Below are 576,716 nucleotides of genomic sequence, written 5' to 3' on the forward strand. Positions count from 1 at the left end.
CACATCATATTTAGGGGGGCTCACAGATAGGGGGCTACCTACCAGTCCAGCTATATGTGGCTGGCTTTTCAATGGCTGCAGGGCTAGGGCTTGCTTAGGGAAGGGGGAGAAGTGGCCTCAGGCAAGGGAAGAGGCTGCAGGACGAGGGCTGTACCGGGGAGGGAGGGTAAGCCAGGTTGTGTGTTTGGAGGCACAAGTTGATCTGGGCCTCAAGATGGTGAGGGCTGAGGATGCAGTCTCCAGAGGAGATGAGGCCAGATGGACATGTGAGGGCATGTGTGAGAGAATGAGTGGTGATGTCCCTTGAGCCGGCAGTGACTGAGATGCCAGTGAATATGTGATGGGCTTGAGTGTGTGAGTTTAGAGTGATGAGATGTTTGCCATACTCTGGCTGCACGGATGAGATCATTCATCCTGTATCTGCATTGGATGGCCAACTGCTTCTGTGCAGCATTGACGCTGATCACCACTGCCACTGCCTGCAATGCTGGATTGCTGCCTGTCCTGCGGCTAGAGCGAGGTAGAGGGCCTCCATGGCGTCCAAATGGCATTCCAGTAAAGCGGCATTAAACCTGGGGCTGCACTCTTTTTGCCTTTTGTGGACATCTTCCCTGCTGCAGTCATGGGCTGGAATCACTGAGATGTGTGCACGCGGCTGGACTTTAAATGTGGTGCCCAGCGTGATGAAGCAGTGAGGTGATGGCATGGTGGGCGAATGGGAGCCCACCATCAAAACAGTGTGTTTCTCAGAAATGCATAAGTAATGCGGCGGGTTTGGAATAATATGGCGTGAAAACCCGCCATTGCGACCACAGGTAAAATGTTGTTTTACCCGCCTGCTACCGCACTTAGTGCAAATCTGGGACGATTCCGCCCATTGTTAAGGTAACTTGAGTTTTATGAGAGGTGATAATGTGACTGTATCTACCACTAACTTTCTGTCATCTGTAGGAGGTGGTAATTCTACTTCCTGTGGCACCTGGACGTGCATGCTGCATTATCCTGTATTCTAAATAACTCTATAAAATTCAGTTACAGGACTGGGGTTTTTGTTTGGAAATTGTACCGATAGATGTGAAGTGGCAGACATTTTTGCCTCCCCATGAGATGCTTTCCAAGGCCCAGCTGTTGTGGCAAAAAATGTAATGGCCTGTGGGTTACCTGTCAAAAACATTTGAAAAAAGTTAAAGAGAATCCCTCACTTACCTGACGGGGCTCTGAAGGCCTGCACTTTTAGAGAGCTCATAGGATTCATTTCCCCCACTGCTGATTTCTGATTGCCAGAGCTCAACAGAAGGCTTTGCACCCATTTGTTCTCACAGCACAAATCTCAGAGAACAGTCAAAGGCTGTTTCCCTCATTTTTTTGGAATGCGCCAACACACTTTTATGGGTGACAACAGGCTCACAGGGAAGCACCAATAGAGTCCAGCACTTCCCCAATATCTATTCTACTTCTAGCAATCCCATATTCACCATAACAATCGTGGCAGTGGAAAGCCTGGCCCATTGAGTTTTATATGAGAAATTCATATTATTTCCATTCTAGTTATTTGTTTCCCTATCACAATATCTTGCAAAGTTCCTTGATGTTGGTCACCGTCAAAACTGAGCAGTAGGGGGAAAGAAAAGCTAAGTGGAGTGACAGCAATGCTAGATTTAATACATGTGGATTTTAGAAAGAAAGAAACAGAGGGCTGGAATTTCATCAAGGAGATGGGGGTTGGGAGTTGGGAATGTTCCTGGTCCTGAGATCCCGCCTCTGACCTGGAGGAACCCGCCCAACCTATTCTTGTGTTGGGCAGGTGTGCACGGGCTGGAGATGGACCTGCTGCCTCCAGAGGCAGGCCTGACAGGCAATAGAGGCAGGTGGATTGCAAGGCCAGCAAGTTAGATAGCCTGCCTCTGTTTACTGGAACATCGGCCCAGCAGTATTCATGGTTGTTTTGATCTAGTCCTCAAACCTCATCTCACCCTCATCTCACCATCCATGCCCATGCCCCCTCCATGCCCCCTTACATACCCATTTCCACTGCATGCCCTCTCATATCTCTTATGCCTCTTCCATGTCAATTCACCAAGTATGCACTAAGTAGGCAACCCATGAACCATATAATAACACTGGCAACTATTTGAAATGCTCATGAAATTTAAAAAAAAATCTAAAAATCTCTTTAAAAAACCTTGCCCCTCTTACCTTCTCATAAAGCTGTCAATCAAACACAGGCAATGAGAGTCCCATTTAAGAAACCTTTAATCAACTTCACACCTCTTAACCTTGTCTAAATAAACACATAGGCATTGAAAAACCACTTCAAAGAAAGATCAAGTTATTAAAAGGTAATAGAGCTGTCAATCAAGCAAAGCTAGCAATCTCCTTTGCAACTGTATAACAGACCCCTGCCAGGCTTATTCCATTAGTGATTCTTGGAGCTTTGCCAAACATTTATAATGAAGTCAACTGGCAACTGGATCAACAGAAGCAGACTGAACAGATGGACAGATGGCCAGACATCAAAGGGAATGTTGAATACCTGATTATTTTTTGGTTCCTGACTCCAAACTTGAGTTCCCCCATTGTTCACGACTCTCCTCAGAAGCTGTGAATCACGTCTTCTGCAAAACCCGGCCTGACTCCATCAAAATTGTGGGGGGGTCTGAAATGCCCACCCTCATAATGGAGCTGGCAAGGTCAAGAGTGGTGTGTGCAGGCTTGCTACTGGCACCCTTAGCCTGCATCAGCAAAAATTACCAGAAACAGGAATGGAGGTGGGAATCCTGGAATTGGGTCCCATCAACAATTTTTAAAGCCCTTCCATCTCTGTTCCAGAGGCATAAAAATCTGGACCAGAGGGCAATAAGGCATTTCCACAGTTTTGAGGTCTTAGAATAAAGGTCTGAGCACTATTAATATTTAGTATTAAAATATGTTTATACAATCGCAATGTACAATGGGATGGCAAAAATACACAAAGATGAAGAAAAGCTAAAATAAGTGATAAAGTTCCATTGCAGCTTTAATATGTGTATGGTCCAAGATCAGCCATGATCGTATTGAATGGTGGAGCAGGCTCAATGGGTCATATGGTCTACTCCTGCTCCTATTTCTTGTGTTCTTGTGAGTAATGACTTAATGTGCATTCATACGAACATACGATTTAGGAGCAGGTGTAGGCCATTCAGCTCCTTGAGCCTGCTCCGTCACTTGATAAGATCACGGCTGATCTGATTGTGACCTCAATTGTACTTTCTTGTCTATCCTCATAATCTTTGACTCCCTTGTAAATCAAGAATCTATCTAATTCAGCCTTAAAAATATTCAACGGCTAGCTGCCTCCAGTGGTCTCTATGGAAGGAAATTCCATAGACTAAAGACCCTCTGAGATTAAAAAAAATCTTCTTATTGCCATCTTAAATAGGAAACCCCTAATGTTTAAACTATGTCCTCTAGTTCTAGTCTCTCCCACAAAGGGAAACATCTTTTCAGCATCCACCCTGTCAAGTACCCTGTTATGGAGTATCTAAAAGACACAGTGTCGACTATAGGTAGATTCAAGCAGCAGTTCTTTATTTAGTACAAGTGTACACACATGGGAAATGCTCTTTTGGAATGCTATAAAAGGCAGTTGGAAGTTTCTGTTGGTTACATATCCCATTTTTGGGATAACTCATCATTAACTCACAAAGTTCTTATCTTGTATGTCTAATTTGTTACATCCTTAATTGCAAATGAGTTTACAACATAAACATGGAATGACTTGTTCATCACCTCTGCAGTTATGAAGGAATTTGTAAATCAATCACGGAATGATCTGACCTTTAGCACTAACAATGTTCACAGTTCATTCCAAAACACAAACTTTGCTTGGCTACCTTGGCTACCCTGATATTTTGCTCTTCACAGAATCACAGAATCACAGTGCAGAAGAGGCCCTTCGGCCCATCGAGTCTGCACCGACATGTGAGAAACACCTGACCTACCTACCTAATCCCATTTACCAGCACTTGGCCCATAGCCTTGAATGTTATGACGTGCCAAGTGCTCATCCAGGTACTTTTTAAAGGATGTGAGGCAACCCGCCTCCACCATCCTCCCAGGCAGCGCATTCCAGACCGTCACCACCCTCTGGGTAAAAAAGTTTTTCCTTACATCCCCCCTAAACCTCCTGCTCCTCACCTTGAACTTATGTCCCTTTGTGACTGACCCTTCAGCTAAGGGGAACAGCTGTTCCCTATCCACTCTGTCCATGCCCCTCATAATCTTGTACACCTCGATCAGGTCGCCCCTCAGTCTTCTCTGCTCCAATGAAAACAACCTAAGTCTATCCAACCTCTCTTCATAACTTAAATGTTTCATTCCAGGCAACATCCTGATGAATCTCCTCTGCACCCCCTCTAGTGCAATTACATCCTTCCTATAATACATAGTCACCAAGTCACCTACATATCTGAGCTTGACCCTGAGGTTAAACAATCCAGTCTGTATTACAATACAATTCACAGACCATTTAGCAACTTATTTTATCTTGACCCAAAGACCACATTCTTTTAACTTTATCATGGACTGACCCATGGACTAGTCATTAACTTCCGGGCCTAGCCAAAAGGTCATATTCATTCTAGTTTTTCTTTAACTGCAGACACTTTTGAAATTTATATCTGCAACTTGGCCAAGCCAGGGTAATTGTATGATGCATCCTGATATGCCTCTTCATCCCCTCAGGATTTGATATGTTTCAGTAAGATCATTTTTCTAAACTCAAATGGATACAGGCCCAACCTGTACGACCTTTCCTCATAAGATAAGCCCTTCATCCCAGAATTCAGTCAAGTGAATCTTCTCTGAACTGCTTCTAATGCAATTATATCCTCTCTTAAGTAAGGAGACCAAAACTGTACACCATACTCAGTACTCAAACTTCAGAATTAATTTCAAAACTATAAATGGTTTAATAACACGTGGTTTTCCACTTTGGCATCATAGTTGATTTAATATGCTGATCAATATGAAACTGATTAGGCATAATCAACTAACAATCGTTAGTATTACCACAGAAATAAATGTTTTTAACTATCAGTCTGTTAATATGTCAAAAACATTTAATGGAAACATTCCAGTGAATCATTCCCCTCATCGCTCATCTTATCAAACAAATTCAACATGTCAGAATTAATGCATGCCAGAGAAGTGCTCCTTTAAATAGATGTGTAAGATTTTGGATTTGGGAGCCACAGATACTTGAGATGGAAAGTCCACTCTTCATAAGAAATTTTACGATAGTTTATTAAATTTATTAAGAAGCAGCAGTTTAGATATGATGCATTAATTAATTAGACAGAAAGAGTATCCAACCCATGACAGTTGAGAGCGGTTTGCCAATTCTAGAGGACGAACGGATGGTTGGCACAAAGTGTGTTGATCTCAGTGGCTTGTAATAGCAGCATTCTGCTCTCCAGTCGAAGTGTTAGGGACCTTTTCCCTTAGTATTCCTCCTCCTTTTCTGGTCTATCTTCCATCTGAAGAAGGAGGTTGCCTGACGAGCACTGCCACCTGACAAGGGCTGCCCCCTGTCCCCGAGCACTTTAAATCCTTGTGACCAATGGATACAAGACAGGTACCCAAAATATCAGGGTGGTCACCTACTCTCCCCCATTCTCCCACCATTCGTCACCTTGCTTGAGGTCAGCTTTTTAGGGTATGTCATGCTGAGGGTCATTTCTTGCTCCTTTCTAAACACTTTCAAAGATAAAGGAGTATGCAAGATGCCATCTACCAACTTGGGAATGTCAACATGGAATCCTAAACCAAGTGACCCTGAAGTTTCCAAGGACTGCTTAGAATTGTTTCCCACTTAGAAATTATTTTTTCCAGAAAGAGAGAATCAATGAGACAATCTCTCATGAGAGTTCTATACTATGCAGGAAATACCAGTTTATTAAAGGCCCTAATTTCTCACAGATATGATCAATAAATTCATTAATACTTCACTGCTTTAAACATTTGTAACAGCATCTTTTACAGCTTTCAGGATGTCCCGGTTATTTCACTGAGAGAATTAACAAGGTTGCTGTACCTTTCAACTTCAATTTGATAATGGCTGATCTGTGCCTTATCTTCATCAACCTGCCTTGGTTCTGTAACAATTATTACTCTTGCTAAGAAAAGTATATCATAGAATTTGGGTAAGCTGGGGAGTGAGTGAGATTTTCTTTAGATAGAACTGGTGTAGGTGCTGCTACAGTAATCCTCAATGAAGCATTTTTATGACTAGGTGTCCCAAAGTAAATGGGGCACTTGAAAGGCTTATGGGTACAATCTGGTGTTATATTTTCAAACCAGAAAAATGATTCTAATTTAATTAAGGCATTAATTTAACACCTAAAACAGGGTGGTCAGAGGTTAAGATTTAAACAAATCTCAAACCTGACCCCCAACCCACGCACTTGTGTGTTTAGCGGAGAAAGAACAAGGCAGGGTGACCAACCTGCTCCCAGGAGTGGTGTTGACATTCTAAATATTTTAATGAGGCTGGCAGGCTCTTATTTAACTGTGGCCCGCCAAGTTTCACAGGCCTCAGGAAATACAGCAGCTCAGGGCAGACGAGGACAGATTCAGAAAGTAAGTATCTTTATAGTGCTTTCCCCGGCATAATAATCTCCCCACCATCAAATGCAAAGAAAAAGCGTATAATTCCACAAAGATGAGTGGTAGATCAAAAGATTGGACAGAATATAAGGAACAGCAAAGAATGACTGAAAGATTAATAAGGAGGAAGAAATTAGAGTACGAGAGAAATCTAGCTAGAAATATAAAAACTGATAGTAAGAGTCTCTACAGGTATTTAAAAAGGAAGCGAGTAAGTAAAGTGAACATTGGTCTTATAGAGAGTGAGAACGGGGAATTAATAATACAAAATAAGGAGATACCAGATGAACTGTACAGATATTTTGTGTCTGTATTCCCTGTAGAGCTTACAGAAAACATTCCAGAAATACTTGTGAATCAGGAGGTGAAATGGAGGAAGGAACTTAAAACAATTACAATCACCAGGGAAAGAGTACTGAGAAGATTATTAGAACTAAAAGCTGACAAGTCCTCATGTCCTGATGGAATTCATCCGAGGGTCTTCAAAGAGGTGGCTGTTGAGATCGTAGATGCATTGGTTTTAATTTTCCAAACTTCCCTAGATTCTGGAAAGGTCCCATCAGATTGGAAAATAGTGAATGTGACTCCTCTATTCAAGAAAGGAAAAAGACAGAAAGCAAGCAATTACTTAACATCTATCTTAGGGAAATTGCTGGAATCTATTATTAAGGAGGTTATAGCAGGGTACTTAGAAAATCTCAATGCAATCAAACAGAGTCAACATGGTTTTGTGGAAGGGAAATCATGTTTGACTAATTTATTGGAGTTCTTTGAGGGAGTAACAAGCAACGTGGATAAAGGGGAACCTGTGGATGTGTTGTGCTTAGATTTCCAGAAGGCATTTGACAAGGTGCCACATCAAAGGTTACTATGCAAAATAAGAGCTCATGGTGTAGGTGGTAATATGCATAATGGATTGGTTATCTCACAGGAAACAGAAGGTAGAAATGAATGGGTCTTTTTTGAATTAGCAAGATGTGACGAGTGGAGTGCCACATGGATCAGTGCTGGTTCCTCAACTATTTACAATTTATCTCAATGACTTGGATGAAAGGACTGAATGTATGGTTTCTAAATTTGCTGATGACACAAAGTTAGGTAGGAAAGTAAGTTGTGAAGAAGAAATAAGGAGTCTTCAAAGGGACATAGACAGGTTAAGAGAGTGGGCAAAAATTTGGCAGTTGGAGTGTAATGTGGGAAAATGGGAACTTGTCCATGCAGAATTCTCAGGTACAGAGAGATCTGGGTGTCCTGATACATGAATCACAAGAAGTTAGTATGCAGTTACAGGAAGTGATTAGGAAGGCAAATGGAGTGTTGTCACTTATTGCAAGAGGAATGGAATATAAAAGTAAGGATGCTTTGCTACAGTTGTACAGGGTGTTGGTGGGACTACACCTTGAGTACTGTGTACAGTTTTGGTCTCCTAAGAAAGAATATAAATGCATTAGAAGCAATTCAAAGAAGGTTCACTCGACTGATACCTGATCTGGGAGGCCTATCTTATGAGGAAAGGCTAAATAGGCTGGGCCTATATCGATTGGAGTTTTGAAGACTGAGAGGCGATCTTATTGAAACATATAAGATTCTGAGGGGATTTGACAGGGTGGATGTTCCCCCTTGTGGGAGAGACTAGAAATAGGGGACTTACCTTGTTCTGCAGCCTGATCTGGAGTCCTCCCCACCTGACTGTAAACTGGACCCGTCAATCAGGCTGACTTCCAGATGAAGACTCCGTCAAAGACCAAAAGATCACATTGTGGAATTAAAAACAAGGCTTCTGAGTTTCCACCCTCCTGTCTGCATAACCCATCCTTGTAATACCCAGGCCACTATCTGTAATTAAACAGTCAACCTGTCACTAATTTTTATTCTTAGATATTTACATAAGTTATGGAATCTCATATATACATAAATTATCTTTATAATTTGGGACAATAACAGTTTAAAATCAGTGCTAAACTTATATCAAGTACCCTTTTGTTTAGTGAATCTAAATCATTTATATTGTAATGGCAATATTTAACTGTATTTCTTCAACAGCAATCATTAGTTCTGTAGTGATGATATTATTAAGTATCATAAGTAGACAGAAACTTTTTCCATTGGTTGGACCATCCAGAAGAAGGGGACATAACCTTAAAGTTAGAGCTAGGCTGTTCAGGAGTTATACCAGAAAGCACTTATTCACACAAAGGGGAGCAGAAATCTGGAACTCTCTCCCCAGAAATGGTTTAGGCTACGTCAGTTGAAAATTTCAAATCCGAGCTTGATAGATTTTTGTCAGGTATGGACGTTAAGGGTTACTGAATGAAGACCATAAGACAAAGGAGCAGAAATTAGGCCATTCGGCCCATCAAGTCTGCTCCGCCATTCAATCATGGCTGATAAGTTTCTCAACCCCATTCTCCCGCCTACTCCCCGTAACCTTTGATCCCCTTACCAATCAAGAATCTATCTATCTCGGTCTTAAATACATTCAATGACCTGGCCTCCACAGCCTTCTGTGGCAATGACTTCCATAGATTCTCTCTGACTAAAGAAGTTTCTCCTCATCTCTGTTCTAAAAGGTCTTCCCTTTACTCTGAGGCTGTACCCCCGGGTCCTGGTCTCTCCTACTAATGGAAACATCTTCCCCACGTCCACTCTATCCAGGCCTTTCAGTATTCTGTAAGTTTCAATCAGACCCCCCCTCATCCTTCTAAACTCCATCGAGTATAGACCCAGAGTCCTCAAACGTTCCTCATATGTTAAGCCTTTCATTCCTGGGATCGTTCTCATGAACCTCCTCTGGATCCTCACCAGGGCCAGCACATCCTTCCTGAGATACGGGGCCCAAAATTGCTCACAATATTCTAAATGTGGTCTGACCAGAGCCTCATAAAGCCTCAGCAGCACATCCCGGCTTTTATATTCTAGTCCTCTCGAAATAAATGCCAACATTGCCTTCCTAACTACCGACTCAACCTGCAAGTTAACCTTAATCCTGGACTAGGACTTCCAAGTCCCTTTGCACTCCAGATTTCTGAATTCTCTCCCCATTTAGAAAATAGTCCATGCCTCTATTCTTCCTACCAAAGTGCATGACCTCACACTTCCCCACATTGTATTCCATCTGCCACTTCTTTGCCCATTCTCCTAACCTGTCCAAATCCTTCTGCAGCCTCCCCACCTCCTCAATACTACCTGTCCCTCCACCTATCTTTGTATCATCTGCAAACTTAGCCAGGATGCCCTCAGTTCCTTCATCTAGATCATTAATGTATAAAGTGAAAAGTTGTGGTCCCAACACTGACCCCTGCGGAACTCCATTAGTCACCAGACCCCCTCTGCCTCCTGCCAGACAGCCAATTTTCTATCCATGCTAGTACCTTGCCTCTAACACCATGGGCTCTTATCTTACTGAGCAGCCTCCTGTGCGGCACCGTGGCAAAGGCCTTCTGGAAGTCCAAGTAGATAACATCCATTGGCTCTCCTTTGTCTAACCTACTCGTTACCTCCTCAAAGAATTCTAACAGATTTCTCAGGCATGACCGCCCCTTGATGAAACCATGCTGACTTTGCCTTATTTTACCTTGCACTTCCAAGTATTCTGAAATCTCATCCTTAATAATGGACTCTAAAATCTTACCAACGACCGAGGTCAGGCTAATCAGCCTGTAATTTCCCGTCTTTTGCCTCACTCCCTTCTTAAACAGGGGGGTTAGATTAGCGATTTTCCAGTCTGGGACCCTCCCTGACTCCAGTGATTCCTGAAAGATCACCACTAACGCCTCCACTATCTCTTCAGCTATCTCCTTCAGAACTCTGGGGTGTAATCCATTTGGTCCAGGTGATTTATCCACCTTCAGACCTTTCAGTTTTCCTAGCACCTTCTCCTTGGTAATGGCCACCATACTCACCTCTGCCCCCCGACTCTCTTGAACTTTGGGGATGTTACTCATGTCTTCCACCATGAAGACTGACGCAAAGTACCTATTCAGTTCCTCCGCCATTTCTTTGTTCCCCACTACTACTTCTCCAGCATCATTTTCCAGCGGCCCAATGTCCACTTTTACTCTCTCTTACCCTTTATATATCTAAAAAAAAATCTTGCAATCTTCTTTTATATTACTGGGTAGTTTACCTTCATATTTAATCTTCTCCCTCCTTATTTCTTTTTTAGTTGTCCTCTGTTGGTCTTTGTAGGCTTCCCAATCCCCTGGTTTCCCACTGCTCTTCGCCGCATTGTATGCTTTCTCTTTAGCTTTATGCTGTCCCTGACTTCCCTTGTCAGCCATGGTTGCCTCGTCCTCCCTTTAGCATGCTTCTTCTTCCTAGGGATGAATTTTTGCTGTGTCTCCCAAATTACTCCCAGAAACTCCTGCCATTGCTGTTCCACTGTCTTTCCTGCTAGGCTCATCTCCCAGTCAATTCTGGCCAGCAACTCCCTCATGCCTCTGTAGTTGCCTTTATTCAACTGTAATACCGTTACATTGATTCCAGCTTTTTCCTCTCAAATTGCAGGGTAAATTCTATCATATTATGGTCACTTCCTCCTAAAGGTTCCTTCACCTTAAGCTCCCTTATCAAATTTGCCTCATTACACATCACTAAATCTAGAATTGCCTGTTCCCTAGTGGGCTCCACCACAAGCTGCTCCAAAAAGCCATCTCGTAGACATTCTACAAATTCCTTTTCTTGGGATCCACTACCAACCTGATTTTCCCAGTCTACCTGCATATTGAAATCCCCCATGATCACTGTAACCTTGCCTTTCTTACACGCCTTTTCTATCTCCTGGTGTATCTTGTGCCCCACATCCTGACTACTGTTCGGAGGCCTGTACATAACTCCCATTATGGTTTTTTTTACCTTTGCGATTCCTCAACTCTACCCACACAGATTCTACATCATCTGACCCTACGTCATTTCTTGCTATCGATTTAATTTCATTTCTTACTAACAAAGCAACCCCAACCCCTCTGCCAACCTGCCTATCTTTTTGATAGGATGTATATCCTCGGATATTTAGCTCCCAGTCCTGATCCTCCTGCAGCCATGTCTCCGTGATGCCCACATCATACCTGCCAATTTAAATCTGCGCCACAAGCTCATTTACCTTATTTCGTATACTGCGTGCATTCAGATACAACACCTTCAATCGGATGGGTAGCTGGAATTAAGATACAAATTAGTCATGATCAAATTGAATGGCTGAATGACCTTGTTTCAAATATGAGGTTTATGAGATCATTATGTTTTGGGACTGTGTCTTTGAACTTAGGGTAAAATGATGGGCATCATGTGACTTGTTCTGAAGCCTGCCTGGCAACAGATCTGGCAGATGTGGCTGTTAAAGATTAAATTGTTTTGCTGGGAAGAGGCAATAGAAGCAGCATCTATGCTTGCAATTGTTTAGTTGGTAGTCTCCAAGGATCCAGGAAAGCATTGAGAATGTCAGGTTGTAAATATTTATGGTTTAAACTGTCTGCTTAGATCTAAGGTGAAAGAGAGTTGAGTTCTAAAGGATACCTAATTAGCATTTCTACCTGGATACAAGATCTATGTGACTCACAGTGTCATGGAGATGGGCTTTGAGAGGGGAAGGATTTCGAAGATATCCCTGAAACTCACAGACACAGCTATTCTTCCAAGATCTGGGAGAGAGGGAGCAACTTGAGGCCGAAAGTCTTCATGGTTCACCGTGCAAGTAGTAGCTCGTGCTTGGATTGAAAAGACCAAATTCAGGAGGATTTAGAACAAGGCTAGAATATTCAGTTACCCTTAACTAGTGGGAAAATCTCCAAGGAAAAGCTTCACCATGATGGACAGTTCTGGGGTTGAAAGTTAAAAAAGGAAAGAAAAAAAATGGAAGTAAACTCTTGGGAGCTGAGAATTACTTTAGACTGGTGTGGGGGAATTGAATGTCTATGTGAAGTGTAAAGTATACCCGTGAAATGGATTTTCTGGTTGTGCTACAAGTAAAAGGGGAGGTCTGTTGTATAGTTTGAAGTATAAGCTGTTTACAAAAGAAGTGTTTAGTCAATAGTGTTTTTAGTTTCTTTGTTACAATAAAAATCTTAACGTGTGAAACCTTGTGTCATCTTTTCAGCTGTTAATTAGAAGTGTGAATTCCTTTTTAAAAGTTAATGCTCTCTGGAGGTTAAAACAATCTACTTGTGTACCTGTGTATGTTTGTGCATTCCCCACTTGCTTCACCCCACCATTGGCAGCTGCTTTTAGCCATCAAGGCCCTAAACTCAGAAATGTTCTCCCAAAACATCTCCAACATTCCCCCTCTCTCTTCTCTGTTAAGATGCTCTTTAAAGCCTACTTCTTTGGCCAAACCTCTCGTGAACTGTTTCAATATTTCCTTTAGCTCAGTGTTACGTTTCGTCTGATTATGTTCCTGTGAAATGCCTTGAGGTATTTTATCACATAAAAGACACTAAACAAATTTAACCAGGGTTATTGTATTGTGAGCTATTTACAGAAGTACAAACCCAGTTTTACTTTTTTATTTTAAATTTATACAAGTAGAATGTAGCCCAGCCCATTAATTAAGTTTTAGAATTATAGGTGTAAAGATGATTTCACAGAGTGAAATTCACAGGTGAATTCACAGAGTCAACACATAACTTTATAAAACTTCATTCAGCAACATAGCTCAACAGGTATGGGGTGCCTGTTTATGCTTTGGAAAACACAGAATGAAAAACAGCAGACAGAGTTGCACATAATATTTTAAGCTTAGTTGAATGTTTAGGTCACTGTAGGTAGGGTTAGAGAGTTCAGTTTCTAATGTCATTACTATATGTTCAATCGTCAGGTGCATTGATGTCTAATATACTAGAAATGAAAAATGTGGGTGGTGAGATTCTTACCCTATTACTGTACAGAGATAATGCTGTTAACATCTTTTTTTATCTGAAAGAAATGTTCAGGTTTTCAAACAACAGTAAATCCAATCTATTACAACATTTGAATGAGTACATTACATTTAGTAGTATTATACCTTGGCTCAATGGTAACCAAGTGTTCACACCCCGCTCCAATGCTTGAGCACTCAACTAAGGCTGACAATTCAATGCAGTATTGAGGGAGCACTGCACTGTTAGAGGTGCTGCCTTTTCAATAAGATGTTAAACTGAAGCCATGTCTTCCCTCTCTGTTAGCCACCCTTATGCAGGGATAGATACATCTCATTGGCCACACACCCATTTTTGCTATGCAGCAAAGATGTACAGTTGGTTATTTATTACTGCATCACTAAACTTCCTGAGATTGTGTGAAAACCGGCTGCAATCCACTCCCCCCTCTCCCACCAATGTCTTCTGCCATCTTGCTCAGCCAGTAGTTTTTGTTTTTTCCAATGATTTCTAATAGGTTCAGCAGTCTTAAATCAAGCATTGTTTTAAATTCCTTATTAGTTGTTTTTTAACTTTAGATTTGCTTTTTGCTTGTCCAATGATTTCTGCACAGGCTGTCTTTTAGTTTTAAATTCATAATGCCTCAGGGTTGTTAATCATTCCCTTCACATGGCACTACTGAAGAAGAAGAGGGATGTTTTTGGTGTCCTGGCCAACATATATCCATTACCCGATACCACCAAAACAGATTATTTGGTTAGTTATCTTATTGCTGTTTGTGGGGCCTTGCTGTGGATAAATTGGTTGTTGTGTTTTAGCAAAGGTCTTGTTCCTGTGTTCCGCCTAGGTTCTTCCATAACATATTGTTAAAAAAGTGCTGACTTGGCTGACCCTCTGGTGGGCTGAACTTAATGGCAGTGGCGGTGGCCCCAAGCATTGGCTTTCCACCCTGTCATGGCCATTTCCGGGAGACCAGATGAGAATAAATGCCAATCAGGCAGTTAATTATCTGTCATCAGGGCTCCTATGCCTTTAAAAGTGAAGATTCACCCTCCAAGAGCTGCCAATCAGAGGGCTGATAGCTCCTGAGTCTCAGCACTGCCACCAGGAGCGGTGCTCACTGCTGGGTCTGCAGCAGTCATCAAAGAATCCCCAGAGGACAGGTGAGTGTGGCAGGCTCAAAGGGCCAGTCAGGCAGGCCATGGAGGGTGGGTAGTGGAGTGGTTGTTGTGGAGGGCAGAAGGTGCATTCAGTGGATTTGCCCTTTGCCGCCATGGGAGCATCCTGTGGGGCACAGGGTGCCTGATTGGGAGGACCCACCCTCCAAGCCTGGCCAACTTTTATTAGGCAGCCTCTCCACGTGACACCCCCCTCTCCTGCTGCTGTTAAAATATAAGCAGTGGTGGGATGAGTCCCTTAAGTGGCCATTAATTAGAAATAATCACACTTTAGACTCAAAGTGCTGGAGTTTCATCAAGTGTCTTTCTTACTACTCTGTGTGCGGCTGGTATGCTGATAGACTGATACATTGTTACTTAGCGTGTGACTGCAGTGCAGCAGTGAAATGTGACACACTGGGATATTTATTCACAGAACGTTAGTTTATAGTTCTTTACAAATAATATAACAATAGATCTCTCTTTTTAAAAAAAACATAATGGGCAGAATTTTGCTCTTGCCAGGCAGGCTCGGTGGGGGCGTGTGGGGGCAGTCGGGAAGCTGACAGCCGCCCGCGATTGGTACCGCACTGCGATTTCACGCTGGCGGGCCAATTAAGGCCTGCCCAGCGTGATATGCGATTGGCAGCGCTGAGTGCTGGCTGTGCGGGTGGGGGGAGGAGGGCGAGCAGGCCGAGTGCGAACTTCACACATGCGCGTAAAAGAGCGCTGAATAATCTCCCTGAGGCATGGAACTGCCTCAGGGAGATGAAGAATATATTGAAAAAATTATTAAACAGCACAAAAAAATTAATGAAACATGTCCTCCCATGTGACTCTGTTACATGAGCAGGGACATGTTTTTAATTAAAAATTAAAGTTTTTATTTCATTTGTATTTGCTTTTGGAAACCTCACTCCGACCGTGGATGAGGTTTCCAAAAAAATGCAAAGGCCGCTTAGCTTTTTCGTCTGGCCACCAACTGTTAGGTTGAACGGGCAGTGAAAAATTCAGGACAATTGATAACTTAATGACCTTAACAGGTCTTTTAATTATCGGTGGGCACGCTGCCGGCTCTGGCACGCACCCGCCGACTGAACTATTGCGCGACTGCACATTGACGTAGGCACGCTCAGCCGATGTCAAAGCGCAACATTTCGCGCTTGGCCAGGTAGGGTGCTTGTCCACCCGCCGAGCTAAAATTTCTGGCCAATGCTTCTATGTCAATATAGTTGTTCCTATCATTAACTATTTTTCTAAAGTAAAAAAGATTAACAATTAACTTTTATAAATAATGGACTAGTATTCCAGAGACCCAGCCTAGTGCTCTGGGGATCTGGGTTTAAATCCCACTATGGCAGATGGTGCAATTTGAATTCAATAAAAATCTGGAATTAAAAGTCTGATGATGACCATGAAACCATTGCTGATTGTTGTTAAAAAAAAAACCCACCTGGTTCACTAATGTCCTTTAGGGAAGGAAATCTGCTGGCCTACATGTGACTCCAGACTGACAGCAATGTGATTGACTCTTAACAAATAATTATTTTGCATCACACCCTTCTGGTAGGTCTCCATCCATTTATCTTACTGTTAGGGGAAAATTAAAAATGCTAAAAGAGAACACTGTAAGAATTTACTGAAGAACACTTAAAATCTCCAGGTAGACATGGCTGCTAAGCATATTAAGAGTTGATGATTACCAGAAGAACATTGCACAGCCTTGAGAGTCAGGCTGAAGACACAAGGAGGACATAAAATAGATTACGTGTACTCCCCTCTCACATAGGGAAGGGGCAGATGGTTTTAGCTTACATATGGGAAGACATACAATGGACAAAGAGGGGTCTTTGATGAAACACAAGCAGTCTTGAGTTGTGAGAACCAAGATCTTTGCGTACGTGTTTTAATTTTGATTGGATAATATAATTGTGTATACATCCTTTAGAATAATTGGTTAGCAAAATCACATGTTTATGTACTCAATAGGATAGTTTTAACATGGGACCAGTGTGTCGGTTGCTGATTGGATGTATTCAAATGTACTCAGATGTATTAAAATAGGAAAAAGTACAAAGGTAATGAAATGTAATCAATCTGGGAGCTGGGTCTTCATTCTTAGGAATGATTGTGGCTCCCTTGCATATGCTTGAATAAAACCGGTTAAAGGAAGCCCGAGTCTCTGTGGTCTCTGTGTGATTGGAGAGTGTAACTTCTCCTCTTCAACTGGCCTAGGTGGTAGCTGCGGGATAGGAGGGTGTGCCCCTCTTCAATAGATTTTCAGCCTTGTGATGTTTTTAATTATCATTATAATAGCTATCAATTGCTCAGAAGAGGCTTTCAGTTGTAATATCTCTCTTTTCCACCTAACAGCTCCTCTTCCCTTTGCAATTACCCTAACAAGACCTGCAGAATGGAAAAGTGGCAGTGCAGAAAGCATGTGCACTATGTGTACACTTTGGCATACCATAGTGTTGTTCCTTTGAGCATCATGTGCTATGGAAGGAAAAGATGCTGGGATGAACTGCAAGGTCTGCAAAGTAACTTCTTGAAATTCTGCTGGCTAGGTAGCTTGACACACATTTGCTCTTGTGGACCAGCAATTGCAGAAGACATATTTTGTGCTGATGCCTAGCAGCCTAATGTGGATTGTGACCTTCAGTATAGCCACTTGTTCATAGTCATATGTATTACCAGTGCTGACATGATCTGATTTTGTGGTGCTACATGCTGCTATTTGAGGGTGAATCCTCAGAGTAAACATAGAGCTATGGAAGCACAGACCAATATAGTTCCTAGCACACTAACATACACATTAATGGCTATCTGTAATTATGTTTCAAGAATGCCAAAGCTGACATCTATAATTTTTTGGATTGTTGTCCACAAGACATCAATGTTGACATCCATGCAAAATGTGCCTTCTATTCATATGTGTACCCAGATGGTCCATTGCAATTATCACTGACACCATTAAATTGGTCAAGGCCAATTGTAGGCCAGTTACATGCTTCATGATGGTAGCCATTAGAATATTCTTGGTGATGTTGAGATGTGTGCATGCATGTGTGCATGTGTCTTACTCCAATACTTTACGAATATTACCCTTCAGCAGGTCACACGGAGCCAAGTGATTCAAAACTCTGTTGCTGCAGACACAGCATCCTTCTTTTCGAAGCAGCTCAGCAATCAGACAGGCCCACGGCCATAAAATTCAACTGTTTTCTCTCTCTCTTCCTCATCCATGCTCCATATATCATCTTGTGATACCTCCTTTGTATCACTGACTTGGTCCTTCTTTGTGAGTGTGGCTGGAATGATTCTTCAGTTGGATGCATTATGTGCCCTGTTTGAAGGAGGCTCTGGCTTTCTTCCCTCTGATGCCTCTTGGAAAAGAAAGAATCAATTTTATGAGTTCACATGCCATCTTCCCTAAAAGGCTTAAGGACTGCTTGGCAGCTGTGGGATGCTGCAGTTACTGTTTAAGTGCTACCAAAGGGCCTTCCCAGCAGATTCAGACTATTACACCTGCCTCAGCATCAGTTGTATCCTCTAAGGTCTTTGAAACTAATACATTGGCAATTATCTCTTCAAGCATGGTTAGCACGCTTATCTGCTAATTCTACTTCCAATTGCCTGCAGCTCTTTTTTTTAACTAAATGCCGGCTTATTCTGTAAAAGGAAAAATATAGAAATTGGTTCAGTGAGTTCTCTATACAATAATATTTAAACAATGTGGTTAATAATATTATGGTTAATAGTATGGAAACAGCTGCAGTGCTAGTTGGATGAGCTGTCACTCTTCATCTGGACAAGTTATGATGTTACTTCCGATAGAGGGTTCTTTGTGAAGTATTATGATGCAGCCGTTGGTAAAGGCTGAGCTGTTTAAATCCCAGAGGGAAACTTCAAACAACTGTCATAACCCATTTTTGCAATTTGTAATTTCGAGATGCAGACTTTGAATTCGGCAGGAATAAGACCATAGGGTCTCGTGGTTTTTAAATAAAACTAAATCAAATATGTATTAATTTAGCAACAAATTCAACACATATACATGGCTATAAATTACTACTATGATAACTTTTTAACAAATCCCCTAATTAATCGCCCCCCAGGTAAATCTCCACTAAGGCAACAGTAACCCATAGGCCTGAATTTTTCAGCCGGCGAGTGGGCTCGCCCGCGATCGGCTCTGCGCCGCCATTTAAGACCCACTCACCGTAAGATGCGAGTGGCAGTGTTCAGCACTACTTGTGCAGGTGGGGGGAGGAGAGAGAGTCAGGGCCAGCGCTCTTTCATGCATGCGCGCATATGAGCACATCAGTCTCCCTGAGGCACAGAGCTGCCTCAGGGAGATTGAAGTGCTTTTGAAATAAATAAATAAATGGCTTAAAAATTTAATGAAACATGTCCCCTCATGTGACTGTGTCACATGAGATGGGACATGTTTTTATGTTTGAGAAATTTAAAAAATTTAATTAATAAAAGCTTTAGGAAACCTCATCCCGCTCGTGGGTGAGGTTTCCTAAAAAACGTAAAGGCCGCTTGGCCTTTTCACTTGCCCGCCAACGGTAAGGTTGGACGGCCAGTGTAAAATTGACCTTAATTACTTCCTTAATGGCCTTAATAGGCCATTTAAATATCAGCAGGCATGCAGCCTACTCCAGTGCGTGCCCGCTGAATGAAACATCGCGACAGCGCGAAGACATCGGGATGCACGCCCGATGTCATCACGCGTCATTTTATGCGCCGGCATGTCAGGCCCGCCCACGCATGCCGACGGAAAAATTCAGGCCATAGACTTTAAATAGACTCCAGGCAAAGCACATTTGACCTTACGAATTCCAAATGAGGTTCCTTTGCAAGTTGGTTGGAGGCATTCAGGCTGATTAGGTCTTAAATGCCTCTACCTTACCTTACAATTTTCCATTGTATCACTAGGTCTTTTGAACTTCAGCTCTTTTAACAATAAAACCCCTTTCATAGCACCAATTTTATTAGTAAGCTGAAAAATAAACACAGAGATAAAAACAACAAACTACGGATGCTGGAAATCCAAAACAAAAACAGAAATACCTGGAAAAACTCAGCAGGTCTGGCAGCATCGGCGGAGAAGAGTACAGTTGACGTTTCGAGTCCTCATGACCCTTCAACAGAACTAAGTAGAAATAGGATTTAGTAGAAATAGGATTTCTATTTCTACTTAGTTCTGTTGAAGGGTCATGAGGACTCGAAACGTCAACTGTACTCTTCTCCACCGACGCTGCCAGACCTGCTGAGTTTTTCCAGGTATTTCTGTTTCTGTTTTGAAAAATAAACACATTGTTTGGCTTCTTCTAGATAGGTGCAAGATTTTACCCGTTATCTTGAATGGTTTATTCAACAAATGCAAATGAACACTTTATCTTACTGTTCTGCTTCCTGTTTACCCAATTAACATCTCAAAACTACTATACATCAAAGCACCCAGAATAACTGGCTTTAATCCAATTACACCCAATCACAGACCCCCACTAGAATTCTATTTTAAAAAATAACTTCCAATAACATTATACACATTAATTCCTTCATGACATGAAGTATGTCTTTCATGGAATTCATGAAAAACCATTAGGTCCAAATAAGGGCAACTGTGACCTCAGCTAAGAACAACTTTGCTTTGCTCTTCATGTCTTTCATCTTTTTTTGCACTTTTCATCAACTGTGATGCACAGCAGACGTTGCATCGGCCATGTCAGCTATGTGTTGCTATATTTGCATGGAGTGTTGTAAGCTGTTATACCCTCCAACAGTATTGCTTTGCAATTACCCTTCCATAAAAATATAGGGGCTATTATTAGTGAATCTATCATCTAGGACATTCCATTACATGCTGGAGTTGCACACTATTCACACAGGATCAAAATATTTAAAAGTTGAATTTCCTCTTCCCATTCCAGTTTACCTCAAATAATGTGTTGTTGAAAACTACCTAAATTGTAGGTACACAGCACACAGGTCTGGATAGTAATGAGAATTGTGAATCCCTAATACAAATTCCTTAAATGTGACCACCAGCCAGAGTTGCAGTCTGAGCATTAATTGAGTTACCTGAATTCGTTCAAGACCTATGGCATTATGGGCTCTGCTGCAGGTTTTTCTTGATTTGCTACACATTCCAGGTAGCGGTCTGTAGTGCACTTATTCACCCATGGCTTTACAGACCCAGGTGGTGAACTCCCCAATATTCTTAGCTAGATTTCACAGGTTATTTGAACTCGTGATTCCTGTAGATGATTCTGCTCAGCCAGCGATCTCCTTTTACAGGCATGTCGCCTGAAGCTGGGATCTCTAGAAACTGTAGCAAAGGCATAAAATATCAGTCACATAAAGTGAACTGCAACTCTTGTTGCAGTGTCAGTTTTAAATGGCACATTAAAAGCAGGGGGATTTCTCCAGCAAAATGTAATGAATGAAGGTTAATTACACAAGACAAATTGATTATTTCTCCAGCAAATTGTAGTGAGGATGAAGATAATTAAGTTTACAAGTGATTGGACGTGGCACTGGTATTGACCCTGAGTAAAGATTATCAGTTGGACTTCAGAAAATGATTTTCATGTGCTTTACTCACTTCAAGTCAGCTGTAATATGGTAGAGAAGTGCCTGACTGCTATCTCGAGTATCTGGATTCTAAATCGATAGATATTCAAATTGAGTAGAGCTCAAATCTTACCTCAGTGGCACAGAGGGAGCTTGCCAAAATCACTTTGGATAAATTATAGTTATGACTTTTGAGCTATATTTTTAATAGGAACACATTGAGATATAGTCATTTTCAGATAATGTACCCATGGTATATAATTGGAGAAGGTAAACTTCTTAGTAGAATAAAAGCAAAATACTGCGGATGCTGGAAATCTAGAACAAAATCAAGAATACCTGGAAAAACTCAGCAGGTCTGACAGCATCTGACGTTTCAAGTCTGTATGACCCTTCATCAGAACTAAGACATATAGAAATGAGATCAAATATAAGCTGGTAGAAGGTGGTGGGACAGGAGAGCTCAATAGGGAGCCAGTGATAGGTGGAGGCCAAGAAGAGACTGCCAAAGATGTCATAGACAAAATGACAAAGGGGTGTTGACGGTAGTGATATTATCTAAAGGATGTGCTAATGGAGACATTAAGGGAAGCAAGCAGGACAAGCTAGTGGCAGATGGCCCTAGTGCGAGTGGGGTGGGGGGAGGGGATCGAAATGTGCTAAAAGGTGGAGGTGAAACAATAGATCGAAATAAATTTAAAAATAGGATGGAAAAGAAAAAAAAATAGTGTAAAAAATGATAAATTATTGGAAAAAGAGGGTATCGGAAAGAGGGTGGGGATGGAGGAGAGAGTTCATGATCTGAAATTGTTGAACTCAATATTCAGTCCGGAAGGCTGTAAAGTACCTAGTTGGAAGATGAGGTGCTGTTCCTCCAGTTTGCATTGAGCTTCACTGGAACATTGCAGCAGGCCAAGGATGGACATGTGGGCATGAGAGCAGGGTGGAGTGTTGAAATGGCAAGCGACAGGGAGGTCTGGGTCATGCTTGTGGACAGGCTGAAGGTGTTCCGTAAAGTTGTCATCCAGCCTGCGTTTGGTCTCTCCAATGTAGAGGAAACCGCATTGGGAGCAGCGAATGCAGTAGACTAAATTGAGGGGAGTGCAAGTGAAATGCTGCTTCACTTGAAAGGAGTGTTTGGGTCCTTAGACGGTGAGGAGGGGGGAAGTAAAGGGGCAGGTGTTGCACCTTCTGCGATTGCATGGGAAGGTGCTGTGGGAGGGGGTTGATGTTTAGGGGGTGATGGAGGAGTGGACCAGGGTGTCCCGGAGGGAACAATTCCTGTGGAAAGCCGCCGGGGGGGTGAAGGGAAGATGTGTTTGGTGGTGGCATCATGCTGGAGTTGGCGGAAATGGCACACAGTGATCCTTTGAATGCGGAGGCTGGTGGGGTGATAAGTGAGGATTGTGCGACCCTATTATTGTTCTAGGAGGGAGAGGAAGGTGTGAGGGCGGATGCGCCGGAGATGGGCCAGACACAGTTGAGGGCCCTGTCAACCACCATGGGTGGAAAACCTCGTTTAAGGAAGAAGGAAGACATGTCAGAGGAACTGTTTTGGAACGTGACATCATCAGAACAGATGCGACGGAGGCGAAGGAACTGAGAGAATGGGATGGAGTCCTTACAGGAAGCGGAGTGTGAGGAGCTGTAGTCGAGGTAACTGTGGGAGTCGGTAGGCTTGTAATAAATGTTGCTGGACAGTCTATTACCAGAAATTGAGACTGAGAGGTCAAGGAAGGGCAGGGAAGTGTCAGTGATGGACCACATGAAAACGATGGAGGGGTGGAAATTGGAAGCAAAATTAATAAGTTTTTCCAGATCCAGACGAGAGCATGAAGCGGCTCCAAAGCAGTCATCGATGTACCGGAGAAAGAGTTGTGGGAGGGGGCCTGAGTAGGACTGGAACAAGGAATGTTCCACATACCCCATAAAGAGACAGGCATAGCTGGGGCCCATGCGGGTACCCATAGCCACACCTTTTATTTGGAGGAAGTGCGACGAGTTTAAGGAGAAATTGTTCAGTGAGAGAACAAGTTCGGCCAGACGGAGGAGAGTGGTGGTGGATGGAGATTTTTCGGGCCTCTGTTCGAGGAAGAAGTGGAGAGCCCTCAGATCATCCCGGTGGGGGATGGAGGTGTAGAGGGGTTGGACATTCATGGTGAAGAGTAGGTGGTTGGGGCCAGAGAACTGGGAATTGTTGATATGATGTAGGGCGTGAGAGGAATTGCGGATATAGGTGGGAAGAAACTGGACAAGGGGAGAGAGAATGGAGTCAAGATAGCAAGAAATGAGTTCCGTGGAGCAGGAACAGGTTGACACTATCGGTCTGCCGGAACAGTCCTGTTTGTGGATTTTGGGTCTACTCAGGCCCCCTCCCACAACTCTTTCTCCGGTACATTGATGACTGCTTCGGTGCCGCTTCATGCTCTCGTCTGGATCTGGAAAAATTTATTAATTTTGTTTCCAATTTCCAACCCTCCATCGTTTTCATGTGGTCCATCACTGACATTTCCCTGCCCTTCTTGACCTCTCAGTCTCAATTTCTGGTGATAGACTGTCCACCAATATTCATTACAAGCCTTTCGACTCCCACAGTTACCTCGACTACAGCTCCTCACACCCTGCTTCCTGTAAGGACTCCATCCCATTCTCTCAGTTCCTTCACCTCCGTCACATCTGTTCTGATGATGCCACTTTCAAAAACAGTTCCTCTGACATGTCCTCCTTCTTCCTTAACCGACGTTTTCCACCCACAGTGGTTGACAGGGCCCTCAACCGTGTCCGTCCCATCTCCCACGCATCCGCCCTCACACCTTCCTCTCCTTCCCAGAACCATGATAGGGCCCCCCTTGTTCTCACTTATCACCCCACCAGCCTTCGCGTTCAAAGGATCATCCCCCGCCATTTCTGCCAACTCCAGCATGATGCCACCACCAAACACATCTTCCCTTCACCCCTCCTCGCAGCTTTCCACAGGGATCGTTCCCTCCGGAACACCCTGGTTCACTCCTCCATCACCCCTACACCTCAACCCCCTCCCACGGCACCTTCCCATGCAACCGCAGAAGGTGCAACACCTGCCCCTTTACTTCCCCCCTCCTCACCGTCTAAGGACCCAAACACTCCTTTCAAGTGAAGCAGCGCTTCACTTGCACTTCCCTCAATTTAGTCTACTGCATTCGCTGCTCCCAATGCGGGCTCCTCTACATTGGAGAGACCAAACGCAGACTGGGTGACCACTTTGCAGAACACCTTCAGCCTGTCCGCAAGCATGACCCAGATCTCCCTGTCGCTTGCCATTTCAACACTCCACCCTGCTCTCATGCCCACATGTCCGTCCTTGGCCTGCTGCAATATTCCAGTGAAGCTCAACGCAAACTGGAGGAACAGCAGCTCATCTTCCAACTAGGCACTTTGCAGCCTTCCGGACTTAACATTGAGTTCAACAATTTCAGATCATGAACTCTCTCCTCCATCCCCACCCCCTTTCCGATCCCCCCCTTTTCCAATAATTTATCATTTTTTTACAACTATATTTTTTTCTTTTCCCTCCTATTTTAAAATTTATTTTGATCTATTGTTTCATCTCCATCTTTTAGCCCGCTTTGATCCCTTCCCCCCACCCCACCCGCACTAGGGCCATCTGCCACTAGCTTTTCCTGCTTGCTTTCCTTAATGTCCCCATTAGCACATCCTTTAGATAATATCACCACCGTCAACACCCCTTTGTCCTTTTGTCTATGACATCTTTGGCAGTCTCTTCTTGGCCTCCACCTATCACTGGCCTCTTGTCGAGCTCTCCTGTCTCACCCCCTTCTACCAGCTTATATTTCATCTCATTTCTATATGTCTTAGTTCTGATGAAGGGTCATACAGACTCGAAACGTCAACTGTAAACTTCTTAGTAGTTTCAGTTGATGGGAAGATAAATAATTTGTCCTTTTCATTCTTTGTAAGTAAACAATAATTGAGTATTGCTGAAAAAAGAGATTTTTGTTGCAAGAAAATACCAATGTCAGGGGAAATGGCATATTTATACTGTACGAGAAGGGAATACTCAAATTCACCTTTGAAATGGAGCAGTCAAATGAACTCCCCTTCCTGGACCTACTAGTTGAGAAATCTGCCAGGGGTTCTCTACTGCAGTCTACCGCAAGCCTACCTTCACTACTCAATATACCTGTTGGTACCCTTACAGTCCCATGCACTATAAGACCTTATCAGTAGCCTCAGGTGGAATCACCCCAGATTTGTACAAAGTGCAGTAGCAGGCAGGAAAATAGACGTTTTACCTGTCGGACACAATGGTGGGTTTTCATGCCATATTGCCCCATTCCTGCATTATTAATTATACAGCCACAGAAACACTCTGTCTTGCTGGTGGGCAGCCTCTGATTTGCCCGCCACGCTGTTACCTTGCTGCTTCCTCATGCAGGGCGCCATATTTAACCAGCAGCCGCGTGTATACTTCTCAATGCTTGCAGCCCAGGACTGCTCCAGTGAAGACATGGCCCCAAAAGCCAAGAAAAGTGCAGTCACCTAATTCAGTGATGCATCCCTGGGACACCTTCTGGACGTCATGGAGGCCTGCCATAATGTCCCCTACCCCCCTCCAATCTGAACACAGGAGGCCCATCAGTCTCAGCACTCCAGCTTGAGTGGCGGTGGCAGAAGAGGTAATTGCCAAAGCTGCACACAATAGGTTGGCCATCCAGTGCAGAAAACGGATGAATGATCTCATCCATGCCACCAGGCTAAGGCAACCATCTTATCACTCTAAACTCACACACTCATTACGCCATCTCACATTCACTGGCATCTCATTCATTGTCAGCTCAAGGGACTTCACCACTCTATCAACACACCCTCATGTCTCCATCTGGCCTCATCTCCTCTGGAGACTGCCTCCTCAGCCCTCAACATCTTGAGGCCACTTGCACAGATCAACATGTGCCCCCACACACCCTGGGGTTCCCCCCTTCCCCAGTACAGCCCTCGTCCTGCAGCTTCTTCCCTTGCCTGAGGGCAATTCCCCACCTTCCCAAGCAAGACCTAGCCCTGCAGCCATTGAAAAGCCACCCCCGTCTTATAGATAGAAACATGTCCATGAGCACCCCCTAAATGTGGTGGTGCTGCCTGCGAAGCCTGGTGCCAACGACCACAAGTGCAACAAGGTAGGCAAACAAACCTCGAAGCCCCAAGCGAAATGCAGTTCACCAGGTGCACATCGCTTATGTACAGTTGTGAAACACTTTGGCATGCAATCATGTTATTGCACGCCGACGTACCCGGATGATCCATTGTGGAGATTCCAGGGAGTAGGGCTTATAACGAGATGCTAAAGTATTGAAATTAGGTTCCCGACGTGCAGTGGAAGAAAGTGCGGCCGGCCATTGACGGCTGGAGCGGACAATCACAAACTGGTTTCATAATGGCGTGAAACCGATTTTTGGCCTTCTCACCATATTGTACCTCCCCATCCACCATGACGTCCAATGCCAATAGGGCTGAAAAATCCCACCACTCGTTAATACGGCCTAAGCCATTTTCTCACCATGCAAGCTCGATGTTGAAATAGGGTGCATCAAAGGCATCCTGCGAGATAATGGCGACCCTGGTCAGATCATTTCATGATGTATATCGCGTAAACTCATGAACGGGCCCAAGTCCATCACTTTCGGCCCTGAAAAGTGCCTAGTCCACCTCAGGTTATCCTGGGGTAAGGTATTTCAGAAATTTGAGCAAGAGGTGAAGCTAGCTGTTTCACGCTGCCACTATGCAGTAGCAACATGAGGGGTATTCACCACTAACAGGATGCTGCCATCAAGCCAAAAAAATGTCTGCTTATCACACAAAGCAGTAATGTGGTGTATGAATTTCAGTGCCAGTGTGATGCTGGGTATGTAGACTGTACGTCCCAAAGACTGGTGGATTGTATCAAACAGCTTGTCTCTTCTGCAGTTTGCAACAGCAAGGTATGGACTGCACCCAACCAGCCCGTGCTTGCAAAACTCAAAACACAGTGTCCAACATTAGATGTGATTCCGTGATTGGATAACATTTGCTAAATAATCCTCAATGTGCTAAGAATTACGCTGACAACCAATTTAAGCTTGTCAGTCGGGCTCACAGTGAGGTGTATATGTGTGTATTGGAAACTGACATACATTAGTTCATAGGGCCCTGTTCTTTGCAGACAGAAAGAACATGTACACACATTGTGCCTGTTTCAACTAAACAAAATAAGTGACAGCCGTTTGCTGGTTCATTCCCCAGGGCAATCTCTTGACCAATCAGAATCAAGCTGCCTGGTTTAAATTGCAAACAATGCTTGACAGTTAACTGTCAGTCACCATAAACTGGTGTATTCCTTATGGCAACGCCTCACCAATCAGAGTCCACTTGCCAACTAATCAGCACTTTCCTCTCAAACAGTATAAATATGTTGTTTCCTCTGACATTGGTATTTTCTTGCGAACTATCCTGAGGAGTGGAAGAAGAAAAACTTCAATGAAAAATATATATTTTCAGTAATACTCAAGTTCTGTACTACCAAACAACTGTTAAACAGTAATTGTTTATGGTACACCTTGCAAACATCAATGATAGGCTTTAGAATTGGTAATGCATACAGCATAGCTTAACTAAACACAGATTCAACGCTTCGCAGCAGAAATTTTAAGCAATGTTAATTTCAGTGGCAAGTGTTTAGCCACTTAATGTGGTAAAGTGATAAATATATGTTTTGCTAAATTAAACCTTGCTTTATCGAAGAAGTGAAGACACCTCATATTTTATGCTTGCTGGCGTTTATGAGAGTTTTTTCTGTGAATTATTCCCTCCATTTTGTGGTATGCTAACTCCTTCTGGTGTGTGATTCCACAAGTGCTGTCACACTCTAATGCTTTAGCCATCCTTGCATATGTAAGCCTAGACAGTGAATTTATTTGACAGTGAAGGACACCACACCTGAGAATTTTATCCAACATTTGCACACAGTGCACATTCTAGCGGGAGAAAGAAAGCAATCAGCAATGGTAACATGGCTATAGTTTTTTACTTTGCTGACCTGAGGTGCAGAGTTAATTTTAATGCCCCAATTGCTGTGCTATCTGAGATCAGCTAGCTCAGCACAGGCTGGAAATCAAACCTGAACCTTTTGGCCTGGATAATTTAGTGCTACGCAGAGTGGTTTCATATGCACTACGCTATTAGTGTGATCGTAATAGTAAATCTTGTGTTATTATAATGATCACAGCTGAATTACCTTTCCACTATCATATTTTTACCTATCTATCAAGGTAAGTGCTTAGGCCGCTCCAAGCTGCTATCATAAATGTGCTGTCTACTGTAATTGCAACATAAAGGAGTTTGTGATCTCTTCCGGGCTGTTGCAGGAGGAGGGAAGGGAAACACAGGGAAATGAAGAAAGCCATAGAGTGAGCTGACTTATGTTATTTTTCAGCAGTCTGCTGAGCAGTGATATCAGGGAAAATGTTAATCGCCTCTTGATGAGGGAAATATGTGTGGTGTGCAGTAGACATTAAAAGCTGGGGAGAAGAACATTGTGCATGTTTAAAATCAGTTAAGTATTTTAACATCAAATTTTCATGGCCATTGACAGGAAAGTTATAAAAGAAAACAATGGGCAGTTGTAATTTGATTATAGACTACAATTTCTGATAAAAAATCATTGCCTTTTACATTGTAGCTTTTTTAATTTGAAGGAAAATTTTTATTTTGATCTTTCATTATGAAAAAGTTATTTTGTTCAATAGACACAACATTATTGATACATGGTAATTACTGTAGTCTTGAGCACAGATCCGTTGAGCAGAAAATCTAAGCTGACATTCCCAGTGCAATACTGAGAGAGTGCTGCACTGTCAGAGATGTCGGGCCAAATTTTCACTCCCGAGGCAGGTAGCTCGAAGCGGGAAATTTCCCATCTCAGCACACCTACTTTTGGAAAAAGTGCTCCAAATGGTGCAATTTTCACTCTGGCGGGTGGATGCAGGATGCCCGCTGCCTCTGGATGCAGATTGGAGGCGGCAACAGCTGGGGGCTGCCGAGTGCCATGGAGAACTGTTTAAAAGGCTTCATCCCAGTTGTTTTCTTATACAGTAGGCCCTCTAGCCCTCACCCCTCACACCTCCTCACCCTACACACTCCCCATGCTCATACATGCCAACTCAAGCCAACCAATGCCCACACCCACCCCCAATGGTCCCTCATATCCTTCATGCCAACCCATACTCCCCACCCACCACCCTTTGCCCCGACACCCTCCATGCCAACTCACCCAGTATCCACCACAGGCAGACCTCAGGAACCATGCTGAGATTAAATAAAGTTCTAAATATCTATTACAGAGGTGACTATATAAAAAAGTCCCATTCATGAAAGCCCATGCCTGTTGAATGTAATGCTGGCAAGACACCATCTTTGTGCATTTACATGATTTCTGCATGCAGCCAATTCTAAACACACTGTCCATGGTTTGCATGCATTAGCGGGGTGCAAAATTGATACTTGCTAGCATGATTAAAAGCTAGCCAGAATCACTTAAAGCTAACCTGCACCCCTTCAAGGGAGGAGCACTGGCTGGGAGTCTTATGGGAGCTGAAATTGACCTGGGAAATTCAGAAGAATGGCTGAACATAGGAGAGGCCAGGTTTTCCAACACTGCAATGGAAGCCTTGATGAAGGAATTGGAAAGGAGGAGCAAAATCCAGTGACCCCAGGGGGACAGGGGGTTTTCTTAACACATGGTGAAAAGGCAATGGCAGCTGATAGCTGTGGAGGTCAATGTCAGGAGTCTAATCTCAAGGAAATGGTTGCAATGCCTCAAGCAATTTAATGATGAGTGGTCAAGGCCAGTGAAAGTACCTTCAAATGCCATATCTTACCAACTGCATCACTAGCCTCATACACTGCTCAAATGAAAACACCCCTACTCTTACCTACCAGAAATCTCAACAATCTCTATCAAGAAGAAATGCATATGCTTCCCTTCACCCTCACAAACTAGCAATGCTACATGCCTTACACCCACTTTTATTAATTAATTAATTTTTATTCATGGGATGTGGGCTTCGCTGGCTAGGCCAGTATTTATTGCCCATCCCACGTTGCCCTTGAGAAGGTGGTGATGAGCTGCCTTCCTGAACCACTGCAGTCCAAGTGGTGTAGGTACACCCACAGTGCTGCTAGGGAGGGAGTTCCAGGATTTTGACCCAGCGACTGTGAAGAAACGGCGATATATTTCCAAATCAGATGGTGAGTGACTTGGAGGGGAATTTCCAAGTGGTGGTGTTCCCATTTATCTGCTGCCCTTGTCCTTCTAGATGGTTGTGATAGTGGGTTTGGAAGGCACTGTCTAAGGAGTCTTGGTGAATTCCCGCATCTTGTAGATGGTACACACTGCTGCTACGGTGGTGGAGGGAGAGAATGTTTGTGGATGTGGTGCAAGTGGGGAGTATTCCATCACACACCTGACATGTGCCTTGTGGTTGATAGACAAGCTTTGGGGAGTCGGGGGTGAGTTACTCAACACAGAATTCCCAACCTCTCATCGGCTCTTGTAGCCACAGTATTCATATGGCTAGTCCAGTTCAGTTTCTGGTCAATAGTACCCCCAGGATGTTGATAGTGGAGGATTCAGTGATGGTAATGCCACTGAACATCAAGGGTTAGATACTCTCTTGTTGAAGATGGTCATTGCCTGGCAATTGTTGTGGTACAAATGTTGCTTGCCACTTGCCAGCCCAAGCCTGGATATTGTTCAGGCCTTGCTGCAATTGGACATGGATTGCTTCAGTATCTGAGGAGTTGTGAATATTGCTGAACATTGTGCAATCATCAGCGAACATCCCCACTTCTGACCTTATGATGGAAGGAAGGTCATTGATGAAACAGCTGAAGATGGTTGGGTCGAGGGCACTACCCTGAGGAACTCCTGCAGTGATGGCCTGGAGCTGAGATGATTGACTCCAACAACCACAACCATCTTTCTTTGTGCTAGGTATGACTCCAACTAATGGAGAGCTTTCCCCCTGATTCCCATTGACTCTAGTTTTGCTAGGGCTCCTTGATGCCACATTCAGTCAAATGCTCCCTTGACATCAAAGGCAGTCACTCTCACCTCACCTTGGGAGTTCAGCTCTTTTGTCCAGTTTGAATCAAGGCTGTAATGAGGTCAGGAGCTGAGTGACCCTGATGGAACCCAAACGGCACGTCAGCGAGCAGATTATTGCTAAGCAAGTGCTGCTTGATGGCACTGTTGGTGACCCCTTCCATTACTTTACTGATAATGGAGAGTGGACTGATGGGACAGTAATTGGCCGGGTTGGATTTGTCCTGCATTTTGTGTGCAGGAAATACCTGGGCAATTTTCCACATAGCCAGGTAGATGCCAGTGTCGAAGCTGTACTGGAATACCTTGGCTAGGGGCACAGTGAGTTCTGGAGCACAAGTCTTCAATACTATGGCTGGAATATAGTCAGGGCCCATAGCCTTTGCAGTATCCAATGCCTTCAGCCGTTTCTTGATATCACGTGGAGTGAACCGAATTGGATGAAGACTGGCATCTGCGATGCTGGGGACCTCCAGAGGAGGCCAAGATGGATCATCCACTCGGCACTTCTGGCTGAAGATTGTAGCAAATGCCTCAGCCTTATCTTTTGCACTGATGTGCTGGGCTAACCCATCGTTGAGGATGGGGATATTGTGGAACCTCCTCCTCCAGTGAGTTGTTTAATTGTCCACCACCATTCATGACTAGATGTGGCAGGACTGCAGAGCTTAGATCTGATCCATTGGTTGTGGAATCACTTAGCTCTGTCTATCACTTGCTGCTTATGCTGCTTGGCCACCAAATAATCCTGTTTTATAGCTTCACCAGGTTGACACCTCATTTTTAGGTATGCCTGGTGCTGCTCCTGGCATGCCCGCCTGCACTCTTCATTGAACCAGGGTTGATCCCCTGGCTTGATGGTAATGGTAGAGTGGGGGATATGCCAGGACATGAGGTTACAGATTGTGTTCGAGTATAATTCTGCTGTTGCCAATGGCCCACAGTGCCTCATGGCTGGCACACGCTGCCAGCTATTCAACCTCATGACAGCCGCATTACCTCACTCACTCACTGCTCTCTCTTGCAGGCAGAAGTGATGCACAGCCAAAGTCAGCAGGAACTAACCAGAGTGGGAGGGGAGCATTTGCATGCACTAATCCCAATGCAGGAGGTGGTGCATCAGAACTGCCATTGCCAGCAGCAGGTCTGAAACCATTAAAGATGACGGTACCCTCATTTTTCCTCCTCCTTCTCCTATCCCGGTGGTGGGAGGGGACACCCTGCTTGGGCTGTGGAATGCCTGGGCCCTCCCACCAAGCCCTCAGGGAGGCCACCACGATACACCAGGCATCCTTCCCATGTGGCGGTGGAGCGGAGGGCCGTCCTGCCACTGGTAAAATGCAGGGAAGGTGGGAAAAGGTCCTTTACTGACTACATAAGTGGCTCGATTGGCCTCCAGGCAGGAGGGCCATCCTCCACCTGGTAACTGCAATGGCAGTGGGAAGATGATGGGCACTCCACCCCCTTCCATCTTCCTTCACTGTTTTAAGGTCTTCACCACCATCACCCTCTTACCTCCCACTCCACCCCACTGCATCCCAGCCTGTACCCAGAGGGCAGGTAAATTCTAATCCACTAACTCTACACATATCTTAGAAGATAAATTAGAAGCGGGATCTGCACATAGTGAGACAGCAAGCATAAAAACACTGCTGCCAGGCAATGATAGCGCAGGTGCCAGGACTCTGGAGGTTGAGGTATCACTTCAGCACTGCTGCAGGGGGCTCAGGGAGGATTTCAATGGGCCAGGCTACATAAGAGGGAAGATGGGTATGCACAACAAAATGCATGATGCCTTAGTGCATTGCCAGAAACCCTGCAGTCAATGTCAAGGAACATGGAGGACTCCAGCATCAACTTGGTATGGGACTTTATGCAGAGTTTGGAAACCATCTTTTCCAGTGTGGAAGTGGTGGCCAACTCCATTAGCACACCTGTGGACCCAACCATGGTACAGTGACTGATGGCCGATGTCTCAACTTCCATTGCAGAACAAGCAGCTTACACCAAAAGTCTGAGCCCAGCAGTGGAAGTTCAGACTGAAATCATGCAAGGTCAGCTTGCTGCCATGCAAGCCCAGTCTGTGGCCATCGTGGCTGTGGAGTATTTAAAGGGGCTTGCAGGGCATCACAACGCTCCAGCAATCTGTCCTCCAGCAGACTTGCTGAGGCACTGCCCTGGGAGAGTAGCAGTGGCCCCATGGGGAACAAGCCTGCTGCCCGCTCTCAGGATGGCAACATTCGTCATAACATCCCTGACATTCCACCAGTGCTCCTGTCGTTGCCTATCTGCCAGCTCTCCTCGACTGCTGCTGCCTATGCCCAGGTGGTTCTGCCTGAAGCTGGGCCTTCTGGACCCTGAGCAGGTTGAGTTTGTCCTCCAAGGCCACCGGCAATCTCCTCCACTGAAAGTCCGCAGCCTTCCACTAGTTATGTTGTAGCCATTGAGGCAGCACTGTGTAGGAGCAGCAGCAAAGATAAGGACATCTGGAAGACGGACGTTAAGTGAAGGCATGAGGGTGACTGTTAGAATTTTGTATGGAACATGACATGACTTCATTCATTATTTTGGTTTGGAGTGTTAACTTTTGTGGAGGCTTTTATTTTTGCATTGTGGATGAGACAGTGACAGAGGGAAGGTGAGGAGTATGGGACTGTTCGCAAATGATGAATGGAGAATTGGGGTTGTGTTTACTGGAATCACAATCAAATGGGTTCTTTACATACCGCAAAATAAAAAGGGATCATCTTGGTAGCCACCTCTCTTCCTGTCCCTCCTTTTCCTCCTTTTCCATTCTGCTGCCCAGCTTCTCACCAGATAGCGGGAGGCAAGGGTTATTCCCTCATGATGGCGAAGTTGTGCAGCATGGAGCAGACCAGCATGAATCTTGAGCCCTGCTCAGCCAAGAACTACAGGGCTGCACTAGAGTGACCCAAGCAGCAGAGTGCTCCAATGGTCTGCTCTATCATATTTCTTGTGGCAGCATGGTTCTCATTGTGTGCCATGATTTGCCATGGTGGCTCAAATGCAGCTGGCACAGCAGACATTTGCAGAATGAAGGCATGGTAACTTTTGCCATAATACCAGGCATTGCCCTGCATGATGTGCTGCCTATGGTCACACACCATCTGGATGTTGAGGAAGTGAAATCCCTTTTGATTCCGGTATATTGCAGAGTTGGCATGTGACACCTGGAAAACAAAACGCGTATAATCCATAGCACCTGTACCTTGAGGAAGCCTGTTATCCTTTCAAACTCTTGTTCTCACTCCACCTGCATGTCCCTGGTAAATGAGAATGAAATGAATTTAGCTCTCTTTGAGTAGAGAACCTCAATGATCTTCATTCTGCAAATTGTGAGATGTCATACAGTTGTCGAGTAATTTCGGCACAGAAGGATGCCATTGCTTGATTGAGTCCATGCTGGACCCAATTGCTAATATCTCTAGCTCCAGCAGGACACAGAAAAATCCATCACCACAGTCACCTTCACAGTCACTGGCAATGCGGCCTTGCCTTGAGGTTGCAGTTGTGGCTGCAGTTGTTGGCAGATTTCAGTGGAATGCAGACATCCCACATATCGTTCCTCGCTGAGGTTGAGGTGAGACAGTTGTCCCCTGAACCCCTGGGTAACATGGCCCCCTGCTGAGAGACCTTCTCCTCCTCCTCCCCCACTCCTCCTCCCTCTTCAAGTAGCTTGTTCTGCTCCATGAGACCTTTTCTCATTCTCTGTTGTCATCTCTTCCAAGAGGAAGGCATACTAGTGCACATATGTCTGGGAAGAACTGTTGTGTGAAAGTCTTGAAGTCAACAAACTGTACTTTAGCATCCGCCATACCATTTCCTTGTCGACTTTTGCAACCTCAAACAAATGTGGAAAGCGTCAAAAGCTTGTAGAATTGTAGCAGCAATCAGAAGAATTAGATCAGAATCTAATCTGTGAGTACTTGATGATTCCTTTAAACAGATCTGGTGGTGGTGTTGGGGGTGTGGTGGTGATGGGGATCCTTCTTGTTTAATGCATGTTCATCTCTGCAAGCTAGGTTAAGAGAGGGTCTCGCCTGGAGCATTGAGCTCCAAACTGGTAAGGCTGGCATCAAATCAAAATTGCATACGAATTGACAGAATGATCTGCTTGTTCTGCACATTTCTAGTGGGCATTAAATGCCTTTGCATTAATGCTATCACCAAGATGGCATCTGCAGCATGCTTCCCATCAAATGTGTGCATGCATGCCACAAATGTCATTTTGGATCCCTAACAGCACTTTTAGCCTCAAAAATGGGCATTACCATGTCCAATTTCCCACCAGGATTATCTGTTCATTATCTCATTCTTATTTGTGGGAGCTTGCTGTGTGTAAATTGGCTGCCATATTTTCTACATTACAAAAGTGAATGCACTTCAAACAGCACTTCAATGAAGCACTTTGGGAGGTTCTGAGATAATAAAAGATGGTATATAAATGCAGGTTCTTTCTGAATTCTTACTCAGTAGGAAGAGTCGATAAAAAAAAACCAAACCAACAAAGTATAGAAAGGGAGCCATGGTTGGGATATTATGGCATTCCTGACGTGACTATCAGATCACCCTTTTGTGAAACAGAAATTGTACTTAATTAATTTATTACACTTTTTTGAGGAAGCAACAAGCAAAGTGGATAAAGGGGAGCCTGCAGATGTGGTGTACTTGAATTTCCAAAAGGCAATTGATAAGGTGCCTCATCAAAGATTGCTACACAAGTTCAGTGAACATGGTGTAAAGGGTAACATATTAGCATGGTGTAGTAATTATTGTTCTGGGAAATGTAGGACTGTAGCTTTAAGAATAATTCTATGTTGTAAGATCACATGATCTGCGTAAATATGTTAACTGGCAGGAAAACTCTACAGGAGAGTTCTTCTTTAGTTATGGAGTTTGATGCACATATGTAGTTGCTGCTGCTGTCTGATAAATAAAGTTAAATGTGTCCACCAAGAAAAGTTGCCTGGAAAACCAACTCTACAACAAACTGACAATGAAGATAAATCAGATTCGGTGCTGTACCTCGCCCAGCAATTGTATCTAAGTTCTTTAAATTAAAAGAAGATATATTCATCCAAAGTGCCACAGTCTGGCAGAATCGATCCCTTTGAGCCAGCCACAGATGATTGGCCTCAATATATAGAACTTCTTGCATTCTTCTTTCAAGCAAATGAAATCACGGGGGAGGAAAAGAGAGCGATTCTCCTGAATATTTGTGGGAGCAAGACCTACAGTTTAATTCGAAGCTTGACAGCCCCCAGTGCCCCAGATTCAAAGACTTTCAGTGAATTAGTAAACCTCGTTAAGGGAGATTCCCAACCCAAGCTCTCAGTCACAGTGCAGAGCTTCATGTTCAATTCACAGGATAGAGCCCCAGGCGAGATCATTGCTACCTACGTGATGAAATTAAAACAACTAACGGAATATTGTAATTTCAGTGAAACCCTGAATGACATGCTCAGAGATCGTTTAGTATGTGGCATACAGGAAGACACTGTTCAGTGAAGATTGCTGGCTGAAATGACTCTTGATTTTAAGAAAGCGTTAGAAATAGCGCTGGCGATGGAAAGCACTTAAGGGATTCACAAGCAATTCAAGGGGTGCAAAATGGTGCCGTTCTCCAAATCGGGCGGGAACAGTCAGCCGAAAGGCGTGAAAAGCTGGGACTCTGCTGCGAAGCAGGAAACAACCCCCACTAACCGAAAAAAGGGACGAAACAGCTTAGCAATTAAATCGAAAAATAATTTTCACCGACGTGGAAACAATTAGTCTCCTAGCGATTGGAAATTTTAAAAAGTAGAATGTTATTTTTGTCACAGAAGTGGACACACAATGGGACAGTGAAAAGCAAGATTTAAACAGGCTTCCAAACAACAAATGAAGTCCAATGAAGTCTATAGTGTAGAAGAGCCAGAAATAACCAATTCTGACATTTATTCATTATTCATCATGAAAGTTGGGAAGACAGAGCCAATATTTGTTACAGTGCAAGTGAATGGTAAACCTTTAAAAATGGAAGTAGACACGGGTGCTTCTACCACTGTAATAGGAGAACACACTTTCAGATATTTAAATAAAGGTGATCAACAATTAAATTTGGAACAAATATCTGCCAAGTTGAAAACATGCAACAGGCAAAGAAATCCAGGTAAAATGTGTCGCCAGAACAAGTGTTTATTATAGGCACCAACTGGCACGGCTACCAATGATGGTATTAGAAGGCAGAAGACCAAGCCTTCTAGGTTGAGATTGGTTGAAGGAAATTAACCTTGATTGGCCAGTGAGATTTCAAAAGGAAGTTGGAAGAGTTCCTAAGTTGGAAAAGGAACAAGGCAAGGTACTTCAGAAAGAGCCTGGAGAGTCCAAGGACCGCAACAGGATGAAAAAGGAGCGTGTAGACATTCAGCAACCAGAAGAAATGAAGACTGTGTTAAACAATGACATGGAAGAACAGCAGAAGAAACCCAAGGGGACACTGCTGAATGACAGAGTTCAAGATGAAGTGAATGAGCTTCATAATGAAAAGGAAAACCTGTTGAAAGACTTTCAAACACTATAAGATTCCCCCAGATCAAAGATTGTGCCTCTGAAAAATTACGAAGAGAAACAGAAAAAATTTAACACCTCTCTGAACAAGCCATTTAGCAGAGAAGATGCAGCAGTGTTCAAGTTTCCAGGAGGAAGCCAACAGATAGAAGCCAACAGACAGAAGAACTGAAGAATCAGCTGAATGAAGCTAAAGGAGCTTTTAAAGCAAAAGTCAAAGAACTTTTCAAGATGTGAGTAGATAATGAAGTCATGGGTAGTTCAACTACTGAACTAAGACAAGTTGAGATTGCATCTGAGAGATGTTTGGCTGACAGTGAAGTTAAAAATAAGGCCGAGACTAAATTCTGTGGTAAAAAGGAGAAGACATGTAGAAAGATGCAGAGTTACTAATGAGGTGCCATCTTCGTACAAAACTAAGCCTGATACTTCCCAATTTGGAGGGGAAGGTGGAGAAAAGTCGAGGGAACCAAGGAGCAGCTCATGATTTGTATAGTCGTGAGCGACAATCTACTGTTGGAGAAGCAGCATATGTAAATAATTTTGGAGGCGGCCTGAAGTGGTTACCTGGTAAAGTGAGTTCTGTGACCGGACCATTGTCATGGAAGTGGAGGGCTGGATCACCCGTAAGCAAGTGGATCATTTAAGAAAAAGAGAGATACCCCAACAAAATGATGTTCCACCTGTAAGCATTACTGAACCTATGGTTCCTGTTGAAGTTGCTCAACCAACGACAGACATGTCTGATGTCTCTGTCAGAGTGGAAGACACTGAACTGCAAGTGCCTAATGAACTGTTAATGCAGTTCCAGAGAATGCAGTTCCTATGGAAGAATCTGAAGTCATGGAGCTATGATGTTCCACATGGATCAGGAAACCACCTGAAAGACTAAGCTTGTAATTTTATGACCTGTGTAAATATGTCATTAGATAAATAACCTTGTAAATAAAAAAATGTACAGAAAAGTTAAAGGGAGGGGAATGTAATAATTATAGTTTTGGGAACTGTAAGACTGTAGCTTTAAGAATAATCCTGTGTTGTAAGATCACATGATCTGTGTAAACCAATGTGTTAACTGGTGGGGAACCTCTACAAGAGAGTTCTTTAGTTATGGAGTTTGATGCACGTGTGTAGTTGCTGCTGCTGTCTTGTAAATAAAGTTAGATGTGTCCACCAAGAAAAATTGCCTGGAAAATCAACTCTATAACACATGAATAAAGGATTGATTAGCCAACAGAAAGCAGAGAGTAGGGATAAATGGAACTTTTGGATTGGCAAGTTGTAGAGTGCCACAGGGATCAGTGCTGGGGCCTCAACTATTTACAATCTATATCAATGACTTGGATAAAGGGATCGAATGTATGGTAGCTAAATTTGCCAATCACACCAAAATAGGTAGGAAAGTAAGTTGTCAAGAAGAGGTAGGGAGTCTGCAAAGGGATATAGACAGGTTAAGTAAGTGGGCAAAATTTGGCAGATGGAGTATAACATGGGAAAATGTGAACTTGTCTACCTTGGCAGGGAGAATAGAAAAGCAGGATACTGTTTAAATGGAGAAAGATTGCAGAACTCGATGGTACGGAGGGATCTGGGTGTCCTGGTACATGAGTCACGAAAAGTTAGTATGCAGATACAGCAAGTGATTAGGAAGGCAAATAGGATGTTGTTGTTTATTGCAAAGGGAAAGTAATATAAGAGTACAGATGTTTTACTGCAGCTGTACAGAGCCTTGGTGAGACCACAGCTGGGATACTGTGTACAGTTTTGGTCTCCTTATTTGATAAAAGATATGATTGCATTAGAAGCAGTTCAGAGAAGGGCCACTTGAATCATTCCAGGAGTGAAGAGCTTATCTTATGAAGAAAGGTTAAACAGGTTGGGCCTATACCCATTGGAGTTTAGAACACGGAAAGGTGATTCTATTAAACATATAAGATCATGAGGGGATCGGGTGCTACTGGGAGCATGTTTCCTCTTGGGGGATACTACAACTAGGGGACACAGTTTAAGAATAAGAGGACTCCCTTTTAAGACTGAGATGAGGATAATTTCTTTTCTCTCAGAGGGCCGTTAGTATGTGGAATTCTCTTCCCCAGAAAGGAGTGGAAGCTGAGTCATTGAATTTATTGGTTAGACAGAATTTTGATAGACAAGGGAGTCAAGAATTATGGTGCGCAGACAGGAAGGATGAGTTGAGACCACCACCGGATCAGCCATGATCTTATCGAATGAAGGAGGTGTTCACAGAACTCTGCCACCATTGTGTTCTCTTTGAACAGATTGAAGAAAGTGGAGTATACACATGGCTCAAAGGGCTGAATGGCCTACTGATGCTCCTAAGTCCTATGTTCCAAAGTTCTTATCATGGGAGGAGAAGCCATTTTACCAGATATGCTGCCTATGTTTGGAACAAGTTGGGACAGGAGTGGAACCATACAAGGGTGGTACAATGGAGTTGAAACATATACTAGAAAGAGGGTGGATTTGTTGACAATGACAAAAAGCATAGAGAGGCTGAGAAGGACAAGGGAAGGATAATGCGCATTAGTTTCAGTTACAGAAGATAACTTGGAACTGGGCAGTCATGGTGTTGAGGATAGATGGAAACCTACTAAAGGAATTAACCAAGGATTTGTGGAAGGGGAGGAGCTTGGAGTTAACCTGATGACAGTTCTATTTCCAGGTCTGAAGATTCTTCCTGTTCTGAAGCCCCGAATCATGGCATTAATAATGGTCTTAAGTCACTAGCCACCATATTAGAATGACAATGATATGTCAGCAAGTATCACCTTGACTGTGGGGATTGAGGGAGATAAGTAGGTCAAAAGAGATTGTTTTGAGAGAGGGGAGGGGGAGAAAAGAGTATACGGATTATTTTTAATTAGAAAAATATCATTAGCACTTTTATCAATAATATTAAGTAAGAATCGCTGCTTTATCTGTATATCGGGATACTTTGATTTGGATCCAATTTCAGAGAGCCAAATTACACAGAAATTGCATTTAGGAAAAGGAAATAGCCATGGGCGGGACTTTCCAGCCATGCCCACAGTTGGGATAGTCTTGACCCGCCAAAAGTCAATGAAATTTTGGCTGGGATGCCAAATCTCCCTCAACGGGTCCCACCTTGATGGGGCTGAAAATCCCGACCATGTTTTTCTCCATTTTGTTTCATTGTAATCTATATGTGGGGCTTGAACCCAACATTCTGCTCAGGTCTTTCTACTGCATTTTAAAAAAAATAATAAAATATTATTTGATGAGGATTTTGCAGCTCAATGGCTGCAGACCGCTTGATTCAAGCTCTGTAGGTTTTTGCTGTGAAGAAATATCCTCTAACTGCTCTCTATTTCAGAGTAACCAGCAGCGAATCCCTGAGACACTCCTTTGATGCAAATGCTAATGCTCGTGTTACACTCCGTTTAGGGACCAGTAACTTCTTGTTTAAAGCAAAGTTTGAAATCCCAGTTATCCTCTAACAGAATAAAGTCACAAGATTCCATGCTTTTAAACAAACAAAATAAACTTTACTATACAAAGTCAGCAAAGTAAAACAATCTGCAATATTTACCTTATACTCCAACATTCAGAAGTAACATGAGGTAAATATGAATTAACAGGCAAATTGTGGTCAAATACACCACACTGCAAATTAAATGGTAGATGCAACCATGAAAGATCCCACAGATTTCTCAGCAATCCACCCAGATGTCAGTGACCACCGTGTGTCACAAAATCTTGTTAAAACTCTGTCTACCTGACAAGGGATTTCAATTCTTCACTTTCAAAGATCTAGCCTCTGAATTTTCTCAAAAGCTTCTTTGACTCAGACTGCCTCAATGACTGCTCCCTCCCGATGGTTCAATCTTTTCTCCTGAGACTATGTTCCACACAATTCACAAAGCTGCACTCCCACCTCTGCTTACTGGCACAATCCCAGCTTCACTAAGCAGGCACTGACCCTGGGTTTCTTCGAACTCTAGTCTCCCAGCTGCATCGAGCTATAAATGGTCCCAGGGCTTCTCTGAGCCCTATCTGCCTGGCACAGAACCAGTGATGTTCCACCACCTTCTTAGCTCTCCAGGACTTCTCTGAGCCCTAACAGCCTGGAGCCTGCTAACAACTCCCAAGGATTCTCTGTGAGCTGCAAACCACGCAAGGTCCAAACTGCAGCCAACTACCTGTCCCAGCAAACACACAGATAAATTGAAAGCAGAGAACCTTCTTAAGCTCCACCCAACTTCATGACAATGTAGCCTTTCAGGGTTTGCTTTTAAACTAATTTAGCTCTAACTCTCAAAAACAAAACATCTCTATGGACTGCACTTTTTTACAAGCAGTATGGACATTATGTCTTCAGCTCTCTAGCTAAGTAAGCGCGCCTGCTGTTCTAGAATCTTAACTTTCTAGCTTTTAACCCCTTAAGTCAATATGGCCTCAACCTTTTAATAGACTGCAAGCTGCTTTATTTGCAAATATCCTATTCCTTACAGTTAAACTTTAATCTTTCCAAAACTATGTATTACCTCTAAAATATTAACATGAACCATGAACTAGGCATTTGTCACACTTAGAAAGTAGTTTCAGATTACTTTCATTTATTTTAACTAGGAGTTTGAAAAAGTGATAACTAAGCTTTACTCACTCCTTTATTACTGCAGTTTCATTTCAGGAAAATTCTTATATTTTACTTGTCAAATATAATAGATGGGCTGCAAAATTGGGCTTCATGACACTTGTAGTTTCAATTCTGCAGGCGTCATTTTGCTACCAAAATGGCTTTCATACCACATATGCACACTTCCAACACAGCCTGTGCCCAACACCAGCTTGGTGGAGGCGTTAATATAATGGTCATTAGGAGCATATACCGGAGGTATGGTAAGTCTAATGCCCATTTGATGCCACCTCTGCTATTTTTGACCTCACTGATCTAGCTAATACCCTCTCTTAACCACAGACAGCATGAATGTTCAACAGCATGAAGGACCCTGCCCCACCCTCTCATCCCTGACAAACATGATGCAAGGGGGTCATCAAGATTAGTTACTGATTAATTTCTATTGGTTCTGTTTGAGTTTATGCAAGTGCTTGGTGCTTTAAACAGTTGGTTGAAGTTTGTGAAGTTGACAGGGAGTGGTGCTACATGTAGGGAAGGTCTTGGTTGTGACTTTCAGGGTTTTAATCAGACCACTTGTTCTCAGCCATGGGTGATGTAGCTGTCATCATCCTTGGGCTTCAGCATGAGAGGCAGATGGAGCAGCACAGCAAAGAAGAGGGCAAGGTACTTGCAGAGTTGGGGAGGGAAATGGTGAGAAGGGCATTCACCAGTATGTTTTATCCGTCTAGGGTCTCCTGGGAAAACTTCTCTTACATCCAACTAAGTCAGGAGCAGAGTGCACATCACCTGCACTTTATGAAGGAGGTGCTCACAAAACTCTGCCACCAATGTGTTCTCCTTGAACAGAGAGAAAGAAGTGGAGTACACACGTGGCTTTGCCAGGATAACAGGCTTTCCCATGGTACATAGTTCCAGTAACTTCTCACACATGACTTTGTGGGCACCCCATCTCAATGCTGGGATGTACAGTAACGGCTAAGGTTATCATTTGCTGAATGTGCAGTTGGTGCACAACCATGCTCAGCACATCATGCCAGAGGATGCCCAATATCCTGACAGCAGTCATGATATTTTCATTCAGTGGTAGACTCTTGTTCCCTCAGCCTTTCAGCCACCATATCAATCCAGAGTGTGGCTGCTCAGCAACATAGGCTATCCATTTAATACTGACTCATGACTCCACTCTCAAACCTAACCACAGGTGGCCAGTATGTGGACAATGGTACCCTGGTGCCACATGAAACATCATAGAGCAAACTATTGGGGTACTAAAGCAATGGTTCCACTGCTTGGACCACATGGAGCAGCCTGTCAATTCTTGTCGGAGTATGTTTCCTGATTTGTGATCGTTTTCTGTATCCTCCACAACCTGGCTATCATGAGGGTACAGCCATTGCCACCAAGGGTATTGCAAGCAGCTCAGGAGAAAGAGGAGGAGGAAGAGGTGGAGCAGGAGGAGGAGAAAGGGAGAAGGCAGTTATTTCGAATGGGGTGTGATCACCTACTTTGACTACAGTTTCTATGAACACAAACCCAAATCCCCAAAGTACCACAGTCTTTCATATTACTACCCCTCTGTTGTGGGTCATTACAGTGTCCTCTTGGCCACAATGCTGAAATAAAAGCCACCACAAAATCAACCATTTCATTCCACCTTTATCCAACAAACCACTCATTATTCTATACAAAAGTCAACTAATCACCATTGTGCATTCCCTTACTGTCTGTCTTGTTGGTGCCTTTCCCTGTACCACCACTCCAATGTAGTGTGACCCCAGTGGCTGCAGCATGGCTGCTGATTTTCAGTAGGGGAGACTGCAGATGACCTTGCAGGATACCTTCAAGCAGTTCTGAACTTGGAACTTTGGACAGTACCACCTTAGCGTGAGCAGCAGTAATGTGGGCTGGCTGGTTGACAGGCAACAACAAGAGCACTGGTTGAGTGGCAGCGATGGGTGCATGAATATTGTCACCCTGAAAGAAGATAGTTGCTACAACACAGAGTGAATGCCACTCTCTGGGACAGGACCTCAGCAATCTTAGTCACCTGTTGGGAGGACAGATTGCTTGACTGTCCTAAGGCCCTGAAAACCCCTTTGAGCACTGGTATCCACAACCTTGTTGGCAGCAGGCTGAGCTTGCACAGCAAAAAGCTGAGATTTTATGACAGAAGTCTGACCTTCCACTGCAGCACTTGGATCTTGGCTGGCTTCTGCTTGTTACATAGGATTACATAGGACATGCAGCACAGAAACAGGGCACTCAGCTCAACCAGTCCAAACTGACATAGCTGCTCCACTCCAGCCTCGTCCCTAACTGTATCAGCATATCCCTCTATTCCCTTCTCCCTCTATACTTATCTAGACTCCCCTTAAATGCATCTACGCTATTCATCTCAGCCAATCTCTGTGGTAGCAAGTTCCACCTTCTCTCTACTTCTTGGAAAAATAAGTTTATCCTGAATTCCCTATTTAGTTTCTTGCTGACTATCTGGATGGCCTGTAGTTTTGTTCTTCCTCACACATGAAAACATTCTGTAACTACTCTATCAATATATTTCATAATTTTAAAGATCTCTTTTAGGTCACCCCTCAGCCTTTTCAAGAGAAAAGATACCCAGCTTGTTCACGGAGATGGTCACCACTTGCATGCTGGGAAGGGTGGGCTCCAAGCTCTGCAAAATGCGCTGTGTCAAGTTGGAGCTGCTTGACAGTGAAAGCAGGCTTTCTGGCACACCTGTCAATGCACCAAACATTTCATTTTGCATGTACATCAGCCTTTATCTGTACACCATTCCATCAAAGTCCTCATCTAAATCCTCTGCAGCAGAACCTGTGTGTATCATGGCTGGTACCGCACTATCTTTCCCCCTCTGCTCTGGCTGTAATTCTGCCTGGTCACTCACTACATGCAGATCCAGCAATCTATACTACTGTCTGAAGTTTGCGCAGTGCTAGTTTCTGAGCCAGTGGCGGCGAGTAAGTGATTGGGTCATGGTGTTTCTTCTTTAGCAGTCTGTTGTTTCTCTTGGACGTCGTCTCCAGTTCTTGACCAAGTTAAAGTTCTTGGGTATCTGAAAAGATAAAGCACAAGGGTAGGATTGGAGTAAGGGAAGGGGACTGGGGTGGGGGGAGTAAGATTGGCATGCTTCCATTATCTGCAACTTGTAAATCAGAAGACGTGGGATAAAGGGAAAGGGGATGCGAGAAGGTGAATTAGTTAGGACCATACAGTTATCCTTTGCCAGTGGCCATGATCTCAGTCGTGGCTGCACCAATGATTGCCAGTGTTATCTCCTGTATAAGGGTGAGTCGTGCCTGTCCTCCACCGGTTAGATGCTGTTGCCTCCAATTATGGGTCACATTGTCCTGCAAGAGAGAGGGTCTGTGCAAGTGAGTACAGTGCAATATGTTAGGGTGATGTGTCCACCATAGTTGAATAGCTAACAGTGTGTGCAAGCTGTGAATGTGAGGCTTACAACAGTGCTAAATATGTAAGGATTAGGCGAAGCCATGAATGCTGGTTATGATTCATCCTTAATTGAGATTGTTGGTAGGTGGGTGAAGGTGGAAGGGTTGGGGTTGGTGAACGGAGCACTGTATAATTCATTTGTTAGAACATAGCAGGTGAAGATGCATTCATTAACCTTGATCACATGTGAGGTCATTGAACACTTTGCGGCACTGCATCCAGGTCCTCGAAACTAGACTGCTGGCATTGACCACGATGACCATCTTTTCCCATTGCCTTCATAATGTTTGTCCGGAGGGCCTCTTGGCCCCCTGAGGGAACAGGACATCTCCTCCTGTTCACCTCCTGCACCAAAGCCTCCAGTGCTGTATCATAACGTAGAGGCACACTCTCTAGTCTGTTGTAGCATTTCCGCTCCTCTTTCTGCTCTGGTTTTAACTAGTGCAGGCTAGCTTTAAGTATCAGAACAAAAACAAAAATACCTGGAAAAACTCAGCAGGTCTGACAGCATCTGCAGAGAGGGATACAGCTTTAAGTACCAACCTGGATCCCCTGCTGAGGCATTCAGCCTGTCAGTTGCACGCTCAGCAGGGGGCTGCATGCCACTATCCTAAATTAGCAGGCAACATGAAATTTGTGCACTGCCTGTTTACCTACGAGCGGACAGGGGTTAATTGTGCATTGCAATCCGAATTATCAGAGCCTATATCCAATTTTACCCTCATGGTTACATTTCATGCTTTTCATGGACCTAATAAAGTCAGCTGCCATAGGCGAGCTCTCTCACTCCCTACAAACTGAAGCATGGCCTAGTGCACAAAGTAATATAATATCACATCCCTGGACAAACAATGCACTCATTTATCATTATTTTCTCTAGATTTATGCTTGGATTTCAACTGTACATCCACATCACCTCGCAAGATGATTACTATCAGTCACACCAGGCACTTTTATATTAAATTGAATTACTGAACACATTCATTCACCGATAGACTTTTATACAGAACAATAAATACGGCCAGTTTGTCAAAGTCAGCTCAAAGACCACAGTAGATTTGAAGCAGTTCATGAAAGAATGGTACATTTTTGAAACGTGTAGATGAGCAGAGAGATGATGGAGTTCATATACACAAATCCTTTAAAGTGGCAAAGCAAGCTGATAAAGTGGTTCAAAAAGCAAATGGGTTACTTGGGTTTATAAAGAGGCATACAGCAAAGAGATCAGGTTAGAATTTATTTATAAATCACTGGTTAGGCCTCAGCTAGAGGACGTGGACAATTCTGAGCACCACACTTCAGCTAAGACATAAAGGCCTTAGAAAGGGTACAGAGGAGGTTTAGCCCTTCGTGATCACTGAGCCCCCCACCTCCATCGTGATCACCGACATCCCCAATGATCAGCAACCCATCAAGCCCTCATCTCTGCACTCAATCTTTCACCAAGCCCCGTGATCACCTCCTGTCCCTAGAAGCCAGAATGTACTGCCCTCCACTCCCCCTACGATATGTACCTGAACAGCACAAACTTACTTGCTCCTAGGCTACAGTCTCTTCTGAAGTGTTTCCCAGCCAACAAGGAGTCAAGCCTGTCAATCAGGCTGGCTTCTGAGCAGGCATCTGTTGAAAAGAAACACACATAGTATGGAGTCGAAACTCCACAGTGTTTGGAGAAACCTCCCAAGCAGATCTCTTCCCTCCAACTTGGAATTCCTAGGTTGTAATCAGGGCCTAAGAGTTGAAATGGAGTCAAGGAGCAAATGGATTTCGTGATGCATATCTAAAGATTATTAAAGTAACAGTGCAAGTTGACAAGGCCATAAAAAATGTAGAGGAAGCACTAAAGTTCATTTCTAGGGCAATAGAATTGAGAAGCAGAGAAATTATGTTTAACTTGTGTAGAACCTTATTTAGACCACACTTGGAGCACTGTGAACAGTTCTGATCACCATATTACATAAAGGATAGAGGGGCAATGGAGGAACTGCAAAAAATGGTTTGCAAGAATTATGCCAGAACTGAGAGATTATAGCCATCAGGAAAAACTGAACAGGCTGAAACTCTGCTCTAGAAAATAGAAAACTGAGAGGTGACTTAATAGAGAATTTTAAATTTATGAAGGGATTTAATAGGGTTAACATAGGAAAGGTGTTCCTCCTTGTGGGGGAGTCCAAAACCGAAGGCCAAAAATAAAAGGTAGGCATTAATAAATCCAACAAAGGATTCAAGAGAAACTTCTTGACCCAGAGAGTGATTAGCATTGGGATTTGCTACACATGGAGTAGTTGAAGTGATTAGGATAGATTCCTTTCAGGGAAAGCTAGATGGAGAAAGAAATAGAAGGCTATGCAGACAGAGTCATATGAAGTAGGATGCGAGGAGGCCCTTATGGAGTGGGTTGGGCTATCAGTTGGGCCAAATATTCTGCCTCAATGCTGTAACTTCTATATAAACATCTCCCTGGCATTCAGTTTCGGTCAAGTTTTGCCAATATAGCTGCCACATATATTTTACATAGTATAACATTGTATTTACAGCACTGAAACAGGCCATTTGGCCCAACCGGTCCATGCCAGTGTTTATGCTGTACACAAACCTTCTCCCACCCTACTTATTACATAATATTTACAGCATAAAATACTTTGGTTTAGAGTTTCCACATTAAGTGCTGTGTTTACATATATAGATAGATGGCTGGAAGTGCTTGCAAGTTGTAATTCTATTGAGCGGTTCTGAGTAAATCAGTTTTAAGCTTATGATATAGTTCATAGCGCTCACAAATATATTCAGTCCACCAACTTTTCTGGTGGCTCCAATTCTCATTTTGCATTTTGTAGCAAAGCAAAATTACTAATGTTCTTTCATTTATGCCAACTTTTTTGCAGTTATATTTTCTCATACTGCTGATCATATACTACCCATTTTCATTTCTTCTGTTTTTATTACTTAATTGGATATAAGTTCAGTAAGTGGTGTAGTTATCTTTGTTCCTCATTACTTTCCTTTACTACAAACCAAGTTACCTTTAAGTACAGTGTTGGCCACTGTCTCGAATGGTAATAAGCTCTCTTTGCTTTCAAATATTTAGCTTGTTAATCTTGTCGAGCTATGCTAAGAATAACAAGATGGTTTCAAAGGCTGGAGGAAGAGATGAGTTGCCATAAAAAAACCTAGGTGTATTTGCTTTTGTCAGCAATTTCAATAAAAATGTTACTTTAAATGCTACTGATGGAATATTGTAGGCCTGTTTGGCAAGCGGCTGAGATAATCTGCCCCTTGCTCCTAATTCATAATGGCACAATGTTATGCAGAAGAGCACAGCAAATGAGGATGACCTCAGGAAAGGATGTACTGGGGCTGTCAAAAGTTGTGATTGTAGCAGGGTCACAGGAATTGCCAGTGAAGTCAAATCCAGCCTGGACAGAGGGGTTGAAAATCTTCTTTATATCTTGATTCTTAACGGTTTATGTGAACATATTTGACCCAGTTTCCAATGGACCCAGAGTACAGAATTATTCAAAATTTTATACAGTTCCTGAACAATGTCCCAGATATTCCGGTCAGTGTCAATGCTGCATGAATTGACACCACCCGTGAAGATTTCTGTGACCCCACCTTTCTGCAATTTTTCAGCCGGCACTTCTGATCCCAGCTGAAGCAGCGATGGTTTAGCACAGCCTTACATAGGGAAGACCGACAGGCACAGGAAAAGACAGCTGAAGAGAGACACGTCCCCTTTTCACAACATTAGCCATTGAATTCAGCTATGCTTTAAAGGTCTCAAATCTTCCACTGGGTTTGTGAGTGGATGAGTGAATGAGTGGGTGAATGGGTGAGTGAGTGAGTGGATGGGTGTGAGTGGGTGTCTGAGTGGGTTGGTGAGCAGGTAGGTGAGTGAGTGGATGAGTGGGTAATCGGTTGGGGGGGTTAGTCAGGTCGGGCTGGGTGGGAGTTGAGTTAGGTGGTAGTCGGATCGGATCAGGTTGGTAGTTGGGTGGGGTTGTAGTCAGGTTGGGTTGGGGGGTAGTCGGGTGGGGGGCTTGGATGGATTGAGTTGGGGGTGTAGTTATGTCAGGTCAGGGGCTAGTTAGGTGTGGTAGTTGGTTAAAGTTGTGGGGTAGTCGGGTGGGGGCTTAGACTGGTCAGGCTTGTAGGTAGTTGGGAGGGTGGTCAGGTTGGTTGGGGAGTAGTCAGGTGGGAGGGGCACTCAGGTTGGGTTGAAGGGGCAGATGGGTTGCGGGGTAGTTGGTTCAGGGGTAATCGGGTCGGGTCAGGGAGATAGTTGATGGGGTGTAGTTGGGTTGAGTCAGGAGCTAGTCGGATGGGTGGGTAGTTGGGTCAGGGGCTAGTCGCGTGGGGGGGTAGCCAGATTGGTAGTGGTGGATAGTCAGGTCGTGGGAGTTGTAGTCAGTTCGGGTGAGGGGGTGGTGATTGGGGGAGTCGGTTTTGGTGTTCAGTTCAGTTACACTGGTTAATTACTTAGTTAGACCAGGTATTAACCAGTGTAACGTTTCCTGGGTGTGTATCTGGGTCTGCCCCATGTATCTGTCCCAAGTGTCTGACACTGAGCTCAGTGTCGGAGACTTTCACGGAGGGTCCTGGGCAGCAGAAATCAGTCCATCGGAAGTTTAAACATTCCGGGCAATTTCAGTGTATGTGTGTGCATCAGGACTTCCACAGAGTCCTGAAGTGCATCACCTGACTAAAGTTCAATCTCCGACGATCTGGATACTGGAAGATTTGGGCCATTGTTTATTTAAGCATGCAGGTGAAAGCAAAGGGAAAAACTGGGCAAGCACAGCGGATAAAAGTGGGGGAACAAGAGACAGTCAGTGAGGGCAGAGATAAATCAAGGTCAGAGTGCATGCTGAACACAGAAATCTAAAAAAGAAATTGAAAGTGATGTCACATTGGCACTGCCATGGAGCAAGTGGATTCGTGGATAACAGGCAAATGTTAGTTTGTTTGATTAAATTATTAATTTTTCACTGTTGAAATTCACTTGATTGTAGTTTCTATTGTGTTTTATTTAGACTGATAGGTATATTTTCCAATGCCTTTTGTTAGTTTTTTATTATTTTAGTATCTCAGTTTTTTTAGAGGTTAGCTTCTTAGAATTTCATAGGCCAATGTCTCAGAAGTCAGTTTCTTCAACATTTAGGGTTCAGTGTCAAGTGCTTTAGTTATCAGCATCTCAGTTATTTAAAGGTTATTGGATTGACTAACATGGCAGGACAGCTGGGACCCACTGAATGCACATCCTGTTCTGTATGCTGGATACTCACATAAACTGCAAATGTTGCAAGTTGCTCCAGCTTTTTTTTCATTCGTTCATGGGATGTGGCATCACTGGCTAGGCCAACATTTATTGACCATCCCTAACTGCCCTTGAGGAGGAGGTGGTGGTGAGCTACCTTCTTGAACCTCTTCAGTCCATGTGGTGTAGGTACACCCACAGTTCTGTTAGGGAGGGAGTTCCAAGATTTTGACCCAACGACAGTGAAGGAACGATGATATATTTCCAAGTTAGGATGGTGAGTGGCTTGGAGAGGAACTTCCAGGTGGTGGTGTTCTTATGTATCTGCTGCCCTTGTCCTTCTAGATGGTGATGGTCGTGGGTTTGGAAGGTGCTGTCTAAAGAGCCTTGGTGAGTTCCTGCAGTGCATCTTGTAGATGGTGCGCACTGCTGCTGCTGTGCGTCAGTGGTGGAGGGAGGGAATGTTTGTGGATGGGGTGCCAATTAAGTGGGCTGCTTTGTCCTGGATGATGTCAAGCTTCTTTAGTGTTGTTGGAGCTGCACTCATCCAGAGCTCAAGCTCTGAGTTGTGGAGCTTGAGGAGCGACTGGATTCATTTCAGTACATCTGCTGATTGGGAATTGTTTTGGACATATATTCCAGGATGTGGTCAACACACAATTACAGAGGGTGCAGGAGGTGAGGGAATGGGTAGCCATCAGATAGGGTAGGAGGCAGACACAGGTAGTACAGGAATTCCACAAGGGTGGTGATTGTAGGTATAATCTTTCCTACTGCCTCTAGGGGTCATGTGATTGTTTTGACGAATGAGCCCTAAGCGCGGGTAAATCCTAGGGGTGGAGTTTTTTAGTCATGGACCTGGTACAAGCATGTAGCTTCTATAAGAGCTCTGTAATTAGGTTATCTGTTTCAAGTTGAAACCTGTCTGTTAGGTCAAGTTCATTACATTTGGCGACGAGGTGAAAATAGCTCGGACGCTGCACCTCACCTTGTGATTGTGAGTACATCAGTTCTTAAGAAGAAAAGAAAAGTATACTCATCAGTCCTGCCACTCTTCGGCAGAATCGACCCTTATGATGCGTCCGTGGAAGACTGGAGCCAGTACATAGAGCACTGAGGTTTTTATTTCGTGGTAAATGAAATAAGAGCGGAGGACAAGCAGAAAGTTAGTCATTTGAGTGTCTGTGGTAGCAAGACATATAACCTCATCCGCAGTCTGACGGCCTGAATGCACCCAATTCTAAACCTTTTAATGAATTAGTAGACCTTGTGAAAACGCATTTTCAGCTGAAGCCATTAGTAATAATGCAGAGATTTAAGTTTAACTCCAGAGTAAGGGCAACTTATGTTGCGAAGTAGAAGCAGTTGACTGAGCACTGCAACTTTGGAGACACACTCAATGACATGTTGTGGGACTGGTTTGTGGCGTTCATGACAATGCCATTCAGCACCGTTTACTTGTAGAAGTTAATATTGATTTGAAGCGTGCCATGGAAATAGAGCTGACAATGGAAAGTGCTGAGAGGGACTTGTAGGCTTTACAGAGTGTGCAACATGGCACTGTTCTTCAGTTGGGGTGGGAACCTACCACCAGGCATGGCTCGAAAACCAGAGAGACGGCAGCAAAGTGGAAGACAGTCTCATGCTCAAAAAATGAAAAGGCCTAATGGAAACATTTCAGCAGCAATTCAGAAGTCAATCAGTTATAGGTGTGGTGGTAACCATGTACCAGAAACCTGTGGATTCAAGAGAGAAGAATGCCATTACTGCCACAAAAAAGGGTACATCATGAAGCAATGCAGGGCAAAATCGAGACAGCCCATCAGACAGCAGGCCAAGATGTGGAAGTGAATAATATAACAGAACCAGTAGCTGCCGATACTGATATCTATTCCCTATACAATGTCAAAGCTATAAAAATAGAACCAATAACTGTCACCCTTCAAGTGAATGGGAAGCCTCTAGTCAGGGAGGTAGACGCAGGAGCCTCGACCACAGTGGTGGGAGAGCACACATTTAAATACCTAAAAAAATGCACCCAGCCACTGAATCTGGAGCAAACCACGGCTCAACTGAAGATATACACTGGAGAGTCAATACAGGTAAAGGGCACCATCACAGTACCTGTCCTATAGGCAACAGACAGCCCAGCTCTCAGTGATCATAGTGACAGGTGAAGGACCTAGTCTTCTGGGCTGCGATTGATTACAAAAAATTAAGCTCAGCTGGTCAGAAGTATTTCAAGTGAGAACAGGTGGAATTCCTGAGCTGTTAAGGAAGTACAAAAGCGTATTTTGTTACAAACTGGGAAAGATAAAAGGCCTACAAGCAAAAATATACGTAGATTCGGAAGCAATATCCTGGTTCTTTAAGGCCAAACCTGTGCCTTATGTCCTAAAGGAGAAGGTGGATGTAGAATTGTGCCGCTTAGAGAAGCTGGGCATCATCCAGCCAGTCCGGCTTTCAGAATGGGCAATGCCCTAGTCCCTATGATGAAACCTGATCAAACTATTTGCATTTGTGGAGACTACAAATTAACTGTGAACAAGGCAGCTAAACTAGTTAAATATCCTATCCCGAGGATAGAAGATCTGTACGCTAAGCTAGCTGGAGGCAAATCCTACACCAAACTGGATATGAGCCATGCATACCAACAGCTAGAGCTTGACGGCATGTCTAGAGGGTATGTAACCATCAACGCACACAAAGGCCTGTGCCAATATACTCGTCTACCCTTTGGAGTAGCATCTGCATGTGCAATCTTCCAAAGGGCCATGGAAAGCCTATTGCAAGTACTTCCCCGAGTTGTAGTGTACCTGGATGACATCCTGATCACAGGATCAATGGAAGCCGAACATTTGGTCAACCTTGAAGAGGTTTTAAGGAGATTTTTGGAAGCTGATGTACGATTGAAGAAAGAGAAATATACATTACAAGCGACAGAACTCACTTTCTTGAGTCAGGGGTTGCATCCAGTAGAGGAGAAAGCCAGGGCAATCGAAGAGGTGCCCTCTCCTACCAGTGTCACTGAACTCAAGGGCAGAATTTTGCCCTCACTGGGCCGTCTTGGTGGGGGTGGGTGGGAGTGGTCAGGAAGCCGACCGCCGCCCACGATTGGGGCCTGACCGCTATTTAACGCTGAGGGGCCAAATAAGGCCGGCCCAGCGTGAACACCGGCTGGAGAACATCCGAGAGGGGGTGGGGGTGGGGGCCTGCTGTCCGCTGGGTCCAATGGTGACCCGGTGGCCTGTTCAAAAGCAGCGCAGGCAGCCCCAGGGAGGCTGCCCATGTTGGAGTTGCAACAGTGACATGGCTGCAAACGAGGATTCAGATACCAGGCGGGAGGTGAGGTCGGCTGGGCACTCGGCCCCCTGTTTTTCTGACGAGTGCCTCACTGCCTTCCTGGAGGAGGTGGCTGCCAAAAGGGGCACCCTTGTCTCCAGAGATGGGGGGAGGAGGCTACTACATCTCACAAAGAAGGCATAGGAGGGGGTGGCAGTCCAGATGAGCAGCCATGATGCAGTGCAGAGCACGTGGGTGCAGTTCCGGAAGCGCTTCAATGACCTGCTGCGCTCAGGAAGGGTGAGTGCCGTGTTGGCATGTGTCAGTGTGTTGAATTGTTTTGGGCTGGCCATCCCCCCGTGGAGCTCAGGGGTGTTAGAGTCTGAGTGCCAACTGTCAATCACACCGGAGCTAACCAAAGGGCTGAGCCCTGGCTGCTTTGACTGAGTGCCTTGCACTTCAGGGGCCACGACTCGGATCTGCCCTGCCAGGTGCCCCTCAGCTGGGGTTGGGCAGGCTGCAATGGCACTGTAGGTGGAGAATGGATCAATTCTCATCTGTCCTTTCAGAAGACATCCCATAACAATATTGAGAGGTTGCGGACTGGTGGAGGACCCCTAAACCTCCTCATCCTCTCCAGATATGAGCAGGAGGCCTTGGAGCTCAAGTCAACCGGCCACGGAGAGGCTGGAGTGTCAGATGAAGGTAAGAGTGCAGTGCACTGAGGTGAGAGTTTTGGTTGGTTCAAACATTCTTGTGCAGTCTCATCATTGATGGAAGCCTCCAGACTGATTGATCATTGAAAGACGATGACACCACGATGCAGATCTCCATTGTCTCACCAGGGTGCTTGGCATGCACAGTGACAGTGTGATAACTTAAAAAAATGACATGTTCTTCTTCTCCCTTAGGTCTGCCACCAAGCAGCGAAGCGCAGGGCCTCCAGGAGCTACCCCTGACCCCGGAGGACCACCATGCTCACCAAGCACCTGCAGCACACCCACTGTCTGAACCAGGCACCAGCGGATATACCAGCAACTCGGTGGGCATTAGTTTGGCAGCTAGTATCTCGGTGCACATTGGTGAGGGCAATCCACACTCGCTTGAGGTGCAGGCAGAGGCAGAGAGTGCTCAGGGCGCCGGCAGTCGGAGGGCTGCTGGAGACCAGGACAATGCTCAGTCGAAGGTGACGATGGGCCTCTGGAGTCGTCTATTAGGCATCAGATGCTGGATGTCCATCGGGGTCTACGGGAGGATCTGGCAGAGATCCAAGGAGGGCTCCATTGTGGAGGAGTCCCTGCGGAGCGTGAGCACTGCACTGACCTTCATGGCTGAGCACACTGCCTCCTCCATTCAGAGAGTGGTGACCATCATGGAGAGGCAGCTCCAGGAACAGAATCAGGTGTTGCTGGGGTTGCGCTTGGACCTGCAAGCCCTCACACAGGCATTGACCTCCGGTAGTCAGTGCCACTGTGGGAGATGGATGGGGCACCCAGTAGCCCAGCTAGGTGCCCATCCATCAATAGCGAGCAGGGAGGTACAGAGCAACCTCACGTTGGTGCATGAGCTGTATGTCATCTCTGCGGGCTCCTGTCAGGGTGCTCTGGATGATGGCAGCAGCTCCTCCACCCCTCCATCAGTGACCGTGGCATCTGATGAGGCTGTGATGACTGGGGGGATGCCAACTGTGGCATTGGCTGCTCCCTCCCAGGCGGGGCCAGCACAGGCTCCATGGGCCAGAGGACGACCGACAAGGTCATCAAGGCCAACAAGGCACCAGAGTCGGCAGACTGTCTCCAATGCCGCTGCCAGCGAGGACGGAGCACCCGTAATCATAAGTTTAAAGCACCTTAAGCACAAGAGGGACTGATAATGGGGGATCTTTTGTTCCCCCACTTTGTTTTTCTTATTTTAATGGTGTGACCACCAACATCGGATATTGTTCTGGTTCAATGCTATGTGAGTTCCAACATTAAATTACATTTGCTTTTGTGTTATTGGCTTGAGTATGCTTCATTTGTTTTGTAGGTGCAGGATAGGCCATTATGCAATGCTGGACATGGGTGGCTCAAACCTTTATTGTACAGGCATTGAGTGTATCTTGGGGGCTAAGGAAAGGGTCATTTCTGTGATCCAGAATGGAGGCGCAAGCCCTGGCATGAGGTGGTAGTGCTTATTTGGCAGCCTACCTGAAGGACCGTTGGATCAAAGCATCCCTGGTATCGCTGCCTCCCTAGAGGTTACTGAGGTCTGCCTCCATGCCCTCAACATTCTCCTCACCGTGCTCCTCTTCTGACTCACTACTAGATTCACCCCCTGTGGCCTGAGCAGCTGTGTCAAGATCCTCTTCTTCCAGTGAGTCCCCCTTGCCAGTGCCAGTTTGTGGAGAGCGCAGCAGCAAGCCACTATCAGTGACACCCGCTCTGGGGGGTATTGCTGTGCGTTCTCTTAACGGTCCAGGCATCGGAAGTGCATCTTGAGAAGACCAAGGGTTCTCTCTACCACTGCCCTTGTGGAGGCATGGCTCCTGTTGTACCGCTGTTCCGCTTCTCTTCTTGGGTGGTGGAGAGATGTCATGAGCCACCTTTTCAAGGATAGCCCTTGTCACCCAGCAGCCATCCATCCAGTCGGGCTGGAGCACTCAACAGCCTTGGCATCTGGGAGTGTCTCAGGATATAAGCATCATGGGAGCTGCCAGGATACCTTGCACAGGCTTTCAGAATCTGCATTCTGTGGTCAGACACTATCTGCACGTTCATTGAGTGGAACCCCTTCCTGTTGATAAAGGCACCTGGCTGACCCGCTGGCACCTTGATGGCCACATGTGTGCAGTTGATGGCACCCTGAACGCGGGGGAACCCAGCAATCACTGCAAAGCCTCTAGCTCGCTCTGTCTGGCTGGCCTCGTCCTTATGGAAATGAATGAAAGTCAATACCTGCCTGAACAGAGCTCCTGTCACCAGCATGACACAACTGTGGACCGCTGATTTGGAGACTCCACAGATTCCCCACTGACCCTTGGAAAGAGCCGGAGGCATAGAAGTGGAGAGCCACTGTGACCTTCACAGCCACTGGCATGGGGTGTCCACCCACACAGCCAGAGCTGATGTTGGGCCTGATCATCTGACAAATGAAGGTCACGGTCTCCCTGGAGAGGCAGAGCCTCCTTTGGCATTGCACCTCGGGCATATTGAGGTAGCTGCATTGCCGCCTGAAAACCCTGGCAGCAGGATAGTGGCATCTTCTGCAAACCCTTCCACCTTGGACTACCTGCTGACCCTGCACCCCTTGTGCCTGCGCCTCTCCTCCCACAGGTGGCTTCCTTGAAAGCTGCATTCGGAACCCTGGTCTCCTCTGCTTTCTGCCCCTCTCTTCCTCTTCAGAGGAGGTGCCTCCAGCGGAGACCACAGTCCCCATTACCAGTTTAATGTAAGGCTGTCTGATACCTGAAAGAGTCCACATGGTCCGAATCCTCAGGAGGCCTGGAAGACGCCAATGAGTCCTGAAATGACGTGTGGAAATGCTAAGAAGGAAGCCCCGATCAGAGATTAAGCTGACAAGTCTCAATAAGTTACCAGCAGCAAGCTATCTCCAAAACTCTTCACTACTCACACTGGCAATGCTGCTGACCCTTCTTATCCCACCTGTGAATGAGCTTTTGCAAATTGTGGGCTGCCCGCCTGCTTGTTTTGCCTGCGCAACAAGCGAAAAATCGCATGGGCAACATTAAAGCACTGTCCATTGGGTTGTCAAGGGCCTTAACTGGCCTCTTAATTAATGGCGGCTGCGGCTCCGACTCCAGCGTGTGCCCGCCGAGCGAAAGATCGCGCGAGTGTGCAATGACGTCGAGACTCTTGCTACGCAGGATGGAAGATGGTTCTGAAAGGCTGATCGGCTATGTTGCCAGAACTTTCTCTGTAGCCGAGAAACACTATTCACAACTTGAAAAGGAAGGTTTATCATAATATAAAGGCATCGTGGTACTGTCGCTGAACTACTAATCCAGCGGCCTAGGGTAATGCTCTGGGGACCTGGGTTCGAATCCTGCTGAGGCAGATGGTGGGATTTGAATTCAATAAAAATCTGCAATTAAAAGTCCAATGGTGACCATGAAACCATTGTCGATTGTTGTAAAAACCCATCCGGTTCACTAACCCAGTCTGCTGTCCTTACTTGGTCTAGTCTACATTTGACTCCTTGATCCACAGCAATGTGGTTGACTGTGCACAAGTGGCCTAGCAGCCACTAAGTTGTAACAAACTGCTACAAGGTCACAAAAAAGGAATCACCTAGGCATCAGAAACGACAACGGCAATCTCAGCCCTGTCGACACCGCAAAGTCCTCCTTACTAACATCTGGGGGCTGATTGGGAGAGCTGTCTCACAGACTTGTCAAGCAACAGCCTGACATAGTCATCCTCACAGAATCATACCTTACAGATAATGTCCCAGAATCCACCATCAGCATCCCTGGGTATGTCCTGTCCCACCGGCAGGACAGACCCAGCAGAGGTGGCAGCCCAGTGGTTTACAGTTGGGAGGGAATTGCCCTCGGAGTCCTCAACATCAACTCCTGGCATCAGGTCAAACATGGGCAAGGAAACCTCCTGCTGATTACCACGTACCTCCCTCCCTCAACTGATGAATCAGTGCTCCTCTATGTTGAACATCGCTTGGAGAAAGCACTGAGGGTGGCAAGGGTGCAGAATGTTCTCTGGGTGAGGGACTTCAATATCCATCACCAAGGGTGGCTCGGTAGCATCAGTACTGACCGAGCTGGCCGAGTCCTAAATCACATAGCTGCTAGACTGGGTCTGCGACAGGTGGTGAGGGAACCAACAAAAGGGAAAAACTTACTTGACCTCATCCTCATCAACCTGCCTGCTGCAGGTGCATCTGTCCATTACAGTACCAGTAAGAATGACCACCACACAGTCATTGAGATGACGAAGTCGGGCCTTCACATTTAGGATACCCTCCATCGTGTTGTGTGGCACTACCACTGTGCTAAATATGATAGATTTCCAACAGATCTAGCAACTCAAGACTGAGCATCCATGAGGCGCTGTGGACGATCAGCAGCAGAATTGTACTCGAACACAATCTGTAACCTCATGGCCCGGCATATCCCCCACTCTACCATTACCATCAAGCCAGGGGATCAATTCTGGTTCAATGAAGAGTGCAGGAAGGCATGCCAGGAGCAGCACCAGATATGCCTAAAAATGAGGTGTCAACCTGATGAAGCTATAAAACAGGACTACTTGTGTGCCAAACAGCATAAGCAGGAAGTGATAGACAGAGCTAAGTGATCCCACAACCAACGGATCAAATCTAAGCTCTGCAGTCCTGCCACATCCAGTCGTGAATGGTGGTGGACAATTAAACAACTGACTGGAGGAGGAGGCTCCACAAATATCCCCATCCTCAATGATGGAGGAGCCCAGCACAGCAGTGCAAAAGATAAGGCTGAAGCATTTGCAACAATCTTCAGCCAGAAGTGCTGAGTAGATGATCCATCTCAGCCTCCTCCAGATGTCCCCAGCATCACAGATGCCAGTCTTCAGCCAATTCAATTCACTCCACGTGATATCAAGAAACAGCTGAAGGCACTGGATACTGCAAAGGCTATGGGCCCTGACAACATTCTGGCAATAGTACTGAACATTTGTGCTCCAGAACTTGCTGCGACCTTAGCCAAGCTGTTCCAGTACAACTACAACACTGGCATCTACCCGGCTATGTGGAAAATTGCCCAGGTATGTCCTTTACACAAAATGCAGGACAAATCCAACCTAGCCAATTACCGCCCCATCAATCTACTCTCCATCATCAGTAAAGTATTGGAAGAGGTCATAAACAGTGCTGTCAAGCGGCACTTGCTTAGCAATAACCTGCTCACTGATGCCCAGTTTGGGTTCTGCCAGGGCCATTCAGCTCCTGACCTCATTACAGCCTTGGTTCAAACATGGAAAAAAGAGCTGAACTCCCGAGGTGAGATGACAGTGACTGCCTTTGACCGAGTGTGGCATCAAGGAGCCCTAGCAAAACTGGAGTCAATGGGGATCAGGGGGAAAACTGGAGTCAATGGGGATCAGGGGGAAAAGTCTCTGCTGGTTGGAGTCATACCTAACACAAAGGAAGATGTGGTTGTTGGAGGTCAGTCATCTCAGCTCCAGGACATCACTGCAGGAGTTCCTCAGGGTAGTGTCCTAGGCCCAACCATCTTCAGCTGCTTCATCAATGACCTTCCTTCCATCATAAGGTCAGAAGTGGGGATGTTCGCTGATGATTGCATGCTGTTCAGCACCATTCGCGACTCCTCAGATACTGAAGCAGTCCATGTCCAAATGCAGCAAATGGCTGACAAATGGCAAGTAACATTCATGCCACACAAGTGCCAGGCAATGACCACCTCCAACAAGAGAGAATCCAACCAACGCCCCTTGATGTTCAATGGCATTACCATCATTGGATCCCCCACTATCAACATCCTGGGAGTTATCATTGACCATAAACTGAACTGGACTAGCCATATAAATACTGTGGCTACAAGAGCAGGTCAGAGGCTAGGAATCGTGCGACAAATAACTTGCCTCCTGACTCCCCAAAGCTGGTCCACCATCTACAAAGCACAAGTCAGGAATGTGATAGAATGCTCCCCAGTTGCCTCGATGAGTGCAGCTCCTACAGCACTGAAGAAGCTGGACACCGTCTAGGACAAAGCAGTCCGCTTGATTGGCACCACATCCACAACCATTCACTCCCTCCACCACAGATGCACAGTAGCAGCAGTGTGTACCATCTACAAGATGCACTGCAGGAATTCACCAAGGCTCCTTAGACAGCACCTTCCAAACCTGCGACCAGTACCACCTAGAAGGACAAGGGCAGCAGATAGATGGGAACACCACCACCTGGAAGTTCCCCTTCAAGTCACTCACTGTCCTGACTTGGAAATATATCACTGTTCCTTCACTGTCACTGGGTCAAAATCCTGGAACTCCCTTCCTACCAGCACTGTGGGTGTATCTTCGCCACGTGGACTGCAGCGGTTCAAGAAGGCAGCTCACCACCACCTTCTCAAGGGCAACTATGGGATAGGTAATAAATACTGGCTTGGCCAGTGAAGCCCACATCCCGTGAATGAATAAAAAAAAATTATATAATGGAGGAGCCAGAAGAAACAGTCAGATATTTACTCCCTACATAATTTAAAAATGGGTAAAACAGAGCCAATCTACGTGACAGTAGAAGTCAACAGAAAACCCATTTGAGTGGAGGTGAATACAGGTGCATCCACGACAGTCAGAGGAGAACACATGTTTAAGTGTCGGAACAGACGATGCCACTCACTAAAGCCGGAAAACTCAGATGCCAGACTATATACATATACTGGAGAAAACATACAAATGAAAGGTTTATGAAAGGTTTCAGTACAATATGGAGACCAGTTTACTAAGCTACGTCTAATAGTGGTAGCAGGGGAGGGTCCAACTCTACTTGGTTGGAACTGGCTTAAGGAAATAAAGTTGGAGTGGACTGAGATTTTTCAATCAGAATGAAAGATCTGCAAGAATTATTACAGAAATGTGCACCTGTGTTCAGGAAAGACCTCGGGAAGTTTCAGGGGCTGCAAACTAAAATCCACATGGATCCTGGAGCACACCGCTGATATTTGAAGGCGAGGCCTGTCCCCTATGCATTACGAGAAAAAGTCGATATTGAATTAGACAGGCTGGAAAGGTTGGGAGTCTTACAACCTGTACAATTTTCTGAATGGGCAGCGCCCATATTTCCAGTACTAAAGCCTGACCAGAATATATGGGGACTACAAGTTGACTGTTAACAAAGTGGCCAGACTAGACAGGCACTCTGTACCGAAAATTGATGAATTGTACTCAAGGCTGGCAGGGGGAACCACATATACGAAGCTTGACATGAGCCATGCTTACCAGCAAGTCGAGCTAGAAAAGGCCGCTCGGGATTTTGGAACTATCAACACACATAGGGGGTTATATCAGTATACCAGGTTACCCTTCAGAGTCTCATTGGCTTGTGCCATTTTCCAACAGACTATGGAAAATTTGCTCCAAGGTCTACCCCATGTGGTGGTTTATCGCGAAGATGTCGTAGTAACAGGAATAAATGATGAAGAACATCTGACTAACTTGGAAGAGGTATTGAAGCAATTCTCACAAGCCAGAGTATGTTTGAAAAGGGAAAAGTGTATCTTCCAAGCAAAAGAAGTGATTTACCTGGGTCATAGGGTCGACTTGCAGGGCCTTCATCCAGTAGAACACAAGGTGAGAGCTATTCGTGATGTGCCTGCTCCAAAAAATGCCACAGAACTCAAGTCCTTCCTGGAGATGGTTAACTACTACGGTTATTTTCTCCCAATAGCTGTGTAGCACAGGCTACCATGTTAATTTTAGTCTGGAGTAGGGTCTGCCTGGAGAAACACTCATCATGTTAATGCTCTGTTGTTTGTGTAAATAAATAGTGTGTGCTTCATTTCATATTGGTCTCAGTGTCTGCCGTATACTGTAATCAACTTGCCTGCCGACAGATAAGTGTGCAACTGGCTCGCAAGTAAAGCGACCCCATACTAAAACATAACATTAAACCAAGAAAGAAAATGTGCCAGCTAAAAGAATAAAAACTTACACAAAAGCAAGGAGAAGTAGAAATCCAGCCGACTGGTCAAGCTATAAAGTTATGGAGAAAATAATGATTAAGGGACATAAAGAAGAGTGCAAGGGCTATCAAAGTTAACGGTAAAAGTTTTTGACAAATATATTAAGAGAAAGAATGGTAAAGGGGAATGTGGGTCCATTAAATACAGATGTAGATGAAACTACAATGTACAATAAGGGAATGCCAGACATGTTAAGTTAACATTTTAGCTCAGATTTTGCAGTAGAGGTAACTGACAGGCTATCAGCACTCACCATTAGTGAAGAGTGGTTGGACAACAACTTTCAGCAGATAAAGGCAGAAATCAGGAAACTGCTGTCGAGTTGCCTTGCTTCTCAGAAGCTTCTTTATAACAGTACCTTGCTGAAAAATTTTGCATTGGACACAAGAGACATGGCACAAACAAGAGGCAGAATTTAATGCCCTCCCCCGTCGGGGGGTTTGGCAGTGGAGGAGCATTTAATCAGGTGGAAAGGGTATGGGTAGGGACCTCTCCGGCTTCCCGCCTCCTCCCTAATTCAGTCCCGAGTGGGAAGGCCCATGGACAGCCTTCCTGCCCTGCTGCTTATTAGGACTGTAAGTAATTAACGTCCACTTACGGGCCTCATCTTGCTGCTGATGGTATTAACCCAGTGGCAGGGGGTGGAGGGGGCTCACCATGTGGGGACCATGACAACAACACCTGTGCGGGGTTGCCTGTGGGCTCCCAGAGAAGGTCCCTCATTCAAAGCCACTCACTGCCTGATCGAGGGACTCAGCATCAGGAAGAAGGTCAGCTGAGAACCATCACCCTGCCCTTACTGCCGACCCCCCTCCCCCGTTTGACTCCCATCTTGCATCCCCCCATCACTCACCTGTGATCTGGGATCCAGGACGATCCTAGGCCTCGGGTGGATGTTGTACCAATAGCAGCTACCGGCGTCCCAGTGGCATTGCCATTCAATAGAGCTGTCTGCCTCTGATTGGCCGGCAGCTTTCAGCGAGTGTAGATTCCCTTCCCGGAGTCCTGGATTCCAGGAAAGGCCTGCCGCTGTCCAGCTAAGTGTCCAATTAACACGTAATTTGGCAGGCCTTTTATAAAATAGCCGATACGGGGCTTTCGCTGGCTCCTCAGTAGGTGGGTGAGACTTTTGTTGTCTCCATTAAATACCACCCAAGGAATAGGCTCTCAGAATTCCTGGTTACCAAGTATTCAGGAATGAAGCGAAGGGAAAAGAGGAGGGGCATTGCAGTATTGACTTAGAAAGATTTTACAGTTCTAACTAAAAACGGTTTAATAGATGATTGTCCGACTGAACAGATTTGGCTTGAGGTGAGAAACCAAGCAGGAACTGTTACTTTTTGAGATGTTTTTAATCGAGCTTCAAACAGGGAGAAAAAGAAAGTTGTGAGCAAATTTGTCAGCAAATTTCAAATGTGTCTAACAAAAGTAAAGCAGTAATATTAGGAGACTTTAAATACCCAACTACAAACTGGGAAAAATATAGTACTAAGAGTAGGAAAGGAAGAGAATTTCTGATATGTGAACAGGAGAACTTTGTCAATCAATATGTCCTCAAACCAACAGGGAGGAAGATTTGTGCTCCAGAACTAGTCATGCCCCTTGGCAAGCTGTTCCAGTACAACACTGGCATCTACCCACAATGTAGAAAATTGCCCAGGTATGTCCAGTCTACAAAAAGTAGGACTAATTCAACCCGGCCAATTACCGCCCCATCAGTCTACTCTTGATCATCAGCAAATGAAGTACTGTCATCGATAGTGCAATCAAGCAGCACTTACTCAGCAATTACTGACACTCATTTTAGGTTCTGCCAGGGCCACTCAGCTCCTGACCTTATTACAGCCTTAGTCCAAACATGGACAAAAGTGCTGAACTCAAGACATGAGGTGAGAATGACTTGGTCTTGACGTCAGGGCAACATTGGACCGAGTTTGGCAACAAGGAGCCCCCGCAAAACTAGAGTCAATGGGAATCAGGGGGAAAACCCTCCACTGGCTGGAGTCATACCTAGCATAAAGATTGTGGTTGTTGGAGGTCAATCATCTCAGTCCCAGGACATCACTTCAGGCGTTCCTCAGATAAGTGTCCTTGACCCAACCATCTTCAGCTGCTTCATCAATGACCTTCCTTCCATCATTAGGTCAGAAGTGGGGATATTCGCTGATGATTGCACAATGTTCGGCACCATTTGTGACTCCTCAGATGCTGAAGCAGTCCATGTCCAAATGTAGCAAGACCTGGACAACATTCGAGCTTCGGCTGACAATTGGCAAGTTACATTTGCACTATACAAGTGCCAGGCAATGACCAACAAGAGAGAGTCCAACCATCTCCCCTTTACATTCAATGGCATTACCATCGCTGAATCCCTCACTATCAACATCCTGGAGGTTGCCTTTGACCAGAAGATGAATTGGACCAGCCATATAAATACTTTGGCTACAAGAGCAGACCAGAGGCTAGGAATTCTGTGGCGAGTAATTCACCTTATGAGTCTCCAAAGCCTGCCCAGCATCTTCAAGGCACAAGTCAGGAGTGCGATGGAGTACTCTCTGTTTGCCTGGATGAGTGCGGCTCCAGCAACACTCAAGAAGCTCGACACCATCCAGGACAAAGCAGGCTGCCTGATTGGCACTCCATCCACCAGCTTCAACATTGACTCCCTCCACCACCAATGCACAGTAGCAGCAGTGTGTGCCATCTACAAAGATTCACTGCAGCAACTCGCCAAGGCTCCTTCAACAGGATCTTCCAAACCCACAACCTCTGTAACATTCAAGTGTTCAGGGCTGAAAGGATTAATGTGTGGGACTGTCAAAACAGTACTGCCCACATGATGATGTAAGAGACACATGACACCAAGAGTCAAGAGGGAGAAAGCTCATGGGTAACACCTGTAGTCTGTATATCTTTATATAATTATATTCATACAATAAACCAGTTATTGTTCAGACATATCTATGCCTCTGCAATCTTTCCTTAGCCAGTCAGAACCAACATGCAACATGGTGTAACATTTCAGAGGTGGGATCTTACAACATAGTGGCAGCAGTGAAGGATTCTGAAATGTCTGAAAATCAACTTTAAAAAAGCAGCTGTTAAAGACACCAAAATCTACGAAAATCAGCTTTACAACAGTTTGCAAGTCCAACCTGAGAAAAGGTGCCAAAACTGAAGGCTTCAGTAAAACAGTTGAAACTTTCCAAAAAAAGCCCCATAGAAAACGTGGAGGCCGAGAGGCAGAGAAAAAAAGTTAACTGTGCTGCTTACTAAGGGCTCCACGTTAGCATGTAGTGGTCCATGAGAAATCCCAACCCAGCAGCAGTGTCAACGAACCTAGCGACAATTGAGGAAGGATGAGCAAACCTTGAAAAAGGGTCAAAATCTTCAAGTTAAAGGTGCAGTAAGCAGGCACAGGGAAAATTCCAATTTTAGCGAGCATGGGTTTCATGCACCCAGCAGTCATGGTCTAAGGTTGAATCAATTACACACGGTGACCGTGAGGCAGCAATTGAAAAAAAAATGCGGCTGCTTAAACATGATTCTCCACGGGAGGAAAGCAGCAGAGCTTAATAGTAACTTCCACTGATTAGTTTAAAAATTCTATGGAGTTTAGAGACGTTTACGAAAAAAAAGGATCAGTGACCAGATAGAGTATCAGTGAAAGGCTGATCAGCATGGGAAAACTCCATTATTGCAACGGTAGTTTAAAAAAATCAAAGCAAACCTCCTAAGAGTTTAAAACAGGTATGGATTCCAAATTTACCTTGCCAGAATGATTTGGGCACATGGAAAGGCCAGGTCAAGCACAGTATTGGGCACTATGGAGGAAGGAAGTTTTAAGATTCAGAATTGTATCTAGGTTGGACAATAAGTCCAATGTTGAACAAGTCAATACATTATTGTGCTCTGTTGGAGCAATTGCTGATGATGTGATAGCAAGACAAGGCATTAATGAAACATCAGACACATCTGAAGAGGCCTTAAAAACCTTTGATAGTTATTTTAATTTGCAGAGTAACAAGATATTAGAAAAAGCCAAGTTTAACAAAAGGGTCCAGAAACCTGGTGAACCAGTATGTACCTTTATCAATGACCTGTGTTGGCTGAAGGTTGCAAATATGGTGATCTTAAAACTGATCTGAAATGAGACCACATGATAGTTGGTGTTACCAATAACACCTATCTGACCTACTGCAATCCAAAGAAGTTTTAACTTTGGAGAAGGTGATACAGTTTGTCAGACAGTCAAAGGTCCAGAGGAGGAGGTGATGGCGTAGTGGTATTGTCATTGGATTAGTAATCTCTAGGGACCTGGGTTCAAATCCTGCAAAGGCAGATGGTGGAATTTGAATTCAATAACAATCTGGAATTGAAAGTCTAATGATGGCCATGAAACCATTGTCGATTGTTGTAAAAACCCATCTAGTTCACTAATGCCCTTTAGGGAAGGAAATCTGCCTACATGTGACTCCAGACCCACAGCAATGTGGTTGACTCTTAATTGCCCCTGAACAAGGGCAACTAGGGATGGGCAATAAATGTTGGCCCAGCCAGCGACACCCACATCCTGTGAATGATTAAAAAAAAATACAGCCATGCTCAGAGGAGAAGACAAACCATGGTTCAGAAAACCCCCAGTGACAGTACTATTTATTAAATAAAAGAATGTCAAAGACGCTCCAGGAAAGAAGACATCTTATGGAGCATAAGTTCAAGATGCCATTAAACCATGCCAGTGTTGTGGCACCAAAAAAGCCACACAGGCATGAACAGAAACCTTTGCACACAAAACCATTGATGAAATAGAGGAATCTCAGCAAGAATAGGATCAACATTCTCTAGGTGAGATCAAAGACTGGAATGCAAATATTTCTGTCAATGGACAAATCACTCATTTCAAATTGGATACATGAGCAAGTGTGACAAAGTCTTGTCTGACAAAGAACCATGGCTAGTAAACCAATGCCTGAAGCCATCTACAAATCCATTATATGGCCCAGAAGGGATCAAGCTGAAGGTCAAAATTATATTGCAAGCAACACTCCAATACAAGAACAAACAGATACTGGAAACATTATACGTGCTTCACAACCAGGAATTCTCTCTTCTGAGTCGAAAAGCTTATGTCGACCTTAATCTCATCCAAAAGATTGAGGAAATCAATCTGCAAGGATCTGGGTATGACTTCAAAAAGGATTTTCCAAAGCTATTCACTGGGCCAGGGCATCTGAAGACTGAATACAGCATAACACTGAGGAAAGATGCTAAACCTGTGTGTCTTTTCACACCGAGAAAAGTACCGCATCCACTCATGAAACTGGTCCAACTGCAACTTGACAAGATGACCAAGATGGGAATCATCTCTCCTGTCACTAAGCGACAGAATCTGGAATGGTTCCGGTTCCTAAACCAAATGGGTCCCTTTGCATCTGTGTCGACCTGACTCAACTCAACAAGGCTGCGGCAAGGGAAATCCAGCCAATGTCCTTGGTAGACGACAGCCTGGCCAAGCTCTCCAAGGGTACAATGTTCTTGAAACTCGATGCCAACAGTGGCTTTTAGCAGGTACTGTTAGACGAAAAATCTAAATTATTGGCAAGCTTTATTATCCTATTCAGCAGATTTTGCTTTAATCATTTGCTGTTTGGCATAATCTTGGCACCCGAAACTTTTCAGCGAACAATGTCTACCATTTTGCAAAGCTTTAAAGCCGTAATATTCCACATGGATGGCATCCTTGTCCATGGAGCAACTGCCAAAGAACACAACCTGAGACTTAAAGCTGTTTTGAATCGTTTGCAGGAGGAAGGACTGATACTTAACGATAAGAGTGAATTCTCCAAAATGTTCATTTGAGTTTTAGGCCACATTGTGAGCAGGCATAATGGCGGACCCACAAAAAACAAGGGTCGTCACTGAATTTCCGACCCTGTCATCCATTCCAGATCTTCAACGATTCTTTGGTATGGCAAAATTCCTGCCCAACCTGGTGCACGTCACGGAGCCCTTGAGGTACCAGCTGAAGAAGGCTCAAGCGTGGTGGTGTGATGCATACCAAGAGCAAGCATTCTGCCAGATTAAAGACATGATCCTCTCACCAGATATCCTGGCTCACCACGACCCATCCCTACTCACCCCAATCGTAGCTGATGCCTCATCTGCAGGGCTAGGAGCAGCCCTGTTTCAAGACCAACTTAATGGGTGCCGTAGACTAGCTTATCACGCACCTTGGGTGCTATTTGACACAGAAATGAAGTATGCAGTTATAGAGAAGGAGGTTGTCACAGTCGTGTGGGTTTGTGAGAAATTCTCCGACTGTATCCTCAGGCTAAAAGTAGTCATCAAGATGGACCACAAGCCATTTGTCTCATCACTGGGTAAAAAGTAACTCGCCAAAATGCCCCTGAAAATCTAGAGATTCCGCTTGTGACTAATGCGCTTCGCTTACGAGACAGTCTACGTCCAGGGCAAGTTCCAAATGATTGTAGACACATTGTCCAGGGTCACAGTCGACGATCTGGCAACACAGGTTATTAATCTACTCAACGAGGACGAGTCCTATTCCCAGCTCGTGGCAACACAATTGCCAGTGAGTTCCAAAAAGCTACAATAAATACCAAGAGCAGGTACAGGACGAGGACTGCATCCACATGCATCAATACTGAATGCAAGGTTGGCTACAGCAGCGTCCCAGTGGAATGGTAATAAAAATATACTTTGAACAACGGAAACACTTTACCATAATTGATGACCTGCTAGTGTACGATGAGCGGTTGGAAATTCCCGTCTCACTCCAAGCAGAGATTTTGGAAGGAATCCACCAGGGCTACATGGGCATCACAAAATGCAGAACACGAGCCCAGGCTGGTGTATGGTGGCTTGAAATATCGAGATCGATAGAAGAGCTGGTTTCACAGTGCCAGGCGTGTGCAGTGCACAAACCAGTCCAGAGGGAGCTCCTTATCCCCACTCAGTTCCCTACCAGACCATGGTAACACCTGGGAATGGAACTATTTATGTACAACAGGAAATCACTATACCTACTTACTCCTTTGGCTGCTTTTAATGCATTGCTAAGTTGCATAAAGGGAGTGTTGATTCTCAGTGGTCTAATCAAATTTAAACAAAAAGTATAATACAAAAGGATGTATTAAAAATGTTGACAATGGTGCAATTTGTTTGTTGCTTTTATAATGACTTTTCTCCTCTTCTCATCTCCTTACTGAATTGTTCAACAGGCATCTACATTTTTATGGTCAGCTGTTTTCATATTGTAGGATTACAATAATATACTAACTAGGATTTTATATTAATTGGGACTAACCTTTTTGCGATCTCATACTAACCACACTTTAAATTTACTAACTGAAGTCCTTGCCTGCCGAGAGAGTAGGTAATTAAACAGTTAAAGACTGTGCTGCTGGCAACTGCAGCTGCGAGACAGTTTAAAAACAATTCAAGGCTATCAGTACTGTGTGAAGAACTGTCTTGATGATAGGAGTGAGCTTGCCTGCTTGTTTAGAATGCTTACAGTACTCTTTTGTTTTAAAGACACACTCAAGGCCTCTTAATAAATCTCAGCATGAATTCCTCCCTATAGTCTCAAGGGCTAGTTCCAACACATATGCCTTTTAATTAGAATAGTTTCTAAAATATTGATCATTTAAGTGTTATCATTAGAGTAAGATATTGAAGATATCATCTTTGCTGTTTTTCCCATTTCACCACATTTAGAAGTGCAGCTGCCTTCAGTCCGATGCAATTTTCGTCACCCAGGAATCTGAAATATAACTTGTGGGCTTGACACTTTTCAGGAGAAAGTCTAAACTTACCAGAGTTCTTTGGAGAGACAGGGGAACCCTTTTGAAGCGGGAAGAGGCCCTTTGGGATAGCATTAAAAAGTTGCACCAACTGACACAGAAGTTCAAAAAATTCAATCGCACATGGATTTTTCCAAGGTCACCAGCATAACCCTCCAACTCCCTTGGCTGACACCCAAGGGCTGTGCTGGTGGCCTTGGATAGGAAAAAATGTTTGCCCCTCGCGACTCGGGTAACCCAGGTGGCTGGAAGGAGAGTGTATCAGAGAAGGGTATTGTACCAAAGAAGAGGCAAAATGGGGATGGCACCTTCACACAATCGTGCCATAGAGGCAAGTGGTAATGGCCAGCATGAGGCCAGAGGGAGGGCACCAGGCTAGGAAATAGGGGCAGTGGAGCGTGCAGCAAGAGGAGGAGGAGGAGGAGGACGATGACCAGGTTTTACCCTGAGGGAAGGGTCTACTGACTGCAGAGGACAGGTCTCAACATGACTCAGAACCAATGCAGCAGTGGCTCAGGTCAACCTGGGAATTGGTCATCGACATGTGTGGCATGGTCCAGCAACATCTCAGACCACAGCCTGCCAGCTGATCCTCATGCCAGAGACTCTCTAGTTCACCATGGCTCTGAATTTTTATGCAGCTGTTTTTTCCCAGGGCTCAGCAGGAGACCTCTGCAGAATCTCACAGTCAGCCACACACAGCTGCATCAAGGCAGTCACTATATCCTCTTTTCTTTGGTGGGGAAGCACACTCACTTCCCAAAGAATATGGTGTCTCAGGTGCAGGGGGCCACGGCTCTGCAGAATTAGGCTTCCCTCAGGTACAGAGGGTTATCAAATGCACTCATGTCACCTTAAGGGCACTGACTCATCAACCTGCCATTTTTGTGAACATTCCATTCCCTGAATGTGCAGGTGGTGCATGACCACACCAAGGCTTTCCTCAATGTCTGGAAGCTGCCATGACTCATTCATCCTGAGGAATTCCCAACTGCCTCAGCTTCATCACCCACATAGAACTGTGGTTGGCTTCTGGGGGCAAGGTGTTACCGTTAAGGCTAATAACCCCCTTTAGGTGGCGACAAACATAACCCGAATGGCACTATAACAACAGCCATGTGGTGACGTGTAGTATTGGCATTTAGGAAATGTACTTCAGGTGTCTTGACCGTTCAGGAGGAGCTCCACAGTGTACCCCTGCAAGGGTCTCCCGAGTAGTAGTAATGTGCTGCATGCTCCACAATATGGCACAGCAAGGGGGCCTACAAGTAGAAGGGGAAGAAGCTGAGACCATAGATACATATCTGAGCAGGAGAATGATGAGGAACAGGAGGAGGAGGAGGCCATATCCAGTCTCATGAATCTGACACAAAGGAGGAGAAAGGAGAAGGTGACTAGCTGAGGGGCAGACCCATGTAGTCATGGCTGATTCTTTGCAAGAGGGGGATATAACCAGAAGCCTGATAATCCAGATTCGATTCACCTGGGTTCTTGAAAGCTTACAATTAACATCAGCCAATCCCTGGTGAGCATAATTAAATTTTCACATGGAAGCCACACAGCCTCAGGGAAATGCCCTTCTCCAACAAGGGAGAAAGCCAAAAATCACAGAATTAAAGTCATTGCCATAAAGATGGCTGAAATCATGACCATCATAACCCTTGGCCTCAACTGCACAAACACAACTTGAGAAGTCCTTCACAACCTGGACCATTCATATATCTAGTCATGGCTACCAATGAGCCAGCAAAGATGCCATCCTGTGCATACTCAAACCATGCCCAGTATGCTGAGAGTAGCAGTAGGAAGCAGGTCCTCACAGCCAATGCCTACAGATGTGTTTGCATGTGCTAACAGTACAGCATCTAATGCACATTGTGCAGTATGAGGCCACACCTGTGTTAGACTAACTCCTTTCATTAACTTCCTCATTATCCATGCACCACCAGGGTCAAGTTTCAGAAGTCTGCGACATCTACAACATGTAATGCTGCCAGAAACTTCGGCTCCCTTACAAACCACAGCCTCTATTGCCTGGAAGACAAAGCCTTCAATGTAAATAGTCATTTGAGTATTGCTAAAAAAAGAGACATACTATTAAAGCTTTTCATCTTGTACTCATCAGGATAGCTTGCAAGAAATTACCAACTGTAATGAGGGAACAACAATTTATACTGAGATAAAAGCAAAATACTGCAGATGCTGGAAATCTAGAACAGAAACAAAAATCATTAGCACATCCTTTAGATAATATCACCACTGTCAACACCCCTTTGTCCTTTTGTCTATGCCATCTTTGGCAGTCTCTTCTTGGCCTCCACCTATCACTGGCCCGCTATTGAGCTCTCCTGTCCCACCCCCTTCTACCAGCTTATATTTCATCTCATTTCTATATGTCTTAGTTCTGATGAAGGGTCATATGGACTCGAAACATCAACTGTGTCCCTCTCCGCAGATGCTGTCAGACCTGCTGAGTTTTACCAGGTATTTTTGTTTTTGTTCAACAATTTATACTGCATGAGCAGAGAGTGCTGGTTGGTTGACAAGTGGACTCTGATTGGTGGAGGCGTTATCAGAGTCGACCTGCCAAGTTTGAATTTGAACAAAGCTGAACAGTTAACTGTTCCATGCTGCATTCTCCATGGCAATGCCTTCCCCAATCAGAGTCCACTTACCAACCAATCAGTATTCTCTGCTGATGCAGTATAAATTACTGTTCCCCCGTTACAGATGGTAACTTCTGCGAGCTATCTTGATGAGTGCAAGACGAAAAGCTTTGATAGCATGTCACTTTTTTCAGCTTCCAATGTAGTGGGGAGAGCACACAATTATTCTTCCCTGGAGCATACATGGCATCTTGACACGAGAAGCACCTACTTAGGTGACGCACTTGCGGATATCTGCCTTCAATCCAACACTCATGCTTGAAGTGCACCTTGATAAACTCCATCTGACCATTGAGTCTGATCATTGACCCCCCCCTTAAAGTCAATCATTGATGGACAAGAAATGCAGCAAGGATCATCTTAATCTGCAACTCTTGCTGTACTACTACCTTATCTGAAAGTCTGGAGAAGGAAACTGCCTTCCACTGCCAGACGTACATGGTCACATGTTTGCTCCTTTTTTTTCATTCTTGGAATGTGGGATTCGCTGGCTGGGCCAGCATTTATTTCCCATCACTAACTGCCCTTGAGAAGGTGATGGTGAGCTGCCTTCTTGAACTGCTGAGGTCCATGTGGTGTAGGTACACCCACAGTGCGGTTAGGGAGGGAGTTCCAGGATTTTGATCCACTGACAGTGAAGGAACGGTGATATATTTCCAAGTCAGAATGGTGAGTGGCATCAATGAGTGATAGACCTCAGCATCCAGTCCACAGTGCCACTGGTAAGGATGCCTTCATTCTGTAAACATTCTCATTGAGGATATTAGTGTACAAAAGCAGACTGAAACATTTTTGACGATGATGATATCTATTTACAAAGTTCTTAACTGTGATATGTAAAAAGTGATTGTGTAACTACAGTGACCTCATTAGTGATCAAAGTGGGATGGTGCCCCGCACTCCTGAAAGCTTTTATAAAGTTGCCCCTTTGTTATCTCAGAGGAGGTGGAGGCAGGCTGCTCACCTCCCATTCTATATGGCATTGAGGAGCATTGTGTCCAGCCTCATCATGCAGGGACCCGTTCAGGACTTACTTCAGATGCGGTCTCTGCATTTCTGCATGGGCAGCAGTTACCACTGACGAGGGCTCTGGTGGAGGGCCTGGGGAGTTGGAAGAAGACAATGGTGCCGAGATGCTCTCAGTACCCTCATCCTCCTCAGAGACCTCCACAGCCCTAGGTTGGCCTTCAGGTAGGGTTAACGGGACTGAGTGCTGGTGTGCAGCAGTCATCCAATCCAGCAACCGCTTGGCCAACAGTATGACCGTCCTATTGCAGCCCCTCATGTATTCCATGGTTATTAGCACTCATACTCTGAGCGGACTGCTCCAGGTAACGGAGTGAGCCTTGCATCCTTTGCAGGTGGTGATGCTGTTCTTGCATCCACTCCAAATGATGCTGCATGTGTCATCGCTCCAACAGATTGGCCATTCTCTCATGGTTGGAGCTCATGCAGTCGAGCATTGCCTCAGGGAACTCCACCAGATATCAACCCTTCTACATCTGATTATCCAAATACTGTGCCCCAAAAAGTGACTCCCGAGGCCCCACATGCTTGCCAACTGAAGCATCATTGTGACTTTCCTCCCTCCTCTGAGGGTGAATGTGCACAGGTGTCTCTGATTTAGACACCTCTTCCTACACTCACTATGGTGCCCTTCACCCCTTGCCTCCAACTCTGCATGCGGGCTTCATCCCTCTGACATGCTAGTCTCTGTGTTGATGGAGGGTGGGCTAGTAAGATGTGATGCTGCTTCTTCGGACATATCTTCCTTCTCCTGATGCCCGAGTGATGAGATGGCCAGGGGTAGGGTTAGCGAGCAGTGCTGGGACCTGTGTGAGACACAAAAGGAGTTATTTACATATAGTACTTCACATTGTGAAAGCACACTCTGATGCAAGCCATTGCCTTTCAACATAATCACACTTCTCTAATCATGCAACCCATCCTCACACTCCGTCTCATGCCAACATCCCCTTGTGCTCAGTAAACTAACAGAACCACCTCCACCATTACCACCATGTTGCAAAGTGCCTTTACCATCACTTTTCTCACCTACTACAGGTGATTCTCCACCCTCACAGCCAGCTGGGTGGGCAAACTGTATCTCTGCCACATTCCTAATCTCCCGAATCCTAGAAGCTCCAATCCTAGTGCAGGCCACCTCCCTGGCATTATGGACTCTCTTCACCTGCAAATACAACATTGTATTCCGAAGAGCAGTCACATTGGACTCAAAACATGAACTCTGTTTCTATCTCCGCAGATGCTGCCAGACCTCCTGAGTTTTTCCAACACTTTCTATTTGTATAAAGTAATGTTAGCCTAATGTATTGTGTTGCCAGGGAGAAATCTCTTGAATGTGAGTTCACGTCTCTACTGTGTGCACCTTCGGGGCCTTCTTGGACATACAAGCCTGGATGCTATAGGAAAGGTATGTGTCAGATCTCCCACCATAGGTCCAGCATCCATATGTGAACCATCACTGAATAATGCACCTTGCCAGAGCACAGCAAGTTGTGACCTCTTTATAAATTGTATCCATATTCTCCTTTTGAACCCATGCCACGCCCTCTTTGTGGTTGCAGACGGGTTCCAGCAACCAATTGGGTACAATATTTCTCACCATCTCTGGAACTCCTCTACCAGGATCTGGAGGTCCTGATCGCTGAAGTGGGGCGCAGCCCCTTCCACTCTTTCTCCACCCTCTCCTCAGTGAGGCATTCTGGCTTGAGAAATGTAAAACGATTCAGCTTCGAATGGTCTCACACATATATGTCTGCTTACATACACCAACCAAGTTCTCCATCCCATCAATGAATAATGTTGCGGGAGTGGGGAACTGGCTCTGGATGAATGGATGTTAACCTGGATTTTGTTGCTGTCACTCCCAGATGGCAATGCTCCTGACAACTAATTACCCTGCTGACCTTCTCCTTCTGAGTCACACTAGTCTGCCATGACATTGTGAAGCTGTGAGCGCCCCAGTCAAGGGTCAATTGAATGGGTGCACCCTGAGAAATGGGTAGAAAGAGGGTAGGTAGATGGGCAAAGAATCATGGCAAATGTGGTTTGTATTAGACATCACTGAGGCATCATAGTATTCTGACTTAATACAGAATATCTGTATCTGAGCATCTGATGGTGCCAAGATGCTGCCATCTCCATGGCTGTGTCTTGTGAAGCTTTTCCAGCCTTAATTTGGTAGAGTGAGCTCCTTCATAACAATGTGAATAGGCAGCAGCAATGCATATATTTTTCCTATGGAAAGCCCACGATGGGCCATCTGTTCCAGTGTAAGCAATCAGTTGGACAAGTATTACAGTTTGCACTCACCTGACTGCTCCCTGCCGTCTCCTCCAAGCCACAGCAGCACCACCATCCACTTCCCGCCACACACTGGACCTCCTCACCCTCCCACTTTTTATACCGAGGTGCGCAGGCAACACTCACCCCATTTCTGCCTCTCCACTACTTCCAGGGTCTGAGGGCCCAACTTAATTTAGACCCCAATCGCTGGTACCAAAATCAAACCTTCTGGGGCCATTTCTGCCGCATCATGTTAGCGACGTCGGCAATGCTCCCAACTCGGCGCTCCCGAGTCACGAGCGAAAATCTGGCCTCCAGTGATGTAGAACATCAGTGCTTGTTATAATTGCATGATGTATTGTAGCAAGATATGCAAAAGAAGAGACAATAGAGGACAATAGAGCAAGGCAAAGCACGTAGGCAATCATTAAACTAACTGGTGACACTATGGTAACTTGGGGAAATATTTAAGCGTTAAGGGCTAGGGTTTCCATGGCGGGTTCCCCTGACTTCTGTTGTGGCTTCTGTGAAAGATCCATGAAAACTGCAGAAAAATGATAGACACAATTTTCGATTGCCTGAGGAGGCAGATGGACCTGCAGTTTCCCGCCACAGGCAGGTATGCTGGCCTAACTGGTATATTACTGCTCCCAGGCCATTTTGGAACCAATTAGACATATTAGAAGGTCTATAATATGTCTACCGTTGTCAACTGGAATTTTCCAATTGGCAGGCAGAGTCCCCACGGTGGCCAGAACCCAGAAATTGTCCCAGCATCTCAGTCCTAACCCCAGAACAAGAATCTGGCAGGATAGGAACATTGTTTTTCTAGAATTTCCTCAGATCTTCCACTGAAGTTACAACTGCCAATCAGGGAAACCCCTGTGGAATTGAATGACAAAAGTCTTTGGCACATCAAAAGGATATGCTTGACACACAAATATTTGAGCTTTACCATTCTATTTCTGGAATAATGTCTGGAAACATCAGACCCCAGGTGGTGAGGCAATCTCAGATCTAAGCAATCCATGGACCTTTATTTTCTTGCCCACTAGAAATTGTAGAGTTGCCATCAGCAATGGCTATCAAAAAGGACACAAACAACCAAATTCAGCTGCTAAAATGGCCACAGTGTATTTATTCAGTGATTTTGGTACCTTGTGCTGCAGTAAAATAAAAAGTGTACAAAAATTTTGAGATACAGTATACAAAATTTCAAGTATTCCAATTCTTTACTTATACAAGAAAAAAAATTAACTAATATTTATTTGAAATATTACCTTAAATTTCCATCACTATAATGATTCAACTCACTTTACAATTAAGATAGCAAATACACAATACAGATTCTGACACTTTTATGTTCACTACAGCTTGTTCTATTGCTGAAAAGCATTACATTAGCAGTCACTAGCCAATACAGTCTTTGCAATCTGTACTATTAAAGGAATGTTCGACAGAAAGGGATCACGTTATTTTCGAGCAGTTTTTGATTATTCACAGTAAGATCGTTTCTTCCCATATTATTCAGGTATATTTTAAGAGATTACTAAAAGCACATTTGTTTTTCTACTGCGTGTTTCACTACTGTACTTGAACTGACCTAAGTGTTCATCCTACTATTGTCTAACCAGAAGCATAATTTTTTATTTTCTCACTAGGTATTTAAGATTGATCAGTAGATATATTACCTGAAAAATGAAAAAGCACTTTCAGAATCAAGTATAGTAAGCACATTTTAGACCAATAAATAACTCACTGAGATCAGAATATTAATATTTGGCAAGTGACAATATATTTTGAGATATAAATCCCTTCCATACAGCTGACACGATTAGGATTTGAAGAGTGTATATTCCGACATTAAAGGAAACATTAGTTACATTTATATGGTAAGGAATGCAACATTTGATGAAATATATAAAAAAAGGTAGAATCTTCATATAATGGCATATATAGTAGGCAATACGACATCTGTTGATTTCTACTTACTATGTGAACCTAATTAAAATAGTGAAAGGGAACACATAGGTGTAAATTTACTGGAGGGCATAAAACTGACATTGTGGATCAGCTACCCATTACAGAAACTGCCCATTTTCAAATCAGGAAGTTCCTATCATGGTTGGCTGATTCCTAATGCCAGCTTTATTTTAGGGCAGAAAATTGAAAATCCACCCCATTGACATGTACCTGCACACTACTCAATGCTGCATAAAAGAAAATGCTTACATTGAAAATCTCAACAGAACAGACAAATAAAATATTATCAGAGATTGATACCGTTCTTCGATGAATTACCACAAAGTGAATCTCCAAACTGTATGCATAAATAACAGTTGAGGTAGTTACAATGTACGATATATTACACAAAAAATCATTCTGCTGCAGCACAAAAAATACAGAACAAAACTGGCACATTCACCTTGAGTTTAGTTTTCATGGCAAATAACATCATATTTATTTGAATTTATTATCGACCGTTTTCAGAATCAAAGTTTGTTCTTAACCTATGCCTTTAGATATAACAAGTAAAGTCTGAAGTAAAAAAATGCAGGTTCCCTTTTGATTGGCATATTCCTATGAATACTGTATATTTTACATATGTATTCATCAATCTCATGTGGTACTGTGCATGGGGAGTTAAGAACAAGTGCAGCCTTCAGGTGTATTGGGTTTTGAGAGTACGGGGATAATTGGACCAGGGACCATAGATGCAGTTCAGTCCACATATTTATTTTTATACTTCCTATGTTTACAAAGGAAATTGCTGCAAGTGTCACTGCTGGTGAAGGATGCAATCACATTGTGACAAGTTTACGTAGTCAGTTTCAATCATCTTATGTGGACATCAGAATTTCTAATGGAAATATAAAAATAAGGACTGAAAGTGTGTCTTTAAAATAGGGACTGAATTATATTGTGAGTCTTGTTCCAAGAAGTTCCTCCCAAACCTGCTTCACTTGGGGTTGCATTTTACGGGATAGCTCACCACCCACCCAACCCGCCCCGCAGAAGAAAGTTGGCTGCTCGCTAACACGCTGTAAAGAAGCCCATCCTCAGCCATGACATGCTGAGAGTGGATTAAATTAGCTGAGAGTGGGACTTGTGCTCCTCAGTGGAAGGAAGTCTCGCCCTTGAGATATGTTGGCCAATCTGAGTGGCCTGCAGCTCTAGCAGTCCCAGTAGTGCTAGTGTTTAGTAGTGGGTGGTGCTAGGACTCAGGAAGGAGCATAAAGAAAGCGATGGATACCGCAGAAAGTTAAGTCCTAGGCTTTTAGGCTGGGGAAGGATCCGAGAGCCCAACGAGGAGGGAGAAGGGGTTGGAGAGGTCGGGTTTTGGAGAGCAGGCAGCGAGGATGGAAGGTGGGGTTTGACTTCTTGGTGGGGGTGGGGGTTGGGAGATGGGGTGGGGGCATGGCCACCAGTGCACACAGGGCACTCCCCAGATGGCGTGCCCCCCTTCCCTCCTGCCACTTTTCATCCAGTCCACACACACCTACCTGCCTATGCCAACTGTGTCAAGGCACGGCAGCATATTATCCCTGTCAACAGGCTTGCTAACAAGTCTAACTGACCTTTAATCATTCATTTAAATATGGCAGGTGAGTTGCTGATTTCGGTGCCTGCCCACCTAATGTATTATGGGGGTCAACTCAGGGGTGGGCGGGAAGGTGGTGGACTAGCCACCTGACATAATTTGCGTGCTCCCTCCCCACCTAAAACATGCCCAGCACAGAGGTGGGGGGGGGCATAAAATCCAGACCTTGGTCTTGACTTCAAGCTCTTGGAAGATCAATAAGTGTGCATATATATAAATATCTGTGTGTGTGTGCATGCAGGTGAAACTATATATAAGATTGTATTCAATCTCCATTTAGTCCTATCACTTACAGACTTTTATAATGCAAATGTTGTATCACCTAATCATCTCTTCTAGTCTTTGCATCAATGATGCTAACCTTCTCTAGCAGCCTCGCCCAACGGCCAGGTTTCTTGATTTTAAATAAGTAATTGAATTTACCATTCTTTGCATTTCCTTCCTTTGTTTATCCTTCATTTATGCTTCCTCAATTTTGCTTTTAATGACCAATGTTTTGTCGCATTTTAACACAACAAAAATGTATATTGATTTTAGATTGATTTTTCACCAATTTTTGCATTTTTCATTTTAGAATGAAATAATTCCATCCCTATAATCAGTATTAGTATAGGTGCATAGCTTAAGGCACTGTCTTCATGAAAAAATGCTTGGTAAGCCTTGTTTTTTGCTTAGTTTGGGGAAAAATGCAGGCAGGCCTTGCAGCATTTCATCCAGATGCTGTTATGCACCAAATGAGGCAGTGTTTTATACATTTTGAATTTGCAAACAAATGCAGGAAAATGTTTACCAAACATTTTTTCACATAGGTACTGCCCCTTATAAATATTGGAAAGGATTGGATTTAGAATCTTAGCATTGGAACTCATAAGAATATCTAAAAAGATTGTTGAAAACTAAACTATCCAGTTAATGTCTTACAGCCAATATTGTTACAGAATTAGAAAAACAGTGATTTTAACTTCATATGTGAGATGAATACTGTATTTGAGATTACTTTTTTAATAATGTATATTAATGATATTTTATTATACTGCAATTTGAGAATGATAAAGAACAAATCCTTGTACAACTAACAATACAATATAAATCACAAAAATGTCTCTAACATTTTATTTTTATTCATAGTCTGACCTGGTAATAAACATGACCAGGAAATATTTAAGGCTCAAAGGTTTCCAAAATAATTTGATAACTACAACATTAGGAGAAAGATAAAAGTGTCTCAGAAGACTATAATTCTAAGTAGATGTACTTAAATAATGGAGTTTCGAGTTTTTGATTTTGATACATATAAAGATGCGGCTCAAATACAGATTCTGCTTTCATACCAGTACAGGTAAATATGATGCAGGGCCAGCAGTACTGAACTATAGTTCAGACTCTGCATCTCTCCCTTCCCTGAAAATCAAAACTCTGTATGTGAATATGTATGTGCAGAATTTCATTCACAGGCATCCAAATGTCAGTTCAATTTCAATGCTAGTGTGGAGCTAATGGAATAGTTATCAAATAGTCGCTTGGTAGTACAGAGCGTGTATACTGCTGAAAAAAAAGACATGCTGTTAAAATTTTCTGTCTTGCACTCATCAGGACAGAAATGCAAGAATAACAAATCTCAAAGTGAACAACAATTTATACTGCATGAGAAAAGAGTGCTGATAGGTTGGCAAGTCAACTCTGATTGGCTGAGGCATTGCCATGGAGAATGCACCAGAGAACAATTGTCCCGCATGTGTTTGTTTAATTCAGAAAAGAAGCAATGCCTGGGCATGTTTCTTTTGCCTGCAGAGGACAGATCCCTGCGTATAAATATATGTAGCTTCTAGGAAGCTTAAGTGAGCCACATTGGGAGACCAACAGATAATCTTAAATTGGTTGTTAGTGTGATTCTTAGCACGTTCAGGGGTTTAGTCAGCAAGTGCTGTCCAATTGCAGAATCACATCTGAGTTTTGCAAGCACGGGATGGTTGAGTATGGTCAGTACTCTGCCTCTTGCAAACAGCTGAAGGGACGTGCTGTTTGATATGATCCACCAGTCACTGGAGGTATAGCCACTTTTGGACCTGAAAAGTGCCCAGTCTACTTCAAATTACCCTGGAAAGGTAAGGTGTCTCAGAACTTTGAGCAACAGGTGAATCTAACCATTTCATGCTTCTACTATGTAGTAGCAACATGAGTGATATTTTCCACTAATGGGATGCTACTATCAAGCCAAAAGGACATTCTGCCTACCACACAAATGAGTAATGTGGTATAGGAATTTCAGTGCTGGTCCAATGCCAGATACATAGGTCATATATCCCAACAACTGGCGGATCATATCAAACAGCATGTCCCTTCAGCTGTTTGCAATAGGTGGAGTGCTGACCATATTCAACCTGTCTGTGCTTGCAAAACTCAAAACATAATGTCTAACATTAGATATGATTCCACAATGGACATCACTTCTTGAATAATCCCGAGTGTGCTAAAAATTACACTAACAACCAATTTAAGATTATCAGTCAGGCTCGCAATATGGCTCACTTATGCTTGCTAGAAGCTACGTATATTCATATGCAAGGGCATGTTCTCTGAAGGCAACAGGGACATGTCCAAGCTTTGTGCTTTTTAAAAATTGAACAAAAACATGAAGGACAATAGTTCTCTGGTGCATTCTCCATGGTAACGCCTCAACCAATCAGTCCACTTGCCAACCAATCAGCTGTCTTTTCTCATGCAGTATCAATTGTTGTTCTTTTTGAAATTTGGCATTCTTGTGCCTGCCCTGATGAGTGCAAGATAAAAAGCTTTGACAGCATTCTCTTTTCTCAGTAATAGAATAGCCCGCTTTGTGCTAACATTAAAAAGGTGAAAAATGATAGTTAATATTCATTGAATGGAGGAACTGGTTTGAGGGGCTAAATGCCCTACTCCTGTTCCTTTTTTCTTATGTAAAATGTACACTATAACTCACCTAAGCAATACAACATGCACTATACATTTCACATCAGAGTGAGTATACATTATTTAGCATGAATTCATTTCTTTTTCCTCTGAAGAAGAGTCAAATTTGACTTGAAACATTAACTCTGTTTCTCTCTCCACAGATGGTGCCAGACCTGCTGAGTGTTTCTAGTACTTTCTGTTTTTATTTGAATTCATTGTTAATATGGACTTCTGATGCATTAAATTAAAAAGGCCTCCCACTTGCAATTAGTTACGAAATTTGATGACTGATTTGATTAGAATTTAGAGCAATTGAGAAGGGGAAGGTCAGGCAAGTTCAACTTCTTGATTTGCTAACATGCAATCAGATTCATATAAAGAGACAATCTTCAAAGTAAACTAATCACAACAGCTGCAATAAAAAAACACCCAAAACAAGTATTTCGCCACCGGCACAAATCATTGAAATATAATGGTATAGGTTAACACTTTTAATTGTTGAATGTCTTTTGGAACTTGCATGTTTGTTAACTGCCAAAAATGATTTCCCTTCATGTGAGACAATGTACTTAAGTTTCTCACGCTATGCAATACATTTATACTTCTTAGGTTATAACATTACCAAAGAAGGTATTGTAAAATCGGTGGCAAAATCTTTGACAGTAAAAGAAAAAAAAAGCATACGTCTACAACAGCATGTGGGTCAATAAAAAGGGAATTCACATCTAGATACCCTTCAGTTTTATCATTTTCCTGTTTTGCATAGCTGATAATGGGATTAACTTTTCAAGGTGAAAAATGCATATTTATACAAAACTAAAAACCCGAAAATCAAAGATGTATATTTACAAGTGATATACAATGCATTATGAAAACTGAAAAAGCACAAAAACAGATTCACAAATGAAATAAAACAACGTGACTCAATCTGTTATTAAAGGTATCATACATATTTTTAAGTGCTTACATTTACATTCACAGCACAAAATGGACCACCATTTAAACAGACAATACAGAGGTTAATTTGAAGTGCAACCATGGACATAATTAGCTACTAGTACAACCATGTCAAAACTCTTGAATATCACAAAATTCTTTATGAATATTTTTACATGAAAAGCATTTTACACAAAAGACAATGACAGTACACACTTAATTATTTTGACTGTGCCCATTATAGCATTATTTCTGTTGGTTAAAACCTCATTGCTTATAATGCAAATAGTTTTAATGGCGGCCACTCCAATGCTGAAGATGGCAATGATAATGAAAATCATGATTTGTCTTTCTTTAAACCAATATACTAATACAACAGAATGAAAATGCCTGTACAAATGCTTCACAGGGCAGCATAAGCTGTCACTTTAATAGTGTTCTTTCATGTTTGCATGTGCATTTTAAAAAAATTTGGGTTTTCAAATTTTCTCCCATCTCCTGAACTGCTGAGCTCTGCTGGGGTAGGTGTCTCCAGTGGAGGCAACCTTTTGGTAACTCATTCAGGTGACCATGTGTCAACTTGTATAGTGAGTATCAACAGCCTTTTCAAACTGTGGAAGCATCACAGCTGAACCTGATCCCAATCTTACCTCGTGTCTACACATGTGCACTTTCTGGTAAGTGTCATGGAACAGCAAGCAGAGTGGGAATTCTGGATGATTCTTCTTGAGCCCATTGATACTGAGGTCAATGATGGCTCCCCTCCTGCTTATCTGTGGGGTTTTTTTTTAAGGTATGCTTCAGACTCTTATTAAAACCATGCATAGCAGAGGAATAATTTAAATCAGGTAAAGGACAGTGGTTTGTAAATTAAAACAATTATTTTGTGACCACATTTTACATGCATTCTATAAGTTCTTTCATAGCAAAACAAGTGGGATGAAATTGGGGATAACATGATGAGTCCATGCTGCGGAAGGCGAACCAGGCCCACTGAGACCACATATTGGAAATTTGGGAGTCAAAATGGTTGAAGAGCTAGGATAATGTGTGCCCAAATATCCAATATGGATTTCTGGCAAACAAAGCTCCCATTGACATTATGGACCCCAAATTTTTCCGTATTCCTACTTGGGCCTGCCTGAATTTTATCTTTGGCGGGCACGCGCCATCGGCGGGCCCAGGAGTGTCTGGGAAACGGACCGCCGACCGTGGTTGGCCCCCGACCACGATTTCACACTGGCAGGCTAATTAACGGGCAGCCAGAGCGAAACGCACGCTGAGAAGCTCAGCACTGCCGAAGTGGGCAGGCGATGACATCACTGCAGGCGCGGGTGAGCACTGCGAGAGAGCTCCCTGAAGGCAGAGAGCTGCCTCAGGGAGCTGCAGGCCTTCAAATGATGAAATAAAGGTTTAAAAAGCTGCAAAAAAATGTCCATGCATCAAAATAAAGCACCTAAAAATATACCTCATAAAAATGCTGTTCACAGATATTTATTTTTATTTTATTTCATAACGGAGAATTCATCCTGCCCTTGGATGAGGTTTGATGAAAAACGTAAAGCCTGTCTGGCCGATTCGCGCGTCTGCCAACCATAAGGTTGGACGGGCCACGAAAAATCGGAGACAATTGTGCCATTAATGGGCTTAATTGCCCTCTTAATTGTCGGTGGGCGTGCTTCCGACTGTTGCACGTGCCCGCCGAGTGAATATCGTGCGAGTGCACAATGACGTCGGGTGCTGCCCGGCGCCATCTTGTGTGATTTTACGCCCGAATGGGTCGGGCGCACGCCCGCCCATGGGATGTAAAATTCTGCCCTTGTTATCCTTCAATGTTGTCACATTATATTATCACATGACTGAAAATAGCAGCTTCATATTCAGTAGCTTTGTCTGTACAAGAGGAGTAAAATTTTAGAAACATTCTAATTACATTTGGTCACATTGACCTGGAAGAGAGGGCAAATTTTGAAGTAAAAAATACTAAAACTGACCACTATTTACAATTAGAGTGTTATGAGTCATATGACTAAGAAGTCTTGTGCTTCTTAGTTTCTACTATAGCAGTCTTATGGTATACACTGAAAAACAGGCATGCAAATTGTAACAATAGTCTTTCAATTGGCTAAACTGGATTTATTAAAATTCTATAAATGAATCGTAGTAAAAAATGATTACAGTACAATTTACAGAGAGAACAAAACTGCTGGTACAATAGAGCTAAAATGCAAATTAAATGTGACTCATTGCAGCTCCTAATATTTTAATGTATTTTGTGAATTTAAATAATAAAATGTAAACTAAAGTCAGTCTGCAAGCTTTGAATCTCCACAGCAAAAAGCAACTCACATTTATGAGATCATTTTATGACTGGACATTTTACATGATGGTAGGTTTGATTATGTTCAAATTGTATATCTATTTATTCATTGCTGCTGGGTCAAAATTCAGGAATTCCTTACATAGCAGCATTCGGGAAAAAACTTCATCATGTGGACTGCATTCCTTCAAAAAGGTGATCCACACCACCTCCTCAGGGCAAATAAGGATGGGCAATAAGTGTTGACCTTGCCAGCAATGTCCAGATCCCAAGAATGAATATAAATAAAAATGTAAATGTTGACACAAATATAGTTTAATTATTCAAGTTGTGTAAAACTGATCCTGCCACTTGACACAATACAATAATGGACTCTGCTCTTGTATTGTTGTATAGCTTCTTCCTGCCCATCTAAAGAATTATGATGACCTATAAGTAATCAGTTGGTAATTTGAGGGGAAAAGGTTTGGGAGGGCAGAAATTTTAATGGTGTACTGAGTTACGCGTGGTGTTAATCTGCTCAATTTTTTCAATTGCACTTTATCATTAAGTGATCTCTTGATATGTTTCAATAACAAGAAATCAAACAACATTGTGAGAACACTTGTAATGTTGAACAAGTTTAAAAGTCAAATTAGTGTCATTAATAAACAAATACATACATCCACTGGATGCTGGAAGCAAATAATGGTTGAGTGATAATTTTCCAACTGTGTGCTTCTGACAAGGGACCTCACTTGTCAATGGTACACATAAAATTTGGGCATGTTCAGTGCACGACTTTCTGATCATTCAAATTAGGGGTGGGGAACCTTTTTCTTATCATGGGCCATAGGCATAGGATTCATGTGACAAATCAGATGGTCTTTTGGGAGGTCTTTGCTAGGGAAGCCCAAGAACTCCTCAAACTCACCTGTTGTGGAAAGGATGAACAGAAAATCTTCCCTTTCCCCACCCACCAGAATTTTCCTCTTTTCCACAGGGCAGAATCCTTAACAAATAAAGTCACGCCCCTTTTGTGCTCCTGTCTGGCAGCCACATCAGCAATGAACCCAGGATCTAGGTGGACTTTGGGCCCAAGATTTCTACTTTTCTAGAACCAAATTTTGGATATAATACAAAAGGCATTTGTACTATATCTCCAGTTGAATCACCAATTAAATACATTGAAAGTCAAGGCTAATGTTGAATTCACAATGTTTTCCACTATTCCACCTCACATGGACAAATTTTCATTTTCAGCATGACTGATCTAAAAGTTTTGTTCTTTACGGCAGTGATCAGAGAAATACTTTGTGATAATGTAATTTTCTGCAGGTACAACTTACATTTGCTTCAGACAAATAACTGAATGTTATTTGGTCAATGAAACAGCTTACAAGTTTTGCTTTCATGAAGATTGTACAGTCTTTAATGTTCTTCTTCATTTTTAATTTCATACAAACTATATCTTCATATATCCTATTGGTTTAGCTTTATGAACATCTGACAGTAAACTCAAGCTGTAGCACACAGGCTTTATTGGTGAATCTGTATTGTTGCCCCTGAGTGGTAACTATTGGATGGTTTCTTTCCTCTTAAGACAATGAGAGAAGTATTTTGTTTGAGAAACCAATTGAACGGCGAAGGCCAATGATATAGGCCAAAAGCAAGGGTGAAAATATCCAATAGGAAGATAAGGTAAACCTAGTGATTAGACAATGAAAAGTTTGGGTTTTGAAAGTCTGTAAGTTCTAGGAGTGAGGAAAAAGGGAGGTCAGGAGCTTTACAGTTTTGAGGACCTGGCAAATAATGTGTTTGGATTAAATAGAGAACAAGAACCAGTTGTGATAGAGAGAGGAAAATTGGAGATTGGGAGTGAGAGATCACCAATTAGAAGACCAGCACCCTGAAATCCTGGAGTAGTATAAAAGGTCCAGTGACAGACCAAGAGATTCTGTAGTATGTGCTGAGATCTAATAGGGAGGAGTTTCAGGTTGATCTTCATGCTGCCCTACCTACACCAACGTGGGCACTTTGGGCGAGTTTCTGGGCCTCACATACAAGCAGAGAGCTACTGCGAGTCCCACTGGGGTCTTACGCTCCAAACCATCATTAGGGAAATGTGGTCATTCTCAACAAAGCTCGACCCTCCATTGGGAACAGAAGACCCATTTTAAAACCTTCCATAAAACCCACCTCTTTGGCGCAGCTTTTGGTCACCCTCCTGGATAGTCTCACTGAGTTTCCTTTCAGCTGTTAGAGCAGCACAATGTTAACCTAACATTCTAGCTGTTAGTTTGGATCAGGTTCTACTAATGCCATGGAAATGACCCCTTTGCCAGGGTTCGAAATGAGATCCCTGACTTTAGGCAAGGGTGAACAGAGGTTCTTCCTATTATAAACATGTCAATTGAATGGGCCCCAAGAAAATTTGGAATCAAAGGTTTTTTTCGTACCTTGTCAAGCAAAATGGGAGAGCTGGCAGAAGAGCCTCCACAGATTTGGGAACAGTAATCAAATCATGTTAAAGGAAAAAAAAAATCCTTGGTAAAGATAAAGGAATAACTTTTCAGGTATTTTAATGTCATTTGCGCAGTGATAAACTGACTTGATCAGTTTGGGCACCATTTCAAAATCCACCCAAAATTACTTTCCACTGAAATAATGAGCCAATCTGAACCTACCAGTTTCCCTCTGGGTGAAATAGGCAAACTACCTGTGCAATTTTAACAACGGTGAAGATATGGGAGTTCCATTTGAAATCAGTGGAGTTAGTTCAACTAGGATTGCTGGTACACAGAGAATGTGTAAGAGTGCAGCAAACAGAGGCAGGTGGTGGTAACCATTAAGGTAACCTGTAAGAGACATCCAGAAACTATTCCTCAGATTTTGTGGTGTGTCATAAGCCCTAGTAGAAGTGTAACAACCCAGGAATGGCACACACCCAACATCATTGGCACTGGTGGCAATGCAATTTCTGAGGTCATACAATTAGAACAATGCAGATAAACTTCAGGCATTTTAGGTGCTGACTTGGAAACACAACATAGTATGTTGCTGCAGGATTTAAAGGCCTCTATTAGCTTAAAGCACCTGGTATCCTCAAAATCATTTTGGCTGCAGGAAAGTTTATCATCGGTATACAAGTGTTGGAGAATTCACTTGCAGGGTATGGAGCCTCCCCACCATGTTCCACCTTCCTTCACCAGCTGTGCAGACTCTGATGCTGGAGTGGCGCTTAAGGAGGTTAGGCTGAAGAGAGGTATTTTTGGAACCAACAAATTGATGGCTTCAAGGAGAGGCACAACAGGTCTTTCATGGAGATGACCAGAGCTTTAAGTGCCAATTCAACCACCCCAAGCATGGGATCTCAGTGTCAGCCCCACCAATGACTGCAAAAATGGCAGAAAGAAAACTGTGTTCAGATGTCCATACAACAACACAAGAGGTGTAGCATGTAGCAGGTGTGCTTCAGGATTTAGTCAATATTGACATATAGCTGCTACCCACCTCATACACTCCAGCCACTTTGGTAGTACCCTAGGAGAAGTACTAGATTAGTGTTAGGAATTCATACTTCACACAGTGACACTAAGGGGAAGCAATATCATAAAAATACGAGGTATTCCCGCACATGGTATGCGTTGACAGTAAATTTATGACAGTACTAAAGTTTACGTGTGCAGGATTTGTTTTTGGAGAGTTATGGAACTTGCTTTCATTGATTTGTTGATTAGGAGCTAAATGAATTGTTCAGCAGAGTGGGCTGAAGATAATATCATGGCTGTAGAAGGGACTGTTCATACAATGGCCTGATTTAGCAGTCAAGAAGTTCCTGTATGAAACTTCTCCACTGTAATTAGTTTGGGGTTTTCTTCTGAAATCTCTTAAGATTGTTGCTGTTCTTCTGGCTAGTTTGCTTGCGTGCCTTCCTCTTATTTAGCCTCCATGATGGATGGGGAGGGAAGATGGTAGCCAGATCGTGGCAAGCGACATAAAGGCAGGTGGAAAAGTAGCTGGTTAAAAATAACAAGGGAAAAAAGAACAACAAAATTGATTCAGAAAAAAGTTTGGGTTTTACACTATTTCTCTGAGGCTTCCACAGATGGTCCACCACAATTACAATGGACAAACAGGAGAATTTCCACAGAAATTCAACCCCAAGATTTCTGGGAATCCTAACAATTTAGCTACTGGCTCCTGAAATTAATTCCTGCCTTTTCTCTCGTGCCTAAAAACCTTGGACATGCATTTTTTACAGGTTAAAGCATCAGTGGCAGCAATTGGGGTAAAGATTATGAAAAATGCAATTTATGACATTATCACATCATTACTGTCTCACTTGAACATATGTGCAAGCTTCCTTGGCCAATGGAAATTACATTTTAAAATAGGCCAGGTGCAAAATATTCTAATTGGATATTCCAAAGCGTGGAACTCATGCCTATTGCCCACAAACAGCTACCTAATTTACCCCACGACGGTGGATGGCTTTTTTTGCTTGTTGCCAGCTACAATTAAGGTAGCACTACCTATACCTATAATGGTATGGATTTCATGTGCTTTTAGCATAACTTGACCAGCTCGCATCCCTGCGTTGTTCGGTCCCTTCTCCAATAAAGCAAAGATGACAGGGGAAGAAGTGAAAGAAATAAGATTTTCATTCATCCATTGAAGATCATGGAAAAGGCCATAGTGAATTAAATCAGCCTCTATGTCAAGAGAACTTGAGGTAACAAAAGCTGAAGGTGTGTGACCTGAAGGATGTTAGTGAACATTGAGGAAAATTATTAGCAAAAGAGTGGTCAGGGCTGGATAATGAGAGAGGACGACCCAGGAAACAAGCCCTGAATTGATGCAGGCAGAACCATAGATAAGCAATCAACCAAGCACATACAGAGCATATTGAGAGAAAACCTGCTAATTATGAACTAGTTTTGGTGGGATGCTACATGACAGTAGCTTTTTCAGAAGTTGTCAGTACAAATGCTTCGGTAATATTGAAAGCAATGATGAATGTTTCACTGCAGTGTTCAAGAGCCAAATTTCCAGAAGTGTATAACTGTTGTCACTGGTAAAATGATCATTGACCCTTAGAAAGGGAATACTTGCTGGGCAATGGGGAAAGAGCAGGGGAGTAGGATTAATTGAATCTTTTACAGCTGGCATATGTACAATGGGCTGAATGACCTCCTTCTGTACTGCATGATTCGACCCCATTTTCTCCCATCTATTTATTTACTTCCCTTTTGAAATCATCGAAGTTATTTGCCTCAGCCAATCCCATCCTAGCAAGTTCCTCCTTTTGAAAGTTGATAAAGGATCACAGAGTTTTGGCAATCAACAGAATATTTATAAAAATGCTCAGCTGTAAATGTTCAATATAGATAGTAATTTAAATTTACTTCCAGCTACGATGCCCTGAGTGCAGAATTTCAGGGAAGAGTGATGCCCTCAGTTTTTAAACCTTGTTTGTTGGTCTTTTACTAGTATTTGGCATTCACATAAAAAGATTCCCCCTTAATACATGACTTTGATGCAAAATCCCTTGGAGGAATTGGTTAATTAAGTCAGAGATTGAGGCCACAGTCTAGTGAAAGACCTTTTGTTGTTACAATCTAAGGCCATCTTGGGCAGAACCTCAGTGTATATTTACAAGCGAATGTAAACCTTCCCCAGTGACATAACAGAATATTTCTAAATTACATTCTACATAAATAAAAATTAAATATTTAGTTGCTAATTCATAACTTTATGTATTATTTATGTATGTATTTATGGACAAAGAATAGAAGTCATAGGATTTTTACTGTAATTTGTATCAGTGTAAAGATTGCCAAACTACTTAAATTAGTGAAAATGTCAGATATATATTTGTATGATGTAAATATCAAATCATCAAATGGTGCAATATGAACCAATTTATTCCCTTAACCTAAATTCTCTGCTCTACAAATCATACTCCATGGATTTCTGATAGCTGTCAATCTGTCTGTAGTATGCTATGTATTTGAAATATTGACCAACATTTCAGCTTCAATATTTGCCAGAGAACTAGAAATACAGGATTGACAATAACCTATTTGGCATAGAGCTCATTTAATATCTGCACATTAGGTTATCCATGGCTGACATACTGTACAACTGAAACATTGATACAAATTATGGAAAATGGGAGGAATTGTATCTTACACTAAATTAACAAATGTAAAACATCTTTTAACATGTAAAATATACATTGTATCAGGTTAATCAAAAAAGCAAAATCCCGAAACAAGTTTTTTTTTCCCTTTTAAAAAAGTCTTCTTAATAACAACGGAAAGATCCTTTTTTGAAAATTCAAAGCAATTTCTCTAAACCTATACTTTGCATATTCCCTTTGAATTTAGATTCTTCGGACAAAAGCTCTTGCATCGGTAAAACTATTAATAACGTAAACTTAAATATTGTACAATAAGTAAAAACAGCTTCCACTGACAAGCAAGCTCAATCTTGTCCAATGCAATATATTTGGAAACTTCCCTCTACCACAGTGGCACCCATATGTTCATCACTGATTTATACAATTATATTGCCACAGAATGCAATGCTATTGTACAGTCAAAGAAGAAACAACTTTGCCGATTTTCCCTTGCAACAGTCTGCAAAAAGTTACACAATTAATTAGCCTACTGCATCCCTCACTATCCTGTCTATAGCGTGCACATTCTGAATGCACGAGCTGTGACTACAGTGTGGAATTCTAGCCTAAACAGAACTTACAATACTGAGGGAGGTATCATAGTCAGTTAGTAAAACTGGCTTCAACTAGAGCTCTGTCCAATAGCTGACAATCTGTTTGGCAGTCTGTGCTTATTTTCTATGTAGGTAAGTATCACCCACTGTACTAATAGTGTGTGCCTGAATTTGCAGAGATTGAAACTAACTTAAATCTTGACCGTCTTAGTAAATTCACAACCTTTTCTTGGCTTCCATACTGAGATCATCACGACCCTATTTGACATCAAAAATCAAGGGTTATATGCTCCGTCAAATTACTAAATAGCCACAAAGTGCAGGCTTGTGTTTTGGTGCAGACACCTTTACTTAAACTTTATACATATATCTAGATACTTAAAATTCTATTTCCGCTCTCACCATGATTCAATCCAGAATGGAAAGCTGCCAAGATTGTTTTCAATATCTGCATAAAATTTAGTTCACAATATCACGATTATCCATTTAAAAAGTTACCTTCAACTATAGTTCACAATATATATAAAAAAAATCACATTTTAACTCTTGATTACACAAATCAAAGAGACACATTTTGCAAATGGTGTTCATTTTTAGATACTAGAAAATGTGCATGTTCATACTGCCAGCAAATAATGCATTTGAATTCTTGACAGCTTAGAGAAGCCCAATTTTGGTAAATTATGTTGGCAGATGAATTAGCACCATATTATTAAAGTTATAAGAAAATGATAATCATAGTAATATTTGTCTGCCTCACCAAGTTCATAAACATTGATGCTCATGACAACACATACATTAAAGTACTGTGTGCATCAAAATCATAGACTGCTTTGTAAAGAACATGTTTACAATCTCACGAGATGCAGCAGACAGAGGAAATCTTCCACCCATTGCTATCACCATAACCCTACTTTTAACCTCTGGTTTGGCAACTGGTTTTCTTGACAAAACAACTTATTAACGTATCACAGAGTTGTTTCATACTCCAGCCGTTCTTCAATGAGGGCTTCATCCTTGTATTGAAGTTGAGGTGGCGAGGATGCACATTCAAAAGCAAGGATGGCCTTTCGTAGACTTCTGTCCAAAACATGTCTGTCCCATGCTGGATACTTGTTTCTCAAAAGGTCTATTTTGATCACAGTTTCTTCTATCCGTGGCGGGCGAGAAGATGGTGTGGAAGGTGCAGTAGGTCTGACCTGAAAAACAGGCATGCAACCATCCCTTTCTGTGAATTTCTGTTCCCTGTTTTGGGACACAGCCTTCAAAGCATTTGCTGCTGCCTCTGCAGGCAAATTGAAAGTGGCCACAGGCTCCTTGCAAGCACAACTTGGTGACTGGCCAAACCTTGGTCCATTTGGATGAAAAAAGGCATAGTACATCAACATAAAAACGATTCCAGTCAAAAAACTACTAAAGACAACACAAAGCGCTGGTATGGCGAAAGCATCTGTTATTTGAGGCACTCGGTACAAGTACCACAGCGCACTCAAGGCAGTGTTTTCCAAAAGGATTACAAAGTAGTAGATGAATAGCCGACACCGAGTTCTTCCTTCCTTAACATTGAACCAACTGAAAATGTAGATTATTCCCACAACCATGTCAAATACAATCTCCTCCCACTTTGTTATGCAGAACTCTGTTTCACAATGAACAATCCAGAAGGTCATGATGCACCAGTGCAAGACAATGAAGATCCCAAAATAAAGCTGGAAAACTGATGCAAACAAGGCAAAAGTGATGACTCTGGCTGCAATTGTGAAGAAATGCCAACAGAATTGAATGATAACAGCCATATAGCTGATGGGTTTTTTATCATTTCTAGAGTCACGAAGAGCCTTCTGGTAGGAAGCCAAGGCCCAGGCCAAGGACACAAGGGATGCTGCAGCTGTAAGGCCTGTAGAAAAGATAAAAATACATAAATATTGAGTGATTTTAGATCATCAATGTTAGACCAGAAACTTTGAACAAAAGTATTCCTGTAAAGTAAGACGTGACAAATTTGAGTTGAAACCTTTCCTGAAAGATTTTTCCAAAACGTATCTCAACAATTAAATAACATTAATTTTAAAAATAACTCCTTTCGCATAATTGCTTATTCAAATACAATTCATAAAATATAATGTCTTAAATCCATGCTAGCCTGTATTATATTACTGTCCATCAGTATTGCTGAAAAAATGAGACATGTCTAAATGTTATGACCGATGCAGTTGGTAAAGCAGGGTTATTTAAAAATCCCAGAGGGAAACTTTAAACAACTGTCATAACCTATAATTTTAAGTGTTATGTTTGAGATGCGACTCTAAATTAAGGAATCAGACCACCAGTTCTCGAGGTTTTACATTAAACAAAATGAAATATTTTATTAATTTACATAAGTTAAAATATATATACGCATGGCTTCAAATTAATACTATCATAACTTTTAACAAGTTCCCACACTAATCTCCATTAAGGAAACAGCAACTCGTAGACTTAATCAAACACAGGCAAAGTATTTTCACCTTACAAATTCAAAATGAGGTTCTTTTCACTTTGGTTCCTGTGGAGACGGTTAGAGGCTGACAGCTGCCTTTTGATCTCACATTGCCTCTGCTCTGCACACCTGAAAACTGATGAAGCACCTAGTACCGCTCATTGAATGTAAATCCTCATTGTTTCACCAGCCTCTTCTAACAATAAAACCCCTTTCATAGTACCAATTTTATTAATAATATAAAAATATTGCTTGGTATCCGCTAGATAGGTGTCAGTTTTCACCCCACTTCTTGAATGCTCTATTCAAAAAATGCAAATACACTATGGGCTGAATTTTGTCGTCGGCGAGCAGGGGGTGGGGCCCACTTGCCGACACGTAAAATGACACGGGATGACGTCAGGGGGAACCCCTGACGTCATCCCGCCCCATTTAAATTTTCAGGAAGGTGGGGGCTCAGCCAAATCAGCTGTGCGCCCACCGACCTGTCAATGGCCAATTGAGGCCATTGACAGGATCATTAAAACAATTAAAGGACCTGTCCATCCAACCTTAAGGTTGGTGGGCAGGCCAGGAGCCCCGGCGGGCAATAGAAAAACATGAAACCTCATGCACCGGCAGGATGAGGTTTCACGTAGGGATTTAAAAAGTTTAATAAACTTATAATGTAAATTATGAACATGTCTGATCTCATGTGACATTGTCACACGAGGGGGACATGTTAGGGAATTTTTTTTCTAATTTTTATATTTTTAAAAGTGTAAGCAATCTCCCTGAGGCAGCACTTAGCCTCAGGGAGATGTGCGCATGCGCAAAAGAGTGCACTCTCGCTTTTGGGGAATCCCAACCCGCCCGCACAGGAAGTGCATAGCGCTTCCCGCCAGACGTCACGCTGGGCAGGCCTTAATTGGCCCATCCACGTAAAGTGGCGGCGGGGCCTGCTTCTCCGGCCCTATCTCTCTTACGTATCAAAACTAGTAGACATCAAAGCACCCAGGCTAGCTGGCTTTAATCCAATTAAGGCACATCCACAGACTAAACCTCTATTTTAAAAGAAAAATATTTTCCAATAATATTACATGCATTAATAGCTTCATGACACTAAGCTTTTCGTCTTGCACTCATCAGGACATTCGCAAGAATACCAATATAAGGGGGAAACAATAATTTATACTGTATGTGAAGAGAGTGCTAATTTGGTTGATAAGTGGCATTGCCATGGAGAATGTACCACTGATGGTGAATGACAGTTAACTGCCTAGCATTGTTTGAAATTTAAACCAGGCAGCTTGACCCTGATTGGTCAAAGCATTGCCCTGAGGGATGAGTCAGTGAATGGCTATCACTTATTTGTTTAGCTGAAACAGGTGCAATGTTCTTTCATGTTCTTTCTGACTGCAAAGAACAGGGTCCTGTGTATTAATATATGTAGTATGAGGGACAGCACAAAAGTGATGTACCTCTACACCCCATCTTACCTATGACTGGTTCTGCACAACATGAATTAGCCAAATGGTTAGGTGAATTGTTACAACCACTTTTGACCAGGTTTTCCACATACATGGTGAAAGACTCCTTCACATTTGTGAAGGCCATACAGGATTTGCATATTGATAGCAATGCTGTGCCCATGTGCTCATTTGCTATTGCTTACCTATTCACCAATGTTCCACTTAAGGAAGCCATAGATATGTGCGCTGCAGCACTATGTCATGGCAATCTAGAACATCCACCATTGCATGAATCAGTATTAATTGAACTTCTGAACTCAGCAACTCATGCAGTTGAGTTCAGTTTTAATGACAACATGTATTCTCAAATAGATGGTGTTGACATGGGATCCTCTATAAGGCCAGCATTTGCAAAGATCTTCGTTGGGTTCCATGGTAAACATGCCTTCAATGGAATGACACCTAACCTCTTACCCCTCGCATATTTCTGATACGTGGATGATACATTTGCTATACTTAAATGCGCAGCAGCATGTCACAATTTCCTTACACATCTTAATGGGCTCTATCCTGCGCTTAAATTCACCTATGAAATGCAGCAGTCAAATTAACTCCCCTTCCTTGACATACTAATTGAGAAATCTGCCAATATACTGTATCAAATAAAATGTCCAAATGCAGCAACACCTGGAAAATATCCAGGCTTGGGCTGACAAGTGGCAAGTAACATTCGCGCCAGACAAGTGTCAGGCAATGACCATCTCCAACGAGAGAGAATCCAACCATCGCCCCTTGATGTTCAATGGCATTACCATCACTGAATCCCCATCTATCAACATCCTGGGGGTTACCATTGACCAGAAACTGAACTGGACTAGCCATATAAATACTGTGGCTAGAAGGACAGGTCAGAGGCTAGGAATCATGCGACGAGTAACTCGCCTCCTGACTCCCCAAAGCCTGTCCACCATCTACAAGGCACAAGTCAGGAATGTGTTGGAATACTCCCCATTTGCCTGGATGAGTGCAGCTCCTACACCACTGAAAAAGCTGGACTACGTCCAGGACAAAGCAGTCCGCTTGATTTGCACCACATCCACAAACATTCACTCCCTCCACCATAGACGCACAGTAGCAGCAGTGTGTACCATCTACAAGATGCACTGCAGGAATTCACCAAGGCTCCTTAGACAGCATCTTCCAAACCCACGACTGCTACCACCTAGAAGGACAAGGACAGCAAATAGATGGGAACATCACCACCTGGAAGTTCCCATCCAAGTCACTCACCATCCTGACTTGGAAATATATTGCTGTTCCTTCACTGTCGCTCGTTGAAAAGTGCCTAACAGCACTTTGGGTGTACCTACACCACATGGACTGCAGCAGTTCAAGGAAGCAGCTCACCACCACCTTCTTAAGGGCAACTAGGAAAGGGCAATAAATGCTGGCCCAGCCAGCGAAGCCCACACCCGTGAATGAATAAAAAAAAGTATATTTTTTATTTCTGTTGGAATGTTGTAAAGAACATATCTTTTTATTTTCTGTTGGACTATGGTAAAATTACAATGGCTGCAGGTTGAAAGACATGTCTACTGGAATAGAATGAGAGATGTATACAATGTTGCAGTCCTGGAACAGAGTGTGCCATGAAAGACAGGATGGTACCAGAAAAGAGCCCTGGACCAAGGGAGCTGCCTGACAACAGCATTTTAATTGGCTCCTGACTAGGTGACCAAGGTTTTGCGTGAAGAGCAAGGCAACAGAAAGCTACTGGCCTGCAAATAGAAAACATCTAAAATCTCTTCCTCATATCTTTATAACCTGCTCTCTCTCTCTCTGAGGAAAGCTCTGTAAAAAAGAAAAGGGGAAAACCACTGTTAGAGACATTGAAAAGCAAGTTCTCAACCAGCGAACTAAATACCGAAAGTGCTGGAAGACCACCTTGTGTCACCAACAAGAACTGAAAGGAATTTGGAAGACACCGATCAAAGTCAACCCATCAAATCCTGTACTCCAGATTGGTGCTATTGAACTATTTTATCCCACCCTTATGTCTGTCTTATGTGTCATGTGTGTTTGTGTGTGTGTGTTTGTGTGTGTGTGCGCATAGGGATTTAAGAAGGGTGTTCGAAGCTAGTAGTCCATGTTTCTTTCTTTTGCCACTAATTAAAGACAATTTAAGGAGAGAGGAAGTGAAGGGGCAGCATGATGCCACCACCAAACACATCTTCCCTTCACCCCCCCTGGCGGCATTCCATAGGGATCGTTCCCTCCGGGACACCCTGGTCCACTCCTCCATCACCCCCTACTCCTCAACCCCCACCTATGGCACCTCCCCATGCCCACGCAGAAGATGCAACAGCTGCCCCTTCACTTCCTCTCTCCTCACCGTCTAAGGGCCCAAACACTCCTTTCAAGTGAAGCAGCATTTCACTTGCATTTCCCCTAACTTAGTCTACTGCATTCGTTGCTCCCAATGCAGTCTCCTCTACATTGTTGAGACCAAACGCAAACTGGGCGACCGCTTTGCAGAACACCCGCGGTCTGTCCGCAAGAAAGACCCAAACCTCCCTGTCGCTTGCCATTTTAACACTCCACCCTGTTCTCTTGCCCACATGTCTGTCCTTGGCTTGCTGCATTGTTCCAGTGAAGCCCAACGCAAACTGGAGGAACAGCACCTCATCTTCCGACTAGGCACTTTACAGCCTTCCGGACTGAATATTGAATTCAACAACTTTAGATCTTAAACTCCCCCTCCCCCCATCCCCACCCCGTTTCTCCCCCTCCCCCTTTTTTTTTTCAATAATTTATATAGATTCTTCTTTTCCCACCTATTTCCATTATTTTTAAATCTAAAACTAAAACTTTGTTAGTCTTTCCACCCCACCCCCACTAGAGCTGTACCTTGAGTATCCTGCCTTCCATTCTTAATTAGCACTTTTCTTAGATAACATCACCACCTTCAACACCTCTTTGATCCTTTTGTCTGTGACATCTTTTGATTATATGCTCCTATCACTGCTTGCTTATCCCCACAATCACCCCACCCTCAACTTCTCTCTCCCCCCGCCCCCGACCTTAGACCAGCTTATATTTCACCTCTCTCCTAACTATACTCAGTTCTGCCGAAGGGTCGTGAGGACTCGAAACATCAACTGATTTCTTCTCCACCGATGCTGCCAGACCTGCTGAGTTTTTCCAGGTAATTCTGTTTTTGTTGTGGTCGGGAAGCCGTCTGCCATCAGCACCGCACGACGATTTCATGCTGGTGGGCCAATTAAGCCACTGAGCGCTGCCTATGTGAGGTGGGGGGAGTGCAAGCGGGCCGAGTGCAAGCTTTGCGCATGTGCACGATTGAGCGCTGCATAATAATCTCCCTGAGGCAGCTTCGTGCCTCAGGGAGATGAAGAGATATTAAAAAAAAGAGAAAATAAACATATAATAAAACATGTCACCTCATGTGACACTGTCACATGAGCAGGGACATGTTGTTAATGAAAAATTAAAGTTTTTATTTTATTTTTATTTGCTTTTGAAAATCTCATCCCGCCCATGGATGAGGTTTCCAAAAAAATGCAAAGGCCACTTGGCCTTCTCGCCTGCCTGCCAACTGTTAGGTTGGACGGCAGCAAAAATTTTACGCTAACTGATTACTTAATGGCCTTAACAGGCCTTTTAATTGTCGGTGGGCGTGCGACCAGCTCTGGCACATTGACGCTGGCGCGCTCAGCCGACGTCAACGTGTGTCATTTCACGCTCGAGCGGGTCGGGTGTGCATCCGCCCGCTGAGCAAAAACTTTTGCCCGTTGTTTTTTTGTACAGGAGAAACAATTTTCCTGTGCCTTCCTGACTCCATGGCATTTTCATGTGGCCTTTTTGAGGGTCAGGTAGGTCTTGGGTGCAAAATGCACACACACCTCTTATGAGTCAAGGTCACCATTGTGAGGACCACAAGAAAATTGTATTTTCTCTTGCAAACTATTTTTGTGTGCTGGTGTGAGTTTTAGAAGCCCAAAACAAAAGTACCTCCCTGAAGAGTTTCTGACCACTCGGGAATTCTTCTGAGCAGTCAGGAACACTCGGACAGGTAAGTGTAAAATGTTGCGCCATCTTCAAATGCCACTATTAGATGCTGTATTGTAATGCAGTGATTCATCATAGGGCTCTGACCTATAAAGGTAAGTTGACTGTTACATTGACCAGCATTGTATAAGTTTTTATGTGCATTACAGTACTTTTCCAAATGGCGAAAGTGCCATATTGCATTAAAAACTATAGAAAAATATGCTGGGAAGTTCACCTGTTATGCTTTGGAATGAAATTTAAATATCCAGATATATTTTATTTTGAAAAAAAAAAAGACCCTGCTGTTGGGCAATAAAAAAATCTAGGTACATTCTCCCCTTTGTTAGTTGACAGGTAATTGCTTTGAAATGGAAATGTAACACCAGCTGTTTATGTTTCAAATTCAGGGTCTTGCAGCTATAATGGTATGTTTTGATAACTGTGGCTATTATGAATGCTTGGCTGAGATCCAAAATATTAGAATGGCCTGAGCTCAGCAGATGGCCTATTGACACAGCTGATCAGTGGAATGATTGACAGTTTAAAGCGTTTTAATAATATAATCTGCCTTTGATGTGGTTTCTGACTACATGGTTGTTTACACAACATAATGACCTCTTAAGGGATTAAACTTTTGCTCTAAGGGAGAAAAATGTTTTTTCAGTATCAATGACAGAGGCTTGAATGATAGTTTTATTATATTGTCAAGGGTTTACTATTTTAATACCTGAATTTATAAGAATTCACACTGAATGGCTCTGAGGATTGTACATTGTGGATACTGGGTCAATGGCTATGGAGCATACATAGGGAGCATGAGGGATCTGATGGGGAATGGAAGGGGGGTGGGGGATCTCAGAGGCCATAGAGGATCTGAGGGGCTGGAAAGGACTTGGGGATTTGAGAGGGAGAGGTATGGAGAGGGCATAGAGGTTGGTGGACGGGTGAGCGGTGACATTTAGGGAGCCCTTAAAAGATGTTGGGAGATGGATTTGCACTAAGTGTGGTAGTGGGTGGATGGCCACAAAGGCAGCTTTTCACATTGTATTGTCCCAAACCCACCGCATTAATTATGCATTCCCGGGAACATGTCGTTTCCATGGCGGGCGGACTTTAGTTCACCCATCATACCATCACCTCGCCGCTTCATCATGTCAGGCGCCATATTTAAAGTTCAGCCGCATGCACACCTCTCAATGTTTCCAGCCCATGACTGCTGCATGGATGACATGGCTCCGAAAGGCAAAAAGACCGCAGACACCAGGTTTAATAATGCACCCGTTGTGCTTTTTGGACGCTATGGAGGCCCACTATAATGTCCTCTACCCCCCACTCTGGTCACAGGATGGACAGCAACATCACAATCCGGCTCGGGAGGCAGTGGCAGTGGTGGTCAACGCCAACACCTTGCAAAAGAGGACAGCCACCCAGTGCCGCAAGAGGATGAATGATCTCCTCCATGCTGCCAGGGTAAGTCACTCTTCTCATCACTCTCAATTCAGATACTCACAAACCCATCATACATCCACAGGGCCCTCGCTAACTGCCAGTTCAAGGGACATCACAATTCACTCTGACACACATCCTCATTGTTCTCATCCTGTCCATGGGACCACACACCACCCACACATGTCAGGCATACTTATCATCTGGCCTGGCAGGCATCCTGCTCACACTCTCTCCATCTCTATTCGTTAAGGACAAGCTGGCACACAACAAGAAGGAGAGGTCACAAACTGGTGGATTAATGCCTGAAATCAAGGTCCTCATGGACTTTGAAAACAGAGCCATCCAGCTGGGCGGTGAGGATCTGGACTGTTCCTGTGCTTGTTACTCACAATAAGAGGTTGTGGTGGAAGAATTAATCCAGGCAGGTCTCTTGGTTAAAGCTGGTTATTTCCAAGACAACTCCTCAGTGCTACTAACTTCCTAGTAGCTTCCACACAAAGTGTTCCAGCTGTAACTTTGTTACTCTATTCAGTTGGGATAATTAATGCCCATCACCTGTTTAACTACTAATTGGTTTAAACAAGACGATAGCCATATTAACAGATTCCCCTCTTTTCGTTTTTAAATTAAAGCTAAGAAAAACTTGAACATTTTTTTTAAACAAACAGAAAGAAATAATGCCACGTACTTCCACGTCCATAATTCCCGCACACACACAATTTTTTTTCATTGCATCATTATATGACAACCCTCTTCCAACACATTTAATAATTTTTTAGAGCAGGCACTTCTTTTTGTGAAACAGTCTGACAGTTGGTGACTTGCGTCAACCCATTTTATCTTAGAGATCTCTTTTCTTTCTAACATCTCCTTTATGCTGGCTAGGTCTATTCGTAGTCTTTTTTCTGTGACACTTTTCGTGGAATGAATGTTGTCCCAAAGGGACCGGTTATCAATATAACATTCTATGGGCAAACTTTTCCCACATTGCCCCTTATATATTTCTGTCAATATTTGGACAAGTAAACCCCCATATCTATGCCTCTACTAAGGCTAATGTTTCAGCAGCTAAGATGCTTTTCACTACCCTTTTTATTTTCTTGGCTTCCCAAGCCAGTGGCCAACATTTATCGTTCTTTCCCACCAAGGATATGATGAACCCTGCTGTGCTAGAGTACCCATCTGGGAGATTGGCATGTGAAGCATCACTAAGAATGACCAACCTCATATCTTCTGGATCACCAAAGGCTGGAAACTTGAGCACACATCTCTCAGAATTTAATTTGCTCTCAGAACTTGCTCAACTGTTACATCATGGTACTCAGCTCCAACACATCATAACTAGCGTCAGGGCTAGTCTGAGTGCACAACCAGTTCAACTGCCCAATCAAATTTCTCAACTGTTCCATTTCTTCCTTGGTAGTAAGATCCTCTTTTTGTGAGGATCTACCATGAAATATTGGGATATAATTAACATTTTCTAGATAAGATTGTTGATTCAATGTCACTGCTAACTTGCTCTGCTTAATGTCTAAACCTATGTATCAGACCCAGAAGTCTGACTTCCAACTTGGAATTCCTTCTTTATCTTCTCGAATGCCCATTGTTCAAATTCTACAGATCCTCCCCACAGGAAATCAGCAGCATGCATGATAAAGATCCCAGCTAGTTTCTCCTTGTGGTACCAGTAGAACATTGTGGGGTCTGCCTTTAACTGAACACAACCTATTTTCAGCAAGACAGATCTCTCAGAAAAATACCATACCCTTGATGCCAAAATAGCGAAAAAAAATCTTTAAACTCACTCCGCGCAGTAGGCGAGTCCACTCTGACATCCTGATCTCCTAGTCTCTCTTCAAAGCCTCGGGCTACTAATCTCGCTTTGGCCTTATATGTGCCATCCGGGAGTACCTTTTCCATACAGATCAATCTGTGAGATAAAGCTGGCTGTCCTCTGTCAGGTATTTCAGAATATATACCAAATTCCTTCCAACTTTCTAACATTTTCCTTTTGGCTTCCTTTATCAGCTTATTTTCCAATTTATTAGCAGCTACTAGAATCTCTGTCTTAAGGACTTCTACTTCTATTGAGATTGCTAGCTTGCTCTCTAGTCTTCCTTGATAAGCTACGGCCTCTACTCACATTCCTCTCCCTTTCTGGGCTGCTACTATATGATCGTCCTCCCATGCGAGCAGAGCTCAGTTTGCAAGTCCGTGATCTTTTTCTAGGGCCACGGTCATTTTCTGGTCCACTCTCAGAACTCATACTGCGCTTTCTGGGTTTCCACATCTTTATCTCGGTTTGCCAATCGATAGGCCTTGTCTCCGGTCCTTCATCCTGCACATTTAGCCAATGTTTGTATTTACCAGCGACCTTTCCTGCTCTTCCTATGATGGTGGCATCCCTCCACACACTGGTCCCTTCTGGCATGTATGTTACCTTTGTCCCTACTTTGGGTAATTGCCCTTTTGGACGAATAGTGTTGTCCTGTACCTCAGTATTACTTTGTTCATCGTCAGTCGACCCTGTATCAGCCTTCGTCTGCTCCTCATAATTACGCATTGTATGTGTATGTGAAGTGCATGGTGCCTCCTCACGTTCTATGCCCTGTTCAGAACCTGTAAAGGTATAGTCAGTACCAATTAACCATGAAGAATGTACCCTAACAGTTTGATTACCCGTGTTGCACAATTACTACTTTCCCATTACTCCCTATAACCTTGCCAGGTCCTTTCCACTCTTTCTGGCCTTCCCTTTTATAATATACCATGCCTTCTTGTCTAAACTGTATTCCTGAAGGTCTTATGTGGTGCCGTAGGGCCTACTGAATTTTCTCAGAAACCTCAGCTTTAAAGAAAGGTTTTCTGCCCGCATGCAAAGAGTTCAGATGAGCAGAAAAAGTGGAGCTAATGCCAGTCCCTTCTGGAGCAGGGGGAGCATCTGACAACACCGAAGGTAACTTCGTATTTCTTCTGTACACCAACTGATATGGACTGTACCCCCTAACCATTTGCAGAAAGTTCTTTGCATGCACCACCCATGCTAGCACTGTTTGCAGTTTACGAGTTGATCAACTAATATTTTATGTAACATGTCATCTGTTACCACATGGTTTCTTTCACAAAGACCATTACTAACCAAGCTCTCAGCTGCAGTGTGCATAACTATGATGTTTAAATTTTTGTACACATCTCGAAATTCCTCATTGGCGAATTCCCCACTATTATCTGAGAGAAACTTCTTTGGTTTTCCTAATCCTGTTCCTACCCATTTCTCCATGGCCTTATCGACAATGGTCCTTTTGTCTTTACTATGTATCACAGTGGATAGACTAAATCTGGTTGCCTTATCTATGAAGTGTAGTAAAAAATACCCCCATCCTTGTCCCAAACTTTCAAGTCCATTGCCACTGCATCGTTAAATTCCCTGGCTAGTGGCAAGCTCACAACAGGTCGTGGCAGTGTCTTGCAATATTTAAGGCAAATTTCACACTGAGCAGTGACTCGTTCAATAAGATCATCATATCCTTTATCGACCACTCCCGCACCTCAAAGCAGGGTCTTCAGTTTCTGTGGCGCCAGATGTGCAAACTATAATTTCCAAATGATCTTCTTTTTGTTCACCAAATTCTCATTCTCAGCAGTTAACAAAACTTCATGAACTTTTTGATGAGAAATTTCTGGCTTCCTTAGTGGCAAGCAGTAATGGCCTGACCGAGTAAAATGGAGATCCGCATTTTTCCCAAATACGACTGCTCTATCATTCTTCATAACTGAGCCTTCTTCATCACAGATTGACTCAACAATAGCAGTATCTCGCTAGAAACCACATCAGTACTGATAAACAGATTGATCCCTGCTATCTTACAAGGGAAAGCCACCCGTTTGGAGGATGTTAATGTATTGTCATCTCTGAACATGAAGCAGGTAGAGCTTTCATACTCCTTGACCTTCCACCGGTCTGCCGCATCAAGAGACTCCAGATATCAGTTAAGCCAGCCCATGCCGCACACTGTAGGAGTGCAACCACTGTCCAGAACTGCACAGTTGAAGGAATTTACCATCAAGATACTCATCACCGGATTCAAACTCTGATCAATACAATTCCATCATGGCAGTCACCATCATCTTTTTCAGTTTCAGATGAATCCATCTCATGGGTCACTTCAAAAACATGATTCCTTCACTGTGAGCAGTTCATTGCATAATGGTACTGGGAATCACACCGAAAACACCAATTAACCATTCCCCGTGCATTTTTTGGGTTTAAACATCTACGGTCACCATCCCAGACACACATTTTGTCCTGACTCTCAAATTGGTTAGGGTTACGACCATTTTCAGACCTCTTGTCATTAACCCCATCTTTGTATTGGAATCTTCGTCTAATATTTGGTCGACCGCAAAATTTGGTCACTATTATCCTTTGTTTTACAGCATAGTTGTTCGCATTTGCTAAAAAAATGGTAGGGAACGACTGTTCCCCCAGAAAACATTTTAGGGCAGCAGCCATTTGATCCAAGAGAGGTTCTTTCCCCCGGAACTGAACCCCTGTAAGTACTAAAAGACTATTAACATGGGAAATGTGAGCACATTCCAGTAATTTAAATGCCAATACCGATTCTGGAATTTCAAGTTCAAATCGCTGTAGTCTCCTGTACCATTTATCAAAATCCATGATATATGCTTCCATGGACTGATCATCTGATTTCCTAAACCTATCAAAGATCGTCCAATCTTCATACACTTCCAATAACTCATCCTTTTTGTAGAACTTATCCAAAAATTGTATCAGATGGTTTAATCCCTCTTCATGATCCAAATCATCCACTTTCCACTCTGAAAATATTTTACTCCTTATTTTACTTTTGGCTGGTAATGATAACACCAAAGCCATACCTTGCTTCTTCCAGGGTATTGCAGTAACCCAGCTCCACATATCAACTTCAGCTTTCCATTGCTGTTAAGGTTCAGAGTCAGAAAAAATTGGTGAAAAGTCAAAGCTTGTGTTTTTGCACCATCCTTCTGCCATTCCGTAACTTAAATTGTCAGCAACAGTACACTTCCCTCAGAGGACTGAGACAGGAAGCTTCATATACAGCAATCAATCAGCAAAGCCTAAAGTTCATCCTCTGCTACCATGTTATTCACAATAAGAGGTTGTGGTGGAAGAATTAATCCAGGTAGGTCTCTTGGTTAAAGCTAGGTTATTTCCAAGACAACTCCTCAGTGCTACTAACTTCCTAGTAGCTTCCACACAAAATGCTCCAGCTGTACCTTTTTATTCTATTCAGTTGAGATAATTAATGTCCATCACCTGTTTAACTACCAATTGGTTTTGAACAAGATGATTGCCATTTTAACAGTGCTGACGGTGAGGTCAGCGGTGATCTATCAAATGAGGATCCAGCAGTGCAACACCCACCAGACAACTGTGCTGTGAGTGATGTGTCCTGTTTCACAGGCCATTGCCATGCACTAATTATCTCCCCTTTCTTCCGTAGGTACATCTGCCAAACAGCCAAGTCAATCTACGATCCAGGGCCTCCAATGAAGCCCCAAAGAAACCTCTGAAGAGGAATTAGAAGGCACCCTCCCTGAAGTCCTGTCACAATGATCACCCACACCCTCCACCAGAGATACACCCCCTCGGTGGGACCTAGATTTAGTGTAATCTCGGGATCACAATCTAGTGAGCACATTGCACATTTCTGATCCACAACAGGTGGCGGCAGTGACTTCCCAGGTGTCCGGCACTCAGAGCACTGCTGGAGGCCAGAGATTTGCAGAGTCCGAGTCAGATGACAGGCCTCTGGACTTGGTCATGTCACAGTTGCTGGAGCTGCAAAGGTAAACTTGGGAACATCAGGAAGGGATGTCCGCTGCACTCCTCAGATTGCAAGGCACAATGGAGGAGTCCCTCGCCTTCAGGCCGAGGTGATAGCGTCGGCATGCCAACATATCGAGGTCAACACTGATAGGATGGGGGCTGCCATGGAGACCTTGGTCCAGGACATCACTCCTGCACTACTGTGTGAGCTGAACTCCATTGCTGACACCACAGTTGGCCTCCAATAATGTGTACACGAGACAGGTGCAGGGCAGCCCAATCTCACTCCAGCTACCCCTTCTCCTCAAGCATTCAGCCAGGGGCCCTTGGATACCCATAGGGAGGAGGATCAGCAGGTGTACCCCCCCGGAGCTATCCATCCTGGTGACTCTGGAAGTATCCGGCCCATCCAAATCTCCCCATCCTGTGACCTCAGCAGCTCCAGCTCCACAGGCCAAGGAGGGTGCCACTGCCATGCAGCAGGACCCTAAAAGCAGGCCGGGGCCCTCCCAGGTCTCAGCCCTCCAGAGGATTTCCATCAAAGTCATCGCAGACAGGGCGTAGCAGTCAGCAGGCTGCCTCCACCTCTGTTGTGGATGTCAGGGGAGCACCAAGATGTAGCAGCAGAGTTAGGAAGGTTTAGAAGATGTAGTTACACAGCCTGGGCATTGGTATTAATCTCTTGTACATAATGTTCACTATTGTCAATAAACTCCTAAGATTGTCTCTCTGCCTATGGCTCCTTGTTCTGATGAGCAGTGTTCGTGTCACTCAGATGTGAAACCTTTCTGCACAAGATAAAGGCAGGTGTCTCAGTCCAGGGCCTTTTCTCTGTGCTCCGTGCAGCCTTCAGACCAAAGTGATGGTCTGGCCTCACACTCACTGGACACATTAGTGATGCCTGCACCTCGGCGGTGCTTGTCATTGCTGCCAGAATGTCGTGGGCAGGCGTCACAGAGTTCCATCATTCTCTCTGTGTGCTCTCAGTACCTTTAAGATGGGGCTGGCCTGTTCCAACTGTTTTGCAGTCCACTAAAACACTCATTATTTTGCAGTCTGTGCCTGAGGGGTGAAAACCTCTGGAGGACTTGGTGGCACTTTCATGTCTCTGCGTTGCTTGACTGGGCAGATAAGCTAGAGACCTGACTCCAATCATATCAATGTGGCTGCGCCTGAACCGTCTCAGCTGCAGAGGAATGGTCACTTTATTCAAGGTGCCTAATGTGTGGTTGCTTCCCTCGCCCAGCCCCCCGCAACACCCTGCATGTGCTTGTACGCTACCTTCAAACGCAGGGCAGCCTTTGTCCCCGACCCCATAAAGTATCCTCAACCGCAGGGCAGCCTTTGCACCTCCCTCCAACCCAAAGTCACCTCAGCCACAGGGCAGCCTTTGCACCCTCTGCTCCAAAATCACCTGAACCGCAGGGCAGCCCCCCCTCCCAAGTCACCTCAACCTTGAAGTCCAAAAGGCGTCCTTCGTGAGCACTCTGCAACGTTACTGTGCACTCACCTCTGAGTTCCCCTAAAAGTGCAGCCCGCCAAGTGCACATCTTTTATATGCTGTTCTGAAACATGTCGGCGTGCAATCACGCTGACGTGAGTGGACAACCCAGAATGGGGGATGACTCTGACAGGCTGGTATTATAAAGCTATGCTGATGTATTACAATGAGGTTCCTAACATCTGATGGCGAGAAACGTGGCCCGCCATCGACCGGCTGATTGGACAATTGAAAACTGGTTTCACGGCGTCGTGAAACTGATTTTTGGCCTGCTCACCATATTGTCTGCTCACGCCACCAAACACACCTGAAGCCAGCGGGCACGGATGATTCCGCCCATGTTGTCAGTATGCACAGGTCATTTACTTAAATAGCCTGGCACAGCTAATTGCATTTTCATCCCTTGGCCTGAAGATTGTGGGTTTGAGTCCCAGAATTTTAAAGCCATAATCTAGACTGACACTCCAATGCAGTGCCTATGCATTTTGGATGCGTTATCCTTCAGCTGAAATGTTAAACCTGTCTGTTCTTAGAGTACACGTGGTTGTTAAAAATCTCATGGTGCTATTTCAAGAAGAGCAGTGGGTTTTCCTCTCCCTAACATTTTGGTTGAAAAGAAATTAAGTAGTCATTCACCTTGTTGCTTTCTGTGGGACATTGCTGATGCTGAATGACAGTTGTGTTCCCTTCGTAATAGTGAATTGCATGACAAAAGTAATTCATTATGTGAAACACTTTCAGATAATCATTATAACTACAAGGTTATGATAAAGGCGCAATAACATTTCTAAGCACAAACATTTACTTAGGTAAACCTTTGTCTGTGTGACCATAACTATTCTAAATATGGCATAGAAAGTGAAGAAGAAATTGATGGGGAGGATGTGGGTGGAATTTTCTCAAGCCCTTGGTGGTAATTTTGGAGGGTGGGAGGTTGGGAAAATTAGAAAAAGAGTGCTGATGGGCGAAATTTTCCATGCCCGCTGGCGTCGGGCGTGTTCAGCGAGTGGACAATATGGCGAGAAGGCCAAAAATCGGTTTCGCGACAAGCGAGTTTGCAATTGTCTGCTCTGCCCATCAATGGCGGACCGCGTTTCCCTACGTTGGGAACATCATTGTAATACATCTGCATATCATTATAAGCCCAGCCCACTGGAATCATCCCCCACGCTGATTGCACACCGACGTGTTTCACAACAGCAGATATGAGGCGTGTCCTTGGCAGGCTGCACTTTGGGGGGAACTCGGAGGTGGGGTTGTGTTGTTGTTGCACAGTAAGGTTGCGCAGCGCTCGCCAGGATCGCCTGTTGTACTTCAAGGTTGAGGTGACTTGGAGGGAGGGCAAGGGCTGCACTGCAGTCGAGGCGAGTTTGGGAGGGGGCGGGTGCAAGGGCTGCACTGTGGTCGAGGCGAGTTTGGCAATGTGGCAAGGACTGCACTGCATGATGGTAATGCACAAGCACATGTGGGGGTGGGGGGGAAGGAAGCAGCCATGCATTAGGGAAACCTTAGGGAAACTGATTCACAGTTCACTGATTGGAGTACAGACCAATTGCACTATTCTTCTTGCCAAAGTGGATGTTCACATTTTCCCACATTAAACTCCATCTGCCAATTTTTTGCACTCACTTAACCTGTCTATATCGCTTTGTAGGCTGTTTTCATCCTCTTGACAACATGCTTTCCTATCTATCTTGCTGCCATTGGCAAACTTAGCTACCATACATTCACCCGCCGAACTGAAAATTCAGGCCTTTGTGATATTTGGCATGGTGTTTACTGGTGTCATTTGACGTGTCATTTGCTGCTAATATTCACCATGATGATTGCCAGTAGCAAGAAAAATAGAGACAACATTAAAAAAAAGTATGGTTCATGATGACTTGTGTACCTCAATTACATTGCAACAGCATAATCCTCTCCCAGTTATATATTGCTTGAAGAAATTAGATGGCAGATTGCACTGACTAGTCTGACTAATGATTTTTAAACACAGAGAAAATGAGTGAATGGCCTAAATATTTGTCAGTGTTATTTTATGAATCTACCAACACCTCCTGTAACAGAGCAGGTATAAGAACTCTCACACTCACCAATGCTTCCAACTCTCATTTGGACAAGAGATCCTGAAGATTGATGAAATTACCACATATTCCTTTGTGAATTGTTCATTCTGTGCATGGGTAAAAAGTGTTCACATGCACAGAGAAGCACAACTGACAACAAGGCAGCTTCAGTAGCATTTAAAATGTCAGAGAATCAGTGGGTTTTTGAGTCCTGGGCAAATAACGTGAATGGAGGCCAGAAACATCTACAGTTTGTGTAACACACAGAGAATGGGCAACTATGACATACATAAAACCAGTAGCAGGAGTTAGTACTAGAGTGGAAGAGCTTCTATTTAAATTTGGAAGAACACATGATGGGATTTTATAGTTAAAATCAAAAAATTACAGCAAATCTAGACCTTCCTCTGCACCCCCTCGATGATCATCCATAGCAGACCATGGCCAAGGCACTGATGTACCAAAGCAGATCCCAGACATCAACAGTGACCTTCCACCTTCCATGAGCTGCTTCGTGGTGGAGCCACGTCCATGAGAATCCACTCAGCATGCGGTGCATATGTTCCTCCAGGATCCGGTAGCTGTAGGGCTCCAGCATCTTCTGTTCCTCAGATGTCCGCGATGTGAGCAAGGCCCTAATGGTAACTCCTGACTTCTGCACATCACGCTTGTCAAGACATGTTCTGGGCTGGCATGTTTTCCTGCTGACGTGGGTGGTGCATTTGACTTGGGGCTTGATTCTGGCGAGCAGGGCTTGTAATTAGATGTATTAAAATTATGTTTCCGATGTAGCCATGGCCAAGACATTGATATCCCGATGCAGACCCCAGACATCAATGGTGACCTTCCACTTTCCGCGAGTTACTTCACAGTGAAGCCATGTCCATATAAATCCAGTCATCTAGTTACAGCACTGAAGGAGGCCATTTGGCCTGTCATGTCTCTGCTGGTCCACTGAAGGAGCAATTCACCTAGTGACTCCCCTACCTTTTTCCTGTAGCCCTGCAAACATTTCCTTTTCAGATAATGATCCGATTTCCTTTGGAAAGTCTCAGTTGACCCTGCCTCCATCATACTCTCAGGCAAAAAAAATGTGAAAGAACACCAATTTGTGAATACCAGCCAACATGAAGGTGGTAATTTTGCAAGATATAGTATTGTTCTTTGGTACGAGAGCTATGGGTTTTTCTACATGTATTTTTAAACTGTGTTGCCTTGTATGCATACATATATGGTAATCAACCACCATGGCTAGCACTTAAGTAGAATACCATCTCAGGGTGTGAAAGTAATTCTTAGATGTCTTATATTTCACATGCTAAGAGGATCAATGACTTACATGTGTGAATAGAAAGATTTATATGGTTCCATTCACCACTAATAACTGGTAGATCCCCCCTGGATTTTCTGCTCCAATAGTTTCATGACAAAACAAATAAAAACATAGGAAGATTGGGTGTACACTTGACTTATTTTCCTGTGTGATGAAAATTCTGCAAGAAATTGCTTTACTGGTAGAAACTAAGGCTATGGGCTAATATGTATGCAACATGGTTGGTGTATTGAACTTCTTCACTACAATATGCCTTAAACTGTTCACTTCCACTTCAAACAATTTTGCTGTGTCTGTAAACACAGCCTAGCCTCCCTGGGGGTAATTCCAGTTTTTCCACTGCTTTGTTTTTGGTGGATTAAAGATCAGAATCACAATGAGAAACTGACGTCGACTGAGGGAGGCTTGAAGAAAGCGAGAGAAGAAGCAAGATGATGCCAACAGCCTCATTAAGGCTATGGTGACAATGAACGAACTATATATATATAGAAATATATATATATATTATAATATATATAGATATACTATGTATAATGTAGCTAGGTCCTCAGTGCTATTTTGAACTGAAAACTTGTGCAACTTGGGCAGCTGTACCTATGTCCCCTAAAGGCTCAGAAAAGGCCAAAATTCAGGTTTGTGAAGGATTTTTTGCAGGGATAAGTGAGCATAATCCTTCTAGCCTCTGCCCAACATTCCACTGTTGTCTCTCCTCTTTGCCCACCCCCCCGGTGGTGTGGCCTGTCTCTTTAAGAGCCAGCTCTGCTGTACAGGTGGGGCACTGGATTTTCTACCCCTCTGTACTCCGATCAGTGAACTGTGAATCAGTGTTGGAACTGCACAGGCAGCTTCCCTGTAGTCCTACTGACAGTAGGAAGGTGGATTTTTTGTGAAGCCCATTCCACATATGGATTGCTTCTAATGCAAAGTGAAATGTTTTTGACATCAGTCATAAATTTGTCTTTCACCAGTTTGAAGCTCTGCCTCTATCCAACTATTGTAAGTTGAAATAATATTTTACTGCATTGAATTTTATTTTTCATTGGTCAAAAATCGGACATGCTTTATCAAATGTATTTCCCTCTTTTGATAAGACTGTCTAACCCCAATTAAGTACTGTCTGCAATTCTAATTAGTTTGTATTGAGATCCTGAATCCAGGGGCTGAATTTTGCGACATTGTTGAAGATTCCAATGAAGGCCAGCCACATGCCAGCTTATGGAGGCCCAAAGGCCGTCCAATTGCACTGCAGATGCAGGAAGTGAGGCAGTGGAGGTGACATCAGGTGACACTGTGGCAGGTGCTGCCACCATATTTAAAGGGCAGTTAGCCTTGCATTCACCGTGGACTGGTTTCAGGGAGTCTCAGCCTGCCTGCCTGCCTTCAAGCAGCTCAATGGCAACCTGTAGCCACAATGTCACACAGAAGATCCCAGGTGGCCCTATGGCTCAACAATGCCTCCCTGCAGATTCTCCTCTAGGTTCAAGGACAAGGTGGGAGGTCTTCTTCCAGATGGGTACGCTCGGTGAAGAGGGGATGACAATGGGGTCAGGCAGAAGCACATCTTCCTAGAGGCCTGGAGACATTGTGCTCATGCATCCACCACCTGGAGCTTTACACAAGGAGTCACTGAGATGTTGCAATAGGAAGCCCTTAAACCCCTCAATCTGTTTGCTCATGAAGGTTCGGGTCATGCCAAAGCGCAGACAGCTGGAGAGACCGGGAACCAGCCGCCTGTCTCTGAGGAGGAGGAGAGTTTCTCAGAGAGTGTACCATCACGTCATTCACTCACACCATCCACCAGCACAAAGACTCTCACATCAGTGGGTGTCTATTTATATTTAGATTCGGGCACACAACCTGAGCACATCACAGACATGCCCGAGCAGCTAATGGAGGCTGTGACATTTGCTGCCACTGATAGGCAGAGGATAGTGGGAGGCCAGGCTCATGCTGAGCCCCAGGATGATGACATGTTTCTGGAGTCATCGGCAACATGGCAAATGCTGCAGCTGCAGAGTTCCATGAGGGAACATCTGGCTGAACTTCTGGAGACTATGCGCACACATGCATGGAGGAATCCATCCAGACCATGTGTGCTGGCATGTCTCTGGCGTGTGCATCCATGTCTTCGTCTATGGAGAGATTGGCAATCCTCATGGAGACCCAGATCCAGCAGACCAGTTAGTGGTTGTGCACAGACCTGCATACAATCACCTTGTCTATGAGCTCTGTGCAACAGTGGCAAAGCGAGAGGTGGGCCAGGTGCCTGGAGTCTCCATCAGGTCCTTGCATTTCTTTAGTCAGCAGGGAGGTATAAGTGTGCCTCACAAGGGAGGAAGATTGGCTGACCTGCCTCTGGGAGTTCCTGTCAGGCTGCTCCTGGTGTGGACAGTGGCTCCTCAGCCCCTGTGTCAGTGACACCAGCGCCTCGAATAGCCTTGAAGGCAGAGAAGGGTGCAGGAGCCCCTCAGCATGCCAGGGCACTGCAGGCCTCAGGCAGCCTGGGGACGGCCGCTAAAGTCATCCCAGGCCATTGGGCAACTCTATCAGCAGCCTCCCTTCACCTCAGCTGCAAGTGTAAGGGGAGCATCTTGTAAGCGCCGATGCAAAAGGCTTAAGAAGAGTACCTAGCTGCACTTGGGGTTAAGGGGTGAAAACAGTATGTAGATGTTAAGCCTTGTGTTTGTCATGTTATTGAATAAAGGGTTCATGTAATGTTATTGCTTCTGCTTCCAATTCTTGCTGCCCATTGAGACCTCATGAACAGCCTGGCTCCCTCATTGGGCTGGAGGTGATTGACTAAGCTGTGTTCAGTCAGCACCTCAGCCTAGCCAATGTGCACCGGGCACTGGCAACGGACTGCAAAATGAATGAGGTGACAGCAGGGCTGAGTAAAGATAAAGTTTTATTGGAATGTTTCTGTAAGGATAATAAGGGTCATATGAAACATCCATGTATTAACATCTCCCAAGCCTCCCTTGCGTGTATTGCATTGTGCCTTCTGTGGTCCCTGGGGTCCTTCATCATATATCGCCTAGTCAGCAGCCTTCTCCGCAACCACATTGTGTGAAGAGGCATCGGGATTGATAAAGTCCTTGTTGTCCAATGCCTCCTCCCTTTGCAGCACCAGGTTGTGCAGAGCACAGCAGACCATCACAATACACGGAGCATACCAAAGGGCTCCAGTGGATCAATCTAGGCACCTGAATTGCATCTTCAGAAGGCCTATTATGGTCCACACTATGAACACTCATGTTGCCCAGTGGCAGCTGTTGAACTTTTCCACTGCATTCATGCCTGGGATCCTCACAGTAGCCTTTCTTTAATGTCTGGGTCTCCCAAATTCCATTCCTAAAGGTGCAAAGGGGTGCTGGAAAAGTTGTGGGAACTGGGACTGCTGAACTGTGTAGGGTGTAGGTGTTGTTGCTGCTTCCCAGGAGCCATGCATTCATCTGAAGGATCTGCTTTTGGTGGTCACAGACCAGTTGAACGTTGAGTGGTAGAGCTCTTTTCGTTGCTCTGCGTGAGTCTTGATGTCCACATGCATGCAGTCGATGATGCCATGCACCTGGGGGAATCCAGTGATGTCTCCAAACCCAATGGACCTATCTGACTAACTGTTTGAATCAGTGTAGTAGCGTACATAGCCGCTGGCCCTCTTGAGCAGAGCTTTGGTCACCTCCTTGATGCATGGATGCGCCACAGGCTGTGAGATCTTACAAGCCTCCAGTGGAGCACTGGAAAGAGCCGGAGACGTAGAAGCTAAGAGCCAGGGTGAGCTTCAGCGCCAAACACCATGGTTCCCAGCTTATCCTGCAGGATGGCACAAAGATCAGTGGCTGCCTCCCTGAAGAGCCAGAGTTCAATGACACCGCCACGCGGATACCTGGAGATAGTTCAGCCTCAAGTAGTAGACTCTCTCTTGAGGATAGCCTCTTCTGTGCACAGGAGGCGGCTCGCATGTCCCTTTATGCTCTTCTCTGCCATGCAAACACCAAGTTTGGCCCTTTTGCTGGTCCTGAGGTTCCTGATGTGTCCTTGCCAGAGCCTGGAACTAAGCCCTCTGAACTGCCCCTGCACCTCAATGGGGTCCCTGAGGTCTGGGTGGATGAGGGCCATGCTAGTTGCCTCTTCTCAATGTGAAAGGCCTTCTATCCAGAAGATGGCCCTCACCTTCCCCTGATTTATTTTTTTGAAGCAAGTGGCCCTGCCCCGATGGTACCCAGGCAACACATCCCTACAGTTGTGGTGCCTTTGTTTCTTCTGCTAACTTCTGGCAATGCCCTCTGTGCACCACCCACCCTGGCACCAGACGCTGGCTTCTCTCTATAGCTGCCTGAGAGGGTCAGCACTGAACTCTTGCTTGCTTGCAACCTCCTTTAACCAGGTGATGCTATGAAGCCCCTGTGTGTTATTGTTAAAATCCAAAATGTGCTGTAAAATTCCAATTAATTGGCTTTTAAATATCTAGTTGCTCCCCCATCATGTTAATTGCATGAAGTCCACTCTCCATGACAGCTACCGCCATTAGAACCAGAAAGGAATGTAAAGGTGTTGGATTTCCAGTCTGACAGCTTCTGTCCCAATTATACACACACCCGTCTCTGAACCCATTCCAAGCTGCTCAGTAAAATTTTGGCCCAGGTATTAATGTAAATTAATGTGCCATAGAGCATGCCATTTCCCTTCATTCTGTTCCTCTGGACAATGCTGTGGGGTGTTGGTTACATCTCAGTAGGTTTGATGAAGTCTTCATAGTCCTTAGCAGGTTAACTGTGTCTTTGTTAACTACTAGAACTATTTACAAATATCCAGTAAAAGATACAAGCTAGGTCTGCATGTGGCTCTGACCAACACCACACTAATCCCTAGGTGTGGGTCATGTGCTCTCTTACGTAATTGTGTGGGTAGTATTGTACTCAGTCCCACATTAACCCTATATGTGCCAGGCCCTTATACTACACCTCCCCCAAGTTTTTATCCAATGTGTTTTTTGATTATAGCTTACCTTATGTCTTACATTGTTATCACTATCATACATTTACATTGTCATTACTACATTATCATGACCCCATTTCCCTCCTTCAGGTTCTTGAATTCAACAGTTCAGGAGGTCTGGTGGCCTTTTCACCCTTCCATATCTTGTTCGCACTTCTACTGGAGGGGTGATAGGCTCTGGTTGATGGTTCATCCTGTTGATTTAGAGGGTTGGCCTGGCATCTGGGTATGTTCTCATCCTTTTCTTCAATTCTTTCATGTTGAACCATACTTGGTCGGTCCGGCTGTTGCGTTGATCGGTGGTTGCTGTTACTCTAACTCGTTTCTTGAGGGGTGGGTGAACTTTATACTTGTCTCCTTGCTGGTTCTTTTGCTTCTTCCGTCATTGTGTGGGTCACTTTGATGCCCTCTGTGGCAGAAGAAGGGTAATGCTGCGAACAGGAAGTTGGTCATAGCTACAATTTTAAAGGTCCCTGCTCTACAAATCTCTCTTTATTGTTTATTGAAGGCTCAAAAGAGCCAAGAAATTGCTGCCACCTTCACAGCAGAATCTGCTGCTACATTCAGCAATTGTCCTGGCAGGAGGCCTTTTCCCCCAACCTTGTGTCGCTTTGTCATAGCTGCTGTAAAACACTCCCAAATATTTTCACATTTGAAGCCTGAAAGATGCAGCAGCCAAGGAACAATTACAGACAATTGAGTCAATAATAAGCTCAATAGTGCCCACTCTGTAATTCGGGAGACTGGCAGGATGACATTGTATTGCCGATCCAATGTCATCTCACTCTATTTTGCCCACCCGATTTGCAGCCATAAAATCCAGCTCATGGTTTCAGAATTCTTAAAGACTACTCAGTGATGTCTCTGAACATTGAATTAGACTTAAAAACAGAAAATGCTGGGAAAACTCAGCAGGTCTGACAGCATCTGTGGAGAGAGTTAACATTTCGAGTCTGTATGACTCTTCTTCAGAGTTGATGAGAGGTAGAAATGTGATGGATTTTATACTGTTTAAGAGGGGCTGGAGCAGGTGGAGCAAAATAGAAGGTCAGGGATAGGTGGGAGCTCAGCAGAGATTGACGAAGATGTTATGGACACAAGACAAAGGGAGTGTTAATGATAGTGTTAAAGACTAAAAAGGGTGCCAATAGTGGCATAAAGGTAAGATAGCAGAACATGTTAATAGCAGAACAAGGGTCAGCGTTCTGTGAAAGCACAACATGAGAACAAATGACAGATCGCCCTGTGGTGGGACGGGTTGGGGAAAAAATTGGATTAAAAATGGGGTCAAGATGGAGGAGAGATTTCATGGTCTAAAGTTGTTGAACTCAGTGTTAATTCCAGAAGGCTGTAAAGTGCCTAATCGGAAGATGTTTTTATTGAATTAGGCCTGCTGTTGTTATTTTCAGCATTGCCCTTGGGAAAACGCATGGGAGCTATCGGCCATGACTGCAGAGGTGGTTCAGGTCCATCAGAAATCAGCCATATGTACAGTCATACCCTGAAATAGAGCTGGTACATGCAACTGCCTCAGAATGAAAGCATTATTGGAGCTATTAGGTTAAAGGGCATTGACACGACTCATGGACACAGACAGTTGGAACATTCTATTCATGTAGCCACAGCAATGAAGGGGTTCCAAAAATGGAAAAGCCAGCCATCCTGTAGAAGCCAACAATCCTTTTACACTGTGATTCTCAGTCCATTGACATTATAATGCAATTTGATGCTCTTTCAAATAATGCATTGGTTACACTCCTAATACGTCTTTGTCCTGCTGTTCTGGGCACATGGCTAAAATCTGCACTTGTAGTTTGAAATAATTCAAATGCATAAAAGTTATGGGTTACTATGATCTTCACTTCAACTGAGAGAGCAGCTAGATTTCTTGAGATATAGGTTCCCATTTCAAGCATCCTACAAAAATCCTAAATAATTTCCCCGGAAACCTCAGCTTTCAAATGTTGCTCATTTCTGTGGTTTTCAGAATTTCTTTGGTCTCTGCATGGGGAGATATAGGCGTTTGGGCCACAGACACTTCCTCTGCACATTCACCCTCAACCTCCTCCTCTGATTCTGCTTATCCTAGTTTGATATGCAACCAACAACAATGGGAATCCGAGGAAAACTTGGAGTTGACTGATTTTCAGGTGGCTTTCTACGGGGTGATGGGAAATAGGGGTGAGGCAGGCAGGGGAAATGAGAACCGTGTCCTTGGATTCTGAGATGCCAAAAGAATATCCCAAAAATATTGATGCACTAATAACATTTAGAAAAGAATGATAAAGCAACAACAAGAGATACTCACAATAAAAGTGCAGTTTCAGGCCTTACCTTGTATCAACAATAGCCCAAGAACTCTGAGAACCAGTCAATGAATGGTGCCCACTGTTAGTTCGTCTTAGCCTTGCCTATTTAATCTCCATGATATTGTGCTCTACAATTTGTTGGAAGTGCAAGATGGTAATGGCATGGTGCCCTCTACAGGGCATCTGGGTTCTGAGTAAACAAGGCAAGAAACTCTTTGGCAGGATTTTCCAGCCCTGATGCGGTGGATTCTGCCACGACAGAAGCGGCGAGCCAGCCAAAAATCCATTGACTTCGGCAGGACTGGGAGATCCCACCGGCGGGAGGGGCCAGAAAGTTCCGGCCTATATTTCCTTAACCAATCAGGTTGAAACATTGTGAGATGTACAGCGCAAGGTCTGAACAAGACAATGTAAGTTAGAATGGTGAATTCAATGTCAAATCAGATATAGAAACAGGAACTGAGAGAGGGAAAAAATGTTGGATTAAGAGAGAAAGAAAAAAAGAGACTGAGCAAACTTTAGAGAAAAGTATTTTAATTTAAATTGAAAAAAATTCTGACAACAGTTGAAACCTGAAGGAATGAGACTACATACTTATAATAGTTAATTTTCAGTGCCAAAAAGGGTAACTGGCAGTAATTAACACTTAACACATTATTAGATGAGTACTTAAACTTGAAATGACTCTGAAGTGATTTGTTCACTTGTATCTATCGTACAAAGACTGGAGCTTCATGCCACTCAATGCCTTTAAATGGGGAGCCAGACAACAAGATGCTGTTTTCCTGAGCAGTGCATCTCTGACAGCAGCTTCTCAGTTTCTGCTATTAGTTGGTATCTGCCCTTGTTTGAATCTGCTGCGGCATTTGCACTTAAATAACGAAGAGCATGATTAATCTTGCCATTATTGTGACATCAATTTTTGGGTCATTCATTACATTCAGGCAGTGTTTTTGGAAGCCTTTTTTATTCAAGCAACCTTTCCCTTTAATACCCAAAATGGCAAATGGATAGATGTCAGAATGAGTCGTTAGGATGCAGGGGCCTCCATTGGATCCTAGGGCCAGAACTTCTGTGGAGTGGCAATCACAGTTGATGGTCACTCCATTCCTTTTCACTTACACTGAAATGCAGCTGCAGCTTTCTTGCCGACCTTCTAACTTGGGCCTCCTCAGAAAAATGTATTCAGCGGTTCCCGAAACCTTCAGTTGAGTGCAGCAAAGTCAGGGGAATGGAAAGAAAATACACTTTTTTTTACAACACCAGCTGCAGTAAAGCAGGAAAGCTTAAAGGTTCCAGCCACTTTGAGAAGCCAGGGAGAAGATACGTGTCTAAGGTAAGTGGATTGGATGGGGGAGGGTTGGGTGGTCAGTGGTTGGGGGGTGGTTGGGTGGTCAGTGCATTGGTGATCAGTGAGGGGTGGTCAGTGATTGGGGTTGGATGGTCAGTGGGAGGGATGATCAGTGGGGGGAGTCAGGTGGTCAGTTGTGGGGTGTTGGGTGGTTAGTGGGGGGTGATCAGTGGGGTGGGGTTCAGATTGTCAGCGATGGGGGTTGGTGATCAGTTCAGGGTGGGGTTGGGTGATCAGTTGGGGGATTGGGTGGTCAGTTGGGGTGTTGATCAGTTGTGGGGGGGGATGGGTGGTCAATAGGAGGTGTCAGGTGGTCAGTGGCGGGGTGATCAGTGGGGGGGTGTTGAGTGGTCGATAGGGGGATGTCGGGTGGTATGTAGAAGGGTGGTGATCATTGGGGCGTGATCAGTGGGGAGGTGGGGTGGTCAGTGGGAAGGTTGGATGGTCAGTGGAGGGATGGAGATCATTGTGGGGGGTGATCAGTGAGGGGGTCAGGTCATCATTGGGGTGGTCGTGTCAGTGAGGGGGGGTCAGATGATCAGTGGAGGTGTGGTGATCAGTGGCTGGGGGTGATCAGTGGGAGTGTCAGGTTGTTGATACAGAGGTTGTGTGGTGGTGGTGGGGGTCTGCTGGCCAGTGGAGGGGAACAGGTGCTCTATGAGGTGTGGGTGGGGGGTTATCTGGGAGGGTGGGAGGGGTAGTCGGGAGATCAAGAGGGTAGTCAGGGGGTGGGAGGCTTAGTTGGGGGGGTTGAGAAGGTAGCCAAGGGTGGGGAGTATTTAGGGGGTTGGGAGGGTCATCAGGGAGTTGGGATTGGGAATTCGGCAGGGTTGTCGGGACGGTGGGGTGTGTGGTCAGGGCAGGTCAGAGTAGTCGGCGGGTCAGAAGGGTTGTCGAGGGCTGGAGGGTAGCTGGGGGGTTGGGGTGGTGTCCACTGGGGGTTGTATGGGGGGGTCGGTACTATAGTTACCAGGAGTTAGAAGTGGTTTTATGGACAGCTACTCTGGTTAGACAGTCAGAACCATCCGTAGACTGTGATTTAAATCGGAGTATTGGATGGTTCCCAGTGCATGGCAATTGCCCAATGGAAGTTTAAACTTCCCGGGCAATTACCATGCAATCCTTACGTGGGGATGTTCAGGGGTTGGGGCGTAGTCCCCCAGTGCATCTTTGATTACGACTCTCCAGAGATCGGAAGCTATGGTCTCCTGTGCTCTTCCGTGGCTGGATGCTTCCTACTTGTTCAGAATAGCAGAAGAGAAGCCAGAAAAATACAAGTCCTTTCTATGTGTGTTTCTCAGGTGCTGCATTGTCGCATGCTGACCTGTACATCTTCCTGCTCCACTCCTTCCTTATAAGGGTGAATCCAACATAAATGCAACATAACAAATTCTTAAAGGGACTGTCACAACATTAACCATGCTAGCATAATAGAATTCCAATATTTATAAGTAGGTAACTTTGATGCAACTTGCTTCTACTTTATGTTTCACTCAAATGTATCAAAAATCCTTTGCCTTTTCGGAGCTATTGTGATTTATAGCACCTCACCTTCAACCTGAGTAGATCTGACATTGCTGGCTGGGTTGAGGTTCCAGCTCGCATTCAGCTGATGTCAGGTACTGGCTCAGTGAGTGAGTGACTGGTTGCATTGACTCAGTGGAGATTGTCATCCAATTCTATTTTAGATGCTGAAGCAATTAAGTCTTCCATCATTAAGTAACTTCACAACCATGAAAAAAATGCAGCTGGAACATAGAAAGAGGAATTAACTTCATACTGAAAGTAATTCCCCATGGAGCATTTTTTTCTCCTTGAAAAGCATTTACTGTCATTACTTGTAGGCCCATTTTCATTAGATTCTAGTAGTTAAATTGCCTTTTTATTTAAAGAACTTGGCTGATATTTTATATAGGAAAGATAATATTACAGTACAGACTTTAATTTTCATTTAACTGTCATTACATTCTTCTCTGTGACAACCATGTCTGTTAAATACTGCTGGTGGCACCTAATTATTTTGTAATCATAATTTCATTAAAACATGAGGACTGAAATATTATAGAAATAGGAAAGTAAAGGTTTTTTGGAAAATTAACCAATTAAACTGTTAAATTTCCCATGGAGGATATCCCAAGGATTATATCACTCGATTGAGGCTAAGTCAGTGCAAGAGGTATAGCCAGGTTGCACAAATAACAATGAGAAAGATGACCAGATAATCTGTTATAGGTGGTAGTAGTTAAGGGATAAATTTTAGATAGAACTTCTGGAGACCATCAGAAAAACAGTACTAGCTTGAAGACCTTTGAATGTGTTTTTGAGGCATGGTAAACAAACCCCAGCCTTTAGTATTTAAATGGATCCACTACGCTAACAACCTTGGATGCCCCCTGTGACTAGCGTAATTAAGGGTATAAATTTGAAAATGACATCAGATGGCCCTGTGTACACATTTCCATGCACTGACACGTTGGTGGATAAGTTTGTATGTAACTGCCCCCAAATGGACCAGAAGTTAAGAGGGACAGACAAAGCAGCAAGGATCTGCCACCACCAACTTTAGGCCTGAATATGGCAATTTGCTCCCAGATCACGCACTCTGCTCAAAGCAAAACTTTTGGCCATTGTCTGATATTTTTAATTGAATTAGAATGTTGGCCCCTAGATATTATGTGGTGCTCTGCACATCCTCCTCCAATTGTGCCTATCTGTTAGCCAAGCTTCTGAAAACCTTTGTTAGTCTTAACTCCCAAGTGATCAACTAGATTACTCAAAAATTAAATAAATACTTTTTACATCAGCTTCACTCATAGAACAAACACTGGACCAACATATTCACAGATTTTAAATGCCTTGATTTAAATTGGGGAATATGTTTGTACTGTAGGGAATACATGCAATGAAGGGTAAAATTAATTGTAGAAATTATGGTGATGCAGCTGCCCATTTTTCTATGCACACGTCAGGTGGGATTTCCATTCTGGTGTTGGGAACCTGCCATTAGTGTCATTTCTGGGTCCTGACCTTGCACCTTGTCGGCAATGCACATTCGCTGCAATTTCTATATGGTAATAAGCTAATTGGACCAGGGTTGTATTCACCACCCAATTAGCTGCAGCAGATGCAGGAAGGAGGCAGGACTTCGGGAGCGGTGGACTTGATTTGAAGGAAGGGTGGCAGCCATTGCTGAGGTTGCTGTTTGCACAAGGGATGGAGGACAGAGCTGGTCAATGGGCAGTGAGAAGAAGGTCTGCCCTATGCCAGGCCAGCCCCCCATTTTTTCAGATGCCTCGGGATTTAGCATGAGAACATCCTGTTCCCTGTCAGTTGCACGGCCTGCAAGACTAAGCAAGAAGGCATGGCGGGAGGTGACTCACGAGGTCAGCAGCAGAGAAATGGCAAGGTGGAACTGGGTGCAGTGCTGGAAGACTTACAATGACCTTCTTAGGTCTGGAAAGTTGAGTCCAAGGATAGACCCAGATGTTATGCCTACTAATCAGCAGTCGCCAGAGTGCAAAAGAGAGGGACATCCTGAGGGCATATAGAGTTCTCCTAACCATGAGAGGGATGTGTGCTCAGCAGCTTAGATGACCCATAAGCATAGGTTAGAATCCCATTAGAGCAGGAGATTGGAGTGCAGATTGCAGCAGAATATGTGAATGAAAAGCTGTGAGTGGTGAGAGAGGGAGAACATTGTACTAATGGCATCTTTCTTCACCTTGCAGGCTAAATGGGAGTTGAATGCCAGGGAGAGCAAGTGGACACACCTGGACAGTGGGCTGATGCACTTTGAGGAGCTTACCCTTGCTATGGCCACAGTGTCGAGCATTAGGGGTGCTAGGGATTGAGAAATGGGGTCAGCTGTAGGTAGGATGAAAGAATCTCAAGATCACCAGGTTAAGAGGATGCACTGCAATGTTCTTTGTGCTATCAAAGCATTTCATTAGTTTAGCAGCATGAGCATCTGCTGACTGTTCCAAACTCTCATTTTCTTCTTCTCATATGTATCCCACAGGATCAGCTGCTAATGAACAGGAGCCCACATGATGCCAACCAGTTCCCAAAGAACCAGGGGAGGAAGATACCTCGGAGTCTGCACTTTCACATCTTTCCTGCGTGCCCTCCATCAGAGCTGATACACACACCTTGGTTGAGTCCTCGCACTGTATTGGAAATGGTGGAACAGGATGAAGCACACATCAACTCAGGGGAAGAGGAGAGGGGGACACAGAGTTGGCTGTGGCCAGAGGTGAGGTGAGAGTGACTGCCTTGACATCAAGGCAGCATTTGACAGAGTGTGACACCAAAGAGCCCTAGCAAAACTGGAGTCAATGGGAATCAGGGAAAACTCTGCTGGTTGGGGTCACACCTAGCACAAAGGAAGGTGGTTGTGGTTGTTGGAGGTCAGTCATCTCAGTTCTAGGGCATCACTGCAGGAGTTCCTCAGGATAGTGGCCTAGGTCCAATCATCTTCAGCTGCTTCATCAATGACCTTCCTTTCATCATAAGGTCAGGGATGGGATGTTTATTGATGATTGCACAATGTTTAGCACCATTCATGACTCCTCAGATACTGAAGCAATCCATGTCCAAATGCAGCAAGATCTGCACAATATCCAGGATTGGACTGACAAGTGGCAAGTAACATTCATGCCACACATGTGCCAGGCAATGACTATCTCCAACAAGAGGTAATCTAGCCATTGTCCCTTGACATTCAATGGCATTACTGTTGCTGAATCCCCCACTATCAGCGTCCTGGGGGTTACCATTGTCCAGAAACTGAATTGGACTAGCCATATAAATACTGTGGCTACAAGAGCAGGTCAGAGGCTAGGAATCCAGTGGCGAGTAACTCACCTCCTGACTCCCCAAAGCCTGTCCACCATCTACAAGGCACAGGTCAGGAGTGTGATGGAATACTCTCCACTTGCCTGGATGAGTGCAGCTCCAACAACACAAGAAGCTCGACACCATCCAGGACAAAGCAGCCTACTTTATTTGCACCCCATCCACAAACACGCATTCGCTCCACCACCAATGAACAGTGGCAGCAGTGTGTACCATCTACAAGATGCACTGCCGGAACTCTACAAGGCTCCTTATACAGCACCTTCCAAACCCACGACCACTACCATCTAGAAGGACAAGGGGAGCAGACACATGGGAACACCACCACCTGGAAGTTCCCCTCCAAGCCACTCACCATCCTGACTTGGAAATATATCGCCATTCCTTCATTGTCATTGGGTCAAAATCCTGGAACTCCCTTCCTAACAGCACTGTTGGTGTACCTACACCACATGGACTGCAGCAGTTCAAGAAGGCAACTCACCACCACCTCCTCAAAGGCAATTAGGTACTAAATGCTGGCCCAGCTAGCGACACCCACATCCAATGAATGAATAAAAAAAGTCTCCCTCAGAGGATGGAAGACAGGTGCAGCCCTGCTCAGCAGAGCCTTGGGAGTCACGAAGCAGGTAGCTCCACATTGAGGATCAACATGAGATGTGTGGCCACATGTCAGAGTTATCTAAAGCTCTGTGGAGTCATGGGCTGAGAATGGAAGAGTCCATTAATCTCATGTGCTCCACAATGTCTCAGTGCTTTTTGTGCATGAGCTCCTCCATTGAGAGTGCAGCAAACTTCATAGAGAGCCATATGTGATATTACTCAGACTGGATGCAGGAACAGCACACTCATCTCACACTTAGTCAAACTGACCAATCAGTGGAGCAAATGGCACAAATGGCACACTGAGGAATGGAGTGGATACCAGCTGTTACCCAGCTGGTGGTTCCCGCCAAAGGCGCCATGAAAAGGCTGAGGTGGCGACAGATGGTGATGCAGGGGCCAGCACTCACAGGGCTTGGTCATCATCTTCCACCACCATGGCCCCTCTGAAGGTCGAAGCATCTGTCAAGTCACATATTGTGACAGAGGCTGCCCACACAGTGATGCTAGTGCAGCAACCTTTGGAGGTACCTCTCTGGCTGAATCCGATGCCACAAGCATCTCGGGCCCAGACAGGTCCTAGCAAGAAGTCTGCTTCCACCTCATCCTCAGCCACAGGGGTGCACCTTGTAGGAGTGGCTGTGAGCACAAGCCATTTCATCACTTTGGCAATGTCACTTTGTGGGTCACTTGGATGTCTCTGATGTAAATAATTTCAAACTGTACTTTGATAAAGCACTGCCCATCTCATTGCACTAAGGCAGACGTGTGTCTTCATTTCATCAGGGCATCAGCTGCCTCGAAACCTTGGATGACCCTTACGAGAGCATACTAGTCACTAACCAGTGGCCTGGTCAAGCACAGCCTTCTGCAACACTGATACACCGATATGTCCAAGTAGCTTCTCTGTTGACACTTGTTTCTCTGCTGAGGGTCTCGCCTTCATTCCTGCCCCTCAATCCTGACCCATGTGCCCTTTTATCCATGGGTCTGCCTCTGCTCCTGGAGATGCTACTCACTATCTCTAGTCAGCCATATCTCTGAGTTGCTTAAACCCATGTCTTTTTATATCCTTCCTTCCTTTCTATTGGAATGTGCAGTCTTTTTGAATACCTTCACATGAAACCATGAGGACTGTAAGCAGATCCCCCCCATCACCAAAGGGGCCCCTCCAAAAAATGCCCTTGTCAACAGTGAGGATAGGTGACAGATAATTCTCTAGACTCTGTGCAACTGCTTGCCTGTGATTGAGCGCCATACCTAAGCCTTTTCCTTGTTGGTGGAGCCTCTTGTTGTTGTCCCACCATTCTGAATGGCTTCCTACTTCGTTGTGCATCCTCACTGTCGTGGTCTGAATCCTGTGTTGATTCCATGCCTCCAAACAGAAATTCAAGACTAGCCCTTAATAAGCTAACCACAAGCTTGGTAAGTGGTTTAACTGGCCACTTAGAGATGTCTGGCGGGTTGGCTCGTCTGGCTCTCAGCAAAGTCGTTTAAACTTGGAACATGAGGTTCCGTGCCGGGAAACTGGCTGACGATACGAGGGCGGGTGGGGGGTTAAGGATCTGCTCCCTGCCCCCCGACCCCGGACAGCCCCTAAGATCATAGGAAATAGGAGCATCACTAGGGCATTTGGCCCATCGAGCCTTGCTCCACCATTCAACAAGATCATGGCTGATTTGATTGTGACCTTAACTCCACTTTCCTGCCTGTCCACCATTATGCTTGTGGATCAAAAATCTGTCTAACTCAGCCCTGGATATATTCAATGACCCAGATTCTACTACTCTCTGAGGAACAGAATTCTCCCACCTTCTCCCTGTAGCCTTGCACATTCTTCTGTTTCAGGTAACAATCTAATTCCCTTTTGATTGAACTTGCCTCAACCACACTCTCAGGCAGTGCATTCCAAGGTCTTAACCACTCGCTGCATGAAAAAGCTTTTTCTTATATTGCTTTTGCTTTTTTTGCTAATTACTATAAATCTGTGCTCTCTCCTTCTCGATCCTTTCACGAGTAGGAATATTGTCTCCCCACACTCTGTCCAGACCCCTCATGATTTTGAAATGTCCTCCTCAATAATGGATTCTAGCATTTTCCCAATGACAGATGTTAGACTAACTGGCCTATAGTTTCATGTTGTTTGTTTCCCTCTTTTCTTGAATGGTGATGTTACATTTGTGGTTTCCAATCCATTGGGACTTTTCCAGAACCTAAGATTTATAGTAATTAGGGCGCAGATCTGAAAAGGAAGAATTTTGGAAGATTACAACCAATCCATACATTATCTCTGCAGCAACCTCATTTAAGATCCTAGGGTGAAGGCCACCAGGTCCAAGGGACTTGTCAGACTTTAGTTCCATTGGTTTTCCTAGTACATTTTCTTTAGTGAATGTGACTGTTTTAAGTTCCTCCCTCCCTTTTGCCCCATGCTTTTCCACTATTTTTGAGATGCTTTTTGTGTCTTCTACTTTGTGTCTTCAGCAGCAAGGGCAGGGTGATGGCTCTCAGTGGGACCCCCTTTCCCTATGCCAGATGCCTCAATCAGGCACTGAGTGTGTTGAACAAGGGACCAACCCGCGCACCCCACCCCCAGCTCCCGTCCTTGGGAGCCTGCAAGGAACTCTGCATAGGTTTGTTTGTCATGCTTCCTGCATGGCGAGCCTCCCTCCCAGCACTGGGTTAATTCCAGTAACAATGAGATGATGCTCTTAACGAGCATTAATTGCTCACTTAAGGGCCTCATTTAACAGCAGGGCAAAAACTAAACATATATCTATATGTCTAAATGGATTTTTGGGCTATCATACTCTGATTTTTGACCGTAAGTGTCACTCTTAAAATTTTCCGGATGACTATAGCTGTCTTCCTCCTCTCTTTGTAACATATACACATTGTATTTTGCCATGGAAAACATCAAAGCATACGTTCTTTGCATTGGGTAACGAATCTCCTAAAATTAGATAACTTTAAATACCCATGTATTATTCAATGGAAATGCAGCCTAGTGTCTCAGTTCTATTTATCACACTTTAACAGTTGGGGCTGTTACAGTCAATTACACTGTTATCAGCGTCAAACATGTGGCTGTGAGAATCAGTGCGTTTAATTGTTTCCTGGCCATAGCTACATTAACTGTTCTTGGAACTATATTTTACTTTCTTCGGATGTCTTAAAGGACAGATAACTTCATCACATAGAGCAAAACTATGCAGGACTCCTTTGTGACTCTTTAGGTTCCAGTCACTTTTTTCTATGGGCAGAATTTTTTGTTTAATGTGTGGGAGGCGGGCCCCACACGTCTGCGCGTAAAATGACACGCGGTGACGTTGGGCGAGCGTCCTGACGTCACCGCGTGCCATTGCGACATTTTGCTGAATGGGCGCGTGTCAAAATTCATCGATATTTTGCTGGGCGGGCACATGATGAAGTCTGACGCGTGCCCGCCATTAATTAACGGGCTACTTAAGGCCCTTTAGTCTTCAATCGACGCTTATTTTTTGGCGTCCATGCAATCTTCGGGTCGGTGCACAGGCACAATGGGCAGGTGGATCGGAGACAGTTGTATTAACCTCATTCACGGGCAGGATAAGAGAGCTCAGTGGGGTCGTGAATCTGCTCTGTGAAGTATTTATTGGTGAAAGTTTTTCAAACTTGCCTGTGTGATCTGCAGTACTTCAGAATGCATCCCAGCAGCTTTTTCTGGACTATTAACCTTCAGGTCAGCACTCTGCAGTGAGGAATCTTTCCTGGGCCTGCAGGTTTCAGGAAGCCTTCCCTTAGCCTGGGTATAGGAGTTGATCTGTCCACTGGAGGCAGCTCCTCTAAGGAGGAAGGGAGGGTTAGAAGGGGGAGGAGGCCAGGAGTGTACATTCAGCCTCCAGGGGAGCCACCTTTGAGAGTACAGGTGCAGGCACAAGGGGGGCAAGGTCAAGAGGAAGTCTGTGCTCGGCCCCCCGCCCCCCAACCATCAAACGGAAAATCCTGGCCTATGAAAAGTTTCAGCACTTTCACACATCGACAATTCAAAAATTTATCATCCCACAACTTTATACTTTTCTAAATATCTAAATCAGCAGAATTATCTTGCTTATGTTGTGTTTATCACAGTTTTCCTTATTCAGTAAAGTAACATTAACATGTTGAAAAGGTTTTTTTTCTCTTATTTGCCCTTGAGATGTGGGTGCTACTGAGATGGACACATTTATTGTCAATTCCTAATTGTCCTGAAAAAGTGATGATGTCCCTATGGTGACAGTATTCCCATGATAGAGTGAGGTAGGGAATTCCTGAATCTTGACCCAGTGCAATGAATAAATAATATATCTCCAAGATAGCTTTTGCACAACATTGATGCAATTGTTTTTTTTAGTGGTAGAAGTCACAGGGAACAATGATGCTCTTGATGTAATCTTGTTGAGTTGCTGCTGTTCATCTTGCAGGTTAAATATACTGCAGCCACGGTGGACTGGCATGGTAGCGGTGGATATTAAATCTCATGACAGGGATGTCAATCAAGTGAACAAGTGTTGCGCTTCTTCAGCATTGTTGCAGGCTCATCTGTCCAAGGACAGATTAAGGTTGACTGGAGACTTGCAGATGGTTGTGAGGCTTTAAAGGTTAGGAAGTAAGTCACTTAATGTAGAATGTCCAGCCTTTTCCATTTTCTTGTGTTTATATTGATATGCTGGTCCAGTTAAGTTTCTGGTCAATGGCAACTCCAAAGAGGAAATCAACAATGGCCACTTTATTGGTGCTCAAAGATTGATTACCTCTTGTATGAGGTGCTTATTACCTGAAACTTGTGTTTTCTTTATTCATTCATGGGATGTGGGTTTCACTGGCATTGCCCATCCCTAGTTGCCCTTGAGAAGGTGGTGGTGAGCTGCCTTCTTGAGTTTCTGCAGTCCTTGTGGTGTAGGTACACCCACAGTGCTGTTAGGAAGGGAGTTCCAAGATTTTGACCCAGCGACAGTGAAGGAACGGCGATATATTTCCAAGTCAGGATGGTGAGTGACTTGGAGGGGAACTTCCAGGTGATGGTGTTCCCATCTGTCTGCTGCCCTTGTCCTTCTAGATGGTAGTGGTTGTGGGTTTGGAAGGTGATGTTGAAGGAACCTTGGTGAATTCCTATGGTGCATCTCATAGATGGCACACACTGCTGCTACTGTATGTCGATGGTGGAGGGAGTGAATGTTTGTGGATGTGGTACCAATCAAGTAGGCTGCTTTGTCCTGGATGATGTCAAGCTTTTTGACTGTTGTGGGAGCTGCACTCATCCAGGCAAGTGGGGAGTATTCCATCACACTCCTGACTTGGTGCCTTGTAGGTGGTGGACAGGCTTTGGGGAGTCAGGAGGTGAGTTACTCGTTGCAGGATTCCTAGCCTCTGACCTGCTCTTGTAGCCACAGCATTTATATGGCTAGTCCATTTCAGTTTCTGGTCAATGGTAACCCCCAGGATGTTGATAGTGGGGGATTCAGTGATGGTAATGCGATTGAACATGAAGCAGCGATGGTTGGGTTCTCTCTTGTTGGAGATGGTCATTGCCCAGCACTTGTGTGGCGCGAACTTTACTTACCACTTGTTAGCCCAAGCCTGGATATTGTCCAGGTCTTGCTGCATTTGGATATGGACTGCTTCAGTATCTGAGGAGTCGCGAATGGTGCTGAACATTGTGCAATCATCAGCGAACATCCCCACTTCTGACCTTACGATGGAAGGAAGGTCATTGGTGAAGCAGCTGAAGATGTTTGGGCCGAGTACACTAACCTGAGAAACTCCTGCATTGACGTCCTGGAGCTGAGATGACTGACCTCCAACACCCACAACCATCTTCCTTTGTGCTAGGTATGTGCTATTGAAGTTACCTGCCACTGGTGTCCATTTGGTACTGTATCATTTTTTGGCAAAGAAATGTATAAGGTGCTGCAGGGAGATGCAAGGCATCTTGCTTTACAAATGATACAATTTAAATGTTGAAATGATGGAAATCCAGAAGAGGAGACCAATGCTATTTATTTGCCTTGGCCATAAAGTTCTCAAGTCTATAGGCAAAATTGCAAGGCAGGAGGTAGTGGGCAAATTTAATGCTTTCAGCACTGTGCCAAAGACCTGGCTGCAGAGTTGAAAAAAATTCAGTGACCTCAGGGTAGGGCGCTTTGTGGGCCCTTCTTCTGTGTGTATTGTATTAACTATCATTAGCATGTTCTCTCAGCTCCTACCCATGCTTTCCTTAAGAATCTATTTTCTTTCCCATGGCTGCACATTCGGAACCATCACCCTTACCCATCATCCCTTCAGCAAGTTCATGCCCAGGACAAGTTGCTAACATGCATTCCATGGCCTGCAACTCTATAATGCATGTGTGTTATCACTGTACTTATGGAGTCCATCTTCACATCAGCGATAGGCAGATTCCATGTGCACGTTATAACTTTCACTATCCCTGTTTCTTCTTTTGTAGAAGGCCGCTCACAAATGCTGGGGATTCAGCTTCCTTTCATGAAGTCTTCCTATTTGTGACACAGAAGCTGACATATATCTGCAGTGCCAGATCAGTTGCATGCCAAGAGCAGCTCCACACAAATCCATTCTGAGTCCTTTCTTGCATGAGTCACCTGTTTCTGCTTCTACAGGTTTGACAGAAGAAGCTGCAGTGTGGCCCTTCCTGGATTAGTCAAGCAGTTCCTCACTGGCACTATGTCATTGAATCTCACTCTGGTGAGAACTGTCATAGACCCATTCATCCCAGGGAATTTGATCAAATTGTGGGCGGCACTGTGGGTGATGCATACAGCCAAAATAGGCAGAGGTAGTGGAAGAGAAGCAGGAAGCATTTTGCTGAAGGGTGGGGTCTCCTCCTTCCATAGCTGGTGGTGTCAGGAATCTCAATCTCCAAGGCGCAGCTTTTAAAGGAGGATGTTTTCAAGAATGAGACATTGTCATTGAAGGATGTGCCTGGAAGGACTTTAGGCACGGTGGCAAGTGTGGAGCGTTCTATGTAAGATTCTCAAGCATGACATCAAAAGTATGCAGTGATCCTTAGAATGAGTGGCAGCCCCCATTGACAGAAGATGCCATGAATGCTCAGGCATCTGCCATACAGTCCCTGGCCTGCAATCTCACCTGCTCATTGAACAAGGCAGCAGGTGAACTTAGCCAAAAGATGGTTGTGGGCTTACACAGTGCAATTACTGCAGTGGGGACAGCTTACCCACAGATCAGTGGGCACAGTGGCATGGAGGCTTCAGCAGGCAGAGGCTAGAGCTGCCAATGTAATTTCTAAATTTATAAGTTTATTCCTTTAAAATTTCTGATGACTAAATGCAGCTATAAATAAAAAAATCCTACTGAAGTATTGTGATAGTGTGTAGTTGTGTTTCCATTTCTCCCATTTGTATACTCAATCACATCCTGCTAATCCCAAAATTGTTTTTGTTCTTAAATCACAGTACAAAGTAACAGCGTGAGCTTGTGCTGGAATCTGGGTAATAAAATTAAGTTTGTCCTTTCATCATTTTCACTGATGATATATTATTAAGTGCTGACTAAAGGGTGTTTGTTAAAAGTTGAGAAGTCAATTTATGTATAATTAACTATGACTTTATTATGCCTTACAGTTAAAACACACTGCTTTTAATTTGAATTTACTTTCTTTTATTGCTATATTTTGAGGCTATATTTATGCACTATTATGCCTCTATTTGCTGTTTTACAATCAGTAATTCTTTACATAAAACATGTTGGAGTTCATCAAGATATCTCGTATTACATAACACACATTGTAATGATATGGTGTAGAGTTTCCTCTGGCAAAAATCAGTGATTGGAATGCAAATTGTGGCCAAAATCACGCTCGTTTTGAAAAGTGTTTTCAGACATAACTTTGAGTTCAACAATTTCAGATCGTAACCTCTATTTCCTTTATCTTGGATGGCAGCTGTTGATGATAGTACTCTTATTCCCATTTATACATATTTTGCTTCTTTACTTGTCCCCTTTTGCCTTGAGCCATTTAATCTCTCCTGCCCTCCACACTATCACATGTATTTCCTTTGTTTCCTTCCCTCTTTCCCTATCTGTCTTTGCTTAACTTTTTCCAGTTCTGGGGAAAGACCATCAAATTAAATATTAACTGTGCTGCTCTCTCCACAGATGCTAGCCCATCATGTTTCCAGCATTTTCTGTTTTTGTTTCAGATTTCCAGCATCCTCAGTATTTTGCTGTTGGAGAAAGCCTGCTCCTAGTGCAATTGATCCTGGGGAGTCAAATGTTTAACATTGCAGAAAATGATGTCATGAGGATGCTCAATGGGATGTGATTGGCTGCAAGCAAGCCTACTTGTTACCTCATTTTGACCTAATTCTACAGTTTGTATTTTGGTCATGCATCTGACTTGGAGAAAGAAGCCACTATTAGAACTTGTGAGGATAGGTGAGGTGGAATGTGTTATGTTTGGAATGTGATATGTTAAGAATGTGCACATTTGAAGAATGAAGAAGCTGCCACCAAAGTCAGAAGGCATTCTTTCTTTTTCAGTCAGCATTTTCCACACATCAGGAAACCATACTTAAGTAGGAGGAGGGGGTTATCTACAATGGGATTTCAACACTGGCTGAAAGACAGATATGCCAAAAGTTAGGTTTGGGAAAATTACTAAATCCAATAAACTGTGCTTTATTAATGTGTGGAAATGGTTCCATGTTGCAGCATTACAGATGCCGTCAATAGGTAATTGAAGGAGCAGTACACAAGATGCAACTTTGGAAATTGTGGAATGGCCTTTAATTAAGTTTTACTTTTGGGCAAAATAGCAACATATAATCACATTCAATCATCTTTTTAGCTATGTACTGCTTAGCTAATGAGTTTTTCCAGGGACTGGGGGCTATAGGAATGAACAATTATGATGACTTGTTCAGAGCTGTTATGGTTAATATAAAACTGTGGCCCCTGCAGGCATTAAGCTAATAAAGTTGTTGTTCTTGATCAGATCTGTGAGGGTTAAAACATATTTGTATAATAATTTCCTGTCCTGAACATAAGGCAACCATTAGTAGCAGTTTAGGATGGGCTGTGAGAACTATCCAGTCTACTTAACAGATAAGGTACAGTTGATTTATAATAAGAACATATAATTTACTACTTCTTTGGGACGAAATTAATGTTACAGGTTCCTATAATATAGTTTTTTAAGAAAGTTACTTGGGATCGCACTTGTATCATTTTTCTGGGATTTCCTCGGCTCTTCTACCAAAGTTACAATGGACGAGTGTGAAACCCCATTGTAAATTCACACTGTTGTGCCTAAGTTACAAAGCCTGTGCAGCCACTTTGTCTTAGGCAATCAGGGCATCCTTGTCTTTTGTGCTAGTTTGGATGAAGGATTATATCTGAAATGTTGGCTTTTATTCCTTTCTCCACTGATTCTTCCCGACTTGTTGAGCATTTCCAGCATTTTATGCTTTGGTTCCATTCTCATGTCATTTACTTTTTGGGGTTCTGTGTAAACTTTGCTAGATTTTTAAGCTGACGTGTGTAAAATTGGGTGAACACAGGTTCACCTGTGATTTCTACCATGGTTAAATATCAAATAATCACTGAAGGAGGCCATTCTGCCCATCATGTCTGCACTGGCTGTCCGAATGAACAATTCCCTTAGTGCCATATCCTGCCAAAACTGTTTACACTTACACACAAAGTGTAGTCATATAGATTAAATACCAAAAAACCCGCCAGGAATCACAGGAATATATTGTGGCATGCAACATTACTTTCAGGATATGTGTGGGAAGAAAACTGGAATTAAGCAGTCAATGGCTGAGAAATTGAGCTTGGTAGTACTTGTTTCTCAGATGTTACATGTGCCCTTGAGATTCAAAATGGCATTGTAATATGAATTACACTGAATGCCATTTTGTGCAGACATTAGTGTACGGCTGTGAAAGTCCACCTGAAATACGCAGAGCAGGCAGATCATGACATCAATGAGGGTGCAGTGCTACTTTGATGCCTGTGCTGTGGCTTTAGTGTTCAACGCTTCAGTTGATGTCCTCCCTTAAGTTTGCACAGCTGAACATGCATTAAGCAACATGAAGGAACCCAATCAATACTATCTAAAAGGGTCATTAACCATTTACAGCTTAGTTGCTGGTTTATTTCTTCTGTCTGTTACTACAATTCTATATATTTTTGGTACTGTCATAGAGTTGATTTTCCAGGCAACTTTTCTTAGTGGAAACATTTAACTTTATTTACAAGACAGCAGCAGCAACTACACGTGTGCATCAAACTCTATAACTAAAGAAGAACTCTCCCCTGAAAGTTCCCCACGCTGCTAACCCATTGGTTTACACAGATCATGTGATCTTATGACACAGGATTATTCTTAAAGCTACAGTCCTACGTTCCTCATAACTATAGTTACTACAGGTGCTTTCCATAGTTGTTTCCAAAATACAGGGAGCGGTGTGACGGGTGCTGATGTACATTGTGCTGACTTCAAGAATTATAAAGGAACCAGTTGCTCCCAGACATTGGTGCACTTGTAGGCATTCTCCTTGGAATGGTTTTTGTTCAGAGCAAAATAAGCTGCTAGAAGAGGGAGGTGGAGAAGGGGGAGAAGAGCTCTCAGCAGGAGGCCATCCACCCACATGGTGTTCAGGAAACAATTCAGGTACCTGATCCTTGATGAGGAACTGTGTGTGAGATGTCTGTGCATAATTAAGGAGGACCTAAAATCTGCCATCTGCTGCAGCCATAACTACAACCTCGGCACAGGGCAAGAACCACATTGTTAGTGGCTGTGAAGGTGACCATGGTGATGAACTTTTATGCACTTGGCTCCTTTCGGGCTTGAGTCGGAGATATTAGCAACATCTCCCAGTTTTACCATCTACTGCTGCATAAGGGAGGTCATTTAGGCTCTTTATTGAAAGAGAACTAAATTCATTTCATCTCCTCTTGCCAATGACATGCAGGAAGCGTGAGCATGAATGTTTGCTAGGATTACAGGCTTCCTTGTGGTGCAGGTTGCCATTAACTGCATGAACGTTGCCTTGCAGGCACCAAATGTTAACTCTGCAATGCACTGGAATGGAAAGGAATTCCATTCCCTCAACATCCAGCTGCTGTGTGACCATAGGCAGCATATCATGCAGGTCAATGCCTGGTATCCTGGCAGCAGACAAGATGCCTACATTTTATGATAGTCCACAGTGCCAGCTGCATTTCAGACTCCAACAAAACCAAAGGTGACTACTGGGCAGCAAGGGCTATCCACTGACAACAGCTCATGACTCAGGTCCATAACCCACACACATGCACAGCATGTCTCTCACTGAGAGACATGCTGTGACACAAATGTACTACAGCAGACCATTGGTGTGCTGAAGCAATGATTCAGCTGCCTGGTTCACTCTGGAGGAGCCCTGTAATACTTGGCTGAGATGCTCTTAAATTTGTGACGGTCTACTGAATGCTGTACAACCTCGCCAACATGAGGGGAGGGCCTTGCCACCAGCTATCGGGCGCGAAACTGAGGAGCAGGAGCATGAGGCGGGGGGTGTGGGAGAGGATGAGGAAGGGAGGGAGTATCGTAGCAGCTCTTTCCTGCTCAAGCTGTATGCAAGAAGCTCATTTGTAAGTGACACAAGTGACTGCAACTCCAATTCCCCATTCACCACGAGTGCCAAACCTTACCTTCCCTCTGTCACTGACCATTGCATTGTCCTCTTAATCACAATGTAAAAATAAAAGTGACCATAAAATAAATATTTCAAACCAAATTTATATATGAAATCACATCATATTGCATACACAAGTCAAATAATCACTCTTGTGTATTCTTTTAGCACCCATCTTCTGTGGGCTTTTGCCTGTCCAAGTGCTCCTAAGCAGTGCTACTCCAGAGGCTGCAGCATGGCTACTAACTTCAGTGGAGGAAACTGCAGATGGCCCTGGAGGATAAACTCAAGTAGTTCTGGATGTAGATTGCCCAGCTGCAGATTGCACCACCTTGGCATGGGCTTCAGCAGGCTGGGTTGGTTGGCTGACAGACAACATCAAAAGCACTGGTGAAGTGCTGAGATGGCAGGACAAACCTCCTGAGAGAGGGCAGCAGGTCCCTGCACCATGGAGTCACTACCATTCCTGGAGTGGTTCCTCAGCAATCCTAATCTTTTGGAAGACATTTTTTTGGACAGCTGTGTCAGCTTGCAAGCCGCTTTGAGCACTGGTATCCACACACATGAGAAAGCACGAATCTTAGATTGCATAGCAGCAAGCTGCCCTAGCATGAATTCAGCCTGAGCTTCCACTGCAGCACTCAGATGTTTGGTGGAAGCAGCTTATTCTGCAATGGAAGTTGCGATATTGGTCATTAGATGTTGCATCGTGGGTGGGTTCAGAAGTGTGCTATTGGAGTTGCCCACCCCTTCCATGCTGAAAAAATGGGCTCCAAGCTCTGGGCAAAACCCTGTGCCAAGATGGTGCTCAATTCCTCCATGGTCCTTGACATTGACCGCAGGTTTACTGGCAGGCCTCCCAATGCACCAAGCAGTTTATTATGTCTCCCTGTCAGCCTTTTTCTGTGGCCTGGCCCATCAAGAGCCCATGTGAGTTTACTCTAGAAGAACTCATGTGCAACCTCATTCTCTGGCAAAGCTGGCCCCTGAGTAATCCTTTTCCCCTTCACTAGCTGCAGCTCAATCATGCCCCGTGTTTCACCATGTGCAGACCCTACTTCTAAATCTATCCTCTAAGACACGTGTAGTGTCAACATCTGAGCTGGTGGCTATGAGTGTGAAATCAAGTGGCGTTGTGTCTTCATCACTGTCATTTTTGTGTTCCTCTACCGCCTGGCAATGTTGTACTTCTTTTGTATATGAAAGGAAAAAGACACAAGGGTAAGGTTGTGGTGAGGGGAAGGGGGGAGTAAAAGGTGTATTCTTACACCATAAGCAGCTTGTAAATCAGAAGAGATTGTGAGATGAAGTGGAAGTGGGATGTGAGAAGGTGAATTCGGAATAAGAATACTGTCATCCTCAATAGTTTCAGTCCTGCCAATAGCCACATCCTCAGCAATTATCATTTTGATAATGGCCAGCATCGTCTCCTCCAAGAAAGTTAGAGCATGCAGGCACACCTCTCTCCCTCCATTAGTTCTTACTACCTTTGGTTGTGTGCCATCTTAACCCATCGAAGAGATGGAAGTGTGTCAGTAAGTGGCATATAAAATGTTTGGTTGATGTGTGTGTCATGTTTGAATATCTGGCAATGTGTTTGAAGTGTGAGATGTAGGTGTGAAGCTTTTAGCAGTGTGTGATGGTGAGTTGAAACATCTGTATGTCACGTATGAATCCTGACTGATGGAAATTGTTGGTGGGTGAGTGATGGGGTGAGGTGAATTGAGCGGTGTGTAAGGTTGATGGTGCAGCTAATGAGATATAACATTTAAAGATACATTGACTGTCCTTGATCACTCATGTGATGTCATTAAAGTTCTTGTGGCATTGCATCCAGGTCCTCAGGGATAGACTCCAGGCATCGATCTCCATTGGTATTTCCAACCACTGCCTTTTCAGCATGGGCAAAATTTTACTAGCCATCTGGAGACAGGCTTGTGAGGGTGGAAGGCCTCGTAAAATGGGAGCGGAAGGAATTGGGAGGGTAGAAATGTCAACGGCATGGCCATCCGCCAACCAGTGGTGCGATGAATTAAACCAATTAATTGGCCAATTAATGATCACTTCCCACCCCTGCTGGCATTTGACCAGTGGAGGCCAGGCCCCTGCTGTGTGGAAGGCCGTCAGGTAAACTGTGGCCACCTCTCAGTGGGTTCCCAGGGTAGGGGCACCTTCCTTAATGTCTGATCAATGGCCCACAGTGAGGGTCCCCTGCGGCAATGGCCGCCTTCACTGCTACTGAAGGGTTTGCTCCTAATCGCCTGCGGCCTGCCTGCTCGGCCCTGGCATAGTAAGAATAATCCTACCCTGGCCTTCAAGGGTGCCTCAACTTGGAGGCACCTCCCTGCAGCCTCAGCTGGATCCACCTCTATCAAAGGTGCTGATGAGGTTGCCGAGCCACCAGCTGTCTGATTGGGCCACCAACTCTGAGGGGTGAGCTGCCCTCCTAAGTTGGATGGTATTCCTACTGGTGGCCTCTTAATCGGCTACTGCTGGTAAAATCCCACTCGGAGGCCCACCATCCACTCACGCAGTCTCGGAACCTGTTTTGGGTCCTGGCTGTGGGACTTCCTAGCTTTTGATAAAATTCCAGTCCATGTGTCTGAAAGGCTTTCTGGCCCTCTGCAGACAGAAGACACCTCTCCTCGCTTCCACTTTCTCCACCAAGACCACCAGGTGCAATATCAGAAAACCTGAATGCCTTTGCTCTCACATATTCAACCATTCTTCTATATTTTGCAGGTCGGATTCAACTTCCACAGGATTCCCATCACCTGCTCCAGCCACAGTGCACTTCCTCTTTAAGCAGTGCAGGCTAGATTTAAGTAGTACTAGCAAGTATCAATTTTGGGCCCTTGCTAATGCATGCAGCCCATCAGCATGGTGTTTAGCCATGCCTGCATGCGAAAATCATACAACTGAGAAGACAGCATGAAGATGGCACGCTATCTGCAAAACATCCAATGGCAGGAGGTTAATCATGCAACTCAATTTCCTCATCCGTTTTTAGGAGCTATCAAATTTAGCCCCTAGTATATCCAGTTTATTTAATACATTTGGCCTTATTAATCTATCAAAATGTATATCTAACAAACAGTGCTGTACCAACAATATTACGACTGTACAGTATTTCACTCTTTGACAGTGGTTAAACATTCTGCTTTTTGGCTAAATGCTTAAATCTATCAAGACTCATACTGAGGACAGGAGAATGCATTACATCACTGTTTGATTTCACAGCTCACTGTACACCAGATTTATCTGCATTCAGTTTTCCAAACCTCTGCTGAATACACCATGCCCTGAACAATGATAAATAGACCAAGTGCAGACCTAACACCTAACATCCTGCTGCAATACAATATGAGCACTAATTAATATCCTTTACAAAGCAATGATTAATTCCCCTTATCCTACTTCTCCAGTCAATGAAAAGGGCATGATTTTAGCAGCAATTTGTTCACTCAATTAAAGAGCGTCCATGTCTTCATCTTATATGCAAGCAACAAAAAATTGTGACTCTTAAACAGACCGTGTGAGCACATCACCGTTGAGTATCAACTTCATTGAAACAGCTTCTGTACATATTGGTGCAGTGCCTTTGTAGTGAACATTGTTCCATTTGAATTCTGTTGCTCTGGGATATGATCTAGGCCATTCCAAGCACTTTCAGGCATCATGGGTCAGATTTCCATGCCTCTGTTCATGTTGAAATGGAGGCAGGGGATTTAAAAATGGCAGTGGGGACTTGATTCTGCGATTCCCACCTCCATTTTCATCATGCAGAAATTTTATAGCCCTGAGATGAGGCTGCTGGAAATGAGCCCGCATGCAGCAATCCCGCCCTAACCTCCTCCATCGTGGGGGGGTGGGGGGGGAGTGGGGAGTTTCATGGAGCTAAGCCTGTTCTGTTAGGCGAAATCATTCACGGCACCTCAGGGAGTTGTGAACCATGGAGGAAGCCTTGTCTGGAGTTGGGGACCTTTTAACAGGTAAGTTCAAAAAGTCTTATGAACTTTGAATGTCATAATTAGATGCTCTATGGTGAGTTAAGTATATTATTAATGCACTGATTGATCATAGGGCTCTGTCCTTAAAAGATAAGTGACCATAGCTGGGATTTTCTGGCCCTGGCATGGCGGGTCTTGCCATGGCGGGTCCTGCCACGGCGGATGCGGCAAGCCAGCCAAAAGTTCATTGACTTTGGTGGAACCGGAAGATCCTGCTGCTGGGTGGGGCCAGAAAATCCTGCCCCATGAAATTGACCAGCATTGTGTAATTGTTCAGGTGCATTACAGTACTTTCTCCTGTGGATAAAATGTTCCTCTGCATTCAAAGCTATTGAGAATCAGATATTAATATGTCATCTGGATCTTGTGTTTTGATTTTTACATTTATTTAAAGCCCAAACATCTGTTGAATCTTTGAAACAGCTGAACAGATGTCTGACTTCTTTGACTGAAAGTCCACCCATTAAGCCTTTGAAAAAGTGAACAGATGGCCATTTGTTCAAGCAACTTCAAAGGCACCATTGTGTTAAGCTCTGGAGGATTTGCTTATTCGGTTATGCAATGAAATCTCATTATGACTGCTTAGCTGAGCTCCAAACCCCATTAATGGATATAGCTCAGCAAGAGTTGCTTATATATCTGTTAAGGGGTCTATGAGCTTTGATCTATTGACAGTTTTATGAGCAGTTAATAGAATTAAAGTGTTTTGGAGTATTGCTTTTGAATTTTGAATGGCTGTTCGTTTATTTTGTCAAATTTATGGGCACTTAAAAGAAATTAGTTTTTTCCAAAATGAGTTTGAATGGCTGTGTGTTTGATTGACAGTTTTAAGAGCTCCTATGTGGAATAATGAATGATTGTTTATTTATTTATTTAATGAGCATTTCAAACACTTCCAAGCATTATTATAGAGCTCATGAGTTCTGTCCATAGGGGATACTGGGTGATTGGGCACGGATGGAACTTGGATTGCAGGGGGGTGCATGAGAGCATTGAAGGGGCTTGGGGGATATGAGGTAGTATGGAGGGACTTGGGGAGCATGGATGGCGCAGGGAGATGTGTAGGGGTGGTGGGAGGTGACGGCAAGGGCTAGGATGCCTAATACTCATTTACAGAACTGGGTTGATGTCCCAGCGAATGGAGGTGAGCCTTCTGACATGCCTGCTTCAGCATTCACCCACCTCTGTCCCTACTTGAGACCTGCTTCGGAAAGGAAGCAGCCCTGACTCCAGCCATCCTTGCCATCTCGCAATGACAATATCAATAGTGGCCTTTGGCAGGAAGGACGTGTGATTGTGACACTGAGAAATGGCCCGACTTGGGATTCCCACCTCTAGAATGAAAATCTGGACCCACGACACAAAGGCAGAATACAGCAGATGCTGGAAACCTGAAATAAAAACAGAATAAAATGGAAATGCTCAACAGGTCAGATCTTTCATCGACCTGAAAGGTTAACTCCGTTTCTCTCTCCACAGATGCTGCCTGACTTTCTCAGTATTTCCAGCATTTTCTATTTCTTTTACTTTCAGACATCAGGTGGCTATTCAAAAATAATTGAAACTGCAAAAATGGAGGGATGACACCAGTTTTGTATCTGAGTTGGAATCTGCATGTTCCTATAGTGAGCTCATTTTATATTCAAAGTAGCAAAATCATAGGCTCTCTAGTGTTAGATGCTTTTTAAAAAAATTCTTTCACGGGCAAGGCCAGCAGTTATTGCCCATCCCAAGCTGCCATTGAGAAGGTGGTGATGAGCCACTTCTTAAATTGCTGCAGTCCGTGTGGTGCCAGTACACCCACAATGCTATTAGGGCGAGAGTTCCAGGATTTTGACCCAGTGACAGTGAAGAAATGGTGATATAGCTCCAAGTCGGGATGGTGTGTTACTTGGTGGTGGTATTCTCATGCGTCTGTAACCTTGTTCGACTTGGTGGTGGAAATTGTGCATTTGGAAGGTGCTGTTGAATGAACCTAGGTGAGTAACAGCATATGAGCAATAATTAATGTACTTTACAAAGCAATGATTATCCTACTTCTCCTACTATATTATATTATTTTGTATTAATAGTATCTCTTTTGCTTTTGAAAATTATGTCATGGCGCAAAGCATGACAAAGTGTAATCATTACTTGTAAGTAGGAATGCCAAATAACCTTTAGGTAAGATTAAAATCTTTTGCATGCATAAGAGACTGTGTCTCTTCACTGTGCTTCGAGGTATCAGTGTGTCGAATCAATTTAGAAACTTCATGCATTTGTGCAATTTCAATTATTATTGCAAACCAACTGCTGGGAAATTCCATAGGGACTCATACAACAACATGTTTTATAGGATCCTTTGCAAACTCCTCAACATGCGCAGGTGAAATTACAGAACAACATTCCTCACAAACATCAGCTCCTCATCTTTAATAACTGTATCTAATGGCTTGGTAAGAAATATCAATCAATAGGTAGGAAATATTCAAAGATTCTCTCATCAGCAGAAATGCGCTCTTACCATCACCTACCTGAGATGACAATAACTGATCAGTTCCTATTTTAAGAATACGAAATCGCGTGGGTTAAAAAAACCCGAGACAACGCTGTTTAGGTATTTATTTTCAGGAAAAATAAATCATACTACAAGCCAATGAAAAGATGCACATACGAAGCTAAAACTTAAACTATACATGTTAAAACCGTCTAAAACCATACAGCCCATGTCCAAATGCAGCAAGACCTGGACAATATCCAGGCTTGGGCTGACAAGTGGTGAGTAACATTCGTGCCACACAAGTGTCAGGCAATGACCATCTCCAACAAGAGAGAATCCAACCATCATCCCTTGACAGTCAATTGCATTACCATTACTGAATTCCCCACTATCAACATACTGGGGGTTACCATTGACCAGAAACTGAACTGGATGAGCCATATAGATACTGTGGCTACAAGAGTAGGTCAGAGGCTAGGAATCGTGTGACGAGTAACTCATCTCCTGACTCCTCAAAGCCTGTCCACCATCTACAAGGCACAAGTTAGGAGTGTGATGGAATACTTTCCACTTGCCAGGGTGAGTCCAGCTCCTACAGCACCGAAGAAGCTGGACACTGTCCAGGACAAAGCAGTCCGTTTCATTGGCACCACGTTCACAAACATTCACTCCCTCCACCACCAACACACAGTAACAGCAGTGTAACATCTGCAAGATGCACTGCAGGAATTCACCAAGGCTCCTTAGACAGCACCTTAAAAACCCACAACCACTACCACCTAGGAGGACAAGGGCAGCAGATAAATGGGAACACCACCACCTGGAAGTTCCCCTCCAAGTCACTTACCATCCTGACTTGAAAATATATCGCCGTTCCTTCACTGTCGCTGGATCAAAATCCTGGAACTCCCTTCCTACCAGCACTGTGGGTGTACCTACACCACATGGACTGCAGTGGTTCAAGAAGGCAGCTCATCGCCACCTTCTCAAGGGCAACTAGGGATGGACAATAAATGCTGGCCCAGCCAGCGAAGCCCACATCCCGTGAATGAATTTTTAAAAAATGTTTATCATGTTAACAAAAGAAGGATTTGTTGATGTGTGTAATATTACAGGAGAATAAGTTCAAACTGCTTACAGTCTTTTCTTACAAAAATTGTGGTGCTCCTAGACATACAGAGTCTTTTAAAAAAAATATTCTACATATACAGGAGTAACTCCTGTGTGCCATTGGTTTAACTGTATCTATTATAAACAAGAGTACTGTCACGCAGTTTAATCAAGAGGAAACAAATCCTATTTATATCTTGTTCCTGCTCTGAGGAGCTGTGATATAAAAAAAGTCCTACATCAGGAAAGATTGTATTTGTTTTTGCTCTCAAAAGCATAATAAAAATGAACTATGATATGAGCAGAACCCATGATTTGACAGTTCCGATATATTTACATACCTGTAAATCTGACCGGTATATCAACCAGCCACTATCATTTGCTGAATCTCTGTACTTGTTCCCAGTATGCAGGCATCACTGGTAAGGCCACTTTCATGCTCCAACCCTAGTTGCTCTGAGGTGGTGTTCCAGATGGGCCAGCTTCTTAAACCACTGCAGTCCTTGCACTGATGGTACTCATATAATGGAGTTATGTAAGGAATTTCAGAGTATTAACCCAGAAATTATGAAGGAACTTGCTTTATGCCCAAGTTAGGATGCTGCATAATTTTGATGTGATGGTGCTCCCATGACATTCCTCCTCTTATCCTTCTTGGTGGTGAAGGCCACAAATTAAGCTTTTTGAGAAACAGTACATTCAGCAGATAATGCACACCTCGGGGCAGAATTTTCCACACCCGCTGGCAGCAGGCGTGATAGGTGGAATGCTCAGAAAATATGGCAGGAACTGTTTCACGACGGCGTGAAGGCAGGGTCGCGATCTTCCGCTCAGCCCGCTGATGGCGAGCCGCATTTCCCACCATCGGTCGGCGGGGAGCTAATTATAATACATTAGCATATAATTAAAAGGCCATCCCGCCAGGCTCCTGGAACCCCGCCATATCGTCCGTCCACATCGGCAGAAAAGCACGCAGACGTGTTTCACAACAGCATGTAGGCGGCGTGCACTTGGCTGCCTTCACTTTGGGAGAACTGAGGCGAGTGAGCAGCAGCGTTCTCCATAGCTTACCTTTTGTTTTCAGGCCTCAGGGGCGCCAGGGGGTGGGGGCAGCTGATGCCTGGCCCCGGAGGTGACTGCTGAGGGGGTGGTGGGGTGGGTGTTTCTAGGGGCAAGAGCTGGCCAGCCTCAGAGGCCACTGCTGAGGGCGGGGGGGTCAAGTGCTGCCCTGGTGCTGCATCTCGCGCACAGGCAATCGAGGTGGGGGTCAGGGTAAGTGAGGGGAGTGGCCACACGGTAGGGACACCTGTATAAACCGACCATGCCTCTGCAACTGAGACAGATCAGGCGCAGCTACAGTGACATGATATTAAGCCAAAATACTGCGGATGCTGGAAGTCTGAAACAAAAACAAAAAATGCTGGAAAATCTCAGCAGGTCTGACAGCATCTGTGGAGAGAAAGACAGAGTTAACGTTTTGAATCAGCATGACTCTTCTTCAGAGCTCCGAGAAGTAAAAATGTGGTGAAATTTATACTGTTTAAGTGGGGTGGAGCAGGTGAAGCTGGATAGAAGGCCAGCAATAGGTGGAGGCAAAGGAGAGATTGCAAAAGGTATAAACAAAAGGTCAAAAGGATGTTGATGGTGGTAGCACTGGCTAAAGGAGGTGTGAATGGTGACATTAAGGATAGAAAGCAGAATGTGATAATAGCTAGACAAGCGTAAGCACTCCGGAAAGAACAACATGAGCAAGTGACAGAAGGCCCTAGTGGGGGTGGGGGGAGGGGATGGTGGTGGGAAAAAGATCGAAAATAGGCTAAAAGGTGGGGATAAAACAATGAATAAAAATTAAAATAAATTGAAATAAAAATAATAAAAATAAGTGGAAAAAATAAATAAAAATTAAAAATTAAAACTGAATATTGAAAAAAGGGGATAAAAAAGGGGTGAGGATGGAGGACAGAGTTCATGGTCTGAAGCTGTTGAACTCAATGTTAAGTCCAGAAGGCTGTAAAATGCCTAATCGAAAGATGAGGTGCTGTTCCTCCAGTTTGCGTTGAGCTTCACTGGAACATTGCAGCAGGCCAAGGATGGACATGTGGGCATGAGAGCAGGATGGTGTGTTGAAATGGCAAGTGACAGGAAGGTCTGGGTCATGCTTGCAGACAGACCGAATGTGTTCCGCAAAGCGGTCACCCAGTCTGCGTTGTAGAGGGGACCGCATTGGGAGTAGCGAATGCAGTAGACCAAATTGAGCGCTGCTTCACTTGAAAGGAGTGTTTGGGCCCTTGGACGATGGGGAGGGGGGGTGGTAAAGGGGCAGGTGTTGCACCTTCTGCAACTGCCGTGGGAAGGTGCCATGGGAGGGGCTTGAAGTTTTGAGGGTGATGGAGGAGTGGACCAGGATGTCCCGGAAGGAACGATCCCTACGGAATGCCGACAGGGGGTGGTGAAAGGAAGATGTGTTTGGTGGTGACATCATGCTGGAGTTGGCGGAAATGGTGGAGGATGATTTTTTGAATGCGGAGGCTGGTGGGGTGAAAAGTGAGGACAAGGGGGACCCCATCATTGTTCTGGGAGGGAGAGGAATGTGTGAGGGCAGAGGTGCGGGAGATGGATTGGACACAGTTGAGGGCCCTGTCAACCACTGTGGGTGGGAAACCTCGGTTAAGGAAGAAGGAAGACTTGTCAGAAGCGCCGTTTTGGAAAGTGGCATCATCGGAACAGAATCAGTACATCGGTACATCGATGACTGTTTTGGTGCTGCTTCATGCTCTCGTCTGGACCTGGAAAAATTTATCAACCTTGCTTCCAAATTCTACCCCTCCATCACTTTCACATGATCCAGCTCTGACACTTCCCTTCCCTTCTGTGGCCTCTCTGTCTCAATTTCTGGTGACAGACCGTCCACCAGTATTCACTACAAGCCTACACACTCCCACAGCTCCTTCGCCTACAGCTCCTCACACCCTGCTTCCTGTAAGGACTCCATCCCATTCTCTCAGTTCCTTCGCCTCCGTTGCATCAGTTCCGATGATGCCACTTTTCAAAACAGCACTTCTGACAATCTTCCTTCTTCCTTAACCGAGGTTTGCCACCTACGGTGGTTGACAGAGCCCTCAATCATGTCTGACCCATCTCCCATGTCTCCACCCTGACACCTTCCTCTCCCTCCCAGAACAATGATAGGGTCCCCCTTGTCCTCACTTTTCACCCCATCAGCCTCCGCATTCAAAGGATCATCCTCCACTATTTCCGCCAACTCCAGCATGATGCCACCACCAAACCCATCTTCCCTTCACCGCCCCTATTGGTATTTCGTAGGGACCGTTCTCTCTGGGACACCCTGGTCCACTGCTCCAACAACCCCAACACCTCAGCCACCTCCCACGGCACCTTCCCATGCAACCGCAGAAGGTGCAACACCTGCCCCTTTGCCTCCCCTCTCTTCACCGTCCAAAGTCCCAAACACTCCTTTCAAGTGAAGCAACGCTTCACCTGCGCTTCCCTCGATTTAGTCTACTGCATTCGTTGCTCCCAAAGCAGTCTCCTCTACATTGGAGAGACCAAACACAGACTGGGTGATCGCTTTGCGGAACACCTTCGGTCTGTCAGCAAGCATGACCCAGACCTTCCTGTCACTTACCATTTCAACACACCACCCTGCTCTCATGCCCACATGTCCATCTTTGGCCTGCTGCATTGTTTCAGTGAAGTTCAACGCAAACTGGAGGAACAGCACCTCATCTTCCGAATAGGCACTTCACAGCCTTCCGGACTTAATATTGAGTTCAACAACTTCAGACCATGAACTTTCTCCTCCATCCTCGCCCCCTTTTTTAAATATTCATTTTTATTTTTAAATTTTTATTTATTTATTTTGTTCCCACTTATTTTTATTATTATTCTTGATTTTATTTTAATTTTTATTCATTGTTTTATCCCCACCCTTTAGCCTATTTTCGATCTTTTTTCCCACCACCAACCTATCCCCCTCCCCCTACCCCCACTAGGACCATCTGTCACTTGCTCATGTTGTTCTTTCCAAAGTGCTTACTCTTGTCTAGCTATTATCACATTCTGCTTTCTATCCTTAAAGTCACCATTAGCACCTTCTTTAGCCAATACCACCACAATCAACACCCCTTTGAACTTTTGTTTATGACATCTTTGGCAATCTCTCCTTTGCCTCCACCTATCGCCGGCCCTCTGTCCAACTTCACCTGCTCCACCCCCTTAAACAGTACAAATTTCACCACATTTTTACTTCTCTTAGCTCTGAAGAAAAGTTATATGGACTCGAAATGTTAACTCTGTCTTTCTCTCCACAGATGCTGTCAGGCCTGCTGAGTTTTTCCAGCATCTTTTGTTTGTGATATGTTTGTGGTCAGGCTCCTAGCCTGCCCGCCCATGCAAGCAATGCAGTGGCACCAAAGGGCCACAAAGCCCTCCAAACCTTACCACCCCCCTGCACCCCCCCGCCCCACCCCCAGCATAGATTTTGAGTCCACCACAACTTTAATTGGACCGTGAAGCAGTTGGACTGTGTACAATGTAGCAGTCACTGCTGGAGGCACTTACAGCCCCTTGCAATCTCAGCATCCTGGTTTGGACCAGTCTCCCCCATGTCGCAGGTTGACAGGGCAGCCATGCAGCGCACTCATCTCTGGCCATCCGAGGGGTGACCAGGACTCTCTAGGAAGCATTAAAGGCTGGTCACACAGGGCCAGGAATGGTGCTAAGTACAGCCATGATAACCATGTCTCTCACTTTCTTTCATGCTGCAGGAGGACCACATCAGGATCATGGATCCTGATGACCTAGCTGAACGCCTGATGGGCTACAGAGACTGTAGAAGACAGAGGAGAGAGTGACTGAGGCTCCTGGCCGCGCAAAAGCAGGAGCAGCAACCTCATGGAGAGGGGGCAGCAGGGGCTCCCGCACATGCTGCCCAGGAGCGACAGCAACACCCAGGGTCTATAGGTGCCACCTGCAGGTGACTGAGAACCAGTGTCGCTGACGGTTGTGCATGTCTAGGAACCTGGTGGCTCACATCTGCCACTTACTGCAGGACTTGGCGCCAAGGGGACATGGAGGGCATCCACTGCCAGTGGCTGTGAAAGTGACTGCAGCGCACAATTTCTATGCCAGTAGCACTTTTCAGGGCTCCACAGCTGACCTCTGTAGGATTTCACAATACCAAAAGACAATAAGACATAGGAGCAGAAATTAGGCCATTTGGCCCATCGAGTCTGCTCCGCCATTCAATCATGGCTGATAAGTTTCTCAACCCCATTCTCCCGCCTTCTCCCTGTAACCTTTGATCCCCTTACCAATCAAGAACCTATCTATCTCGGTCTTAAATACACTCAATGACTTGGCCTCCACAGCCCTCTGTGGCAATGAATTCCATAGATTCACCACTCTCTGGCTAAAGAAGTTTCTCCTCATCTCTGTTCTAAAAGGTCTTCCCTTTACTCTGAGGCTGTGCCCTCGGGTCCTAGTCTCTCCTACTAATGGAAACATCTTCCCCACGTTCACGCTATCCAGGCCTTTCAGTATTCTGTAAGTTTCAATCAGATCCCCCCGCATCCTTCTAAACTCCATCGAGTATAGACCCAGAGTCCTCAAACGTTCCTCATACATTCCTGGGATCGTTCTCGTGAACCTCCTCTGGACCCTCTCCAGGGCCAGAACATCCTTCCTGAGATACAGGGCACAACATTGCTCACAATATTCTAAATGTGGTCTGACCAGAGCCTTATAAAGCCTCAGCAGCACATCCCTGCTTTTATATGCTAGTCCTCTCGAAATAAATGCCAACATTGCATTTGCCTTCCTAACTACCGACTCAACCTGCAAGTTAAGCTTAAGAGAATCCTGGACTAGGACTCCCAAGTCCCTTTGCACTCCAGATTTCTGAATTTTCTCCCCATTTAGAAAATAGTTTATGCCTCTATTCTTCCTACCAAAGTGTATGACCTCACACTTGCCCACGTTGTATTCCACCTGCCACTTCTTTGCCCATTCTCCTAACCTGTCCAAATCCTTCTGCAGCCTCCCCGCCTCCACAGTACTACCTGTCCCTCCACCTATCTTTGTATCATCTGCAAACTTAGCCAGAATGCCCTCAGTTCCTTCATCTAGATCATTAATGTATAAAGTGAAAAGTTGTGGTCCCAACACTGACCCCTGCGGAACTCCACTAGTCACCGGCCACCATCCTGAGAAGGACCCCCTTATCCCCACTCTCTGCCTCCTGCCAGACAGGCAATCTTCTATCCATGCTAGTACTTTGCCTCTAACACCATGGGCTCTTATCTTACTGAGCAGCCTCCTGTGCAGCACCTTGTCAAAGGCCTTCTGGAAAAAAAGTAGATAACATCCATTGGCTCTCCTTTGTCTAACCTACTCGTTACCTCCTCAAAGAATTCTAACAGATTTCTCAGGCATGACCGCCCCTTGATGAAACCATGCTGACTTTGCCTTATTTTACTATGTACTTCCAAGTATTCTGAAATCTCATCCTTAATAATGGACTGTAAAATCTTACCAACGACCGAGGTCAGGCTAATCGGCCTGTAATTTCCTGTCTTTTGCCTCACTCCCTTCTTAAACAGGGGGGTTACATTAGCGATTTTCCAGTCCTCTGGGACCCTCCCTGACTCGAGTGATTCTTGAAAGATCACCACTAACGCCTCCACTATCTCTTCAGCTATCTCCTTCAGAACTCTGGGGTGTAATCCATTGGTCCAGGTGATTTATCCACCTTCAAACCTTTCAGTTTTCATAGCACCTTCTCCTTGGTAATGGCCACCATACTCACCTCTGCCCCCCGACTCTCTTGAACATTGGGGATGTTACCCGTGTCTTCCACCGTGAAGACTGACGCAAAGCACCTATTCAGTTCCTCTGCCATTTCTTTGTTCTCCACTACTACATCTAGAGCGTCATTTTCCAGTGGCCCAATGTCCACTTTTGCCTCTCTCTTATCCTTTATACATCTAAAAAAAACTCTTGCAATCTTCTTTTATTTTACTGGCTAGTTTACCCTCATATTTAATCTTCTCCCTCCTTATTTCCTTTTTAGTTGTCCTCTGTTGGTCTTTGTAGCTTCCCAATCCCCTGGTTTCCTACTGCTCTTCGCCGCATTGTATGCTTTCTCTTTAGCTTTTATGCTGTCCCTGACTTCCCTTGTCAGCCATGGTTGCCTCGTCCTCCCTTTAGTATGCTGCTTCTTCCTAGGGATGAATTTTTGCTGTGTCTCCCAAATTACTCCCAGAAACTCCTGCCATTGCTGTTCCACTGTCTTTCCTGCTAGGCTCATCCCCCAGTCAATTCTGGCCAGCTCTTCCCTCATGCCTCTGTAGTTGCCTTTATTCAACTGTAATACCGTTACATCTGATTCCAGCTTTTTCCTCTCAAATTTCAGGGTAAATTCTATCACATTATGGTCACTTCCTCCTAAGGGTTCCTTCTCCTTAAGCTCCCTTATCAAATCTGCCTCATTACACATCACTAAATCTAAAATTGCCTGTTCCCTAGTGGGCTCCACCACAAGCTGCTCCAAAAAGCCATCTCGTAGACATTCCACAAATTCCTTTTCATGGGATCCACTACCAATCTGATTTTCCCAGTCTGCATATTGAAATCCCCCATGATCACTGTAACCTTGCCTTTCTTACACACCTTTTCTATCTCCTGGTGTATCTTGTGCCCCACATCCTGACTACTGTGAGGAGGCCTGTACATAACTCCCATTATGGTTTTTTTTACCTTTGCAGTTCCTCAACTCTACCCACACAGATTCTACATCATCTGACCCTACGTCATTTCTTGCTATCGATTTAATTTCATTTCTTTCTAACAAAGCAACCCCACCCCCTCTGCCAACCTGCCTATCTTTTTGATAGGATGTATATCCTTGGATATTTAGCTCCCAGTCCTGATCCCCTTGCAGCCATATCTCCATGATGCCCACCACATCATACCTGCCAATTTCAATCTGCACCACAAGCTCATTTACCTTATTTCGTATACTGCGTGCATTCAGATACAACACCTTCAGTCCTGTATTTCCCGTTCCCTTTCTCATTGTCGTCCCTTTATCTGATGTGCCTGAAGTTAGATTGCTAGCCCTTTCCAAACACTCTGTCCTATTTTGTGTTCTGGGGACTTTAATAGCCTCTCCTGGGCTCTCCTTTCTTTTCAGTTTTTTCATAATTTTCCATGAAGTTGAATCCACCCCCCTACACGCTAACCTGCTGCTTTGTTTCCCATTAGTCGTACTTTTTGGAGTTTTACCCTTCCCTCCCCCCCACCCCCCACTTTCTAGTTTAAAGTCCGGTTGACCACCCTATTTACCCTTTTTGCTAGAACATTGGTACCAGATCGGTTCAGGTGGAGACCATCCCAACGGTACAGATCCCTCCTATTCCAATACTGATGCCAGTGCCCCACGAAATGGAACCCCTCTTTCCCGCATCATTCCTTTAGCCACGTATTTACTTCCCTTATTCTCGCGTCCCTATGCCAATTTGCACGTGGCTTGGATAGGAATCCGGAGATTGTAACTCTTGAGGACCTGTTCTTTAATTTAGTTCCTAGTCCTGATAATCCCCAAACAGGTCCTCTTTCCCAGTCTTACCTATGTTATTTGTCCCGACGTGGACCACAACAACTGGATCCTCCCCCTCCCTCTCCAATATCCTTTCAAGCCGGTCAGAGATGTCCCTCACCCTGGCACCGGGCAGGCAACATACCATGCGGAACTCTCGATCCTGCTTACAAAGGAAGCTATCAATTCCCCTAATTATAGAATCCCCTACAACTACCACTTGTCTTTTAGCTCCCCCCTCTTGAATGGCCTCCTGTGCCATGGTGCCGTGGTCAGCTGGCTCATCCTCCCTACAGCCCTGTTCCTCATCCACACAGGGAGCAAGTACCTCGTACCTGTTGGACAATGTCAAGAGCTGAGGCTCCTCTGCTCCTGAACACAGGATCCCTCTACCTGCCTCACTTGCAGTCACACCCTGCTGACCCTGACCACTGACCGAACTTGAGGTACTTAATCTACTGGGTGTGACCGCCTCCTGAAACAAAGCATCCAGGTAACTCTCCCCCTCCCGGATGTGCCACAGCTCCGGAGTTCAGACTCCAGCTCATCAATCACCCACAAATGCATCCATGAGGTCACAGATGCCATCTTCTCCATGGCACACAACTTTGTACATTCCGCCAGGGACCGGGGCATCAAGGATGCAAGGGTCATTGGATTTGCCTTGATCTCGGGATTCCCACAGGTGCAGGGTGCAATTGACTGCACTCATGTGGCACTCAGGTCTCCATCGCTACACTCAGTTGACTTCATCAACCGCAAGGGCTTCCACTCACTGAATGTGCAGCTGGTATGCAACCACCAGAAACGCATCCTGCAGGTATGTGCACGGTTTCCAGGGAATGTGCACGACGCCTACATCCTGAGTCACTCGCAGATTCCTGCAGTCTTCCAGGGTCCACAGAGGCTGCAGGATTGGCTCCTTGGGGACAAGGGCTACCCGCAGAGACCATGGCTGATGACACCCGTGCAGGGGCCTCAGACTGCAGCAGAGCAACGCCAAAATGAGGCTCAGGCAGCAGCTCGCAACTTGGTGGAGCAGATCATTGGGATGCTGAAGATGCGATTCGGGTGCCTGGACCAGTCTGGTGGAGCCCTGCAATATAGTCCACAGAAGGTGCCACACATCATCGTTGACTACTGTGCCCTTTACAACCTGGTGCTGCAATGGGAGAGGAGCTGGCTGAGGAGGAGATGGAGGGGCTGCACATCTCCTCCGATAAGGAGGACACCGACGGGGATGAGGGTGAGAGGGCCCTCGGTGGTGATGACGTCAGGGATGAGGCTCTCGTACTGGCTAGACAAGGCAGGCGCACTGGGGAGGTCCTCATAGCTGCCAGATTTGTGGAGGATGATGATGACATGCAGTGAGGTGTCCCGTAGATCCTCACATTGCAGTTGTGAACCTTTAACTCCAGTCTGGCTTATGACAGTGCCAATACCCTCTGTGATAATGCTTCTGTCAGGGAGAGGCAGTGGAGGCCCTAATAGTCACTTGATTGCAGGAGGATGATGACAAAATGCAGTGAGGACACTCCATAGATCTTTACATGGCATCTGAGAATGTCTGACTCCTGTCTGGCCAAGGGCAGCTCGCTTGTGCTCCATGATCAGGGCCATCTCAGAGACGCAGCCATGAAACTTTAGACGCATCTGATGCTGTGTCCGCCTTCAGCACCTCAGCCCTTCAGGAGCTGGTGCACAGCATTACTGGTCACAGATGCTGGTGTGATGGGGGCCAGCCACATCTTAAAGCTGCTGAGAGCATGCAGAGAGAATGATGGAACTCTGTGGCGCCTGCCCACTACATTCTGGCAGCAATCACCAGCTCTGCCAAGGTTCAGGCATCAGTAATGTTTCCAGGGAGTGTGAGGCTGGACAATCACTGAGGTCTGAAGGCCGCACAGAGCACAGGGAAGAGGCCCCGGACTGAGACACCTGCCTTTTCAGAAAGGTTTCACTTCTGAGTGACAAGAACATTATTCATCAGATCAAGGAGCCACAGGCAGGGAGACATTCTTAGGAGTTTATTGACAATAGTGAACAGTATGTACAAGTGATCAACATCCGTGCCCAGGCTGTGCAATGACTTTTACCTAACTTTCCTAACCCAGCCACTACGTCTTCGTGCTCCCCGGACATCCACAGCAGAGGTGGAGGCAGCCTGCTGACTGTGACGCCCTGTCTGTGATGATTTTGGCGGGCGGCTTCTGGAGGGCTAAGACTTGGTGGGCCCCGGCCTGCTTTTGGGGTCCTGCTGTGTGGCAGTGGCACCCTCCTCGGCCTGTGAAGTTGGATCAATGGAGGTCACAGGAAGATAAGATTCGGATAGGCCGGTCACTCCCAGAGTCACCTGGGTGGATGGCCCCGGAGTGTGCACCTGCTGATCCTCCTCCCTATGGGTGCCTGAGGACCCCTGGCTGACTCCATGAGAGGAAGGGGTAGCTGGAGTGAGATCGAGCTTCCCAGCATCCCTCTCATGTATACACTGTTGGAGGACGACTATGGCATCAGCGATGGAGTTAAGCCCGTGCTGCAGTGCAGGAGTGACATCCTGGACCAAGGTCTCCATGTCGGCTGCCATCCTGCCAGTGTTGACCTCGGTGCGTTGCAATGCTGGTGCTATCATCTCAGCCTGGAGAATGACGGACTCCTCCATTGTGCCTTGCAATCTGAGGTGTGCAGCGGACATCCCTTCCTGTTGTTTGCCTTTGCAGCTTCAGCTACTGTGACATAACCGAGTCAAGAGGCTCATCATCTGACTCGGACTCAGCAATGTTCTCGCCTCCAGCAATCCTCCGAGTGCTGGGGACCTGGGAAGTCCCTGCCTCTGCCTGCTGTGGATCAGACAGTACAATGTGCTCACCAGATTGTGATCCCGAGGCTACACTAAAGCTAGTCCCACCGAGGTGTGTGTCTCTGCGCTGATGGAGGGTGTGGGTGAGCGCTGTGACGGGACTTCAGAGAGGGTGCCTCCAGATTCCTCTTCAGAGGTTTCTTTGGAGCTTGATTGGAGGCCCTGGGTCATGGATTCTGTCAGCTGTTAGGTAGATGTCTGCGAAAGCAAGGAGAGATAACTAGTGCATGGCAGTGGCCTATGAAAGAGGACACATCACTCACAGCATGGTTGTCTGATGGATGTTGCACTGCTGGATCCTCACTTGGTAGAGCAGTGCTGACCTCACCGTCAGCTCAGGACTGGTCCCAGTCATCACCGGCCAGCTGGATGGCTGTTTTCAAATTCTGTCAGAACTTTGGATGCCAGCATCCTTCCACCTGTCTGCGACCTTTCCCCTCTGTTGTGAGCCAGTTTGTCCTGCATGGATAGAAATGGGGAGAGTGTATCAGGACACCTGCTGGGCCAGGTGATAAGTATGCCTGGCCTGTGTGGGTGGTTAGCGGTCCCATAGATGGGATGAGGACAATGACGGTGTGTGTGAAAGAGTGAATGGTGATGTCCCTTGTGCTGGCAGTGAGTGAGAGCCCTGTGGATGTGTGCTGGGTTTGTGAGTGTGAGAGTTGGGTGAAAAGAGTGACTTACCCTGGCAGAACGGAGGAGATCATTCATCCTTTTGCGGCACTGGGTGGCTGTCCTCTTCTGCAGGGCATTCACACTGACCACCGCTGCTACCACCTCCCAAGCCAGGTTGATGACATTGTTCCTCATCCTGCGGCCACAGCGGGAGTAGAGCACATCCTGGATGGCCTCCATGGCATCCAGAAATCGCTTGAGGGACCCGTTGTTGAAGTGGGGGGCTGCAGTCTTTTTTCTGTTCATGTCTCCCAGACAGCAGTGGTGATGCAACAGCGGGGTGATGGCGAGTGGATGAAGGAGAGACCATCCACCTTGGAAATGCCCTGTTTCCCAGGAGTGCATTAATAATGAGGCGAGCTCGGGAAGATACAACGTGAAAACTCGCCATTTTCATTGACAGGTAGGATTCCATTTTACTCACCCGCTACCGCACTTAGTGCAATTCTGGGAAAATTGTGCAGACTGGCCCACATGTGACTCCAGTCTCACAATAAGTGGCTAATGAATACTGACTTCTGAAGTGGCCTAGCCCACCACTTAGCTGTAAACAATTGCTCAGAACACAATCATAAGAGAAATACCAGACTGATTTATTAGTAAAGATACAGAAGCAGGATCCGCAGAATATTCATGGTAAGCTTATTTAAATATGTGGTAGCCTTTGCTGATTGGAATTGCCATGTAATAGGAGAATATTGTCCTGTTGGGATGAAGGTTGCAACTGCTTGCCTTTAAAGAGCCTAGATAGACTGAAGAATGCAGCAGCAGGCGGTGTGAGCTAGCAAAACTGAACTATCAGTCCTGCACATGTAGTAGGTGGTTCACGTGATTACATCTTAAAGTAAAATCTTTCCACAGCCATGAAAAGATGGAAACAGGGCATTAAAAAGAGGCAGGAAAGAAGTGCCTAAAACTTTGTTGACACTGGCCTACAAATACTTATGTACAAGCAGCAACACAGTGAAAGGCTGTTTGGTACAAATTGGAAAAAGGCACAAAAAAGTGCCTCATGCTACATGGAGGGAGGTGGCAGTGACACTGAGTACCATTTACCTCCCTCACAGAAATGCAGTCCAATGCCTGAAAAAATTCAATGACATGACAGGAGTACACAAGCTCAAGGATCACACATTGGCCAATTTGTCTTTTCTTCACTCTGCATTGTCAATGCGGGGTTCATTAACTAGGGATCTTACAATATGTGTTGCCCAAACTTCTATCACAAATACTTAAGCTCATTAGCTTAAATTCCTTCTTTCATTTTAACAGGATGAAGCCAATAGTCTTAATACATGATCATGAACTCTCTCCTCCATCCCCACCTCCTTTCCGACCCTCCTTTTCCAATAATTTATAACTTAAAAAATATATATATTTTTCTTTTCCCACCTATTTTTAAATTTATTTCGATCTATTGTTTTATATCCACCTTTTAGCCCATTTCGATCTCTTCCCACCATCCCACCCCACAGGGCCATCTGCCACTAGCTTGTCCTGCTTGCTACCCTTAATGTCCCCATTAGCACATGCCTTAGATAATATCACCATCGTCAACACCCCTTTGTCCTTTTGTCTATGACATCTTTGGCAATCTCTTCTTTGCCTCCACCTATCACTGGTCATCTATCCAGCTCTACCTGTCCCACCCCCCTCTACCAGCTTATATTTCACCTCATTTCTCTATTTCCTTAGTTCTGATGAAGAGTCATATGGACTTGAAACGTCAACTGTATTCCTCTCCGCAGATGCTGTCAGATCTGCTGAGTTTTTCCAGGTATTTTTGTTTTTGTCTAGATTTCCAGCATCCGCAGTATTTTGCTTTTATTTTAGACTTAATAAATCAAATGTCTGATGTCAACCCAGGAGGTATCAAATGCAAATGCTAGCTTTCATCTATTTCCCCTCAATTTTTTTTAACAAGAGAAACTTGTACAAGATCCTTATAAAAGGCTAGGCATCAATGAAGACATTTTGGCTAACAGAGAGCTGACCATTAATGAGAAGAGGGCCATGGTAAAGTGTGTGGGATAGTGCAGCTGGCATGTTAGCGGGTGAATGCTTAGACAATGAGTGAATATAACCTTCCTGGGATTAATGAAACAGAGAAATGTGAAAAAGCCTCTGGACATGTGCTGCTTCATAATTGCATCCTTGTGAAGCAGCAAACGTCCAGAAGCGTTTACATTCTTCACTGTCTTACTAATGCCAAGACAGTTAATGCTCACCTATTCTTAGTTCATGCTCTTCCATTCAGAAGATTCATCACAGCAATTACAAATGGAGCAAAACACTACAATTATCAATGAAGAATCCCCTTCTGATATGATCTTGCAGGGATAGTCTTTGACGAAGCAGCTGAGGATAGTTTTATGGCACTATTTTGAGGAACTCTTGCTGTGATGTCCTGTGGCAGAGATGTGGCTTCCAACGCCACAACCACCTTTGTGCCTGGCATGACTTCAGCTACCAGTTTTCTCCTTGATCCCCATTGAACTGTTTTACTAGGGCTTTCATCTCATCTGGAATTCAGCCTTTGTGTTCATGTTTGGGCCAAGGCTGTAATGAGGTCTGGAGCCAAATGTTCCTGGCAGGACCCAAACTAAGCGCAGGTAACCAAAGTATTGGTGAGTGAGGCCACTTGGCTGACAATTGGGAGTAGGCTAATAGGGCAGTAATTGTCTGGTTGGTTTGTGTGGGCAGGAATACCTTAAGAATTTTTCCACAATTGTTGAATAGATTTTAGTGTTGTAGCTCTACTGGATGATATTAGCTCCTCATGCAAATGGCACAGAGGAGGTAGGCACCAGATTGTCCAAACTCAGGCTCCAGGGATGTAGCCAACAGTAGCTATCTCCCAGACAGGAGGATCATCTAAAATCCCACGAGTGTTTTTTTAATGAGGAGAAGCCAGGCATCTCTCATGGGGAGAATTTTTTTCTCCACGTCGGGGGGGGCGGTGCTGAGTGGGAATGGGTGTGGCGGGCCAATTAAGGCCAGCCCAGTGTGACGTGCACCCAGAAACGCTGACCGTTCCCTGTGCGAGTGGGGCGAGGAGGCTGAGTCAGGGTCTGCGCTCTTTCAGGGGAGCTGCATATGAATTAATACCCAGAGGAAGCATGATCTCAGGGAAGAGTGGCATGCTAATGTACACTTTTAAGTTGGTTGTAATAAAGTAGAATGTTCATTTAATTTGTGTTAATCATGCAGATTATAGTCATACTGTAAAAGTGAAATTATGTCCATCTCAATGCATTCATATTATCTAGAGCTGTATGGTCATGTAAGTCCAAAGAAGTCTCTATGTAATGATATAAATGAGGTTTCATTTGATATTACAGAAAATATCCTAGATTAATTATTTCCATATATGTAAATGAGATTAATGGGAACATAATAGGGCGAATATTAAAATTTTGCTCTTTGCATAATTTCTACCCTGTAAAGAGCATGACTGAATTTCTAACAGGTGATGCTGGCAGGTGAGTATCCTCACTGACAGCATGTGGTTGGAAAATTTCCCTTAAAACTTTCCCCTACTGCTCTCCCACTGAAGAAGGCTTGTATGCATACTGCTGGGCTGTTCACTTGTAAGTGCTGTCACAGCTTTTCCTGATCTTGCCCTTGTCAGACAACCTATCGAATCTAAGAATGTTCCTCTTCTCCCACAGGGGAAGTTGAAGCCCCATTTCTGCCTCAGTTGAGGTTAGCTCATTCAGTACACAACAGGAATTGAACCTTCATCTTTCCTAATTTATATCAATGTCCCATAGTCAGTGTCATTGAACTACGAGGTGAATAATTACATTGAACGTTTACAATGCTTAATTATTTCTAAGGCACATTTGATAAAGTGTAACATTAAATTCCATTTTCTAATGGTGATACTATTTCTAAATGTAATTTATTGCTATATTTAAGGGATAATTTTCTGACTTTCTGCTCCTGATGAGGAGGCTCCCATGCCCAGGGTGCAAATACATGTGTGCACTCTGCGTAGTTTTCCTATCTTTAAACAATTAGAAAATCATTCAGAGCACGTGATTTTCTAATATACAGAGAAGACTCCCAACTGTGAATACAAAGCTGAAAAATTACCTCTTTTAAAGTACATTAAAATGCAGCAGAATATTTCATATTGAGTACTGAATATTAAGAATCATGGACAATATTAATATAAATTCAAAACACAGTTTAACATTTTCCTGTGTCTGAAAATTATATCAGGCTATTTGGTTTTGTTTTAACAACCATCTTTACTAAAAAGATCTATCAGGTTTTGAGATCAACAAGAAGAAATGGTGGTTCTGTTTTCAGTGAGTGCTGCTCCAGAGATTTCTGTCCAGGTGGACCTCCCTTGGGATGAGGGGGTTGTCCTATGATGAGAGGCTGAGTAAATTGGGCCTATGTTCTCTGGGGTTTAGAAGAATGAGAGGTGATCTCATCGAAACATACAAGATTTTGAAGGGGCTTGATAGGGTAGACACTGAGAGGTTGTTTCCACTGGTTGGGGAATCTAAAACATGGATGGGGGATGGTGGTCTTTGTACAGTTGGATAAGGGGGCAATCATTTGGGACTGAGATGAGGAGGCATTCTTCACTCAAAGCGTTGTGAAGTTTTGGAATTCTCTACCCCAGAGAGTTGTAGATGCTCTAACACAATATATTTTAAGCCTGAGAGATACCGATTTTTGGTCTCTCAGGAAATTAAGGGATAAGGGGAGTGGGCGGGAAAGTGGAATTGAAGTCCAAGATCAGCTATGATCGTATTGAATGGCAGAACAGGCTCCTATCTCTTATGTTCTCCTGTGTTCTTGTGGACAAGTTGTGTAACTTTTATTTTAGTACCAAGTATTCACCAGTAGAGGATCCTACTGAGTTATACAAATAATACAGTACAAATCAGTGATAGACATGGATATTGCAGTATTCTATAAGTATACTAAAACTCCTGCATCATTTCGTATGGCTTTTAGTGTGCACTGATGCAAAAAGTGTTAGTGTACATTGGAAGTTAGGTCAGTCGTCTGACATTTGAGAATTTGAAAATGCAAGTTTCTAAACCACTGCTGGAAGTAGGTGCACATGTAAAATTTGCAATGGCAGCAATACAATTTCTATCAACTAAAACCTTAAGCAGGGAAAACTTTAACATTTCTCTCCATTGGGAAACTGCTGAGATCAGGTGCTAGTTTAACATCCCCACCCGATTTTACTCTTCATTGAAGTCAGGTTGAGTGGATGTATAACTGGTGTTCCACCTGATTTCGGCAATTTCCTGTCAGATTTAAGATTTGCCAGTGGCCCTAGTGGATGGCCTGGGATTTCTTATACTCAGCATGGAATCTTTGTAATATTTGTAAAAGTTAGAGATTCCACCCTGTGGTCTCCTAACATGAGAAGTTAATCCTCTGTGAGAGGAGCTCTATGCAATTATGGAAGCACCAAGCTCTCACCTATTCCAGCAGTAAAATATGAGTTTCAGGCTAACCATGGGCCAGATTTTTGTCTTCTGATGGTGGTGAGAATGAAGTCATGAAAGTAAAAAATTTAGGATATTTGACTTCAAATTTCAATTTGCGGTGCCTTCCTAATTAGTTGTGGATGGGGTGCTGATCAAGTGGGCTGCTTTGTCCTGGATGGTTTTGAGCTTCTTGAGTGTTGTTGGAGGCGCACTCATCCAGGCAAGTGGGGAGTATTCCATCACATTCCTGACTTGTACCTTGTAAATAATGGGCAGCGTTTGGAAAATTAGGAATTGAGTTGCACATTGCACAAGTCCCAGCCTCTTGTAGCCATGGTATTTTTGTGGCTGATCCAGTTAAGTTTTTGGCCAATGGTAACCTGCAGAATGGTGATAGTGGGGGATTCAGCGATGGTAATGCCATTGAATATCAATGGGAGATGGTTAGATTGTCTCTTGTTGGAGATGGTCATTACCTGGCGCTTGTGTGGCATAAATGGTACTGTTTCCAGACCCTGTGTGGCCATTTCTGGATACTGATTGCTAGATTGATGTGCACCTCCTGTAAATATGAGTGACGTTATAGACTAGCTCTATGATGTTTCTCCGTTGGTCCTCCTCCACTTCCACCAAAAAGAAAATGTTCCCACCATTGGGAATCACATTATTCTAATTATTTGATTGTGCCAATAAAAAGCAGTCAAAACATTTGACAAAATCTACTGTACCAGCTAAGTGGAAATAAGAAATGAACAAAAAAGTAGAAAAAATCAGGAATAACTTCAAAAGGCTATTACTAATCTCACTATAGGGCTCTTCAAATGCATGTCAATAATAGTTTAATATAACAGCCCCCTTCATTAGTGCCCTATGCTCCACAATTCCCAAATTTCAAACAACCTTGTCTAAAATTGTACTGCCCACAAACTGCCACACACAACTCCTACTTGTTCATCAAAATTCAAAATCATCAGGGGTCTGACAGAGTAGATAAAAAGAAACTATTCCCTTTGGTGGAAGGACCAAGTACCAGAGGGCACCAATTTAAGATGATTCGCATAAGAAGCAATGGTGACATTTTTTATGCATTGAGTGGTTAGGATCTGGAATGCACTGCCTGAGAGTGTGGTAGAGGCAGATTCAGTTGTGGCTTTCGAAAGGGAATTGGATCATTATCTGAAGAGAAAACATTTGCAGCGCAACAGGGAAAAAGTGGGCAGTGCCACTAGGTGAATTGTATTTGTAAAGAGCTGGCACAGACACGATTGGCTGAAGAGTCTCCTTCCGTGCTGTAACCATTCTATGATTCTATTGGCTCTATCTTGCCAGCTTCTATTTGCTCTCTGCTTCCCACCTTACCATCTGGAACATTATCTAGCCCTACTTCCCAGCTGGTGTCCTTCAGGTCCTCCAAGCATCCCTTTTGTCCGTCCATCCAACATTAGTGTCACAACCTTTATCTTTCTCAGCCCAACCTTTTGGGATTCTCTATGCCACTTTTGATATTTAAAAATCTTTTAAAACCCACTTTCACCCAAGTATTCGGTCACTTCTCCCTACTCTCCCACCATGACTCAATGTATGTTCCTTTCTTCCTGCTATAAAGTGTCTTGGTATATTTTTCTGTGTTAAAGATGGCATGTAATTGCAAGTTGTAGCTATTGTTGCCATGGTTATATATACTTCTAACTGGACTATTCTTGATTATTCTGTGCAAAAACATATCCTTTAAAACATTCCTTTATTTGATCTTTCTCCTACTGATGTCAATATGTTGATTATCTGTTTATTTAGATCACCCCCGCAAGTTTAATTCCCACCCACTGTCCTATTTACACTCTCTGCAAGAACAATGGTGTCAGATTGCTTTAGGTAAAGCCCAGCCCATTTTAGCATTTTTCCTGTCCCAGAATTTATCCCAATTTCCTAGGAATCTGAAACTCTCCCTTACAGCCAGTTTCTATCCTTCTCACTACATTTCCAGAATCTTCCTCAACAGCCCAGCATAAGTCATGTGGAATAATTCTGAGATTTCTATCTTTGAGGTCTTGCTCTTTCATCTAACACCTCAAATCCACTATTCAAGAACCCTGCCTTATTATTTCCTAAGTCACTGGGTCTCAAATGAATTATGACTTCAGTCTGTTTTTTCTACACTTTTCATTTTCCCATCCACTCTGTTGTGTCCCCTACCCTAGCAAGTGAAAGGCAACAGATTATTCTTGTTTGCCCAATCATAGCTGCAAGTCAGGCTGTCAAGTCCTCTAATTCTCATAGATAGTGAAATTGTCCTCTCATGGCTAACTCCACCATACTAAGTTGTTGCACTTGATTATCCGGTCATATCACTTTGTTGTTATTTTTATCATTAGCGTTAGCATTGAACAAGTCTGAACCCACAATATTCTGTATTGAATCCTCATGTATCCTGCTGCAACATCGGTTGTCAGACACCCACTTCATCCTCTATGATTTGATATTCATCTCAGTCCTGGCTGTGGGGCCATCCTCAAGAAAACTTTTTCATTTCTAGAGTTGACTATTCCTATTACTCTTGTGCTCGCTGACCTGAATTGCCTCACAGTCTGGAACACTAATGTTAAAATTCTCACCCTTGTTTTAAATTCCTCAAGGCCTTACCCCTCCTTATCTCTGTAACCTCCCCCAGCCCTGCAACCTTCTGAGATTTCTGTGATCCTACAACAGTGGCCCTTTGTGCATCCCTGATTTTAATCCGTCAACCACAGAGGGCTGAGCCTTCAGCTATCTGTGCCCTTGGTTCTGGAATTCTTCCTCAATTAACCCATCCACCTCTCTACCTCTCTGTCTCCCGTGAAGGTGCTTCTTAAAAATCTTCCTCTTTGATCAAGCATATGAACATGCGAACATACAGAGAGTTGGAATTAATGGGTCTTTTTCAGGTTGGAAAGACATAACTAGTGGAGTGCCACAAGGATCAGTCCTAGGGTCTCAATTATTTACTATCTATATTAATGACTTGAAGGAGGGGGCAGGGTGCAATATATCCAAATTTGCTAATGATACAAAAATAGGTGGGAGAGCATGTTGTGACAAGGACATAAGGAATCTGCAAGGGGATATAGATAGGTTAAGTGAGTGGGCAAAAACTTGGCAGATGGGAAAATTTTTTCCCCCTGTTGGGGGAAAGTGCGGGACCGGGCAGACACGCCTCCATTTTACATGGGCAGGCCAATTAAGGCCCGCCCAGCATGAGGTCTGCTTGGAAGCGCTATGCGTTCCCTGTGCGGGCGGGGGGGGGGCATTCTCTCAGCCAAGAGTGCGCTTTATTGCGCATGCGTGCGAAAGAGCACACAGATCTCCCTGAGGCTAAGTGCTGCTTCAGGGAGATCAGCTCAGGTTTAAAATTAGTTAAACAAATGATAAAAAAATTTTCCTGACATGTCCCCTCATGTGGCACTGTCACATGAGTTGGGACATGTCCATAACTTTTAATGAAACCTTTAATAAAAATTTAAACACCCTCATGAAACCTCATCCCACCCATGGATGAGGTTTCGTGCTTTATCGAAGCCCGCCAGGGCTCCTGGCCTGCCTTCCAATCTTAAGGTTGGACAGGCAGGTCCATTAATGACTTTAATTAGTTTTTCAATGGCCTCAATAGGCTGTTGACAGGTCACCGGGCGTGCAGCTGACTCCGCTGCACCCCCACCGACCTGAAAATGGAAATGACTGAAAGTATTTAAAGAGGAGGTAGATAGATTTTTGAAATATCGGGGAGTTGAGGTTTATGAGGAGCTGGCACAAAAGAGGAGTTGAGGCATGCGGCAGATCAGCCATGATCTCATCGAATGGCAGGGCAGGTTTGAGGGGCTGAATGGCCTACTCTTGCTCCTATTTCTTGTACTCTTATGTTCATATGAAATAGGAGCAGAAGTAGGCCATTCAGCCCCTCAAGCCTGCTCCACCATTCAATAAGACCATGGTTGATCTGTTTGTGTTTTGAGTTCCACATTCCCATCTACCCCCGATAACCTTTGATTCCCTTGCCTAACAAGAATCTATCTACTTCCGCCTGAAAAATATTCAGTGGCCCCGCCTCCACTGCCTTCTGAGGCAGAGAGTTCCAAATTTGCACAACCCTCTGAGAGAAATAATTCCCCCCATCTCTATAAGGGCGACCCCTAATTTTAAAACAGTGCCCCCTAGTTCTGGACTCACCCACAAGAGGAAATATCCTTTCCACGTCCACCTTGTCAAGACCATTCAGCATCTTATATACTTCAATCAAGCCACCCCTCATTCTTCTAAACTCCAGTGGTAATAAGCACAGCCTGTCCAAACTATCTTCATAAGACAACCTGCTCATTCCAGGTATCAATCTAGTAAACCTCCTCTGAACTGCCTCCAAAGCATTTACATTTTTCTTTATTCTTTCACAGGGTGTGGGCTTCACTGGCTGGGCCAGCATTTATTGCCCATCCCTAGTTGTCCTTGAGAAGGTGGTGGTGACAACTGAGTAGCTTGCTTGGCCCATTTCAGAGGGCACTTAAGGCCAGACCAGGTAAGGATGACAGATTTCCTTCCCTAAAGGACATTAGTGAATCAGATGGGTTTGTTACAACAATCGACAATGGTTCCATGCTCATCATTAGGCTTTTAATTCCAGATTTTTATTGAATTCAAATTCCACCATCTGCCGTAGCGGGATTCGAACCCAGGTCTCCAGAGCATTACCTTGGGTCTCTGGAATTCTAGTCCAGCGACAATACCACTACACCATCACCTCCCCATTTACATCCTTCCTTATGTGATTTCATCACGGAAACCTCATCCTGCCCATGGATGAGGTTTGATGAAAAATGTAAAGGCCGCCTGGCCGATTCGCCTGTCTGCCAACTGTAAGGTTGGACGGGCAACAAAAAAATTCAGATAATTGCGCCGTTAATATGCCTTTTTCATAACATACTTTTCTACCTATCTTTGTGTCATCTACAAATTTTGGTCATCTGCTTGATCATTTGCTTTTGGTCATCTGCCCTAATATCTCCTTATGTGACCTGATGTAAAATTTGGTTCAATAACCCATGTCTGAAGCTATTGGGATGTTTTACAATGTCAAAGGTGCTATATAAATGCAGGTTGTTGTTAGTGTTACATGTTTCTGAATGTATCCAGCTGGATTTTGAACTACGTATTTCACCACTCGAGCAATACAACATTGTGACACTTCATTTATGTGCAGTTCTCCTCGGTACTTTGCAGATACAGTATATCCTGCATCATACAGCCCCATGCAGCCCACTGAAGTGACTCTTGATCCTACCATTTCTATAATCCCAATTGCTGTGTTATTGACAAATACTAGTCCTAGAACAATTTTTCTCGCCTATTGTTGTCTTACAGCTACAGGCCTACAGTGTCGCTCTCTACTTCTCAGGCTTAGTACAAATTCATTCCACCAGTTTACACAAACTCCTGTCAATGCTTCCAGACCCATTTATTTTATACTTACAGGTTAATGACTTACTCAAGAATTCATTCAACTCTCTTAGCCCCCATCCTCAATTTAAATAGCACAATGCAGCTAATTTATTTCACAATTAACCTACATGGTGAAGAGTGCAATCAACACAATCCACATAAAGGGCAGAATTTTACGTTATGCGGGCAGGCACAAGTCCAACCTGAATGGGTGTAAATTCGCGCGAGATGACGTCAGGCGAACGTCCCGATGTCATTGCATGATATTTCACGGCATTAATGGGCTTAATTGCCCGCTTAATTGTTGGCGCACGTGGCAGTCAGAAGCATGCCCGCCGACAATTAAGCGGGCAATTAAGCCCATTAATGGTGCAATTGTCAGTGATTTTTCATGGCCCGTCCAACCTTACAGTTGGCGAATGAGCCAATCAGTCAGGCGGCCTTTACATTTTTGACGAAATCTCATCCAAGAGCGGGATGAAATCTCCGTTAGGGAATAAAATAAAAAGAAATATCTGGGGACAGCATTTTTATGAGGTATGCTTTCAGGTGCTTGATTGTGCTGCATGGACATACTTTGTAGATTTTTTGCGCTCTATTTTATTATTTGGAGGTCTGCAGCTCCCTGAGGCAGCTGTGGGCCTTCAGGGAGCTCAGTGGAAGAGCTCACCCATGCCCGTAGTGGCATCGTCGCCCACCCTCTTCCCATGTGGAATCGTGGTTGGGGCTGATCGCGGTCGGGGGGCCCATCGTGGTCGGGGCCGGTTTTCCGACCGCTCCCGGGCCCACCAGTCGGGCATGCCCGATGAGGGAAAAATTCAGGCCAAAGCCTTTTGTCACACCAATGCAGTTACCCGCCATCAACACCCATTCAGGCCAAATTGTCTCTTACTATCACCCAGCACAAACTAACACTGTCAGCTTCTCATTCGCTTGTTCTCTCACTGTTTAACAAACAGTGAGACTTTTATCCAGAAAAATATTGGATTTATACTCGTTGCAATAAAAGGAGATTTTCTAAACACAGAGAAAAGAGACACATTCACAAAAACCTGTGCTTGCCACTGATTTTAATTCTTCCTCAAACTGTCATACATTCAAGAATAACATCAACATTAAAGGACTCTGTCTTAGGTTCCTGCCTTTGGTAATGCTATATACATAACATGGAATGGTTACTTTGCTTTTACATCATTAGAATGAATGAATCTACAATGGTTTCACTAGCTTGGGCAATTATTGCCTCTGCATGATACAATAATTCCTCGCTTAATATTGTAGTTGCGTTCCTGAAAGGTGCAACTGCCAGGTGAGGAGTACAATGGCTCCCCTCACTTTTCACCTCTTGGTTGACAGCAACAGATGTTGCTGTCAAAAGAATTTGCTTATCAATTCAGTGAGTGCTTAACTATTTAAGTGCTGTAACTGTAAAAGACACACACAGACAGGTTTTCTTGTAAGAGTTAAAAGAAAAAGAAATAGTATTTATTGTACTTAACACCCGATCTGTAACAGATAATAATAAAATGCTCTAATTCACATCCAAGAGAATCATACACACACAGAGAAGTAAGTTACAAGGAGGGAGGGTAGGTTAAATTATTTAAGAGTGTCCAAAGAGAAAATCAATCATATACTCTAGACTGATGTGTTAGATGCTTTAGAACCGTGTTCCGTGCTTTTTTCTGGATTCTGCATCAAGACGATTTAAAGACTTGACAGAATCTTTGTCCTTTCCTCTGGAGTCAGCAGTTGCTTGGTTTACATTGAACATGTTGCCTGTCAGATACAGGCAGGGCACAAGCTTTCAGATTGGCTGGAGGGCCAGAATTTTTCTCTCGTCAGGCGGGCTAGGCGGGAGTGGGCGGGGGAGGTTGGGAAGCCGACTGCCGCCCACGATCGGCTCTGCTCCACGATTTCACATGGGTGGGCTAATTAAGACCCGCCCTGTGTGGATTGCGAGCGGCAGCGCTGAGCACTACCTGTGCGGGTGGGGAGAGGAGGGAGAGTGGGCCTGGAATACAGTTCTCGCATGCGCGCGAAAGAACGCTTCAATCTCTCTGAGGCATGGAGCTGCCTCAGAGACATTTGAAGCGCTTTTTAAAAAAGTCAATAAAGACAGTAAAAATTTAAAAAAGCATGTCCCCTCATGTGACTCTGTTTTTAATGCTTTTAATTCAAAGATAAAATTTTCAGTTAATGCTTACTTGCTTTAGGAAACCTCATCGCACTCATGGATGAGGTTTCCTAAAAAATGTAAAGGCTGCTTGGCCTTTTCACCTGTCTGCCAAGGTAAGGTTGGACGGGCAGCGTAAATTTGATTTTAATGAGCTTGTTAATGGCCTTAATAGGTCTTTCAATTATCGGCGGGCACGCAGCTGACTCCGTCGCGTGCCCGCCGAAAGAAATATTGCGTGAGTGCGCGATGACGTTGGGACACACGCCCGATGTCATTGTGCGTCATATTATGCTCGGGCATGTCGGGCACGCGCCCAATGTAAAATTCTGCCCAAGCTCTTTCTGGTCTCTGACAGGCCCTGGAAAAGCAGTTTCTTTAAACACAAAGGGTTAGCTTGCTATCACATGACATCCATTCATAAACTGGCCAATTACCAAATATGGTCACAGCAAAGTGGAGAACCTTCATTCCAGGTCATTGTTTACAGTGATTAGATTACATGGCCGGTGGAGTCCTCTTCTCAGCCAGGATGCATTGTCCAAAGTGATTGAGTTCAATGGTTTGGTCTGCACCCACCTATATTTTATTTCTGTATATCTGTGAATGGTTCACAGGGTGGGTCATTTACACTCATATACGTTGATTGTCTCTGGTGGGTTATTTCTAGACGGCACGGCTCCCTTTTGATACCTTATGTAACTTGTAAGATGAAACTGTAAATGTTTGCCCATTTTAAGAACTGCTATCAAGTTCACTTTAAATGCTGTTGTCAGTCTTTTTAAACTCACCCTGTGGTTTCAGCCCACTCAATAAATAAAGTCATTTTCAAAATACAACATGGATTTTTAACATCTCCCTGCCAGGTGAATGAAATGCTACCAGAAAAATGCTTCAGAAAAAAGAAAAGAAATAGACACACATTCATTCTCAAACATTCAATCATGCAGACATCAAAGACAACGGCTACATTCTGTACAGTCTGGGATCGGTCTCCCATTGTTCACAATCTTGGGACAATTCTGTGCTGATTTAAACCCTAGATATGGCACCCGCTATCACGTCATTTTTTTCTGCAATATGCATAATCTTCAGGTGAAAGGGTTGCAATAGCAAGCTCCATCGAAATAGCTGGTTAGAATTTCTCCACAAATGTTAAGGAATTGTGTAGACTAAGGTTTCTCTATATCCATTGCTAACATATATTTTAAATGCTTGAGGGTGAGTAGCAGCCGTAGACTTTCCTTCTGTGCAGTGGAATATCTCTTTTGGTGTCTGTTCAATTTCTTTGAGAAATACCCAATCGGTCTTTCGATACCTGATTCATCATCTTGGAGCAGAACTATGCCTATCCCTATGTCATTAGCGTCGACTGTCACTTTAAAGGGTTGGTTAAAGTTCTGAGCTGCCAGCACCCAATTATTTGTTAGTATATCTTTCAGTTTCTCGAAAGCTGTTTGGCATCTTTCTGACCACACTGCCTTTGCCTTTTTCTGTAGCAAGTCTGTCAGTGGCGGGGCTAAGGTACCAAAGTTCAGGATGAACTTGCAATGGAACCCACAGGTCCCCAAAAATCGCATTATTTCCTGTTTTGTCATGGGGATTTGGAATCAATCAATGCCTGTACTTTTGCTGCCCTGGGCAAGATCTATCCTTGACCCCCATCATGCCCTAGGTAGGTTACTTGAACTTTAGTGAACTCACTCTTTGCGAGATTCACTACTAGGTTAGCAGACTGTAACCTTTGGAATAAAGGTTCTAATTGGTCTAGGTGGTCTCTCCAGGTGTCGCTGTATACCAGTAGATTGTCCTGGTATATTACACAATTGTGTTAGCCTGCCAATACCTGGTTCATCAGCCTTTGGAAGGTGGATGGGGCATTCCTTAACCCAAATGGCATTACTCAGCATTGAAATAAACTAGCTGGTGTGATGAAAGCTGAGATCTCTTTAGCTCTGATGGTTAGGGGAAATTGCCAGTATCCTTTTAACCAATCTATCTATGTGATGTAAGTAGAGGAGCCATGGACGACGAAGTCGAGTCATAGATGATTTGAGAAATTCAGCTTCAACCACTGTACCTTATAAGAAAGAATAGACACTGCTGCCCCTGTACCCAGCTTAAAATTGGGTTTCATGGCCATTGACTATGATACCTGCGCTCCAATAGGTCTCCTCAGATGCTACAACTTCACCCAAGAAAAGTACTTTGCGATCCCCTGTACCTTTTATCTCCTGGATACTGCTTGATCTGATTAATCTCCCTTCGAATTTTGGAGTATGGTGCTTTCTGTCACGGCATACCACTTTAAAATGGCCCCTTCAGGAATGACACCACATGACAGCCTTCTTGTGTCACAATGGGAGCACCGGATAATGACGGCGACTGCCCTCTCCTTGTTCTGGGTCTGCTTTTTAGTGGGTGCACTGGTACCTCTATTGTTTACAAACTGGGCTGACTGCGGTCTCTCTCCACAGATTTCTCCATCACCCTGGATTAAAATTTAGTTTTGCTTCCAAAGCTCAGTCTGTCTCACGAATTGAACTGCCTTGGATAATGTTAGATCTTCTCTGGACTGCAGAAAGTCTGATGAGGCTTCATCAAGGACACCCATGAGTTTCTCCTTTCCAGCCCCATATTCACAACTATCAGCCAAACAATACAGGTCATTCATGAAAAAATCAATCCTTCCTCCGGATTTCTGAGAGCACGTGTTATTTTTTAAAATTCATTTACAGGATGTGGGCATCGCTGGCTGGGCCAGCATTTATTTCCTATTCCTAATTGCTCTTGAGAAGATGGTGGTGAGCTGCCTTCTTGAACCACTGCAGTCCCTGTGGTGTAGGTACACCCACAGTGCTGTTAGGGAGGGAGTTCCAGGATTTTGAATCAGCAACAGTGAAGGAACGGCGATATATTTCCAAGTCAGGATGGTGAGTGGCTTGAAGGGGAACTTCCAGGTGGTGGTGTTCCTATGTGACTGCTGCCCTTGTTCTTCTAGATGGTAGTGGTTGTGGGTTTGAAAGGTGCTGTCTAAGAAGCCTTGGTGAGTTCCTGTAGTGCATCTTGTAGAAGGTACACACTGCTGCCACTGTGTGTCATTAGCAGAGGGAGTGGATGGTTATGGATGGGGTGCCAATCAAGCAGGCTGCTTTGTTCTGGATGTTGCTGAGCTTCTTGAGTGTTGTTGGAGTTGTACTCATCCAAGCAAGTGGAGAGTATACAAACACACTCCTGACTTACGATCTGTAGATGGTGGACACGCTTTGGGGAGTCAGGAGGTGAGTTATTAGTTGCAGGATTCCTAACCTTTACCCCGCTCTTGTAGCCACATTATTTATATGGCTAGTCCAGTTCAGTTTCTGGTCAATGGTAATCCCCGGGATGTTGATAGTGGGGGATTCAGTAATGGTAATGCCATTGAATGTCAAGGGGCGATGGTTAGATTTTCTGAAATACGAATCGAAGGCCTTAATAACCTTCTCATAGGTTTCTTTTGTCCTCATTAACACCCTGTCTTACTAGAATGTCATCTGCACTGCTGCAGATGGAATAGACAAGTGTACTGATCTGTTCTTTATCAGGCTTCTGTGTTAACCTTGAAGTGGTCCTATACCCATTGAACCGGCAATGCCAGTTTTTCCAGAGTGCTGCTTGATTGGTCCTTCCACGTGGTCAAAGAAGTTGGGTAGATGTAGGACTTTTTAATGATTTTCCATGTTACTTTAATGACCTGTCTGGGACTCAGTTTGTACTTTTCCTTCTGATTCTTTGCCAAGGTCATTCCTTGCTGCTATATTCTCGATGGCTTTCGCTTTTCTGCCACTGGCAGTTTTATCTGGGATACCTGCAAATTGGTTACTTTACCGCTGTCACCATGAAGTATCATCAGAAACAGCCCCAGGGTGTGTTTGACAGAGACCACTGGAAGCAAGGGAACTGGAACTTCAAAACATTTATTAACTATATACAACTGTGTACAGGGATAAATAAGCATGAATCTCCTTCCATAAGCATCTTTCCCTGAGTTCTAGAGACACATGATCTGATATCACTATTAGCTATTAGAATGATAACTTCTGTGCCTTTATTCCACAACACCCACCCTTGGTTGAATACCAGTGGCAGTGGGATGAGACCCTTAAGCACCATTAAAACCCACTTAAGAGCCTCAATTGACTCCGGGGAAGGAAGTCCATCCACGAGCTTTCCTGCCCCTGACTTAATTGGGGCAGTGGCAGAAAGGCAGTGGGGTCCCCACCCAGCCCATTACCACCCGATTAAATGCCACCCACCTCCCTCGGGAGACAGCATTAAATTCCACCCACTGTATATATCTGTAGCTTGGTGAGGAAGCAGTAATATAAGATGCGGAATGTCCAGATTTGCACGAAGTGTGGTAGCGGGCGGGAAAAACGACGTTTTACCCACCAGCTGCAATTGTGGCTTCTCACGCCATATAGTGGCAATCCCACCGCATTAATTATGCATTCCCAGGAAACACACCATTTCAATAGTGGGAGGGCTCCGGTTCACCTGCCATGCCGTCACCTCGCTGCTTCATCACGCTGGGTGCCACATTTAAAGTATAGCCACGCACACCCCTCTCAGTGCTTCCAGCCCAGGACGGCTGCAAAGAAGACATGGCCCTGAAAGGCAAGAAGGTTGTAGCCCCAGGTTTAGTGACACATCCCTCAGCCTTCTTTTGGATGCTGTGGAGGCCCGCCGTGATGCCTTCTACCCCAGCTCTGGCTGCAAGAGGAGCAGCAACATTCCCACTCTGGATGGATAGGCAATGGCAGTGGTGATCAGTGCCAATGCTGCACAGAAGAGGTTGGCTTTCCAATGCAGATGGAGGATGAATGAGCTCATCTGTGCCGCCAGGTTAAGGCAACCATCTCATCACTCTAAACTCACACACTCAAGCCCATCACACATTCACTGGCATCTCACTCACTGCCAGTTCAAAGGATATCACCACCCATTCTCACACACATATCCTCACATGTCCATCTGGCCTTATCTTCTCTGGAGGCTGCCTCCTCAACCTTCACCATCTTGAGGCCACTTGCACAGATCAATATGTCCCCCCACACACACCCTGAAATACCCTCCTTGCCCAGTACAACCCTCGCCCTGCAGCCTCTTCCCTTGTCTGAGGCCATTTCTCCCTCTTCCCCAAGCAAGCCCAAGCCCTGCAGCCATTGAAAAGCCACCCATGCCTTATGGCTGGTCTGGTAGGTACAGCTTCCCCTGAGCCACCCTAAAAGTGATGTGGTGATGTCTCTGAAGCCTGGCGCTGATGACTGAGTGCTGTCTGAAGCAAGGTAGGCAAACAAATCTTGAAGTCCCCAGCAAAGTGCGGCCTGCCAAGTGCAAGCCTTATATATGCTGTTGTGAATCACATCAGCGTAGATCCAGCGTGGGGGGGATGAATCCGGGGGGGTTGGGAATATAGTGATATGCAGATGTATTATAATGAGGTTCCCGAAGTCTGACGGCGGGAAACACGGCCTGTCATTGGCGGGCAGAGCAGTTGATCGCAAACTGGTTTCCCAATGTTGTGAAACTGATTTTTGGCCTTCTCTCTGTACTGTCTGCTCATGTCGCCGAATCCGCCCGACATCAGTGGGCACGGAAAATTCCACCCAAGGCTTTTTTTATTCATTTATAGGATGTGAACATCGCTGGCTAGGCCAGCATTTATTGCCCATCCCTAAATGCCCTTGAGAAGGTGGTGGTGAGCTGCCTTTTTAAATCGTTACATTGCATGTGGTGTTGGCACACCCATATAAGGTAGTATGAGAGAAATCTTGAGAGTTAAAGCCACTCCCAAGATTTGGCATAAGTGAAGTTACTCTGTTGAATCAGACAGATTTCACTTATATTAAGGAGCACATAATTAGCCATTACTGATACTTAAAAATACATGACAGGTCCACTAGGCAGCTCTGCTTAGCCTGTTTGTATACATATTTTTGGCAGACAAATTGATATAGGATTAAAGGAGGCACAAGCCTCTCAGGCTATGATTCTCTGTACAACATAATAGTATTCTAGAACAATACCACTTGAAATTAGTTCATCTGGTTGTCATTATTTATTAGTGCCCACAAACAAGAGTGGATTTCAGTTTTGTCACTTGCAATCTGACAGTCACAATGGGCAGGATTTTTCAGTCGGCGGTGGGGGCGGGGCCGACATGATGATGCGTAAAATGACATGCGATGATGTCGGGCGTGCGTCCCCAAGTCATCGCGCAGTCCCGTGATATTTCGTTCGGCGGGTGCACGCCGGAGTCGGCTGCATGCCTGCTGATATGTAAACGGCCTATTAAGGCCATTAAGGAACTGAGCAAGATAATTGTTAACTTATGGTTGGCGGTTAGGTGAAAAAGCCAAGCGGCCTTCGCGTTTTTTAGGAAACTTCATCCACGAGCAGCATGAGGTTTCCTAAAGCTTTTATTAATTAAATAAAAACATTTTCATAAAGATAAAAGCATGTCCCATTTCATGTGACACAGTCACATGAGGGGATATGTTTAAATAAATTTTTGAACTTTTTATTCACTATTTACAATCGTAATTCAATCTCCCTGAGGCAGCTCCGTGTCTCAGAAAGATTGAAGCACTCTTTCGCGTGCATGCATGCAAAAGAGTGCTGGCCTCGACTCTCTCTCCTCCCCCTGCCTGCACAGGTAGCGCTGAGCGCTACGGCTCGCGTATTATGCTGGACGGGCCTTTATTGGCCCACCCGGGTAAAACGGCAGTGGGGAGCCGATCGTGGGTGGCGATTGGCTCCCCCCCCGCTCCCACCGAGCCTGCCCGCCGCCTGAAAAATTCAGGCCAATGTGATAATAATAACCGAGTTTGACTCTAACTTGAGATACTTTTTCTCAAATTCAAATCAATTATTAGAATAAAATCACTTTGCAGGTGGGAATTAGGCAAGTGACATAGTAATGAGGCCTGGCAGTTAAAATCCATGTAGCCTCATACTGCTGTGAGCAGCTGAGATACAAACTGACACCAGTGTTTTCCAATTAACTAACCTAGCTCTTTGGAGCAATTTTAACCTAACCCAGCTGCCAAGGAACTGACAGAATCAGGTGCAATGCTTGTTTTATATCTCACCAATTGACATCAATGGAGAGTGATAATGGACAAGGTGTAAATCCTGTGTTCCAACCAATCCCAAAGGTTTCCTAAGAGCAAAATACTGCGGATGCTGGAAATCTGAAACAAAAACAGAAAATGCTAGAAAAACTCAGCAGGCCTAACAGCATCTGTGGGGAGAAAAAAAAAGAGTTAATGTTTCGAGTCCTTATGACTCTTCTTCAGAGCTCTGAAGAAGTGTCATATGGACTCGAAATGTTAACTTTTCTTTCTCTGCATAGATGCTGTTAGACCTGCTGAGTTTTTCCAGCATTTTCTGTTTTTGTCCCAAAGGTTTCCTGCCCAGCAAGTTAGGTTGGAGATTCCCCCTGTGACTCTGAATTTAGTAAATATGCCTGCTAGCACCCCCCTCCTTGCACAGCTATAACAAACTATTCACCTGAATAGAATCCATTTCCTTCTTCATTTTAAAGCTCTCAATCATACACAAGTGAAGTTTGCATTTATCCAATGAAGAAAGAGTCCCAGTTTCTGAATCTATATTGATAACCAAGACTTGGTATCATTTTAGTAGCTCTATTTTGGATTCTCCAGGTTCCTATTATGTGCCAGAATCAAACCCAGGGGCAGTATTCTAGTTGTGACTGAAACAAGGTCTTGTACTGAGTAAGTATTGTATTTTTGGTTTTGTATAACACTGTCCTAGCTTTACATCCTTAGACTACATTATTCACTTTGTCTATAATCTTGCAGCATTGGTTATGAACCTTCAGGGTTTCATGAACCACAACCTCCCCAAAGTCCCTCTGTTGCTTCACAGCCTTAAGATGGTAACCTTATGGAGAATTTACTGCCCTCCCCTAATGTGAGTTTGGAGGCATGGGGGCATTTAATTGGGTGGGTGGGTGCCAGGTGGGGATCCTGCTGCCTTCCCACCTCTGCCCCAATCAAGCCTGGGGCAGGAAGGCTTGTAGATGGCTTTTCTGCCACGCTGCCAATAGAGGGTCTTAAGTGAGCTGTTATGATCCACAACTTATGATTACCACTGGACAAGCCTGATCCCAGGGTGGAACTCAGCTTGGTAGGTTATAGCTTTTAATTGTTTGTTTAGATACTTGGGAGAGTGGTTACTGAACAGAATCACCGGAGTCAGCTAATGAACTTTTAACAAAAGCATAAATCACTCCTTCTTAAACAGTCCCTCAGGATTGAGAATGACTTACTTCTACTCTGGTTTGTGGGTTCTGAGATGGCTGATAAGTCTAATCCGTGACCTGCAGACTCTGTCACATGCAGGGCAGGTGGTGCTTGGAGGATCAGACAGATGAGTTGTTTGGATGTTCGTGTGCTCTCTCCCTTGCCTTTGCATTGTTTCTATGTGCTCCTGAGAACGTCTTTCGATGTGTTCAGTGCCTTCCCAAATAAACCTTCTCTATTTCCAATGTACTTTAGGAAATCTGCCATTTTTACCTGGTCTGGCTTACATGTGACTCCAGACCCACAACAATAGGGTTGACTCTTAACTGCCCTCTGAAATGGCCTAGCAAGCCATTAGTTCCAGGGCAATTAGGGATGGGCAACAAATGTTGGCTTTGCCAGTGATGCCCAATTCTCATAAAAGAATTTGAAAAATTTTGGTCGGTCACAAACCAGAGACTCCCATGAGCTGTTGAGATGTTTGATCTCTTCAAGGATGCTTTGAGGACAGGCCTAAAGCATTTCCACTGTCCTCCTGGGAGTCTCCTTCTGCAATTGAACTCGGAGTAGAACAGTTGCTTTGGGAGTCTGGTGTCAGGCATGTGAACAACATGTCCCAGACAGCAGAGCTGGTTTTGAATGATTAGTGTCTTAATGCTGGGCACACTAGATTGGCAATGGATACTGTTGTTGAACCACATTTCTTGCCACCAGATTTGGAGGATCTTGCAAAGGTACTGCTGGTGGTACTTCTTCAATACTTTGAGCTGCCTGCTGTAGGTTGTCCAAGTATCTGAAGTATATCGGAGCATGGTGATCACTGCTGTCCGGTAAACCATGATGTTAACCTCAGGTCTGAGATTTGGTCTTCAAATATCCTTTCCCTCAGTTGGCCAAAGGCTGAGCTGGCACATTGGAGGTGATGGTAAATTTTGTGATCGATGTCTTCCTTTGTCGAGAGGAGGCTCCCAAAATATAGAAAATGGTCCACATTTTCCAGGATCTCACCAGTGATCTTAATCAACAGGAAAGGTGTTCTGCTGTGGGAGCTGGTCGGAAGAGGACAGTTACAGCTCTTCTGTAGTCAGCAGCACCACCAGGGAGGCAGTGGCTGCTGCTGCTACCATGCCCATCAGGGGCCTTGGATTGAGGAGGGACCCTCGCACAGGTGAGTGATGGAGGGAAGGGGGATCGCAGGGTGGAGTTGTACAGGAAGGGTGTCCCCTATTCTCAATGCTGGGTCCCCCGATCAGGCACTGAGTGCCCTTGAGTGAGGGACAGCCCCAGAGCCCACAAGCAAACATGCCAGGATTTGCCTGTCGTGTTCCATGCAGGGCCAGCCTCAGGCCAGCCACTGAGGTGGTGCTAGGATGTGTCCCTTAAGATCGTGCCCAAAGCCTTCTATGAGATTGAAAAAGGCACTAACTACATGGTTTTCAAGGCCCATAGTTTCAACAGTACGGTATGGATGGCTATAGTAGTGTTACTGGCCTAGTAAATCAGAGGCCCGAACTAATCTGAATGTCCAAAAATGGCAGGAAGAGACCAACTAGTCCATCCAGCCAATCCCACTTAGTTGTGATCAGCATCCTTACCCCACCTGAAAACCATGTAATAAAAACCCAGGGGAAGAAAAATTCCTCTCCAGCCTCTTAGATTGATAGAAACTATTCTAGGAGATCACATGGGCCATGATTTGCCTCTTAGGATACATATCTCTTATATGAGATGATCTCCACCCCAACTGTTTGTTGTAACTGAAGCGCATTGCAATGTTTCTTAGACATCATCTGCCTATTTCCTCTTTCCAAAAGGACCTTTCAAAAGATCTAAAATGACCTTTAAGCAGGGTCAAAACTCAAAACTGCTCTCATTCTTAATGGCCGTCAACCATGTGTTCGATGTCTTTCGAAAAATACATCACTGTCATTTCAGAAACAGCTACACCTTGATCTGCTATAATAATACATGCTCCAGTCTAATTTCTCATTCAAGTCATACGCTTGTAGTTTGTGATTTATGATTTTAAAATTACTCACTATTGAATTTAAACTGCTTTCATTTGCAGCCTTTCAGGCAAAAGGACCAAGTATTTGTCCCTAATATCAATATTTATAAACCCTTAGGATGGAGGAAACAATTATCTGTAATCACACAGTGGGTGCAACTGAAGATCTAGGTCAGGAATCTGAAGTGACCCCAACTGCATTGGTTTGATTGAGTTGGATCAAGACCAAGCATTTGCTTTCAAAGCTGAGTACTTGCACTTGAAGATGAAATGTGCTGGTACTGTGCTATTTTTAGCTGCTCAGCTTCTTTCTGATGATTACATCACCACTAGCTGCACACTGCAGTCACAATACAGAAACAGCACAAAGAGCAAGTGACACTGGCCATATTTCCCAGTTGCCAAAGTGCCAGGAGAGGTGGTGGGGGTTAGATTTCCCCTGTGCATTATTGCAACACAATCCATAAAGATCACAATTGTAGTTATACTGTTCAAAGAAAATCTCCTCCCAGGTTACAAGTGCAGAATTTTGGAGCTTTTTTATTTCAAATAAACTGCAACATCTTGTTACATTTTCACTTTTGCAGCAAAAGTACTGGTGCTCTCCAGAAGAGGGGCTGATCAAGGTGAACAGCAGGAGAACACAGACATTAACAACTTTTGGTGTTTAGTCTCAATCAACCAGGTGAAAGCATTGTTAAAAGTCCAGGTAATTTTGGTGGTTTCTGCGTGGAGAATAACTGCTATACAACATTGAAAAATATCTTTGTCTCACCCTCCCCCGCCAAAAGTGAATTGTTTCTACTCGGTTACATTGTACTTAGCATGTGAAGAACAGATGTTTATGGATACTCTGTCAGACATGATTGGGACTTTGTAAAGAGGACAGCAACATTCCTGATAAAGGTAATTGACATGTAAAATTCCAGTAAGGGCAGCTTTTACCATTTTTGCTGTTCTTCAACAAACATGAGAGTAGATTAAAAGGCTTCCATTGATACACTTCAGAACCCCAACATGTCACTTACACAAGGCTATGGAATGCATGACCAGAGTTAGTGATTGAAGCAGAGATCCATGGCAGGAAATTTCCTTGGAGTTGACCTTGTTCTGCCCCCATAACTTTAACAGGAATGTGGTGGAAAACCCATTTATAAACATAAATTAGGTTTCCACCAGACCGGCTAGGGAGTGGGAGCAGCTCTGAGGAAATTCCAGGTACATGTCAACATTTAAGGATGGGTTAGACATGGTTGCAGGAAAGGGAAATGAAGCGATATAATAGAACAGAGTGAGCATGTGGGCTTAGCATTACTGCTCACAAGAAGGATAAACACCACCATGAACTGATTGGATCAAATGGCCTATTTCTGTGTTGTAATTATGACATAATTTTATATACCACAATCATGGCAAAACTCAGGTTTTAATCACTGGTCTTCTGTAAATGGATCATTCCTTACCTTGGAGTGCCTCTAAGCGATGGCTCTGAATAACGATGCACAGCTGCAGCACAAGCTGTGGAGCACTTTCCAAAAATGTCGCCAGCAGATGTAACATACTTACATCCGCATACTCATACACCATCTTCCAGTAAAAACGCCAGCGGTCTAGCTCCCCACTCCGACGGCTTCGAATGCCAAGGTATATAGTGTGCAAGTACCTTGAGAGAAAGAGAAAGTTAAAAATCATTATGGCACAAATTAGACAACAATCTAAAATGCAACTTCATATATGTGTGTGTGTATGGAGTTATGGGCGGGCGGCTGAAATTTAAAAAGATGCAGCTGATTAAAGCTGTACGGCAAAGAAGCAAAGAGCCGGAAAGTTTTCAAGTTTATTTTTTGTTTTTTCAAATATTTTATGGTATACAAAAGTTGCTGGTCAAAAACCAGTGACAGCCAAAATGGATGCAGAAGCAGGAATTGGAGTGCAGCAACTAAACAACCTTTTTGATAGTTGGCGAAGAGGACAGGCTGCTGCATGAGGTGGGTAGGAAAGTAGTTTCCCTGTTTCCACTCCAGGGCCTTCTCCCTACAGGACAGCAGAGTAGCATGCCTGGCAGAAGATGCAGGGGTCAATACTGTGTGCTTCACCAGCAAGACTTTAAAACAGATGCAGAAGAAAATGGCATAACCTAAGGAAATTGTTGCCTATTTACTGCTGAGTCTCTCACACAATCTTACAGCTCTTTCTCAGACTCCAAATGGGCACATATTCAAGCTGCAACTGACAGTTGAAACACAGAGTGGGTTTGTCGCTACGGGCAGGATTATTACTGATGGGACCTGCAGGGAGCATGTGGGTCAAAAAGTCATGGGGAACTTGCAATTTGGGATTCCGCCATAGATCAACTAGAAGCCCCAAGAAAAAGCCTGAAAGACTTAGAATTTGTCAGGTAATAGGAGCAGGATTTTCATGTGGACAGTTTCCTATGATGAAAGGTACATTTTTAAATTAATGCCTGCTAAGAGCTATAATTTAAATGTCAGTAATTTTTGTATTTATCTTAAAGTGCTATCCCCTGCGAATGAGTTTGTGTTGTTCAGCACTCCAAGCTGCATTCCTGGTACCCGTGTCATCTTCCTTGGAGGACGGCACTATTGTGCCAAGCAGTAGGTGGAGGAACAGGGGAAATAAATTATGGGTTTGAAGAATGGTGGTGCAGGAATAGGTAGAGGGCACTGGCTAGACAGTGAAATCTCCCTTTTATTGCAGGTGGCATGCAGATGGGAGATCAGGGATTCTGGCTTTGTGCGAGGGACACGGGAGTCAATGAGCTATCTATTTACAGTCATCAGACCTTTTGGCCTTACAGAGACAGGCTAATTTCACACTGTTGCATCTTCACAGTGGGTTCATATTTTGTGCATTACATGGTATAATGTTCCATCCCTTATCATTCTCCAACTTATCGTACGTATTGTCTTGGGAAACCCTTTAGTAATTAAAAATAAATAAAGAGCACTCCAGTGGTTCAATGGGTATGCAGCAATTTTCAGGAACACATACCAGACAGGTCCAGAATCTTTTGCTCAGTTCACCAATTTCAATCTAGGGAGCAGAAAGAAGAAATGTGTCCCCATGTTGGAAAATAGGCACAACTGCACAAAACTTAGGCTCATTGTGAGATCCTTGGCATCAAACAGCCTGTTCACTATCCAGGTGCCCACATCAGAAATGGGGACATTGTGCAAGGTGCTGCAGGACTGTGAATGGCTCTGGGATTGTACTCCAGCTACTAAAACAACAATTACTGCACTCAAAAATTACTCATTCTGCAAAATGCTTTGAAATGTTTTGATTATAGTGAGGTACTATATAAATATAAGTACTTCTTTATATAAGACATAGCTTTCAGTAAAAAAGAAATAAGGGAGATAGTTGAAAATTAAATAATAAAATTAGCTAACATTTTTGAGTGTAATTAGTTTCAAGACAGCCATAGGCATGAACCGTGGTCCTCCCACTGCGACACATTTTGTTAGATATTTAATACGTTATATCACTATTAATTGCGCATTTAATACCTGGTAATCCACTGAGGTTAATGGCTATCCTCAAGCTATAGCTTCAGGATAGCGACCTGTCCCAAGAAAAACAAACCACAGAAAACAGATGTAATCATGTACTTTGTCTGCCTCGTGTGTCTCTAGATGCGGGAAGTCTTCCATGTCTAAATAAGCATATTCAGGATTACAGTAGTGGTCTGATTCAAATGCTGATCAGTATAAAAGGTCTAAAAAGTGTTTTAAAATGATTTCTTCTGGCTTTCTGATCATTACTCCTCTTCCAAGGAACCTCATCAATCTGAACAAAAGAAAATAGCTGCCAGATGGTACATTGCAGGTATGTCCACTTTAATGCCTGGTCCTGGAGAAATTTAGTGCTAATCTCAGCACCTGAATCCCTGATATGTGCTCCCATTTGTGTGGAGCTGTGGACAGATAAGCTAATATATATAATTCATACCTATGTGTTATAGCTTTGGGCATTCTCAATCCCGATTGGTGTTAACAACTGTAATTCACACTAATTTTTACAACTCAGCATTGAATGGCATTAATTTCTGTCAGAAAGGATGCAAGTCTGTTTTTATTCATTCATGGTTGTGGGCTTCACTGGCTGGGCCAGCATTTATTGCCCATCCCTATTTGCCCTTGAGAAGGTGGTGGTGAGCTGCCTTCTTGAAATGCTGCAGTCCATGTGGTGTAGGTAGACCCACAGTCTGTTAGGAAAGGAGTTCCAGGATTTTAACCCAGCGACAGTGAAGGAACGGCGATATATTTCCAAGTCAGGGCGGTGAGTGACTTGGAAGGGAACTTCCAGGTGGTGGTGTTCCCATCTATTATCTGTTGCCCTTGTCCTTCTAAATTGTAGTGGCCGTGGGTTTAGAAGGTGCTGTCAAAGGAGCCTTTGTGCATTCCTGCAGTGCATCTTGTAGATGGTACACACTGCTGCTACTGTGCGTCGGTGGTGGGGGGAGTGAATGTTTGTATCTGTGGTGCCAATCAAGCGGGCTGCTTTGTCCTGGATGGTGTCAAGCTTCTTGAGCGTGTACTCATCCAGGCAAGTGAGGAGTATTCCATCACACTCCTGACTTGTGCCTTGTAGATGATGGACAGGCTTTGGGGAGTCAGGAGGTGGGTTACTCATCGCACGATTCCTAGCCTCTGACCTGCTCTTGTAGCAGCAGTATTTATATGGCTAGTCCAGTTCAGTTTCTCGTCAATGGTAATCCTCAGGATGTTGATAGTGGGGGATTCAGTGATGGGAATGCCATTGAACATCAAGGGGCAATGTTGGGATTCTCTCTTGTTGGAGATGGTCATTGCCTGACACTTGTGTGGTGTGAATGTTACTTGCCACTTGTCAGCCCAAGTCTGGATATTGTCCAGGTCTTGCTGCATTTGGACATGGACTGCTTCAGTATCTGAGGAGTTGCGAATGGTGCTGAACATTGTGCAATCATCAGCGAACATCCCACTTCTGACCTTTTGATGAAAGGAAGGTCATTGATGAAGCAGCTGAAGATGGTTGGGCCAAGGGCACTGCCCTTAGGGGAGGCAATGGCATAATGGTATTGTCGCTGAACTAGTAATCCAGAGACCCAGGGTAACGCTCTGGGGACCTGGGTTCGAATCGTGCCACAGCAGATGGTGGAATTTGAATTCAATAAAAATCTGGAACTAAAAGTCTGATGATGACCATGAAACCATTGTTGATTGTTGTAAGAACCCATCTGGTTCACTAATATCCTTTAGGGAAGGAAATCTATCATCCTTACCTAGTCTGGCCTACATGTGGCTCCAGACCCACAGCAATGTGGTTGACTCTTATATGCCCTCTGAAATGGCCTGGTTTAGTATGGATGCTGTTCTAAATATTGGGAAGACCAAAGCCATTGTCTTCAGTTCCCTAGGCGCTGACACCATCCTTCTCCATGGCAATTGGCTGAAGCTGAACTATGCACAACCTTGATGTCATATTTAACCTCAAGATGAGCTCTGACCACATATCCAAACCACCACTCAGATCAGCTCCATAACATGGCCTGCATCTGCCTGCCTCAGCTCCTCTGCTGTTGAAAAAAAACACCACCACCTGCAAGTTCCCCTCCAGGCCACACACCATCCTGACTTGGAACAATATCATTGTTCCTTCATTATTACTGGGGCAAAATCCTGGAATTCTCTCCCTAACAGCACTGTGGGTGTACCTACACCACATGGACTGCAGTGGTTCAGGAAGATGGCTCACCACTACCTTCTCAAGGGCAATTAGGATGGGCAACAAATGTTGGCCTAGCCAGCCACATAATGTGAAAGAATAAAAAAAACTCATCCATGCCTTTGTAACCTATAGACTTGACTATTCCAACACACAGCTAGTCAGCCTCCCACTTTCTAACTGCCATAAACTTGAGCTCATCCAAAACTCTGCTGCCCATCTCCAACTCACACTAAGTCTTGTTCACTCATCAACCCTGTGCAGGCTCCCAGTTAAGCAATGCTTCAATTATAACATTCTCAAACTTGTTTACAAATCTCTCCATGCCTCACCCCTCCCTATCTCAGCAATCCCTTCCAGCCCTACAACCCCTTTGAGATCTAGGGCTCTGTCAATTCTGGTCTCTTGAGAATCCCCAATTTTAATCTCTGCACCATAGGCAGCTGTGTCTTCAGCTGCCTAGACCTAAGCTGTGGAATTCCCTCCCTAATTCTTTTGGTCTTTCTACCTCTCTTTCCTCCTCTATGTTGCTCCTTAAAATCTACCCCTTTGACAAGCTTTAGGTTACCTGCCCTAATATCTTCTTATGTCATCTCATTTTGTTTGAGATGCTCGTGTGAAGCATCCTGGGAGGTTTTACTTTGTTAAAGGCTCTATATGAATACAAGTTATTTGTGTTCTAAGGCTGAGTTTGAAGCATGGTGTTAGAGTAGAGGCAATGGTGCTCTACTTGGTGCTATAGTAAACCTGATTTGCTCATTGCTGATACTGGATGTTAAGTTTGGAGTACCAATCCATGCCCAGGTACTGACATCTTTCATCCAATGAGGAATGCTTTTAATTAAAATGACTTTTTACTGTCTTATCTATTGAGGTTGTGCTACTTCAATTTTGCTTGCATAGGTTGTATGTGAGCAGTTTTCACATTTTATTTCCTTGTTATTCTATGTTGCTCAGGTATATCCCTTTATTTCTGATTTTTCGACTTTAATTGACTGGAAATTTTGCAAATTGAAATGAGATAGAACAAACTACTTAAAAATGCAAGGCCACCTTCCAAGGTGAAGGTGAAAAACAAACAAACCTTCTGAGACCAATGGAAACCCATCACTGTCTAAGGAAGAGACATTACGATGCAAAGTGCTGGATATTGAAACAATGGCTGCCACAGACAGACCGACTCAAAGCCCCTTGGAAATACACAATGGGTGAAGTATAACAGTCCAGTCTGCAGCCACCACAGAGAGATTGCAAGTGAGACAGGAAGTGTCAAGAAAGTTTTCAGCAGAGGAAACAGGCTGAAAAGCTGCACTCTCTCCCTTTCGGAACAACTGGCTCGGAAGTCAACTTTACTAGAAATCTACCAATGAACCAAGATCTCGTAATAATTGCAACATCTTCTACATCTGACCTCTTCCATGAAACCAACTATTCCAAATTGGCTGCAAAGTTTAACAATCTATGCCTCCAGGTCAAGCAAAGGGCACTTAACTGTATATTCTTTTAACTGTTTTTATTGGACTCTAACTTCCCTTATTTCTGATACTTGTGTGTGTGATGTCATGTTTTTATTATTTTTTTCTAGGGTTTAGTGATTAACAAATCTGCTCTTTATTTAACTCAAGAAAACCGTGTTTGATTGTCTCCTTATTGCTCATTGCTTAAGCAGTTAAATACATCCTGATTTGGAAAAGGTATATCCTCATGAAAAGGAAACTTAAACCTTTGTTGTGACCAACTGAGGAGCCTGAATAGAGGGAAGTCAATTCATTCTTTCTCACCTGGTCATAACATACTTCTGAATGAGAATGATTTAAAACTGATAGTAATCCTGAGGTTACATAGTTCTGTTGTATTTACAGCACAGGAACAGGCCATTTTGACTCCACAGGTCCATGCCTGTATTTATGCCCCACACAAGCCTCCTCCCAGTCTTCTTCATTGAACCGCAATACACCTTCCCATCCCCTTTTCCCTCATGTGTTTATCTTGTTGTGCATGTGCCTTTGCTGCAGCTGCATTAAAATATATCTTTCAAAATAATTTAGAGAATCGCTGGGTGGAATCTTTTCACCTTAGTTCTTGCTGGTATGGCAGGATCATTTTAAGGTCAGGAATGCATCTCACTGGGCAGAATTTTTAGGTCAGCGGGCGGACGCAATTGACTGGTCTGGGATCGGCTGGGGAATGGACCGCCGCCCGTGATTAGCCCCTGACTGCGATTTCACACTGGCTGGCTAATTAACGGCCAGCCAGTGTGAAGCCCGCATTGAAATGCTCAGCATTGCCGGGGTGGGGGCAGGAAAAAGGCGGGGCGGTGGCATAAGCATAGGCAAGCGGTGAATGAAAGGTCCCTGAAGGCAGAGAGCTGCCTCTGGGGGCTGAATACTTGAAAACAATTAAATAAAAATTTCAAAATCAGTAAAAAAAAAATGTCCAAGCACCACAGTCAGTTATCTGGACATCTACATGTTAAAAATTCTGTCCATAGATATTTATCTTTCTTTCATTTAATGATGGAAATCTCATCCCGCCCTTGGATGAGGTTTCATCAAAGATACAAAGCCTGCCCTTCTGCCAACCATAAGGTTGGAAGGACAATGAAAAATTGGGGGCAATTGGAACTTTAACAACTTTAATTGTCTTTTTAATTGTTGGTGGGTGCGCTTCCGACACTCGCATGTGCCCACTGACCGAAATATCTCACATGATTTTGCGTCCAATTGGGTTGGGCAGGCGCCCACACGCCAACCTAAAAATTCTGCCCACTGATTTGGGCATCTTGTGGTTACTCTTTCCTAGAGCAAGCTAATCATCAGCCCACCTCCAGGATCCCGACTAATCAGGATGTGTGTGCAGTATGGTGCTCCTAAATCAGTGATGAAGGATCTCCATTTCCAGGGAGCCTGGCAGGACTAACATAGGCAGCATTGATTGCAGCATACAATCCAGTGTGAAGGAACAAAGACCAGAAGTATGAATGGAAGACATGGAAAGACTGTCCTCCTGGTTCACGGACTCATCCTTCGAAGTGGTGATTGATGAAGTGAGGGAATGGAGAGAAGTCTTCCACCCTGAGGTCGACAGGAGGAGGTCAGCCAACCTCACAAAGCAGGCCTGGCTGCAAGTTGCTGAGGCTGTCAGTAGCTGACGGTGCCCATGATATGGATCCAGTGTTGATAAAGGTTCACCGACCTCATGAGTCCAGCAAGGTGAGTGTCCTGCAACTCTCAGCTGGCAGCCATCACTCTCTCATCTCCCTAGCAAATCCCCTGTGCAACATTCCTCTGACCAACACACCTTGTTGTCACAGGCCTTCCTTTCTCTCCAGCCTCCTCCTCAAATTTCCATCTCAACAGGCAATACTCACCCTCACCCTCATCCTATTTCCCTCTCAGCCCATCTCTCACAGTCACCCTTCTCAATATTCACCTCTATCCTCAGCAATCAGTTCATTCCCCACACTCCAAACTGTCAGCCTTTTCTCATTGTAGGAGTAGAGTGCCCACAACTCCACATAGAAGCAGAGAACTATGGTTGGAGATGCAGCTATGGCCACCCTGACCATAATGGAGGAGAAGAACCGGAGATCGGCAGGGTGACACCTATACAGACCATTGCCGATCGATAGATGAGTGTGGTCCGGAGACCTACTGACAACATTGGACATCACGCTGCCACCTGCCACTTGACTTTCACTGATATTGAATCGATGTCACAATACATTAAATATCATGATCTGCACTATGCTAACTTGGAATCTGGTTTCACCTTGTTTCAGCACCAACTCATGTCTTTCATCTCCTGCAGATACATGGGTGGTGCTGCAGAGAAGATGAGGGATGAACCTGTGGAGTCCTCAGAGGAGGATCAGCATTCAGGGGATGCATTGCCACATGACTCATGTGCACTGTGCACAGTTGAGATACACACACTTCTGTAGGTCCAGTATCTCAGATAGCTAGGGTGGCACTTGATAAGGAGCATATCACGCACAATCATAGAATGGTTACAGCACAGAAGGAGGCCCCTCATGTCTGTGCTGGCCCTCTGAAGGATCAATTTACCTACTGCCGCTGCCCTACCTTTTCCCCAAAGCCCTGCAAAATCTTCCTTTTCAAATAATGATCCAGTTTCCTTTTGAAAGCCTTCCATCAATGGGAACATTTTCTCCCCATCTACTCTGCCCAGGCCCCTCATGATTTTGAACACTTCCATCAAATCTTCTCTCAGCCTTCTCTTCTTCAAGTAGAACAGCCCAACTTCGCCAACCTTTCTACGTATCACGGAATCACAGAGTGTAGAAGAGGCCCTTCGGCCCATTGCGTCTGCACCGACACGTGAGAGACACCTGACCTACCACCTAATCCCATTTACCAGCACTTGGCCCATAACCTTGAATGTTATGTCGTGCCAAGTGCTCATCCAGGTACTTTTTAAAGGATGTGAGGCAACCCGCCTCCACCATCCTCCCAGGCAGCGCATTCCAGACCGTCACCACCCTCTGGGTAAAAAGGTTTTTCCTCACATCCCCCCTAAACCACCTGCCCCTCACCTTGAACTTATGTCCCCTTGTGACTGACCCTTCAACTAATAAGGGGAACAGCTGCTCCCTATCCACCTTGTCCATGCCCCTCATAATACAACCCAAGTCTATCCAACCTCTTTTCATAACTTAAATGTTTCATCCCAGGCAACATCCTGGTGAATCTCCTCTGCACCCCCTCCAGTGCATCCTTCCTATAATGTGGCGACCAGAACTGCACACAGTACTCCAGCTGTGGCCTCACCAAGGTTCTATACAACTCCAACATGACCACCCTACTTTTGTAATCTATGCCTTGATTGATAAAGGCAAGTGTCCCATATGCCTTTTTCACCACCCCACTAACATGCCTCTCTGAATTCAGAGATCTATGGACACACACGCCAAGGTCCCTTTGTTTCTCAGAACTTCCTGGTGTCATGCCATTCATTACTCCTTCCAAAGTGTATCACCTCACACTTTTCAGGGTTAAATTCCATCTGCCACTTTTGCCCATTTGACCATCCCATCTATATCTTCCTGTCGCCCAAGACACTCAACCTCACTGTTAATCACCTGGACAATCTTTGTGTCATCCGCAAACTTACTAATCCTAACCCCCACATAGTCATCTATGTCATTTATATAAATGACAAATAATAGGGGACCGAGCACAGATCCCTGTGGTACACCACTGGACACTGGCTTCCAGTCACTAAAGCATCCTTCTGTCACCACCCTCTGTCTCCTACAACTAAGCCAATTCAGAATCCACCTTATCAAATTATCCTGTATCCCATGTGCATTTGCCTTCTTTGTAAGTCTCCCATGTGGGACCTTGTCAAAGGCTTTGCTGAAATCCAAATAAACTACATCAACTGCACTACCCTCATCTACACACCTGGTCACTTCCTCAAAAAATTCAATCAAATTTGTTAGGCATGACCTCCCTCTGACAAAGCCATGTTGACTATCCCTGATCAAACCTTGCCTCTCCAAGTGGAGATAGATTCTCTCCTTCAGAATTTTCTCCAATAGTTTCCCTACCACTGACGTGAGACTCACTGACCTGTAGTTCCCTGGCTTATTTCTACCACTCTTCTTAAATAGCAGAACCACATTAGCTGTTCTCCAGTCCTCTGTCACCTCCCCCGTGGCCAGAGAGGAATTAAAAATTTGGATCAGAGCCCCTGCGATCTCCTCCCTTTCCTCCCTCAGCAGTCTGGGACAACAAAACATCCTGACCTGGAGATTTGTCCACTTTTAAGCCTGCCAACACCTCCAATACCTTGTCACTCCCTATATCAATTTGCTTAAGAACCTCGCAGTCTCTCTCCCCGAGTTCGATACCTTCACCCTCATTCTCTCGGGTGAAGACAGGTGTGAAGTATCCATTCGACGCTCTAGCGATGTCCTCTGGCTCCACCCATAGATTGCCCCCTTGGTCCCTTATGGGCCCTTCTCTTTCCCTGGTTATCCTCTTCCCATTGATATACTTATAGAATATCTTGGGATTTTCCCTACTTTTACCAGCCAGAGCTTTCTCGTATCCCCTCTTTGCTCTCATAATTGCTTTCTTAAGCTCCACCCCGCACTTTCTGTACTCCACTAATGTCTCCGCTGATTTGCTTCCCTTGTACCTGCTAAAAGCCTCTTTTTTCCTTCTCATCGTAACCTGAATATCTCTGGTCATCCGTGGTTCTCTGGCCCTGTTACTCCTTCCTATCACCCTAGAGGGAACATGTTGAGTCTGTACCCTCCACATTTCCTTTTTGAATGTCCCCCACTGCTCCTCTGTAGATTTCCCCACAAGTAGCTGTTCCCAGTCTACTCTGACCAGATCCTGCCTTATTTTACTTAAATCCACTCTCCCCCAATCCAAAACATTTTTTTGCAACTTGTCCATTTCTTTGTCCATAACAAACTTAAACTGTACCATGTTGTGGTCGCTATCACTAAAATGCTCCCCCACCACCACCTCAGCCACCTGTCCGGTTTCATTCCCCAGAATTGGGTCCAGCACTGCGCCATCCCTTGTTGGACCCTCTACATATTGACCATAAAGTTCTCCTGTGCAAATTTCAAGAAATCCACTCCATCCAAGCCCTTAACACTATGTCTATCCCAATTAATGTTGGGAAAGTTGAAATCACCTAATATAATTATCCTATTGTTATTGTTTTTACACACCTCTGCAAATTGTGCACATATTTGCTCCTCAATTTCCCACTGACTATCTGGGGGTCCATAATAAACACCCAACAATGTGGCTGTCCCTTTTTTATTCCTAAGCTTTACCCACAAAGCTTCATTCGATGCCCCCTCCAAGATATCATCTCTCCTTACTGCAGTAACTGACTCCTTCACTAATAATGTAATGCCTCCTCCTCTCTTACCCCCTCCCCTGTCTCGCCTGAAGATTCTATATCCTGGAATGTTGAGCTGCCAATCCTGCCCCTCCCTCAACCACGTCTCAGTGATGGCTACTATATCACAATTCCACGTGTCAATCCTCACCCTTAACTCATCCATTTTACCTGTAATACTCCTGGCATTAAATACTCCTGAAGTTCCTCATCTCTGGGGCTATTCTTGTGAATATTTTCTGCACTCTCTCAATGCTTTCACATCCTGCCTGAAGTGTGGTGCCCAGAACTCGATGCAACACTACAGCTGAGGCTGAACCTGTGTTTTATACAGGTTTTATATAACTTCCTTGCTTTTATACTCTATGCCATTATTAATAGAGCCAAGGATGTTGTATGCCTTAGTAACTGCGCTCTTAACCTGTCCAGCCACCTTCAATGATTTATGCACATATACATCCAGGTCCCTTTGCTCCTACACACCCTTTATTTTATATTGTCTCTCAGCGTTCTGCCTACCAAAATGAATCATTTCACACTTCTCTGCATTTAATTTCATCTGCCACTTGTCTGCTCATTCCACCAACCTATCTATGTTCTTTCGAAGCTCTATGCTGTCTTCCTCATGGTTCACACTTCCAAGTTTTGAATCATCCACAAATTTTGAAATTATGCCCTGTGTGCCAAAGTCTAGGTCATTAATATATATCAGGAACAACAGGGGTCCTAACACTGATCCCTGGGGAACTCCACTGTAAATCTTCCTCCAGTCTGAAAAACAACTGTTCACCATTACTCTTGTTTCCTGTCACTCAGCCAATTTAATATCCATGTTGCTACTGTCCTTTTTATTCCATGAGCTCTAAATTTTCTGACAAGTTTGTTGTGTGGCACTTTATCAAATGCCTTTAAGAAGTCCACATCAACAGCATTACCCTCATAAACCCTCTCTGTTACCTCATGAAAAAACGCAGTAGCTTTTAGCTTTTTGTTTTTAGTCAAATAGGATTTGCCCTTAACAAATCTGCACTGGCTTTCCTTAATTACCCCACATTTGCCCAAGTGACTATTAATTTTGTCCTAAATTATTGTCTCTAAAAGCTTCCCCACCAGCAAGGTTAGGCTGATTGGCCTGTAGTTGCTGACTGTATGTTTACACCCTTTTTTGAATAAGACCATAACATTTGCAATTTTCCAGTCCTCTGGCACCACCCCTGAGTCTAAGGAAGGTTAGAAAACTATGCCCCCTGCCTCAGCAATTTTCACTCTTACTTCCTTCAGTATCCTTGGATCCATCTGCTCCAGGTGCCTTATCAAATTTAAGTACAGAGAGCCTATCCAATATCTCCTCCTTATTAATTTTAAATCCTTCAAGTACCTGAACTACCTCCTCTTTCACCATCACCTGGGCAGCATCTTATTCCTTGCTAAAGACAGATGAAAATTATTCATTTAATGCTGCAGCCAAGCCCTCTGCCTCCATGTGTAAATCTCCTTTTTGGTCCCTAATCGATATGGGAGCAGGAGCAGGAGCAGGTGTAGGAGACAGGGAAAGCAGTGCTCTGCTCAGGGCTCATACACTAAATGGGTACTTGTGGGGGGGCAATGGGAAATGTGTGAGAATTTCCAGAGGCAGTGCGCACCCTTGTGCTGATGAATACCTCCATTGAAAGAGTGGTCAACTTCATGGAAAGTCAGACTACCAAGCACATGCTGGCCCACACCATTGGCCTGTATATTATGGCTGCCAATTTGCATAGCATCAATTAAAGCATCACCTTGGTGGCTGAATGCCACACTGACATGCAGTCAAATGGCTCTCCTGATCTTGATTAATTGGGAAGTGCAGGTCGTCCCTGAGAGAGATGAAGAAAGGGCACATGGCAGGGGGACTCTTCTTGAAGCGCTTCTGCATGGACTGCAGCGGATCAAGAAGACAGCTCACCACCACCTTCTCAAGGGCAATTAGGGATGGGCACAAAATGCTGGCCTAGCCAGCGACGCCCACATCCCATAAATTAATAATAAAAACTTAATAGCCCTTGCCCTCTGTGCCCCCAGCCCCGATGGAACCACACATGCTGCATCCTTCCCTGATGACCGAGTCTACCCATGCAAAGATGCAGGTAGGCTGTCTTAGGCATGGCCCTCACAAACTCCAAAATGCAGAGAATGGCCACCATGGCATCTCATATGTCAGAACAGGGAAATGAGCAGCCTGCCTCTTGCTCTGTTGAAGCCACTGGGATAGCACCATGTAGAAGTAATAGAAAATGTCTGAGAAAAAGGTTTAGTAACACAAAGGGAATCACCTGCTGCTTATTATATTGTTAATGTTCCATTGATGTTCTTTACTTGAATGAAAGAATGAGTGTTTTGTGAACTACTCATGGTCTCTACTTTGTTGGATCCTCCATTGATCCTGGTCAGTTTCATTCAGGTGAATGATATGAGCCACTTTGATGAGGAGGTAAGGCTGTCAATATGATGGGTGGTTGATGTTTGTAGGGAGGAGATTTGGTGGTGTGGTGTGGTGGGAGGGATTTGCAGAGCGACCATGATGGGAAGCTTTCAATGCCTGGATGAGGCCGTTGCAGACTTCCCTGGCAGGAAAATCATCCTCCGGCAAGCCTTCAGGATGCTCTTCCTCCTCTGAGGATGCTGGGAGCTCTCCACCTTTCTCTGACATGAGCTCCAGTCGTCTCTGCGGGGTTATTCTGTGAAGAGCGCAGCAGACCACTGCAATCCAGGAGACCCTTCTTGTGGTGTGTTGAAATTTGCTGCCAGATCTGTCAATGCAGTGGAACCGCATTTTCAGCAAACCAATGGTTTGCTCAGTCGTGGTCCTGGTGGTGGTGTGTCTCCAGTTGTACCTCTCTTGTGCCTTGTGGTGGTGTCCCTCATTGGGATCATCAGCCAGCTCTTGAGTGGATACCCCTTGTCCCCCAACAGCCACCTGAAGCTGTCTGGTGGAGAAAAGAAAGTGCCATAGGATGAAGGAGCCATAGCAGCTCCCTGGATACTTTAAACACACTTGCATTATCCTTTTGTAGTGGTCACGTAGCAGCTACATGTTAAGGGGAATGGAAGCCCTTTTGATTAACAAAAATGCTTGGTGTCTTGATTGCCACCCGGGTGCAGTATGCGACCCCCTGGACCTGTGGAAATCCTGCGAGGGAAGCAAAGCTGACAGCCCTCTGAGTTTGACTGGCCTCATCCGTCTCATGGAAGCCCTTACAAACAAGGCATCAGTGACTGGGCAGATATGGTTGTCTGCTGCAGACTGTGAGGTTGTACAGATGTCAGCAGCAATGCCTGGAAGGAGCTGGATGTGAAAAATGTAGGGCTGTGCTCACCTGACAGCCACAGGCATGCATGGCCACCTGTTCCTCTAAATGGTGGTTTCCTTCCGAAAGGCTGCAGATGCTTACAAAAGCCGGAGCCTTCTGAGACACTGCTGCTCAGAGAGGACGAAGAAGCTGACCCTTGGCAAATAGACTCTGTTCCTGGGATTATGCCTCCATCAAGGTGCAGCCCTGTGTCCATCCTATCTGTTTCATGCAGCTGCGCATGGCTATCGAGAAGGCAGCTGCTACTGCTGCTGGAGTTGCTGCTCCTGTCGAGGTGGCTGCTGAGCTGGAGGAAGCTGCATCTTCTCTCAGAGGTTCAACTAGCTTCAGAATATGTAGACTCCATGGCACAGGGAAGTCTCTCAGGCTGTACAGTCAGATTACCCTCTGAGGTGTCCAAGGTACTTGCAATAAGTTGTACAAAGTTGCTGTCTCCAACAAAATAAGTGAATTTAGGCTGAAAGAACTACTTCTGTCCGCACAAGCCTTTCACTGTGGCTTTCACCCTTTATATTGTTCATATCAGGTCAGTTTCACTCTCGTGATGAGATCCTGTTGTGCACTCACCTTCTCCATCCCTGGTGAGGTGCAGACACAACTGTGGCCTATGTGCTGTTGGGAAAGAGGAAGTCCATGCCCGAAAAGGCTCTTAGTCACCTTTTTAAGTACCCCAGTTTGTTTTCTGCCAGACCCACACAAGTCTTGACTAGACGTGCAAACCTCTCCAGGTAAAGCCGAAAGAGGGCGGTATCTCATTGGAATCCCGACCTGACATCTTTTTTGGGAACTTTTCCACCCTGCATGCTCCCATACCCACTTCCACTGGTCTGGGAAAACTCTGCCCATTCTGCGCAACCAGAGATTAAGCAGATGCTGCGATTCATACTCTGTTGCTTCTTGTTGCTAAACTAAATGCTTACTTTTTCCTATTAAGAGAAATGTAATTTCACAGCACCAGGTATTAATTTAAACCTTTATTCACCATATGTAGAGTTTATTTCCACCCAGGTTCATTATGATCATGTTATGCTTAAAGCAATTAAAGTTTTGATCCTTGGTTTAGTGGGGAAATACACAAAGCTATTGAGCTTGTGGCTAAAAAATGCTGAATTTGATTCTCACTCTGCTAAGCTGGCAGCTCTCTTCCAGGGGGTGCTTCCATAGGTCTTAGCACTCTTGTTTAAGCAGGGGTAAAGTCAGCCAGGTTTCTTGCTCCTGGTTTCTATCCAGTGACTCCTGTTGGATGTGGATGTGGATAGATTGTGCTATGAAGTGTTGCACAGCTGAATAACTTGCCAGCATTTCATTTCTAGGCTTATACATAAAGAATGGTTGCTTTCAAAATGTAGCAGACAACTGCCAGCATCTATGAATGCATCCTCCTCAGCATGACTCAGGAGAGGAGGAAACAACAGGGAAGGAAGTTGGATTAAGCAAATAATTAATGGTTTGATGCCTCAGCAAGTAGGTTTCTTTAATTCTGTACAGAATTTTGAAAGGAGCCCAAAAAATGACATTTCAACATTTGTTTCACAACAAATCACAAACCAACTGACTGCACTTCAATACCAAAAGCAATGACTTTCAAGTTTACGACCAGTCAGTGTTTCTCTTGGAGCGTTTCAAGCGCAGCATGGAAAACATGCTTAAAGAAGCTGACTCTGGCACTGTATTTTTGCAGCTGAAGATGTTGCCTTATCCAGTAATCCATTTATTACTGGAACTTGTATTCTGTCAAAAAGTGGCAACTACATTAGATTACGTTCCCTCAGTATCACAATCCATACCTGCTGTTCCTGTGATAACAATGACTGGACTCCAACACATTGCGTCAGACACTTGTATGCTTGCCATTCAGTACCCTAAGGCTACACCTCTGCACCCTAATCACTGCAGAATCATCACCGCCCTGCTTTAGCACATTTTGTATTTATTATCAAACCCAATTTTTAACCAGAAGACAAACATGTAGTTAGATGTATTTAAAGTGGTAATTTTCCAATTTCATAGTGCCAATCAGAAGCCTTACTCAATGAGAAATTGAGAGGAAGCACAGCACGTGACTTTTGGTTATTAGGCTTGTGCCTATATTTCTAATATATGCTCCAAATGGACAAGTTTTCTCATTAAAATTTTGCCCCCTAAAGATTAAAGATTGAAAAAGCTTCTTCTGGTGAAAGTTCACTATGTGACAAATGTCTTTCTCCAACCCCTTTACCCTAAGGATTCAGTAATTATGAAGTTGTACAGTTATTATGTATGTTTAACTCTATAGGGTGATTCTGCAATTGCATCCTGGCCGGGAGAAGTTGCACTCTTGGGAAGTTAGGTTGAGGAATTGGGACTATAACGTTGTAACCGTCTCTGACGCACATTTTTTATAAAGGTTGCACTCTGCTTGAAATGGGGAATTGACCCATGAAACCTGTCCAAAACAATGTGACCATTGGCAATTTAAACTTTAAAACAACTGACTGGTTGATGTCGGCAACTATTTGGGATAACTCTGGAACTGTTTCCTGATTATGTCTGTCACATCTACAGTAGATTTGGAGAACCTTTTGAAGTAAAAAGGGAGTTTCAATAAGTCCTACCTGTGTCAACTCCATTCATCCTAACCATCAGATAATACATAGGATTATACAGAATTACTTAGGATGTATGGCAAGAAACAGGCCATTTGGCCAACCAGTTCATGTTGGTGTTTATGCTCTATTCGAGTTTCCTTTCATCTTCTCTCAACTAAATCTACCATCGTAACCATCTATTGTCTTCTCCCTCATATGCTTGTCTAGTTTACCCTCAAATGCATCTGAACTATTTGCTTCAACCACTCCCTATGGCAGCGAGTTCCACATTCTTACTACTCTTTGGATAGAAAAGTTTCTTCAGAATTCATTATTGTATTTTTTGGCAACCATCTTATATTGGTGGACTCTAGTTATATTCCTTCCCACAGGAGGAAACTTTAGGCTGAATTCTACACTGGGACGGGTCCACGTAGCCATTTAACGGCTGTCAGGCCTTTGATTGGCTTGAGGTGGGCCCACTGCCCCCATAGGATTCAGAGACCTGCTGGCAAATCAAATGACTGTCAGCTCTTGTTCCACAGGTAGTCCCCAAAGACAAGCAGCAAGGTGCCTTAAATTCCAGTTACATCTGTGGTCTCACTGGGGCCAGGCTCATAGGCCCCAGCGAGGGGCATGAGGTGCTGGGCTCAACAGGGCAGGAGGGAAGGGGGTAGAAATACCTTAGGGGAGCCTCCGCTGACACAGGGTGCCTGACCAAAACAACCACTCTTGGCCCAGCCACAAGGCTGACCAGCTTTAACTGGGCAGCCTGGACACTCGACCTGGGCCACTCTGTCACAAGTAAAATGTCAGCAATGGTGGGAGGAGGCTCTTAAGTTATTATTAATTCATCCATGGTGAGTGGGCTGCCCAATGCCTCCCCCACTTTGGGTAACATATCCATGGACGTGGGGATGGGCAGTTAGGCGACGGACACAATGCCATTACCATAGCACCAAATTCTACACCCTGCTCCCCCTTCCCCCTACCCCCACCTGCCAACCCATCCCAGCAGAGTGTAAAATTCTGGCCATTCTCTCTGTATTCACTCTATCAAAATCTCTCCTCATTTGAAATACCTCTATTAAGTTACCCCTCAGCCTTCTTCTTTCAATAAAGAGATCTACCTAGCCTGTAAATCCTTTCCAGATTTCTGGTATCACCCTTACAAATCTTCTCTGCACCCTCTCCAGTACTTCTATATCCTTTTTATAATATGATGACCAGGCTACATGTAGTACTCAAAGTGTGGGTCTAATTAGGTTCGAAACAAGTTTAGCAAAGTTTTCCTATTTTTCAGTTCTATTCCTCTAGCAATAAAACCTAATGCTTGGTTTGCTTTTTTTATGGCCCTGCTAACCTATGGCACAACTTCTGGGTGTGAGAGGTAGAAAGGAAATGATGTAGGCAGAAAGGAAAAGGAAGCCTGGATGTTGGGCACATTGCACTTTCCGGGGTCAAAGTCATGAGAGGTTTGAATTGACTTGGAGGGGATTTATTGTTGTACCATAATATTTCACAGATATATTGCAGCATTCCCATTCCTCCCATTCTAGAATAACCATATTGCACAAATGGCATATTTTCATTATGCTGGAGCTTATCTCAGAATACAGCCTGCTTAATTAATACTTATGCAGCTATTTTCAAACAAGAAGTGCCCATTTAGCGATGAGAATATGAGCAACAGCTTCTTTTACTGTCAATGAAACAATTTAAATGATCCAGTTTATGGGGCTCCTCTCAATTATTGAGCAGCTAGGATCATTCTTTACCCAAGAAGGCTGACACCACATCAAAAGCAGAAAATGGTGCAGAATTCTCCATATACGAGAAGACATGGGGCTGAATTTTCCCACCGTCGGGGGCGAAGTTGAAGGGCGGTCGCCCTTGATTGGGGGCGCGGCGCCATTTTACATGGGCGGGCCGATTAAGGCCCGCCCAATGTGACGTCCGCACAGAAGTGCTATGCACTTCCTGTGCGGGCGGCGGGCGGAATCCCAAAATCAAGACTGCGCTCTTTCACGCATGTGCATGAAAGAGCACACTCATCTCCCTGAGTCTAAGTGCAGCCTCAGGGAGATTGGATCTAAATGTAAAAAATCTAAAAATAGAAAAATAACATTTCCCTAACATGTCCCCTCATGCGACAATGTCACATGAGTTGGGACATGTTCATAATTTTCACAAAAACTTTATTAAAATTTTTAAAAACCTACATGAAACCTCATCCCGCCCATGGATGAGGTTTCATGCTTTTTCTAATTCGCACCGGGGCTCCCGGCCTGCCCGCCAACCTTAAGGTTGGACGGACAGGTCCTTTAATTACTTAATTGACTCTGTCAATGGCCTCAATTGGCCATTGACAGGTCGGCGGGTGCGCAGCTGATTTCGCTGCGCCCCCGCCTACCTGAAAATTTAAATGAGGCGCGGTGACGTCGGGAGTTCCCCCCGACATCACCACGCGTCATTTTATGCTCGCCGACGCATAAAATCCTGCCCATGGCTTTCTGCCTACCAAGCTGGAGTCTATGAAAATACAACTAGCAGTCCTTTCCCCAGGTAGTTTTCTTATGTACGTCTGTAATTACAGCGGACAATGCTGAACTCTCATTTCATATTTATTACTCATGAGACACCTCTTATCTTTGGTAAAAAAGATGTTAATTGACAAAAGGTAGAAAAGTGCACTCCATTATATTACAGGACAGCTGTTTAAATAATAGAAATTTGAACAATATAATTACAAATTTGTTATTTTACAGCTGGAGATATATATTCTGCTCTTTGGGGCATAGTAACAGTAGGCTGGCCCTAATCGCACTTCTGCTGCAACTCAATTTTTCTGAGTTGTTGCATATCCATGGTAGGCTCATGGTAAGATTCCTAATAATAAGCGAGCCTGCTAATGGTTGGCTGCAAAACCCCAGTGGTGCTACAATGGACAACACTCCAGCATCAAATGAGGTGACGCCTATTTAAAGAGGCAGAACAACCCCGAAACAAACCCTTAGCCTTGGAGGCGTCTACTTCTTTTTCCTGACCTGATGGCCATTATCATACATTTACCGCCACCTTTCGCATTACAGTCTTGGGAAATGGGTCATGCCGGGACCCACACCCATTCCAACACCAGTATATGCGTGCATGTGGTGGGTGGGAAATGAAGACCTGTAGCAGTCCCAGCGGGGGGAGAAGGAAACCATGGTTAGATAGCAGCAGGTCTTAATGCTAGATTTTGCCTCATTCAAAACTCAGTTTGGGTGGATTTGCAAAAGAGGATTCAGACCACTATTTCCTGAGGACAGGGTGAATTCTATTGTGGTTCTGGGAAGGAAGAGAAGGAGTGAGAACCGAACTTTGTGAAATAGAATGGACTCAGTTGAGGGCCTCATCAATCACGATGGGGGGAATCCTTGGCTGAGGAGAAAACAGATTCTTGTTTTTGCACTAATTCCAGAATCTGAAAACCTCACATGTTGGACATCAGATATATTGTAGGAACCTTCACAAAGCCCATCACACCATACAGAAAATGGTGATAGAAAATGTTTGTTTCACAACAGTTCATGGAGAATTGGTAACAGTTTATTAGTTCTCTGCAATGTGTGCCCATTAACTCAGATCTTCAGGGTCAGTTTGTCCCTAAGATTTGACGCAGACAGCATCATGAAAAAATCTGCAGAATATGCATTATATGTTGCATTACTTATCTAATCGTTAACTGCTTGATAGAATGACAGACTTTCAGGAGCCTATTTAATAATGACAATCACTAAAAAAAAATCACCTAGATTTTGCTAATGAAATCGCCGTTACTAATATGCAAATTAGCAAGGAATTTATAGCGAGGAAGAGATATCCTGTTGCTGGCCAATTTACGGCATTCTGCCGATGGCTTTACAAAAGTGACATTTCATGTTGAATTTCTCCATGGTTACTGCATTTTCAAGTTAACTGGCCATTAAACTAGCAACAGAAAGTAAAGTTTAGTAATTAATAGTGTAAGTATCCTTTTAACGACATGATAATTATTAATGACTGTCAAACTTCCTCTTGCCTAGATATTGAGCATGGTTAAAAACCCAAAACTCGCATTTGGTCCTTTGCTAAATCAGATACAGAAAGGGAAAGAAAGATTAGACTAAAAGAGAGAGAAAAAAAGTCAGAAAGGAAAAATAAGACATTTCAAAAATTTATTGTTCTAAAATCTGAAACAATTCACAACTTGAAGAAATTAGACTTCACACTTATTTTTATGGGATGTGAGCATCATTGGCAAGGCAAGCATTTGTTCTTCCATTTTCTCCAGCCCTGTTGCATTTGTTTAGAATATGCAGTCTTCCACAATTGTGCTTCTGATATGTCTTTTTTTCTCCTCAACCAAGAACCCCCCATTGTGATTGATGAGGTCCCCAACTGTGTCCGTTCTATTTCATGAACTTCTGTTCTCACTCCTCCTTTTCCCTCCAGAACCACAATAGAATTTCCCTTGTCCTCACCTTCCAACCCTCCAGCATTCAACAGATCATTCTCTGCCATTTCTGCCACATCCAACATGATGCCGTCACCAAACACATCTCCCTCCCCCCTCTCCTTTCAGCAATCCAAAGGGACTGTTCCCTCTGCCATACCTTGGTCTACTCCTTAGTCACCACCAAAGCCCCTTCCCTTACCTACGCCACCCTTCCATGCAAGTGCAGGCAATGCAATGCCTGCTCATTTACCTCCTTGCTTCTCACCATCCAAGGCCCCAAGCGATTTATTTGTGCTTCTTTCAATTTAGTATATTCTATTTGCTGCACATGATGTGGCTTCCTCTACACTGGGGAAATCAAATGCAATCTGGGTAACTGCTTTGCAGAACAGCTTTGCTCATTCAACAAGCATGATCCCAAGTTTCCAGTTGCCTGACATTTTAATTTTCCACCTGCTCCCACTTGTACCTCTCTGTACTCAGCCTGCTACAGTGTTCCAATGAAGCTCAAAGAGAACTTGAGCAACAGTGTTTCATCCTTTGACTGGGTACTTTACAGCCTTCCGGGCTCAACACTGAATTCAACAATTTTAGATTGTAATCACTGCACTCATTTTATTTTGTTTTTCTTTGCTGGTTTGGTTTTTTTTGTTTTGTTTCTCCCTTATTTTCTCTATTTTGCTTTTGAATGGCAGCTAATCAAGATCCTACCATTCACACCTCCTCACATCTTTTGTTTCTTTGCTTTGCTCATTATCTCTTCTTTTTGGCTTGTGCCATGAAATCTTTCGTCATTTAATTTCTCTGGCCCTCCACCCTTGCAGACTTTCCCTTTTGTTCTTCTTCCCACACTCCCCCCTTTCACGTGCTTAAAACTTATTACGTTTCTAACCTTCTCCAATTCTGATGAAAGCTCACAGGCTTGAAACATTAACTCTGTTTCTCTTTCCACAGATGCTGCCACTGATTAGCATTTTCTATTTTTATTTCAGATTTCCAGCATCTGCAGTATTTTGCTTTTGTAATAGGTAATAGTGGAAAGACAGCACTTAGCAAACATGACAATCAAATTGTTAAAGTTCATTCCTCATGATTCATTCAAATTAATTAGGAAATCTCAGACTCAGCAGCTGATAAATGTAAAACGAGGCACTTTGTACCTCAAATGTTGATTTTCTTTTATTCATTGATGGGACGTGGGCATCGCTGGCTAGGCCAGCATTTATTGCCTGTCCCTAATTGCCCTTGAGAAGGTGGTAGTGAGCTGCCTTCTTGAACAGCTGTGGTGCATGTGATTTAGGTACACCCACAGTGCTGTTAGGGAGGAAGTTCCAAGATTTTGACCCAGTGACTGTGAAGGAACAGCGATATATTTCCAAGTCAAGACGGTGAGTGGCTTGGGGGGGAACTTCCAGGTGGTGGTGTTCCCATGAATCTGCTGCCCTTGTCCTTCTAGATGGTAGCAGTCGTGGGTTTTGAAGGTGATGCTGAAGGAGCCTTGGTGAGTTTCTGCAGTGCATCTTGTAGATGGTACCCACTGCTGCTACTGTGCATTGGTGGTGGAGGGAGTGAATGTTTGTGGATGTGGTGCCAATCAAGCGGGCTGCTTTGTCCTGGATAAGATCCTCTGATAATGCAAGAGGGCAATATCGCAGTACTAGTCCTGACAGACATAAAGATACATTTGGAGGCTGTAGCTTTAAAATATCACACAATGAAATAGAGGACACAGAACAGCCTAGGAACTGGACTAGAAGCATTAGTCCTCATGATTGTGAAATTTTGGTGGCTACCAATAAACTTGAATATCTGTTTTGCTGAAAATATGTTGTGTTCAACTAAAAACAGATCCAGCAATGTTTTATTGGTATCATAAAGGAATAAAGGAAAACTTCCAGGCATCTTCATGATACCTGTTGATGATTTCTTATAGGGTGGTACTGCAGAATTTGAGAAGTATGTTATTAGTAAGATAAGATAGAATTTAACATTGGTGGTCAGGTTTCTGGGACTTTTAAATGTATTGGCTTAGACATTAAGCAGAGTAGGTCTGGAATAACTTCAAATCAGCAATCCTATTTAGAGAGTGTTACTCTAATCCTGGTTAATTGTGCTAGATCATCACAGAAAGATGATGTTATATCTAAAGAAGAGACAGAAGAATTATAAAGTTTGATTGGTCAATTGAATGTATTGGACACTCAGACTAGACCAGATGCTAGTTTTGATGCATTGAAGTTGATGAAACATTCTAAAGTAGATAATTTTTTAAGGGAAAAGAAAAACTGGAGAAATGCATTCTTAAGTTCCCATCCCTAGGTGGACCAAAGAACATGAAACTAGTTATTGTTTTAGTGAGGCTTCACATGCTAATCTTCTTGATGGATATTCTATTGCAGCTGGTTTCATATTTCTCAGTGAAAATTGGAAATATTGTTCTTTAGCTTAGGAAGTAGGAGAATAAAAGGGGATGTTAAAAGTGCTGAAACATTGGCTCATGTGGAGGCAGTGGATATGGGATTCTAATTGTCAAATATTTTCAGTGAGTTTCTGTACAAGGAACTTATTGAAGACAATATATCCATTGAATGTTATGTAGATAATCATTCATCGTGGGATAATGTGCACTCTACAAAAAATGTGTGTGAGCAAATGTTATGGATTGACTTTGCTGGCTTGAAACAAATGCTGGAGTGAAAGAAAATCTCTAAAATTAAATGGGTGGATGTAAGTCATCAACTGTCTGAGTGTTTTACAAAAAGAAATGCAGGTATAAAGAAATTGTTGGATGTCTCAGAGGAGAGGTGTCTCACAATGTAATGCTTTGTACAGAATATGGAAAGGGGATTTAATTTAATTTGTATTGCAATTTTGGTTGTACATATTAACTCTATATAATTTATAGATACAGGAATCTGTTAATTGGAGATCAACTTTGTTTAATTGTATGCTGGTGGTAGGCATTCACCTGAGCATCCTATAAACAGACACAGACAAAAACTAAATACGAGCATAAGAAATACAAGCAGACGTAGGCCATTGGCCCTTCAAGCCTACTTCACCATTCAATAAGGTCATGGTTAATCTGATCATGGTCTCAATACCACTTTCATGCCTGCCCCCATAACCCCTGACTCTCTTGTATATCAAAAATCTTTCTAATTCAGCCTTGAATGTAATCAATGACCCAGCCTCCACTGTTCCCTGGGGTAATGAATTCCAAAGACTATGACCATCTGAGAGAAGAAATTCCGCCTCATCTCCATCTTAAATGGGAGACCCCTTCCTGGACAATATCAAAGATGGACAAGGAAAACGCTTGTTCGTTGTCATCTGCTGCCCTCCCTCAACAAATGGATCAACACAACTGAACACCACATGAAGAAGGCAGTAAAGGGAGCAAGGGCACAGAGTGTGCTTTGGATGTGGGCTTTAATATCCATCATCAAGTGTGGCTCAGTAACAGCACTACTGACCGAGCTAGCCAAGTACTGAGGACATATGTACCAGGATGGACCTGTGGCAGGTGGTGTGGTAAGAGACCGAACCTGAGGGGAAAGCCTACTTGACCTTGTCCTTGCCAATCAAATGTTGCAGATGCATCTGCCCATGACAGTATTGGTATGAGTGACCAATACCAGAATTGTACTCCATCACAATCCGTAGCCTTATGGTCCAGCATATTCCTCTCTCCATCTGAGAAAAACCCTGGTTCAATTGTAAATGTAAAGGATAATGTCATGAGCAGCACAAGGCATACCTAAGTATGAGATGCCAACCCAGAGAAGCTACAACACAGAACTATAAGCAATAGTTCTAAACAGTGAAAGCAGCAAGCTATAGATACAACTAAATGATCTCACATGCAATGGTTTAGATCAAAGCTCTGAGGTCCAGTCATGAATGGTCCAGTTAAACACAAACTGGAGGAATAGGCTCCACAAACATTCCCATCCTCATGACGGGGGAGCCAGCACCTCACTGGAAAAGACAAGGCTAAAGCACTTGCAACCACCTTTAGCCAGAATTGCCGATTGGATGATCCATCACGGCCTCCTCCTGAGGTCCCCACAATCACAGATGTCAGTCTTCAGCCAGTTTGATTCAGTCCATATGATATCAAGAAACAGCTGAAGGCACTGGATACTGCGAAGGCTATGGACTCTGGCAATATACCCGTTGTAGTACTAATGACACGTGCCCCAGGACTAGACTCGCCCCTAGCCAAGCTGCTCCAATACAACTAGAACACTGGCACCTAACCAACAGTGTAGAAAATTGTCCAGGTATGTCCTGTCCACAAAAAGAAGACCAAAACTGGCCAATTACCATCCCATCATTCTACTCTCAATTATCAGTAATGTGATGGATGGTGTCATTGACACCAAAAGGGATTCACACACAGGAGTAACCTGCTCACCAATGCTCAGTTTGTGTTCTCATCAGTTAGATCTGACCTACACAATATTGAGGCTTAGGATGATAAGTGGAAAGTAACAGTCATGTCCCACAAATGTCAGGCAATGACCATTCTCCAATGAGAGATAATCTAACCATTTCCTCTTGACAGCCAACAGCATCACCATCGCGGAATCCTCTACTATCTAGAGGTTACCATTGGCTAGATACTTAACAGGACCTGCTATATAAATAATATGGCTACAAGAACAGGTCAGAGGTTGGAAATTCTGTGGAGAGTAACTCATCTCCTGACTCCCCAAAGACTGTTCACCATCTACAAGGCACAGGTCAGTACTGTGGTGGAATACTTCCGACTTGCTTGAATGAATGTAGCTCTAACAACACTCAAGTAACTCAACACCATTCAGAATAAAGCATCCACCACACACCCCCCACTTCAACAGATGAATCAGTACTCTTCCATGTTAAACACCATTTAGAGGAAGCACCTAGGATGGCAAAGGCACAGAATATACTCTGGGTGGAGATCTTCAATGTCCATCACCAAGAGTGGCTCAGTAGCACCAGTACAGACCGAGCTGGCCGAGTCCTAAAGGACATAGCTGCTAGACTGCGTCTGCGGCAGGTGGTGAGTGAACCAACAAGAGGGAAAAACATACTAAGCCTCATCTTCACCAATCTGCTTGCCACAGATGCATCTGTCCATGACAGCATTGGTAGACATCGCACCACACAGTCCCTGGAGAGACGAAGTCCCATCTCCACATTGAGGATATCCTCCATCATTTTGTGTGGCACTACCACCTTGCTAAATGGGATAGATTTCGAACAGATCTAGCAACTCAAGATTGGGCAACCATGAGGCGCTGTGGGCCATCAACAGCAGCAGAATTGTACTCAGCCACAATCTGTATCCCCATTCTCAATGATGGGCGAGCCCAGCACATCAGTGCAAAAGGCAAAAGATAAGGCAACAATCTTCAGCCAGAAGTGGCGAGTGGGTGATCCATCTTGGGCTCCTTCAGAGGTGCCTAGCATCACAGATGCCGGTCTTCAGCCAATTCGATTCACTCCAGGTTATATCAAGAAAAAGCTGAAGGCAGAAGATACTGCAAAGGCTATGGGCTCTGACAATATTTCGGCAATATTACTGAAAGCTTTTTTTTTTATTCGTTCATAGGATTCGGGCATCGATGACTAGGCCAGCATTTATTACCCATCCCTAATATCCTTTGATAACTGAGTGGCTTGCTAGGCCGCTTCAGAGGGCACTCAGGAGTCAACCACAGTGCTGTGTGTCTGGAGTCACATGTACGCCAGATGGCAGATTCCTTTCCCTAAAGGACATTAGTGAACAATCGACAATGGTTTCATGGTCATCATTAGACTTTTATTCCAGATATTTTATTGAATTTAAACTTAACCATCTGCCATGATGGGATTCAAATCTGGGTCCACAGATCATTGCCCTGGGTTTCTGGATTACCAGTCTAGTGACAATACCATTATGCCACCGCCTTCCTAATCGCCTCCCTCACTTGCTCCAGAACTTGCCACACCCCTAGCCAAGCTGTTCCAGTACAGCTACAACACTGACATCTACCCAGCCACGTGGAAAACTTCCCAGGTGTGTCCCATCCACACAAAGCAGGACAAATCCAACCCGGTCAATTACTGTCCCATCAATCTACACTCGATCATTAGTAAAGTAATGGAAGGGGTCATCAGCAGTGCTATCAAGCAGCACTTGCTTAGCAATAACCTGCTCACTGACGCCCAGTTTGGGTTCTGCCAGGGCCACTCAGCTTCTGTTCTCATTACAGCCTTGGTTCAAACATGCACAAAAGAGCTGAACACCACAAGTGAGGTGAGAGTGACTGCCCTTGACATCAAGGCAGCATTTGACCGAGTGTGGCATCAAGGAGCACTAACAAAACTGGAGTCAATGGGAATCAGGGGGAAAACTCTCCGCTGGTTGGAGTCATACCTAGCACAAAGGAAGAAGGTTGTGGTTGTTGGAGGTCAATCATCTCAACTCCAGGACTCCAGGACATCACTGCAGGAGTTCCTCAGGGTAGTGTCCTAGGCCCAACCATCTTCAGCTGCTTCACCAATGACCTTCCTTCCACCATAAGGCCAGAAGTGGGGATGTTCACTGATGATTGCACAATGTTCAGTATCATTCGCGACTCCTCAGATAGTGAAGCAGTCCATGTCCAAATGCAGAATATCTGAGCAATATCCAGGCTTGGGCTGACACGTGGCAAGTAGCATTTGCGCCACACAAATGCCAGGCAATGACCATCTCAAACAAGAGAGAAGCTAACCATCACCCCTTGACATTCAATGTATTACCATCACTGAATTCCCCACTATCAATGTCCTGGAGTTACCATTGACCAAAAACTGAGCTGGACTAGCCATATAAATACTATAGCTACAAGAACTGCAGAGAGGCTAGGAATCTGGTGGCAAGTAACGCACCTCCTGACACCCAAAGCGTGTCCACGATCTGTAAGGCACTAATCAGGTATGTGATGAAATATTCCCCACTTGCTTGGATGAGTACAGCTCCAACAACACTCAAGAAGGTCAACATCTTCCAGGGCATTGCAACCCCCTTAATTGGCACCTCATCCACAAACATTTATTCTCTCCACCACCGACGCACAGCGACAGCAGTGTGTACCACCTACAAATTGCGCTGCAGACGCACCAAGGTTCCTTAGACAGCACCTTCCAAACCCACAACCTCTACCATCTAGAAGGACAAGGGCAGCAGGTGCATGGGAACACCACCACTTGGAAGATCCCATCCAAGCCACACACCAGCCTGACTTGGAAATATATTGGTGTTCTTTCACTGACGCTGGGTCAAAATCCTGGATCTCCCTCCCTAACAGCACTGTGGGTGTACCTACACCATATGGACTGCAGCAATTCAAGAAGGCAGCTCACCACCACCTTCTCAAGGGCAATTAGGGAAGGACAATAAAGGTTGGCCTGGCAAGCAATACCCACATCCCAAGAACGAATGAAAAAAACCCCATTTGACTGGCATTCCATCCACCACCTTAAACATTCACTCCCACGGTCAACAGTATGTAGCATCTACAGGATACATAACTGCAACTCACCCTTCAAATGTGCAACCACTACCATCTAGATAAACAAGGACAGGAAGTGCATGAGACCACCACGACCTGCCAGTTCCACCCCAAGCCACCCACCATCCTGATTTTGAAATATAACGGTGTTCCTATATGGTCCCTAGGCCAAAATCCTGGAACTCCCTTCCTAACAGCACTGTGGGTGTACCTATGCCCCATGAGCTGTAGCAGTTCGAGAAGACAGCTCACCATCGCCTTCTCAAAGACAATTAGGAAAGGTCAATAAATGTGGCCTTGCTGGTGATGCTCACATTCCTTTCAGGGAAACATAAAAAATAGGAGCAGACGTAGAGCAAATGGCCCAATGAGCCAGCTCCACTATTTAATAGGGTCATGGTTGAACTTCTACATCAATTCCACTTTCCTACCCTATCCCCATACCCCTGGATTCACTTAGTGTGCAAAAATCTATCAATCTCAGTCAAGAATATAGTCATTCACTGAGCATCCATAGCTCGCTGGTGTACAGAATTCCAAAGATTCACAACTCTCTGAGTGAAGAAATTTCTCCTCCTATCAGTCCTAAATGGCCAGCCTCTTATCCTGAGGCCATGGCAGCTAGTTCCAAACTCTCCAGCCTGAGAAAACCTCCTCCCAGCATCTACCCTGTCAGATGCTCTAAGTATTTTATGTTTTGATGAGATCATCTCCCACACCCCTCAACTCCAGAGAATATAGACCCATTCTACTCAATCTCTCCTCCAAGGACAGGTTTCTCATCTCTTGAATCAATCTAGTGAATCAATGCCTCCAAGGCAAGTATATTATTCCTTGGGTAAGGAGACCAAAACTGTATACAATACTTCAGGTACTGTAATCTATCCTCCTTTTTCAGTGCTTCCTCTGTTTATTTCTCAATCCTTAAGCTTCATTGGTTAAGGAGATACACTGTTTGTCCCATGGTTCACTTAGGTCCCAAATACACAGTTGCCCTTATTGCACTGTTATCAACTAGTAGTTCCAGCAACTCTGTGAGCAAAAATGATTAAAAGCTAAACGTGTCGTGAATGGCGGTGGACAATTAAACAACTCACTGGAGGAGGATGCTCCTCAAATATCCCCATCCTCAATGATGGGGGAGCACAGCACATCAGTGCAAAAGACAAGGCTGAAGCATTTGCTACAATCTTCAGCCAGAAGTGCCAATTGGATGATCCATCTCAGCCTCCGCTGGAGGTCCCCAGCAACACGGATGCCAGTCTTCAGCCAATTTGGATTCACACCACGTAAAATCAAGAAATGGCTGAAGGCACTGGATAGTGCAAAGGCTATGGGCCCTGACAGTATTCTGGTAATAGTACTGAAGGTTTGTGCTCCAGAATTTGCCGCACCCGAAGCCAAGCTGTTCCAGTACAGCTACAACACTGGCATCTACCTGGCTTTGTGGAAAATTGCCCAGGTATGTCCTGTACACAAAATGCAGGACAAATCGAACCCGGCCAATTACCGCTCCATCAGTCTACCCTCGATCATCAGTAAACTAATGGAAGGGGTCATCAACAGTGCTATCAAGTGGCACTTGTTTAGCAATAACTTGCTCACTGATGCCCAGTTTGGGTTCTGCCAGGGCCACTCAGCTCCTGACCTCATTACAGCCTTGGTTCAAACGTGGACAAAAGAGCTGAACTCCAGGGGTGAGGTGAGAGTGATTGCCCTTGACATCAGGGCCGCATTTGACCAAGTGTGGTGTCAAGGAGCCTTAGCAAAACTGCAGTAAATGGGAATCAGGGAGAAAACTCTCCGCTGGTTGGATTCATACCTAGCACAAAGGTAGAAGGTTGTGGTTGTTGGAGGTCAGTCATCGCAGCTCCAGGACATCAAGAGTACCTCAGAGTAGTGTCCTTGGCCCAACCATCTTCAGCTGCTTCACCAATGACCTTCCTTCCATCATAAGGTCAGAAGTGGGGATGTTCGCTGATGATTGCACAATGTTCATTACCATTCGCGATTCCTCAGATACTGAAGCAGTCCATATCCAAATGCAGTAAGACCTGGACAACATCCAGGCTTGGGCTGACAAATGGCAAGTAACATTTGCGCCACACAAGTGCCGGGCAATGACCACCTCCAACAAGAGAGAATCTAACCATCACCCCTTGATGTTCAATGGCATTACCGTCACGGAATCCCCCGCTATCAATGTTCTGGAGGTTACCATTGACCAGAAACTGAATTGCACTAGCCATGTAAATATTGTGGCTACAAGAGCAGGTCAGAGACTAGGAATCCTGTGATGGATAACTCACCTCCTAACTCCCCAAAGCCTGTCCACCATCTAAAAGGCACAAGTCAGGAATGTGATGGAATACTCCCTACTTGCCTGGATGAGTGCAGCTCCCACAACACTCAAGAAGATTTACACTGTCCAGGACATAGCAGCCCGCTTGATTGGCACCACATCAACAAACATTCACTCCCTCCACCACCACCGCACAGTAGCAGCAGTGTGTACCATCTACAAGATGCACTGCAGGAATTCACCAAGGCTCCTCAGATAGCACCTTCCAAACCTGTGACCACTACCATCTAGAAGGACAAGGGCAGCAGATAGATGGGAACACCACCACCTGGAGCTTTCTCTCCAAGCCACTCACCATCCTAATTTGGAAATATATCACTGTTCCTTCACTGTTGCTGGGTCAAAATCCTGGAACTCTCTTTCAAACAGCACTGAGGGTGTACCTACACCATATGGAATGCAGCGGTTCAAGGAGCTCACCCCCACATTCTCAAGGGCAACTAGGGATGGGCATTAAATGCTGACCCAGCCAGCAAAGCCCCACAACCCATAAATGAATAAAAAAAAGCTAAATGTGCACGAACATCCAGGCGATGCGCCACTCCAGCAAAATTCTGGGTCAATATTTATCATTTTAAGCAGTATCTTAGCCCCATCCAAATTCTTTGAACATTGTTGTAAATTCACCATTATCCACGAGTTCATGAATTAATTGTTTTGAATTAATTAAGGTGAATTAAGATGGCTCAGTTGACATCCCTCAATTATCTCTTGTGGTGAAATCATACATATCTTGAAGAGCTTTCACATTTTTTTGAGATAAATTGATTTAAATATATATACCTTTTAACGCTCAATAATGGAAAGTGAAAGATTGTGGTCCAGAGCTATGTTCAACAAATAATTACACCTTTTAAAGCTTATATTTTTTTGATTAAACTCCCATTCAGCACAATGAAAAAAGATGTCTCCCAGAATGAGTGTGAATATTGCACAGGCATAACAATGCTGCTGAGATAAATCCTACTGTAACTCTTTTGTTACAGTAGGATTTATCTCAGCAGCATTGGGATGCCTGTGCAATATTCACACTCATTCTGGGAGTCCCACTGTAGCAGAATTTATTTTCTTGCTCTGCTGCCCAGTGTTACAGTATTTGGATGTTAAGAGTATAAATTAGCATTCTACATTTGTTGGCATCCTTTGGAAATAATCTTAATCCTGCAAGATATTGGCCCATGAAGTTAATAATATCTTATGCTCTTGTGGCCGGAGTTATTAATTTGGAGTACTCTGCTTAATTCTTTTAATTTATTGATTTTATTGCAAATAGTTATTGCTTTATCCCATTTTATTTCTTTGTGTTCTGACATGTACTTCAGTACAGTTCAAAGCTCTGTAGATCAAGGATTATAGTGGAGCCCAGCACATGAGTACAAGAGTCAAGGCTGAAGTACTTTCAAGCATTCTCAGTCAAAAGTGCCAAGTGGGCAATCCAACTTGTTCTCCTTCTACCCTTGGTGCCAGTGTCTAGTCAATTCAGTTTACTCAACAAGACATCAGCAGCTGTGGAATGTATTGGAGACAGCAAAGGCTATGAACCCTAAAAACGTCCCAGCTATAGCACTCAAGACCAATGGAGCAGAACTAGCTGGTCCCCTTTCCTAGCTACACTGTAGCTGTGACACTGGTATCTATACAATAATGTGAAAAATTGTCCTGCTATGTCCAATTCACAAAAGAACAAGGCCAGCCTGACCAATTACTGCTCTGTCTGAGTCCTCCCAATCATTGGTAAAGTGATGTGGTGTATATGGACTTCCAAAAGGCATTTGATACATTGCTACACAACAGACTTGTGAGGAAAGTTATAGGTCATGGAATAAAAGGGACAGTAGCAACGTTGGCTGAGGGATAGGAAACAGAGAGTAATAGTTAGTGGGTATTTTTCGGGCTGGAAGAAGGATTGTAGTGGAGTTCCCCAAGGATTGGTTTTGAGACCCTTGCTAGTCCTGATATATATAAATGATCTAGATCTTGGTGTGCAGGGGACAATTTCAAATCTTGCGGATGACACATAACTTGGAAGAATTGTAAACTGTAAGGAGGATAATGTAGAACTTCAAAAGGACATTGACGCATTAGTGGTAGGTAGTGGCAGGTAGGTGGCAGATGAAATTCAATGTGTGTGAGGTGATACACTTTGGTACAAAGAACATGGAGAGACGTATAAAATAAAGGATACTATTCTAAAGGGTGTGCAGGAGCAGAGAGACCTGGGTGTATATGTACATAAGTAATTAAAGGTGGCAGGATAGGTAGAGGGAGCTGTTTCTAAAGCATACAGTATTCTAAGCTTCATTAATGGGGTCATGAGTACAAGAGCAGGGAGGTTATGATGAACTTATACAAGACACTGTTTAGACCTCAGCTGGAGTATTGTGTAGAGTTCTGGGTGCCACACTATAGTAAGGATGTGAACACATTGGAGAGAGTGCAGAAGAGGTGTATGAGAATGGTTCCACGGATGAGACACTTCAGTTATGAGGAAAGATTGGAGAAGTTGGAACTGTTTTCCTTGGAGAGGAGAAGGCTGAGAGGAGACTTGATAGAAGTTTTCAAAATAACGAGAGGCCTGGACAGGGTAGATAGGGAGAAACTGTTCCTGCTCATAAATGGATTGAGAACCAGAGGGCATAGTTTTAAAGTATTTCGCAAAAGAAGCAAATGCGAGGTGAGAAAAATCTTTTTCACACAGCGAGTAGTTGGGGTTTGGAATGCACTGCCTGGAAGTGTGGTAGAGGTAGGTTCAACTGAGGCATTCGAGAGGGCATTAGATGATTATTTAAATAGAAACAATATGCAGGGTTACGGGAAAAAGGCAGGAGATTGGTACTAAGTTAAAATGCTCAGAGAGTCGGTGCAGAGACGATGGGCTGAATGGCCTCCCTCTACACTGTAACAATTCTGTGATTCTGCTGTGATTCTGTGATGGAAGGGATCATAATCACTAGCATCTAATGACTGTTACTCACCAATAACCTGCTAGCTGATGCTCAGTTCAGGTTCCACTACAACCACTCAGCTCCTGACAATTTCACAGCTTTGATGTAGGCATGGGACAAGAAATGAACATGAGAGGAGAGGTGAAAATAACTAAATTCAAAACTTAACTGATTATGGTGCTAAGGAACGCTAACAAAACAGGTCAATGAGAACCAAGAGGAAAATTGTCCAGGACATGACTGCAGGAGATCCTCAGCCCAATCATCATTAGGTGCCCTATCAATGAACTTCTCTCCTTTAAAAGGTCAGTGGCAGTGCTGTCTTTTGATAATCCTACACTTTTTACAAATTCCCTGATAATAAAGCAACAAATGCTAGCTTATGCCAAGATATGAGAAATGCCGAAGGTACCTTTCATTTAACATTAACCTTCAATAGCAACACCATTGGCGATAGGTCATGATTACCTAAAGCTTAGTTAGGACAGTCAACAGCATGGCTGCAAGAGCAAGACAGCCAAATACTCTGTGGTGAATGGCTGTTCTCCTGTACCATGACATCTGCCGCTTGTTGAATGCTGGACCTCACTGCTCCTTGATTGATATTACAGAGGTCTTGAATGCCTTAATAAAGGACCCAGAGATGTAGAAATTCAGGGCCATTTTCACTTTCATTCTCATGAACAAGGCCATGGGAAAGGTTGACTAGCTTCAGGTCTTCATGGAGTATTTTATGAAGATGACCATTTGGTTCCTAGGTGAAGTGTAAGTGTACTTGCGCAGCTCCTTTCACAGTGCCTTTTATGACATTTGCTGCCTATACACTTGCAAATAGGTTGTAGTGAGATCTATGTAGTCTCTGGCCATGGTTTCATTCCTCCTCCCTCTGCTTCTACTCAGGTCATCCATGATAATCAAGAACAGGGGAATGCTCAGCGCAACTGCAATGCTTTCACCTTATTTATATGTAGAAAGAAAGGAGGAGTCCTCATGTTAATTACCTTCAGGCAATAGCAGGACTCCAGAAGGCAAAGCTGGCAAGAAAAGCTGTGAAAATTGAGAGAATTGGCATACAAAACGTCACAATAATTTACAGACTGCAGGGGTGAGGCTCGACAACTTTAATGGCCCCTATGTTGATCTTCCAGGCTGATAATCAGGTGATGGACATAAATCATGCCAATAGCAGGTCACCCACACCATATTTTTCAGTCTGAGTGATGACTGGGGCACAAAAATCGGTGTTAATTCAATAAATGTGTGATTGTAAAAGTAAAATACTGCAGGTGCTGGGAATCTGAAACAAAAGCTGAAAATGCTGGAAAAACTCAGCAGGTCTGGTAGCATCTGTGGAGAGAGAAACAGAGTTAACATTTCGAGTCCATATGACCCTTCTTCAGATCTCTCTCTACAGATGCTGCTAGACCAAATGTGTGATTGTGTTGTCTTTAAGGAGAGGTGGGGGGGGGGGGGGGGTGGTGCGCTGACCAATGAAAACAAATTTTTCTAGCTTAGATAAGGGTATTGGGTGAATGGAGCAAATCTTCCAGCAAACAATGGTCCAACACATCTAATAATACTACTCATTGATTCCACTATTTCACATTCATATTTCAATAATTGTATCACCACTATGGGCAGAATTTTGAGTTCAGTGGGCACGTGCGGTTGGTGGGCCCAGGAGCGGCCAGGAAACGGGCCGTCTCCCACGATCGGCCCCCAACAGCAATTTCACATTGTCTGGCCAATTAAGGCCCGCCTAGCGTGAAACGCGGCTCCTCGCTGGCTGGGAGGGCCGAGCAGGGGTGGGGACTTGCTGGCCACCGGGTCCAATGACAACCCGGTGGCTGGTTTAAAAATGGTTCAGGCAGCCACTGGAAGGCTGTTTTACATTAGCAAAAGTGTTGGAGTCAAGTGCGGCTGGAGTCGCCAGGCAAGAGGGCAGGTGGGTGGGCACTTGGCCCCCCGCCTTTTGGATGAGTGCCTCGCGGTCCTCCTGGAGGAGCTGGCTGCCAGGAGGGACACCATTGTCTCCAGAGGTGGGAGGAGGACACCACTGCACCTCACAAAGAGGGCATGGGAGGAGGTGGCAGTGCTGGTGAGCAGCCATGATGTGGTGTGGTGTAAATGGGTGCAGTTCCAGAAGAGGCTCAATGACCTGCTGCACTCAGGAAGGGTGAGCACCGTGTTGGCAGAAGTGATAAGGCGTGGCCGTCCCCCTGTGGACCTCAGGGATGCTAGAGTTTGAGCACCAAATGACAATGGCAATGGAGCTGGCCAAGGGGGTGAGCCCTGGCTGCTTGGACCGAGTGCCTTGCGGCTCAAGGGCCATGACTCAGACGTGCCCTGCAAGATGTTCCTCCGTTGGGGTTGGCCAGGCTGCAATGGTGCTGCAGGTAGAGAGTGGACTAATCAATGCCCCTCTGTCCTTTCAGGAGAAGACAATCCATAACCAAGCAGAGAGGTCACATACGGCGGAGGGCCGCCCAACCTGCTGCTACTCACCAAGTTTGAGCACGTTGCCCTTGAGCTGGAGAGCTGGTACGTTCCATGTACAACTGGCCGGGGAGAGGTGGGGGTGCCAGACGAAGGTAAGAGTGCAGTGCACAGAGGTGAGAGTTTTGGATTGTGCAACCATTCTAGTATAGTCTCTTCATTGATGGGAGCCTCACACCTGGAGTTCCTATTGATCATTGAAAGATGGTGGCACCATGATGCAGATCTCCTTTGTCTCACCAGGGTGCCTGGCATGCACAGCGACAGAGTGATGACTTTACCAAATGACATGTCCTTGTTCTCCCTTTTAGATTCGCCAGTACACACGTTCTCTGGACCCCGAAGGGCCACCCCTGACACCGGAGGACCACCAGGCTTCACTTGTACCTGCATCAGATTCTCTCCCTGAAGCAGGCACTAGCGCAGATACCAGTAGCTCGGTGGGCATTAGATCGGTGGCTAGAATGTTGGTGCACATTGGTGAGGGCACTTCACAATCACTTGAGGTGCAAGTGGAAGCAGAGAGTGCCCAGGGTGCCAGCAGTCAGAGGACTGCTGGGGACCAGGACGACACTCAGTCGAAGGCAGATGATGAGCCTCTGGAGTTGTCCATTAGGCGGCAGATGCTGGATGTCCAGTAGGATGTGTGGGAGAATCTATCGGAGATCCATGAGGATCTGCATGCCATGGTCTCCGTTGTGGAGGAGTTCATGCAGAGCATGAGCACTGCACTGACTCTCATGGCCGAGCACCACACTGCCTCCTCCATTGAGAGAATGGCGACTCTCATGGAGAGGCAGCTCCAGGAGCAGAATCAGGAGTTCCTTGGATTGTGCTAGGACCTGCAAGCCCTCACACAGGCAATGGCCTCAGGTGGTCAGTGCCAGTGCGGGAGATGGATGAGGCACCCAGTATCCCAGCTAGGTGCCCGGCTATCAATGGTAAGCTGGGAGGTCACGTTGGCGCACGATGCCATCCATGGCACTGGCTGCTCCCTCCCAGGTGGGGCCAGCACAGGCTCCACTGGCCAGATGACGACCGCCAAGGTCATCAAGGCCAACAGGACAGGAGAGTCAGCAGGCTGTCTCCAATGCCGGTGCCAGCAAGTGTGGGGAGGGACATGAAGCCGCAGCACTCGCAAATGTAAGTTAGTTAAAGGCACCATGAGCACAAGGGGGACAGTTTATGGGTGATTTTCTGTTTATTTATGTTTGGTTTACATGTCTGCTGGTGTGGACATCAACACCAGTAATGATAACGTCATTATGCTTTCAATGTGACAATAACATTAAATTTGCTTTGGTTCTGGTGCCTTTGTGCTTCAACTTTTTTCTTTCTGGTTCAGAGCACACCAGTATATAATGCTCGATGTGAGTGGCTCTATACTTTATTGCACAGACACGGTATGGACTTTGAGTTCACATGAGAGGCGCATTTCAGACATCCGGGATGGAGGCGGCAGCCCTGGCACGAGGTGGAAGCAGATCTTTGGCAGCCTAGCTGAAGGAGCGTTGGATCAAGTGTCCCTGCCTCCCTGGAGGTTACCAAGGTCTGCCTCCACACCCTCAGCGTTCTCCTCACCATGTTCCTCTTCTGACTCACTACTGGATTCATCATCTGTGGCCTGTGCAGCTGCATCAAGATCCTCTTCCTCCAGTGGGTCCCCCTTACCAGTGCCAGATTGTGGAGAGCGCAGCATGCAACCATTATCAGTGACACCCACTCTGGGGGTTATTGTAGTGCACCCCCTGGACGGTCCAGGCATTGGAAGGAATTCTTGAGAAGACCTATGGCCCTCTCTACCACTGTCCTTGTGGAGGCATGGCTCCTGTTGTACCGCTGCTCTGCCTCTGTCCTTGGTGGCGGAGAAGCATCATCCGCAACCTTTTCAAGAGATAGCCCTTGGCACCCGGCAGCCATCCATCCAGTTGGGCTGGAGCACAAAGAGCCTCAGCACCTGTGAGTGTCTCAGCATGTAAGTGTCATAGGAGTTGCCAGGATACAGACTTGCAGAATATGCATCTTGTGGTCACACACTAACTGCACATTCATCGAGTGGAATCCTTTCCTATTGGCGAAGGCACCTGGTTGACCCGCTGGCGCCTTGATGGCCACATGTGTGTCGATGGCACCCTGGACATGGGGGAACGCAGCAATTGCTGCAAAGCCTCTGACTCGCTCAGCCTGGCTGGCCTCATCTGTATAGTAAAGGATAAAGATCATTACCCACCTGATCAGAGCTTCTGTTACCAGCTTGACGCAACTGTGAACAGCTGATTGGGAGACCCCACACAGATCCTCCAATGACCCCTGGACAGAGCCGGAGGCATAGAAGTTGAGGGCTTTTGTAACCTTCAGAGCCACTGGCATGGGATGTCCACCCACACAGTTGGAGCTGATCTCAGGCTCAATGATCTGACAAATGAAGTCATGCTCTCCCTTGAAAGGCAGTGCCTCCTTCGGCATTGCATGTCAGACATATTGAGGTAGCTGCATCACCGCCTGTAAACTTTGGCTGCAGGATAGTGGCGTCTTCTGTGGCCCCTTCTACCTTGGACTTGCTGCTGATCCTGCGCCCCTTGTGCCTGTGCCTCTCCTCCCACAGGTCCCTCCCCTGGAGGCTGCATTGGGACACATGGCCTACTCTCCCCCTGTCCCTCTCTTCTTCCTCAGAGAATGTGACACCAACGGAGACCACAATCACCATTTCCAGGGTAACGGAAGGCTGTTTGATACCTGGAGGGGTCTATATGGTCTGAATCCTCCAGGGGCCTTGGAGACACCAATAAGTCCTGAAATGAAGCCTAGAAATGCTAACAATGAAGCCCTGAACAGAGGTGAAGCTGCTAAGTATCAATAAGCAACCAGCAGCAAACTATCTTCAAAACTCCTCACTATTCACACCGGAAATTCTGCTGACCCTTTTTATCCCGCCCTCGGATGAGGTTTAGCAAATTGTTGGCTGCCCGCCTGCCTCTGCGATGAGTGCAAAATCACATGGGCAATGTAAAATACAGCTTAATTGCCTCTTTAATGGCTTAACCTGTCTTGTAATTGATGGCAGGCATGGCTCCGACTTCCGCTTGCGCCCACTGACTGAAATATCGCGCAAGTGTACGATGACCCTGGGACCCTCACCCAACGTCATCACTCGCTATTTTATGCTCAAACGGGTCGGGCATGTGCCCGCCGCTCAGCAAAAAATTCTGCCCTGTGTGTAAATTCCAGTCTATATTTAGTATCAGTGGTTCCAGTTATAATTGTTCATTTTATAATATTATTGTCGTATTTGTTTTATAATGCCTCTTTGAAGCACCTTGGAATGTTTTAATATGTTAAAGCTCCTATATAAACATTCGAATTAGGAGCCGGAGTTGGCCACTCGGCTCTTCAAGTCTGCTCCGCCATTCAATAAGATCATGGTTGATCTGATTGTAACCTTCCACCTACCCCGATAACCTTTCACCCCCTTTTTAATCAAGAATCTATCTAGCTCTGCCTTCAAAATATTCAAATACTCTGCTTCTACTGCCTTTTGAGGAAGAGATTTCCAAAAACTCATGATTCTCTGAGAGGAAATATTTCTCCTCATCTTTGTCTGAAATGAACAACCCCTTATTTTTAAATCATGACCCCTAGTTCTAGATTCTTCCACAAGAGGAAACATCCTCTCCGCATCCACCCTGTCAAGACCCTCAGGATCTTAAAGGTTTTGATCAAGTCACCTCTTACTCTTATAAACTACAATTTAAACATAACTTCTAAACATAAGTTGTTGTCATATATTTTGACAATCAGATACTCCATTATAGCATTATATAACTATATTTAAATCAGTATTGGTTAGCTTATTAGCTGTAGGACAAAACTCTTGTTTGTTGATTTGCTCAATGGCTGTACTCACAAATAAATTGTTCAAAAGCTGTGTCGCACAGAGAACTAAATCCTCAGTGAAGCAAGGTGTACCTCCACAGGGGAGAATGAAGAATTGGAGAAAGGGCTCTGCCTACATTATTTATTGCCTCATGGGTAAAAGATGGCCTGTCAGCTGTCTTGCCTAAGCTCTATTAAGTTCTATTTTTGGGAACCGGTGAGATAGTGACAAGAAACAAGTCTGCTTAATGCATAGCCAGATTCAAACCCCATTCGAGACTAATATCTAAACTCCTTGTATACAAGCTGGATGTATGTATGTAATCCTGATTTCACTAGCCTAATTACAGATTTTGTCCATTTGTGTGCAGTGTTTGTCTCTGAAAATCCTGGATAGATATAACATTCCCCATGAAACTGCTGAAAACGTTAATGTAAATTGAATGCAAGAAAATTAAAAACTTTAATGTTCTTTCGCCCTTATCAATGGAGAAGTTATTTCTTTTGGTTGTGACTAAAGCTATGGCTTTATAATTACTGTTTTCCCCTCAGAGTACTACACTTTCAGTTGACTTCAGATTCAGATTCCGTAGCAAAAGGGCACTAACAGGTGTAGTCATCAACACACATTAACAGGCTGCAAGTACTTTATTGGCTAGGAAAAGAAGGAGTTAACCAGATATATCTAGCACAACAGTCCAGTGTTCTCATTTCAAAGGATTTCCTTAAAGATGTGTTTCATATATATACAGCAACGTAAACTGAGCAACAAACACTTACAGCTAAAAATTCATCTGCACCATTAATTGGGCGTGGGAGTCACAATTTCTGATTTATTTGTGTTGGTTCTGCAGGAGGAGGGAAGCATGCAAACTTTGTGCTACATCTTCATTACTGGCTGCTGGCTGCACTTACAAAACAGCGGGGCCTAAGGCAAGCACATGTTCTAGCTATCCTCCAGCTCTTAAAGGCAGTCTGTCTCTCTTAAAGAGAAGTTGTACTAGAACACTCAGGTCTGAAAAGAACTGGAACAGAAATATTCAAGGTGGAGGAAAATGAAACACCAGCCCAGAGAGGGCTCCAAGATTCACCGCAGCCACTCTGGAAGCACTAGTGATAGAAGTGGATAGGAGAGAGGCTATTTTTCCTCACAGGTTGTGGGGATGGGTGCAGGAGGCCCTAAAACATGTCCTCATAAAGAAATGGGCGCATATGGCCTGGGAGATCAATGCCTGGAGTAATGAGGACCTGGTGGCTGTACAGAAAGAAACTTAATTCCGTCACATGTGTGGTCAAGGTCAGTGAATGCATCTGTCCATCACTTCGCATACCTACCATGCATCAGCTTGTCATGCTGCCCAATGCACCATACCTGAATCACTCACCTAGCAGTAGTCCCTAGCTCTCAAGACTCAAGCCTAACATTCAGATACTCTATGTTACCCACAAACACTTTCCAATGCTGCAGCCTCACACCCGAGTTAGTGCCTCTACATACCTCCAGCCACACAGTGATGGTAGGTACATCACCCAGGAACTCTGCAACACGATCACTCACTAGTCTCTCTCCCTTGCAGGGCAAGGTTGCCTATAACAGGAGGGAGCATAGAGAACTGATGGAGAGATGGCCACAATTACATCCAATCACTCTGGCTGAGGAGATGATGCTCTGAATCAGGGGTTTGGAAACAATAGAACTAATGGCTTCTGGTAGCACCAAGAACATTGAGGATAACGGTGAGTTACCTCTTAAAGATAACGAATTCCACTTATCTGGTGTACATTGCCTCTGTCACTTCCTGGATGCTGTGATGGACCGGGAAGTGTTGGCAATATCTCCCAATCCCACATGTAAAGACCCAGTGATGTAAATGTTGAAGGTGATAGTGACAGTGAACTTCATGGCAACCGGCAGGGCCGTCCTCACCTTAGTAGGTGAGGTAGGACAGGGGATGAGGTCCTGGAAGCAGATTTCAGGAGCTAAGAAGGAGATTGAAAAGCAAGACCTGTAAAACAGTAATCTCAGGACTGCTCCCAGTCCTATGTTCAAGTGAGTACAGAAATAAGAGAATTGAGCGAATAAACACATGGCTGGAAAGCTGGTGTAGGAGGGAGGGCATCAGGTTTCTGAGGCATTGGGACTGGTTCTGGGGAAAGTGGGAGCTGTACAAGCCAGACGGTCTACACCTGAACAGGACTGGGATGAATATCCTTGCAGGGAGATTTGGTAGTGCTTTTGGGGTGGGGGGGGGAGGGGTGTGTGGTTTAAACTAGATTGGCAGAGAACTGGGAACCTGAGGGCAAGTTCAGAGCAGGGAACGGGAGATGGAGAATTAGTTAGTGACTTTGAATGACAGAAGAAGCACAGGTTAAAAAGTGTCCAGCACAGGAATTTGGTAGTGTTAAAAGCTGTATATGTAAATGCAAGGAATATAGCAAATAAAGCCAATGAGCTGAGGGCACAGATAGATACATGGCAGCATGATACCATCACTATAATGGAAACGTGCCTTAAGGAGGGGAAAATTGACAGTTCAACATCTCTGACTATAGAGTTTTCAGGTAGCAAAGAGAGGGGGGATAATGAAAGTGCAGGTGTAGCATTATTGTTTAAAGAAACAATTACAGCTGTGAGAAGGGATGACGTACTAAATGAAGCACAATTGAAGTCATATGGGTTGAGCTCAGAAATTAAAAAGGGGCAGTCACATTGCTAGGACTGTACTATAGGCCCCTAAATAGTTGAAGGGAGTTAGAAGAGAATATGTAGGCAAAATTCTGAGTGCAAAAACAATAGGGGAGTAATAGTTGGAGACGTCAACCACCGTAATGTCAATTGGGATGTGAAGAGTGTGAAGGGCACCAAATTCTTGAACTGCATTCGAGAGAACTTTTTCAGCCAGCATGTAATAAACCCAATGAGAGGGAGTGCAATTCTATATTTAGTCTTAGGAAATGAAGCTGGGCAAGTGAATGAAGTAGCAGTGGGGACCATGTTGGAGATAATGACCATAATACAGTTAGATTTAGCATCATTATGGAAAAGGACAAAGATAGAAGAGGAGTAAAAGTTCTAAGTTGGGGGAAGAAAATTTTACAAAGCTGAGAGGTGAACCACAGAAAGTGGACTGGGTACAATTACTAAAAGGGAAAACTGTCAAATCAGTGGGAGGTACTTAAAATTAGATTCGACAGACACAATGTAGACATCCTCACAAAGAAAAAGGGTTGTACTATCAAATCTAGAGCCCCCTGGTTATCCAGAAGCATACAGGGTAATATAAAGCAGAAAAAGAAAGCTTATGACAGTCACAAAACGCTTAATACTGTAGAAAGCCTGGAGTATAGCAAATACAGGGGTGAAGTAAAAATGAAATCAGGAAAGCAAAGAGAGGATATGAGAAAATATTGGTGGGTAAAATCAAAGAAAACCCAAAGATGTTTTACTTGTACTTTAAGAGCAAGAGGATAACTAAGGACAGGGTAGGGCCTATCAGAGATGTACAAAGTAACTTGTGCATTGATGCTGAAGATGTGGGAAGGGTTCTCAATGAGTACTTTGTCTCTGTCTTCACTAATGAGAGAGATAATGGATGCATTCTAGTTAAAGAGGAGGCATGTGAAATATTAGATACAATAAGCATAATGAGAGAGCAAGTACTGGAGGGACTGACATCCTTGAAGCTGGATAAATCACCCGGGCCAGATGGATTGTATTCCAGGCTCTTAAAGGAAGCCAGGAAGTAAATAGCAGATGCTCTAAGGATCATTTTCCAATCCTCGCTAAATACAGGCAAGGTACCAGAGGATTGGAGGTCTGTGAACGTTGTACCGATATTTAAAATGGGTGCGAGGAATAGGCCAGAAAATTATAGATCAGTCAGTCTGACTTTGGTGGTAGGAAAATTATTAGAATCAATTCTGATAGACATGATAAACTGTAACTTAGAGAGGCATGAGTTGATCAGGGATAGTCAGCATGGTTTTGTTAGGGGAAAATTGTGTCTTATCAACTTAATAGAATTTTTTGAAGAAGTAACAAGGAGGATTGATGAGGGTAATGCAGTGGATGTTGTCTACGTGGATTTTAGTAAGGCATTTGATAAGGTCCCACCTGGAAGACTGGTCAGGAAGGTGAGATCCCATGGGATACAGGGGAAGGTGGCGAGTTGACTCCAAAATTGGCTCAGTGACAGGAAACAATGGGTAATGGTCAATGGATGATTTTGCAAATGAAAAGCGGTTTCCAGTGGCGTTTCACAGGGCTCAGTGTTGGGGCCCTTGCTGTTTGTCGTATATATTAATGATTTAGACTTAAATGTAGGAGGCATGATTGGGGGATTTGCAGATGACACAAAAATTGGCCACATAGTTGATAGTGAAGAGGATAATGCTGTCTCCAGAATGATATCAATGGTTTGATTGAGTAAGCTGAAAAGTGGCAAACGGAATTCAATCTGGAAAAGTGTGAGGTAATGCATTTGGGGAGGAAAACAAAGCAAGGGAATACTCAATAAATGGGAGGATATTGAGAGGGGTTGAGGAAGTGACAGACCTTGGAGTGCATGTCCACAGGTCCCTGAAAGTGGCAGGACAGGTGGATAAATTAGTAAAGAAAGGATATGGAATGCTTTCCTTTATTGGATGAGGTATTGAACACAAAAGCAGGGATGTAATGCTGGAACTGTATAAAATGCTGGTTAGGCCACAGCTGGAATTTTGTGTACAGTTCTGGTCGCCACATTGCAAGAAGGACATAATTGTTCTGGAGAGAGTACAGAGGAAATTTACAAGAATGTTATCAGGGCTTGAGAATTGTAGCTATGAGGAAGATCGGATAGGCTAGGGTTGTTTTCCTTTGAACAGAGGAGGCTGAGGGGTGACCTAATTGAGGTGTACAAAATTATGAGGAGCCTAAATAGGGTAGACAGGAAAGACCTCTCTCCCCTAACTGAGGGGTCAATTGCCAGATGGCATAGAATAAGGTGATTGGTAGAAGGATTAGAGGCTGGTTGGCATCTGGAATTCACTGCCTAAATTGATGGTTGAGGCTGAAACACTCAATTCATTTAAAAGGTGCCTGGATATGCACCTGAAGTGCTGTAATCTGCAAGGTTACAGACCAGGTGCTGGAAAATGGGATTAAAAATGAGTGGCTATCTTCTTTTTTTCTCTTTTTATGGCTGGCACACAATCCGCCCTCACGCCTTCTCCTCCCTCCCAGAAACATGATAGGGTCCCCCTTGTCCTCACTTATCACCCCACCAGCCTCCGCATTCAAAGGATCATCCTCCGTCATTTCCGCCAACTCCAGCATGATGCCACCACCAAACACATCTTCCCTTCACCCCCCCCTGGCGGCATTCCGTAGGGATCGTTCCCTCCGGGACACCCTGGTCCACTCCTCCATCACCCCCTACTTCTCAACCCCCACCTATGGCACCTCCCCATGCCCACGCAGAAGATGCAACACCTGCCCCTTCACTTCCTCTCTCCTCACCGTCCAAGGGCCCAAACACGCCTTTCAAGTGAAGCAGCATTTCACTTGCATTTCCCCTAACTTAGTCTACTGCATTCGTTGCTCCCAATGCGGTCTCCTCTACATTGGAGAGACCAAACGCAAACTGGGTGACCGCTTTGCAGAACACCTGCGGTCTGTCCGCAAGAAAGACCCAAACCTCCCTGTCGCTTGCCATTTTAACACTCCACCCTGCTCCCTTGCCCACATGTCTGTCCTTGGCTTGCTGCATCGTTCCACTGAAGCCCAACGCAAACTGGAGGAACAGCACCTCATCTTCCGACTAGGCACTTTACAGCCTTCCGGGCTGAATATTGAATTCAACAACTTTAGATCTTAAACTCCCTCCCCCCATCCCCACCCCGTTTCTTCCCCCTCCCTTTTGTTTTTTTCAATAATTTATATAGATTTTTCTTTTCCCACCTATTTCCATTATTTTTAAATCTACAACTAATACCTTGTCAGTCTTTCCACCCCACCCCCACTAGAGCTGTACCTTGAGTGTCCTGCCATCCATTCTTAATTAGCACTTTTCTTAGATAATATCACCACCTTCAACACCTCTTTGATCCTTTTGTCTGTGACATCTTTTGATTCTCTTCTCCTACCACTGCTTGCTTGTCCCTACATCCACCCCACCCTCAACTTCTCTCCCCCCGCCCCCCACCTTAAACCAGCTTATATTTCACCCCTCTCCTAACTACACTCAGTTCTGTTGAAGGGTCATTGGACTCGAAACGTCAACTCTTTTCTTCTCCACCGATGCTGCCAGACCTGCTGAGCTTTTCCAGGTAATTCTGTTTTTGTCCCAGTCTATCCAATCTTTCCTCATGGCTCAGACCCTGCAGCCCAGGCAGCATTCTGGTAAATCTCCTCTGCACCCTCTCCAGTGCAATCACATCCTTCCTATAATTGGTGACCAGAACTGCACGCGGTACTCCAGTTGTGGCCTAACCAGCATTTTATACAGTTCCAGCATAACCTCCCTGCTGTTGTATTCTATGCCTCGGCTAATAAAGGCAAGTATCCCATATGCCTTCTTAACCATGTTGTCTACCTGTCCTGCTACCTTCAGGAATCTGTGGATATGCACACCAAGGTCCCTCTGATCTTCAGTACTTTCCAGGGTGCTATCATTCATAGTGTAACCCCTTGCTTTGTTAGCCCTCCTCAAGTGCATTACCTCACACTTTTCCAGGTTGAATTCCATTTGCCACTGCTCTGCACACCTGACCAGGCCATTGATATCCTCCTGCAGTTTACAGCTATCCTCCTCGCTATTTACCACCCTACCAATTTTCATGTCATCTGCGAACGTCTTGATCATACCCCCTACATTTAAGTCCAAATCATTTATGTACAACATAAACAGCAAGGGCTCCAGCGCCGAGCCCTGCGGAACCCCACTGGAAACAGACTTCCAGTCTCAGAAACCCTGTGGTTGTGCAGGTTATCCCTCAGAGACTGTGTTGGAATCATTCTCAAATGTTTGTGGTTGCACATCACAGTCTTCACCCTCCATCTGACCTCCCCGAGAGAGAGCCTGATTGTGCAGGGCACAGCACGCAACCATAAGAACATAAGAACTAGGAGCAGGAGTAGGCAGTTCAGCCCCTCGAGCCTGCCCCGCCATTCATTACAGTCATGGCTGATCTCATTTCAGCCTCAACTCCAATTTCCCACCCTCTCCCCATAACCTTTCAACCCATTACTAATTAAAAATCTGTCTATCTCCTCATTAAATTTATTCAGCATCCCGGCATCCACTGCACTCTGGGGTAGTGAATTCCACAGATTCACGACCCTTTGAGAAAAGTAATTCCTCCTCATCTCTGATTTAAATTTACCACGCCTCAAACTATGGCCTCTTATTCTAGAATGCCCCAGAAGGGGGAACATCCACTTCACGTCTACTTTGTCTATCCCCTTTAGCATCTTATATACCTCAATTAGATCTCCTCTCATCCTTCTAAACTCTAGTGAGTATAGGCCTAAACTGCTCAATCTCTCCTCATAAGACAAGCCCCGCATCTCTGGAATCAATCTAATGAACCTCCTCTGAACCGCCTCCAGTGCAACTACATCCTTCCTCAAGTAAGGGGACCAAAAATGTGCACAGAACTCCAGGTGCGGTCTCACCAATGCCTTGTACAGTTGCAACAACACTTCCCTATTTTTATATTCTATTCCTTTAGCAATAAATGCCAAAATTCCATTTGCCTTCCTTATTACCTGCTGTACCTGCATACTAGCTTTCAGCAATTCATGCATGAGGACACCCAAATCCCTCTGCACTGAAGCGTTCTGAAGTTTCTCTCCATTTAAATAATAAGTCGCCTTTTTATTCTTCCAACCAAAATGGATAACCTCACACTTATCCACGTTAAACTGCATCTGCCAAATTTTGGTCCATTCACCTAACCTGTCCATATCCATTTGTAAATTTCTTATTTCTTCATTGCAACCACAATGAGCGATACGCACTCTGGACGATATTGAAGAGATCCTTTAGACCAGTCCAGGTAGTGGAACCTCATCTTCAGGAGGCCAATTGCCCTCTCAATTATGATCCTCATGGGAGTTTGGCTTCTGTTGTACCTCTCTTCAGCAGGCATTCTTGGATGTTTTCTTGGTGTCATCAGCCATCTTTTTAGAGAAGATCCTTTATCCCCCACCAGCCAGCCATCCAAGTGTGCGGGGGGATGAAAAGCTTTGGAACCTGGGAGTGGCAGAGAATATAGGAGTCATGGCAACTCTTACTTGCACACACCTGGAGGATGTGCTGCTGGTGATTGCACACTAGCTGGACGTTGAGCAAGTGGAAGCCTTTATGATTCACAAAGGCCCTTGGCTCTCAGCAGGTGCCTTGATGGGCACATGGGTGTAACCAATAGCTCCCTGAATCTTTGGGAAGACTGCAATAGTTATAAATTCTCTTGCACGCTGTGCCTGGCTATCCTGAGCTGTTTTGAAATGTATGAAGATATAGACCCTTCTGAAGAGACCATCCTTGACAAACCTTATGCAGTTGTGTGCTGCGGATTGTGACACGCTGCAGAGATCTCCCATAGAACCCTGGAAGGGATCTGAGGCATAAAAATTGAAGGCGACAGTCACTTTCAGCACCACTGGCATTGGATGTCCACCAACACAGTTGGATGCGATCTCAGGCCCTATCATCTCCCTTGAGAAGCGGATCATTCTTCTCCACTGCATCTCGGTCACATTCAGATAGCTTTAATTAACTCAGTACACTCTTCCAGCAGGGTAATAACGCCTCTGCCTGCTCCTTCTCCCTTGCCAGCCTTGCTGGCCTTCAATCCCTTCAGGTGCACTGCTTGGTTTTGTGGGTGATGATGATATCTCTGGCGAGCTGACCTCCTTTATCTTCTTACCCTTTCCTCCTCATCTGAGGAAGAGCCTCCACCTGAAATCACAATCCCCATTTTTCACATTCTGGGTTGCTGAGGTGCTTACTTGATGATGCTGTGGCCAGTCTGTAAATTTCTCTTTAAGGACAGAAGCCTCCTTACCTACATAAGATAGGAGCAATATGGTTCACAGAGAAACAAGACAGCCCAGACATACATAAGAAATGTAAACTCCTATATCCACAGTCCTCGCCTCATCCTCAGCCTTATATTCAGAGACTGTAAAATGTGCAATCGCTGCCTGCCTGTTCAGACCGTGTGGCAACACACAGGCCTCTTAAAATTGCATTCCATTACTTACTTAACTGCTTGAATCGGCCCTCTAATTGACGTCGGGTGGGATGACGGCATTCGCGAAACATCGCAATGTGGCGTGATGACTTCGGGGGCTTCTCCTTGTCATCATGCTCTATTTCATGGGATGGCAGGAGTGCTGGGCACCCACATGGGTACCGTGAAATTCAGGCCATGAAAACAGATTATCTGGCTATTAACATATGTAGGTCCATACTGTGCACAATTGGCTGCCATGTTTCTTACAACAAGTGACTAGGCTTCATTGGCTATAAAACAATATAAGGTGTCTTGAAGTTGTGAAAAATGTAACTCAAATGCATGTCCTTTTTTTACCTACAAAAACGTTTAATAGATTCTAATTAATATCACTAGTAACAGAGCAAATCTTCAGAAAATGTTGGTATAAATAATTGAAACTGCATAAACTGTGACAATGTTTGCAAAAATCTTTTTTACCCAGCAGTCACAGAGAACCTGTGCTTGCTCTATCTTAAGCCTATATATCGAGTGTGGCAGTAGCGAGGTTTGGCTGGAGAAATGAGGAATTTTCTTTTAAAAGCCACAAATCAACGTAAAAAAAAATCACCCATTGTTTGTCACATGGACTGTCCATCAAATTAGGTACTTATTGTCATTTGAAACAAACAATACATAAATCTGCTGCACAAACTAGTAACCTTAATTTATTTATGCACTAGAGGTCCCAACTGTTGAAGGGATAAATGTTAAGTGCATAGGAGCTGATAATATTTCATGGTAATAGTGTCACAAAGCCAGGAATCAAAGATTAAGAGTTTAATCTTTCAACTACTCCTCGTTTTGTAAGTTACGTTTCCTTTTTCCTCTCATCCTACTTGCAGTTCACATAATGCAGCATTCCACAACCAAGGGGGTTGCAAACTAATTTCCACCTCAGCTCAGTGCCTACCCCAATGAATTTGCTGCATGAAACAGCATATTATTTTCTTGTGTGGCATTATTCATGGTGAGTCGGAGAATACCCTCTTTATAATATTAGCATAATTTATGCCATAACAGGCATAATAACTGTTCTGCTGAAGGGTCATGAGGACTCGAAACGTCAACTCTTTTCTTCTCCGCCGATGCTGCCAGACCTGCTGAGTTTTTCCAGGTAATTCTGTTTTTGTTTATAATAACTGACTGTTTTTATTACACAATATTCTTGTATTTTTACCAGTGCTTTGGAAATTAAATTTCAAAACTGACTATTATTCTGTAAAAACAATAAAGCTTTTATTTTATATACATTCTATTTTCCATGAACTTAATTTTTGATTCTTAGCTGAGGGATTGCAACAGGATAATGTTTAGGTGCAGTTGGAGGTAATTATCTAGTGTTTAGCTGTGCTAAGGTGAAGGGTAGAGTTCAGCTACACTAGAGCAAAATTGAATGACGGTCTGTGAGTTTGGTAAAGCTGAGATGTGGGTCCAGGGGTTTGGCAGCATTCTAGTTGGGGTGGGGGTGGGGATGGCAGCGCAGTGGGGATTGGGCTCTAATTACGTTCATTTGTATTCTTAGCTTGTGTTCCCTTCAGTATAGAAGACTGAAGGAAGATCTGATTGACGTGTTTAAAATGTTAAAACAATCTGATAAATTTTGATAGTTTCATTTATGGAAAATTCCGCCCAGTGTCTAAGTGCGGTGATGGGCGGTTTCTGCAGCGCCCGCCCCGCTGTCCGGAATGGCGGGAACTCGCGCCCGATTCTGTGCTTGGATCCCCATTATGCAAAGGTGCGTATCAGTCTGAATCACTTGGCGAGTCAGGAGTTGATTCGTGCGGCCGCTATCAGCTGGCAGGTTCGAAGGCCCAGGCGCCATATGTAAAGGCCAGTCCAACACACAATCTCACTCTCTCCAGCCACTATAGATGCCTAACAGCAAGAAAAGGAAGGCCGAGAGCCTGAAGAAGAAGGCAGCGCCTCGCTTCACGCATCAGTCCCTCCAGGCCTTAATCAGAGGGGTGCAGGCGCAAAGGCACGTGCTCTGTCCCAGGGATGGCTGCAGGAAGCACAACAACCTCACCTCTCCGGCCTCGGAGACAGTCATGGAGCAGGTCAGCATGGCTGCACCTGAAATGCCACCCAGTTCAGGAAGAGGATGAATGATCCCATCCACTTCGCCAGGGTAAGTCATCCTTCAACACCCTCCAGTACCAAACTCTTATCATGGGTTCATGCACTCAAATGGCTACTCTTTTCAGGGATCTCATGCAACCATTAGCGGGGGACACATATCAACACTCGTTCTCTCACCAATAATTTCACATCATCACCATCCCATCGATCATTATTTAAAGGAAAATAGTGTGTGTGCTGGAAATCTGAAATAAAAACAGAAAATGCTGGAAAAACTCAGCAGGTCTGGCAGCATCTGTGGAGAGAGAAACAGATTTAATGTTTCAAGTCCATAGGAGTCTTCTTCAGAGCCATCTATCATGTTGATCCCATCTATCATGTTGTTCATACTCCATCCTCTGACATTTCTGGGGAGGGCTCACCACACACAGGAGACATGCATCTCACCCAACCTCTGCTCCCTTCTTCTCATCGCATGCCTTTCTTTCTTCTTCATACAGGCCAAGCTGGCGCAGAACAGGCGTGAGAGATCGCCGACTAGGGGAGGGACGGCCTCAGTGAGTTTGAGGAGGCTGCAGCTGAGCTGGCTGGGGAGGGCAGGGATCACTCCTGTGGGGAAGGGGAGATCGGCCTCTCTCATCAACCCAGTGTGGATCACAGCTCCATCACTTCATCAAATCCTGACATTCACAGTGAGTCACATGCAGTCTCATCTAGCTCATGCTCATTAACTGAAATTCTATTTTCCATTTTCGAGGCACCAGCAGCTCGAGGCCATCAAGCCAGTCCAGCACCAGTGAGAGCCCCCAGACCATGTCCAAAGCGGAAGCTCCGGAAGAACCATTGCGGCACTCACACACACCCTCCACCAGCTCAGAGACATACATGTTGGTGGGGCACAGGTGTAGCTTAGGCTCGGGCTCACTTTCTGGGGGAACACCTCACTGACACGTCCCCGCAGCAGTCGGAGGCAGGGACAGCCCAGGTCTCCGGCACTCAGAGGGTTGCTGGAGACTAGCCACACACTCAGTCGAGTCAGATGATGAGCCTTTATAAGTGGCCGCCAAATCAATGCTGGAGATGCAATAACAGGCAGCAGAATATCAGGCAGAGATTCGACAGTCACTCAGCAGACTAGAGCAAACGATGGAGGGGTCCGTCCACGCTCTGTCTGATGTCGTGGCTCCGACATGCGAGCGCCTCAAGGTCACCATGGGAAGGCTTGTGATCACCATGGAGATCTTGGTCCAGTAGGTTTTGTCGGATTTACGCTTGGCCCTGCACTCCATGGCCACACACCCTGGTGGGCACCATCAGGATGTATGTGACATGGGGACGAGGCACTTTGACCTCCCTGCAGATGCACCATCTCCTGCAGGAGTCAGGGTGGGGCCCTTGGGCACCCACAGGGAAGATGAGCATCAGCCGGACACCCTGGGGGCCTCCTCTCAGGACACTCCAAGGATGTACAGCCGCTCACAGCCCCCTCTACCTGTGACCCCATCCACTCCAGCTTCTCAGGCCGCCAAGGGCGCTTCTGCCCCTGAGCAGGTGACCCTTATCAAGCCAGGGCTCTACAGGCCTTGGGCCACCAGAGGACGTCCGCCAAGGTCATCACCGGCATCAGGACATAGCAGTTGGCAGCTGCCTTCACCTCTGCTGCGGATGTCAGGGCTGCAGCCAGGCATAGCAGCAGAGTTAGGAAAGTTAAGAAAAATTGATAAAAACAAAAACTACTGCGGATGCTGGAAATCCAAAACAAAAACAAAAACAGAATTACCTGGAAAAACTCAACAGGTCTGGCAGCATCAGTGGAGAAGAAAAGAGTTGACGTTTTGAGTCCAATGATGTCGCTTTTGGGTCACGGGTGTGCTATACATGTAAAGAAATTGCACTTTTGTGAATACATTTGATGGTTATGTGAATGTTCTTGTCTACTGAAGGCTTTATGATTTGTACTTTGGAGTCCTCTTATTTCAATGTTTAGCCTTCCTCCTAGTTAGTGATAGTGTCCCACTGTGAGATTCACATTCATTTGATGTCAACCTCAGTTGAACTTGTGTGATGTTAGGGAGATGTGCTTAAATTTTTATTGGAAATGTGTGATGTAAGCGTTTCTAACCCTTCTTGCTCGAGGAGCACCATTGAGTGAGGGCAGCTCATCAGCATTGATAATCTAGCAGCATTTGTGTCTCCTCAGTGGCAGAAGAAATGACAGGCACGGGGAGGAAGAGATCCCTAGGCATGTTTACATCTTAGTCGCAGCAGTGTTTGCATCATTATATGGCAGTGAACGCTTCAAGTCTTCTCTTGCATCGCTCTTATTCCGAAGTGGACTTTCAGTTCCCAGAGTGAGCTCACTCACAGAGCCCCACGGACCAAAGCAAAGATCATGGCCTGGCAATTCATGAGGTCAGAACACGCAAATGTGAATGACTCGTTCTCGTTGCAAGTGGGTGGACATCCCCTGAGTTGAAAGAAAATGGCATTGAGGGCTAGGAGAGATGTGGCCATATTCCCTCACTTAACTTTACTCTTCCTGGAACCTGTCAATGTTTAACGTATCACTGGCACTTCTCCCATGCCTTCCTTCCTCCATGGCGTGATCGCACTCATACTGACACTCGGCAGCCTCCAGAGGTTCCTGGGCCTCCGCATCTTCATCCTCCGATGAGCTCTCCCCCTCCTCCAGTTCATCCTCTGGCAGGGGTTCACCTCTGCATTTCCAGATTGTGAAGGGTGCAGCGCACTGCGATGATGTGGGAAACCCTGTCGAGAGTGTATTGTAGTGAGCCACCTGAGCAGTCCAAGCATCTGAAATGCATCTTCAGAAGCCCTATGGTCTGTTCTTAAAGGGAGTGTGTGGAGCTGTGAGCAGTGTTGTACCTCTCCTCAGAATGATTCTGAGGGTGATACACTGATGTCATCAGCCAGCGTTTCAGTGGGTACCCCTTATCCCCAAGCAGCCATCCCCACAGATGTAATGGCCCCTTAAAGATCTCAGGCACCTGGGAGTGACTGAGGATGTAGGACTCATGGCAACTCCCGGGGGACTGTGCACAAATGTGCAGTATGTGCTTTCAGTGATCAAACACTAGTTGTACATTGATGGAATGATAGCCCTTGCGGTTTCTAAACATTAGGGCCTGCTGCCATGGAGCCCATATAGCTACATGGGTGCAGTCTATTGCATCTTGCACTCTTGGGAAGCCTGAGATGGTGGTGAAGCTGGTGAATCTCGCAGCCTGGCTATCTTCGTCCAGAGCAAATCTGACATAATGATGGGCCTGCCTGTAAAGGGCATCTGTGACCTCCTTTATGCATCAATGTGTTGTGGACTGAGAGATGCCGTACAGGTCCCCTGTTGATACTTGTAAAGAATCAGAGGCCAAAAAATTGAGTGCAGCAGTCTCCATCAAAGCCATTGGCAGGGGATACCCTCCAACTCCACTTGGCATCAGGTCTTCACGAAGAATGTGGCATATGTGATGTACCAGATCTCAGGACACATGCAGACGTGTACGGCATTGCCTCTCACTCATTTGTAAACAGGAGACTTTGCTATGACAAACCTTGGCCTGGCGAGTCACCCCCATTGTTTGGGTCTCTCCTCCTGACTCTCCTATTCATGCTCTGGCTCCGCTTGACCATGTCCCTCCTGCTGGAACTGTGTGCGGAGTCACCTCTCCCTCCTTTGTCTCCTCCATTGCATTAGGACCCTGACAAAAGCAGCATTGAGCCCTGAATCCATATCTGCTTTTGCCTTCTCTCTGAAAGGAAACATGGAAGACATTAATGATTCATGAGGCAAGAAATCAAAGCTCAGAGGATGACACGTTTGGAGACTGTAAGGGTCCATAGTTTTCCCTGACCTCCTTGCATGGTGGCTGATGCTGCTTTGTCCATGAGACATTAGCACACACATTGAGGTGACCAAGATGGCATTACAGATACATAACATCTTGAGTCCTGCGTGGGACGCTAAAGTTTCAGTGAGGTGAGTGACCCAACCTAGCTCTGTGCTTCAATCTCTGATGTAGCATATTAATCACCAATCAGTTGCTCAAGGTCAATGAGTGGATGCCCTTTGGCCTGTTAGGAGTGTCACATCTGGTGATCACGTGACAGGCCTTCATTGATGGAATGCCATATATAACACAGCTGTGCCTCGCTCACTATTGCCTACATTCCCAAATTCTACATTCCTATATGTTACACTTGAGATGCAGCGACTGTGATGTGACGCCACCATAATCTGAGTAGGCCTTTAATGAAGCCATTGGCTTTCATCGCAAGGAGGTCTTCCTCCTTTTTTTCTAAGCAGACTCCTGTTCACACCTGTGGCAACGTGAGATTAGAGGGCGACCCCAGAAAGGCACCCCTCGTGTTCACACTTCTCCCTCACTGCCATTCTATAACCTTCCCTCCCGTTGGCCCCCTCATGTTCATCAACCGCACTCTCACCTCACAGCCCACCCCTGGTTGAAGTGCTAGTTTCTGAAAGTGGAGGCCTGCATGAGTACCACAACACAGTGGTGTTCCTCGAGACAATGTAGGCAAAGAGCAGGGGCAGACTAACCCTACAGCCCCAGCAGGTTATAGCAGGTAGGCTCTGTATGTTCCACTCACCTTGAAGTTACCAGTGAACTGAGGTCCGACTTGTACACGTTACCCCTTTTTAAACAGATTTGAGGCTGACATAATTTTCCACAAGATTGGAAGGCCTGGCAAGATTCCGGCGAGCATTCATAACATAATGTTAATGAATGCAAATAACGTTCATGCCTCTAGTCGGCGGGATAACTAACCCACCATAAACACACCATCGGGAGAATTGCAACCTATTTTTACGATGGTGGATTTGCGGCTTTTTGTCTGCTGCTGAATTCTGCGCTCCCACCTGACACGAAACCCACCGCAGGCGGGATGGGAAAATTCTACCCACTATTTCCAAAGATATGGACATCAAGAATGGGGGGACATAATCGTAAAATTAGAACTAGACTATTTGAGAGAGAAATCAGGAAGCACATTTTACACAAAAGGTGGTAGAAACCTGGAATTCTCTACCCCAAAATTTATGGATGCAGGGACAATTTGAGCTGTCAAGACTAAGATCAAAAGATTCTTGTTAGTTAATGGTATCAAGGGACATGAAGCTAAGGGTGTGAGGTTTAGGTCAGCCATGCTTTAACTGAATGGTGGAGCAGGTTTAAGGGGCTGGATGGCTTACTCTTGTTCCACATTTCTATGTTTTCTTCTTTTCTGTATCTCCCTCTCTCTCTGCTTGATATACTTTCTTAAGTTAATGGGATGTTTATAATTCGACCACAAATTAAAGACACAACAGCTATGTAATCAGTAGAGTCTTATATTTGAAATTAACCTTTCCCTCTCTCCCTCTCACTCAGACAGATACACAAAGGGCAGAATATTGAGGTCGGCGTGCGGGGGGGCGGGGCCCGCTCGCTGACGCGTAAAATGATGCGGGATGAGGTCGGGTGGAACTCCTGACGTCACTCCGCGTCATTTTAATTTTCAGGTCGGCAGGGGCGCAGCCAAATCAGCTGTGCGCCCGTCGACCTGTTAACGGCCAATTGAGGTAATTTAAAAAGTAAATGAACTCATTAAAGGACCTGCCCGTCCAACCTTAAGGTTGGTGGGCAGGCTGGGAGCCCTGGCGGGCTTCAGGAAAAGGGGACATGTCAGGGAATTTTTATTTTTCTATATTTAATATTTTTGAATTTGGCGCTGATCTCCCTGAGGCAGCACTTAGCCTCAGGGAGATGAGGGCGCTCTTTAGGGCGCATGCACGCATACTCGGCTTAGGGAACCCCCTCCCCCTGCCTGCACAGGGAGCGCATAGCGCCGATTGGGGGCGCTGATTGGAGGCACGTCCACACGTGCCCACTCCTGGACTTCCCCCCCAATGGGGGGAAAATTCTGCCCAAAGTGTAGTAACTGGATGTATAGTCACTCCCTCCTGCCAATCACGGGTCATGTGATGTGCTGCAGGGGCTATGATCAGTGATCTCTTAGCGCAGGCAATCCGCAGGGCGGGGCTTTTCCGATGAGAAATCTAGTCGAGCGTGCAAGCATTGAAAATGTCTCTGTAATAAAGTTTAACTGTTTCTTGATGAAACCAGTCTGCTCATCACATTTGGCGACGAGGGTGAAATCAACTTTGATTCTGCAGCTCGCCCTGTTACTGTGAGTAAATTGAATTAAAAAAAAACTGCTCACCAGCCATGCTGCTGTTTGGAAGAATCGATCCATATGATGCTAATATTGAAGATTGGAGCCAATATGTTGAGTGCCTCAAATTTGACTTTGCAGCAAATGAAATAACCGCCACAAAAAAGCAGGAAGCGATCCTCTGAAGTATATGCAGCAGTAAAACATGTAACTTGATTCGTAACCTGACTGCCCTGAGCGCTCCCAATTCCAAGTCATACAGCGAATTAGTGGACCTAGTGAAAACACACTTCCAGCCGAAGCCATCTGTCATAACGCTTTAAATTCAATTCAAGAGTTTGGGCCCCGGGAGAGTCCATCGCAACCTATGTAGCGAACCTCAAGCAGTTAACAGAATACTGTCACTTTGGAGATATTTTAAACAATATGCTGCGGGATTGATTGGTATGTGGAGTCAAGGACGACACTACACAGTGCTGATTGCTTGCTGAGGTCGATACCGATTTTAAACGCGCCCTAGAAATCTCCCTCGTCATGGAAAGTGCTGCGAGAAACTCGTAGGCTTTGCAACTTACGGATAATGGTGCCATGCTTCATGTTGGGAAGGAAGCTGCTGTTGAGTGTGGCGTGAAAGCCAGCCCTGCAGAATTAAAGCGCAATTCAATGGCCACTGTGAGAAACGTTAAAAAGCCTAACAGAAGCGCTTCATTATCGGTTTCAGGCCAAAATTGCTATAGATTTGGAGGTGACCACGGAGCAGATACCTGTAAATTCAAATAGGCAGAATGTCATTACTTGCAGAAGTAGGGTCACGTGGTTAGGCAATGCCGGAGCAGTCTGCGAAACAGCAAACAAACATGTTGGAAGTAATGGGCACAGCGAAGGCTGAAGCTCCTGCTCCTGACGTTTACTCCTTTTATAATGTGACTGCTGTGAAGACTAAGCTGAGTACAGTGACAGTGCAAATGAATGAGAAGCCACTGATAATGAAAGTGGATACTGGTGCCTAGGATGGTAGGAGAGCACACTTTCAGGTGCCTTAATAAAGGAAGACAATCACTAAATTAAGAACTTACACGGGAGAATCTATTCAAGTAAAGGGCACCGCCACTGTCCCAGTCTCTTACAAGTGACAGACAGCACAATTGCCTGTAATAATAGTGGAAGGAGAGGGACCCAGTCTTTTAGGTCAGGATTGGCTACAGAAGATCAAACTCAACTGGCCTGAGATATTTCACTTAAAACCTGATGGAATCCCAGAGCTTCTAAGGAAATACAACATGGTTTTTTGGAATGAATTAGGGAAGTTAAAAGGCATGCACACCAAGGCACATATTGATCCTCAGGCGACACCATGTTTGTATAAGGCCAGGAAAAGCTGGGCATCATCCAACCTGCCAAATTCTCAGAGTGGGCCGCACCCATCGTTCCAGCGAGTAAGTCCGACCACAGCATACGCATCTGTGGAGACGATAAATTGACTGTAAATAAGGCAGCAAAACTAGGTAAGTTTTGATTTGTAAGTATAGTAAGGATAGATGATTTGTATGCCAAGCTGGCTGGAGGCAAGTCCTATACGAAATTGGATACAAGCCACGTCTACCAACAATTAGAACTGGATAGCACGTCGAGAAAATACGTGACTATTAATAAACACAAGGGTCTCTATAAGTACACTCGCCTACCCTTTGGAGTCTTGTCAGCATGCGCTATTTTCCAGAGAACAATGGAGAGTCTTTTGCAAGGACTCCCAAGAGTGGTAGTATATTTGGATGATGTTCTCTTTACTGAGTCACCCGAGACTGAACACTTAGTCAACCTGGAGGAGGTGCTAAGAAAGTTCATGGAAGTTGGCATACAGTTAAAGAAGGAAAAATGTAAATTTCAAGTGCCAGAAGTCACTTATCTAGGTCACAGGGTGGATGCCATGGGTTTGCATCCAGTAGAAGATAAAGTTCAGGCAATAAAAGATACACCCTCATCATTCAATGTAACCATACTCAAATCCTTCCTGGGTATGTTCAACTACTATGGCTGCTTTTTACCCATCTGTCAACCGTTTTGGCACTATTACACTTGCTGCTAAAAAAAAAGGAACCACTGTTGGTCATGGGGTTCACAACAGGAAGAAGCCTTTGTGAAAGCAAAGAAATTGCCGCATTTGTCGTGTTTGTTGGTATATTACAACCCATTGAAAGAGCTGGTACTAACATGTGATGCTTCTCCCTACAGTAGAGGAGCTATGTTATCACATAAAATAGAAAATGGATCAGAAAGACCCATTGGCTATGTCTCGAGAACCCTTTCCCAAGCCGAGAACAGCTATTCCCAATTAGAAAAAGAAAGATTATCGGTGTAAAAATGTTTCACCAGTACCTACATGGACGACATTTTACCATTGTGTCGGACCAATAAACCATTAATGGGATTATTCAGCGAGGATAAGGCCATTCCGCGAATCACATTAGCAAGAATATAACGCTGGGCTCTGACATTATCTGCGTATGAGTATACTTTTATGTACCACCCTGGTCTACATATTGCAAATGCAGATGCACTCAGTCACCTCCCATTACCAGATAGTATTGTAAATGCTCCAGTTCCACAACGAACAGAGATTCAATATTGCCGAAAGTCAGACACTTTGTTTTGCAAGGATGGTCAAATTTGCCTCGATCTGAAGATTTGAGACCATTCCATGTCAGAAACTAAGGGCTAAACGATCCCACAACCAACAGATCAAATCTAAGCTCTGCAGCACTGCCACACCCAGTTGTGAATGGTGGTGGACAATTATTAAACAACTCACTGGAGGAGGAGGCTCCACAAATATCCCCATCCTCAATGATGGAGGAGCCCAGCACATCAGTGCAAAAGATAAGGCTGAAGCATTTCTTACAATCTTCAGCCAGAAGTGCCGACTGGATGATCCATCTTGGCCTCTTCCGGAGGTCCCCAGCATCACACATGCCAGTCTTCATCCAATTTGATTCACTCCATGTGATATCAAGAAACGGCTGAAGGCACTGTATACTGCAAAGGCTATGGGCCCTGAAAATATTACGGCAATAGTACTGAAGACTTGTGCTCCAGAACTTGCCGCGCCCCTAGACAAGCTGTTCCAGTACAGTTACAACACTGGCATCTACCCGGCTATGTGGAAAATTGCCCAGGTATGTCCCGTACACAAAAAGCAGCACAAATCCAAACTGGCCAATTACCGTCCCATCAGTCTACTCTCAATCACCAGTAAAGTAATGGAAGGGGTCATCAACAGTGCTATCAAGCAGCACTTGCTTAGCAATAACCAGCTCACTGACACCCAGTTTGGTTCTGCCAGGGCCACTCAGCTCCTGATCTCATTACAGCTTTGGTTCAAACATGGACAAAAGAGCTGAACTCCCGAGGTGAGGCGTAAGTGACTGCCCTTGACATCAAGGAGCCCGAGCAAAACTGGAGTCTATGGGAATCAGGGGAAAACATGCCCTTGGTTGGAGTCAAAACTAGCACAAAGGAAGATGGCTGTGGTTGTTGGAGGTCAGTCATCTCAGCTCCAGGACATCACTGCAGGAGTTCCTCAGGATAGTGTCCTCAGTCCAACCATCTTCAGCTGCTTCATCAATGACCTTCCTTCCATCCTTAGGCCAGAAGTGGGGATGTTTGCTAATGATTACACAATGTTCAGCACCATTTGCCACTCCTCAGATACTGAAGCAGTCTATGTCCAAATGCAGCAAGACCTGGACAATATTCAGGCTTGGGCTGACAAGTGGCAAGGAACATTTGCACCACACAAGTGTCAAGTAATGACCATCTCCAACAAGAGAGAATCCAACCATCGCCCCTTGATATTCAATGGCATTACCATCACTGAAACCCCCACTATCAACATCCTGGGGGGGTTACCATTGGCCAGAAACTGAACTGGACTAGCCATATAAATACTATGGCTACGAGAGCAGGTCAGAGGCTAGGAATAGTGTGGCGGGTAACCCACCTCCTGACTCCCCAAAGCCTGTCCACCATCCACAAGGCACAAGTCAGGAGTGTGATGAAATACTCCCCACTTGCCTGGATGACTGCAGCTCCCACAACATTCAAGAAGCTGGACACCATCCAGGACAAAGCAGCCCACTTGATTGGCACCACATCCACAAACATTCACTCCCTCCACCATCGTTGCACAGCAGCAGCAGTGGGTACCATCTACAAGATACACTGCAGGAATTCACCAAGGCTTCTTCGACAGCACCTTACAAACCCACTACCATCTAGAAGGACAAGGGCAGCAGATAGATGGGAACGCCACCACCTGGAAGTTCCCCTCCAAGTCACTCACCATCCTGATTTGGAAAGATATTGCCGTTTCTTCACTGTCGCTGGGTCAAAATCCTGGAACTCCCTTCCTAACAGCACTGTGGGTGTACCTACACCACATGGACTGCAGTGGTTCAAGAAGGCAGCTCACCACCGCCTTCTCAAGGGCAACTAGGGATGGGCAATAAATGCTGGCCCAGCCAGCGAAGCCCGCATCCCAAGAATGAAATTTAAAAAAAGAAACATGGAATTAAGTTGTCAGGATGGAATTTTGATTTGGGGTTCAAGAGTTGTCATACCATCACAAGGTGGAGAGCCATTTTTGACAGAGCTCCACAGCGCGCATCGAGACATAACAAAGTGAAAATGCTTGTGTGAAGCTATGTCTTGTGGCCAGGTATTGACAATGACATTGAACGCTTGGTGAAGCACTTGTCTCCACTGTCAGCAACAACAGAAGATGCCTGTTTGAGCTCTCCTGCATTCATGGGAGTGGCCTGGTTGACCCTAGGTTCGACTACATATCAATTATGTAGGCCCATTCTTAAGTACCATGTTCTTGTTAATTGTAGATGCACATTCAAACTGGATGGACCTGTACGAAGTCAAATCACCAATGTCGAACGTAACTATCAAGAAGCTATGTCACTGTTTCAACATTCATGGCCTACCTGAAATTGTCATTTCTGATAATGGTACAGCCTTTACCAGCACCGATTTCGGAAATTTATGGACCTGAATGGAATCCTGACTTTCCCAGTTTCTCTTCAGTTGTCGTAAAATGCCACATTCGACTACGGGTTCAACACTGTCAGAGTTATTAATGAAAAGCCATCTGCATACACGTTTATACTTGGCGTTTCTGAATTTAGAGGGGAAGGTAGCGAAGAACCAGTGTAATCAGAAATTTAACCATGACATACTCAGGAATGCTCACACATTCAGTGTAGGTGACACAGTTTACGTGCAAACTTTTGGCAGTGGGTCCTGCTGGGCTCCGGGAACCATTGTTTCAGAGACTGGTCTATACTCTTTCCAAATACAAGTGGGAGATAGATTTGTCTGTAAGAACGTCAATCACATCTGTGCCAGGAGAGAAATTAACTGATTAACTGATCAACCTGTGATTAATGTTGAACCGTCGACTTCTGAGGTGTGATTGACCTAAATTCCAGATGTTTCAGAAGAGTTGCCAAATCCTGAATTGCCTAGTTCCAATGGTGTGTCTCATAGTGCAGCTCCAGATCCTGTCGATCCTGTTCAGGAACCTACAGTGGCAGAGCTACGCCTCTCTATCCGAATAAGGAGAGCACCTCAGAGACTTGATTTATAATCAACTGAAATTGTATATATGTTTGTTAAATTGTTTAAATGTTTTTCTGTAAAGAGTAATTGTAAAAAACTAAAGGGGGAGGAAATGTGGTAACTGGACGTATTGTCACTCCCTCCTGCCAATCGTGGGTCATGTGATATACTGTGGGGGCTCCAGCCAGTGAGCTCTTAACGTTGGGCGGGATTTTCCGATGAGAGGTATGGTCAAGCGTGCAAGCACTGAAAATGTCTCTGTAATAAAGTTTAACTGTTTCTTGATGAAACCAGTCTGCTCCATAGGGTCCTCACACAAAGTTTCCCTGATGTTAAAACAATCAATATTGTCTTTACCTGAATAAACATTTTGAAATCTGCCCTCTTCATTTTTTTCAAATAATTTTATGAAATGATCAAAAGATTCTGGCCCTGAAATTGTGTGAAAGTTTTCCTGGTCTGTTGCCCTAAATTTGGTGGGAGGCTGAAAGAACTCTTGGAGAAATGGTATAAATGACATTTGTTACATGTTTATACTATTCCCAGATTCACCTGTTCTCCCACCAAGTTATGGGGGGAAACAGGAAGAACTTTTTGGAATTTCATGGCATTGTTAGAGGCTATCGATTTGGCTAACTAAATGCTCATCGTACATTCTGGGAAACTATACATTGCATAGGCTCAGACTTTAGAATCTGCAAAACTAACAAATCCAAGAAGAGGCTAAAACCTTCAACTAAAAACTTTAAGAAAAGTATTAAAAGACACAAAAGACAATTAAATGGATAAATTGTGCAAAAATACTTTAAAATTTTGCTTAAAGCTTCAATTTGGACATAAACATATCAGTTGCTGAGAAATGAATGGCAAACAAAAGTACTTCCAAGCATCAAGTTTAGTGATTCAATTGATTCCATGTTTTTTTTTTGTTTTTGATAGATTTGCCTAACTTGTCATTAAAGTTTTGTTGTCTTCCTAAGTCCTTAGTAATTTCTCACTGGCAATTTTCCTAGCCAATTGCTTTCTTATTTATTTGTATATTCCTTATTTCTTTAGTTTTGGTTTGTGTTATGACTGATGCAGTTGGTAAAGTGGAGTTATTTAAAAATCCCAGAGAGAAACTTTAAATAACTGTCATGCCCTATAATTTTAAGATGTTTGAGATGAAACTTTAAATTCAGGAATCAGACCATCAGTTCTCGAGGGTTTACATTAAACTAAGTGAAACATTTGATTAATTTACACAGGTTAAAATATATACACATGGCTACAAATTACTACTATCATAACTTTTAACAAATTCCCAAACTAATCTCCTTTAAGGCAACAGCAACCCATAGACTTAACCAAACACCAGGCAAAGCATTTTCTCCTTAAGAATCCACAATGAGGTTCTTATCACTTGGTTCCTATGGAGCCAGTTGGAGGCATACAGCTGCCTTTTGATCTTACATTACCTCTGCTCTGCACACTCAAAACGGTTGTCTTGTTATACCTACCACTTCTGCCGAATGTTAATTCTCATTGTATCAACAACCTCTGAAGTAAACCTCTCTAACAATAAAATCCCTTACATTGTACCACCTTTATTAGTAATATAAACATATGGCTTGGTATCTGCTAGATAGGCATCAGTTTTCACCTACTTCTTGAATGCTCTATTCAAAAAATGCACGCTATCTCTCTTACATATCAAAACTAGTACCCATCAAAGTACCCAGATTAAAAACAAAAATAAAAATACCTGGAAAAACTCAGCAGGTCTGGCAGCATCTGCGGAGAGGAACACAGTTAACGTTTCGAGTCCGTATGACTCTTCAACAGAACTAAGTAAAAATAGAAGAGGTGAAATATAAGCTGGTTTAAGGTGGGGGGGGGGGGGGTGGGACAGGTAGAGCTGATGCTGTCCCCCCGCTACCCCCCCCCCAACCCCCCGCCCACCCCTTAAACCAGCTTATATTTCACCTCTTTTCTATTTTTACTTAGTTCTGTTGAAGAGTCATACGGACTCGAAACGTTAACTGTGTTCCTCTCCGCAGATGCTGCCAGACCTGCTGAGTTTTTCCGGGTATTTTTATTTTTGTTTTGGATTTCCAGCATTCGCAGTTTTTTGCTTTTATCAAAGTACCCAGACTAGTTGTCTTTAATCCAATTAAGACACACCCACAGACTAAACCTCTATTTTAAAAGAAAAATATTTTCCAAAATATTATATACATTAATAGCTTCATGAAAATTTGAAACAATCAAGACAATGTAACAAGACGTTTGAGAAAGGGAAATGTGACAAATAGGCAATAGGTGCTCGATGCAACACTTTTAACATATTACTATTAGATATCTTGTGATATAGCGCACAGGAAGTCAAGGCCGAGTGTAGCTTCCAGATGAAGCAGCACTAGCGAAGGGAGAAAATTGGACAAGGACACTGACGTAATTAAGTCCCCACTTTAAAGTTGCAAGGTTGGTTCTTATGTTTATATACTACTCTAGGAAACAGGCATATAGAGCCGGTTGGAACACAAGAGTTTCTCAGCCCAGGACCTGACAAGATGCAAAATAGAAATGTTAAAGCACCAATCCCAGTTGGAGAGTCCATTTACAGTCTGCTTATCTGCCCACAACACTTTTTGTTTTGTTCTCTGCTCCCTTCTGCCTTTTCCTTCTTTCCTTTTAGGTGGGAAGTGATAATGGTGTTGATGAGATGTGAGCAAGCTGCATTCAGGAATCTGAGAAACTGTGTCCCTCAGTACTTTCATTCCAATTCTCTCCCCAATAATTCATGCTTCCTCCACATCACATGGTTCTACTATATCTCCTATTCATTGACCTTCTCCAGATTTTACAGCCCTGTCATTCCCATTGCTAACACTGCCTCTCCCATTTTGAAATACTCACTCAGCTGCCGTCCTTCCTCACCCTCTTGCTCCATTTTATTCATCTCACCCTGAATCCTCTATCCACTACACTCATAGTGGGAGGGTAGGAGGTAAAACTGCACTGTCAAAGATGGACATTGTTCTTTGGAAGACTTTGATAAAGATGTGCCGAGTCTCTAAGTGTAAACTCTATCTGCATCTCTTTTGATACAAGCTGTGGTGGTTTTCCTCCTCCATGAGAATTGGATACAAAACTATATTTATATGCCATGTATGATCATGAGAATCCCTGACTGTAGTTAGGGGTTGTGGGCATGGGGTGGGGGGGGTTGTGAGGGTGCAGTGGGATCCAAAAATCTGTCCATGGTTTGCCCTGAGATAGCAGTGAAAAGCAAGTCCAGGGGCTAGATTTTATGAGGCGCTGTAGTCCCCACACCCCCAACCCTCACCAAACACGGAAAATTTGGGGACAGTCCGCCCAGGATCATGATGGCTTCCCCGTAGAAGTTTAACACAGGGAGGCAGTATTAATTGCTTTAAAGTGAGACATTTGTCCCTTTCTTGAGTGGAAGTCATACCTCAGAGAACTGCCAGTCAATTGGATAGCCAGCAGTTCTGTAGTCCAACTAGCAACAGCTGGGAGCAGTGGCCACTACTGGAACCGCAAGTAGTCCCACCACGCTTAAGAACTCAGGTAAGTCTGGGGTTGGGGGTCCCAGTTAGGGACGAAGGGGGTGGGAGGCTGGGTTCAATAGGCTAGGGGGAGGGTTAAAGTGGGGATGACCATGGGGAGGGAGTGCCTCTTTGGGCCCAGGGGGACCAAAAAGCATGTTCCCTCCTCTGCCTGACATCAGCCCATGGAGGCAAAGTTGCTGGGCTTCACATATGGCGTGGATCCCCAACCCTGCCCCCGCCCGTGGTAAAATACCGATGGGGGTGGGATGAGGCTTTAAATTGCTCATTAATTGACCATTTAAGGCTTAAGGGCTTCAACAGGCCAAAGGGAAGGCAGGTTTGCTGACGCCTCCCCCACTCCACCAGCACCCCCTAAAATTTCAGATAGATTAGGGCAGGTGGGTTTTATGTTCCCCCCACGCCTTCAAACTTGCTGGTGGGGGAATGGGAAATCCAGCCCCAGATGTCGTAAATGGAATGTCAACAAAAACATGCTTTAAAAATCATTTCCAAGCTGCATAAATTTTTATTCAAAATCCCCTAGTCAAGGATGCGTCAGGAACTCTTTACTTGCACCTCTACAGCTGATTCTGGTAGCTGCTGGTTCTTACAAGTCTCACTCTAAACTATCTAGGAGTGTATTAGCACTGTAAATTCAGGGAACCTGCAGCTGCTGCACCACTGGCTCTCACCCTGATATATACAAATACCGCACATTGGAGATCATGGCACAGCTTAGAAAACATGAAGAATCATGGGAGGAAGTGCTTGCTGCACATGTAACGAAAATGACCCGTGTGAAATTCTTTGTTATTTGTACACTCCCTAATGTGCTGAAAATGCAGCCAGGAAATTCATCCCCTGAACTCTTTTTGCCTCTGTAATAAGGTCCTTTTGCAAATAGAAAAAGTGCTGAAGGCAGGACTGCTACAAAATTGAACACAGAACTGTTGTAGGGTGTTTGTTATCATTTGGTAGGTCTTAATGAAGCCTTCGTAGTCTTAAGTAACAACTGTGTGTATTTATTAACTACAGGAACTATGTACATATATACAGTAAAGGATTCAAGCTATGAGCTGCTTCCATGCTTGCTTCTGCGCATAGCTCTATCAAACCCTAGACTGTCCCCTAGTTACGGGTCATGTGTTCTCATACATCGCTGTATGGGCGGTATGGTACTCAGTGCCACCTTAACCCTATATGTGCCAGACCTTCATATGACAAGAAGGTTTTTATTTTATTCATTTATGGGATGTGGGCATCACTGGCTAGACCTGCAGTTACTGCCCATCCCTAATTACCCTTGAGAAGGTGGTGGTGAGCTGCCTTCTTGAACTGCTGCAGTCCATGTGGTGTAGGTACACCCACAGTGCTGTTAGAGTGGGAGTTCCAGGGTTTTGACCCAGCGACAGTGAAGGAACAGCAATATAGTTCTAAGTCAGGTGGTGTGTGGCTTGGAGGGGAAATTCCAGGTGGTGATGTTCACATGTGTCCTTCTAGATGGTAGTAGTCGTGGGTTTTGAAGGTGCTGTCAAAGGAGCCTTGGTGAATTCCTACAGTGCATCTTGTAGATGGTACACACTGCTGTCACTGTGTGTCAGTGGTAGAGGAAGTGAATGTTTGTGGATGTGGTGCCACTCAAATGAGCTGCTTTGTCCTGGATGGCGTCAAGCGTCTTAACTGTTGCTGGAGCTACACTCATTCAAGCAAGTGGAGACTTTCCATCTCACTCCTGACTTGTGCCTTGTAGATGGCGGACAGGCTTTGGGTAGTCAGAATGTGAGTTACTCGCTGCACGATTCCTAGCTTTTGGCCTGCTCTTGTAGCCACAGTATTTATATGCCTGGTCCAATTCAGTTTCTGGTCAATGATAGCCCCCAGGATGTTGATAGTGGGGGAATTCAATGATTGTAATGCCATTGACTATCAAGGGGCGTTGCTTAGATTCTCTCTTGTTGGAGATAGTCATTGCCTGGTATTTGGTGCAAATGTTACTTAACACTTGTCAGCCCAAGCCTGGATATTGCCCAGGTCTTGCTGCATTTGGACATGGACTACTTCAGTATCTGAGGAGTCATGAATGATACTGAACATGATGCAATCATCAGCGAACATTCCCACTTCTGACCTTATGATGGAAGGAAGGTCATTGATGAAGCAGCTGAAGATGGTTGGGCCTAGGACACTACCCTGAGGAATTCCTGCAGTGATGCCCTGAAGCTGAGATGACTGACCTCCAGTAATGACAACCATTTTCCTTTGTGCTGGTATGACTCCAACCAGTGGAGAGTTTTCCCCCTGATTCCCATTGACTCCGATTTTGCTAGGGCTCCTTGATGCTGCACTCAGTCAAATGCTGCCTTGATGTCAAGGGCAGTCAGTCTCACCTCACCATTGGAGTTCAGCTCTTTGGTCTATGCTTTAACCAAGGCTGAATTGTGGTCAGGAGCTGAGTGGCCCTGGCAGAACCCAAAGTGAGCGTCAGTGAGAAGGTTATTGTTAAGCAAGTGATGGCACTGTTGGTGACCCCTTCCATCACCTTACTAATGTCTGAGAGTAGACTGATGGAGTGGCAATTGGCCGGGTTGGATTTGTCCTGCTTTTAGTGTACAGGACATACCTGGGCAATTTTTCCACATGTGGTGCACACATCTTCAGTACTATTGCCAGAATATTGTCAGGGCCCATAGCCTTTGCAGCATCCAGTGAATCATCCGCTCAGCACTTCTGACTGAAGATTGTTGCAAATGCTTCAGCCTTAACTTTGGAACTGATGTGCTGGCTCCCCCACTATTGAAAATGCGGATATTTGTGGAACATCTTCCTCCAGTGAGTTGTTTAATTGTCCACCACTATTCACGACTGGATGTGACAAGGCTGCAGATCTGATCCATTGGTTGTGGAATCACTTAGCTCTGCCTATCGCTTGCTGCTTATGCTGTTTGGCACGCAAACAGTAGTCCTATGTTGTACCTTCCCCAGGTTGACACATCATTTTTAGTTATGCCTGGTGCTGCTCCTGGCTTGCTTTCCTGCATAAGAAATATGAGCAGGAGCAGGCCATTCGGCCCCTCGAGCCTGCCCCGCCATTCAATAAGGTCATGGCTGATCTGCCCCAAGCCTCAACTCCTCTTTCGTGCCAGCTCCTCATAGCCCTCAACTCCCGATATTTCAAAAATCTATCTACCTCCTCTTTAAATACCTTCAATGATCTAGCCTCCACAACCCTCTGGGGTAGAGAATTCTAGATATTCACTGCCTTCTGAGAGAAGAAATTCCTCTGCATCTCAATTTTAAATGAATGCCCCCTTATTCGGTAACCATGTCCACTAGTTCAAGATTGCCCCACTGGTGGAAACATCTTCTCCACATTTACCCTGTCAAGCCCCCTCAGGATCTTGTATGTTTCAATAAGATCACCCCTCATTCTTCTGAATTCTAATGAATAAAGGCCTAATCTGCTTAGCCATTCTTGATAAGTCAACTCCCTTCATCCCAGGAGTCAGCCGAGTGAATCTCTTTTGAATTTCCTCCAATGCCAGTATATCCTTTTTTAAATACAGGGAACAAAACTGCACACAGTACTCCAGGTGCGGCCTCTCCAACACCCTGTACAGTTGTAACAAGACTTCCCTATTTTTAAACTCCATCCTCCAAGCAATACAGGCCAAAATTCTATTTGCTTTCTTAATTACTTGCTGCGTCTGCTTGCTAACTTTTTGTGTTTCGTGCACAAGAACACCCAGATCCCTCTGTGCTGCACTTTTTTGGAGTCTCTCTCCTTTTAATTAATAGTCTGCCTTTTGATTCTTCCTACCAAAGTTCACACTTTCCTACATTAAACTCCATCTGCCAAGTTTTTGCCCACTCACTCATCCTATCTATATCCCCTTGCAGATTCATTATGTCTTCAACACAACATGCCTTCCCACCTATTTTTGTACCATCAGCAAATTTGGATACATTACACTCTGCCCCCTCCTCCAAGTCACTAATATAGATAGTAAATACTATTGGACTGATCCTTGTGGTGCTCCGCTAGTTATTCTTTCCAACCTGAAAAAGATCCATTAACCCTGACTCTCTGTCTTCTGTGTGTTAACCAATCCTCAATCCATACTAATACATTGCCCCCAATACTGTGTGCTCCTATCTTGTGCGATAACCTTTTATGTGGTACCTTATCGAATGCCTTCTGGAAATCCAAATACACTACATCTACTGGTTCCCCTTTGTCAACTCTGCTTGTTATATCCTCAAAGAACTCTAACAAATTTGTCAAACATGATCTCCCTTTTACAAAACCATGTTGACTCTGAATCCTTTGGCCTACCACTAGTTTTTGCTGCTTCGTATGCCTTAGTTTTTGATTGGATACTCTCCTTGACCACCTTTGTTAACCACGGGTGGTTCATCCTTCTCATCGAGTCCTTCTTTTTGACCGGCATAAATGTTTGCTGAGCGTCATGAAATATTTGCTTAAATGTCTGCCACTGCTCATCCACTGACCTTCCTCTTAGACTATTTTCCCAGCCCACTTTAAACAACTCTTTCTTCATACCTCTGTAATTGCCCTTATTTAAGTTGAGGACACTGGTTTGAGACCCGAGTTGTTTGCCCTCAAACTGAATTTGAAATTCTACCATGTGTGATCACTACCCCCTGGAGGATCCTTAACTACGATATCTCTTCTTAATTCTATCTCATTACACATTACTAGATCTAAAATAGCCTCTTTCCAGGTAGGTTCTACAATGTATTGCTCTAAGAAACAATCCCTGATGCACTCTACAAATTCATCTTTCATGTTACCCCTGCCAATCTGATTTGTTCAGTGAATATTCAGATTAAAATCACCCATGGTAATTGTAGCGCTCTTCTTACACGCCTCCATTATTTCCTGATTTATACTTTATCCTACAATGAAGCAACTCTTCGGGCACCTATAGATGCTATCCCCTATTACTACTACATTTCTCTTTTCTCATCCCGCCTGAATGGCCATCTGTACCATGGTTCAGTGGTCAGTTCACTCATCTTCCCTGTAGTCTGTGCCCTCATCCACAACAGGAGCAAGAATCTCGTACCTATTGGACATGGGCACTGGCTGAGGCTCCTCCAAAGCTAAATCCCGGATCCCCATACCTGCCTCATTCACAGTCACACCCTCCTGTCCCTGACCATGATCCAAATTTGATGTAATTAATCTAAGGGGTGTGACTGTCTCCTGAAACAGTGTCCAGGTAACTCTCCCTGTCCCTGATGTATCGCAGTGTCCACAGCTCAGATTCCAGCTCATCAACTCAGCTGAAGTTCCATGAGCAGCCAACACTTGCTGCAGATGTGGTCACCGTTGGTCGCACCAGTGTTCTCCAGTACCCACATACTACAGCTGCAACACATCGCCTGCCCCGCCATCTCTACTCTCTTTAATTAATTAATTTGGATGTTAAATATTTTTAAAGTAAATTTCTGAACTGTACTCTTCAGCTGTATTAAAGTCTCCTGATTTAAACCACTTGGCCAATCAAAAGAGACACAGAAGAGATACCCACCAATTACCTACCTGTTTTCCTTTGATGTCACACTTTGGCTCTGACAGGTAGAAACAGGTCCTCCTCTTGCACTCTCCTCTAGGTGCTGCTGACTGCCTGTCCCAGGGTCCTCCTCTCGCACTCTCCTCGACGCTCCTGCACTCTTCATTGAATCAGAGTTGATCTCATGGCTTGGTGGTAATAGTGGAGTGGGGGACATGCCGGGCCATGAGATTAGATTGTGGTCGAGTACAATTCTGCTGCTGCTAATGGCCCACAGCGCCTTATGGATGCCCAGTCTTGATTTACTAGATCTGTTCGAAATCCATCCAACTTAGCATGGTGGTAGTGCCACACAACATGATGGAGGGTATCCTCAATGTGAAGGTGGGACTCCACAAGGACTGTGCTGTGGTCACTCCTACTGATACTGTCACATACAGGTGCATCTGCAGCAAGCAGGTTAATTAGGATGAGGTCAAATATGTTTTCCCTCACCACCTGCCGCAGCCCCGGTCTAGCAGCTATGTGTTTTTGGACTCGGCCAATTTGGTTTGTACTGGTGCTACTGAGCCATTCTTGGTTAAGGACATTGACACCTCCCACCTCGAGTACATTCTGCGGCCTTGCCACCCTCAGTGCTTCCTCCAGTGGTGTTCAACATATAGGAGAGCTGAGTGGGGCTGGTATGTGGTAATCAGCAGGAAGTTTCCTTGCCTATGTTTGACCTGATGCCATGGGACTTCATGAGGTCCAGGTTCGATGTTAAGGACTTCCAGGGCAACTCCCTTTCGACTGTATACCACTGGGCTGCCACTCCTGCTGGGTCTGTCCTGCCGGTGGGACAAGACATACCCAGGGCTGGTGACGGTGGTGTTTGGGACATGATCTGTAAGGTGAGATTCCATAAGTGTGACTATGTCAGGCTGTTGCTTGACTAAAACAAAAACAGATTTACCTGGAAAAACTCAGCAGGTCTGGCAGCATCGGTGGAGAAGAAGAGTCGACGTTTCGAGTCCACATGACCCTTCTCCACCGATGCTGCCAGACCTGCTGAGTTTTTCCAGGTAATTCTGTTTTTGTTTTGGATTTCCAGCATCCGCAGTAGTTTTTTGTTTTTATCTCTGTTGCTTGACTAATCTGAGAGACAGCTCTCCCAATTGTGGCAATAGCCCCCAGATGTTGGTAAGGGGGACTTTGCAGGGCAAAAAATGGAACTTACAATTTCTGATTTTAAGAACCAATTAATTTCATTTGGAATGTTAAAAAAGATATGAACAAGATCATTTTTTTTCAAAATATCATCAGCATAAAAGAAATTTCACATCAGGTGAAGGAGGACATTTGCAACATCCTTTTGCAGCTGTAATAATGATGCATTCATAATTGGCATACCTGATACAAATCTCTGAAGTGGGACATTGAAAACACATCACTTTACAATTTGTTCTGCGTCATAAATATGTGCTGGAACATTTTCTAACAATTAGGTGAAAAATAAACTTTTGTGAGTTAATTCTTGGGTGAGAACAAATTCATTTTAAATTTTAAAAAAATCAACAAGCTGTGAATTTCATAATTTGTGTCTACTTTGTAACTACCCTGTGGGCAATGGAGTAATAAAATTAATATTTTAAATTAATATTAAGTAATGAAATGTACTTGTGTCAGTTTAAAGTGATCTTAACTGTGGCTAAAAATAAAATCATGTACCCTGTAGCGAATTTAATTATTAGGAGTGCCATTGCAAGTGGATAACAAATAAATTGGGGGAGGCGATAGCGTAGTGGTATTGTCACTAAACTAGTAATCTAGAAACCCAGGGTAATGCTCTAGGACCTGGGTTAAAATCCCGCCATGCCAGATGGTAGAATTTGAAATCAATGAAAAATCTGGAATTGCAAATCTAATAATGTCCATAGTTATAAAAACCCATCTGGTTCACTAAGGAAATCTGTCGTCCCTACAGGTGACACCAGATCCACAGCAAAGCAATGTGGTTGACTCTTAAATGGCCTCCACTCAGTTGTATCGAACCGCTACAAAGCCTCAAAAGCCTCGGACCCGACATTGACCTAAGCACCGGAAATGAGAACAGCAAACACAGCCCTGTCAACTCTGCAAACTCCTCCTTACTAACACCTGGGGTCTAGTGCCAAAATTGGGAAAGCTGTCTCACAGATTAGTCAAGCAACAGCCCGACATAGTCATCCCCACAGAATCATACCTTACAGACAATGTCCTAGACACCACCATCACCATCCCTGGGTATGTCCTATCCCACCGTTAGGACAGACTCAGCAGAGGTGGTGGCACAGTGGTATGCAGTTGAGAGGGAGTTGCTCTGGGAGACCTGAACATCAACTCTGGACCCCATGGAGTCTCATGGCATCAGGCTAAACATGGGCAAGGAAACCTCCTGCTGATTACCATTTATTCCCCCCCACCCCCTCAGCAGCTGATGAATCAGTACTCCTCCATGTTGAACACCACTTGGTGGAAGCACTGAGGGTGGTGAGGGCGCAGAATGAACTCTGGGTGGGGGACTTCAATGTCCATCACCAAGAGTGGCTCGGTAGCACCACTACTGACCGGTTGGCCGAGTCGTAAAGGACGTAGCTGCTAGACTGGGTCTGAGACAGGTGATGAGGGAACCAACAAGGAAAAACATACTTGACCTCATCCTCACCAACCTGCTGGATGCAGATGCATCTTTCCATGACAGTGTCGGTAGGAGTGACCACCGCACATTCGTTGTGGAGACAAAGTCCCGCCTTTGCATTGACGATACCCTCCATCTTGTTGTGTGGCACCACCACCATGATAAATGGGGTAGATTTTGAACAGATCTAGCAACTCAAGACTGTGGCCCATCAGCAGCAGCAGAATTGCACTCGAACACAATCTGTAACCTCATGGCCTGGCATCCCCCTCACTCTGCCATTACCAACCTTCCAGAGGATCAACTCTACTTCCATGAAGAGTGCAGGAGGACTTGCCAGGAGCAGCACCAGGCATATCTAAAAAAAAGAGGTGTCAACCTGGTGAAGCTATAACAAAGGACTACTTGCGTGCCAAACAGCATAAGCAGCAAGTGATAGACAGAGCTAAGCGATCTCACAACCAACGGATCAGACCTAAGCTCTGCAGTCCTGCCACATCCAGTCATGAAAGGTGGTGAACAATTAAACAACTCACTGGAGGAGGAGGCTCCACAAATATCAGGATCCTCAATGATGGGGAGCCCAGCACATCAGTGCAAAAGGTAAGGCTGAATTTGCTACAATCTTTAGCCAGAAGTATCGAGTGGATGATCCATCTCAGCCTCCTCCGGAAGTCCCAGCATCACAGATGCCAGTCTTCAGCCAATTCAATTCGCTCATGCGATATCAAGGAATGGCTGAAGGCACTGGATACTGCAAAGGCTACAGGCCCTGACAATATTCCGGCAATAGTAATGAAGACTTGTGCTCCAGAACACGCCACGCCCCTAGCCAAGCTGCTCCAGTTCAGCTACAAAACTGGCATCTACCTGGTATTGTGGAAACATTGCCCAGGTGTGTCCTGTACACAAAAAGTAGAACAATCCAACCCAGCCAATTACTGCCCCATCAGTCTACACTCGATCATCAGTAAAGTAATGGAAGGTGGTCATCAACAGTGCTATCAAGCAGCACTTGCATAGCAATAACCTGCTCACTGGTGCCTAGTTTGAGTTCCGTCAGGGCCACTCAGCCCCTGATCTCATTACAGCCTTGGTTCAAACATGGACAAAAGATTGAACTCTCGGCATGAGGTGAGAGTGATTGCCCTTGACATCAAGGCAGCATTTGACTGAGTGTGGCATCAAGGAGCACGAGCAAAACTGGAGTCAATGGGTATCAGGGGGAAAACTCTCTGCTGGTTGGAGTCCTAACTAACAAAAAGGAAGATGGTTGTGGCTGCTGGAGGTTAGTTATCTCAGCTCCAGGATATGTTCAAATGCAGCAAGACCTGGACAATATCCAGGTTTGGGCTGACAAGTGGCAAGTAACATTCACGCTACACAGGTGCCGGGCAATGACCCGCTCCAACAAGTGAGAATCTAACCATCGTTCCTTGAAGTTCAATGGCATTATCATCACTGAATCCCTCACTATCAACATCCTGGAGGTTGCCATTAACAAGAAACTGAACTGGACTAGTCATATCAATACTGTGGCTAAAAGAGCAGGTCAGAGGCTAGGGATCCTGCAATGAGTAACTTGCCTCCTGACTATCCAAAGCCTGTCCACCATCTAAAAGGCACAAGTCAGGAGTGTGATGGAATACTCCCCACTTGCCTGGATGAGTGCAGCTCCCACAAGACTCAAGAAGCTGGACCCCATCCAGGACAAAGCAGCCTACTTGATGGGCACCACATCCACAAACATTCACTCCCTCCACCACCGACACACAGTAGCAGCAGTGTGTACCATCTACAAGATGCACTGCAGGAATTCACCAAGTCGCCTTAGAGAGCACCTTCCAACCCCACAACCACTACCATCTAGAAGGACAACGGCAGCAGATAGATGGGAACACCACCACCTGGAAGTTCCCTTCCAAGCCACTCACCATCCTGACTTGGAAATATATTGCCATTCCTTCACTGTCATTGGTTCAAAGTCCTGGAACTCCCCTCCTAACGGCACTGTGTGTGTACCTACATCACTTGGACTGCAGTGGTTCAAGAAGGCAGCTCACCACCACCTTCTCAAAGGCAACTAGGGATGGGCAATAAATGCTGGCCCAGTCAGTGACACCCACATCCCGTTAATGAATTTTTAAAAAATTAACCCATGCGTAATACATGAATGTATGATTTATATAATACATCCTGTGCACATGAACCTTATTTCCTTGATCACCATCTTTTTGTTTAATGGGGTAATATGACTATTGGACACTACCAATAAAGCGCAAGAGGAAATCATTCAGCCGCAAGCCTTCATTTTCTATCGATTTAAAAGACCTGCAAGCTTGAGATGTCCAACTATGCTCTCTGTAAATCCTGTTCAACCTTTATATGTCAATATCAGAACTGAAAAATACGTGATGTATCAATCAAAAGCTTGTAAGGGCAGAATTTTCTCAGGTTGTTGGAGGTGAGTTTGGTGGCGAGTGAGATGGGAATGTCCAGTAAATTGGTGGTGGGTGTCAACCCTGACATGATTCTGCCGTTTCCTGGCTTTGTCCTGGGTGGCATTGAAGGTGAGCAGGGAACCGCCTTGGATCTGTGGGGAAGTAATTAAGAAGTTGCTGAGTTTGTTAAGAAGCCTATTATGAACTTCTTTATCCCTGAATCCTGGATTTCCCAGCCAGGGAACCTGTTTCCTGACCTGTCAGCAACTTACCAAGGTCACCGAGTCATGTGTACAACAGGACAGCTTCTTCAGTGAAAGTGACAAGCTGGGAAGCCTTTGATCAGTTACACTGAACAGCTCCAGTCTTGGCTAACTTGACAGTCCTGTTCAAAGTACTTTTCCTCTCAGAGAGTGCTTTCACGTCTTGACAGGTGATTGCTGAAAAGTGTTAACATCAGAAGCACGTGATACTAATGTAAAGATGGTGTAATATCACATGTTTGGGTAACAGAGATCTGGAGGTAGCAGAGGTTCCAACCTTGTGCAGAGGCCCCAATATGTATATGGTAGCTGTAAATAAAGAGCAATGATTTTAACAAACTACAGTCTCGAGCAGCTTACTTTGCGAGAATAAACAAGCCCCAAAGAGCCCAGTGTAGACCCCAAACAGTTGACGAAACATGATGGTAGCGGACAGCAAGTAAAAGACCCATAAACCTCCAAGAAGCAGCTACAACCTGGAAAGTTGAGAGATCCTTGAAAGAAGGATGAAAGGAACATCTTCAAAACTCACCAAAAAGTCGGAGCATTGAGGGTGCAGCAGATGCAAGCTGAGACACAGACACAGGCTCTGGACAGCAGTGAGCACAGATATAAAGCAACAAGCAGTACCAGTGAAGCTGCAGCAATTCCAGGGCTTGGTACAAGCATGGAATCCACACTACCACTCCCAGAACCATTCCGGAGCTCTGGAGGCTCGCAACAGGCTCAACACTGGGACAACTGGAGAAAGAGGTTTTCCAGATATAGAACTGCTTCTGGTTTGCACAAAAAAGAATGAAAGGATCAGGTCAGTACATTATTCTACGCAATCAGAGTTATTGCCAATGCCATAATAGCGAGGCAGGGAGTTGATGAGACTTCAACTTCTTGCGAAGAAGTCCCGCAAGTATTTGATTCATATTTCAGCATTCGCAAAAATTTACTTATAGAAAGGGCAAAATTTAACAAGCAAAAGGAAAGACCAAGTGAATGCACTGATTTGTCATCAACGATCTATACAAGCTGGCAGAAAATTGAGACTATGGAACATTGAGGGATGAATTGATACATGACCGAATAGTAGTTGTGGTTTTAGATGAAGCTCTATCAGATCTCTTGCAGACAAGAGAGGATTTAACTTCAGTCAAGACAGTACAAATTTCAAGACAAACTGAGCTCAGAAAGCAAAATTGAGCATTTATTCATGAGAAAGTAAGGTCCCATGAAAACGACTGAGTGAGGCCATATGTAGACCTTAAGAGGGATAGCACACCAAAGCAGAAGTCTGTGAAAATGGGGAAAAGCATGCCAACCGCCAGCTTGAAATGCTCTCAATGTAGCGGGAAAAGCTTATACGAGTGGGACAAATGCCCAGCAAGCAGGGCAGAGTGCAACAATTGTGGAAAAATAGGGCATTTTGAAAACACATGCTGAAATAAAACACTGACAGCCTGCAAAAAGAAGGAAAAAATATGCAAGCCAAACCACATACAAGAAGTGAAAGAATCACAGAGAAAGGAAATAGCTTTCCTAGGGGAATAAATTAAATGAAAAATAAATACTGGAATATAAAACTTGAAGGAGATGTACACCCCATAGAGTTTAAAATTAGACACAGGTGCAGGAATTTCTACCTTATCCGACAAAGTAGAATGGCTTAAGTACATTACACTACAGCCATCATTTATCAAATTACAGGGACCAGGTGGGACTACGCTGAAAATCATAAGCCAACATATGACAAAATTGATGTACAAAGATAGAGAAATCATTGAGTGCCTATATGTCATCCAGAATCAAGAAACTTCTTTACTAAGAAGGAAGGCATATTTAAACTTGACGCTAATCTATAAAGTTGATGAAGTTGCTGATGATCATTACAGCAGTACATTCAGAAATGAATTTCCTAGATTATTCACAGGCTTGGGAAAACTGAAGACTGAACAACATGTTACCTTCAGAGCTGATGCTGAACCAATTTGCCTCTTCACACCAAGGAGAGTCCCTCACCCACTCTTGGACAAAGTCACAAGTGAAATTGAGAACATACTGCAGCAAGGGGTTCTCTCACAAGTAATCATGCTAACAAAATAAAGTTCAAGAATGGTCACGGTCCCAAAGCCAAATGGCCCAATTAGGATCTGCGTGGATTTAACTGGACTAAACAAATTAGTGGAAAGTGAGATCCATCCAATGGCCTCAGTGGATGAGAGTCTTGCCAAACTAGCCGAGAGTACTCTACTCACCAAATTAGATACAAATAGTGAATTTTGGGAGTTGCCTCTGGACAAAGAATCCAGATTGCTGACTATTTTTATAACACCTTTCAGCCGTTAACACTTTCATAGATTACCATCTGTAATTGTACCCGCTCCCGAAATTTTCCAGAGAATAATGTCACAAACCCTAGAAGGCACGGAAGGAGTAATATGCCATATGGACGACATACTTGTACACAGTTCCATGAGAGAAGAGCATGACTGTAGAGTTAGAGCAGTCCTGAAAGTGTTACAGGATGCTGGTTTAACATTGAATGAAAAACATGAGTTTGCCAAACCTACGATTAAATTTCTAGGTCACAGAGTACAAGCCTCTGGAATAACAGTCGACCCAAAAAAAAACAACGGTGTTCAGACAGTTTCCACAACCCAGGAACATTACTGAGATTCAGAGATTCCCTGAGATGGTCAACCAAGTGGACAATTTCCTACCAAATTTGGCAGTGGTCAATGAGCCTTTGAGGCAACTGTTGAAACAGAGTCAACAGTGCTGCTGGAATGTAGACCAGCAAAATGCTTTTGAGAAAATCAAAAATCTTTTAATTTCCTCTGAAATTTTGGCACATTATGGCCCAGAGTTACTGACTATAGCAGCAGCAACTGCATCATCTACAGGTCTGGATGCAGGATTATTTCAAGTACAGACAGACGGTAAACGTAGACAGTTTACAACACCTCAAGATCACTCGCAGACACAGAAAAAAGATATGCTACAATTGAGAAGGAAGCATGGGCAGCAACATGGGTATGCGAGAAATTCTCAGATGATGTGATGGGATTGAGGTTCAAAATTGAAACAGACCATAAACCACTAGTCACTCTTCTGAGTATGAAAGAGATTGCAAAGATGCCATCTAGAATCCATCAATTCAGATTAAGATTAATTAGGTATGGCTCTGTAACAGAGTACATTCAAGTGAAGCACAAGACATCAGGAGTTACAGTATCAAGGATACCAGTTGAAGGAACTAATCTAGAAGATTTGCATTTCATCAAGGAGATGGAAGCATATACGTCTCTCATTACTCAACACCTACTGGCTACTGCAAAGAAGTTGCAGGAGATAGAACAAGCACAGCAACAAGATGACAAATGTGTCCAGATAAGAAAATACTGGGCAGGATTTTCAGCTGAGCGTGCATCATTGCACACTCGCGTGATATTTTGGTCGGTGGGTGTGTGCTAGAGTCAGCAGTGCGCCCGCCGACAATTAAGCAGGCTAGTAAGCCCCTTAATCAATTAATTGAATTGAATTTTTCGCTGCTCGTCCAACCTTACAGTTGGCAGGCGGGCGAATAGGCCAGGCAGCCTTTGCATCTTTTGCGAAACCTCATCCATGGGCGGGATGAGGTTTCGAACAGTGCGTAAAAAACAATAAAAATTTAAAAAACTCATATTTCACATGTCCCTGTTCATGTGACAGAGCCACATGTAGGGATATGTTTTCCTCCTGCTCACCCACCTCCCAGGTAGTGCTGAGGTTATCAGCGCACGTTACATGCTGGCTGGCTGTTAATTTGCCAGCCAGGGTGAGATCGCAGTAGGGGCCCAATCGTGGGCAGTGGACCATTGAGCGGTCGCTCCCGGGCCCGCCCGACGTGAGGAAAATCCTCCCCACTATCTGGAAGGATGGCCAGGCTATGCCCCTAACAGTCCAGTAGTACACAGGACTTTGAACAGAAAAAGGACGTCGCAATCATTGATGACCTCCTAGTTTTTAATGACAGAATAGTCATTCCGAGAATACTTCAGCTTGATATTCTTCAATGACTTCATCAAGGTCACTCAGGGATTGCAAAATGTCAAGCGAGAGCCCAGAAGTCTTGTGGCCAGACACTACTTACTCTATAGAAGAAATGATTTCTGATTGTGTTATGTGTGCAGTGAACAGACAAGAGCAAAAAGAACCACTATCATCCTCTACTTTTCCATCAAGGCTGTGGGAGGACCTGAGAATGGATTTATTTGATTTTAAAGGCAAGATATTCCTTATTATCGTTGATTCACTACTCAAGGTGGATTGAAGTGAACAGATTGCACTGCATCACAGCGAAAGCAGTCATTCAATCACTGAAAAGAACTTATGCAACACATGGCATTCCAGACATTGTGATGTCAGACAATAGACAACAATTTGCTCATGAGTTATTCCAAAATTTTGCAGAAGAATGTGTATTAACTCACGTAACCAGTTCACCTCATTATCCTCAGGCTAATGGAGAAGCTGAGAGAAGTGTACGAACTATCAAAGACTTAATGAAGAAGAATGAAGAACTTAATTTAGTGCTTCTCAGTTACCAAACCTCAGCATTGCAAAATGGTTTCTCACCAACAGAGTTGTTAATGGGAAGGAGACAGAGCACAACTTCCAGCTCTGCAACAGAAACTAAACCCTAATATTACCATGAATGAGCACGAGAGGGTAAAACAGCATAAGGAAACAGAGAAACAAACAGGCTCCTAACTTTAACTTCAGGCACAGAGCATGAGACTTATGAGTGCTGAAGCCCAGGGAGTGAGTATGGGCACGAGACCGACAGAAAGATGGTGTGATAATTGAAAGAGCGCCACAACTGAGATCATACGGGATTGAGACAAACCAGAGAACTATAAGGAGAAACCGCAGCACCTTAATATCCTTAGAAAGAAAGCCAAGAGAAACTTGGGCTTACTACTCAGATCTGGAAGGAGATAAAGACAAAGTAACAAGACAAAGCTCTACAGCCACCCTGGAGAAGGACGCTCATACTGACAGAAGGAAGAGTGTGGAATGTCCTCAACCTCCGAAAGAGATCAGAACAAAGTCAGGGAGATTGCTCAAGGCACGTCAGAGACTAACCCTGTGAAGTCTGAAACTTTGGGGGAAGATGTAAAGTGTTAACATCAAATGCACACAATGCCGATGTAATGATAATGTAACATCACATGATTGAGTAACAGAAACCAGAAGGGAGCAGAAGTTCCAACCCCTTGCAGAGGTCCCAATATGTATATAATATATACATATGTATATAGCTGTAAATAAAGAGTAATGGTTTTTAACAAATTTCAATTGCGAACAGCTTACTTTGGGAGAATACACAAGCCCCAATGAACTCTGAACACATAATAAAACAATTTCCAACTTCTTATAAGGCACTTCACCTGTCTGCTGTCACTTTCAGCTGCACTTCCCTGCTGCCAGCCTTCAACATGGCATGGGAGCAGCTTATGTAACTGCATTTTCCACCTTTGCTGAGGGTGGACAGCAGATGCAGCACCAGCTGTCTTCTCCTCAAATGTATGCCCCTGCACTGGGCATATGGGATGGACACTGAGATCCAGCTGGAAGGAGACAAGACTTCCAACACAGAGTCTACAGGCAGAAGATCAGCTCTCTTCACATGTCTGAGCACCAGTGTCTCAGGGGGCGCAGGCTCTCATGATAGCTTGCTGTTGACATTTGCAGCCTTCTGGAACAAGACCTCTTTCCCAGTGGGCCAGATGGGCACATATTGTCAATGGCCAATAAGGTGTCTGTCACTGGAGGGCAACTCTTCTCCTTCAAGAAGAGAGATGTGAGTTGGTGTAATGGCTTCTGTTATGACCCCAGCTGACGTTACCATGGGACCAGCCTGATCCCAGGGTGGAAGGCTGCTTGATAGATCCTTTTATTTTTTTGTGTAGATACGTCAAAAGTAGCTACTGAGCAGAGTCATGGGGTCAGCTGATGAACTTTTAACAAAAGAATAAAACATTTATTCATCAAGAAAAGATGAACTATATTACAATATTCCTCCACTCACAACTATGCCTTTACAGATATATATGGATTTGTAAGGACAATACAAGTTACAAAAGCTATCTTATACTCTAATGTTCACAGTAAGTACACAGTCCATGTAAACCAACTGGCGACACCACACTCTGAAACCAAGTGACAGATGCCACCGCAACCAAATGCTATGGATCTCTCCTCAACTCCCCCAGATGCTTGTTACACCGTGAGCCAACCAGTCTCACCGAACTCTGTCTTTCATATGAGGGTTTCCAATCTCCACTCTCCAAGAACTCACTTTGGAACGTTCTCCCAACCCAACACTTTCAGATGCCTTCCTCAAGGGTTCACCTCCAGGGTTTCGAATTTTCCTTCTGATGTTCCGCTCTCCTGGGTCACCACATGCATTCAAGCTGTCTTCCATTAACACTCTCTCACTGACTCAGTACACCACATTCCCATTGCAAAGAGTTACAGACCTCCAGCTGTCTCTTTGGACCTTCTTGCCTCTTGCAAGCTGTTCTCGCTTTAAATCTTCTTTCTGGAGCTTTTGGCCCATTAAATCTGAAGTTTTGAGCATTTCTCTCTGCCCCTCACTCTTAACTTCATTAATAGGACCTTTTACAGGTTCCTGTCCTTCCTTTGACTGGAAGGTCTGCTTGGGGCTTTCCCCTGTTTCTGTCTCACTCCTTTGGTCTCGGGACCTTTTAGTTCTTTTGAGAAATCTGCTCTCACTCTGCAGTTCCCTCTCCCTGTGTCCAGACACTTTGAAGTCCTGCCTTCAAACTGAACTCAAAACTGTTGTTTCTAGTTTCTTCTGTGTGTGCCCGTGGGAGAGACCTACCTCTCTGGACCCGTGTTGCTGGGCAACAGCCCATTTTTTTTATTCTTGTGTTTGTTTAACTTCCCTTACAGTCGTAAAACTCATTAGAAATGCAGGCACAATTTAAAGTGAAACTAAAACTCAATTTGATCTTTTCTTAACACACAGATACAGAAATACAAATCAAACTTTAACATTAAAGCTAAAACTCATTCCTAACACCTACAGATGCAAATATAACTTACTTAAACTATCTCTATTTCCTAACATTTGCGTGATGAGGAGGAAAGGTCACCATTTGCGAAGGGTGACTGTGAGACATTGATGTGAAAGGGAAATAGGCTGAGGGTGACCGTTAGCTGCTCAGTTGGGGATGTGAGCAGCCTGGAAAGAAAGGAATGAATGGAGCTGCAAGGTGTATTGACCTGAGGAGTTATGTGCAGGAGAATGGCACATTTCAGGGAATGGCACCTGAAAGTGCTATGCCACTCACCTGCCATGACCTCCTGTGGCCCTGGATCCTCATGTGGTACTGCCTCCTGGCTGGAGGAAGCACATTTTGCTGCTGACTTCGCTGGCCAATTCCATGCATGCTTGCTTGGTTGGAGAGGTAGTCCTCTTCCTCCAGCCCTTAATATAACTCACCTCACTGCATTCCTTCAGATCCTACAGCAGGACCTCCAGGTGAGTGACCCAAGTTCTGGTGAGCTTTTCTTACCCATGCTATGGTCTGTTTAGTTAGAAATCCTTCCTTTGACAGAGTGGACACCTCATCCTGCCCATCCTTCCTAATTGGGCAGGAAGCCCAGAGACGGGATGACAATTGGTTTGCTCTGGTAAAGAGCGACTGCTGGGTACACAGTTCAAAGGCTCTTGTTCCAGACCTTAAAATGGTCCTACTGTTCTGGCGGGGACTAAGGTGAGAAGATTCCACCCTAAGTGTCGAGGGAACAGGCAATGAGAAACATAAATGGATTATGGAAACTAATCTGAATGAGCAGGTAGGTGAGCCTACTCATAAAATAAAGAAACCAAGGAAAGATAAAAACAAAGTAAATGAACTGCATCACTCAAAATGTTTTTGAAAATCTGCAACTCCAATTTTCTCAGTAACTGCAATTTCTAATGTATAAAATAAAGTTTCAAACAACATAAGTTCTTGAAACTGCAGAATAGAATTTCCACACAGATCCTCCCGAATACCCTCTGTAACTATAATGGAAGGTCAGTGGAAACCCAGAGAAATGGCATTAGCAGCCATATCTATCAGTTCTCTGCAGTTTTTTCTGCTATACCTATGATGAAAGATCAGGAGAACCTCATCCAAAGAGTTAGATATATAAACTTATACATAATGGTTAAATTTACCCATTATCTTGTCCATCATCCTTCCTTAAAGTTTTTATTTCAAGGCCTCAACCTTGAATCTCAATCTCAAACTTTTGGATTTATGACTGCATATTTACAGGCTGCATATTCTTCTGCATGTGCTGCAGAAGAATTGAAGGGAGTTTTAAACCACATCTGTTAACCCTGACCATGGGCAGATTTTTCTGCCTGCCGGGCGGGCGGGCCCGACCCAATCTCCAGAGAAGCAGGCCCCGCTGCCATTTTACGTGGGCAGGCCAATTAAGGCCCACCCAGCGTGACGTCCAGCAGGAAGTGCTATGCGCTTCCTGTGCAGGCGGGGGGTGATTCCCCAAAAGCGAAAGTGTGCTCTTTCACGCATTCGCACGAAAGAGCGCATATCTCCCTGAGGCTACGTGCTGCCTCAGGGAGATCGCTTACACTTTTAAAAAAAATAAAAATAGAAAAAAAAAATTCCCTAACATGTCCCCCTCATGTGACAATGTCACATGAGATGGGACATGTTCATAAATTACAGTAAAACTTTATTAAACTTTTTAGAACCCTGCATGAAACCTCATCCCGCCACTGGATGAGGTTTCATGTTTTTTCTATTTGCCGCCGGGGCTCCTGGCCTGCCCGCCAACCTTAAGGTTGGACGGGCAGGTCCTTTAATTGTTTAAATGATCCTGTGAATGGCCTCAATTGGCCATTGACAGGTCGGCGGGCGCACAGCTGATTTGACTGTGACCCCGCCTTCCTGAAAATTTAAATGGGGCAGGATGATGTCGGGGGTTCCACCTGACGTCATCCTGTGTCATTTTATGCGCCAGCGAGCGGGCCCCGCCCCCTGCTCACCGACGGCAAAATTCTGCCCCATGTTCGGTTGGCAGAATTTCCTGTGGTGCATTAATGAATGGGTATAGAAGGGTGTGCCCCCTCATCAATTTGTGAGCTTTGTAGTTTTTTGTGAAAAACCTTGAAATAAACTGGAGATTGAATTCTCAAAGCTTTATTTCAGGTTAATTTCACATTTGGAATAGTAGCAACTTCTCTTTTTCTACTTTGAATTGCTTGTGGAAAATATCTGTAAGTAACACATCTGTGATTAACATCATGGGGAGAATTTTCTCCATGTCGGAGGGGTTGTGCGAGGATGGGTGTGGGCGGGTGCGCAGCCAATCAGTGCCCCCGATCAGCTGGGCGCTGCCATTTTATGTGGGCAGGCCAATTAAGGCCTGTCCAGCGTGTTGCGCGCCTGGAAGCAGGGGGGGAGGTGTTGCCTGAATCAGGGAGTGCGCGAAAGAGCATTTTCATTTATAAAACATTGAATAAAGGTAAAAACAGAAGTTTAAGTACATGTCACCTCATGTGAAATTGTCACATGGGGCAGAATTTTGCCATCGGCGAGCAGGGGTTAGGGCCCGCTCGCCGACGCGTAAAATGACGTGGGATGTCGTCAGGGGGAACCCCCGACGTCATCCTGCCCCATTTAAATTTTCAGGCAGGGACACAGCAAAATCAGCTGCGGGCCTGCCGACCTGTCAATGGCAAATTGAGGCCATTGACAAGATCATTTAAACAATTAAAGGACCTGCCCGTCCAACCTTAAGGTTGGTGAACAGGCCAGGAGCCCCAGCGGGGAATAGAAAAAACATGAAACCTCATCCACCGGCGGGATGAGGTTTCATGCAGGGTTTTAAACAGTTTAATAAAGTTTTACTGTAATTTATGAACATGTCCCATCTCACGTGACATTGACACATGAGGGGACATGTTAAGGATTTTTTTTTATTTCTATTTTTAATCTTTTTTAAAGTGTCAGCGATCTCCCTGAGGCAGCATTTAGCCTCAGGGAGATGTGTGCTCTTCCGTGCGCATGTGCGAAAGAGCACACTCTTGATTTTGGAGAATCCTCCCCGCCCGCACAGGAAGCGCATAGCGCTTCCCGCTGGGTGTCACACTGGGCGGGCCTTAATTGGCCCATCCATGTAAAATGGCGGCAGGGCCCGCTTCTCCAGCGGGGATCGTCTCCCCACCTGCCGGAGATTGGGTCGGTCCCGCCCACCCGACAGGCAGAAAATTCTGCCCATGAGCTGGGACATGTCCATTAATTTTATTAAAAATTTTTCAAACACTTTAAAAACGTCATGAAACCTCCTCCAGCCTGTGGATGAGGTTCCATGAAAAATGCGAAGGCCGCCTGGGCTCTTCGCCTGCCCGCCAACCTTAAGGTTGGACGGTTGCTTTATTGGCTTTTTAAATGGCCTTAATAGGTCTTTGACAGTTCGGCGGGCGCGCAGCTGACTTGGCTGTGCGCCCGCTGAACTGAAGATGTAAATGATGCGCGGTGACGTTGGGACGCATGCCCGACATCACCGCGCGTCATTTTGTGCGTTGGCATGCAGGTCCCGCCCCCGCATGCCAATGGAAAAATTCTGCCCCATCAGTTTCTTTGTTACACAAAAACAATGCAATTTGTTTAATATCCAGAAAGTAATTACTTTTCTCAGTCAAAAAAGCTGAAGATTTTCACTCTGTTTAACTAAAGGATTTAAACTCATTTTGAAGATGAGTTTGAATTATTAGCTAGCAGCCCTATCAGGAGAAATTTATGTCAAAATGTAATCTCCTATTGTTAAACAGTTGAGTTTTCCTGAAATTTTCAGTCTCTGCAGTTGGTGTAAAAGCTACTAAGCTACTTCCTTTGAAGAGCAAATTTGGTGCAAATTAAATATCAACTTATTCAATATTCATCCCACAGCTTTCTTTTAATTTCTGCTGCCTCTCTCCCTTTATCCCTTGAGGATTGTGTGTTGCTGTGCATGATTCCAGGATTAAAACCAGACATCTAGCACTGCATCCTAGTGGCAAACAATACCAAGATGTATTAATGATGCAATAAGTTAGCAGCTTTAACATAGCAAAATGTCTCAAGTTGTATCATGGGGTACGGGGGGGACCATTGGACAGCAGAACATTGAGAGAAGATATGCTTATACATGGACTAAAGCACTTGTACTACTTGCACTGTCATCTCAGATCAAACTGACAGTCAAAAGTTTGGTTCAATGCCTAATCCTACTGCAATTATTTTTGTTCAATCTATTTTCTTTGACATGAACTGTGAGAGACTGTCATCCCTGATTGAAAAATCGATGTTGGATAAAAATAAAATCAACTATTCTTCAGTTTTTGATAGATTACAGCACTCTGTATGATCACCTTGAAAAATGTAGAAACGATCAATCAAGTTTATTAGTCAAAGGGAGATATGGTCCACTATGAAATCACATGGCCTGGTTCAATATGCTACCTACTGAGAAGAAAATCTAGTAAAGCAGATTGACCCCAGCCTTTTAAATTCTGCATTAACTTCTTTGTCTCTCAGGTCAACTCGGCTAGCAAGCCTGATCTGACCATTATTAAAATCATAGGTAGAAACTCATAGGGCAGAATTTTGCCCTTGGTGGGCGTGCAGGCCCCACCGGCTTGGCGGTGGGCAGACCGCTGACCCCCGCCACCGAAACGGGGCCTGTCGCCATTTTGAGTGGCGCCCAGCGGCCTGCCCGACAGGAAGCACTATGCGCTTCCTGTGCGGGGGGTGGAGGGATTCCCCATCTGTCAAAGTGCTCTCTTCCGCGAAAGAGCACACTGCTCCCTGAGACCAAGTGATGTCTCAGGGAGATTACTAACAGGTCATGTCCCCCTCATGTGACAATGTCACACGAGATGGGACATGTTAATAAGAAACACATTAACTTTATGACACTTTTTAAAAACGGACATGAAACCTCATCCTGCCAGTCGATGAGGTTTCATGTATTATCAGAAGCCCGCTGGGGCTCCTGGCCTGCCCGCCAGCCTTAAGGTTGGACGAGCAGGTCTTTAACAATCTTAATTAGCCTGTCAATGGCCTTAATTGGCCATTGACAGGTCAGCGGGCGGACAGCTGATTTTGCTGTCCGCTCGCCTTCCTGAAAATTTAAAGGGACCGGGATGACGTTGGGAGGACCTTCCCGTCGGCGAGTGGGCCCCGCCCCCAAATCGCCGACGGGAAAATCTTGACCATAGAGTGGGCCTAATCACATGAGCACAGTTAGGAGGGCAAAATTGGTCAGAGGCCCTCGCTTTTGTTAAACAGGCAGGGTGCCAGCACTAGGCAAAATGTTGCTTGGAAGGTTGCCTAATCAGGGGGCTTAAATATCATATGTCCAAAGTGTTATTTTAAGGCAGCTGGTACCTCAAAGGGAAAATGAACTTTGGCTGCAAGCAACTGGAAGACAATTCTGAACATGGCAGGCCAAGGAGAAGCTTCAAAAAGCCCCCATACCGTTTCTCAAATACATCACTGGAGGTCCTGATGGAGAAAGTTGGATGCAGGAGGAATTTCTTTTTCCCACCAAGTTGGAAAAGTATTGCTGACAAGCTGCTCAGCACTAGTGACCACAGGTAGCAGATAGGGTTGGTTCCAGGAGCATTGACCTCAGAACATGGCTGCAATGCAGTAAAAAAGTTTAATTATATGTCTAAGGTTGCTCAGGAAGACACTTAAGCTATAACTCCTATCTCATATCATTCCCTGCATAATTATGTACTGAAGTCCAAGCACTCAGCCATTCCTTCCTTTGATTATCAACAATCTCCTCTATTCATTGCAGCACACTTCACTCTACCTCCTTATGCTCATGCATCCTTCAGCTCCTGACATTTCTGCCAGATTCACATATCAGCACCATTATTCTACCTAGACAGGCACTTATCCTCAAAGCACTTCAGCAGTCTAAAACTAACACTTCTCCCTCTTTGTTGCAAGGTAAGATGGTGAACAATAATCAAGAGAAAATGAGAACAGGCAGAGAGTCCACTCCCCAGTTGAGGAGGATGTTATACAGATTGTGGGCATGGGTCATGTTGGGATATAGTGAGGCTGGAAGATACATTCCACAGTGTTCTTGTCTATTGTAAATCCTGTCCCTTCTCATTGAAATCTCACTCGCACACACTATGCATTATAAAGTTTAGCTTAATTCAGCAGTCACACAGCTGTCTCTACACTGAGCAACTTTACATCCTCAATGATTTCAACTCAACCCAACTCACCTTGTCTTGTCTCCTGAGTTCCCGCCCTCCACCCCTTCCATAACCTCTTTCTCCATATAAAATAGCTTAACCGCATTCACAGTCTGGGATCAGGAATCACTAGATATGTAACCTAGAAATATATGAGCCATGATAAGTCCCCTATCAAGTTCCTACATGTCAGCCTGCTTTCTAACTGATCCTCAAGCCTATTTGCATCCTCTGGCTCCTCCCCCTATCATTAGCCAGTTTATGTCATGTACTTGTGTTAAAGTATTTAAGAATAATTTTTCTGCCTCTTAAAATTAATGGACAGGAAATCATTAGCTGGAATGTGCATATTCCTGATATAAAGTGTAGGCCAGCAGTGCAAGAACAGTATATTTACTTTTGTACACAATTTGTCAGTTTGTGGGCTTACATTCTTCAATAAAAAATATTTTCCACAAAAATCACACATAGAAAACAGCTTTTGCTTTCATTTTTCTGGGTTTTTTTTAAAGCATAATCTAAGTAATTTTTATTCTTTCTTCTTCTCCCCATTTCTGATCAGTTCAGATGTTGGACAATTTGTTCCTAAACTTTATTGTTCAGCCTTAATTAGCTTCCACAGAATCAGTATTGTGAATCATATAACACTACTTAACTGACTTTTTGTCTGGGGTCACAATCTTTTTCTTTCATCTACCACATTCTAGAGAATATGGCTTGAGATTCAGAAATGCAAAATGGAACAGGTCTCCTGAAATTCTGAGCTGAGGGGGGAGTTAGCAATAGGTGACTCGAGGGCCATGTTGTGAGTACCACAACACCGCATCAACAAAGTACATTATTAGACCAACTGCACAATTCCTTAGTCCATTGCATGTGAAAAGAATGATTCTTTACCCAAGACATCAGAAAGATCTAGGTCACTGATTGTTTCACACCTATCACTAAATCTTTCATGATTTGCCACCCTTATTGAAAATTCTTTATATACTACTGATCTTCATACAATGATGAGCAAATGGTGTTTTCAATTATGACTGTTTTAATAGATAAACCTGAGATTAGCAGTACCAGTGGTATCCTAGAGATCAGCTTTTAATTCGGCAGAACACCATATTCTTACTAAATGAAGATCTGTATGATATTTTTATATAAACATTGTATTTTGAGCCTAAGAAGTAGAAATTTATTCTTGAACTTTACCAGAAAGTCCTTAGCATAGAAAAAAAACACTCAAAACTGCAAATCCATCATTTCCTCAACTGTATGAGAGAATGCTGAAAATGAATTAATAGAGGTAGATATCAGAGATTTCAAAGGAGCAACCTAGTGTTTTATGAAGAATTTAATGAGCATTAAAAAAAAATTAATGAATATGGAAAGTAACATTTGATACAAATCCACATCATTAACATCAGTTCATCTCACACAGATGTTGCACTTCACTTAAAAAAGCTCACTGTAGTAAGCAGCAGCAACAGCTGTGTAGTAAACTAATCTTGTAATGCTCTAATGTTAGAGAACAAAGCTGGTGAAAGGATAGGACACATTTTTAACAGAATGTAGACTTAATCCAGGATTAGGGATGAGCCTTTAATGTTAATTTCTTCATAAATCAAAACGGTTTATTGAGCCCTCCAATTCAAGACTTTTTAGCTGAACAAATGGTCTTGCACTTTCTGTATCCAAGACAGCAAAAAAGGTCTAGTCTATCTACTATTCCATAATCATCCATACCCCTTCATCATCAATCCTCCTTATCAAAACTATTTCATATTGCTGTCTCAAAACCTATGTGGGCAAGTAAATCAGTATTTTTTTTTCCCCCAAATAAAACCTCTCAACTGAAATACTTTGGGCAGAATTTTAACTGCCAAGGGGAGATGGGTTTGGGTGCAGGCAAGAGGCTCAAGCCCTAAAAAGTGGTATCAGGTTGGGAACCTGACATAATCCTGTCTACTTCAGGATTTAAACCAGGCAGGTTTGCAGGTGAGTCCTGAAAAAGTGTTGGTAAGTAATTAAAATATTCAAAAAGGTAATTATCTCAGGGTTTAACCCAGCATTCTGGCTTTAATAGCCATCTCATGGGTTTCCCAAGATGTCTGCAACTCACCCAGGTTAACCGAGTGAGAACACAGTTTCTTCAGTGAAATTGTCAGGCTGGGAAGCCTTCAAACAGATAAACTGAATAGCCGCAGCAATGCCTAGGTGAAAGGCTGCTGCTCACAGCACTTGTTCTAAGAATGTGCTCTTGTTGCATGAGAGGTGATTTCCAACCTCTTGGAAATCAATTCACCTGTCTTGGAATTCACTCACCTTGATCTGCACTTCTCTGCTCTCAAGTTTTTGCTGCGACATGGGAGTGCTTATGCAGCTCTACCTCGGACACCTGATGAGGAACAGGAGGAGCTGCAACACCACTATCATCAGCACCAGAAACAAATCAGCAGCTGCAGCAGTTGCAGCAGCTGCCCTTTTTCTCAGCCACATGCCGCTCTATATGACAGAGGGGTTGGTCGCAGCTTGAAGCAGACTGTAGACTATAACCGAAAGTCTACAGAATGAGGATCAGCTCCCGCGGCATGTGTAAACAACAGGGCCTCAGGAGGCTCAGGCTTTCACGGTACGTCATTGCTGACATCTTCAACCTCCTAGAGCAAGAACTTCTTCCCAATGGAACATGTGGGCATGCATAGCCAGTGGCAGCATTCAAATAAAATTTCATTGGATTTTAAAAATTTACTGAACTGCCGTACCTAGGAATTGTAGCATAAGTTTATACCTTCCTTACAGATCTCTTCATTCCAGTGGAAGTGAACGGGTGAATTGGCACATTATCTCCAAGTTTCAAGATAAAACTTGAACAATTCTGAATTAATATTTTGATAACATCGCTCACAGCTATAGGAATTAAAACAAAGATAAAGCAAAACTTATCTCTGTAACTGATCACTAATAATCTTATTTAACAGCAACTTGCATTTATATAGTGCCTTTAATATAGAAAAACATCCCAAGACTTCTCTTAGAAGTGAAATCAAACAAAAATTGATATTGAGGTAAAGGAGGAGATATTAGGACAATAAAAGCAAAATACTGCGGATGCTGGAAATTTGAAATAAAAACAGAAAATGCTGGAAAAACTCAGCAGGTCTGGCAGCATCTGTGGAGAGAGAAACAGAGTTAACGTTTCAGTTCGTATGACTCTTCTTCAGGGCTGCAGAGAGGTAGCATATTAGGGTAGTTGACTAAACATTTAGTCAAAAAGGTGGCTTTTAAGGAATATCTTAAAGGAGGAGAGAGAGGCAGAGTAGCAGGGAGGCTTAGGAATGAAATTTCTGAGCTTGGGGCTTTGATGGCTGAAGGCACATCCACCAACGGTGATGTAATTGAAGTGGTGAATGCACAAACATACAAAGAAATAAAGGAACAGGAGTAAGCTATTCAGCAAATCAACTAGATCATGTTTGATCTGTTTCTTAACTCCATATATCCATTGGTTCCAAAATCTTTAATGCCCTACTTAAGGAAAATCTACCATCTCAGTTTTGAAATTTTCAGTTGGCCGACCTCAACAGCTTTTTGGAGGAACGAGTTGCAGATTTCCACTACCCTTTCTGTGATTAAGTGTTTTCCTGACACCACTCTGGAATGTCCCAGCTCTAAGTTTAAGGTTATATGCCTTTGCTCTGGACTTCCAATACCAGGGGCAATAGTTTCTCTCTATGTAGCCTATCAACTGATTAAAACATCTTTAAAGATCCCAATTACATCACCCCTTAATCATCTTCTCGAGAGAATACATACCTAACCTGTGCATGGTCTCACTCTGGTAAATCTGTGCTGCATCCTCTCCAGGCTAATATATCCTTCCTCTGGTGCAGCACCCAGAACTGAATGCAGTTCTCTAAATAAAGCTTTAACTGTGGCATAACTTCCACCCTTCTGTATTCCAGCTACTTGAAATAAAGGCTGACATTCCATCAGCCTTTTTCAAAACTACTCTAAAGTGAATGGCATAATGTATTAGAGCAAAATACTTTGATTCTCAGGTTTTGTTTGAGTTCAACTCAGCTTGATTGGATAAACATCTCCATTCAAACTGCTGCAAGAGTTCAAAGTTAAATAGGTTTAGACAGTTTGAATCTACTTCTCAGAAGATACAGGTCCATAGCACTAAATTACCTATAATTTGGCACCAAACTTCAGATTCAAGCATGCCTGGTGCATTTAACAGAAATGTCACATTGGTGCAGTAGAGGATGTCCTACTGAAGTTAGAATTATAGCAGATGGTTGCGGCAGTACAGAATGGACTTCACCCTAAACTGAACTCACAATGTACCTGACCTATGATTGTTTGATGTTGTCAATGGGCATATTAATTCATATACATCATTTCTCTGCACTAGTTGCCTTCAATTTGCTGAGCACCAAATTCTACCTCCCACCTCTGCCCTAAAACAAAGTTTTATCATACATTTAGTCACAAGCAGCAACATGAGTACGTCTGTTCCATTGATGAGATTACTTAACAATAACTAACGTAAATTTGAAATAACCTTTTTGTTACTTTAACACCAACTACTCTTCACACAATTCAGAACCAACCTTAGAATAAAGTAATCTTGCTTAAAATGGCTCATCTGACTTTTTTTACTGCCAACTGTACCTCAGTTGGTAGCACTCTCGCCTGTGTCACAAGGTTCTGGATTTAAGACTGTTGTAGTGTGGCCTTGTCACCTATTTATAATAGAGTTGATCTGCAGACAACTTTCTTAGTAGAAACATTAGGTTTATTTACAATACAGCCAGCAACAACTACACATGTACTTTCAACTCCATCTCAATTTCTACACTGACTGCAGAGGTGGCCCGTGCTGCCAACACATTGGCTTACACAGGTCATGTGATCTTACATCACAGGGCTATTCTTAAAGGTACAGTCCAACATTTAACAAAACCATAATTACTACAAAAAACCACCCCAAGACTTGAGCACACAAAAAAAATCAAGGCTGACACTCCAGGAAATTACTGAGGAAGTCCTGCACTGTCTTTTGGCTGAAGTGTTAAAGCAAGGCCCAGACTGGCCTCTCGGGTGGGTGTAAGAGATCTTATAGGGCACTACTTGAACAAGAATAGAGGAATTATCTCTGATACCTCAGCCAAAATTCATCCCTTAATCAACATTACAAAACAGATTATCTGGACATTATCACATTGCTGCTTGTGGGAGCTTACTGTCTGAAAATCGGATGCCGCATTACCTACGTTATACAATAGTGACTATACTTCAAAAGTACTTCATTGGCTGTAAATACATTTACATTTATATAATGCCTTTCACAACTATCAGATGTCTTAAAGCACATATCTATGCGTGCATAATATGTCCAACACTGAAGGCCAGGGAGCAGGGGACCCACCAGCCCATGCAGGGAAACCTGCCGGGCTGGGTGCTTGGTGTAGGCCTCTCTTGCTGCCGGTTAAATCCTGCAGTGGCGGGATAAAACTCTTAAGTGGGAATTATAACTCATTTAAGGCCCTCAATTGGCCCACTGGAGGGTGGGCCATCCCTCCAGCTCATAAAAGTGGTGGTGGGATGGGCAGGCTGCGGGCAGGCCACCCACTGGATTTTACCTTCAAGCCTGCTGGCAGGGGAGGGTAAAATCCAGCCTCAAGTGTAGAACAAAGGTATTGAGCTGATCTGTTCTAAAAGAGCTCCAATATTTTCTCTGGCTGATAATAAAAACTGCATTACAAACATTGGCCAGGATTGGCCTGCGCCAGACCAGCCCGATGGGGAGAATATTCCCCCCATGGGGCAAAATTTAGCCCTTGGCTGGCGGGTGGGCCCCACCGGCTCGGTGGCAGGCGGGCAGCCAAATCCCGCCGCCGGAACGGGGCCCACCGCCATTTTGAGTGGACGGGCCAATTAAGGCCTGCCCAGCGGCCTGCCCGATAGGAAGTGCTATGCGCTACCTGTTCCGGGGGAGGGTTGGGGGGGGAGGGAATCCCCAACTGTCAAAGTGTGCTCTTTCCTGCATGCGCGTGAAAAAGCGCACTGCTCCCTGAAGCAAAGTCCTGTCTCAGGAAGATTCGTGAGAGGCAAGTAAACTCTAAAAATAGAGAAATATTAAAATTATTAACATGTACCCCTCATGTGACAATGTCACACGAGATGGGACATGCGAATAATAAATACATAAAATTTAATAAATTTTTAAAAAATGGACATGAAACTTCATCCTGCCAGTGGATGAAGTTTCATTAATAACATGCAGCCCACTGGGGCTCCTGGCCTGCCCGCCAGCCTTGAGGTTGGCCGGGCAGGGTGTTTAATAATGTTAATTAGCCTGTCAATGGCCTTAATTGGCCATTGACAGGTCGGCGGGCGGACAGCTGATTTCGCTGTCCGCCCTTCTTCGTGAATATTTAAAGGGACCGGGATGACGTCGGGGGTTCCTCCCGACATCATCCCGCGTCATTTTCCCCTCGGCGAACAGGCCCCGCCCCCAAATCGCCGAGGTGAAAATCCTGGCCATGAAATCTATATAAAAAGGGTTCACTAAACCAGTTACTGCACTAGAAATTCCTGGAGAGGGTAAACTTTATTTCCTGAATCATCATCAAAGAACATCATTAGGGAAAGCTTTTTACGTTATATACATTCATAGAATAAGGATGCAAGGAAAAATGCAAATTTGGGAAATTTTAAATAAAAACAGAAAATACTAGAAATCGACAGCAGGCAACTCAGCATCAGAAAGGGAAGATAGATTAACACATCAGGTGAAGCTGCTTCATGAGAAGAGTTATGAGGATCACATCTTTTAAAAGAAGAAAAAGCTTCTCAGATTCAAAATGAAAATCATATTTTTATGTCTGAATAGACAACCAATGCATCTAAAATTGTGCTTAATGGTGTCTAAAGAAACTGCCAAACTGATACTTAAATAATCTTGGAAAAAATGAGAAAGAAGCAGAGAGTAGGGAGGAGGGAGGATTGATTGTACCTTTCCAGGCATCTAGAAATGACCAGTATAAGGGCTAACAAAGTGCAAATTGGAGTCAAGTGTGACTCGAAGAGTAATATAGGAATAAGAAGATTTGATTCATTAGGCACTGGCGGCAGAACTGGTGAAAGAGGGAACTGTTCTGCTGGGATAGGCTCCACTTCAACCAGGCTGGTATCAAAGTCCTGGTGAATCATAGAGTCATAGAGTTATTGAGGTCTACAGCACAGAAAAAAGGCCCTTCGGCCCATCAAGTCTGCGCCGGTCAAACAAGTACCTAATTATTCTAATCCCATTTTCTACCACTAGGCCCATAGCCTTGTATGCCATGGCATCGCAAGTGCACATCCAAATACTTCTTAAATGTTATGAGGGTTTCTGCCTCTACCAGTCTTACAGGCAGTGAGTTCCAGATTCCCACCACCCTCTGGGTGAAAAAGATTTTCCTCACATCCCCTCTAAACCTCCTGCCCCTTACCTTAAATCTATGCCCCCTGGTTATTGATCCCTCCACTAAGGGGAAAAGTTCCTTCCGGTCTACCCTATCTATGCCCCTCATCATCTAATTACGGCTGAAAATAGGGCTTTAACTACAAGGCAGGAGAGGGGTGAGGCGAAGAGAAATTTAGAGATTTAAAGAGAAAAGTCAAGATAATAGAGCACTTAGATAAAAATGAGGAAAGTGGGTGAGGAAGGGATAGCAAATATAAAAAAGGAGAGTAGCTAAAATATGTACCCACAGGTTCCCAACCTTAGCCACCTTGCAACCATGGGCAGAATTTACAGCTCCCGCCCCTCAACCCGCCAATCCCCAAGGTGGTTTTGGAGGTGGGGGTGGTGGGGGGTGCATTTGATCGGACAGGAGAATATGCACCACCACCTTCCCTATTCCCCTGATCGACTCCCCCGATCAAGCTAAGGGTGGGGAGGGTGGAGGGCAGCCTCTCCATTCGGAGGTCAATTGAAACCGTTAGGGAGTCACTTAAGGTCATCATTCCACTGCTGCTGGTATTCAACCAACTGTGGGTGGACAGCTTTCCATCTAAGGAGGCCGGTCAGCAAACCCTATTGGGTTGCCATCGGCCTACCAGAAAGGGCCTCTTGTTGATAGGCACCCTGCGCCCGATTGAGGGATCCAGCATCAGGAAGAGGGGACCCACTGAAAGCCAACCCCGTGCCCTTGCTTCTGACCCCACTCCACCCCTTATCCCCCTCACTGGTAACCCCACTCCATGATCACCATCCCACCTACATTCATCCCTATTTAGGGATCCATCACCAATCCTGCCTGAAAGCTCAAGTGTAATACCGGCAGTGGCCAATGCTCCAAGGGGCTTGACAATGTCATGAAGAGATATTAATGTCTATAATGTTACTGGGAGTGATTAATTCGGAGATTTGTTTAAAAGTTATTATGGTAGTAATTTGTAGACATGTGTATGTGTTTAATTTGTTGTTAAATTAATAAATGTTTAATTTAGTTTTCTATTAAAAAACTTCTTGAGGCTCAGTAGTCTTATTCCTGAATTCAGAGTTGCATCTCAAACATACCAATTGAGAATATAGGTTATGACAATCAATCATTTAGGACTTGGATGAGGAAAACATTTTTCACTAAGAGCATTATGTACCTTTGGAATTTTTTATCCCAGAGGATTGTGAATATTTCATCATTGAGCATATTTGAAGCTGGGGTAGATTGATACTTAATCTCTCAGGGAATTAGGCATATGGGAGTTGAGGCAGAAGATCAACTATGATAGTACTGAATGGTGGAGCAGGCTCAAGGGGCTGTATGGTCTTCTCTTGCTCCTATTCCTTGTGCGGAATCATTCCAGATTTGTACTAAGTGCAGAAGCAGGTGGGAAAAAGGATGTTTTACCTCCTGGCTTTTCACACCATGTCATCCCATTCCCGCCTCATTCGTTGTGCATTCCTGGGAATCATGCTGGGTTGCTGGCAGGGCGGCCTCTGATTCACCCGCCCCACCATCACCTCAGGCCTTCAACACTCTTCGACAATAGGAAGCTACTGGGAACTGATGCCTGCCAAAGGGAGGAAACATGCTGCCCCCAGATTTAGCAACACCTCCCTCGAGCACCTACTGGGTGCAGTGGAGGTGGTGGCGGCAGTGATCAGCGCCAATGCCCTGCAAAACATGACAACCATCTATAGAAACATCGAAACATAGACAATAGGAGTAGGAGTAGGCCATTCGGCCCTTTGAGCCTGCTTCGCCATTCATTATGATTATGGCTGATCATCCAACTCAATAGCCTGCTCCCGCTTTCGCCCCATATCCTTTAATCCCTTTTGCCCCAAGGGCGATATCTAACTCCGTCTTGAAAACATACAATGTTTTGGCCTCATCTACTTTCTGTGGTAGCAAATTCCACAGGCTCACCACTCTCTGGGTGAAGAAATTTCTCCTCATCTCTGTCCTAAATGGTCTACCCTGTATCCTCAGACTGTGACCCCTGGTACTGGACTACCCCACCATCGGGAACATCCTCCCTGCATCTACCCTGTCTAGTCCTGTTAGAATTTTATAGGTTTCTATGAGATCCCCCCTCATTCTTCTGAACTCCAGCGAATATAATCCTAACGGACTCAATCTCTCCTCATATGTCAGTCCCGCCATCCCAGGAATCAGTCTGGTAAACCTTCGCTGCACTCCGTCTATAGCAAGAACATCTTTCCTCAGATAAGGAGACCAAAACTGCACACAATATTCCAAGTGTGGTCTCAACAAGGCCCTGTATAATTGCAGGAAGATATCCCTGCTCCTGTATTCCAATCCTCTCGCTATGAAGGCTAACATACCATTTGCCTTCTTTACTGTCTGCTGCACCTGCATGCTTACCTTCAGCGACTGGTGTACGAGGACACCCAGGTCTCGTTGCACATTCCCCTCTCTCAACTTATAACCATTCAGATAATAATCTGCCTTCATGATTTTGCTACCAAAGTGAATAATCTCACATTTATCCACATTATACTGCATCTGCCATGCATTTGCCCACTCACTCAGCTTGTCCAAATCACACTGAACATCTCTGCATCCTCCTCACAGCTCATCTAGTGCAGGAAAAGGATGCATGATCTCCTCCGTTCCACCAGAGTAAGTGACTCTTCTCATCACTCTCAACTCTCACACTCTCAAACCCATCACACATCCACAGGGATCTCACATCTCAAGGAACAACCCCACTAACTCTCTCACACATCCTCACATCTCCATCAGGCTCATATCCTCTTGAGCTTGCGTCCTCATCCTGTCCATGGCTCCACTCACTGCACAAACATTCCACACAGAGCCATGAGTCCTGCTCACACTTCATGGAGAGAATTTTCTCCCCGTCGGCAGGCCGTTCGGGAGCGGGCGCTGAGCTGATTGCCACCCGCGATCGGCTCCGGGCTGCCATTTTACATGGGGGGGCCAATTAAGACCCGCCCAGCATGAAACGCGGCTCCCAAGGACGGCGGGAGTGGGCGGGCGGTGGCGGGACTGCAATGGCCACCAGGTCCAATGGCGACCCGGCGGCCTGTTTAAATAGCGCTCCTGCGGCCTTGCAAAGGCTGTGAATCATGGCAAACAGAAGGACTCCCCAGAGCGCTGCTGGTGAGCAGGCCACGCAGGAGGGTAGGTCAGTGCGGCACTGTGCCCCTCTTTTTTCTGACGAGTGTCTAGCTGCTCTCCTGGAGGAGGTGGCAGCACAGCGGGAGGTCCTCGTTCCTAGAGACGGGAGGAGGAGGCCCCCCCACCTGACCAAACGTGCCTGGGAGGAGGTGGCAGACATAGTCAGCACCAATGACGCGGTGTGATGCAGGTGGGTCCAGTGCCACAAGCGCTTCAACGACCTCTTGCGCTCGAGAAGGGTGAGTACCGTGTTGGCAGAGGTCACTGAACACAGCAGATAGGCTTAACCCCCAGCACCACCCCCCCCAACTCTTGAGTACAGTTACAGCATTAAATCATTCACGGCATGTGTCCCTCGCTGGGTGGGCCAGCAGATATTGCCGATGCCTAGTTCACCCTATGAGGGTAGTGCTGAGATGGGTTCTGCACCCGCAGCATGTGGTAGACTGAAACCCGGAGAACTGTTTTAGGGGCGACCTCAAGGATCTGCACCTAGGCGCAGTGCTAGAACTGCGAAGCATGTCAAAGTCAGGCTGCTGATATGCTGGGTGGGGAGCTTCCAGGTGGGGGGGCACCCATCCATCTGCTGCCCTTGGCATTCCACGTGCTTGTGCATTCTTGCTTTGCAAGGTTAAACCACGTGGTGGTAAATGTGATGGAGGCAGCATGTAGGCAAGTGGGGGTCAGGCCTGGCATCTTTGTGTGAGTGTGCGGCAGCTGCGGGATGAGGAGTCACTGGAGCCCTGCAATGTCCCACTGAGGTTGGGGTGACAGGGATTCGATGGCAATTCAGGTACAGGGTGGACTAATCAATGCTCCTCTCTCCTTTTCAGGAGAAGTCTGCAGACAATGCCGTTGAGCGGATGCGGACTGGCGGAGGCCAGACCCAGTTGGCCATAATCACCAGATACGAGCAGGAGGCAATGGAGCTGGAGACACAACATGTGTCCAGGTCCAACGGTGGTGGTGAGGCTGGGGTGCCGGGGGAGGTAAGATTGCCGTGCACTGAGGTCACCATGTATAACCCAGCAGCCATCCCACTGTTGAATGTTCAGTGATTGAAGCTTTTAACATGGGTTGACTATTGATTATGGAAGGATGAGCACATACTGATCCGGGGCCAGGCATGCACATTGACATTGTCTCCACTTGAACTAATCAAATGTCCTTGCTCTTCCTTTCAGCATCACCGAAGCAGGGCTGGGAGGAGGAGGCAGAGGGGCCACATCTGACACCTGAGGGCCCAGAACAAATAGAATCATCAGCGTCACACCATCTCTGCCAGGCAGGCACCAGCGCAGACACTAGCACCTCCGTGGGAATTAGATCATCGGCTAGTGTCCCGGGGCACAATGGTAAGGGCACTTTACACTTGCTTGAGGTGTGGGCAGAGACAGAGTGCCCATGGCGCCGGCAGTCAGTGGCTGATGATGTGCCTCTGGAGTCGTCCGCGAGGTAGCAGACACTGGAAGTCCAGCAGGGTATGCGGGAGGATCTGGCGGAGGTACATGTGGCAATGCGTGGCATGGTCTCCATGCTGGAGAAGTCCATGCGGTGCATCACTGATGCAATGAGCCTCATGGCCGAGCGCCATGCTTCCTCCATGGAGAGATTGGCGACTCTCGTGGAGAGGCTCCTCCAGGAGAACAATCAGGGCCTCCTGGGGTTGTGCTCGGACCTGCAAGTCCTCACAGCAGCACTGACCTCAGCTGGTCAGTGCCAGTGTGGGAGATGGATTAGGTACCCAAGTGTCCCAGCTCTGTGCCCATCCATCAATGGTGAGCAGGGAGGTCCGAAGCGACGTCACGTTGGCGCAGGAGCTGCCTGTCGTCTCTGCGGGCTCCTCACAGGGCACTCCAGATGATGGTAGCAGCTCCTCCGCCCCTCTGCCAGTGACCATGGGACACTAGGCGCTCCCTCCCAGGCGGGGCCATCAAAGGCTCCACGGGCCAGAGGAAACCTGCCAAGGTCATCGAGGCCAACAGGACAGCAGAGTGAGCAGGCTGTCTCAAATGCCAGTGCCAGCGAGGGGGGAGCAACTAGATGTAGTACCCAGAAACGTAAACTTAAGGCACCTTAGGCACACCACGGGCTTCTCACTGGTGGTTTTATGTTGCCCCACTATGAATTGATGATAAGTTGGTGTGATGCTGAATGCCTTTGCATTCAGTTTCTTTTCTGCTTTATTTTGTTATTCATTAAATGTTTATATGTGAGCATGGCTCAGGGCGATTCTTTACTTCTGCAGGCAGACAGGAACTCATGATGTTATGAGTGACTTGTTTATCACTGAGCTTTATTGACAAGGCACTTAGTTAATGTTCCTAACCAGGCAGATGTTGCTTTCAAGTATCGAGTTTGGAGCCTGCAGCCCTGGCTTGTGTTGGATGTCCATCTGTGGTGGGCTAGCTGAAGGTTCGTTGGGTTAAAGCCTCCTGGATGTCCCTGCCTCCCTGGAGGATGCCCGGGTCAGCATCTACCCCATCAGCGTTCTCTTGTACATGCTCATCCTCAGACTCACTACTGGACTCATCGTGTGCAGCTAGAGCAACTGCATCTACATCTTTTTCCTCCACTGCAGCCCCCCCTTTCCAGTGCAAGATTGTGGAGAGCGCAGCATGCAACCATTATCAGCGACACATGATCTGGGGGGTCTTGGAGTGCGCCCCCTGAATGGTCCAGGCATCGGAAGCGCATCTTGAGAAGACCGACAGTTCTCTCCACCACAGCCCTTGTGGAGCCATGGCTCCTATTGTACCGCTGCTCAGCCTCTGTTCTTGGATGGCGGAGAGGTGTCATGAGTCACCTTCTGAGGAGATAGCCCTTGTCACCCAGCAGCCATCCATCCAGTCAGACCGGAGCACTGAAGAGCCCCGGCACCTGGGAGTGTCTGAGGATGTAAGCGTCATGGGAGCTGCCTGGGTACCTTGCACAAACTTGTAGAATCTGCATCCTGTGATCACACACCATCTGCACGTTCATGGAGTGGAAGCCCTTCCTGTTGACGAAGGCACCGGGCTCACCTGCTAGCGCCTTGATGGCCACATGTGTGCAGTCTATAGCACCCTGGACGTGGGGGAAGCCAGCAATGGCCGTGAAGCCTCTGGCTCGCTCTGCCTGGCTGGCCTCGTCCCAGTTGTAGTGGATGGAAGTCAACGCATGCCTGAACAGAGCACCTGCTTGACTGGGACTGGGAGACTCCACAAAGATCACCCACCGAACCCTGGAAAGAGCCGGAGGCATAGAAATTGAGGGCAGCTATGAGTATCATAGATTCTACTAGATTGAGGGCATTAAATGCTGGAACAATATTACAGAAGTTGGCTGAGCTAATGTGAGATGTGCTCTTTTCCCAATCTAATGTACCAACCCATTAGCTTCCACCATACAGCTCATGGAGATTAAAGTTTGTGGGAGGTTGTTCTAGTTCTTAATTGTTCTTGGGGGAAAAGGAGTTAGCAAAGGAAGCACATTGGGGTTTATACAGTTGGGACTGTTGGTTATGAACTCTTGGAGCTCTGTTACTTTTGGGCTTGATGTACTGCTTAGAAATATTTAAATATCCATTCAAAATTTTACAGAGGTGTGTCAACCTATGGGCCTTTCTTAGTGTCTGGAGCCTATGCTAGCCCAGCAACATGACCAACTGGAAGAAAATAGAATCTCACAAATAATTATTTGTAACAACGTGAGATGCCTGGTGTTGAACTTTCTCAAGGAAGGTAATGTTTTAGCGTCCCAAGTTGCTATGTCATACCTAAGGTGTGATCTGACTAATGTTTGGTACAGCATTTCCTTCACTGGAGTCAAAAGTGTTGCAAGTTCTGTTTCATGAATGCAAGCACCTTGGATGCATTGGAAGCTGCTTGTTGAATTTGTGCATTCCACTTTAAATTATTTTGGATATGGGTTCCTAAGTAACAGCATTCTTTAGTAACTTCAAGAGGGGAATCATGAATTGTGTTTTTGGGTACTGCTGGACATCACTGATTGCTGATTCACATAATGTTGCATTTCTCTACGTTGAATTTCATTCCCCATATATTGGCCGATTTGATGAGATTATTTAGATCTTTCTGAAGGCTAACCTCGTCTGCTGCTTCAGTAATGGCTGTGTAGACTAGGCAGTCATCTGCCAAGAGTCTGGCTTGATACTTCATCCTGCATGTCATTCATAAAGAGAAGAAACAAGCGTGGGCCCAGGACAATATCTTGAGGCACGCCGCTTAAGACTTGTTTCCAACTCGAGGCTTCCGCATTCACTGTGACTCTTTGTTGGCATTTGGTACGAAATGTTTTTATCCATTGCTCAGTATTTCTTCAGACACCATAATGATCAACATAAATGGGTTTTTGCAATGACGGAGTGCCTCCCTGTTGTTTCAAAAATGGCAGGAAAGGCGAAAAATTGGAAGTTCAGCCCTAGAACACAGCAGCTATCATTTTCGCAGGGGTGAGAATGGGCCTGGGCTGGGATTTGTGCATGGATATCTCGCAGAGGCTGCTGCCCATATAAATCAGCAGCTGCCTCCACTCATATCTAATTTTGGTGACTCAGGTGTGTGAAACATGTTATGCACAGGTTAGACCTGGGCCCAGATTTTCCCTCCGGGTTCAGATGTGCAGAGTTGGGAGAATTCCCAGTTCTACAAACCTGACCATTAAAAATGACTGCCCGCAGATCTGATTTTTGTTCCAGAGGGCGGGCTGAATTAGAAGTCAGGCTGGCCGCCCCCAGAATGAGTGCGGAGGCTGTCGGTGCAAAGATGGGCTGGGCAGAAGGCCTGCCTCTGTGCTCTGGCACCTTCTTAAATTAAGTTTTAAAAAGTTGAAACAAAAAACGGCCCTGACCCCCTCCACCACCCACACACACACCCCATGCCCCATCCATGCCAATCTATGCTACCTCATGCCCCCACCCAACCCCATGGCCCCTCATACCCCCATGCCAACCCATGCACCTCTACCAATCCCCCATTGCCTGGATACCCCCTATGCCAATCCATGCCCCTAATCACTTCCCATGGCCCCTCATACCCCTTATGCTCCCCACATCATCATAGTCCTTTATAAATCCTATGCCAATTTAGTGCCAACTCATGCCAACCCATGCCCCCTACCCACCACCTTTTGTCCTTACCCCCTCCATTCCAACTCATCTAGTATCCTTTGACAGTTCTTTGACAGCTTGACAGTTCTTTGTCAGCTTTGACAGTTCTTTGACAGCATGAACAGTTCATTCACAGCTTTAACAGTTATTTGACAGCTTGACAGTTGATTGGCAGCTTTGACAGTTCAAATGAGTTTTTGCACTTTTTATGTACAATCATGTTTATTTTCAACAATCCCATAGGGTGCCTTATCTCTCCCAAAGGGTGCTTTATCTCTCCCAAAGGTGTCCTGAAATCATATTCAAAGGGGTATCTTACCTCTCCAAATGGATATCCAAATGAATCCACTATGTTCAGACCAGCTCTTACCTGGCTTAAACTGCATACTCCAGGTTTCACATTCCTGGCCTATCAAAATCCCACTTGACTGGAGGCAGCTGGTGATTTAAATGGCCAGCTGCCTTCATAAGGGGAGGTGGTGGCATAGTGATATTGTCACTGGACTGGTAATCCAGAGATGCAGGGTAATGCTCTGGGGACCTGGGTTCAAATCCCACCTTGACAGATGGTTGAATTTGAATTGAATAAAAATCTGGAATTAAAAGTCTGATGATGACCATGAAACGATTGTCGTAAAAACCCATCTGGTTCACTAATGTCCTTTAGGAAAGGAAATCTGCCATCCTTACCTGGCCTACATGTGACTCCAGGCCCACAGCAATGTGGTTGACTCTCAAATGCCCTTTAAATAAGGGCAATTAGGGATGGGCAATAAATGCTGGCTCAGCCAGTGACACCCACATCCATGAATGAATATAAAAAAATAAATAAGCATTAGTGAAGCAAAGTAATGATTTTTGATAATGTAAAATCAGACAGGGTGGATTGAGGGTGCGGTGGATGGTGAACGAGTTGGGTGGTGGGAGATTGGTCACTGTCATTAGTGCAAAATGGCAGCCTGTTTCACACTGGGCTCCCATTGTCTTAATGAGGTCACAAGAAATTTTGTCACATCTTCATTCAAACATTTTATTATTTCAAGTGAGAAAAATGGTTGCACTCTTAAGTGTCTGCAAACATACTGCATCCTTATCATCTAAGTATTCATTCCCTTAATACATGCATATTTAAGGCAACTTGTATTGTGCCTGGTAATGCACCAGAATAGTTGACTTATGCAATATTCAAAAGCACAGTTTTCATCTGTGAAACATTTTGCAGTTTTTTTCATTATTTTAATCAATAAAATTAACTTCTAAAAATTCGACAGTTGTTACCAATCATAAAAATGTGTTTGCGGTTATGGTAGTTGTTGAGTCATTGCTGATGAGTTACAACAGTTCTATAAATAATGCTTGTGCTGAGGGCTAGTGGAGGAGTCAAGTACCATGGAGATTTAACTCTAAGTTGTGTGTGCTTCATGCTTTTTTTTAAAGTCAGTCAGATTGGCTGCCTGTCAGGTGGGGAATGTTGCAGAAGGGCTATGCTCCAGGAGCAGCCAAGTTAAGTGTTGTTGGCAGCAGAGACTACGAGAGGTGATTGGTGGGTTCAGCATGGTTTGGAGATGATTGCAGGGAGACTGAGGAGAGATCGGAGAGAGAGGCAGAGAGCGGAGGAGGAAACGGAGGTCAGAGGGAGAGTCAGATCACAGAGGTTGATGATCACGTACAGAGATTGGAGATTGCAGCGTGGTCAGTGATAACTAGGGTGCAAGGAGGAGACTGAAGAAGCTTTTGGTGGGCTATGGGGTGGGGGCCTTACAGGTTAGCTTGTTTGCCCTGGAGGAAACACTCCTGCTTCTCCTGGCCAATTAGCGGTGCTGTAAAAGTACACGATAGATACATCCCTTATTACTTCCTTTTATCTGTTGGGTTCCCCAAAGCCCAGGAATCTCAGGTAACTGTGTTTAAAAACAGAAACACTGTTTATGTTTTCAATGATCAGAATACCGCCTTTCCATCGCCTGCCTCCATTAAAACTACAAGTGGGCAGGTTTGAGGTGGGTTTGGCCTGTTTTAGATTTTTAGCATGTTAACTTCCCATCTGACTCAAAGCCATCTGTTTTTTTTGTGGGGAAGGGATAAAGTTACCCAATGATGTCTGTTATTAATTTGTCATTAGAGGTGAAGCAACATGAATCTTAGCTACTGCAAATTTCTCAATATGGCAATTTTCAGCCCTGCTGAAATCCAGTGCATAGAAAGCAACCAGTGTAATGTTGCCCAATGACAACCAGGGGAATATTTAACTTGAATTGGAATAGTTCTGTTTAAGGGAGATGCAGTTTGGCAGCACTTCTGAGAAGCCGTGTGCATAGCAGTAATTCCAAAAGGCCATTTAGACATTGAATGTCTAGACTGGAACCTAGCAGGGTAATGCCACATCACTTAAAACATCCAATATCCTAAACAATGTTTTGTTGCTTGACACTATCGGAGCGCCATGTACTTCCAATGGATCAATACAGCACTTGTACCTGCAATGCAAGATTCCATTCAACTGGTGTGAACAATGCTTTACCTAGGATGGAATGAGGAAATACAGGTTTCTTACCACATTCAAGCAAGCTATATTGAAAAATATTTCGCAGGCAAAGCATAGAAGAAATGCAGAACAATAAAACAGGATTCTTCCCTCAAACTTATGGCTGTCATAATTTTCATACCCCACTGAATAACAAGCACTCGTAGCTTCAGCATCACAGAAAGTACCAAGCCTTACTAGCACTGCTGCAGTCTGATTAATTGAGCTAACATCTTGACATTTTCCCTTTTCTCTTTTCACAGAAATGAAGGAGCACATGATCTTCCAGCCAGTGTCTCACAATATTCTGCAGCACAAGCACTGCCTCATCTAATCACCAGCAGTGACCAAAGTTGATGCAGACAGTGAATTAGAAAAAGGGGAATAGAACAAATCAAGTACATGGTGAAGGGGAGGACTGATAGGTTAAATGTTGTTGGCTACAGAAGGCCATATATCTCTGGGTGAAGATCCAGCATGATTACTGACTGCCACTGCAAATTGAGATTTGGGCCTCACAAGACTTACTTACAAGTGAAATTGCTTTATGACTCAACTAACTCTATGGAAAGGACAATAGAAGGGGAGTGGGAAAGGCCTGTACCCAGATCTGTGCAGCTTTGATGACATTGGAATTTTGGAACATAGTTGCAGGGGTAAGCCATTTGGCCCTTCGAGCCCGCTCCATCATTCAACTAAATCATGGCTGATCTACCTCAATGCCATTTTCTCATACAATCCCCATATCCCTTGAAATCTTAAATATCTAGAAACTGATGACAGGGATGAACCACAGCTAGTACCTAATTTAGCTAGATATTTGTGTTGGTAGCCATATAACAGCTATACTTTAAGCGAGTAAGAAGTCCTGCAGTTCATTATTGAGTATCACATTGTGCTCACCGGCTTTAAGGGCAAAATACATGCAATCCACGAGAATTCGGTGGTTCTTTTAAAAAGTACTACCCTATACTGCTGGGACTGTTGGATTATTGGAAAATAAAAATAAAATTGTTAGCATCTGATGGACCTGTACATAGCAAACTGGCTGAGGTTGCAGATATCACCAGTGGATGTCTGGAACAACCCCAAAGCATAGACATTCAACCCATGATGGCTACTACTGTTACTAGTATCATGTACAGATAGTCGGTTTGGCTTTCAGTTTTTCATTCAGCTGTTGGCACAGCTCTGTCACAGCTTCAGCTTTCTGATGAGCTGTATTTCCCTTGAGTCACATCAAGCCCTGCTTTAAACAGTACAACAGATGCATTAGGTAATGGTGACTTCACCAGCTGCCTTTTTCTTTTCTTCCTAACCTATAGGATAAGTGAGGCTGAAACCAATTCTCATGCTCTTCAGCATAGGCACAATTTTGACTCTTCTCCCACTAATCAGCTTCAAATGAAGTAACACACCCTGCAGCAGCTACAGCAATGCCAGCTATAAATCAGAATTGTCAACACACCGCATGTGCCAAAGTGAGAACACTGCAAAATGGTGCAAGTTCAGTTAAGATAACAATTATGCCAGCATTAAAAAACTCCACTAGGACATCACAAGGATTAAGCACTGACCACGCTGGCAGTAATTTTGTAGCATGTGATAAAATGAGATTAAAGGTAGACCAAACAGCACTTCCAAAATAATAACATTATAGTTAACATTACTTGCTCCTCCTGGCCCTTCCAAACAAGGAAGATATTTTCCTGGCCCTTCTTAAAAATTCATTCATGGGATGTGGGCATTGCTGGCTAGGCCAGCATTTATTGCCCATCCTTAATTGCCCTTGAGAAGCTGGTGGTGAGCTGCCTTCTTGAATTTCTGAGTGGCTTCCAGCAATGCCCTTAAAGATCACTGGTTGGGCTGCTCACTTCCCAGTAAAAATGGGCTAAGCTTATGCAGCTCATATTATGTCCATTTCAAAATAAAATTTGTAATCAGGGTCTGACATGCATTATGGGACTCCTATTTTCATGTAATGTACTATTTCTTGCAGGTTTCTGGGCCATGCTTGTGAAGGCCTCAAGCAAAATGGTGGCAGATGAGGCGGGAATAGAAACTGGATGATTTTTAAAAATTCTTTCATGGAATGTGGGCGTCGCTAGCAAGGCCAACATTTGTTGCCCATCTCTAATTGCTCTTGAGAAGGTGGCGGTGAGCCGCCTTCTTGAACCACTGCAGTCCATCTGGTGCAGTTACACCAACAGTGCTGCTAAGAAGGGAGTTCCAGGATTTTGACCCAGTGAACAGCGAAATAGTTTCAAGTCAGGATAAATGAGAAATGATAAATTCAGTTCCAAGATTTCAAAAGCACCATCCTTATGTTCCTGCCACATGGACCAAATTAAAAGTGACCCATTGTATTTCTGAATCTTCAGCGTTCTTGCATAGCAGACAGCACTGTGACTATCTGAAGGTGCTGTCATTTCTGCATTTTGAAAAATAACCCCAAAGGTTTTCCATTAAACACAATAATTTTGCAATTACTGTTATCAATATGAGCAGAAAAATGCTTAATATATTTGTATAGCTTTCCTGTGTCTGCTCTTTTAATAATAATACTACCTCATGTAAATAGCATTACTCTGCCCACTAACACAGGCACAAAAAAAATAGCCTACTACAAATAAAAGGTAGTACAGAACTTGAGTTTCGCTGAAAAACAGAGACATGGGCCTGAATTTTCAGCTTGGCACGTGGGCACGATCAGCAGGCCCGGGTTCCGCCAGGAAACAGATCGCCGACCGTGATTGGCCAGCCAGCATGAAACGCACGCTGAAAAGCTCAGGGCTGCTGGGGTGGGGGTGTGAAGAGGGCAGGAAATGACGTCAGCGTGGGCATAGGCTAGCACTGACAGAAAGCCCCTTGAAGGCAGACAGCTGCCTCAGGGAGCTGAAAGCCTGAAACAACAAAAATAAAGGTTTCAAAAGCTGAAAAAAGTGTCCATGCATCATAATCAATCACCTGAAAATTTAGCTTATGAAAATGCTGTCCACAGACATTTTTTTGTATTTTATTTCATCACGGAAATCTCATCCCACCCGTGGATTAGGTTTGTTGAAAAATGCAAAGGCTGTCTGGTCGATTCGCCCATCCGCCAACCGTAAAGTTGGATGGGCTACATAAAATGACAGACAATTACGCCATTAATGGGCTTAATTGACCTCTTAATTCTTGGCAGGCGTATGCAGAAGTTGGAAGCATGCCTGCTGACTGAAACATTGCGCAAGCAGGGGATGACATCAGGACACTCGCCCGACGTCATCTTGCGTGATTTCGTGCCCGCCTGATCAGCGTAAAATTCAGCCTATAGTGTAATACCAAATCTCAAAGGAAAGAGTTTGGTATTCTTTTGAATCTGTTCTGATGAGTCTAAGACAAAAAGCTTCGACAGCATGTCTCTTTATCAGCAATACAAATAAAGGGTAATCATCAGTTTTAGTCGACCAAAGAAAGTCACATGAGTTTGGCTCTGAAAAGTACCAGATTAAACAATGTTGATATGACCAAAGATAATTTTAATCATGTAAAACCTGCTTACATCTCAACAATACCATCTGAATTTCAGTGAGAATTAACCTGCTCCTTCTGAACTCATCTCTAGCAGGAAGCACTTGGCCAAGATTGAGTTTTGATAAAGCTGGACAGGTTCATGGAGCCTTTTTAAAAAAATGCAAAATATGATACTCCTTAATTTAAGTCTGTATCTCTATGTGTAATACCTTTACCTCAATATTATTCCTTCACTTGTGATATAACCATCTCTCTAGCCCAATCTTTGGGCCAGCATTCCTTGATTCAGTACAGCTTCTCACTTGATATTCTGGTTGTAAAACATTACAACATAATTCAACTGCTCTAGGATTAATGCCACTAAATAATCTGTTCTGCTTTAGGAACTAGGCAAATGCTACCATAGGTTGCTAGGTTATTGCCTAGCAACCATAATAAGACATTAAGAAGCACTCAGATAGAGTTTGTGTGAAGGGCAATAAAATTATCTTTTGGTGACTCCTGGTACCACGTGAGGGCAAAGGGTTAATAAAGTAGTCAGAACTTATGAGGTACTGGACACTGGGATTGCAAACTAATGGTAATTAAGTGAAAAATGTCCCATCTGTGCCGAGGCCTTGACTTGAATACAAAATACATAAATAAATCATTAGTAGGCTGTTCCACTCTGTGGATTTAGTATAGATAGAATCCCTACCCAACAACACTTGGCACTGATTCAAAAATAAAATACTGCAGGTGTAGGAAATCTGAAATAAAAAGCAAAAATGCTGGAAATTCTCAGCAGGTTAGGAAGCATCTGTGGAGAGAAAAATACAGTTAACGTTTTCAAGTTGATGCCTCTAAAAGTTAGAGATATAACAAGCAGAATAATATGGAGGGGGGGGGCAGACGGCATGCCCCTCCCAGGAACCTGCCCCGCAGCCATAAAGCCCGCTGGGGATCAATAACAAGGGTCAAGTGAGGCTACCGCCCTTCATTGGGGTGGAAGTCCTGCCTCTGAAGATGTCGGCCAATAGGATTGGCAGGCAGCTCCATCAGACCCATCAGTGCCAGGAAGATGTCAGTGGCAGCTGCCAGGACTGCTGGTGAAGACGGCACCCCAAGGCCTTGGATCCCCGGGACAGGCAAGTCCGGGGTCTTGGGCCAGTAGGGTTTTGGAGGGTTAGGGAGAGGGGCAGTGTTGAGGTGGGTATAGATTTAAGGGAGACAGCAGTAGTAAGGAAAGGGGGGGGGTTCAGTCTAAGGGGAATGCCTCACAATTGGCAAAGGGCAGCCGTCGAAGGGTGACTTCCCCATTTCCTGCTGCCCTTTAAACATTAACGTTTAAAAATCGAGTTTCCCGATCCCGCCTCTGGTCCCCAAACCAAATGTTTTATGGTGTGGGCAGTATATTATCAAGGTCAATTGACTTGGTAACAAGCCTAATTGACCATTGATTTTCTATTTAAATATGGCGGTGGGCTGCCAATTTCGGTGCTCGCTTGCCTCCCGTATTATGAGGGTGAGCTCGGGGATGAGCGGGAAGGTGCTGGGATGGAGTCCCACCCCATTTTATGTTCCCTCCACTACAGGAAACACACCTGCCGGGGGCATATAAAATTCAGTCCCACAATCGAGGCAGGGAAAAGTTGGGATGGGGTGGTAGGGTTGTGGAAAGTAAAAAGGGAAGGTCTGTGATTAAATGGAAGGAATGAGGGATTAAATGACAAATGCAATCATTGTACAAGACCAAAAGAGAATGTAATGGGACAAGTAAAGAAATAAAACATGTATCTGGAGACCTGTAAATGGGAATAGCAGAATCATTACCAATGGAAGCCTTCGGGACTCAAATAAAAACAGAAAATGCTGGAAATACTTAGCAGGTCTGGTAGCAACTGTGAAATGAGAAACAGAGTTAACATTTCAGGTAGATGACCTTTCATCAGAACTGATAAAGGTTAGAGAAGTAAAGGAGTTAAAGCAAGTGAAAGGTGGAAGGATGGCATAAAGGAAAAAAAGGTCTATGATAGGATGGAAGGCAGGAGAGATTAAATGACGAAAGGCGTGATGATCCAAGGCCAACAGGAGTGGTAATTGGACAAGTGCAGAAACAAAAGATAGGCCGAGAGGAGGTGTGAATGGCAGAATCATGAAAAGCTGCTGCCAAACAAAAATAAAGGCAAAAAACAAGAGAGAAAAACCAAAATCAGCAAAGAAACAGTAAATAAAATGGGTGCAGGTGTTATTACCTGAAATTGTTGAACTCAATGCTGAGGACATAAGACTGTAAAGTGCCTAATCAAAAGAAGAGGTGCTATGACTTGAGCTCATATTGTGCTTCATCGGAATAGTGCAGGAGGCTGAGGACGGAGAGGCCAGAGTGGGAGCAAGGTGGAGAACTAAACAGACAGGTGACTGGAATCTTGGGTCAGGCTTTCATACCATGGAGGTGTTCTGCAGAGCAGTCACCCAGTCCGTATTTGATCTCCCCACAATGTAGAGATTGCACCATGAGCGCTGAATAGAAGGCTGGATTTTGTTAGGGCCGTGGTGCCCCTGACAACAGGCGGAATCTTGTTGAGGCATCGGGGGTCGTGCCTGCTGGCTGGTGAGCAGGCGTGAGACCCATGCTGCCTCTATTTGGGAAGGCCCACCAGACCACAAGCCAATCTGTCAATGACAATGTTAACAGCGGGCCTTCCCCTAGAATCAAGATCCTGGGGGCGGAAGTCGTGCCTGTCGAGAGCTGCTGGCTGATCAGAGGCTCAGCAGTGCCACAGGGGAGGTAGTGGCTGCTGCAGGGAAAACACCTACTTTAATCCCAGAGTGGGAGGGGAGCATGTGGTATGATTTTGCAGGGTGGGGTGGTCATTGGAAGAGGGGTGTAGGGGGCTGCAGCAAGGGCAGGGGGGTGGCTCTCAATGGGTCATCCCTATCTGATGTTGAGTCGTCGATTAGGTACTGAGTGCTTTTGATCGAGGGACAAACCACCCCCCTCCCCCACCTTTCCCAGAGGTGACAAGCAGCCTGCACAGTTTTGCTGGTCGTGCAAGCCGCGTGTCGATAGGCCCACCTGCCACTGGGTGAATATCAGTGGTGGTGGGATGAGGCCCTTAAGTGGTCATTAATTGGTCACTTGAGGAACTCAATAGGCAGCGGAATGGGAAGTTGGGCCATGAGCCTTCCCGCCCAGACTTAATTCTCTTGGAGGTCAGAAGGTGGCAGGACTCCGGTATGTCATCGTCACATCTAATTACACGCCCTTCCCACCTCCAAACTCGCCGCCAGCGAGAGCACCAGATTCCACAGTCAGAAAGCCTGGGGCAACATCGCCTCAGTGATGGGGTGAGGATGATGGAGGTGGTTGATGAGGATGGGGCTGTTTCCACAGGGGCAGTCATTGCCATCAGGGGACCCCTCCATGGGCCATAGGGTGTCTGGTAAGTGGTTTCCCACTCCTGAGCTCAGAGGGAAGCTGTCAAGGTTCACAAGGCAGTCTCTCTACACGCTGGATGGCTTCCCTGGTGCTGGTAAAATGCCATCTGTTGTAAGAAGAGGCCCTTAATTGACCGCTTAAGTGGCACAATTTGCCTCTGAGCGAGAGAGCTATAATCCACCTTCCTTACCACTGGCAGATTGCCCTGGCAGCAGGAAGGCAATGGGCATGCCATCCTCCCACCCACCCTCCCAATTTTTCAGCCTCATCCCCGCCTTCCAGCCTTCAGGCCACAGTTACCAGGTTCCTGCACTCAAGATTGATTTCAACAATTCCAGGTCATAATCTCCGCCAACATTTCTTTGAACAGCAGCTGTTGGTAATAAATCTGCTATCCCCACTTACACCTCTGCTAGACCCATCGTTTGTTTCTTTACTTGTCCCATTACCATCTCCTTTTGCCTTGAGCCTTCCACCCTATCACAGACCTTCACTTTTATTCTTTTCTCCCTTCCCCTCCCTGTACTTGCATAAACCCTTTACATCTCTAACCTTTTTCCTTTCTGATGAAAGGTCATCAACCTGAAATGTTAACTCTGTTTTTCTCTCTCTATAGATGCTGCCAGACCTGCTGCAGATTTCCAACATTTTCTGTTTTTATTGGCACTGACTCCATTGGTTAAACCCTACGAAACCACTGTGGTGGCACACCCTGAACATTCTGACCTGCAGAGGCAACTTAAAATCCACAATGATTCCAAGCTTCAAAGGTTTAAAATGAAAACGTATTGGCCCAAACTTTCAGCTCAGCATCGGAATCGCTCCATCTGACACTGATCTGACAGAAAACTGCTCACTTATCTGGATCTGATTTTTCTGGTCAAACTTCCGATCCATGGTACAGAAGAACTCCCTCAGAGCAGGACTGCATGGAGTGAGCAGTGAAAAGAATCAGTGCAGAAGCCATGACCCCTTTTTACAGCACTAGCTGCTGTATTCTGGTAAGTGTTTAAAGGAAGCAAAGCTTTTCAGTGTGTTAGTGAATGAGTGTATGAGTGAATAGGAGAGTGAATAGGTGAGTGTGTAAGTGAGTAGGTGGCTAGGTGGGTGCAGTGAGCGGGTAAATGGGTAGGGTGGGTGAGATAAGAGGGTAGGGTGCCAGGTTAGTGAAGTAGTGGGGGGGTGGGGGGGCAAGTGGGTAGGGTGGCAGGTGTTTGAGGTGGTAGGGTGGCAGGTGGGCAGGGTGGCAGGTGGGTGAGGTGGAAGGGTGACAGGTGGGTAGATGGTTAAGTGGGTGAGTAAGTAGTTGGATCAGGTGGTAGTTGGGTCATACCGGGAGGGGTTGGGGGGAGTTAGGGGTCAGGGGGTAGTCAGCGGTCAGGGAGTTTAGTCGGGGGAGTCAGGAGGGTCAGTATGAATGATTGGGGTGGGGCGCTCAGCTACCCAGGAGATAGACTAGGATTTTTCTGTCAAACATTTCCTGATTAACTATCTAGGTAAGTAAATCAGAGCTGTCTGAAGTTTCCAATTCCAATTCAGAGTTGGAGACCTTTCTCGGTGGGTTCTGGGGAGCAGGGGAATTGCCCATTGGAAGTTCAAACTTCCCGGTAAATTCTCTTGGAGTCAGTGCATTGGGACTTCCGCAATCTTGGGTCGTATGTCCGGTCTCCGACAATCCAGAGACTGAAAGGTCTGGCCCTTCAGACTTTAAAATGTATTGTTTTGGAACCATAAAAGATCAGGAATTATGTTGGTATATTTGGTACTTGGTAATGCTGCTGCATTTGCTACATTATCAATTTCCCTTTGGTGTTCAGAAAGTAAATTATAGGTAACCAGAGAACGCATTCACCAGCTTGGAATAACAAAACTGAAATTATTAACAACTAATCATTTTTCAAGTATCCTGATGCAAAATTACACCTTTGTGAATGAGCCGCACAAGAGTTAAGTGTTAACAACTCTGAAGAAATGTACCTCCTGGACACTTCCTAGATATTATGGTATTTCACTTTACCGAAACAAAGCGACAATGGGGATAAAAGATCTTTAAGTCCTGCCTGTTTTTTGCACGTTTGTCCTCCCTGTCTTCCCCAAACCAATATCCCTACCTTTCTTTAAGTTTGCTATTCATTTCCTGTCCACAATTCATTTTGGAATGATTTATTTGTCTTTGTAAGCATGAAAAGAAAGGGTGTACATTTAAATGTATTCAGCGGGATCAGGTGGCACATTGAGTTGAAACACTGCCCTTTTCACCCTTGGGATTGGCTTAAAATCCAGCTGAAGCAGGTGGATAAAATTTTTCTTAGATTTCAGTCGACAGTTACAGATCTGAAGTTAAATGAGTTCAGGCAGAGTCAGCTCTGCTCCCAGTGGATGTCAGTTCACATTAGAAAAGTGCCTGTAGGTCATCACTAATTGGGCCTTTCAGTCAAAGACCTCCAGGCTGAGTGGTGCAATAAATGGAAATGTCAAACTGGTGAAGCAGAGAATGCTCTGTTATGGTTGAGGCTAAGGGAATACACCAAGAAAAGCTCTCAAAAAAATCATATTTATGGACCTTCCCTTAAAAACTGTGATGAGAACAAAAATCAACTTTAGTCCAAATTATCTTTCTCATTTGAAGACATTGAGCAGAGCTTTCTACTTTGGCTGAGCTTAAAACTGGCAGTGACAAATTGGCTGCCCGAATGGAATCAATGGAAAATAAAATGGGGTGGGATGTGTAATGGACAGTCAATCTGTTACTCCTGAAGTTGACAGTTCCATCCACTGGGTGGAATTTAATGTAGACAATGGGGGTCTTGCCCGCCATCTGGAGAGCTAAGAGCTCTGCGTTACCTAATTTGGGGAAGCTCTGCTGAATTAAGTGCCAATCAAGCAATTAACTGGGCAGTGACAGGTCTTCCCTAGGATAAAGGACCCTGGGACAGAAATTCCACCCCCAGGAGCTGCTGACCAATCAAAGGTCAGCAGCTGTACATTGCTCAGCAGTACCACTGGGGAGGTGGTGGCTGCTGCCAATAATGCACCCACCTGAGGCCCAGGATCCAGGCTGAGGGACCCAGGCCCCAGGTGAGTGATGGCAGGAGTGGGAACTGCAGAGGGTATGGAGGGAGGGGGTTCGGCAGCAAGGGTAGGGGTGTGGCTCTGAATGCCTGACAATGAAGGACCGCCCTTCGGAAGCCTGCAAGCAATCCCAACAGGATTTGCTTTTTGGGCTTCCCTAATGATGTGTCCCTACCCACCGCTGATTGAATGCCAGCACCGGTGAGATGAGACTCTTAAGGGGGCATTAATTATCCACTTAAGGATCTCATTTGGTGGCGGTGCAGGAGGGCTGTCCACAAGTCATCCCCCACCCCCCAGACTTAATTGGGGCATAGTCGAGAAGGCAGCACAATTCCAACCCACCCTCCCATTCAATTAAATGCTCCCCTGCCACCAAACTCACCTGGGGGAGGGCACTAAATTCTGCCCATTGACTCTTGCCAGCTCTACGCCCACTACTCTCCAGTAGATTGGCCAACTGGCCATCTCTGTGAGCTCACACAAAGAGGATATTTTACCAAATGGAGTAGTGTAGTTGAGTCCAATCCCATCCTTATCCAACTTGCACAGGAGTCACTTCCAGCAGGGATTGTGAGCAGCATTCAAACATGATATGTTTGACTGATATTCCTCTCCCTAACTCAGGGCAGTGAGATCCATATAATGGTCTTACTGCCTCTCTAGCCGAGATCCGCAAGATCAGGGATTCTATTTACAATTTTTTTAATATGCGTGGCTCAGTTCTACGTCAGGAGGTACTTCAACTGTACAATTGAGGGAATTAAAAATCTAAAGTTAAACCTACCTTTGATGTATTATTTGTTAAGTTTGGAACATACGGCTCACATCATGATGTTTGTGACCACAAGATGCTTCCTGTCATAATTTTTGGAAAACTAACAAAACATTAGTTGTCTACTTAGGAGCTTCAATTGGCCCATGGGATGCTTCCCCTGCCACACATAAAATAAAGGCGGTGACTGAGTTGACAAGTAGGTACCAGGGACACGAACATGGCATTGCACCCAATTTTACGCCCCTGCCCACCCATGGGGGAACGTAAGATTCATCCCAATTCTTTTTTAAGGTTGTCTGTGCTTAGTCCATCTACATGTGCCATATAGAATTTTGGCAGCAGAACCTTACAAGGCATTAGCACTATTAAACAACATTTGGGATGGTTGCATGCATCATGCATAAAGTAACGTATCAAATATAAACTATTTGCAAAACTATATTTAACCTGATCGAGTCTCACAAAAAATCTGAAAACGTTAGAGGTTTCTGATAGAAGAGTGCAGCAGTGAGTCAATGACTCCCAGTTGCCTGTCAGTTTCAGTACCGGCATCATTTTGTTAAAGTTGTACCCGTCCCCCACCCCCCACCCCCCCCACCCCCCCGCTTCCCAGTGGGAAGTCATTTTAGGTTATTTGTCTCATGAAGAGTCCAGAAGTACTGCCCACTTGGAAGGAAGTCTTTTAGTCCAATAAAATGTTATTATCACTCAAGTTCCTGCACTGAAGTCTCAGCAGTGACAACTGCTCCAGGGGATGCTGTTGGGATCAGAGAGCTTCCAGCCAGTTAAATGGGGGCGCAAACCCTACCCTGAGACAATTGACTGGTGGCTTGTCCTGCAGAAATTTAACGGGGGGGGCGTCGGGGTGGGTGTCGAGCGTGCCCCCGACATTTACACCAGTGGGGGGATGGGGCCGAGTGTAAAATCCAGTCCACTGTTATCAGTCAAAGAGACAGTGTGATAGCAACAGCTTGCGAACAAAGTGATTAAACAAAATAAAATTGAGAGTGCAACCAAGATAATGGCAATGGTTGGAAAATGAGATTAATTTGAAAAGGATTAGGCTCAGTGAAGTAAAATCAAATAAGTTGCACCATTGCTTTATATGACAAGTGCACAGTCTGACATGACTTTTCTGCCACCTAGAACAATTATAGGAATACACTACTTGACATAAGAATAAAAAATGCTATAAATACACAGCAGGCTGGATAACTCTGAAAGAGAATGGTAAGTTAAATTGTTGGATTGGTCTCTTACTCAGAAAAGTTTTATCAAGAAAGCAGAGTGAAATGTTAATCCATTGTTCACCTCCAAAAGCAGATAGACGTGTCTGATGTATCTTTGTGGCACTTTCTGTTTTATTTCAGATTTCCAGCCTTTGTGGTTTTGTGAGCTCACTTTTCTGTCTTCAGCCTGCTGCAGTATTCCAGTGAAGTGGAACACAAGCTCGAGGAGCAGCACCTCATCTTTCAATTTGGCACTTTACAACATTCTGGGCTCAACATTGAGTTCAATAATTTCAACCCATGATCTCTGTCACCCATTTTGATTCTATTTTTTGCCATGTGCCAATTTGATTCTTGGTTTTCATGTTTTTCCTTTTGAACAGTGCTGCTCATTATTCTGGCATTTACAGACTCTGGACTAATGCTTTGTCTCTTTACTACAACCATTATCACTCCCTTTGCCTTTTGTTTATGTCATCGTTGTCATTTAATCTCGACCTTATTCCAGACCTTTCTTTTTGCTCTTCCTCCCCTCCCCACTTTCCTTCATCACATTTCTATCTTCCTTCAGTTCCGAAGAAGAGTTCTGGTTGATATGAAACATTAACTCTGTTTTTCTCTCTGCAGCTGCTGCTAGACCTGCTGAGTATTTCCAGCACTTTCAGTTTTTATTTCAGATTTCCAGCATCCACAGTATGTTGTTTTTATCAACCCATGTATCAGATTGATTCAATTAACAGCACCTTTGCTTCTGAATTGGGATAAGCACCACTCCAAAGTTTGAATCCCATACCTTAGTCTGACACCTCAATGCAGTACTGAGGGAGTGCTCCACAACAGAGGTATTGTCCTTTAAATGTTCAGGTAGACACAGGTGTGGGATCTTGCTTGGTGCAAACTGGTCGTCATGTTTATATACACAACAACAGTCTCTGCACTGGATGTGAAGTGACAGAAGCAGTACTGGGAGATGTGATAAGGTGCTAAAGAAAGAGTTTGCATTTATATAACCGATTACCATTACATTCTCAGCACTTTAGTCAAATTATTACTTTTGAAATGTAATGAATGTTGTTTTTTAGGCAAATGCAATAGCCAGTTTGCACACAACGAGGTCCCAAAAACAACAAACGGGATAAAAGAACAAAAATGTTTTGTTGTAGGCGTGAATGTTGGCCTGAACACCAGGAGAGCAATCTTTAAATTGTATAATGGTATTTTTACTTTCACTTAAGAAAACAGACTGGACTTTGGGGTGGGGTGGCTGGGTGGTGGGTGTGTGCAAGCACTTCGGGCCAGCTTAGAGGCCCTTCCTGCCAGAGGGTGCCCTCTGGTGAGGTATGCAACCCCTCTGCCCCCTGCCACAATGATAGCTGGGCTGTTGATTCAAATTTTTCCTTTAAATTAAAGAAGTTGGAGAGAGGACACCTCCATCTTGGGGAGTCCTCTCTCTCACTTCACTGTATAGCATCCTGCTGCAGCTTAAGTGCTGGAAGACTTCCCCTCCAGCTTTGAGACCCCACCCGCCATTCTTAAGTGGATGGCGAGCCACTGTCTAGCTATTAATTGGCCAATTCGGGAAAATCGCAAATTGTTCCACGCGCAGTGCAGACTTCTGACCCCCATTTGAGCCTGACAGCGGGGTCCTGCAAGGCTGTGGACAAATCCTGTAGAAAGTATTGCCTCTAAATTTAGAGATAACATAGCTGTATGGATAGCTCTTTTTGTAACTTTTAAGTATCAGAATGAATGCAGGGACTTTGTTTCTTTAAAATGCTACAAGGATGCAGCTGAATAAAAACTTTCAAGTTACTAGACAAATCAAAGCCTGCAACAAATTCTTTGAAAGCGACTGAAGCAAAACAATCTTAATGATGCTACAAAAAGCACCCCTAATTTTTGGAGATTGCGTCACTATTATATTTGAAATTGCAATCTGTAACAAAATGATTAGGAGCTAATCTCAAGACTGAAAAACTCTGGAGGTGAACAGCTTATTTAACATTACTCACAAAGTTAAATAAAAAATGAAGCTGAGAGGGATGAATGTGGGTCGTAGGATAGGACGCATCGTTACTTCTCTCTCTTCACATATTAGTATCAGCTTTTTCAAGGAGATGCTATCTTTCATGAAATGCTATTGATATGACTTTTCAAATAAAACAACATATCTGCCAGCAAAAAAAAGAACCAGAGTTCCGTCTGATCTGTCAACCACGAGATTAGCAATAAGCCAAAAGAAGCCATGCAATTTCCAGCAGTGCACATTTTCTCCATATCATTTACTCAGTAGGTTGTTCCCAATTATATTTTTAGGGTGTTCTGCAAATCAAATAAAAAAAATGTTCACAAAGTCAAAGGGTAGCATTAGTTACATAGAAGTAGTGGGACATTTTTCTTCTAATAAACACTCCTATTGTGAGACTTGCTCAACAGGAGGGCAGACTGGACAATTGGGCTAATGTTCAGTGTAATCAATTTCTGGTGTTGCTAATTTTCTATTATTAAAATTAATAACCAACAAAGTGGGAGGGATGTAAATTGGCAAACTAAACTCCAATCATCTGATCTGCCCCCTCATCAATTGAGATTATTCGCTGGAGTTCCAACTTGTAAAATTTAACCTATTAAGTTACTGCACACTGATAAAAATAACATAATAAAAAGAATACAATATCAATATTGTATTAGGATCAAGAGAGCACGATGAGTTGAATATCTTCTGTGCTACAAGTCCTATGATTCCAGGTTATACTTTAATTAGTTACCTGCCAGATGAAGGTACCAAGATGGTACACACAATACTCTAACTAGTACAATAGAATGTATCAACATTCATAGATAGAAATTCATAATTTATTTGTTACCATATCATACATTTATACTAAATTGACACAGTTTGGATATTGCAAAGTGAATTAAGACTAATTTTCACATTCCTTGAATTATTCAGGATCATGATGGTTATTGACTAAACTCATCCTGGTAATTTATCCATTATGCACTTGAAATGCCATAGCATACAGGGCTATGGGCAAGTGCTGGAAAATGGGATTAGAATAGGTAGGTGCTTGATGGCTGGCACGGACATGATGGGTCAACAGGCCTGTTTCTGTGCTGTACAACTCTATGATTCTATGACCCTATGTTGAAGGGCTTAAACACTAGATGGGGTAAAAGTTTAAAAATTAACAAGTCAGGAAAATGAAGGAATATTTGATGTGCAAACCATATGCATTCCCAGGGAAAACAATTGAAGTCAATAATGGAAATTAGATGAACAGAAATCAAGATGTGCTCCTAGAAAGAGGAACTGAGGTATTTGGGGAGAGTGAATGAAGAGCGGGCTGAAATCTACCGAAATGGTTCAGACTTGTTGGTCAGAATGTTTATTTCTTGATCCTGAAAATATTTATTTCTTTGGAGCAGTGGAGAATTCCACTTCTCCTTTCCACATTTTGTGCCCATCTACCTTATTGCCTCCCACTGTTGCATTCCATTAGTAACATTCCTAATGCAATTCTGTATTTACCAACAAAGCAGTAAAGGCATAGTTCTTGCCCTGCTCACTACTTATGTCTGAGATGACATGTAGCACAAATTGAACTTTCCATTCAGTATGTCAAAATAGCTAATGGGTAAAACTAAACTCTGCTGTGGGGACCATAAACAAATTAAATTGTACCTTTCTCCTGAGAACACGAACAGGAATTCCACATTCTGCTACTGCATAATAGGTAATTTTACTTTGGTTAATAAATAACTGACATGCCCAAAGTGCCGCCTCAGGGAGATCGTTGGAAGTTATAAAAATTTTTTAAAGGGTACCAAGAAATTTTCCTGACATGTCCCCTTATGTGACACTGTCACATGAGCTGGGACATGCCAATTTCTTTTATTTAAACATTTTATACACATTTTAGATCCCTCATGGAACCTCATTCCCGCCCATGGATGGTGTTTCATGTTTTTTCTGAAGGCTGCCTGGGCTCTTCGCCTGCCCGCCAACCTTAAGGTTGGATGGGCAGACCTTTTAATTGGTTTAATTACTTTTTTAAAGGCCTTAAGTGGCCGTTGACAGTTCAGCGGGATCACTGTGAAGTAGAGTGGGATCACTGTGAAGCAGCCTGGGTTCACTGAGAAGCAGGCCGGTATTACTGTGAAGCAGACTGGGATCATTGTGAAGCGGACCGGGATCATTGTGAAGCAGACTGGGATCACTCTGAAGCAGATGGGGATCACTGGGAAGCAGACTGGGTTCACCGAAGTGAGAAAGAAGAAGAAAAGCAAACTGTGCCATCACAGGAAGGCCATGGGTTGATAGGCTGGTGAGTATTGTAGCTTTGTGTCCCCTTCTCCAATGTTAAGGAGTTAGTCGAAGGAGCTGGGAAATTTAAAAATTCAATCTATTTTGACAAGGGTTAAGTAAGACATTTCAATTAACCTCCCTATCTTTAAGTGACAACTGGCTTTTAAGTGAGCAGCTGATGAGTCTTCTTTAAGTATTAAGTTTTATTATCTAATAGATAGAAGTATGGCAGGACAGCTCCAATCACTGGAGTGCACATCCTGCTCCATGTGGGAACTTCAGGATATTTCCCATATCCTGGATATGTGAAGAAAATGTTGTCGGCTGCAGCAGCCTGAGTTCCAGATTTTGGAGCTTGATCAGCAGATGGCATTACAGCGCGCATATGCAAGTTTGAGAACTTTGTGGGTAGCATGTTTATGGTATCATTACTCTGCAGTTTAAGAGTATTTAGGGAGAGAGGGAATGGGCGACCATCAGGCAGTCAAGATGAAATAGGCAGTTGGTGCAGGAGACCCGAGTGCATCTCATTCTCCAACCAGTACTAAGACCATAAGATATAGGAGCAGAAGTCGGCCATTCAGCCCGTCGACCCTACTCTGCCATTCAATAAGATCATGACTGATCTGATAATCTTCAACTCCACTTTCCTGCCTTTTCTCCATAACCCCTGATTCCCTTGCTGATTAAAAGTCTGTCTATCTCAGCCTTAAATATACCTATCGACCCGGCCTCTACAGCTCTCTGTGGTAAAGAATTCCACAGATTGAGAAGAAGAAATTCCTCCTCATCTCTGTTTTAAGTGGCTGCCCCTTTACTCTGAGATTATGCCCTCTGGTCCTAGACTCTCCCACAAGGGGAAATAACCTCTCAGCATCTACCCTGTCAAGACCCCTAAGAATCTTATATGTTTCAATAAGGTCGCCTCTCATTCTTCTAAACTCCATTGAGTACAGGCCCAACCTACCCAACCTCTCCTCATAAGAAAATCCCTCCATCCCTGGGATCAACCTAATGAACCTTCTCTGGACTGCCTCCAATGCCAGTATATCTTTCCTTAGATAAGGGGACCAAAACTGTTCACAGTATTCTAGGTGTGGTCTAACTAGTGTCTTGTATAGCTTTAGCAAGACGTCCCTATTTTTATTCACCATTCCCTTTGAAATAAAGGCCAACATTCCATTTGCCTTACCTGTTGAACTTGTGTGCTAGCTTTGTGGGATTCATGTATGAGAACCCCAAAATCCCTCTGTGCTGCAGCTTTCTTCAGTCTTTCTCCATTTAAATAATATTCAGCTCCTCTATTTTTCCTGCCAAAGTGCATAACCTCACACTTTCCCACGTTATATTCCATCTGCCACGTTTTTGCCCACTTACTTAACCTGTCTATATCCCTCTAAAGAGTCTTTGTGTCATCCTCACCACTTGCCCTCCTGCCTATTTTTGTGTTATCCCCAAACTTGGTGATAGTACATTCATTTCCCTCATCCAAGTTATTAATATATATTGTAAATAATTATGGCCCCAGCTCTGATCCCTGTGGCACTCCACTAGTTACATGTTGCCAACCTGAAAATGTCCACCTTACCCCAACTCTCTATCTTCTATTAGTTAGCCAGTCCTCTATCCATGCTAATGTACAACCCCCAAAACCATGGGCTCTTATCTTATTAAGTAGCCTTATGTGCGATACCTTATCAAACACCTTTTGGAAATCCAAATATATTACATCTACTGGTTCCCCTTTATCTATTCTACTTGTTACCTCCTCAAAAAATTCTAATAAATTTGTCAGGCATGATTTCCCCTTCATGAAGCCATGCTGACTGTGCTTGGTTATATTATGCATTTCTAAATGCTCTGCTCTTACATCCTTTATAGTAGACTTCAACATTTTCCCAAAGACAGATGTTACGTTAACTGGCCTATAGTTACCTGTTTTTTGTCTCCCTCCCTTTTTGAATAAGGGTGTTACATTGGCAGTTTTCCAATCCTCTGGGACTTTTCCAGAATCTAAGGATTCTTGGAAGATTACTACCAGTGTATCCACTATCTCTGCAGCTATTTCCTTTAATATTCTAGGAGGCAACCCATCAGGTCCAGGTGACTTATCGGCCTTTAGCCCCATTAGTTTTCCTCATACTTTTTCTTTAGTGATAGTTATTGTATTTATTTCTTCCCTCCTTTTGCCCCATGATTATTTAGTATTTTTGGTATGCTATTAGTGTCTTCTACCGTGAAGACTGATGCAAAGTATTTATTCAACTCCTCTGCCATTTCCTGGTTCCCCATTATTATTTCCCTAGCCTCATTCTCTAAGGGGCCTATATTGACTTTGGCCTCTCTCTTCCTTTTTATATATTTAAAGAAGCTCTTACTGTCCATTTTGCTAGTTTACCCTCAAAGTTTATTTTTTCCCTCTTTTTTTTGTCATCTTCTGTTGGTTTTTAAAACTTTTCCAATCCTCTGGCTTACCACTAATCTTTGCCACATTGTATGTTTTTTCTTTCACTTTGATATTATCCTTAACTTCTTTGATTAACCATGGTTGGTTATCCCCTTCCTACAATCCTTCTTCCTCACTGGGGTATATCTTTGTTGTGAGTCATGAACTATTTTCTTAAACGACTGCCATTGTTCATCAACTGTCTTTTCTGCTAAACTCCTTTCCCAGCCCACTCCAGCCAACTCTGCCCTCATTCCTTTGTAATTACCCTTATTTAAGTTTAGCACAGATGTTTCCGAACTAAGTTTCTCACTCTCAAACTGAATGCTAAATTCCACCATGTTATGGTCACTGTTTCCTAGGGGATCTTTTACTCTGAGGTCATTTATTAAACCTGCCTCATTACACATTACCAGATCCAAAATAGTCTGATCCCTGGTTGGATCCACAACACATTGTTCTAGGAAACTGTCCCAAATACACTCTATGAATTCTTGCTCATGGCTACCTCTGCCAATTTGATTTTCCCAATCTACATGGAGATTAAAGTCACCCATGATCAATATACTGCCTTTTTTACAGGCCCTCATTATTTCCTGATTTATTCTCTGTCCAACAGCATAGCTACTGTTAGGGGGCCTATAGACTACTCCTACCAGTGTCTTCTTCCCCTTGTTATTTCTTACTTCCACCCATATGGATTCCACATCTTCTGATTCAAGATCATTTCTTGCTATCTAACTAATTCCATCTTGTACTAACAAAGCTACTCCAACACTCTTTCCTTCCTGCCTGTCCTTTCGAAAAGTCACATACCCCTGAATATTTAGTTCTCAGCTTTGATTTCCTTGTAACCATGCCTCCGTAATGGCAATAAGATCATACCCATTAATCTCTATTTGTGTCATTAATTCATTTATTTTGTTCCCAATACTACGTGCATTTAAGTAAAGAGCCATTAATTTTGCCTTTTTACCATTTTTCCCCCTTTGACCCTATTTGCTGCTTTTTTTAATGTTTGTACACTCTGTCCCTTCCTGTCACACTCTGGGTATCATTACCTAAGTAGCTGCCCTGCAATGCTGCCATATCCTTTTGCTTTGTAAGGCTATCTTTCCTCTCTCCAGAACCTTTCCCCCCTCTATTTACTCTCTACAGCCCTAGTTATTCAATTCGCCAGGACTTGTCCCAGCATGGTTTAAGTGAAGCCCATCCCAATGGAACAGTTCCCTTCTACCCCAGTACTGATGCCAGTGCCCCATGAACTGAAACCCATTCCTCCCACAACAATCTTTGATTCAGTGTTCAGTTCTGAATACTGATAAAAGGGGTGCTTCATCTGAGAGTGCAGCCAGATCCAAGTCCATGGCGCCACACCTGGCTCAGCTTTACAGGAGGGACATGAAGATGACAAGAAGAGCAATAGTGATGGGAGATTTGATAGTCAGGGGATCAGCCAGGCATTTATGTGAATCCAGGATGATACGTTGCCTCCCTGGTGCCAGAGTCAAGGGTGTCACTGAACAGCTGCAGAGCACCCTGAGAGGGGAAAGTGAACAGCTAGCAGTCATAGTCCACAATGGTATGAATGACATTGGCAGAAAGAGGGGTTTGATCCTGCAGTCAGAATTTATGGAGCTAGGTAAGAAATTAGCAAGCAGGATCTCAAAAGTAGTAATCTCAGGATTACTCCTGGAACCACGTGCATGTGAGCATAGAAATAGATTAGAGCAGCTCAATGCAGTACTAGAGAGACGGTGCAAGAGGGAGGGCTGTGGTTTCATGCGACATTGGGATCAGTTCAAAAGGAGATGGGACATAATACAGGCTGGGCAGGTTGCACCTAAACAGAGATTCCCTGATATGGTGATTTGCTAGTGCTATTGGTGAGGATTTAAACTGACTTGGCAGGGATTTGGGAACCAAGAGGTAATGGCAGAGAGGAACACCAAGGTCCATTGAATATTGTGAGAGACAGGTAGTATACTCAGAGGAGGAAATAATAAATTAGATGGGTTCAGTGAAAGAGGAAAAGTAATAAAGTCTAAATTAGGGTGACAGTGCACGTCTGTGACTGTCAGGGTGTGACAGGGTGTGGTAAATTAGATTGTTGAGTTGCAGAGGCAGATAGCCATGTAGAAATATGATGTTGAGGCGGTAACAGAGACCTGGCTCAATGAAGGGCAAAATAGGGTGTTAAATATTCATGGACACAAGGTGTTCAGAAAAGACAGGAAAGGAGGAGGGATGGCAGTATTGATTACAGAAAACATTGCTTGTGCTGGAGAGAAAAGATGTCCCAGAGGCGTCAAGGACAGAATCTTTTTGGCTAGAGCTAAGGAACAAAAAATGTGAAATTATATTGCTCAGTGTAGTCTATAGGCCACTAACTAATGGGAAAAAAATGTAGGAACAAATTTGCAAGGAAATTACAGAGAAGCGCAAGAGTAGTTATAATGGGGGACAGTAATTATCTGAATATAGCCTGGAATAGTAGTGGTGTAAAGGGCAGAGAGGGGCAAGAGTTCCTAGAGTGTGTTGAGGAGAATTCTCTGTAGCAGTATGTTTCCAGTCCAACCAGAAAGGAGGCATTGCTGGACCTGGTTCTTGGGAATGTGTTGGGCCAAGTGGCTCAAGTGTCATTTGGAGAACATTTAGGGGCAGTGATCATTGTATTATGAGGTTTAGGTTGGCTATGGAAGAGGAAAAGGAGCCAATTTCTAATGGGTAAGAGTGGATTTTTCACAGAAAAATTAGAATAAAAAAATAGCAGGCAAAACAGTAACTGAACAACGGGCTGTCTTTAAAGAAGAAATAGTTTGAGTACAGTCAAGGTATATTCTCATGAAAGGAAAAGGTAGGGCAAACAAATTCAGAGCTCCAGGATAAAGAAAGAGATAGAGATTAAGATGAAGCAGAAGATGTGTGCTTATGACAGATGTCAGGTAGATAATAGAATTGAGAATCAGGTCAAATATAGAAGGTTCAGAGGGGATTTGAAAAAGCAAAGAAAGAGTATGAGAAGAAACTGTCAGCTAACATAAAAAAGAATCCAAAAGTCTTCAGAATGGCAGGAAGCTAGAAAAAGGTGGTGGGGTAGTTCTGTTAATTAAGGATGACATTCGTTTCATAAGTGAGAGAGGATCTCAGTTCAGAAGATCAAGATGTAGAATAAGTTTGGGTAGAGATAAGAAATAACAAAAGTTTTTTAAAAAATCACTTGTAGAGTAGTTTATATGCCCCTTAATAGCAGCTTCACTGTAGGACAGAGTATACAGGAAGAAATAATTGAGGCTTATAAAAAAAGCTACTGCAATAATCCTGGGTGATTTTAATCTTCATATAGACTGGGCAAATCAGACTAGCATAGGTAGCCTAGAAGATGAGTTCACAGAGTGTTTTCAGGTCAATTTCTTAGAGCAGTACATTCTAGAGCCAATCAGGAAACAGGATATTTTAGAACTGGTAATGTGCAATGAAACATGATTAATTAATGATCTCATGGTAAAGGGGCCTCTAGGCAGCAGTGGTCATAGCATGATAGAGTTTCACATTCAGTTTGAGGCTGAGAAGTGTGAGTCTAAGACTAGTGTCTTAAACTTAAACAAAGGCAATTACAAGGCTATGAAGAAAGAGTTGGTTAAAGTGAACTGGGAAAATAGGTTAAAAGGTCAGATAGTAGAGGAGCAGTGGTAGACATTTAAGCAGATATTTTATAACCTTCAGCAAAGATACATTCCATTAAGAAAAAACAACTCTATAAGAAGGATGCCTCATCCATGGCTAACTAAGGGAATCAAGGATAGTATTAAATTGAAAGAAAAACATACAATACTGTGAAGATTATTGGTAGATCAAAAGACTGGACAGATTTTAGAAACCAGCAAAGAATGGCTAAAAAATATTAAGGAGGGAGGAATTAGGGCTTTTTTTTTATTCATTCATGGGATGTGGGCATTGCTGGCTAGTGCAGCATTTTTTGCCCATCCCCAATGGCCGTTGAGAAGGTGGTGGTGAGCTGCTTTTTGAACTGCTACAGTCCATGTAGTGTAGGTACACGCACAGTGCTTTAGAGAGGGACTTCCAAGATTTTGACCCAGCGGCAGTGATGGGACAGTGCCAGTGATGCCCTGATCCCATGAAAGAATAAACTATTTTAAAAAATTCCCTAGATTTTGGAAATGTCCCAGTGGATTGGAAAATCGCAAATATGACACCACTGTTCAAGAAAGGACAGAGATAGAAAGCAGGAACATATAAGCCAGTTAGCCTAACATCTGTCACAGGGCAAATACTAGAATCCATTATTAAGGAGATTATCAAGCAGGTCATTTAGAAAATCATAATAAAATTGGAGTCAACATGGTTTTATGAAAGGGAAATCCTACTTGACTATTTTTTTGAGGCTGTAACAACCAAGCTGGATAAAGGGAACCTGTAGATGTGATGTATTCGTATTTTTAAAAGGCATGCGATAAGGTGCCACATCAAAGGTTACTTAACAAAATAAGAGCTCATGGTGAAGCGGGTAACCTATTAGCATGGATAGAGAATTGGTTACAGTTGTACAGGGGCTCAGAGATCCGCATCTGGAGTACTGTATACAGTTTTGGTTTCCTTATTTAAGAAGGATATACTTGCATCAGAAGCAGTTCAGAGAAGGTTCACGGCTGATTTCTGGGATGACGGGGTTAGCTTATGAGGAAAAGTTGGATAGGTTGGGCCTGTATCTATGGGAGTTTATAAGAACGAGAGATGATCTTACTGAAATATCTAAGATCATGAGGGGACATGATGCAGAGAGGATCTTTTAAAATTCATTCACGGGATGTGGGCGTTGCTGGCTAGGCCAGCATTTATATTGCCCACCCCTACTTGCCCTAGAGAAGGTGGTGATGAGTTCCCTTCTTGAACCGCTGTAATCCATGTGATGTAGGTACACTCATAGTGCTGTTAGGGAGGGAGTTCCAGGATTTTGACCCAGCGACAGTAAAGGAACGGTGATATATTTCCAAGTTAGGATGATGAGTGGCTTGGAGGGGAACTTCTGGGTGGTGGTATTCCCATGTGTATGCTAGGAAGTTTCCTCTTGTGGTGGGGGGAGGGGGGAGGCGGGTGTGGCTAGAACTAGAGGACACAGTTTAAAAATAAGCAGTCTTCTATTTAAGGCTGAGATGAGAAGAATTTTTTTCTCTCAGAAGATCATTCGTCTGTGGAATTCTCTTCTCAAGAGAGCTGAGTCATTTAATATACACAAAGCCGAGTTAGGCAGGTTTATGATTGACAAGGGAGTCAAGGGTTTTGGGACAGGCAGGAAAGTGGAGTTAAGGTCACAATCAGATCAGCCATGAGCTTATCGAATGACGGAGCAGGCTCGATCGGCCGATTGTCTTATTCCTGCTCCTAATTCTTGTGTTCTTGTGTTTTTTTGTGTTCTTCTATCGGCATATAAATAGTAAAAAGGTGGTAAGAGGCCGCTTAGAGACCAAAAAGGGCATTTACGATCTGAGGGTAGTGAGAATGAAATTACGGAGGGATTGCCTATAGTTTCCCAATCTTCCTTAGACTCAGGGGTGGTGCCAGAGGACTGGAGAATTGCAAATGTTACACCCTTGTTCAAAAAAGGGTGCAAATATACAGCCAGCAACTACAGGCCAGTCAGTCTAACCTCAGTGTTGGGAAACTTTTGCAAAGATAATTTGGGACAAAACTAAGTCACTTAGTCAAATGCGTGTTAATTAAGGAAAGTGTTATGATTTGGCAGGTGGTATTTGCCAGGCTGATCAAATCCACAAGGGAAACTTGGCCACGCTATCACAACAATTTTGCAATTTGTATTCATTATGAGAAGGCTTGTGCACTGAAGTCAGAAGTAATGAGTCCACTAGCGCCTTTAGAGATTTTAAAGGTTAAATTAAAACATTTATTAAAAAAAGAAAGAAACTTAAACACGCACAAGATTACAGTTACACAATTATAAGAGTTCCCAAAGTTTCTACTTAACCTTTCCGCTGGCTCCCTTTTAAATGCCCGTTCTCTTTCCTTTCCCTTTTCTTCTAATTCAAGGTTTTTTTTATTTCCACCGCTTGTTCAAGTTCAAGCTTCTTCATTTGTAACTGAAGTCTCACTACTTCCAGCTGTGACTCACTAGTTCAGGTATTCCTTCCAATTTTAAATGCTGCGCTATTACTTCAATTATGTCCGCTTTCTTTGCCCCTGCGGTTAACCCTAACTGCAACTTATCCAACAATTCTGTTAACTGGGCCTTAGTTATTTTTTGTAAACCAATCAGGGTTACATTGTTTACTCCCAGAAAAGTCTTAGCAATTGTTAAAGCCATATTTACAGTCTAACCACTTTAAAATCCCTCAACACCTACTTCTGAGTTCAATGTTCCTCTTGTACTCATCGCCTTAAGATTCACAAATTCCAAGCCAATCAAGGAACTTTAAAAACCTGGCAAAGAGCCCCCAATTTTGTTATTATATGGCAGGTGGTATTTGCCAAGTTGACCAAATCCACAAGGGAAACTTGGCCATGCTATCACAACAGTTTTGCAATTTGTACTTATTATGAGAAGGTTTGTGCACTGAAGTCAGAAGTAATGAGTCCACTACCACCTTTATAGATTTCAAAGATTAAATTAAAACATTTATTAACAAAAGAAGAAACCTTCTCAGGATGGCTAGAGGCTTTTTCCCCCAAGTCTATTTCACATAGTCACCTTTCAAGATCTCACGTGGCCACACTTCACACAGCCTTCCATCCTTCTTTAAATATATTTTATCCCTTTTGATTTGTAAATCCCATTGTTTCCACTTGTCTTTATTAGTTACTTTTCCCAGAATATAAAAATCTTTCATGTTCTCATTATGGCCAGCACTTATGGGAAAAATCAATGTAATAACCTTGCCTTATTTATCTTGCCAGTTGTAAAAATCTTCCATGTCCCTTTGAAAATCAAACACTTCTCCACTTATCTAAAAATGCAAATTCTATTCACTGCTTACTCATCTCTACTTCAAACGTCTGTTTTAAACTTCACTTCTTTGCTAATTTAAACCTTGCTGTCTAATCATCCTTAGCTTAATTAAATTAGCCCCACACACAGAACCATACACCCGAACACACATAAGCCTACTTTAAAATATCCCACAATAAAATTAGGAAAAATTTGATAGTTACCTGACAAAAGCCAGCATGGAAAATCAGCATTGAAGTATATAAGATCCTGAATGGTCTTGACAAGGTGGACATGGAAAGGATGTTTCCTTTTGTGATTGAGTCCAGAACTAGGGGGCACTGTTTTAAAATTAGGGGTCACCCTTATAGGACAGGGATGAGGAGAATTCTTTTCTCTCAGAGGGTTGTATGACTTTGGAACTCTCTGCCTCGGAAGGCAGTGGAAGCAGGGTCACTGAACATTTTTAAGTCAGAGGTAGATAGATTTTTGTTAGGCAAGGGAATAAAAGGTTATCGGAGACAGATGGGAATGTAGAACTCAAAACACAAACAGATCAGCCATGATCTTATTGAATGGTGGAGCAGGCTCGAGGGGCCAAATGGATACTTCTGTTCCTATTTCATATGTTCCTATGTTTGTTTGGGTTTGTTAAGGGAAAATTGTGTTTAACTAAATAACTTGAGTTTTTTAGACGTGTTATCAGAGAAAGTTGATGAGGGTAATGCTGTGGGTGTGGTGTACATAGACTTTCAAAAGCATTTGATAAGGTGCTATACAACAGACCTGTGAGCAAAGTTAGAGCTCATGGAATAAAATGGACAGTAGCAAGGTGAATACGAAATTGGCTGAGTGACAAGAAAATAAGAGTAGTGGTGAATGGTTGTTTTTCTGACTGGGGGTAGGTTTATAGTGGAGCTCATCAAGAATCAGTGTTAGGACCCTTAGTCTTCCTGATATATATTAATGATCTAAACCTTGGTGACAGGGCACAATTTGAAAATTTGTGGATGATATGAAACTTTGTAGTATTATGAACCATGAAGAGAATAGTGTATAACTTCAAAAGGACACAAGTTGATTGAATGGGCGAACAAGTGGCAGATGAAATTGAATGCAGAGAAGTGTGAAGTAGTTCATTTTGGTAGGAAGAATGCAAATAGACAATATAAAATACAGGGTACAATTCTAAAGGGGATGCAGGAGCAGAGAGACATGTGTATTTTTATGCATCAGTCATTTAAGGTGGCAGGACAAGTTGCGTGAACGGTTAATAAAGTATATGGAATCATGGGTTTTATCAATAGGTGCACGGAGTACAAAACAAGCAAGTTATGTTAAACCTATATAAAACACTGGTTCAGCCACAACTGGAGTATTGTGTCCAGTTCTGGGCGCCATACTTTAGTAAGGGTGTGAAGACATGAGAATGGGTGCAGAAAAGATTCTTGAGAATGGTTCCAGGGATGAGGCACTTAAGTTATGTAGAAAGATTGGAGAACTTGGGACTGTTTTCCTTGGAGAATAGATGGTTGAGATTTGATATAAGCATCCAAAGCTATGAGAGGTTTGGACAAGAGTAGATAGAGAGAAATTGGTGCAACTGGTGGAAGGATCAAAAACCAGAATGGACCAATTTAAGGTAATTGGCAAAAGAGGAATGGTGACATGAGAAAAATCATTTTCATGCAGCGAGCATTTAGAATCTGGAATACACTGCCTGAGAGTGTAATGGAGGCAGGGTCTACTGAAGCTTCCAAAAGGGAATTGGATCATTATCTGAGAAGGAAAAATTAGCAGGGCTACGGGGAAAAGGCAGGGGAGTGGCACTAGGTGAATAAATACTGGCCTAACCAACACCTACACCCCATGAAAGAACAAACAAAAATTGTTCCTTCAGAACTGGCCTAATGGCTTCCTTCTGTGTTGTAACAATGCTATGATTCTATGATTATGTTGTGAGTTGGTACTTCCTGTGAACTAGGGTTTGGTTGTCTTTCCACAGTATCAATCACATCAGATATTTACTGCCTTTAATCCAGGATCTAAATTATATTGACAAGTGACTGAACATGTTGCCTTCCTAACAGCACTGTGGGTGTACCTACACCACATGGACTGCAGTGGTTCAAGAAGGCAGCTCACCACCACCTTCTCAAGGACAACTAGGGATGGGGAATAAATGCTGGCTCAGCCAGCAAAGTATACATCACGTGAATGAATTAAAAAAAACATTCATCTGGGACATATTTTCATACTGGAAGTATCCTCATCACTCAATTTCTGTTGGCAACCCTTTAATAACCAATACATTTGTCTGGCTGATCCTAATATCTGCAGTAACAAAAGACTTGGGGATTTAGAAAGACCAACATCTGTTTCAGCACAGTCAAAATCTGCCATAGTGTGTACACTTGATCAGAAATCTTACTATTTAATGTAACAACAGTAATTTTTTTTTTGAAGGGTTGACAGCACATGTATGTGCTTTTTAAAAAAAGACGCTGTGAAGAAACTGAGAAAGCATTCTGGTACATCAATATGCTGTACGAAGTCATCGTTGAACATAAATTTCAAATCTTAGTCTGGTTGGTTAAAGGAAGAGAATAAGCAATGGATAGGGTACGCAAGATAGGTATCACAGGGCAGAACTTTTCTGTCTTCTGAATGGTGGGCTTAGGGGGAGGTGGGGGAGGGTCTGGGAAAATAGTGGGAAGGCCTACTCCCGACACATTCCCACTGCTGGGGAAGTTTTTCAGAGGCAGTCAGGAATGCGGATAAATTAAATAATTTAAACAATTAAGGCCCAATTTGGGACGATTTAGAATGCCTGCCGCCAGCCTTCTGCTAGCTGGGAGGTCATTAGAGCCAGAGGCTCCCTCCTTCAAAGAGGGGCCTTGGGCATTAGTGGATGACCCTATGGCCACAATGATCCATGTGGAGGGGATTTTCCTCTATTTGGGGAATCCTACTGCCTTCCGCCCACCACATCCCCCTCAAATAATTATTTATTTTGAAGACTCTGAGGTCTCCTCCATTTTGAGGCGCCCTTTTGGTTTCCTACCTGCCCCAGCAGCACCCATCGCTCTCAGTGGGGCTGCTGAGGCTCTATTGCTGCTGACCATGTGATTGGGTTGGAAGCATCATGAGCCTGCCTGCTATCCTTAATTGGGTGATGAACTCAGAAGCTGCCAATTAGCAGGTCGTTTCCAGGAAAATAGCTCTGTCACTCTGGCTCCTGGCAGTGTGGACACAGGACCCCCATTTGTTTGGGATCCTGAAGCTCACAGGAAAATCCTGCCAATGTGTCCATGACAATAAGATCTCCTTTCCCCTATCCATGGTCTCAAAAGGACAAGGCATTGTTAAGTCCCATGAAGAATTAATTGTTCCAGTCAATACCTATCATTATATTCTCCAGTTCTATTCATAACCAGATATTTAGGAAGCTTCGTCTTGAAGGAATTAAAATACATAATGAGAAATAATTCTCTTTTTATGAATCTCAAGAATTGGATACATAAAAATTATACTGTAAATCTTACAATTGATTATTAAGTTGTAGCAGAATACAATACACAGTGGGAAAGACTTTTTTTCACTATGTTTGCAGCCCATCGGGGATGGGAGCATTGCTGGATTCAGCTGTGGCGAATGAAATAGGGAAGTGGTGCATGTTTTCATTAGGGAGCATTTAAAGAACAGTGATCATAATATTATCAAGTTTAGAATAGTTATGGATTAGGACAAGGAATAATCAATAGTAACAATATTTAACTGGAGGAGGGATAACTCCAGTGAGTTAAAAAAGGATCAGGCCCAAAAGGATTGGGATCAAAATTGGCAGGCAAAAGAGTAAATAGACAATGAATCAAAGGGAGGATGGTTTGGGCACAGACCAGGCAGATGCCCACCATGGGGGGATTTAAAAATGGTGGGCAGGACCTGATTCCAGGGGCAGAATTTTATGCAAGTAGGATTTTATTGTCCTGCTGAATTGAATGGACTTTTGAATGGCTCAGCGCAAGGCACTGCCCCCGCCACAACGGAGCCATAAAATTCCATCCCAGGACTCCCACCCCCATTCCTGGAGTGTCGGATTTTTATATCAGGTCCTGCCCGCCATTTTTATATCTCCTGGATAAGGGTGCATGTAGCAAGCCCTCACTCAGCAATCCCACCGTTGGCTACTTCTTTGTTGGAGTGGGCATTTTAGGCCTCCACTATTTTCATGGAGTCAGCCCTGTTTTGGTAGGAGATGTGATTCATGGCACCTCAGGAGGATCATGAACCTTGGGGAAGCCTTTTGTGGAATTGGGAACCATTGGACAAGTAAGTTAAAAGAATCTTTTCAACTTTAACTGTCATAATTAGATACTGTATGATAAGTTAAATATGCTTTTAATGCAGTAATTGATCTTTGGGCTATGTCCTTAAAACGTAATTGACTATTAAATTGACCAGCATTGTGTGAGTGTTAACATGCATTCGAGTACATAATCCAGTGAATAAAGGGCTCTTCTGCACTCAACATTATTGTGAATCTGACTTTAATGTGTCATCTGTACACTATGTTTTCATCCTCAGCTTGTTTTAAAATCCAGAAATCTGTTGAGCCTTTGATACTGCTCCAGTATCCACTATGAGCAGAACTCATGAGCCCTATAATAACACTGGGAAGTATGTGAAATGGTCATAAAACCAACAAAATAAACAGACGTCCATTCAAAACCCACTTCAAAGAAACATAATTCTTTCAGCAGCTCATAAAACTGTCAATAAAACATAGCCATACATACTCCCATTGGGGGAAAAAAGCTTTAAATCCCTTAACACCATTTAATCTTGAAGACTCAGGGATTGAAAAACATTTCAAAGAAACATAATGTCATTATAAGCTCATAAAACTGTCAATAAAACAAGGTTAAAAGGCCCCTTAACAGCTGTGTAAACAACCCCATAGAGAGCTGAATCTATAAATGAGTTTGCAAGTCAGCTAAACATTCATAATGGGATTCTATTACACAACCATGTTAGAAAATACTGTAAAGCTGAATACAGTGAAACATTTAAAGCAGACTGGACAAATGGCCACCTGGATCACCAGATGGTTGACTTCTTTGATTGACAGGTCCACTAAGAAAGTCAGCATGGATTTATTGATGATAAATCATGTTAAACCAACTTGAGTTTTTTGATGAAGTAACAAAAAGGGTTAATGAGGGTAGTGCGGTTGATGTTGTGTATATAGACTTTCAAAAGGTGTTTAAAGTATTACATGATAGACTTCAAAGAAAAATTAAATGCCATGGAATTAAAGGGGCAATGGCAGTGTGGATAAAGTAAGTCCTAGCTTAATGTTATAGTTGCATTCCTGAAAAGTGCATCTTGAAATGAAACAACATTAAGCAAATCAGATTTTTCCATTATAACCAATGTGAAAGCTGTAGTTAGGTTCTGTAGGACCTTTCTCATCAGAAAAAACATTGTACCCTGTAAGCTGAATTTTTAAAAATTACTAAATTCTTATGTTTGTAAATGAAATAACTTTTAAGATAATGTGAGCTAGCCGAGATTTTAGATTTTACTTTAGGAGGATTTAGTGTGCTTCCTTAACTTAACCATTTTATCTTTAAGGTCATTATATACTAACATGTGGGCAGTAAAGACACCATGTTGATGTTGCTAACCTTTTATTAAAAGCTAACCTAATATGGTACTGTGAAGTAATCACTGACTAGCAACAGATGATTGTATTAGAAGAAAGTACCTCAATTACCTTATAATTGAAGGATAAGTAATTAGTAATCAATAGTAAAGGTTGATTTTCTGGTTTTTTTTCCCCTAACATCTCTCTGTAAAGATTAAAAGTGTCATTACAGAGAGACTAGGAAAGAAAGAATTTGAATTCACATTTGGGCCTCTTTCCTATCAAAACAACACTGGCCCTGACTGACTCAGTTTTAGATTGATGAATGTGATGCTTGTAAAGGCATTAAGATAAGGAACACACCCTGAAGCAACCCATTGTCTTGAGTTTAAGGCAATGTGCACAATTAGCCAGAACCAATGACATTAACCCTTACAATATTATTTACCAATTACTCATGTCTAACAACATGGGCTAACGGGGTGGGGTTGGGGTGACATGTCATTTTAGGTATAAAAAGGGGTGATGGGAACCATCCTGTTGTGTAAATCAAGTGAAGGGAGATTGGTTCAGCTATTTGTGGACAGAGATGAGGTTTCTGTCAGTGTGGAGATCGTGATAGTGGTACAGGGCCAAGGACGGAGGGAATTCCTCTCATCTTAGATTTTAGGAAGGTGCAGTGTTCTTCGGAGGAAGATATTGACACGAAGGGTTGAGGTTGTTTCCTGCTTCTGCTGGATTGACCATTGATTTAAAGGTGTGAAGTCTGTAGAGTTTTGTTAAGTATACTTTTGCCTTTGTTTCCTCTCTTACTTGGTTGATAAGTGTTAGTTGATTGATAGGCATTTAATTGATTAAGTGTATTGTTTAATTTTGCATATGTCAATGATATTGATGTTTAATTTTGCTTATAATCAATAAACTTTATTATTCACATTCAGTGCTTGAGTCTTTCGTTATACTTCTGTCAAGCTCAAAAGTTTAAAGGGGTAATTTTGCACCCAATAATTAAGCTGTAATAAAATCAAGCCTAAATTTAATCAAAAGACTAACTTTTTAAACATGCAAAATAAATCTAGAATATAAAAGAAATATGCTAATTCTTTCCATTTACCGCTCACTGCTTGTCGAACCTCCCACCCTCCAGACATCCTGCTCCCTGATACTTTCTTTCGCCAAACCTCCCACTCCCCGCCTCTCGCTCACTCGTCACTCCCATCTCCCGCTCGCTCGGGCGGTAAGAGGCACGAAGACTAGTTTCAGAATGAGAGCAGCTTCGAGTTGCGAGGTTGTGGAAGTAAACCGCGACTGGGTGGGTCAGTCAGAGGAGCGGTGGGGGGCTGGGGAAGAGGCTTGGTCAGGGGAGCAGGGGGGAGGGTTAGTAAGGAAGGTGGGGCCAGGCAGGGGAGTGGGAGGGAGGGTCAATACGTGTGAGGGTCGAGGAGCGGGAGGGGCCACTGCAAAATGGTGCCGATCGGGTTAAGCGACCCGACTTCAGGCCGAGCGCACAACTTTCGACCCTACATGCGAATAACCGCCCTATTAACTGACCGGCATTAAAATGGGGCAATTTAAAACTGGGACTTGCTGTACAAAATGAGCTAAAGGCACAAAACAGGTAGCAGTGAACGGATGTTTTTCAGAATGGAAAAAAGTATATAGTGGTGTTCCTCAGTGGTCAGTATGAGAAACATCGTTCTTTATGGTATATATTAATCACTGGTACATGGAGCATAATTTCAAAATTTGTGAATGACACGAAACTCAAATGTAGTAAACAATGAGGAAGATAGGAACAGACTTCCGAGGGCATAGAAAGATTGGTGAACTGGACAGTCACAAGCCAGAAATTTAATGTAGCGAGGAGGAGTAATAGCCATCCGTTCGTCTCTGGAGACGATGGACTGAATCTGGGGTGTTTGTCACTTCTGGATTACACGTTACCTGTTGTGGCTGGAGATGCCAATTCATGAGTGGCAGTCCCTTCCACAGCAGGCACAGATGAACATTGCTGGCCCAAGGTGGAATGCTGTTTTTCCTTCTGGTTTTTCATTGTTTCTTGCTCATTTCTGCCATCTGATCATTTCTTTTGTCCTCTGCTTTTTCCATGCCCTTCCATCTGTTTGTCTCCAGGCAATCCAGTCAGCAGCAAGGATTCCTCATGCATCGACCTCAATCCCGATCAACTTGAAGTTTTGCTTGCAGACATGGGTGACCTGTTGGTCACGTGCTGACAGCAAACTCAACATAGTCTTTGGGATTGTGATTGTCATCCATTCAGCTCACATGATCCAGCCAACGAAGTCGCCACTGACTCGAGGGCTGGGAATTCCTGGATGCCGGTGTACTTCCATATTCGGCACTCTGTTCTGCCAGGAGATGCCCAATATTTGCCTGAGGCTGCAGAGGTGGAAGCTGTTCAGCCATTTGGTGTGTGTAAGTTGTCCATGCTTTGTTACTGTAAATGAGTGTGCTGAGAACACAAGCCTGGTACACGGGGAGCCTGGTATTTTTGGTTAGTTTCCTGTTGGTCCACACTCGACTTCTCAACTTTGACATGATGGCTGTGGCCTTGGAAATCTGGTGCTGATTTTAGCATCAAGAGATGGGTTGCTGGTAATTGTTGATTCAAGGTATGTGAAGCTGCCAATGACAACCTCACTCTGGAGGTGAATGTTGATAGAAGGTGGAGGTTCTCTATATCCTAGCCCATAACCTTGGTCTTCCTGGTGCTGATTTGTCAGTCCAAACTCCTTGTAGGCCCAAGAGAACTGGTCTACAAGCTGCTTCAAATGAACTTCAATATGGGATAGCATCACGGTGTCATCAGCCAATAGCAACTCACAGACTTGGACATTACACATTTTGGTCTCGGTGTGCAGTCTTGCCAAGTTGAACAGCTTACTGTCAGCTCTGGCATGCAAATAGCAGATTGAGTTTGAGTCGTCGGAAGTGTGCAGCATGGAGAAAAGTATGCCAAAGAAAGTTGGTGCCAGGGCATAGCCCTGTGTTACACTGCTGCTGATCTTGAAAGTGTCTGATGCTGCTCCATTGTAACTGACGGAGCTGTGCATGGTCTCATGAAAGAAATGATGCACAGGAGCCTATTTTTTTGCGGCAATTTAAAATGTTCATCTCAGCTGACAAGATCACAGGCCCTGGTGAGGTCTATGAAGGCCATGTGGAGTGGTCAGCACTATTCGCAGCACTTTTCTTGTAACTGCTGAAGTGAGAAAATCATGTCAACTGTCAATCTGTCTGCTTTGAAGCCACACTGAGACTCAGGTTAGATGCATGATGCCAGGGTCTGCAGCGCATGCAAAGACCTTCCTATGATACTTAACAAAGACGTTCATGGAGATGCTGCAGCAGGGCTGGTTTTCCACATTTGAGGAGTTCAGGGGGCATGCCATCGTTTCCTGGGGCTTTATCACTGGCGAGGTGGTCAATGGCTTTGTTGAGCTCTACTCACAGATCTTGCTCCTCCATGACAAAGCCTGGAATGGCACTGGAGAACTCAGTAACAATGTTCTCTGTTGTATAGTTTTTTTTTCATCCATTCATAGGATGTGGGCATTGCTGGGCCAACATTTATTGCCCATCCCTAATTGCCCTTGTTCCGAGGGCATTTAAGAATCAACCACATTAATGTGGGTCTGGAGTCACAGGTCCCTGGTAAGGTCAGCAGATTTCCTTACCTAAAGGACATTAGTGAACCAGATGGGTTTTTACGACAATTGATGATGGTTTCATGGTCCTCATTAGATTTTTAATTCCAGATTTTTTAATTGAATTCAAATTCCACCATCTGTTGTGGTGGGATTCGAACCCAGGTCCCCAGACCATTACCCTGGGTCTTTGGATTATCAGTCCAACGACAATACTACTATGTCACCACCCTCACCTTAAGAGTTCACCCAATGCTCCACCCACTTTTCCATCAGCTTACTAGGTTCAGTGATGATCATTCCTGTCTTTGTCTTCAAGGAAGCTGATTTGGTTGCTGTTGGGTCCGTTGCTTTTTTAATTCCTTCAAATATCCCTCTAGCATTCCTGGACTCAGCAGCAGATTGTATGCTATTGCAGAGTTTCAACCAGCATTGATTGGTATGATGCCAAGCAGTCTCTATGGACTTGATTCAGGTAGCTCTAGCTCTCTCCTCTTGGTTGCAGTAACTGGCTCCATTTCAACCCCATAAGCCTCAAACCAGTCAGCATTCCTCTGATCTATTTTCCCATACACAGTGAATGCAGAGTTATAGATGGCGTTGCACAAATGATTCCACTTTGACACCTAACTCTGGCCTGGGACGTTCTTGTCCAAAAGAGCCTGATTGAAGATGTTGAGGAATTTCTGGGTCAGTGGTACGGCAAGTGTTGATCCGAGGGTGATATTTCTTCTTGGAGTGGTATAATTTTCTTGGCTGAAGGCTGACCTTGCTACACACCAGGGAATGGTCAGTGCTGTGATGGCTGAGTGAGAACACTAAGGGTGGTATGTCTGGTGATGATGAGATCTAGCTGGTGCCAGTGGTGTGATCTTGGATGTCCCCAGGACACCTTTTGGCATAGCTTGGTTTGGCAATAACTGTTCATCACACTGAGTCCATGGTAACAGCTCCAGAAAACTCTCTCTACTTTCTTTCATCTTGCCAATTTACCTGGTGCCCTATGCGCATTGTCATCCGTGCCCATCCTCCTTAATGTCACCTAGAAGGTACAGTCTTTCGGCAGTCTGCTAATGGCATCAAGTGTCCCATAGAATTGGTCAATTGATCCTTGACGTTTGTGGTGGAGGTGAATGGCATAGATGCACATGTTAACTGGGCCCATGCTTGTAGACAAGTGAAGAGTAAGAAAGCTCAGACTTCTTATTCTGAGGGGTTCAATCATCATGAGTAGTGTATTTTGCACTGGGAAACCCACTTCATGCTTACATGTTGCCTCTTGTGATTTCCCTTGCCAGAAGAACATGTGCTTCCTTTTAAGGGATCCACTTTGAGTCAGCTTAATTTCTTGCAGTGGAGCAATGAGCCTTGTAAGATTTTTGTTGATCATAGCGGTCTTGCATTATCATAAGCCTGCAGAAGTCTGTTGATAAGGCCAGGATGCATGGTCCTTACGTTCCAGCTTGCAATGTGAAAGACTGGTGTCTTCTCTGAGTTTGTCATGCCTGGTGCATAGGTTAGCAACCTATCTGATGAGAGATGACTCACTAAACTCCAAGCACTCATTAAAGCAAGCAGACCATGGCGGGACAGCACCTAACTGACTGGGGGCTACCCAGCTTGAGACAGGCAGTAGTTATCCAATGAGACATGATCTCTCCTATTGTTGCAAGTAACTCCTGGCATTCATGCTCTATGCCATGAGTGAGAGCTTATAACCATTAAATGTTGCTTCCTGTGCTTGTGCCAATGTAAACCTCTCCACAGTGCAGGTCTGGGCAAATTGTATGCTGAGTTGCCCAAGCATCAGGTCTCCACCTGCACACTCTGCATTGGGAAAGGATAAAACCAGTACTGTTTGGCACCAGCTCTGCCTGAGATGACAGATTACCACTTACAGGACTCCATTCTGGATTTTCTGTCAGGGTTTACTCCAATAACCTCCTTCCCTCCCAAGACACCCACAAGGCAGCGGGGCTATTTACCCATAGCTGGGGGTCTGGTTTATGGGCACCAGGGCCTAAACACAGTGGTGGGCCTGCATGCCACATGTCTGGGGGTCAGGCCTCTTCCGAGTCCCTTGTAGCTAGGGACTGCAAGGTACCCACTTTATATATGTTGCCAAGGGAAGGCACTACATGGGGCTTGCTGATGGAGAGGCTATGGACTGGCAGGGAGGGACTTGCGCACATGGCTCTCTTTTTCGCAATAGTTGTACTGCTAGCCAGCCAACACATAGCACCCACTACTTGAATATACTTGACACATCACATCAGCTGCAAACAGGAGGATAGAAGTAATACATTTATGTAAGAAGAATGAGGAGACGCAATGCAGAATAAATTGGGAACAGAGATACTTGAGTGCATGTATATAAATCTTTGAAGGTGTCAGGATAATTTGAGCTGGTTGCTAAAATAGCGTATGGCGTCTTTTGCTTTATTAATAGGGTCATAGAGTACAAAAGCAAGGAAGTTGTGCTTAAAAGTTATAAAACACTGGTTAGAATTTGGCAGGCCTATTGTATCAATTTCTGGGTACCATACGTTAAGGCTATCAAGACCTTAGAAAGGGTGTGCAAGACATTGACTAGGATTGAGTGACCTCAATTATGTGAAAAGACTTGGAAGCTGGAACAGATGATCCAACCCCATTGGGTTTCTGACTGGAAAGGTTAGATTAAAATCCTATCCAGACTAAAAGTACAAGTGCCACCATGCAACTCATTTTGCCACGACAGTGGATTACGGCCCTGAATTACTTACGGACATGTTGAACTTTTAAGGAAGACTTTTTTAAAAAGTGTTATGATCCCAGTTGAGGTTACCCCTGGAAAAGTCTGAACCCAGAGTGGAACCCAGCTTGATAGATCCTAACTTTTACTTGTTTGTTTAGATATGTGGAGAGTAGCTACTGAACGGTGTCACCAGAGTCAGCTAGTGAACTTTTAACAAAAGCATAAAACATTTATTAAACATGAAAAGATGAACTATATTATAATACTCCTTCACTCACAACTATACCTTTACAGATTTGTAATGATAACACAAGTTTAAAAAAAATTATCTTTTACTCTAATGTTCACAGTAAGTTCACAGTCCATGTAAACCAATAGGCAATCTGTAGTCAGACACACATTCTGAAACCAAGTGACAGATGCCATCTCAACCAGATGCTATGGATCTCTCAGCTCCCCCAGACGCTTGTCACACCGTGAGCCAACCGGTCTCCCTGAACTCCATCTTTCACACGAGGGTTTCCAATCTCCACTCTCCAAGAGCTCACTTTGCAATCTTCTCCCAAACTGATGCTTTCTCTCAGACACCTTTCACAAGGATTCACCTCCAGGGTTTCGAACTCTCCTTCTGATGTTCCTCTCCCCTGGGTCACCATATGCATTCAAGCTTTCTTCCACGGGCACTCTCTCACTGGCTCAGCTGTCAACAGTACACCACTGCTTCACATGCCCATAGCAGCCATCTCTTTGGACTTTCTGGCCTCTTGTAAGCTGTTCTCACTTTAAATCTGCTTTCTGCAGCTTTTGTCTCTTTAAATCTGAAGCTTGGAGCCTTTCTTTCTGCCCCTCACTCTTCATTTAACAAGACCTTTTCCAGGTTCTTGTCCTTCCTTTTGACTAGAAGGTCTTGGGACCCCTGAAATTTGGGGTCTTTAGCTTGGGACTGGTTATCTGTCCCCTTTGCTCCAATCTCTCCTGGCAGCTACTTTCAAAACCAACTGAACTCAAACAGCTTCAAATCAAACTGCTGTTTCTCGTTTCTTGTGTGTGTCTGTGGGAGGGACCTGCCTTTCTGGACCCCTGTTGCTAGGCAATAGCCCAGGTTTTTTTTAAACTCTTGTTTACTTTACTTAGCTTTAGAATGTTAAAACTCTCATTTGAAATGCAGGCACCTTTTAAAGTGTAACTAAAACTCGACTTTTTCTTAACCCACAAATACAGAAATACAAATCAAACTTAAACTTTACAGCTAAAACTCATTCCTAACACCTACAAATACAAATAACTGACTTAAACTATCTCGATTTCCTAATAAAAGAGACATATAAGCAAAGACCAATTCGTATATCTTTTTTCACTTGTATTTGAATTCAACTTCTCATTTCTGATCTGTGTGTATGTGTGTGCATTTTTATTATTTTTTTTCTCTGGTTTTTAGTAGCTAATAAACATACTCTTTTCTTTGACTCCAGAAAGCCTGGTTAAGTTGGCTCCTTCTAAAACATAAGTACATCTGGACTGGAAAAAGGGGGAAAGGGATCCCTTTTAAGTTAACCTTGTTGCGACCAGCTGAGCGTGTTGAATAAGGAAGGAGAGCCAGCTCATTCATCCTCACCTGGGTGCATAACAAAATTGGGGTCCCGTGTAGGGAGTTGACAATTTGGGGACCTCGCCCGGGGACCGGTCGTAACAATTTACTGGCTTATTCACACATGCAGAAACTATATGCATATTTTAGAGATGCTCCATATGGGCATTAATTAAAGCAGAAATAAAATCACCAGTGCCTCCTAGTCCTTTCTTTCCTTCAGCCATTATCTTCTGCTGCTTTCCTGTATATCCTTCTGCATTTAATTTAGGGGAGACTTGTTTAAACTATTCCCTATCATTTGATTCACTTCCGTGGTGATACTTTCAAATTTTCCTGTTCATTAATTTCACTAAGCTCTGAAATGCAATGTGAAATTCAGTAGCAGCTGCTGATCTTTGGCTGTTAACTAGTCCTTAATGGGTTTATTTTTTTTATAATGTTTTTATATGTTTTTTTAATAATGCATTCTCGATGATTAGTTATGTAACACGAGAACAGCCTCCCTTTCAGAGAGATGTGCCAGCAAGGAAACAGGACATCATAATACAGATATCAGCTCCTTTCGATTCTTCAAAATGTGGACAATAATTCAACTTTCATTGACAAATGCAGCATGATCAGTGACCAATGAGTTATTCATTTCAAAAATGGCCTGTTTCCCACATTATCCCAGAAAACATGACAGCATTCACTAAGTCAAAATGAGTCAAACAAAATAGTAAAGGGAACTAAAAATTATCTTGGAAGCCACATGATTATCCTTCATGTCTGTCTCCATGACAATCACTAATTGCACAAGGTTATGGAGATGTACTGTGCTTCTTGAAAAAGAAAAGCAGATACCAATACAGCTGCTACTTTATTTACCAATAACTGAGATTTTCTATGTAAGAAATTATAATCATCAGCTTATAAAATGTAACTCACATAATTAAATGTTTTTTCCCCTATATTTTAATAAACCATATGGCTCAGGATGGTTTCTGAGTTGAGAGGTATGTTACACTCTCAATCTATAAAAAGGACCTTTGTTCGACATACACCATTCCAGCATCGTGGATTGCAAAAATTTGAGAATTGAATATCAACCTGGGAAAACAAATCCATATTCAATTAATGCAAACACGCATCACTAGCAAGCATCTCACCTCCACAACTCCCCTAAGTTAAAATAAGGTATTTAGTACACAGTGAACCACATGTACAGATAACTTCATCCTACATGACCAGTACTTTTTTTTTGCAGACCTGCTTATGCAGCTCACAATGTCTTTTTCAAGTCTTACTTTAGGCAGTCTCATCCTGCACACATGTTGACAATCAGGCTGTCTGAGCTTTCGGAAGTAAATGCTATTAAGACACTTCTATATAAAATAAAGGACTGTGTGGCAGGTTAAAATGAAAGCATTTGCACTCAGGAAGATTGATCCACTAACTCTTAGCTTCAGAGAATGAAATGAACAATTGATTTTATTCTTAAGTCTAGTCAGTCACAGTATGGTTGAAGAAAATAAAATTGGACTGGGCAGCTGATGTGTCCTGATTAAATTTCAAAGATGCAATGACATTAATGTTTTTACATGTTACTGCAAATTACTTTTGATGTCCAAAATAACAATGTTATTGACGTAAATGAAATTCCTGCGACCCAACAGGGAAAATGCAGAAGGCATAGGCCAGGATTTTCCATTGGGGGGGTGGGGTAGCAGGAGCGGACAGGGGCGGGCGGGCGCGGACCCGATCATCGTCCGCTCCACCATTTTACACAGGTGGGCCAATTAAGGTCTGCCCAGCACATTTGCTGACTCCCGTGGACAGCGGGAGTGTGCAGGTGGCGGCGGCGGGTGTGCACAGACCGCCAGATCCAATGTCGACCCGGCAGTCTTCTGCAGGCTGCTCACAAAGGCCAGTTCCAGGCTGCACCAGAGGGGTTTGGGTGCGCAGGCCAGGCTGCAGGGTAGGCCAGGGGAGCAGGCCTGGCTGCAGGGTAGGGCAGAAGGGGACCAAAGCGCCCCTCATTTTTCTGATGAATGCCTTGCTGCCCTCCTCGAGGAGGTAGTAGCACGGCAGGAGGTGTTGGTCCCCCAGGATGGGAGGAGGAGGCCCCCCCACATGACGAAACGTGCCTAGGAGGAGGTGGTGGAGGTGGTGAGCTCCCACGACGTGGTGCGGCGCATCTGGATCCAGTGCTACAATCGCTTCAACGATTTGTTGCCGCTCTGGCAGGGTGAGTATCATGTTGGCATTGGGCATTTAACCCAGCAGGTAGCCTTACCCTCTTGAGGCCATCATCCCCCACCCTGCAAGTCTTACTGTCCTGACTGCATTGAATCATTGAGGGCATTTTCCTTTGCTGGGTGGCCAAACAGATAGTGCCCATGCTGAGGTCAGCCTGAGTGGTTCATGAGGAGATGAGTTCTCCCCCACACCATGTATTGTTCTTAGTCGCACATGACTAGTTTGGGGGCAACCTGCAGGAGATGTACCTAGGCGCATACTCAGAACTCCAGGACATGTCCTATTTAGGGTGATGAGATGGTGGAAGGGGAGCCTCAAGGTGTCTTGGCAAAGAACCATCTGCTGCCCTCTATGCTGCATGTGGTTGCGCCTCCTTGCAATGGGAGGAAATACCATGTGGTTCCTAAAGTGATGTATGTAGCATGTGTCCAAGGGGACGTTGGGGGGGGGTGAGGAACAGGCCTAGCATCTTTGTCTGAGTGATCAGCAGCAGTGGGGAGAGGAGGCACTGGAGGCCTGATATATCCCACTGTGGCTGGGGTGTGGCGTGCACGAGCAGAGTCCATGTGCAATTTGCCCTAATGAATGGCCTTCTCTCTTTTTCAGGAGAAGAATGTGCAGAACGCGGCCGAGCGTGTGAGGACTGGAGGTAGCCAGGCACAGCTCTCCACATTAAGCCGTTTCGAGCAGGAGGCCCTTGAGCTGGAAAGGCACCATGCACCCAGGCCTACCAGTGTCGGTGAGGCTGGGGCGTCACGGCCAGGTATTTAAGCCCAACAGTGAGGTCCGCATTGTCCTCTCAACAGCCATATCACTGAAGTTTGTTAAATTAGTTATTGTTGCAACATTGCTGGGCCATTGGTTCTGGAAAGTTGCACGCATAATGTGCCAGGGAGACAGGCATGAAGTTTGTCAGCGTGTGCACGCTAACTGATCCAATGTCCTTGTTCTTCCTTTCAGCATCATCAGAGCACGGCTGGGAGGAGGAGCAGCAGATGCCCCCTCTCACACCTGAGGGCCCTGAAGTCTCACCAGCGTCACATTATTTCTGTGAGGTAGGCACCAGCGCCTCGGTGGGAATTCGAACATCAGCTAGTGTCCCGGGGCACAGTGGTGAGAGCACTTCACAGTCGCTGGAGGAGCTGGTAGAGACACAGAATGTCCATGGCACCAGCAGTCGGAGGACTGCAGGGGACCAGGCAATTGCTCAGTCGGTGCATGATGATGAGCCTCTGGAGTCGTCTGCGATGCAGCAGGGGCAGGAAATGCTGCCGGGTGTGCGGGACCATCTGGGTGAGATACATGAGGCTATGCTTGGCTTGGTCTCCATGGTAGAGGACTCTATGCAGACGATCGCCGCAGCAATGAGCCACATGTCCGAGCTCCATGTGTCCTCCATGGAGGGAATGTCAGCTCTTGTGGAGAGGCTCCTCCAGGAGACCCGTCAGGGTTTCCTGGGGATGTGCTCTGACCAGCAAGCCCTCACATCGGCAATGACCTCAGTTGGTCACTGCAGCGTGGGAGATGGTGTGGGCATCAAGCTTCCCAGCTCGTTGCACATCCATCCACGGTGAGCAGGGAGGGCCGAAGCGACTTCACGTTGGCGCAGCAGCTGCCTGTCGTCTCTGCTGGCTCCTCTCAGGATGCTCCGGATAAGGGCACCAGCTCCTCTGCCCTTCTCCCAGTGACCATATCATCCGGTGAGGCTGCGACAACCGGGGAGATGCCAGCTGTGGAACTGGCAGCTCACTCCCAGGCGGGGCCAGCACAGGCCCCATGGGCCAGAGAACGGCGCCAAGGTCATCAAGGCCAACAAGACAGCACAGTGAGCAGGCTGTCTCAGATGCCACTGTGAGTGATGGGGCAGCACCAAGACGTCGCACCTGGACATGAAAGCATAAGGCATATTCGGCACACCACGGGTTTTTCACTGGTGCTTTTGTGTTGGTCCGAGATTAAGTCCTCATAATTTATTTTTGATTGTTGACACTATTGTTTAATAATTGAGAGAACGTCTGATTCACACATTAAATGCCAGATGTGTGACCATGGCTGAGGGTGCCTCGTTTCTTCTGCATGTGTATGTTTAAGAAAAGTGTCATGAGTGTTTCTTTGGACATTCAACTTTATGTACAAGGCCCTTAGTTACTGCTGATGACCTGGCAGATTTTGCACTTATGTGTCGAGGATCAAGGTGCCAGCCCAGGCTTGTCCTGGTGATCCATTTGTGTTGTGCTAGCAGAAGGTTTGTTGGATTAAAGCCTCCCTTGTCACCCAACAGCCATCCGTCAAGCCGGGTTGGAGCACTGAAGAGACCCAGCACCTGGGAGCGTCTGAGGATGTCGGCATCATGGGAGTTGCACACACTTGTAGAATCAGCATCCTGTGATCACACACTATCTGCACGTTCATGGAGTGGAAGCCCTTCCTGTTGATAAAGACACCGGGCTCACCTGCTGGCGCCTTGATGGCCACATGTGTACAGTCTATTGCACCCTGGATGCGGGGGAAGTCAGCTATGGCTGTGAAGCCTCTGGCTCGCTGTGTCTGGCTTGCCTGGTCCCAATGGAAGTGGATGAAGGTCAATGCACGCCTAAATAGGGCGTCTGTGACCTGCTTGACACGAGTGTGTACAGCTGATTGGGAGATACCGCAAAGATCACCCACCGAGCCCTGCAAGGAGCCAGAGGCATAGAATTTGAGGGCAGCTGTGACCTTCAGAGCCACTGGCATGGGGTGTCCATCCACACAATTAGGGGAGATCTCAGGCCCAATCATCTGACAGATATAGTTCCCTGTCTCCCTTGACAGTCGGAGCTTCCTTCAGCACTGCACCTCAAATATATTGAGGTAACTACTTTGCCGTCTGTATACCTTGGCAGCAGGATAGTGGTGTCTTCTGTGGCCCCTTCCGTCTTGGATTTCCTCTTGGCCCTGCACCCCTTGTGCCTGTACCTGTACTCCCAAAGGTGGCTTTCCTGGAGGCTGAATGTACACTCCTGACCTCCTCCACCTTCTAGCCCTCCCTTCCTCCTCAGATGAGCTGTCTCCAGTGGACAGATCAGACCCCATATCCAGGCTAAGGGAAGGCTTCCTGAAAGCTACAGGGCCGGAAGAGATTCCTCATTGCAGAGTGCTGACCTGAAGGTTAAGAGTCCAGAAAAAGCGGCTAGGATGCGTTCTGAAGTACTGCAGATCACACAGGCAAGTTTTAAAAACTTTCTCCAATAAATGCTTCACAGAGCAGATTCATGACCCCACTGAGCTCTCTTATCCCGCCCGTGGATGAAGTTAATAGAAATGTCTCCGAACCACCTGCCTGTTGCGCCCGTGCGCCAACTCTAAGATCTCATAGGTGCCAAAAAATTGGCATTAATTGAAGACTAAAGGGCCTTAAGTGGCCTGTTAATTAATGGTGACGGACGTCGGACTTCATCTCACGTCTGCCCAGCGAAATACCGCGATGACACACGGTGATGTCGGAACGCTCGCCCAACGTCACCGCGAGTCATTTTACATGCAGATGTGCGGGGCCCGCCCCCCGAATGTCAAACAAAAAATTCTGCCCATAGAGAGAGTGAATCGCAGCACAGAAAAATAGCATTGACTTCCAATCCAAAATAACTGTTGAATCAATAACAGCAGCAGTAATATTACAGATGAGCTATTTATCTGGTCTTAGTATGGAGATTCTTCTTGATTTTGAAATGGCTTCTTGTTTTAGTGTTGAGTACATTGGCCCAAATTTTTCTGTGGTAATGACAGCAAAACCGTCAGCATTCACCATCATTATTACAACGAAATTGACAGAAACCTTGGGAGTTCAGACATGCACAGAATAACGTGGAAATCCAGGAGTTGCTGTAAGCCAGTCTACACTCCTTCCAGAAGAGGTTCCGACAGACTGCTCCTTCTCTTGCAATCGTAAATTGACTAGCTGAAGAAAATAATATTGTTTTGCTGGAAAAACCTTGGCAAAAATTACCCAACCTGTAATTTAGTTCGAAGTCTGAGCGGAGGAGCAGTGTTGGCTTCCCTGCCAGGCCACATCTGCTGGGAGGTAGATAATGGGTTAGAAGAGGTCCAGCAGATAAGTTTTAAAATTTTATTTTATATTTCCTCATGAGCCAGGAAAAACTGGAGTGCTCATCCAGGCCGTACAAGGAAACATTGGACCTCACTGACCCCAGAAATCTCTCCCTCCCCCAACTGTGGTGAGAGCAGTGACCCCCACCCCATATGCTTCCTCTGATCAAAGGTAGAAGTGCCCCCCCCGCCTATCACCAATCCCCTGCTTTCAGATATCCACTTACTGCCATGGACCATTTGCACAACCGCAACTTCATAATGGCCAATTCCTGCTCCAACCATCTGACCAGACACTGGATCGGGCTGGGATTGGGTGGGCTCCGGGCACATATATAGCATATAAAGAAATAAGCCTAGCCATTAAGGCTGATCAGACCTTCATGTCCCCTTACTCCCCAAGTGTGTTGCCCACTTTGCAACTCATGTTCACACCACAAGACCCTGTGCAAATAGCAGGGCCACTGTCTTTAAGATGAGCCTTTAGGATGAGGCCCTGATTATTCAACCAGGTGGATATAAGTGTATCCACAGCACTATTCAAAAGAATAACCAAAGAGCTCTCCTAATTAACCGGGTAAAATTTATCTTTCGTCAAACATCTTTAAAACACATGGGGATAAAGATCTCATGAGATGACACTGGTTTTTCAGCGCAATTTCCCCAAAACCAAAACCAGTGCAAAAGATTGAAGAATTTCCGGCACAAGTTCTGCCAAGTGCAAATCACTTAGGAGATGTGGGCGTCGCTGGCTGGGCCAGCATTTATTGCCCATCCTTAATTGCCCTTGAGAAGGTAGCGGTGAGCTGCCTTCTTGAACAGCTGCAATCCCACCCACAGTGCTGTTAGGGAGGGAGTTCCAGGATTTTGACCATAAGACCATAAGACATGGGAGCAGAAATTAGGCCATTCGGCCCATCGAGTCTGCTCCGCCATTCAATCATGGCTGATAAGTTTCTCAAACCCATTCTCCCACCTTCTCCCCGTAACCTTTGATCCCCTTACCAATCAAGAACCTATCTATCTCGGTCTTAAATACACTCAATGACCTGGCCTCCACAGCCTTCTGTGGCAATGAATTCCATAGATTCACCAGTCTCTGGCTAAAAAAGTTTCTCCTCATCTCTGTTCTGAAAGGTCTTCCCTTTACTCTGAGGCTGTGCCCTCGGGTCCTAGTCTCTCCTACTAATGGAAACATCTTCCCCACGTCCACTCTATCCAGGCCTTTCAGTATTCTGTAAGTTTCAATCAGATTCCCCCTCATCCTTCTAAACTCCATCGAATATAGACCCAGAGTCATCAAACGTTCCTCATACGTTAAGCCTTTCATTCCTGGGTTCATTCTCATGAACCTCCTCTGGACCCTCTCCAGGGCCAGCACATCCTTCCTGAGATACGGGGCCCAAAATTGCTCACAATATTCTAAATGTGGTCTGACCAGAGCCTTATAAAGCCTCAGCAGCACATCCCTGCTTTTATATTCTAGTCCTCTCGAAATAAATGCCAACATTGCATTTGCCTTCCTAACTACTGACTCAACCTGCAAGTTAACCTTAAGAGAATTCTGGACTAGGACTCCCAAGTCCCTTTGCACTCCAGATTTCTGAATTCTCTCCCCATTTAGAAAATAGTCTATACCTCTATTCTTCCTACCAAAGTGCATGACCGCACACTTCCCCACGTTGTATTCCATCTGCCACTTCTTTGCCCATTCTCCTAACCTGTCCAAATCCTTCTGCAGCCTCCCCACCTCCTCAATACTACCTGTCCCTCCACCTATCTTTGTATCATCTGCAAACTTAGCCAGGATGCCCTCAGTTCCTTCATCTAGATCATTAATGTATAAAGTGAAAAGTTGTGGTCCCAACACTGACCCCTGTGGAACTCCACTAGTCACCGGCCGCCATCCTGAGAAGGACCCCCTTATCCCCACTCTCTGCCTCCTGCCTTACAGCCAATCTTCTATCCATGCTAGTACCTTGCCTCTAACACCATGGGCTCTTATCTTACTGAGCAGCCTCCTGTGCGGCACCTTGTCAAAGGCCTTCTGGAAGTCCAAGTAGATAACATCCATTGGCTCTCCTTTGTCTAACCTACTCGTTACCTCCTCAAAGAATTCTAACAGATTTCTCAGGCATGACCGCCCCTTGATGAAACCATGCTGACTTTGCCCTATTTTACCATGTACTTCCAAGTATTCTGAAATCTCATCCTTAATAATGGACTGTAAAATCTTACCAACGACCGAGGTCAGGCTAATCGGCCTGTAATTTCCTGTCTTTTGCCTCACTCCCTTCTTAAACAGGGGGGTTACATTAGCGATTTTCCAGTCCTCTGGGACCCTCCCTGACTCCAGTGATTCCTGAAAGATCACCACTAACGCCTCCACTATCTCTTTCAGAAATCTGGGGTGTAATCCATCTGGCCCAGGTGATTTATCCACCTTCAGACCTTTCAGTTTTCCTAGCACCTTCTTCTTGGTAATGGCCACCATACTCACCACTGGCCCCCGACTCTCTTGAACTTTGGGGATGTTACTCGTGTCTTCCACCGTGAAGACTGACGCAAAGTACCTATTCAGTTCCTCCGCCATTTCTTTGTTCCCCACTACTACTTCTCCAGCGTCATTTTCCAGCGGCCCAATGTCCACTTTTGCCTCTCTCTTATCCTTTATATATCTAAAAATACTCTTGCAATCTTCTTTTTTATTACTGGCTAGTTTACCCTCATATTTAATCTTCTTCCTCCTTATTTCTTTTCTTTGTTGTCCTCTGTTGGTCTTTGTAGGCTTCCCAGTCCCCTGGTTTCCCACTGCTCTTTGCCGCATTGTATGCTTTCTCTTTAGCTTTTATGCTGTCCCTGACTTCCCTTGTCAGCCATGGTTGCCTCGTCCTCCCTTTAGTATGCTTCTTCTTCCTAGGGATGAATTTTTGCTGTGTCTCCCAAATTACTCCCAGGAACTCCTGCCATTGCTGTTCCACTGTCTTTCCTGCTAGGGTCATCTCCCAGTCAATTCTGGCCAGCTCCTCCCTCATGCCTCTGTAGTTGCCTTTATTCAACTGTAATATCGTTACATCTGATTCCAGCTTTTTCCTCTCAATTTGCAGGGTAAATTCTATCATATTATGGTCACTTCCTCCTAAGGGTTCCTTCACCTTAAGCTCCCTTATCAAATCTGCCTCATTACACATCACTAAATCTAGAATTGCCTGTTCCCTAGTGGGCTCTACCACAAGCTGCTCCAAAAAGCCATCTCGTAGACATTCCACAAATTCCTTTTCATGGGATCCACTACCAACCTGATATTCCCAGTCTACCTGCATATTGAAATCCCCCATGATCACTGTAATCTTGCCTTTCTTACACGCCTTTTCTATCTCCTGGTGTATCTTGTGCCCCACATCCTGACTACTGTTCGGAGGCCTGTACATAATTCCCATTACGATTTTTTTACTTTTGAAGTTCCTCAGCTCTACCCACACAGATTCTACATCATCTGACCCTACATCATTTCTTGCTATCAATTTAATTTCATTTCTTACTAACAAAGCAACCCCACCCCCTCTGCCAACCTGCCTATCTTTTTGATAGGATGTATATCCTTGGATATTTAGCTCCCAGTCCTGATCCCCTTGCAGCCATGTCTCCGTGATGCCCACCACTTCATACCTGCCAATTTCAATCTGCGCCACAAGCTCATTTACCTTATTTTGTATACTGCGCGCATTCAGATACAACACCTTCAGCCCTTACTTCCCGTCCCCTTTGACCCAGGGTCATTGAAGGAACGGTGATATATTTCCAAGTCAGATTGGTGAGTGGCTTGGAGGGGAACTTACAGGTAGCGGTGTTCCCATGTATCTGCTGCCCTTGTCCTTCTAGATGTAGCAGTCGTGGGTTTGGAAGATGCTGTCTAAGGAGCATTGGTGAGTTTCTGCAATGCATCTTCTAGATGGTATGCACTGCTGCCATTGTTCATCGGTGGTGGAGAGAGTGAATGTCTGTGAAAGGGGTGCCAATCAAGTGAGCTTTTTTGTCCTGGATGCTGTTAAGTTTTTTGAGTGTTGCAGCTGTACTCACCCAGGCAAGTGGAGAGTATTCCATCACACTCCTGACTTGTGCCTTGTAGATGGTGTCCTCAGCGACATCATTTGAAGGGACAATGTTAGTTTTCACATGTACGTTGGTGACACCCAGCTTGACTTCACCACCACCCATCTTGACTCTTCTACTGTTGCTAAATTATCAGATTGCTTATCTGACATTGAGTACTGGTTGAGCTGAAATTTCCTCCAATTAAATATTGGGAAGACTAGGCATTGTCATCAGTCCTCACTCCAGACTCCATTCTCTAACTGCAGATTCCATTCCTCTTCCTGGCAACAGTCTGCGCAATCTTGGTGTTATATTTGATCCCAAGATGAACTTCTGACCTTATATTCATGCCATCATTAAGATCACATATTTCCAACTCGAACATCGCTTAACATCGCCTCGTCTCAGATTATCTGCTGCTGAAACCCTTGCTCACACCATAGTTATGACTAGATTTGACTATTCCAATGCACTCCTGCTTATTCTCCCACATTCTTCCCTCTGTAAACTTGAGGTTATCCAAAACTCTGCTCCCCATGTCTTAACTTGCATACTCTCCCGTTCCCCTAAATACCCTTGTCCTCGCTGATCTACATTGGCACCTGGTCCATCAATACCTTGATTTTAAAGTTCTCATCCTTGTTTTCAAATTCTTCCATGGCCTTGCCCCTCTCTATCTCCATAATCTCCTCCAGCCCTACAACCCTCTGAGATATCTGTGCTCCTCTAATTCTGGCCTCTTGTACATCCCCAGTTTTAATTGTTCCACCATTGGTGGCTGTGCCTTCAGTTGATTTCCTCCTTGAAGGCACTCTTTAAAACCTACCGCTTTGACCAATCTTTTGGTGTCATGCTTTGATGTATAATTCTAAAAGCAATGCTAATGTGAAGCACTTTGGGATGTTTCATTATGTTAAAGGCACTGTGGAAATCTAAGTTATTGCTACTGTTCAACAAAGTGGAGGGAGCATAAGTCTGTACCTGATCTCATAGGATGTGATGCTTTATTACAAAGCCAGAGTAGAATAGAATCATAAAATCTTACAGCAGAGAAGGAAGAGTTTTCCAGCTTAGCCCCACACCCAACAGTAGACGCAATTTCCATTTCTTCACTGTGAAGAATCCAATTTCTTCAGGATATTAGGTGATGAATTAAGACAACTGTTCATCTTCAAACAACTATTTGCTTATAATTTAATATACACAGAATTGAAAAAGTACAGAATGTTATGTTCACAGATTTTCAGTGATTGTGCATATTGAGAAAGTTGTATAAGTCTTAGAAAAGTTAAAGGACTGCTCAAAAGGACTCTTTGGACCATTTATCAATGTATGGAGCAAAAGAATAAAATTCATTTTACCCAGACCCTAATTAATGGGAATGAGCAAAGAGAATTATGTTAAGTAACAACACCAAGCAGGTCACATCCGGAAGGAATAGCAGTTTGGAACAGTATTGCTATCTTCCAGTTTTTACTGGTGTTCCATTTTAAGATATACAAGACTGGTTCGAACCCAGTATTCTTATTTCCCAGTTTTTAATGCTTTTACTCTCTGGGCGTTATAAACTAAAAGATAAGTCTCAGTATTTTCTTCTGTGCATTAGTTTTAAGAAATTTGCAAATATGTTACTTGTGAATACAATTCTGAATTTTTGAAAAGTAATACACAAGGAACAATACTGGAATAGGTGCCATTAAAATTAAATAATTCTAGAAGTCAGTTATATTAACTAGCAACCCCTAGCAATATTAGATTCAAGAGCCTTCCTAAGCACCTAATTATCTCGTTATGAATCTGAATGCTCTCTAAATGAGGTTTGTGGCTACAGTGTTGTACCACCACTTGTTAAAAAGGCCAAAGAAACTCTGGAAATCGGATAGCAAAACACAGGGAAGTAAATGATAAGAGACTCTGGCTGGAATTTTCCGAGCCTGCTGGCGTTGGGTGTGTTCAGTGGCGTGAGCAGACAATATGGCGTGGTTGGTTTCACAACAGCATGAAACCAGTTAGCGATTGTCCACTTAGCCCGCCAATGGCGGGCCCCATTTCCCGTCATCGGACATCGGGAACCTCATTGTAATACACCTGCGTATTATTATTAGGCCCAGACTGCCGGATTTGTCCCCAGCCCCCGGTGGATCATTTGCCCACACTGCCGGGAAAGCACGCTGACATGTTTCACAACAGCATATATAAGTTCTGTTGAAGAGTCATACAGACTCGAAACGTTAACTGTGTTCCTCTCCGCAGATGCTGTCGGACCTGCTGAGTTTTTCCAGATATTTTTATTTTTTGATTTGGATTTCCAGCATCCGCAGTTTTTTGCTTTTAGCATATATAAGGCATGCACCTGGCGAGCTGCACTTCACTCGAGACTTCGAGGTTTGTTTGCCTACCTTGCTTCGGACAACACTCAGTCATCAGCGCCAGGCCTTGTAGGCAGCACCACATCACTTTTGGGGGGTTCACAGGCAGGTCTCTACCCACCAGATCAGTCATATGTGGGTGGCTTTTCAATGGCTACAGGGCTAGGACTTGCTTAGGGAAGGGGGAGAAGTGGCCTCAGGCCAGGGAAGAGACTGCAGGACAAGGGCTGTGGAAGGAAGGTATCCCAGGGTGTGTGTCAGGGTACATGTTGATTTGTGCAAGTGGCCTCAAGATGGTAAGTGCTGAGGAGGCAGTCTCCAGAGGAGATGAGGCCAGGTGGACATATGAGAGTATGTGTGTGAAAATGGGTGGTGATGTCCCTTGAGCTAGCTGTGAGTGAGATGCCAGTGGATGTGTGATGGGCTTGAGTGTGTGAGTTTAGAGGGATGAGATGGTTGCCATACCCTGGCTGCACAGGTGAGATCATTCATCCTCTATCTGCATTGGATGGCCAACCTCTTCTGTACAGCATTGGCACTGCTCACCACTGCCATCGAGTGGTAATGTTGCTGACACTCCTGCTGCCAGAGCGGGGGTAGAGGACATCAGAGCAGGCCTCCACAGTGTCCAAAAGGTGCTATTGTCTTTCGGGGCCATATCTTCTTTGCAGCAGTCCTGGTCTAGAAGCACTGAGTGGGGCTGTAGTTTAAATGTGGTGCCCACATGTACACTATGGAGGTCTTCACGGAGAGGATGGAGGGCATCATGGAGACCCTGGTCCAGCAGAACATGGAGATATGTGCAGACCTGCACTCCATCGTGGAAGCTATGGGTGAGTTCCTGCAGTGGGAGGGAAACGGGGCACCTCAACATCCCCCTAGGTGCTTCCTCCCTTCAAGGAGTCAGGCCAGGGCCCCCAGGCACCTGAAGGAAGGAGGACACCCCTGGGCCATCTGCTTAGGAATCTCAGAGGCTGCCCCCTCTCTACATGTCCCTTTTGCCTATGACCCCCTCAACCTCGTCTTCCGTCACGACAGAGGGAGCAGCTGGCCCACAGGACAGCCAAAGCAATTTGGGGCCCCCAAGGCCTCAGTTTTGCAGAGGGCCCACGCCAAAGGCATCAGAGGCAATAAGGCCAACCATTGCACAGACTGCCTCCACCCCTGCTGTGGATGTCAGGGCAGCACCTAGAAAACTAAGGCATTCAAAAGTTAAATTCTGATCACAGTTGGTTTCACAGGTGAACAAATTTTGTCACTTTACAATATGAAAATATATTCACTTCCACTGAATAATGTGTAATGGTATCTTTCAGCTTCACTGACAGGCTTCATGAGTCCTTCCACTGCATCCCAAACCCCGCCACTAGCAGCTCAGGTGCATGCAGCTGGCCCACGAGTGATTGTGGAGGGAGAAGTGTGTGTTTGGCAGGGCCTTTCGGAACCTCGTGCAAGCACTCTCCCACACACATGGATCCTTCCCATATCACACTCATCTCAATGTCCTGAGCATTTTCAGTGCTGTCTGCTGGGGTTCACTTTTAGTTGATCACCTTAACTGACCAGCACCCCCACCCACCCAATGATCACACCCCCATGCAGCACCTGATCTTGCCCACCATGACTCTCATTTCACTTTCGATTTAGCCAGCATGGTAATAACAGTTTTTCTTTTGCTCCCCCGCCCTTTCCCATCCCTCAGTCACCCATTTCCTTCCCCCCCATCACTGTTGACTCCACTGGCATCACCTTCCACCTCCCCTCCGTGACCTACCAGCCACAACCCTTTTCTTTCGGGGATGTCCAGGTGAATGTGCACGTTCCCTTCCTTCCTGAAAATCCTACCCCCATCCACATTAACTTCCCCGACTTCCTCCTTCCCACCCCCAGGGCCCGTGTCTGCCTCCGAGTCACCACCAACCACCCTCGCCATCCCGTGTACCAATGCTGTCGAACACTCGCCCTACCGCCTCGGTCATTCTCACCATTCCTTTGTACCACGCCCACTCAGTTCGTTCCCCTGGAGGCAATCATGGACTCATCAGAGCCCTCCCTTTCACATTTACCTGAACACCCCGCCCCTCCGGACTCCTTCCCCCTTCCGTCCTCCTTACCCCCTTGGAACTCCTTCCCCTCTTGGAACTCCTTCTCCCCCAGAACTCCATCCCCTCTCCCTGGATTCCCCCCAACCGCTTAGTCCTTCCCCCCACAGACTGCACCCCCCACCCCTGAACTCCCCCCTGCCCCCGTTAGTCCTTCCCGCTCCCTGACTCCTTCAAACACCTTTGATTATTCCACAATCCTTACTCCTTCACCCTTCCCAGCTCCTTCCTCCACCCTTACCTCTTCCTCCACCCTTGCTCCCTCCCTTCTGCAAGCTCCTTCCTCCCCCTGGATTCCTGCCTCCCCTTGGACTCCTTCCCCTCTCCTCACTCCTTCCCCCCTCTGAACTCCTTCCCTTACACCTTATGCCCCCCCCTCCCCTTACACCTACCTCCCAAGTTGCTATCTTCTCCCCTGTCACCCCCCTCTTTCCCATAGTCGCTCCCCCCTCCCAATCTCCTTTCGACCTTCGTTCCTCCCCTCCCAACCTCGCCCCCCCCAACACCTCTTCCTCTCCCAGTTGATCCTAGACCTTCCTCTCCAACCCCCTGGTACATCTTCCTCTCCCAAACACAGCTGGACCTTCTCCACCCGCTCGTCCATCGCCCGTTGTGAGCAAACCCTCAACAGTGACTTTCCACCTTCTTGAGCTGCTTTGCTGCACAGCCATGGCCATGAAAAATCAACCCAGCATGCCATGGACTTTCCTCCAGGGTCCCATTGCTGTCAGGCTCCAGCACCTTCTGCCCCTCAGATGTCCACGACGTGAGCAAGGCCTTGGCCATAAGTCCTGACCTCTACATGTCACACTTGTCAAGACGTGTTTTGCACCAGCGTGTTTTCCTGAGGACAATCCAGCATGGGGGATGATTGCGGTGGGCTGGCCTTATAATTATATGCAGATGTATTACAGTGAGGTTCCCATGCCCGATAGCGGGAAATGTGGCCTGCCATTGACGGGCTGAGCGGACGATAGAAAATTGGTTTCACGACATCGTGAAACCAATTTTTGGCCTTCTTGCCATATTGTCCGCTCACGTCGCCGAACACGCCCGGCGCCAGCAGGCACGGAAAATTCCACCCCAAGTGTTTTCAGAAATCTCTAATAATGAAACATCCCAATATCATATTAACAACATTTTTGTGCAATGGGTTCACACCTATTAGGAGCTGGATTGAGACTGGCCAAACCCATTTGATACAGCCTTTGAAGCAGCTGTGATATGGAGAAGGCTTCCATCTAATCTGTCTGAGTTCAATTTAAATCAAAATCCCAGAGGAAAGAGATCTTGCATTGACCAACCGCATCATCTAATCAGGGTAATGCGTTTGGACTTCAGTTACTGTAATTGTAACTGCAATGCCATGCAGTCATTTAATTATGTCCTATTCTGAATAGTGCACTGATCAAAAAAAAACTGCAATATTAAACAGAAGTGCCTATAATATCAAAACCATATAGTACTTTTCGGAAAACAATCAGTATAAAAATAAGATTATTTTAACAATATAAAATAGGAATATAATTGAGAAAAACATACAGTGTCTGCCACATTTTGCATATTGTCAAATATAAATTTTTTGCAATGACATTTTAATAAGTTAGGAAGGGCACAGATTCTGACCAGCACAAATAAATTTGTTTTCTGCCACCTGGTATTATGTTTAACAAAATTCTGGTAGTGTAATACTTATATTGTGGAGAAAGAAATCTTGAGCACGATGGACCAAAGCATTAAGGACACATATTACACAGTATAGTCAAACTCAGCAACACATGCACTATATTCTTAAATGGCTCTAAATATACAAATTGAACACTGGGTTAGGATAAGTGAAAGTGTCTACAATACACAACAATCTTTGGAAATATACTCCATTCTTCAACAGTCTGATGTATTTTTTTAATCTGTTCTCGCTTTCTTATTGTCATTCATCTTACATTCACATTGGAAACAGAAACTGATTCTTATGCATTTAATAAGACAGTCCCAAATCCTCCTTCTTCCCTCTTAACCACTACAAATCTGAGATTTATTTAAACCCAACAGCAAAAAGATACTTATTTATCCAGTTACAGAGAAGATGTTTCATGGAAACAAAGGGATCCAAGAAAACTGGTTGATTTTTCTGGCTCACTTAATAAGACTGTGCTCTTCCAAATGCTTCTGTGATTTCAAAGGGATATAATCCTTAAGAGAATTGCCCAGCAGTCATAAGTCCTTTTACACCAATTTCAATTCTTGCCAGATGGCTGAGGCTGTAATAAACCCTGCTAAAGATGTTATGCTAAATGTGTCAAGCAACATCTCCGGTGGCTCGACTCAAACCTTTGCATGTATGTACCTTCAACTTTCTCCTACTATCTAAAGCCAATTCTCCAGCTCATAGGTCCAAAGAAATTTAACTAATGCCTGAAGACTCTCATGATACATTTTAAAATTTTGGAAAAGAAATGTTCTCCTTTCCTGTGCTTCTCCAGGAAATATTTTAATTTGGAAGGTCATTTCCAAACATCTCCCTCAGGGAAAAACTCAGAAAGGAAGTTTCCCCTCCCAACAAATGCTATGGCACAATTAATTGAAAATGAATATGAAACTAACTAATAATTAAAGTTATCTCATATTCCTCCATGTCTCAAAAATCAACACATAACCCCAGTCTTCAGATTGGTGTGAACAGTATTCTAAAAGTTGCAAAAATGCATTATGTAAAATAGTAACAGCATATTGATTGTTATTAATATGATAATATAGTTATTACAGACAGTTAATTGTATATTGGAGGTTGATTTATTTGATATTTTCGTATACAAAAAGGTGTTACAAAGAGATTAAAGGAAACACTTTTAAGCATGAATGAGGATTGGTAATTTTAAATTCACATGGTACCCTACTTATGATTTCAAAAAGAAATACTAGTTAAGATATTTGAATAATTCCACTCGTGTGCATCAGATTTACTGCACTTCATACAAGGCGAGAAATTATAACTGGTTCAAATTAAAACATCTATTCTGGGTTACTTGCAATTAGTGATCGCAAATAAGTTTCTTGTATGTTGCACCTGATTTCGATGGCAGGCATAAATAAAAAGTGAAGGACTCATCTGACAGGAACAATTAAAAAGCAACAACCTGCTGAGTATCATCTGTTCTCTCAAAAGCAATTGGACGACTCAGCTCCGACCTCCCCCAAGGCACTGCTTCAGTCAACACTTTTCTCTTTGCACCATCTTTCTGACAGGTCCACCAGCAACACTTGGGAATACGACGAGTGACGCAAATCTTCCTCCCACACACATGTACTTACACCTACGAGTAGTTATGTAAAGGAAGAAAATGTGTATTAACAACTAACCATCTGGACCCCAGGCACAATACGTGATGGCATGGAAAGCCCTTTACACTGGCAGACCTACTCCATGTAGAATGCAAAGAACTATTACTATTTTGACCTACACCAGGAAAAGTGACAAACAATAATGAATAGAACCATAGGTTAAGAAGACTGTTAATTATTTAGCAAACAAAATGAGTTCACTCCCTTTAAACAACTATAGCAAGAAGGATTTTTTAAAAACTTTGCTAATGAGGATTTTATTTTCCTTCATAATCAAAACACTTTGGAGATTGTAGCCCTGCAGGGCCTACTTCATTATTTTGTCAATCAAGTTAAGGTTCCAGTAAAATTTTAGATGCGCTGGCACTGGTGTTAACTAGCTTCTTGAAGTGACAAGTTAGCTGGGAAAATTAACATTCCCACTGTTCCATATTTTCCTCTCAGGCAGAAAGGTAGCTTTTTAAAAAAGGTACATAGAATATGGGAACGATGTAAACAAGATCAGCTCCAGGGTTACTTAAGAACATATAAGAACAAACTATTGTCCAACTGTGTAAATAAGGCATTTGTTTTGCATTTCCTTCTGTACATGCTGGACTGATTTACATTCATTTATTGGGTGGAATTGGGGTGGTAATACAATAACGATCATGCTGCAGCATTTGTTACTCTAACATATCTGGCATGTTTGGATTTTGGAGCTGGTGAGGAACTAGACAGCCACATTCCTGCTTGAAATAGGTGGAACCCTACTATATATATGCAAATTGGAGTTGTATGATTTACAGAGGACTCTGATACAAGTTTGGGCTTCTACTGGATGGAATACATACAGTGCAAGTCCATTTTCAGTAGAATTATATGTTTACTGGCTTTAAAGGGACACTGCAGTGAGTAGTAATAATTTTTGTGGAGCCATGAAAAGTATTCATGTTTCTCTTGGCCCCAGAGGAACTGGCCCCCTTTTAATGTGTCACTGCAATTTAGCTCTGTGGAGGAACTGCCACAGTCTTGCTCGCTGTCAAATTGCTGAGGTACTTGTCTGCACCATAGTATGTGGGCAGCTTACCCATCAAAGTAAAATGAAACCAACTATGAAAATGGTTTAGGCCTCATCGGTTGTCCCAATCGCTGCACCCATTGTTTGCCCAATGTTTGCTTTAATGAAGATTGGCCACACTGAATCTTCAGTCTTGGAGGGATGAAATTTTCATTTTCACCATCCAATGGTAACATGGCAGAACAGGTCATCCACTGGACAAAAAACCCGCTTGATTCTACATTGAGCGGTTCTACATTGAATGGGTTCTACATTGTGTGGGATCTACATTGGGTGGGATCTACATTGGATGAGCTCTACATTGTGCAGGATCTATTCAGTGGGCTCTACATTGTTTGGGATCTACATTATGCAGGATCTACATTGGGTGGGATCTACATTGGGTGGGATCTAGATTATACAGGTTCTGTATTGTGTGAGCTCTATTATGTGGGGGTCTACCTTAGGCAGATGATGAAACTATGCAGACTATATTGTGCAGACTCTACATTTGTCAGCTTCTACATAGGTGAGCTTTACATTGGATGGGCTCTACACTGGATGTGCTCTACACTAGGCGGGCTCTACAAGGGTTGGACTCTATATTGGGAGGGATCTACATTGGGAGAGTGTTACAGTGGGAGAATTCTACAGTAGATGGGCTCTACATTGGGAGAATGCTATACTTGATGGCTATACATGTCTGTAGTCTACATTAAGAGGAATTCATTCTGGATATACTCTACAGAGTGTGTGGATGATTCACTCTGCAATATTTTTCGCCAGGCAGTGAAGGTTAAAATATATCCTTGAATTTCTAATCAAAAGACTAGACACAGATTGGATGATGTTGTGTCTATTTTAATTGATTAATAGTTAATAACAATTCAGTCTCATATTTATTTATTTAAAAATGCAATAATTTTAAAATAAGGGCATTGTGGAGGCTTTTCCTAAAGTATTAAGGAAGGGAGAACTTAGGGAGTGCATTTCACAACTCAGAACTTGACATCAAGTGGCATTTACTCAGCAATAACCTGCTCACTGACGTTCAGTTTGGATTCCACCCAGGGCCACTCAGCTCCTGACCTCACTACAGTCTTGGTCCAAACTTGGACAAAAGAACTAAACTCAAGAGGTGAGGTGAGAATGATTGCCCCTGGCATCAAGATAGCATTTGACTGAGTGTGGCATCAAGGAGCCCAAGCAAAATTGAAATCAATGGGAGTCAGAGGGAAAACTCTAGTGTAGTTGGAGTCATACATAACACAAAGGAAGATGGTTGTAGTTGTTGGAGGCCAATCATCTCAGTCCCAGGATATCACTGCCGAACTTCCTCAGGCCAGTGTCCTCAGCCCAACTATCTTCAGCTGCTTCATCAATGACGTTCCCTCCATCAGGCAGACAAGTGTCCAGATTTTCTAACTTGTGGCGATTCCATGCCTCATCCAAAATGGCACGAGGACCATGGATCTGGAACATCTGCCCCCATTTCCAACAAATCATATAGATACTGGTTGGGGGGCTGTTATTGGGGGCGGGGTGGTGGAGAGGTAAAGGAATGTGATTCTGACATAGCATAAATCTGAACCAGCAGGGCCATTTGAACTCAGTGATGAGTTCAAACAGACCCCATTTTTGCTGGAGCGAGGTCCATTTCCTGCAGTATGACTTATGGATTTTAAGAGTAGACATGAATGTACTTAAAAGGTAAATAAGGTCTGTGAAACTGTCAAGGTGTCAAGTTATTTAAATCCCCTGACTTTTAAATTTTGAAAAAAAACCCTGCTCAATGGCTTTGAGTTGGAACAAAAGGTCCTTTCAATTTCAAGAGCTGCTTGTTGACATAAGTCTGAGCGCTATCATTATAGTATTATTACTACTTGAACCTATCATTATCATGGTGGGGGTACTGTACGTTCACAGTTTGATTTACAGCTCCAAGAGGTTATTAAGGGATTAGCTGTCTTTAATGTGTGGCTATGAATTCAAATATTTGGGGTTTTTTTTTATAAGGGATTAAGTACTTGAAGGGATTTAAACACTCTGAATGGGCTTTTATTAATGAGAGTGTTTTTTATAGATTAGTGAAGTCTGTAATAGATACTTAAAACTCTATTTCATCTCAGCATGGCTCCTGAGGTCTGTCCTTGGTGAATACTGGTTGAGTTGACATGGAGGATGTAAGGGCAAAGGGTAGTGGATGGGGGCATGGGTTGGCACTAAGTTGGTATTGGCGCTATAATGGGCCATGGGATGGGTGGGAGTCATGGGTTGGCATGAGTTGGCTGAGGGGCATGAGTTGGCATAGAGGGTGTGAGGGGCCATGGGGAGTGGGGGAGTGGGGGTATAAGTTGACATGGAGGGTGGGCGGGGGCATGGATTTGCATGTGTTGGGATAGATGGGGCATAAGGCCTGTGGGTGGAGGTGAGGGGTTGTGAGGGATGAGGGCTACAGGACCTAACTGTTTTTATTACAACAAAGGCCTGCCTGGCACTAGGAAGCCTCTGTGGCTGCCTCCAACCTGTTCTGGAGATGGCAGGAGTTCCTCCAGCATGCACCCACCCCCCGGAACAAAATTCCAGCTATTTGGGACTGTTTCTCCTGAGGTGGGTGCACTGAGCTGGGAATTTTCCCAACTGTGTGCACCTGCCTCAGGGGCAAAAATCCAGGCCGATGTCTTGGTTTAACATCTCATCTGAAGGTCATTAAGTATAAATCTCCATTATGTGTTCATGACCTTATGACCCCATTACCTTCTGACTCAAAGACTACCACTGAGCCAAGGTTGAGCTCAATACTGTTAGACTCTAAAAGATTAATATCTGTGATTCCTGACACTTACAAGCATTTGAGGGAGAAAGGAATAGGTGGTTATGATGGTAGATTTAGCTGAGAAAAAAAATGGAAGGAGGCTCGAGTGAGCATAAACGCTGGTATGGACTGGTTGGCCTGAATGGTATATTACTGTGCAGTACAGCCTGTGTAATCATATGTAATACTAAATTAGTCTACTTTGTACTGCCAGCTAAACAAAAGATCCACAGAAAACTAGATGAGAAGAATACAGTTGTTCTGTTGGGAACACAGATCTTCCAACTGACACTATGCTCCCCTTGCAAATCCCGGTGGTAAGGTAATTTAAGTAATATTGGTGGTTGCTCAAGCTTGTAGTAATGCTACAGTAGTGCCCACCTAGTGGCCACCACATGGAGGTGCTTGAAACACAAAACTACACTCAGCTGTAATGAGAGGAGTAGTCAGAGCCTGAAGTATTGTAAGGTGAAACATTTCTTTGAAACACCACTCTTTAATGATTAGATCCTCTGGGACTGATTATGATTGGACTGTGTTCTGTCGAAAAAGTTTGCTCTCAGATGGTCCTATCAAGGGTAAGACTGACAGAATTCCCAGGACAAGCAAGGAAGTGGACCCTCTGCCCCCAAACCCTGATTCCCCTCAACCCCACTCCCAGGCACATTGGCAAACTGGTGGTGGGACAGGCAGAGGACACACCTCCCACTCACCAGAATGGGACTTTTCAGCTCAGCATAAATTGGCTGGCAAACCCCAGCTCTACCTCAAATTCAACCTCTCAGCCAAAATCTAGCACCAAAAGGAACCTGTCTTTAGTAGTGTCAATGCAGGGAGCAGAGAGGACGAAGAAGGCAACCTTATTGTGGAGAACAAAGGAGTGACATTTGCCCCATAATTTGCAATGGAAGGTTAAGAAAGAACTGTATGGATGCACAGAAGGAAAAGAGGAGCCATCAGCTGATAGAAATGTAATAAGGAATTGCATAAGGCCAGTTAGTTTAAACTCCAGAATACTACAGGAAATTGTGATGAAGCAGCAAATGCTATGACCATTACTTACCAAAATTGGAATTGTACTAAAGACTAAACGGTGCTGAATGTTACAAAAGGAAAAGGATAAGCCAAAAAGCTACTCCCATGCCAGGGTAAAGGCAGGCACCAGGGGAATGCAGTTGAAGGTGAGCAAAGTACGAGAAAGGCAAATTGCTTTCTAAACAGTTGGCAATCAACTGTCAAGTAGTGAAACCACTCTCTGAGAGAACAAGTGCTTTAAACAGCAACCCCTCAATAGACGTGGCTGGAGCTCTTCACTGTAACAGATCAAAGACTTCTGAACCTGTCAGTTTCACCAAAGGAGCTCTTCCCACTTTGCATGTACTTGGTGACCCTGGCGAATTGTTGATAGGTCAGAAACAGATTCCATGGCTGGAAAATCCAGGATTCAAAGGTAAAGCACCCCACATTTGGCTTTTTAACAATCTCAACAACTGCTTAATTACTTACCCAGCAGATCCAAGGGGGTTTCCCGCTCATCTTCAATGCTGCCCTATGGAAAGCCCAAAGAGGCTGGGATCAAATCGGAATTTTTCTGGGACATTCCCATCCTGCCTGCCCTGAACCCAACTTCAACTTGGAAAATTCTGATTCCAAAGGCAGATTTACAGGCTGAAAAAGCCATAAAAAGAGCAAATGGAATTTGGGGGTTTATATGTAGGGTCACTGAATGATAATGAATTTGTATAAACCATTGATTTGGCCACAGTTGAAGTATTGCATGCATTTTTGGTATTCTAGTGTAAAAGGGATATTGCAGCCATGGGAAAGGCAATTTTTTTTTAGAATAATACTGTGGCTGAGAGATTATAGTTATGGGCTAGAGTTATAAAACTAGAATTGTATTAGGTGTTAAGGGGGAAGACTAATAGAACTGTTCAAGGTTTTGAAAGGATTAGAGAGAGTAAATAGTGAAAGATTGGGCAGAATTTTCTGTGCCATTGGTGGTGGGCATGTTTGGCGGCATGAGTGGACAATATAGCAAGAAGGCCAAAAATCAGTTTCACGACGTCATGAAACTAGTTTGCAATCATCTGCTCTGCCCGTCAATGGCGGGCTGCATTTCCCACTGTTGGACATTGGGAATTTCATTGTAATACATCTGCATATCATTATAAGCCCAGCTCACTGGAAACATCCCCCCACGCTGGATCATGTGAACATATCAGCGTGATTGCACGCCGACATGTTTCAAAATTGTACATAAGTGACGCGCACCTGGAGAGCTGCACTTTGCTCAGGACTTTGAGATTTGTTTTCCAACCTCACTTCGGGCAGAACTCGTAGTCATCAGCACCAGGCTATGAGCACCAGGCTTCGCAGACAGCACTACATCACTTTTAGGGCAGGTATCTATATATCAGACCAGCCATAAGGTGGGGGTGGCTTTTCAACATCTATAGGGCTATGGCTTGCTTGGGGAAGGGGAAGAAGTGGCCTTAGGCAAGGGAAGAGGCTGCAAGGCGAGGCCTGTACTGGGGAAGGGGGGGTATCCCAGGGTATGTGTGGGGACACAAGTTGATCTGTGCAAGTGGCCTCAAGATGGTGAGGAGGCAGTCTCCAGAGGATATGAGGCCAGATGGAGATGTAAGAGTGTATGTGAGAGAGTGGGTGGTGATGTTCCTTGAGCTGGCAGTGAGTGAGATGCCAGTGGATGTGTGATGGGCTTGAGTATGTGAGTTTAAAGTGATGAGATGGTTGCCTTACCCTGGCGGCAAAGATGAGATCATTCATCCTCTTTCTGCATTGGGTGGCCAACCTCTTCTGTGCAGCATTGGCACTGATCACCATTGCCATCTCCTACTAAGCCAGAGTGGTGAGATTGCTGCCCCTCCTGCGGCCAGAGCGGGAGTAGAAGACATTATGGTGGGCCTCCACGGCGTCCAAAATGCGTTCCAGAGATGCATCACTGAATCAGGGGGCTGCAGTCTTCTTGCCTTTCGGGGCCATGTCTTTTGTGCTGCAGTCCTAGGCTGGAAGCACTGAGAGGTATGCGCACGGCTGTACTTTAAATATGGCGCCCGATGTGAAGAAGCAGCGAGGTGATGGCACGGTGGGCAAATGAGAGCCCACCCGGCATCGAAATGGCATGTTTCCTGGGAATGCATGATTAATGAGACGGAAAAAACATTCTTTTACAGCCTGCTACCGCACCTAGTGAAAATCTGGGATGATTCCGCCCATTAACAATGTGACATGTACTTTGGATTGGTATTAGAAGCATATAAAGGAAGTTAAATATTTTTTCATAGTGTGTTTTGGAAAACGGAATGCATTACCAGAAGTAACTATTGAAGCCGAGTCAATCACTGTATTTACTATGGAGTTGGATGAACATTTGAAGTAGAAAGTATTAAAGGATAAAGGGAAAAAGCAGGGAGGTACATTAGGACAGATGGATCTTATGTGGAGTTAACATTAGCTTAGCTGTGGGGGAGGGGTGGGGTTGACCCTGATTGGCTTCCTTACATGTTTAAATCCGTATTATTAAAATTAAACAATACAACAAAATTGTCACCAAACTAGTTAAAATCAAAGCTGCATCGGATATTCCTATTAATATCACAACTATTGCCAGAGTGCCTCATTGCCCAATTTATCAGCTTGACTCAGTTCTCGAACTCAGTCTTCTGACTAAGGCAAGTCCCAAAATGGGACTTGAGCTCATAATTTACATGACACTCCAGTGCAGTTCTGAGGGAGTGTTGCATGGTTCATGGTTTGTCCTTATATAGAAACATTAGCTAGACATATTGGAACTTGGTATTATCCCAGGAAAGATTAAATCGTGCCCTGTCTTCCTATTCATGCAAACATTAATGATCCTATGGCACTATTAAGAGGAAGCTAGATAAATATATGAGGGTGAGAGGAAAATAAGATTATGCCGATAACGTTAGATGAAGAGAGATGCGAGGAGGCTCATGTGGAACATAAACATTGGCATGAACCAGCCAAATGATCTGTTTCTGTGGTGTAAATTTATTTAAAATAATAAAAATGAATTTACGGGTTTCTTCAGAAGTCTCAATCCAATTTCTAATGGCATTAGGCCAACGGCACAAAATTCCCTCAGTGTGACAATAATTGTTTCAAATTTGGCAGTCTGACCCAGACAAACTGTAAATATTGGTAATTTAGGAAATGAAAAATGTGCCATGTAGGGTGGCTCTGGCAAGGACTTAATATGCTGTTTGGGTACTGTTTGTGCATGAATGAGTTAATTATTTTCTTGGTGCATTCAGACACCCAAATTTATTCATAGCACCTTCTTGAAGAGTTACAACTAATGCACAACTGAGCAGACAATCAGGAAAAGGCTGCAATAATGGTGCTGATAATAAGCACATGCGTGCTATAAATAATGCTCAGTGACTCAATCCAAAAGTGGGGTGTGAAAATAGGAGCAATGATGAAGGAATTAAGGTATAGAAATTATCAGGCCTTTCAGATTATTTCAGTCATCTGAAGAAATGCCCTTGACAATTTGGAAGGACAGACATAGGGTCAAGCACTTGTGGAATGCCAGTGCTTCATCTGTGATCAGAATGATGTTTAGAAGAAGGTGTCTGACTTGAAATGGAAGGTGAACTGTGAGGATCATTGCTAATTATGTCAAACTACTATCTCAACTTGACATTGCCAATAACCCTATAATGGTAGAAATACCTTCCAAGGAAGTTACAAGTATCACCATTGTTTGCCTGAATAATTTCACGCAAGAGTATTGTTGACTTGAATTATGTCTCTATCTTCTTGCAGTGAAGCACAGGAAGAGCTAATGAGGATAGTTTAGAAAAGGCACATTTGCTTTCTAGCAGCTGTGAAAAAATACCCTTATAGCCAGCCTCATGCATAGGCTAAACACAAGTAATCAGTGCTTTCTGTTCAGTTGGCTAGATATTTCAGTTTCACTACTAAATCCGGCAATAAATATATATACAATTATGTAGACTTTACTTCTTTCTGCAACATGACAATCTCATCTCACTGTGTAAGGTGGTGACCTTCAACCATGGGGTCAACCTAAAATTTGGGATAATAACTCCTTGCTGCTATGACCAAGCTATTATGGCTATTACAGGAACAGAGGAACATAGGCCATGTAACCATTCAAGTCTATTCTGCCATTCAATGAAATCATAATTGATCCATGACCTAACTCCTTTTCCCCCATATTTCTTCATACAGTTAGTTAACAAAAATCTATAAATCTCAAAAGTTAAGTTAACAATTGACCTGGTATCAACTACCATTTGTGGAGGAGCGTTGCAAACTTCTACCATTCTGTGCATAAAAGTGTTTCCTAATTCCAGTTCTGAAAGGTCTGGCTCTAAATTTTAGGTTATTTCCCCTAGTTCTAGATTATCCACCAGAAGAAATCATTTCTCTCTATCTACCCTATCTGTTCACCTACTACCAAGTTATTGGGCAGAGTTTTATGCCCCCCCATGGGAGGGTTTGCAGATGAGGGGGACCACTAAAATTCTGTGGGTGACTTTTCTACTACCCATCTGCCTCTTGCCTCACCACAATTTTACGGGGTGGGGGGGGGAGGGTGGTGAGGCCAGAGGCATTCCCATTTCTGTCCTCTTTCCAATTGAGGCCCATAAGTGGCCAGTTAATGGCCACTTAATGACTACTTTCTGGCCAGGCCACATTCTTTTGGCTGGCGGGAGGATGTTGAGGACAGGGTGGATGCCTGGTGTAGTAGCCTGCTGGGGCCTTGGGTTGAGGTGGGGGGGGGCGATGTTAGATGGTTGCTTCCTTCACAGGCCCCCCTTTTTGATCAGGGGCCCTTCCATTAACCCCCCACTCCCTTGGGTTGCCCTCTCCCCGGCCTTTGCACCCTATCCCTCACTCCCCTCACCATCTCCCCGCCCCGAGGGCCCCCTGACCTGGCCCCACCGGGAGCCCCCCAGGCTTGCTTGGATCCGGCTCCTGCCTCTTCTTCACTGCGACTGGATGCAGTACCAACAGTTGCCACCACTCCTGGTGGCACTGTCGGGACCAGAGATCTGCCAGCCAATCAGTTGCCCGGCAGCACTCGGAGGTAGGATTTCCTCCCCAGATGGGGGCGGAGAGCTTGCCTCCAACCAACTACATAGAAACATGAGACTTAAGAGTAGGAGTAGGCCATTCAGCTCTTCCAGCTTGCTCTATCATTCGATAAGATCATGGCTGATCTGGTTATGGTCTCTACTGCACTTTCCTGTCTGCCTTCCATAGCCCTTGACTCCCTGGTCTATCAAAAATGTATTTAACTCAGCCTTGAATAAGTTCAATAACCCAGCCTCCACTGCTTTCTGGGGAAGACAATTGCACATACTAACTAATGGCCCTCTGAGAGAGAAAAATTCTCCTCACCTCTGTTTTCAAAGGGAGACTTCTTATTCTTAAATTGTGTCCCTAGTTCTAGTCTCCTCCACAAGAGGAAATATCCTCTTGGTATCTATTCTATTAAGTCCCCTCAGGATCTTATATGTTTCAATGAGATCATGTCTCATTCTTCTAAACTCCAGTGGGTATAGGCCCAACCTGTTCAACCTTTCTTCATAAGATAAGCCCTTCATCCCCAGGAATAAGCCGAGTAAGCCTATGAACTGCTTCTAATGGAAGTACATGCTTTTTCAAATAAGGAGACCAAAACTGTACAAAGTACTCCAGATGTGGTCTCACCAATATCCTATACAGCTGCAATAAAACTTCCCTACTTTTATATTCCATTTCCCTTGCAGTAAATGCCAACATTCCACTTGCGTTCCTAATTACTTGCTGTACCTGCATACTAACTTTTTGTGATTCATATACCAGGACACCCAGATCCCTCTGTACTACTGAGTTCTGCAATTTCACTCCATTTAAATAGTATACTGCTTTTCTATTCTTCCTGTCAAAATGGACAAGTTCACATTTTCCTACATTATACTCCATCTGCAAATTTTTTCCCACTCACTTAACCTATCTATATCCCTTTGCAGACTCTCTGCCTCCTCTTCACAGCTTACTTTGTTACCTATCTCAGTGTCATTGGAAAATTTAGCAACCATAGATTTGGTCCCTTCATCCAAGTCATTGACGTAGATTGTAAATAGTTGAGGCCCCAACACTGATCCCTGTGGCACTCCACTAGTTACAACCTGCCAACCCAAAAAAGACCCATTTATCCCTACCCTCTGCGTCCTGTTAGCTAATCAGCCCTTTGTCCACGTTAATATGTTACCCCTTTAACATGTGCTCTTACCTTGTGTAGTAATCACTGATGTGGCACCTTATCAAGTACCTTTTGGAAAACCAAGTACACCACATCTAAAGGCTCCCCTTTATCCACCTTGCCTGTTACTTCCTCAACAGACTCTCATAAATTAGTTAAACATGATTTCCCTTTCACAAAAACCATGCTTATTCTGCCTGATCACAAAGTCGGGCAGGGGCGGTCGGGAAGCTGCCCGCCACCCGTGATCGGCTCTGCTCCACAAATTCATGTGGGCCGGACAATTAAAGCCCGGCCTGCTTGGATTGCAAGCAACAGTGCTCAGCGCTACCTGTGCGGGCAGGGTGAGGAGGGAGAGCATGCCTGGCATATAGTTTGCGCATGTGCGCGAAAGAACGCTTCAATCTCCCTGAGGCACGGAGCTGCCTCAGGGAGATTGAAGTGCTTTTTAAAGAAATTAATAAAGACAGTGGGCTGAATTTTGCTGTCGGCGAGCAAGCGGCGGGGCCCGCTCGCTGACACGAAAATGACGCGGGATGGCATCGGGGGGAATCCCCGACCTCATCCCACCCCATTTAAATTTTCAGGAAGGCGGAGGCACAGTGAAATCAGCTGAGGCCATTGACAGGATAATTAAAACAATTAAAGGCCCTGCCCTTCCAACCTGGTGCAGGCCAGGAGCCCCAGCGGGCTTCTGAAAAAACATGAAACCTCATCCACCGGCAGGATGAAGTTTCATGTAGGGTTTAAAAAACATTAATAAAGTTTTAGTGAAATTTATTAACATGTCCCATCTCGTGTGACATTGTCACATGAAGGGGACATGTTAAGGATTTTTTAATTTTTCTATTTTTAATCTTTGTACAACTTAGCACTTAGCCTCAGGGAGATGTGCGCTCTTTCATGCGCATGCGCGAAAGAGCGCACTCTCGCATTTGGGGAATCCACCCCTGCCCGCACAGGGAGCACATAGCACTTCCCACCGGGCGTCACGCTGGGCGGGCTTTAATTGGCCCGCCCACTTAAAATGGCGGCGGGGCCCGCTTCTCCAGCGGGGATCATCACCCCGCCTGCCGGAGATTGGGTCGGGCCCGCCCGTCCGGTAGGCAGAAAATTCTGCCCAGTAAAAATTTTTTAAAACATGTCCCCTCATGTGACTGTGTCACATGAGCTGGGACATGGTTTTATTTCAAAAATAAAGTTATTATTTAATGTTTATTTGCTTTAGGAAACCTCATCCTGCTCGTGGATAAGGTTTCCTAAATAAGGTAAAGGCCTCTTGGCCTTTTTGCCTGCCCACCAACCATAAGGTTGGACGGGCAGCATAAATGTTATTTTAATTGGTTAAATTGTTAATTAAGGCCTTAATAGGCCTTTCAACTATCGGTGGGCACGCTGCCGAACGAAATATCGCGCGAGTGCACGATGGTGTCGGGACACATGCTTGACGTCATTGCGCTTCATTTTACGCTCAGGCGTGTCGGGCTTGCGCCCACTGCCCATTATGATTTTCTAAGTATCCTGCTATAACTTTCTTAATAATGAATTCTAGCAATTTCCCCATGACTGATGTTAGGTTAACTGGCTTATAGTTCTCTGATTTCTGTCCCCCTCCCTTCTTGAATAAAATTGTTACATTTGTTATTTTTCAATCCACTGGAAGCCTTCCAGAATCTAAGGAATTTTGGAAGATTATAACTTATGCATCTACTCTCACTGCAGCCAGTTCTTTTAAGACCCTAGGATGCAGACCATCAGGTCCTGTGGACTTGTCAGCCTTTGGGTCTAACAGTTTTCCCAGCACCTTTTTGCTGGTGATTGTGATTATTTTAAGTTTCACCATTCCATTGACCTCTTGATTTTCAAGTATCTTTCATAAGTTTTCTAAATTTTCAACAGTGAAAACAGACACAAAATACCTGTTCAACATCTCCATCATTTCCTTGTTTCCCATTCACAATTCTCCAGACAAACTACCTAGAGGACCAACACAGCTTTAGTTACTCTTTTCCAATTTAAATACTTGTAGAAACTCTATCTGTTTTTATGTTACTAGCTAGCTTTCTCTCATACTCTACTTTCTCCCTCATTCTTTAAAAAATCATTCTTTGCTGGTTCTTAAAAAAATCTGTCCAATCTTCTGGCCTACCAGTAATCTTTGTAGATTTGTACAGTTGATATTATCCTTAACTTCCTCATTTAGCCACTGATGATGCATCCTTCTCAAAGAGACTTTCTTTCTCACTGGGATAAATCTTTGCTGAGAGTTATTAAATATCCCCAGAAATGTCTGCTACTGCATCTCTACTCTCCAACATTTTAACCTAGTTTTCCAGTTCACTTTAGCCAGCTCTGTCTTCCTACCATTATAGTTACCTTCATTTAGCTTTAAAACACTGGTCTTATACCCAAACTTCTCCCCTTCAAACTGAACACGAAATTCTATCATGTTATGATTGCTGTCGCCTGGAGGCCCCTTTACCATGAGGTTATTGATTAATCTTGTCTAGTTGCACATTACCAGGTCTAGAATAGCCCGCTCTCTATTTGGCTCTAGAATGTTTTACTTTAGGAAATTGCTCTGGGTACATTCTATGAATTCATTTTCCAGGCTACCTTTGCCAATCTGATTTGCCCAATCTACCTGTAGATAAAAGTCACTCATGATTACTGCTGTGCCTTTCCTACACACCCAATTTATTTCTTCCTGTGTACTCTGTCCTACAGAGCTCCATAGAAGTAATGCTCCTTAGGGGCAGCTAACCGGAGCTGGGTGAAAAACCATCGATGAGTTTTTCAATGGCGGGGCAGGAAACCCACTCACGTTTTAAATTCAGCTCATTGCTACTGATACCAAGTTTAAAGGCTGAATTTTATGGGCCACTTGCAGGCAGGAAAACAGGGTGGTGGACACATAAATTAGGGTGCCATGCCATCAGTCCACCCATCCCTGCCCCTGATGACTTTATGGGTGGCTGTGGTGGCGTTAGGTGGGCCGGCCACCCACCCATGGCTCAATTGAGGGCCATTAGTGGACAATTAATGCTCATTTAAGGGCCTCATCCTGGCGCCGCTGTGATATAACAGGCAGTTGGAGAGGTGTGCACTCAATGTGTAGCCATGCAGGTTTAACCCCGTGGTCTCCTTCCTGGATCTCCTGTGTCAATCAGAGACACCACTCCCACAGTTTTACCTCCCCAAGTCCACCTTCCCCCCTGCTCTGTCGAACATGCCCCCCACCTGGCTTCTCTGGGGCCTGTCAGCCTGGCCCCAGCAAGCTCTTGGACTTGCCTGAATGTCCGGGTCCATCACTGAACACCACATCCTTGCCCTCCCTGCAGAACCAGCAGTGGCCACCACTGCTTGGTGCTGTCAGTGTGCAGAGCTGCTGGTTTCCAATTGGTCAGTAGCTCTATGAGGTGGGCCATCGTCCTCGAGGTGGACGGAAGTCCCACCTCATTCTAATTAAAAGGCGGCTGCTTGAAAAATTAAAGCGGAGCAAACCAGCTAAGCAGAGATGGGCTTGTCCCCAAAAATTATGATAGGGTGCGGGGAGCCAGCTCTCAGTTTAAAATCCAGCCCTATGTTTTCAAGAAGTGTACATTTCAAAAATGTGCTTTCCTGCAAGTTTGTCAGTGGTTACTTGTTTTCCTCCTTGTTTGATAAAAAGAGGATTTTCAAACTTAAAACAAAACGAATGTTGACTCCTGTTCCTTCATGACAGGGGTTTTACTGATAAATTAAAGTTAGCTTAGCTATTGTATAGATGATTCCAGATTAACACAATTTTATTACTGTAACAGGATTTAATCCCAGTGGAATAATTTGTTTTTGTTTGACAGTAGGGTGCAGCTGGAATAACTAGGATTAAACTCAGATATTTTACAAATACGACCATGGTGATTTCTGGGTATGGGCAGGAGATCACAAGTTATATACTAATGAAGAAGGCCATTTTGCCCATCTTACTTCATGAATCTTCCAGAATTCAGCTGTTGGTTACAGGATTCATGTTTTAGAGCTTGATTTTGAGACCCTGCCAGGGTGGGGAATGAGGGTGGGGTGGGGCGGGCAATAAAGCCCGAATCCTGTTTCTCTGATTCCATCCAGCCCCCAGCCATTTTCCTGGAAGCAGGATGGGTTGGGGGACAGAGCTGCACGTTCACATGCGGCAGGTATCCAATTAAATTAATTAAAGACATGCTTAGGTCAATTGAAAGATTGCAACTGGGATTTTCCAGTCAGCTTCCAGGTTCCTGGAGGGAGCCAGTTCAGCTGCCAGGAGGCGGCAAACCAGCTGCAGACCAGTGGGTTGGGGGCTGTGGGGGAACAGCATTTCAGGTAGGCCTAGAGGTCCTCTCTGCCTGTTTGGGCACAGCAGCAGCTGCAGGCTATTCCATACAGATGCTACTCCTCCCACTACACCAAAGGTAGTGGCTAGGATACAAAGGCTTTTTTTCATTTTAAACTTTGAAAAGGTTGGAGAGAGGGCATCTCCATTTTGGTGTGCGCTCTTTCTCACTTACCTCGCATGGCCTCCTATTGCTACTTTCAAGCTGGAAGGGCTCTGATTGGCCTTCCAGCTTCAAGTGTCCACCTGCTGCCATCCTTTAATTGGACAGTGAGCCTGCCCCCTGGCTATAGGCCACTCTGGGAAGATCACATTGAGTGACTGTTTCACACACAGTGCGGGCTTCTGAAACCCCATTTGTGCCAGACCAAGGGGTTCAGGCCCTTAAGGAAAACCTGTCCTTAGTCTCCAGTACCTTATCCAAAAATCCATTTCCACGTGTTGATCAGTATTGTGTGAAGAGTTTTCTAAATTTGCCTTTTACAGTAAGTCCTCACTTAAAGTTGTAATTGCGTTCCTTAAAATCATGACTTTAAAAGCAACAACTTTAATTAAAATCACAGATTCCCATAGGAATCAATGTTAAAGCTGGAGTTAGGTTCCTTTGGACATTTCTTGCCCAGAAAAATCAATGTACTAATTGAAATACTGTACAATACACGTGCAGTCCTGTGTATTCCTAGCTGAAATAATTTGTAAAATAAAATGAATAATTAAATATAAGAACGTATAAATTCAAATTGGGTAACACTCACCAGTCTCTCTTTTTTCTTAGACAGTCCCTCAGGATCAAGGGTGGCTTGCATCCACTCCGGTTCTATGGGTTCTGAGATGGCTGGTAAGTTCAACGTGCAATCTGCAGTCTCCGTGGGGCAGGTGGTGCTTGGTGGGTCAATTAGATGAGTTCGCCACCTTGACTTAGCCTCTGCATTGATGTCAACAAAACCTTTCTGTGTTTGATGCCTTCCTGAAAACCTTCTCCTATTTTGGTCTATCACCATGAGTTGGTGGGGATGTTTGACTTCTTCAGGGATTCTTTGAGGACATCCCTGAAGTGTTGCAGTGGAGGTGGCTTTGAGTGATTAGCAAGCCAATGTTGGGCATGTTGGCTTGGGAGAAGCAAATTGCTCATTAACTGGCTTTAAAATGGCCTTGCTGTCTCACTTCCTGCAGAGTTGAACAAGGGCCAGACCTGGGGCTCCAAATTGCAAAAGGAAATCGCAGTCATGCTCCTGCCGGGTAAGTACTGCACCCTATTTTTCACCCAAACAAGTCCCGAGACAAGAAAAGCAATTTCACCTGTGTAGAGTGGCAAATGCCTCTCTTTAACAGGCTTAAAATGGCCTCTGCCCCACTCAATATAAAACTCCACAGCAGGCACACCTGAGCTCCAAAATTAAAATCAGTGTGCAGAGTCAAGAAATGGGCCTCCCCCAGGACAGAAATGAAGAGTTCAGGCTTCAACCTTTTCCTTGCAAAAAAATCCTGTTCGTTTGGATATTGTTGGAAAAGTTTGTTTCAGAGTTCTGAAAAAAGCAATTGTGATTCCTTTGAGTGCAATCAAATGCCTCTCCTTGCACTCAATTCAGAATTATACTGATCGGGTCACGGGACCCAACTTCAAATCAATGCAAAATGGTGGCGCAAACCGACATCACACAAAACAGTGATGCGAAACAATGCGAGACGACGCAGAAGGACAACAAAACAAAATGATGCAAAATGATTTAAAATTGAAACTGAAGACTTAAATCAGGAATACGGGCCCCAAAAACTGCGCCACTTCAAATCGCAAAATGGAACAACTTAAAGCAAGAACTTACTGTACTACTGGTGCCAATTTGTTTTAATGTCATGACATAAATTGTTTTACATTTTTTTATACTGTTTGCTATCTTGTATATCTCTATTAGGCCATCTCGCAGTCACGCTCTTTCAAGGTTACAACCTTGTTTGTCCAGTCTCCCCTAAGAACTCAACACATGAACACAATGATCAGTCTTATGGCCCTTCTCTGCACTGCCTTCAGGATTTTAATGTCTTCCTTGTGTCTTAGTGATCAAAGCCTGCCACAAGGTACAGTTAGACGTCAGCAGCATACAGTTTAGGTGTGAATTCCTCTGATTTATTGCATTTCCTATTAAGTTCAGCATGCTCTATTGATCCCTGCTCCACAATGATTGGGCATGTTGAGCATCAAAGCTACTAAAATTCTGAAGCCTCTTCAAACTTTGACTATTTGTGGAGAAGTTATGGCAGCCATTTTAACTTCCTGTTCATAATATCTTTCACATGTCCGTAATAAGCTTCATCTGCCTTTATTCCAATTTATATTTCAGGGCTGCAATTCTGGGCTAGGCTTTCTGTGGATCTGAGTTAGAAACTATCTTTAGCGGCATTAATGACTCTTCTGCAAATCCTAGGATTAGGGACAGTTGCATACTGTTGGCAGAAATCTATGCCAGCTATGCTGTGAATGGAGAGCCTTTTCCAAGCGGAAGGAGGGTAAGAAAAGGAAATTAGACTCCCCAAATTTTCCAAGATCTTCAAAGATTTATATTGCTAATGCTGATGGCAGATTCCCAAAAAGCAACTGATCATAATACTTTCAGGAGACTAGCCTTTAAAAACGTAAACTCCCCCATCTCCTTTTATATGTTAGCAACAATATATGCCAGGAAAGAACTGACATCCCTCTTGCCCAGTATTGAGAAAATGCCAATGACAAGGAATATATTGTCTGACATATTTCTCTCATCTTTACGTGTGGAACTTAATATTCCCTACAGAGGCGGGCTGAGAGGTAGGGGATGGGTCGTATAATCAGACAGGAGGGTGTGGGGTGGACCTTCCCAACACTCTTGATTAAGACCAGTGTGAGAAGGGTTGAGGACGGCCTTCCTGCCCGGAGGCCAATGAGGCCCACTTATGGCCGCTTAAGGGCCTCATCCTGCCATCGCTGATATGCCTATTGCCTGGTTGGGGGGAGCCCCTCCTATTTAGATAGCCCATGCCCAACAGAGCAACCTGCTGGTGGAAAGAACTCCCCATCAGCTTTTAAAACTAACCACTTTTTCTTGCTCCCTGACTGGCTTGGCTTGGTGAGGCTATCCTGCCTCACCTATTTTTTATCTAAGGCAGCTCTCAGAGGCAGGAAATTACCCATCAAGACGGTGAGGACCCTGTCACCAACCAGCTAAGTGGCTGACTGGCATTGAATCAAGTCAGGGTTGCTCAAAATGGTGCGGCAATGTTGCCACTGTCTCTCCAGACAATGGATGAGCCCACCGCCATGACTATTAAATTCCTCCCTTTCTGTCAATTTGTGGGATGTTATAATAGTACCCGCTTCTTTGTGAGTAAGTATATCATGCACCCATGTTCACTTAGGCCGAAATTGCTGAAGTGAAAACAGGAGGTGGGGCCTTAATGTCTTTGGTGTGGCAGAATTCTCTGCCAGTTTCTCCATCAATGACCCCATTCTCTCCCTCCCCTCACACCTAGCCTTCGGTGATTTAAATAATAGTTGCCTCCTATCTGGAGCAGGAGTGACAAATTAGCATGGCAGCCCTCCAAACTTGCTGTTTAGATGGTAGCATGGTGGCAAAGAATATTTTTTAAAATGATAAAACCTAGAGGAAAGAATAAGTCAATTCCTTGAAAGTTTGAAATCAGGACTGAGTGGACAATGAAGGGATATAATACTATAACAGCAATGTATAGATGTACTGGCAGTGTTACTAAAGGATTCTATCAAAGCATTAGAACATTGGAGCATTGGAACACTAGGGGGAGGATTTTTCCCTCATCGGGCAGTCTCAGCAGGGGTGGTCAGGAATCGACTGCCGCCAGCAATCGGGGCTGGACCGCGATTTCACACTGGCAGGCCAATTAAGGCCCGCCCAGCGTGAAACATGAGTGGCAGCGCTGCCTGTGTGGAGGGGAGGAGGGCGAGTGCAAACTTCGCTCATGCACGTGGGAGCGTGCTGGAAAAGCTCCCTGAGGCACAGAGCTGCGTCAGGGAGATGAACATTTTTAAAATTAAAAAATAAAGATTTCTAAAATGTTATAAAACATGTCCCCTCATGTGACTCTGTCAAAATAACATTTTTATTTTATTTTTATTTGCTGTTGGAAACCTCATCCCGCCCGTGGATGACCTTTCCTAAAAAAATACAAAGGCTGTTTGACCTTTTTGCCTGCCCACTAACCGTAAGGTTGGACGGGCAGTGAAAAATTTCTTTCAATTACCTTTTTAATGGCCTTAATAGACCTTTTAATTGTCGGCAGGCGTGCTGTGTGTGATATCGCGCCAGTGTGTGATGACGTCGGGACGCTCACTCGACATCATCACGTGTCATTTTACGCTTGGTCAGGTCAGGCAGCGCCCACCCGACGATCTAAAATTTGTCCCCTAGGATTTCCTGGGGGGTTCCACACAGATACCATAGGAGAAGAGGAAAGAAATATAGAAGGGAAATAGTATAATTCTTGGTGTGCCATACAGACTTCCAAACAGTAGAGATGATATGGAGGTAATGATTTGCATACGTTTCAGGAATAAATGCAATTACAGGAGAGTAATAATACTGGGTGGTTTAACTATCCCAACATACAAATTGTGCCATTAGACTGGAGAGTAGCTCCTGTAACACTCCTGTGTAAGAAGAATAAACTGGTGAACTATAGACTAGTTAGTCTAACATCAGTTGTGGTAAAACTCTTGAAATCCATTATTCAACATGAAATTGGTCAACATTTATAAATGCAGGTTAATCCAGGACAGCCAGCGTGAACTTGTTGAAGTTAAGTTATAAGTGGATTAAAACATAAATTTAAAAAGTAGTATGGAGCCTGGGAGAACTGGCACCAAGTTCGCAACACAGGTAATCAATGAGTATGAGTAATGTAATGGAAGAAATTGTTCTGAGTTGATGGACTGAAATTATATGTCAACGGAAAATAATAATGCTTTTGCTTTGAGACAATTCCAACTGCTTCATTGCACAACTTTTTCCAGAGTGACTTCACAGAATCACAGAATCACAGTGCAGAAGAGGCCCTTCAGCCCATCGAGTCTGCACCGGCATGTGAGAAATACCTGACCTACCTACCTAATCCCCTTTACCAGCACTTGACCCATAGCCTTGAATGTTATGATGTGCCAAGTGCTCATCCAGGTACTTTTAAAAGGATATGAGGCAACCCCCCTCCACCACCCTCCCAGGCAGCACATTCCAGACTGTCACCACCCTCTGGGTAAAAAGTTTTTCCTTACATCCCCCTAAATCTCCTGCCCCTCACCTTGAACTTATGCCCCCTTGTGACTGACTATTCAACTAAGGGGAACAGCTGCTCCCTATCCACCCTATCCATGCCCCTCATAATCTTGTACACCTCGATCAGGTCGCCCCTCAGTCTTCTCTGCTCCAACGAAAACAACCCAAGTCTATCCAACCGCTCTTCATAACTTAAATGTTTCATCCCAGGCGACATCCTGGTGAATCTCCTCTGCACCCCCTCCAGTACAATCACATCCTTCCTATAATGTGGCGACCAGAACTGCACACAGTACGCCAGCTGTGGCCTCATCAAGGTTCTATACAACTCCAACACGACCTCCCTACTTTTGTAATCTATGCCCCGATTGATAAAGTCAAGTGTCCCATATGCCTTTTTCACCACCCCACCAACGTGCCCCTCTGCCTTCAGAGATCTATGGACACACACGCCAAGGTCCCTTTGTTCCTCAGAACTTCCTAGTGCCATGCCGTTGATTGAATACTTCTTTGTCAAATTACTCCTTCCAAAGTGTATCACCTCACACTTTTCAGGGTTAAATTCCACCTGTCACTTATCTGCCCATTTTATCATCCTGTCTATATCTTCCTGTAGCCCAAGACACTCAACCTCACTGTTAACCACCCAGCCAATCTTTGTGTCATCCGCAAACTTACTAATCCTACCCCCCACATAGTCATCTATGTCGTTTATATAAATGACAAATAATAGGGGACCGAGCACAGATCCCTGTGGTACGCCACTGGGCACTGGCTTCCAGTCACTAAAGCATCCTTCTGTCATCACCTTCTGCCTCCTACAACTAAGCCAATTTTGAATCCACCTTATCAAATTACCCTGTATCCCATCTATGTGCATTTGCCTTCTTTATATGTCTCCCATGTGGGACCTTGTTAAAGGCTTTGCTGAAATCCATATAAACTACATTAACTGCACTACCCTCATCTACACACCTAGTCACCTCCTCAAAAAATTCAATCAAATTTGTTAGGCATGACCTGCCTCTGACAAAGCCATGCTGACTATCCCTGATCAAACCTTGCCTCTCCAAGTGGAGACAGATTCTCTCCTTCAGAATTTTCTCCAATAGTTTCCCTACCACTGACATGAGACTCATTGGCCTGTAGTTCCCTGGCTTATCTCTACAACCCTTCTTAAATAGCGGAACCACATTAGCTGTCCTCCAGTCCTCTGGCACCTCCCCCGTGGCCAGAGAGGAATTAAAAATTTGGGTCAGAGCCCCAGCGATCTCCTCCCTTGACTCCCTCAGCAGTCTGGGACACAAATTTTGTTAGGTCTGTAATGAAATGTTTCAAGGGTGTCCAACATTGCAAATTGCTCCAAAGTTCAATTGTATTTAAACCATAAGGCAAATCATCAAGTCAGTGTATAACTTAGGAAGAAAAAGGCACTGACACAATGTGCCAAAGAATGCATAGGAAAAGCATGAGCAACAAAAACTGAGCAAGATGAGAGACAGTGCAAAAAAATGGGAATAAGTGTATCTGGGCAGTGACCTAGCAGAGCATAATGGCCACCTTTTAGAAAATGATTTTCATCATATTGAAATAAATGAAGTGAATCAAAATCGGGTGGATTCTACAAGAAGTGGGCAAGCCACTCCGCTAGATGCCCCCCGACGATCTTGCAGCAGAGTAAGCAAGAAGAACACTCATGGAAACCAGCAACTGAAGGTTGTTTTCTTTAAAGGTACCGTTTGGGCTCTGAGGACATAAGGCCAACCTGTTATTTTAACTTTTGGTATGAGAAGGGTAATGGCTGTGGCTTTCCCGCCAGGCTAATCGACTGGGGGGAGGAGTCAGCTGAAAGAGATAACTTTAAAAAAAACTTTCCAAAAGGAAGGTGTAGACCTTCTGTGCAGCCCTCATTCTCTTATAAATCAACTTACCCGTCCCAAACTGCAGTTTCCTGCCGCCCAGCATGTGCTTCTGCCTGCTGCCCAACTGCTGCTTTCTGAAAGTTTGGGAAATTGGATGTAAATGTGTTCCAGGAGCAGAAATCTCTCAGGCCCTAATGCAGAGGAGGTCAGGCCAGTCTGATGCCCACTTGGGTGCTGCCCAATTACCACCCTGTGTTAAAATTGGGGCTCTGGTGTTGAAGGAAACTTCAAACAGGGCTTATTGGAAATGGGCACTTCTAAACAGCTCATTTTAGTATTTTTGAAAGAAACTAAAGGCCGTTCCAGAATACCACAATTTTAACAGTAGCTTCTAGCCTCTTTATTACTGCTGTCTTTTTAATGGCCAAGAAGCATGCAAGCTTCCTTTCCTAGTGTGCGTCTGTGTCCGATAGTGCACCTGGTAGATGCCCACTCTATTTGAATGAATGAATGAGAGGAGTTTGAGCATTAATGTTCTTGGCACATTGTTCATACCCAAGTTGGACTTATGAGCCTCAAGGAAGGAATATTTCCTCTTATTTGTCTCATCAAATTCACTTCATTCACAGTCCATGTAAAATTGCACCCAATCTGTTTAATCCACAGGTGAAATTTCCATATACTGTTTGTAATAAGGTGAAATTTCTCTCAGTTTCACAAAGTTAATGAAACAAATCTCCAGGAGACGAATTCCAACTTTACAAGTTGCATTATTGAATTGGAGTTTTTACACCTTGCTATAATATTTTATCAAATGGCAAGATAAGTGAACTTAATATAGGTGAGAACCCTTCAGTGTGATGAGGTGACTATCATAGATTATTCATGCTGAAACATAACGACTGCTAAACCCATATTCTATAGGAGTCAATCTGAATGATTAGTAGGCTAAATACTGAAGTCATGACCTGGAAGAGACCATAAGGGAAATTCCATGATATGATGTTTCCACCAGAGACTGATATTCACTGGAAGTACATGTTGGGACACAGCCAGTGATTTTCAGTTCATTAATCTTAATCATTCTTTACATTTACAACAAGAAGCACAGCATACAGAAAATTCGCCACTCACATCTTCCAGCTGGGATTTTGCAATGTCGTCAGTGCGCTGGTTCTGTGCACTATTTAATTTATCCCACAATCACTGTCATTGCAGTCTAAAGCACTCAGAAGTAACCTTCCCAACCAATAAGCAAGTATCTTTGCAAAAATGCATTGAATAACATAAGCATGAAGGAAAGGGTTATTCGTGTTCAATGCAAAGGAAAGCTTGGCTAAAATTCTCTACTAATGTTGCTTTAAATAAATTTCCATTATCAGATGGATAATGGAGTGTTTTCATTGCCCATTGCCCTTGAGAAGGTGGTGGTGAGCTGCCTTCTTGAACCGCTGCATAAGACCATACGACGTAGGAGCAGAGGTAGACCATTCGGCCCATCGAGCCTGCTCTGCCGTTCAATGAGATCATGGCTGATCTGATAAGCCTCAGTCCACGTAATCCCTAATTCACAAATGTAGATAAATAAAGCAAGGTCTAAACATTGCAATGTTACATCTGAGATCAACACCTTTAAGTGCAACTATTCTATCACTGGCAGAGCTCATAATCGGCAGACCAGTGCGTACCAATTTACCTACTCTTACTCATTCTACTCTCTCAGAAACTAGAGAACAATTTTTAAAACTGCAAGAGAAGATGACCAACAAACACTATAAAAGTCAGGTCAGAATTGCGAAGTTTACAGTTGGGACAACATGTTCGCATCCAGGACCCCACAGAAGGTATGTGGCAAACAGCCAAGGTTACAAGGATTTGTTTGGAACCAAGATCCTATAAAGTCATTACACACAAAAGTGCAACGGTGAGGGATAACCAAGGATAAATCAGATCCGTTCCAGCTCCTCAACCACCGTACTGCCCTATTGCATCTAGGATAAGATCCCAGCCAGGAACAATATCCAAGAATGACAATCCCACAGATTACTGTGAGCAATTAAAGAAACCTCCAGACAAGGTTACTATCAGAAGATCTAGGCGTAACCAGCAGGTTACCTTTATGCCTTAGAGACTCATAGATTTATTAGTTCTATACACTTATGGAGCGGTAACTAGACATGATCATGTATTGTAAATAGTTATACTTTTTTGGAAGGGGGGAAAGTATCTTTAAAAATAAAGGGGGATGTTGTAATATGCCTTTAAGGGATAGCAGCATGAATATCACTAGAAGGGAAATGTGTCATGTGATTCATTCTTAGTTTCATTTTTATTTTAAGCACAACACACACACAGCTCTCCCTCAGTTTAGTCCACTGCATTCGCTGCTCCCAATGCAGTCTCCTCTACATTGGAGAGACCAAACGCAGACTGGGTGACCACTTTGCGGAACACCTTCGGTCTGTCCGCGAGCATGACCCAGACCTCCCTGTCGCTTGCCATTTCAACACACCACCCTGCTTTCATGCCCACATGTCCGTCCTTGGCCTGCTGCAATGTTCCAGTGAAGCTCAACGCAAACTGGAGGAACAGCACCTCATCTTCCGACTAGGCACTTTACAGCCTGCTGGACTTAATATTGAGTTCAACAACTTCAGATCATGAACTCTCCCCTCCATCCCCACCCCCTTTCCGATCCCCCTTTTACTAATTATTTATTTTTTAAATATATTTTCTTTTCCCACCTATTTCCATTATTTTTTAATGTATTCCCATCCATTGTTTCATCTCCAACTTTTAGCCTATTTCGATCCCTTCCCCCCACCTCACCCCGACTAGGGCTATCTGTCACTTGCTCATCCTGCTTTCTACCCTTAATGTCACCATTAGTATATTTCTTAGCTAATATCACCATCGTCAACACCCCTTTGTCCTTTTGTCTATGACATCTTTGGCAATCTCTTCTTTGCCTCCACCTATCACTGGCCCTCTATCCAGCTCTACCTGTCCCACCCTCCTCAACCAGCTTATATTTCACCTAATTTCTATTTTCCCTCAGTTCTGATGAAGTCATACGGACTCGAAACGTTAACTATATTCCTCTCCGAGGCTGCTGCCAGACCTGTTGAGTTTTTCCAGCTATTTTTATTTTTGTTACACACACAGCTCTGACGTCTTCAAGCTTTATACCTGTGTATAGCTGTTCTCATGTGGCTAGTTTTAAAAAATGTTTACCAATACCCTTATGAGTGATTGGTGCCTTGTGTCTTGTATAGTAAATAAGCCCAAGATATTATATTATTATAATAACATGACAAAGACTTGTGCAAATGCAAAGATTGGGCTTATGGTTCCCATTTCACTGGTATTTTCTACCTGTGCTCAATGCAAAAGTATACTTTGATAGGCAAGCCCACATTAGGAAAAGAAATATGACCTAGTACACACTGCAAGGATTTTAACTGTTGCACAAAGTCGAAATTACCCTGGATACCTAAGATTTTTGGTGTCCAGGGTGAACTATGAATCCTTTCTACCACTGATCAATGGGAAAATAGCAAACTGGCAAAATATATTCAGGTTAAATGCTGCCAATTAATGATTTTATTACAAGATAGAAATAACACAGAGCAAAATGAATCAATCATCAAAATGATTAACAACACCTTGCATTTATACAGAACCTTTAACGTAGTAAAACGCCCCAAGGCACTTCACAGGAGTGTTATCAAAATAAAACTGAAAACAAACCACAAAAAGAGGCAGTAGATTTTAACAGAAACACAACATCTCCACCCGTCGATGAAGATCAACGCGTGATCCTGGAAAACGTGGACCATCTCTTCTCAATGGAGGCAGATATAGCCGACAAATTTAATCACACATCTGATGTGCCAGCTCAGCCTTTGGCCAACTGAGAAAAAGAGTAAGGACCAGGATCTCAAACCTGAGCTAAAGGTCATGATTTTCCTGTCACCAGTGATCTCCATGTTCCTATGTGTTTCAGACTCTTGGACAGCCTACAGCAGGTACCTCAAAGCTCTGGAGAAGCATCATCATCAGTGCCTTTGCAAGATTCTGTCAACATGCTGGCAAGAAAGGTGGTCCAACAGAAGTATCCTGTTCCTAACCAACAACATAGAACATACAAGCATACAAACAAGGAGCAGGAGTAGGCCATTTAGCCCCTCGAACCTGCTTGGCCCAACATTGAAGCGCAACTCACTCAAACCAGCTACGGTGGGCAAGATATTTTATTTGTATGCTTGACACAAGACTTCCGAAGCAACCATTCTGCTTGGAACCCAGTTACAGCAGGAGACTCCCAGGAGGACCGCAGAAACATTTTTGGAATGTCGTCAAAGCATCCCTGAAGAGGTCAAACATCCCTGCCAACTCACATCAAAAGACTTCATTGGGAACATGCAGAGGTGAAGTTGAGGCATCGGAGAGAGCACACAAACCTCCAGACAACTCTAACCCCCCTGAGCCTTCAAGCACCACCTGCTCTACATATGGCAGACTCTGCAGATCACACATTGGACTTATCAGCCATCTCAGAACTCACCAAGTTGGAATGGTAGCAAGTCATCCTCGATCCCAAGGGACTGCCTTGGAATGTGATGGAAAGGTTTAGGGTAGGGAATTCCAGGGATTAGAACTTGGACAGTGAAGGCACAACTACCTATGGAGGGGCAAGGGGGATTGTGGATGCAATAGGCGTCATAAATAGAGGTATGTGGAGTTCTCAGAGTGTTATAGGGCTGGAGGAAATTACAGAAATAGCAAGGGGCAAGACCATAGAGAGACTTGAACACAAGGATGAGAATTTTAAATTTGAGGCATTGCTGGACCTAATGTCAATATAAGTCAGCAAGCATATGGATGATGAATGAATGAGACTAGGACAATTCAGGATATAGGCAGCAGCGCTTTTAATATGCTATAATTTACAGAGGTTGGAAAATGAGATGCCGGCCAGGAAAATGTTGGAATAGTTGGGCTTACAAGTCCCCAGGAGGCAAGCTGGAAGCGAATGGGGAGAGTGGGTGTGGTAAAATTGCACGGTCAGATTGGCTCACCAATGTGATCCTACCGTCTGGGCATGTTGCTGACAGTAGGACTGGAAGCAGACAGGCTGTCTGGGCATCCAATTTCCTTGTGCAAAGGCCCAATTGGGGGCCATTTTATGGTGCCATTGGCAAACCTCTGCACCACCACCCCTCCCCCAACCACCCCCCACCCCACTGCCTGCAGCATGAGGAGCAACTAAATGTAGGTGGCCTCCCAGTGGCAGCCTGAGAAGAAGAGGGGGCCACAGGCAGGGAAGGCAGCCCCTGAGGCCCCGCTCTTTCCCCAGAGGTGTTCCCCCTCCAGCACTTAGGTCTGCAATGATTTAAAGTATTTTCTTCACTTATCTGCTGTAGGCCCCAGGTCTCTTGCCAACCTCAATAGAGGCCACATCTCCCAGTGGCACTGCTGAGGCTGCTAAATTGCTGGCCCTCTGATCGGGCAGGTCACTATCCTTTTATTGGTCCCCATGATAGCAACTTGATTAGTTGCTGCCAGTAACATGTGGCCCCAGGTCCTGCCACTGGCTGAAGAGGGGTCACCCACTGTTTCCAGCTCCACAGCAGGACACCTGCTGCCTTCAGAAAATCCTGACTGCTAGAGGTAACAAAAGCATAGATGACGGTTTCACAGGAAATGAGCTGAAACAAGGATAGAGGCAGGTGATATGGATGTGGAATTATTCAGTCTTGGTGATGGAGAAGATGTAAGTTCAGGATGAAGTAGGGCGCTAAGATTATGAACAGCCCAGTTGAAACTCAGACAGTGTCGAGGGTTGGGGGAATGGAATCGATGGCTTGTGAACAGAGTTTGTGTTGGGGGAAAAGACAACGGCACTGGTTTTCCCAGTAGTTAATTGGAGAAGGTTTCTGCTCATCCAAATTGGATGTTGGCAAGCAGTATGAGACAGTGGAGAGATCGAGAGAGGTTATGGTGAAGTAGAACTGGCTATTGTGTACATGACTGTGCATCTGAGTCACCTAATATTGCATTTTTGGATATGTCATTGAGGTGAACCATGTAGATGAGAAAAATGAGGCATCCAAGGATAGATCCTTGGGAGGCTCCAGTAGTAACAGTGCAAAGACAGGGATGGGCAGAGAAACCATTTCAGTAGATTCTCTGGCTACGACCAGATAGGTAAGAGTAGAACCAGCCGATGGTAGTGCAACTCAGCTTTACTATGGAAGAGAGACATTGAAGGAGAATGGTGTGGTCAAACATGTCAAAGGCTGCAGACAGGGCTAGAAGGATGAGGAGAGATAGTGCTGTATATTTGCAGTCACAAAGCATGTTAATTGTGACTTTGGTAAGGATCATTTCACTGCTGTGGCAGGGGAAGAAACTTGATTGGAAAGGTTCAGACATGGAGCTATGGAAGAGACGGGTATGGACTTGGGAGGTAACAACATGTTCAAAGACTTTGGAGGGGAAAAGAAGGTTGGATATGGGGCAACAGTTTGCAAGGAACATGAGGGGAGATAGAAGAGAAAGATGCAAGTTCAGGGCTAGGGCAATGTATTCTTTAAAATAGTAGAATATTTGATTTTGCAGCATTATCTCCAAACAATTCAAAAATAATAAAAGTCAAGGATCTTTTACCTGCAGTAAACTTAGTAAATTCACCCCTGCGTCATTGTTGAAAAACGTTCTGCAGTATAAACCCATCAATTGAGTTATGTTTTCCCACATACCCAGATTCACTCACAGCTCTTTATTTGCAACTCTGGCAAACCAGACTCTTGTTGAGAAGCACATCTCAGATGGCTCTTTTTCTCACAATATTCATTTCTCATATTATTCTAAGGTAACAGTCAGATCATTTGTCCTCAGAGAAGACATCCCCATCACCCCCATCACGGAGAAACAAAGATAAAGGGTAAGCTCACCTAGAACTCAGCTGCAAAAGCCACTTTAAAATTGCCACAATAGTGGCAAGCTGCCATTTCTTCCAAAACTGCAATGTGGCTATTCTTGTGATCTAAAACAGGACAGAGCTCCCATCTGTTACACCTGCATTATGACCATCAGTGAAACACCAGTTGGCTTGAGAAGCTTCTGGCAATCTAGTCAACATTGACTGGAAGGCCAAGCATTATTACTACCTCAGCTATAGGGCAATATTGTAACTGGAAAAGAGTGTATTCGCATGATACGTGTTATTTATTGTGGTGGCTTCAAAATTTGTATCTTTTAGTCAGAGAGGAATTTAAACTGCTGACACAGATAACAGGTCTCTACATGCTAGTAAAAATGTACTTTATTAAAGCTTCTTGTTAAAATAAATCCTATGGTGGGATTACCCAATTCCATGTTTATTTCATCACTGGCATTTTCTAATCAAACTTCATAATCTCAAGAGGACTGCAATGAACAATCTTCAAAGAACAGTTAACGGTGGCCTTAACCAAGCAACAAACATTTATTTCAGGTGTATTTTTACTTTATTGATAATGTTGTAAAGATGAACTGTGGGTACTTGACACTACAGATGTGGCTTTCATTAAATATTTTGTGACATCTTCCTGTAAATAAGGATTCTGATGTTGTTAGAGCAATCAGCTTTATGTAAGAATATTGGATGATAAACCATTATTACCATCAGTAAAGAGATCTTCTTATTCTTCCTAGCCTAAACAGAACTAGAAAAGAGGAAGTAAGAAAAAGGACCCTCACTTTTTCTGCAGGCATTTTCTAATATTGCTGACAAAAGGAAAACTACTGAGATGGATCTGCAACTGCAGCACTTATTCACCATAAGAAGTGAAAGTATCATACAGAGAAACGCTCACAAAGATAACTTGTTAATTTTCTATTTTTCTCCCTTTGACAATGGGTAGATTCAAAGTGTATGTGGAAGATAAATGAATGAGGAAGAATGTCAACCATTTGAAAGGAATAATAATGTAAGGACTTGCCCCAATGATAATTCAAGATCTTTCTAAGTATTCTGCACACATCTTTATTGTATTAAGAAAAATAATTGTAATATAGAATAAATGATATAGAGGATGAAATCCACAAATCATACTCTGTCACTTCAGGTGTAATGCAACATTTCCCTTGGTTAATCCTGAGGATTAGCTGGGCACCATTGGTACTGACAGGTGCTCCACTAACAAAATGCTGCACCTGGTAACTTGGCACCTGGTGCCATTTAGATAAACCATTATCAGACCACTTACAACCCTGTAAAATAAGTACACTGGACAACAGCTGGTGGGGTGTCCAGAGTAGCCTAACATCATACCAGTCCTGTCCGCAAAAATAGAATTAACAGTGGTGTGAAGGGCAGCGAGTAGAATGGTCGATCCCCCACTTCATCTAAAACTTACAACAAGGCCAGAAATAATAGAGCTCTAGTGGAAACAGGATCTGTGCTAAGTTTTCCTCCATTGGTGTATTGGAATACACCAATTTGTTGTCAAAAATAGTGCAGGATTCTTAAATTGTAATATTTCCTTTATCAATGCTCTCACCAGAAATACATTTGAAATTTTTTGGAACATTTATCCATTGAATAAACTTCCTGTAGTCCATGGTGATATCTCCCCTGGATCCCTGGCGGTACTTTTTGGTATCAATTTGAACAGATAGGCAACAGATTCCTTTTGACTATTTTGGTTGGGCAGTCGGTAAGCACCCTGGTAAAGAGGCCTAGCCATTAAATTTTCCTTTCCTGCCTGTTGCTGTTTTGTTGGCACCCACCCTGATTTGGTTTCGTCAAGTGTAATGGCGCACAGCCGCCATAACCAGGGATGCCTCAGTCCCTCCCAGGGCAAAAAGAAAAATAAGTTGCCCCAATAATTAGCTCCAAATAAGACATTGTGCCTCAAAATTGGTAATCAATCTGATTTGAGAAATTGCCATTTAATCACACCTAAAGTCACAAGGGAGGGGTAATGTTTCTCAGCACTCCTGGCAGAGGACAATAATGCTTCTACAGTGTGCATCATTGCACCATATTTTTCTCAGTTCAATACAAGTGATGCATTTGGACATTTCTGCGCAATGTGTGTATTTGCATGTCACCTGCACATTGGCTTCATCATGACCATTCTCTTCAAAACATTCAACTTTAATGTTTAATAACTTTAATAACAACCTCTCATTAACAATTTAATACAAAGAATATATGTTTTTCGTGAAATTTATAGATGGCCATTTCCTACCAACCAATAATTACACCATAAAGCTTCTAATAATGTTGGTGCAGGTTAACAGATAGCCTCATTCAGCTTGTATTCAAAGTAAAGCCTTAGAGCAAGAAACATCTCCATATCTTGAGTTGTTTGAATGACTTTCAAATGGACAGAAAATTCTATGCAATGCAGTGTCAGCATAAAGGCTAATATTGAGCAAAATGTTATCAAATAAAAGTGTTAAAATGAAAATGACACTTTGAGAACATCATTAACAGGACTTTAGTTCTTGACTTTAACAATGCAGCTCAATCGTTACCATGGAAAAGCATGAGTCTGAGTGTTTCATTTCATCATGCATCCATCCTGTCTTCCCAAGGAAGGCAAAACTAGATTCAATATAACTTTAAGAAATTGTACCCTTGAGCACTGACAGTTGCAGCATATTTCTATTTTCAGTCATTGGCTCCTGTAAGTCTGTTGCACAGATTCATTGGTCTCTGCTCATGTAGAAAGATCAGTATAAATGCCAGCTTTGTTTTTCAGCTGAATTGTGTATTTAAAATCATTGCACTACTTCAGCCTTGCAACAAATATTTCTTCCTTCCATAAAAAAGTCACAATGTTCTTTGTCCTAAAAAATGAAACAAATCACTTTTCCTTGTCCAGGTCACCATTATTCAAATTTAAATCATCAAAACAGCAAAGTAAAACTCTATAAGATGTGATCCTGTTCCATTTTCCAGATAATGCCATGAAAATGCATAAAGGAGATATACTTGCTAGTTTCTTCAATTACGAGTTACAGAACAATATTCCTGAGGGAGTAAACACAATACATATTGGAAGAACAGATTGAAAGGTGCAAAGTTCATGCTTGCCAATTAAGTTACCAGATCTGAACTCAGCCCTAGTGGCAACAGGGGAACTACAACTAGTTCCAGTACCCTAGACTAGGAAAGGGAGAGTCCTGCTCCTGGTCATTGCCCAATTACCTCTGTAGGACCTATGTAGTTGTTTTATTAGGGAGTGAACAGGTTCGGTTGCAATGTCCCCAGAAGACAACAAAGCTTGCTGACTAATCTTCTTGCATAAAGCATAGCTGTTTGGGAAAGATGCTCTTTATACTAATGAAACTGGGGATGGAATTTTCCACTCCAGATATTAAGTGCGGTGGCAGGCGGAAAAAACAGAGCGTTTCCTGCCAGCTGCAAAGGGGGGTTTCCAAGCCAGATTGTCCACTTTTCAGCTAAATATATGTATGCATGAACAGGAACCATGCCAGATCCGTTGGGAGGGTGGGATTCGCCAGCCCCGCCGTGACCACATCGGATCATCTTCCTAGGCGGCATATTTAAACAGCACCTGCGCACATCATTGACTCTCTGCAGCCCAGGTCAGGTGCATGAGAGTGATTGCCCCAAAAGGCAAGAAATCAAGTGCCCCCAAATTCAATGACAAAGCACTTGGGGCTCTTCTGGACGTTGTGGAGGTACGGCAGTACGTCCTCTACACCCGTGATGGGAGAAGAAGTCCACCAACAGCGCCACTCCGGCTTGGGAGGAGGTGGCCAGAGCAGTCAGCACTAACTCTGCGCGTAGGAGATCCAACATCAAGTGCAGAAAAAGGATGAATGATCTCATCCGTTCCGGGAGGGTAAGTCAACCTTCTCCTCACTCTCACAAGCCCATTAGACATCCGCAGGGGTTACAGTCCACAGAGATCTCACACACTAGCATCACAAGGAACATCACCACTGACTCTCTCACACACACCTTGACATTTTCATCTCCTCTCAAATTCTGTGTAGCTCACGTTCTCAGCCCTTACACAGCCTGAACACAGCACCCACACAAGGCAGGCATCCATATCATCTGCCTTGGCATCTGCCAAGCTCACAGTCTGTCCATCTGTTTTTATGCAGGACAAGTTCGCCCACAACAAAAAGGAGAGATCCCTGACTGGCTGGGGGGGTGAATGAGCTCAGGCCCATCACAGAGTTTGAAGAGTGTGCAGCAGAGCTGGCCGGAGAGGACTGAGACAGTGCGTACACCAATGGTGAGACCAACATCTCTCAAGAGTGAGGACCAAGCACCAGCTCAACATTCACCCAACAATACTGTGAGTGCATTGTAATATTGTTGACAATGCAGTCAAACACTAATAACCTGTTCTCTTTTTGGCAGGCAACAGTGAGAAATGAAGAGGGACACTGTCAGCTAGCCCCTCAGCCCCAGATCCACACCACCTCGAATGAGGATCCTGAGGATACATTAGATGAAGACCCTTCACACCATTCACCTGCATCCTCTACGAGAGCAGAGACACACACCTCGGTGGGACCAAGTTCTCGAGCAGGCTCTGGGTCACAATCTGGTGAGCACAGCACAGATTCTGGACCACAGCAGGTGAAGGCAGGGATATCCAAGGTCTCCGACACTCGGAGGACATCTGGAGGCAACAATTCTGCTGAGTCCCAGTCAGATGATGAGCCTCTGGACTTGGCCCTAGCACAGATGTTGGAGCTGCAACAACAGACATGAGAGTATCAGGCATGGTTGTCAGATGCAGTCAACAGATTGCAATGTATGATGGAAGAGTCAATCCGTGTTCAGTCTAATGTTATAGTGCCGGCATGCCAGTGCACCATGGTCAAAACTGGTAGGATAGCAACTGCCAAGGAGACCTTGGTCCAGGACACAGTGCCTGCAGTGCCTCAGGAGTTGCACTCCATCACTGTAGGCATAGGTGGCATCCACCAGTGGCACCTTGGCCTCACTCCAGGTGCCCCTTCTCCTCAAGGAGTCAGCCAGGGGCCCCCAGGCACCCAGAGGAACGAGGAACAGCAGCTGGACACCCTGGGAACATCCACCCAGGTGACTCTAAGAGTGTCCAGCTGATCCACATCGCCTCTGCCTGTGACTCCATCAGCTGCAGCTCCACAGGCCGAGTTTGTTGCACCTACCTCACAGCTAGAGACCAAAAGCAGTCTGGGGTCCCCCAGGTCTTGGCCCTCCAGAGGAGGCCTGCCAAAGTCATCTCAGATAACAGGGCGTTGCAGTCAGCAGGCTGTCTCCACCTCAGCTGTGGATGTTGGGGATGCTTCAAGACATAGCGATAGGGATAGAAAGATTAAGAAATACTAGGAGCACAAAGGTTGCACGTGTGTTCACAATATCATGTCCGCAAATGTAAACAGATTTCCACTTCTCCTGGTGTGTGTGCCTCTTCTGTTTGATGTAATATTCCGTGGTAAATCAAGTTTCATACATTTCCCTCCCCCACTCCTATTCTCAGAGATGTCCCATCATGTGCCTCAGCTCAATGTTGTGTAGAACCATCTCATGACAGTGTCTGTCTGTTTTCTACTCAGTGCTAACATCAGTGAAGTCTAAACCTCAAAGAAATGTGTGGTTGCCCAAGATATCTCTGAGACTTGCTTTAGAAGTTTATGTGATCTTCAGTCATGATGGTGTAAGATGGAGGTCCATGTAATCCCCCATTGCTTCTGTATTGTAGAATTGTCAGTGTGTTTGGTAGATGATGAGATGTAGAGATGCATGGAGGCAGGCCATCTTTCATTGACCTCCATGTACTGTCCGTCAGCCTTGAATGTGGTCTATTTATGAGGCTAAACTCTGCGTTCGTATGCGCTCATGTCTGCCTGTAGCATTCTCTAATGTCCACATGGAAACATAAACAGCACCCCACTCTTAGAGCCTTCCTACCTCGTTTCTGAGCTGAGAACATGGCCGACACATTTCTGTCCTGGCATTTCCTGATACATGTTTAAATGTTTGCGACCTAGGAGTTGTGTGCATTTTTCCCACATGGCTACCCATGGTCATGGGAGGATGCAGCGCACGGCCATAAGTTCTGGCTCGCATCTCCTGGCATAAACACTCTGATCTCCCAGATGCTCAACCTGAATGATTATGTGGAACTAACAATGGCATCGATGTGGCTGGTTTCCATGCACATATGTCAGGCTGCAGTGATGAAAATGTGCAGCCTTGAAATGGGATCAGAGTGAGGATGGATAGCAGCGGATGTGTGCTGTTTATTATGCACAATTTGGGACCTTGAAGGCTACATGGTGCACCTGCCCTTTCAGGAACACAAAGGCCAGGGCTGGGGATAGAGAAAAATTGGAGAGTTGAAATGGAGGCATGTGATGCACCGGTATCAGAATATGGTGATCACGAAGTGTTCAAGGTCAACTGAAAGATGAGGGGAACTGCAGCCCCTTATCCTTCACTGGGAGTGATTGACTGTGTCTTGAGGATGTATGTGATGATGGGAACTGAGTATGATGAGGAGGTATCCACACTTGTCTTGCCTGATCAGCTCACTGAGCCCAAAAACCACTTAGTGCTATCACAATCAAATTCACACATGAAAGTGATGTGCACTAAGTGGAGATGGACCTCCTCGAGGCACCTTGTTGCTCCTGCCTCTTGTAGCCAGTGGAATGTTGGCGAAATGCTAGAAAAGGCTGCACCATCTGAGGTGTGCTCATGGTACTCCCTGTTGTAGATATGATCACATTGCGGAAAGGCCACACGCTCCCGAGGCTGCCCAACCTGCCGAGGATGGGGACTTAGCGACGCAAGAGTGAAGTACTTATTCAGAGATTGAAATGGATCGTTGAAATGAGAAGGAGAGCAATTAAGGTGGTAAGGGGCATCCAGCATGGAAAACACTGGTCAAAGAGGATCATCATGGCTTATCATCATCATCCCCCTGGAACTTGGTGGCTATTAGCACTGCATGTGCATCCTGCCTCATCTGGCCACTACAATGGCCTCTTCCCCTGCTCCCTCAGCTCCCTCACTCTCATCGCCCTCAGCCCTCTTGATGTCCGCACCATTGGAGCACTCATGCAGCTCCTCCGTCTTAGCACCTGACAAGGCTTCCCCTTTTGCAGCGCTAGGTTGTGTAGGGTGCAGCAAACAGCAAGGATGCGTGAGACCCTCGGGAGAGAGTATTGGAAAACACTGCCTGACCTATACCAGACATCAGAATCGCATCTTCAAGATGCCAATTATCTTTTCTATCAATGAGCATGTTGTGGCATGAGCAGCATTATACCTTTCCTCAGAGACACTTTCAGTCTGCTGGACAGGTGTCATCAGTCACATCTCTAATGGGTATCCTTTGTTCCCTGAGGTCCCTGGAAGATCTGCAGGACCTGTGATTGACTCAAGATGCACAAATCCTGGCAACTTCCTGGCTATCTGGCACATACCTGCATTATGTGTGGTTGCAGATTGTGAGAGTGGAACCCTTTCCTGTTGATGAATTGGATTGGCTGCTGCCAGGGAGTTCTTAAAGCCACATGAATGCAGTCGATGGCACCCTGCACCTGTGAGGATCCGGAAATAGCAGCAAAGCCCGGTGCTCTCGCAGCCTGGCTGGTTTCATCTCGAGAGAACGTCACACTGGCAGCCATTGTGAAGGTTAGGTTCGCAGAGCTGGGAACTCTTCTGTCTCTGCGTGTCCGACCCGGGAGCAAAAATCTGGGCCATAGAGTACAGTTTTATAACACGTATAATTTACATACCATTTGCAGAGAGTAAACATCAGCATCATCTGCCTTTTGAACTGGGAGAAAGGAAACAGAGCAAGAACTTAATTATATATCCTGCAGACACTGAAACTATACATCCACTACACTCTCAGTCATATAGAAAAACTCAAGTAAAAAGAGTTCTAGTAAACAAATTATGGCAATAATGTTGTTTCTTACACATGAGGCAAGCCTATATAACAGTTGTTTTAAAATTCTTTCATGGGATATGGGCATCGCTGGCTATGACAGCATTTATTACCCATCCCTAGTTGCCCTTGAGAAGGTGGTGGTGAGTTGCCTTCTTGAACCCAAGCAGTCCACTTGGTGTAGGTACACCCACAGTGCTGTTAAGGAGGGAGTTCCAGGATTTTGATTCAGCAACAGTAAATGAAATCCAATAGATTTCAAAGACAGGATGGTGTGTAGCTTGGAAGAGAACTTGCAGATGGTGGTGTTCCCATGTGTCTGCTGACCTTGTCCTTGTAAGTGATAAAGCTGCTGGGTTTGGAAAGAACTTCCTTAGTTTCTACAGTGCATTTTGTAGATGGTACACGCTGCTGCCACTGTGCATTGGTGGTGGAGGGAGTGAATGTTTAAGTTGATGGAGGTGATCTGATCAAGTGGGCTGCCTTGTCCTGGATGGCATTGAGCTTCTTGAATGCTGTTGGAGCTGCAGCCATCCAGGCAAGTTGGGAATATTCCATCAAACCCTGAATTGTGCCTTGTGAATGGTGGACAGGCTTTGGCGAGGCAGGAGGTGAGTTACTCACTGCAGTATTTCCAGTCTCTGACCTGTTCTTGTAGCCACAGTATTTATATGGCTGTCCCAGTTCAGTTTCTGGTCAATGGTAACCCTAAGGATGTTGATAGTGGGGGATTCAGTGATGGTAAAGCCATTGAATTTCCTGGGGCAATGGTTAGATTCTCTCTTGTTGGAAATGGTCATTGCCTGGCATTTGTGAGGCGTGAATGTTACTTTCCACATGTCAGGCTGAGCCTGGATATTGTCCAGGTCTTGCTGCATATGGACATGGACTGCTTCATTATCTGAGGAGTCGCGAATGGTGCTAAACATTGTGCAACCATCAGCGAAAATCCCCACCTATGACCTTCTGATAGAAGAAAGGTCATTTATGAAGCAGCTGAAGATGGTTGGGCCTAGAGGCCTGAAGAACTCCTGAAGCAATGTCCTGGAACTGAGATCATTGGCCTCCAGCAACCATAACCATCTATTTTCCTTTGTGCTAGGTATGACTGTAAGCAGTGGAGGGTTTTCCTTCTGATTTCTATTGACTTTAGTTTTGCGAGGTGCCCTTTGATGCCACACCTGGTCAATTGCTGCCTTGATTTCAATGGCAGACACTCTCACCTCACCTCTGGAATATAGACCTTTTGTCCATGTTGTGTGATGTGGTCAGGGGTGAATGACCCTGGCTGAACCAAAACTGAGCATCAGTGAGCAGGTTATTGCTGTACAAGTGCTGCTTGATAGCACTGTTGATGACCCCTTCCATCATTTTACTGATGATCGAGAGTAAACTGATGGGATGGTAATTTTCCAGGTTGGATTGTCCTGTTTTTCGTGGAGAGGACATACCTGGGCAATTTTCCACATTGCCAGGTAGATGCCAGTGTTGTAGTTGTACTGGAACAGCTTGGCTAGGGTCATGGCTGGTTCTGAAGCACAAATCTTCAGTACTATTGCTGGGATGTTGTCAGGGCCCATAGCTTTTGCAGTATCCAGCGCCTTCAGCGTTCTCTTGATATCACGTGGAGTGAACTGAATTGGCTGAAGACTGGCATCTGTGATGGTGGGGACCTTAGGAAGAGGCCGAGATGGATCATCCACTCAGCACTTCTGGCTGAAGACTGTTGCAAATGCTTCAGTCTTATCTTTTGCATTGATGTGCTGGGGTTCTCTCATTATCGAGGATGGGGATATTTGTGGAGCCGCCTGCTCCAGTTAGTTGCTATAATTGTTCACCACCATTCATTATTGGATGTGGCAGGACTGCAGAGCTTGAATCTAATCCATTGGTTGTGAGATCGCTTAACCCTGTCTATCACTTGTTGCTTATGCTGTTTTGCACGCAAGTAGTCAGGTTGACACTTTTTAAAAAATTCATTTATGGAATGTGGGCATCGCTGGCTAAGGCAGCATTTATTGCCCATTCTTAATTGCCCTTGAGAAGGTGGTGGTGAGCTGCTTTCTTGAATCACTGCAGCCCATGTGGTGTAGGTACACCCACAGTGCTATTAGGGAGGGAGTTCCAGGATTTTGACAGTGAAGTATGTTTCCAAGTCAGGATGATGAGGTATACCTGGAGCTGCTCCTGGCATGCCCTCCTGCACTTTTTATTGAATGAGAGTTGATCCCCTGGCTTGATGGTGATGGAGGATATGCCAGGCTATGAAGTTAAGATTCTACAGTTTCTGATGGCCCACAGTGCCTCAGATGCCCAGTTTTGAGCTGTTAGATCTGTTCCGAATCTATTGCATTTAGCAACGTGCTTGTGGCACACAACATGCTGGAGTGTATTTTCAACGTGACAACAGGATTTCGTGTCCCCAAGGACCTTGCGCTGGTCACCCTGGCCTATACTGTCATGGACAGATCCATCCACAACAGGTAGATTGGTGAGGACAAATTCTAGTAGTCTTTTCCCTCATGTTGGTTCCCTCACCACCTTTTGCAGGCTCAGTCTGGCAGAAATGCCCTTTAGGACTTGGCCAGCTCAGTCTATGGAGGTGTTACTGAATCACTCTTGGTGATAGATATTTAAGTTCCTCACCCAGAGTACATTCTGTGCCCTTGCCACTCTCATGCTTCCTCCAAGTGATGTTCAACATGAAGGAGTACTGATTGATCAGTTGAGGGAGGGCAATAAGTGGTAGTCAGCAGGAAATTTCCTTGCCCATGTTTGACCTGATGCCATGAGAACTCATGGGGCCCGGAGTCAAATTATGAGGGGACCCAGGACAACTCCCTCCCAACTGTATACTATTGCCTTGCTGAGTCTGTCCTTGTGATGGGACAGGACATACCCAAGGATAGTGATGTTGGTCTCTAAGGTATGATTTGTCTATAAGGTATGATTTGATGAATATGACTATGCCAGGCTGTTGCTTGACTAGACTATGGGACAGTTGTCCCAATATTGAGGTCAATTGGATTAGTAACAAGGGTAATTGACTCTTGATTATCTGCTCATTTCTGCACCCACCCGCCCCTCCGTATTGTGGGTGAGCTCAGGAGTGGGTGCGAAAGTGGTGGGGTGGGCATCCACCCTACTTTATGTGCCGGCGGGGCATGTAATATGCAACACTCATGGAGCAGAAGACAGCCAATATCTTCAGTATGCTTGATGACATCTATACTGAACATTTTATGACAATGATGTAAATGTTGAATAGTTATCCTTAATAAATAAAATGACTTCATTTACCCAAGGCTGATAGAATCTTGCATCTTCTCAAGCATATAATAATATAATAAATCATCTGTCCTTTAACAGAACAGTTAAAGTTGTTACACAAAAATGCAGACTTTCCTTTTAAAATAATATTAGAAATTACTGTTCGCATTTCTTGGGTTTGAGCTTATAATCATCTTTAGCTGATAAGTTATACCAGCACTGGTCAACAGACTACTGATCAGCAAAAAATAATTTTAAAATGCTCATCTGCCGAAATCAGAAAATAATTGTGGGACAGATTGTCAATAAAACTCTCAGCCACAGTCTCTGGGGCAGATAATTAAGTGGTGGGCTTTATGCATGCTCACAGTTAGTCAATTATTAAATAGAGTTTCAGTTATGCTTTCAAACAGTTGTAATTTCTTGGCAACATTAATGCTTGACTAACAGAATCAAGGGCCACAAAATTTGGCTCCTTAGCACCCACCGTTTTAGTGCTTCAGGTCTATTTTGAAATCAAAGTGGCATCCGTACTATATGTGTACACTTCTGGTGCAGCTTCTGGTGGCCAGCATTTTGGTGAAAGCATTAGCGCTGGCACTGGAGCATATGTCAAAAGTATGCAGAGAAGGCAGTTTGCTATGCCAGTCAGCATCTAACACTGATTTGATGCCAGTGCTGCTATGTTCAACTTCACTAGTCCAGTTAACACCATCCCTTAAGCAAATACAGCTGAACATGCATTCAGCCACAGGAAGGAACCCCCCCACCCAGCAGTGTGATTTAAGGAAATCATCTACTATTTTGAGGTTAGTAGCTGATTAATTTCTCCTGGTTCTGTCTGAGTTGGAGAAGTGTTGTGTACTTTTTGGTGCTATTTAAAGTTAGTGAAGTTGATAAGGAATGGTATTACATATGATGAAAGCCTTGGTTCTGACCTCAAAGGTTCTGGTCAGACCACTTGCTCTCAGTCATGGCTGCTATATTACTAACATCCTTGGGTTGCAATGTGACAGGGAAATCAAGCAGAGGCAACACAGAGGAAGAAATGCTGCTCTAAGAGGAAGGAGGAGGAAGGAGAGAAAGGATCTTAGCAGCAGGCCTTATCCACACAGGGTCTTCAGTGAGCACATCCCTTATCTTAACCTAAACCAGGGATTGTGTGCCATGCCTTTGTTTTACTGAAATGTGCCACCTCTTGCATTCAGGCAGACTGCAGACTCAGGGCAGGACAAGGACGGTGCTGTGATTGGCTGAGAAAGTAACCATGGCCCTGAATTTCCTCAAGTCGAGATCCTTCTAGGCTGGAGCAGGTGACGTGTTTAACATCTCCCAGTGTGCCGTCCATTGCTGTAAAAGGGGGTCACTGGCACTTTGTATGAAATGAGGTAAGAATACATTGCATTCTTTCTTTCCAGAGAGAAACAGGCACACCTTGCACATGACTTCACCCGGATATCAGGCTTCCCCACGGTGCAAGGAGCCATTGACTGCACCCACTTGGCTACATAGAGGTGTAGCACAAGCCCAAAGAAGTTCACTCCCTTAATGTGTAGACTACAGGCCTTGCAGGATGTTCTCAAGCAGCTCTGCTCCTAGAAGGACTGTACCACGTTGGCATGGGTGGCAGCAGTCTGCACTGGCTAGATGACAGGAAATAGCAGGGGCATTATCAGAATGGCATTGGTAGGAGAACGAACGTTATCATTCTGAGAGAGGGCAATACTTTCGGCGGCATCTCAGCAACACGTTTGAAACAAGTTTGGAGGACAGATTGTTGGACTGCTGGGAGCCCCTGAAAGACCCTTTGAGCACCTGTACCTACAGTCATGTTGGCAACAGCCTGAAACTGCATGGCAGCAATCTACACATGCATGACAATGAACTGAGATTGCTTTGTCCACTGCACGACTTAAACATTGGTTGGATTCTGTTTGTGTTGCATTGGAAGCTGAGATATTGGCCATCAGATCTGCATCATGGTTGGGCTTGCATATTTTCTCCTTGTTTGGCCACTATTCCTATGCTGGAAAGGAAGGGCTTCAAGCTCTATGCAAAGCCCCATGCTAAGTTGCAACTGGACCTCTACATGCACCTTGACAGTGACAGCAAGCTTTCTGGCAGGCATCCAGTAAACCAAGCATTTCAGTGTGCATAGCCATTAGTCCTGTTCTGTACATTGTCCCTTTGTAGTCCTCATCTGAACCCTTTGCAATAGAACTCATGTGCAACCTTGCTCTCTGGGGAACTGGCACCTGCACAAACCTTTCCCCCAGCCTTGGCTGCAGGCCACTCGTACCCAGTGATTCACATTGTGCCGATTCTGTCTCTACGTTCTCTCTGAGCAGAGTGCCATTCTCTGAGTTGGTGGCTGTGAGTATGAGAACGAGTGACTGTTTTTCATGATCATCGGTCCCTTGCTCCTCTTGGACTGCACGCTACTATATCACTGCTTAGCCAGGTGGCAGTTCTTGGGTATCTGAAAGGAGAAAGGCACAAGGGTAGGCTGACAATGATGGAAGGGGGGAAAACAAGAGCTGCATGCCTACACTATCTGCAACTTGTAAATCAGAACAGATTGTGAGATGGGGAGAAAGTGGGATGTGAAAATGTGGATCAGACAGGAACATACCATCATTCTCTACAGTTTCAGCTCCACAAGCTAACCAGTAATGGCCAGTGTCATCTCCTCCATCAGAAAGAGGACAATCTTCTGAGTCTGTCCCCTGGCAGTTAGGTGCTGCTGCCTGAGGTTGCGCGCCATCTTGTCCTTCAAGACAGAACCAAAAGGTGTCAGTGAGAGTGGTGCAGTGTGTTTGTGTAATGTACCTGTCATAATGAATTGCTGGCAGTGTCTGCAAGATGTGAAATGTGGGTGTGAGGTTTGCAACAGAGCTGAATGTGTAAGGATCAGGTGAAGCTATGAATGTGAGGTAGGAATTGTGGTTGATAAAGAAAATTAGTAGGTGAGTGAAGGTGGGTTTTTGAATTTAGTGGTTCATTTGTATGGATATGGTCATTTGAAGATGCAGTCACTTACCTTGACTACTCATGCATTGACCTACTTGCAGCAATACATTCAGATCCTTGAGGCTACACTGCTGGGATTGAGTACGATGACTATCTGATTCCTTGTCTGGAGGGCTTCCTGGTCCCTGTGGGAAGAAGGCCGCTCTCTTCCTGTCCACTTCCTGTACCAAGGCCTTCAGTACCAAACCAGAGAACCTTGGAGAATGCTTACTGCCCTGCAGCACTATATTCACTATTGTTGCAGGTCAGGCACTCTTCCCCAGTCAGTTCCAGCACATGCTACAACCAGAATGCACCTCACTTTGAAGACAAATAGGCTGACTTTAAGTAGTGCAAGGGTCTCACATAAACTGGGGCCCCCTGCTGAGGCGTGCTGCCACTCAGCAGCACATTTAAAGCTAGGCTTCACACTGCTATCATTTAAATTGGCAGGCAGTATGATGTTTGCATGCTGCCTGCGTCACAACAAATGCGCTTGGGTTCTCTGGGCATTGGGATTCCTCTGCCTGTTTTTGTGTCTTATCCCATTTTTCCCCTAAGGTCCTTACATAATCAAAGCTCCAGTGCAAAAATCCTATAATACAGGCAGTCCTCAACTTTGTAACATTTGAGTTACAACGAACGGCACTTACAATATTTATAAATTGACACCCTATTTTGACTTTCCCACGTTGATTTTGATTTTACGCCACCACGCCAGTGAACAAGTTCAAACATTCATCGATGTTCTGCACCGCCCATCTCCCTGGCTCAAGGTGCTTAGTTGCTGTTCTGGTGCCATTAGTACAGTGCTGTACTATACTTCGATGTGTATTTTTAGCACATTGTGTTATTTTTTAAGTTAATATGATTGCTATTTACAACATAAATGCATTAATGTTGCATTATTACTCATCTATAATTGATTGAGTACAAAATTCTGGGTTAGTTTGGTGAAAATAAGGTATCGGGCCTTGGTTCAGGAACCAATCCCCAACTTATGACATTGTTCTTATGGGAAAATCGGTTCTGAGTTACGACGTTTCGACTTAAGAGACAGTTTTCAGGAACCAGTTGTGTCATAAGTCTGAGGACTACCTGTAATTTGATATGTCTTATTATAAGACAAGACTTACATACATTACCAATGAATTCATGAGGGTTTGTATCTCCTTAATTAAAAAATATACATTATTACGAATTGAACACTTGTTAATTAATAGTCCATCTAGAAGGTGCAGCCAGTAAGAGACCCTGGATAAGAAGCTATTTTTGTTACCATGCTGCAGATTGTTATTGGCTCCAAAGAACTCTGACATACCGCTAAGATTACTTTTGTAGTATATTCTACCCCTCCTCCCCTGCCCTCAACTATTTTTGCCTGGATTTTTGCTCCTAAGGCAGGTGCACAGAATTAGGAAATTTCCTGGCTCATCGCACCCACCTAGGGAAAAGCATCCTGTCTGGCTGGACCTTCGTTCTGGGGGGACAGGTGTGGGATGGAATCAGGCCTACCACACCCTGACACAGATCAGAGATCACAGGGGCTGCCAAGTGCCAAGGCGGGCTGGTTAAAAGGCCTGCCTCAGTTCTCTAGGACTTTGTACCAGATCTTTTGTTAAGTATTAGGGCTTCTAGCCCTCACCTCTCATACATTCTCAACCCCCACCCACTCCCCGTGCATATACATGCCAGCTCATGTCAACCCATGCCCCAACCCACTCCCCCATGGCCTCTTAGAGCTCTTATGCCAAATTAGTGCCAACTCATGCCTCCTCATGCCTTGCCACCCACCATCCTTTTCCCTTACATCTTCCATACCAACTCACACAGTATCCACTATGGGCAGATCTCAGGAACCTGAGATGAAATAAAATAAAGTTCTAAATACCTATTACAGAGTTCATTATGTAAAAGTTCACGCATTCATGAAAGTCCATTAAATGCATTTAAATCCACTCAAGTACTTAACTCCTTATAAAAAACATTTGTATTCATGACCTCATATTAAAGACAGCTAATCCTTTAATAATCTCTTTGAGCTGTCAATCAAACTGTGATCATACATCTCCCTCCCCGTTGTGATAATGGTAGGTTGTGTAAAGTAGTCAAGTATTTTAGTATTAATAATACTATAATAATAGCACTTAGGCTTATGTCAACAAACAGCTATTGAAACAAGTAGCACAGATTCTTTTTTCAAATCACAGACCCAGACAGTTTTTTCAATTTTTAAAGACTATTTCAATAATTTGACAGTTCTACTGACCTTATCTGCCCCTGACGAACATTTACATCTACTCTAGAAATTCATAATATACATTGTGGGATAAGGCCCTTGCTTCAGCAAAAATGGAGTCTGTTTGAACACAGCACTGAGTTCAAATGGCCTTGCTGAGTTTGGGTTTACTTCATATGTGAGTTGCATCACATCCCCTTTCACTCCTGGCAAAAATGGGATCTGTCAGAAATGGGGGCAGGACTTCTGATCAGGGTCCCATCCACCATTTTTGAAGTTCCCTGGAGTTTTTATGACTCAGCAAAAAACATCAGCATTGTCTTCAGTCAGCAAGGCCCCCTTACAAATAGCTACAAGTTTGGAATACAGAATAATTCCTGTTAAAAAATGCATTTCTGATAATAGGATTATGCCCCTCCTTGTTATTACATCAAACTGTATGGTGGGATGTGGACTATTTCCAATTAAAGTACTTCATAATAAAACTTTTTGAACAAATACATTTGGCGTTTATTTCCGCTATCTGTTTAGAGAAAACTTTAATTTAAGTAAATTGCTACCAGCTTCTGTTCCCGGTAATCTAATCGCATGTTGCAGGAGACAGAGAACTAAGGAGGTACTACTCAGGAAATCTTGATGAGTTGCTGCAGTGCATTTCATAGATGGTAGAATACAGAAATACTATTAAGTTCAGGGTTAAATGCTGTAATATTGTGCTAAGCCGAATTAATCGTTAATTTCTTATGCTGGTGAAGTTAAAAAGCAGAATCCTCCAGAGGTAGTCACTAACCTGGACTGTCATACATTACAGTACTCAGCTGGTGTTTCAAGGCTTTCCAGTGAATGTATCCAATCTGGCACAGCCATTCTACTCCCTTGAGGAACAAAGTCCCTAATGACAATATCATCACACAGAGCTGCCACTTTTAAAACAATACTGAAAGAAATTAAATAACAAATTCAACAAATGCATGGGAAAAATGTAATTATTTGTTTCGAGACATATTCAAACAGCTTAGGTTTAAATGTGGGTGAATTGCTAAATATTAAAGACAAGTTATTGTTGATCCTTAAAAGTTTTGCGAATAGGCTCTTTGTCCTTCTAAATATCTGTTAGATAACAAGTGATCATAATATTTAGTATAGAAAGCAATATAGAGGCTACAAAATTCAATATCCAAAAAATTCCATTACCAAGTAAACTACATTTTGTCAGGCAATGACTAACTTGTAACTCTTTCGAGTTATCAACAGTCACAGATTGTAACTCTTTCGAGTACATTCACAGTTCTTGGTTTCCGGGAGTGGGACATGAACCCACAACCTTCTGATTCAAAGGCGAGGGTGCTATGAACTGAGCCACAGCTGACACCTCATGACTAACTTGTATCTCTCCTCCTTGCAGAGGGCAGTAAATGTGATTTCTCTGCATCAAGTTGATTCTAGGATGATATACCTTTTGGTGGAAAATTGGAATTGAATTGATCACCATGACAGACTAAGCCAAGTTGGCTTGTAGTTGGTCAGGGTGCTAATTAATGAATGACCAGTCAGCCTGGCTCATTAAGGGCACTAATGGGCTTGCCACTGCAAATTAAGCTTCTTTCTGCACATTGACTACAAGTCAATGCCCTAATCAGTTGGATAGTCTTAGCTGGTCAAGCTTTGAAAAGCTCATTAATTCCTCTGCCCGGTAAGGAAGGTAGTTTTTGCTTGTTAAAACTCCAGTTATACACACTTGAGTGTTTCTCCCCTTCGGTGTTTCCGACCTGCATCTACATTCTTTGCACTCAGTAGGAAGGAATGGGTGAGTGGAGGGTTGGTGAGTGGAGGGTTGGTGGGGGAGGGTTGTCCTTACAGGGAGAGAGGTGTGCACTTCAGCTCGTAGAAATGGAAGAGAATCCTCAGTAGTTTGGTTTGGAGATGTCTCGCATGTACCAACTGATGAACTGGAATCATTATGGTATTTGGCATTGATTTTGAGTTGCCCTAAACATTTTTTCAGGTTTCTTTTGAAGAAGCAGAAAAGTTGTTCATATATCTTCATTCTTTTTTGTTGCAGTTCAGTCACAGGGGAGTAGTGATACACCAAGTAGATTCTATTTGTGAGAAGCCTTTCTCATAAACAATAAAGAAATCCCAAAATGGGACTTTCCTTATATCCTTAGGGATGAGATCATCAGCCATTGGGATTGTGACTACTTTTCCACTAGTCTCACAGTCCCCACAAACCTATAGGTCTGGGGGAGATATCTTGGACTTTAAAAAAAGTCTTAAAACAAAAATAGTATAAATTCTGCCTCTACTCAACAATTTTAAATAATTGTCTTGAGATGTGTAGCTCAATAGATTCCTAGAATCCAGTGGTAAATTGTACTTGAAAAATATGCCATTTTTTATGGTTTATTTAGTATACTCTATCGGTAACTCTTGAGGTGTGGGAATAAAAATTTACTCCCACAGTGATAATACCACAAAGAAGCAGGGACAGCACCATATGCGAAATTAATACAATGCACATGCTATTTACTTATCCATTTATTCTTCTACCAAATTTCTCCTTCCCTTTAACTAAGGTTCTCTAATTACCTGATACCTTCCAGTAGCTCACCCAGGTACCATTCTTTGGCATAATATTCCTCGGCCTGTTCAGTGGGCACTAGCAGAGTTTGATTTTAAGCCTGCTTTACACTTTGCCCTGTATCATTTACCATCAAACTCTACCTACAGGTAATTCGAGCAGGAGATATGATTGGAATTTCTGGCTCATTTTCTCCTTTCCAATTAAGGGGCATTGAGGCCTAGTTGTGACATCTCTACTGCCAACCTTTCTGAGATCTGTTAACTCAGCATAGGTTGGGTGTAATATTACTACACTCATTTGTATGGCTCAGCTATTGCTGGCTTAACCAATGAAGGTATCAGGGAAAAGGGCCTCACCTGACCTGCATCTACATTCTTTGCACTCAGTAGGAAGGAATAGGTGAGTGGAGGGTTGGTGGGGGAGGGTTGTCCTTACAGGGAAAGAGGTGTGCACTCCACCTCTCAATACTTCACAACTCAATACTTCACAAATGAACATACGAATTTGGAGCAGGAATAGGACATTCAGCCCCTTGGGCCTGCTCCATAGTTGATCTGATTGTGGCCTCAATGCCATGATCCTACCAACCCCGTGTACATTTGACTCCCTTGTTGGTCAATAATATATCTGCCTCTGCCTTAAAAATATTCAATGACCCTGTGTCTACTGTTTTATAGGAAAGAGAGTTCCACAAACTCATGGCCCTCTGAGAGAAAAAAAGTTCTCCTCATCTCCAATTTAAATGGCAGACCTCTTATTTTTAAACTGTGTCCCCTAGTTCCCGCCTTTCCCACAAGGGGAAACATCTCAGTATCCACTCTGTCAACATCCCTCAGGATCTTATGTTTCAATAAGATCACCCCTCATTCTTCTAAACTCCAATGGATACAGGGCCAACCTGTCCAACCTTTCCTCATAAGATAACCCCTTCATCCCAGGTATCAGTCGAGTGAATCTTCAAATGCAATCATGTTCTTCCTTAAATAAGGAGACCAAAACTCTACAAAGTACTCTAGATGTGGTCTCACCAATGCCCTGTACAAATGCAGCAAGACATTTGTACTTTTATATTCCATTCCCCTTGCAATAAACAACAACATTCAATTTGCCTTCCTAATCCTTTGCTGTACCTGAATGCTAACTTTTAGTGATTCATGTACCAGGGCACCCAAACCTTTGCAATCTCTCTCCATTTAGATAATATGCTGCTTTTCTATTCTTCCTGCCAAAGTGGACAAGTTTACACTTTCCCACATTACACTCCCTCTGCCAATTTTTTTCCAACACACCTAACCTATCTATATCCCTTACAGACTCCTTGGGCTGAATTTTACGTGCCCCCGGCAGGTATGTTTACCTCGGGGGCACGTAAAACTATATGGGCGCCCATCCCACCACCTTCCTACCCACCCCTGAGATCATTGCCCTTAATACAGGGGGGTAGGGGGGGGCATATGGGCCCCATAATCGGCAGCATGCCCACCTTATTAAAATGTCCAAGTAAGGGTCTAAGGGTCAATTAGGTTTGTTATCAAGCCTACTGACCCTAATAATACCCTGTCCTTGCCATAATACGTTTGGTCTGGACGGCAGAGTGGGAACGGGAAGCCTGATTTTTAACCTCAAATGGTTAAAGGGAGGGAAGGAAGGTGGGGGAGGTCGCTCTTTGGGGGTTGCCCGTTGCAAATTTTTCTTCTTACCCACTCCCTCTCTCAAACCCACCCCATCCCCACCACTGCCCCTCTTCCTAATGCTCCCAAACCCTCTGGGCCCAAGACCCTGGACTTACCTGCTCTGAAGATCCAAGGCCTTGGGCTCCTCTCTTCATCTGCAGTCCCAGCAGCTGCCACTGATGCCTTCCTGGTGCTACTGGAATTGATGGAGCTGCCAGCCAATTGGATGTGCTGGCAGCTCCAGGGGGCAATGCCTGAGGGGCGGAAGTCCCACTTGGCCTTTGTTAATGAGCCCCACAGCACTATATTGCTGCGGGGCTGCTCGATGCACTGTCAGTCGGCTTTACACCAATGTGGTTTCTGCGGGGTGGAGGGGCGTGTGTCATCCTCCACCCTGCCCCCATATTATTGAGCCCCTTATGTCAGCTTCACAACTTACTTTCCTACCTCTTTGTGTCACCAGTAAACTTAGCAACTATACTTTCAGTCCCTTCATCCAAGTCATTGATATAGATTGTAAATGGCTGAGGCTCCAGCACTGATCCCTGTGGCACTCCACTAGCCACCTCTTGCCGACCCAAAAATTACCCATTAATCACTACTTTCTGTTTCCTGTTAGCTAACCAACCCTCTATCCATGCTAGTATGTTACCCCACTACACAATGAGCTCGTATTTTGTGTCATAACCTTTGATGTGGCACCTTGTCAAATGCCTTCTGGAAATCTTCAGTTATGATTTTTCTTTCCACCATGATTGCACAGGGGTCAGCTCACTTGTGGAAATAAAATTAATACTGATTCGCAGATGGAGTATTATGTAGGAAAATGTGAAGTTGGCAGGAAGAATAATAAAAAAGAGTATTATTTCAATGGAGAACAGCTGCAGAATTCCAAGGTGTAGAGGGATCTCAGTGTTCTAGTGCACGAGTCACAAAAAGTGAATATGCAGGTTTGGCAAGTAATTTGGAAGGCTAATGGAATGCTATCCTTTGTTACAGGAGGAATTGAGCATAAAAGTAAGGGTGTTATGCTTCAGTTATACAGGGCATTGGTAAGACCACATCTTGAATACCGTGCACAGTTTTGGTCTCCTTATTTAAGGAAGGATGTAAATGCATTGGAGGTGGTTCAGAGGAAGTTTACTAGATTGATACCTGGAATGAGGAAAGGTTAGACAGACTGGGCTTGTTTCCACTAGAGTTTAGAAGAGTGAGGGATGACTCGATTGAAGTATATTAGATCCTGAACGGTATTGACACAGGGGACGTGGAAAGGATGTTTTCTCTAGTGGGTGAGTCCAGAACTAGGGGGCACTGTTTTAAAATTTGGGGTCACAGCGTAGGGGAACCTCTAGGTTAGAGTTCTTCTTCAGTTATAGAGTTGGATACACACATGTAGTTGCTGCTGCTGTCTTGTACATAAAGTTAAATGTGTCCACCAAGAAAAGTTGCCTGGAAAATCAACTCTATAGCAAACTGACGACAAGGATAAATCAGATCCAGTGCTGTACCTCGCCCAACGATTGTGAGTATCTAAGTTCATTAAAAAGAAAGGAAGATATACTCATCCGAGATGCCACAGTTTGGCAGAATTGATCCTTTGAACCAGCCGCAGATGACTGGTCTCAATATCTAGTACATCTAGCATTCATTTCAAGCCAATGAAATCACAGGGGAGGAAAAGAGGAGAGCAATTCTCCTGAGTATTTGTGAGAACAAAACCTACAGTTTAATTTGAAGCTTGACGGCCCCCAGTGCCCCAGATTCGAAGACTTTCAGTGAATTAGTAAACCTCGTTAAGGGACATTTACAACCCAGGCTCTCAGTCACATTGAAGAGGTTCAGGTTCAATTCATAGAGCCTCAGGAGAGACCATTGCTACCTATGTGGCAAAATTAAAACAAATAACGGAAGTTGTGATTTTGGTGAAACCCTGAATGCTCAGAGATCGTTTGATATGTGGCGTGCAGGAGGATGCTATTCAGCGAAGATTGCTGGCTAAAGTGAATCTTGATTTTAAGAAAGTGTTAGAAATAGCACTTGTGATGGAAAGCACTGTAAGGGATTCACAAGCAATTCAAGGGGTGCAAAATGGCATCGTTCTCCTGGTTGGGTGAGAACAGTCAGCTGAAAGTGGCACAAAAAGCTGGGACTCTGCCGCGAAGCGGGAAACAGCCCCGCTAACCGAAAACTTAGAGGAAACAGCTTAGCAGCAAAGTAAAAAAACTATTTTTTATTAATGTGGAAACAATCATATTCCTAATGATTGGCAATTTAAAAAGATGGTGTTACTTTTGTCACAGAAGCGGACACATATTGAAACATTACAAAGCGAAATTTAAACAGGCTTCCAGGCAACAAATGAAGTCCAGTGAAGTATATAATGTAGAAGAGCCAGAAACAACCAATTCTGACATTTATTCATTATTCAACATGAAAGTTGGGAAGACAGAGCCAATTATTGTCACAGTGCAAGTGAATAGTAAACCCTTAAAAATGGAAGTAGACACGGGTGCTTCTACCACTGTAATAGGAGAACACACTTTCAGATATTTAAATAAAGGTGATCAACAATTAAATTTGGAATAAATATCTGTCAATTTGAAAACGTACACAGGCGAAGAAATCCAGGTAAAAGGTATCGCCAGAGTAACTGTTCATTATAGTTACTAATTGGCACAACTACCCATGATGGTACTAGAAGGTAGAAGCTTTCTAGGTCGAAATTGGTTGAGGGAAATTAACCTTGATTTGCCAGTGAGATTTCAAAAGGAAGTTGGAAGAGTTCCTGTATTGAAAAAAGAACAAGACAAGGTACATGAGAAAGAGCCTGGAGAGTCCAAGGACTGCAACAGGATGAAAAAGGAGTGCGTAAACATTCAGCAACCTGAGGAAATGAAGACTGTCTTAAACAACCACATGGAAGAACAGCAGAAGAAACCCAAGGAGACTCTGCTGAATGACAGAGTTCAAGATGAAGCAAGTGAGCTTCACAAAGAAAAGGAAAACCTGTTGAAAGACCTTCACACACTATCAGAGTCCTTCTGGTTAAAGTTTGTACCTCTGGAAAATTAGGAAGAGAAACCAGAAGAATTTGACATCACTCTGGACAAACTAAGAACCAGTTGGCAGAGAAGACGCAGCAATTTTCAAGTTTCCAGGAGGAAGCCAACTGATACAAGAAGGAGACAGAAGAGTTGAAGAATCAGCTGAATGAGGCTTTGAAAGCAAAAGTCATAGAAGTTTCCAAGATGCGAGTAGATATTGAAGTCATGGGTAGCTCAACTACTGAACTAAGACAACTTGAGATTGCATCTGAGAAAGTCTGGCCAACAGTGAAGTCAAAAAGAAGGCCGAGACTAAATTTTGTGGTAGAAAGAGGAAGACCCATAAGAAGAGGATGCAGAATTACCGATGAGGCACAATCTTTGAACAAGACTAAGCCTGATACTTCCCAATTTGGAGGGGAAGGTGGAGGAAAGTCAAGGGAACCAAAAAGCAACTCATGATTTACATAATAGTGAGTGACAATTTACTGTTGGTGAAGCAGTATATGTAAGGAATTTTGGTGGAGGACTGAAGTGGTTACCTGGTAAAGTAAGCTCTGTGACCGGACCATTGTCATACCACGTGAAAGTGGAGGGCTGGATCACCTGTAAGCATATGAATCATTTAAGAAAAAAGGAGATACCACGACAAAATGATGTTCCACTTGTATCCATTGCTGAACCTGGCTCCTGTTGAAGTTGCTCAGCCAAGGACAGACATACCCAATGTCTCTGTCAGAATGGAAGACACTGAACTGTTGGTGCCTAATGAGGTACCTGATGCTAATGCTGTTCCAGAGAATGTGTTTCCTGCAAAAGAATCGGAACTCGCGGAGCTACGATGTTTCACACGGATCAGGAAACCACCTGAAAGACTAAACTTGTAATTTCATGACCTGTGTAAATATTGTAATGTCATGAGACAAATGTCCTTGTAGATACAAAATGTACAGAAAAGTTAAAGGGAGAGGAATGTAGTAATTATAGTTTTGGGAAATGTAGCACTATGGCTTTAAGAATAATCCTGTGTTGTAAGATCACATGATCTGTGTAAACCAATGAGTTAGCAGCACGGCAAAGTTCTTCTCTCGTTACAGGGTTGGATACACATATGTAGTTGCTGCTGCTGCCTTGTAAATAAAGTTAAATGTGTCCACCAAGAAAAGTTGCCTGGAAAATCAACTCTATAGCAGAAGTATTCTTTTATTAGTCTAAACCACCAGTATCAGAGCTGTACTGGCAAAGGCTATGGCAGAGTCAAATAAGGTACGAGGCTAACATGTAAAACCACACTTATTCTTAAACAAAAACAGAAAACACTGGAAATAATCAGCAGGACCTATGCAGCATCTACAGGACAAAATTGGGACCATTTGTACCTATTGTTTGGGTACATGAGTACCCTTAAACCTCCAAAATGGTTGATGTCTTCTGGCTTTGGCAGCTGCTGAAGGAGTTTTGGCTGACTTCAGGGTTTCTGCACAAGTGAATTGCTCCCAGGCTTGGGTGCATGCAGGGCAGGACAAGCTGCTGGAAGAAAGAGTAGGGGGGTGGTGGGTGGGCAGAAGAGTTCTCAACAGGAGGCCATATCCACACAGGGATAAATTCTGCTTTTTAATCCACAGCAAGGAAGAATGTGTCTGACATCTGTGCTTCAGTAATGATGTCCTCACTGAAATCTGCCACCTGCTGCAACCACAACTGTAACCTCAGAGTAGGGCAAGGACTGCATTGCCAGTGGTTGTAAAAGTGACTGTGGCAGTAAATGCCTCCTTCCAGAGTGGTGTTGGAGATGCAACATGTCACAGTTTATCATCCACTATTGTGTAAAAGAGGCCATTGAAGCTCTCTAGTCATTGAGGCCCAACTCCATTTCATTCTCCCTTGCTGGAGACAAGCAGGCTGAGCCACTAAGGGGCTTTGTTACAATTTCAGGCTTCTCCAAGGTGCAGGGTGCCATTGACTGCCCACATACCACTTTGCGGGTGTTGCATGTCAAATTTGACCTATACTGGAGCTGAAAGGGATTCCCCTACCTCAGCTTTCAGCCGGTATGTAACCATAGACAGGGGATCATGCAGGTGAATGCCCGGTATTCTGACATCATTCATGATGCCTTCAGTTTGCAGCAGTCTGCTGTGCCAGCTGCATTTGATCCACCATGGCAAATATGGCTACTGGGTACCAAATGCCCTCCGCTGACCGCATGGATGTCTCTGGTGTGCAACTCTCACACACGTGGACATCATTCATACATCAAGAGGCTTGTTACTGTATGAAATGTGATAGGGAAAACCAATGGCATGCTGAAACAACACCTCCACTGCCTGGACTGCTCTGAAGGAACACCACAGTACATAGCTGAGTGTTTGTCAAGATTTATGGTTGTCTGCCTCATGCTGCACAACCTTACCACCATCAGGAGAGAACCCTTGCAATGAACTAAATGGTGACCATCTAAGGACTCATTTAGAGTGCAGAACCAGCAACCATGACCCCCAATGCCCCCTTTGTCAACAGTCCCACACCTTACGTTCCCTCTGTTACTGACCATCACATCACCTTCTTGGCCACAATGCAAAAATAAAAGCCACCCCGAAATAAATATTCCAAACCAAATTTATAAATGAAATTATTCCATATTGCGTACACTGCGTACAAAAACAACTAATCACTCTTGTGCATTCCATTCGTGCTTGTCTTCTGTGTGCCTTTGCCAGTGGCTGTGAAGGTGACTGTGGCAATAAATGTTCATGCGTTTGCTCCATCCAAGCTGCAGCTGGATGTTTGTAACGTCTCACTATTTACCTTTCACTGTTGCATCAGGGAGGTCACTGAGACTATCTATTCAATGAGACCTAAATAGTTCTCTGCTCTCATACTGCTACACAGTGCAACCCTAGTGATTGTAACATGGCTGATGGAAGGCTGCTGACTATTAGTGGGGGAGGCTGCAGAAGGAGATCTTGAGCAGCTTCAGCCCTTGAAGGCCTGGCTCTGGGCCGCAACACTTTGGCATGGGTGGCAGCAAAGCAGGCCATCTAGCTTACAGGGAAAAGCTAGGCCACTGGCAACAAGGGTGGGAGGACAAATGCTGTCTGGGAGAGGGAAGCTGATTTGTGCTCGGCAGAGTCACTGCCACTCTCTCAGAGAGGACAGATTGCTGAACCACTGTGACTCCTGCAAGCTCCTTTACCCACTGAAATCCATAACCATAAAGGTGGCAGCTTGAGCTGGCATGGCAGCAAGTTGACCTCGCATGAGGTCTGTCTGAGCATGTCTGAAGAGCCTCCTAGCCTCTGCAGATGCAAGACATCTCTCCTTCTTTTCATCATGTCCATCAAGGCATCAAGTAAAGTGTGTGAAATTCTTGGAGCCTCTTTTCTCCCATGTTATTCCATTTTTCAATACTCTGCAGGTCAGATTAAGCTCCTGCATGGCTACCAGCACCTTCTGCAGCCACAAAGCATCTTCTCTTTAAGAGGCGCAGGCTGGCTTAAGCAATGCAGATTGGCTTTAAGTGGTGCTAGCCACTCACGATACAGGCCCCCAGCTCACGATACTGGTCCCTGTCTAGCCAATCGTGCAGTTAGTGCTAGCTGGATATTTAAATCATTTGAACCATTTTCAGGGGAATCTGAACTTAGCCTCTTCTGTTTCAGGATGATGACCTTTCTTTAATGAACTGGGGTTGTCAATACTTCATAAATAGACAATTTTCACATTTCATATTGACACAAAATGTCCAGTGTACCTTGCTGGAGGATGATATATATTTCAAGCCAGTCATAAACCCACATGATCAAGTCACTATGGAGAGACGCTGAACATGGGGCAGGGATTTCCACACAGAGGGAAAGTCAGCTGGCTGTTTTCATGAGGCCCAATCTGGTCACTCGTAGACTAGGCCTATTAGAGGCATGGGAGCTGGTCACCTGGCAGTCTTCCTGGTTGGGCATACTTCAAGGCATGGAAATATTTGGCATGGAGTTAATGTGATTATCTTTTTTGAACTCAGAATCTGGGCATTTCTTTCAAAGTCAATGTTTATTGTCCAATGTTAGTTGCCTTGTGAAAGTGGTGGTGGGACTCATTCTTGAACTGCTGCAGTTCATGTGATAATTGTGCTCCCACAATACTGCTCAGTTGTAGCCGTCTTATACACCGTTAAACATCAATTATTTTGGAGTGGGACTGGAGTCACATCGAAGTCAGGCCAGGAAGGATGGCAGGTTTCCTTCCCTAATGCATGTTCATGAACAAGTTGGGCTTCTTTTTTTACAACAGCTTCACACCAGTTTATTATTTCCAGGTTTCAAGCTGAATTCAAATCCTCAAAATGTCGAGGTAGGATTTGACCTGAAAACGAGATCCATCGGGCTTAAATTACAATCTCTACAGATCCCAAAATGGAACTAGAGATGTCCAGTAATCAAACTTCTTAGTCAGATCTACCACATGATACAGGCTCCAAAAATAATGAGATTTAAGAATTAAACAGAACTGGTTTTCTAAGTTTTTAACTTAGACCTTATGTGGCATCAAATGAGACTTGTTAAAAAGATAGAATACAAGGGACCTGCCAAAACCAATATACAGTTGGAGCTGTTCCTGATAAATGGCCTCTCAAAGGTCCCTGACAGGTCACATTTGAAAATATCTATCAAATGCTGAGCATTATGCTGTACTCTTTTCACATCAGTCCCCTCAAATTAGGAAAACAGGAGCTGCCATAATTAAATAAAGATGAAAATGACAAGAAATCACATTTTTAAAAAAATTGTGCCATGAAATGCATTGTGTAAACCTGTCACCAAACTAATAGCTTTTCTTCTTCCATTAAGCTGTGTGTCAAACTGTGAACGTTGGATACATTTCTACTAATTTAAAGAAAACTCACATTATAGATTTTGTATTTTTAAAAAAATATAAAATCCAAAATGCTATATATCTTTGTATTGTAAAATATCAGTTTACACAATAGAGAACAATACAGCTAAAACATATGATTTATTCACTTCCCCTTCTATTTAGAAATGTCATTTTTTTAGTTAACAGGAGACACCTGAGACACTGCTCTTGCTGAGAGAGGATATGTTGTTTTATGGCATGCATGTTATATCATGCATTACATAACGCTTTATTCTGTTCCTAAATTAGAACAGCATAACAAATACCTTTAAGGTTGCAAAGTCTACTTGCTGTAAGTGGATAGTGGATACAACTTAAGGTCACTCAGAGTTTAATGGAATAAAATCATAGAATGGTTACAGCACTGAAGGAGGTCATTTGGTCTGTTGTGAATATGTCAGCTCTGCAAAAGCAGCTCAGCTAGTTCCGCATCTTAGCCTTTTCCCTGTAGCTCTGCAAATTGTTTCTCTTCAGGTGCTTACCCAATTCCCTTTAGAAAGCCACGATTGAATCTGCCTCTACCACATTCTCTGGCAGTGTATTCCATATCCTGACCACTCGCTGCATTAAAACCACTGTCCTCATGTCACTGTTGATTCTTTTGCCATTCGCCTTACATCAGTGTTCTGTGGTTCTTGACCCCTTTGCCAATGGGAACAGTTTCATCTTGCCCTTGTACACTATGGGCTGGATTTTCAATCTGGGATCGGAACCCAATGCTCAGATCATTTCCAGAGACATGACACAGCTTTAAAATGCAGTGGGCCTAATTGGTCTGAGGGCGAGTTCGACACCCAATTAGTGATGTTGGGAATGACCTGGAGATGGTACATAGAAAAGGCGAATGTCAGCCATGACTGATCTTGTGGTTCTTTGAGGAGATGGCACAGAAGGCCAGCATTGGCACAAGCAGGCATCCACTGGTGGCCCCAAAAGTTTTCTGATGCCTCTCTTGAGGCGTTAACCAAGGCAGTTGCTGACAGGCAACAGATATTGTTCCTAGTGTCTGGCAGAAGAAATCTATCCAGAGACACCAAGGAGGCCTGGATAGTGTTAGTGACGGAGCTCAGCAGTAGAAGAGTGACCAGGAGGACATATGTCCAGTGTTGAAAAAGATTCAGTTATGTTACAATCTGGTTGAGGACCATAAACCTTTGAAAATAAATCTGAATACCTGATTTTAACCAATAGAACTACGCCACAAGATTTCACTGTTTTAAACAGAACAAACTTTATTGTATAGAAAAGAATTAAGTAAAACAAGCACTATTAACTTAACAATATTGTTTATGACTGTATACATTGTGCACTTGGGTTTACTTCCTACTTCCCCTAGGAATTCTCTTACAAGACACATCAATCGTAAAGTTACTTACTTCTGCAGGGGCCAGCCATTAGTATGCTACAGTCCTCTGAAGAATTCTCCTCAGCTCCAGCTATTCTCAAAGGTACAACTTTCATTTATCTTCTTTTGGCCATGGAGCATTCAGTCCCTTGTTCTGATTACTTTTCAATACTTCCAAGCTAATCGCTGGTTACTTTCTTTTGCAGTACAACACTATAAGGCCTACTGTAGGTTCTCCCACTAGCTTCAAACTAGGCAATTTTCCAGATTCTGTTCCTTGCAAAAATCGAACTGAGATTAAGCCTCACCAGCATTCCATGTGGTCAATGATGAAGTTAGCGTTTTAGTCTGCTTACAGTGCAGGTCTATCTAACTGTCATTTATTTTGACTAACTTCTCTCATGAGCTGCAAACCACATGAGGTCCAAACTGCAACTAAGAACTTCTCCCAGCAAACACCTATATAAATTGAAACCAGAGAGCCTGCCTGAGCTCCACCCATCTTCATGATAATGTAGCCTGCTCTGGGCTATCTGCAAGCCAACCTTTAAGACAATTATCCCTTATTTCTCCAGCTAAGCCCACCTGATGTTTTATAGCTCTATCTCTTCTATTCTGACTCTATTAAACAAACATGGGTAACCTTTTGAATTGTCATTTCTTTAGGTGTTCTGGCAGTCACTAAAGCCCAACGTTTTAACTACCTTATCTTTACAACAATAACCTTCCCAGAACTAAACATTACCTCTAAAATATTAACATGAACCATGAGCTAAATGTTCACAGCAATGACCCTGATACAATCTGGGAAAATGATTGGCATACAACACCACGATGACAGGTCTCTAACTCTGTACCCAGCAGCATGCACCTGAGCTGAGCAGACTGAGTGCCCATAGTTCCCCTTAACATTGTCAGAGCAAGTGGCCAGTTGCATTACTGAGATATCAGCCACCCCCACATACGGGGAGCCATTTAAAGGGGCTGTGGAGAGAAACAGCTCATGCCAGTGGCATGCTGCAATAGGTGAGGGAGGCCAGGCTATCCATACATCACTGTCTCCTCATCCTGCAGGAAAAGTGAGGTCACAGCAATCACAATATGTCTCGAATGGTGTAGCAGACTTGATGAACCTGGTGTTGATGGAAGAGGTGGTGCTGGGTACCATCACGGCAGGCCATCGGCCATGGCAAGATGAGAGGCCGTGAAGAGCAGGGTCATTTGATAGCCCTACCTTCAGGTGAAGGGCATGGAGGATACTCCTGCCCAATGTGCACTGTGGCTATACAACCACTGTCATCTATGGGGTTGGTTGTGCACCTGCTGAGTGGCCTCAGTTCTTATCACCATATTCTTGTATTTCCCACAGGGCCTGTAGTGGAAAGGCGGAGCTCAGTGTGCCAGCTCTGTCATCACTGGCCTCCTCAGTGTGGGGGGTGAACTACACACACCCTGCACTGTCACATCATTCCTCTGCACCATCCACCAATACAGACACACTCACCTCAGTTGGGCCGAAATTAGGGTTAGAAGGGAGAGCACAGGGTGAACTACACATCGCAAGTGAGCAGAAGGAGGAGAGTGAGGCAGAGTCAGCTGTAGACAGTCTCCCTTTGAGGACGGTGGACAGACAAAACCATGCTTCGCAGGACAAAGATGCTGGGTTTCAGATGTCACAAATACGGAGGATCTTTCTGGAACATCTGAGGTAGATGAGTTTCTGAATGTTGGAGATCCCTGAAGCATTGCAGTGTGATGGGCAGACAATGGCGAAGTTCGTGCAGCACATGTGCTTCATTATGACTCAGGGATTTGAGCACCGGGGCTCCTGCATTAGGAGAGTGGCCATCCTCTTGGAAAGCCATGTGCCTGCAGCACTCTGAGTGGGTGCAGGAGCAGCATGCTGGCATGTGCAGGAAAGGTGAGATTCTCTGTCACATTGCCCGCTTAATGTCACTAATGGAGCCGAGATGCTTGGAGAGGATGGCAGCTACGTACCAGCTGGTGGCTTCATTCAACATGCAAGAGCACAATGAAAAGGCTGAGGCAGTCAAAGATCCTAATGTGGGCTACCCCTCAGGGTGCACCAGCGTCATTCCTCGCCTCCTCGGCTTCTCCGACTCACCATCCCTGCCAGCCTATCCCTGCAGCCTGCTAACAGCCTGTGGAGAAGCCCCAATGGGCACCTCCAAGATGAGGAAAGAAGCCACATGCATCAGCCGGATGCAGAGACAAGGTAGCAGGCTGCCTCAACCACTTCCTCAGCCACAGGGGGAGCATCGTGTGGAAGTGAGCATGAATGTAAGGTGAAGTTTTCTTAATTTGTTTGTTATGTATTTCTTTTGTAATAATAATAATTGCTTAGGACTTTGATGAAACTTGCGTTATATTAATACTTGATATCAAAAGTGAAATTCAGTTTGGGGGGTGGTGGGGGGAGAGCCAGGGTTGGGGGGGAAGGGGACACCTGAGTCCGGTGTGGTGCCATGGTCAATGATGTGGAGCAATGGTGGCAGTGGAGACTTCATTCTCAATGTTTAAGTGGTGTTGGGATTATTCAGATCTGTGTGCTTGCCGCCAGTTTCTCTCCCTTGCCAGATGATTTCTCTTTCCAATAGAAGTTGAGTTACAACATCTGACATAGGGCTGAGAGCCACTCAAGTGAGACATTGCTGAATCAGCATGGCCCCTGCAGCTATGCCAGCCTGCCAATTGCCATGAGGCCTGGGACGGCTCAGCAGCCTTTCTCCAATACAAAAACAGAATTACCTGGAAAAACTCAGCAGGTCTGGCAGCATCGGTGGAGAAGAAATCAGTTAACGTTTCGAGCCTTCACGGCCCTTCGGCAGAACTGAAGCATAGTTAGGAGAGGGGTGAAATATAAGCTGGTTTAAGGTGGGGGGGGCGGGGGGGGGGAGAGAGAGGTTGAGGGTGTGGTGATTGGCAATCACCACACCCTCAACTTCTCTCTCCCCCCCCGCCCCCCCCCCCACCTTAAACCAGCTTATATTTCACCCCTTTCCTAACTATGCTTCAGTTCTGCCGAAGGGCCGTGAAGGCTCGAAACGTTAACTGATTTCTTCTCCACCGATGTTGCCAGACCTGCTGAGTTTTTCCAGGTAATTCTGTTTTTGTTTTGGATTTCCAGCATCCGCAGTAGCTTTTAGCTTTTTGTTTTTAGCCTTTCTCCAATGCCTGACTACCCAGCTCCTCTGCAGTGCCCTCTTTGTCCTCCTCTTCTTCTTCCTCCTGTGGAAGAGTAGCGTTTCAAGTTCTCCTCTTCATCCAGATCCAGATCTCTTTCTATAGTCACATTGTGCAGCACCCTGGTTGGCTCACACAGGAGCGCATCACCCAATCAGTCAAGGCAAAGGAAGTGCATCTTCAAGATGCCAATTGTCTGTTGAATGCAGATTCATGTTAGGAGACCGGTTGTAGTCTGGGTATCAGATGGGGGTCAGAAGCCACCTCTTCATGGGATAACCCTTATCTCCCTGCAGCCACCCACAGAGTCTGGATGTCGCCCTAAAAAGAACCGGCACCTGGAACTCTTGCAGGATGAAGAAATCATGACAGCTGTCTGGGAACTGCGCTCAGAGCTGCAAGGTGGGCTTCCTGTGGTCACAGACCAGCAGGACAGTCAATGAGTGGAATTCTTTACTGTTCAGGAATCTGGCAGGTGAGTCAGTGCTTTGATGGCTACGTGGGTACAACCGATGACCCCCTGGACCTGAGAAAATCCGTCGATGGCAACAAATGCCCTCAGTGACTGCACTGGCCCATTAGTCTGAAAATGGGTGTAGTCCTCGGCCCTCTGGAGGAGGGCATCCACGACTTGCCTTGTGATATGATGGGCTTCTGACTATGGGACGCCTCCCATGTCTGCAGTTGATCCTCGGAATGATCCAGAAGCATATTCAGGGTTACCGTGACCTTCAGGTAGGTGTGCAGGTAGGGGACTGCCATGGGGCCACAAGGCCTCAGGTTATTGTGGACCAAAGCGCAAATGTCTGAGACCAACTGCCTGGAGAGGTGGATAGGCAGAATCTCCTACGGCACTGGTGTTCTGTCATTTGCAGGTAGCTGACACTTGGGCGGTATACCCGATGTATTGAGTAGCACTTCCTTTCCCTCGCTGTGCTCTTCTTGTCTCCTCCTGACTAGGAGGATCTATCTGCTGAAGCTCCTTCTCATGACTCTGTCCAATGTCAGAGGAACCTACTTCCATCTCAACTCCCTCAGCTGGTGCTCATTCGTTCACTAGGGCTTCCTCTACCATCCTCTGCTGTTTAAGTGATGTCAACAGCCTCATGTCCCTTTCAGGAGTCCTACAATTCACTACTCACAAATACAAGACTCTGTGCCATTGGCTGAGCAGCTGAGTATTATACTCCATTTGCATACATTGACCAGTGCTTCCATTAGCCCTCATGGCTCCTATTATGTTCATGACAGCTGAACCCTGATGTGTCCCAGACACTGCATTTTCCCCACGTCTGCTGATTGACAATTTCAAACTGTTTGTCTGAGGCCTTTAAATTAGCTCATTATGAGTTCAACAACAGCTGCATTAGAGGCATTCGGTTCCCCGGCTCCGCCCCTTGACCTCCCTTTGAAAATTGCACCACATTCCAGAGGCATCGGGATCCAGGAATGCAATTTTCAATGCAGGTACACGTGCTTACTCCCATTGGCAATTGAAAATCCAGCTCCATGTTTGTATGTTTAAAGCCCAGGATCCCATTTGCCTTTTGACCTGCTTTCTAAATCTGCCCTGCCATCTTTGACGATTTGTGCACATATACGCACTCTGCTCCTGCACCCACTTTAGAATTGCATCCTTTATTTTCTATTGTCTTTTCTTATTCTTCCTATCAAAATGAACCACTTCAAACTTCTCTGCATTAAATTTCATCTGCCTGAATGTTTGCCCATTCCACCAGCCTGCCTATGTCCTCTTGAAGTGTATCACTATCCTCCTCACAGTTCACAATATTCCAAGTTTACAAATTTTGGGATTGTACCCCGTACACCAAAGTCTAGGTCATTAATATTATATATATATATATATAAAGAAAAGCAATGGTCCTTACAACCTCTGGGGAACCACACACCTCCTGTCCAATAAACAACCGCTCACCACTAGTCTGTTTCCATCATTCAGCCAATTTCATATCCATGTTGCCACTCTCCCTTTAATTCCATGGGCTTTAACTTTAAAGCTGTCAAGTCTATTATATTGCACTTTATCAAGATATTGAAAGATCTTGCAAGTTGCTGGCTTCAAGTCAGAAATAACTACCTTTCTTTCTCTTTATTAAATACTTTTGACAGTTTGAAGTGTGATGCACATTCTCAAGACTTTCACACAGATAGATGTTTCTACTTTCTAAAAATCAAAACCTTTTTGATTATGGGCTCAGTAAATGGTGACAGTTCTTTCCTTTCACAGGAGTCAGCCAAAGTCAGGTAATGATAATATATATCTGGGAGCATGCTGTGGTCAAAGGAAATGAGAGTCAGGTTTGATAGGGGCTAAACATGAACCTCTACCTAAAACGTAGTAAAGGAAAAGGGTCTATTCTTTAAAGTTTCTATTTGACTCAATAGAACATGTATTGCATTAAAAAGTTAGCACTCAATCTTAGTAGCAGAAGTAATTGCAATGTATTAGTGGTCAGATTGCCAAGTATCTTTGGCACTCATACAAATTAATATTCATGCAATCATCCTGGAACAGAAACTGCTGTATTATTTTCTCCATTGCATTTTTGCCCCATTCTTCTAAAAGTATTGTTATAACATGAGCTTAGACATGCCTGCAGGCCATTCACTTGTCGGGCTTGACAACCCAACCTAACCCTGTCCTCAACCAGTGTTCACACAGCTGCATTATCCAGCAGGAGTCACAGGATGTGGTTAGCTGCTGATCTCCTTCCCCTCTCTTCACCAAGGTGCTGGAATCAATTGTAATGCTCAATACTACTGCCTCAGTTAACTTAACAGAGAACAAAAACAAATCTCCTACCTTCCTCGTCCAAAAAGCTTAGTTTCAGGCTATAGGGTGGATTTATCAACTGAGCCACTGGAGAAATCTTGAAGCTATAATATTCAGATAGCCAGTGGCCTCAGAGATTGAAAGGAGTGACTTGACATTAACAGTCTATTGACATTTGGAATTTCAGTGTGGACTGTTAGTCAAAGATTCTCGCCTGTGAAAGACTTTCTATGAAGAAATAACTAGCATTCTGAGTGACCCGAGTTTGTTCTTAACAACCAGTCTATGTAGCTCCAAGGTCAAAGTCAAGAACCTTGACTTCTATCCACTCTCTTTATCTGGAGAATGGTTCTGAGGGACAGAGGAGAAAATAACTTAAATTGGGGGGATATAAGATACAGATTTCTATTGCATATCACTGGACATTTAACCACAAAAGAACACATGAAAAGATAACAATCTATAGGCAACAGTAAACTCTTCAGTGACTCGTTATAAAACACTTGATTGATGGAGTGATGAAAATAAAATTAATGTCAAATTCCTCTAATTCCCTTTATGATTTAACCCAAATTTTACCTAAATACAGAGCAAGGAATCTTTGACAAAATATGGAGCTCGGTACCATTTACAAACAAAGCAGATAGCAGTAGATTGTACAATCTACTACAAACTGATAATCTTAAAAATAGATCGTGTTTTTGATATAGAATTTGGTAAATTCAAGTTTTAATAACAAACTTAAAACAATAAATAGGGTTTCCGATCATTGCAATTTTGATGCAAGTAAAAAAAAAATCTCTATAATACCCTGGTCAATAGTTATTTTCTATTTAGTCAGGTGGCTTTTCTGATGCAATTTGCACAAAAGCAGAACCAAAAATTTGTAGCACAGTACTTGGTGCTTTAATTTGAATACACTTCATTTTTTGTAAATACTACCAAGTATACAGCCTGGGCCCACTGAAGAGCTATACTCATGAATTAACAAAATATTTTAGGTATTGCTGTATTTCATTCAGAATGTTAAATTCCATAAGGTAAGGCTAGGATTGCTGGAATAATCACATTACAAAGTTATTTATGCAAAAATTAATAATAGTGTATCTACAGCAATTCATGCCCCATTTTTCCAATTAGTGCAATTGTGGTTATGAACTCTAAACACAAATAAGCAAAATGTTCTCTAATTTTTACAGAAAAGAAGCTAATACTGGATCTCCTGTGATATTGCCTATGACGAATCATGATGAATTAAAATGTTTTGTAACATTAGCCCACCAAACTCTGATAGCACCCCTTGTTCCAATGACTAGTAGAGCCAATTGAAGTGAACATTATTAACAAAAAGCATTCACTGTCCAAAAAGCCTATTGTCAGATCTGGCAGTTGAAACAAACAGATAATGCTACTTGAGAAACCTGCTAGCAAGGGCAGATAATTTTTTTCTTATTCATTCATGGAATGTGTGCATCACTGGCTGGGCAAGCATTTATTGCCCATCCCTAATTGCACTTGTGAAGGTGGTGGTGAGCCAGCTGCTGCAGTCCATGTGGTGTAGGTTCCAGGCATTTCAGTGTCAACCACATTACTGTGGGTCTGGAGTCACATGTAGGTCAGACCACGTAAGGACAGCAGATTTCCTTAGTGAACCAGATGGGTTTTTTATGACAATGATTTCATGGTTATCATTAGACTTTTACTTCCAGATTTTTTATTGAATTCAAATTCCACTGACATCCATGGTGGGATTCGAACCCAGGTCCCCAGAGACTCTGGGGATTACTAGTCCAGTGACATTTTTTTTACCACTATGTCTTTGCCTCCCAACTGCTTGTCAGAAACATAATAAATAAAGAGGTGGCATTGTCAGCTCTCTCAGTATGATTTTAAGTTTCAGTGGTGTTATATTACTTCAGTTGGGACAGATAAAGCTGAGCACTGCTGCTGTTGGAGGCCCTTGTGGGTGACCAGAGTTGAAGTCCAACCAAGTAAAGGAAACCATATTATTTTTTAGAAGATATGATTGGTTAATTATTGACCAGTCAGAAGAAATGATGCCACTGAAATTAGAAAATGCATTACAAAAATGGATAGATTTTCCTGTTTATCTCTATAAATGAGCCTTTATTGGCAACTATGTAATACTGACAATAACCCTTGAGTTACCACCAGCATTCAAAAAGAACTTCAATCTGAAAATCTCAGGCATGTTATTGAAGAAGATTGTAAATTTTCTGCTTCTTCATATACATGAGATCAAAGCGTGTTCCAAATGGCTTCCCCAACTCTCACCGTGTCACATAGTGCTGCAGCCAACAGCATCAGTGGGCCACCCTCTATAGTTCTTCACCAATGCATTTTTAAATTGGCTACACAAGAGTAGTCACAAGGAATGCTGTCAGGAGGGAAACAGAGAGAGCCCATTTAGAGGTACTCAGTGGCACTTTTAGTCATGTTTAGTTTTTGGTGTGATTGGCTACCTCAAGTATATGCCACGTGACTGAAAATCTCACACTTTGTATTTATCCAATATTCACAGCTCTCAAAGCCATTTGTCAGAAAAATAACAGACTGATCTTTCAGGAATTAGGAGACTGGTGGTGCAGAGATTTGCAGGCTATCTTTCACCTCAGGGCCCAGGTTCCAATTTAGGCCAAACTAAACAGAAACATAGGAATTGCTAGACTAAAGAGAGCTGTTTAGTTCACCTTCTATCATTGTGGTAATCATATGATACAAGATTTATGCAACTATTGACTAACCATGGCAATCAATCTCAAATAGGATTGATTCCCATTCTACTGGGTGTAAGCATCCTATGTTAAACGAGTTATAACAAATCTAAATTTAGTTCCTAGTATACATGTGCTCAAAGCAACAAAAGGAAAAGAAATGTCAACCAAACTGGCATGAAACCGTCAATTTTGTTTAATGAAACCACAAAGTGTTTGGTGTGGTCAGTGAAAAATATCACTTTGGTACAGTCGGATTCTTCTCCTGAAAGTAGGTTAGCATACTTTATTGAGGTAGAGTAAGGAAAGTTTTAATCTATCTAAATCAGGTTGGGCCTGACTTAGGAGTGCACCATGCCAACACCGGTTGATCTAGCAATGCACCAAGCCAACACTACTTGACCGAGGAATGCACCGTGCCAACACTGGTTGACTGAGGAATGCACCATGCCAACACTAGTTGACCGAGGAATGCGCCATGCCAACGCTGGTTGACCGAGGAATGCACCATGCCAACATTGGTTGACTTAGGAATGCACCATGCCAACATTGGTTGTGGAAAATGTCTCATTTTCCAGAACCAACATCCATAACAATAATGAGTGTAATGCCAAAAAATGCAAATTAAAAAAAAACTGAGGTTGCATAAGTAGTTAGGAATGCAAAGAATTGATAATAATTCTCAGCATATCCATTCTGAACACTGTGAAAAATTGATTAATTCCAGATTACTTTTCTTGAAATTTGTGCCTTTCAATAATGATTCTAGGCAATCAGTTTTCATAGAGTCATACAAGAGCCAGGAGGTACCCATTTTGCCCATCATGATTTTTTCTGGCTATTTGAAAGAGCTTTCCTATTAATCACCAGTCCCTGCTCTTTCCCCAAAGCCCTGCAAATGTCTCCCTTTCAATTATATATCCAATTCTCTCTTGAAAGCTACCATTCAATCTGCTTCAAACACCCTTTCGGGCAGTGCACTGCAAATTATAACAACGCACCGGATAAAGATTATCCTCCTCAATTCCCCTTGGATATTTTGCCAATAACCTCACATCAGTGTCTTCCGGTTACCAACACCCCTGTCAGTAGAACCAGTTTCTCCTTATATACTCTATCAAAACACATAATAATTTGAATACCTCAATTAAATTCCCCCTTAATATTCTTTGCTTTAATTTGATCTGTGCTTTAGAGTTAGCAGATATATTAATTGTGTATTAATGGCTAGTAATTCATTTAGTAGGCACTAACTTTGGTCACGCTCCTAAACTCCAGAGTGTAAATATTTCTAATACATGTTAATCCACACACTAGGCATTGACATTGTTTTCTTCTTAACTATTTATAAAGCAACAATTAATGTGCAAATTTACTTGCAACTTGCAATTTTACTCATTCAGCTATTTCTTTATTTAAATTTAGCAGGAAAGCAGTGGGAGAGCTGATAAAGTTCCAATGATCAAGTTGAAGTTTTTGATGAACACCATAGCATAGGCATTGTCCTATCTACCATCGTTATGTATATTGGAATGAGAAGGGCTGCAAGCTACTGGACACCATGACTCAGGAACTTTGAGTTGGAAGCAGTCTTAGCAGAAGTAAACCTGTACTCATCCTCTATGTTGCTGAATGCTTCCAAGCACCAACAGGAGACATCACTCAAATAAACCAATATTCAATTCAAGGCTGCATCATTGATGTAACAAATCCTGCCAGGCATCAAATTGGGCACAACAATTACCACCAGCTGGATTTATAACTAGGGGTAGAATTTTCGTGGAGCAGGGAAAAAGGCAGGTGGCATCCAAATGCCCCCGCATTTCCAGAAGATCCAAATTTTGCTGACAGAGGAAAGGGGATGGGGTGTGATTCACACAGGTGGGAAACCCAGACCCATCAAGGCCATTGGAACTTAGCACTGAGTTCAAACAGACCACATTTTGGCTGTTTCAGGGGCTTTAACCAGCAGTGTAGGAGCCATGAATTGATGGAGTCAACAGAAATGACCTTGAAGGGCACATAAGATCTGTTTAAGTGTCATGAATCAAAGTGTTTTTTATATCCCTGCTCTTTAAATTGAAAAAAAAAACAAGTTTAAGCTGTCAGTGAAAGTTGAAAAACACTGTCTGCTAGACTCATTTGATTGACAGGCCATCTGGTGTAGTTTAGGAAAAAATAACAATCTGTATCACAGTTCCAGGAGAGTTCTTTGTTGACATTTCCCAAGGGCTGTTATTATGCCATTATGAATGCTTGGTTGAGTTTCAAAACCTACAAAAGCATTTACCTAAGCAGTGGGTTTTGACTAGATGACTTGATTAGCAGATTAAATAGGCTATTAAAGGATTAGCTGTCTTTGATAACTATTGAATAGAAGTGTGTTTTACTTTATAACAGATTAACCATTTGAGGAGATTTAAAAGCTTTGAATGTGTTTCATGAATGGGAGCTTTTCACTAACCAGTATGTATGAGTGAGGGTTGTATTAGATTGTTAAAAAGTCTATTTTATTTCACCTCCACATGGCTCGTGAGGTTTGCCCATGGTGGATACTGGGTGACTTGCTATGGAGGTGGCATGGGAGGTATGAGGGGCATTGGGTTTTGGGGACATACATTAGCCTGGAATGGCCATGCGGAGTATGAGGGAGCATGAAGGTGATTGGGTCATAAATTGACATGGAGGTGTCATGGGGGCATGATGTGAATGGGGGTGGCTGGGGAGCATAAGTTGACATGGCGATAGGATGGGATATGAGAGGGCATGGAAGTAAGTGGTGTCTGAGAGGGTGTGAGGGGTGAGAGGGGTCAGAGCTAAAGGGCCTAATAGCTTCCAAAACAACTGGGATGAAGTCCCAGAGAATGAAAGCAGGCCTTCTAATCAGCCCACCTTGGCACTAGAGAGCCCTCACGGCCAGCTATGATCTGCTTCCAAGGTCAGCAGGCCTGACTCTATCCTGTCTCCATCTCCAGGAACACAAATTGGGTCCAATTTGGCCCTTTAAATCAAGGCAGATCTGCCGAGTTGGGAAATTTCCCAACAAAAGCAATCCACATCAGTAGCGAAAATCTGGCCCTGATTCTTACCATTGTTGAGTCGTTCCCCCATTATGAAGTAACTCTGATTGCAGTGATTGCTGAGCCAGTGCTCCACTTTTATCAATAAAGGTAAGTGCTACCTCAAATCTCAAATAGTATTTGGAAGATTTTGCAAGGTCACGTTTATCTTCCACAGAGTGCTCACAATGCACACAGTTTGGGGGAAATCAAGAGTTCCACAGCTGTTTTAAAATACAGACATACAAGGTGAATTTTCTTAGCCCACATGGTGGGCTTGGAGGAGGAGTATCAGTAAAATTGGGGTAACCATGTTGGGTGGCTCCCAGATGCATTCCTGCCGCTGGGGAACTTTCACATGGGCGGGAAGGAAAGTGGATTGGCTGCTGGCACCACGGAGGCAGGCAGCCAATTTACATAATTAAGACCCCAATTAGGGACAATTTTATCAGCTCACCAGCATTTTCTGGTGGCAAAGCAGCCCCTTGCCATGTGCAGTGTCTGCTAGCTTAAAGGAGGTGGCCTCCCCGCAGCAGGTTGGAGCTATCAGAGTTAGAGACACCATTCCCCCATCCCCCACAGGGAGGAATGGCCACACCTGAACATCCATTTTGAGGTGCCTTCGATGTCTCCTACTTGCCTCAGTAGTGTCAAATTCTCCTAGTGGGGCTGCTGAGGTTCTAACGCCGCTGGCCCTCTGACTGGGGCTTGGAGACTCACCTTTGGAAATATCGCTGTGCTGGTATCACTGCCAGCAATTGCAGGCTCAGGACCCCCATTTGGTCCCAAAATTAGGATCCCATAGCTCACAGGAAACCCACTTTATAGCACCTTTGCTGACCACACCTATCCACTACTCTCCAGATCAGTTATGAAAAGACCACCCATGGCATACGTTAACAAAGCTAATTTTTAGCCTTCAAACATAATTTCCTGCCTTTAAACTACACAGGTAGTGCCTTGAATTATAAGGCAGAACAATTGCAGTTAGCGACCTGCTACACAATATAGTCAAAAAGACGTATGCATGCCTGCAGTAGAATAGATTGAGAAGAGGATGGGGGGAATATGTTCCTCATGCATTACACCAGTCAGTGCCCCACGTAGAATAGACATGAAAGGCATTAATTAATGTGTTTTTTTAATTGAAGCATGCATTCTACCCATCCTACAACAAAATAAAAGAATTCGGGACTTTGTACATAACTACATTTACCCAGTTATATTTTTCACTTAATGAGTACTTAGCATCACAGGAAGCCAAGCATTGTTTTGCTGGGTGCGCTGCGCAGCCATCCATTTCCAGTTCAGCAACCTCTTGAAAAGGGCACCTGGGTGGGTGTCCCCAGCATTTATCAGATGGCACACTCTCCTGATGTCACACAGTCTAATTAGCTGATGCGGCACCAGGATACCTCTTTTCATGCAGGTTCATACAATGAATTTGCATCTCACTCTGCAAACAACAAACGCTAAGCTGCAAGCAGGGCCCAGCACTTGTGTTTAGAGGACCAGGGAAGTAGAGGACCAGGCAATCAAATTGCAGGTAAAGTAATTTTTAAGAACTTTGCCATTGCATTGGACACAGTACGCGGAGTGTTTTTTGAGGAGCTGTGGTGAGTTTCTGGATTTGGCAGGGAATGTTGCTGCATCCTCACATGGAGGGCATGGACTCTGCAACAGTTATGGAGGCAGCAGTGGTTGTGCCTCGGTCTACAGCATGTCAGGGTGATGAAGTATTGACTGTGGAGAGAGGGAGCTCTGTGCAATGCCCTTTGCTCACTTGGAGCCAGATGCTCTTTGAAAGTGACAAGAGGCTTGTCTGGCTGGTCAGCCAAATCATGCCCAGTGGTGATGCAACATCATTATTAGTTACTTAATGACTGGTTTCTCAGTTGTACTTTCTTTCTAAGACAGCTGAGCTCTAAAAATGAGCAATGAGTATACTTTCCTATTCCTGTGTGTACAACATAAATGAGAGAAAAAGTATCAAACAAAATCCATTCATGGTCCAACATAGATACTATGAATACTGCTCTTGATTCAATTATGTAGTAGTTCTGCCAGCTTGCTCCATTTAACCTAGCAGCTTATAGTTACTGTGCCCAATGGCATGGTGCCTGTGTGCAAAGGCCAGCTGAAGCTGGAATTTGAACCAATCTTTCACTTCAGGTGAAACACTGCACCTAGCACTATCAGTTTTGTCTGCTCTGACATTTAGCTGTCAAATCTTTCTTCAGTGTTACGTAAATATTTAAAGTAGTAGCGTATTTCACCCAAAGAAACATTGTCATATTGTGAAAATATCATTGCATGTTATATTCAGAAATATCAGCTTCCCAGGTAATCTCCTCCCTATCAATTTGATGAATGTTATTTTTTGAACTAAACTCTGCGCTTTTATTTTTCTCACCTTTTTGTCATGATAAGTGATCTATCTATCGAATCAACTGAGAACTGATGCAATATGCTAACAGATGAGCATATTTCATACTTGTTCTTCACCATCTTGCTGTGAAAATGTGATTTCCAAATCTCATTTACACATTTACACAAGAGTTGGACTTTATTCAGTTCAATTCTAAATTTTGAGTTTATTTTGGTGATCAGCAAAGGATCATTTTAATTAAAAGATAAATAACTGCCTACTGGAGCAGTTTAATTTATAATACAAGGAACAGAAAATCAATTCTTCTTGACATATCGATTAACCTATATACAATATTATACAATCTGAACCTTTTTATTATAAGATGTACAATTCATTATTTACAAACCAGATGCATCCTTTGAATACCGCAACAAAAAGTCAACATAGTGAACATTTATACACATATATAATTCATGGTACATTTAACTATCATATACTTAAGAGCACTGGAGAATGTATTCCTCTTGCTGTGGAAAGCCACAACTTGTTCTTAGTCACTGCTAATTTTGGACTGCTGTCTCCTCTTACTAACATATGTAGTCTCATCGATTTCTAATAAAGCATTTGCTTAAAACAAAAAATCAGCACATCATTTTATGGTCACTAAAACTAATTCAGAAAGCGTTTTAGCACCATCCAACTATGATCTTGTTTCCATTATATTGTTCCATTTACTGTATCATATAAAATAAATTATATTTATTACTAATTTATTACTAATTTATTTATTTATAACTTCTACAAAGTTAGTTCACACTTTTCTCTCTAGCATTTCACTATAGGCCCCCAATAGCTTTTTCAACAATGTAATTATAGATTCTGCCATCAACTTTTGCAATAACTTATATTTTGCACTACGTAGTTTATTCAAATTTTTTTCTCTCCCTTCTTTCATTCCAAGATGCCCATTAATTTCCTTCAGCATGTAAAGATATGTAATAGATATAAAATGAGTTGCAGCTCTGGTTAGTTTATGAGAAAATCTGCCTACAATAAAAAGAATGTGATAGAGGTTTTATATTATGTTTATTTGTCCACAAAAGTCACATTGCAATACATAATATTGCACAACCATCTTCTTGAAAATGGCTCCGGCGTTTTAGACAAAGCAAATTTTTTTTCTCCAGTGGAAGATATATTTATCCTTAAAAAAAGGAAGCAGTTAATACAAAATATCGGGAAAATCTATCACTGTTTACCGAGAAACGATGAGCTGTATTGCACTGGACTCAATCCTCCCACTACCAGACCATGGGATAAAAATGGAAGAGAGTGTATATGGTCAACAACAGTGACAAAGTAAAGGTCACAGTAGCAACCTCAACCCAAACTACTCACAATGAGTTTGGTAAGGAAAAAAGTATCTCTAGTGGCAAAAATGAAGTTATACATCAACACAAGTCAAAACACTTCCAACTCATCCTATGAAAACGTATTCATACTTCAACTTTTATTATTCACATGTAAAATAGCTGATTTTAAAGTGCCCGTCCCTTTTAAAAGCAAACCATCAATCACAAATGCAGGGCTGCAGGTTTTGTTAATGCCTTTTTGAAAATTGTTCTCTCAACCATGCAACCCACTCTCAGCCATCAAGCTCCAAATAAGGTCACATGTGGAGTTTATACCTGAAAACTTATGTATAAGAACCCTAAATAAGTAGCATTTGTCAGCAGATTAAGATAAAATCTCAGCAGCATAGCTCCTATAATATGGTTACCTAAAATTAAACCAGAATTTTCTAAAAAAAACTCAGTTGGTTGATGACCTGAAACATTGGATTTGATTGTAACTTAGTGACACAGTGGGAGTAGGGAGTCCAGTAGCAGACAGGAAACCTGGAAGTAAGGGCAGTGTATCTGTCAGTGGTGTTTTGACACAGTCACTGCACTTATCATATCATTGTTGGGTTTCCTGACCAATTATTGTGAGCAGGAGTGATGATGACCCATAAAATTCAATGTTTAAATGAATACTCCATTTGATGGATCTTTGAGCTGGGAGCAGAACCAAAGGAGATAACGCTATATTAAAAGGCTGCACCTCATTTAGGCTTTTGTCCCAGGATGTGCCATGAGGCTGTAAGGGCCTATGGGGAGATAATCTTTCCTACTGACAGGAAGAAGAAGCCTGCAGATGAAACCATGAAGGTGTGGCAGGAGATTGCCCATAAGATCATCAACAAGAGGTTGCTGCCATGCTCATGGATTCAATGCTAAAAGCAATTTAATGACCTTTACAGGACAGGAAAGCTGAACACAGTGACATATTCACCTACATTCTGATATTCATATCACCTCAGCCCCTATTCTGAGTTCTCAAGCCTGCTTTTGCACATCACTCCTCTCGCTAATTTGCCTTGCAGATACACCTATACATCTCTGTCTATGCACTTCACCACATCCTCATCTGTCCATTCATCACTGACACACACCTTCATCCTTAAGCAATGGCTCACCCTCATCGTCATCCCCAACAAATGCTTTCCATTCATCTGTTTAATATATGCCCTTATTCTCACTCATTGGCCTATTCTTTCCCTCCTTGCAGGAGGAGAGTGCAGGACATGAGGGAGAGGCAGAGGACTGGAGGTGACTCACCAGACATCTCACAGTTGTAGAGGCGGAAGCGCTGGACATCAGTGGAGTCTCAGCATTCTTGGCCTGAGCAGATAGAGAGCTGGGGGTCTCCCAGCTACCTGGTGACAGAATTAAATATCAGACAGCCACATGGCATACAACATTCACTCAGGCTAACTTGATGTCAGGAGTGAGAGAGATACGATTATGCGCAGAATGATCAATTAAAACATTCTTATATTGACCGTTCTAATTCATGTCTTTAAACTGGGCATTCAAGCGTCCCACAGGAGGTGGTTCAGGCTGACAATGACTCCTCAGAGGAGGTCACTCCCTCTGCAGGAGCACCTTCACATGATCCATGCAGGCCATGAACAAGCTCAAACACTCACACTTTGGTGGAACAGGTAAGGTAGATTGCTGGGTTTTCACCTGGTGATTCACAATTCACAAATGAGATAGAGCAGATGGTGGAGACAGGGACAGGAGTGGGATGTCTGGATTAGAGGCTGCAAGATGCTCCAAACTCTGCTGAGCTGTACATAGTTACTGATCCTTGGGACTGTTGATGAACTGGATACTTTTTGTAGCAGCAAAGGATATGCAATATCCAGCAGGCATTCCAGCTGCACTGTGTTCGCAGGGAGACTGGAGGAGACTGTGTCAAGCATAAATGGCATAGTGTCATAGGCCTTTGTGATGATGTCTTCGTCATGGACAGAATGGCCAACTTCATTCACCATCAAATGAAGCAATCAAGTGAATGCATACAACCCTCACTAATGGTTTGCACATTACGTACATCACCTTAAATAGAATAAATTATACTCTAGCCTTGGCCGTTCATCATCCCACTGATCTGCAGCAAAGTGCTTTCCAACTCTTTGTTAGCAGCAAAGTGTGGGCCGGCCATGAGAGGGATGATGATGAAAGAGAATATGGAAGTGAGTACTTAGCTCAAACCACTTCCACTTCTCACCTATTTCCCCCACCTTCGGTCAGTACTTCACATATGCCTTGTGTGCCAATGGCTGTGTGTGGCACTGAGCAGGTGCAGGTGGAGTAGGCTTTGGTGGACCCTGCAAGGGCTCCAAAACCCAAAGGACGTGCATCTCAACTGACAGTACAGCCTCCTTGTACTACAGGAATGGTATGATGAATGGTATGAAATGCTAGGAAGATTAAAGATTTGTGGGTACACAGGAGTTTGCATATGGGTGAGCTGCACAATGTTAGATTAGTATGTTTCTGTTTCACTTTTGAGTGACATAAATAGTATTTCTTTTGACCGCTTTCCCATTTCTTGCTGCCTAGCAGAGAGACTTTTCAATTGTAATGAATGGTAAGACATGAAGTGACATCGCAGTGGGGGTAGGAGTGGTAGGGGTTGGGGGGGGGCCATTGTGGTGCTGTGAAAGGAATGCTCCTTTGTTTGCAGGAGTGTTTGGTGCTAGTGTCATTTCAGGGTTAAGAGGCTTTTGCATGTGTCTGTCATTTGGTGGACAGGTGGAATCTCAATAAACCTCACAGTAATGAGGGTATCCCGAACAGCAATTTATACTTCTGCTAGTGCCTTAGCCACATCACTATCCATCTGCTCCTCCTTGAAATCTCTTGAAGAGACTGCGCTCTTCACCTTGTCTCTCCTGGAGGTCCAAATATTGTTACTGGGCAATGTAGTGCAGAGCACAGTCACCAGGCACATTTTAAGTGGGTATCCCTTCTCTGTAAGTAGTCAACTGGTAAACCTGTTTCCAAGTGTGAAAAAAATACACAGGGTGGATCACTGCAGGACAAAAGCATCATGGCAGTTTCCTGCATGCATCTGCATAAGCATCTTATTCTGCTTTTGTTAAAATGTTCACCTAGTTCTGTTGCCTAAATGTTATGCATGTAAGATGAGAGGTTATTTTATGTTTTTTAAGTGGTCAGATGTGGCATTGATAAAGTGTTGCAAAATCTCAGTAGGACTGGATTAAGTGTAATAAGCACTTACACCATGCTGTATAATTATAGCTTAATGGTTATTAGGCATTGTGTGGAAGATCCGGAATTTCACATGGTTGAATACTGATTTGTTTAAAATTTATTCCTCCCAAACAGTTCAAAATTGTTGTACCACAACACATTTAATCACTAATTTGATCTAAGTAAAAGCATTCACAAAAACATTTTATACAAAAATCATTAAGCTTTAAAAATTTATTATTTTCTTACATTTACAGCTATAGGTAGTTTGACTAAATTTACTGTGTACTAAACCTTGGAGCATTAGGCAACATTTTTCCTTGCATTGAGATTTTTATTCAAGATAATTGCATTGTTACATTAGAATTTTATGCCTGGATCATGTATATAGTTATCTAACATACGTTGCAATCCATGATGCTGGCAACTGAGAGTATTTAATGAATATAGAAATCTGAAAAATATAAAGCTACAGTGCAGCTTATATTATACGTTATATTATAACCCAGGACCCAGGATAATGCTCTGAGGATTCGGGTTTGCATCCCACCATGGCAAATGGTGGAATTTGAATTTTTTTTTAAATCTGAAATTATAAGTCTAATGATGGTCATGAAACCATTGTCAATTGTCATAAAAAATCAATCTAAGTTCACTAATGTCCTTTAGGGAAGGAAATCTGCCGCCCTTACCTGGTCTGGCCTACATGTGACTCCAGATCCACAGCAATGTAGCTGACTCTTAAATGCCCTCTGAAATGGCCTAGCAAGCCACTCACCACCACCTTCTCAAGGGCAATTAGGGTTGGACAATAAATGCTGGCCTGGCCAGCAATGACCACATCCCATGAATGGATAAACTTCCTGAAAGTGCGATGGAGGCAGGTTAGATTGAGGTATTCAAAAGGGAATTGGATGGCTACCTGAAATGAAAGAATGTGCAAGGTTACGGGAATAAGGCGGGGAGTGGGACAAGGTGGAATGCTCTTGCAGAGAGCCAGTGCAGACTCAATGGGCTGATTGGTCTCCTTCTGCACTATAAAGGCACTGTGATATTGTGAACATATGGGGATCATTAAAGGGATGATTCATACAAATGAATTAAGAAATATTCTCAATCTGTCAGAAGTACAGTCCCGATTCTTATAGATAGCATTTAATCAAAGCATGGGGGTACTTATTCCTGATGAAAATATAAAATGTATATATCATCATTTTCTTGCATTTTAGAGATGTGGCTATATCTTTTAAAATGCATTGAAAAATAGGTTTAAAATTAAAGTGTGATGATGCTTGTGGCCTGGAATGATGAACAAACTTACCTTAGGGTTTTGTAATGGTGTATTGCCTAATAAATGACTAGTCAGGTGATAAATTATGTTGCATTTCTCAACTGATCAACAGTGCCACAGCACTGTGGATCATGTCATAACTGGTAGACAACAATTACATCACACAGTACAATTATAACTTAATGGTGTGTGATATGAAAAATCACTTTCACACACAACCTGAGTAATGGCCACTGAATAACTAGAGTACAGAACTGAACAGCTGTGCCTTACCACTGTTCTTTCACTTGTGAAATTAGCTCAAGTCACCAAGCAGTTCTGAACTGTGCTCTTGCAAACTTATGAAAAGCCAATAGTAATGTATTGGTCTACCAATGATATATGCCTAATTCATTACAGAAGTTCCTATTCCAATTAAACCATCTCACTTTACATTCACAGTTGTCTTTGCTGTTCAAATTGAAATTATATTTTATTTACATCTTCAGCTTCTGATGCGTAAGTGAAAACTACATTTTTACATCAGTGTGTAATAAATATTCAGAGTTTTGCTATCTATAATAGAGTTTGCAGAAAAACAAGCAGAAACCAGGTGTAGAGCGGAAATTTTGTACTGTAGCTGATTACCGTGTTGTCCCCTAGAAAATGAATTAAAATCGTTTTCAACAGTAGTTTTCTATAAACTAAGAGAAACTTTTAGAAGATCTTATACATTTTAATCTCCAGTCACATAGCATTCTGTAACTTGACTTAACTTTCTCACAAAGCTACCATTTGGAATAGGAGGGAATACAGAGAATATGTCAGAGGCATCATTCACTTCTTCCAAGGGAAATGTGATAAAGCCTCGGAATCCACTCTGAAAAATCACTTCTTTGTGGAGGGGTTAATTTGATAACATTCCTTAATGCCTAAAATTTATCAAACGTATCGTTTCCTTAAAGCAACGTATTAAACTCCACCAGGGATTCAATGCCATTTTACACAGTTAACGATTAGAGCCACCTGTCAACATTAACTGTCTTGGAAATGAATGTTATACCTGCACTTGAAATGTATGAACAAAGGCCAACCCTCCTACTCAATAACTTCAATCTCTTTACTCCCAACTGTTTGAACCAACAGATCTCTGCTGATCCACAGACTGTCAATATTGCAGTAAAGATCACTGTTCATTGGGCACACATTTTAAACCGCAATCTTCTTTCAGTAACATTATACTTATAATTAAAACAGACCTCGATCATTCCTATTCAAATAAAGGTTGAATAACCACGCAGCGGGTTTCTAAATAGTACATGCAAACACAAAAGACTCGAGTCTTTTATATCTAAGCAGTGTGCTGATTTGTTTTCGCACATGTACCAGACTCACCAGGCGCAACGAATAATCTAACACCGAACATAATCACAAAATTACTGGTTGACTGTAAACGAATTCAACTATTCAGCAATAATAAGTAATGAAGCAGTGGTGCTGATTAATTATAGGGGAGTTAGTATCACTGTAATCTACTCGCCGTCCAAAGAGGCACCGCAATTAATGTGGAAACCATACACAGGTCCGTTTAAAACTGAGTCTGATCAGTTCAGTATCAGCAAATATTTCAGTTTTAAGGGAATTTAACACCGGTATTAAGTTGACAGCCTGCTTGTATTTTATACAGTGAGCTCACGTTAAAGTATCTTGCAAAATATTTTTTAAGCTTTTCAACTGGACATCATGTGGACAATAATAATATTTTATGGAAGTCATGGTGTATTAATTATGCACAATTCATTCAGGCGAATATTTATGACGGCTTTGCTGTAATAATACTGATATTTGTTATTAAGCCCCGAATAGCGTGCAGGCGGAACAATGATCGGATGTAAGATCTGCATCGGCAAGAAACGTGCTTCAGAATGCACTATCTGCATATTCCAAAGAATGGTCCCGATCGCTACATGTGAACACTTCCGGTTTCCCGAAAGGTATGACAACATTCTTTAAATGGTGCAGAATTGTAATCTTACAAAGCATTACAAAGCAACCAGCAGAGCTACACCTATCACAAACCTCACTGGCAGCATTATTTCAAATGGTTATTTTATACCACTGGATTTAAACTAAAATGGTGCTTTAAGTCAGCAAACCATTCGTATCATAGCATTTCTAGATTTGCAACAATTCAGATGTTCGCACTTTCAGACCTGCACAGAGCAAGTGTCTGGGGCATTTGTGCTGGAGTGTTTGAATTAGCAATTACTGAGGGGTCAGCTTATTTGAGCAGACCTCGGTTGTGTTACAGGATGTGCTGTGTGCTTTGCTTTTCCGTACAGTGATTTGGCACATTGTGTGTAGGTTACCTCCAGAGCTGTCCCAGCTGAAGGATGTGGATGATTGACTGCAGGAGCCAGACGCAGAAGGAACATGAAGATGTCTTGTTGCCTTTGCTGGTGTTCCTCGTCCTTGTGGTTGAAGGCTTTCGTTGTGGGGATCGGGCATCTGTCTCGCCGCCTCCCCCAGCGCTGCTCAGTAACTTGCCGTCCACGGGGCTGGTGCTGTTGGCACCGGCTCCGTGGTTAGCGCTGAAGTCGTGGATGAACCACCTGAAACTGAAGACCTGCACGGCCAGGGAGCCCAGCACCACGAAGAAGAGAGTCAACCCGAACCACCAGTAACGGGAATGCAGGTAATAGTCCACCGCCAGCCACACGTCCGTGCCCACGTCCGAGAAATAGACGGTGACGGCGGCCACGATCCACAGGCCGTCCCACAGCGTGTACCTCTGGTGCCGGGCCAAGCGGAGGCAGCGACCCCGGCACAGCCCCGTGCAGCAGCGGGAGGAGCGCTCCGCTGAGCCGGCCTCTGCGCCCACCCTCTCCCGCTCCTGCTCCTGCTCGTCCTCCTCCTCTTGCTGCTGCTGTCCATGGTCCTGATGGTGCCCGGAGTACGAGTGCTCGGAATTTTGCAAAGGAGTAAAAGCCACGTCGCTCTTCTTCTTCATCTTTAAAAGCCCGTCCGACTTGGCAGCCATCAAACTCTGTGATCCTCTCCCTCCTCTTCCACTCCCTCTCTCTGGCTCTCTCTCACCTCTCTCTCTCTCTCCCTCTCTCTCTCTCTCTGGTGCTGTCAGTGAATAGGGCGACCTCCACTTCCGGTATGTGAGGCTGGTTATACACCACTAAACTTCCGCTATCTTCCACTGATGGTGAGACCTGCCCAGTGAAAAGAGGGAGAACTCGAATCGCTCTCGCCGAACGAGCATTCACACAAACTTCGGTTCTGAGGAAAGCCTCCCCGCCTGAAAGTTTAACCTGCCCTCTTCTTACCACGAGGCTGACTGACCTGCTGAGCATCTGCTGCATTTTCAGTTTTTTGTTTCAGAATTATTCCAAATTCCACAGAAAAATACAATGAAGTAATTCCTAGAACATGCTTACTTTGAGGCATTTTTGTTTATTGGGATAATTGGGCAATATCTTACAAGTACACTTGCTGCATTTTTGATCTTAAAATAACTTTCCCCGTGTTGCTTTCTCGCTGAACACACCCTGTTTACTAATTCAACATCACCAATAGCAATACAATTGCCAGAGAAAAGAACATAATCATTGGTTTGACAAGCAAAATAATAATTGGTTTGACAAATAAAATAACATTGTCGAGCAAGTATATATTCAAATTAGGAAGCTTGCCAATGGAATAAAGATTGGTGAAGTAGTGATATTCTGCCAATAGGTGACGCTAATACAAATAAGAAAACGATTATCACTGCAAGTTTGTCTCTGTTTTCAGCCCTTGAGCCTGATATTGCATGTGGTCAAAAGCATTTCAGGAAGGGCTAAATAAATGAACAAAAAGCAAGATACTGCAGATGCTGAATATCTGAAACAGGTAAGGCAGCATCTGTTCAGAGAACAGGCAAGTTAGCATTTCAGGTACGGACTCTGTTAGAATTGGAAGATATAAATAAAAGGCACTTGAAAAGGAACAGGATAACTGGAAGGGAAACGCATATGTACACATACAAACATAGGAAAAGAAATGGATGATCAGTAAAGTGCTTAAGTGAAGATAAGTTAAATTGCAGGAGTGATATTAGCATGAGACAATAGGAGACATATAAGGTATGAGATACCATGATTGTGTGAATATCTTAAAGGGGTGGAGGATCAACAAGTAGAAAGGGGAATATGAAAAACAGGCAAAGTGGAGCAATCTGCAGGAGCTTGTTGAAACAGGGGGTTGACACCATGTGCCACTTTGCCAGCATTGTGTTCCAATGACAGACCCTAGATTCCAGCACCAACCCACTCTATCCCACCATCACCAAAGATAGCAACACACACTCCAACTTACCAACACTTCCTGCCAGGGAGAAAGTGGGAACTATGGTTAGTTTAATGTTCCTGCCAAGCCGTGCACGTGCATAGCCACATAGCAGCCTGGAAATTACCGTAGAGGTCTCGTTCCATGTTAAATACCATGTGTATACACCGGCGATGCAAAGAAAAAGAGGTACCATGCATTGAAAATCTGCCTGTGCACAATGGCAAAATTTTAAATGGACCATTAGTTAAGATTTTGTTAAAGGCTATTAAGGCCAAAGGGCTGCAGTGTGTGTTTTTTTATTCATTCATGGTAAGTGGGCATCATTGGCTAGGCCAGCATTTATTTGCCCATTCCTAATTGCCCTTGAGAAAGTGGTGATGAGTTGCCTTCTTTAACCCATGCAGTCTATGTGGTGTAGGTACATCCACAGTACTGTTAGGGAGAGGATTCCAGGGTTTTGATCCGGCGACAGTTAAGGAACTTCTAGGTGGTGGTGCTTCCATGCATCTGCTGCCCTTGTCCTTCTAGATGGTAGCAGTTGTGGGTTTGGAAGGTGCTGTCAAAGGAGTCTTGGTGAGTTCCTGCAGTGCACCTTGTGGATGTTCCACACTGCTGCCACTGTGTGTTGGTGGTTGAGGGAGTGAATGTTTGTGGATGGGGTGTCAATCAAGTGGGCTCCTTTGTCCTGGATGGTTTCAAGCTTCCTGAGTGTTGTTGGAGCTGCACTCATCCAGGCAAGTGTGGAGTATTCCATCACACTCCTGACTAATGCCTTGTAGGTGATGGACAGGCTTTGGGAAGTGAGGAAGTGAGTTACTCACCACAGGATTCCTAGCCTCTGACCTGCTCTTGTAGCCACAGCATTTATATGGTTGGTCTAGTTCAGTTTCTGGTCAATGGTAACCTACTGGATGTTGATAGGTTAGATTAAAGATAAGGTATTTTTCCTTAAACCTGCTTTGAGTTTCATTAAAGCAATGTAGAAGGACAAAGAGAAATCAGAATGGAATTGTAACAGACAACTAAAGTGATAAGTGATAGGAAATTTGGGGTTACACTGTATGCTGAATGGAGGTGTTAAAGTGCTTTCTTGCTCTAATTCATTTTGTTATTTTAAACATTAGAGTAGACATGTGCAGTTGTAACAATGCAAAATCAGATCTTTAATGAGACATCACAACATACGATCTAGTATCTCACACTTCATGATGTCATTGTGACTACAACACATGGTGGTTCACTCACAGCTCTCATACTAATTATTCTTTTCATCTCTAGATTCTATGCATTTGACCACTAAATCATAGTACACCAAAGATATACAAAAATGACATCAGAATAACAACATGGAGCCAGCAAAATGTACTTAATTCTTCTCAATTCCTTCTAATCATTTTGTTACCTAGCTTAGTGCCTTCTTAAGCTCCATGGTTATACTGCCCTCACAAACCCTCCCCATCATTTTATCACTATAAACATAAATGACCCAATTAACTCTTCCAGACTTCAACAACATGAATTAATGAATTTCATATATCCCATCAGCTCATTTATCAGAGAAGATGCCTGTGTCTTCGGTCTGCTAACGTAATCTATCCTCATTGTGAGCCATTCCCACAAACAGCCTAAGGGATTGAGATACAACTGTATTGTGAACCCTCATTCCACATTCAGCAAAGCAGACATTTAATCTGCATTTGGCCTCCTGAAGTTAGAAGAACCACATTTTGAGCAGTGAGTACAGTGTGCTAGGCTAGGGGAAGTAATATAACTGTTGTGTCGCTTGGAAGGTGCATTTGCAGCTCTGAATCCTGTTGTAGGAGAATATGAATTAATGTGAGACTGTATCAAGAGAAAAGGAGCAACAGCGAGGGGAATAGAAGAGTAAAACAGAGAGCCATGGAGGGAATAGCCCCTTCAGAAAGCAGAAAAGGTAGGGAGAGGAAGATGTGTTTTACGGTGGACTCATATTAGAGGTCGTAGGAATGGCAAAAGGTTATCTAAGTGGTTTTATAATCCTAGACCAAGCAATTTTTTAAAACTATAATTACAACTTAATGGATATATAGCTCATTTGTTGAAAAATGTATGTTCAGTGGTGATAAACATTATTGAGCATGCATAACTATATTACAACTTCTACTTATACATAGCTGTGACTTTGCATTGTTTCAGTCCATAAAACATACAAGATTCCAGTTGCATCCTATGTACGAGTAGCAGAGCATCTGTTCAGGCAAGTAGTTTGTGTTATTCAGGAACTGCAAAAGCACTTCTCTATAACTACCTTAGTCAACACACAATTAAAATTGACAATGTAAGATGCAGGCCTTAAAGCAAATACTGACATCATTCACTAAAACAAGTTGAAGCCTCTATGGTACTAGTTATGCATTGGTTGCCTAGTTACCTGGAGATGCCATTTCAGTGTCAAATAAATCAAAATTAAGGATATTTCTCCAACCCCAACCTCAGATCTGGCAGTGGATTTTGGGATCAATGTTTGAATTCAGGAAGAACAAATTTGTACGAATACAATTTTTTTGTCCAAAGTAAAACTATTCCTAGATTCCTGAATAAACCTTGTTACCAATGAAAGATATACAACAACAACTTGCATTTATATTCTTATCATCTGTAAGAAGCCAGTTTGCTGATAGCAAAACTACCAAAAATGATTAGCAAATTTAAGGTTACATTAAGGTGATGGCTGTGGTCTCTGGTTTATTACCTATACTGTAGGGCTAGTAGAAATCAAAGTAGTCCAAGTGTCTTGAACGACTGATTGCAGCATCTGTGTAAACAGCAAAAAGAAAAAGCCTTTGTAGACAACTAAAAGGAAGTTCTTGGAGAAGGTAAGCTTTTCAGGAGGTTTGGTGTTTATTTAAACCTCCTGGGCACAGAGATGTTGGCTCTGAATGTAAGAGGAGCAATTGGGAGCATTTAAACTAAGTGTGACTGAAGCTAATAGAGTTAATTCTATTGGAGTGAATTCATCTTATTCTGTAGTTCAAATTGGGTGATATTGCATTGACAGCTCATTTTACACTATTGAAGTCAAAGGAAAAGGAAACTGGGTGCAGTGCAAAATGATCGACTGATGCAATATGACACAAGATGGTTTTGATCTGTGTTCCAGCCTTGGTTCAGTGGTAGTATTTTTGCCTTTTAATCTGGAAATTGTGGGGCCTAAATTGGACAACCTCAGAAAATGATCCTCTTCCTTTCACCACAACCTTACGCATGTGCCTTTTTCCTTTTGGATACCCAAAAAAACTGCCACCTGGCCAAGAAATGACAGAAGATCAACAAGATACTGATGAAATGTAACTCTCTCAGCCACAAGCTCAGATACTGACAGTACACACAAATTAGATGATAGCCTATAGGTGGGATGGGTACATGGTGAGACCCTGGGTATGAGTGGCTTGCCGTCAAGGCAAGGACACATTGGAGGACAAGGTCACATACAAGTTCTGCTGCACTCAAGTGGGGTGGGGTGGGTTGATGGGGTGGGTTACAGAAGAAGGCTGCTTGATATGCACAATTAAATATTTGGTAAATTGGCAGGCTGGCCAGAAAGCTTCTGTGCAATGTCAAGGAACATTACAGTATCACAGTATCTTTACAGTGCAGAAGGAGGTTATTCAGCCCATTGAGTTTGTACTGGCTCTCTGAAAGAGCATTCCACCTAGTCCCACTCCCCTGCCTCATCACTGTAACCCTGCACATTATTTCTTTTCAGGTAGCATTCTAATTCCCTTTTGAATACCTCTATCTAACCTATCTCCACCACCCTTTCAGGAAGTTTGTTCCAGACTCCAACCACCCTCTGGGTGAAAAAAAAATTCCTCACATCACCTTTACTCCTTTTGCCAATTATTTTGAATTTGTGCCCTCTAGTTCTTGATGTTCTTTTGAGTGGGAACCGTTTCTCACTATTTACCCTGTCCATATTCCTCAAGGTCTTGAACCCTCTATCAAGTCTCCTCTCAGCCTTCTTTTCTCCAAGGAAAAGAGTCCAAACCGCTCCAATCTTTATCTTTATCTTTATCACTGGAATCATTCTTGTGAACCTCCTCTCTCCAATGCTTTCACATCCTTCCTCAAGTATGGCACCCAGAACTAGACGCAGTACTCCAGATGAGGCCTAACTAGTGTCTCAAACAAGTTCAACGTGACCTCCTTACTCTTGTACTTATTGCCCCTATTAATAAAGCCTAAGATACAAAATGCTTTATTAACTGCTCTCTCAACATGCCCTGCCATCTTCAATGACCTATGTATGTATACACCAAGATCCCTCTGTTCCTGCACCTCCTTTAGAGGCTCTCCCTTCATTTTATACTATCTCTCCATATTTTTCCTGCCAAAATGAATCACCTCACACTTCTCTGCATTGAACTTCATCTGCCACTTGTCTGCCCAATTCACCAATATATCTATGTCCTTTTGAAGTTCAAGCCTATTCCCATGTCATAGCTGACAACATTTCCAATCTTTGTATCATCTGCAAATTTTGAAATCATGCCCTGCACACCACAGTCTAGGTCATTAATATATATCAGGACTGATATATATATCAGGACCCAACACTGACCCCTGGGGAACTCCACAACAAACCTTTTTCCAATCTTAAAAACAACCATCATTACTATTTGTTTCCTGTCATTCAGCCAATTTCGTATCCAAGTGCCTACTTCCCCTTTTATTCCATGACTTAGAATTTTGCTCACAAGTCTGTTGTGTGGCACTGTATCAAATGCCTTTTGAAAATCCATATACACTACATCAACAGCATTTCCCTTATCAACCTTCTCTGTTACCTCCTCAAAATACCCCAGCAAATTAGTTAAACATGATTTTCTCTTAATGAATCCATGCTGGCTTTCCTTAATTATCCTGCACTTGTCTAAGTGATTCTTGATTTTATCCTGTACTATAGTTTCCAGAAGTTTCCCTATCGCTGAGGACAAACTGATTGGTCTGTAGTTGCCAACTTTATCATTGCATCCCTTTTTGAACAAGGGTGTAACATTCACAATTCCCCAGTCCTCTGGCACCTCCCCTGTTTCTAAGGAAGACTGGATGATTATCACTAGTGCCTCTGCAATTTCCATTCTCCCCTCCCCCAGTACCTTTGGGATGCATCTCATCCAGTCCTGGTACCTTATCTATTTTAAGTAAAGATAGCCTTTCCACCACCCCCTTCCACTCGATTGTAAGTTCTTCTAGTGTACCAGTTACCCCCTCTCTCACCTCGGCCTGGGTAGCATCTTCTTCCTTTGTAAAGACAGATGCAAAGTACTCATTCAACACCTCCACTATTTCTCCAGTCTCCACATGCAAGTCCTCTTTTTGTCCCTAATCGGCCATACTCTTTCTTTTACCACTCTTTCATTATTCACATGCTTATAGAGGAGCCCAGCATAGAGGAGTCCAGTACCAACTCTGCACATGGTTTTATGCAGAGCTTGCAGACCACTCTTTCCAGCATGGAAGTAGTTGCAAACTCCATTAGCACCCTTGTGAACCCAATCATGATGCAGCATCTGATAGCCAATGTTTCAGCTTCTATTGCAGCACAGGCAACATCTACCAAAAGTCTAAGCACTGCAGTGGAAACTCAGACTGAAAGCAAGGCCTCCTGTCTGCCATGTAAGCTCAGGCTGCTGCCATCATGGCTGCGGATACCAATATTCAAAGGGACATGCAGGGTTTCACAGCAGCCCAGTAATCCGCCTTGAAACAGATTATTAGGTTTGCTGAATTTCTGCCCCAGAAAAGTGGCTGTGGCTCCATGCAGCAAGCACCAGCCTGATTTCCTCCCTCGCCCGTGCCGGTTCTCCATTTGCTGTTGCCTGTCAACAAGCCCTGGCAGCTTCTGCTCATGCTAAGATGGTGCAGTCTGGAACTCAAGGTCACCCTTTGAGGCCATCTGCAGTGAAACCTTCCATCAGCTGTGCTGCAGCCACTGGGGTGGCATTGAGTAGGAGCAATAGACAGGCAAAGGCAAATGGAAGAGCGGCAGTAAGTGAATGTAACAAGGGTGATTAATTTATTTTTATATGTAATACGGGGAATGCTTCTGGGGTCAAGCACTGGCCAGCCTCGGAGGTGACTGCTGAGTGGGGGGGTGTCCGAGGGCAAGTGCTGGCCAGCCTCGGAGGCAACCGTTGTCGGTGGCGGGATCAAGTGTTGCCCTGGCACTGCATCCTGCACAGGCAATCGAGGAGGGGTGCAGGGTAAATGAGGGATGTGGCCACGTATTAGGAACACCTGTATGAACTGACCATGCCTCTGCAACTGAGACAGATCAGGCACAGCCACAGTGATGTAATTAGGATCGGTCTCCTAGCCTGCCCGCCCATGCAAGCAACGTAGAGGCACCAAGTGCTCCATATCTTATGACCCCCTCTGCCCCCCGGGCACAGACTTTGAGTCCACCACCACTTTATTGGACCGCAGAGCAGTTGGGCTGCACACGTTGTACAATCTCCTCGCCAACGCTGGCCATGTAGCAGTCACTGCTGGAGGTGCTCACAGCCCCTTGCAATCTCAGCAACCCGGTTAGGACCAGTGTCCCCATGTCACAGGTTGACAGGACAGCCATGCAGCGCATTCATCTCTGGCCATCCAAGAGGTGACCAGCACTCTCTGGGAAGCATTAAGGGGCAGTCACACAGGGCCAGGAAAGGTGCTAAGTACAGCCATGATACCACTTCTCTCTCTTTCATGCTGCAGGAGGACCACTTCAGGATCATGGGTCCTGGTGATCTAGCTATATGCCTGATGGAGCACAGAGACCGTAGAAGATGGAGGAGAGAGCGACTGAGGCTCCTGGCCATGCAAATGCAGGAGCATCAACCTTATGAAGAAGGGGCAGCAGGGATCACTGCACACGTTGCCCAGGAGTGACAGTGAGCTGTGGCTGGTCAGCACCTAGCAACACCCAGGGTCTATAGATGCCTCCTGCCATTCCTACAGATGACTGAGAACCAGTGTCGCCAACGATTGCGCATGTCTAGGGACCTGGTGGCTCACATCTGCCACTTACTGCAGGACTTGGTGCCAATGGGACATGGAGGGCATCCACTGTCAGTGACTGTGAAAGTGACTGCGGCACTCAATTTCTATGCCAGTGGCTCTTTTCAGGACTTCACAGGTGACCTCTGTGGGATATCACAATCCGCCACCCACAAATGCATTCTTGAGGTCATGGATGCCATCTTCTCCATGGCACACAACTTTGTGCATTTCGCCCAGGACTGGGACAGCCAGGGTGCAACAGCCATTGGATTCGCCCTGATCTTCGGATTTCCATGGGTACAGGGTGTGATTGACTGCACTCATGTGGCGCTCAGGTCTCCATTGCTACATTCGGTGGACTTCATCAACTGCAAGGGCTTCCACTCACTGAATGCGCAGCTGGAATGCAACCACCAGAAACACATCCTGCAGGTATGCGCACAGTTTCCAGGGAGTGTGCATGATGCCTACATCCTGAGTCACTCACAGATCCCTTGGGTCTTCCAGGGTCCACAGAGGCTGCAGTGTTGGCTCCTTGTGGACAAGGGCTACCCGCAGAGGCCATGGTTGATGATAATTGTGCGGCGGCCTCGGACTGCAGCAGAGCGATGGTATAATGACGCTCATGCAGCTGCTCGCAACTTAGTGGAGCAGACCATCGGGATGCTGAAGGTGTGCTTCCAGTGTCTGGACTGGTCTGGTAGGGCCCTGTGTCTCTGAGGGTGAGATGCATCATCGTCGTCTGCTGGGCCCTTTACAACCCAGCACTGCAAGGGGGAGAGGAGCTGGCTGAGGAGGAGATGGAGGAGCTGCATGTCTCCTCCGTTGAGGAGAATGCTGATGGGGGTGATGGTGAGGGGGTCCTCGGTGGTGAAAAATTTAACTTAATTGATATGTTAATAGCCTCATTAGGCCTTTTAATTGTCGGCGGGTGTGCTGCCGATTCCTGTGCCCGCCCTTTGACCGATCTATTGCGGGATTGTGTGTTGACGTCGGGACGCTTGCTCAACGTCAACGTGCATCATTTCACGCTCGTGCGGGTTGGTTGCATGCCTGCCCGCTGAGGTGAAAATTCTGCCCATAGACACAGAACCCACTAGAACTCTATTTTAAAAAATAATTTCCAATAACATTATCGACATTAGTATCTCTTCAAGCATGTGCCACACCATTCCCTGTACATTTTAACAGCTCTAAAATGCACCAAACACCTGTGCAATTGTAGCAACAGCCATTAATCAGCAACTAACCTGAATGTAGTTGATGATTCCTTTCTGGTGGTGGTGGTGAAAAGGGTGGGGTATGGGGGAATGGGAGCGCGGGGCTGCTTCCTGCTGCTGAACACTGTTCCAAAAAGCAGCAAAATGCAGCATTGGTATCAAATTAGCGTTACATGATAGCTGTTATGATCTGCCTACACTACATACATCTGGTGGGGACTCACCGCACTGGCACTAATGCCCTCAATAAAATGATGTCCACCGCAACTTGTGCCAGAACTTTGCATATGGCTTAGGTGCCATCTTGGGCCTTTAAGGGCACTCATCGCACTCAAAAGGCAGGTACTATAGGTCCAAACTCTGCAGCATTTAGGTGCAAACCATATTCCAGCATTTGCTGAAATTGTTTGTAAAGCATTTGAGGCACAAACCCACAGAGGACAGTTGACAAACTTACAACTGCTTTTCCAAAAGTTTCTAACTGACCACCAATGGCTTCAAGAAGTGTCAGTATTATGTTCTTTGTAAACAAGACTCCTTTGGAAATGAGAAGAATGCTGGCTAACAAGAAACAATAGAAGTAGGGTTTGAAAATCATGCTTATTTCTTGAAGTCCTTCTAGGAGCTGCAAGTGTTGGTGGGATTGAATTGTGATGGCCTCCTCCCATTGCATAACTGTGACTTGCAAAGCGGTTTCCTCATGGAGGCTCGAGGGGACAAAGTTTCTCCTGGGCACAAAGGGACCAGCAAGAGAAGGGGCAGCAGTATGCAATGAGTATGGAGGACAACCAGAGGCAACCTGTGAAAAGCATCATTTATATAGTGTGCTATGATCTGGAATACGCTGCCTGACAAGGTGGTGGAAACAGTTTCAAAAATAACTTAAAAAAAAGATAAATATTTGAAGTGCAAAAAGACGTAGGGCTACAGGGAAGGAGCAGGGGAATGCGACTAATTGGAATTTTCAAAGAGCTGATACAAGCACGATGGGCCGAATTAATTATTTCGGGGCTGTGTCATTCTATGATTATGATTTGTTGCAGCAGAATCTGCAGAGGGCAATCTGCTGCCCGATGGAAACATATTTCTGCTACTCTGATATAAAAGACCTTTGTTTGATTACAACACCTGGCCACCGCATTAACATCCACATCTAAACCCCTTTCCCATCATAATTATGCCACCTCTGTGCATATAAACTCACATAGATCATTCATGCCAACTGATGAAATCAACTTCCAAATTTCGTCAACAATATTTGCATGTAGAACAACTTTGGTGCTATCATGGCCAGAATTTTCCCAATGGCGTGTGGAGACGGGCCCTGCGAGTGTCCTGATGTCACCTTGCGTCATTGCGATATTTCGGTGAGCAGGCACGCATTGATCTTCAATGCCTACCCACCATTAATTAAGGGGCCACTTAAGGCCCTTGAGGTGCCAATTGATGGCGATTTTTCGGCGCCTGTGCCATCTTCGGGTCGGCGCACGGGCATAACGCAATTGGGTAGGACACATTTGTATAAATCTTCCACGGGTGGGATGAGAGGGCTCAGTGGGGTCATGAGTGTGCTCTGTCAAGTATTTATTTTTCAAAGTTACTGATATTGCCTGTGTGATCTGCAGTACTTCAAAAACGCATCCCAGCTGCTTGGACTGGACTGCTAACCTTCAGGTCAGCACTCTGCAGTGAGGAGTCTTTTCTGGGCCTGCAGGTTTCAGGAAGCCTTCCCTTAGCCTGGGAATAGGAGCTGAACTTTCCACTGGAGGCACCTCCTCTGAGGAGGAAGGGAGGGCTAGAAGGGGGAGGAGGCCAGGAGTGCACATTCAGCCTCCAGGGGAGCCACCTTTGGGAGGACAGGTGCAGGCACAAGCAGTGCAGGGGCAAAAGGTAGTCCAAGGTGGAAGGGGCCGCAGAAGATGCCACTATCCTGCTGCCAGGGTATACAGGTGGCAAAGCAGCTACCTCAATATGTTTGAGGTGCAGTGCCGAAGGAGGCTCCGTCTCTCAAGGGAGACAGTCAAATATATATGTAGGATGATTGGGCCTGAGATCTCCCCTAACTGTGTGGGCGGACACCCCATGCCAGTGGCTCTGAAGGTAACAGCTGCCCTCAACCTCTATGCCTCTGGCTCCTTCCACGGCTTGGTGGGTGATCTTTGTGGTGTCTCCCAATCAGCTGTCCACACTTGTGTCAAGCAGGTGACAGTTGCTCTGTTCAGGCGTGCATTGACTTTCATCCACTACCACTGGGACGAGGCCAGCCAGACACAGTGAGCCAGAGGCTTTGCGGCCATTGCTGGCTTCCCCCATGTCCAGGGTGCTATAGACTGCACACATGTGGCCATCAAGGCGCCAGCAGGTGAGCCCGGTGCCTTCGTCAACAGGAAGGGCTTCCACTCCATGAACGTGCAGATATTGTGTGATCACAGGATGCTGATTCTACAAGTCTGTGCAAGGTACCCAGGCAGCTCTCATGATGCCGACATCCTCAGACACTCCCAGGTGCCAGGGCTCTTCAGCCCTCCAGCCCGGCTGGATGGATGGCTGCTGGGTGACAAGGGATATCTCTTCAGAAGGTGGCTCATGGCCCCTCTCCGCCATCCAAGATCAGAAGCTGAGCAGCGGTACAACAGGAGTAACGCCTCCACAAGGGCTGTGGTGGAGGGAGCCATTGGTCTTCTCAAGATGCGCTTCCAATGCCTGGATCGCTCAGGGGGCGCACTCCAGTATCTCCCAGATCATGTGTCGGTGATAGTGGTTGCATGCTGCGCTCTCCACAATCTTGCGCTGGAAAGGGGGGATGCTGTGGACGAAGAAGACATAGACGCAGTGGCTGCAGCTGCATGCGATGAGTCCAGCAGTGAGTCCGTGGATGAGCACCCACAGGAAAATGCTGAGGGGGCAGACGCTCACCCGGGCATACTCCAGGGAGGCAGGGACACCCGGAAGACTTTAATCCAATGAACCTTCAGCTAGCACACCACATATGGACCTCCAGGACAAGCCTGGGCTGCAGGCTCCATACTCGATACCTAAGTGCAAAATCAGAGCTGAAGAAGAGCCATACGGACTCGAAACGTTGACTCTGTTTCTCTCTCCACAGATGCTGCCAAATCTGCTGAGCTTTTGCAGAATTTTCTGTTTCTGTTTCAGTTTTCCAGCATCTGCAACATTTTGCTTTTATCAATCTCCCCTGGTCTTTTTGTGGGTTGGGAATGTTATTATGCAAAAGGCACACCTGTTCTCACTGAGGCCGGGTTCCCCATTTTAAATGGGGTCTGAAAATTAGGTTCCCACCCACACATCATTTCTGTCTGGTGGTATAGGGATTAAAAGCCCATTAGAAGCACACCAGGTTTGAGAGTTTGTGAAGAAAATGGAAAGCTTGCTGAGACTTGGGAACATTTTGAAATATAAGTGTAAAATGTTTTGAGACATTCATATGTCACCCTTAGGTTCTGCATTGTAATTTAGATGTGTTTTTAATGCAGTGATTCATCATAGGGGTCTGTCCTGCAAAGGAAAGTTCACCCTTACATTGACCACATTGTTTAATTGTTCACCTGCATTGCAGTACTTTTCCAATGGAGAAAATACCATAATGCATTAAAAAATGTAAAAAGTCCTTGACTGTCATGTTTTTATGCTCTAATTTAATTGGGTTGGCATATCTAACTTTTTTTTTAAAAAAGAGGTAGAAAATATGGTCTGCATCTGTTCCCCCTCCATTGATTGACAGGTATTCTGCTTTGAAATTGAAATCAATATCTGTTCTGTCTGTGGAGCTGGAAGCTTTTGTTATGATGGCTGTTCCAATATAAATGCTTGACTGGGCTTCAAAAGCTTCAGCTCAACAGGTGGTCTTATTGATTCAATAAATATTGAAACTTTTACAAGCTTATAATAATAGATGATGTCTTTGATATGGTTTATTGTTTGTTTACAAACGTAATAGGCACTTTTCTATATTATTTATTTCAGATGCACAGTATCATTACACTTAGAGGATTACAACTGTTTTTTCCCTCAAGTTTTTTGGTCCAATATCAATGATAGTGAGTTTGAATTTCGGGTTTTCATAGATTGTTAGCGGTTTCATTGGTTTTCCAATAATTTTAAAATAATTCCCATTCCTGTTGCATGGCTCCTGACAACATAATGAATACTGGGTGAGTGGGAAATAGAGGTGGCATGGGGAATGAGAGATGGCATGAGATGGCATGGAGGAATGTGAGGGCATGGGGTTCATAGAAATGGTATGACAGAATATGAGGGAACATGAAGTGGCATCAGGGAATGTGAAGTGGCATGGGGTGGAATGGGGTGAGGGGTGAGGCTTTGGGGGCCTTTAAATGATGTTGGGAGCTGGGCTACTGTGTTGGCGAACCGAGTCTGCACCCATGCTCCTTCACACTCCATTGCAGCTTGCAAAATGCACTGCAAACTCAACCCCTGGTGTGAAAAGGCTAAAGTTCCTCAAAGTCACACATGGGTTGGGTGTGCATCTTGCAAGCCGCAGAAGTGCACATGTTAGGATTCCCAAACCCAGACGAAAATTTGGCCTATGAAGTTCAAACATGGATATGACAGAAACTAGAGGAAGTTGTGGTTTCATAGATACAGCAGTGGGGGAGTAAGGGCTTGTTGGGCAAAATGAATAGGGGAAATGGATGAAAAGATGTCCACAAATCTGGACACTGTTGTAAGTGAGGATGCAGGAGACAGGGTAGCAGGCTATCAGGACAGAAAAATGATGCAAAATATTGTCAATTGTATATTGGTTGTGTTTAATTGTAGGCAGATGATGGGCATTAACTGGGGATTCACTTGTGCACCTATAAATACACAAAAGCTATAACTGTGGTAGTCAGGTTAGGAGGTGCTTGCTTGTAAACTGTAGCTGTGTAAATAAATGTGTATAAAAGTGTATAAAGTTTGGCACCAGTTACATCCTTCACTGATTGGTATTCTGGAGCATAAGAAATATAACAGCTGGAAACAACAGGAAGATCAATACAATTTATTTATTTATTATATTTATGATAAAATTCTAAGCAAAATACATTTTGAGTGCCAAAATCCAACACTTGAACTACAATTGTCTTTATTTGATAAATATATTAACATGATTAAGTACTTAATTGATTTTTAACAATACCAAGCTCTGTTGCCAAATCATATTTGTACTCCATTATTTCTTTCACGTTTTAATTATAAACATAACAGGTAATTGTGGCAAATATTTTAAACCTGCAAAATTAAAACATCTGCCTTTTAAAAGAAAGCTTAAAAACGTTTTGGTTTATTATCAAGTATCTTGTTTTCTGAAACTGTTTCTGCTATGAAAACAATATTTAAAAAAATTTTAAAATGACTTATTTAAGAGTATTCCAAGCATACAGTGGAGGCGTGATTCCATGATCCAATGGGATGAGGTTCTCACAGGAAGCATGGGCAGAATTTTCCTCTGGACTTCAGGACCCTGCTGTCAGACTCAAATGGGGGTCAGTAGCACCTCACTGCACGGGAAAAATCTGAGACTTTTCCAGAATTGGTCACTTAATGACCAAAGGGCTGGCTCATCATACAATTAGGGATGGCGGGCAGGCTCTCAAAGCTGGAGGTACAGTAGGAGGCCCTCCAACTTAAAAGTAGCATCAGGAAGCCATGGCAGGAAAGTGAGGGAGAGGGTACTATAAGATGGAGGTCCCCTCTCTCTAGCTTTTTAAAGTTTAAAATAAAATAGCCTTTGGAGCTGGATACCACTGTGGGGTTGGTGCGGGGGAGCTCCCTCCATATGGCAGCCTGCAGCTGCTGCTGAATCCGGGCAAGGAGGAAAGCCTCAAAGCCTGCCTATGGAGCTGGCTGCTGGTCTGCCACCAGGAGCCTGCACTCCTCCCCCCGCCAACCCAGCCCCCTCCCCCAGCTGGGATCTGGAGGCTGACTGGACTGGTAAATGTAGATGGTTAGAAATAAGTTAAATTATGATGCTGCAAGGGTCAGCAGGAAAACCTGACTGGCCTCATGGCCAGCACCCTCAACTGTCAATTCATCACTTACAGGCGGATAACCCTGTTGCCTCCCCACCCCGTCTCCAGGAACACGTCCCAAAATGGAGCCGGAAAATTGTAACATTCATTGCCCACCGCTTTGGTCCTCATCCCTGGAAGGGGCTAAAAATCCAGTCCCATGCCTCAGAAAACCACAAGTGGTGGACATGATTTCCTGAGGTGGACTCTGTGCAAGTGCCAATTCATGCTGGGAGTGCCAAACCTCAGAATCACTAGTGTAGAGTTTTAGTCCGCAGTTCAGGTTTTCCTGCTGACCCTTGCAGCATCATAATTTAACTTATTTCTAACCATCTACATTTACCAGAAAGGACATCAAGAAAGGCTTATCATAATAATCATAATCAAAACTTAATGATGTTTGGATTTCTTTTGCAAGTTTATTTATAAAAGTTCATTGAAAATTCTTGACACGTAAGTATATCACCTCACTGTTTTGTACTTGATTATCAATGCTTTGTAGATATATCATTATGGTTGTTAGCTGTATAATGTGCAGATCTTTTATTTTCCTGAGTAGTTTTCTGGAAAAAGAATTTATGAATGTAATTTTAATGAACAGTGCATTAGATAAACTGGTAGCGAACTGAAAAATGCATGACTGCAAGCTATATATTGGGTAATGTGCAGTCAGTTAATGAAAACATTCATTTAAAGGTAACATTTGCTCAGACACCAATTTGTTCCACACATGTTATACTGAAAAACTTACCAAAACAGCTTTGGCTGGAATTAATGTCTATATGTCAATCAACCCATTTTTGAACTAATGTGTGTACTTTTCTCTTTTGTGATCTATTTTTTCGTTTCACTTCTGCTCCCCTCCAAAGAAGTTGATTCTTTGTTAGGGCATCAGTCAAACAGCCATTGTCCATTTGTGAACTTTGACAGCAAGGGCAATGGAAATGAGGATCAGTGCTGTACTCAATAAGGATTTCACACCTAATGAAGACCAATACAGGTATTGTCTCTCTCAGCAGCAAATGCACACAGACTAATTGGTTGTGAGTGATATTACAGTCAAGCTTGATCCTCTTATTACTAAACATTTAGACAGGTGCATTTCCAGCAGACGCTGCTGAATAGTAAACAAGAGTGGTAAACCCCCAATCCTGCCAAACTCAGATCAACTAACTCAGTACAAAATAGGGATTGAACCTGGACTCCCTATATAAGGCAGAGCTATTCAGTGAATAAACCTGGTGAGTTGTTGAGGTTCTCAGATGTATGTTTTCTAAGTAAAACACTCTTATGTAGTTAATCAAACAGTTTTCCTATTTAAATTTTTGTTACTTGATATCTCATGTCAGTCACCACTCCTAAATGAGAAACTAGGTAGGAGACATTCTGCCATTTTTCTATGAATCTATGTGCATATTCTATTGACTGTAAAGTGCTTTGAGATGTCTTGAGGTTAGGAAAGGTGCCCTATAAATGTAAGTATTTCTTTTAATAATGTTCTGTAGAACAGAAGTCCATGAGAAGAAGCTGATTTCTCCTCATGAGAAAGTGGCGACACACGAGATTGGCAAATTACTGTTTGTGGAACTACATGTATGAAACGTGTACTTCCACATATGGCAGGGTGGCTTGGAGTACCAATAACCAGGTGTTTGCTAAATTTACAAAATCTGGCATGGAATTTTGACTAGCTGGTTGAGTTGCACAGAAATTGAGAATAAGTTAAATAAAAATAGTTGCTCTTGCACTGAAATAATGAGAGATCTTCGAAGAGGTTTTTATTTTTATTCTTTCATGGGATGTGGGTGTTGCTGGCTAGGCCAGCATCTATTGCCCATCCCTAATTGCCCTTGAGAAGGTGGTGGTGAGCCGCCTTCATGAATCACTTCAGTCCATGTGGTGTAGATACACTTACAATGCTGTTAGGAAGGGAGATCCTGGATTTTGACCTAGCAACAGTGAAGGAACGTTGATATATTTCCAAGTCAGAATGGTGAGTGACTTGGAGGAGAACTTGCAGGTGATGGTGTTCCCATGCATGGATTCGCACCAGAGCCAGAGGCAATATGAGGAAACACTTTCTTACACAGTAAATTCTTGTGATCTGGAATCCATTGCCAAGGATGGTGGAAGGAAATTCATTGGTAACATTCAAAAGAGAATTGAATCAAAAAAAAATCAGCTATAAGGAAGAGCAGTGGATGGCGATTGATCAGGTAGCTCTACCTATGGACTGACACAGATAGGCTGAATAGCCGCATTCCGTGCTGCACCATTCTACGATTCTAAGAGTTTATAGCAAATTAATTGGTGTAAATTTCTGGGCATTTATAGAATGTATTGATTCAAATGGGGAGTGAATGGTTAAACAAATGTTTTACTTGCTTCAGATGTGTTCACATTGACTGACTGTAAATTAAATATGTTCAAACCTCTTAAATAAAGCGCTACCACAGATCCTGAATCCAGAGTGAGCCACCTGAAAGAAATTCAAATAAATGAATTGTTATATTGATTATCAAACAATTTAAAACCTAGATCACATATCAAATGAAATAATTAGACATCACAAGGGTAATTGGTAAAAGAAATATACACTCTATAACATGCAAGGTAGATCCTTGAGCAGTCTATGGTTTCACATTTCTTCCTAAGTATATCAATAGGCCCTAAACACATTCATTTCAATGGGTAGAAAATCGTGCTGAGTTTATACCTGAAATTCCGGTACGTGTTATACCTGATTTTGTGATATGTGTATGGTGTGTTATGGAGAAATTCCAAGAAATTGGACTGCCCAGTTTGCAGTTTTGTGGGAGGTGCTGTGATGTTAGGGTGGCTGAGTTGCTACTATTGATGGTAGAGTTGACCTGCAGACACATATTGGGTAGAAACAATGGGCAGAATCTTCTGGTCGGCATGTGGGGGCAGGCGTGCCTCCTATCGTCGCCCCCAATCGGGGGCATGCAGCCATTTTACCTGGGCGGGCCAGTTAAGGCCAACCCAGCATGATGTCCACCACGAAGTGCTATGCGCTATGGGCAGGGGATTCCCTCAGCCAAGAGTGCGCTCTTTCATGCATGCGCGCTAAAGAGCGCACTGATCTCCCTGAGGCTAAGTGCTGCCTCAGGGAGATCGGCTCCAAATTTAAAAACGTAAAAGAGCCAAAAACAAAATTTCCCTGACATGTCCCCTCATGTGGCATTGTCACATGAGTTGGGACATGTCCATCACTTTTAGTGAAACCTTTATTAAATGTTTAAAGACCTTCATGAAACCTCATCCCGCCCATGAATGAGGTTTCATGCTTTTTCCGAAGCCCACCAGGGCTCCCGGCCTGCCCGCCAACCCTAAGGTTGGACGGGCAAGTCCATTAATTATGTTAAGCACTTTTTAAATGGCCTCAATAGGCCATTGACAGGTTGATGGGCCCACAGCTGATTTGGCGGTGCCCCCGCCAACCTGAAAATGGAAATGACACGGGGTGACGTCGGAGTTCCGCCTGATGTCATCCTGTGTCGGCGAGTGGGCCCCGCCCCCTGCCATAAAGATCCTGCCCCATAATTACTACATGCTGTCAGTCACATATTGGGGTCTTTATTTAGAAGCAGATTTTTTTTTTTCAGGAGAATGTGTCTTTCATTCCTTCATCAGAACTCTTGACACTTCTTGGGTGAGGCACAGGGTAACTCTGTAGTTCTTCCTCGTTCTTCTACATCATCGGTATCTGTCCCCATATTCCCTCACCAGCACTTTCCTGCTACCTTTAACGCCAATGTTTCCTTCCCACCCTTCAACTGATTCCTCTCTTCAATGCCTAATTGTGTAGCAGCCAATGGCTATTCTCAATACTTGTTGTGTGAGAGAACCATACTGCAGAGAACATGCTGCAGAGAACCATATTATCTGTTCAGTCAATGGAATCATGCTTTTAGTATTCCAAAGGTGTGTTTTATTCTGTCTAGTGACTGCATGTAATTATCTTCAGCTTTGCTGAAACGAATCATTACTGGGATCATTAGCTCAGATTAGAGAGGACAATCTTTATCTTAAAGAATCCACCCACTGACCTGCCCTTTAGTTTGGCAGAATGGTAAAGATGATTCTCTCATAAATGCATCATGGCAACTACCAGAGTACTTCACGTTGATGTGCAGGATTTTATACCAATCACATACCAGCTGTACAGAATGGGAATGTTTACTGATGTTGATGGGATGTGTGGTAGAGAGAGGAGTTTTTGCTTCTTAAGTTTGCATTGACTTGATTGGGACATCGTAGGAGTCCAATAGTAGAATGATTGGTGTGAAAATAGGGTCATGGAGTTGAAGTGTTGAGGAACATGGAGGTAGGCATCCTACCTGCAACCTGGAAGAGATGTTTGCGAAGCGACCACCTAATCTCCACAAATACAGGAGATCACATTGTGAGCAAAGGTAACAGAATACCAAATGAAAAGAATTACATGTACGTCATCTCTAAGGGAACCTTTGGGGAGGTGGTGATGTAGTGGTAATGTCATTGGACTAGTAATCCAGAGGCCCAGGCTAACGCTCTGGGCACTTGGGTTCAAATCCCACCACAGCAGCTGGTGGAATTTAAATTTAATTCATAAATCTGGAATTAAAAGCTAGAATCAGTAATAGTGACCATGAAACCATGTGAGGTAAGTTGGAGCAGCAGAGGGTTCATGTACCATGGCAGCGCGGATGAGGTTGTTCATCCTTTTCATGCACTGCAGGGCTGTCCTCTGGTGTGTGCTGTTCACATTCCTCACCCTGACAACTGCCTCCCATGCAGGGTTGGTGAGTCGAGTGGGCGCCCTCCTTACATCCCTGGGGTACAGGATGTCCCTCCTCCCATCCTATTGCATTCAGCAGTACCTCCAGGGATGCATCACTAACTCTGGGTGCCAGTGCAGCTTGCTGTCTCTGGGCCATTTCCTACACAGCTGTTCAGATTCGGCGAGAGCAGCAGCTGTCCAGACGCCTTTTAAAATGGCTGTCGGATATGATGGCAGGGCGCGCGACATCCTGCGCACCCCGGTGCTGCCAGAGAACCCTAATGGTCTAGGTGCAGTGGAGCTTTCACATGGCATACAGATGCCAGTGGGTTGCTGCTGTTGACTGGCAGCATGTGTATGCCACCATCATCTCAAGTGCTCTCAAACCATTTTCTCACCTTGTGCAGGACAAATTGACGCACAAGTGCGAGAGAGAGATTGAGAGAGAGAGAGAGGATGGCAGGGGGAATGTCTGTACTCCGGCACCTGGCGTCATATGAAGAGTGGGCTGCTGAGCTGACGTGGAGGATCAGGAGCGGGCACGTGTATATGGTGAGGTTGGAGCCTCCATCCAGTAAGGAACAAAGCTTAATGTCTGTACTTAGAAACCTAAGGCTTATGCGTGGTGCCATTTTAGAGGCAGCCCATGCAGACACTCTCTCTCTCCTCTCGCAGTTGCAGGTACCATCAAGAAGTGGGTGAGGCCAGACTGAGGCTGAGTCCACTACATCCAGCAGCCCGCAGATGAGCGAGGAAGATGATGGTGAACAAAACATTTCACCTGTAGAGCTGTCGCAACAGTCACCTGCACCCCTCCCCCAGTCCAGAGGCACACGCCTAGGTGGGTTCAAGAGTTAATCCAGGGAGGGTTTCACATTCTGGTGGTCACCGCGCGGACACGTTTCTGCAGCAGGAGGAGGGGGCAGGGACAGCCAGGCTCACTGGCAACTCGAAGCACTGTTGGGGAAGAGGCCCCTGCAAAGTCCAAGTCAGATGACTGGGATCGTTCCAACACGGGATGCTTGACATGCAGCAGGAGTGCGGGAGCATCAGGTGGACATGTCGGAGGCCCTCGACAGAGTGGAATGTGAGGTGCTCTCTGATGAAGTGGTACCGATATGCGTGCGCATTGAGGTGTCCGTGGGGAGGATGGCAGACGCCATGGAGACCCTTGTCCAACAGAACAACCAGTTTCTGCTGGAGATGTGCGCAGACCTGCACTGCATCGCAATATTCACGGGCGAGATTTCACAGTGGCTTCGCTAATGGGTGACAGGGCACCTTGATCACCATCCAGGTGCCCCTTCTCAAGAAGTCAGGCAGGGGTCCTCGGGCACCCAAAAGAAAGAGGAGCAGCAGGCAGACACCCCGGGGTCCTCCACTCAGTACTCTGAGGGTATGATGCTTTTCAGAATCCCCTCAGCCTATGACACCAACAGCCTCGGCCTCTGAGTGAGAGGGTGCAGCTGCACTGGAGCCAGGCCTCGAGGACACAAAGGACGCCCACCAAAGTCGTTAAGAACAACTGGCATAATGGTCAGCAGGCTGCCTCCACCCCTGGTGTGGAGGTCAAGGGAGCACCTAGATGCAGTGACAGGGTACACGAAATTAAGAAGTCCTGATTTGGTTGCATGTGTGCACTATAATTGTTCAATGCCCATACAGTTTGTAAATAGACTACACTTTCACTTTAATCAGGTCTGATGTGGTTTCATTGCAATTCTTACTCGTTAAGCCTGTGAGGCCCCCCCATCTTCAGAGGGACACCCCAGCTTTGGTCAATGTCCTCCAGAATCAGGCATGTGCAGGGAGGCAAAGGTCTTTGCCAGGGCCCTTGCGAGCCATGTACAAGAGGTCTCCCGCGCATGCTGAGCCTTTGCCCTTCAAGAGTTCATCTGTTGAAACACCCTAGCAGGTAAGTACTACATGCTGGGATTCCCCTTCAGCTGTCCAGTCGAGATGACCCCAGCTCCACCCATCCCAGATGAGCCAACTCTCATCCAGCATCTCGAGATCTCCACCACGAGGCTCTGCATAGCTGCAAATGGCCTTGGTTCATGTTACGTTCGAAGTGCAGTCCAATACCTTTACCCCTCCCCTGTGACCCACACCCTCTTCCCCCATAACCATTGACCCTCCAGGTGACCTTCCCACAGTTAACCTTGAACCTGCCCCCATCACCCTCCATCCTGTGCAGATGAATGTCCACGTCCCCTACCTTCCCGAGGAGCCCACCCCATGACAGTAAATCTGCCCCCGCCTCATTCTGCCAACCCCCAAAAACCACTTTTACTTCAGCACCCCCTCCAACAACCCTCAGTGCCCCTTCACCCCATCATTGGAGGACCTTCACCCTCTCACCCTTACAGATCCCACTGCCCCCGATAACCCTCACCACCCCTTCCTATCAGTGTGCCCCCAGAACTCATCCATTGATAGCACAGACCCTCTTTCTGAACCCCTTTTACCCCCCATTTCCCCCCACCTATTGTCCATACTCACCTGCACACCCCCGACTGCCTGCACTCCAACACAGCCCTTCTCACCCTCTCACTCCTTAAACCATCTCACCCATTCCACAACCCCCACAGCATCCCACTCTTTCCTCTAACACCAGGAACCTCCCCTGGCACCCTCTAGGCCAACAGACCCACCCCACCGCTCCTTTGCTCTCCTCCCTGTCTAATGCCATCCCCAGCACAGACCATTGCCTCCCAACAGTACCTCATTCAGCCGTACACTTGCAACTCGAGGATCCATGTTCTGGAAGCACCAGCAACTTGAGGATCCACAATATAGACGGTCCACACACCCACCCGCTGCTGCATGTGATCTTCCAGGGTCGCTGGAGGCTCTCTGCAAGCTGCCCCAGGCTTTCATCCAGGTAAGTCCCGGCATATGCACGCCATGTAGGTCCGGATGTGTTCTTGGGGGAGTGGGGGGGGGGGTGGGGGGGAGGCGGCAATTGGGCAGTGGGGGAAAATTCCACTTGGGGGTTCATTTGCCTCCCGCCAATGGGATACAAAAAGGGCTTCCCGACAACCTCTAGTGGGAATGGCGACCCTCCATTATCCCACCACAATGGTTGGGACTATAAGATCCCGCCATCGATTCCCATCATTGGGAAACCGATTTCGCTGTTCCCACATGACTGTCTGACCCCGCCCACCATGACTCCCACCAGTGGCGGGGGGAGGGAATGAATTCGTCCAATGTCCCAGACACCACCGTCACCATCCCTGGGTATGCCCTGTCCCGCCGGCAGGACAGACCCAGCAGAGGTGGCAGCACAGTGATATACAGCCAGGGGGAGTTGGCCTGGGAGTCCCCAACATTCACTCTGGACCCCATGAAGTCTCATGACATCAGGTCAAACATGAAAACATGAGCAAGGAAGCCTCCTGCTGATTACCACGTATTGCCCTCCCTCAGCTGATGAATCAGTGCTCCTCCATGTTGAACAGCTGGCAGAAGCACTGAGGGTGGCAAGGGAAGAGAATGTACTCTGGGCAGGGGAATGCCATGTGCATCACCAAGAGTGGCTCAGTTGCACCACAACTGACCGAGCTGGCTAAGTCCTAAAAGACATAACTGCTAGAGTGGGTCTGTGGCAGGTGGTGTGGAAATTAACAAGATGGAAAAACTTACTTATCCTCACCAATCTACCTGTCGTAGATGCATCTGTCCATGACAGTATCGGTAGGAGGGACCACTGCACAGTCCTTTTGGAGACAAAGTCCCACATTCACATTGTGTTGTGTGGCACTATGAACAGATCTAGCAGCTCAAAACTGAGTATCTATGAGGCACTGTGGTCCATCAGCAGCAGCAGAATTATATTCGACCACAATCTGTAACTTCATGGCCTGAAATATCCCCCACTCTACCATTACCATCAAGCCAGGGGATCAACCCTTGTTCAATGAAGAGTGCAGGAGGGCATGCCAGGATCTGCACCATGCCTACCTAAAAATGAGGTGTCAACCTGGTGAAGCTACAACATAGCACTACTTGTATGCCAAACAGCAGAAGCAACATGCGATAGACAGAGCTAAGCGATCCCATAACCAACAGATCAGATCTAAGTTCTGCAGTCCTGCCACATCTAGTTGTGAATAGTGATGGGCAATTAAAAACTCACTGGAAGAAGAGGCTCCACAAATATCCCCATCCTCAATGATGAGGGAGCGCAGCACAGCAGTACAAAAGATAAGGCTGAAGCATTCGCAACAATCTTCAGCCAGAAGTGCCGAATGGGTGATCCATCTCGGCCTCCTCCGGAGGTCCCCAGCATCACAGATGCCAGTCTTCAGCCAATTCGATTAACTCCACATATCAAGAAATGGCTGAAGGCATTGGATACTGCAAAGGCTATGGGCCCTGACAATATTCCGGCAATAATACTGAAGAATTGTGCTCCCAAACTAGCTGTGCCCCACTATCCAAACCTTTCCAATACAGCTACGAAACTAGCATCTACCCAGCAATGTGGAAAATTGCTTAGGTATGTCCTGTCCACAAAAAGGACAAGTCCAACCCAACCAATTACTGTCCCATCAGTCTACTGTCGGTCATCAGTAAAGTGATGCAAGGGTTCATCGACAGTGCTATCAAGTGGCACTTATGAATAACCTGCTCACTGATGCTCAGTTTGGATTCTGCCAGGGCCACTCAGTTCCTGACCTCATTACAGACATGGTCCAAACATGGACAAAGAACTGAATTTAAGAGGTGAGGTGAGAGGGACTGCCCTTGACATCAAGGCCAACTTTGACTGAGTATTGCATCAAGGAGTTCTACAAAAACTGAAATCAATGGGAATCAGGGGGAAAACTCTCCACTGGTGGGACTCATATGTAGCACAAAGGAAGATGGTTGTGGTTTTTGGAAGTCAAGTATCTCAGCCCCGGGACATTGCAGCAGGAGTTCCACAGGGTAGTGTCCTAAGCCTAACCATCTTCAGTTGCTTTATCAGTACCTTCCACCCATAAGATCAGAAGTGGGGATGTTTGCTGATGATTGCACAATGTTCAGCACCATTCACGACTCCTCAGATACTGAAGCAGTCCATGTCCAAATGCAGCAAGACCTGGACAACATTCAGGCTTGAGCTGATAAGTGGGAAGTAACATTCACGCCACACAAATGTCAGGCAATGACCACCTCCATCAAGAGAGAATCTAACAACCTCCCCTTGACATTCAATGGAATTACCATCGCTGAATACCTGCTATCAACATCCTGGCGGGTGGTATACCATTGGACCAGAAAGTGAACTGGACCAGCCATATAAATACTGTGGCTACAACAGCAGTTCAGAGGCTGGGAATTCTACGGCAAGTAACTCAGCTCCTGACGCCCCGAAGCTTGTCCAGCATCTACAAGGCACAAGCCAGGAATGTGGTGAAATACTCCCCACTTGCCTGGATGAATGCAGCTCCAACAACACTCAAGAAGCTCGACACCATCCAGGACAAAGCCAGCTTGATTGGCACCCCATCTACTACCTTCAACATTCATCTCTCTACCACCGACGCACAGTGGCAGCAGTGTGTACTATCTACAAGAAGCACTGCAGCAACTCACCTGGGTTCCTTCAACAACACCTTTAAAATTCGTGACCTCTACCACCTCGAAGGACAAGGGCAGCAGATGCATGGGAACACCACCACCTTCAAGTTCCCCTCCAACCTGACTTGGAACAATACTGTTGTTCTTTCACTGCTGTTGGGTCAAGATCCTGGAACTCCCTTCTTAACAGCACTATGCATGTTCCTACAACACATGGACTACAATGGTTCAAGAAAGCAGCTCACCACCACCTTCTCAGGGGCAATTAGGGATGGGCAATAAATGTTGGTCTAGCCAGCAATGCCAACATCCCAAGAACGAGTAGTTAAAAAAATCAGGGGATATGAGTGAGGATCATGCAAGGAAATGGAGCTAAGATCAAAGATTAGCCATGATCTTATTGAATGGAGGGATGGATGCTTGAGGGATGCATAGCCTACTCCTGTTCCTAGTTCTTATGTTGTTATGTTCGTATCTCACATGGAGTATAATGTTAGAAGGTGCTCCACCTGTTAAAGTTCAATAGCAAAGAGCATGGAAGGCCTTGCTGATGTGTTTTCTTCCTTTTTTACCACCTTTAGACTGGTTGTTGATATTTAAGTATTTTCTTAAATAGCTACTGAGCTGTAATGACAGTTTAACTCTTGCAGTAAATTGAAAATTACTCTGCACTATGACACTATGCTATCACACGCCTTCAATTATTAACTGAATTTCAACAGTCGAACCTGTCAGGTACCAGAACTTGTGAAAGTTTAGTGTGGAGGAACTTCTAATGCCTGATGAATTCAGCACTACCCAAGCAGTTTTGTTTGAATATTAGAAGCAGTCTCCTGGTGGTCTTGCCACGTTCGATTAAGGGTTGATCATTGGGAAGGAAGGAGAATTGCATGCTGCTTCAGAACTTAAACACCTACAGCAATTAGGCATCTCTGGGAGAAGTTTTGCATTGGAGGAGAAATCTTTGCTGAAATTAACAAAGTTTAACTGCTGGGTGCAAAGTCACCTCAGTTTTGGAGCTGGAAATGAATTTACTTTGGACCAACACATAGTGTTGGAGAGGCCCTATTTGGGATTTAAGAGAAGAAGGTTGGTCAGGCACAGGTGAGGGAGGTAGCCTTAACCACTCAGTAACAGAAGGTGGTTAATGACCTAACCAAGCACTAGTATTATAACTACAGCTGCATTTATATAGCACCTTTGACAGACTAAAATATCCCAAGTCGCTTCGAGGGAGTGTAATTAAACAAGATTTGACACAGTGCTATATAATGTGATCTTAGGGCAGGTGACCAAAAGCTTCTCAAAACTGTAGAACTTATGGAGTATCTTAAAGGAGGACATAGAGGTAGTGAGGCAGATAGGCTAAGGGAGGGAATTCCAGAAACTAGGGCCTAGGCAGCTAAAGGCATGGATGCTAATGGTGAAGCAATTTAAAATCGGATATGTGCACAAGGCCAGGATTGGAGGGGTGCAGAAATCTTGGAGGGTTATAGGGCTGGCAATGATTAGAAAGATAAGGAGGGGTAAAGTCATGGAGTTTTGAAAACAAGAATGTCAGTTTTAAACTCAAGTTCAGTTCCTTCTTGTTGGTATGGGTGTAAAGAATTAGCCACCCCGCCAAGAATGCACTGTACTCAGAATGCTTTCCAACTTTCTTTCACTGCGCTGAAGTGCTTCAAAGGTTTTCCATTAATATTCAAGAGGTTCCATGGGGGCATTGACCTACACCTGTAACTGTAAGTGTTCCTTCACTGTCTTCATCTCAATAAAAACCTGAGATGATATGTAATTGTGTGTTTCATTCACATGGCAGTAACCCATTATGATTTGTATTGACAGCTGCTGCCACTCGCATTGAATAACATTTCATGGCAACCAAAGGGCAATTATACTGTCAGCAATCTCCTTAAAACTAAGACAGCTCATAACACAAAGGAAGTGCTGATCAAAGGTAGCTTTTCCCACTCCTGACCTTAGGCCTTTTAACCTCTACAAGGATGAAAGCTGCTGGGGGAGCAGTCAGAGAGCCCCAATTTTAGACTCTTTTGTGCCCAATTTTCCAAATCCACAAACTAGCACTTATTGCTGAGACTTGCTGGCTGTCATGTTCAAGTGGACTTCAGTGTAGTCAGTCTGCGCTTCCTCCAGAAATAGGCTCTGGGTCCTGTGATGTAGTAGAACTCCATTGTATCTTAGTCTGGGAATGAGTGGCACTCACTGGCCTCAAGTGGAAAGGAGTCACAACCAACATTCCTTGAAGGGATCACTGGAGGTTGCAGTAAAAGATTTAGAAAATCAATTTGACTTCAGGATGAAGATATTTGGCCCCCTTGCGCCTCGCTAAAAATCCTCCCAAAACATTAACTTTCTTGTCTGCTGCCCACCTCCAACTCCGCCCCCATCCCCAACTGAATAGAAAAGCCAGGCCAGACCAGGTCAATCAATTTCTGCTGGCTTGGCGCTAGGACCTATTTGATTGACATGGAAGCCAAATGTTAAATGGACTGATTGGTCTGAATGGGCTGTTTTTGTGTTGCAGTTTTGATGGATTTCTATGGGCTGCTGAATTTCTTACCACTATAGAATGACAAGCTGCTTATTAAGTGCTCAGATTGTGGTAGCACGCACAATGCTTCCATAAGAAATAGGAGAAGTAAGCCATTCAGCCCATTGAGCCTGCTCCACCATTCAATAAGACCATGGCTGATCTGATTGCAGCCTTAACTCTATTTACCCTTGACTCCCTTGTCAATCAAAATACTGTCTAACTCAGCCTTGAATATATTCAATGATCCAGCATCCATTGCTTTCTGTGGAAGAGAATTCCAAAGACTAATGAGTCAGAAGAAATTCTTTTCATCTCTAACTTAGACGGGAGACCCCTTATTTTTAAGCTGTTCCCCCTAGATCTTAATTTCCCCATGAGAGGAAACACCTTCTCAGTATTTACCTTGTCAAGTCCCTTCAGAATGTTGCATGTTTCAATAAGATCACCGCTCATTCTTTGAAATTCCAATGAGTATTGGCCCAACCTGCTCACCCTTTCCTCATAAGACAATTCCTTTCAAACCAGGAATCCATCTAATGACATTCTCTGAGCTGATTCCAATGGAAGTATATCCTTCCTTATAAGAGTACTCTGGGTGTGGTCTTACCAATGCCCTGTGCAGCTGTAGCAAGACTTCCCTACTTTTATATCACATCCCCCTTGCAATAAAGGCCAATATTCCTTTTGCCTTCCTAATTACTTGCTCTATCTGCATGTTAACTTTGTGATTCATATATAAGGACACCCAATTCCCTCTGTACTGCCGCATTCTGTAATCTATCTCCATTTAAATAATATTCTGCTTTTCTATTCTTCTTGCCAAAGTGGACAACCTTACATTTTCCCACATTATTCTACATCTGCCAATTTTTTGCTGACTCACTTAACCTATCTATATCCCTTTGCAGACTCTTTGTATCCTCCTTACTTATCTTTTTATCCTGACTCTGTTTCTGGTTAGTTAGCCAATCCGCTATCCGTGCTAATACATCATCCCCAACACAGTGAGCACTTAACTAGTGCAGTAACCTTTTATGTGGCACATTATCAAATGCCTTTTGGAAATCCAAATACATCACATCTACTTGTTCCCCTTTATCCACCCTGCTTGTTACTTCCTCAAAGAGCTCTAATAAATTTGCCAAACACGACTTCCCTTTTACAAAACCATGTTGACGCTGCCTGATTGTATTGTGATTTTCTAAATGTCCTGCTATTACCTCCTTAATAATGGATTCTAGCAATTTCCCAATGACAGATGTTAGACTAACTGACCTATAGTTTCCTGATTTCTGTCTCCGCACATTCTTGATTAGAGGTGTTGCATTTGTGGTTTTCCAATTTGCTGGGAACTTTCTAGAACCCAGGGAGCTTTGGAAGATTATAACCAATGTATCCATTATGTCTGCAGCCATTTTCTTTCAGACCCTAGGATGTAGGCCATCAGGTCCAAAGGACATGTCAATCTTTAGTCCCGTTAGTTTTCATAGTTCTTTTTCTCTAGTAACTGTGATTGTTTGAATTTGCTCTCACTCTTTTTCCCCCTACTATTCTTGGGATGCTTTTTGTGTCTTCTACTGTGAAGACAGTTTCAAATACTTAGAAATGGCAGAGGCGTTTAACATGTTTCCCATCATTAATTTCCCATTCTTGGCCTCTGAAGGACTAATGCTCACTGTCTCTACTCTTTTCCTTTTTATATACTTGTAGAAGTTTTTACTGTCTGTTTTTATATTTCGTGCTGGTTTTCTCAAACTGCAATTTGTCCCTCTTTATTATTCTTTTAGTCATCCTTTGTTAGTTTCTAAAATTTTCCCAAACTTGTAGCTTACCACTAACCTTTGCAGTATTGTTACATCTTTTATTTCAATTTGATACCATTGTTAACTTCTTTAGTTAGTCACAAAGTGGTGCATGCATCCTTCTTATAGAGTTCTCCTTAATCAATGGAATATATTTTTGTTGAGAGTTATGAAATATCTTAAGTGTCTGCCACTGCTTTTCTACTGTCTCAACTTTTAACCTATTTTCCCATTCAACCTTAGCCAACACTGTCTTCATACCCTTGTAATTGCCTTTATTTAAGTTTAAGACACTAGTTTCAGACCCAAATTTCTTGCTCTCAAACGGAATGTGAAATTCCATCATGTTACGATCACTCTTACCTCGAGGATCCATTACTATGAGGTAATTTATTAATCCTGTCTCATTACACATTCAGGTCTAATATAGCTTTTTCCTTACTTGCTTCCAGAAGATATTGTTCTAAGAGACTGTCCAGAATACACCCTATGAACCTCTAAGAGGACAACCATGAGGCTACCTTTGCCAATTTAATTTGTTCAATCTATGTGAAGATTAAAATCTCCCATGATTATTGCACTATCTTTCTTGCCATTATTTCTTGATTTATACTCCATCCTACAGTGTAGCTACTCAGTGAGCCTATAAACCACTCCCACCGGTGACTCCTTTCCTATTTCTTATCTCCACCCAAACTGATTCTACATTTTGATCCTCTGAACTAAGATAATTTTTCCCTATTGTACTGATCTCATGCTTGATTAACGGAGCTACCCCACCTCCTTTTCCTTTCTTCCTGTCCTTCTGAATATGGGGACTGACCATCAAAATAGTTTAGGCACCTTGGCTGTATGCATCAGGCAAACCATTCCTCCACTCATTCAATGTACACCCTACTTCGAAATCATTTACAAGGAGGTGGAGATGAGGAAGTTGGTGGGATGCTGCCAGTTGCAGTTTTATTGTCACATTCCCACCTCAGCTCATTTAGTAGCATTTGTGACCCTGAGTTCGAAGGTTGTGGGCTCAAAGCTCATTCTACAGACTTGAGCACATAATTCAGGCTGACACTTTATCAAACAAAGTGCAATAATGAAGCAGTACTGAGGTGCTGTTTCTCAGATAATACATCAAACTAAGCCCATCAGTGGATGTAAAGATCCCGAGGCACTATTTTGAAGAAGAACAGGGAAGATCTCCCCAGTGTCCTGATTTATAACCATCTGGTCATTATCACTGTTGGTGGGAGTTCATTGCATGCAAATTGGCTGCTGTGTTTCCTACATTACACAGTACCCACAGCCCGAAAGTACTTCATTAGTTGTAAAATGCTTTAGGACTTCAAAGGGTTGTAAAAGTTGCTCAAGTCCTCCTTCCTTCCTATCATTTCCTTCCTCTTTTTCTCTAGGACCAGGTAGTGTGGGGATAAATTGGATAGCCCCCACAATTGGGCATGGGGATTGCAATCAGCAATTAGCCTAGCCCAACTGATGTGATGCAGGCAGTAGGCAAACTTTGTGCTGCCTGCTCAGTTGCATGATTGTGGCATGTAGCCCAGCACTCAATACATTGTTGACTGGTTACACACCTCAGCAGAGGACTCAGGTTCATGTGAGATTAACATCAATTGAAGCTAGGTTGTACTATTCAAGACAGGCAGACTGCATCTTTTAAAGGCAAGGTGCAATCTGGCTGTAGCTGGGCCAAAAGCTGATTGAGCAACATTGGAAAACTTTCAGGAAAGACTTGAAATTGTGCCACAGATGAGAGAGTGTGCCCACAGGTCTTCGGATGCAGTGCTGGAGTCAATGATTTAGGAGGTGGACTGGAGGAGAGAGGTTCTCTTTCCTCAGGGAGCCAGGAGGCCCTCCAAAGAGTGCTAAGCAAGCAGCTGGTGCAGGTGACTATGGCCATCAATGCCCACTGTCTGTTGCCGAGGGCATTGATCTGATGCGCAAAACATTTAAGGACAGGTCAGTCAGGTTCAGTGCCAAATCTTACCAACTGCATCACTAGTCTCACACATGACTCCATTCATCACTCCAACTTTACTCATTGACCAACAATCTATATAGCATAGCACTTGAACATTGCTGAAAAGGGAGACATGTTGACAAAGCTTTTCATCTTTTCAACACAAAAATGCCAACTTTCAAACAAACAATCACAATATTCATACTACAGGAAAAATGGGTGCTGATTGATTGGCAAGACAACTCAGATTGGCCAAGGCATTGCCATGGAGAAAGCATTGCGAACTATAGGTTCCCAAGCTCTGGGGTATTTCAAAAAATGCACTAAGCTTGAACATATTCCTTTTGTTTGCAGAGAACAGATCCCTGTGTATGGATGTATGTCACTTCTAGCAAACATAAATGAGCCACATTACAAACACAACTGATTATCTTAGATTGATTGTTAGTGTAGCTATTAGCGCAATCAGGATTGTTAAACAAGTGCTGTCCAATTGTGGACTCATATCTAACAGTAGATATTCTGTTTTGAATTTTGCAAGTGCAGGTTGATTGAGTACAGTCTGTAATCCGCCTATTACAAACAGCCGAAGGAACATGCTGTTTGATTTGATTTCAAATTACCCCGGATCGGGGTAAAAAAAAATTTGAACAACAGATTCAGCAAGCCATTTTAATCTGCTACTATGCAGTAGCTACGCAAGTGGTACTTTCTACTAACAAGGTGCTCCCATCAGTCCAAAACAATGTTCTGCCTACCAAACAATTGAGCAATGCTGTGTATGAATTTCAGTGCCGGTGCAATGCAATGTATGTAGACTGTACATCTCAATGATTAGCTGATTAAATCAGACAGAAAAATAAAAGCAAAATACTGTGGATGCTGGAAATCCGAAATAAAACCAAGAAGTGCTGGGAAATCTCAGCAGGTCTGCCAGCATCTGTGGAGAGAGAAAGAGTTAACATTTCAAGTCCAGTATGACTCTTCCTGAGAACCAGTTCTGAAGAAGAGTCATATTGGACTCGATATGTTAACTCTTTTTCTCTCAAGAGATGCTACCAGACCTGATGAGTTTTTACAGTTCTTTCTCTTTTTATTATAGCATATTCCTTCAATTGTGCAGAGGCAGAGTACAGGCTGTACTCAACCAGCTCATGCTTGCAAAACCCAAAATAAACATCTCCTGTTAGATGTGATTCTGCGATTGGGCAGCACTTGCTGAACAATCCTGAGTGCGTTAATAGTTACACTAACAACCAATTTAAGATAATCAGTTGAGCTCATGACGTGGCTCATTTACATTTGCTAGAAGCAACATACATTTATACACAGGGACCCATTCTTCTGCAAATAAAGCTGTTATAATCCCAGCTGACGTTACTACTGGACAAGCCAGATCCCAGGGTGGAACCCAGCTTATTAGATCCTAACTTTTATTTTTTGTTTAGAAATGTGGAGAGTGGCTACTGAACAGAGTCCCAGAAGTCAGCTGATGAACTTCTAACTAAAGAATAAAACATTTATTAAACAAGAAAAGACAAACTATATTACAATACTCCTTCACCCACAACTATACCTTTGCAGATGTATACAGATTCGCAAGGATAACACAAGTTGCAAAAGTTATCTTATACCCTAATGTTCACAGTAAGTACACAGTCCATGTAAACCAATAGTTAACCTGTGATTAGACATGCCACATTCTGAAACCAGTGACAGATGCCACCCCAAACAGATGCTATGGATCTCTCATCACTCCTCTCAGATGCTTGTCACACTGAGCGCCAACCGGTCTCACTGAACTCTGTTTCACATGAGGGTTTCCTATCACCGCTCTCGAAGAACCCACTTTGGAATCTTCTCCCAAATGACGCTTTCTCTCACACACCTTCCACAAGAGTCCACCTCCACGATTTCAAACTCTCCTTCCAAGGTTCCTCTCCCCTGGATTGCCACATGCATTCAATCTTTGCCTTCCACACACCCTCCCTCAGACTCAGCCACGGCAACAGACCACCACTGCTTCACATGCCCTTGGTAAAGAGTTACAGACCTTTGGTTGTCTCCTTGGATCTAGCGGCTTCTCGCAAGCCTATTTTGCTTTAAGTCTGTGTCCTGCAACTTTCTCCCTTTAAGCTTGGAGCCCTCCTCTGTGCTCCTTACTTTCACTTCCACTGAACAGGATGTTGTTACAGATTCCAGTTCTCCCTTTGACTAGAAAGTCTTCTTGAGACTTTCTTCTTTTCCTGTTGGACCTGCTCCCTGGTTTCCTGTTCATATTGGAAATCTGCTCTCTCTGCAGTTCCCTCTGCTGTGTCCAGTCTCTCCTGGCTCCAACTGAACTAAAATTGTTTTCTGTTTCTCCTTGCCTGTGTGGGTCTCCTGTTGCTAGGCAACAACCCAGTTTTTTCTACCCTGTATTTGTTTTAACTTCCCTTCAAGAGTCATAAAACTTAATTAGAATGCAAGCATCTTTTAAAGTGAAACTAAAACTCAAGTTCCCCCCTTTCTTAATACACAAATACAGAAATACAAATTAAACTTAAAGCTAAAACTCATTCCTAACACCAGCAAATACAACTTACTTAAACTCTAGTTCCTAACATTTGTTCAAGACTTGCACCTTTTTTGAAATACCCAAGGGCTTGGGGAGTCTATGGTCCCCTGTTGCTTTCTCCATGGCAAAGCTTTGGCCAATCAGAATCAACTTGCCAATCAATCAGCATCTCCTTCTCCTGTAGTACAAATTGTTGTGATCACTTAAAATTTGTCCTGATGAGTGCAAAGTGAAAAGGTTCAGCAACATGCCTCTCTTCTCATCAATAATAATCTATCAACCACAACTCAAACCTTACATTCATATGCTTCATCGCACCCCACACACTTAGCACAGCTGGAAGCTGCACACTCACAGCTCAGTTTCCACATACTGTCAACTATTCAACGGTGGCAGGCACATCACACAGACACATTGCAACACACAAACTGACACGCTTACCTCTCTCCTGCAAGAAGAGGTGACCTATAATAGGCAGCAGCAGCAGTAAACAGAGGGAGCATGCATGGCTGCATGTGCTGAACCCCATGGAGGATAATGGTGCTGGGGACAATTGAACCATTAGTCACAAAGCTGTGCCCAGTGTTGACACTGAAGCCTTCGAGGAGAACAGCATGTTTTGTATTATACATCTTCTGAAACCCTATTCCACCCTCATCCTGCAATCTGTTACAATGTACAAGCTGCAGATGATGTAACCATGTATCTCTTTTTTCATCCCCATCCCCCCTACCCTACCAGCCCCTTGTGTATTCACGTTTTCAGATACACAAGAACTGCCACCTAGCCAGCCTGTGGTGCAGGAGGCTGAGGGCATGGAGGGACAGCAGATCTCTGAGGGCGAAGCACCGTTACTTGATCTAACAATTGCAATAACCAGATCAGATACAAGTGCTGTATGAACCTTCGAAGGATGTCTTGAGGTGGGATCTGGTTCACTGGGCATGAATGGGCTGCAGCCAGGGAAAAGCAATAGGATAGTATGTGTGCCAGCTCACCAGAGGGTGGGGTCGCAGATAAATTCTGTTGCAGCAGGCTCAGAATATAACTTTGATGGGGTGACATGCAGAAAAAGGCTGCTGGACGTGCACACAGAAATGCTTGGTTCAATGCTGGCCTGCCAGAGAACCTGTTGTTACTGTCATGGAGCAGGGAGGAGTCTGGCTCCACACAGAGCTTGGAGCCCAACCTCACTAGCATGGAAATGGTGGCCAACTCCATGAGAACAGATATGGACCCAACTGTGATACAGCTTCCATTGTAGCACATGCAGAAGCCACCCAACTTCCGAGTGCTGCAGTGGAAACTCAGACTGAGGTCATGAATTCTCTGCTTGTTGACATGCAGGCTCAGACTGCTGCCATCATGGCTGCAGATACCAATGTTCATAGGGGCTTGCAAGGTTTCATAACGGTCCAGCAATCAGCAGGATACAAGAATTGCTGAGGTGTTGCCCTGGGGGATGTGACACTGGCTCCATGGTGTCTGCTGTCATCTACCAGGATCACAGCTGTCATGCTCCCACCACTGCCACTTCACAAGAGCCCTTGCTTTTGCCTATCAGCCAGCCAACCATTACCCTTGCTGAGGAGGTGCAGTTTGAAAGTTTGAAGCTGGGCCTCTGAAGGCATCCTGCGAGGCCATCTGCAGCTTCCCCCATTGAAAGTCAGCAACATTCTACCAGCTGTGCTGCAGCCACTGGAATAGCCCCTAGTAGGAGTACTAGGGCAGGTAAAGGTACCAATAAGACAGGCACTGAGGGAACACACAATAATGATTAGTTGAGTAATGTGGGGAATATTGAATGTTTTGTTGGATAAAGTTGTTATGGCATAGTTGTTTTGTGGTGCCTTTTATTTCAGGATTGGCCAAGAGGATGCTGTGACGATCCTTGACAGATCCTTGAAGTGTTGAGCAATGGGGATCTGGGGTTTATTCAGGGGAATTGGAGTTTGATGATAAGCTCACTGACAGCCCATATGGAATATGGATTTGCTGGTCACCTCCTCCCTTCTTCCTTGCCTTGAGATGGTTATTGAAGCCCTGGTGGTAAGCATGTGCTCTTATGATGACCAGGTTGTGGAAGATGCAAAAGATCACCATGAATCAGGACACCTGTTCCAGAGAGTATCAGAGGTCTCCTCCTAATGACCCAAGCAGTAAAACCATTGCTTTAGTAAACTGGATGATCTGCCCAACAACATTTTTTGTTACTTTCATTGTATGAGCACTGGCCATACGTGGTCAGGTTGCAGAGGGGAGTCATCAGATATGTTGGATAGTCCACATCACTGAGAGCCATCCTCTAGTTTGATGTGGTGGTTAGAAGAGTACTGGAACTGTGGACTAATGTAGGATGAAAGCATCATGACTAATGCCAAAATACAAGAGCAGGGAGGCTATGTTGGAGCTGTATAAAACGCTAGTTAGGCCACAGCTGGAGTACTGTGTGCAGTTCTGGTTGCCACACTATAGGAAGGATGTGATTGCACTGGAGAGGGTGCAGAAGAGATTCACCACAATGTTGGGCTGGAGCTTTTCAGCGACAAAGAGAGACTCAATAGGCTAGGGTTTTTTTCTTTAGAGCAGAGAAGGCTGAGGGGACACCTGATAAGAGGTATACAAAATTATGAGGGGCATAAGAGGATGGTTGGAATGCTTGCTATTTCACTCTGTCCATTGACATAAGCCTTAGGGCTACCATTACTGGATTAGTGCTGCATGACTGACTTTTCCATTTGGCAGTTGCCCCTCTGCCCCTGCCCACACCCCCACACCAGCTCAGAGGATGGTTGGAATCTGGAGCACACTGCCTAATGGGGTGGTAGAGGCAGGAACCCTCACAACATTTAAGAAGTATTTAGATGAGCACTTGAAATGCCATAGCACACAGGGCTATGGGCCAAGTGCTGGAAAATTGCATTATAATAAATAGGTGCTTGATGGCTGGCATGGACACAGTGGGCCAAAGAGCCTGTTTCTGTGCTGTATAACTCTATGAGATTTGTGGGCACTCACCATCACGATGTTCTGGGTGTGGTCACACATCAACTGCACATTGAGTGAGTGCCAGCCCCTTGTAGTTTTAGTACATCTACCCATTGAGATGTCACACCCAGAAGGCCACATGTGTGCAGTTGATGGCTCACCACATCATGGGCAAGCCACATCCCCACTTTTCCTGCTTCTCCCAAGTTACTGAAGAGACAATAAAGTCTGCTTTCTTGGCGTACAGTGATTCAGTGACATTATGATGCAGAGATGGATGGCAAAATGCAAAATGTTTGCAATGTCACCTGTTCCAGCCTATAAGGATCCACTGTACCTTCCACAACCTGGACATCCTAAGGGCCACAGTCACCTTGATAGAAGCTGGCAGTGTTGTCCTCCCCTTGCTAAGGCAGCATGACCAATTCCAAGAGGTGCAGCAGTTCTGTGACCGTCTCCTCAGTGAAATGCAACCACTGAAAGCACTAGATTGGGTGCAGTTAGGAGAAGTGCTCCTTGAAAACTCTAAGCAGATAAGGCTGCCTGCTGAAAGCCCTCCTTATCTTCTCTAGAGCCTCTGTTTCATTTTCCTCTGATGCTGCAACTATAGCTCCTTTGAGCACATAACATCGTCATAATATCCAGGCCTTAGGGTTGGGGGTGGGGGGGTGGCAACTGCCAACTGGATAGGTCAGTCATGCAGCACTAATTCAGTAATGGTAGCCCTAAGGCTTATGGTTAACAGACAGAGTGAAAAAGCAAGCAATACTTTTTATTAACACTTCAGACAGTTTTTTTCAAAGAGTTAAAGGCTAGGAGTTTTAAATGCCTTGACAGCTTGACAGTTCATCATCATGACAGAGGTTTTTGACAGCTTCTCTCATCAGTTCATCTTGACACCATTGACAGTTATTTTGACAGCTCCTCTTGACAATTCATTATGACAATTTTGACAATTGTTTTGGACAATTCCAAAGACCTTCACAGTTCCAATGAGTTTATGCTTTTTTATGTTACATTTATGCCTATTTTTAACCAAAGGGCACCTTACCTCTTCCAAAGTGCACCTGACCTCCCCCAAAGTTGACCCAGGACCATATCCAAAGGGTGCCCTATCTCTCCTGAAAAGATAACCTGCCTATCCAAACAAATCCACAAAGTTCAGACCTGCTCCTATCAGGTCTAATCTGCGCACATCGGGTTTCAGACACCTCTCACACCAGAATCATACTTAAGTAGAGGCAGCTACTGATTTCTATGAGCAGCTGCTTCTGCAAAATACATAAGCACAAATCGCAACCTGGGATTGTTCCCATCTCTGAAAAAATGGTAGGTCTTAGGTACTCCCAGTGTACAGGAGATCAGTTAAAATATTTGACAAATAGAATCCCATGTTCACTGCCTCCCCAATGTTTCAGCAGCCAAAATACTTTTGACAACCCTTTTTATTTTCTTGGCTTCCCAAGCTAAAATACATTTCACATTCTTGTACATAAGAATTACTATGAAACCAGTTGTAGTAGCATACCCACCAGGAAGATTAGCATCTGAAACATCGCTAAAAATAACTAGCTTCAAGTTCTTTGAATCACTTAAAGATGGAAACTTAAGTACATATTTATCTGGTTTGAACTTTCAGAATGTTTTATTTGCCCTTAAATCATTCACTACTTTGGAGTGTTTCATTGAAGTACTTCATTTCAATGCATCAAAAGTTTCATCTGGTCCAGTCCGAGTACACAACTAATTCGCAATTGCTCTATTTCCCTATATAGAACATTACCTTTCTGTGATGACGTGGTACAATTACCCAGAATAGGAGTAGCAATAACAACCGAAAGATCTCCCTCTTGCGCTAATGGGGGCTCTTTCTTTAGTTCAAGATTGTTTCCTGACCTAAGTCACTTCCAGACTCACTGTCACTGCTTGCACTGTGCTTTCTCACCTTCCAGAATTTTACCTCAATTCTACCAGTCTACGGACCTCATTTCTTGGCCATCATCCAGAACGTTCAACCAAAATTTAAACTGAGCAGTGGCTTTTCCTACATGTCTACAATTGTTAAATCGCTCAATTCATTCAACCCCTCTGGAATATATGGCACCTGGCTACCCACTGTGGACAATTGTTCTGTGGATGGGATAGCTCTGTCATATGTGTCGTGACCACTCATATTACCGCTATCCAGTTCCTGATCCACCTCATTCTCTTCCTCAGGTCCCTCATCACAAAAAAAAGAGCATCTGAGGTACATGATGCTTTGTTTACTTCTAGCAGGTGCTCAGAGTTCAAGATTTTACAATTAACTCCAATTAACCATGAAGAATGGATTTTAACAGTTTGACCGACATGCACTATCTTACCATCATGACCTATTACTTTACCAGGGTCTTTCCATTGCCTATGCCTCTCCCTTTTATATTATACCAAATTTCCTGAATAGAACCCTGTTTCAGACGGTATAAAACGATGCCTCAGTGCTCTACGAATTTTCTCTGATACCTCAGTCTTGATAAAAACCAGTCTCTCTGCATGCTCAGAAAAATTGGCTCTAATTGTAGTATCTTCTAGATTAGGAGGATTATAACAAAGACAGAAGGTAATTTGGGATTGCACCCATAGACCAGTTCATAAGGATTATTTCCTACAAGCACCTGAAGAGAATTATTTGCATGAACTGCCCACACTAGGACTGTGGACAACTTACAACATCAGTCAAAATTTTATGCAGCATGTCATCAATCACAGTATGTTTCTTTTTACAAAGTTCATTGCTAAGAAGATTCTCAGCTGCTATATTCATGACAATGATATTCAGATTCCCACACATATTTCTGAACTCCTTGTTAATGGATTCACCTCCGTTTTCAGTCGAAACTTTGTTGAGATTCCACGTCCAGTCCCTATACATCTTTTCATAATTTTATCTATAGTCATTTTCTTCTCCTTACTATATTATTATTACTGAATATTAAATCTTGTAGCCAGGTCAATAAATTAAATACAAAAGCATTTCTTTCTTTTTTCCATATCAATTATATCCATGGAAGGCATGGTAAATTCACGTGTCAATAGAAGGCTTACATTATGATGTGGTGGTATACTCTGATAATTTTATAGAGATTTTACAATTCTCACTATTCTCTTCTATTAACCTTGGATAGGCCTCATCAACTATACCTGCATTGGTTAGCGGGATTTTTAACCATTGGCAGCTAGGGTGGACAAATTGTCTAAGTAACTTTAAGACAATTTATTTTTTTCTCTCTTATCCTTATCCCCTGGTGCCATTAATACTTACCTAACATTCTGGAGAAACATCAGATCAACTGATTTCCAAAAACAATGTCCTTATCTTGTTCTTTGTCAAGTTTCATTTGTGCCCTTTTCATGGAAGGTTTACTCCATAGCATAGGTATCTCACTGCTGAATACATCAGTACTGATAAAATAGCCTACTCCAGCTACTTTACATGGAATTTACACTCTCGAATGACCTCTTGGTATTGTTATTGTTAAACTAAAGCAAGTGGCACCTTTATATTCTTTAACCTTGTGTTTGTTGACCAATGTGCTCCACATACAGTTGAAGTACATGTACGATCTAAAACTGCACAGTTAAAGAAGTCTATAACTAATATATTCACAGGATTAAAACTCCTTATGACTAGTATAGGTGTTGATATTCATCATTATCTTCATTCTTGTCCTCAGAACTATTTTCACACCCTTGACCTGCCTTTTCACTCTGGCCGATTTGCCACATATTGATACTTAGAGTCACATGCAAAGCATCTATTAACTTTCCCTTGGGCATTCCAGAAATTCATTCATGCATTACTACTGTCCCGAATGTGTATCCTGATGAGGCAACAGGATTTGCTATAACATGTTTTCAGCACCATCCTGTCTGTCCTTAATCCTCCCATTACATTGGTATTACCATCCAATATCTGGAACATTTTGAAACCTGGTAACCATCAAGTTTTCTATTCTTTGTGTCACAGTGGAATGCCTCACTTATTCCATAAACATTGAGGCAAATGACAGCTTCCCCAGGTTTTTTTTCTTAGCACACATCTGATTCAGAGTCTCCTTCACCTAGAACAGGACACCAGTTTGGAACATTTGCCTGCCCATATGGGACACATTAGCACCATTTAGTAATATAAATCTTATACTAATCCAGGGATCTCCGACTTGAACTTTGTCAATCTTTTGTACAATTTGCTAAAGTCCATGATATACCTTCCATTGAATGATCGTCCTTTTCCCAAAAGTTATCAAATTCTGACCATTGGTGGAATCATCCCAGGTTTGCACAATGCATGATAGCGGGTGAGAAAAAGGTTGTTTTACCTGGCCACTGCAATGGTGGGTTTTTATGCCATATCGTCTACTTCCCGGCGTGTCCCACCTCATTAATAATAGGGAAACATGCCAGATCGTTGGCGGGGCGGACTCTGATTCACCTGTCTCGGCATCACCTCATGCCTTCAATAATCCGGGTGCCATTTTTAAAGGGCGCCCCTGCACAGAGCTAGCTCTCTAAGAGATCAGAAGCTGCTGGAAAGTCATGGCTGCCAAAGGGAGGAAACATGCTGCCACCAAATTTAGCAACGCCTCCCTCGGGCACCTATTGGACGCAGTGGAGGCCCGCCGTGAAGTCCTCCACCCCTGGTCAGGGCAAAGACCAGCAAGCAAGGTGACAAATCCAGCATGGGAAGTGATGGCAACAGTGGTCAGTGCCAAAGTCCTGCAAAAGAGAACAGCCATCCAGTGCCGAAAGAAGATGAATGACCTCTTCTGTCAGGGTAAGTTACTCTTCTCATCACTCAAACCCATCACACATCCACAGGGATCTTACCCACTGCCAGTTCAAGAGACATCACCATTCACTCTCTCACACATAGACTTTCATCTGCCCTACGAATCTTGTCCTCGTCCCGTCCGTGGCACCACTCACCACCCACACATGCCAGACATACTTCACATCTGGTCTGGCAGGTGTCCTGCTTACACTATCTCCATCTGTCCTCATGCAGGACAAGCTGGCATACAAGAAAAAGGGAGGGGCTGCAGACTGATGGAGGAATGCTTGAAATCAGACTTTGAAAATAGAATCATCCAGCTGCCCAGTGATGATCTGTGCTGATGGTGAGGTTGGTGGTGCTCACCCAAATGAGGATCCAGCAATGCAACAACCATGCTGTGACTGAGTTCCTTGCTCGGCAGTGCCCTGCCATGCACTAATTATCTCTCTTTGCTTTTGCAGGCTCATCTGGGAAGCAGCTGAGAGGGTCCACGAGCCAGGTCCTCGACTCAAGCCCCATAGGCACCTTGGAAGAAGAATCTGATGACACCCTAATTGAAGACCCATTACAGCATTCACCCACACCCTCCACCAATGCAGAAACACATGTCTCGGTGGGACCTCATTCCAGGGTAACCTCGGGGGTCACAATCTGGTGAGCACATCACACTGTCTAATCCACAGCAGGCAGAGGCAGGATGAAATCTGAGGAGTGCAGCAGACATCCCTTCCTAATTCTCCTGAGCTTGCTTTTGCAGCTCCAGCAATTGCGGTATGACCGAGTCCAGAGGCTTGTCATCTGACTTGGACTCAGCAGATTTCTGGCCTCCAGCAGTCCTCCAAGTGCCAGAAACCTGGCAAGGCACAATGGAGGACTTTCAGGCTGAGGTGATAGTGCTGCCATGCCAATGCATCGAGGTCAACACTGGTAGGATGGTGGCTGCCATGGAGACTTTGGTCCAGGACATCGCTCCTGCACTGCTGCGTGGACTGAACTCCATTGCTGACACCATGGTTGGCCTCCAACAGTGTCAACGCGAGAGGGGTGTGGGGCAGCTCGAACTCACTCCAGTTTACCCTTCTCCTCAAGGAGTCAGCCAGGACCCCTTGGGCACCCATAGGGTGGAGGACCAGCAGCTCGACACTCTGGGGCCATCCACCTAGGTGACTCTGGGGATATCCGGATGATCCAAATCCCCTCTTCCTGTGATCCCTCTGCAGCTCCAGTTCAACGAGCCAAGGGGGCTGCAGCTGCCACACTGCAAGAGGACGCCCGCCAAGGTCATCACAGACAGGACGTAGCAGTCAGCAGGCTACCTTCACCTCCACTGTGGGTGTTGGGTGAGCATTGACCCGCACTGGAACCCTTGTCCTGGCACTGCACTGGGAGCCAGCTGGGAAAAAGCCACTTGCCTGGCCCCTGAATGTGCAGCGCCTCTTCCTTGATGTCCTACTGGTGAAGCTCACGAGCGCTGTGCAAGGTTGCTTGCACTCACCTTCGAGTGCCGCTCAAAATTCAGGCCGCCAGGTGCACGTCTTAAGTTGTGAAGCACGTCGTTCTGAAGTCACACTGACGTGAGCAGTAAATTTGACATGGGGGGATGATTCCAGCAAGTAGGGCTTAATATGAGATGCTAAAGTATTGAAATTTGGTTCCCGATGTGTGGCAAGAAACGCCATTGACGAGTGGAGTGGACGATTGCAAACTGGTTTCACGATGGTGTGAAACCGAATTGGCCCCCCGCCTGCCATGACGCCCACCGCCAACAGGACTGTCTCATAGGCATTTAACAGGCCATTTTTCTTAAGACTTCATCCAGGAATTTCTATTAGAGTGTCAAGACCTTCATCACTTTTCAACAGAGTGACAGTCATCTCCTTATTTCTGATTTTACTTTGCTCAGGAAGCAGCAATACCAAGGCCATGCCTTATTTACTCTTTGGTCGAGTAGTAACCCATGCACACATGTCAACCTTATTCTTTCACTGGTCATATTGTTCAGACTCTGAGAACATTGAAGAGTAGTCATATCCCAATGAAATAAACTTGCTTTCTACCATTTTCCACAATGGCTACTAGGATTTCATGTTTTATGTCAGAAAGAAACAAATCATATTTTCACACCTCCATTTTCAGGCAATCATTCTCCACCACCATGATAAAACTCAGATAGCCAGGTAGTGAAGGATAGAATACTGGAGCCTAGTCTTCACTCACTAAAAGCTTTTATTCACAGAGCCATATGTTGCACACTGTGCACCTTCAATGCCAAACTCGTTTTTCAGTCCCTTCCTACATATTTGAGCACAGGGGAGTCCCCAGTTAATGCTCACTATATGAATACAAATAACACCCACTTGGTATACAATTAACAAGGGCTCCCTCATGCACTTGAATGCTTGTTCAGCTGTGAATGCTTAAGAGAGGTTTAACTAGAATGGTGAACTCCCAAATAACAGACTATGCATCAAACCAGTTTTAGCCATTGACTTTTTTTCAAACTATCTGCTCTGCACACCTCCAGTGTGCACACACAATGCCCATGCTGTTGCCCTCAAAATGATGATGAACATTGCAGGCAATGGTCAGGAGTGCCCCCATCCCCACCATTTTTCAACCCAGTCAGCTCCCATAGTGCCGGCACCACCAGTGGTCTTTTGTGGCCTTTTTGTCAGCAAGCTACGTCTTAAGCCCTAAGTCACTAATGGCTCTCTACAATTCATTCTAACCTCTCTTCTTATTCTCCCTCTTTAGATTTCGCTAAGCAAAAGGAAGCAAAGATGGTGCATCTGCTTCTTTACCTGTCAACACCTCATTGCTCATCCCCTCATTCAACTTCTTTGTGCCAAATACCAGCCCAAAGATATCCAGCCCACAAGGGACAGCATACAGAGATAGAAAGGAGTGCCTACGGTGATGCACAAATGGACAGGAGAAATTGGGGGTGGAAGTTGAAGAGATAGATCTTCTTTTCTGGCCAGCCAAAGACCCTTGGGACTCAAACTTCATGTATTTCTCTTTTAAAAGAAGGATGTTTTCAGAGTGCCACCATCAGATGCTGAGGATGGTCTCTCAGAATTTGCAAGTAATGGCAGGACAAAACCGAGGAGTTCATTCTCATTTTCATTTTGCACCCATGCCTGATGTCATTACTGCACAGCACACTACCACTAAATATGTGGCAGGTTCAGGCAGTTCAGTGATGGACATTCTCACTGTATATGGCTCTCCGCTTCTTCCTCGAACAGAGGCCCGAACAATCCCCATCCACCACTACTCTCCTCTGTCTGGCTGAACTTGTTCTCACACTGAACAATTTCTCCTCTCACTTCCTCCAAATAAAAGGTGTGGCTATGGGTACCCGCATGGGTCCCAGCTATGCCTGTCTCTTTATGGGGTATGTGGAACATTCCTTGTTCCAGTCCTACTCCGGCCCCCTCCCACAACTCTTTCTCCGGTACATCGATGATTACTTCGGTGCTGCTTCATGCTCTCGTCTGCACCTGGAAAAATTTATTAATTTTGCTTCCAATTTCCACCCCTCCATCATTTTCACATGGTCCATCTCTGACACTTCCCTTCCTTGACCTCTCTGTCTCAATTTCTGGTGATGGACTGTCCACCAATATCCATTACAAGCCTACGGACTCCCACAGCTACCTCGACTACAACTCCTCACACCCCGCTTCCTGTAAGGACTCCATCCCATTCTCTCAGTTCCTTCGCCTCCATCGCATCTGTTCTGATGATGTCACTTTCAAAAACAGTTCCTCTGACATGTCCTCCTTCTTCCTTAACCGAGGTTTTCCACCCACGGTGGTTGACAGGGCCCTCAACTGTGTCCGGCCCATCTCCCACGCATCCGCCTTCACACCTTCTCCTCCCTCCCAGAAACACGATAGGGTCCCACTTGTCCTCACTTATCACCCCACCAGCCTCCGCATTCAAAGGATCATCCTCCGCCATTTCCGCCAACTCCAGCATGATGCCACCACCAAACACATCTTCCCTTCATCCCCCCTGGCGGCATTCCGTAGGGATCATTCCCTCCATGACACCCTGGTCCACTCCTCCACCACCCCCTACACCTCAACCCCCTCCCACGGCACCTTCCCATGCAACCGTTGAAGATGCAACACCTGCCCCTTTACTTTCCCTCTCCTTACCGTCCAAGGGCCCAAACACTCATTTCAAGTGAAGCAGCATTTCACTTGCACTTCCCTCAACTTAGTCTACTGCATTCGTTGCTCCCAATGCTGTTTCCTCTACATTGGAGAGACCAAACGCAAACTGGGTGACCGCTTTGCAGAACACCTTCGGTCTGTCTGCAAGCATTACCCAGACCTCCCTGTCGCTTGCCATTTCAACACTCCACCCTGCTCTCTTGCCCACATGTCCATCCTTGGCTTTCTGCATTGTTCCAGTGAAGCTCAACGCAAACTAGAGGAACAGCACCTCATCTTCTGACTAGGCACTTTACAGCCTTCCGGACTGAATATTGAGTTCAACAATTTTAGATCATGAACTCTTTCCTCCATCCCCACCCCCTTTCCGATTTTCCCCCTCCTTTTTGTTTTTTCCAATAATTTATATAGATTTTTCTTTTCCCACCTATTTCCATTATTTTTAAATGTATTTCCATCCATTGTTTTATCTCTACCTTTTAGCCTTTTTTGATTCCTTCACCCCACCCCACCCTCACTAGGGCTACCTGTACCTTGCTCGTCCTGCTTTCTACCCTTAATTAGCACATTCCTTTAGATAATATCACCACCTTCAACACCTCTTTTTCCCTTTGTCTATGACATCTTTTGGTTATCTCCACCTATCACTGGCCCTCTATGCAGCTCTTCTTGTCCAACCCCCCCTTAAACCAGCTTATATTTCACCCCTTTTCTATTTTTCCTTAGTTCTGTTGAAGGGTCATGCGGACTTGAAACGTTAACTGTGCTCCTCACCACAGATGCTGCCAGACCTGCTGAGTTTTTCCAGGTATTTTTGTTTTTGTTTTGGATTTCCAGCAGTTTTTTGCTTTTATCCCATTGTATATGGGGTCTATACTCCCTAGAAGATTGACTGATGATCTCAATGAAACATACAAAATTCTGAAGGGGCTAGACAGGGTGGACACTGAGAAGTGATTTCCCCTCGCTGGAACACAAGGGCACTGTATCAGGATAAGAGGCCGATTATTTAGGACTGACATTGGGAGAAATTTCTTCACTCAGAGGGTTGTGAATCTTTGAAATTCTGTATCCTAGGGGGTTATGGATGCTCCCTTGTTGAATATGTTTAAGGTTGAGAAAGACAGGTTTGTTTTGTCACTCAGGGAATCAAGGGATATGGGACGTAGAGAGGAAAGTGAAGTTGAAGCAGATGATCAGCCAGGATTATATTGAATGGCAGAGCAGGGTCGATGGGCCGTAAGGTCTACTACATCTTGTTCCTACTTATTATGTTCTTATGTAGAGGCCCCAAATGTAGCCTTTGCTCCATGGATGCTTATCCTACTGCTGTAGAGGCCAGGGTACAAAACTGGGAAGACTGTTTTCTTCTGGACTCCAAAATATTGAGACAATAGTCTAAAGTATCAAATGGGCCTTTGGACTTTAGCAAAATAATTTAGCTTATTGTCCCAGAGCTAGTCCCTATACCAGAGGCATTGCAGGGAGGCTGCTGTGTTGAATTCTCTCCTTGTTAAAAATAAATTCATCTTTAAAGCAGTCAAGAATCTTTTAAAAGGTTCAACAGTAACCAAAAAATAAAGCAATCCAGACTTATCTAATATTATTAACACACCTGTTGCATGGAAAAACATGGTTTTCTTTGGTAACTGTATTATTTATCTCAATCTTTTCAAGGAACCATCCACTTCCTGTAAAGAAATATATATATTCAGAAACTTTATCAAGTAGGTAAATGTCATGAACTGTATTCCAAATGTAATGGCTCCCATAGGTGAAGCACACCAGATGGGATTATACTTTTCTTCAAAGCTCTACTCACCAGGTTTCCCCCCATCGTGACTAATTTCAACTTTATACAGGCTCCCCAATAGATCTGTTTTGATTTTGAATGTGTCAACCTAAATAATTATCAGAGGAACACATAATGGAAGGTTAGTTAAGACAAAGTAGAAACGGTACATTTTTCTTCTTTGACCAGTTTGAGGTGTTTCCTTACCTGTCCTTTTCTAAATGGCTTCACATGATCAAGCGTTTCTGTTAAAGGAATCTTGTCTGAACGTGCCTGGTCACCAAATAAGACAATATGAACATTGGCATTTGTACGGTCTCCAAAATGATCTCCAGTGTAGATTTTGACCAAGTATCCATCTAATTCTTTTGGGGCTCTAGTGCTATTTGAATCCTTCACTGAGAGCATAGAATGTGATCTTCCGTGTTCATTGTTAAGTATGCCAGATAATGGAATTTTCTTTATAATGGGAGGCTTCTTGGAGTGAACAGCAACATTCCTAGAAAACACACAACACAATTAAATTAAGTGAAAATAACAGCTTGACAGGAACATGTGTGCAAATTTTCGGTTGTTTGCCTACAAAACAACAGTGATTAAACTTCAAAAGTAGTTAATTGCTTGTAAAGCGCTTTGGGAAGAAATGCGATATAATTCCAGGTCATTTTTTCCCCCAATATAAAAGCAAAATACTGCAGATGCTGGACATCTGAAATAAAAACAGAAGGTGCTTAGCAGCACTGGCAGCATCTGTGGAGATAGAAACAGAGTTAATGTTTCAAGTCCAATATGACTCTCTTCAGAACTGAAGACACACACTGTCAGAGCAGTACCTATGCTAAAAGTGGGCCTCAAGTCTTATTGTGGAAGTGCACATGGTTCTGTATATATATTTATTGATGCAATGTGAACATCGCTGGCTAGGCCAGCATTTGTTACCCAACCCTAATTGCCCTTGAGAAGGAGGTGATGAGTTGCCTTCTTTAACCACAGCAGTCCATCTGATTTATGTACACTCAGAGTTTGGAAGGGAGTTTTAGGTTTTGACACAGTGACAGTGAAGGAATGGTGATATAGTTGTAAGTCAGGATGGTGAGTGGGTTGGAGGGAAACTTGCAGGTGGTGGTGCTCCCATGCGCCTCCTGCCCTTGACCTTCCAGGTGACAGAAGTTGCGGGTTTGGAAGGTGCTGTCGAAGGAATCTCGGTAAGTTGCTGCTCTGCATGTTTTAGATGATGCCAGTATGCGTCAGCGGTGGAACGAGTGGATGTTTCATATGGTAGGTGGGGTGCCAATCAAGCAGGCTGCTATGTCCTGGATAGTGTTGAGCTTCTCCAGCTTGTTGTTGGAACTGCACACACCAGAGTAAGTGGAAAGTATCCTATCACACTTCTAACTTGTACCTTTCAGATGGTGGGCAGGTTTTGGGGAGTCAGGAGGTGAGTTACTCACCACAGAACTCCCAACCTCTGACCTGCCCTTGCAGCCACAATATTTATATGGCTGGTCCAGATAAGCTTCTGATCATCAGTAATCCTCAGTATGTTGATAGTAAGGGATTCGGTGATGGGAACGCTACTAAATATCAAGGGAAATAGATGCATTCTCTCTTGTTGAAGATAGCCATTGCCTAGCACTTGTGTGGTGTGAATGTTCCTTGTCACCTATCAGCCCAAGCCTGTTATGATCTCCAGGAGTTTTACTTTTTTTACCCTTTCATAGGATGTGGGTGTTGCTGGCTAGGCCAGCAGTTATTGTGTATCCCTAATTACCCTCGAGAAGGTGGTGGTGAGCTACCATCTTGAACCACTGCAGTTCATGTGATATTGGTACACTCACAGAGCTGTTAGGAAGGGAGTTACATTATTTTGACCCAGCAACAGTGAAGGAACAGTGATTATGGTTCCAAGTCAGGATGATGTGTGGCTTGGAGGGAAACTTGCTAGTTCTGGTGTTCCCATGCATCTGTTGCCTTTGCCCTTCTAGGTGGTAGAGGTTGCGGGTTTGGAAGGAGCTGTCGAAGGAGCCTTGGTGAGTTCCTGTAGTGTATCTTGTAGATGGTACATACTGTTGCCACTGTGCATTGGTGGTGGAGGGATTGAATATTGAAGACAATGGATGGGGTGCCAATCAAGCGGGCTGCTTTGTCCTCAGTGGTTTCAAGCTAATTGAGTGTAGTGGGAGTTGCCCTCTCCAGGTAAGTGGGGAGTATTCCACCACATTCCTGACTTGTGCCTTGTAGATGATGAACAGGGTTTGGCAAGCCAAGAGACGAGTTGCTTGGTGCAGAATTCCTAGCCTTGTACCTGCTCTAGTAGCCACAGTATTTACATGGCTGGTCCAATTCAGTCTTTGGTCAATGGTAACCCCCAGGATGTTGATAGTGAGGGATTCAGTGATGGTAATGTCATTGAATGTCATGGCAGGATTGTTAGATGCTCTCTTGTTGGAGATAGTCATTGCCAGGCACTTGTGTGGCCTGAATGTTACTTGCCAATTACCAGCCCTAGCCTGAATGTTCTCCAGGTCCTGCTTCATATGGAAACAGACTGGTTCAACATCTGAGGAGTTGCAAATGGCACTGAACATTGTGCAATCATCAGCGAACATCCCCACTTCTGACCTTATGATGGAGGGAAGGTCACTGATGATGCAACTGAAGATGGTTGGGCCGAGGACACTACCCTGAGGAACTCCTGCAGCGATGACCCTTGGCTGAGATGATTGACCTCCAACAACCACAACCATCTTCTTTCGTGTTAGGTATGACTTCAACCAGTGGAAATTTCCCCCCCCCACCCCCTCTCCCATCCCCCATCCCCCCACCCCCGCCCCCCGCCCACCCCAACATGGAAATGGAATTGGCTATGCAGCAGGAAACAAAGAGTAGTGGTTAATGGATGTTTTTTGTACTTGAGGAAAGTTTGTGATGGAGTTACCCAGGGGTTGGCATAGGGACACTTGCTTTTGCTGATATATATTAATGGTGTACAGGGCACAATTTCAAAGTTTTTGGATGATACAAAACTTGCAAACATTGTAAACTGTGAGGAAGATGGTGTAGAATTTCAAAAGGACATAGACAAGTTGGTGGAATGAGCAGATAGGTGACAGATGCAGTTCAATGCAGAGAAATGTGAAGTGATTCATTTTGATAGAAACAACATGGAGACACAATATAAAATAAAGGGTGCAACTCTAAAGTGGGAGAAGGTGCAGAGGGACCTGGGTGTGTATGTGCATAAGTCATTGAAGGTGGCAAGGCAGGTTGAGAGAGTGGTTACTAAAGCATTCAGTATCCTGGTCTTTATTAAGTGGGACACAAGAGTACAAAAGCAAAGCTGTTATGTTGAATTTGTATAAGTCACTAGTTCGGCTTCAGTTAGAGTATTATGTCCAGTTCTGGGTGACACACTTAAGGAAGGATGTGAAGGTATTAGAAAGGGTACAGAAAAGATTCATGAGAATGATTCCAGGAATGAGGAACTTCAGTTATGAAGATAGATTGGAGAAGTTAGGACTGTTTTCCTTAAAGAAAAGGCTGAGAGGAGATTTGATAGAGGGACTCAAAATCATGAGACCCTGGACAGGGTAGATAGGGAGAAACTACTCCCATTTTTGAAAGGATCGAGAACGAGAGGGCACAGATTTAAAGTAATTAGTAAAAGAAACAAAAAAGTGATATGAGGAAAATCTTTTTCATGTAGTGAGTAGTTAAGGTCTGGAATGCACCAGTGTGGTGGAGGCTTAAGGTTCAACTGAAGCATTCAAAAGGGAAAATACACTGTTATGTGAAAAAGGAGAATGAGCAGGGTTTGGTGAGAAGACAGGGGAATGGCACTAGCTGAGTTGCTCACTCAGGGAGTGCAGACATAATAGGCCAAATGGCCTCCTTCAGTGCCAAAACGATTCTGTGATGTTGTGATTCTTGATATCATGTGGAGTGAATTGAACTGGCTGAAAACTGGCATCTGTGATGCTGTGGACCTCAGGAGGAGAGCGAAATGGATCATCTACTCGGCACTTCTGGCTGAAGATGGTTGCAAATGTTTCAGTCTTATCTTTTGCAATGATGTGCTGGGCTCTCCCATCATTAAGGAGGGGCAATATTTCTGGATCCTCCTCCTGTTCGTTGTTTAATTGTCCAAAACCATTCACAACTGGATGTGGCAGGATTGCAGAGCTTAAATCTGATCTTGTTGACTATGAGGTCACTTAGTTCTGTCTATCACATGCTGCTTCCATTGTTTTGCATGCAAGTAGCCCTGTACTGTAGCTTTACCAGGTTGACACCTCATTTTTAGGTCTGCCTGGTGCAGCTCCTGGCATGCTCTCCTGCACTCTTCATTGAACCAGTGTGATCCCCCAGCTTGATGATAATGGTAGAGTAGGGGTATGCCAGACCACAAGGTTGAAATCCCCAACCCAGAGTACATTCTGCGCCCTTGCCACCCTCAGTGCTTCCTCCAGGTGATGATCAACATTGAGGAGCACTGATTCATCAGCTGAGGGAGGACGGTATGTGGTAATCAGCAGGAGTTTCCTTGCCCATGTTTGACCTGATGTCATGAGACTTCATGAGGTCCAGAGTTAATATTGAGGATTCCCAGGGCAGTTGAACAGCCAATGCTTCATCCTCTCCCACCACATGTTCTTTTTTAATGTAAATAATGATAGGTGAGTGGGGCCTGGGGCAGGGTCATATTTCCCTCTCCTATTGCAGTGGCTTCTTGGAGTAGAAAACAATTCAAAGAACAAAGAACAGTACAGCACAGGAACAGGCCCTTCGGTCCTCCAAGCCTGCGCCAATCATATTGCCCGTCAACTAAAACATTTTCCACTCCTGCGGTCCGTATCCCTCTATTCCCATCCTATTCATGTATTTGTCAAGCTGCCTCTTAAACACTACTATCGTACCTCCTTCCACCACCTCCTCTGGCAGCAAATTCCAGACACTCACTACCCTCATGCGTAAAAAACTTGCCCCGCATATCTCCTCTATAGTTTTCTCCTCTCACCTTAAATCTATGTCCCCTAGTACTTGACTCTTCCACCCTGGGAAAAAGCTTCTGACTATCTACTCTGTCCATGCCACTCATAATTTTGTAAACTTCTATCAAGTCACCCCTCAATCTCTGTTGCTCTAGTGAGAACGAGTTTCTCCAACCTCTCCTCATAGCTAATAACCTCCAGACCAGGCAGCATCCTGGTAAACCTCCTCTGCACCCTCTCCAATGCCTCCATGTCCTTCTGGTAATGTGGCGACCAGAATTGCACGCAATATTCCAAGTGTGGCCTAACCAAGGTTCTATACAGCTGCAGCATGACTTCCCAGCTTTTATACTCAATACCCCTACTAATGAAGGCAAGCATGCCATCATGTATTAGACCTTCCAAAATGCGTTACCTCACATTTATCTGGATTAAACTCCATCTGCCATTTCTCCGCCCAAGTCTCCAACCGATCTATATCCCGTTGTATCCTTTGACAATCCTCTTCACTATCTGCAACTCCTCCAACCTTAGTGTCGTCTGTAAACTTACTAATTAGCCCAGTTACGTTTTCCTCCAAATCATTTATGTATACTACAAACAGCAAAGGTCCCAGCACTGATCCCTGCAGAACTCCACTAGTCACAGCACTCCATTCAGAAAAGCACCCTTCCACTGCTACCCTCTGTCTTCTATGACCAAGCCAATTCTGTATCCATCTTGCCAGCTCACCTCTGATCCTGTGCGACTTTACCTTCTGTACCAGTCTGCCATGAGGGACCTTGTCAAAGGCCTTATTGAAATCCATTTATATATAACATCCACTGCCCTTCCATCGTTGATCATCTTTGTCACTTCCTCGAAAAACTCGATCAAGTTAGTGAGACACAACTTCCCATTCACAAAACCATGCTACCTCTCACTAATACGCCCATTTGCTTCCAAATGGTAGTAAATCCTGTCACGAAGAATCTTCCCCAATAATTTCCCTACCACTAACGTAAGGCTCACCGGCCTGTAATTTCCTGGATTATCCCTGCTACCCTTCTTAAACAATGGAACAACATTGGCCATACTCCAGTCCTCTGGGACCTCACCCATAGCCAGTGAGGATACAAATATTTCTGTCAAGGCCCCAGCAATCTTCTCCCTTGCCTTCCTCAGTACTCTGGGGTAGATCCCATCTGGCCCTGGGGACTTATCCACCTTAATATTCTTCAAGATGCCTAACACCTCCTCTTTTTTGATCTCAACATGATCCAGGCTATCTACACACTCTTCCCTAGACAAATCGACTGCTAAGTCCTTCTCTTTGGTGAATACTGATGAGAAGTATTCATTTAGTATCTCTCCCATTTCTTCTGGCTCCACACACAGATTCCCACCTCTGTCCCTGAGTGGGCCTACCCTTTCCCTGGCTACCCTCTTGCTTTTTACATATGTATAAAAGGCCTGAAGAGACATCCAGGACCTGCTTATGGTAGGTTCCATTATTGAAGGCCAAAAGGAACCGAGTGGCTTGATAGGCAGTATCTACATTGTATTATTTAAGTTTTTGAAACAGAAGTTTTATTAATTTTAGGTGATTTGTTGACATTTTTGAAAAGTTTTCAGTATATATTTTAGTTTCTTCCCAGAGCTTGTTAAATTTAACATTGCAAACTGAACTTTGGGAACAAATGGTCTGTTCTCCGGTGTTCCCGGGTTCCCCTTCTTTGAGGAGAAATAGGAGGATGAGGAAGCTCATCGAAGGGATACCAGGCTGAGCAGGGACAGTAGGTGGTATCCAGTCCTTACCCATTGTAATAGCGCCTCCCACTTGCAAATGTAGGTGACCCTTGACAATACTTGAGAAGACTCTCCTTCCATCACAAAGCAATAATTGAGTTGTCCCAACTCCTAGATGTTGGCACAGCTCATAATGGAGGCCTCCAGACACTCGAATCTGAGGCCATCCTTCAGTTCCCTTTTGTCAACAAACTCAAATCAATCGCCCACTGACATGGGATACAACTTCAAAGGTTCCCAGTTGATCATGCTGTGATTCTTTTGCACAGGCATTCTCTTATCATACCTCAAATCATCCAGCATTTATCCCATCAATATCAAAAACATCTCATTGACAACAAATCTGCCAAGCTACTTGCATTTTAAAGCTACTGTGCGTCCCCTTGGTGTTCACTCTTGTGTGCCCTTTCAGACCTAGCCTTCTATGCATATTACAGTGGCAGGAAGTTGTAAGGGGGTTGATGATTTGTAGATGAAGGTGGCATTTTCTTGACTTTGCCTGCCATCATATGCAATAGAATCCAGGGGTGGAATTTTGCGTGACTTGGTGGGGTTGTGGCAGCAGAAACAGAAGCTGTAGTGAAAGCCCTCCCTCCATGACCTCTGCTCCTGCCGCAACCGGTCAATTAGCGGCTGGCTGACATAATTGCTGGTGAATGGGGCCCTGGAGTGGGACGATGGGTGACTGGGTTGGGAGCGGGCCACTGGAAGCAGCGCTGGCGGCAAGCTGAAAGGGCTGCCAGCACCCAAAATTGCAGCCAAGTCACAGAGCTACCAGCTGCAGCTCTGTCAATCCACTGTCAAGAATCATTTAATCAGCAGAAACTTTAGTTTGACCTGTCATTAAACTTTCACCACCCCTCTGTCAGCAACAAGAACATACCGGTGATCCACTTGCCTCTTCCAGCCAGCCAGCACAGACCATCTCTCTGTTAGCAATATTACATAAGGTATTCCACAGGACCCACAGCTTCCAATGCTCCGGGAGACCTTGAAGCCCCTGTAACCCGCTTGTGACCATGACAGAGTAGAACAAGAGTGGCCCCATGGTTCAGTGATGACCCCCTGCATGTTCTCCTCCAGGCTTCTGAGGCAAGGCAGGAGGTCCTCTTCCATCGAAAAGGGAGGAGGAAACTCCCCATAAAACCAAGTGTGTCTGGATGGAGGTCACAGAGAAAGTCAACAGCCATAGGATCATCCGGAGAGCCTGGATCCACTGCCACAAGCAGGTCAGTAACCTCTGCTTTGCCAGGGTGAGTGACAAACATTGATTTCTCTTGAGGCACACACAAATGAGTGGATGTGTGGGTGCAGACATTGGGAGGTGTGAGCCACTCAGTTGGAGGGAATGGCTGTACGTCTGTCAGTAACCAAGTGCCAGACTTGCACATGCATGACACAGGCCTCAAGAGGATACAGGCAGTACAGTGAGCGGGGGTGTCTGTAGTCAGGGTATTAACACAACTCCCGTTTGCCTCCGCAGGAGAAGATGATCCATAATGTGAGGGAAAGGGCAAGGATTGATGGCGGCATTGCCAAAATTGCCATCCACAGTCATGGAGGAAGCGGCCGGGAACTTGCAGGCTACCATGGGAACTGTTCCATCACCGCTGGTGAGGTTGGAGCTTTTCTTGCGGAGGGTGAGTTTCTTAAGTAATGTGCTTGGGGGAGTCACATCTGAGAACGATGATGGTTCATTGTGTGTTCTAAGTTGCAGACATGTGTGCTTTCATGTGGAGGGTCTCGCAGTCCTGATCTTTCTGTTTTCTCCCACAGGTGAGGCAGAGAACGATCCAAGTGACATGTCCAGGGGGTTTCCATCCACCTCTGAGCAGCAGGAGGGGGGATCTCGGAAGGTATAGTGTTGTATCCTTGCCTGCCACCCTCTTCTAGCGCAGTTACTCTCACCTTGGTGGGTATGTGTCTGGTCATAGATTCAGTGAATGCTGCGAGGTCCCTATCATCTGCTCACGTGGCCTCCTCCATCGGGAGGTTGGTGACTCTCATGGAGATCCAGGCCTAGCAGAGCAATCAGTGGAGGCTGGAGATATGCACAAGCCTGAATGCCATCACCTTGCCTGACTGGAAGGGAACAGTGGCAAGACCAGACAGGGCAAAGCACCTGGATTCTCCACCAGCTCCTCAAACTTCTCAGGTAAGCAGGGAGGTGCAAATGTGTTCATGATGGTGGATGAACAACAGCAGTCTGCATCTGGGGATTCCTCTCAGGGGACTCCCGATGGTGACAGCAGTGCCTCCGCCCCTCTGCCAGTGACACTGGTGCCTCAGAGTGCCATGATGACAGAGGAGGCTCCTGCAACTGTTCAGGAGCCCCTTAATATATGGGGGCCCTTATGATCTAAGGCTACCAGAAAAGGGTCACCAAGGTCATCCCAGGCAATGGGACAAGGCCAGCAGTCTGCCTCCACCGCAGCTGGCAGCCAAGGGGGAGAACCAAATATAAGCACAGAGAAACATTTTAAGAAATCATTGTAACTGCATTTGTGGGCGTAAGATTTGTATTTGCGGTCCCAACCGATGTCATCACGTTCCATTATTCACTTTGCTCACCATCAAAGCCATCCATTTCCCTAATGTAAAATTGTAAATTCCATCCCAAATTTCAGAAGGCACTCCATAATGGGGGTGATGTAACACTCACTGCCAAAACTTACTTCTTCCATAGACTGAGGTCATGACCTTTGTCATTCTCTTTCCCTTAGGGTTCAAAAATTGGGTCCTTCATTCCTAGGGTATTTAATCCTGGGTAATTTTACAACAGAAGTATTTTACGGTCCCGCTGAAGTCAATGGAGTTTAGAATATCTCGCTGCATTTTACGGCCACATCCCCACTGTGAGGGGGCCGTAAAATACTGGCCCTAGATTACAGATAGTGCTCCTCAACTAAAGAGTTTTTAAATCTATGGGCTTTGTGCCCTGAAGAAACACTAGTGCAAGACACTTCAAGGAGCCACAGAAACAAAATGGCTGCCTGCAGTAATGGTGGCCTTTCCTCTCCCCCCTCCCTTGAAGAAGGTTGCCTATTCAGGGCTCTATTATTGCCTGGAGCTCGGCATGAATGTAACTACAAAGTTGCATGGAACTAAATACGGGTGACTTTTTGGCCTTTTAACATTGGCAAATTTAATAACAGTTCTGCACATTATCATCAGCAAATCCATTGAAGAACATCCAGTTCTTGTCTATTCAAGAAGGTACTTTCAGACATGTCTGGATATTGCCCTTTAATGTCAATGGATGACAGCATACCTAAGTGTTAATATCTTTATCTTCTCATTCTCCACCTCTAAACCTATATCTAGAGAAGTATGGCTATAGTTCTCTGCAAATCAGTATACTAGAATTATATATCAGACAAATAAGCGATGCCCTATAGTTTTAAGGTGTAAAGTGGTTCCAAATGATTCCTTCCCTTTATTGTCCAGCAACAACAATGTAGAAGTGAAACAGTGGCCCTGTTAGCATTATGTTACTACAGAGTGAAAGACAATTAATGCAAAACACTTACACATTTCTATTAATGACCTAACATAACCTGAAGTTGGCATGTGGGAAACTTTTAGATGCCATAATCTGAAAAAAATGTATGTCACTTGAGAAAACATGGGTTAATAAAGGACAGCCAGTACAAGTTTTCATAAAGGCAAATTGTGTCTGACAAACTTGATACGGCTCTTTAGGGAGAGAGTTGATGAAGCTGGGGGAGTATTTCAGGAATAGTGATCATAGTAAGAATAAAGTTCAGTTTGGTTCTGACAAGGAGAAATACAGAATAAAAATTTGCAAGTGCAGGAGGGCAAACTTTAGTGAATTGAGGAGGGATCTAGCCTGGGTAAAGTGGAATCAAAGGTTGTCCTGCCCTGTGGCGAGTTTGGTGGTGAGGGGGCATTTAATCAGGCAAGAGGATGGCGTGTGGGGACCATGTCACCTTCCTGCCTCCACCCCAATTGTTTGTGGTGGCAAGGTCCATAGACAGCCTTGCTGCCCTGCCGCCAATTGAGGCACTCAAGTGGGCAATTAATGCCCACTTAATGCCCTCTAAAGGTGGTGGTCCCTCATTCAAAGGCAGTGCCTGTTTGAGGGACCTGGCATCAGGAAGGGGGGAGGGTGCTGAGAAACACCTCTTTCCCTTGCGGCCAACCCCTTCCTTTCCCTCCCTCATGACCCCCACACCATGTTGCCCTTCCTGCCATCAGTCACCTGTGTCTGGTTCCCTCCTCGATCTGAGGCCTTGGGTGCGTGTAGTATCAACAGCAGCCACCAGCTCTGAGGTGACATTGTCTACTATAAAAGAGCTGCTGGCCTCTGATTGACCGGCAGCTCTCGGTGGCCGGGACTTACACAGGATCAAAGTGGTGGGCAAGGTTTTAGAAACAATAATCTGGGAGAAAATTGACAGCTGCTTGGACAAGTATGGACTAATAAAAGAGTGCCAAGGTGGATTTTTTTTTAAGGTCAAATCGTGTTTGACTAACTTGGATTGAGATTTTTGACGAGATAATCGAGAGTGTGGATGAGGGCAATGCAGTCAATGTGCATGTGGACTTTCAAAATGGGTTTGGTAATGTACCATATAATAGGCTTATTACTAAAATTGAAGCCCATTGAATAAAAGAGACAGCAGGAGCATGGATACAAATTTGGCAAAGCGATAGAAAACAGTTGTGATATATGTTTATTTTTCAGACTGAAGGGAGATGTACAATGGTGCTCCCCAGGGTTTATAGAGTCAAAGAGGTCAACAGCACAGAAAAAGCCCTTCAGCCCATTGAGTCTGCACCGGTCAAACAAGAACCTAACTACTCTAATCCCATTTTCCAGTACTAGGCCCATAGTCTTGTATGCCATGGCATCACAAGTGCATATCCAAATACTTCTTAAATGTTATGAGGGTATCTGCCTCTACCACCCTTTCAGGCAATGAATTCCAGATTCCCACCACCCTCTGGGTGAAAAATTTCTTCCTCACATCCCCTCTAAACCTCCTGCCCCTTACCTTAAATCTATGCCTCCTGGTTATTGATTCCTCCACCAAGGGGAAAAGTTCCTTCCTGTCTACCCTATCTATGCCCCTCATAACTTTATTTACCTCAATCATGTCCCCCCTCAATCTCCTCTGCTCCAGGGAAAATAACCCCAGTCTATCCAATCTCTCCTCATAACTAAAACTTTCCAGCCCAGGCAACGTCCTGGTAAATCTTCTCTGCAGTCTCTCTAGTGCAATCACATCCTTCCTATAATGCGGCTTCCAGAACTGCATTCAATACTCTAGCTGTGGCCTAACCAGCGTTACACAGTTCCAGCATAGCCTCCCTGCTCTTATATTCTATGCCTCGGCTAATAAATGCAAATATCCCATATGCCTTCTTAACCACTTTATCTACCTGTCCCACTACGTTAAAGAACCAATGGACATGCACACCAAGGTCCCTCTGATCCTCGGTACTTCCCAAGGTCCAACCATTCATCGTGTATTCCCGTGCCTTATTTGTCCTGCCCAAGTGCATCACCTCACACTTATCCGGATTAAGTTCCATTTGCCACTGATCAGCCCATCTGACCAGCCTGTCTATATCCTCCTGTAATCTAAGGCTATCCTCCTCACTATTTACCACCCCACCAATTTTCGTGTCATCCGCGAACTTACTGATCAACCCTCCTACATTCAAGTCTAAATCGTTTATATATACCACAAACAGCAAGGGACCCAACACCGATTCCCGTGAAACCCCATGGGCACAGGCATCCAGTCACAAAAAGACCCCTCGACCATCACCCTCTGCTTCCTGCCACTCAGCCAATTCTGGATCTAATTTGCCAAATTTCCTTGGATCCCATGGGCTTTTACCTTCGTTATCAGTCTCCCATGTGGAACCTTATCAAACGCCTTGCTGAAGTCCAAGTAGACTACGTCAAATGCATTGCCCTCAACTACACACCTGGTCACCTCTTTGAAAAATGCAATCAAATTGGTCAGAAATAACCTTCCCTTAACAAAACCATGTTGACTGTCCTTGATTCATCTCTGCCTCTCCAAGTATAGATTAATTCTGTCCCTCAGAATTGCTACCAATAGTTTCCTCACCACTGAGGTTAGACTGACTGGCCTGTAGTTCCCTGGTTTATCCCTTCCTTCTTTCTTGAATAACAGTACCGCATTGGCTGTCCTCCAGTCCTCTGACACCTCTCCTGTGACCAAAGAGGTATTGAAAATTATTGCCAGCGCCCCTGCTATCTCGTCCCTTGCCTCACTCAACAGCCTGGGATATATTTCATCCGGGCCTGGAGATTTATCTACCTGCCAGACCACTTACAACCTCCTCCCTTTCTATGTTAATTTCTTTAATTATTTCACAGTCCTTCTGCCTGATTCTCATGCCCACGTCATCCCTCTCACTTGTAAACACTGACAAAGTATTCATTTAGAACCCTACCTACATCTTCCGGCTCCACACACAAATTACCACTATGGTCCTTAATGGGCCCTACTCTTTCCCTAGTTATCCTCTTATTCTTAATGTATTTGTAAAATAACTTTGGATTTTCCTTTATTTTACCTGGTTTATATCTAGCATCAATGCTATTTTTGATATACGTTAGTAACTTGGATATACAGGGTACAATTATCAGATGACAGGAAACTTGGAAGTGTAGTAAACAATGAGGAAGATAGTAATAGACTTGGAGGACATACACAGGTTTTGGATTGGGCAGACATATGACATAAAATTTAACCCAGCAAGTGTAAAGTGATACAGAAGAATGAGCAGAGGCAATATGACCTCAATGGTTCAATTTTAAAAGGGGTGTAAGAATACAGATCTGGGGTGTCTGTGCACAAATCTTTGAAGCTGGCAGGACAGGTTAACAAAACAGCTAATAACGTAAAAGCAAAATACCGCGGATGCTGGAAATCTGAAACAAAAACAAAAATACCTGGAAAAACTCAGGAGGTCTGAGCTAATAATGTATATGGGATCCTGGGCTTAATAAACACACTCTCTCACTCATACCGCACCGCTCTCTCTCTCACACAGACTCATTCACACATACTCACTTAATAAACAGAGGCAGAGAGTACAAAAGCCATCATTGATACACTAACCCTATATAAAACACAAGTTTGACCCCGGCTTGGAGTATTGTGCCTGATTTGTGTGAGCACCTCACTTTAGGAAAGATGTGAAAGCTTTGGAGAGGGTACAGTACAGGAGAGATTTTCTAGCATTGTTACTGGTATGTGGATTCACAATTACATGGATTGGCTGGAGAAGCTGTCTTCGTTCGCCTAAGAGCAAAGGCTAAGAAGGGGTTTGATAAAGCTGTCCAAAATCATGAAGCAAATAAAGCAAAACTGTTTCCAATAACTGAAGGACCAGTAACTAGAGAGTAATAGTTTAATGTGATTGACAAAAGAACCAGAGGTGAAATGAGGAAAAACTTATTTATGCAACGAGTGGCTAGGACTTAGAGCAGACTGCCATAAAGGGAGATGGAAGAGGGTTGATAGTAATAGTCAAAAGGGGAATTGGATAAATACTTGGAGAAAAAATTGCAGAGATAGAGGAAAATCCCAAGGAATGGGACTAACTGGATTGCTCTTCGAAAATGCTAGCACAGTCTTGATGGCCTGAATGGCCTCCTTCTGTACTATATTATTCTATGATATTAAGGTGGTACAGTAGATGATATGCATATGTACTTTCAAAAGGTGATTGATAAAGTGCTATATAACAGACTTGCAAGCAAAACTGAAGTGCATGGGATTAATGAGGCAGTTACAGCATGGGTACAAAAGTGGTTAACAGTCAGAAAGCAAACAGTTGTGGAAAATACCAGATATACTACTAGACAGAATTATACAGTAACGTTTCCAGGGGTCATTATTAGGACAACTTCTCTTTTTGATTCCCTGTCCTTGTGCGTGGTGGGGAGAGGCATAATTTCAAAGTTTGTAGAAAGAATGAGGAGAGGAAATATAAACTAAATGGTACAATTTTAAAGGGGTTGACATACACAAATCTTTGAAGGTTCAGAATAAGTTGTTAAGGTTGTTAAAAAGAAAGCGTGTGTGATTGTTGGCTTTAAAAATAGTGGCGCAAAATAAAAAAGCAAGGATGGTATGCTATACCTTTATAAATCATTGGTTATAGTTCAGCTAGTGTATTGTGTTGAATTCTAGGCAGAGCACTTTCAGAAGGCTTTGGAGGGGTGCAGAGGAGATTTATTAGAATAGTAGCAGAAATTAGATACTTTAGTATGTGGAGAGGCTATAGAAGCTGGGATAGCTCTGCTTAGAGCAGACAAGGCTAAAGGTGAGATTTAATACAGTGGGTCAAAATAATGAAGGGTGTTGATTGAGTAATATGAAGAAACGGTTTCCATTGGTAGGAGAGAATCAGGACATAATTTAAGGTAATTGGTGAAAAGAACAAGAGGGGAGATGGGAAGAACTTGTGTGCTATGAGATGTTATTACCTGGAATACAATTGCAAGGGTGGTAGAAACAAATTCAATGATGGCTTTGTAAAGGGAATTGGATATACACTTGAAAAGGAAAACATTTACAGGGCTATGGAGGAGAACAGGTAAGTGGGACTAATTGGATTATTTTTTCAAAGGATATGATGCGCTAGAAGTCCTCCTTTGTTGCTGCATTAATCTAATGTACATAGAAAATCATACTTACTCATTTAGTGTAAAAACATAAATAATCTTTGGGAAAGTAACTTCAGTTACATATATCTCCTTAATATATATCTTGAGATCTGAAAAAGAAATTCAATAATTCCAACAGCCGTTCACAGTTAATTAATTCCTTAAAGCAACAAAATAGTGTGAAATTATGCAGTTATATTGAATTTAGTGGGGCATACATTCACACATTTTCTGAATCCAAAAAAGGGGACCAAAAAGGCAAATTTTGCAGCCAAATGTTTCACTTCGGAACGGTGCCTAAAACCATATTAGCTTGGATGCTCAATAGGCATCCTTGATGCCTGCCTGTAGCAAATGCAAGCATCATTTAAATGTATTAATAAAGATCTTGTGCCTGAATCAGGACTCTTTTGTGAAACGATTTCCCATGTGCTGTTCAAATGTTACTTCATTGGCAACCCCCACCCCCCACCCAACCATGGGAACTTTATCTCTATTGAGGTAAGTCTCTGGTTAGGTGTTTTAGGATAGAGGTTGCTTGTGGTTCAGGTTTTTGGTGCATTCAGCATGTTTGTCAGATACATTTGCAGAGTGAAAGATCCAGATCTGTCTCACAGGACTTGGATGTTCTCAGTTGCTGAATGTGGGCATAGCCTTGATGCTCCCAGCTCAGAAGGAACAGCAGCAAGAAAGGCAGCAAAGACCTGCATTGCCTATAAGGAGAGAATGAAAGAAGCCAGGGTTCAATTCCATGTGGGAATTCCTGAGAATGATGTCACACCTGAACCTTAGAGGAATATTGTGTAAGACAGCCTCTTATCTGTGCCAGCTATTGGATGCAGGAATAGAAGCCCAAAACCACAGTTTGTGCCAATGAATGTCATTGTGGTTTTAGGCCTTTATGACCCTGGCCCTTTCCAAGCTATTTCTGTGGACATCAACAACATCAGCTCGTTTGCTCTGCATGTGAGATCATGAAGGTGTTACAGATGGGGAGAAATGTGGGATAATTTCCCGCTTTCCTCACCTATCAGCTGACCACAACAGGATGTATTTTTGAGCAGTGTTTGAACCCAAGTTCCAAGTCAGGCTAGAGTGTGACTTGGTGGGGAACTTCCAGGTGGTGGTGACCCCATGTACCTGCTGCCCTTGTCCTTCTATATGGTAGAGTCGGTGGATTTGGAAGCACATCCCTGACTTGTGCCTTCTAGGTGATGGACATGTTTTGAGGAGTCTGGAGGCGAGTTACTCACCACAGAATACCCAGCCTCTGACCCGTTCTTGTTGCCACAGTATTTATGTGGCTGGTACATTTAAGCCACTGGTTAATGTATACCCCAGGATATTGATGATGGGGGATTTGACAATGGTAATTTTATTGAACATCATGGGAGGGGTGGTTGTACTCTTTTTTTTGTTTGAGATGATAATTGCTTACCATTCGTATAGTGTAAATGCTACTTGTCATTAATCAGTCAAAGACTGAATGTTGTCCAGGATTTGCCTCATATAAGCATTGTCCATTCTCTGAAATTGGTACTGTAAGCGCCAGGCATTTCTAAACCTGGGAGTGCCATCACTGTACGCTATCTGAACTTGGAGGTCTTGGCACTCTGTTCAGTGCACGCACAATGGGCTGCATTTTACGAGGGGTGAGGGGAGGGGGGGTGGTGGGCAGCTCATCTCCCCCTAGGTAGGAAAGTCAGCTGGAAGCTCTCTGCAAGCCCAGCCGGCAACCATAATACGCTGCGGGCGAGCTAAATTGACTCACAGTGGGACTTCTGCCCCTCAGTAGGGAACCTGGTTGGCTGACAGCTCCACTAGGCCTGCAGCATCAAGGCTGAGACTGCAACCACTCGTAAGGAGGCAGCTCAATGGATCCTGGAGTGAGAAAAGTCTGGGGTGTTGGGTGGAGAGGTTTGGCCAGCTCAGGATGGGGTGGGGTCGGGCTTTGGGTTTTGGAGGGTAGGAAGGAATGGGGGTTACTTTCTTAGGGAGGCTACCCCGAAGAGCAAAGGGCAGCCCCCGAAGATAGTAGCCCCCCCTTTCCTTCTTACCCTTTTAAAAACTTCTTTTAAAAAATTGCTTGGCTCCCATTCCCATCCGTCTGCCCATGCCGACTATATTATGGTATGGGCAGCATATTAACAAGCTCAATTGGCTTCTTAACAAGTTCAATTGATCCTTAATTATTTATTTACATACGGCGGGTGAGCTGCCAATTTTGGCAGCAGCCCACCTACCGTGTTATGGGGGGTGAGCTTCAGGATGTGTGGGAAGGTGGTGGGCTGGGCACACGTCTGGTGAGGGGCACATAAAATCCAGTCCAGGGCAGATGTTCAGAGAACACACTGCAATAACACTCCCACATTCAGGCAAGGCTCAGTACCAACACTATTGAGTTCAGAGAAAGCACAATGCTAACACTCAACATTCAAAAAACGCATCGCACGAACACTGAGATGAGAAAACTCACAGCATTACCACCATCGTGTTCAGACGGTGCTCAGCTATAAAAGCTACCAAGTTCAGAGAAAGCACACAGTGCCAAATCTCCTCAGGTCAGAGAACCAAAGCACTGTCATCGCTGTGTTCAGAGAGATTTCAGCATGAACACTACCGAGCTTGGGGAACACACAGCACGAACACTTCTGAGATCAGGAACACAGTGGTAACAATCCCGAGTTCAGAGAAGAAATAGTGTTGAGACTCAAGTTCAGAGAACAAAGAGTTAACACTTCTAGTCCAGAGAATGCACAGCGCACAAACCATTGAATTCAGAATATGCCAAGTGCTCATGCTCCCCCGTTTAATGAACAGACCACACTGACATTTTTCAGTTCAAAGAAAACACAGCACTAACATTCATGAAATTAGGGAATGCATAGCAATGAAATGCCTGTGTTCAAAGAACACACAACACTAATACCCCTGAGTTAAGCGAATGCACAACACTAAGACTCACAAGTTTGAGAATGCAGATCACGAGGACTTTTGAGTTCAGGCTAAGCATAGCTCTGACATGGAGAGTTCATATAATACAAAGTGGGAACCCACCAAAGTTTACAGAGCGCACATTGGATTACAGAATTCAGAGAATGTACAGTGCAAACACTAGAGAGTTCAGTGGACACAGCATGGACACCGTGTTTTCAGAGAACACAACGTGCTAATATTCCTGAGTTCAGAGAATGAACAGCACTAACATTCCTCACATAAAAGAACACAGACTACTAACACAACTGTGCTCAGTGAACACAAAGTCTTGACGCTCCTGAGTTCAGAGAATATGCAGCTCAAATTCCGCTGAGTTCAGAGAGAACACGCAGCACGAACACTCGCAAGTTCAGAAGGAACACACAGCACTAACACTGAGTTCAGAGAACACACAGCACAAATACTCCTGAGTTGAGACAACACAGACAGAACCCATAGGATGAACTCTCCTGAGTTCAGAGAGAACACACAGCACTAACACCCCTGAATTCAGAAGGAACACACAGCACTAATACTCCTGAGATCAGAGGACACACAGCACGAACTCTCCCGAGTTCAGACAACACTTAGCACTATTACTTCTGAGTTCAGAGAGAACACACAGCAGTAGCACTCCTGAGTTCAGAGAACACAGCACTAATTCTCGAGTTCAGAGAACACACAGCTCTAATACGCCTGAATTCAGAGAACACACAGCACTAATACGCCTGAATTCAGATAACACACAGCACTAACATTCATCAATTAGCAGAACACAGATTGCTAACACCCTGTGTTCAGCATGCAAAGCCTTAACCTTCCTGAGTTCAGGGAATACACAGCACTAAAACTCCTGAGATCAGGGAGAACATACAGCACTAACATACATAAGGTCAGAGAACACACAGACATAAATTCCTGAGTTCAGACAAACACACAGCACTAACACTCCTGGGTCCAGGGAACACACAGCACTAACACTCCTGGGTCCAGGGAACACACAGCACTAACACTCCTGGGTCCAGGGAACACACAGCACTAACACTCCTGGGTCCAGGGAACACACAGCACTAACACTCCTGGGTCCAGGGAACACACAGCACTAACACTCCTGGGTCCAGGGAACACACAGCATTAACACTCCTGGGTCCAGGGAACACACAGCACTAACACTCCTGGGTCCAGGGAACACACAGCACTAACACTCCTGGGTCCAGGGAACACACAGCACTAACACTCCTGGGTCCAGGGAACACACAGCACTAACACTCCTGGGTCCAGGGAACACACAGCACTAACACTCCTGGGTCCAGGGAACACACAGCACTAACACTCCTGGGTCCAGGGAACACACAGCACTAACACTCCTGGGTCCAGGGAACACACAGCACTAACACTCCTGGGTCCAGGGAACACACAGCACTAACACTCCTGGGTCCAGGGAACACACAGCACTAACACTCCTGGGTCCAGGGAACACACAGCACTAACACTCCTGGGTCCAGGGAACACACAGCACTAACACTCCTGGGTCCAGGGAACACACAGCACTAACACTCCTGGGTCCAGGGAACACACAGCACTAACACTCCTGGGTCCGGGGAACACACAGCACTAACACTCCTGGATCCAGGGAACACACAGCACTAACACTCCTGGGTCCGGGGAACACACAGCACTAACACTCCTGGGTCCGGGGAACACACAGCACTAACACTCCTGGGTCCAGAGAACACACAGCACTAACACTCCTGGGTCCGGGGAACACACAGCACTAACACTCCTGGGTCCGGGGAACACACAGCACTAACACTCCTGGGTCCGGGGAACACACAGCACTAACACTCCTGGGTCCAGGGAACACACAGCACTAACACTCCTGGGTCCAGAGAACACACAGCACTAACACTCCTGGGTCCAGGGAACACACAGCACTAACATAGCTGAGTTTAGAGAAAACACAGGCAGTTCAGAGAACACACAGGACTAATATTCCTGAGTTCGGGGAACACATATCACTAACACTCCTGAGATCAGAGTGAACACACAGAAATCACACTCCTTAATTCAGAGAACACTCCACACTCTCACTCCTGACTTCAAAGAGAACACACAGCATAAACACAGCTGAGTTTAGAGAACACACAGCACTAACACTCCTGAATTCAGAGAACACACAGCACTAACACTTCTCAGTTCAGAGAACACACAGCACTAACACTTCTCAGTTGAGAGAGAAGACACATCACTAATACACCTAAGATCGGACAACACAGTGCTAACACTCCTGGCTTCAGGGAGAACATGCTGCACCAAAGCTTCTAATTTCTGGGAGAAAACACGGCACTAACTCTCCTGAGTTCTGATAATGCAGCACTCATACTCAAGTTCAGAGAGCACACAGCATTCACATTCCAAACATCAGTGACCACACAGAACTAACCCTCCGAGGTTCAGAGAACAGACAGCACAAATAGTCCTCTGAGTTCAGAGAGAACACACAGCACTAAAGTCCTGAGTTCAGAGAACAAAGCCGTAATACTCCTGAGGTTGAGAGACGACACACAACACTAACACTCTTGACTTCAGAGAACACGCAGCATTAACACAACAGGGTTCAGAGAACACACAGATCTCTCATTCCTGAGTTCAGGGAGAACACAGCACTAACAACGCTGAGTTGAGAAAACACAGCACTCACACTCCCGAGTTCAGAGAGAATACACAGCACTAATTCTCCCGAGTTCAGAGAGAATACACAGCACTAATACTCCTGAGTTCAGAGAGAATACACAGCACTAATTCTCCCGAGTTCAGAGAGAATACACAGCACTAATACTCCTGAGTTCAGAGAGAATACACAGCACTAATTCTCCCGAATTCAGAGAGAATACACAGCACTAATTCTCCCGAGTTCAGAGAGAATACACAGCACTAATTCTCCCGAGTTCAGAGAGAATACACAGCACTAATTCTCCCGAGTTCAGAGAGAATACACAGCACTAATACTCCTGAGTTCAGAGAGAATACACAGCACTAATTCTCCCGAGTTCAGAGAGAATACACAGCACTAATTCTCCCGAGTTCAGAGAGAATACACAGCACTAATACTCCTGAGTTCAGAGAGAATACACAGCACTAATTCTCCCGAGTTCAGAGAGAATACACAGCACTAATTCTCCCGAGTTCAGAGAGAATACACAGCACTAATTCTCCCGAGTTCAGAGAGAATACACAGCACTAATTCTCCCGAGTTCAGAGAGAATACACAGCACTAATTCTCCTGAGTTCAGAGAGAATACACAGCACTAATTCTCCCGAGTTCAGAGAGAATACACAGCACTAATTCTCCTGAGTTCAGAGAGAATACACAGCACTAATACTCCTGAGTTCAGAGAGAACACAGCACTAATACTCCTGTGATCAAAGGACTCGTCAGTAACATTCCTGAGTTCAGAGAAACACACAGCACTAATAATCTTGACTTCAGAGAGAACACAAAGCACTAACACTCGTGAAACAAAAACAAAAAATGCTGGAAAAACTCAGCAGGTCTGACAACATCTGTGGAGAGGAAGACAGGGTTAATGTTTTGAGTCCGTATGACCGTTCTTCAGAGCTAAAGGGAAGTAGAAATGTGGTGAAATACTCACTGTTTGAGGTGGGTGGAGCAAGTGAAGCTGGATAGAAGGCCAATGATAGGTGGAGGCAAAGGAGAGATTGCAAAAGATGTCATAAACAAAAGGTCAAAGGGGTGTTAATAGTGGTGGTACTGGCTAAAGGAGGTGCTAATGGTGACATGAAGGATAGAAAGCAGAATGTGATAATGGTAGGACAAGGGTAAGCACTTTGGAAAGAACAACATGAGCAAGTGACAGATGGTCCTAGTGGGGGGTGGGGTGAGCGGAGGGGAAGGTGTGGGGAAAAAAGATCAAAAAAGACCATAAAAATGGAAATAAATGTTAAAAATAATAATAACGAAAATAAATGGGGGGAAATAAATAAATAAATTAAAATAAAAAAATAAAAATGAATATAGAAAAAAGGGGGGTGGGATCAAAAAGAGGTGAGAAAAGAGGAGAGAGTTCATGGTCTGAACTTGTTGAACTCAATGTTAAAGTCGAAAGGCTGTAAAGTGCCTAATTGGAAAATGAGGTGCTGTTCCTCCAGTTTGCATTGAACTTCACTGGAACATTGCAGCAGGCCAAGGGCAGACATGTGGGCATGAGAGCAGGGTGGTGTGTTGAAATGGCAAGTGACAGGAAGGACTGGGTCATGCTTGCGGACAGACCGAAGATGTTCCCCAAAGCGATCACCCAGTCTGCGTTTGGTGTCTCCAATGTCGAGGAAACCTCATTGGGAGCAGCGAATACAGTAGACCAAATTGAGGGAAGTGCAAGTGAAGTGCTGTGAAGGAGTGTTTTGGCCCTTGGACAGTGAGGAGGGAGCAGGTAAAGGGGCAGGTGTTGCACTTTCTGCGATTGCATGGTAAGGTGCTGTGGGAGGAGGTTGAGGTGTTGGGGGCGATGGAGGAGTAGACCAGGGTGTCCCAAAGAGAGCGGTCCTTATGGAATGCCGACAGGGGAGGTGAAAGGAAGGTGTGTTTGATGGTGGCATCATGCTGAAGTTGGCGGAAATGGCAGAGGATGATCCTTTGAATGCGGAGGCTGGTGGGGTGAAAAGTGAGGACAAGGAGGACCCTATCATGGTTCTCGGATGGAGAGGAAGGCGTGAGGACGGAGGCGCGGGAGATGGGTCGGACACGGTTGAGGGCCCTGTCAACCACCGTGGGTGGGAAATCGCGGTTAAGGAAGAAGGAAGACATGTCAAAAGCATTGTTTTGGAAAGTGGCATCATCGGAACAGATGCGACGGAGGCGAAGGAACTGAGAGAATGGGATGGAGTCCTTACAGGAAGTAGGATGTGAGGAGCTGTAGTCGAGGTAGCTGTGGGAGTCGGTGGGCTTGTAATGAATATTGGTGGACAGTCTATCACCAGAAATAGAGACAGAGAGATCAAGGAAGGGAAGGGAAGTGTTAGAGATGGACCATGTGAAGGTGATGAAAGCAAAATTAATACGTTTTTCCAGGTCCAGATGAGAGCATGAGGTGGCACTGAAACAGTCATTGATGAGAAAGAGTTGTGGGGGCGGGTGCCTGAGTTGGGCTGAAACAAGGAATGTTCCACATACCCCAAAAAGAGAGGGATAACTGGGGTAGAAGGTAGAAGCTCGCTGTCCGATGTTGGGAGACTATGAGTTGGAAGTTATGGAGGGAAGATCTCCAGAGGAATTGAGGACAGTGACAGTCCTGGAAACAATGGCTTGATGTTCGATGGTGGGGTCATGGTCCAGGGGGAGGTAGGAGGAAGTGTCTGAGAGGCTTTCAGAGAGAACACACAGCACTAACACTCCCGAATAAGGGCAAAATACTGTGGATGCTGGAAATCTGAAACAAAAACAAAAAATGCTGGAAAAGCTCAGCAGGTCTGACAGCACCTGTGGAGAGAACACGCAGCACTAGCAATCCTGAGTCCAGAGAAAGCACAGCACAAACAATCCAGAGTTCAGAGAGAACACGTAGCACTAACACTCCTGGGTTCAGAGAACACACAGCACTAATACACCTGAGTTCAGAGTGAACACAGCAATAATACTCCTGAGTTCAAAGAACACACAGCACTAACATTCCTGAGTTCAGGGAACACACAGCATTAATACTCCTGAGGTCAGAGTGAACATACAGCAATCACACACCTGAATTCAGAGAACACTCCGCACTTTCACTCCTGACTTCAGAGAGAACAAACAGCCCTAACACTCCTGAGTACAGATAACGCGGCATTAATACTTGAGTTACAGAGCATACAGCACTCACACTCCTGAGTTCAAAGAACACGCGGAACTAACATTTCTGAGTTCAGAGAACATACAGCACTAATACTCCTGAGTTCAGGGAGAACAAAGCCGTAACACACCTGAAGTTCAGAGAAACCAAAGCACTAATGCTCCAGAGTTCAGACAACACACAGCATTAACACTCCTGAATTCGGGGGACATAAAGCACTCACACTCATGAGTTCAGAGAGCACAGCACTAATGCTCCTGAGTTCAGGGAACACAGTACTAACACTCCTGAGTTCAGAGAGAACACAGCACTAATACTACTGAGTTCAGAGAACATATACCACTAGTATTCCTGAGTTCAGGGCACACATAGCACCAGCACTCCTGAGTTCAGAGAACACACAGCATTAATACTCCTGACTTCAGAGAGACCACATGGCACTAACATGTGAACTTCTGCGTTCATAAACACACAGCACTAATATTCCTGTAATTATATAAAGGCAAAATACTACGAATGAAGGAACTCTGAAGCAAAAACAAAAAATGCTGGAAAAACTCAGCAGGTCTGACAGCATCTGTGTAGAAAAAGACAGATCTAACATTTCGAGTCCATATGACTCTTCTTCAGAAACTAATACTCCTGTGTTGAGAGAGAACACACAGCAGTAATACTGCTGATTTCAGAGAGAACACACAGCACTAACACTCCAGAGTTCAGAGAACGGACAGCACCAATAATCCACAATTAAGAGAGAACACAGGACTAAAACTCCTGCGTTCAGAGAGAAAAGGCAGCACTAATACTTCATAGTTCAGACAGAACACAACGCACCCATACTCCTGCATTCAGAGAACACAGCATTATTATTCCAGAGTTCAGCGAACACACATCACTGACACTCTAGAGTTCAGAAAACAAACAGCACTAATACTCCTGAGTTCATAGAGAACAAAGCTGTAACACTCATGAGGTTCAGAGGGAACACACCACTAATACTCCTGAGTTCAATGAACACAGCACTAACACTCTTGTGTTCAGAGACACATGGTACTAACACCCCTGACTATAGAGAGTCCACACAGCACTCACGCTCCTGAGTTCAGAGAACACACATCACTAATACTCCTGAGTTCAGAGAAAACACAGCACTAATACTCTTGAGTTCAAAGAACAGAGCACTAACACTCCGGAGTTCAGAGGGAAAACACAGCATCAATAATTCTCAGTTCAGAGAGAAGAGACAGCACTTAACACTCCTGAATTCAGAGAACACACAACTAATATTACTGAGTCCAGATAACACACAGCACTAACACTCCAGATTTCAGACAGCACAAAGCACTAATACTCCAGAGTTCAGAGAACACAGAGAACTAACACTCCTGAGTTCAGAGAACACATAGCAGTAATACTCCTGAGTTCAGAGAGAACACAGTGCTAATACACTCAAGTTCAGAGAATATACAGCTCTAGCACTCCTGAGTTCAGGGAACACAGAGAACTAACACTCCTGAATTCAGAGAATACACAGCACTAATGCTCCTGAGTTCAGAGAGTAATCAGCACTAATGCACACGAGTTCAGAGAACACACAACTCAAACACTCCTGAGATCAGAGAACACACATCTCTAATACTCCAGAGTTCAATGAACACAGAACTAACACTCCTGACTTGAGAGAGAACACACAGCACTAACACTCCTCAGTTCAGAGGGAACACGCGGCACTAATGCTCCTGAGTTCAGAAAACACAAAGATCCAACACTCCAGATTTCAGAGTACACACAGCACTAATGCTCCCGAATTCACAGAGAAAACAGCATTAATACACGAGTTCAGGGAATACATATCACCAACACAACTTAGTTCAGAGAGAACACAGTACTAACACACCTGACTTCAGAGAACACACAGAACTCACACACCTGACTTCAGAGAGTACACAACATTCAAACTCCTGAGTTCAGAGAACACACAGCACTAATACTCCTGCTTTCAGAGAGAACACAGCATTAACACAACTTTGTTCAGAGACCACACAGCAATAACATTCCTGAGTTCAGGGAGAACACAGAGCACTCCTACTTCTGAGTTCAAAGAGATCACATCACTAATACTCCTTAGTTTAGAAAGCACAAATCACTAACACAACGTAGTTCAGAGAACACACAGCACTAACATTCCTGAGTTCAGGATGAACACACAGCATTAATACATCTGGGTCCAGAGAGAACAAAGCTGTAACATTCCTGAGGTTCAGAGAGAACACAGTACTCACACGCCTGGTTTCAGAGAGCACATTAGTAGTCAAACTCCTAAATTCAGAGGTTCAGAGAGAACACATAGCACTAACACACCTGAGTCCAGAGAACACAAATCACTAATATGCCAGAGAGAACAAAGACCTAATAATCCTGAGTTCAGAGAACACACAGCACTAAAGCTCCAGAGTTCAGAGAGAACAGAGCACAAATACTCTGAGTTTAGAGAACACACAGCACTAATACTCCTGAGAACAGTGAACACACATCACTAACACAACTGAGTTCAGAGAACACACAGCACTATCATTCTCGAGTTCAAGGAGAAGAGACAGCACTAACACTCCTGGGATCAGAGAACACACAGCTCTAATATTCCGGAGATCAGAGAACACACAGCACTAACATTCCTGTGTTCATAGAGAACACAGCACTAATACTCCCAAGTTCAGAGAACACAGTACTAACACACCTGAGTTCAGCGAGAACACACAGCACTAATTCTCCTCAGTTCAGAGAGAAAACACAGCACTAACATGCCTGACTTCAGAGAACATATAGAACTCACATTCCTGACTTCAGAGAACACACAGAAATAACACTCCTGAGTTCAGAGAACACATAACACTCAAACTCCTAAATTCAGAGAGAACACACAGCACTAATATTCCTGAGTTCAGAGAGCACACGGCACTAATACTCCTGAGTTCAGAAAGAACACAGCACTAACACAACTTAGTTCAGAGAACACAGTACTAAAAATCCTGAGTTCAGGGAAAACACAGCAGTAACACAACATAGATCAGAGAACACACAGCACTAACATTCCTGAGTTCAGGGTGAACACACAGCACTAACACACCTGAGTCCAGAGAACACACAGCACTAACGCGCCTGAGTCCAGAGAACACACAGCACTAACACGCCTGAGTCCAGAGAACACACAGCACTAACACGCCTGAGTCCAGAGAACACACAGCACTAACACGCCTGAGTCCAGAGAACACATAGCACTAACACGCCTGAGTCCAGAGAACACACATCACTAATACTCCTGAGTTCGGGAAGAAAACACAGCACTAACGCTCCTGAGATCAGAGAACACACAGCACAAATAATCCTGAGTTCAGAGAGAGCACAGCACTAATACTCCTCAGTTCAGAGAGAACATATGTCACTAACACAACTGAGTACAGAGAACACACAGCACTAACATTCCTGAGTTCAGGGAGAACAGACAGCACTAATACTCCTGAGTTCAGAGAGAACACAGCACTAATATAAAAGCAAAATACTGCAGATCCTGGAAATCTGAAACAAAAACAAAAATAGCTGGAAAAACTCAGCAGGCCTGACAGCATCTGCGGAGAGGAATACAGTTAATGTTTTGAGTCAGTATGACTCTTCATCAGGCACTAATATGCCTGATTTCAGGGGACACACAGAACTAACACTCCTCAGTGGAGAACACACAGCACTAATACCCCTGAGTTCAGAGAGAAAACAGTGGATTAACACTGAGTGCAGAGGCAACACAGCACAAATACATCATGAGAGCAATGAACACACATCACTAACACAACTGAGTTCAGAGAGCACACACAGCACTAATACTTCTGAGATGAGAGAGAACACAGTGGACTAACACTCCTGAGTTCAGAGAGAACACAGCAATAATACTCTGGAGATCAGAGAACACACAAAAGAAACACTCTTGAGTTCAGAGGGAACACAACAGTAATGCTCCTCAGTTCAGAGAAAACACAGCACTAACACTCCTGAGATCAGAGACAACACAACTCAAATACTCCTGAGAGCAGTGAACACACATCACTAACACAACTGAGTTCAGAGAACACACAGCACTAATACTCCTGGGCTCGGAGAGAACACAGAACTAATATTTCTTAGCTCAAATAACACAGCACTAATACTCCTGAGTTCAGAGAAAACGCAGCACTAACATTCATGAGTTCAGGGAGAACAGACAGCACTAACACTCCTGACTTCGGGGAACACATAGCACTAACACTCCTGCGTTCATAGAGAACACAGCACTAATACTCCTGAGTTCAGGGAACACAGTACTAACAGTCCTGAGTTCAGGGAGAGAACACAGTACAAATACTTCTGAGTTCAGAGAGAACACACAGCACTGATACTCCTGAGTTCAGAGAACATAGTACTAACACACCTGAATTCAGAGAACACACAGGACTCACAATCCTGACTTCAGAGAACATACAGCACTAATGCTCCTGGGTCCAGAGAATGCACAACACTAATACTCCTGAGATCAGGGAGAACATACAGCACTAATGCTCCTCTGTTCAGAGAGAACACAGCTCTAGTGCTGCTGAGTTCAGTGAACACACATCAATAACTCAACTTAGTTCAAAAAACTTACAGCGCTAACTTTCTTGATTTCAGGCAGCACACACTGCACTAATACTCCTGAGTTGAGAGAGAACACATCACTAATACTTCTTAATTCAAAGAACACAGCATTAACACCCCTGAGGTTCAGAGAGAACACAGCACTAACACTCCTGACTTCAAAGAACACAGAGCACTCACACTCCAGAGTTCAGAGAGAACACACAACACTAATGTTCCTGAGTTAAAAGAGAGCACAGCACGAATACTCCTGAATTCTGAAAACATACATCACTAACAACTTAGTACGGAGGAAACACAGCACTAACATTCCTGAGTTCAGGGAGAACAGGCATCACTAACACTCCTGAGATCAAAGAACACACAACAGTAACTCTCCTGAGTTCAGAGAACACACAGCATTAATATTCCTGAGATGAGAGTGAACACAAAGCAATCAGACTCCTGACTTCAGAGAATACACAGCACTCACATTCCTGAATTCAGAGAGAACACACAGCACTAATACTCCTGAGATCAGAGAACACACAGCACTAAGATCCCTGATTTCAGAAAGAACACACAAATGGGATACTTGTCTTTATTAGCCAAGGCATAGAATATAAGAGCAGGGAGGTTATGCTTGAACTGTGTAAAACGCTGGTTAGGCCACAGCTAGAGTATTGCGTGCAGTTCTGGAAGCCGCATTATAGGAAGGATGTGATTGCACTTGAGAGACTGCAGAGGAGATTTACCAGGATGTTGCCTAGGCTGGAGAATTTTAGTTATGAGGAGAGATTGGGGTTATTTTTCCTGGAGCAGAGGAGATTGCGGGGGGACATGATTGATGTGTATAAAATTATGAGGGGCATAGATAGGGTAGACAGGAAGAAACGTTTTCCCTTGATGGAGGGATCAATAACCAGGGGGCATAGATTTAAGGTAAGAGGCAGGAGGTTTGGAGGGGATGTGAGGAAACATTTTTTCACCCAGAGGGCGGTGGGAATCTGGAACTCACTGCCTGAAAGGGTGGTAGAGGCAGAAACCCTCATAACATTTAATAAGTATTTGAATGTGCACTTGCGATGCCATGGCATACGAGGCTATGGGCCTAGTGCTGGAAAATGGGATTAGAGTAGTTAGGTACTTGTTTGACCGGTGCAGGCTCGATGGGCTAAATCGTCTTTTTCTGTGCTGTAGACCTCTATGACCCTATGACATAGCACTAATACTCCTGAGTTCAGCGAGAACTCGTGCATTCGTGCTGTGTTGTCTCTGATCCCAGGAGTTTTAGTGCTGTGTTTTCTCTGAACTGAGGAGCATTACTGCTGTGTTCCCTCTGAACTCAGGAGTGTTTCTTTTGTGTGTTCTCTGATCTCTGGCATATTATTGCTGTGTTCTCTCTCATCTCAGGAGTATTAGTGCTGTGTGTTCTCTGAACTCAGTTGTGTTAGTGATAATACTAATCACTTCACACTAATTAATTCAAAGAACACAGCACTAACACTCCTGAGTTCCGAGAACACACAGCACTAATACTCCTGAGTTCAGAGAGAACAAAACTGTAGCACACTTGAGGTTCAGAGAGAGCACAGCACTAAAAAGCCTCACTTCAGAGAAGACAGTACTAACTCTTCTGAGTTCAGAGAACACACATCACTAACACAACTGAGTTCAGAGAGCACACACAGCACTAACACTCCTCAGTTCAGAGAACACACAGCACTAATACTCCTGAGATGAGAGAACACACAGTGGACTAACACTCCTGAGTTCAGAGAGAACACAGTAGTAATGCTCCTCAGTTCATAGAAAACAGAGCACTAACACTCCTGAGATCAGGGAACACACTGCACTAATACTCCCGCGTTCAGGGAGAACACAGCACTAATATTCCTGAGTTCAGAGAACATACAGCACTAATACTCCTGGGATCAGAGGCAACACGGCATGGATACTCCTGAGAGCAGTGAACACACATCACTAACACAACTGAGTTCAGAAAGCACAAACAGCACTAACGCTCCTGGGATCAGAGGCAACATGGCACGGAAGAGTCATACAGACTCAAAATGTTAACTCTGTCTTCCTCTCCACAGATGCTGTCAGACCTGCTGAGTTTTTCCAGCAATTTTTGTTTTTGTTCGTGACTAACATTCCTGAGTTCAGGGAGAACAGACAGCACTAATACTCCTGAGTTCAGAAAAAACAAAGCTGTAACACTCCTGAGGTTCAGAGAGAACACAGCATTAAAATGCCTGATTTCAGAGGACACACAGAACTAACACTCCTCAGTAGAGAACACACAGCATTAATACTCTTGAGTTCAGAGAACACACAGCACTAATAAGCCTGACTTCGGGGAACAGATAGCACTAACCCTCCTGAGTTCAGAGAGAACACACAGCACTAACACAACTTAGTTCATAGAACACACAGCACTAACATTCCTGATTTCAGAGAGAACAAACAGCATTAATACTCCTGAGTTCAGTGAACACACAGCACTAATACTCCTGAGTGTTATGACCGATGCAACTGGTAAAGCGGAGTTATTTAAAAATCCCAGAGGGGAACTTTAAATAATTGTCATAACCTATAAATTTAAGTTTTATGTTTAGAGATGTGACTCTAAATTCAGGAATCAGACCATCAGTTCTTGAGGCTTTACATTAAACTAATTGAAACATTTTATTAATTTACCAGGTTAAAATATATACACATTGCTACAACTTACTACTATCATAACATTTAACAAATTCCCAAACTTAATCTCCATTAAGGAATCAGCAACCCATAGACTTAACCAAACACCAGGCAAAGCATTTTCATTTTACAAATTCAAAATGAGATTCTTTCACTGTGGAGCCAGTTGGAGGCTTGCAGCTGCCTTTTGATCTTACACTGCCTCTCCCTGCACACCCAAAAACTACTGAAGTTATACCCACCAGCCCCATTGAATGTTAATACTCATTGTATCAACAATCTCTCTGAGCTTCACCTTTTAACAATGAAACCCCTTTCATAATACCAATTTTATTAGTAATATAAACATATTGCTTGGTAGCTGCTAAAAAGGTATCAATTTTCATCCCCCTTCTTGAATGCTCTATTCAAAAAATGCAAATGCACGCTATCTCTCTTACATATCAAAACTAGTACATGTCAAAGCACCAAGACTGGCTGGCTTTAATCCAATTAAGATATATCCGCAGACTAAGCCTCTATTTTAAAAGAAAAATATTTTCTAAAATATTATATACATTAATAGCTTCATGACACTGAGTTCAGAGAGAACATGCACTAACCTGCCACAGTTCAGAGAACACAAAGCACTCACACTCCTGGCTTCAGAGAGCACACAACATTCACACTCCTGTGTTCAGAGAAGACACAGGACTAACTCTTGAGTTCAGAGCTGCACAGCACTAATACCCCTGAGTTCAGAGAGAACACAGCACTAATACTGCTGAGTTCAGAGAGAACAAAGTTGTAATGCTCCTGAGGTTCAGAGAGAACACACAGCACTAACACTCCTGAGGTTCAGAGAGAACACACAGCACTAACACTCCTGAGGTTCAGAGAGAACGCACAGCATTGAGACTCACAGACACTCCCGAGTTCAGAGTTTCCACAGTGCAAACCTTCGAATTCAGAGAATGCAGTGTGAACACAACCTATTCAGAGAAGACAGCACTAACACTTGTGTGTTTGGAGAATGCACAGCGCAAACCCTCAAGTTCAAAGAATGCACAGTTCGAATGGACCCATACGCAGAGAGTGCACAGTGCTCACATTCTTGAGTTCTGACACTTTCGAGATCAAAGAACACAGAGCTGAGACTCTTGAGTTCAGAGAATACACAGTGCAAACACTCCCGAGTTCAGAGAAAGCACAGCACTGAAATTCCCAAGTTCAGACAATGCACAACACTAATACTTTCTAGTACAACTCAGAAAGCCAGGGCTATAATGCAGCAAATTGAGAGATTTTACTGAACCATTCCTGCTCTTCTTAGAGCATGAACAGCCCCTCCTTTCATTTGATCTAGTCCTGACATCAACATTAATGCCTACAAAATGTTCAACTTTGTGAAATGTTCCTGTTCCATTTTTTTTATCTTAGCTAGCTTTGTGAAGTCACTGAAGTATTTTTTCCTGTATTACAGGTTCTCACAAGGATGGGGAAATCAATGAATTTCTGCAGAATTCTGGGCATTTAAAATCCATCCCACGCCACTTTATCAGGTATCTATGGACGTGTGCTGATTCTATTTCCTGTAAGCAAAATGTTTCAGAGACTGCACTGAACAAATAGTGCACAGTGCATTATGGGGCATTAATTGCCTCTGGGATGACATGTCTATTTACACTGTGTACCAGGCCTTAGAGGGCATCAGTGGTGACAGATTGAGATGAGTGTTCTTGTGCAGGAAGTGAGCTCCCCATAGTACTGGAGGAAGTAAGCTCCCCATAGTACTGGAGTGATATCTAAAATAAGCATACATGCAAGCGATGATGGAATATATTACAATATCAATAGTCTCATTTATTATCGAAGTTGAATCAAACCAGCATTTATTTATTAGTGTGCGCATAGTCACAGAGCCAAACAATAGCCTTGTCAGTGACTAGATGGAGTTATTTAAGTCTGCCTTCGAGTTTAGTCAACATATACTCAACAATGTGAGTCATTGTTTGGACTGCTTCACAGTTGCAACCTGGATGGTCTTGGCAACCCCACTGCACAAAGGCCTTGTTCAGTCCAGAAATGATTTAAAAGTGCCCAATGCCACCATGGGAGATGAAAATTGAGTGACCGAGCAGTGGAGTCTATGATCAGAGTGGTTTCTGGTGGATTTTTTCACCTGGTAATCCTCCTGCCATAGGGCCTCACTGTTACTCCTTGGCATGATGGGTTTAACCATATGGTATGGCGTGAGGGAAGACATAATGCTGGTGGGTTGAGAAAGCCATTAAGGCAGGCTTGGGCTGGACTAGATCTTCTCTAGTAACTTGCCTGTTGCAGTTACTCCCCTGATGCTGGGAGGGGTGGGGGGCATTTTTGCTCCGTACTTGGAGCTGCGGAAGTGAGTTGGTCAAAAAGTACTTGTGATGATGCACTTTGTTGAATTGAGTTGCACATTGTTAATTTTGGTGTGGGCAAATTGGTACCATACTGGGACGCCGTATTCTGGCCATCCAAGTGACATTCGGTTCCCTCTTAGTCCTGGCATTGTGAAGTTGGAATGTGCTACAGACTATTTTACTGATGGTCGGTTGTGGGCACCATGTCTTGCAGTAGTTGGCTAGTTTTGCAATATCGTTGTTTAATGCATCTTCCAACTCAGGCAAAGTGTGAGCCTGTATGCCACAGTGGACATCATCTGCTTAAATAAACTTCCATGACTGGGTCGGGGATAGGTCATTGGTGTACAAATTGAACAGGATTGGGGCAAAGGCAGACCCCCGTAGCCCATTCATCTGTTTCATCCAGGTGCTAGTCTTGTCACCCATATGCACCTGAACCACCTGTCCTGGAGTAGCAGTTCAATGGCATTAGTAACCCAGGGAGGGAGAACTCTTGATATTTTGATGAATAAGCCAATGTGCTAGACTGTATCGTACACTGCAGTGAGCTCAAGGAAAATTGTCCCTGTTTTGCGATTCCTTTGAAAGCCATTTTCAATGAAAGTGGTTAATGTGAAGACCTGATCACAAGTTCTTCCCTGCTGGAAGCATGCTTGGTCTGCACTCAGGATGATCTCCACTTCTAGCTTGATCAGCAGTCCACTACCTTGAAGCATACTGATAGCAAGCATATTAGCCAGTAATTAGATGACAATTTTCAGTCTTTGCCTGGTTTTAGGAGACTAATGACTTTAGGCATGCATCAGGCTTTTGGCAGTCTTCCCTTGCCCATTTCCCTTGCAAACCAATCAAATCAATAATCTGGCACAATGCAGAAAATTCTGCTGCTGAATCAGTTGCTTCTTTAAATAAACCCATTTCTAAAGTAGATTTTATCCCGCAAGCGGAACAGTGCTTACACTGGCCCAACTCATGGGGCAGAATTGTCCCAGATTTGCACTAGGTGCAGTAGTGGGTGGGGAAAATGATGTTTTACCCTTCCCCCCTTGGATCCCCTCCATCGCTCCCAGGCAAAATCTTCCCCCCAAGACCTTCCCCTCTTCCCGGACTCCCCCCTCTCCCCGCCCCACTTATTCCTTCCACCTTGCTGATTCTTTCCTCCAGCCTTACTTCTTCCTCCACCTTTACTCCCACCCTCTCTGCACCCCTTCCTCCCCCTGGACTCCCACCCCTCTCCACACTCCTTCCTCACCCTGGACTCCCTACCATCTCCGCATTTCTTTCCCCCGCTGAACTCCTTCCCTTTCACCTACCTCCCCAATTGCTGTCTTCTCCCGTTACCCCCTCCTCTCTCCAGTACACCCTTCCCCTCCAACATCACTCCCCCAACACCTTCGTCCCCAGTCACAACCTCACACCCTCAACACCTTCCTTCCCACCCTCACCTCCCCCAACACCTTCGTTTCCCCCCTCCCAACCTCACCCCCCGACACCTCTTCTTCTGCCAGTTGACCCAATACCTTCCTGTCCCGCCCCCAGTACATCTTCCTCTCCCAAACACAGCTGGACCTTCCTCTCCATCCCCTCGACCATCATCCATTGTGAGCAGACCCTTAACGGTGGCTTTCCAACTTCCGTGAGCTGCTTCGCAGTGAAGCCATAGCCATGAGAATCCACCCAGCATGCCATAGACTTTCCTCCAATGTGCCGTTGGTGTCGGGCTCCAGCATCTTCTGCTTCTTGGATGTCTGCAATGCGAGCAAGGCCCTGGCAGTAAGTCCCAACTTCTGCATGTCACACTTGTCGAGACGTATGCTTCACTGGTGTGCAAACGATCCAGTGCGGGGGGAAGGATAATTCCAGTGGGCTGGCCTTATATGATACGCAGATGTATTACATTGATGTTCCCAACGTCCGACGGCAGGAGACGTGGCCCACCATCGAGGGGCTGAGTGGATGATCGTAAACTGGCTTCACGTGAAACCGATTTCTGGCCTTGACATATTGTCCGCTCACGCCACCAAGCTCACCCGATGCCAACAGGCACAGAGATTTCCATCTATGGTTGCAGCAACCCCTCATTCAAAAAGTCTCCTCCTTTTTTCCTCCATATGCTACTCCCCTCAATTAATTTCTCCCCTAGTCAACTTGTCAAACCCCATAATTTGCTGTCTTAATTACAAATGGCCCTATTTTGTTATATTTTTATTTCATGTTATTCAAACCCTCATTCCATTTCTGTCATCTCTTGCATGTATGCATGTACTTTATATATTACTCAAATGCAATGGAGAGTGAACATTATAGCTATAAGTGTAGTATTCCCTCAGTACTATATAGAAATGATAACCTAGATTATGTACCCAAGTCTCTGGCTTTAAGCTTTAACATCCTGACTTCATTGATGGGAAGATTGAGAACTAGAGGGCACAGATTTAAGGAGATTGGCAAAAGAAGCGACATGAGGAAAAACTTCATGCAGTGAGTGGTTAGGATCTGGAATCCACTGCCTGAGAATGTGGTGGAGGCAGGTTCCCTTGAGGCATTCAAGAGGGAATTAGATCATTACCTGAAAAGGAAGAATGTGCAGGGCTACGGGGAGAAGACAGGAGAATGGCACTAGGTGAATTGCTTCTTCAGAAGTTCAACACAGACATGACTCACCAAATGGCTTCCTTCTGTGCTGCAATCATTCTGTGATTCTGAGTGCTACTGCCGAGCCAAGGTCAAGATTCATAATCATTTGCAACTCGAGAGCACCTCACATGAATAAAGGATCAAATCAGTCATAGCTCACTCAAAGTTAGCAGTGGCTAACTGTGAAATAGAGGTCTTTCGTGATTAGAATAGTGGTTGGTGCAAGGGGATGGAAGGAAAGGAGAATGTAAGCAATTACATATGGTGATTCCAAAGCTGTTATTGTATTCATCAATATCCATACCAAAGTTAGTACTGAGGCTATATAGGATTGTTCGCCTATATCAGTTTGTTGTGTTTGTTACTGTACCAAAATAAAATCATGGGGTAGAAATCCTTGGATCATTTCTGCATTGTCAGAAGTTTGCTGTGGTAGGACTTCTACCTGGCCATTTGCCTTCACCCTAATCCCATTAGTCATTTCAATAATAGGTGTGAGTGTCCATGCCAGTCATGGCACTCCAGAGTGCTCTCCCTGCAAAGTAAATGTGATTATGTAACTGCACTTCCATCAGAACAGAGGAGAGTCATGGCCCAGTCAAGCCCATGTGTACCTAGGTACTGACTTAAAGTGATCACTACTCCCTTGATATTTTGCCAATATCCTGACAATGATTGGCTGGGTGGTCAACAGTGAGGTTGAGTGTCTTGGGCTACAGGAAGATATAGACAGGATGGTAAAATGGGCAGATAAGTGGCAGATGGAATTTAACCCTGAAAAGTGTGAGGTGATACACTTTGGAAGGAGTAATTTGACAAAGAAGTATTCACTGAATGGCATGACACTAGGAAGGAACAAAGGGACCTTGGCGTGTGTGTCCATAGATGTCTGAAGGCAGAGGGGCATGTTAGTGGAGTGGTGAAAAAGGCATATGGGACACTTGCCTTTATCAATCGAGGCATAGATTACAAAAGTAGGGAGGTCATGTTGGAGTTGTATAGAACCTTAGTGAGGCCACAGCTGGAGTACTGTGTGTAGTTCTGGTCGCCAAATTATAGGAAGGATATGATTGCACTGGAGGGGGTGCAGAGGGGATTCATCAGGATGTTGCCTGGGATGAAACATTTAAGTTATGAAGAGAGGTTGGATAGACTTGGGTTGTTTTCGTTGGAGCAGAGAAGACTGAGGGGCGACCTGATCGAGGTGTACAATATTATGAGGGGCATGGTTAGGGTAGATGGGGAGCAGGTGTTCCCCTTAGTGGAAGGGTCAGTCACAGGGGGGCACAAGTTCAAGGTGAGGGGCAGGAGGTTTAGGGGGGATGTGAGGGAAAACTTTTTACCCAGAGGGTGGCAACGGTCTGGAATGCACTGCCTGGGAGGGTGGTGGAGGTGGGTTGCCTCACATCCTTTAAAAAGTACCTGGATGAGCATTTGGCATGTCATGGCATTCAAGACTATGGGCCAGGTGCTGGTAAAGTGGATTAGGTAGGTAGGTCAGGTGTTTCTCACGTGTCGGTGCAGACTCAATGGGCCGAAAGGCCTCTTCTGCACTGTGATTCTATGATTCATCCTTGAGAGAAAAATTCCCTCTGAGACATGGCACTGATGGTCCTACATGGGATCCTTGAAAACATAGCGCTACTGCTGCAAGAAGGAGGGCCATCTTGCCAAGGCATGTTGGAAGAAGGTAAATGGAGAAAAAACAGGTTGGAGGAAATGGCAGCCATTGCATATGGTACTGAACAGCAGCAGGTTGATGAGGGGTCAGTAAAGATCCATATGATCTGAAGCATAAGGATGCCAGTTGGAAATTTGCAAGTCATCGTGGTCCAAGTAGCATTGGAAAGAGCTCCGGCAAACATGAAAGTCCACACAGGTCCATCAGTTTGTGTGATTCTTCAAAAGTTGAGACAACATCAGCTTGAGAAATCAAGCAGAGAATTGCAAAGTTATGGAGGAAAGAAAATTCCCATAACTGCAACGGTTTTACGTTTTGGATACAGCTGGGGGAGATGGTTTCTTAGGGAAACGCAGCAACAGCCAAGTCCGCGGCACCACGAGTGGCTCAGCCACACAATGGGGGAGAAAAAAAAGAGTGGGAGAGCGATAGTGATAGGGTATTCTATTGTAAGGAGAACAGATAGATGTTTCTGAGGCTGCAGACGTGACACCAGGATGGTATGTTGCCTCCTTCATGCCAGGGTCAAGGATGTCACTGAGTGGCTGCACGACATTCTGAAGGTGGAGGGTGAATAGCCAGTGGTTGTGGTCCATATCGGTACCAACGATATAGGTTAAAAAAATAAGGGGAGCTGGGAAATAAATTAAAAAGCAGGACCTCAAAGGTAGTAGTCTCAGGATTACTCTCAGTGCCACGTGCTAGCGAGATCAGGAATAGGAAAATAGACAGGTTGAATGCGTGGTTGGAGAGATAGTGTAGGAGGGAAGGATTTAGATTCCTGAGGCATTGGGATCAATTCTGAGGAAGATGGGACCTGTACAAGCTCGACAGGTTGCACCTCAGCAGGACCAGGACCAATACCCTCGCAGGGATATTCACTAGTACTGTGGGGGAGGGTCTAAACTAGAGTCGCAGGGGGATGGTAACCTGAGCGAGGAGACACAAGAGAGAGAAACAAAGATAGAAATGAAAGACAGAACTGTAGAAAGCAAAAGAGGAAGGCAGGGGAAACAAGGCCAAGCAGCAAATGGGGTCATAGTACAAAAAGATGTGTAAAACTGTTAAAAAGACAAATCTAAGGCACTGCATCTGATTGGATGCAGCATTCACAACAAGGTAGACAAATTAACAGCGCAAATAGATATAAACAGGTCCGACATGATTGCAATTACGGAGACATGGCTGCAGCGTGACCAAGACTGGGAACTGAATGTCCAAGGATATTCAATATTTAGGAAGGACAGGCAAAAAGGAAAGGGAGGTGGGGTGGTGTTGTTAGTTAAGGATGAATTCAATGCAATAGTGAGGAAGGATGTTGGCTCAGAAAATCCAGGTGTAGAATCAGTCTGGGTGGAGCTAAAAAGCAGCAAGGGATGGAAAACATTAGTGGGAGTTGTCTGTCGACTCCAAACAGTAGTGGTAAGGTATGGGGTGGCATTGAACAGGAAATTAGAGGTGCATGTAACAAGGGTGCTACAATAATCATGGGTGACTTTAATATGCATATAGACTGGGCAAACCAAATTAGCAAAAACAGTGTTGCAGATGAATTTCTAGAGTGTGTACGAGATGGTTTTTTTAGACCCGTATGTCGAGGAACCAACTAGGGAACAGGTTATCCTAGATTTGGTATTTTACAATGAGAAGTGGTTAATTAATAATCTTGTTGTGTGGGGTCCGTTAGGGAAGAGTGACCATAACATTATGGAATTCTTCATTAGGATGGAAAGTGAAGTAGTCCAATCTGAAACTAGGGTCCTAAATCTAAAAAAAGGAAACTACGAAGGTATGAGGGGTGAGTTGGTTACCATAGATTCGGCAACTTCATTAAAAGGCATGACTGTGAATAGACAATGGCTAATATTTAAGGAACGAATGCATGCATTTTAATAGCTATGCATTCCTTTCTGGCGCAAAAACACAATAGCTAAAGTGGGCCAACCATGGCTAACAAAAGAAATTAAGGATAGTATTAGATCCAACGAGAAGTCATATAAAGTTGCTAGAAAAAGTAGCAAGCATGAGGATTAGGAGCAGTTTAGAATTCAGCAAAAAAGGACCAAGAGATTGATTAGGGAGGGGAAAAATAGAGTATGAGAGTAAACTGGCAAGGAACAACTAAGTTACTCCAACACAAATTGCGCCTGAGACCAGTTCAAATCTGAGTCAGAGTCAGACAGACATGTCTGATGAAGTGGAAAATTCAATTGAAGGTCAAGGACAAAATCAATCTTTGTTGGAGAAAACCTCTCCTCAGACCCAGGCCAAGATGGGTCAAGGTCTTTCCCCAAGTTTTGAAAGTTTCGGTCAAGAAAAGCAGTATCCTCTTAGGAATAAGAAACCAGTGGTTAAATTCAAATTTGTAAATAAATGAAAAACAGAAAATATATAAGTTGAATGTTGTGTAACTTTTTCATTAAGAGGGAGGAGTGTATCAGCACCCTCTTGTTGCCATTTGCCAACAAAAATGGAATAAACCAGTTCAGTTGGGTACTAGAACTCCATGTGTAGGCACCAGTATTTTTGTCCTGACAAGATATTACAGTAAACATAAATGATTAACAAAAGTCTGATCAACTGTCATGGAGGGTGGTTCTTTTGATGCATCTCAATCACACAGTCCATCAAGGACGACATGGTAGAATGATCAAAGAGCCAGTACAATCATATCAGTAGATCCTGACAAATCTACCTGGCAATGACCACAGGGAATTGCCTTAATGCTCTCCACCTCCTTGTAGATATACTGAGGTCTGACCTATGGTAATTGTATTATACAGTGGCAAAATCAACATCTTTGAAATGATCACACACGGTAGGGTCGCCCGTTCACCAGCCATTAAACTGTGTTGTGTATAGCGCTGCTCTATTTCTTGCATGCACTTAATGAGCCTTCACATTTGGTGTTGTCTCCCTTTATTTTGGCCATCAATTCCTCACCGTCTCCCCTCTCAGCCTTAACAAAGTCTCTCAAAAGGGCTGAAATGAATTTTGACCCTTTGCAGAGACTGTGGGTGGAATCATTCCAGATTTGCAGTAAATGCAGTAGCGGATGGGTAAAATGATGCTTTTCATGCCGTATCATCTGAAACTCGCTGCATTAATTATGCATTCCTGTGATACACGCCATTTCAATGGTGGACAGGCTCCGATTCGCCTGCCACGCCATCATGTTGCTGCTTCATCACGCCAGGTACCACATTTAAAGTACAGCCATGCTCAGTGCTTCCAGCCCAGGACTGCAGGCAGGCTGGCCTTATAATGAAATGCTGATGTATTACAATGACATTCCCAATGTCCAATGGTGGGAAACGTGGCCCGCCATTGACGGGCGGAGCGGACAATCGCAAACTGGTTTTGTGACATCGTGAAACTGATTTTTGGCCTTCTCGCCATAATGTCCGCTCACGTCACCGAACACACCCGATGCCAGAAAATCCTAGCCAGTGAGGGTTTTGACTCTTATCTGTCATTTTTAAAAAATTCTCTGCATCCCTTTCCATTTCACTGAATTGAATTTTCTAGTCATAACAGCAGGCTGTTGATGCCCAAATGAGCTCTTGGAGCTGTGAAGAATTGTGTAAATGAGCTGACTCAGGAAAATTTCCACTCTGGCTACATTTGGATCAATTTTTAATCATTCAGGATTGAATTAGGCTGGTGCATAAAATCTGACTCTACTGTGAGCCAATTGGACCTTGAAATGAAACTGGAACTCAGCTGACAGCCACTTGAGATTTCTGTTTGTGTCAAATTCACCAGTTTTGGCTAAGCCAACTCAAGACATAGGAGGGCAAACTGGCCAAGAGCAAAGACATCTCCCACTGCTTCCTTGTCCTTCCTGATATGACAATTAAAAAATTAAACCTTGTAGTTTGTGGAGATATGTGAAGAAAGCTCTTGCCTGACTATAGAGAACAACAATAGTGCAAAGGCTAAATTGAGAGTGAAAGAAATTAGGGCAATAAGAAAATAATTAAGAAATATTTTGTTCTTCTATGTTGGCAAAATAAAACTTACTCTTTATACTGCTGATATACAACTCAAGTGTATGTAGTCCTCCCAGGTCCACAGCACTAATTTCAAATAGATATGACTGAAAAAAAACATACGTCCATCAATATATTAAGTGAAAATGTATCATGACATAAAAAATATACAATGGCTGTTCTTATTAAGTGCATGCTGTCTGATGCATCTAGTACCTGTCTATCCACTGTTTCTTTGTGTAAAGGCTTTTGAAGGCTTCTGTCTCCTGTATCACCACTGACACCATACAAACACAAAGAAACAGTAGCAGGATGTTCTTTGTCCAGAAAGTCACTGCAGTACATCTTTATCTGATACGTGAGAACTACAAAAAAATAAAAGGAGTAGCAACATTGTACTGACAGCACTAAAATATAGACCAATTCAGCTGCATTTTAAATGCCACATACATTGTTATTACACAATGCTGTAAATAATATTTAATTTCCAATATTGCCCCCAGACCTAACTTTCTGTTATTCAACGAAAATTAAATTAAAATTTAGGGTGGATTTTCATTCACAAAGCTGCATGTTTTCAGACAGTTTTGTGGTGTAGAAAAGAGACAAGCAGGGTGATGCATCTTACCACAGAATCGTACTCTAATGAAATGTCATCACAGTATTACTCTCAGGAAACAAGAGTCACATTTATGACCCACCCTAAAATTTCTGTGCCACATGTAAATTGGGATTGGTGGGCGTGACCACAATTTTCCACAAATAATGACCATAACCTGACCAAAGGAAAAAACACCAGAAGGAGCAGCAAAGCGCCAACCCATAGATGATTATCACATTGTTGGAGAACTTTATTGTATGTTTGCAGTAGCTTATTTAGCCTTTGATTTTTCATTGGTTGGACTCAGGAGCTGCTTTGAAGAGTTATCTAGCCATTTACAATAAATCTCAAATTCTTTTTGTGACTTTTGCAATTGTTTCTCTTAACTTTAGAACCCCTAATCTCAGAGTGGAATAAGGCATATTGAAATGGTGGTATTAAGTGTGTGTGGAATATCAGGGGTATAGTGAATATTCATCTTATTAAGTTACACTGTCAGATCATGTGGATTTGTTAGTGCATCATGCTTCTAACAGTTTTACAGCACGCGCATGTGTACTCATGACTGATTTACCTTGGCCAACCTTATAAGGTAATTAATTAGACTGTTTCCAGCTCTGGCTTACCATTTGTATGATGGTTGAGATTACACTGACTGCCTGTGCCTCCATCACTTTGTGAAGTTTCAGATCAGGACCAAATCTGGAGCATTCATAGGAATCACTATTTGCTCTAATGTCTGCCAAAAATCTGAAAACCTGGAGGGGCCCCTAACAATGGCATTGTAAGCCAGTTTCAGTTCTCTTTTCCTCCAATTTAAGTGCTTCACACCCTTTAATCAATGACGCTGCTAAACTGCATTGCCCTCCCACTCAACAACAGTAACCAGTCAGGTAGTGAATGCTGCTCTAATGTTCTACTCCTGTATATACAACAGGGCCCCCTGCAGGAGAAGGTTACGAGTTCCTGTCATATCACACTGGTGGATGAACGTCTTGCCTCACAAATAAAAAACCAATCAGAGGGAATTCTAACCTGTAATGTATTAGAATCGTTACACATCATGACAGTATTAGTCCATTCACTTGAACAGACAGCTTAAATGAATTCTCCAGAGCACAGCAAGTATTTTCTACTGCAGGGTTAGCAGGTGTTTTCTCTCTTGTGGAACAAACTAATTTTTAAGAAAACACTAGGCAGCATAACATTAAGACATGGCCAGAGGCAAAAGTAAATTTTGAATCTATGCGATTGTGTAAAATGTGTGATAGCATATCCACAGTCCATGTCAAAACCCGCCCCCCCACCATGGTCTTGTACCTTCCTATCTTTTTAATTTTCTCCAACCCTAAAATGCTCCAAGAACTTTCTGCTCCTCCAATTCTAGCCTCTAGTGTATCCTAGATTTCCTTCATTCCACTACCGGCTGCAGTGACTTCAGCTGCCTACGCTCTAAGTTCTGAGATTTCCTCTCTAAACCTCTCTCCTTCATCTCCTCCTTTAAGCTGCTTCTTAAGCTGACTTCTTTAACTAAATTTTTGGTCACCTGTCCTAATGGCCCATAACATCTGTTCTCGGGGGTGTTGTACACCCGGGAGGTACCCCAAAGATGCACTGGAGGACCAGCCCCCTACCGAGTCCCAATGTAAGGATTGCACAGCAATTGCCCAGGAAGTTCAAACTTCCATTAGGCAATTACCTTGCATCAGGAACCATCCAATACTCCGATTTAAATTGCAGTCTTCAGATGGTTCTGACTTTTTACCAGAATAGTTACCCAGGAAAAGTTAGAAGAATTAAAACCATTTCTAACTCCTGGGTAACTATAGTACTGCCCTCCCTCCGAACCCCACAGGAACCCCCACTACTATCCTGACAACACCCCACCCCACCACTGAAGAGCCTGGCCCCCCCCGACTACCACCCCACCCACCCTGACTAATCCTAATGTGAACCCCCACTCCCCTGGCCATCCACGGACTATCCCCCCACCCCCGATCTCCCATCTGCCATCCACCCCATGACTACTTCCCCACCCTCTGACTACCCCCAAACCCCCCGACTACTCTCTTGAACTCCTGACCACCTTCCATCCCACCCCTCCAACTACCCTCCCGTTCCCCCCCACTGATCCCCACCCCCGACTACCCTCCCAAGCTCCCCATGACCACCCAAATCCCCCCCCACTAACCACTCCTCTGATCACCTGACAACCCCCCCCCCCCCCCCACTACTTTCTTCCTATCCTGATCACTGACCTTACATAATTACTTTCTCCCTGGCTTCTCAAAGTGGCTGGAACCTTTATACTTACCTGTTTTATGGCAGCTAGTACCATAAAAAAGGGGACATGTCTTCCTTTCCCTGACTCTCCCGCACTCGACTGAAGGCCTCGGGAACCCACTGCATTGCACATTTCTCACCAGGCCTGAGTTGGAAGGTCGGGTGGGAAAGGTGCAGCTGCATTGCAAAGTAAGTAAATAGGAGCGGAGTGGCAATCTGACTGTGATTGCCAATCTACGCAACTTCTGGCTCATAATCCCAATGTACCTCAATGTCAAACTTTGTCTGACTCTTGTGAAGTGTCCTGGAATATTTTACAACGTATTAGTGTAAAATGAAAGTTGCTGTTATTGTCTATATTTGAAAAAGACCCTTTTGTAAAAGGGCCGATTTCACTTGGAGAGAAATTATCTTAGTGGTTATCCCAAACCATAACCCCATCTTGGAAACAGGCTGTGGGCCCCACTTGTGTCGTTTCATCCAACTGAATGCAAGTATCTTGGGGCCTATGAAGTACTTTTGAGGTTCAGATCAATAGGATGGAGGGAGTGGAAGCAGTGAAAATTCTGGAAGATGAGGCTATCTGAGGCTTCCAGGGTGCATTACCCAACCCACCGGCCGAGGAAATTTGCATGGTTTGCTCTTTAGCTGGAGTCCAACAATACTGGGTAATACGATTTCCCAGGTCTGCCTGTTTTTGTCCACCCTGATTAGTACCCATTAACTGATACAGTTTTTACCTGTTTCTCTATACAGGCTACTACACCTTTGCTTGCATTATGGAGCCACAAATCATTCGAGAGAATATATAAAATGATGTCACAAGCCTTGTGATCATGAATCTATTTTATTAACTGGAGCCGTTAAATAAGGGAGGAAGCCATGTGGACCTTGGTGCCCATGCCAGTTCTCTGAAAGTGCTGCTTGGTCTGATTTCACCATCCTTTCTCCATGTGTTTTTAGAATTTTGTTTTCCCAATATTTATCTACTGCTTGTTCAAATGCAATTATGGATTCTGCTTCCACTACTGTTTCTGATAAGGCATTCTAACAACACCTGTGTAAATAAGCTCTTCAAACTTAACTCTTCATTCTTTGGAAAATAATCTGAAATTTATGCCGTTGAGCTTTAAGTTCACTGACTGGTGGAATTTTTTTTCAGCTATAGAAACATAGGAGCAGGAATAGGTCATTCAGCCCTTCGAGCCTGCTCCTCCATTCAATATGATCATGGCTGATCCTTTCTCTCAGGGCCATACTCCCACTGTCTCCCCATACCCATTGACGCCTTTAGAGTCCAGAAATCTATCTATTTCCTTCTTAAATATATTCAGTGACTTGGCCTCCACAGCCCACTGTGGTAGAGAATTCCACAGGTTCACCACCCTGAGTGAAGATGTTTCTCCTCATCAGTCCTAAATGGCCTACCCCGTATCCTGAGATTGTGACCCTTTGTGCTAGAACCCCAGCCAGAGGAAACATCATCCCTGCATCCAGTCTGTCCATCCCTGTCAGAATTTTATATGTTTCAATGAGATCTCTCCTCATTCTTCTAAACTTCTAAATACAGGCCTAGTTGTCCCAAGCGCTTCTCATATGACAATCCTGCCATCCCAGGAATCAGTCTGGTGAACCTTCGCTGCACTCCCTCTATGGCAAGTATATCCTTTTTTGGGTAAGGAGACCAAAACTATACACAATGCTCCAGATGTGGTCTTGCCAAGGCCCTGTGTAGCTGCAGTAAGACATCCTTGCTCCTGTACTCAAGTCCTCTTGCAATGAAGGCCAACATACAATTTGCTTTCTTAACTGCTTGCTGCACCTGCATGCTTGCTTTCAGTGATTGGTGTACAAGGACACCCAGGTCCCTTTGTACATCAACATTTCCTAATAAATCACCATTTAAATAATACTCTGCCATTCTGTTTTTCCTACCAAAGTGGATAACCTCGCACTTATCCACGTTATACTGCATCTGCCATGTATTTGCCCACTTACTCAACCTGTCTAAATCGCCTTGAAGCCACTTAATACCTTCCTCACTGCTCACATTCCCACCAGGTTTCGTGTCATCAGCAAACTTGGAAATGTTATTGGTTCCCTCAAATCATTGATATATATTTTGAATAGCTGGGGCCCAATAACTGATCCCTGCGGCACCCCAAAAGTCACCACCTGCCACTCTGAATAAGACCCATTTATTCCTACTCTCTGTTTCCTATCTGCTAACCAATTCTCAATCCGTGCCAAAATGTTATCCCCAATTCCATGTGCTTTAATTTTGCACACTAACCTCTTATGTGGGACTTTATCAAAAGCTTTTTGAAAATCCAATTACATCACATCCACTGGTTCTCCCTTATCTATTCTGCTAGTTATGTCCTCAAATAAACACCAGTAGGCTTGACAAACATAATTTCCCTTTCATATCTCCATGTTGGCTTTGTATAATCCCTTTGATATTTTCTAAGTGTCTGTTATCATATCCTTTATAATAAACTCTAGTATTTTTCCCCACTACTGAGCTTAGGCTGAACGGTCTGTAAGTCACTGTTTTCTCCCTTCCTTTTTTAAATAGTAGGGTTACACTTGCTGCCCTCCAATCTGCTGGGACTGTTCCGGAATCTGCAGAATTTTGGAAGATGACAACCAACACATCCACTATTTCCATGGCCACCTCCTCCAGCACCCTATATATCTAGTAAAACCCCTAATAATTTTGAATGCCTCTAACAGACTTTCTTGTCAACCCCTATTCAAATGAAGAGCTCCAATTTTTCTAGTCTCTGCTCAAAACTAAAGCCAGAAATTGGTGCCAGCATACATTTTTCTTCCATCAGACCCCTGTATTGCTGATGCCTACTCCACTTTGCCAGTTTTACAATACCTACCAATCCCTTTTTACTTTGTCTCACATGCTCAGTGTCTTGCATATGTCTCTCATTACCTAATTTTGTTTCTAATTCAAGTCTACTTATGTTTCCTTGTACATTTCACTTCTGCTCTTTAACCATTTTCTGATCCCCACCATGGCACTTTACAGGTCATGATATGTCTTTCCTGTGTGTATGTGGCTAGTTGTGTGTTTTCCCATTTCTCTTTTTTTCCTGTTCTGTTCATTTTTAAATGCTGCTCCTCTTTCGGTTCCAAGTAAGGGTTTGTACCTGAAACATCAATTGATTTCTTGACAGATGCTGCCCAACCTGCTAAGTGTCTCCACTGTTTTCTATCTTTGTTACACAATACTAGCACCGTATAAAGCTAATAAACACCGCTAGAAAACTATTGAAAAAATGTCTTCCCAATTTATTTCTTCCCTTTTGTGTGCAATTTTTGATTGTAATCTCCATATCCCTCAAAAGTAAAACAGAGACAGAAATGTTGAACCTTAAATTCCACAAGGCTTTTACTATAACTCCAAAGGAAACCAGCAGAATCCTGAGGGAAAACAGCATAAAATGCCAGTTTCAGCTGCTTCTGCTGTTTCCCTCGGGGTTCTGTTGGTCTCGGCTGAAGTTATAGTAAGAGACCAGCGTAGGCCGACAGAATTTCAAAGCCATTGTGATCATATGCAATTTTACGAGATAGAATAGAATATAATAAAAAGATATTTTTAGCAGGATTTTATACTTACCAGGCACGGTCAGTTTTTGTGGCCATTCTACAGGGAACTCAAGCCACTTGTCACCATTAAAATATACAGGAAGGCTTTCATTTATAGAGTAGCTAAATGTGGCTAGATTAGTTACATTTTGCATCTTAAAATAGCGAAGTAATACTGGAGATGTTGCCGGAGCTGTTTTTTTCCCTGATTTTCCAAGTCCGAGACGAATCTTCCAGGGATTGCCTATGTCTTCTGGGAGATTTATCTGGAATTTCAAATTGTTGTGGAAGCTATATGTTATTATCCGATTTTAAATTGAAATCTCAGCAATGTCTTTAAATACCAAATATTTCCAATTCATTTTCTGAATGTTGCACAATTTTACCTGAATATAATCAATTATTATTGTCGTAAGTTTTGGGATTAAAACTTTTTAACTACATCATAACTACAATCACATCAATATTATTACATTTAGCCAAGGCCAACCATCTAATAATACTGTTAAATTAATAAAACTAATTGACTGCCTACTCCACAAATATATCAATTAAGTCTTTACATGCCAACACAAATACATTAATTTTGTCATTCCAGATAACTTTTAAACCTTTTAATTTTTTTTATATAACCTAATGTTTTTTGCATCATTTGCACTGCAGACTAGTTTTTCCTATTCTAGAGAATTAGTATTAAGATCCCTACTACTTTCAATTAAATCAATAACTTGGAACAGGAGCTCAACAAAACCAGATGACATGAAACTGGAAGAGCTGGTTAACTGCAGAATGAGTTCGACAAATTGAGCCCAATATTCCCTTCTTGGTCATGTGCTGGACATTGGAGCACACTTCTTGTTCGAGTGAGCTCCATCTACCAAGGTTGTGGTGTGCCCAAATTTGTTAGGCTGGGTCATTAATATGACTCGGTTACATCCTCAGCACAGGGCAACCTCTGGCAGGGCCTTGAATCAGGAATTAATGATAGAATCAGGAGCATAGCTCAATTTCTGAAAAAGCCTGTAGCTCTGTGATCACTTGTGGCATTGGAAGTCTTGTAGACACTGTTGCAGGACAATAACAAGAAAGCTTCTACACTCTAAAAATCCAATTGTACCTGCCAAAATTGGATGCATTGGATCTCTGCATTCTTTTCATCTCCCTAGCTCATGGGAAATGAACAGTGCCCATGCTTTAGAAAGGGTAATATGTCCAATAATGTGGTGGAACAATGTAAGTTAGTATAGTCAAACACATTGCACAAGTGTGAGGCGATGACATAGTGGTATGGTCACTGGACTAGTATTCCAGTGACTCAGGATAATGCTCTGGGGACCCAGGTTTGAATCCCACCATTGCAGATGTGACATTTGAATTCAATAAAAATCTGGAATTAAAAGTCTGATGATGACCACGAAACATTGCCAATTGTTGGAAAAACCCATCTGGTTCAATAATGTCCTTTAGGGAAGGAAATCTGTCATCCTTACCTGGTCTGACCAAATGTGACTCCAGACCCACAGCAATGTTGACTCTTAAATGCCCTCTGAACAAGGGTGATTAGGGATGGGCAATAAATACTGGCCTAGCCAGCGATGCCCACATCCCATGAAAGAATCTGAAGGGCATTTTGAAATTACACAGCATGATCTTTAGCATTAGATTTTTAGTTGAAGTTCTTCATCAACACTGCTATGCCTCACACAGCGTTTGTCACCAGTAGTCTATAAATAGTTTCGGCATCTCAGTTGCTTGCTATGCATTTACTTACATCTTATAATACTATAATTACAGGTTTGTTACTTAGCTGCTCTTACATTTATTTCAGACTGAAAGGGATGGTATATGGACTCCGTTTATTGTCTGATTACTATGCAAAAGATATTTACACTACACAATTAGAGGTTTTCAAATTTAATTTCCAACTTACAAAAATAGAAAACATGTAATTGTGCTGCTGAAATGATTGCACCATTAAAGAAGGTACTTTAATTTATATAGTGCCTTTCACAACCCACTTTATAACCAATGAAGTATTATGAAGTGTTGTGATGGAGGAAATATCAAAACTCTTTAAAAGGAAGTCATCAAGATCAATCATCAGGTTTGGTGACGTCCTTCTCTGTTCACATTTTGTGCAATCAGCATCTTCTGCTTTGATTTCAGTTTAGCCTGCCCTTATTTCTAAAACTGGAAATTTGTAGGCATTTCATACAGTTTTTATTAGGTATCGTGTGATATCAGTGCTAGACAGCTATTGGATGACCCAAGCCTCTATGCTTGGCCTCCTCCTCTTTCTACATGCTGTATCTTGGCATCATCATCCACAAACAGGGGATCAACCTTTACATGGATGTTACGATTAAAGCAAAATACTGCGGATGCTGGAAATCGGAAACAAAAACAGAAAATACTGGAAAAACTCAGCAAGTCTGGCAGTATCTGCAGAGAGAGAATCAGAGTTAATGCTTCAAGTCCATATGACTCTTCTTCAGAGCTAAAGCGAAGTAGAAATGTGATGGACTTTATACTGTTTAAGAGGGGGTGGAGCAGGTGGAACAAGATAGGAGGTCAGGGGTAGGCTACGGTTAAGGAGAGATTGACAAAGATGTCATGGACGCAAGACAAAGGGAGTGTTAATGGTAGTGATGCCACCACTAAACACATCTTCCCCCACCTCCCCCGTCAGGATTCCGTAGGGACTGTTGCCTCCGGGACACCCTGGTCCACTCCCCCACCACCCCCAACTCCTCAATCTCTTCCACGGCACCTTCCCATGCAATTGCAGAAGGTGCAACACCTGCCCCTTCACCTCCTCCCTCCTCATCAAAGCCCCAAACACTCCTTTCAGGTGAAGCAGCTTCACTTGCACCTCCTTCAATTTGGTCTACTGTATCTGCTGCTTCCAATGCGGTCTCCTCTACATTGGAGAGACCAAACGCAGACTGGGTGACCGCTTTGCGGAACACCTTCACTCAGTCCGCAAGCATGATCCAGACCTTCCTGTCGCTTGCCATTTCAACACACCACCCTGCTCTCATGCCCACATGTCCGTCCTTGGCCTGCTGCAAGGTTCCAGTGATGCAAACTGGAGGAATAGCACTTCATCTTCTGATTAGGCACCTTACAGCCTTCCGGACTTAACCTTGAGTTCAACTACTTCAGACTATGAACTCTCTCCTCCCTCTTGACCCCTCTTATAAATCCAATTTTCATTTATTTATTTTTAACTTTTGTTTTATCCTTTTATTTATTTGTCATTTTTTATCCTTTTTCCCCAAGCCCCCTCCCCCACGGGTCGTTCTGTCACTTGTTTCTATGTTGTGCTTTCACAGAGCGCTGACCCATTATTCTGCTATAACTACCCTCTGCTATCTTACATTTATGCCACTATCAACACCTTACTCTTTACCACCACCATTAACACTCCCTTTGCCTTGTGCCCATGACATCTTTGTCAATCTCTCCTTAGCTGCCACCTATCCCTGACCTCCTATCTTATTCCAACTGCTCCACCCCCTCTTAAACAGTATAAAATCCATCACATTTCTACTTCTCTTCGGCTCTGAAGAGCCATACAAACTCAAAACGTTAACTCTGTTTTTCTCTCCACAGATGCTGCCAGGCCTACTGAGTTTTTCCAGCATTTTCTATTTTTATTTTAAATGGATGTTGATGGTAACTAGTTTTACCTTTGGTAGGGAATAGTGCCAGAGGATTAGTGGACAGCTGTTATTCCTTTATTCAAAAAGTGATATGGAACAAATCCAGGGAGCTATAAACTAGTTAGCTTAATATCAGTGGTAGGAAGGATATTGGAATCTTTACTGAAAGATGTAACAGAAAAAAAATCTAGAAACTAAACATATAACAGCCACTTGGTAGTACAGAAGTTGAGTATTCTGAAAATAAAGACATGCTGTCAAAGCTTTTCATCTTGCATTTATGACAGATTCACAAGAATATGAAATCTCAAAGTGAACAACAGTTTATACTGCTTAAGAAGATGGTGCTGATTGGTTGGCAAGTGGACTCTGATTGGTAGAAGCGTTGTCATGGAGAATGCACCAGGAAACAATTAATTGCCAAGCTTCATGGATATGTTCCTTCTGTTTGTAAAGGACATGGCCCTGTGTGCGAATATATGTAGCTTCTAGCACATGTAAGAGAGCCATACTGAAAGCCCGACTGATGACCTTGAATTGGTAGTTAGTGTTATCCTCGGCACGATCAGGATTGTTTAGTAAGTGTTGTCCAATCACGGAATCACATCTAATGTTGGACACTATGGGCTGAATTTTGCCATCGGCGAGCAAGGGGACCCCCGACGTCATCCCGCCCCATTTAAATCTTCAGGAAGGCGGGCCAGCCGCCGACCTGTCAATGGCCAATTGACAGGATCATTGAAACAATTAAAGGACCTGCCCGTCCAACCTTAAGGTTGGCGGGCAGGCCAGGAGCCCCGGTGGGAATTAGAAAAAACATAAAACCTCATCCACTAACGGGATGAGGTTTCATATAGGGATTTAAAAAGTTTAATAAAGTTTTAGTGTAATTTATGAACATGTCCCATCTCATGTGACATTGTCACATGAGGGGGACACGTTAAATTTTTTTTTCTTCTATTTTTAACGTTTTTAAAAGTGTCAGCGATCTCCCTGAGGCAGTACTTAGTCTCAGGGAGATGTGCACTCTTTCGTGCGCATGCGCGAAAGAGCGCACTCTCGCTTTTGGGGAATCCCCTCCCGCCCGCACAGGAAGCGCATAGCCTTAATTGGCCCGCCTACATAAAATGGCGGCAAGGCCCGCTTGTCCGGCGGGGATCGGCTCTCCGTCCGCTGGAGATTGGGTCGGGCCCGCCCCCCCACCGGCAGGCAGAAAATTCTGCCCTATGTTCTGAGTTTTTTAAGCACAGCTGGGAGTATGGTCAGTACTTTGCCTGTTGAGAACAGCTAAAGGGATATGTTGTTTGATACAATCCACCAGTCATTGAGACATACAGACTAGATACCTGGCATCACACTGGCAGTGAAATTCATATACCACATTACTCATTTCTGTGGTAGGCAGAACATCTTTTTGGTTTGATGGCAGAATCCTGTTAGTGGAGAATACCACTTGTGTTGCTTCTGCATAGTATCAGCGTCAAACTGCCAGCTTCAACTGTCGCTCAAATTTGAATTTTAGTGCTGGTGTGATGCCAGGTATGTAGGCTGTATGTCCCAGTGACTCATGGATCATATCAAACACCACCTCCCTTTGGCTTTTCACAAGAGGCAATGTACTGACCATATTCAACCAGCCCGTGCTTGCAAAACTCAGAACATGGTGTCCAACATTAGATAGGATTCTGTGATTCGACAACACTTACTAAACAATTCTGATTGTGATAAGAATTACACTAACAGCCAATTCAAGGTTATCAGTCTGGCTTGCAGTGTGGCTCACTTACATGTGCTAAAAGCTACATATATTCACACACTGGGCTCTATTTTTTGCAAACAAAAAGAACATGTACACACATTGTGACTTTTTCAACTAAACAAAGCTTGGTTGGATGGCCATTTCCTGGTTCATTCCCCATCTCAGTGGCTTGGCCAATCAGAGTCAGCCTGTCTGGTTTGAATTTAAACAAAAGCTTGGCAGTTAATCATTCCCTGGTGCATTCTCCATGGCAACACCTCTACAAATCAGAGTCCACTTGCCAACCAATCAGCACCCTCTTCTCATGTAATATAAATTGTTATGCCCTTTGGGATTTGGTATTCTTGCAAACATGTCCTAATGAGTTCAAAATGAAAAGCTTCGGCAGTATGTCTATTTTTTCAGCAATATAACAAAGAATAGTCAGCACTGATTTCAGAAGAGAAAGTCATGCTTGACCAACTTTATTGAATTATTTGAGGAAGTAACAGAAAGAACAGACATGGGTAATGAGGTGGATGCAATAGATATAGACATACAAAAAAGTCTTCAACAAGCTCCCAGCTCATGAACTCATGACAAAGGTCATAGCATGTGGAGTCAGGGATAAGTAGCAGAGTGGGGAGGAAATGACAAAAAACAGAAAACAGAATGTAGGGTTTAAAGGTAATTATTCAGATTGGTGGAAGGTGAGAAGTGGTGTCCCATTGGAATCTGTATTGGGCCCATGGTTATTCATTATTTACACAAATGATTTGGCCTCAAGAATATGGAGTACAATGCCAACATTTGTGGATGACACTAAATGCATGGCATTAACAATGTTGCAGAATGGGTGTCTGAATGTCAAATTTCAATATAGCTAATTGTGAAGTGATGCATTTTGATAAGGTGAATAAGAGGCCACATCCTCCTTGGAAAGTACGTTGCTGAGGTGATTATTATAAGTGATTTAAGGGGAAGGCTAAATAATTATATGAAGCAGAAAGGAATCAAAGGAAATGTTGATAATGTGAAGTGAAGGAAGGTGAGTGGAGGCTTGTGTGGAGCATAAACACTGGCATCGACCTATCGGACCAAATAGTCTGTTTCTGCACTGTAAGAACTATGTAATTCTGTTAATGGGTACAGAGGCATAATAATCCAGGAACCTGGATGAATGATTCATTCAGAGACATGAGTTCAAATCCCACCAACAACAACTGGGAATTTAAATTCAGTTAATTAAACAAATATGGGATAGAAATCTTGTATCCAGCCCCAAATTCCCTTCATTCTCTTGGGCCGAAATTGAATAGCCCTCAAAAATGTGCAGATGGACTGTGCTATGCAATTAACCTGTATCTGTTTATCCTGATGCAGCCAGTACACAAACTTTAGGGTGCTGGTTCATTTATATGATTGTGGCATGCAGCCAGCACTAAATACATTGTTGGTTTCTGCATGCGTGAACAAGAAACACAATATTGCGAAAGGCTGGCATAAGGTCAAGCTTGTCTGTACGACATTAAGCCAGCATGCAGCTCTTAAAGCGATGGTGCATTTTGATTGGAGCAGATTCTGGAAGTCATTCTAAGAGTGAATTTGACCTAAGACACAAGAATGGAACAACATGGAAAAGAGCAGCTCCAAGCACTCCATCCCAACAATGGAACCTTTTTATAGGAGTGAGAGAATTCAAGAGAGAATCCAACCATCTCCCTATGACATTCAATGGCATTACAATCACTGAATCCCCCAATACCAACGTCCTGGCTTTACCATTGACCAGAAACTGAATTGGACCAGCCATACAAATACTGTGCCTACAGGAGCTGGTCAGAGGCTGGGAATTCTGCAGCCTGTAACTCACCTCCTGACTCCCCAAAGCCTGTACACCACCTACAAGGCACAAGGCAGGAGTGTGATAGAATGCTGTCCACTTGCCTGGATGAGTGCAGCTCCATCAGCACTCAAGAAGCTCGGCACCATCCAGGACAAAGCAGCCCACTTGCTTGGCACTCCATCCACCACCTTAAACATCAATTCCCTCTACTGACGCATGGTGGCAGCAGTGTGTACCATCTACAAAATGTACTGCAGCAGCTCACCAAGGCTCTATTGGCAGCAGCTTCCAAACTTGCAACCTGTACCATCCAAAAGGACAAGGGCAGCAACTGCATGGGAACACCACCACCTGCAAGTTCCCCTCCATCACCTGCAAGTTCCCCTCACACCATCCTGCCTTAGAACTAGATTATCATTCCTGCATTGTCACCGGTTCAAAATCCTGGAACTCCCTCCCTAACAGCACTGTACACCGCATGGACTGCAACGGTTCAAGAAGGTGGCTCACCACCACCTTCTCAAGGCAGTTAAGGATGGGCAATAAAAATGCTGGCCCAGTCAGTGACACCCATATCCTGTGAAAGAATAAAACAAAAGGATGAGAGAGGTCCTCTATCCACAGGAAACCAGAAAGATCTTCAGACAGGCACTGAGAAGGCAGTCAGAGCAGATAAATATTGTGATCAGGCCAACAGTCCAGCTCCAAGGATCCAGATGCAGTACCAGGAGAGGTTTGATAACCTCGTAGCACAACTCCCAGTAGGGAGCCATGATTGAAGGGGATGTGGGTAACAGCATTTTCAGTACAATGCTGCAACTCCACCTCTGACTTGCGCTCCTTTTCAGTGTGGCTTTCCATCGGGAACACAAAATTGATGCATTTGTCCTGATATATTTCCTGTAAAGTACCTTTGGACATTTTACTGCATTATAGGTGCTATATAAATCCAAGTTTTTGTTGTTGTATATGTTCAATTCCTGTTGCATAACTCAGAGAAAGAACTCAGAGAAATTGACATCTTTGTCAATCTCTCCTTCGCCCCCACCTACTGCTGGCCTTCTATCCAGCTTAACCTGCTCCATCTCCCCTTAAACAGTATAAATTTCGTCACATTTTTACTTCTCTTTAGCTCTGAAGAAGGGTCATACGGACTCGAAACATTAACTCTGTTTTTCTCTCCAGAGTTGCTGTTAGACCTGCTGAGGTTTTCCAGCATTTTCTATTTTTGTTTCAGATTTCCAGCATCCACAGTATTTTGCTTTTATCTTAGCATTTAATTCACTGCCACTTCTCTTCCAGGAATGCCTACCTTGAAGAAGCACTGCTCTTCTCTCTGACAGGATTTCCGTTTGTCTCTTTTGCCCTGTTCACCTTCATTGCTTTTCATTTCGCTCCTGGTGTTTGACAAGGTGTTTACCAAAACTCGATTTCACAGCCATATTTCCTTCCTCAGCAACTGTCTCCATCTCCGACTTACCCCACGTGGATCCCAATTGAAGTTCCATCCCTAGTTTCAAATCCACCCAGGATTACAGGTATCTCCAGGACATTCAATGTTCCTCAGATTGCTGTTCTCGCTGCATCCTCACTGAGATCCACACTCAGTGCCATGCGCCGTCATATGAACACACTCGACCTCTCCCTCCAGCAGCACTGACTCATCCTATCTCAAAGCTGTCCTTGTCTCCAGTTTCATTTTATTTTTCATCTCACCCGATACCTTAACAAGAAACTTTGTCTCTTTCTTTCAGATGCTAAGGAATGCAAGCTCCAACAACTCATTGATACCAGTGCTCATCCAGGTCCCTCCACCCTTTTCTGTCCCTTTGACTCCATCCCGTCTTCTAATCCCAGCCCTTGCCGTGTATTCACCATACCCTCTGACCTTCCCCTCTCAGATGCTGAACATTCAGTACTCAGCAAAGGACTCAATTTCATACCCTTATGCCCTCACCTCAATGAATTCCAGGCTCGGCACGATGCTGAACTCTTCTTCCACCGCCTTCGTCTCCGTGCTCACTTTTTTGGGTAGGAGTCCTCATGCTGTTCAATGGATCCTTTCGCCCGCCTCCAGTGTTCTCCCTCCACCTGGACCCCTCCCTCTGGCCTCTTACCTGCTCTTGATTTTTTCATTGCGAACTGTCGGCGTGACACCGGCCGACTCAATTTCTCTGCTCCTCTCACCCACTCTAACCTGTCTCCTTCTGAACTTGCCGCACTCCGTTCTCTTAAGGATCAACCCTGACTTTATTATCAAACCTGCCGACAAGGGTGGTGCTGTTGTTGTCTGGCGCACTGACCTCTACCTCGCAGAGGCTGAACGCCAACTCTCAGACACTTCTTCCTACCTCCCCCCAGACCATGACCCCACCAGTGAACATCAAGCCATTGTTTCCAGGACTGTCACTGACCTCATCTCCTCTGGAGATCTTCCCTCCACAGCTTCCAACCTCAGTCTCCCAACCTTGGACAGTCCGCTTCTACCTCCTCCCCAAAATCCACAAACAGGACTGTCCCGGTAGACCAATCATGTCAGCCTGTTCGTGCCCCACGGAACTAATTTCTTCCTATCTTGATTCCGTTCTCTCTCCCCTTGTCCAGTCTCTTCCTACCTACATCTGTGATTCCTCTGATGCCCTACATCATATCAACAATTTCCAGTTCCCTGGCCCTAACCGCCTCCTCTTCACCATGGACGTCCAATCCCTCTACACCTCCATCCCCCATGTGGATGGTCTGGTGGCTCTCCGTTTCTTCCTTGGACAGAGGCCCAAATGAGCCCCATCCACCACCACTCTCCTCCGTCTGGCTGAACTTGTTCCCTCACTGAACAATTTCTCCTTTAACTTGTTCCACTTCCTCCAAATGAAATGTGTGGCTATTGGTACCCGCATGGGCCCCAGTTATGCCTGTCTCTTTATGGGGTATGTGGAACATTCCTTGTTCCAGTCCTACTCAGGCCCCCTCCCACAAGTCTTTCTTCGGTACATTGATGGCTGTTTTGGTGCCGCTTCATGCTCTCATCTGGACCTGGAAAAATTTATCAATTTTGCTTCCAATTTCCACCCCTCCATCACATTCACATGGTCCATCTCCAACACTTCCCTTCCCTTCCTTGATCTCTCTGTTTCAATTTCTGGTGATAGACTGTCCACCAATATTCATTACAAGCCCAACGACTCCCACAGCTACCTCAACTACAGCTCCTCACACCCTGCTTCCTGTAAGGACTCCATCCCATTCTCTCAGTTCTTCACCTCCATCGCTTCTGTTCGATGATGCCACTTTCCAAAACGGTGCTTTTGACATGTCTTCCTTCTTCCATAACTGAGGTTTCCCACCCACTGTGGCTGACAGGGCCCTCAACCATGTCCGACCCATCTCCCACGCCTCTGCCCTCGCACCTTCCTCTCCTTCCCAAAACCATGATAGGGTCCCCCTTGTCCTCACTTTTCACCCCACCAGCCTCCACATTTGAAGGATTATCCTCTGCCACTTCCGCCAACTTCAGCATGATGCCACCACCAAACACATCTTCCCCTCACCTCCCCTGTCGGCATTCCATAGGGACTGTTCCCTCCGGGATACCCTGGTCCACTCCTCCATCACCCCCAACATCTCATCCCCTCTCACGGCACCTTCCCATGCAATCACAGAAGGTGCAACACTTGCCCCTTTACCTCCTCCCTCTTCACCATTCAAGGGCCTAACCACTCCTTTCAGGTGAAGAAGTGCTTCACTTGTACCTCCTTCAATTTGGTCTACTGCATTCGTTGCTCCCAATGCGGCCTCCTCTTCATTGGAGACACCAAACGCGACTGGGTGACTGCTTTGCAGAACACCTTCAGTCTGTCCACAAGCATGACCCAGACCTTCCTGTTGCTTGCCATTTCAACACACCATCCTGCTCTCATGCCCACATGTCCTTCCTTGGCCTGCTGCAATGTTCCAGTGAAGACCAACGCAAACTGGAGGAACAGCACCTCATCTTCCGCCTAGGCACTTTACAGCCTCTGGACTTAACATTGAGTTCAACAGCTTCAGACCACGAACTCTCTCCTCTATCCACACCCCATTTTTACCCCCTTTTTGCAATATTCATTTTTATTTTTTTATTTTTCATTTTTTATCCATTTATTTTTATTTATTTTCATTTTTATTCATTTATTCACTGTTTTATCCCCACCCTTTTATGCCATTTTCAATCTTTTCCCTCCACCACAGTCCTCTCCCCCCACCCCACCCCCACAAGGGCCATCTGTCACTTGTTCATGTTGTTCTTTTCAGAGTGCTTACCCTTGTCCTGGTATTATCACATTCTGCTTTCTTACCCTAATGCCACTAACAGCACCTCCTTTATCCCTTACCATTACCATTACCATTAACACCCCCTTTGTCCTATTGTTCATGGCAATCTTTGTCAATCTCTCCATAGCCCCCACCTATCACTGGCCTTCTATCCAGCTTCACCTGCTCCACCCCCTCTTAAAACAGTATAAATTTCATCACATTTTTATTTCACTTTAGCTCTGAAGAAGAGTCATAAGGACTCGAAATATTAACTCTGTTTTTCTCTCCATAGATGCTGTTAGATCTGCTGAGATATTCCAGCATTTTCTGTTTTTGTTTCAGATTTCCAGCATTTGTAGTATTTTGCTTTTATCAGAGAAAGGAATGCTGCCCGCAGAGCCAAAATAATAATTATTTCAGAGAAACAAGTGCCATTTGCTGATAAAAACATACTCGATCCAGTCTTTGCACTACTCTAGTTTACCAGTGTGCTTATTAATGTTACAAAAATAGGTATCATGTTGCAGTGCAGGCATTAATGACTTACCTCAAATGTAACAAAGTTCACATAACGACTTAGTTCAGTCGACAAAGGAATAGGGTTAGATTTTTTCAATTTTCCATATATTACCATTTCTAACTCAATTCTATTCACTGTATTGCCATTCAACTTTGATAGATAGATTTTCCATTTGCCACCTGGATCAAGAATAACATCCAATATCAAGAACTGTCAAGTCATTTTTATTTTACAAAAACAATAAAACATTCACATTGGTCATCATTGTACCTGATTTAAGCTGTTGCCAGGATGGAGGTTCTGGGTAGTCACTGCTTAATCGAAGTTCTAAATTAATTGAAAATATTTTTTGGTTAAAGCAAGTTTGTTTTCTGAATAGCTTCATAATTAGTTTTGTTTCACTCTGCCATGTGATTTAATGGTGGAGGAGGAAGGTGTGCCAAGTGCATCAAAATCATAACATACATGCGCTACACAGTGGAATAATTTGCTTCAGTGATTTAATGCGCTTAAACAACAAAAGTGGCATTGTCCTCAAAGATCTCGGGGGGAGGGGGTGGGAGGGGTGGAGCAGGGGGCTGCTTCTGATACACTCCTGCCATAAGCAAGCCAGGAGCGTGGTGGAAAGGCTACAAAATAGGCCAAGATCTGGATATGCTGGACTGCAGCATTTACTGCCAGTAAGAAGAACATACGAACATAAGAAATAGGAGCAGGCCATTCAGCCCCTCAAGCCTGCCCCACCATTCAATAAGATCATAGCTGATCTGCCCAGGCCTCAACTCCTCTTTCATGCCAGCTCCTCACACCCCTCAACTCCCCGATATTTTAAAAATCTATCTACCTCCTCTTTAAATACTTTATGATCTAGCCTCCACAACTCTCTGGGGTAGAGAATACCAGACATTTACAACCCTCTGAGAGAAGAAATTCCTTTGCATCTCAGTTTTAAAGGAGTGTACCCTAGTTCGAGATTCTCCCCCAGTGGAAACATCTTCTCAACATCTACCCTGTCAAGCCCCCTTGGAATCTTGTACATTTCATTAAGGTCGCCCCTCATTCTTCTAAACTCTAATGGATAAAGGCCTAGCCTGTTTAGCCTTTCTTGATAAGTCAACCTCTTCATCCCAGGAATCAGCCTAGTGAATCTCTTTTGAACTGCCTCAAATGCCAGTATATCCATTCTTAAATACAGGGACCAAAACTACACACAGTACTCCAGGTGTGGCCTCACCAACACCCTGTACAGTTGTAACAAGACCTCCCTATTTTTAAACTTCAACCCCTTAACAATAAAGGCCTATATTCCATTTGCCTTCTTAATTACTTCTTGTACTTCCATACTAACTTTTTGTGTTTCATGCACAAGAACACCCAGGTCTCTCTGTGCTGCATTTTTTTGGAGTCTGTCTCCATTCAATAATAGTTTGTCTTTTGATTTTTCCTACCAAAGTGCATGACCTCACACTTTCCTACATTAAGCTCCATCTGCCAAGTTTTTGCCCACTCACTCAACCTAACTATATCCCCTTGCAGATTCCTTATGTGCTCATCACAATATGCCCTCACACCTATTTTTGTATCATAAGCAAATTTGGATACATTACACTCTGTCCCCTCCTCCAAGTCATTAATATAGATAGTAAATAATTGAGGCCCTAGGACTGATCCTTGTGGCACTCCACTAGTTACATCTTTCTAACCTGAAAAAGACCCATTAATCCCGACTTTCTGTCTTCTGTGTGTTAACCAATCCTCAAACCATGCTAATACATTACCCAATACTGTGAGCTCCTATCTTGTGCTATTACCTTTTTTGTGGCATCTTATCGAATGCCTTCTGGAAATCCAAATACACTACATCTACCGATTCCCCTTTATCAACTCAGCTTGTTATATCCTCAAAGAGCTCTAGCAAATTTGTCAAACATGATTTCCCTTTCACAAAACCATGTTGACTCTGTTTGATTGTGTTAAGCTTTTCTAAATTTCCTGCTATTTCTTCCTTAATAATGGATTCCAGCATTTTCCCAATGACATATATGGCCTAGAGTTTCCTGCTTTATTATCTCCCTCCCTTCTTCAACAGGGGCGTCACATTAATGGTTTTCCAATCTGCTGGGACCCTCCTGGAATCCAGTGAGTTCTGGGATATTTCAATCAATGCCTCCGCTATATCTGTGTCCAATTCCTTTAAAACCCTTGGATGCAGGCCATCAGGTCCTGGCGACTTGTCTGCTTTTAGTTCCATTAATTTCTCAAATACTTTGTCCCTTGTGATAGACACTGTTACAAGATCTTTCCTCCCATTAGCTCCTTGCTTATCTGATATCTTTGGAATGTTTATAGTGTCCACCACCATGAAGACTGATGCAAAATATTGGTTTAAATTATCTGCCATTTCCCTGTCCCCCATTATCAATTCTCCAGTGGCATCCTCCAAGGGTTCCATGCTCACTTTAGTTACTCTCTTTCTTTTTACATACCCATAGAAGCTCTTGCTGTTTGTTTTTATATTTCTTGTCAATTTACTTTCATAATCAATATTTTCCTTCTTTATTAGCTTTTTAGTCATCTGTTGCTGCTTCCTAAAAAAAATCCCAATCCTCTGGCCTACCACTAGTTTTCATTGCTTTGTATTCCTTAGTTTTTGATTGGATACTCTCCTTGACCACCTTTGTTAACTATGGGTGGTTCATCCTTCTCAGGAGTCCTTCTTTCTGACCGGGATAAATTTTTGCTGAGCGTTATGAAATGTCTGCTTAAATGTCTGCCAATGCTCATCCACTGACTTTCCCCTTAGTCTATTTTCCCAGCCCACTTTAGACAATTCTTTCTTCATACCTCTGTAACTGCCCTTATTTAAGTTGAGGACACTGGTTTGAGATCAGAGTTGCTCGTCCTCAAACTGAATTTGAAATTCTACCATGTGTGATTGCTATTCCCGAGAGGATCGTTAACTACGAGATCTCTTATTAATCCTACCTCATTACACATTACCAGGTTTAAAATAGCCTGTTCCTGAGTAAGTTCTGCAACGTATTGCTCTCAGAAACAATCCCTGATGCACTCTACAAATTCATCTTCCATGTTACCCCTGCCAAACTGATTTGTCCAGTCAACATGCAGATTAAAATCACCCATGACAATTGTAGTGCTCTTCTTACACGCCTCCATTATTTCCTGATTTATACTTTATCCTACAATGAAGCAACTCTTCGGGCACCTATAGACAACTCCCACCCGTGACTTCTTCCCCTTGCTGTTCCTTATTTCCACCCAAACTGATTCCACATCATGATCTATTGTACTTATATCATTACTCACCACTGCACTGATACCTCCTTTTATTAACAAAGCTACCAAACCTCCTTTTCCTTTTTGCCCATTTTTCCAGAACATCGAATACCCTTGAATATTGAGTTCTCAGTCTTGGTCACCCTGCAACCATGATAAGAGCTATCACGTCATAGCCATTTATTTCTATTTGTACCATCAACTCATCTATCTTGTTACAAATGCTGTGTGCATTCAGATAAAGAGCCTTAAGTTTTGACTTTTTACCATTATTACTCATTCTGGCTCTAATTTCTGCTGCACTCTTCTGGTTATATTTTCTGCCCCTTCCTGTCACACTTTATCGTTCGCCTCTTCACTACCCTGCACCTTTGCTCTCTCGTTTATTTTTGATTTTCCAAACTTCCCTTCAATTGAACCCTCCCCCCAACTAATTAGTTTAAAGGGCCCTATTTGCGGTGGAACATTTGTCTGCCCAAAGTAAGGTCACATGTGTTAGAACTACAAAGAGGACTCTGAGATGGGGGATTCCTCAGCCCTGGCCTGGGATAGACTGAAAGGACAGTAGATTGCATGAAAAGTGGTATGCAGGCCTGTTGAAAGGCAAGCATGCAATCCACCTAGGGGTCAAAATCAGGGGTATGGCTTAGGGCCGCCAGGATTTTGGGCCAAAGATTTTTACGGCCCCTTAGAAGGGGAGCAGATGGGGGCTTTTCTGGTTGATGTGGTTGGCGGGTAGCTAGCTAATGTTGCATTTCCCACTCACTTCTCCAGTGGATGCCTGGGTGTGCCTTCAATGGTGCAAGCGCCTGCTGTTATGACCCAGCAGTTGGTAAAGGCTGTTATTTTAAAAATCCCAGAGGGAAACTTTAAACAACTGTCATAATCTATTTTTTTAAATGGTATGGTTGAGGTGCAGCTCTAAATTCAGGAATCAGACCACCAGTTCTCAAGAAGTTTTTATATCAAAATACATGAGACATTTATTAATTTACACAAGTTAAATATATACACATGGCTACAATTTACTACTATCATAGCTTTTAACAAATTCCCAAATTAATCTCTACTAAGGCAACAGCAACCCATAGACTTTAAGCAGGCACCAGGCAAAGCATTTTCACCTTACAAATTCAAAATGAGGTTCCTTTCATTTTGGTTCCTTTGCAGATACAATGGTAGGCTTACAGGCTTTGATCTTATATTGCCTCTGCTCTGCACACACAAACCTGCTCTCGGTTATATCCAGCATATCTCATTGAATGTAAATTCTCATTGTATCATCAGCCTCTTTGAACTCCACCTCTTCTACCAATAAAACCCCTTTCATAGTACCAATTTTATTAGCAATATAAACATTGCTTTGTCTCTATTAGCTAGTGCCAGGTTTCACTCCCCTTCCTGAATGCTCTATTCAACAAAATGCAAATGCACTCTACCTCTCTTACATCTGAAAACTAGTATTCAAAGCACACAAAATAGCTGGTTTTAATCCAATTAAGACACACCCACAAGACTAGCCCTCTAGTTTTTTTAAAAAAATGTCCAATAATATATATTAATAGCTTCATTACACCTGCCATTGAAGTGTGAATGTAAGAACCTCCAGAGGAAGGTGTAGAATGGTTAGTGCTGCAGATTCCAAGTTAAGGAAGTCACAATTCATCCAGAATAATTGCATCAATTAATCTTATAAACTTTGATCAAATTACCACTAAGTATAAAATTCAGAATAGTCGAGCCACAACTCTTTTAGTCTATTTTAATAACTAAGATGCTTCAAACTGTGAATTACTATAGTGGCCCTTCTCTGCATCCTAATAAAAGGCCCCAATATAACCCATCATATCAAAAGGCCAAAATTGGGTACATCAGTATAATTGAAGCTTGACTAAAACCTTTTACAAGGATAAAATTGTATGCTTTGTCTTAAAGTCCTATAAATCCATACTATTCATTCAATTGCTTTATGACATTGCTCATGAATCTTTAGAGCCAATTTCTTTCTTCCTCCACCTGCTTTAATGCTTTTTCCAGAAAGGTGTATGTATGATCGATAGTCATCATGCCCACATGCATAAAACTGCACTTCTCTAAGTTAAATATCATTTGCCAATCACATGCCCAATTCCCTAATGCATCTTGATCTACTTGATAAAAGCAACCACCCCTCTCTACCAGCTTATATTTCATCTCATTTCTATATTTCTTAGTTCTGATGAAGGGTCATACAGACTCGAAATGTCAACTGTATCCCTCTCCGCAGATGCTGTCAGAATCTATTTTTGTTTTTGATCTACTTGAAGCAGACTAGCATCGCCTAACATTTCCACAAATCTTAGCTGCAAGACTGTAGCTCCAACACCTATATATACATTTTAATAACAATAGTAAAGAGCACCAATTTTAACACTCAATCCCTGCAGGACACCACTCAGTCTCTAAGCAGATGCAAAACCATCTATAATTACTTTCAGGCCTTCCATCCAGCTCTCAGTCCAGTTCAATATACTACCATTAATATCGAAGACTTCAATGTTGTGGAGAAAACTCTTATAAGGTTCCTTGTCAAAAGCCTTTTGGAAGTCCAGGTAGACAATTCCTCCATTCACTATCTTGGTGCCTTCTTCAAAAAATACAACTAAAACATAGGATAGCAACTACTTTCCTGAAGCGGTGCTGGGTGTTCCCAATTTGTCCTTCTCCCAGCCGTCATACGTTGCATCCCTAATGATTCCCTCCAGCATCTTTCCTATCACTGATGTCAAACTAATGGACTTACAGTTACCCCCCGGGGTCATCTTGTCTCCCCTTTGAAAATATGGGGACAGCATCCACTGCATTTCCTTTATTAACTCACTCTGTTATTTCCTCAAAGAAATCTATTAAACTTTTCAGATACAAATTGCCTTTTAAAAATGACTCAGATCAGCAGGCAAATGCAGCTATGCGGCAGAGAAAGTGCATATAGCAGGGCATACGAGGACCACCTTCAGCTAAGATCAGTGGTGCCTGCTACAAAACCTGCCCTGCTTTCATGCTGCACCTTTGGCAAATGTATCACTTCATTCATAGGTTGACATTTGGCTCTTCTTCACAGCTATCATTTAGAAAATAATCTGCTGTTCTTTCTGACAAGTTTTCTACTACTTTGCCCTCAAATAAATCTATACATATTCCATCGCTTATTGAACATTTTCATCACAAAATAATGAAATAATATGCTGGTGTTTTTTTCACACTGGTGCTGACACCCGCATGCTTTTTCCAACCTAGCACAGGAATATCCTCCGAATTATCAAACATTTTGAGGCAGAACTGAGGCATAAATTGGAGTAAAGTGATTTATTAAAGGCTACTGCCTAAAAATTTTCACAAGAAAATTCCTAGCATCATCTTCCAAAAATTGCTTGCCCTTTAAAGCCTGCTGCAAGCCTGATCTGTTATAAAGTAAATTAAGTCACAGGGACATGGCTAAACCTCCCCAAGTGATGGCACTGTTGAGGTTGTTGAGCTACTGATCCTCTGATTGAACCTGCAACACTTGGGAGTGAGCCACCATCCTTAGCAGGAATGGCAGCCTTTGCAATGGTCATTTAATTGGTCACCACTGGGCACATGCCTTCCCGAGTCCCACCACCGGCCAAAGTAGGGTTACTTCCCCATCTTTGGCTCCAGCAGTAAGACTTCAGCCACCTTGATAAAATTTGGCACCTCAATCAATTTAGTCAAAAACAATTTTCCTTGAATAAATCCATGCTGGCTTTCCTTTGATAAACCATTTCTCCAAGTGGCAATTAATTTTGTCCTGGATTATTGTCTCTAAAAACTTCCATAGGATACTGGCCTGTAGTTACTGGGTTTATCCTTCTTCCCTTTTTGAATAGGGGTATAATACTTACAATCCTCTGTTCCTCTTGCACAACTCCCATTTCGAAGGAGGTTGAAAGATTGTGGCCAGAGCCTCAGCAGATTCCACTATTATTTCTCCCAGTAATCTAGGATGCGCCTTGTCTGGGTAATGGATTTACTTTGAAAACTGCCAACCTTTTAAATACTTCCTCTTCGCCTATTTTTATTCTAACAGTTTCTCCAATGCCCCATTCTTAACTGTGACAATGACAGTGACAGAATCCTCTTGGTGGGGAGGAGAGGGGTTGGGGAAGGGGATAGAAGGGGTCTCACAAGGAAGCCATATTCACGCTGAGTACTCAGGCAGAAATTCTCCTGCCCAAGTCTCAGTGAGGGGCAATGTGTTAATGCCTCCGCTTTTATATGGAAGGTAATATTTGAATCAAAACTTGGTTCAGAGACTTGTCAGGCGATCCAACTCAAGAGCATGCTAGTTTAAATGAAATATGAAATGCTGGTATACAGAAACTGACCAAACTTTACCAGCAGGCATTACAAGGTTAAAAGACTTTTCAAAGTGAGGTGGCCTGCTAATAGCTGCAGGCTGCTTTCTCAGAGATAAACACAGCCACTGCACTGTGATGGAAAACATCATTTTCAGGCCACAATATATCTGGCCAAGAGGCCCAAGGGTCCTAAAACAGGGCTGAAACCAACAAACACACAGGGCAGAATTGTCCCAGATTTGCACTGAGTGCAGTAGCAGGCAGGAAAAAGGACATTTTACCCGCCGGCTGCAATGATGGGTTTTTGCGCTGTATCTTCCCAATTGCACCTCATTCATTTTGCATTCCCAGGAAATATGCCAGGTCATTGGCAGGACGGCCTCTGATTCACCCACCCCACTGTCACCTCAGGCCTTCAGTAAACCGGGTGCCATATTTAAAGGCCACCCCTGCACAGGGCTAGCACTCTTCAAGGGATAGGAAGCTGCTGGGAACTGATGACTGCCAAAGGGAGGAAACATGGTGACCCCAGATTTAGCAACGCCTCCTTTGAGCGCCTACTGCAGTGGAGGCCTCGCCACAATGTCCTCTACCCCCGCTCTGGGTGAAGACCAGCAAGCAAGGTGACCAATCCTACATGGGGGGATACAACTACATATCCACCACACATCCACTGGGATCTTACTCATTGCCAGTTCAAGGGACATCACCATTCACTCTCACACACACCTTCATCTGGCCTGTGGATCATGTCTTCATCCCATCCATGGCACCGCTCAGCACCCACACATGCCAGGCTTCCTTCTCATCTGGCCCGGCAGGCATCCTGCTTACACTCTCTCCATCTGTCTTCATGCAGGACAAGCTGGCACACAACAAAAGGGAGAGATCACAGACTGGTGGAGGAATGCCTGACATCAAGGTCCTCACGGACTTTAAAAATAGAGTCATCCAGCTGGCCGGCGATGATCTGGACTGTTCCTGTGCTGACGGTGAGGTTGGAGGTGCTCAACCAAGTGAGGATCCAGCAGTGCAACATCCATCAGACAACCATGCTGTGAGTCAATTCCCCTGTTCCGCAGTCCTCTGCCATACACTAATTATCCCTCCTTGCTTTCGCAGGCACAACTGGGAAGCAGCCGAAGGGGTCCACGACACAGGGCCTTGACTCAAGCCCTGAAGAAGTTTCAGGAGAAGAATCGAATGACACCCACACTGAAGATCTGTCACAGCTCTCACCCACACCCTCCACCAGTGCAGACACACATACCTGGGCGGGACCCAGTTCTAGAGTAGCCTCAGAGTCACAATCCGGTGAGCACATTGCACTGTCTAATCCACAGCAGGTGGAGGCAGGGAGTTCCCAAGTTTCTGGCACTCGGAGGATTGCTGGAGACCAGAAATCTGCTGAGTCTGAGTCAGATGAGGAGCCTCTGGACTCGGTCATATCACAGTTGCTGGAGCTGCAAAGGCAAGCTTGGGAACATCAGGAAGGGATGTCCACTGCACTCCTCAGATTGCAAGGCACAATGGAGGAACCTATCCGCCTTCAGTCTGAGATGATAGCACTGGCATACCAACACGCCAAGGTCAACACTGGTAGGATGGAAGTCACCATGGAGACCTTGGTCCAGGACATCGCTCCTGCACTGCTGTGTGGGCTGAACTCCATCGCTGATGCCATAGTTGGCCTCCAACAGTGTCAGACGAGGGGGGAGCAGGCAGTTCGATCTCACTCCAGCTTCCCCTTCTCCTCTAGGAGCCAGCCAGGGACCCTTGGACACCCAAATGGAGGAGGATCAGCAGGTGCACACCCCAGGGCCACCCACTCAGGTGACTCTTGTTGTGCGCGGCCCATCTGAATCCTCTCTTCTGGTGACCCCAGCAGCCCCAGCTCCACAGCTCGAGGAGGGCGTCACTGACACACAGCAGGACCCCGAAAACAGGCCGCGGCCCCCCAGAGGACGGCCATCAAGGTCAACACTGACAGGGCATAGCTGTCAACTGGCTGCCTCTACCTCTGCTGTGGATGGTGGGGGAGCACCAAATCATAGCTGCAGTGTTAGGAAGGTGCACAGCCTGGGCACGGGTGTTAATCACTTGTACATGACTTTGACTATTATAAATAAACTCCCAAGAATCTCTCCATCTATGGCTCCTTGTTCTGATGAGCAGTATTCGTGTCACTCAGATGTGAAACCTTGGTTCCTGCACAAGATAAAGGCAGGTGTCTCAGTCCAGGGCCTCTTCGCTGTGCTTTGTGCAACCTTCCCATCACATTGATGGTGTGCCTTCTCTGACATATCAGTCATGCCTGCACCTCAATGAGGTTTACGATTGCTGCCAGAATGTCCTGGGCCGGCAGCACAGAGTTCTGTCGTTCTCTCTGTGTGCTCTCAGCATCTTTGAGGTGCAGCTGGTCCCCCCCTTTCATCAGCATCTGTGTCCAGTGACAGTGTAGTCCTGGAGGGTTCAGCTCATGAGGGATGCCATAGGATCAGAAGTTAAAGTTTCCCCGTTGCATGATATGACCCTGTTCACAGAGTGCAAGCGATCTGCCATCAGCCAGACAGGAGCCAGGCATTCACATAAACTATGTGAAGATCTATGGAATGTCCCCATTGCATGTCATCATCATCCTTCTGGAATGTAGGGACAAAGGGCATTCGCTGTGTTTCCATGACAAGAGCCTTATCACAAAGGGTATGTGCGCTGCCATCAGCCAGATAGGAGTCAAACATTTACTGATGTGATGTGAGGATCTATGGTGTCTCCTCACTGCATGTCACCATCATCCTCCATGAATCTAGCAGCTATGAGGACCTCCCGAGCAGGCCTGCCTTGTCTAGCCAGTGCGATGGCCTCATCGCCATCCTCCTCACCCTCATCCCTATCAAGGTCCTTCTCATCAGAGGAGATGTGCAGCTCCTCCACCTCCTCCTCAGCCAGCTCCTCTCCCCATTGCAACACCAGGTTTTAAAGGGCGCAGGAGGCGATGATGCATGACACCTTCTATGGATTGTATTGCAGTGCTCCACCAGACCAGTCCAGGTACTGGAAGCTCATTTTCAAAACTGATGGTTTGCTCCATCAAAATGCGAGTTGCAGCATAAGCCTCGTCATACCTTCTCTCTGTTGCAGTCTGAGGCTGCTGCATGGGCATCATCAGCCACGTCCTCTGTGGGTAGTCTTTGTCTCCGAGGAGCCAATGCTTCAGCCTTTCTGGACCCTCAGGGATCCGAGGCCTATTGAGGGAATGTAGGAGCCGTGGACGCTCCCTGGGAACCGTGTGCAGACCTGCAAGATGTGTTTGTGATGGTTGCACACCAGCTGAACATTCAGTGAGTGAAGCCCTTGCAGTTGACATAGTTGACCACTTGTTATCGTGTGTCATGAAGAGATATTAATATCTATAATGTTATTGGAAATTATTTTTAAATTGGAATTGTAGTAGGGTCTGTGTCTGTGTGTGTCTTAATTGGATTATAGCCAGCTAGTCTGGGTGCTTTGCTGTATAGTAGTTTGAGATGTTAATTAGATAAACGTAAGGAAGTTAAAAGGTAAAGTGTAAATTTGCATTTGTTGAATAAAGCCTTCAAGAGTGGGAGTAAAATCTTGCACCTAGCTGGGAGACATCAAGCAATGTGTTTATATTACTAATAAAATTGGTGGAATGAAAAGATTATTGTTAGGAGAGGTAACATTTAAAAAACCTAGTAATACAATGGAAAATTTACATTCAGAGGAGAAGCTAGGCATAATCCAAAAGAAGTTTGTGTGTGAGTCAGAAGCATTTAAGATCTAACTAGCCTGTAAGCCTACAACTGTGTCTGCAAAGGAGAAAATGCAAGAAACTTCATTTTGAATTCATAAGGTCAAATGTGCTTTGCCTGGTGTCTGTTTAAAGTCTATGGGTTATTGTTGCCTTAGTGGAGATTGACCTGGGGGTGATTAATTTGGGGATTTGTTTAAAAGTTATTATGGTAGTAACTTGTAGACATGTGTATGTGTTTAATTTGTTGTTAAATTAATAAATGTTTAATTTAGTTTTATATAAAAAACCTCTTGCGGCTTGGTGGTTTTATTCCTGAATTCAGAGCTGCATCTCAAAGATACCAACTGAAAGTATAGGTTATGACAGTTGTTCAAGTTTCCCTCTGGGAGTTAAACAACTCAGCCTTTACCAACTGCTGTGTCATAACACACGGAGATCTGAGCATCATCTGAGTACAGTCGATGGCACCCTGCACCTGTGGGAAACTTGAGATCTGGGCAAATTCCAGCGCTCTTCCTGGCTTTCCTGATCCTGGGCGAAATGCACAAAGTTGTGTGCCTTTGTGGATATGACATCTGTAACCTCCCAGATGCATTTGACTGTGGAGGCTTACAATATTGCACACAGGTCACCTGTGGAGCCCTGAAAAGAGCCACTGGCATAAAAATTGAGTGCCACGGTCACTTTTACAACCACTGGGAGTGCATGCCCTCCATGTCCCCCTAGCACCAAATCCTGCAGCAGGTGGCAGATGTGACCGACCAGTTCCCTGGACATGTGCAGTCTTCGGCGACACTGGTTCTCGGTCACCTGTAGGAATGACAAGCGCTGTTTATAGACCCTGGGTCCAGCTAGGCACCAATCAGCGACGGCTCATTATGGCACTTCAGTGGCATGCACAAGAGCCCCAGCCACCTCTTCTTCTTGCGGGTGCTGCTCCTCCCTCTGTCCAGCCAGGCGCCTCCATCGTTCTCTTCTCTTCGTCTCCACTCCTGTAAGCTGTAAGGCATACAGCTAGGTCACCAGTCTCCATGCTCCTGATGTACTCCTCCTGCAGCATGAAAGAGAGAGGTTCATGGGTTAGCATGGGTGCACTAAGAACATCTCTTGGTTAAGTCTGAAGGCCCCTTAACGCATCCCGAAGACTGCTGATCAACACTTGGATGGCCAGAGTTCAGTGCGCTGCATGGTTGCCCGAAACCCACTCACCTCCGCCTCACTCCACCTGACCGATTGGCGGCAGCTTTGCACACTGGACTGCATGCTGTGCTCTCAGCTCAGGCATTCTCCTAACCCACACTGCAAAGCTGCACTGTTAGCTTGATCCATGGGGGAGACTAATCTAAACCTGAATGAAAGCATTGCAAGGGGCTATGAGCCGCTCCACTAGTGACTGCTCCATGGCCAGCTTTCGCAAGGACATTGTACAACGTGCACAGTCGTCCAATTGTTTTGCAGCTCACCAAAACGCTCATTAGCTTTCAATCTGTGCCTAAGGGGTGAAAAGCTCTGGAGTACTTGGTGGCACTTTTACGCCTCTGTGCTGCTTGAATGGGCAGATAAGCTAGAGGCCCAACTCCAAATATATACTACTCTCCTCCATCTGGCTGAACTTGTTCTCACACTGAACAATTTCTCCTTTAACTCCTCTCCCTTCCTCCAGATAAAAGGTGTGGCTATGGGTAGCCACATGGGCCCCAGCTATGCCTGTCTGTTTATGGGGTATGTGGAACAGTCCTTGTTCCAGTCCTAATCCGGCCCACTCCCACAATTCTTTCTCCGGTACATCGATGATTACTTCGGTGCTGCTTCATGCTCTCGTCGGGACCTGGAAAAATTTATTAATTTTGCTTCCAATCTCCACCCCTCCATCATTTTCACATGGTCCATCTCTGACACTTCCCTTCCCTTCCTTGACCTCTCTGTCTCAATTTCTGGTGATACACTGTCAACCAATATCCATTACAAGCCTACCGACTCCCACAGCTACCTCGACTACAGCTCCTCACACCCCACTTCCTGCAAGGACTCCATCCCATTCTCTCAGTTCCTTCGCCTGGGTCGCATCTGTTCTGATGATGCTACCTTCAAAAACAGTTCCTCTGACATGTCCTTCTTCTTCCTTGACTGAGGTTTTCCAACCACGGTCGTTGACAGGGCCCTGAACCGTGTCCGGCCCATCTCCCGCGCATCCGCCCTCACACCTTCTCCTCCCTCCCAGAAACATGATAGGGTCCCACTTGTCCTCACTTATCACCCCACCAGCCTCCGCATTCAAAGGATCATCCTCCGCCATTTCCGCCAACTCCAGCATGATGCCACCACCAAACACATCTTCCCTTCAGCCCCCCCGGCGGCATTCCGTCGGGATCATTCTCTCCGGGACACCCTGGTCCACTCCTCCATCACCCCCTACTCCTCAACCCCCACCTATGGCACCTCCCCATGCCCACGCAAAAGATGCAACACCTGCCCCTTCACTTCCTCTCTCCTCACTGTCCAAGGGCCCAAACACTCCTTTCAAGTGAAGCAGCATTTCACTTGCATTTCCCCTAACTTAGTCTACTGCATTCGTTGCTCCCAATGCGGTCTCCTCTACATTGGAGAGACCAAACGCAAACTGGGCGACCGCTTTGCAGAACACCTGCGGTCTGTCCGCAAGAAAGACCCAAACCTCCCTGTCGTTTGCCATTTTAACACTCCACCCTGCTCCCTTGCCCACATGTCTGTCCTTGGCTTGCTGCATTGTTCCAGTGAAGCCCAACGCAAACTGGAGGAACAGCACCTCATCTTCCGACTAGGCACTTTACAGCCTTCTGGACTGAATATTGAATTCAACAATTTTAGATCTTGAACTCCCTCCTCCATCCCCACTCCCTTTCCGTTTCTTCCCCCTCCCTTTTGTTTTTTACAATAATTTATTTAGATTTTTCTTTTCCCACCTATTTCCATTATTTTTAAATCTATACCTTTAATGCCCTGTCAGCCTTTCCACCCCACCCCCACTAGAGCTGTACCTTGAATGTCCTGCCATCCATTCTTAATTAGCACATTCGCTTAGATAATATCACCACCTTCAATACCCTTTTGTTCCTGTGTCTGTGACATCTTTTGATTATCTGCTCCTATCACTGCTTGCTTGTCCCAACAACCACCCCCCTGCAACTTCTCTCCCCCCACCCCCCCACCTTAAACCAGCTTATATTTCACCCCTCTCCTAATATTACTCAGTTCTGTTGAAGGGTCATGAGGACTCGAAACGTCAACTCTTTACTTCTCAGCCGATGCTGCCAGACCTGCTGAGTTTTTCCAGGTAATTCTGTTTTTGTTCCAAATATATCAATGTGGCTGCACCTGAGCTGTTTCAGCTGTGGCGGTGTGGTCACTTTATACAAGATTTCCCTAATGCGTGGTCGCTACCCTCCCCAACCCACCCCGCGCTTGCTTGTGCACTACCATTAACTGGAATGCAGCCCTTGCCCCCGCACCTCCCCAACTTGCCTCAATTGCATTGCAGCCCTTGCCCAGCATCACACTGTCAGCCAGCCGGGAAAATGCGACTTGCCTGTGCCCTCGCCTCAACCTTGAAGTCCAATAGGCGACTCTCGCGAGCGCTGCACAACGTCAGTGAGCACTCAGCTCTGAATTCCCCTCAAAGTTTAGCTTGCCAGGTTTTTAAATGTTGCTGTGAAACATGTCAGCATGCAATCACACTGATGTGCCTGGATGATCCAGAGTGGGGCAATGATTCTGATGAGCAGGGCTTGTAACGATATGCAGATGTATTAAAATGACATTCCTGATGTCTGGCAGGAAACGTGGCCCGCCAGTGATGGGTGGAGCGGACGATTGCAAACTGATAATACAACGGCGTGATACCAATCTTTGGCCTTCCCATCATATTGTACGCCGTCAACAGGGACATTTCCGCTCCAGACTTCAAAACTTGTTTTGCTTTGATGCAAGGTTAGAATCTTAGTTACCATTGACCAGAAACTGAACTTGACTAGTCATATAAATACTGTGGCTTCAAGAGCAGGTCAGGGGCTAGGAATCCTGTGATGAGTAACTCACCTCCTGACTCCCCAAAGGCTGTCCACCATCTACAAGACAAGACTAAACAAGCCAGAAGTGTGATGGAATACTTCCCACTCGCCTGGATGAGTGCAGCTCCTACAACACTCAAGAAGCTTGACACCATCCAGCACAAAGCAGCCCGCTTCATTGGCACCACATCCACAAACATTCACTCTCTCCACCAGCGACACACAGTAGCAGCAGTATGTACCATCTACAAGATGCACTGCAGGAATTCACCAAGGCTCCTTAGACAGCACCTTCCAAACCCATGACCACTACCATCTAGAAGGACAAGGGCAGCAGATACATGGGAGTATCTGGGAGTTTCCCTCCAAGTCACTCATCATCCTGACTTGGAAATATATCGCCGTTCCTTCACTGTTGCCTGTTAAAAACCTGGAACTCCCTCCCTAACAGCACTGTGGATGTACCTACACCACATGGACTGCAGCAGTTCCAGAAAGCAGCTCACCACCACCTTCTCAAAGGCAACTGGGGATGGGCAATAAATGCTGACCTAGCCAATGAAGCCCACATCCCATGAATGAATAAATATATAGGGTCCTGAGTCCAAAAGCCTGTCCTATAAGGCACAATCAGGAATATGATGCAATAATCTTCACTTGCTTGGAATCATGCAGCTCCAACAACAAGCAAGAATCTCAACACCATCCTGGAAAAAGCAGATCATTTGACTGGTGGCCAGACCGCAACCTCAAACATTCCTCCATGTTGAACATCATTTGGAGGAAGCACTGAGAGTGGCAAGGGTGCAGAATGTACTCTGTGTTGGGGACTTCAATATCCATCACCAAGAGTGGCTCAGTAGCACCACTATTGACCGAGCTGACCAAGTCCTAAAGGACATACCTGCTAGGTTGGGTCTGTGGCAGGTGGTGAGGCAACAAGAGGGAGAAACATATTTGACCTCATCCTCACCAACCTGCATCTGTCCATGACAGAATCGGTAGGACTAACCACCGCACAGTCCTTGTGGAGACAAAGTCTGGTCTTCACATTGAGGATACCCTCCATTGTGTTGTGTGGTGCTACCACCGTGCTAAATGGGATAGATTTTGAACAGATCTATCAGCTTAAGACTGGGCATCCATGAGGCGCTGTGGGCCACCAGCAGCAGCAGAATTGTACTCAAACACAATCTGTAACCTCATGGCCTGGCATATCCCCCACTCTACCATTACCATCAAGCCAGGGGATCAACCCTGGTTCAATGAAGAGTGCAGGAGGGCATGCCAGGAGCAGCACCAGGCATACCGAAAAATTAGTTATCAACCTGGTGAAACCATAACACAGGACTACTTGCATGCCAAACAGCATAAGCAGCAAGTGATCCCACAACCAATGGATCAGACCTAAGTTCTGCAGTCCTGCCGCATCCAGTCGTGAATGGTGGTGGACAATTACACAACTCATTGGAGGAGGAGGCTCCACAAATATCTCCATCCTCAATGAAGGGGGAGCACAGCACATCAGTGCAAAAGATAAGGCTGAAGCATTTGCTACAATCTTTAGTCAGAAGTGCCGAGTGAATGATCCATCTTGGCCTCCTCTGGAGGTCCCCAGCATCACAGATGCCAGTCTTCAGCCAATTCACTCCACGTGATATCAAGAAATGGCTGAAGGCACTGGATACTGCAAAGGCTACGAGTCCTGACAAAGTTCCAGCAATAGTGCTAAAGACTTTTGCTCCAGAACTAGTCATGCCCCTAGCCAAGATGTTCTGGTAGAGCTATGACACTGGCATCTACCCGGCTATGTGGAAAATTGCCCAGGTTTGCCCTGTACACAAAAGGCAGGACAAATCCAATTACTGCCCCATCAGTGTACTCTCGATCATCAGTAAAGTAATGGAAGAGGTCATCAGCAGTGCTATCAAGCGGCACGTGCTTAGCAATAATCTGCTCACTGGCGCACAGTTTGTTCTGCCAGGGTCACTCAGCTCCTGACCTCATTACAGCCTTGGTTTAAACATGGACAAAAGAGCTGAACTCCAGGGATGAGGTGAGAGTAACTGCCATTGACATCAAATCTGCATTTGACCGAGTGTGGTATCAAGGAACTCTAACAAAACTGGAGTCAGTGGGAATTAGGGGGAAAACTCTCCACTGGTTGGGGTCATACCTAGCACAAAGGAAGATGGTTGTGGTTGTTAGAGGTCAGCCACTCAGCTCCAGGGCATCACTGGAGGAGTTCTTGAGGGTAATGTCCTCAGCCCAACCATCTTCAGCTGCTTCATCAATGACCTTCCTTCCATCATGAGGGCAGAAGTAGGGATGTTCGCTGATGATTGCACAATGTTCAGCACCATTCATGACTCCTCAGATCTGTGACTCTGTCACATGAGATGGGACATTTTTAATTCCAAAATAAAGTTTTTATTTAATGTTTATTTGCTTTAGGAAACCTCATCCTGCCCATGAGATTTCCTAAAAATGTAAAGGCCGCTTGGCCTTATTGCCTGCCTGCCAACCGTAAGGCTGGACAAGCAATATAAGTTTGAATTTAGTTAGATTGTTAATGGCCTTAATAGGCCTTTTAATTATCGATGAGCAACGAAATATTGTGCGAGTGCACAATAACATTGGGACGCATGCCCGATGTCATTGCGTGTCATCTTACACTCGGGTGCACGCCCACATGCCAAGCGTAATATTCTGCCCTCTGTGCATTTTTGCATATGTACTCCAAACCCATTCTAGTCTCTCACATTCCTCCCCTCATTCAATCCCCCTTTTTCATGAACTGCTCTTTATTTTAGTTCTGTCTGTAACCCCAGTCCTTGATGCATATTGTATGTCTTCACTAATACTTTATCCCTGTGCCCCTTTCCCCTGCCAAATTAGTTTAAACCCTCCTGCAGCACTAATGAACTTGACTGCCAGGATATTGGTCCCAGCCATCTTGAGGTACAAGCCATCCATCTTGTACAGGTCCCTCATATCCCTGTATTGGTCCTAATGCCCTAGGAATCAGAAGCCCTCTCACCTGCATCATTTTTCCAGCCACACATTAACTTATCTTACTGCTCCTATATGCATTAGCACGAGGCATTGACCACAATCCAGAAATGGCTAACTTTGAGGTCTTGCTCTTTAAAGTCCTTCCTAGCTTCTGAAACTGAGGAAGGGTCATAATGGACTTGAAATGTTAAAACTTTCTCTCTCCACAAATGCTGCCAGGCCTGCTGAGTTTTTCCAGCACTTTATGTCTTTATTCCAGATTTCCAGCATCCATAGTATTTTGCTTTTAAGAAAATACACATGAGACTCATGTCATCACTTGTAGATATATCTGGATATGCCCCTGACTATCAAATCCCCTATAGATGTATTTGTGTCCTTTGTTGTGACCCCCTGTGCAGTCATCTGCCCATAGTGCCATGGTTGAGCTCTGGACTGTGCCGCCATGATGTTGCACTCACTTGTGTTCAGTAATGAAACTGGTGTATGAGTGTCACTTTCTATGCTCCTGAAACTTCTGTGGATAGGGAGTGCTTACCTCCTGGAACATGTGATTCAGTTAATTCTCAGGCACCCATGTGCCCTGCAGTGACTCCAGCTGCTTCTCAAACTCAGAAGCCCTAAGCTTAAGTTTGAGTAGCTGGAGACACTTATCACACATGTGGTTATTCAGGATACATGAAGCATCCTGGAGTTCCCACATGGCACAGGATTGCAGGCAATGGGTCTCGAAAGTCCCATCATTTTAGGTTAAAAGTCTATATATAATTGTCTTCTAAGTTATAGAAATGTTTAGTTTTTTTCCCCTTGAATTCAGTTAATTTCTCTGATTATTATTGATGTATTTACTTAACCTCAGTTGCCCCTTGGCATAAATCACCCCTGCACCTCCTTCAGCTCAGTGATTCACCCAGATCCGTGCTGCAGCTTTGTGCTTTTGTAAATAGCCACAGTTAACTTCAGAAAACAAGCTACAACTGGTCAGTCAACTTCAGGGATCAATCCTTATGCCTAAATGGAGAAGACCAAACTTGAGCCTCATTTCCATGGGGCTGGTGAGCTAGGAAGAACAGCAGAAAACTGACTAGTTAAGCATGGTAGAAGATTGGGCTGCTGCTGTAGGTAAGTCAGGAAGGGAGCACCTGGGAATGCAAGGTTAGATAATGTCAAGTGCTGAGTGGGGCTGGGGCACAGTTGTCAGGGCAGCAGGAATCGGTGCTGATCTGGAGCGAGTTCCATGGGGAAAGTCAAGGGCATCCACGTGCTTTAATGTGTGTTCCTCATTGCTCCACATTCAGGCTAAGTATATTTTAAAAGCTTACCTTGATGGTTATATGATAACAAGCAACCCTTTTAAGGAGCACGTGTTATGTCACACATAGATCAGATTTTCTTGAATGGTAGGTGGGATTTTACAGCCCTGCCCACCACTGGGATTGTCCGGTCCTGCCGAAAGTCAATGGACTTTTGGCTGGGCTGCCAAATCTCCCGTGGCAGGTCCTGTCATGGCAGAGCCAGAAAATCCCAGCTGTTGCCTTAACGAAAACCAATCTTGCAGTGAGAGCACCAAATAGCTGTCATCTCTTTTATTTGCATACGCAAAAGGAAAAATGCCTGCTTCAGGTATGGGCACTGCATGGCAATTTTTTGGCCTTTACCAATAAGGCAGGTATTATATTTCCAATTCATAATAAGCATGCACCTCCAGCTCACAATATTGATGGCTTAAGAGGCTATTTTGTGTCATGAAATAGGTGCTATATGAGCAAATTTCTGGCCAATTTTAAAAAAAAACTTACATGTTTTTCAGCATTTAAAATCTAATAAAAAATAAACGAAGCCTTAAGAATTCAGTTGCAGCAATTTCACTAACCTGTAATTGGTAGGGTTAATGTTGATATATTGTTTGTATCTTTTGGGTTATGTAACCATTCACTCGCCATAAATACATGTTCTATCATTGCGTACATTCCTTCCTTCACAATAATATTCTCCAGGTACAACTCAGAGCCCTTTTCCATTTGGATGGTCAGTGCCTGGAGTTGCCCAACATCAACTGCCTCAGTTACCAATTTGTTAATCTGCAAAATTGAATAGTCATTGAGAAATGAAACACTGAGTTAGTTAGAACATTTCATCACAGTATGGTGGTTGTGGGTTTTGTGTTAACGACAGCAATCAAAGCTGTCTTGTCTGTCTCGATAGAAACCCTAAGTTAAAATACTTTTGTTGTAGATATTAGATACAGCTAGCACAGACTGCAGTTTCCTAAAAAGATTCTGATTCTTTAGATATAGTAAATGTTGCAAAATAAAAAATTATATAGGTCCCAAATATATACAAGCTGTGATCCTGACAGGTACATCAACATTGCACCTGCCAGTGCCCACAATGCAAACATTGTCAGTGTATGTGGGGTGAGTGGTTGGGCATCCGAGTTGCAAGGGGCTAATGAATGCACACATGACTATGGGTACCTGCATGTCCCAGGCTTCTGGAAATTTGGGCAAACTGTCTGCTTTAGTGGTGTAAGGGCCTGCTACAAAGGGGGTCATGATGTATTACCCCCATCAATGTCATTAAAAAGGAAATTATACCACAACTTCAGCAAATAAAGTTGCCATTTTTTAAGGATGAGGCTATTTTCCTGACCTGCAAGACACTCTGAGGACTGCAGGAACAATTTAGGCTTCTCCACTGACCGGTTCCCTTTACAGGAGAGTCAATCAAATCTATGATATTCCTCTATTTTCAGATTCTTACAGGCCATGATCCTGGCTGTGAAAATATACTTAAACTTGAAAAACATTTGAAGAAATGTTATAAAAGAGCAAAGAAGCTTTAATAAAAACCTTCTAAAAACTTACAGAAACATTGAAAATCTTAAAGGAAACTTATCAAAGTTAAATTCAAAATAATTGAAAATAAGCCTGCAAGTTGCTCCAGATCCCTTGTGGCCTGTATCCATGGAATGCCTCAATAGCTACCCTGCAGAAAATCTCCATTCTGCAGAGGTGTTGAGAAATATTGGTGGCTATTGGTTGAATGGAGAGAACACTGAGGCACTGCAGGAAACCTTAATCTCCTGCTTCTATTTAATAAAAAAAAAAGGTGTTAAAGCTACCAATTGCCAACATCATCTGAATTTTGGATTAGGGGTCTGATGTTGGGCCCCAACATGATTTTATACCATTGGTTGCCACAGAAACCTCAAACATGTGTAACAGGCCTTCTAAACCTGATTAGTGATACAGTCTTATACTGAAAATATTTTAGCAGGACATTTAGAAAATCATAATACAAACAGGTAGAGTCAACATGGTTATGTGAAAGGGAACCATGTTTGACAAATATATTAGAGTTCTTTGAGGATGTAAAAAGCAGGGTAGATAAAGGGGAACCTGTAGATGTAGTGTATTTGGATTTCCAAAAGGCATTCGATGAGATTGGGGTAATATATTAGCATGGATAGAGGATTAGCTAACTAACAGGAAACAGAGTTAGGATAAATTTTTCATTTTCATGTTAGCAAACAATAACTAGAGGAGTACCACAGTGCTAGATCAGCACTGGAGCCTCAACCAATCACGATCTATATTGATGATGTGCATGAAGGGGCTGAGTATATTGTGGCCAAATTTGCTGACAAAACAAAGATAGGTGAGAAAGCAACTTGTGAGGAGGATACAAAGTGTTGGATTTTCATGGAGTCATAAGGACTCTGAAGCCATTTAATAGTGGCAAGCAGGAGACAATTTCAGGATTCCTGTCCCCTTCTCAGCACCCCTAATTTCCAATGGCACAGAATAAAGGCGCAGTAATGAGTCTGCACCCTGCGTTCCTGACCTGGCTGTCTCCATTGTGTGAGTAGTCATCTCCTAGCCCCCTGCAATTTTCATGGATTTGAGCCAGCTTCTCCATGGCTCATGATTCAAGGCCCCTCAGAAAAGTCATGAACTGTCAGGATGTGGGAACCTTTGAAAGGTAAGGTCATTGGGACTTACCCATGTCTCCCATGGCCCTCCATGTCCTCCACCCCCACACACACCTCATATCCTCCATGCTAACTCTTGGCACTTCCACGCCCTTTCATCCAGTATACATTCTATACAGAAACAATGAACCCTTTAGGAACAATGACATGAGTGAAACTGCTTTAAAAGATTCCCCTTAATTTCTTAAGAAGAAACTGAGGTTTGTACAATCCTATAAAGTGTTAACCAATCAGACCTTTAAAGTATCATTAACAGAAGCTATATACACTTTAAACCTCTTTATCTTGTGCAAATAATCATTGAGCCATTGACAAAAAGAAATCACAGAAAAATAGCTTATTTTAATATCATAAAGCTGTCAATCAAGCAACATTTTCATTTCTCTGCACCTGTGCCAACAAAGCCAATCCTTTTATGAAAGTCTGGGCTCTCAGTCAAGCATGCATACAGAGGATTTAAAATTTAAATCCTTCCAACAGGAGTTCAACTGAATCCCTGACCCTTGTTTAGTTTTTAAATGTAATTTGTCCTAAATCCAACAACAGTGATTTCCACCCTACCCCCAAGCAGGAACACTCATACAGAGAGCAATTCCTATAAGTCTGAGTGCATGTGATTTCCTGGCATTCACTCCCATTGGGAAAAAAGGGATACATTCAGTTTAAACTAGGAAGGTTTATAAAGATACTTACCTGACATCAACACAAATTATGCTTCATGTTGAAAGTGCATGCCTCTAGTCCATTAATTGGGTTATGCCAATCCTAACCTTGTTATATCTAACAATACACAGTGAAAATTAAATCTAATTATGTGACCATAGTGCACAAGTTTTCCTACCATTGCTTCCTTATTTCCTTTTTGTGTTTTGAGCTTTCTTTTGCCTGTATCTCCAAGTGCTCCTTTTAAAGTGATATACACATTAGAATCTGCTCCTAAATTATTGGACGATCCAGTGTTGATGAATAACACATATTCCTTCACTGCAAGACACAATAGCATGCTTTCAACCTTGGACATCCTGGTCAACAGAGTAATAACAGATTGCGTGAATTGGAAATGCATATCTTTCACCATACTTCCTCTGAACTAATATTAGGCAAACTTCAAATATTGTTTATATGTACTGTTCATCTAGGGATATACCCAACAGAGCAACAAACCTGTCAGAAAATCAGTACTGTTTATGATTACAGGAAGCTCCGCCACTGCATATCCTTCAACTTGTGATAAATTGCGCAGGAACAAAAACTCTAGCACCTCTTTTGTGCTTTGGTGTTGAAGCTGTACCTGAGGGAATTAAGCAATTACAATGACTTTGAAAATTAATTTTTCTGGAAGAATTAGAATTGTATTAAATAAACCTTAAATATGAAGAAAATTAAATGAAGGATGACAGTAGGAAGAACAAGTAATTATAAGTGTAAGGGAATTGTGATCAGCTATTACTGCCAACAGACATCTTCACTCAATACCTTCTGACAATGCCAAAAATCTTCATTCCTGGATTCCTGTCTTTCCAATCTTACTTTAGTGATGGCTCCTAATTGTTCATCTATGTTTATTGAAGTCTGGTATGTGTGACCTCTCTTCAAAGACCCTTTCTTAAGAATTATGGGAGCAGCGGAACCATTCTTGCAGCAAACAGTCAGTACTACCACTACATCTGTGCCACTGTTTGGCATGTCACTAGTAACAACAAAGACATCCCAACTCCCTGATGAATGAACACAAATATTGGTGCAGAGTTAATCATATGGCATCATACAACAGTAATTATGACATACAACTTATATATTTACACACTGCATGAGATTCAAAATGGAAGGAAATGATCACAATCCATATCAGCAGTAAAATCACAGTTGTTTTCACTCTGTGCTGTTAAATTATTTATCTACACTTCTTGATGCATCCAAGGAAACATCCAAGGAACAACTATGGTAAATTTCTGTTGGAACAAATTTGGTTAAATTAAAACGGTGATCAGCTCTTGATTAGTCAACCCATTCAAATGACGCAAGCTTTGGAGAAGAAAGACATGTAACTCGGTTGTATGTATATTGTTAGATCATCGAATGATCAGCACATGTGCTTTAGAAAGAATGATGCTAGAAGTGTTTGAAATACACCTGAAGCTGGATTTAGAGAGGTGAAAACTGAGCCAGCTTTCTGTTTCTGATTTCTGCTCAGTAGCTCTTGCTAGAAAATGGATATGTCTAGACATCAGATTACAAATGAAATGAGCTCTGGTGTGACAAGGCCCTCGCCATTGAATTGCTGTTAAAAGCTCACGGTCTGGGTTCACATATGAAAATACCAATGCTCATGGATGTTATATCCCAGAATGAGTAAATGAGCAGAATTTTCCGTTGTGGGTGGGGGTGTGGGCCTGATCACTGCCTGTGATTGGGTCCGCGCCGCCATTTTATGCGGGTGGGCCAATTAAGGCCTGCCCTGCGTATTTGCCGACTCCTATGGATAGCAGGAGTATGCGGGCAGCGGTGGGCGTGCACAGGTCACTGAGTCCAATGGCGACCCAACAGTCTGTTTAAAAGAAGGCCTAGCACCCTTTTGTAGGCTGCTGACAATGGCCAGTTCGAGGGCGCACCAATGGGGGTCGGGTGAGCAGGCCAGGCTGGAGGGAAAGGCAGATGAGCAGGCCAGGCTGCAGGGTAGGCCAGAGAGGGGCCAATGCGCCCCTCTTTTTTCAGATGAATACCTTGCTGCCCTCCTCGAGGAGTTGGCAGCACGGTGAGAGGTGTTGGTCCCCCAGGATGGGAGGAGGAGGCCCCCCCACATGACCAAATGTGCCTGGGAGGAGGTGGCGGAGGTGGTGAGCTCCTGCGATGTGGTGCGGGGCACCTGGATCCAGTGCCGCAAGTGCTTCAATGATTTGTTGCTCTCTGGCAGGGTGAGTACCATATTGGCATTGGGCATTTAACCCAGCAGGTAGCCTTAGCCTTTGAGGCCCGCCTCCCCCAAGTCTTACTGTCGTGACTGCATTGGATCATGTAGGGCATTTTTCCTTTGCTGGGTGGGCAGGCAGATAATGCCCATGTTTAGATCAGCCTGAGTGGTTCATGAGGTGAGTTCTCCCCCTCAGCATGTGTTGCTCTTAGTCGCACATGACTAGTCTGGGGCAACCTGCAGGAGATGCAGCTAGGCGCATACTTAGAACTCCAACACATGTCCTATTCAGGGTGATGAGATGGTGGAAGGGGAGCCTCAAGGTGTCATGGCAAAGAGCCATCTGCTGCCCTCTACGCTGCACGTAGTTGCGCATCCTTGCTATGGGAGCAAATACCGTGTGGTTCCTAAAGTGATGTACGCAGCTTGCGTTGGGGGTGGGTGGGGGGGTGGTTGGGAGCAGGCGTACTATCTTTGTGTGAGTGATCAGCAGTAGCAGGGAGAGGAGACACTGGAGGCCTGATATGGGCCACTGTGGTTGAGGTGCGGCGTGCACGTGCAGAGTCCATGTGCAATTTGCCGTAATGAATGGTGTTCTCTCTTGCTCAGGAGAAGAATGCTCATAATGCCTTGGAGCGTGCAAGGACTGGAGGCAGCCAGGCTCACCTCCTCATCTTAAGCAGATTCAAGCACGAGGCCCTAGAACTGGAGAGACACCATGCACCCAGGTCAACTGGTGTCGGTGAGGCTGAGGTAGCACAGCCAGGTATTTGAGGCCAACAGTGAAATCCGCAATGTCCTCCCAACATCCATGGCACTGATGATTGTAAAATTTGTTCTTGTTGCAACATTTTTCAGTCATACAGTGATAGAGTCAGAGGTGTGCAGCACAGAAAAAAGGCCCTTCAGCACATCGAAGACGCACGGGTCAAACACGTACTTAACTATTCTAATCCCATTTTCCAGCACTAGGCCCATAGCCTTGTATGCCATGGCATCGCAAGTGCACATCCAAATACTTATTACATGTTATGAGGGTTTCTGCGTCTACCACCCTTTCAGGCAGTGAGTTCCAGATTCCCAACACCCTCTGTGTACAAGGGGGGAGTTGCTCATCACATCCCCTGTGAACCGCCTCCCCCTTCCCTTAAATATATGCTTCCTGGTTATTGATCCCTCCGCCAAGAGGAAAAGCTCCTTTCTGTCTACCTTATCTATGCCCCTCATAAGTTTTTACACCTCAATCATGTCCCCCCTCAATCTCCTCTGCTCCAGGGGAAATAATCCCACTCTATGTAATCTCTCCTCATAACTGAAACTCTCCAGGCCAGGCAACATCCTGGTAAGTGTCCTCTGCGCTCTCTCCACTGCAATCACATCCCTCCCATTATGCGCTTTTCAGAACTGCAAGCAGTACTGTAGCTGTGGCCTAAGCAGCGTTTTCTACAGTTTCGAATATTACATCCCTGCTCCTATATTCAATGCCTCGGCTAATAAAGGTGAGTATGCCATATGCCTTCTTAAACACCTTATGTATCTTTCCCATTACCTTAACAGACCAGTTGACATGCACACCAAGGTGATCTTTGTTACTTCCCAGGGTCCTACCATTCATCATGTATTCCCGTGCCTTGTTTGTCCTGCCCAAGTGCATCACCTCACACAGCCACATTAAATTCCATTTGGCACTCCTCAGCCCATCCGACCAGCCCTTCTATATCCTCCTGCAATGTAAGGCTATTCTCCTCACTATCTACCACCCCCCCAATGTTCGTGTCAATTGGTTCTGGAAGGTTGAGCGCATAATTAGCCAGGGGGACAGGGATGAAGTTTGTCAGCGTGTGCACACTAACTGATCCACTGTCCTTGTTGTTCCTTTCAGCATCATCAGGGCAGAGTTGGCAGGAGGAGCAGCAGATGCCCCCTCTCACACCTGAGGGCCCTCAAGTCTCATCAGTGTCACACCATTTCTGCGAAGCAGACACCAGCACAGATACTAGCACCTCGTTGGGCATTGGAACATGAGCTAATGTCTCGAGGCACGGTGGAGACGGCACTTCACATTCGCTGGAGAAGCTGGCAGACAGTGCCGATGGTGCCAGCAGTCGGAGGACTCAAGGGAGCCAGGCACAAGCTCCTGATGATGTGCCTCTGGAGTCGTCCGCGACGCGGCAGCTGCAGGAAATGCGGCTGGGTGTGTGGGAGCATCTGGGTGTGATACATGAGGCTATGCTTCGCCTGGTGTCGTGGTGGAGGAGTCTACGCAGACGCTCGCCGAAGCTTTAAGCCACCTTCTGAGGGGATAGCCCTTGTCACCCAGCAGCCAGCCATCAAGCCGGGCCGGAGCACTGAAGAGCACCGGCACCTGGGAATGTCTGAGGATATAGGTGTCGTGGGAGCTGCCTGGGTACCTTGCGCAGACTTGTAGAATCTGCATCCTGTGATCACACACTATCTGCACGTTCATGGAGTGGAAGCCCTTCCTGTTGACGAAGGCACCGGGCTCACCTGTTGCCACATGTGTGCAGTCCAAAGCACCCTGGACATGGGGGAAGCGAGCAATGGCCGCGAAGCCTCTGGCTTACTGTGCCTGTCTGGCTTGGTCCCAGCGGTAGTGGATGAAGGTCAATGCACGCCTGAATAGAGCATCTGTGACCTGTTTGACACGAGTGTGGACAGCTGACTGGGAGACGCTGCAAAGATCACCCACCAAGCCATGGAAGGAGCCAGAGGCATAGAAGTTGAAGGCAGCTGTGACCTTCAAAGCCACTGGCATGGGGTGTCCACCCACGCAGTTAGGGGAGATCTCAGGCCCAATCATCCTACATATATATTTGACTGTCTCCCTTGAGAGACGGAGCCTCCTTCGGCATTGCACCTCAAACATATTGAGGTAGCTGCTTTGCCACTTGTATACCCTGTCAGCAGGATAGTGGCATCTTCTGCTGCCTCTTCCACCTTGAACTACCTCTTGGCCCTGCGCCCCTTGTGCCTACACCCATAGATGGCTTCCCTAGAGGCTTAATGTGCACTCCTGGCCTCCTCCTCCTTCTAGCCCTCCCTTCCCCTCAGAGGAGCTGCCTCCAGTGGACATGCCAGATCTCATACCCAGGCTTCCTGAAAGCTACAGGCCCACAAAAAATTCCTGACTGCAGAGTGCTGACCTGAAGGTTAAAAGTACACAAAAAGCTGTGGAATGTGTTCTGAACTACTGCAGATCACACAGGCAAGTTTATAATACTTTCTCCAATAAATACTCCACAAAGCAGATTGATGACCCCACTGGGCCCTCTTATCCCGTCTGTGGATGAGGTTCATGGGAAAGTCTGTTATCCGCCTGCCCATTGCGCCCATGCACCGACCCAAAGATTACACGGGCGGCTAAAAATCGGCATCGATTGAAGACTAAACGGCCTTTGATTAATGGCGGGCACGCGTTGGACTTCATTGCATGCCCGCCCAGCGAAATATCGCCATGGTGTGTGGTGACATTGGGACGTCACCGCGTGTCATTTTATGCGCGGGGCCCGCCCCCTGCACGTCAAACTGAAAATTCTGCCCAATGGGTAGAAATGAATCCAGCTCCAAACAGAAAGTCCTGAGGCTAGTCTGAAATTGGGCTTGAGCCCCATCTACATAGTTGGGGTGAGCTTTTAGCATAATTCTATCTATAGTACAAGTACTAACCATTAGATAATCTAACACTATACATGCGGACTGCGTTATACCATCAGTTACTGAATTCATTAGTGCAGAGATTGTACCACCACAGGAAGGTCCTGCCATGAGGAAAAATAATTCTTGGTCAACAATAGCTTCTCTAGCTAAGCCCTGGGATAGGAGTTGAATCAGGCAATGGGGGTAGGTGATGGCCAGGACCATGGATTTGGGGGGTGCACTCCTACTCCTATTAAAGCCTTAGGAAAGTAATTTAAAGCAGAATTATTGAAAAATCCTGACACCTATCCCTCTCATTGAAACCTAAGTCAATGGGTTCTTAATTGCCGTACTGTAGGAGCCACCATCTGCCTTCGGCAATAGGGAGATGGTGGCTTGGTGGTAATGTCACTAAACTAGTAATTCAGAAGGCCATGCTAATGCTCTGGGTACATGGGTTCAAATCCCACCATCACTGCTGGTGGAGTATAAATTCAATTGATAATTAATAAATCTGGAATTAAAAGCTAGTCTCAGTGATGGTGACCAGGACAGCTACCATTGATTGTTGGAGGCAAAAAAAACACCTGGTTTACTAAAGAGATGAAAGTCTGGCCTCCATATGACTCCAGACCCACAGCAATATGGTTGACTGCCCTCTGAAATCAGTTGATGGGCAACATATGCTGGCCTTGCCAGTGCTGCCCACATCCCATGAAACAAATTGTCCACAAGGCCTAAAAAATGGTCACCACAAATTTAGCAGTGGACCAACATTTGCATAAGTTGTGTCCATTTCAGCCCCCAAAACAAGTGCAACACATCCCAGTGTTGATTCTAATGCTCGGAATCTTATCAACATTGTTTATAATTGAGAGCCAAGACTATTTTTAGTTCCCAAATGCACATGGGTTAGAGATGCGCCAACAAGGGGAATCTTACACGAGACAGCCAATTATGAGGCTGCCCCTACGTTCGACATCCAATTAAGGATGACTGGTGGGTCCCCGAGATGGGAGGCCCAGTAAGATGGCCTGCAGCACTAGACAAGCAGTAGCCCCACCTTAAGAGGTGGGCACTGCTAAAGCATGTAGGGTGTGGCATGGCACATCAAAATGGAAGTGCTCTCGCACACCTGACTAAATGATAAAAGCGGCAGGCTCACAGTTCTTAGGGCCATCAATGTTTAGGAGAAATCCCTTCACAATAAGGGTTATGGCCGAGGTTGTGGCCTTTTATAACTGTGGCTCATTCGCTAGGGCAGTGAGAGTAGGCACCGATAGCCCTCTAGCCTGCTACCGGGAGGCTGCTTCAGAAGTGCAATGCCAGTAAGATACCATTGGCCTCTGAAATTTACTCCTAAGTGGGCCCTTAGTTAGTCTAATTGGCTACCTGCTACTGCAAGGTTGGTAGCCGCTACTGCTGTAAACCCGCATCGGGCAAAAGTACATGGAGGTGGGAACACACTGGGGAACCAATCTGATGTGCAACTTTCCAAATTTCTCATCCCTGCCCACAGAGCCGTCTCTGTGGGGCTGATAAAATTCCACCCATCATCTTCATGACAGGAAGGATTAAAGGGCACTGAGCTGATAAAAAGACCAAAGGTATTTTCATGCAATACAAGGTTCTTATATTATGCATTGTTTATTTCCATTATTACCAACAGGGTTCAGTCATCAATGTATAAACAAAGACCACTGGCTACATAATGAGCTCATCAAAAAGTGTGATTAGGTCAGATGTTCACTTGGCAAATTTCTACACATGTGAAGGCATTTTGCATTTGCCTCACCACTTAGTCAGCTTTGGTTGTGCATTATGAAACAATGGCTGCAAAATTTACATAGAAACATAGAAAATAGGAGCAGGAGTAGGCCATTCGGCCCTTCGAGCATGCTCCACCATTCATTATGATCATGGCTGATCATCCAACGCAATAGCCTGCTCCCGCTTTCTCCCCATATCCTTTGATCCCTTTCGCCCCAAGAGTGATATCTAACTCCTTCTTGATGTTCCCCATTATAAATTCCCCTGTTTCTGACTGTAAGGGGCCTACATTTGCCTTCACCAATCTTTTTCTCTTCACATACCTATCGAAAGCTTTACAGTCAATTTTTATGTTCCCTGCAAGCTTACTCTCGTACTTTATTTTCCCCTTCTTAATCAACCCCTTGGTCCTCCTTTGCTGAATTCTAAACTGCTCCCAATCCTCAGATCTGTTGTTTTTTTTTTGGCCAATTTGTATGCCTCTTCCTTGGATCTAATACTATCTCTAACTTCCCTTGTAAGCCATGGTTTGGCCACCTTTCCTGTTTTATTTTTGTGCCTGACAGGAATAAACAATTGTTGCAGTTCACCCATGCACACTTTGAATGTTTGCCATTGCCTATCCACCATCATCCCTTTAGTGACATTTCCCAATCCATCATAGCCAACTCGTGCCTCATAGTTATTAACATTCAGGACCCTAGTCTCAGAATCAACTATGTCACTTTCCATCTTGATGAAGAATTCTATCATATTATGGTCGGTCATCCCCAAGGGCCCTCGCACAACTAGATTGCCAATTGTTCCTTTCTCATTACACAATACCCAGTCTAGGATGGCCTGCTCTCTAGTTGGTTCCTCAGTGTATTGGTCCAGAAAACCATCCCGTATACATTCCAGGAATTCCTCCTCTATGGTATTGTTACTAATTTGATTTGCCCAATTTATATGCAGATTAAAGTCACCCTTAATTACAGATGTTCCTTTATTGCATGCGCCTCTAATTTCCTGTTTAATGCCATTCCCAACATCACCACTACAGTTTGGGGGTCTATATACAACCCCCACTAATGTTTTTTGCCCCTTAGTGTTCCTCAGCTCTACCCATACAGAATCCACATCGTCGGAGTTAATATCTTTCCTCACTATTGAGTTAATTTCCTCTTTAACCAGCAATGCAACTCCACCGTCTTTCCGTTTTTGTCTGTCCTTCCTAAATGCTGAATATCCCTGGATGTTCAGTTCCCATCCCTGGTCACCCTGCAGCCATGTCTCTGTAATCCTAACTATGTCATACCTGTTTACATCTATTTGCATGGTTAATTCATCCACTTTATTGCGAATGCTCCTCACGTTAAGGCACAAAGCCTTAAGGCTTGTCTTTTTAACATTACTTGTCCCGTTTCCACTATTTTTCACTGAGGCCCGGTTTGATTCTTGCCCTTGATTTTTCTGCCTATCACTTTCCTTATTCCCCTTTCTGTCTTTTGTTCTTGTCCCTGATTCCCCCTCCTCTGACTCCATGCATAGGTTCCCATCCCCCTGCCATTTTAGTTTAAACCCTCCCCAACCACTCTAGCAAATAGTTCCCCTAGGACATCAGTCCTGGTCCTGCCCAGGTGTAACCTGTCCAGTTTGTACTGGTCCCATCTCCCCCAGAACCGGTCCCAATGTCCCAGGTATCTGAAACCTTCCCTCTCACACCATCTCTTCAGCCATGTATTCATCCAATATATCCTGCTATTTCTCCTCTGACTAGCATGTGGCACTGGTTAGCAATCTTGAGATCTCTACCATTGACGTCCTACTTTTCAACTTACTTCCTAACTCCCTATATTCTGCTTTTAGGGCCTCATCCCCTTTTTTTACCTGTGTCGTTTGTACCAATGTGTACCACTGGTTGTTCACCCTCCCCCTTCAGAATGTCCTCTAGCCGCTCTGAGAATCCTTGACCCTAGCACCAGGGAGGCAGCATA

General features: G+C 44.3%; 1 protein-coding gene across 2 annotated transcripts; it reads right to left on the minus strand.

Annotated features, from left to right (window-relative positions):
- Nucleotides 1–94,546: 94,546 nt before the first annotated feature.
- Nucleotides 94,547–434,474, minus strand: xkr4 (XK related 4). Of its 2 annotated transcripts, none has more exons than XM_078540508.1 (3): nt 433,781–434,474; nt 184,193–184,392; nt 94,547–95,130 (listed from the first exon to the last, which is right to left on the minus strand). In XM_078540508.1, the coding sequence occupies exons 1-3, from the start codon at nt 434,449–434,451 to the stop codon at nt 94,547–94,549; spliced, it is 1,455 nt and encodes a 484-aa protein (XP_078396634.1). In that variant the 5' UTR covers nt 434,452–434,474. The 2 variants fall into 2 exon arrangements, with proteins under 2 accessions (XP_078396634.1, XP_078396633.1); XM_078540507.1 differs by having other exon boundaries at nt 94,547–95,475.
- Nucleotides 434,475–576,716: the final 142,242 nt, after the last annotated feature.

This window comes from Cetorhinus maximus, chromosome 4, assembly GCF_964194155.1.
Source record: "Cetorhinus maximus chromosome 4, sCetMax3.hap1.1, whole genome shotgun sequence".
In the NCBI taxonomy this organism is placed as follows: Eukaryota; Metazoa; Chordata; class Chondrichthyes; order Lamniformes; family Cetorhinidae; genus Cetorhinus; species Cetorhinus maximus.

What these genes read in the sequence shown, in the direction of transcription:
- xkr4 (XM_078540507.1), bottom strand. Translation starts at nt 434,451, where the DNA reads ATGGCTGCCAAGTCGGACGGGCTTTTAAAGATGAAGAAGAAGAGCGAC. An exon ending in CAGCTGGGACAGCTCTGGAG is followed by an intron (nt 184,393 to 433,780) that starts GTAACCTACACA and finishes CTTTCTCTCAAG; the next exon opens with GTACTTGCACACTATATACC. An exon ending in TCGCTTAGAGGCACTCCAAG is followed by an intron (nt 95,476 to 184,192) that starts GTAAGGAATGAT and finishes TCTTTTCTACAG; the next exon opens with GCCTTACAGCTGCAGCATCC.